General features: G+C 38.8%; 1 protein-coding gene across 8 annotated transcripts; it reads left to right on the top strand.

The window, feature by feature from the left end:
• The first annotated feature begins 50306 nt into the window (after positions 1-50306).
• On the top strand, positions 50307-504280 carry PARD3 (par-3 family cell polarity regulator). 8 transcript variants are annotated; one of them, XM_086466458.1, is made up of 26 exons: positions 50307-50426; positions 100981-101082; positions 202245-202425; positions 232389-232567; positions 246953-247084; positions 279265-279356; positions 282337-282420; positions 292021-292146; positions 293517-293899; positions 306030-306169; positions 307691-307819; positions 311666-311704; positions 324615-324803; positions 325281-325451; positions 336521-336675; positions 337290-337294; positions 344330-344519; positions 349547-349698; positions 350780-350824; positions 357326-357553; positions 363330-363546; positions 386196-386306; positions 403991-404248; positions 490078-490198; positions 500334-500461; positions 503887-504280. In XM_086466458.1, the coding sequence occupies exons 1-26, from the start codon at positions 50307-50309 to the stop codon at positions 504278-504280; spliced, it is 4071 nt and encodes a 1356-aa protein (XP_086322584.1). The 8 variants fall into 8 exon arrangements, with proteins under 8 accessions (XP_086322584.1, XP_086322585.1, XP_086322587.1 ...); XM_086466459.1 differs by lacking the exon at positions 337290-337294 and having other exon boundaries at positions 336521-336671; XM_086466461.1 differs by lacking the exon at positions 386196-386306.
• The last annotated feature ends 8543 nt before the right edge of the window (positions 504281-512823 follow it).

Raw genomic sequence — 512823 nt, 5'->3', positions numbered from 1 at the left:
AGAAATGGATAAAGCATTAATGTCTGTAAATATTATTCAGACCTGGAAGAGTAAAAATAATGTTATGTGTTTGGATTTTGGATAACCTCAGAAGTAGATCTGACATAAGAACTAATTTATATAAAACTGAATACCAGGTATGTTATATCTGATGTGATTATAAAAAAAATATTTATGGTTAAGTGCACATCTTGTTTTCTTGAGATTAGGCTAACTTACATTCTTAGTGCCTGAAGGTCTACTCTGTGTCTGTTAATCTCACACTATAGGAATATGTTACAAGAGAAAATAAACAGGCTTTTGAGGGCATTTAGGTAGTGTGTTCACAACAAGCTAAAAATGGTTATAGTGAATATCAAAGATACAGTTCAGTGGCCTGTGAAACCACCCTATTAATGGAAAAGAACATTGAGTAGAAACACTATGTGGATAGGTACCTATGTTTGTTTCCACATATGCCCATACTGGTTCTTTTCTTGTTTTCCCTCCTGACTCATGGTTCTATTTACCACATTTTGTTTTCCTCTGCCCCAATTAGATTTCTAGCTATTGGGGTGGGACAAGAAATCCGTTGGCTATTTTGTGTCCTGCACTGTTCATCGGGGGTGGCATGATGACTGTTCACTCTCATGTAAGCAAAATGTAATTTTCTGAGGTACTAACTCCACTGCTGGAGTTTTAGAGCATTAGGAGTGTGAACACACTAAATGCCTGCTGCAGAAAAGAGCTTCCTCATGGCTACGCCTACAATTATCATTGACAGGATAAATATTAAGTTAACTTCAAATGTTCTATTTTTGCCAAATGTTACTTGTGTGCATATAAAAATATATATGTAGATATTTATTATTTGAAATATTTTTTTAGAATGTGTGATATTTCATCACCTACTAAAGTCCACAGATCAAGAACTAATTTTAAAGGGAAAAAAACCCCTTTGGGGGAGATTTTTCTTTTTTTTTTTCTTTTTCTAGTTCTTCACTGTAGGAAAGTCTCCGACTCTCAGATTGTTGCTGTCTCTTATTTCTTAAGTGGCATCACATTCATATGTTATCTGGAGGTAGAGTAAACTTTCTATAGTGAACTAGGAAATGCATCAAGAAGTGGTAATGTTTTCCTTCTGTGGTTTTGCAGAGAGTGAATAAAGGGCAATAAACAATGAAGGGCACTACATTTCTTCCGTATTTATGGTATTTCATTCCACTACACTAAGATGTAGATTTTTTAAATGGATTTATGTCTTTTAAAGAAGTGGAGTTTCAAACTGGTCATAATATGGCGCAGTAGGTCATTGTCTAAAGTGGTAGTTCAGAATGGTATATGCGTGTTGGGAGACAGCCACGGTGCTTATATTGTCACTAGGTGTAGTAAACACAAGACATATTAGCATAGATTTTGACTGGAGTGACTTTTAATCTATTTCAGTGTGAAATGTTTTTGTGCTTTATAAAAAGTTATTCATTGCTTCTTATGACAAAAAAATTGAATAGAGGGAATATTCTATGACACAATAGAAAAAAAAATAGAAAAAATATTGCCTGGACATTGAATCATCAAATCCTTTCTCCAGAAAACAAACTTAACAGTGACACCAAAGCTTCCGGAAACAAATGTGTTTTATCTTGTAACTTGTGTATGAGTCAACATATTTTAAGCTTGCTTCTTCATAAAAGGGTTAATAAAAGCTTTATTTAAATACTGATTGCAGTAGCAAAGTTTTAAGACTAAAAAGCCTTAACAAATTTGTTTTCAGAATCACTTCATAGACGAAACAAAAATTTTACTGCTCTAGCCCAAACGTGTAAGGTTTCAGCATTACCTTATCTCTAAATTTTTGCATACCTAAACCATCAAAAGTAATATTTCATTTTTCAGATAAGCATGCTGCTGAGTTGAGACATGTTTAGTGAGTTAAAAACATTCATGTATTTCAGTGCAGTTGGCATCCCCAGACAGTGTCTTTCATAATTATACACAAATTCGGTCTTTTCAGTGCCTCTTGGGAAACGAGGCTATGGCTGGGAAACATTGAATTCTAACTCACACCTTCCCCCTAAGGGAAAAAGTAGTGCAACAATTCAGCCCTTCGTAGCTGGGTTAGGTCACTGAGGTCCTTGCTGGCGCACAGTGATGCAGCTTGTAATGTAGTGCTACAGCCTGGCAACTCAATACATCTGGCAAGTGTATTTCAAAGTACGAAGTGCTAATGGGTTTTAAGAGGAGGGGCAAATTGTAAAAAAAGACAACATCCAAAAATGCCATGCAGTTTTAATTTTTCACTAGAAGAAACTGGTATAACTACAGATTTTTTTTTTAAGTTGTTATAAGTCTATTGACATATATGACCTGCTAGTTTATTAGGAGCCATACAGCTGTGTCTGGAAACATAATGATTTCATACATCTCAGACATGTCTAATATCAAAATGCATTTTACCTCTCGTGTTGAGTGTTATTGTTAATTCTTATGCTAACTGAAAATGTATTTCTATGATGTTTTGTCTTCAGATTGGTTATCTCAATCTAGGAAAGCAAAATATACACCTATATTTCAGTGTGTTCATACATACAGGGATGCTGGAGCGATGAAAGGTGCTTAAATCACCAAGAGAAACAGTTTTCAAAGCAGAGAGAATCATAACTTTGTAGGAGACCTTTCAGTGAGTACATCACTTTTTCAAATATGGAGCAGAGTACAGAAATTGGTCAAAGGAGAAATACATTTTAGAAGCTGATATCCTTCAGTTACGCTTAGAAGGCCATTTCGTATCCTTAAAGTCAATTTTAAAAGTAAGTCTTACAACATGGTATTGATTCTTGAGCAGAGTAAATTCTTCGTACCCTAGGGCAAATATGTTAGGACTGTCCATTCTTTACAAATATGGTAAGTACCTTGAATTAATTATTCTAAGGTATTACAGCCTATGAGAACATACTCTCCAGAAGCAATTGTTCTTGCATTATTTCCTTTTGTTACAAATCTGAAGTTATCCTTACTTACAGTAAGTTATGCTGCACTTCCTAGCTGGTAACAAAACTGAGTTTTTGTAAGTTGTTGGCAAAAGAAGGATTGAAATGTTGTTTGGGTATAAAAAATTTAAAACAATGGAAGACTTTGCTAAACACAAGTGTGTATGTGTGGTTTTAAAGAGGGAGGGTGAACAAATCTCTGTTAAAGTAAGCAGACATGTAGCTTGGATGTGCATTTCTCACTGTCTATTCTGTGGAATTCACGATTGCATCAATAAGGGAAGAAAATAACAGCCAGCAAAAGGAAATAGGTAGATTGGAGGCTGGCCAGTTGGCATCCCTTTTAGAAGTACTGGAGTTGTATTTTTATATTCTTTGTCTTTGAAGAGTTTAAACATGCATGTGTTAATTAACAAGATTACTATTCAGTTCAGTGCTGATGATTAGTTGTCACGCATTTGAGGAAGAAGTGTGCTAGAGTATTCAAAGAATCAATGCATCTGACATAGCCATGTGTTGGTGCTTCTCCCATCACCTGTCCCAGGAGCATGCAGCACAAGACTTGAAAGCTCCCTTAGTCTCCCCAGTAAGTCCAGTTTTATGCATCTGAGAAATAAAGGATTCTTCTAAGCCTGAGAAGTAGTACGAAGCAAGTTAAAACTTCTAAAACAGTTCTGGTAGTTTAGGGAGTTGCTTCCACCATTCATTCCTACACCCTCTTTTTGACCTTTGTGAGTGAACGCTATCAACGGTGATTTAAGCAAAACTGAAATGCTTGTTTGCTTGGTTGCTTTGACTGGAGTAACAAACAGCTTGTGTTAACACTGCAATAAGTTCCTCCTGCTCAGCTGGGGAAAGTAATGGGTGTGTGCGTTGCTAGTCTATTACAATATCAAGTAAAAACTCTACACTTGGACCACGGGTGCACTTGCTGTATATATATAGTGTTGGTTATATTATCTATACCTTACTAGGTATATATGATAAAAAGTGCAATGCTTCTCAGGTAGTTTGTCACATTATGTTGAACAGTTGAGTTTCATAAGATGTACTCAGGCTGTTTTCTTAAAAACTCTACGCAGAGGTCCATCTTCCTTTCTTCTTTCCAGCCACCAGCTTGGTAGAATTCATGATTGTCAAAACTTGAGTTTGAGAGATTAAAAAAATGCATCTGAAACTCATGGGTTTATGTAGTAATCTGTATATTTGAAGCCAGTTGAGAATGTTTTATGGGGGTTGTTTTAAGCAGTGCCAGGCATTTGGCTCCTCACTGTGGTGAGATACATGATAGGTATATGGACTGAGGTGCTACCTAGAACTAATCAAGAAGAAACTGTCAGTGGAAGGATGTGAATGATCTACTGACTCTTATGCTTCAGAAGCTGATCTACTGTGTCTGTGTGCACAGGACCTAGCACAGCACATGTTCTCTGCAGGGTTTTGTTCTGTTTTAAAGGGAGGGCATAAGCAGTGATGCCAGTGGGCATTCAAGAAACAGGAGGCCTGGCCTTTTTGATGAGTCTGTCTTCGTTCTTTGCTTGACCACGGAAGTGCCCCAGCCTTCACCAATAAGGCAAGCAAGGCCTATTACCTCTCTTGGATGTGTTCAAACTTAAATTGGCTTGAAGGTAAATCACACAAAAAGGATGAACTCTTACCTGCTTCCCAAGGCTTTTTGTGTATGTTTCATTGCACTATTCAAGGGACTAAAGCACAATAATTGGGACAAGGGATGTGTAACTTAGTTGTACAGATATTCCTGTGGGAGCTGAGGCTGTGCATGTGGGTGTGGGTTCCAGTCAGGGGGCTGGTACACTAAAGATGAGCCATCTGCTTCCCAGTGCAGAAGGAAGGCAGCAGCGGCTGGAATTCTGTATGCAAACTTGATCCTCTGTGTTCGTTGATGTCCATGATAGACTTAAGTGATAGCTAGTAATCTAGTTACCAGTAATGAATGAGTATGTGAACATTTAAGTTTAGGGGCCATCTCACCATCTGGGGCCTCAGAAAGACTTAGAAATGAGGCTTTCAGAACTACCTTTTTGGATTTGTACATGTGTTCTGCCTGACTGCCATCTGGAGCCATGAAAATGAGTCGTGAATCTCACCTGTAGCCTTGTCTCAGTGATTCCAGGTGAAATTCTCTCTCCCTTCCCTGAAGTGGGTGTCTGCTTCCACATGTTTTAGTGCAGTAGTAACGATGTATCTAAGCTTTACTGTAGCCACAAATTGAAGGGAATAGATGTATACCCACACAGCATGTACTGCTTAAAATCTGAGTCATGACTGTGAATCAGAGATTTGCCTATTGTAGCTGGTGAAAGATTTGGGAAGATGTAACATTCCTGTTGAGAACAACAGTAGTCTCATTTTGGGGTAAGGAAACCTTCCCTCTGTGTAAAAGTAGACTCTAGCCTTAAGAAACCTCTGGCTGTTGACCCCACAAATTAACACCAGTCATCCATTCAAGAACTGACTCTAGCTGCTCCTCATCCCTCTTTCCTCAAGGCAGTAGCCTTGCCTGTTTTGGATGCACTCCCTCTTTCAGAGCACTGGGCACTTAATTTTTAAAAACATGTGTTTTAAGACATGTATATAGTTTGACATATAGGATAGAAGAGAAATGGAGCTTTTGTCACTGAGAGAGACTGATATTAATTTAGTGGGAAGGGGCAAGTGGGGACATGTATTCAGGTCCAGAGCGACAGCCTGGCAATTGGGGCAAAAGAGCGTGGGGTTTTGCATGTGGACTGACAGACCCTCTTTATTCTTTCCCACACCCAGGCACAAGCTTTGAAATGCAGACTTGACAGGCAGAGCTGGAATATCTGCTCCTTCCCTTCCTGGTGCAGCCCTGTGAGCGTAAGGGCTTCGTGTCTGGACAAGCCTTGCTTTGCCAACCAGTTCATAGGCAGAGGTAGCGCCGTTGCCCTGCTCACAGGGGAGGAAGTGTGGGGAGCGAGGCGGGCGGAAGGCACGCTGCTGGAGGCGGTGTGCCGCGGCCGTGGGGATTTACGGGTGACAGGGGAGGGTGTGATCTGCACGGACTTAATTCTAATAGAGGGACAAAGATCATGAACTGTAGGTATGGAAGTGTCAAGGAGCATGGGATGAAGTTCTTAATAGTGTATGATCTGAAGTGGCTCAGGAAACCAAGTTGTATGGGTCATATGTAATGACAAAGATGAAAATATGACAGGTAAAATAGCTGCTTAATATACAGATTTGCTTTTCCTTGTTTTGTTGCTTTAAAAGTCCTCTTGTAAAATAAAATACGGACTTTAGAAAAGTAGTTCTTAAGCTTATTTCAGAGGGGTTTTTTTTGTGTAATTCACGCATCCTGCTGATGCAGACTCTGGCTTTGCATCTTCCAGAATTTCCTTCCACGCTGTCTAAAATGGCCGTCGTGCTGTTCCATGTCTGTAAAAGTGGTTGGCTGGCTGAGCTCCAGACACTGGAAAGTTGTTTCTCTTTGCAGGGGCTGTTCTTGCACTGTACACCTTCTCACTGTATCAAGCTCTTCTGTCTTGCCATACCCTTTTAGGCTTTGTTGCCTAGCTAGTACATTCTGTATATGGCAATCATACAGAGTGCCTTAAAACTTTTATTTTAAATCTGTGCTTACGAAGGTGCATCACAAGTTTCTACTCCTATGTCTGCTGCTGTAACAAGCAGTTTAGTCTTCCTTAGAATGTGATTCTACTGTTGTCATACTCATGAGACCTCTGGGATACTTAAACCACGTTTTCTTCAAGAGTTTGCTGTTGGTTGTGGCTGTGTTTTGCACCAATTATAAAACTAAAAATCACATTAAATCCTCTCCATGCAGACTAAGAGTTTTGCTACGACTCCTACAGAGCACTGTAAACTATCATTTAGTTCTTCATGTGCAATAATATTTTGAAATAACTTTTTGTTGTCCTTAGAAATCCTTTGAAGGTTATTTTGTTCATTCTTGTGTGTGTAAAATGCTTGGGAAAACCTTCACTTTACTACATAGTAGTAAGAGTATAGACAACAAAAATGCAAACTCCTTTTCAAGCCATCATTTGCAGTGATGGAGGAAGCAACTGTGGCAGGACATCTTCCTATTCATCCTCTGCTGGAGGCTACAAAGACTTTCAGATATTTCAGAGTAGTTATGTTCAATGACAACTGCTCTAAAATCACTATTTGTAGGAGAAGTTGCAGCATGGAAGGGAGAGATGCTTCTACTGTTTTGGCTTCACAAGGTGGGATTGTTAATTTCTTTACTCCACAGAATCGTTGGCTGACTGAAAATTTGGGGAAGGTGGCAGAAAGCTAGCAAACCTGCTTGTGGCAGTTACCATCAGTGGGCTGTTCTCATCTCTCCTGGAGCCACTAGTACAATGCAGTTCCCCTGCTAGCCCTGCAGCAGCATTACTCTCCTGATTTAATTGTGGCTCTGTGGAAATGTCGGTGCTTTCCTTAAAATGTATTGTTATAGCAGAATCTCTGCTGTTATTGGAGACTTTCCAGCCCAAGTGACTGTGGAGAGAGCAGTGTGACAGTACATTCTGCTGAAACGGTCAAATATTGTGAAGACAAATACAAAGAAATTGAAATTTATTGCTTCTCCTTTGTTAGTACGAAGGTGTTCTGGGTGCATGAGCCTGTTCTTACAGCAGAGGCCCCGCTGCAGCCTTCTGCCAGCAGAGGTAGCTACAGCAGCTGGGCTGAGTGGAGGGAGCCTGGCTCAGCGGTGGCTCTCTCCTCTCTGCCCTCACCAGGACCTCTGTTGCTTGCTCCTGACTGCTAGGATTCAGCCGGTCCCACAGCAGCTGCCATCTCTTCTTAACAGTCTGTTTTAGGAGAGGAAGTACTCTCCGCTGTGGAGTTGGTATATAGCCGATGCTTTAGCAAGGCGAGCTAGCTGTGGGGTCTGGCAAGGAGAACAGGAGAGCTTAGAGGGCACAGGAGATAAAGAAACAATGAAACTTGTGTGCACATGTTGGGAGCTGGGAAGAGAAGGTCCAGCTGGTGTCATGCTCTTCTGATTTTGGGGGTGGGATTGAAAGTTAGGACCCTACTGGGATGTATTTCTGCTGAGACAGCTGCAACCTTTTAGTGAATCTGGGTGGGAGGGTAAAATGAGGAAGGTGCTTTGCATCCTAATCAAATGCCTCCTCCGAGCAAGGATACTGCAGGTTGCAGAAAAAGGTTTTTCTACTAGAATCCTTCTGAGTGGAGGCAACCATCATTCTCAAAGGAAGAGGAGGCTTGGGGAGTACTGCAGTTTTTGGAAGATCATCCTCTTGCTGACAAAGGGAGAGAGAAAAACAGAGAAATAGGGTGGATGTGAAGCTGTTCACAGCCAGATTACCATTACAGGAGAAGGGCTCTAGAAAGGTGGGGAGATACAATTTGTAGGTTTAAGCGTGTATGAAATAGAGGAATGAACAGAGCTAATGGTACAGGAATGGTTGCTGTGTTTTAATGTATGGTGTCTAGGGTGGGAGAAAACCCTAACCTACAGTTCTTCAGCTGGGCAGTTTGTAAGCACATGTACAGGTAACAAATGAGAAACTTTGTGTTTAGTTCCCCGTAACTTACTACTCCTGTACTATACTCTCTCCTTGAGTTCCTGTCAGCTGCTTCCTCAACTGCAAACATTCTTCGTTTTGAGTTTTGTGGGGAACATCTGATGGTATGAGCTTTTAAAGCCTTCGTGAAAATAAAGGGCTTCTTGGTTGAGGGTGGTGTATGTGAGTTAAATACGGGATCTAAACTTGATTTGGGCATGGTGAAAACAAGGAGTGTTCCAGGTGTAGATACCAAACCTTCTTTCCAAACTTCTTGAAATGGTTTAGCAGTACTGTCTGAGAGCTGTGCATCCTGAGTGGGCAGGAGAGAGTGGGAGAAGCCCCGAAGCAGAGGAACAGACTGGGAATGAAACCAGGAAATCTGTACCTGTCTTGCCCTCTGAAACAGGCTATGGTTAATGGTCACGGAGGGAGGAAGATGTGACAGTAGAAAATAGATATAATAAATGTTGTCATTAGGAGGCTACTCCTGCACTGTTTAATGCCTTCTTATTGTTTTGAGGTTCCTGTCTGAAAGCTGTTTGCTTTTTCTTTAATATCTTTATGGGTTTGGGGTTTTTTCCTGGTTTTGTGGCAGAAGAAAATGTTAGAAAAGAATTTTTAGACACCTGGATCTGGTAGTCTGGTTGGAATACACAGAACAACCTTGTGGTGAGAAAACTTAGATTTTTAACCATTTATGTCACAGAATACTTGTTTTCATAGATTGGTTTGCATTTTAAGCCCACTAGCCACAATAGTGTTCAGCATTTTGAATGTCAGCATGGTAAAGCGTATTTACCGGGATCTACATAAAATCAGCTTAGCTTACAGGACTCCTGCTTGCTTGAAGGAGAGGTTGAATCTAGTGTGGTTAGGCAGTGTGTCCCTTTGGTGGCATTGCGAGACTCTTGTGTGTGAAGTTGAGACCTAATCATTCACCTTTCGGTAGAACATCAGCTGTATATTTTGCAAACTTGCTTTGTTTTGGTTTTGCTAAGGAGAGGAAATATGACTTTAATGCTGTCTGATAAATATCTGAGTTCATAGAGCATTAATCCTTGAGATCTGAAGTAAAAAATAAGAGTTACAACTTTTGAAATTAAATATAAAATCCATTTAGTCAAGAGGTGTGTTTTTCAAACTTAATAAAAATCCCTATCTCTCTTTCTTCAAAATATTCAAGAGCGTAGTCCAACTAGATATTGCTGAGCAGTTCTGGAGTTGCCTGTGGCCAGTTAATTATGCAGGTTTTTTAGCTAATGGTAATTATTGTGTCAGAACAATTGTTAGTTATAGGTTTTGACTGTGGATTGCCCTTTCCTTTAAGCTTAATTCATTTCTACTTGGATTTTGAACTTTTTCGACCCTTATTGTGCATGAGTGAGATGCAAAATCTGGAGTCTGTTCTGATTGAGTAAGGTCAAAACCACATGTTCATTTGTCTTCACTGAAAAGTAGTTTTTTAAAAAGATACTATATATGGATGCTAAGTACTTCCCAGTAAAATGCCCTCAGCATGATGCAGTCAACTTAGTAGGAAATACTTTATATCTGTCCTGTGGAAGTTAGTCTACTGTGCTGGTGGGCATTTAAGATACGTGAGTACGGAAGGAGAACCAAGAAGGAGTCCTGGTTTGGTGGGCTGGTCACTCGTGTAGAAGTGGGAAGGCCTGAATGCACACTTTGACTCCCAGGTGACATCTTTTGCTCAACTTGAAATAGTCCTTGAAGAAATCGTAGAATTATTTACGCTGGAAAAGGCCTTTAAGATCATTGAGTCCAACTGTAAACCTAACGCTGCCAAGCCCACCACTAAACCTTGTCCCTAAAACCCAGGAACATATTGTGGAATTTTGGGTGTGCACTGTGGTGGGCAGTCCTGTGGATCTGTAGAAGTGTGGAGACGCATCTGGGAGGAGAAGCCAAGACTTGCCCCAGGTAGCCAGGACATGGGAACGTGCTTTCTGCCTGGCCTGGTGGAGTCCTGCATTGTGTTGTGCTCAGCAGCATGGCTTCAGCAGGAGGAGTGGGGAGGCCTTGCTCCCAGATTACCCTTTAGAGACGTGCCCCTAAAAGGCTGCTTTGAACTACCTTGGCCTCAGTATAGGGAACTTGAGCCTGGGTCTTCTCTTTCCTAGGTGTATGTTCTAACCGCCAAGCTATTAAGTAGAAGGGTTAGGTGAGAAAGTTGCTGGCTTCCTTTGGCTCGGTTTTGAAAGGAAGTATCTGCCATCAGTGCGCTTCATAGGGTGCCTAATCTTGTTGTGTGCTCTGAAAACACCCTTCAGACCAAGCCCCTTAGGGGACTTGAGGAGGTTGTGGAGTCTGCTCAGGCTGCAGTGCTGAGCTGTTCAGCCCTGCTGAGACTGAGGCAGTTCTGGGCACGCACAGAGGTGAGACACCACCTATCTGGAATGTCTGAAAATCAAAAAGGGTAAGGTGCCTCTGTGTGTGAACTTTTAGGATCACAGGTTTTGTCACTATTGGATTTAGCTTGATGATATGGCACGATATTTTAATTTTGAGTAAACCTTAACCTAATAAAGTCAATCCTCATCTCTGTGAGAAGCAAGATTTTTTTTTTTCTTGATAACATGCAGGAAAGCTCTTGAACAAAATTTCATGGGCAACCCCACTGTTGGATTAGTGCCCTCATTCAATCAGAGTGTACAAAATACAAACCCTAGGCAGAGCTAAACTACAAAGCAGAGGAGATTTTCACAATGCTACAGAGTGAAAGCACCAGGGGGAAAATATCTGAAATCCTCTTATATGATTATTAAAACAAAAACACACGCACATGTGAAACCAGCAAAGTCTTGGGCTCGGGTGGCACAGGGAACTGGCAAGAGAACAGCCTGTTCTAGTTGGATGCTGTGTTCGATGTCAGTTGGAAGCTGTAACAAAGCAAATATTTCAGGACTTCTTGTAGGTCTCTGCGTGAGCTGACCATGAGTGCATCAGCCACTTTCTCCTTCCACAGCACCACTAATGCCAGCTACCTGGCAGCTCCTTGCACCACCCCTCTCTGGTCACACGTTCTCTCTTTTCTCCCGTCACAGGAGAAACTTCATTCTTGTCTCTTCTTCCCAGCCCTCATCCACTAAACTTCTCAGCCTTTCCACACATTCACTTTTTCATCTACAGTTGTAGCCGTGTCTGTGCTATGGATTTCCTTGAATTGGCATACCCTCTCATGCATCTTGTTTGCTTGCACTGCTCTTCTCTGCATGTGTGCATTTAGCACTACCAAGAGAGAATGGTACATGTATCTTCACTAGAGTCTAGTCTGTGCTGGCATTAATGCAAACCTTAGAAGTAGATTTAAAAATCTTAAGGAGTGCAACCTCACCTTCTGGTTTCTTTGTTTAGCAGCTGTTCAATGGCACCTGCATCCCTTTTCAGCAAAAAATTATAACATTAATAAGAGTAGGTCTCCCAGCAGGAGACTAGAACGCTGAAGTTAGGTGAAGCGGTCTGAGAATACATGGTGGGGCAGCATTGTTTACATTTCAGGCTGTTCCAATTAATGTTAATCTCCTTTCCACTGCCATGTATGGAACATTACAGGTGAGGAATGACTTTAATTATGGGTAAATTGCATCTAGTTCATGGGGCTGAGGCCAGTGATTATACTCAGAAGACATAATGAACTAAAGATGCATAAAATTGCATGAGAAAATGAAAACCTATGTGAGAGGAGCTAAAGGGAAAACAGAGAATGGAGCTGAATGGCAGAATGAATACCATTAGATTTGCCAGGCCAGGTTCATACACATTCTCTTTCCCAAAACAGAACACATAAGTAGATGAGAGAGTTTGGCCTACAGGCTTTAATCCAAAAACTTATTAGGCAAATCACAAAGATTTGGTAAGAAGAATCAGCCAGATACTGCAATATGAATGGCCTTGCTCCACCAGGTGCCTGCTGGTGGCTTGGAGCACGGTGACAATGCCCGAGTGTCTTTACTCCTCAGGATGTTTCTGTTTGCAGAAAGAAGCTGTCGTGGCTGTCCTAGTAGCTGGAGAAGGTGACAATGAGTCAGGCCTGGCCTCTAGTATCTGCTGCAAGCATGCAAAAAAAACCCCCAGAAATCAAGTATGTTAGTTCTTGCTGCGGATGAAGACTCCATGGTGGTACCTGAACCCATCCCGTTTCTGGAACTACTGGTAACATAACATTAATGGGAGCTGAAGCGCTCTCCCTGGCTTAGCTGTTGGTAGGATTTCCTCCCTGTGGTGCAGCCGTGCCTGGGAAGGGCTCCTCCCTCAGTGCATGGCGTGGCTCTGCCGTGATGACTGTCAGCTGCAATAATGTCAGAGGTTGGCACTGGAGCCCAAACCAACTTGATAGAAGAGCTGTAGGGCTGTAGATGATCTCTTTGACTGTGTGCTGGTCTCAAGGGACATACTTTGATCTAAAAAAGTTTGAAGGATGAACATAAGAGAAAAAATCTGGGGGCATAAAAAAGCTACAATAAGGGATGAACCTAAAGAAATTTCAATCTGAATGTGAGGAAAACCTTCCTTACCGTGATTTCTAACAAGCTCTGCAACAGCATACCAAAGTTTTGGGATACTTAACACTAGAATGTAACAAATGATAAGAAACACAACTCTGAGAGGCATTTGGCAAATGCAGAGTTCAGTGAACTAGAAGACCGCTACCATTTCTAATTTATTTTGACTGAGTTGCTGGGGGAGCTCATCCACAGAGCTCCAAGGAGCTTTGTTCTTTGTCCTTTACAGATATTAAATACAACAAGATCAAACCCAAATGAGATTATTTGTCTTAAATAAAATTACACTTGTTTGTGTCTTTCTAAATGAGCTGCAGAATAGCTGCTCTTGCTTTATAGCACTCGATTATTTTCTAAACCTCTACTGAAAGCAAAGGCCTTCTGGTTTAATGATTTAGGTTTTGTTTTACTGAGAAGGCAGTTTATAATCATAAGCAGTTTTGCATTTAATAACAGTCTTTGAAACTTCATGTGTAGGAATTGTTAAAATTTGTGTATGTTGAATTAATATATCCTTTTATCTGGATAAAATTTCCATTATTTTAACAGCATATATAATCCTTTTTTGATGTTCTGAAATGTCTAACTTTAGAAGTCTACAGTGTAAATGTTTGCGCCAGAGCCACTCATCTTCTGTTCTTGTATAGTCAATAGCAAAAAGTAGGTACTTTGTGGTTTCGTCTGAGCTATTCTGGCTCCTTTCAGAGAAGAAATGCTCCAGAGATGCCGTTGACTCTATTGACTGGATCTCTACCAACTGTGAGAGGAATTTTGAGTGATGAGGTTACACATAGCATTTGTCTACATAAATGTAGGTATGTGTGCTAGGAGCTTGGCCATGAGGAATGCTACGAAGGGAAAATAAGTGGTGGGTGCAAAACTTGTCAGGAAAAGACCTTGCAATTTCCTTGTCCCGAATTCCAGAATGTTTAGGGTTTGAATAAGACCTAGGAGCGGCTGCGGGAAATCAATTACTCGGGATGCTGTAAGAAGAGGGGGTTTATTGTGATTGACTTTGGTCGCGGAGGTTGGATGTCTAGGAAAAGGACAACGGGCTGACAGACGTAACCTGTTCCTCTCGGGGCTGAAGCCAGTAATCCTTCATGAATCTCAGGCTGGTGGTGCCTCGATTACAGCAAGATAAAGCTGAGCACTTTGAGCTAATGGAATAATGCAATTAGGACAAGGCGGTCCTGATAAACTGTTATCCTTTAGAGGGCTGGTTGTTAAAGAAAAAGTGACACCCGCTGTGCCAGACAGTGTAGCCATGCTTGGAGAACCAGCCCGACCCAGCTTTGCTGTGGCAGGCAGCCACCATATCATACCTGCCCATGGCTCTGGGGGGGGAAGGATGGTACTGCGGACAGAAATTGGGGAAGAGGTGGGAGCAGAGGAGGACATGATAAAGATCATATCTGTGAATGGTGTGGAAATGTTCGCCATCTCTTTTTATAAAAACCTACGGGACATCAAATGAAGGCAGCAGGAGCCAGGCTAAAAACAAAGAATAAAATTAAGTGGATTTTTGTAGAATGGGTGATTGAGTGGTTAGACTCTGCCTAAACGATGCTGTGACTGCTAAAAGTTCTTGTGGCTCAGAAGGAGACTAGACAAGTCTATGGAAATCTGTTAAGGGCTACTAATACCGAAAAGTCCACATCCAGCCCAAGGAATCCCTGGAAACGGCTGGAGACGGGAGAATATTGGCAGAGGCACATGTTCTTGTACTGATCTTACACTCTGATCTGGGCTAATGCTTAAAGAGACAAGATACTGGGTTAGATGCACCTTAGTGCTAACTTTTGCAACGACTTTTAAGTGTTCTTTCACCTCCAGAAAACTATTTAATATTCCTTAAGTCTGTAGCTTTTTTTCCAGAGCAACCTTGTACGTTTCTCATAGCATAGAACCATGTTTTCCTTTTCTGTCATGTTCTAATACTGATTTGTTTTGTTGGCTTTACTCATGTTTATTTTTAAATGAGATACTTATCTCAAGGGAACAAAACTCATGAAAAAAACCCTTATTCATGCCAGAACACTTCTGGGAGATCTGTTTTTGTGCTTTAGAAGATGCAAAAGTAAATTTAACTTGCTGAGATCAGACTTTCATCCTGCTTTCCAGAATAAGCTACAAAGAGCTGTTTCTGTTTCTTTTTAAATAATTTAAAATTGTGGCAGAAGCTTTTGGTATTTAATAATTATGAGTTTCTCCTAAAAGCTGGTGAGTAGCAGCTCCAAGAGTGCACTGGCATTGCTTATCGTGGCTTGACTTAATAGCAGAAAACATGCAAGATTTTCATTATGGAAAGTGCAAAGAATGACAATGGGTATAATAAATTCAAGAAATAGTTTATTTTTAGTTGTTAATTTAAGACAATAGAAAAATACTTGAAAGTGTATGTTTAATGTTCCTCAGTTTTCTGAGGGTATTTTTTTTAACCCTCGGGTGATATGAGAGATGCCGTTAATCATGAAGAAAAGCAGATCGCTGAACAACTGAAAGTGAACAAAGGTGCTTTGCTTTTATGCTCAGCAGCTCTAGATAGAGGGGCTGATGCAAATCTGCCATGGGTATAGGATCTAATTAGGGAAGTTGTTACCTGGAGGCACTTCTTACTTTTCTATTTCCCGTCCAAAGGGAAGTTCAGTTGTATGGTGCATTTTACTGTTACCTGCCCTGATGAGAGGAACTCTACTGCTCTCTGCCTTTTGTGTCAACCTGGGTTAACGACCATGAGGCAGGTGAGATCGAAACTGACAGCCAGCTGTGGATCTGCCAAAAGCCCTGTGTGCATCGCCAGCCTTCAGGTTTCTGTCCTGCCTACTAGGACTCTTGCTGCTGTCTCCATGAGGAAGGCAGGGTGGGGAGTGTAGAGATGGCTGTAGGCTCATGGAAAGTGAGGGCTGACAGCATGGCTACAGCACATTGCCCAGGCTGAAGGAAGAATCTATCAACAAATGAGTATCATTAATTTCACAACAGGAAGAGGTAAGTTGGAAGATCTGGTTTTAATGTTTCTGAATATGCTGTGTAATTGTCATTATGCAACTACAATTGTATAATCCTAAGCAACTGTCTCAAAAACAAACAGTTTTTGAATGTCCAGATTTAAACTCGCATTACAGAGATGCTGGGTACTCACGGGTGGTGCTGCAGTCCCTGGGATGTGTATTTTGGACGTGCTCTACAAAGTGCAAAATTCACTGACAAGTCAGTGCATCTCCAGTCAGGAATCTAAAAATTGGCATCCTTGCAGCAGTTTTAGCCTTCACCTTCCTCTGCTTCATGTACTCACTGTGAAATGGGATAATGATATCTGTTCAACTCAGAGTTACTGAGTAGACAAGACCTCAGATGCTGTGGTAAAATGTTCATAAAATTTTCAGAAATAAATGGCTAATATTGCACCTGGTGCACAGGCTGGGTAGTGCACTATAACTAAGGCTTGGGCCTATGCAGTGAATATGTATTTAGTGAGCCAGTAAGCATCCAGTGCAGCAGGAGTCCTGTGACAAGATCACCATGTGGCTGTGCAATCTCGGCTCTAGCTGCGTTTGCCTTTTTTTTTTTTTTTTGTGACAGTACAGCTACGTGTTCTTTGCTCTGTCACCTTTGCCAAATGAAGGTTGTATGGGCATTTGAAAATGGCACCTTGGAAAAGGCACTGTCTTTCCCATGGGCATGTATACACAGAGGGCTTTGCTCAGTGAAGCCTTTAGGGATTTTAAATGCCTCTTTAATGTGAAAGATGGTGCTCATACCGTTGCAATGGTAATGCATTGCTTTTAGCAGCAAGGGGAGCTGTATAAATGCTTAGGCAGCATGAGTACAATCCAAATCAGAAAGAAAGAAACCACAAAAAGCCAAACCAAACATTTACTTGTTATGAGTTAAAAGTTATCATCGAAGAGTGCAATGAACCTGTGTCCTTGGGGGCAGCAGGTAATGGTGTATCAGTAGTAACTGATACTTTGAGAAATTACCCCCTGTGTAAGGACAGGTACGGAAGAGTGTGTGTGCCCTAAACTGTTATGTTACCTGCTAGCACTCCTCTACACTTACTCCCACAGGTAATGTTATATTACTCAGTCTGGAAGTCAGGGAAGGAGAAGCAAAGACATCTGCAAAACCAGACTGCTGTCCTGGAAAGCAAGTGTTTATTTCTCTTTCCTGTTGGAGAACAGTTTCTGCCTGGTCAGAAATAGATGCCAAAATTATTAGTGAATGTGTAGGGTGAGCTGATTAATCTTCAGACTAAAATGCCTTCAATGTGACAGCAGAAAGCCAAGGTGAAAATTGAGGCTAGCCCCTGCCACGCTGTGCTGGCGTGTGTCGCAGCAGTACCAGCCTGGCTGACAGGACCCTGCCGTTGAGAATCAAGAGCTGCTTCCAGTAATGCTGCTTCTCCAGTGTCCTCCCAGCAGGAATATAAAGCCCCCAGGTGATGAAGGGTGAGAAGTTTATGTGGGTTGTTGCTCTAAATCTGCATGTGTAATCTGCTCCCGTTTGTGTTATTTGCCCTTGCAGAGTACTTTGTAAGTACTGAGCCAATTATCTATAGATTCTTGAAATTAGCTTTTGAGAAGACCTGGCTTGGTTTTTTTCTGTCAAAAATAGACATGAGGTATAGTTTTTAAGTCACCTGAATGTATTACTGAAAGGATTTGGTTTGAATTAATCCAAATTTTTGAAGAGTGAAAAAATTACCTTTTTTTCCAAACTGGATCCTCCAGCAACAGCACTTTGAATCAATATGCTAGAAAGTTTCTTTTCATAACTATTGGACTGCTATTTTTTCCTGACTTTGAAGTAGCAATTAATGAGACCTGTTGTAGATGGCCATGTATCCTATAGGCCCCACTTCATACTTCTTTCCCCTCTTTGAGGCACATGGGGAGAAGTATGGACTTGATACTCAGAGATTTAACAGGTGCCCTGGTCACCAGGCAGTGAGACCTATCTGTATCCTGCAGAGCTCTTGCTTTCTCACAGACTTTGTTATTTTTCATGCAATTATGTCAGACAAGTTGACATAACAAAAAGGGGTTTAAGTCTAAGAAATGAAATTGCTTGGTCCACTGAACCCTCACTTTAATTCCTCCTCACCACCACCCACTACGTTTGTTCCTTATTTTCTCATTCATCTGCTGCACAGGCCAACAGGCTGAGGTTCATGTTCAGTCCAAAAAAAAAAAAAAACAAAAAAAAAAACAGACATGAGCTGAGCATTCCTAAAAAAACCTCACAAACCTGCTTAAGCAGGCCCCTAAAATCTCAGTAAGATTATCACTGAGACATTGGGTATTTCTCTAGGCTGAAGCGATGCGATCTGGTCCTCGGGCATTGGGTTTTTCTGATCTGTATCTTGCAGTCAAATGCATTTCTATCTGAAGTGCATCCTGCTCATGGACTCTCAAAGCACGCGTTCCTCACCAACACAAGTTTGGCACCGGGCAGCATCTGGGACTGATCCTTCAGTAACAGTTCAGATTAGCGGAGTCTGATACTTCATTCTCTGGGAGAGGTGGTGAGTGCTGTCTGACTTTGTACAAGGGAAAATGAGCTGTATACAAAGGCAAACCAAGATGTTCTCTGTGTTTAAAAAAAACAAACCAACACAAAAACAACCCCCGAAAGCACTACAGTAAACAAACGAGAAAAACTTACAGCAGATAAGGTGTAGTAGGGCAACCCTCATGTGGGAAATCAGACTTCTTTGATATAGTCAGACAAATAAAACCTGTCTGCAGTTAAGGAGTACAGGTTCAGTGATTACTCAAAAATATTTAGTATTTGAATTCTCTCTGCTGGTGTCATTCTGCATATGCATCACTGTGAAGCCTCAGAAGTCATAAAATGATCTAGTATCAAATACAAACAGAAAGCAGAGGGTGCTGTAATTCACCTGCTCCCACTGCAGTCACGCTGCACAAGGTAATCTGGAATTCCTCAGCAGAGACCCTGGAGCTTGCAGTTCAACTGATCTGATGGTCTTGGCACCCTGCAAAGAATTATTGGAAATATTCAAATTTAAAGATTTGTAATTAATTTGAAGGTAAGCACAGTTGTCAGCCAGATCATTTACTTTCGCATAACTTGTATCATACTGTCTCAAACTGTAATTTTTTTTCATGCCTGTTGCACTGCTCTATATGGGTAACCAAAAGCTGCCGTGCACCTGTGGCTCTGTGCGGGGTATAGGGGAAACTGTCGGTTTTGGAACCTGGACTGCTGCAGGGGACAGTCTGTGTCTCGAAGGTACACTTGGTAGCTGGTGGCTTCTGTTTGAATCCAAGGGCCACACAGTATTGCATACTTAGTGTTATCTGGCAATAACAGACAAAACGGCAGAAGGTGATGCAGGCTGTGGCTGGTTTATGGGCTTCCGTTCTTCACAACCTGCTGTGAATGATCCACTGCGAAATAGTTAATAATTTTGATATACACTAGTGGTTTTAGCTATCAGGATGAGTAGTAAACAAATATCCAGGTGCACGCCTCCTTTGCTCTATGTTATCTGTGGATGTAGGAATAGCTTTGATCGATAGATACAAGGCTCGTATTTAAAAAAAACCCACCCACAGCTGTGTGTTTATGCTCCAACCCATGGACATATTGTTGGAAACTTGTCTGTTGTGGTTTCATGACCCAGTCCTCCTCTGGTTTCCAGCTGAGGTGCTGAAGTTACAGTCAATGTAAAATCAGTCAGAAAGACCAGTTCCTGACTGCCTCATGATCATCTTTCTTTTCCCTGTACTAATCATGACTTTCACAAATCATCTTTTTATCGGTTACCCAAAGTTCTCCCTCTGGTTTCTTTTCTTAATCTCTTACTACTACTGACATTTGAGAGTCAAAAGTGAGCTGCTGTTGCTGGTATTGCGGCTGTCAACTTTGTTATGGGAGTCTAAAAGCTAGGATTGATCTTCTGTCTTCTGTCCCTCTTGAAGGTGTACACCAATTTTGCATTAATTTTATGAATATTTACAAGTTTCCTCCTCTTCTTTGTGCCCAAACTACTAAAATCCTTATCTGAGCATCCTGGCTTAATTCCTGTAACCTTCCTCCCCTCAAGATGGAGTTACGAGTGACTGCTAAGCTAGTCTTACATCTGCTCAGCACCAAAATGGGAAAGTTTTTTTTTTTCTTCTGCCTGCTCCTAGCCTATTTCCTTCTTCTCCCTTGCCCTGTTCTGCTGTCTGCCAGACCCTGGGTTCAGCCTGGCAGAAAGCTCTCCGACTCTTGTTGCTGAGTTAGTTTTCTGGCTGTTTAATAAGTGAAATATTCTGAGGGTGGGGTTCAGGAAGCACCAGAGCCAATGTAAAACGAGGCAGCAGCAAGGAACGTGGATGTGGGAAACTGGATGTTTTCAGCACTGAGGATTATGAGCCCAGCTAGAACTCTGCCATTGAACTTTACCTTCAAGCCTCATCGACTTAACGGAGCCCTTGCGCAGTCCTCATGGTGCGTAGTTCCTGCAGTGTTTCCTTGCCTGTCGCTTTGGGCACGTTCCTTCCTGATGTGTGTGTCTCGCTTCAGCACACAAAGTTTAAGCTCGTCTTCACACACAAGTCTGTCCTCACCTTGAACGCCCTTCAGAGTTCTGCTCCTTTTCTCCTGTCTTAACCCATAACCTTCACTTTACCAATGATACTTCTTTCCACCCACTTGCCTTTTTCTAAATTCAGATAGAGATGTGTATGTATATACACATATATATGTAAACACACATATATATGTTTATACACATATATACACACATTTGTTTCATATTTGCCTCTATATGCGAAGATCCCTGCCCCAGTTCATCAGCAAGATGAGAACCCTCTCCCCAAAATATGCGTCTATGTGTGGAAACAATGAGTGACAATGTAGGACAAATGAAAGAAGCTACTATTTATGACTTATAGGAGGAAAGAGAGCAATGCTTTTTTTTGGTTTAAATACCCAGTCATTCTGCTCAAATCTCTTTTTCTCTTAGTCGGCTTTGCGCAACAGGGACTGTGCGTCAAGTGTATTTGTAGGGTCCATTACACAGGAGGGACCCGATTCTGATGGTCGTACTCTAACAGAAATATTTCATAACAACAAGTGTAAGTGAAGCAAGTCAAATAATATAATATCTGTCTTCAGTGCTTGGAAGCAGAAAATCATCAAAAGAAAGTGTTTTTTGAAGTTCTGACTTTCTGAAATACTATTTTGCATTTTCTTGGGTTTTGCGTCTAACCTAGGCAGGAGCAGCCTGTGCTGGCAGCAGCAGGGGCATTCCCATCAGGCATGTTTTCAAAATAGAACTGCTGCAGGAATTCCAGCTGTCACCTTGCTCATGACTGGCCTTTGCTGGTGGTGCTCTGGAGAGTATCTTTAGCCTTCCATTTCAAGAGAGGTGATGGTTGTCAAAGAAAGCCCTAACCTATGTCTTTTTCCTTTCCTTGTTATATATAATGCATTTTTTCAGCCTGTATTACAAGTCAAAGCATAGATGGTCATCAGGAACCTTAAGATGACCACAAAGAGTTTGAAAAGGAGCACTACAGGTACAGAAGATGGGCAGCACTCAAACTTGGGCAGAAGAGATGAAGCGTGAAAGATGCTGTTAGTAGAGCTCATCACCAAGGCTGTCAGTACTTCTGGGAAGGGGCTGGGTCATCTTCATAGTCTGGCTAAGTTTCACAGCTATCTTTTGTGTACCTCAGTGTAATATAGTATACACTATCTAACAGTTGAGGTCTTTTGTATGACGTTTTTTAGATACTTGTGTGTGTGTGGAGGGTCAAATAGTTCACAACACACATCAGCTTGTTCCTCTGAACAAAGTAGGAGTAGAGTATCGCTAGGCAGCTGCTCAGCTGGGAGCTCCTGTTCCTTTCTTCCTGACACCCTCCCCTGATGAAGCCCGCTATTTATTTTCTGGTGCCTGTGCAATGTACTACTTTACTCTTTCACTTTTTTATAGCAATTGTGTTGTAGCTCTGACAGCGAAGCTTGTAAAAGGAAGGCCTGTAAGGGCACATACCGTGTGTTATTAGACCAACTGATGTAAAACCATGGTGAAGTGTCTACGTTTAGCCCATACTGGGGGCTAAGCTACAGTAGTTATCCTATCACCTGATGACCCCTCCCCAGTTGAGAAGGGGAATCTGGAAAAGGAGAGGAGATCCAAAGGTTGAAGCAAAGACAGATTTTAATAAAATAACAAAACAAATACAGTATACAAAGTTATACTCAGCCTAGAATGTCTGGCCTTCACAGTCCTTGGGAGGAGGAGGGAACCCAGCAGGAACCCCACAGCAGCTCCCCTCCCTCAGCAAACCTTCCCCCTTTATAATGACCATGACATGACGGGATGGGCTACCCCTGTAGCTCACTCAGGTCAGCTGCCCTGGCTGACTCCAAACTGCTGACAGCCTGCCTGGCATGGCTGGGCTGGGATTCTGACCCAGCCAAACCAGGACATGAAGCTTTCCAGTATGCAAGCATTTCAGTAAGTCTGATGCAGATATCACAGGAAGCCGTTACTCCCAGGCTGCTGATACATTTGTCCCAGCAGCAAAACAGAACCAGGACTATTTTCACCCTTCCAGAGCTACTCGTTCTTCACCCCATCCCCGAAATGACTGTTCCCCCAGAATAGAACTGTACTGCAAAACAAGTGAAGTTCTGCAGGTCATTTTGAAGAAACCAAACAAAAGAAAAAGTAATCTGTAATTATGTTAGTTAACATCATTTCTTCCACAAATGTGCTAATTAACAGAGAGTTTCCAGTAGCAGCAGAAGTGACAGATTGAGGCAGAGAGAAAGCATTTGCAGAACAGGGACAAGTCAGAAGGAGATGACAGAGAATTGTAATGAGCATAAAACCAATGTCTCTATTTATTCTGTACTATTTAATACGAAATAGTATAATAATAATCATAATATTTAAACCTACGTATTTTGTAAATCTTCCTTGAGGTTTGGGACTGAGATGTGAGAGGGAATTATTGTTTTGCAATGTTAAAGGATAGCTGTGCTTTCTTATTTATAATTCTTGTGAGTTCATTCTAGTACATAGTGGTTGGCAGGTTTCACCTACATTTACTCTACAACGACCTCTGGTACGCTGCATGATGTGCATCACATACTGAATGTCCAGATATAAACTTCGATGGTTGAGGAATTAAGAACACTTCTTGTAGACCTTCTGGGGGCAGGTTGGTAGCTTTTGCATTTCTGATTCTGGCAAGATCTGGCTGTATTCAGTGTTCTTCTTTGTTTTGAAAGTTTGAGAGACTGAGGGTTTGCTTGAAAGCGATGAGATTAACTTCTGGAGAAAGATTTGTCAAGGGTGGCTTTCATCCCTAATAGGCTGTAATTCTTTTCCGGGTGGCTGCCAGTTTGAGGCAATATGTGACAAACAGAAGCGTCTTGATAATGGGACTTCTTATTGCTAGATCTCTTGCTAAAGAATAAGCCTAATTGTTTCTTACATTTCTCATGCTCTGACATGAAGGTAGCATTTATGCTTACCAGCTTTAGTGATAAGTAAAAAACCTGTCACTAAACAGTAAACAAACCACCATTATAAGAATATATTAAAAGTAGAAACCTAAGTTTATTGTAATTTTTCTTCAAAATCCATTGCTTCCTCCATTTCTACTCACTTGGAGCCAGTAGCTATCTAAAATGTGTCTAAAATTGAGACCACCACAGCTGTACAAACTGTGCAGCAACCAACCCTTTAAAGGTGGCCAGGAAGGAAAGCTACTTCAAGAATGGAGGCTTTTTTCAGAGTTAAAAAAAGTCATATTTAAAATTCTTTTGACCCTGCGTCATAGCGTGAGCAGCTGTCACCACATCTGACTAGGAGCTTGAAGGATTAGAAAGAAAAAACTTCGTTCACTGCAGAAAGGAAAGTTCTTACAGTGGCTTTAAGCCATCGTGTCTAATGGCGGGAGCTTTGCTTAATTCCTCCTCATCCTCCTGTGTCATCCCCACCTCACACCCTATCTAGAAAATTTTCTGCCTTCATCGTTTTCTCACTTTTTGTTTTTCTAAAATGCTGTCTCCCAGCTCTAACCCTTTCTGCGTTCAGAGCTCCGTTAAAATTGCAGCCCAACCCTGGTTGACCTGTCCTGCCCTGTGCTGTTGCATCTCTGCCCTGTGAATGCCTCGCGGTGAGGATCCCTTCCACAGAGCAGGGCTCACTCATCTTGACCTGAGCGAGACCAGAACAAAGAGAAACAATTTGCAATAATAACTGTACTGCACAGAAAGTCACTGTATTAAATGTGACGTGTGTTTCCACTCAAAGGAGTTTTTAAATGTCTGTAAGCACAATTTATTAATACAGGATGCATTTCACTAGTAAAAGTGGGTCTTGCATCACAAAAGAAAGCCACAGCAGCTCAAGTATATGGTTAAACCATTGTATAGCAGTAAGAAATATGTGTATTGTTATGATATGTTAAGGCAAACTACCTGCCTAGATTCAATCCTTATGGCTTTATAAAGCAAGAGTAGTTTTCATCTTCCAGAAAACAGCAAGTTAGAAGGCGGGAACATTAAGCACATATAAGATAAGGAATTACAGACTTGAGAGGGAGAAAGTCTGATTCTGCATTGTTGGATGTGATGCTGTTTTCTTGGTTTGGTTCTCGTAAATTCGCTATGATAATCTGTATTTCCTTCCATATAGCTTGCTAATAATGCCAATGGGTTTATACTGGGGATGAATTTTGCTGTCTACATAGGAAGACTGTTTCCTCAGCATTTTCCTGTGAAGCTTGAGCAAAAATGTTTTTGTTTATGTTTAAACTTGCGGATTGGACACTGCTACTATTTCTGTTCTGAAGTCAGACAGTGAAACTGGCTTTATGAGAGTGGACCATATTCAGAAGTGAATCTTTTAATTGTTAAGCAAAATAAAATGCAAAACCTGAAGAATCTTAAGATTCAGAATTGTCTTTTAGTGCTGCAGTAACACAAAGTTAACATTAATAACATTGACAATTAATAGGCTCATTAATCGTAGCACAAGATGTTAATGCATGAAAGTATTTATGGATTAAGTTTTCCAATCGTTGACTAGCGATTTGGGCACTGTACTTTTTTAAATGCTGTATTTAATAATATGCACATGTATTTAAAATCAGTACTTTCAGGTTGTACCACATTATTGACATTTTCTGCTCTCTGAGTTGTTGATTACTGAAGATGTGGACACGTAGTGCTCACCTAGTCAAATCTTACAGAGATTTGAGATGGACTCCCTGCCAATGCAAACAGGTATTTTAGGCTGAGTGAAATCTTCCAGGACAGAAACATTAAATAATTGATTTGCTCATCCGTCTTGAACTGTCATGCTCCATTTCACCTGACCGTGGTTCACTGAATTCACTGTAAAACGGTGGCCGAGCCAGTGAGCAGAGACCAGGGGGTCCGGAGGAGGTGGTGGCAGCACCAAACATGGACGCGCAGTGTAATGGTCTTTGCTCCACCAGGCCTTTCTGACGCAACTTATGGGATCGTGGTCACTAAAGACACAAAGCTCTTTTGATAGATTGACAAGTGTCTATTTTTTAATTTTAATGGCAAGCCAGGGCAACTCTTTATTTGACAGTCAAGACAGAAGTATTGTGTAACAAACCAATTGGCAAGTTTGCTTTAGCATCTCGCCTAGATCTACATGGGCATTCGAAAGTTCTCTCTTTTTTTTTTTTTTTTTAAAACCTAGAGGGAGGTCTTGTGCAGCTCTCCGAGCAACAGCCGGCCTGTCAAAGCAGCAGGCAGCAGTCGAGCTCGGGCTGGCAAGGCCTTGTGAGCAATTTTCCTGCTGTTGGCATGTTCACCGGTGTTGTTCTATGGGGTCTGTTTCTGGAATGCAAGATGAGGACGGTGCTTGTTCACCACTGGAGAGGTTATTTGTAACGCAGATGAAGGGTGCTTGCCTAGGTCCCTGTCAAATTTATTGGCGAGGAAGTGGTAGTGAAAAGCAACTTTCATGGAGAAGATTTGTTTCATAGAGTCTGTACGTGTCTGTGACACTTCCTTTAGGAAAACGCCCACCTGCAGTCATGGAAAATGTCAGTTTTAGTGATGTCTTAATATCAAATTGCTATAGCTTTTGCATGTTTATTTTAACCAAATAGTGCATTGTTCTCTAAGATTAATTAAAAGGATTATGCTGAGATATATAGGGATCAGTACTGAGTATTCGTGTGTGTAATGGTGACATGGGTCTGGCTTAGCAGCAGCACTGAGCATCAGAGCTACCCCCACCCTCCCTTCAGCTCTGTCTTTCAGAGAAGGTGTGTCTTCATATCAAGATATCTGTCTCAGGGTAGAACCTAACAGAGATGTTCACTGTAGCTGGGGTCACCTGGAACTGGTCACCTTGGATCTGCATTAGTATTTCATAACAGTGAAATGTATCATAAGGAGTGATACCTTGATAGGAAAGCATGAGTTCTTTGTAGTGAAGGCAAAGCATGGGAGTGATTATGAAGCACAATAATTAATTGGCAGTTAATTATTTTATTTCAAGAAAATGTACTCTCTGGACATATCTAATCAGACTTTTTTTGTAAGCTGTTGTAAGCTGCCAACTGCATTTGAAGTTCTGTCCTTCAGAGCAAGTCTTTCGGAGCAAACGTTTCCTGAGAGCTGGGCAGCTCATTACAAAACTGTGGAGTTACACAGATATGTAAAGAAAAAAAGATCAAACAAACAAAATTTATGCTTATTACATCTGTGATTGATTTGATTCCAGTAACTATGTCTTGGGAGCAGACTCTTGTGATTTTTACCAGTGGGTAATCCATACCTCCTCAGTGCAGCTCTTTCATCCTCATCTGTGAGCGTTGGTGGAGTGACTTTGAGGGGGGAAAAACCTAAAGTAGTGCACATCAACCATATAATTTCTAATTACATATTTTAGTGTCTTCTGGGAATTTTCAAGCAGATTCATTCACAAGTAATTAGGAAAGACAAAATACATTCCCTATTTGTGAAGTTATTGGACTTGCTGTTTGCAAATTTATCACTATATAGCTACCATTTTTATCTAATGTAGTATATACACCAAATAGGGTGTTCCAAGACACTGTAGAAAAGACTTAATGATTCTCCATGATAAACAAACATCAGAAAAAAGAGATATTAGAGAAGGAAATATAGACACTTTGAATTCGAGTTGAAATTAGTTCAAATTAATGGAAAGAAAAGCTTACTCCATAAGACTACAAATTATTTCTCAATTGAGCTAAGTGAAAGAATCAAGTCTTAGAAGTGGCAATGTTTGTCTGTGTCACTTTTACATGATAAATGTAAACATGTCATCCAGCAGTGATGTGTGAGGGGGTGGGTGGATGGGAGTGGATTTCACAGCAGACGAGGATGGGCAGACGGCAGGGCCAGGCAGCTGCAGTAGCTGGGCATGGAAGAAGAATAGTGCAGCACTCCGAGAATAATGCAAGTTTTTTGAAGGGTGGCTTTTACCCAACAGTCATTAACCACTAAGTTGTTATATGTGTGAAACTGAGAAATCTGTCAGCTCTAGTGGAGTTCTGCAGACTTACATTGATGTTGCTGTGCTCACAGTCTGGCTGCATACCTGTCTAAACTTTCGTGAATTAATCAAGAATTTGTTCCAGATTGTACTTGTTGGTGATGCTTTTACTGCTATATGGAATATTGTTTTTTATTTCCCAGCAGGAGAGGGGCCTAATTTATTTTGCAGCCCATTCAGTGCATAGTCAACATTCAGGTTCTTAGTTTTTCCTTTCGTTGGAAAAGTAAGTAATACAAGCTACATATATTTGAGATATTGTATTTTTATTTATTAAAATAATACCTAAAATTATGTTCTCTGGAAGACACTAGGAATGAAACAACAGGAGGTGGTTCCTTTCCACAGCCTCGGTACTCCTCCTCCCAGCTCTCTGGTCAGTATTGACTTTCGTTGCCTCCTTTCTGTGCTAAGTTAAGAGCATTTGTCTTGTTTCATTCTCACTTTTCTGCTGCCTTTTTTGCTTTTCCCAGAACATCTCCACAAAGCCATAACCCTTGTCTCCCTCCTACAGCCTTCCTTCCCACCACCTTCGTTGTTAAATTTCCAACTGGCACAACACCTGCCTGAGGTAGCAGTTCTAATTTCAGATAGTTTGTTCCTAAAAGGAATTTAGCTTCTTATTTTTATCCTGAATGGAGACTGCTATACTGCCCATGCTCTGCTTCAGTCAGGTTTCTATAAACGTTCACGGTATTAACAAAAAGTTGGGATTTTTTTAAAGAGAAATTTTTTTGGTCGGCGATCATCAGGTACTCTGTGTTTAGCAGGAAAGATGCAGCTGAGAATATGTGTAACCCCAAACCCTCCGGAGCTGAGTCCCTCAGGCACTACCTTCCCCTGCCACGCCGTCTCCTGTGCTTAGGGTGTTGGAGAGCTGGCACTGGGCAGAGGGGAGCTGGGTGGCAGGAAGCAGCTTTTGGCAAACCCGCCGTCAGCAGCTGGGTGCTCGGTCCCAGCCTCAGTTACCTGGGCTGACACAGCATCCAATTGTTGCTTTCAACTGAGTAGTGCTGGGGTCTGTTACTGCACTCCAGATTCCTTCCTCTGTCAGCTGTTGCTGGGAATATGATAAAGACACAATCCTGCCCAATTCAAAAGCATCTTGTGCTGGAAAAAGGGTAAAAGATTGTCTCCCTTCACCCTTAAGGACCTTGCCATGCATTTGATCATGTGCCAGCAGAAGCTCTCTGTTGTGCAGCTGTGAAAAGGATGCGTGGTGTCTTGGTCCACTTTGGAACAGTGCAACTGCATAGCAAAAGCAGGAGGCAGAACACTTGACTTTACAGGAGAAATAGGAAAAGTGGTAATAAAAAGGAGGAGCACAGAAAATCTAGAGATGAATGAATATATTTGTGTTTCTTGTGCTGTTCATCTTAGAAATTCAACAGAGTACAATTTACAGCAAACAGTGCAGTAGGGCTGACAAATCAGAGCGACAGAGGAGAAATTAAGTCTTACCATATAAGATAGAGGGGGAAAATAATCTTTTAGAAGGACTTAAGGTGAGATGGGATAGTAAAAGTATGATGGAAATCTTTTCCTGATATTAAAAACTTGCAATGGTGAAACCCTTTTTACAAAAGCGTATGCTGACATGAAAAATGGACAGTAGAGAAGCCAATGATAGCTGAGAAGCAGAAAGAAAACCCAGCCAGCTAAAGAAACCACGTGGCCATCTGTGACAAGAAAGGTGTACACGTGGCTTCTTCCTTTAGAAACAAATCCCCACAGAGGCAGAATCTGCCATTAGATTCAGAACAGGTTCAGTTTCTGTCTGGTTTTAAAACTTCTATATACAACAAATAATTTATGTTTGGCAAGGGTCTCTTAGAGGCTTTATAATGTGTGTATAATGTTATAAAGGTTTAGACAGAGACAGCTCAGGAGACAGGAGCTGCTTCATTTCATGCTTTCATTTCTATAGTTAGAGAATTTCAGTATCTTTTTTCATGGAACAGGAAGGCAGTTCCTCACAATCATGTCTGATCACAGCAAAATTCATATTTTGTCTTCGAAAACAGCCAAATGACATTGAAAAGGTAAAGTTTGTAGTAAATCTCCAAGGTTTAAAGAGCTTATTGATGTCAGACTTTTACAGAGCAATAGGAAGGAATATAATGATAAAAATACAAACAAAAATATTACAAGACAACAAATTTAACAAGGAGACTAAGGGTCCTTGAAATTTATTTGTTAGGTTCACTAGATTTTAAGCCCTTCAGCTTGTTTTGAGAGTCATACTCCTCTGAAATGGCTCAAGAAAACAGATGGGCAGAAGCCAGGATCGGCTCCAGCCCCACCAGGACTATGTCTGCACTTCCTCAGCCCTGCAGAGCAGCCAGAGACATCCCGTAGCACACCCCCCCTGCCGTGGGCATCCTGGGGAAACCTCTCCAGGGGACGTGACATGAAGGGTAAGAGTGGCTCTGGGTGGGCAGGCAACAGCATGCAGCCGCATGGCCCACCACGAAGGCTTTCAGATAAAATCAGTCAAGGCAACTGGAGCAACCAGAGCCAGAGAGGCTCAGGCTCCATAAAGAGATAACAGCTTGGAGGAGGAAGAGAAGCTCAGCAGCCAGGTGCCAGCTGGAGCCATGGGGGTGAAGGAGGGGGCACAGGCTGTCCCCCTTGCCCCGGTAGCTGAGCCCTGCTCCGGGGCAGCTGTTCTGGTAACACCGAGCATTTGTCACGGCATCTGGTGGCAGTGAGCCTGTCACCAACGCGTGTGCTCACGCCTTGCCGCTGGGTGTTAGCTGTCAGCATTGCTCCTACAGAGAAAGCCAAGGTTCTTGGAAAGTTTGAATTGCAATTCCGCTTTACTGTAGCTCTTTTAATGACTGTGATCTGCAGAAAGCAGTGCATTCCTAGAAGTGTCCTGTCACAAGCAAACATGTGGTTATAAACTGGGCCTATTCCTGCATTTGTTTTCCTCGATGAGATTGACAGTATTTGCTTGAATGAGAGACAGCCTTATCTCCACAGGCCAAACTTTAGATCTCTGAGACATAAACACAAACTCTGTCAAAGAACTGAATGAAAAACCAGCCAAGGATTTCGCCTCCAGGACCCTGGAGCAGAAGGTCACTGGGCTGGTACTTGGTACAAGATGTCTATGTGCAGTGTTAGCTGTGAGGTCTGCACATATAAATAATACAGTAACTGTGACTATGCTGCGAGGATCTTTTTTCTATGGTATTCCCAGTGTTTTATGAACACTGAACTAGACTCTTATTCAGATTGGTTTTGATGGACAAAAGAAAATTAGTTGAACAACGCAGAATTTGGTGCTGAGAATTACAGCGGATGGGCTAATTCAGAACAGCCTGAAAGTTTTACTCTTTACTAGAAGGTCCTTTTTATAGTCTAGCGCTGGGAGATCTCAAAACACAGAAATATGTAATATCACATCAGTCAGATAAATATTTAATGTGGTGCTGGAAGCTGGGAAGAAATACCATGTGGGGATTCACACTAAAAATACTCTCATTTCTGTAGTTTTTCCCCAAAACATCTGCTACGAGTTCTGGAGTTATGATAGTGAGCTAGATGGATACGGGTTCTTTACACAGCATGACTGATTTTATGTTCTTATACATATGTATTGGCTTAGTCTTGCTTGTTGCAGCAGTATATTTCTAAATTGCTTATGAGTTGAAAAATGAGGAATGAACAAAGTATGTGGACTGGAGGACAATGAGCATCCAACATAAAAGTGCTATTTAAACGTTAACAGAAAGGATGTGTGCAGCACAATAATGAATAAAACTGTGTAGTCAAAGGTGCTTTTTGACCATGAAATATTATTTTATTGCTTATTGCATTTGAATCTAGCTGGTATTATGTGTTGTCTTGGAGCTTGGGCCCCACTCCACTTGCAGATTGCTGGTATTAACCTGATAAACAAGTATTCTGATTGCAATACAGATTTTGAAATTGTGCTGCTGGGAACAGAATTGCACCCAAAGTGCAGTGGTTTTGAATTAGCCAGTCTAGGACTAATAATATTTGCACATTTTTTGGTGAAGAAAACATACCAGATCACAGCCTCTGATGAAACTCAGCTGGTGAGAAAGAGGCTTAGTTTAGATATGAGTTCTAAATAAGGAAACATGAATAACTGTCAGCATGTACATTTGTCTGTAGTATTTATTTATGGCAGTTCCATAAATTTGTATTACTTTATTGAAGTAAAAATATGTACTTATATTATGGCTTGCTAATAAGCATGATGACCACTTTTTCAAAATTTCCTGTGTACTGTTTATTTCCCCAGGCAAAAAAGGATAAAGAGGGCAGAATTTATCTGCGGTGATATCACCCAACGCGTACATTAAACCATTTCCTCTAATACGATATGGCTGACTTATTTTTCCACAAAGCTGATTTATTTGGTTCTGGAAAGCTCAGCGCTGGGAAGGATGTCCTGTAGGACTTTGACTCTTGGGTACTGCTGATCCTTTGCTACCTGCTGCTCCTGACTGAGCTTGGAAAGGAAGCAGAGCTGCTCAGGGGAGACGCCCTCCTGCGATGTTGCTCCCGAGCACCCTTTGGGCACTGCGAGACACTCCCAGAGCACAAAGGGAAAAGGCAATTCAGAAAACCTTGAGATTAGAGTGATGTAAAAGTGATACTCATGCCACCTTTCCAATCTCTGACTTGCACTCTCTGGTTTTGCTACGCCCAGCAAACTGGCCCACAGTTATGCTTTAGAAAAAGCGTTATTACAAGTTGAGGCAGGTTAGTTTAGGCAACACTTGCTTTAAGAAGTCATTGCCTTCAGACTCCCATGCACACGCCTACTTCTTTGTCCGTAGAGAATTGTATGTACATTAGATTACTCTGAATCCTAATTATGACATAAATTTAAATTAAATTGTGCATGGATATTGTATTTAGAAATTGGTTAATTTTTTTTAAATTTAAAAGCAGGCCTGAGAGAGGCTGATTTCACTGATAACTTATTTCTACCGTTCTCTTTTCCATCCACCTGTTGTGTCTTCTTGTAACACTTACTGGGGTAGGAGCTGTTTCCCTGGAGTTTGGAAGGCTCCCAGTGCGGTGAGGCTGCTAATCTCGGTGGAAGCCCACAGGCACTGATGTCTACAGAGCAGGAGGCAGACGAGGTAAGGACCAGGAGGAAATCAGGGCAGTTTATGAACCCTCCTTGTCTTGTGTGCCAGCCATGCCCAAGAGACCCAGGGCTTCCCTATCGCCTCTTTTCATTTTTCCTACCTCAATAGTCCCCCCAAATTAGAGATATTCTGTGTACTGCAAATTAGTCACAATACTTTGATGGTTGGTATCACATTGTGGAAAAGATTATCCTGTTCTACCAGTAATGGAAGAATATTCTCTGTCGTCTTTTTAATTCATACTAAGGAGGTATTTTTCAATCTAATAGCTTAAACAAAAAGGCAGCGATCTTGGAGCTTACAGCTCCTAAAAGATGGCTCTGGCTCTGCCAGTGACTCACTCCACGGCCCTACACCCCCCCCACCCCCCCAGACTTCAGCTTCCTCCGCTGTCAAAAGGGGAGATGAATACTTGTGTTTAACTGCAGTGATGATGCAAGACTTAATTAGCTGTTTGTTGAGAGCTCTGAAAATGTGGAAATGTCACTGCTCTTGATCATCTTGAATAGTCGATGGCTTGGCTTGTCAATGTATTACTGTCAGGCTGCCTCTTCAGAAGAGAATGGGGGACATGTGAAATCCCCCAGGTTTGTTTCAGTGCCTTGGCTGGCCCCAGCACACAGCTGAAGTTTGGATGAGTCTTTAGATGTCTAAGTAGGTGGACAGAAACTCGGTGGTTTCAGAAGGGAGAGTCACATCCCACCTGCTCCTGGGCGTGCTGGTTCCAGGTTTCTTCTGGGGTCACGTTAGAGAAGGTGCTACAAGCGGCTGCCTCCTTAGCCCCAGGTTACATTTGCCTGCTCTACAACTACGTTTTCTCATCTTCTGTTTTGCTAACATGACAGCTCATTGGTGGAGGCTATTAAGAAATTATGGCTCCTCTGGCAGGACTCCGTCGGCAGCAGCTGTACCAGCGGAGAGCTGCCTAAACTTATAAAAACAAATCAGAGAGGAATGTCATCAGAGAAGAAAATCTTCTATACTAGTGACCAGGATCTTTTGAAATATGAGTCTTTTCAGCCCTTTTTTTTTTTTTTGAAATGAGGCTGCTCACCCAATATCCATGGGTGCGGCTTGCTCTGAGCTCCCTCTTTCTTGGGCATGAGCAACCCTTGCTCAAGGCTGGAGGCTTAGGCAGGCTCTGGAAGGAGAAGGACTCACTTCCACAAGCTTGTCCTACCATGCTGCAGTCAAGTTTTGTACACCTAAGCTGTAAAATTGTTCTCACTAAACTATTAGACCCAAACATGGCCAGTAATTCCTATAGATGTACTGGAAGGAAGGAGCTAGAAATCTGAGTTTTGGATACAGCCAAAGACCTTGACATTTCTTCATACCTCCATTATACAAGAGCCTATATACTGCTTTTATTAGCTCACATTTCATGTAACCTATGCATTCACGTGTGTCTCATGCTGTATGTATATGCAGTTTGTATATTGCCCACAGCTTTAGTATTGTTCATTAGTACCAGAAAGGTTAAAGTCAGGCTCATTTGCAGAACAGGTGGAGTAAGTCTGTGCAAGTTACAGAGGCCTTCAGTAGCTTTAAGTTTGTGGTCTGTGGACCTCTGAGGTGCTACGACTAAGAAGCAGCAAGTAAAAAAAAAGCCGCTTACTGTCAATTTTTATGGAATGGTCAAAAGATGCATTGATACTTTTTTAGAGGTCTGCATACTGAAAAGCACTGAAACCACTAAACGTGTTACCCTTAAGAAAGGTAAATGAACTGTGCCCATCATACTATCAAACACAGATGGTCCGCAAAGAGAAACACCCAAGCAAGATGAAACAGTTCCAACCTAAAATTAATCTTTCTGTAGTTAAGCTCACGTAATTTTGTGGTCATTGAATTACAGGATAGAAAGAAATGAGAAAAATGCCTGGGGACAAAGTACAATTTTGGTGATAAGCAACTTGGAAGTAATAATACAAAAAAAAGTTTGCGTGCCCACCTAAATATAGGTCGAAAAAAGTAAATTTATTGACTGTTACGTACATTTTGACAAAGTTAAAAGTACATACACATAATTAACTGTCTTGGAGATTTTATTTAAGTGACAATAATGAGACCTGCTTTTTGTAGCTTTCCTTTTAAGTTGTATCAGCATGTCTGTACTTGAAAACTGTTAACAGTTTAGTTGAAAAATCTCACTATGATTGGCCACATTTTTAAAAGCTGCAATCTGATATCCACTTTGGACATCTAGATGAATATTAACCACACTCAGGCAGTAAATCAATATTGGGTTTGGGTTGGTTTTTGGTTTTATTTTTTTCGCTCTGTGACTAGCCTGCCACAGGTAAGTCACTCAACCCTTCTTACCCATCTCTAAAATAGACCTTCTCTCAACAATTCACAAAAAGACTTCATACAGTGACCTGGCAATTCCTCCAAGGCGCAGTGCTACGTAGCATGCATGAATGTCCATCTCCCAGCCACTGTCAAAGAACAATGTTTTTTCTTTCACAGAACAAATCATAGTTACTCAATTCTATTTTTACAAGACTGCAATACCTTTGCTACTACCTCTCTTCCCTCCTTCCCAGCAGGCCACCATTTATCTCTACTTTGCTGAAAATCAATTTTCCATTTCTACTTTCTCTGTATTGCCTCGGTACTCTCTGCCTGCCCCCAGCCCCCCCCCTCTGAGCTCACTCGCAGGCAGCAGTTGTGGTGGGTGGTTGTATTATTTCAAGCTGGAGAACTTTGCCAGAGTGAATCACGTTGCTTTCTTATTACTGCAGTTAGAAGCAAGCCGAAACTTGCTGTTCACAAGGTAACTTTCATTTTGTTCCCCACATTGTTTCTTTGCCTTTGGCTTCCAGAGCTGAGGGTTTTTTTCTCTTCTGCCAGCTGTGCTTAGATCCAAAAATGGGCTGAGTGAAGTAGTTACTCATCTTTTAAGCTAACCTGAAAGCTGCCTAAATTCAGCTTACAGCTTTGGATATTTACTACTTGCACAGTTATCTGTATTTTAAGCTTGCTGGACTCTTCTGGTTGACATGAACAGTCAAGTTCAGTGCTGTGGGTTATTCCATGGCCTGATGAGAAACTAGTGATGAAATCAGGTGTGTCTGTGGCATGGTTCTGTTTATTTATAATCAAAGCCTTGTTTTCCATTAGTATAGAGTAGATCTTAAGCAACAGCAGTTTCTCAGATCTAAATCCTGTTTCAGACTCACTCAAGCCTGTTTGTGAAGCTTTTTCTCAGGGCCATACATTTTTATGTTCTTCTACCACTTGTTCTCTCAGCTTCATGAAGTTCCTGTCACTCCGTTAGACACATCAGACATTGCAAAATAATACTAAGGAAACTAATCCTTTCACACATGTCTCTGTTTTTGGTGGTGACATGCATAATGGAAGCTGCAGGAGGTTGCAGCTCCTCTTTGTATTCAGCCTGCTTGATTACAGATATTAACATGGTCAGATGGGAAATCATTGCAGTGCCAGGGAGAGGTGGGAGCAGGCAGGTCGGGGAGACCCAAAAAAAAAAATAATCTGCATCCACTTCGCTTTTGGCAGAAGAGATTTGGCCAGGGAGACGGGCATCAAGAAGAAAACTGGTCCTATCAGCCTCAGGGATCACTGTTGTTTTCTGGACTGCAGGAGAAAAAAAGGAGATACTTGAGATAATAGATCAGGATTTTGGGCAGGGAAGCATTCTTCAGTGTTTTCTCAAGGACAGCTGTGCTTTACCAGGTCTCTTTCATCATCAGCTGAGAATAAAAAAAAAAAAAAAGAAAAAAAAAGAAAAGCTTCTATAAAATTACTACTGAGAAAGTCTGCACTGGTGGAAGTTGGAAGTGTGGACAGGATTAGGCAGCTCCAGGGACAAAGTGCTGGAGTCCAGAGGAACGCCTGGCCCCGGGGAGGGCAGGACAGGACTGCCTGGATGTGTTCATTGTGCCCCGGCACAATGTGCTAAGGCAGCATACTCTTCAGAGCAGATGTTCAAATATGAAAGCCTGAGCCTCGTGACTCGGTGACAGTGAGCCAAATTTTCCTGCAGTATGAAGGCACATCAGGCTCACAACGGATCCATTCCGTTCCACTGTAGGCACTAAAGCTCAGCTGGAAATGTTGTATTACTGTGCAAGCTCTCTTATAAGTCAAGAGTGTTGGACTGGAAGCTTTGTCCTGGGCATACCTTCACTGAAAACAACCACCACCATTGTCTGCTATGAGTGATGAAAACCGTAGCTCTGAAATATCTCATATTTCGCATAGGAAAAGTTTTGACTGACAACAGCAAATAGAACCAACGGCTGGGTGTCATTGTTTGACCAGTGGAAGCTACAGAGCACAGTAACAGTATATTCTCCTTCTGCCCTTAAATAAAGTCCACAGCGTTCAATGAAATAAAAATATACTGCATTTCATGTATTTGTTTTAGGATTTCACTACAGTTGTTAAAATACTGCGAGGCAAGCTGAGAAATAAATAGGGTTTTAAATAACTGTCCTGTCTCTCATTAGTGAGATAACACATAATGCATTTTTTCCTAAGCATTTCCAGAGTCCATCAATAGTAAAAAAGTGTGTATTTCTCTCTAAGGAAGAACAGCACAGGACTGTTCAGAGCTGAGTGCTTTTGCACAGTCCTCTCCAATAACAAATTAATGGCTTCCCTGGTTTGATGCATAAGAAAGCTTGTTAATTTGCTTAGTTACAACACCGAAGATAATATTGAATAATTTTGCATACATGGAAGCACTGACTCCACAGCAGAAGAGGCAGACACCAGCAAAATGATGCTGTTAATCTTTCTGCCCATACAGTACCTGTTCCGTGAATAGAAAACTTTGCCTAGTCATTAGTGCTGCAAAACAAGCTAATGATTATTAAATCAAAACTCCCCAGTCAAACCAGCAATGGTATTTTACACTGCGTTAGCGTAAGTATAAAGCACTACACAAGCAAAATCTAGAGCAACATCTTCCGTGTCTGATAAGTCTGGCACCTTTCACCATCACTAAAATTACCTCTAGCCTCCCACGCACTAAGACGGTGCTTTACAATTAGTTCCAGTAGTGCCAGCGAGAAAAGTCTGATGATGCTGACAACTACAGCCAAGTTGATCCCTCAGTATTCAGAAACAAGGGTCAAGCCCTGGCTGCTTCCACCTATGCAACCTCAAGGAAAGACCTTGCTCAGCCCATGCATCTGGATATCTGCTTTTGTGTCCCTTCTGCGGGCACTGTGATTAAAGGGGAGCTTTAACTTTTCTTTAGTGGCTGAAGAAATCTGAGACCAAGGGGGACTGTGGCTTGCTGCAGGGATAGTTATTTCTCAGCTCTGGTGATTCGTTGCAAGAATCATTTTGAGAGGAGAATACTGCCAGAGGAGAAAAAGGCTGTGTTAAAGAAGATGAACAGAAAGAGGAATCATGGTAGGGATGGAAGGACAGAGAGGCAATGTTAGAGAAAAGCTCCTTCAAGGGCTTTAAGTACACAGCTCTCACATCCCTCAGTTTGGCATGTTTGGAATGAAAAGATTTTTTTTTAGTAAGCAGTTGTGAATTATTGAAGATATCATGGATCAGTATATGCAAAGAGGAAACAAAAATAGAAAGACAAAGGAATATCAATATTACATAAGCAATTCAGAAAAATCTGAAAAAGTCACAGAGAATAGTGGAAATTAACTTCTGATGAAACAGAGAAACATGCATCTAGAAAAGTTAGAAAAAGTTATCAGATCGTAAAAGCTTGAGACACTAAAAAAAAAAAGGCAAGGAAGTATATTCATTATATAATAATTAAGAATGCAAGAAGATGCTATAAAAACAAAGCTGTCCTATAAAGATGGGCAGAATATATAAAACATTTTCATGATGAACTGCAGGAATCCAAACCTGCAGTCACCACAAGAGAAGAACAAGTTCAGATAATTGTTCTGTGCAAAACAGTGCCTGGAAGCACAGAAGAAGGGCAAGATTTACACATAGAGGCTGTTTCTCATCTGAAAAAAAGCCTTAACTAGATGCATCAGTAGAAAAGTCTGAACTAAGATGGAGAGACTGAGATCAAACCGAAATGTCTCCGAAAAAAACCCACCCCCTGCACACAGCTTTCTGGTGAGGCTGTTTGTTCACTAGGCTGCCAAAATAATACTGGCTGAGCGGTTGTCTATGTTTAGCCCATATCTGGGGCTAAACTATAACAGTTGCTCTATCACCCAATAACCTCTCACCAGCCAGGAAGGGGAATCAGGAAAAGGAGAGATCTGCGGGTTGAAGTGAAAACAGATTTAATGAAATAGCACTAAGACCAACACAGACATACAAAGTTATACTCAGCCAAATGCATATGCGGCAGTCACAATTAGGAGTAGGGAGAAACCAGAGGAGGAGCAGAACCCATCAGGAACACCACAGCAGCTCTCCTCCTCAGCAAACCTTCCCCCTTTATAATGACCATGACATGACGGGATGGGCTACCCCTGTAGCTCACTCAGGTCAGCTGCCCTGGCTGACTCCAAACTGCTGACAGCCTGCCTGGCATGGCTGGGCGGGGATTCTGACCCAGCCAAACCAGGACAGCAGTGGGCCTTGCGGCAGAAGTGTAATTCAAAGCAAACATTAGGAAGTTAAGTACTGACATAAATCACATAGAATCATAGAATCATTTAGGTTGGAAAAGATCTTTAACATCATCAAGTCCAACTCTTAACCCAGCACTGCCAAGCCCACCACTAAATCACATCCCTAAGCCCCACGTCTACACGTCTTTTAAATACCTCCAGGGATGGTGACTCCAGCACTTCCCTGGGCAGCCTGTTCCAGTGCTTGATAATCCTTTTGGTGAAGAAATTTTTCCTAATATCCAATCTAAACCTCCCCTGGCACAACTCAAGGCTCAGACATAACACAACTCATACATAACTTATGAGCAGTCACATTGGCTATCTTACCTTATGATTTTGCCCAGGCACATATACAGACATTCAAGTTAACCAGTTTACTGTGAATTTTTAAACTTATGTGACTAAGTTAACTGTATTCAATTCAAATTTTTTTTTGCTTTAAAAATATCAAATCATGCGGTAAATCTGTATCATAAATGTTTTACCAGTTTTTTGATACCTTCTAGGTGCTCCAAGCACAGTGTGTAAAAACATGCAGAGACAGCCCCTTCCTTGAATGAGTACACTGTAAAGACATTTTTAGCTCCTTACAGAACATTGCTAATGGAAGAAAACATATGAAATTGTCCACATTCATTACTTACAATTATGCACTCAGCAAAAAAAAAAAAAAAAGAGCAAACCTCAGAGAATAGTCGAAGGCAGAGGTCAAGAATACACTAACAAAATATGCTAAAAATTCTGATTATGTCTAAACCAGGCTGAAATCTACAGGTGGTAGGTGGTGAGAATTTAGTGTTTCAGAAAATTTGGGTAGATAGATTTGGATAGATGACTCTCAAGCATTTTTAACACCTTCTCTTTTGCCTGAACCACGTGGTTGAAAGTTGTGTGGAAAGCTCCAGCCTGAACCGAGTCTGCCTAATGGCTCCTCATGCCACTGAAATGAGCAGGGCTAAATATCAAAGCTATTAATCTCAGAAAACAAAACCAGACAGCCCTCACAGATAGGAGGGTGACTCACGAAACAGGCAGCCCAAAGCTGTAACCAGTGACCGCTGTCTGTTCTGCCGTGGACAAGGACAACTTAGCAACACAAAAAGCAGCTCTTGAGCTGCTATGGTTTATCGGCCAGTATTTTGAAGTACATTGGCCATTTCAGGTTGACTTCGGACACCGTCATCTAAACTGCAGTGATTCAGAGTGTGTCATCTGGCCATTTGCGACATGAAGTCAGCAACCTCCCGGAGCAAGGTGGAGAAAACCCCTGAGCAGGGTAAACTGTTTCTCTCCGGCTTTAATGTACCGGTGTTCATTGCAGCTGCACTTTGCAACAATAAGCGCTGGAAAACATGGACTCTGTCCACATCCCTGCTCAGCAGGTCTTTTTAGACTTCAAAACCTATTTTAGGTGGGAAAAGTATAGAGAAAGCAGCATTCAGTACACTCTCATTTCAAGCTGTGAGCTAGAGTAGGTATTGGATTCTGTAAGAAAAAAATCAAGAAACTTCAGCAGCGTATTGATAAATCTTGCAAGGAAGAAAACACATTTGCAAAACCATATGCCAAATGAATCACCTCTATCTACTATGTTATCAGTTTAAAGGGTTACAAGAAATTGTTTTCCCTTACAGAAAATAGTTGTTTGACCCTAATAGATTTTAAGTATCGAACTCTTGCAACAGTCTATCTGTAATTAAAGTCTTTGTCAGCTTCCCTGGATTTCAGGTGACGTTGTGCATCTGTAATTTCTGTGGTGTTGGAAAGACAGCCAATTTTTCATTCCTTGAAAGTGGTTATATTTTTTTTTTTTTGTTATAATGCACATGCATACCAATATTCCATGTTTTATTTCCACTGTCTGTATTAAACAATATCGTGCACTAGTGATTTACTGCACTTAAACTCATCAGCTTGCAATATAATTTAGGTTCTGAATAACTTATTTGTAAGAAGTGGTGTTCTGTTTTTGTTGGTTTTTTTTTATTATTTTTTCTGAAAGAGAACATAAACTGTAGAAAATATTACTGAAGCATATATAATGCATATTTACTCTGAATGAGGGAATAGCTATTAAATCCGGGATAAACTGAAATCCTAGAACAGATGTCATGTTGGATGTAACTGCAGTGTCAGCTGGATTAGTGTGGAGCCGCAGTGTGAACTTCTGGCAAATTAGAAGGCTCCTGAGCTGGTAATTCCCCAGCAGCAGGAAGATCGGTAGAGCTAATCTTGTCTGTCTGATCTATCTGTTTTGGTTTGGGTGTGTGAGTTAATCTGCCCTAAATTCTGCTTTCAAATCTAAACACACAGCCCCTGCAGAAGGCAGCAGGACCTGTGCACAGGTGTGGTCCTGAAGAAGGTCATTCTGTAATTTTAGTGTAAGAAATCCTACTTTTAAAATATGCTGCTAAGCCTTTCCATGAGTCCTGGAATGTCAGTTGCTGAAGGGCCTGTATACAGGATGTCTTTTTGCTCAGTGAAACAAGATGAGACCTGAGTGAAGGCTTTTTTTGGCATTGAGCAGTGGCTGTCAAGCTGCTCTGCTGCTGCTCTCCACAGAGACACTCCTGCGGTGTGCTGTAGTCCATGCATTAGCATAGTCAACAACAGATTAAAAAACAAAAGGTGATCTTATCAAGTGATTTTGTTGCCACTGATTTCAGCTCTTCTTGCCTGTTGCACCTCGATGGACTTGATGTCCTACCTGTGCCAAGGCTAGTTAGCTGGCTTTGTATTGGAGAAGACAACTTGGTTTCGATTAGAGATTTTGAATCTTTGCAAGCCAACTTAAGCTGTTTGGTTTCTTTGGTGAAGAATTAAAATGTCCTTATGCTGTAAAACACTACACTGAATTTTAGAAAACTTACTCATTTACTGTCATCATCTTTTCAGTCTTGAAGAAAATAGATTACTGGCAATATGTGACAATCTGTCATGTGTTCTAGCTCATGGGTATTCTCCTATTTCATCTGAGTCTTCTTTTTACTGATTTCAGCAGCTGCAAATACTTTTAAGGAAGACAAGAGGAAAGGAAGGCAATAAAATGATGTGAGATGAAAGGAGAAGTGAGATCCGGTAGGAAAAGAGATTAAAGCAGAGAAAGAGGAGGAGAAGAAAGAAGTTTTAGAGGTTCATAAAGGAACATGGGAGAAAGCAAAGAGTGAAACAGATCTTGTGTCACCTCTCTGATTCTTTTTTTCTTATTTCATCTTTCTAAGTAAGACAAGAACGATCTTAAAAGCAGTGTCCAAATTTCAGCTTTTTTAGTCTGCTTTTGTCCGTTTCCTCTTTAAAGGGAGCTACAGATGCTCAGAAGTACTTGAGTCTAGTCAAAGCACACATCTGGAATTTTTTGGAAGTTGTCAAAGTACTTTCTCAGCAGCAGTGAAGGTGACTGTGTGTATCCTAGACACACTCCTCACAAGGAATCATATCATTAGTTCCCTGCCAGTCCTTCATGCTTTGACACTTGTCTACTGGCCTGTGCACTAGACAAGGCATTTTGCAGGTGCTATGGGACTTTGCTCAGGAGCAAATATTTATGCAGGAGCGATAGATAGCGTGTGTTTTCAGCATGAGTAGCAGCAGGAGTGCATTTAACTCCATGTGTAACAGGGATGAATGTGTTGCAAGTGCATGTCTTTATTTATAACCCTCTGAATTCCTGTGCAAATTGGAAAGTGTCGCCTGCAATATCCTTACCCCATGCAGCCCTTCCTGTTACCTTCGACACAGGCAAAAGATGAGCAGAGCTTGTATTTCCTTTCATGCTTCATCAGTATTTTCCTGCAATCATCAAGGTAACTTGTTATTGAAAGCTGTGACACTATCCCATTCCCTTTCAGCCCAACGAGGATGAGAACAGGGCAAGAAATTAAACAGGGATCCCTAAAGAGGAACACTAGATGAGAACTATATTCTTAATATGTTTATAAACCACATAAATAATTTGTATGGTAGAATCATGTTTGTTAGGCCTTTGTACTAACATACCCCGTGGGTGTTCCTTTTCATGTCACAGGAAGATATTTTGTCAGGAATGCTCATCAATAGATCAACCTGGTTGTGGCAAATAATTTGGCATAGCTTCTCTTCAGCAAATAGATTCCTCTGACAGTATCTGAATTAGTTCCAGCTCTGGCAAGTACTTGACAAACAGAGCCCACCACTGTAGCTCTGCGTTGATACTGTTTATCCAGTATTTGAGTAGGGTAGATAAGGCCCTACAACCTGATCCAAAGCCCACAGAAGTCAGTGAAAAGACCCCACAAGACTTTTTAGTTGCTGGAATCCTGTATTCTGTGTTTCATAGTTTGGAAATCTGTGCCAGGAACTTCACCAATAACTGAAAGGCTGGAACAAAAGCAAAGAGCAAACTTCTGGACAGGCAGAAAGAAGGAAAGGAGAATGAAGACATCCAACAAATTCCCAGAAGAGAGAAAATGTCTCTAAGTAGCTTTTCTAGATTGAAAAGATAATTAGGGTCTGGTATTTTTTAGGAAAGCACCAAGTTTCTAAAAGCCTTAAGACAAAAAAATAACCTCCTGGGGTCTTAAAGTAATTCATTCTACAATTATCCTGTATTTTAGTCTTCTGTAAATCACAGAATCACAGAATGGCAGGGGTTGGATGGGACCTCTGGAGATCATCTAGTCCAACCCCTCCTGTAGGTGAACCCCCCAGGTTCAACTGCAGCAGATCACACAGGAAGGTGTCCCAGAGGATTTTGAGCATCTCCAGGGAAGAAGACTCCACAGCCTCTCCGGGCAGCCTGTTCTAGTGTTCTGCCACACTCAAATTGAAGACATTTTTCCTCATGTTCAGGTGGAACTTCCCATGTTCCAGTTTGTGCCCATTGCCCCTTGTCCTGTCGCTGGGCAGCACTGAAAAGAGCCTGGCCCCATCCTCTTGGCACCCACTCTTTAGATATTTATAAGTGTTGATAAGGTCTCCTCTCAGCCTTCTCTTCTCCAGGCTAAATAGCCCCAAGTATCTTAGCCTTTCCTTATAGGGGAGATGCCCCAGTTCCCTATCACCTTCGTAGCCTCCACTGGACTCTCTCCAATGGTTTCTTGTCTCCCCTGAACTGGAAGGCCTAGAACTGGACACATTGATTTATTGTGGTCCTAAATCCCTCAAGCTATGCTATTTTTAACAGCTTTATTGAAAAGTTGTTAAAAACTTAATTTTACTAAAGATACATATATATGTTTGTGTTCAATATTATAGGGATACACAGCAATAACCCCTTTACTTAGACTGTTTGGTATGTTCCATGCTGAAATATATTGTGTTTATTTTGTTGGGAGAATATTGTGTTGGGAAGCTCTGATGACTGAATGTCTGGAGCTGCCGTTTGAAATTGGTCAGGGATAAAATTCAAAATCTGTAAAAGTGCTTTTTCTTTGTCCTGTGAAATTCTGTTGGGATTTTCTGGTCTCAGCTGCTGACATTCACTATTCCCCTTGTCCTGGTTTGGCCGGGACAGAATCACAGCCCAGCCATGCTAGCCAGGCTCAAGTCAGCCAGGGCAGCTCATCTGAGTGAGCTACAGGTGTAGCCCATCCCATAGTGTCATGGTCATTGTAAAGGGGGACGATTTGCTGAGGAGGGGGTGCTCCTGTGGGGTTATTCCTCCTCTGGCTTCTCCTGAGGACTGCTCTCTGGTTGATTGTGGTAACTGGATATTTGTTTGGCTAAGTATAACTCTGTGTATCTCTGTTGGTATTGGTGGTGTTTCACTAAATCTATTTTACTTCTACGTGTGAGTCTGCTCTCTTCTTTCCCAGTTCCCCTCCCTGGCTGGTGGAGGGTCATTGGGTGATAGAGTGACTGTTATAGTTTAGCCCTGGGTACAGGCTAAATGTAGACACCTCTTCTTTTTCCTTTTCTCTGGAAAGCTTGCTGAAAATATAACTGATGGTGGACGTGGGGATAACTGGGCTTACATCCCCAAAGCAGATGCATTGGCCACGCTACTGTGGCTGGAGTCTGCAGAACAGCTCCAGTAGAAGGGCATGAGAGAAGGTAGCAGATCATTCTCCTCCCAGTGCAATCCCTGTGGTGGCTCTTGGTCACTGTGGACACAAAGCTGCAGACTCTCCATGGAATAAGGAATGACCAGCTCCAACATATGACTTAAATACATGGTTTGCAGTATGGGGACATACAGAACTTGACCTGTGTTGCTATGTGAATATAATTCTGCTCAGCCAACAGCATAAATACAGCAAGTGGCATGAGAACTGGTGCTGGGTAAAGCTAGTTGCATGAATGTTTTCCTTATGACAATTCATGACTCTCAGTATAGGTCCACAGCACCCTTAGCCTACACAAAGACTGTTTGGGTATCTCCTGGCAATGCCCCCTTCTGCACTCTTGACACCCCTGATATCTTCACTCTTTCTGCATAGGTCATATTTTTCACCCTTTAGACCTCTAACAATTCTGCTTCCTTTCCTTTGGATTATCTCCAAGTGCCCATGCTAAAAAATGACTTGATATTCTAGCTCAGGCCTTCCCAGTTCTCAGCACAATGAAGTCATTACTTGTTATATCTTGGAGAATAAAACATTTAAACAGTTTGATGGCTGAAAACCATGAGAGAATTATTAAGAAAACTACTAAAAATCCTTTAACGTAATTTTAGAAAGTAGCATAAGACCAGTATAGACGCAGGCAAAAAAGCTGTAAATTCGCCTGTACTCATTCTTTAAGTCTAACCAACTTTTCACTACCTCAAGCTGCTTGAGGCACAGGTTGGAGCCCCTGGAAAGGTCAACAGAATTGCGGATTTTCCTCAAAATTTTGGATTCTTCTTTGCTACGACTTCTTCCTTCTATTATAATACAAAGAAAGCTTTTATTGTCTTCCCAAACTCTGTGCATCTGCATCTGCTAAGTCTGACATTACCACCTGTGTGATTCTGTAATTGCTTTTTAATGATTTGAGGACTTTCCATTCTCTTTTGAGAAGTTGTAGAAAATAATTTTTATTCAGCCTAATTTTTTTCCAGGCCAGAGCTAGCCACAATTACTTAATAAGCTTTAATGATTGTCTCATTCATAAAACAAGATGTTAGGAACCATTGCCTTGCTCCTTTGTGGAAGTACTGTCAGTATGTAGGAAAAAATCACAAAATATAACAGTGGAGAAGTTGACCCACTCCTATAGTTAAAAAGTTATCCCCAGAAAAATCTCAAATAGTCACAGGTGTGTTTAAGTTGATAAGATTAGAGACTCAGAGTAAAATGTAAATGACTTTTACATTTTTTTAAAGTATTTTAAATGTCAGGTTTTTGAAGGTATGAAAAGTTATGGCGTTACCTAATAACTGAGCAGGAGGAGAGTTACAGCAGGAAGGTATTTTAAAGCATTAAAATCTGGTAGTGTTTGGTATATTCCCTAAGTAATTTTTACAAATGGCACTTTGAACTCACATTGGGTGCCAGAGTTTAATTTTTTTTGTCTGCTTCATGTAACTTAGCTACCCCAATTCTTTTTTAAATTTTTTTTATTTTTTTCTTACTTTGACTTGTATATGATTTTGATAAGTTTTCAACTTCGAATCTTTGAGGAATACTATTATTCTTCAGTTTGACACTGGTCTTTCCACAGTTCCAAATTAACTCTACTTGACTTGAGGAAACATCTGTATTTTAAATTGTGTGAACTTCGAACATACTGTACATACTGTACACTGAATCAGTGTTTTCTTATCAGACCAAGGAATATCTGTATGCCATGAACAGGCTACTAAACTTGGACACATACAGAATTACTCTGGAAAAATTCTTTGATAGAGAGTATAAAGGCAGGATAAACTGTGAAGTAGCTCTGGAAATCAGAAGCATTCCACTGCCTGAATATTTTTAACATTCAGATAAAAATGACTTTTGGTAATCTGCATAGAGTTGAAGGATTCTCACTCCTTTCACGTTTGCAGTGTCCATGTAGGGGATTTCAACCTCGTGGCCATTTTGAAGAGAACTTGAATATTAATCATTAGGAATCGCAAGCTCTGACTTTCTTCATCCCATGTTCCATCTCCTGCTTCTTCCTGCCAGACAGATAACAGCCTCTTCATGGAAATCTGCCAACAATGTACCAGTTAATAAATGAATTGCCAGGTTCTACGGTATATTAGCCCAGAAAAGCTCAACATCCAGAACTATATATATGCCACCCATATTGCAGCATGGTGTCCCCTCATTAAGTACGTGGAAAGTAGTTGTAATTTTTGCGAACTAGCAACTCTTGCCAATCTTTCTCCTGATTAGTATAATCCTTTTCTCATAATCTCTTATAATAATGTTTTATACTTCATTTATCTTACATAATTAGACCTTGGACAGTCTCACAGCCTTGTTACTTTGTTTGTTAAAGCTCATTCTTCCTTCTAAGGCATCAACAAACACTATATTTGGTAAATTGTGTTCAAAATGTTTTCAGAATGATGTATGTATAACTTGTGTGCATATCTAGTGGGAAAGACACAAATGTCAGAGGTCCTCGTTCCTGTTAGTACTATCGCTACTCATGTGTGAGTCTTCAAGTTTTGGCCCAGGATAAACTCATTTTCTTTATACTTCACTACTGACATTTCCCATTTTACACATTTGATAGAAAAACTATCAATATTTCGTTTTGAACTGTTTTATTTTTTTTTCCAGGAGACTGTTAGAACAGCTGGGAAAACTGCCAAGAAGCTTACTGAAGACAGTAAAAGCAGGAATTAAATCACAGAAAAACATGAAAAACCTGTAGCTGTTTCTGAACAGTGAAATAATGACTGTCAACCAGCAACTGTATCTAATAGCAAGTTTTATAGCAGTGTGGTAAAGTTCCTGATATGCAACATTATGTTTCAGCAAAAAATGCAAATGACAACTGAAGTATAATGTTGAACATTACAAGGTCTATGCCACTGTAAAATTGCTTGTTAAAGACAGTCTTGGAAGAGTCTCTATTGACTTCACATTTTTACAGCTGTTTCTGCAAGTTTCTCAGGTGAGAAAGTATGTTCCCAGCAACTCATGATCACCTAGAAAGTACAGAAACAGCAGGTTAATGGGAATTTTCAACATTTTCCACTAATAAATTTGAGCTGTGGCCATAAAAACGTGGAGTATGCTCAGTTGTTTCAGCCATGAGCTGTAAACTGTTTACTCCAGTTTTACTCCGTTTCTGCCTTTCTGAACTCCTGCATGCTGCCTTTATTCCACACAAGTGAGTGTGGGGATATGATAAAATATTGTAACATGGCAGGTGTGCTTGTTTCCTGCTTTAACAGGTGGGTGTGTTGTTTCTCACATAGAATTCAGATCCTCATCTATATTGTTAGTTCAGATAACTCAGGAGGGTAGTAGTAATAAAACTAACATCTAAGCTTAGAGTTATCTGTAGGTCAATGGAAGGACTGTTTGATCTTGTGAGTGTCCCAAAGCTTTGCAAAACTGCAATTAATATAAAAGTTATATGGAACTCAGTTACATTGGATCAGATACACATGGGGCCAAACTAACATAAACTGACTTCCTTCCAGTTTTCTTCACTGGGAACTGCTAACTAGAACACGAAGGGTTAGGGATGCTGTTCTCACCTTGCCCTTGATTTAACTGGGCAATAATGTCACCTCAGATGTTCCAAGGATATCATTAATTCTGTTCCTTAACTCTGTGCACACTAAACCACAGATAGCTTTGCTATTTGTACCAGCTTTGAAGTTACTAATGCTATTGCTGTGGTAACAAGAGTGGACTGCCAGCTGAGACAGCTGCTGGGCAGGGAGCACCTGAGGAGACCTGCTGAGGTGCCCTGTGCAGTAGCAGAAGGGTGTTGATGTTACGTGCTACAAAGTTTACTTGAACTTCATGTCTCTAGTACTGTGTGTAAGCTCAGGGGCAAAAAAAAAAAGCTGCCCCCCCGCCTTCACTCTGCAGTTAATTTGAATTGTTTCACCATTTCTACCCAAAAGAAATACGTTGCCAGGCCACACTGAATGTCCAGTGAACTGTGTAACTCCATTGTCTTCAGTGAAATCCATGAAAAAATGCGACTGATATCTGTACAACCCTTTGACTTGTGACGGCTTTGAGTAGGAGATTGCTCAGCGGTTCCATTGATGCTGCTGATGTTACTGACGATGCACCAGTTTTCGCTCTGCGTTGGTTCTGTTGCATTAACAGATACCCAAAGGACCAAGAAGACCATCTGATTTTGTCGGCGTGCGGCGGCCCTCCCCAAACACCGGGAGGGGCAGCGGAAAGCTGCTGTTTCCAAGAGCGCACCTTCTCTCCGTTCAAAGCCTTGCTTTCTTCGCACTCGAGGGAGAGCGGAGCAGCCAACAGCGCCCGTCCGTCCCCCTAGCCCACCGGCCGGGGGCGAGGGCCGAAGATTTTGCGGGGCTCTTTGTGCCGGGGCGGCCCCGGGCCCCGGCAGGGCAGAGCGAGGAGGCGGCCGCCGCACGCCCCGGGGCTGGGTCCGGGCACCCCTCCGCCCCGCTCCGGAGGGGTCCCGGCCGCCGGGCCCGCTCCCCGGCAGGGACCGCCGGCTGCCCCCGACCCGTCCGCGCTGCCCGGCGCCCCGCGGAGCCGGCCGGCTGCCCCCGCCCCGCCGCACCGCCCCACGCCTCCGGAGCGGGGAGGCAGCGCCGCCACCGCCCCGCCCGCCGCCGCTGCGCGCCGGGGCAGGCGCCGAGCAGGTGGCCGCAGGCAGCGGGCAGCGCCGCGGCATGTGAGCGGCCCCCGGCTCGCCGCTCGGCCGCGCTCCCTCGGGAAGGCACCACCGGCCCCCCGATCTTGCGCTGCCCTCCCCTCGCTGGGCCGGCCGCGGAGGCAGGGCGCCCGCAACGGCAGCCCGGCGGCGGCCGGGGGCTGAGCGCCGCGCCCCGCCGGGGGGCGGCCGTGGCGGAGGGCGGAGAGGAGGAGGAGGAAGAGGAGGAAGAAGGCTGCTCGGGGCCGGAGGGACGCGGGAGCCCCCCGGCCGCGCAGGATGAAAGTCACCGTGTGCTTCGGGAGGACGCGGGTGGTCGTGCCCTGCGGGGACGGGAACATGAAAGTTTTCAGCCTGATCCAGCAAGCGGTGACCCGGTACAAGAAGGCGATCGCCAAGGTGAGGGGCGCGGGGAGCGGCGCCCGCGATCAATATGGCGCTTCCTGGAGCGGGGAGGGAAGCGAGGGGGAAAGTCCGGGCTGCCCCGCCGGGGCGGCGGGAGCGGGGCCGGGGCGGCCGGCGACGGCGGAGCCCTGCGGGGAGCGTGTGCCTGGCGCCGCCGAGGGGACCCGGGGGGGCGGCGGGCCGGGGCGGGGGGGGCGGTCCCTTCGCGGCGGCCAGCGCGGCTCCCCGCGGGCGCCTGGCGGGCCCCGGCCCTTTGTTCGCCGGTGCCTGCCGGCGAGGTGGCGGCCCCCGGGGGTGTTGGCGCTGGGGCCGCCCGAGCCCGGCCCGGAGAGCGACGCGGGGGCCGGCGGTGCCGGATCTGCCCCGGAGCGGGTGGCGGGGCCGAGGCGCCGCCGGCCGGGCGGGAGTCGCGGCGGAGGGCTGGAAATCCAGCCCCAGGCTTCCCGGCCCTCCAGGCCCGGCGGGGAGGGCGGTGGGAGGGGAGCCCGCGGCAGGGGCGTCCGGCGGCGCCCCACGGGCCGCTGTTCCCGCTCCGGACCGGGGTCCGGGGGGGCCCCGCAGCACCGCGGCCGCCCGCGCAGTCTTCGCGGCTGCCCCGCGCCCGGGGAGCTGCGCGGGGAGGGCTCCGCCTGTGCGTGAGGCATCCGCGGTGCCCCGGGGTGCGAGGAGCGCTGGCCCGGTCCGCAGCGGGGCTGATGCGAGTGCCGCCTGCGCCGGCCTCCCTCAGCCCCATGTTGAAATCCCTGGCTGTGGGTGTGCGGGCAGTTGCACACTTGGCTTTCCCTCCATAGGCGATTGTTGGGCTTTTGGTTGTTTTTCTTTCCTCTTTTCTTTCTTTCTTTCTTTTCTTTTTTTTTTTTTTTTTTTTCCCCTCTATACTTTCTTCTTGTTGCTGCAAACTTCTTCTTAATCATCTGGTTTGTCGTTGGCTGGGAACTTGAGGAGTGCCCTTCCCCTTTGCTCTGCCTGATCCATCCGAGCAGTTGGGTGCGCTTTTCCCCCTCAGCCCTTCTGACATGCTTTACACTTCTGAACTTGGAAGCTTTGCTTTGGCAAATGCTGACTTCCAGGCTCTCTGAAACCTGCAGTGGAAGGAATACTGTGAACAGTATATTGATTGGTTTGAAGTGATTCTCAAGAAAATTTGAGATCAGTTTTCTGAGAGAGAATTCCAGTTGCTGGGAGGAGAAAAGTAAGTGAGGTTTGCATGACTTCCCCATTTGATTCCTGATGAATACAGTTTTGGAGAGGACAAATGTGTTCTCTCTGTATTTTTGTTACTTGTCTTGTAACAAGTTGTGATTCTGGCTGGAAAAAGGAGTTAGAAATTCGCTAGGATGTGGCTGTGGCTGCCTACCAGCTGTTATTTATATATGGCAGGTAATGCACGTGGCAGTCTACCTGTATGTAGGAGACGGTGGTTGAAAGTACCTTTCCAGTTAAGGTAAACCAGTGAACAGTAAAGTGTGTCCCTTGGGGGAGCACCGAATGCCTCATCAGGCCATTCAGATGAGAAGTGTTTGCAGAATTTATTCATCAGTGTTACAACATCAGTAAAATTAATTATTTTGATCTGTTGTGTTCCAAAACCGTGGCCCATGTAACTCACGTGGCACTGGACTGCATCCTGGTTTCCAACTGTTAAATTGCATTAAGGGATGGCAGTTACATTCTGCAGTGTAATGTTAAGCCTGGAAGTGATTGCAGGACTAAGCACAGGAGAAACACATGCCAGTCACCAGGAAAAGGTTACGTGATTGCAAATGGTGTGGGTTTGTTCGGGAAAGGAGTGGCCCACCTGTGGAAACATGAAAAATTAAAAATCTAACTCTTCTTTGAATATGCTGATGTATTTACTAAAAAGACAGTTTGCAGAGGTGCAGCCAGACTTTGACTGGCCCCTAGTCCCTAAAGCTCCGACCCTGGGTTTGAAATGACACAGTGGTTTTATTTATTAGTATTTATGTGGTGGTTATGCTGTATGCCACTGGCATGGACTTGAGGTAGCCGTAATTACTGAGATTGTTTCTATTATATGGAAATACTGTGGTTGAAAACATAGTAGCAGAGCCCATGGGCTTTCTCTGTTTTACACAGTCACTGTCAAACCTTACTTTTAACTTAAATTCACTGAAGATTTGCTGTGGTGATGTTTAGGTAATAAGGAGGTGGATCCTCATTGTCTTGTAAGTAAATGTATAGTGCTGTTTGCAGTTCTTGCTGTAGAGTAACATAGTAACTTTATGGTTTCAATGACAGAATTTCATAGATGACTTTTTATAGCAGTTAGTTGGTTTCTTTCTGTGCTAGTGTGGCAGATGAGTGAATCTTCACTTCAGAAAGAGGCAAGACAGGGGACAAAGTAACTCCTAAACTGAGAGGATGGAAGTACATGTGCATATAGGAACGTACAACCTGGCAGCTGCTGTCAAGCTGACACTGAAATCTACTTCACCACCACTGTGCTGTTACAGAAAAAAGCATATCTGGTGGAAGATTATTCAAAGTATTTGAATTAAATTTATGGTTTTCATACTTTACAAGAAAACCAGCATTTCTCATCCTGCAAAAATGTGTGTGCTGTATGCAGCAGTTCCTTTGGGAGAACTACTTGAATCCTCTGAGAACTGAGTTGTCAGCCCTTCCCAGATTACCTCCTGTCATGGTTTCCAGGTTGTGATTAGTGGTAAGTGATCTGCACAGTGGACACTTCTGATGTACCTGTGCAGTCGTGGTGAGGCAGCCTGGCATTGTGCTTGCGGAGTGCCGGGAGCGAGTAGCTTCAAAATTTGACCTCGATCTTCTGGCTTAGTATTATTTAGGTTGGAGAGACACGTTGAGAATGGCAAAAATACTTATGGAAGATAATCCATGTAATAGTAAGGTTCTCTCTGTAAAATTTTAAGACTTAAAAAGCGTACAGATAACACACCTAGTTACTGCAGTTAGTTCTGGATGCAGTTGTCTTTGATTAGGATTCATAAATCCTAAAAAGTCATTATGGATTAACCCTACTGTCAGTACTAAATCTTTAGGTGTGGAATAAGTTATTAGTATGAGAGGCTGTGCTTGAAGGTTGGTCTGTGTAGCACGTGTAGGAAATCTTTCTGTTCCTTTGCTTTTATTCCAAAAGAAGCTTTGTGTCTGAAACATGATCCTTTTTTTTTTCTGCAAGTTGTATTAGTGGGGAATGAACAAGCAAATGATAAGAGGTGTTTGAAAAGTCCACCTTGTCCAGGGTGGCTGGAGTTGGCAAAAATTGATCACGCTTATTGAAACCTTGTTTGCATGGTGGCACACTAATGATGCTGTGTGTGTGTGGCTGGACTGGTGCAGCCTCTGCAACAATTTCTGTGTGTGTTAAACGAGTACAGTTTGGGCAGGGGGCAGCTGGCCTGAGAAATGGTAGGTGTGTTTTCCAAACCCTGCTGGTTTTGTCTTGATGTAGTTCTGCTTTTGGCTTCTTAGCAATTAGTTTAATGATAAAAGGTAAGAGGGATTTTGTGGAGGGGAAGTCAGCCACACCTGACTGGCTTAATGTTTAATTGGAAGAGATGGTGGGCTGCCCCAAAAGGGAGCAGACAGGCAGGCAGTTGAGAAGAAACATGTTTATCAAATGACTGACTAGAAACTAGTGTTAACATTTGGAAAATTATAATAAAAGCGGGGTATCGAGTAACCTTTTGTCAAAAAGAAATAGTTGTGCATCCTGTAGCTTTGGGTTGAGCCAAAGACATGTCTGACTTTTTTTGGTGACTTTTGACTGTCATAATCTGACACCATAATCTTTGTGTGCTTTGGGATTTTTGGGATATCGTAAGCATTTCACCTTTTATCTTTTTCTAGCAAGTATACATAAGCATGTGTAGGTAATGGGGAAGAATTTTTTGTTATTTTTAGCATTATTATGTTGTCTTTGTGTAATGTAAACGACCATGGTAAACAAGAATATGAAATAGGAAATTGTAGATTTACTGGAGTTGTTTAGTCTCATGTTCAGTCCCTGCAGGGATCGTTCGATCTCTATCATAGCTCAGTTTGTAGTGATGTTCCTAGACCTTGTATATAACCCTGATTTTCTAGTTAAAATAAATAAATTAACAGTTTTCCTGCTGAATCAAAAAGATTTTAGGAGGACGCTTTTGAGACATCTTTCTCTTCCATCTCACCAAATACTGTGGGAGATGAAGTGTTTGGGGCTTTGTCATGTTGTGTGGAACAATGCTTGAATTGTTACTTTAAAAACTGTAGTATGTTAATATTTGTGAAAAGGAATTGTAATTTGTTCTTTGATAGCATTTGAAGGCAGTTGCTGATACAGGGCCAGAGCTTGGGGAAAGTTGGCTGTGTAAGCAAAGGTAACAGGTGTCAAGTGACCATAGTCTCACTTAATTTGTTCATAGGAGGCTCAGGCCACCGGGAGCATAATGCTCTACCTTCTTGATATGTCTGACATTCATGGGCAGGGAAGTGTGAGGTGGGAAGGTTGTAGGCTCAGTGAATGTGTGAAGCTTTTTTTTTCTTTCTGTTTTTGTTTTTGTTTTTTTTTTTTCCAGTGCCAGCTAACTGGGACTTCTCAGATTATATGCTTAAAAGTCAGCTCCCAGACAGCAGGTTGTCTTCCAGGTACACAATGATGACTTTGATGGGTTTTGTATTCTGCAGAGCAGTTTCACAGTTGCTTGTGAATGTGTTACTGGGGCATTGTTTATAGGTACTAATACACAGGGGTAGAGTGGTATGAAAATCTGCCAGTTTTAATTGGGTTTCGTAATGGTCTCAGCACTATAACCCCCCTGCTTGAGCCTGGCCAGTAGATTTTGGGTGCAGGCTTAGCTGGGTCCTCCATAGTGCCCATGCAGAGACCCCTTTAGAATTGTAATGAAAACAGTAAAGGACAATAGTTTTTAGCATGAAAAAGTTTTATTTTATTTTATTTTTTTTTTAGAATTAGATTTCATTTTGATATCTGCGTAAATCCTGAGCCTGTTTTAAGTAGAAAGAAGTCTTATAGGCTGTTTTCAGAATGCACGGGAACCCTCTCCACTCCACAAAGGCTCAAAAAGAAACCAAAAACCCAAGAAATCCCTCTCGCCCTTGCTGCTCAGTTGACTGTTGGTTTACTTCTAGCGATACCACCAGGATGAAGTCTTTGAGCTCCACATTTAGTATTGGCTGGGTAGTATTTCAATGATTTACCTGAGGTCAAGCAGGAGAGCCCAGGTTCCCTGGGGCTGCTGGCAATTTTCTCAAGCTGGCTCTTGACCTCTTTGCTGATGCTGGGCTCCCAACAGCAGCAGTGAAACGTCACTCTGCTGAAGCTTGGTGAAACCTACGAACAGCAGTGGAGAGCTGCTAATTTAAGGAAGGAAAGTGCTGAAATGGGTCACAGTCACTTTATGTTTAGAAAGCTGTCGTGTGATCTTCCAGGTTTGAGAGTTGGTGCTGGAAATGCAAGGCTATGTCTTGACAGAGCTATTTAGTTCCCTCCACTCAATACGGAAAACTTCCTTTTAACCTCTTCTTTCCAACTTTCTCTGTGTTTTCAGCCAAATGAATGTTTTCCTGTTGTTATCCTTATCTGTGAACACAGGTGACTTGTGCATTGCAGAAGTTGCAAGGTGAAGGCAGGAATGAACCCCTGGATGGAGTGTGGCAGCAGCTGTGGAGGTCCCTTGCACTGGAACTTTGCTGCCCAGCAGTACTGTGCCCAAGGGGACCTGTGGCTTGGGAGGCAGGGAGCTGCACAAGCCCTGCCACACCTTGGGCAGGGCTTTGCCACAGCCTCTCTCTGCCAGGTCTTGCCTCCATTCAGCCACCTGTGATACGAGGGGAAGGCTTGTCTTTGGGAGGCGCGGGAGCCACACTGGGCCGTACCCCTGCTTTTGGGATTATTCAAGGCTAATAGAGAAGAAGACTGAATTCTGTAGTGATTATGAAGAGGGTCGTAAAAAGCGGACAGCCTGTAAGCCCTTCACCTTTGAAGGTGTTTTCAGTAAAGGGTACTGTGGTTGGTTGATGTGAGTGGTACCTATCTTTAGGTGGATGGGATACATCATTGCTTTCAGTTCGGCATTATGTGGTTTCTCAGTATTTCAGCGTTAGTTAACGGTGATCAAAGTGAAGTGTGTGTTTGTGGAAGACTGGCTTGAGAGTGATTTCCCTTTGAGCAAACGCACTGTTCAGCTGCTGTGATCAGTTCCTGTAGCTCTGAGGGGACGACTGCGGAGGAGCCTGTGAAAGCACTCAGCGTGTTCAGAGAACAGTTCCTGGAGGCAATTTGGGGTTTAGGGAGTTGCCAGTCTTTCTTCTCCTGGGCGATAGCCTTCCACCAGTGGAAAACCATCTGATTCTCATAGCTTTTTACACTCTAACTTTGGCTGTAACGGTCGCAGATGTTTTAGTTCTGTTGTAAAAACACCACTGGAAGTAACACTTTCTCAGTTGTACCAGACTATGACATCTTTTGGTTGTGGTGCATTTAATCTGTTAAAATAAGATGGAGTAAATGGGGGAGAAACGCTGGTGATGTTAGTTATACAGAATACGGTTCATGTAGCTTTAAAACAATTTCCTCGTTCTTCAAAGGAAAACAAACCTTTTCATCCAAATATAAATTGAATGGATAAAACATGCAACAATGCTGATCCAATGCTTATGTATATTGAAAATAAAGTGGAATTCTTCTAGCATCAATCCAGAGTATAGCACAGATGTTCTCACTCAGAAATGTTTTGTGAGCAGTAAGAAAATAAAAAGTGGAGCAAAAAGTATTAAAAAAATTCTGCAAGATACTTTAGGGCATCTGTGCTTTTTTTTTTTTTTTTTTCCCCCTCCTTTTTAATATATATTATATATTTTCCTTATTTCTTTGAGGTCATTTTACTGTAAGGCTCAGCAAGTCTAGGACTGGAAGATAGCTAAAAAACCTCCAAAAAACCCAGCTGCCTTGAGCTAAGTTACATAATCCGGTGGTGCTGTTTAAAAAAAAAATTATAAGGAAAGAAAATAAAGCAGCACAAATGTACATAATACTTGTCAAAGTAACTAGTATCATTAGTGAAAGAGAAATGAGTCAAATTCTAAATTGGGGAAAACTAATTTTAAATTAACAGTGAACATTAGGGCCTTTTTGGTTTTGAGATAATCACATTAATTTTACTTGTTACGATACTTTAGCAAGGTCAGATTTTTTTCCTACTGGTAGCCTTAGTTACTTTCTCAAATTGGTTCCAGATATTTGTTAAATCAGTAATAATTTTAGTAACTGTTTTGTTGCAGTACTTGCTATTATTATTTTTTAATCAGGTATCAGGTACTTGACAGTAACTTGTTTCCTACTTCAGTTTCTTACAGTAAAGTGATAGACATTAGTAACCTCTTCAGCCCCAAACAAAAGGAGAAATGTATCCCTGCTAAAAAACTCTTGGACTAGATCCCTCGTCTCCAGTGAGGGGGAAGAATCCCAAAGATCAAGTGTGTTTCTGTGCGAGGGGCTGTGGCTCTTGCTGCCCAGGCGCGGAGATGAGCATCCCATGGAGCTGGGCCCTGGGACGCTGCTGTCTTCCTGCCGGGCACCATGCTCTGGCGCTGGAGTGGGTGGCTGGCGTCGTCTCCTGGATCATTGTGTCTCCAGCTCATCAGGACTTTTATGGTAACAGAGAAAGAGCTGGCAGGAGGGAAATGGCTGGGGGGAGAAGGGTGGTCTTCTGTAGGGGAGGAAAAAAGGATGGGATGTCCTTGGAGACTGGCGAAAGGGAATGCTTTTGGGGTACTGATAGATGGGTGTAACTCCTGGTGCCTTTTATTTCACCTGAGAGGGAAACAGGATTTTGCATGAAGCAAGACAGTAATGGAGTGAATTACATACTGACAAATATAAATAGCTGAAGATGGGAAGAAACTGGTTAACCTGGTGCCCTGGAGGTAAGTGGTCAATTTAGGAAGAGGATGAAAATTTTACCTCAGTGGCACAACAGATGTCACCCAGAAGGCTTTCTTTTTAAAAAGAAACCTGTGGAATTCATTATAGGAAGCTTCCCTTTTTGTCAGTAAGCTCAGTGAAAGTAGCGAATCTCTGATTTGGTATTTGGTAGGGAAAATAGACACTGTTTTGGAAAAGGAATGTCACATTTTTGGCCATACTTTCCACATTCTCTCACGCTCAGCCTGCTGCTGATGCAGCAAGATTTTGAGTCCTTTGCAGGAGGAGCGAGCTGGTACATCGTTAGCAGTTTTATTTTTAAGTGGCCATGTTTATAGGATTTTTATTCCGGGTATGCATGTCTTTACAGCCTCAGAATGGCGATTTAAAATGTTTTTGGTGTTGTATTACTAATAGGAGGAAAAAAAAGTTATGTGGGTATGAAATGTTTTAAATGGAGATAGGATTTTTGGGAGTGCCTGTATGTTTGTGTGCGCATCCACTTAGGTGTTTTCATTTGTTTGAAGAAATGTAGCCACACTTACTAAATGAAAAAGTAGTTTCACCTTACCCCATCTTTTTTGCATGTGCTTTCAAAGTTGTTGAGTTACTCTATCTTCCCCCTAGGCAAAGGCCACATAATATTTTTTTGTCTCTATTAAATGTCAGAAGCAATATCCTACTTGTGAGAAACTTGCAGAGATACATCTCTTTGTGCATATGATGAGAACAACAACTTTGTTCCAAGTTCTTGGAATCCTTTTGAACAGGAAGGAGCAGAATTTAATGAAATACAGAAAAATTACTTCTAGGGATGCTGGAGTGTCTCTGAGACCAAGTAGCCTGGAAGTTTTGTTGCTATAACAACTTAAATGACAGTTTAAAAAAAAATAAATAAAAAATTGGAAGCTTCAGAACCTTTAGCTTCTTTAATAAACCGCTAAGTGGAATAACAAGGCTTGATTTAATTTGGTCTCTCCAAGAACCTGTTGTACCAAAAGTTATTTGCATTTTTTTAAGTGTGCATTTGTTTGTACTGTCAGTTTTTTCCCCTCTGCCTTCCTGTAAAGACTGCTTGCCTGCAGCTGCAAGCACTGGGAAAGCGGCCAGCTACCAAGTACCAAGAGAAGAATTTAGGCAGCCGGGCTGTGGTGGCCACCCGTTCCTGGTGAATGAGCCTCTGGCCTTGGCGCTGCGTGCAGCCTGGGAAGATGTAGAGGAAAGGATTTTACCCCCCTTGAATTTGTCTCCGTCTTTCGGCAGTACCAGGCTACTGGAAGACTGCTAGCCTGAAGTGTTAGGCTTTGCTGAAAGTTAAAAAATATTGTGTAATTGTAATAATTTAGCTAGTTGGAGAGTAGTCATCTCCCTACATCTCATTTTTGCTACTAGATGTTTCTGCCTTTAATTATAGAGAGGTGAGAGCTGGGTAAGAGGAGTAATGCTGCTGCTTTCTGGGGCAGATGAGAGGAGTCCCACCATGGACCTGGCTTTCCCAGGCTGAGTTTTTTGCTTCTGCAGGGCCCCTGCGAGGCGTGTGTGAGGGAGCGGTGGTTCAGGTTTGGATCAAGGTGGGGATGTGTCCTGAGTTAGTTGTTTGACGCTGATGAAGATGCTGCTTCTGTTGCTGCGCCATAGGTCTGAGACAGCTGTGGACAGGGGAAGGGAAAAGCCCCAGCGCAAGAGACTCCTTCTTGTCCTCGCTCAGTCAAGCTGAGAGTCCTGTCTTCTGGGCATGATGCAAATTCAGAGCATCATTTCCAAATCCTATACTGAATGTTTTTTTTCTGGCATTAAGAATACTAATTTGAGGAGATAGGTTTGATGTTTTCTCCTTTCACTGAGTTTTCTTTAACAGCAGCTTTTGTTGCTTTTTCTAGTTTTTTCTTCCAATGAAAAAAGGCACAAATAAATGCGGTCTGTAATAATTCTGGAGAATTTTGAAGTCTGAACTAAGAAACTGCAAGAAAAAGTAGAAAGACTGGATGAAATATGTAGAGCTTTTAAATTTGGAATTGTCTGTTAGCATAGGCTCTGTTGTAAAACAGCCAGTAAACATGCTTTTAACTGTGTGTATGCAAAATATTTGTATGTTTAAGTGCTGACATTTGTTTAAAGAGAAAACCTTCTATATTTCCTACACTTAGCTAACCTGGTATAGAAAGAAAATGTTATGCTCTGTATGTAAAACAGTGTATTTAACTTGTGGTTATATTAGGCAATGGGGTAGTCTCACCCTGTGCCCAGCAATCACTCAAGAATATAATGCTTTGGTAGCTAAACCCAGATGTTAATATCTGTGAAACGTTATTGTAATCAGCGTCTTACAAATATCTCCTTTAGTATAGTCATTTAAAGTAAATTCCTGATGACCCTTTTGTGGCTTTGGCGTGGCCACAAAATAGCTGTTGTTAGTTTGAAGCCCCCTGCTAAATTGGAAGCCACAGATAATGAATATCCAGTATTCTGTCTTTTGGGGTTTATAAAATATTGAGCTGAAAACGTTCCTGGTCCTCACCCTGTCTCTGTGGAGGTAAGACGTCTCCTTTACTGGTGGAATTCCCTAGCTGGGGAGTGAAAGCAGCAGCAAAGGGGAGCTAGCTTGTATGAAAAGCTAATTTGTGCTGAGTTAAATATTCTTTTGATATTTGAATATGAAGTAATTAGCTTGGATGTACTGCTGTTTACCTTTTAGCATCTGGAGAAGTCTAAACAAGCTGTTGAAGGGAACTGTATTGTAAATCTACTGAAATTTTTTTTTGACAATTGTGTATTTCAGACTGAGACTAAATGTGCTTTTCGTGGTGGTATTTTTCTGGTGGCTAGTGACTCGTGGAAGAAGTCCTGAGCTAAATGGTTAGAGAAAGGTTTGGGCAGTGGTCTGGTGTCCTTCTTCAGGTCCTATGGGGTGGTCAGACCCACTTGGGAGTCCTCTTTCTAAAAATGCTTTCAAGGTGGGCGTGTAATTGCTTACTCATGGATGCTACTCTTCAGACTTTTATAAAAAAAAAGTTTGATATTTACCATAGCCATCTACTGTACTTGAGTCCAATTTGTAGGAAATTTGTAGGTCTATTTTGTTCTAAATTGCTTCCATTTCATAATTCAGCACTTCCTTGACCTCATAGCAGAACAAAATAAAAACCGGGATTTTTTCTGTGTTTTGTGTGAAAGTTATTAAACTATTTTGACTCTGTAAATCACAATACCTAATTTTGTAAAAATCTGATGGTTTGTGTTTCCCTCTATTAGTATATTATGACTGTGATTAGACAGTGTGTAAAGACAGCCTTCACAAGTTGCTTTTGATTCAGTGTGCCAGTGTTTTGTTGCCTTCTGAATGGCTTTCTTTCCAAAGGTTGGTAGATGCCAAAGACATTGTGAATAGAGATTGGTTTTAAGACACAAGTATGCATTTTTTCTGGATCACTTTTGGAGGTTGAAGTTGTGTGTGGTACTGAAATAAGAAAAAATAGTTTTTCTGTAATTAATGTTTTAGAAGCACGGCATTTTTCATCTAGGGTTTTCCTGTTACTTTTTCCAAAAAGTGCGCTGTTCCTTTCTGAACTCGTGTGGAGTGTAATGATTCACTTTGTGCTTTTTGTTATTCTCCAGTGTAAGCTACGAGCTGAGATAGGAAGCAGACGTCTGAAATCAGTTTATAACAACCCTTTGCAGCCTGCCTTTCACCTGATGTGCTGCTCAGAAAGCCAGCCTTCAGTGAAGACCACACAGCTTCAGATTTGTAAGCTGTGCCTAGATGCAGTAAATAGGAAGGTCCATTCTTTGCAATTGCAAATTGTGCCTTTCTCAGCATCAACAGCAAACAGGCGTCAGCGTGGTGCTGCTCACCTGCTTGCTTTGCAGTGCGTAAGGAGCTGTAAAATCAAACACAGCTCAAAGATGCCAAGATTTATCTACTGTAACTTTGTAGCTCCCCTCTCACTCCTTCTGAATAAGTAGCCCTACAAATCCAACATAAGTAAAAGCAAATTTGTGGAGTCCTCTTGCCCACCTCTTGCATCTTTATATATAGTTTGTTCTGCAGACCAGATCATCACGCCTGCTACCAGCCTCCTTCAGAGAGCAGATTGCAGCCTTGCGATTAAGAGCTCCTAACATCTGTTGGTGGTATGCCAGCAGCAGCACAAGGCTTTTAGCTTCGATCGGCTCTCCTGGGTTGGGAATGTTGTTAAACTGAGAAGGGAGAAATGAAATATCACAGTAATTTTGAAATAAAGTAAATACGCAGAAGGAGAAAGTGGAACTAATAAAATTTACCACTTTTTTTTTTTTTTTTTTTTTTAAAAAAAAACATGGGTTTTAATGGATATTATGCTTAGTATAGAGCTCCACTAATTAAAACTAGATCTGTGTTTTATTACTACTTAGGTCACTTTAGTGATGCAAGTGCTTCATATCACTTTTCAAGTAATTTTTATAGCTGTATACTGGCATAGGACCTGTCCATTTGGGAAGCCTTTGGAAATCAGCTAATAAAATCCACTTGAAATTCAACTGTTTAAAAGCACGGAGAGTTTTCCTCTCTGTGTCTTTACTTACACCATTGTGCTGGTCATTGCTGTGAACTTGGATTTCCACAGCTGTCTCCAGACTCGCTGCTGCTGAGCTGTACTTGGTGTGTGCCACACAGGCACCAGCTCTGTTACCACAAGGTGAGTGAAGGCTGATTTGTGGTGTGGTTGGGCTGCCATGGTGTGTTCCCTTCTGGTAGATTAATGTTTTTTATGGCTTGCTTTCATTATAGGATGAACTACTTCAAATTGCCTCCATTTTTAACATGGAGGTAAGATTATGCATACAGGTTGTACAAGTTGTTTGTAAAGACCAAATGTTTTGTGTCCCTACAGAGTTAAAAGATTCATAAACTCAGCTGTAATTCAGAAATCAGTGTGCTCAGAAGAGTTTAATGTGACTTCAGTAATATATTGTAAAAAAATGAGAGGTACTTTTTTGGTGACAACTGTTCCTTACTGCATTTTAACACATTTCCAAGTGTACAGGAACCCGAAGGGTGGAAAGATATATATGTAGAGATGAACAGGGGAGACTATAAATGCTGTGGTTAGGTTTTAAGAAAATAGTTGCAATGTCTTTTAGTTCCTTTCAGAAGCATTGGCTGAATGCTGTGCTGAAGATGCAGGAAATATCTAGTTGATTTTGCTTCACTGATGCTGTGGTTTGAGAAGGGAAATGTATCTGTCAGTGCCCTGCTTTTTCAGGTGTTAAACAGGGGCACAGAGTAGTAATGGGCTCTTTTTAATCACTGCTCTCCCAACACATCCCTGCATTAACTGGGAAGCTGTGTAGGTTTCTTCCAAATACAGATGACAGAGAATGGGAGTGCTCACCTGGGAGCGGCATCATGTATTCCCGTGGCTTGTTCTCAGTGAGGACCTCGTTAACTGAATTTCTCAGCAGCACGATGTTAATTGCAGCGAGTGGGTACTTGCATAATGTCCTTCTGTGGTTTTTTTCTCTGCATCTTTGTGTTACCTTAGGAAAGAGAAAAGTACTTTGCTGTACTGGTCGTCTGTGCTGCAGCAAAGCTGTGGTACACCCATCAGTTATAACAGCATGAAACACCCAAACCAGGAGCAAGGAGATGGCTCTCCAGCGCTTTCTCCTCTTAATTGAGTAATTTCCTTCTGTGCTTCGCCACCTTCTTTCTTCAGAAACCAAATCTGCAAACAAGTGTCATAGTGTGAGTTTGGCAAGTGTGTAGTTATCCCCATGGAGTGCGGGAGAAGGGAGGCACGGGAGGTCGCTGTCTGGTCCAGGACCACACAAGCAGTTCAGCACCGAGCTGGAAATTAAGTGCCGACCTGCTGACTCCTTAACCGCGAGACTATCTTTCCCCTCTAGTAAGGATGTGGTAAAATACTGCTGTATTTAATCCTTCTGCTCTCCTGTAGCTCAGCCTCTGTGTGAAAAGACATGCCACGCTTCGCCAAGCTGAAAAGGGAATATCTTGTGGTAATTGGCTGTTGAAAAGAAAGTCTCTTCCTCTTATAAAAGTGTGGAGTCTGTCATGTTAAACTGCTTAATAATTTCTATTTCTTATGTAATTTTTTTCAATTTACTCATACTGTGGTTGAAACTTTGATATAGTAATCTGTACTTGGCAGTGAGGATGTTGATTCCAGTATTGCATACTTGTTTAAATGTTTATAACTTAGAATGAAAGCGAAGGAGATGCATATGTTTGACTTAATTATAGCTATCTAAAGTGGTTTATGAGTAGTGATATTTTTTTTTTTTTTAAAGCTAAGTGACACACTGAAGCCAGAAGCAAATCTGTCAGTGATGTATTTGGTTTAAATAGGAGAAATTTAGAGAATGGCCAATATTGATCCATAGTAATGGAATTTAAATCTGTTGTGTTTTTTTTTTTCTTCTCATTAAAGTACTGTGATTTTATTCTAATACAGAAGTCTTGTAAGTAAGGTGATCATGGGCAAAAACTCTGAGGTAGTAAGTGTGTGCTCTAATAGTGTTCAGCTGATGCTGGTAAGAAAGAATTGTCTTCATGTGTATGCATGCGTTTTAGATTGATGGGGTTAATTGCCCTGGTCTCAACTTTGCTTGTAGACTACTGTGCTACAGATGCTGATTTAAAAGGAGCTCAATCTACCAAAACTTTTTAATCCCTTCTGCATGCAGTGCTGAAGAAAGCATGTTTTCCCCTTGTAGATGTAAGCTTTCGTGATTATAATGTCATATTCAGATTCTCTATATTAAGGATAAGGAAACATGCAGAGCTGGAGAGAGCAAACAGGAGTGCTTGCTATAGAAAATATTAAATAATAATAATAGTAAATTCTGAAAATTGGGACTTTGCAAATTATAATTGCACCATAAACCAGCTTTTTTAAATGAGTTTAGGAAGCGGTGATTTATTCTTCTGCCATTTATTATTACTGCTTTTGTTGAAGCCTTCAGGTATGTTGACAGCTGTCACAGTCATCCAGCATTTTGCAAAAATGGTGGACTATGCAAATGGAAGCATTTACTAAATAATTTTAGATGACATTATAACCGTTGTTTGTCTTTTGCCTCTAGACTGTTTTTAGGTGACTCTGTGCCTTTGACAAACGTGCTGGTATTAGGCATGAGGACGTACAATGTGAAGTAATTTCTTGAAACTGGATAGCCTGGGAGATTTCAATGAAACCTAGTAGCAAATATCTTTTAACGATTTATATGCATTATTTTGCGTCTCTTCCTTGTTGTGGCATATCCCTCTTGTTCTAGACATTTCTTTTCATTAGAAAGCCCCTGAGAAAATAAAAGCTGCTTGTATTTAGATTTAACAGTCCTGAGGTTAACAGTGCTGATGCTTTGCTTCTTTCGCTGCCTTTGGAAATAACTATTTCTGACCTGTTCAATGGCATTGGTGTTCCTGGCTTCTTCATCAAAATTACTTCTGTTCCACTAGTTTCTAGCATCTATTATTTTTTTCTGATGTTGCTTCTGATTCTTGCAATTGATTTCCCTCCTACCCACTATGTGCAAAGCAAAGGCTCTGGTTTAGAAGGTTTCCTGGTGCATTACTGAGTTACATAACGATGCTATGGAAAGAAACCATGGGGAAAGTAGTACTTCAGTTGTGGTCCTTGCTTCATCTACTGTGTTCTGCAGTAGAGGAAAGGAGGAGATGCAAGTGCTTGTAAATCGTGTATAAACTTCTCTTCCTTTACTCTGTCACTTATATATATGTAATTTTTTTCCAGACTGTCTCTGGCTGTGTTTCAGGCTGTCTTTGCCCTGCTCTAGGCTAACCTGCTTTGGCAGGGGAGTTGGACTAGATGGTTTCCAGAGGTCCCTTCCAACTCCTACCATTCTGTGATTCTGTGATTCTTTTCTACTGTCTTAAACTCAGGCTGTTCCCTATACCTAAACAGTAATCAAGGAATTCTGTACTGTCCTATTTAATCTTGCATCCCGATTACACGAGCTGTTCCTTAAGGCATGCAATAACAAAACAAAAAGGGGCGGCTGGTGTGCAGGAATGATTACAGCAGCATGCTTTCTGTCCGGACTCTGTCATGCTCTTACGTGCCTCATTGTTCTCATACGCCTGAACTCGCCATGTGAGGAGGATGCAGATGGACAGATTTTTCAGCTACCAGCAGTACTGTCATGGGAATCCTGCAAATGCTACTGAGTCAGGACTTCTAACAAAAAGTTGAGTTTTATTGAAAGCAATTGAACTGCAATGCATGGGGATGAATGAATACGTGGTGGTAGGACTCTGCTAGTTCAGATGTTGCTTCTTTTCTGTTTGCCCTGTAGTTTAAAGTGGGATATTTTTCCAAATGGAGATTGATCTAATAGTGATTTAAAAGGATATTTCTGTGTCTGTTCTATCCCAGCATATATTTGTATAGAATTTGTGGACCATTAAATAACTGTAAACTCATGTGTACGTGTTTTAACGGCTAGTGAGAATTTTTTCCTTGTAAACACTTTTACTAATGTAAAGAGGATGTATAGTCAGCATTTCAGCAACAACAGATAGAAAATGCCAAGCAAGCTGGAATAGAAGTCAATATTAGGAGAAAACCCCCAAATGATCAATGTAAGGAGGGGAAATAATTTATTTTAAAATGTAAGTAGATAATTGTCTGTATCGTACAATTATATACTTTTCACTGACGTATAAAATCAGGTATGTTCACTGATTTACAGGTTGCTGAAATGTGTCTGTGGTCTGAGTCAACTGAACTTTTTTTGTAAGACTAAGCAACCTATCCTGAGGATCAGAAACATTGAAGGACACTCCTTTTTTGAATCTTGTGTTTCTAGATGGACAGGGAAATATTGTTGCTTTTTTTTCCCTCCTTTTTTTTTTTTTTTTTTTTTTTAATTTCCCTGGAATTGATTGGGACTGTAGAGCTAACAAGGGCAGGCTATCTGGTTTCACAAACCAAGCATGCTTCTGTACAACCGTGCTATTTGCTCGCTGCTTTATCAGAGAGCAAACTGTTCAATCTATTTTTTTTTTTTTTTTTTTTACAGCACCTCCTTTTTATTACTCTTGCGCAGAGCATGGGCTTAATTGTTAACATTCAGCTGGACTGTGTACAAAAAAATAAGTAAGAGTCATCCCAGCTCTATCAGCCATTGAAATACCTTATCTGTTTTTCTGTTTTAAAAAGGCTATTAACATTTTTCCTCATATCTCATCTGCAAAACATAAAAACTTTGCAAACATCCTATAATTCATGCTGCGTGAATGAATGGAGAGAATAGTCTGCTACGTGTCTAGAATTTGGTATTTACGTGTTGCATCTGAAAGGCAGAGCAAGTGAAAAAGAAAATTGACTTGACCCAGCTTCTGCTGTACTTGGTGAGAATGCCACACTTACTAAATATAAAACCACTTCTGAGTCTTGAGATGAGCATATACGGCACCAGTCCCCTACGAGAGAATGATTGCTCTGTTGTGGTGCGTTACGTGATCAGGGTCGCGTTGGGTAGAATCAGGGCAGAAGCACCCTGAACTCAGCAGAATTGTGTACAGGCAGTACACAATTGTGATCTGCCAGTACAGCTACTTGTCAAATTTTGGAGCTAAACACTTAATGGTATACATTTAGCTTTATATGACTTGCAATGTCTTCAGGTAGCAGCCTTGCAGTTAGATACATGTCATGCCATGAAATCTATGTGGTGCAACTCCCCACCATGAGCAGAGGTGGGCTTGATCCCAAGGGCAACCCTGTGCAGTTCCCAGCTCTGAGCAAGGCCAGTGCTTTGGGTATGGCTGGATCACTGGGGATTATTGGAGTGCAGAGACAGCAGGCAAAGGGGATGGGAAGGAGGGACAGAAGGATGTTTTTGTATTAAGTCGTTACACGGCCTGTCCATGTCTATAAGCAAGCTCTTTGGAGGTGTTGAATGCCACCGCTGTCACTTGCTTGGGTTACTCTGCAGTGATACCCGTGCAGGGAGGTGCTACACCGGTGATTGTGACATCAAGGGCCATAGGGGACCTTATGCTTTGTTAGCCTGACCGTATGTCATTACCCTTCCCCTGAGGCCCTGTGGAGTGACGAGCCTGAGTAAGCAACAGCCCCTCCTGATCGCCTGTCAAAGAGGTTCTCTGGAGTTGGCTCTGCTGTGGTTTGAAGGGCCTCTGGTGAAATTGAAGCCAACGCATTTATAGGTAAATACCCTGCTGAGTGATTTTCTTTGCTATTGAGAATGTGCACTGTATTTCCAGTCTGAATATAGAACATCAGTTTTCAGCCTTCAACATAATTGTTGAAGCCAGCGTGGTGGGTTTTGGGTTTTCAGGAGCGGATTCTGTTTGAGCTTTTCTGGTGGCATTGGAGGTCCCTGTGATTCAAATTCTTCTTTGCCTGTGGATACTTGTGGGCTCTGTGATGACGTTTGTCCTTCCTGTTCTGGGTAAATAGTTTGAACCAAGTATCACTAATATAGAAAGCTGACTAGAAAAAGGGTAACGTGATAAGAGACTACATTTGATCTCGCTATGGCTTCCCTTCAGATGCAAGTTTGCTACCTTTAACTGGGCTCTGGATAATCCAGGGTTGAATTTCATTTGATTTCATTTATGGGAATGGAGTCTGTAATTAAGGAGTTAAATGAATGGTCCTGAGGGTCAGGTTACTGACATTTTGAGGAGTTACTTAAGTGGCTCACTTTTTGTTCAGCAGTTGAACTTTTGTGGGATTTTATTAATTTTTTTTTTGTCACACATGCGAAGATCCTTCTGTAGTAGAGTTTAGTTGCTGTCTTACCAAGAAAGCATTTGGATTTTGTTCTCAACGCCAAAGTTTCTAGAATGTGTTTGAGTGGCCCACTGAAATGTGTATGAATGCTTTCCTGTGACAGAGGCTCCATACGAGTACCATTTCTCTTCAGCATGGAGGAGTGGTGGTGCATGGAAATGCTCAGTTATTCAGAAGTCTGGCAGCTCCACTGTAACAGGTTGGGTTGAGCATGCAGTTAGGTTTTAAGCTGATTTGGTCCTACTGGCATCAGCTGCTGTAGGTAGCCTTTTTCCCATCATGAGTGAGGATTGAGATTTCAGCCTTCCTGCTGGTCCAGGTGGTGTGGTCCCAGTGAAAGGGCTGCTCTTCAATTGCTGATAAATTGCATGACTGTAAGGATCCACAGAATGGCTACCTCCTTTCTAGAGAAAGAAATTCACAATGATGTAAACCAGGAATTTTTCTTCTAAATTTTATTTTCTGCAGTTCTGCTGAATTGCTATTCATGCTCATGGGCAATGCACATGCTTTCTGCAGTGTCTCTGCCTTTGCAGCTTTATGCCTACAAATGTTAAAACTCTTTCTCTTTGAGAGAAATCTGTTCACTGGTGGATGGAGTCAGCAATTCAGATAGCTGTTTGCAAGGGTAAAAGAAAGAACAGAAAATCTGAGCATGATTTTGTGGTGTTTGGCAATTAACTTTCGCACAAGAAACGAAGCTTTCTTAGCATTCACAAGCGTTGGTGTCTCTGCGCCTCACAAATGTGCAACGCTTGCTGCTTTAGCAATACCGCCTCTTGAGCAAATGGGACAGGGAATGGAGCCAGCTAGCCCTGAGTTTGGGATGAGAGATCTGAGAAATCACAGGTCTCGTAACTCTACATGCTCAAGAGTCAACACAATGGTTGCCTTAGCACATTGATCCATTTTATATTTTATATTTTGGATCATGAGCAGTGAGTTCTTAAGTATTGCATTTGCGTAGCCTTGCATATTGACAGCTGTCCTTCAGTACTGGCAGGCTCTAGAAACTCATCCTGTATTCCATTGCCTGGAAGCCATCTCAGCAACATAGGTTGCCCTTAACTCATGTGCTGCACAGAAGTGCTGTAGTAATTGTAATAGAACAAGCTTTGAGATATTTGATTGTAATCAGGTACTAGCATATCTCATGCTCTTTACTGGATATGTATTTCCCCCACCCCTCGCTATGATTTAGGTTAAAAATTGTCCATTTGCAGCAGTAAAATGGTTCTGAAGACTAAGAAAAATGTTCATGTTAACACAGGACATCTTACCTTTCCTGGACTCAGTCTTGCTGGAGAGCATCCAGACTCCTGCTATTCCTGTTTCACAAAATTAATATTCATCCTCTCAAAAGTCAGTATTTTTTAATAATCTTAATAACATCCCCCCCCCCAACTGTACTATCTTGTGATGCTTAGTATCTCTATTTAATGAAATGATGCCAGGCACCTAGTGAGTGCTCAGTGAGCGTTCTGAACTTAGGTAATACAAAACATCAATCATTGTAAAAGAAAACAAACTGAGAATCATTACTGAGGCTAAATGCTCTGCTGGTTAAAGGTGTATCTTTGCGACTGGAAGCCAACAATAAATGAAATAGCAAATCAGCCAGCACTGTGACTGAGTCAGGCAGCCAGCCCTGTTTGGGTGAGGGAGTGCGTGCTTGGACTCTGAGCACAACAAGGCTGTGTTGAAGCTGCAGGTGTGTATCGAGAGAATATGTTGAGCTTACACACTCTCACCTTGGTGTGAGTGTGTACCAACGTGTCCATGAGAAGGAACAAAAAGGTCACATTGCCTCCGACAGGGAGAGTAAAGGTGTTGAATTTTTTGTTGAAAATGCTCATACTTGTCAGGATTTAGCCATAGAGAGTATTTGCCACTATTAGGTCTAATGTCAGAGTGTGTGAGCACTGTTGCACGTCATGAGATGTGCACGCTGCTATCACCAAAATCCTGACCCTTCTTTTTGTTTCATATTCCATACTGAGAATTAAAGAACAGTTTGTAAGGGTCACTCGGGTTGGTTTGTGTAACTGTCCTTCTCTTGGAGAGTTTAAGATACTTTTGTAGCACAGTTTCTAACATTAAATGCTGTTACTGTAGACAGGGACTCTGCACAGAGCTCTAACTGCAGGTCTTTTTCTTACTGATGTTACAAATAGATATCCTCATGCTGGGGGAGCTGGGGTGAGGGAGGTGAAGATAACAGAGAAGAAGCAGAGTTCATGTAGCCTATTAATCTACAAAGGTGGCATCTACAGCTGGTCTGGGCACCACAGGCTCTGTTCAGAGGTGGTGCAGAGAAATGCATCATGTTAAGATGTGATCACCTTTTCCTGAAGTAGCCAAGTGACATAGCTCAGTTTTTAGAGTTTGAGAGCTGGCTGCAGCATGCCTGTGAGTACTTAGGCACACAGACTTCCAGTGCAGACTGTCCAGGTTGCTCCAATGGATCCCATCCATTATGTATGTTGCCTTGTCACAGATCCCCTTTTACGCTAGCATGTGATCTTGCTGAGTGGCTGCTTGCTGTGTGTGAAAGTAAGCATATGCATAGAAAAAATGCAAGCTACTTCCTTGAAAATCTCTGCTGCTAGCTCATTGTGTGGCCATAGGTAGGTTGCACTTTTTCTTTATTTCGTATAAAAATGTTCATGCCTTGCAGGATGTTGAGGGATGGCCAATGTCTTTATGAGATTGTACTTCTTAACTCAGTGCTGAAGTATAGACTTCTCTGTACTCTGGGGAGTACTGAACTCCATGGAGCTGCACCATGTTGAGAAAGGCTTCTTTGCATCTGTTCTTGGGATGAGGGATGGGGACTCCCCAGCTCTTCCCACCTGAGGGATGTACTCCAATTTCATCAATAATTTGGTGATTTTTTTTTTTTTTTAAGGTCAGCCACTTAGGAATCAGAATGTTTAGAAAAATCATACATATATTTTTCTAAATAAGCTTGGATAAACCTTCCCAACTGAACAGGTGTGTTCAAGTTTAAAAAAGGAACATGAGAACCTGTTCATATCTATAATCTATTTTTTTTTCCCCTCTTTCCTGCTTTCTAGTTGGGTAAGACGTCACACTGACTTTGTTACAAATGTTAGCAGAAATAATTTTAAATTGCTTATTCCAACTAAATAATGTACCGAACTGAAATCTTTTTCACTGTCTACATCCCTGCTCTTTGCACAACTTTGAAACCAGAGAGCGAGGCAGTGATCAGATAGAGGAAAATGGCTTTTACACATGCCTTACTCATATGTAAGAGGTGTAATGAATAAATACTGGGAGCCCTGGAAAAAAGTGCAAGTACCAGGGTTGTATAACCACTTCTGTGTAGTGAGAAGTGGCGTCAGTCAGATACGTAGGCATGTTGCAGCAGATGTAGAAGCTGTTTGAAAAGAAATCAGGGCAATTGTTCCTTCTAATGTAAACATTTTGTAACTCTAATTAGAAGGTATAAGAAGAAAACAGTTGTTCCTGCAAGTAGGGAGTTGTTGTGTAGTGTGTTGGGGGAAACAAACCGTATTGTTTTGCAATTTATGTAATGTGATTTAAAAAATAAATTTGTTCTTTAGTGGAATGCCCTTATGGATGTAGGTAACCCTAATCTACAAACAACCTGTTTCAAAGAAAAGCAAGTCTATAAAGTTGCAGGCTGTTGCTTGCACTGTTTTGGAGTAAAGTTGAAGCTAACGGCTTGGCAGTATTGGTAAATTTGGCAGTAAAACTTTTTACAGTTCTTTGTAAGAGTTTAAGAAGGAAATCTTTCACTATATCTGTAGTGTCTTGCCATAAATACTATCACACACAGTCGAGTTGTCATTGTAGGTTGAATTCAAAAGTACTGGGAGATGAAATACTCATTTGCAGTCTTGAAGTGCAGTGTTTCCAGTTCAGGATGGACAGGCATCGGGAGTTTTGTACCACTTCTGGTGTTATTCTTGAACAGAGATTTTTGTAATCCCTATTGTTACAATATTTATTACATGCCGTTGCTCAGCAAGTTACTGAGAATTGTTTCAGGGCTGTGAACCTATCCCTTTCCAAGCCTGCAGTTTACCACTGAAACAAGGTTTTAACTGCCAGAGCTGTATTGTGTTGAAGTTACAGAGTTGGAAAATGAAAACAGATTTCTGTTGGTTGCTTTGCAAGCCATGTCTTCATTTATGTGAGTAATGAAAACCCTACTGCAACCTGATGCTTCTTAGCGTAGTGATCATAAAATCCTTTTAGAAAGACTTTTTTTTTTTTTTAAAATTAAAAAAAAACCTCCACAAATCCCACTTTCTTTCTCAGGACTGGGTACTGGTATATTTATCAGGGAGCTTTCTCTTTGGTCCTGTGCTGCTTCTCATTGTAATCCTTCATATCCCCCACCCTGTGTATCACTGGTCTCTTATTATTATTTTTCCCAGTGTGGATTTTACCCAGTATTTTTCCCCATGGTATTTAAGTGTGTGTTTGTCTGTTGGGTTAGCAGATGAAGTGTATGTGTTGGTGGGCACTGAGTACTCGGGAACAGAGCAGGTATTTTAAAGCAATTCCGTTCCTGAGTGCAGGCAGGCCCTGTGATCTTTACCTGTTCCTCCATCATTTCCATTTGGCACTTTGCTGCTCTGTCCTGGTGGACACTGATGCTTATACCTGCGTGTACTGAAATTCATGTACAGTATTGTTCACATGTGAAGCCAGAGGAGCTGCTTACGTGATGCCGACAGCATGAGTTTTTGAACTCAGAGCTGTTCATGTCCTTAAAGATACTTCACAGCTGGGAGATCTTGTTTCTGTGGATCCATCAAATGAAAGTGCCAAATTAAAGGTGATAAATGTGAATTTACAGTGTTTTTCCTCTGGGTAGTGTGAACAAAGTATGAATAGCAATTGCCATGAAACAGTAAATCTGCATGTAGTGAGTTAGTGATCAAATGCCAGAGAACCCATTGGTACGGCGAAATGCTGTTGAAGGGTGAAAGATGCTTTACCGCCTGCAGTGACCTGTGAAGCAGACTGGATGGTGTTTGGGTATTCAGGGTAAAACCAAGCACCTTGCTGGTGCATAAAACTTGCCTGGTCAGGCTTTGCTAGCATGAAAGTTCACACCAGGTAAATCCTAAAATTCTCAGATTAATACTTACTTCCTTGAAGTTTTTAATTTCTCAGATTAATCACTTCAGACATTTGCACAAATTTGAGGTTCCTGGAACTCTTGCTGTGCCAACGTTGCCAGGCTGATACAAGTGGGCTTTGAATGCCTTGACGTTAATAGTGGTTTGAAATGAAATATTCAAATTAACAACTCCCAGCCTTAAAACGGACTGCTCTAAAATCTTTTAAGTTCTGCATTGTGAACATTCAACGTAGAATCATTATGAATTATTTGGTATGTCTCTGCTCATTAGGTGCAGAGTCTGAGTGAAAGGAACATTGCTATTTAGTATTGTAAAATATATATACCAGTATCAACACTGGCCAGGAGGAGGAATTCTTCCTTCTAGGGTAAGTTTATTAGTTGTGTCTCTTTCAATTACATTCATTCAGATGTTGCTTATTTTGCTGTAAGTTTAAAGATTATCGGGGGTGAAATGGCATGGGTAAACTCTCAAAAATTAGGAGAAATGAAGAGAAATCGCATGCTTCATCAGGGAGGTCAGTGTACAGTTGCCTGCTGTGATTGTATTCTTCAGCTTTCTCATTTCCACCATTTCCTTTTAATTCAGAGTGGTCCTCTAGCCTGGGTTTTGAACTGTGGTTTGAGAAGATTTATAAGAACTGCTATTGCTTTGTAAAATGGAGTGTGCTTTCAGAACCGATGGGTAGCTGGGGTGTGGGTTCCTCCAGCTTTAAAGGTTTTGGGTTTTTTTTTTGTGTGGGTTGGTTTTTTTTTTTGGTACTATCACTGGCAGGTCCAGGCTCTATGTATTTGTCATCCTAAGGGTGTTTTTTGATCTTAAAACATGAAATGTGTTGATTTTCACCTGCACCAGGAGCCTATTGCAAGTCAAGATGCTGACTCTCATAGAAGTAGCAGTGCTTCCCTCCTCTGTACATGGGACATGGCAGGGGAACCTATGCATGGTGCTCACTGTGGCGATACTTGTGGAGGGACAGAGTCTTCTGTGAATGGGTTGGAGCCAAAATGAAGAAGGGTTTTTTTTGGGGTGAGGTGAGCAAGTGGTCGCTCTAGGAGAAGCTTTGGAAAATGTCAGCGGTGGCAGGAATGGGGAAGAACCTGACGAGCAAGTAGGGTAGCTCCCAAATGGAGAAGGGTAGGATGTAGCCTGTGGCAAGGAATAATAAGGCCAAGAAGGATAATCATCCCTCCAGTAATGCCTGTGCTGAACAGGGAAGAAGGTTCAGTTACAGCCCTGCCAGCAACACTTTGAAGTGGACCAGAGACTCCCTGTACCTTTGGACAAAATTTGTGAGGAAAAAAGTGAATTTTTTTTTTTTTTGTTTGTTTTTTTACTTAAAAGATCATTGGACAAAGATGGGGGAGGGGAAGGGAGAGCAGTTTGCCTGCAAGGAGCAAGACCAAGGCAGCATTTGTGCTGTGTATGAAAAAAATAGACAGGAACCAGGAAAGGAAGTATTTGAAAATTGCAGGTTTGTGTGTAATCGTGGGAGAGCTGGAGGAAAGTGAAAGTTGCCTGAGTTTACACCAGGGTGACTTGGAGTTAAAGTCAACATGCAGTCAATTTAACATCCTCCTTGAGCTTGTGAAGGGGTTGCCATGCTGATGCTGCCATCACCGTGAATAACTCAAAAAGCCACCCAAGCCAGAAAGCCAACTCCCACTAAAAAAAGACTGTCCTTTCCTGCAGCCAGCTTTTTGTTTCATTTGATTTATGTTCTAGTAGTTAGGACATTAATAACACCAAATGCATGCAGGCAGCATCTTTCTATCTTTAAATACTTGCATGCTTTCATCCTTTCCCATATTTAATAGGAATGCTTGTTATTCGCATTCCCCTTTTTACACAAAGGGAAAACTGGGGCAGCAGAATGTCAGGACTCTTATTTCAAATACTCTGCACCTACAGATCCCAATAGGAGGAATATGAAGAGGTTTTTCCAAGTCTGAGCTGTGTGTTATTAATCTATATTATAATTACAATCTATAATTATTTTAAGATAGATTGGACCTGGAGTAAAAATTCCTCCTTTTTGGCCATCGTTGTCTTCTGCCTGTTTGCAGCACAGAAGCTAGTAGGTCTTCCCTCCCACTCATCAGTTATGCTCGTGTCCATCCTCTATAAATTATTGGCCCGTTATCCAGTTAATTCTTTGATAACAACAAAAAGAAGCTTGTATCTTCTTTCAGTAGACAGCAGTTTCCCTGGGGTGAATACCTCATTGCTTTTGCATTGCTGCATTGCATTGGTTTCCATGATCCCTGCTTCTTGCTTTGTAGAACGATTTTAAAAAGAAAAATAGAATCATGAAGGACAGAGATAAAATGTTTTGTTCTGTTACAGGCATTATGTTATCTGAATGACACAGCTGAGAACAGGAGAAGGGCTGGAGGTATCTGCTTTTAAGGAAGGGTTAAAAATAGGACCAGTTTAAAGGATAATAAATAGGATGGATATTATCCAAGTGATGTGTAAGATGGACATGTCTGCTTTGGGGAGGGGATGCCCTTACGATGACGATAGCAAACTGATTACAAGCCTTGATTTTGGGTAGTAGTGGTGATTTTACTGAAGTTTAGTTAGTCAGCATGCACCCTTGGTTTTGCTGTTGAGCTACTGTAGTAGGGAGGGATGGGCTGGAGCCTCAGTGTTAAGCAAGACGGGGACAGTGAGATAAATAAGGAACAGAAAGACCTGAGCTAAGTGAATCTGCTAGTCTTGAATTGTGTCTTCATGCTGTGTCAGAATTAGAAGTCCTGCTCCATTTGAGAGAGACACTGTTTTTCTTAATAGGGTGAGCAAACTACTACGCAGACTCCAGAGTGGTAGGTGGAAGGGTACATACATACTGATATTTTTTATCTTTAACTGACATTTCTAAGCTCTGCTTATGTAGACTGAATTCTGTCCCTGGCCAAGATAGCTGAAGGCAGAGGATGAGAGTGTGAGATGTGCAACTGCAGAAACCAAGACCCTTCCAGTGGGATTTGTTTATGCTGCTGCAACAAATGACACCAAAATGTGTCATTGCTGGATCTGCAAATAGGTCTGCTATGATGTAAAAATCTGCTGGTTTTCCTGGTGGCTGGTACCCATCTCTGCAGCTGATGCCTAGTCGTGTGACTGCCCCTCTCAAAGGGAAGAAATGGGATTTTGTTGCATTGTGCCACTGAAACACATGCATGTATGCATCTGGAAGGTGGAGGCCCTCTGCATCCTGCCTTGGTACTATCATGCTTTGCCTTCCTGTCAATTGACTGCTTAGGCATTTATAATTTTTATTTATTAATTTATTTATTAGCAGAGGTATTTAAGTGTGAACAATTACATTAAGTTCCCCCGTTACTTTTTTTTTTTTTTTTTTTTTAGAGGTAGTCTCACTATTTGTCCAGTCACCTGCAAGGTTTTCTGCAGGGTTGGTGAAAAATTTGAAGTTCAAGATCTCGCTATTAAAATATTTTAGTATAAAATTGATTATTGTAAAAGAGAAAAAGGCTCTACTGGTGTGACTTGGTTCTTTTTCTAATGAATTGGTGAATTCTGTAGTAACCTTGAGTTGGGGGGAGATTGATATTTCAGCCACTGAAAAACTTCAGGAGACGCTTCTGAAAATAAACAAAAATTGGTAAATCCTTTCCACGGAGTAAATAAATCCTGATGAGGCAGATGATGATAGCATTAAGGTTACCCTCGTGTGTGTTTCATTGTTTTGTTACAGGCACCTTGATTGAGAGGCCTGTGCCAGCAGCCTCGTGTGTCCGACCATACTGCTAGTTTCTGTTACCGGCCAGAAGTGCCCCAGTCCTGAAACAGGTTATGGATAAACTTGCGGTCACTGGCAAAGAACTGTTGCAAAGTAGGTGCTTGTAGAGGTTCAGATTTACTGAGGAAGCTCAGTAAGTGATGCATTGTCACCTTTGGGGTCCTCTGCACTTGCAGTAGGTCTTTCCTTTGGCAGTGACGCCTCGGGCTTCCCTGGGCACGGTGTGTTGGTCAGTCACGGCCCCAGCAGCACTCCCTTCTCTGTTGCCCTCTCCCTCCTGTCCCCACTCCAGCATCCCAAGCTGGGCGAACTGGTTGTTGGAAGGCTTCAAAGTGTTGCCACCCTACTTGCGTTTGCAGCTGTTTGATGTTTGTGGTGCTGGGAGCAGCTCCTTGCCTGGCTGTGCGGCTCGAAGTCGCGTGCAGCGCTTAAGAGTATTGGTATTGGTGGTGAGGGGCATAGGTGCCTGTTTAAAGTTTGTAATGTGTTACAGCATCGCTTGTGCTTTTTCACTGGTACTGTGTCTGTTTAGTAAACATATACATTTAGTTAACAGAGAAGATACAAAGTTTTTATAAGAATGCCTAATATTGGAAGCTTGTGTAAGCTTGTGGAAGGCACAAGATTTCATGAAAAATTACTTTTTTTTTTGGTGAAGTTTTACTTATACTGCAAAATTCTTCTCACTTGAGGTTAGAAAAGTGAGAGTTATTGCTCCAGATTTTCCAGTGGCAGTATTCCCATCAGGTGCTGTAACAACAGAAGGCACTGAGCATTCTGCCTGTTACGTTAGAACAGAGTTCTCTAGAGTTCTTGAGAGGCAATGCTTGCTATATTTATACAGCGTTGGGTTAAAAGTACTTTGAAATGAAAAGCAGGTATTCCCAAGTTCACTGCTCAAGTACTGTTCTTGCAGATGAATTATGTTTTTCTCCTCAGTCTTCTGACACTTGAGGATAACTGTGAAGTAGTAATAATAATAATGATGATGATGCTTAAAAAAAGGCACAACAAAAAGCAACACCCAAAAGCAAAACCAAAAACCCCAGCATGTATTCCTTATACCCTCTTCCACTCCCTCTGCTCCCATTGTATTCATACTTCCCCCTGCCTCATGTAAAAGAGGCATGTTCTCTCCAGACAAGGTGGGGGAGACTGCCCATAGTTTTTCTTTCAGATTTTAATACTATGAACTTTTTTAGTCTAAATCAACGAAAAAAATAGAGCAATGAAAAAATATAACAATGAAAAAGCAAATGGTTTGCATGTACTTAAGTTTGCTAGCAACTGACTAGTGTGTTTTTAATGGAGGCAGGAATTTGCAGAAAATGGAAGAGACTGCAGAATATATGCGGCTGTTGCAGAGTCCTTTTTGCAGTGCATCGTGGAGGGGTTCTGGCATCAGTTCTGAACACAGTCTGTCTTTCAGAGCAAGCTTCCTTTCTTAAAGCTCTGCACTGGAGAGAAATGATATACTGGCAAGTACAAATGTGCACTGAGGAACACCAGGAAGGAAAGCCTGAGCTCAGTGAAGTGAAATGCACATCATTGATTTCTGCACGAAAATTTGATTGATCATATACATTTAAAAAAAAAAAAAAAAAGGCAAGCTAAGCTTGTTTAAAATACAAACAAAAAAACCCTGGTAAAACAAAAACTGAGTCAGGATGCAGTACAAGGCCCATAAATGTAGCTGTATGATATGTGGATGCACCAGACTTTTAATCAAAGGAATAATTTTATCCTAAAAAAAGTGCCTATGGGGAACAGAAGGAAATTGGAAGAACAGAGGTAGCACTTTATTGTCACCCATCTTTGTATTTCCTTTACCCATCCTTGCTGCCGTACTTCAAATCGCGTTTGTGTTTACGTTCACAGTCCAGCAACTGGGTGTGGATATTTAGTGGAGTTTTACTCACTTTTGTAGTAAGTCCTGTTTACTTCAGATCTGTAGGTTCTAGATAGGAGAAACAAAATGAGATATACCCAGGCTGGTTATTTAAAAAATATATGTTTAAAAAGGGAAAAAAAAAAAAAAGCCTGCAGGAGTTTTTAAGACCAGGCGTCCGTAAGGCCGGGAGTCAAAGCACAGGCTGGGTGCTCGTGCACGAGCTTTGTGTGGAGGGGAGCAGCGCCCTGGCCCCGCTGGGTTTGTTGTTTGTTTTGAATGACTGGACTGGGATGAAATCTGTGAAATACTGCTGAAGGCAAAACCCTGTTTGCTGTAAAATATGATTGTCTTATCCAGTGAACTCAGCTAATTGAGGAAGCTTACTTACATTCGTTTTGGTTTTTGTCATTTTTGTCGTGGTTTCCTTACTACATGATGTAGGAGCTGAATTCTTGGGCGAGGAACAGCTTTCTACACTATGCAGCAGTAACTGCATTTTAGTGGACCTATAGCTACAGTTCTCCAGCTAACCTTTGTTATTGTAAAGACTCCAATAAATCAGTAATTTTTTTGCTAAACATTGTTGGAATGTAATTAGCTTTAAAAATTATGTACATAGCAAAAGCCACATTAATAATACTTCGAGAGTTGGAGCAAGGCAAAGTATTTTATTTGCTTTGTCCACAGATTCACTTGCCATCAGTGTGGAGTACTTGCTTAATTTCCTCTGAAATCTTAATTTGATGGATCCTGTCATTTTACTGTCAATTTTGCTGCTTTTTGACACCTTTAAAAAAAAAAAAAAATTCCTTCCAGTGATGTATGCTACAAACCTCTCTTTTTTTGGAGGACAAAAGCATAATTTTCTAAATCAGGCTGCTATTTCTGATTCTGTTATACTTATTTTAATATTTAAGATGTTGCAATGTCAACAGAGCAAGTTACCAGAGCATCTTAGTGTTCTCCCGCAAGATCTCTTCCAAAATATGTAGGGTTGATCTTAGCGCGTGTGTGTGTGTGTAACGCCCATTTGGCAGATGATGAAGGCTTCATCAGAGCCAGTCAGCATTTGAAGGACTCTGTGTGAAGTGACATAGATGCTGGCGCTCCTTCGGTACGTATGTAGTGAATGCCAGAAGGGTGCTGCAGGCGTGACTGGCTTGGGCACATGGGGGTGGCAGGAGAGGGAACGTTGGACCTTGGGTGGTTTGGGGATGCTTCGTTGTAAGGATTGTTGAAATAATTGGGTGCATGTGATTGCTGGGTGAACTGCCTTAACCTGCAGTAGGACTGCCTTCTTCCTCTGCATTTTCTACCTTCTGGTAATGATATGTGAGGAGCTGGTCATGGACGTGGATTCATGCTACAAGCCCAGCAGTGCGTTTTGTTGGGAATGACTCCTGTTATTCTTTAATGAGCAGTGGGGATGCAGTGTGTGAAAATGTCTGTTCAGCAGGAATGTAGTATATTTTTAATATACTGAAGACCATTTGTGGCCTGATTATCTGTGGTCACCTGGTTCTTGCTGGCTGTGGCCTACGGGATTTTTCCTCCCCCAGAGATAGGTAGTATGCATCCATGATTTCTGCTATGGTATTGTCTCCTTAGTCTGCGTGGCTGCAGTCCTTGCTTGACCGAGGGCTTGGAAAACCCTATGTAACTGAGACTTTTCTTTTTAATAGGAGAGGGGAGGAAGTTGGGAAGGACCTCGTTGCCCTTTGCCAGTCTACAGTGAATTTGTCTCTTGAGCCTCCTGTCCTCCCTTACTTGTATGTTCTGTGATAGTCCATGGCAAAATGGAGGAAGCCTCCATGCCTCGTTGGTTTACCTAGGATCTCAGGTTGCTGCCTCTCATGAGAGGAATAGCAGTCACTATCCAGCAGACTGAGGGCTGTTGACCAAAGTGCCTGTCAGTTGAATTTGGAGCTACTTCATAGCTGTTGAAGCCAACCTGAGCCAGTGCTACCACTGTTGCGCTCCCCACTCTGTTTTCCCTGCTGTGCTTTGCTTTGCATTTGGAAGCCACTTAACCTGCAGAGCACATGAAAAGCCAAGCAAAGAGAAAAGAAATAGGAAAAAGAAACACCTAGGTTGTACTGAGGGATGTGTGAGCAGGGCTCGGGGAGGCCTGGGGCTGTGAGCTTGCTTGATGTGCTTCTATTGCCAAGGGCCACCTGTCACAGCACCTCTGGGCTAAGTTGCATTGGCTGAGGGTCAGCATTAGGTGTGTGGAGAGCTGTGTTCCATCCGGTGGGTTGTGATTTGAGCCTTGTTGATGCTGTGGTGTCCTGAGGGGAATGCGCTTCCCAGTCTGACCTGTCAGGCACCTCTGCCTCCCCTCCATCCCCTCTGGCTTGGGGCAGCCCTGTTGCTGCTCCTCTTCCCCATCCCTGCGGTCATCTGTGCCGCCCGCTCCAGGAGGCCAGGCTTCCGCAGTGATGGGGCATAAATAAATTACCCCAAGTATGTCAGTGTTACCATTTTGTTTTGAAGACTGAACAGGTAAATGCTATGTTCTTGATTTGTACGCCTTGGTTCTCCGTTCTGCTTCCAAAAGCAGCTGCAAGCAATCTGTATCGTGACTTGCAACAAATATATATATAAAGAGAAATGAATGGGTGGGTGGCTCAGACCATTGCAATGATGTTTTTCCAGGGGCAGGCAGTACTGTTGTGCTGGGGAGCATCATATATGACCTCCAATTGTTTCTGTCCTGCATGTTGTAGCTGACCAAAACTTGTGGTAATAATCATACGCTGAAATTCCTTAATTTATCCCTGCTGTCCCTGAAGTCATGTGCGATATGTCTGAGAGTTTCCTTTTAGTTGTCTTCTCATGTAAACTGAATCTGCTCTCATCTGGTGAAGTCATATAAACTAATGAGCTGGCTGTTACATAGAAATCTTATGTATAATGACACACTTTCCTTACTCATATGTGCCAACTGCCCTGTATCACAGCATAGTACTTGCATTATAGCAAACCCACAATTTTCTTCTTTACTCATTGCATGGGTTAGGAATCAAATGTATTTCTGAACTTCATTTATTTATTTTGCTTCTTGAGTGCTTCTTGTGTACTTGGAGTTAAAAATTTGCAAATGTTTGTTAACATTGACCCATTGTAAAGACATAGCATGCAAGAATTTCACTAGAATAAAACACGGTCCTCTATGCCAAGTTAAAATGCTTTCTTAGGGTAAGCAAGAAAAACAGTGCAGATTTGCTATACGCGTCTTGGCAGAAGACATGGGCTCTTTATGGTATATCTACTGTTGCTGCCTGAGCCTGGCAAAACGTTCCTGTATCATTTGTATATGGCTTTTCAGGCAAATAGTAAACAGAGTTTGATGTGGCGTTCAAGCACAGGCTGAATTGCTCTGGAGTTGGGGCACTTTCTCCTGACTTCAGTGCCATTTGAGCCAGACCAATTATGTGGTGGCACGTTTATCTTGGCCTTTCAGGGTAGTCTCTTTTGGATTTAGTCTGTAATCAAAAGAGAATGTAAGAAACAGAAGTTTTGAGTAACCTTTCCCTGATCCCCTTTTGCCTTTTAAGATTTGAAACAGGAGAGACTTATGTAGACAGAAATATTCTAAAGCTAAATGCAAGTTATTTGCACAAAACCCTACACTTACCTCCTCTGTGTCTGAGCTGCACTGTGAAAATTTGAACTGTGAGTTGTAGTCCAAAGACAAACCATATTTTCCGAGTTCAGCTGAAAGGATGATGAGTTTTTCTTTTAATGGGTGGAGATTCTTTTAAGGGTTAGTGATGACAAATTCTGGAGGGTTTATTTTTTTTTACCCCTTTTCCTCTGTGCTTAGAGCTGCTTCTCTGCACCTTTAAAAGATGGCTGAGCATCACCCACTGAACTGCATCTTCTGCACTCCCTCCTGCTTGCCCCAGCCAACTCATGTCGCATCCCTATAATTTAGACTCTTAAGGCTTCTTGGTGTGGGACAAAACCCCCAAGTCTCTGAAGGGACTGAAGTGGCAGTGGTTTGTGTAATTTCCCCAAACTCTTTTGCTGCTGGTTAGAGTGTACTAATGTTTACTTCTGATCTGAAGCCCTCTTTGATTTTTCTTCTTTTGGTTTCAGAGGCAGTCAGGAGAGCAGAGGAAGAGAGATGAGGGGGGAGAGCCCTTCTCCCATGCAATTCGAGCAGTGTAAACAGACACAAGGGCTGCACTTCGGCCCTGTCAGAGAAGTGGAAAGTGTTTTTCATCTCATTGATTTTGCATTAGAATAGGCAGTGGATATGCCTGTTCCAGAATCAAAAGTGGTTTACTTTCCATTGACAGGTTATGGGCACCTCTTACACCTACTTACTGTCCACACACTATCTTCTCTGGAAATAATAAAATTAGTTTTAGGAAATTCAGTTAGGTAGGTCAGTATAATTTCAAGTAGATCATCTATGAGCTGTGTGTTTTCTGGGACAAGGTGCTCCATCTCTGGGAAAGCAGGACTCTGGTTCCTGCTGAAACCTCTAACTACGGTGGTAAAGTCAGTACCGAGCTGGGGGTGGAGGAGGAGGACATCCTGCTGAGCTTTGCTATCTGTGCTGCTGCTCAGCTGCAGTTCTGCCTGCACCCCTCTGGAGCTGAGCTGAGCTGAGGGTGCCCTGCACACCCCACCTGAATTCTGTTTCAGTTAAGCATTTCCAGTACGTACCTACAGCCTTGCCTGTTTTTCATGAATACAAAAAAGGTGAGCATAAAGTAAAGCTTTGCATCTAAATGTCTCTGGATTTTTAGATGTGAAAATCCTAAAGCAGAAGTAATTGGGGATTTTTTTATCCTTTTCGGTCATGATGGTGTTGTAATCAAAATACAGGCATCTTTTCAGTTGTGACCGAGGTCCGAATTTTGCATCCCGAATACGTCTGTACAGAGTAATATATGGAGACATAATTATTTACAGGACTGTTTCTGATGCCTGTCATTGGTGTATTGATCTCAGTTATTTCAGTGTAACATTTGTCTTTTGAGCACATGTGAGTATGAAAGCTTATTTTTGTTTGTTTGTTTGTTTGATGTTTGGAAGATTAGCTATTTTAAAGACATGCCTGCTTCCTGTGAACCTCGAAAGAGGTACGTAGCTTATCAAAGGCCATGTGGTGGACTACTAAAAATTTCAAAGTAGTGTTTTATTTTAAAACTTCTTTAAAATGTCTTTAAATCAGTCATCCAGGTAAGACTGATTTTTTTAAAAATCAAAGTATAAGAATTTTTATTAGATTTACTGTGTATGATATAAATTATCACTTTCAAACATCGATGTGCTAAATTCTAATCGATTTGTTTCATTTGACAAAGTATGGCATGTTCTGAATTAACAGCATAAACATGTCTACTTTTACTCTTACTTTACAGACCACTGCAGAGGACAGCTTGAATATGTTCTACTGCATTGTGGAGCAAGATTGTGCTTCCCATAGGGAGCATGAAGAATTCCAGAGTCCAAGAGAATGTGTATTTCCCCCCTCTGTCTTGATAATTTAGGAGAATGTATGATTATCACAGTATTACATTTGATCTCATCTGATGTAGATACTCAGTCTGAAAGGAATGTTTTGTATGAACTTGACAGTCTGAAAGTTTGGAGTCCAAGGCAGTTTAAAAAAAAACAAAAACAAAAACTAATATTTTTTTTTGCTAAAGCTAAGTAAATTTTGAAACAACCGTGGTTTTAAATAATAAAACTAGCTAGGGGACAAATTTTCTGTTGTGTGAACATAAGTAAGGTTTAAGGTTTTTTTACAGCATTTCAGTGGAAGGGGCAGCTTTTGTAGAAACTCTTCCCTGAATTGTATGAGAGGGCTGTTTCAGAGAGGGAGTCTCCATGGGGAGGATGCTGAGCCAGCAGGTCCAGCAGCAAGGCTGTGCTCTAGAGCACTCCACAGACCTACATCTCTTTCAACCCAGATATCAGATGTCTTAGTCACCGACACTGGTGTCTCTTCTAGAAAATCTTGGTATCAAATTAAAGCTTTGCCAAAACTAATGTTTTTACTTTGAGTTTGGTTTTCAGAAAGCTTGCATTTAAGAAAACTTTCTCCTAAGGGTTAGGATTCTTAGTATCTGCAAGCTGTCTAAAATATTTATCTTTTAAATGGCAAAATTTTACTTTATTGCTATTTTTTTGTCTTGTACTTAGTTTTTCTAGACAGGAAGGGAACTGCATTCCTAGTGTAACAATCTGCAAGCTATGTAAAAGAACAGTGAAATGAAATCAGCCTTGTAGAAAATAGGAAGGGTAGAAGAGGTGCAAGTCATCCAGCAAAATAAAATATTGCATCTAAAATTTACTGTTCACTGGAAACCTCCCGATGCATGTGAACTTGGAACAGATGTTTGGCCTGGCTGAGGGGAGGGCGTTGCTGTGAGTCAGTGCCTGATTCATGCCAGCCAGGAGAGTGTAATCCCTTCTCCTGCGTTACTGTGTGTGCGCAGTGCTTGTGTCCACCCACCTGCTTGATGGCCATGCGATCTATTACATCTGCTCGTATAAATGATGACTAAATGAATAGGTTTCTTACCTCTCCCTTTTCTTCAGCACTGATGCATAAAAATCCAGCAAAACTTTAATTTCCTCTCTCCTTCCCTTTAGTTTTGAAGGGGCGGGGGCTGTGAATTGGAAATGCTGCCTACTTGGAAGATAGCGAAGGCCCCCGGCCAGCTCTGTCTGTAGCTTGCGGCCGGTAGATCTTGCTCTGTGTCTTACCAAAGTAAAAAAGTTCATGACCTCTCAGTATCTGAACAGCTGCTATATATAGACCAGGATCTTCCCTGGGAATTCTCGCAGCAGCCTGTCTGGTGCAGCCATGGAGCAGCTCAGTTCCCAGGTGATGATTTGGGTGTTGTGTATCACTGGCTTGTGTGTGCAGCTGGCTTGTCCCGCGTGTGCTGGGGCTTTTGTCTGTATCTGGTTGCGAGTTACTTGCCTGTAGGAAAAAGCACATAAAAGCAGCTATAAGACTTTTGCTGAGTTGAAGAATTCTCCACTAGAAAGCCAGCCCCTCTGTTCCTGGAAAATGGAAATACGTGTTCAGGCTCTTGAAAATTTTCATTTACTTGATATTTTCAATTGTGTAAGCATACATAATGATTTTGCTGAATCAAAGTAGAGCATGACAGAAATCTGAGAATCCAAACACAAAAATCTTTTCTGGTAGATTTCCCCTTTAAGAACTGGAGAGTGGGTTTTATGTACACCGGTAGGTACATATATACAAGGTTGTTACTTTGATGCTTGAAAGCTATTGTCAGTCCAGACATCTCGCTATTTAAAGAAGTATGAAGGATTTTTTTTAAAAACATATTTTTATTTCAGTTATCGAAACTTTCATTGTTTTTTAATAATGCTGTTGCTCTTAATGTAGAAGAGACATTACAAAGGCCTGTTGGTTGCTGGGGGAAAACCTGAAAAGTTAAATTTACTTATTTGAAGTGTTTTGGAAAAATACAGAGACGGAGGTGTGTGGTTACATGAAATGGTTTAAAACTTCAGTTAGCTTGATGCAGTACTGGCTGGCTGGGGAGCTGTTCGTGTACGCTATCTAAAGCATATGCTAAAACAATCAAACAGATGCTGTATTTTAATCTATTCATCAAGCTCTTTTCTTTTTGCTCTACTATGTTACAGAACATCAAGCAGGTTTTTTTCTTTAGTGGAGCCTAAGACACTGTCTTAAAGTATGTAACAACAGCTTGGTTATGCACTCATTCAAAGTTAGCAAGAGATGCTAGCACCTTCTTCTGTCTGCACTTTGGTGAGACAGCAACTGGAGAGATCCCAGGTGAATAATATAAACAACAAAAAAGGGATAGTTCCTAAGAATGTTTGTGTTTTTTCCTGCAGCTCATTAGACAGGGTTTGCTTCTTGTACAGATGTACTGTATTTGTTTTAAAGGAGTTAAAGAAAAAAGTTGCAGTACTTTAAAAAATACTACTGTGAACATGAGCTGCATATAAATGAATAATAAGGGTTTTTTCTAATGGCTTTTGTTTTCAATCAATCCTATGTGAAACTTAGTTATGAATAATTCTTAGATTCTGTATATATATGTGTGTGTGTGTATATGTATATAAATAAAATATAATTATGCTGTTACATTGAAAACATATGTCAGTTTCTCAAAGCATGTAAAGAACTAAGAACTGGAGGTTTCAAACTCAGGGTTGACCAAGTAGAGGATACTCTAATTTGTCTAGCAGAAGAGAAGAAAGATAATTGCTTGGGTTTTACAGGGCTTGAAGGTATAAATCTAGGTGGCATATTATGGTGCATTTGAGTATATTTCTAATGTCATTACTCTGCATGCAACTGTAGTCATTTTGCTGTATCTTATGCCAAGGTTGTCTTTGTTAGAAAGGTGGGAATTTCTAATTTAGACCACATTATAAGTTATTATTGAGAACACCCAACTGTCGTATCTTTCTTATATTAATCAAAACTTCTAAAGATCCAAATTGCAGTGCCGTGAACTGGAAAAATTAAGCAGTTTTTACAGTTTCCTATATGATATACTCACAGCTCAGTTGAGAAGACTTGAAGGTTTACCTTTTGTTCCAAATAGGGCTTGGCATTGCTTCACTGGTTTTAATGGTTATTTTTTGTTGCTTTCTTTTTTGGTCAAGAAGATGAGCTGGTTTTGCTTGTCTCTTAATAAAGTCGTCTGCTTTAATTTTGACAAGTGCAGACATGCTGTTAGAGATTTAAGCAATTTTGAAAGATGTGTAGTGGGTTAGAGTTCAGTGTACTGCTGTTAGGTGCTATCGCTGGAGGTGACAAGGGAAAAGATAACTAAGGAAGTTAAAAGGAGGTTTTTAATGCTAACCACCGTCTTCCTGCATTAGTGGATTCATTTTCAGGGCTTAACTTGTCAAGCTTTGCTTGTGTTGATGGGCACAAATGCAGCTAGTGTCAAGTTGGAAGGAATACTGGTGTAGTAAATGGAAGGAGCACGCTCTTACATTAAGTTTTTTCCAGTAGTTGTCATCTGTGTTTGCTGTAACATCTTGGAAGTGCTCTTTATTTCTTCTGAGGGCCAGGTATGGAAGTGGTGATCAGCCGTAAGTGAACGTGGGTGATGGAAGAGAAGAGTGGGTTTTGAGAAGTCTGAGGAAGAGGGAAGGTTGCAGTGCACCTGGCAGCAGGTGATTTTTGGTATTTATACCAAATTCTGGAACTGGAAATGAGATTGAGGGAGGAGTTTGAAAATCAGGAGAGTCACTGGTAAGGTGAGGATTCAGGGCAAGGAGAGAAATTAGGGTTTTCCTGTTATGGGCTCTCTTCACTATGCAGGAGTGTGGGAGTGGGATACTGGTTTCTTCTGGTTAAATTTGGGTTAGCCTCAAGCTTAGACCAGACATGAGCTTAGTTATTGATTTGAAAAAAAGAGGATTATTGCATGTTTGTGAGGAGGTACCATAACTGATGACCTCTGAACAAAACATGGATGTAAATTGAAATAGCAGGAAAGGTAAAATGCGGAGTTGGTAGCAGTCAGTGTTAGTTCTGTCTTTATTTTCCTGGTGAGATCTCCAGACTGCTATGGTGCTAATTGCATTTCATCTTAAACGTGGTAATACCCTGCAGCGTGCTCAGACAGTAGGAGTACAGCCATGGTAAACTTAAGGTCACTTTAGGGTCAGATTTTTAAAAAAATCTTTATCTTTAGTAGTTATGAATACATTTGAAAACGAAACAAATAATCCGTGAGGTTACTATCTTTAGGAGTTTGATTTTTAAGGTATTTTCTCTCCTTCACCCTAGCGTGGAGTGCTGCATTGCAGTTCCTGCTCTGGATTAGCAGCAATCAGAACCCTGAATTCAAAGAGATTGACAAATCTGTTTTATTTAACCTTATAAAATAATCATGATTATAGTAGTTGAATTTATATAGTGATTGTTCTCAAATTTTCATAAAAATATGCTAGGCATGTTTAGAAATGAGTGACTATACACTTAAATCAGTACCACAAGAAGGTATAAAGTCACACTGCTTCAAAAAGGTTGGGCTGTTTGGAAAAGTAATAGCTAAATATTGTTGCTAAAAATTGTTCCCCAGAGATGAAAATATGGTCTGTTTTGGTTAAAATATCTTGAAAAGTATTTAACAGATAAATTAACATGCTACTATGATTATTTCCACATTGCTTTTGGAATTGCTTACTGGAAACCAATTTTCCTTGGTTGGTTTGACCCAGAGGCACCTACATATGTGTGCACAGGCGTATGTTAAACAGAGAAACTGTTCCATGGGTGAGATGGTGGAGTGATGGTGTGCGGGGTCCTCCAGCTTCATGACAGCCTGCTTAGGTGATGCAGAAAGCTTTCTGTGTGAGCTATAATGTGCACATAGGTGTGGAGAATGAAGGAAGGGAATATAGTTAATAATCTTGGGATTAGTTTTATAGGGCAAAGTGGAAACTCCTGAACCTTTCAGTGCTCCACTTACTATTAGCAGGAATTTACTACAACACAAATCAGTAGAAATGCTCCACATACCTATTCTTTGGGTCCTAGGACTTGGTGTTGATCTCTATGTGTTTTTCAGCATATGTTAGTTTGTCACTTATTATTTGTGCCGTATACCAGCTTGAATCAATAGACGCAGGTGACACGTTGCTTCCCCTATAAACCAGACAGGCAATTACTGTGCGTGCAGCAGGCCGTGCCCAAGCAAGCTGCAGCTCTTGTGTACTGCTGTGCTGCGGTGCAGGGAGCATGGGGGATCTCTTCCCACATGCACCCCGCTTTCACCAACTGCAGAGGAGGCAGGGAGAGCTCATGGGTGCCCCTGTGTATGGCTGACCAGGTGGCAGGGGAGAGTAAGGTATCTGGGATGCTAAAACTCGTAAATCCTACCAGAAAGATATCATAGCTGACCTAAATAGAGATAAACTTTCCTGTGATTCACATAACTTGTGCATTCCTTCCACATGGTTCAGCAAAGCTGTTTATATTGCAGAGTCCTACCCACCAAGTCTTGAATTTGAAGCTCCCAGAGGAATAATACAGTCATCAGAAGAGAGAATGGAATTTCGTATTTTTTCTTAACTTCATTGTTTACAGCGTGTTGGAAATGAGGCACTGTATGTAATAATGTTTTTGCAACTCTCTCCATATTAATGTTTGGATTATTACTTAATAATTGTTTAGAGTTCACATACTACAAGATGAATTGACTGTGCCCATTTGGGAGCATATATCAAAATTGGTTGTTTCCAGCTTTCATGGTGGCTGATACTAATGGCCCTGAAATGGAAATCTTATTTCCAGTACATTTCCAAAATAAGTTAGACTCTTCATCTCATGCTGGATGTCACAAGGGTAGACAACTCTATTTCTACCCTGATAAATCTTCCCTTGAAATGTTTTGCCAGACTAACAGTATTTTTTTTTAAAATCAACATAGGTCAATCACACACATGCTAGTCTACAACATATATGTCTGTACGTAGAGACCTACATATGTGGATGGTTATTCCAGTAAAATCCATTATTCCAGACTAAATCTGGTACTGAGTATGAAGAACTATCATAGTGGCTGAAAGAATCAATGAACACTTAAAGCCAAGCAATGCTGTAATGATGGGTGGAGGTGAGAGATAAGCTCTTGGAAGAAACAGAAAGCACTTCTCTCTCTCATCAAATTCACTCATGGTTCACTTGTCAATCTGCAATCCAGAGATGTTCTGCATTTCTTCAGCATTGTTGCTCAAATTCTAATGTCCTGCATAGAAGTTTGTGCACCATTGTACCCAGTACATTTCACTACATATTAATGAGCTATGGACTTGATTACTGTAATTCATATCTGTCATCTGGGGTTAATACTAATAAATACAAATTGTAATTGATAAACTCTTGTTGAATTATTTGTTGTATTTAAATGCAGATTGTGGAGTAAACTGTGTTACAGCAAAATAATCTGAAAAGGGCACATTTTTCTTACTTATGGATTTAGCACACCTGGAGTTTGTGGCAGTGCTTGGATAGATGTCTAGGATTTTCCTACAGAGGAATAAATCCCACATAAAAGTTTTATTTTGCAGTTTGTGCAGGACAGTGTTATTCAGTGCTCACAGCATGGACATGAAGGGGTTTAGAGATACAGTGTCACTTCACTCAATATATTTTTCTCAAATTTTTAATTTCCCACCCCCCCAGCAAACAGAACATAGTTATGCACAGAATAAACAATCAGTAGTCGTGGTGAAAATGTGTTGATCTTTCGTAGCCAACTATAAAGCTTTATCCTTCATTTATTAATTCTCAAGGTTGGTTGCCACATGCATTCAACTGGCAGCACAAAATAACTTTTCCTTTTTTGTGGGTGCCTGACTTGATGCTGATAGCAGAGTCCAGGCGATGGCGGGGTGCTCAGGAGCCTGGACCTGCCCTTTGGTGGTGGCACCTCCTAGTGGTTAGAGGGCTGTGTGCTGTGAAGAAATGTCACTGAAGTCGGTAGTTTTGACAATGAGCAATGTTTTCAGTGCAATATTTTTGGAATAGGCCACCAGGAGCCATGTGAAATGCAGTCAGGACCCCAGGAACTGGGGGTGCTGGTTGACAGCCAGTTGAACATGAGCCACAGTGTGCCCAGGTGGCCAAGAAGGCCAACAGCGTCCTGGCCTGTAACAGAAACAGTGTGACCAGCAGGAGCAGGGAGGTGATCGTGCCCCTGTACTCAGCACTGGTGAGGCCGCACCTCGAGTACTGTGTTCAGTTTCGGGCCCCTCACTGCAAGAAGGACATAGAGGTACTGAAGTGTGTCCAAAGAAGGGAAATGAAGCTGGTGAAGGATCTGGAGCACAAGTCTTATGAGGAGCAGCTGAGGGAACTGGGATTGTTTAGTCTGGAGAAAAGGAGGCTGAGGGGAGACCTTACTGCTCTCTACAACTACCTGAGAGGAGGTTGTAGTGAGGTGGGTTCTTGGTCTCTTCTCCCAAATAACAAGTGGTAGGACAAGAGGAGATGGCCTCAAGTTGTGCCAGGGGAGGTTTAGACTGGATATTAGGAAAAATTTATTCACTGAAATGATTGTCAAGCACTGGAACAGGCTGCTCAGGGAAACGGTTGAGTCACTATCCCTGGAGGCATTTAAAAGACGTGTAGACATGGTGCTTAGGGACATGGTTTAGTGGTGGACTTGGCAGTGTTAGGTTAACGGTTGGACTCAATTTTTAAAGATCTTTTCCAACCTAAACAATTCTATGATTCTATGCCCAGTCTTGCTCTGGGAAAGGAGGAGCTCTGTGCAGTGACACAGGCTGGGGCTAGAGCTGCCCTGAGGCTGGGGGCAGCGAGTGGGCAGGAGCCAGCCCTGCACCCTGGCAGCAAGCAGCATCCTGCGCTGGGTCAGCAGGGCATGGCCAGGAGACAGAGGACGGGATCATCCCCCTGTGCTAAGCGTACATCGGTCCACATCCAGTTCTGGCATGTCCTGAGGTCCTTTCCAACCTGCATTATTCCATCATGTTTGGTTATTGGGGCATATGGAGATGATGTGATATTTAATAGGTGTCAGAAATATGCAGCATATAGGCAAGTTGATTTAAATTAGTTAGTGATATTACTTCTTGTGAATTGGTATAGATTGCTTCTAGGTAAAGTGGATGAATTAAAAATAAAATAAAATTAAAACAATTCAGACTGCCATGATGCACGGAAGTAACACATTAATAGGAAGAACTTGCATATCCTAAGACACAGTATATTATCTAGAAAATTGTAGGGTAGGAAAACAGGAATGGTAGCCATAGAGTACATCCCTTACAGATGTACTCTAAGTACTTTCCTTACAGATTTAGGAAATCACCATTTTTTTCAGGAGAGCAAGACATTCATCTATATATTCGAAAGTTCATGTGAACTGTGTAGTGGCTAACAGTCAAAGTAAATTTACCATTTTTAATACCAACCTTTTGCTGTTTAAAGTAAGATCCAGTAGTTCCTTGATACTTCTGTTTGCACTGCAGTAGTAATGCAGCACAACTCGATATGTAGTAGAGTTCCAGTGGTTTATTGACCATATTATTTCAATGTAGTGGGTTTTAGGAGACACTTAATTGCTGAAGTGGATGACTGATTGGCTTATTTTTTTGGCTATTGGACTTCTGTGCTGAGGACTGAAACTGATAGTGTAACATGATCAATTTTTAAGTGAATCACTGTTATTGTTGAAAGTGGACATGCAAGATGCATGCAAAACCTAACGTTACTTTTTTTTTTTTTTTTTTTTTTTACTACGTAAACACCCTTTCCAACATTTTAATGTCTCGGAAAGAGTGATATTGGCCAGATGTTCAGTTTTTGTCTTGGATGGGTTTCTGATAAGTTAAGCCCTTTAAGCAAGGCTGGGCGGGCTTTGGTGGTTGTAAAAGTGGAACAAGATGCTTCAGTAATCAGACTTGCACATTTTTCTCTTTTTCGTAGCTCTTTCGTATCTGGGATCCCTTAGTTGAAGACATTGTATATGCACTTGAATGTTTGAAAAAATTGAATCCATGACCAAACCCTCTTCTAATGGCATGATTTGTAACCTTCCTGGGTGTGTATTCCTATTTTTCAGTAATATAAAATACCAAGAAATTAACTTTAGTGTGGTACATCCCCAGAACAAAGAGCAGTTTTACGGGTTAAGATGAAGGGGATGAGGCTTATTTTCTACTGTACAGCATTCAGCTATTTTCTGTAGTCTTTTGTAGCCCTGTTTTACTTGACTTCGTAGGACACAGGGCAAGCTGGAGCAAACGTGCTCTAAAATTGGTATAAGGGGAGTGATTGCAGATGAAGTGCAGTCAGAAATGGAAAAGGTGACTGTCCCTTCAACTCATTGCCTGGTAACTTAAGAGTTGTTACAGGTATCAGTTGCTTTCTGAGGCCTACTGGCCTACTTTTCATTACTGTTAAGTATTTTGCTGGCTTGTCCCCTTGCAGAGATGGTGAATGTACTTGTGTTGTACATTACTGCCAACTGCCTGTGGTGCAGTATCAACATACCTTAGAGAGCACAATGGACTTTGAAGCTGATTTTCCTCTGTTGCTGCTGTTGTGTGTTACGCAGCAGGTCTTTGTGTCTGAAATTCGAGGAGACGGGATGGGAAGGAGATGCAATTCAAACCCAGGGACCTGTTCTTGCCGACTTGCCGGGCTGTGGAATGTAACTGGAAGCCTGCTGACATTGTGAGCGTTCATGGCTTTCCTTTGGCACCTGACCGCTTGTTTTGACGGTTCCTCCTGCAGCACAGAGCTAGACAGGGAAATGAATGAATTCGCTGGCAAATTTTCAGATACATTAGTTTTTTTATTAACCATTATTTACCTTTCAGACTGTGTTAACACGCCCAAGTGCTGTATGCTGCTGAGCAGACAAGTCTGGTACACACCCCAGCCTGATGATTTAGTTGGTTTTGATCTGTGTGTATTCTTTTATAAATGAGTTATATCGACAGACTTCAATCTTCCCTTGTCCTGGTGGTGAGTCCATTTTCCTTTGAGAGTTACACTGAAATACCTGTGCACAACTGTTCAGTTAGTGGTGTTTTTTTAAAAAATCATTTGAGGATCTATATACTGAAAAAGATCTTAAAGCAAAAAGCTATAAATGATATCTAAATTTAAATAATTTCAGTTTTAGAAAAATAGACACAGATAGCCACGGAGAGCCTTGGTGAGCACAGCTTGGCAAAGCCAATCCATTTCCCCAGATAGTGCTCTGTGGTGAGAAATACTCTTCCTATTTTGGCCTGAACAGATTAAAAAAATATGGATGGTGTGGGGAAAAAAATCTGGTTTACTTGATTTCAAGACGTGTAGCAAATTTTAGTGGCAACTACAGTTGGTCTGCATCCAGCTGAAAGTTGCAGTTGGGAAACCTGAGTTGTTATGGTCAAAGGTAGGAAGTATCGACACCTCTTGGGGAGGGCTTGCTGTCCCTCCTCCAGTAGCGCTCTCTGGGTGGGCTTCAAACCAAACAGAAGGAATTACACACACCCCCATCCCAGCCCCAACTGCATAATTGTAGCCATGCAGATAAAGTAGTCTTTCTAATGCTTCGGGACATCCTCCTGGTGAGCAGGTGAGACTAAATTACAGCAGAGGGCATAATTTGTAAACATTAAGCACTGTAAGGCGGGCTTTTTCAGAGCCTGATTTCTACTTTCTGTTAAATAGATGGCTGCTTCTAAGACGTTTGTGGTGCTTTCTTCTAGGATATGGACAAAATATTTCAAAGAACAATTATTTATTGTCACCTTTTATGTTAAACAGTTCTATAAGTTTTGGGAAAGGACACATTTGGAAAATCCAAGGCATCTATTTAGATCTAAGAGCATAAGAAATCTTCCTGTGCCATTAATAAGAACACATTGCAGTTTCCATTCCTGTTTCTAGATATTGTTTTCCACACATGGTCCTTGTTTCCATTATGTGGGAACACAAAATTGTTAGTTGTATAATACTGAATGATGCTACTGAAACTAATGGGGTTTTTTTTCAGTTTTTCCTTTGTGCTTTTTAGAAGTCATGTTGTATGGAATAAACAGAATATGAATGGCTGCATTCTTACTGCCTTTGTAATGTGCTCTTGCTTCCACTCTCAGTGCTGGTGTTCACTTAGCAAATATTTATCTTCCATTATAGAGGGCTTTGGAGCAGAAAATGTAGTGCTTATGAGTTTAAATTATAAGTACCTTTATAATCATAGTCAAGTAGAATAGTTAAATGGATGTACACAGGAAACAGGAGATCTGACTTGCTTAGACTTGAGCTGAGTGATGCAATATTTAAATGAAGACATTATAAATCAGGTTTAGCATTACTTCTATCCTTGTATTCAATTAAGTGAACTTGCTAGTTCTTCTGCATGAACTAGTGACAAAGGCGTGTATACAGCTTTTACAAAATAATTGCAGGTTGCTAATTTACACATTGGTGGAGCAGTGTAGCTAATGAATTTTCTATCAAAGCATGTTTTTATATCTCTAAATGCATTGCAGATTTGGAGAGCACAGTACCCTTTTACACAATCATAACAGTGAGAGTATAAATATGGTTTTGTTTTGTTGACAAAATGTGAAAATCTAATTGTAATACACAAATTCAAATTTTGAAACAACAGCAAAGCATCTGAATCTGGCATGTTTTCTTAAACCAGAACAACTCTGAAGGAGGCTTCTTGAAAAGCTTCCGAGTAATTCTTAAATTTTTGTTTAGTGGTTTTTTTTTCATCTTTACAGAAACTAACTTTTGTAGATTTGATATATTTTGCACTTTTCTTGTTTTATCACTAGAAGACATTTCCTTTTCACTCGTGTAAGCACCCCGTGGCACATGCCCTGAGCAGGTCGTCTCTCTGTGGGTAAGTGTTGGAGTCAGTCCCTCATTTGTGAGATCTCCCCTGAGAGCCCTGCACTGCCACCTGGAGAGGGTGACCCCCGCGGTGTTTTGAGCGTCCTGAAGGAGTGATTGGACCAGTTTTACCCCACGGATGAAGTTGTGTAAATGCCAGCGAACTCTGGTAATTGCTGATTTCCACTTTATGACTCAGTACCTGCTCTAAGCCAAAACAGTATTTTTGACTGCGTCAGAAAATGCTTGAAGACTGTATTACTGCTGTTGCATAGGGTGTTATGGATATCTGTTTATTGGCTGCGGTTGAGAAATACAACTTGACCAAGATGTGAATACAAATACCCTTGTAACATCAATGTAGTAGTACTTTAGCTCAAATCAGCGTTAAGTTTGGTCCTGTTTCTTTTGGATTTAACAAACGGTGCAAAGGAGATGACTTTTCTACAACATATGTTCATTGTAGACAGAACACAGACTAGGAATTTAAATGTGAACTTTTATGCAGTTTGGGTGTTTCCATGTTGTTTGATTGGTTAATACATAGAATTAGTTAAAATTTGGAACTGTAAGTAGCTGTGGATTTTCTTAACCTGATAAAATCACTAGCTTCAATTTTTTTTGTTTGTTTGGGGTTTTTTTGGTATGATGTAACTAATCTCTACAAAATGGGAGTACTCCCCTCCCACCTAGACTTGTCTTCCCTCCCAAGCCTTCCCTACCAAATCCTTGATTAATGTGAAAGCTTTAATAGAGTAGAAGGGCCTCAAGAGGAGGATTGCTCTGTGAAGTTTGGAGAGGGCTTTAATGAAAAGTTTCATTGTTATTTCATATTTACTTACCAAATCCTGCCAGAGTAAATTCTTGCCAAACTAGTTTTATATATTTCTTGTCTGGTCTTGCTAATGTATTGTTTTGTATCAGGACCTTGTCTGACAGGAAAAGCGACCAGAGCAGTTCAGGGTATGGCACAACAAATAGGTGATGCAGGAAAAATGAAGTCTATCTAAAACTTCTTATGCAATATTGAGAAACTTAAAGGAACTAATTAGCAAAAGTGATGCAGCTTGTAAGTCAATGCTATTTTTAATGTAGAATGTACATGCTGAAATAGCACAATAGTGCTTCAGAAGTGGGCGTTTCTACTATTGATTCCGTAATTGTGCATGTTTTCTTACATTTGCCTTGGAGGTAGAAAATATTTGTGGTAGGAAGAAAAAAATGAGGGTACAGGAATATTGAAGTTGTAGTTTCAGTTTGGATGCTGTTTGTTTTGATGGATATAGTCAAGTCACTGAGCCAGTATTGCAGTTATCTGTTTTTAATGTTTCCATTCTTCAGTAAGAAGATGAAGTGATCCAAACAAAAATGGTAAAGTGTGTGACATACGAAGGATCAGACTCTCATAAAGCCTGAACTAGGTTTTGTATTTCATATGTTGCAGTGAAGCCTGGCTTATGGTTCAGTTCTGATTTGGCTTCGAGTTTGAGAAATTGGCAAAGGAAACCTGAATCAAGTACTTTAGGAGTGAAGATGCTTTGTAGCTGATCAGTTTGGTTGTGTCTTCAAAGCCTGGGTCTTTCCAACTGTGTTTCAGTCTCTGGTGTAGATATGAGAGGCAGAGGAGTTTTTTGTAGTCGGCTGGAGGATGAGGAAAGACCCTCTTTCCTTTTTAGTTTGAGAGCAGAGTTACAAAAGCACCTCTTCAGTAGACTTCCCTTTAGAACATGTTTGTTAAGGAACTTTGACGGATTTCTAGTGTACACAGAAGCCTTCTTCCAGCTCTGTCTGTAAGTGTTAGTGGACTATTCAATTTTAACAAAAAGTTTATCCTCATATTTGCATTACGTACCTTTTTGCATTATGTACCTTTTTTTACAGAGTGAATGTCTGTATTTACAGAGTAAATGTCTGTTATGTAGCTATGTGTTCACATCGCGTGACAATGTAAATAACATAGTACTATTTTTAATTATTCCTGAATTTTTACTTTAAAAAATGAATGCTGAATTATCTCCTATAATGTGCTACAACAATAAATGCTGTTTGGGGAAAAGCCATATACTAGGAAAGTCAGTTAATTGTACTGGCTTAGAAGAAATGTAAGGTAATGATATTTAATACTTAGAGAAATTAGAGAAAAAAACCCTGTAATTTGATTTCTGAAATGACTAGCCTAATGACTGTAAAATGTAATTCTGAAATCTGATCGTCATCTGTTGATGAGTGGATGTACTTATACAAACAACGAAGTAAGTTTCATGGTTATCAAATTTCTCCAAAATCTTTGACCTATGCCTATATATCATGTGCAAATAAACAGAGTTCTAGGATATTAAACCCAAGATGAATATCCCTTGATGTTCTTTCATGCAGCATGCTGTCCAAGCTTTCATGCAGCATGTCCTGTAAAGATTTAAAAACACAGATGGATTCAGGGGAATCTCTTGGTCTCATTTCTTGTCCTGTTCCATCCTTTAGGAAATGAAATTATTTTCAAGTTCTTTAAGTGTGGATGATTTTTTTGTTTGCTTTTGCCTTTTTTTTTTTTTTTTTTTTTTGTTTGTTTTGTTTGTGTTTTTTTTTTTTTTCCCCCCCCCCTTGTTTGGCTGGTTTTGGGATTTTTTTTTTTTTTTTTTACTTCTAGACACCAATACCTGAAAGGACTGTGGTGCTAATTGCTATTTTTAGGAAGTCAGGCACTTCCTAATGTTGCAAGTTTGAAGGTCCTCACATTAGGCACTTTCTGCCAGAGTGCCTGCTCAGTGAAAAGCAAGGAAGCTGTCTTACTGCTAGGCACTTCACAACAGCCCTGGGCATTGGCACTGTTACGGGAGAGTATTTGAGAAGCAAGAAAAGATTATGTATCGTGTTCAGATTGTGTGTTTACAGTGCAACTTTCCCATGTTAGAAAACAAACCTTTTAAGAATAGCACATCGAGTACTAAACAGCACTCGGGTCATCTGTAGAAGACACGTTGTGGACACAGCCTTATTCCTTATGGTTTCCTTTTGTATCAAAAGTGATAATGAAGACTATAAAGCCTGTCTTCCCAGTTACTGGTACACACATGTATACACAGAAAACCACACACACACATATATGCATATATGTACATGTATATATGTGTCTGTATGTGTATGTCTATGTATCTTTTTTTAATTGAAACGTGGGAAGTGTTCTTTGTGTAAGACTTGGATATCCCATCTACTAACTCTACCAAAGCCAGGTAGAAAGCCCTTTGATATCATTTAAATATTGTTTTGTACCCTCTATAGCTGTCCTGTAAAAATCCCCATGCTTTACAGCTGTCCTGTAATGCTTCATGCCTGTTGACCGCTGTCTGAGGTACTTTATTTTGAGGATGGTGTATTTTCCTTTTATATAGTGCCTATGTTCAGTTACACTGGGAATGCTGTTCCCCTATGTGTCAGTGGTGGGACTGTGACTCATGCAGAGCTGATAAAAGTGGGAAGAGTATGTATCTAATTGAGGGGGATTTAAAAAAAGAGCTTTGGCTTTACATCTCGATTTACATTTATTTACAGGAGTATGACCTAAATGGATGTTTTAATGTGAAGCATTTGTAGGACTGTGATGTTAACTATATGGCGGAATAACCTTTTCCTGTTGGTATGAGATATATGATTTTTGTTCTTCTCCTTTTTTGCAGGATCCTAGCTACTGGATACAAGTACACCGACTGGAGCATGGGGATGGTGGGATCTTAGATCTTGATGACATTCTTTGTGATGTAGCTGATGACAAAGACCGTGTAAGTACACATAGCTATGAAAGCAGCTCAGTGTGCACTATGCGTCGGCACATCAGCATTCTGTTTCCTGCATGTGTCCAAAAGTGGGCGTCAATACAGAGGTTTTAGGGTTTTTTAATACAGTTTGCTTGACAGATGTGAAAAATCTGTTACTTTTATGTTTTTCGAACTGTATAGAAAATCTTTTCTTGAATTTATGGGTTTTCCATCCTTTTGGGTTCTTTAAAAGTTCAAGTAAGAAATGGAGGCTGCAAGAATAAATAAACCTCATACAGTGGGACAATAATGCAAAAAAGTTGAATCTGTAAGTTAGTAATTTAGCTTTTTAGCTTCCTGTTACCGGTTGAATAAGTGAAAAAACCTATGTTGTTTTCAAACTGTGGAGGGTTTGTGGATTGGTTCCCAGAAGTCTTTGGGAGGAACTGCTAGTTACACAGAACTTGAGAAAATAATTATACACTGCTGGGTCTCAAGTGCTTTTACTTTTTTTTCTTTTTTTTTTAGTAGAGATTTAGATTGCAGAGGTTTTTGGTTATCGGTTGGTTGGTTGAGGTTATAGATACTTGTGTCTTTGAACTACATGTTCAAAAAAGGTAAGGTAAGAAACACTGGCAAACTGTGAAGTCGTATGTAAATACATGACTTCTCTCTGCAAAGCCACATGTGTTTGCTGAAGCTCTTGAGAGCGTCTGAGCCTGATAGAGACTTCAGCCTGGAAATGTGTTTCAGGACCACGCTCCTTCACAGATATAATTGCCTCTGTTGGAAGCAACTGGCTCCTTGAAAACCGGCCTAATGGTGACTCTTAGGCTAATTTTTCAGAAACGAATACTTTGCCTGCAGTTATTTCTTGTGACAAAATTTAATTGACATGGTTATTTCAATCAGGACTTTATAAAGAAAAGTTATGTGAGGAGTCTTGGGACATGGAGACTCCTCACCGTCTGAAATGCTGGGATTACTCAAGCTGTATAGAGTAACAGTGCTGGGCTTTCAGGAATTTCTTCCATAAAAATAGTGCCCAGCTAAGATTTCACAAAAAGCTAATTAAAACCTCTAGTTAGTTATCTCATATTGAAGTGCTCAGCTGCATGATTAGTTTAGCTTTTGCTTACAAGCCTCAAGGTGGCTGGTGCAAACTGTCACTGTATATATATGTGTGTGTATATATATATATATAGTTTTTTTAACTTACTTGAATCACTGACTTCTTAGCTCCTCACGTGCTCCTCCCTTCAGAAGGAAAAGTTTGAGTTCCGGTGACTTTGAGATCCCATTCTTTGGCTGTTACCTTGGCTTGCTGCCTTCAAGTGGGGTAATTCCTCACAGTGAAACTCTGTGGGTGTTTTTATGTGCGTGACTAATACTTGAAAAACTCTGAGTGCAATTGAAATAGGTAAAGTCATTATTACAGTATAGTTTTTGAGTATAGATGAACAAGATACCTAGAAATTTGTAGTATTTATTTCTGTATTTGGCTAGCTCATGTCCTCTGATTCTGAGAGTCTGGCATGTTTCTGCTGCCAGCACTTAGGCAAAATTTCCTTGTTTAAAGGACCTTGTAGCATTGATTAGGAAGGTGCAATATAAACATGCCCTGTGCTATACTGGTTTATATACTTGAATTAATCATTCTCACCTGACCTTCACATTTGATTCTTTTCAAGCATTTCAGTTATTAGTCATTGTTTTTCAGTTTCCTGTCTTACTTTTTACAGCTGACCTTCCTGGTTCCCTTTAGTTTTGGATTGTTAGCTTTGCATTTGATGCTTTGTCCATAGTACGTGTATCAACTAGTTTTGAGTCAGCACAACCTGATACAGGTCTCATTACTGCAAGGTTCTGAATATATCTCCAGTTAGTGATATTTTGTATATATACACTTAAGCATATCTTGTTAAAAAAAGGCATTTAAACAGATGATGTCTGAACATGTAATTAAATTATTACTGAGGTCTGTAGGATTAGTTGTGCTCAAAATTAAACATTATCCTATATATCTTTTGTTATAAAGACAAAAATATCTAGGATATTGCAAAATGGAACAATTAATATCTTTGTGTTCATTTTCACAAGGAAGTTCTTTACATTCTTGAAGACAAGTTCATTATGCTATGTACTACCTAGCATCTGTACTTTTGAGAATCAGTTTGCTCTTCTCAAGGTTCTTTAGCTGTAAGGCCTCGTTCCTATAGTGATAAATGTAATTTTTGTCTTTATGCTGCTTTTATGCTGTATTTGTTTGTACAGTGTCATATAAGCACAATACAGAACGTGAAGCAGCTGAGGACCAGCTTGTCCTCATGATGAATTTGTTGCTCTGTAGAGTCAACTATATTAGTAAAATAAAAGTCTTAAGTAATGTGAAGAATATATTTATTCCTATTCCACCATCTCCATGGAGAAAATGTTCTATCCTATCACAAATACAAAGACCCTTAGAAGCAGCAGCTGTTCTGAATGGAATGAGAGAAATATCTTTGATGGTGCCCTTCACATTAAAATGCAGCATGGTACAGTGACTTTATTTAGCTGCTTCTGTCCCTGTATTTTGATATTCTCTTGTCACTTACTAAAACAGGATGGATGAGGAAGGGTTAACTGTTTGCTCTCTGGAATGATTTGTGATGTTCAGTGTTGTTCTCCCTTAAAAAAAGGAGACAACATGAAACAAAATACATGGAAAACCTGATTTTGCCAAGCTGTTTGTTCCTATCTGAAGCAGCTCTTCTTAAGCCCTTTAACATAGTTCATTGGGAAAGTGTGTAATGCATTCTAACTTAGCTGGTGTGTAACTTCTACATTTGTATTATACAATTTCACTACACATGAAGTTGCTGATGAAAACTTGGGTTAATGCAGTTAATGGTAGTAAAAATACTAAAAATTAATAAATGCTCATTTGGATAATTTATTTCTTGTAAAACTTTTGTGATTGATTTAAGTTCAGGTTTTGTCTAGGTTTTATTACGGAAAGATCATTTTCAATGGAAATACATCAGTGTTTTTTATGTTAATCTGTTTGTGTCTCTGTATACAGGAATATAAATGAATTGTCTTTGATTTTGTTGTTTTTTGAAAAATATTTGACTACAAGAAACAGGAATCTGTTTTCAACTAGTAGAATCCATTCTAGTATGAGCATGTTTGGTACTGTTTGGGGAAACTCCTTGAAAAGCTAGGCAGATGAATAGCCAGTATCCCTTTTCCAGAAATAAAGGAGTAATAACTCTCTTTAACTTGCTTGTAGTCAGCTGCATAACTTGTTTTCATTATTTTAAAAATAAGGTTTCTTGTGCTTAGTGATTAGAACAATATTTTAAAGATAGTTTAACAAACTGTTTTGTTAGGATTTCTGTTACTTGTAAAAGTAGCCCTTTGTTTGAAGGCTCTCAAAAAACATATGTCAACTTGACATGTTTCCAGCTTGATGATAACATACTTGATGATCTCAGTTCTGTTCTTAGTAGGCAGCATTCTCAACAGCAAAAAATCCCCAACCAACTGAAGAACAAAAACCCTCAACGTCCTTAACCGTGGTTTCTCCTGGCAGGCTGAAGCACATAGACACTTCAATGATCCTTATACTTTGGGTGTAATATGAAAGTACTTATTCCAGGATCTCATAGGCCCTTGTTTATCCATGGAAAAAAATATTCAGGGAATTGTTGTGTAATCTCTCATTTTAAAAGTACTTGTATGAATATAACTTGCTCACGGTTGAATTCTCACTGAAACAGTCACTTGTATTTTGCACAATTAAAAAAATTTATTTCATGTGCCATTATACGTAAATTTTCTGCTGCATAGTAATACTTAGGCTGTTGTTCAGTGAAAAGCTTTGGAGATCAAAATGTCTGTTTGGTGTAGCTACATTTCTGAAAAATCAGAGGCTTTCCTTCCCAAGGGAACAACAAGGGTCTGGCATTAACAGCCACTGGTTTTGGCGAGCAGCTGGGCAAAAAAGGGCTAGTTTGAAACAATGTGGGGTATGAACCTAATGCCAATTATTCACAAATTGCTTTGCCCAAATGTATTAGGTTTTTGGTAGCTTGGAGTTAGCAACCTGAAAATGTAAAACATTGGCATCTTCTAAGTTCCTTCATCACTGTCCTAATAAATTCAACACTCTAAGTCTCAAAAATAACCACTATGTTTTGGTGTATGCTTAGAGTTACAGCCTGGGTTTATTTCTCTAAACTAAGGAATGGGCTTTCTTTGCTTGACTTACTGTTTTCAAATATTTAGTCAGCTCTTCAGCCTGCATAATTCATATTTAACGCCTGCTGAGTACTGAGATGAAAAATGGAGAAATATGGTTTGGTATTGTCTGGAGTGAAGTTTCATCCTTACCACAATGCGAGCGTGGTGTTAGTAACCGGCTCAGGTCACTGTAAGATCAAAGTGATGGTGCTTACTGCTGGTTAGATGTAATTTGAACCTCCCAGAAAGACAAGTTGCTGTTTTGAGTGGAATACTGTTGGTGAGAAGGGAATGGAGATACGTTTCAGAGATCTGTGCTGAAATAGAGTTTGTAAGCATTCATGATCTAGAGTTAACTGTATTAAGTAATCAAATTGCTGCTGAAATTGAGAGATCAATTGCATTTCATTTGCATCTGCTTTCAGAGACCTACAGAGACTATAATGTTGTTTTGAATTTGATGCCTGCTTGCTTCTTGTGTGGTGGGAGAAAGTCTTTAAGCAGCTTCTTCACATAATATGAAGGCATAGTAGGAGCTTTTCCCAGTATGGTGGAAAGGAAATGAACTTTCGTTTTTTGTGTTAAACAGATGGTCAATTCTAAATAATACTGTTGTTTTGTTTACTTCCTTTTGGAAAGCACTGTTGAGTTAGAGAGGCATGTGATACACAAAATGTGGGTTTGGAAAGGATGACTGTAACAAATGTTAACTTGAAACCAACACAAAAATAAGTCTATTTTGAGCAAATGCATTATGATGTTAAGGTTAAAGGCTAGCTAGGGACTGTAGAACTGTGATTACAATACCTTGCTGCTATTGATTTTTTGTTCTGTCCCTCTCATTTTTAGGGTCAGTTATGCAAGACCCCAGTTCTATAGTAAATTCTGGGTAGACCAGTGGCAACATGATGCTGGCAGAGGAAGATTCTGGTGGTAACCCTATGTCTGTTCATTCCCTCTAAGAGGGAAGCTTTTGTTAGAGCTTTTGACCTTGATGAAAGTTGCACAGATAAACTTGTGTTATCTTTAGATTTCCATCAGCACATAATCAGAATACCCAAAATAGTGTTTGTTCTAAATTTGGGGGTGTCTCTGCCTCATTTTAGCAATCTTACAGCTGAATTTACATTTGAATTCTCTTTGACTCTGCGGCTTAAGAATTTAACCCTAAAACCATGAATAGAGACCACCACCACTTGTTGTAAAGTTTGTTTCTGCTATTAACAGATTAAAACCCTGGAGTGAATGAACATCTAGGTCCGATGCAGTGAATAGAATAGAATAGTTTAGGCTGGAAGAGACCTTTAAAGGTCATCAAGTCCAACACCCCTGCAATGAGCAGGGACATATTTAGCCAGATCAGGGTGCTCAGAGCCCCCTTCAGCCTGGCCTTGAATGTTTCCGGTTACGGGGCTTCTACCAGCTCTCTGGGCAGCCTGGTCCAGTGTTTCACCAATGTGACAGCAAAACCTAAAAAGGCCAAAAAATTACTCAAAAAAAAAAAAAAAGAAAAAAGATTCTTAGTCTTTACTAAGAGTCCTTCTTCCTTTTTCCTCAAAACTTTTCCATCGAGTTACATTTCAACAACTGCCATGATGATCTCTGCTTTTCTCTTCTTGTTCTTGACTGCCTTCCCTGTATCCCAGGAAAACAGGATGACCTTGAAACAATTTGTTGTTACTCATAAGTGACTTGGCAAAACACATTTTGAGCATAAGGCATTCTTTTCTTGTAGCAGCTTAAAATAACTGCTTGAGCCACTGAGCTTGGGAAAGTACTGATACTGGGAGAGAAACCTTTTGTATAACAATTTACTGATTATTTTCTGTTAAAAAGTTAGGAAACTTCAGTTTAACAATGAGCTCTTGATGTCATCTAGTGTTCTGCAGTGTTTTTAATTTTAATTACATTTTTAGAGGTAGTCAATTTGATATGAACCAAAGTTCTGACAAATTGGTAAAACCAGAATGTCTGTGTGTTCTTGCACTAACACTATTGACTCATCATTACTGGAATAGCCATATGATTTTTAGGTCCATCTTGCTGATGTATTTGAAGTATCAAATAAAAGATTTTATGCAGTCTTTATTCCTAGCTGCTGTTTAATGAAGACATATTTGGAAATAATGTACTCCAAATAGAAATATTATCTTCTGTCAAATAATGGAATTGAAATGCTTGTAGTGTTTCTAGTAAACTAAGTTTTAACTTCACAATGTTTATGGATGAGCCTAAAGCCCATGGAAGTGAGGAAGTACCAGGCATATTAATATTGAAACGTGCATTTTCAAATCACTAAGAGATACTAGATGTAACTAAATGTTGTCTCCCATCTATAGTGCTCAGTTTTTCATCTCTTTCAGCACTGTTCTCCAAATTATTAATCTCGTCATCATAATTTGCCTTTTCTAGTGCTTTGAAGACAGAATTTCTGTTCATGATTTGTTGTTTATTTTTGGGATAACTGCCGTATCCCAAATTCCTTTCCTGTATTACTGAAGTAGTTGTATCAACGCACTAAGAATTCCTAGGTAGGAGAGGAGTGACATTTGTAAATTAGTTTCCATGGAGGTCTGAAGAGCTGCAGGTAAATCTGACTTCTGAAAATTGAATAATTTGGTAAAAACTGTTCTCTGAGGAATAGCAGGCCCGTGCATGAATATGATATGCTGGGGAAGACCATGACAGTTGTGAATAAAGTTATGGCTCACAATCCTGCCTGTATTCTCAGCAGAAAGACAGACCTGAGCAGCAGTGACTGGGTGTGTGCTTTCAGAGAGAGGCTGCTTTTAACTGAATGCACAGAATGAGTTCTGAGCTAGCTATTACATTTGGGAAGGTGTTTTTAGTTTTGTAGTAGACCTCTGGAAACTTCAGCTTGCACCTCAAGGTACAACACTGTGAGACATAGATCCAAGAAGGCTTCCAGCAGCTCGCCCTTGTGTCTGCCTGTTGCCCAATGTTGTCATCGCCATCCTGCTGCTTGCCTCTTGCAGGCTCTGGCACTCTTTGGACCTGTCTCATGGCAGATTTATTCACTAAAATGGCAGAAGACTCCTCCTTGCAAATATAACCCAGTATTTCTCTGCTATTTCGTGAGTATCTTCAGTTCACTGAAGGATCCGGCAAGGGAGAGGACTTTGCTGCTGGTAGTGGTTGAGGTGTGAAGGAGGAGGTAAGAAGAGGGAAAGTGGGAATGTGAGCGAGCTGAGACCTTTCCTTTCAGTGCAGCAAGGCTGCCGGTGGCTGTGGAGCTACTGGAGTGGTCCCTGTGGTGAAGCAATGGATAGAGGAGGGTGATGGAATCTTGCTGCTGTACATGCTGGTGGTGAGCCCTCTATTTCTGCCAGCCACAAACAAGCAACCAAAAAAAGATTTTGTAGAAACAGCAAAAGCACAATGTCAACATTGATTGCAGGTATGGGTTAAAGGCTTCTCTACCAGCAGTGGCTGCGTGGACCAGGACTCTCAGCCTTGGAAAGAGGATGGAAAAAGCAAACTCTAGATGAATGTAAAACCAGAGGTGACGTTAAGGAATCGTTCACTGTCTTTTTCAGTGCACGATCTGGGGCATCAAATGAAACTGAAGTTTTCGTTATTGGAGTAAATGAAAGGAGATATGTTTTGTGTGTAAAATATTACCTTTTGTTTTCAAAATTGATTTGCTGAGTGCTGCAGATTCTTGTATTTAGGGGAACTGTGAATACGTATAATCCAGACCTTTTTCTGTGTCTTTAAAGATTTTGAGGATCTCCATCCTTTTCAGTTTTCTTTGTAATTTGCTTTAATTCCAAAATGCTTTCATTAACTCTGATCATTCTTGTTACATTTCTTGCACCTGTTTTAGGCCTAATGAGTTTTTTATTGAAGTGAAATGATCAGGATTGTACCTAGTATTTTATACAGTCAGATACATTTTAATGGATTTTAAAAGCTTATTTGGGTATTTGTCAGTCTTAATTGGTAATATTCATTTTTGTGTAAACGAGCATGATTAGAATATGTCATAAGAGTGGCTATCTTCAAAAGGTTTTCAAACTTTCTTTGACCTTATTTTTTATGATCTATCAGAATACCTGTGCTTTTTATCAAATGCTGCAGATGCTTCAAGAAGTTTTGGAGGACACATTTTTTCCTGAGATGTCATGGTTTAAAAGCATAGGTAATGCTGAATTGTCTGCGTATTTTATTTTTACTCTTCAAAGAGTTGATGCTTGTAAATCATGGGAACTGGTGGTTTAAGTAGGGTCTCAATTTGTGACAAAGAGTCTTTCTAATCTAAACTTTGGTGAAAACCACAGAGAGTGTTAAGAAGATGATGGTCTCACAGTGTCTAATATTAGTAACACTGAAGGTCAATATGTGGCTAATGATGATGGCTGCTACAGTATTATAAACCCATCAGAATTAAGAGATACTTTGTACTAAAAATATTTAATAATGGCTTTTTCTGATGTCCTGTAATAATTACAGATTCACTGCTTAGATGTAGTTGTAGATAGTATGAAACAGTACTTTCTAATCCTTCACAGTGTAAATCTCCATAGAAATCTGCAGTGAATATAGAATTAGGCCATTATAGCTAATAAACGCATGATATTCTGGTAGCTTTTCATTACTTTTAGCAATATTACTTTGCCCTAGAGGTATATTATTCATCTTGCAACAAAGGAAAAAATTGCAAAAAAGGTTGATTATGGGAATTTGTTAACACTGCCCTCTTACTCCTTGATATCGGCAGGACTTAAAAGAAACGCTGTTCCAACTTCACAGATGTTTCGTATCAGAGGTGGTGAGACTTGTACACTAGAGGATTAACCCATATTAAAGCTTAATTATAGTAATGGATAATCCTGCAAGTATAAATTATTCACAGTTGTTTGTATGCGAAGTAGCGTCATGAATAAAATAAGGAAAAGTTTCTGAAAAAGACCCTGGACAATGGCATGTTTGTCAAAAGATAGTTTTCCTCCTTGTCTTTTAACACAGATTTAAATCTGACAGCTTTAGGTTTGCAGGCACATTCTCATATGGGCAACTTTGCGCTTTAGATATGTTTTGCTTAACAGAAATCAATAGCAGCAAGTCTTGGGGCTCTGTATCGTTGTAGTGTTCCTTGACTAATATGTTATGCAAGGAAACGTTCCTACCTAAACCCAGTCCTGGTACGAAAGATGCAATCTCAGCTGTCTGATAAGTTTCCCACACTGTAGCTGGGATGAGAATTCATTAGCGTTACTCTCATATCCGTTGATAGCAACAGGTCTTAAGAGAGTGCTGTAACTTCATAGTTATTTCCCAGGAAGGTTGGTAAGATTCATACGTAGGCTTGGACTTTATTTTCCAGTTGGCTTAGTAGGTAAAGGATGTCGTAAGTTTGGAGCTTGAACAGTCTTTCTGACAAAGAGAGAAAAGGGAATATCTAAATTAGGTTAAAACAGGTCCCCTAAGAAATGGGGCAGCTGTCTCATACTAAAGGTTCCTTCAGCAAGGAAACAGAGAGAAGAAAATAATGCTGTCTTTTTTTGGGGAGCTTTCACCAGTCGGACTTTTCAGATACCTTCCTAGCAGTAGCCCAGAAAGGAAGGAGTTAAGAAGATGCTTTGAACCTGAAGTCTTCTGCTTCATCCCCACACCCTGTTGGTGTACTTCCACACCCTGTTGGTGTGTAGAGAACTACCTTCCGTTCACCTTTAGCATGCTCAGCAGGATAGTCACTATGTTTTTCAGATTAGCATCACTGCTGAAGCCTGTTTGAGTTTATACAGCAAGAAGGAGTTCTGCCTACTCTTCGGTGACATACAGCATTGCAGGACCATCAGCTTTTTTCATTTGTACAACCTGTTGGAAGTTGTTCTTAGGAGAGCTCCGTTCCTTGTAGGTTGCTTCACTTCGTAAAGGACTGAAGACTCTTTCCTGTAAGCTTGGTGGAAGCTTGATGGTACTGAGTTTTTATTGTCTTGGGACGCTGTTTGCTTGAAAGCAACCATACTTTGGTGGATGAAATGGCAGACACACCTAAGAGGAAAATTACAAAGAAGTCATCGTCGTTTTCATATGATCGCCGGAGAGATTCAGTGAAAGTTAGGAGACAGTCCAAGTCTCTTAGCTTTAAGTCAGCTACATTGGGTGCTCAAAAAAGGCAGGCACAGAAAAAGCAGGTTTGTATTTGGTTATTCCTCAAAAAAATATCCTTGCTTCCTAAATTCTTAACAAGATTGTAAAACTTGCTGTGTTAATACGAAGAGGAAAACGATCTCTGCTGATTTGCAATCTGTATGTGACTATGTATGTGTGTACATACAAGCTTGTGTGCAGGTTAAGCTGGATTTTTTTGCTATAATATTTAAGAGCTAGGTAAACTTGTGGTGTTAATTTTACTGCAAGAAAAGTCTACATCTTTTCTGCTTTTAAGATATGCTTTATGATTTCTGTCTTGTCTCAAGGAGTTGCCCCAATAGTGTAATATGCGCCCTGCGAACTTTTGGTAATGTGTTAGTCTGTTGTGCTGAAAACAGTGATGGGTACTGAAACTCTTAAAATTATGAATGAGTTTACAACTGTTTCACTGCTCTTCATTATTACATTTATTTTTTTCGATGTTGAAATGTACCAGACTGAGAGCTTTAGGGAGTGAAATACTTTACTTATTCCAGAACAGGTAATGCAAGTCAGCAGCAGCACCTGTTCTGGTGGGACCAGTTCTTAGGGTTAGAGGGCAGCTTAGTGCCTTGGCAGTGCTGCACTGCCATAGTGAAAGACTCTCATAGACAGGTCTTTATCTTTTGTAGTTGGGATCTAATGAAATGAAATTTGTCTAAAGAGAAGATGTAGTGTGCGCTGTAGTAAATGGAATAAAAACAAGTGAGTCAGTTCATGAAATGTCTTTGTATACTGATTGCCGATTTAATCTAATATGAAAGAGTCACAGGATCACTGACTGTCAGCCATCGCTTGCTCTGCATTCGTGTGCACAGGGTGCATTTTTGAAGGATTTAAAGGAACTTTCCAGGCAATTTTTAATTAGCTGTGTAGAACACAAAATATTTTAATACTTTGCGAATAGCGTTTCCACAAATGTTTTAAAATCGACTAGATTTTCATTAGCAGTAGAAGTGAATTTCTCATGAGCAAGTAGTTTTCAGGCCCTGACCACCACATCTGCTCCTAAATTTTGAGGGCAGTATATCCTTCCAGATTTAAGAGAATTTAAGTTACTGTGTCCAGTGTAAACTTTGGTATTGGCTTAAAAACACAATGAATTTGATGTGTGTGGGTTCATATTTGGTTTTAGTACTATTTCTGTTGTTCCTGAAAGCTTTAAATACCTATTTAAATAGCAAAATATTGACTAGTAGAATACTAGGGTATTCCAGCTTTAGTGTGTTTCTTTAGTGTTAATTGTAGTCTTAAGTGAAGCCCCTTTGTTTTTGCTGAAGTCACAGAAGTTTTAAATGAGGAAATATTTGAAGAAATCAGGAGCACCTTCAGAAGGGCACCAAGCTCTGACTGTTTCCCCCCCTATTATCAGATGCAATTTGCAAACTGAAAGTCATAAATCTAAACGTTACAAAGATCTAAACCACGAAATGACATCTGTGAACGTTCACGTTCATTGGATCTTTTGGGGAAATGGAAAGACTACTCAAATTAATTTAATAATTTCATTTGTAGGTTCAAATCAGTGAGTACCCCTGTATTTCAATTTTCCCGGACCTTAAGGTTCTTGAGGCCTCTAATCTTTTGGATAGCTGCCATGGTTATTGTGTGACCTCTAGTGGTTAATGAAAACTATGCTCAATTACTGAATGCAAGGTGATGCTTGAACAAGTCCTGAATGTGTATTCTTGTTGGTTTAATTATGTAATCCTCTAAATTATATTTTTATTGGAAAAAAAAAATAATCTGCTTCAACTTAATCATTTATGGTGTCACTTCCAGAAAAAGTGTTTTGCTGAAATCATTATTCACATGGATGTGCGTCTGAATTGCAGTACCCATAGATGTAGAATTATAGGAGTAGTTTTAAGAAACTTTTACTGCTTTGTCTTGGTTACGATATGTTAGTAGGTGAAACACAATCACTCTAGACAAAGCCCTGTTTTGATCAACTTGTGTATTAGATAGATATGAAGGAGGGCTTTTCTGTCTCAAAAATGTATTTTTCCCCATCTAAATGGCAGTTAGCTGTTTAAAAAAAAAAAAAAAAGTTAATTTTTCCTATAAGCTTGGTCTTGTTTCAATCTTTAGATCATTATAATTGAGACAAAACCATCCTTACCTCCGCCCCCACTCCTCCCGCACCCTGCAACAGCAACTACTGCTACATGTGTTGGAGATGCTGTTGGCCACAGAACACAACTGCTTTTGTTACTGTCGAACTTTTTAAATATTGAAGAAGGTTACAGATTTGAGGCTTTTAGAATCTGGTCAGTTTTCAACCAGACAGACCTAACTCTGCTCAGTACAGCGTAACTTCTGTGATTACGCAGGCTCGTTTCAGACCCGAGTTACAGAGTGAGCAGTAGTTTAGTTACTGCAGCAGGAGAAATGTTACTTAAAAATGCCTTTTTTGTTGCTTGAGTCTTTCTCCTTTTTTCTTTCTTTTTTTAAAACATTTTTCTAATGGATATTTGACATCTGAGAATATTTAAAACTGTGCTTTGTTCTTTGCTGTTCTAGGAGACAATAGTAGACTTTGCTGCTTACAAAATATGTGGTTTTACTTGGGTTGTTCCCTGGAGGAACAAGACTCTGCCTCTGCTTATACAGGCAGGCAAGCTAAAATCAGTCCTCTAAATGTTTTGGTAGATTGATGTCAGTCAAAGTCTGCTAAAGTCATAACACTTTACAAAATCTTTTTCAGCTTCCTTGGCCTTTGCATCGCTGACCTCCCTTTTTTTCGCAGAGTTTGATTTCTTTTTTCCTTTTTGTGGTAAAATTTCCTTTTTTTTTTTTGGTTTTGTTTTTTTTTTTCATAAAAAATTAAGATCACCTAAATTACTTGTAAAATATTAGTGAGAATCTGAGAATTTTTTAAAAAGACATTTGTCACAGTTTCTGAATTATAATGGTGCGTCTGTGTTTAAGCCAAATTGCTGTACTTCTCTTGCTTTTCTGTTTTTTTCCTTAGCTAAGTTATTAGAAATTGAAAATCATAAAGTGTTCAAACCCATCAATTTCAAATATCCCATCTAATGTAAAAATGAACGTCTTTCAAGAAAATCTTCCCATCAAGTTATTTATTACTACAGATCACTTTTTTGTTCTGTTGATTTCCCATGACCTATCAGTTCTGAGGTAGAAAGTCTGGTGGTGATTACTTTCACTGGCTGCTGATATTGTCATATCAGTTGATCTGGATGGAAAACCACCTTATAGAAATATGTGGGTGGTAACTTCTCAGGTGTACGAGTATTATGCAACATAATCTATGAAGTGTTTGATAGTTTTAGAAGTTTTCTCTTTTTATGTCTTGAATGAAGAACAGCTTTGGTTGCATGAAGTAAAACCTATAAATAAGTTTTAAGAAAATTTGAGATCAAGATCCTTATGTGCAAGGGAACATAAAAAAGAGATCCAGTGCTATTGTTAGCTGTTCTGTGAGAGCCTCTTAAGTCCTATTTCTCTCTGTCATCGCCAGCTGACTGATTACTGTGACATGGGCTGGGGCCTCAGTGGATTAATTAAGATCTGAAACTGTTTTCCTGATAACTACTTGTGTTTTGGATACAAGATTTTGGAACTTGGCAGGGTTTCAGGCTCAAACAAGAGTATGAAGAGCTTGCATAGACTACAGATTTGTGATTTGTTTCCATGTATTCCTATTTTTTTCCATGGAGCGCAATAGAATTGAGCTGAATGACTTTTTTTTTTTCTTTCTTTCTTTCACTTTTCCTTTCTTTTAAACTCTGTAATTCTGGAACTGTGTGGGATGCACCGTCTGCTCTCTCGGATGCGGTACAATAAGTACAAAGAGGGTGTTGTTAGAAAACTTCCAAATACCGGTGTTTAAATATGACTCAGTTATAGGAGTGCTTCCAGATCCCTTGTTATGAGCATCTGAGAGCAGGCAAAGGCCTATGAATTACACTGTCTGCTTTCTTATTGTAAGGAAACACTGGGTGGAAAAACAGCACTGGGAGGATTGGGGATGTGGGGGCAGGGGGCTGCTCAAAGAGAGCAGTGGTTTGTCACATTGAACTCTGTGGTAAGGAGCATGTATAGCAGATGTGGCAGGTGCACTGCTACTGCTGTGACAGGTCTGGTGAGCAAAACCCACAGCACCAAGGCCAGCAAAGCAAATTATTTGTGATCTATTGAGGTACCTAAGCAGTAAAGAAAAGCTAAGTTAGAGAGGAATCTCAAATAATTAATTTTTGGACATTATTTTTGAAAACCGTGATCTGTGATTGATTTTCTTCCCATCTTTTGTAAGAGCTTGTTTGGAAGTCTCTTGGGAATATTGAATGTACTCTCCGGGGAGAAGGAAGTCAGCTTTAAGTCCCAGCCCTCACGATTTGTTGTGAAAATCTGACCCTGTTTCTTTTAAAATAAAACCAGACAAGCATGTAAAGAGAAAAAGCACGTGATGTGTGTAACAGAGCACCGGGAGATAAGAGCGTGTAGGTTTCTCTGGTAGTTGGGTTGTTAGAAGGAACTTGGCCTATCAAAATTCATTCACTCTGGAGCCTGGCCAGCTGCTAATCGTGGTGGTTAGCTCTTGTGACTAAAACTGTGATCCTGGCAGGGCGAGATGGGTCATAGCCGGTGAAGTAGGCCCAGCTCGAGTTAAACGCAGGGTAAAGTTGGAGCAGAGTGGTGCAGTAGTGAGAGGCTTGGTCACCGTGAGCCTTGAGTTCCTGCTTTCTTTTTCTTGCTCGGGTTTGTGGAGATTGTGGTAGACGTGTGCATTAGAGTGCTTCCTACAGCAGTATAAATCATCGTGCCTTGGTGGTATTGGCCGCGATGGTGTTGGTTAGTGCCCTCCTCTGTGCTGATTTCCAGTGCGCTGAAGAGAGAAGTCACCCTCTCCCAGAGGTGGGAGGTTCCTTCCTTGGCACCTTGTCCTGGTGGTTAATGCAGCATCACGTACATTCATACCATCTCAGGAAATAGTTTGCCGTGGTGTTGAAATAACAGCGCATTGCCAGGAGGTTTTCAAATTTAATTGATGATTTCTTTAACGCAAGCAAAATATTAGGCTTTATTTTGACAATTGTACAAGTTCATCTGATCTAAATTGAGCTATTATTTTTAATTCTGCTTGAGTAATTGTTGTTATAACTCATGTAAGAGCTAACACGATTAACCACACTTTTGCATTCCTATAGGTGTGGCTTCCTGATGGATTTTAGCAGATCTATGGCTGTGGTACTGCGAAGGAGGGTGGCCTCATGCTCCCCCCCCCCGCCATGGCTGTGCTTCCCACCTCTCTCTGGTACTGGCACTAGGGGTTGTTGGTTGTGCTGAGTGGGGTCATCATGCTGATCAGCCTGAAAACTAACCCTGCGAGGAAAAAAAAGGACAGTGGTCATGGAAGAAGGGGTAGAGACAAAGGTCTCTGCTGCAAGGACTAGTCTGGAGGCTGGGAGCGGCTTAGTACTGTCGCCAGAGCTGTAGCTGTTATGGCAGAGCATGAGTCTCCCTCAGGAAAGCTGGGTGGGAACGGCCTTCAGGGCTCCGACCCTGCCAGCCAAGGGAGTGAAATGTCAGATTGGGCATCTGATTTGGTAGTGCCCCATGGCACCCAATGCAGAGCGGGAAGGAGTACAAAGGCAGGCAGGTCCTTGGTCTTGCTTGTGCCCACAAAGGGTTGGTGGTGATCTACAGAAGGCGGGGTTAAGTTTGGCCAAATGCAGCATGCTGAGCTGATAGGTTCTGTGTGTGTTCACCAAACCTCTCACAGCTGGAAATAGATGCTTTGCCTCAGTTGGTGGCTTTTGATCTGTGGTTGAAATGTAGGCAGACACCAAGGAGAGTGAGAAACGAAATAGAGCCTCAGAACTGCAGAATGATTGAGGCTGGAAGGGACCTCTGGAGTCACCTAGTCCAGCCCCCTGCTCCAAACAGGGTCAGTTTGCCCAGGGCCTGTGCAGTCTGGATCTGAGCATCTCCAGGGATGGAGATTGCACAGCCTCTCTGGGCACCCGTTTCAGCATTTGCTGCCAGGGTGAAAAAGTGTTTCCAAAGCCTAATCTGAGTTCCTGGTGTTGCAACTAGTGTCAATGTTGCTTCTGCTCCCACTACTGGTCACCTCCCAGAAGATCCCAGCTCTGTTTTCGCTCTGCTCTCCCATTAGGCTGTAGAAGACAACAACAAGCTTTTCTTTTAGCCTCCTCTTAAAACTGAACCAGCCCAGCTCTCTTGGCTCTCCTAGCATATCCTGTGATCCAGCTTCCACCATGCTGGTGGCCGTCGCTGGCATGCCGGCTAATCTCATGCTGTTGCAGCCTGGTCTGCGGGCAGCTGCCTTCACCCAGGAGGGCACACTCCTGACTCACCTACAAGTGTTGTCCAGGAGGGATCTGCCAGTCCTTTTCTGCAAACCCGCTCAGCACCCAGCTGACATCCAGCCAGTACTGCTGCATACTGATTATTCATTTAAAATACTCGGAATTCCATGATTAGCAAGGAAGAAACATATTTTTTTAAAATAAAATCTCCATCTGACTTCTGCTGTCTTTTGTATATATTTTTCTTGCTGCTTATTTGCTATTTGTGCAGGATTATGTCCTCAAAATGAGGATGATGCATTTCAAAAGACACTGTTGTCAGCTGCAGTAATACCTTTCTAGGTTTAGTCATTCTTTTCTAATTAAGGGGGAAAAAAGCTGCCAAATACAAACTAGGTGGGGAAAAAAAAAATAAAAGGAGGAATGATTTCTGGACATACCTACTGGTAACACTCCATTTCAAAACGCTCATATTCCCAGCACTTCAGCAGAAACAGAAAACTAGTGTTTTAGTACCCTTCAGTACTTGAAAGTACCTTTTAAGTGCTCTGCCGCTGTTTTTGTGGAATGATGACACTTATGTGGCCTAAAGCTTGAATTATTTTGTGCTATATAAGCACTATTTTGACATATATTTTGAACAGTTACTGAAGTTCTGAATGCATGGTCTTTGCTTTCATTTTAATACTATTAGAAAAGGTTATGGTTTAATGTTACGGAATTTGCTGATTGAAAATTATATTATTTCCTTTCCAACTACTGAGTTTGTCGCTGTTGTAATAACAATAAAATTTTGCCCCCTGTTATTCTGTGTGAGAGTGAGTGAGCATTTTGCTTTACTGCAGGGTGATTTTAATGTTTCTTGACAAAAAGGAAGGAAAATTAATTTTAATTGTCTAAAAATATGCCCCTGGCTCAAAGTATAGTTCTCAGAAAGCAAGCAGTGATTTGCTTTCTCAGCAATTTCTGTCACTTGAAGCGTGAATTGATCATGGAGGTAATAGCACGTGGGGAAAATCCAGTGGGAGCTGTCTGATTTCATATGTGTTTCAGTTCAAGCACTTATGTTCTTTTGATTTGTGGACTGTAATTTCCACTGACAGTATTAGTGGCTTTTAGAAGAACAGCCCCTGACAGATGACATCCATCTAACCAGCTGCTGCCTAATCTGACTTTCAGGCTGCTGATTGCATTATCTGACTGATTTGGAATACAGTAAATATAAATGACTGTTCATCTGTTATTTAAAATAAATAGAAAGTAGTGACAGTGATGGTCACATTTCACGGTTCTGCTGTAACTAGCGGCTTGTAGTCTGTTGTATCGACTTCTGTGACTGACAGCTTTTCTTCCAGGGTAGTTTCTTTGGGAAAACTCACCATTGTTTTCTTTTTTCTCCCACAGCCTGTATTGCTCTAGTTTGCAGTATGGTCAGAAATAGTGAGATGTCTCATGTGGTGTAAGTTTAAAACTAAAAAATCAAGATCTTAGTGTCATTGTCTGAAAATTCTGAAAGTTACCTTGCACATGAATTACATGTAGTCAAGAAATGATTAATAAAGTTAAGAAAATAACAAATATAGTGTATCACAGATTTATATCTGCAGATATAAAGCGGAGCCAGAACTTCTTTTAGGAATATGATGGTTTTGAAAATCTTTCCTTGAGCAGTTTCTGAAGCACAGGATAGAATTTATGACCAAAAGTTGGGAAGAAGTTAAAGAAGCGCAGAACAGGATGGTGGTTATGGTTCTTCCTAATGATCATAAAAAATTTGCAGAGGGGTTTGAACTTACATCTGCTGTGGGCCATATGTATTAAAACAGATGTTTAGAAAGCTTACTATAACCTTAGTATTTCTGTGCTGATCATCTTTAAGATGAATTATGGAAAGTTTTCATAACACAGTTTTCTACTTCATCTGTTAATGCTTTAAGAAAAACCACAAAACAAAACCCCCACAAAACCAAAGTAACTCCACACAATTGTTTCCTGTTTCCTGAAAAGAAAACCCAAGAAAATTGAGGTAGTAATGACTCTACCGTTTATTTGTCTTTCATTGCTTTCATTCTGGTTTTATTGAGAGCAAGATCAAACATGAAGTGTTGTAACTTCGTTATGTGCTTGTGAGCAGCACAGTGTCACTCCTGAAGTCAATTTGTTCATTAAGGACTGTCCCAATTTTTAAAATATTGGAACTCAAAACATTCCTGTTAAGCTTCTTTACAATGTCTTCTACAATCTTTGCTTTACTGAATTACCTTCTCTTCCTCTATTAGTACTTTGGCACATTAAGGCAGACTACATTGATTTCTTTGTTTTGAATATTAAGTCATTCTTGTTGCACATTTTTCATCAAAAATAGCTGTCACAAATCTGTCAGCTGTCAGAAATAGAAGGCAGCTTCGAAAACTTTTTAAATATAGCAATGCATTTTCATTAAAACAAGTTGTCAGCAGAGAGCATACTTCTTTTCTTGACACTGTCGTACTGCAGCGATGAATGGCAGCAGGCAGCGGTGTTTCGCTTTATGGCGTCAGTCGAGTCCAATACCAGCGTTGCAGATGCAGGACTGAGACGCCTGTCTCTTCCCTATCAGCCTGCGGCACCTGTTGGCTTCGGGGGCAGGCGATGGAGCACTGATGCTGGCAGTTGCTCCTGGACGTGGATAGATTTGCATTGGGGGGAACAGTTGCAGAGCCGGTGGTGTGCTAGTTTCTTGTCTTCTTAAAATGACAATGATTTCCTGAATCATCAAAAATGTTGATGCTTGCTGTTGTAGAACAATTCACTGAATTATTTAGTACCATGCATTTAAAAATATGGTCACTTACTGAACTATAATGAATTCTTATTTTTTCTCTTTCCATGCTCTGTCAGAATTTAGGTTAGCTGAATATAGACACTTACTCTGGTGCAGACGAATTAAATAACTTGAGCATTGCCTTTGGCTTAATGTCTTGGAGTCAGATGACTTTTTAATATTTAGATACCTGAACAGCTACATTTGGATTACAGAACAGGGAATTAAAGTGTGGGTTTTCTTTTTTTTTTCCTTTCCTGTCATACATCTTAGAAGAATAATAGCTAACATCTACTAATTAGTAGAAACGTAAGACTTTAGTCCTTCCAGATGATGAAGTGGTGGTTTGGTAAGCAAATAAACTCTATAGTAAACTATTTCATTCTTTGGGTATGTAGCCGTCCTTGTTTAAATAGCTTGCAAGTTAAAGGTTTGTGACTGTAGGCAGCGGGGTCCAACCAGAGTTGGTTAGGTCTTCAGGACATTTCTATCTAGCCCTTTGCCTCTTGGCTCTCTGGTATCCATTTGGATACTCAGTCTTTCGAGTGGCCATCAAATGCAAGAGTGGGAGTATTTGCTAGTAATTTAAAGGATTATTCCGTAAAGATGTTACGGAGCTGGTGTATGATGCTTAGTGGCGCAAAGATCAGGATGACCATCTTGATGTACCTGTCCATCCCTTTCCCCACCCCTTTCCTTTTCATAGCTGCCAAAAAGCAACTATATTTTCATCTGCCAAAATAAAAAATAGGCTGTTATGTGTACACTCACTTTACTGTTATTGGGAGGAAAAGTGCTTGGCTAGCCCCTCTGAAGGTATTGCATTTATGTTATAGAAAGGTCAATGTTCCCTTCGGATTTCTGTAGGACCTTCTAAGATACTGTATAGGTATTGAATCCAGGTTAAACAAATATTTGGAACTGCTGTTACCTGTTCTTAATTGTTTCCAAATGTGAGGGCCTGGTGATATGGAGCCCAAATAGGCTAATTTTAAATCGCTCCTGAAGTTGATAGGTACGTATTGATGTCTCAGTGAATTTATGTGTTGGTAACTTTGCAGAGATTAACACATTAATCTTTTGCTGCATTTTAGTAAACACTTCATTATTCTTGAACCCTGAAATTGAAAACCTGTTGCAGATTTGGACCTAGCTTGTTTTAACACATTGTTTAGATCAGCGTTTGGGTTGGACTCATAAAATGTAGCAGCAGTATCTCATGCTTTGATCAACACCCCACCCCCACCCCCCAATCTTTAGATTATGGATTTGATTTCACATTTCTCTGTTATCATCCTAAAATTGTACAATAGGAATCATAATCTAAAAAAAAAAAACCTAGTTACATTAATTTCTAAAATGAAGCCTGAATTTTTAAGTAACATTTTATCCCAATTTGTTTTCAAGTTTATCCTTCCATCACTATTTATTTTCTTAATTCTATTGCTAGAAAAGCTGGTTTTACAGAGAGACTGAAGTGAAAAGGCATATGGCTTTTTATTGCTGTTGTGGGAATTATTCTTGGAGCCATAACAAAATTAGTAAGGGGGAAGAAAAAAGCAATAGAGTTTTTTTGTTGGTTTTACCTTCTGCTTCATTATGTGTTTAGTTCAGTAGATAAATCAATAGCAACATCTGTAACACAGTTAATTGATTTAATGGAAGAAGTTTGGGAGCAGTAAATTAGTGACATGGCAACAAGCTTCAGTGTAGACAGAATGAGGGCAGTACCTTTTTTTTTTTTTTTTTAATAAAACTTTTCAATATGATAGATGATTAAAGAAATGAAGAAATATTTTCTAGATTTTTAAAAAGGAGAATTCCAGTGCAGGATATAAGCATAATTTAGAGAAATCCCAGTGATCTAGCTGTGGTAAGCTGTAGATATTTTACAAGTCCAAACATAAATTTTATTCAGGTTGGAAGGTGAATCTCATCTATGATATTCTGGTTAACAGAAACAGACATTGTGTGGAAGAAAATGAGTAAATGAATCCTCAGATTTTTTTAAGTTGCAAATAGGAATGTCATTTCAAAGAGTAGCAAACCAGTGTTCAACGGGAGATAGTGTGGCATATAGTAGCGTGGTTTGTTCAGCATACAGTAGCCTGGCTTGTTCAATAAATTCCTTTCTGAAAAAGAAAGCAGAGCAATTTTAAGAGTGAAGCGTGAGTCAGGAGTGTTCAAAGGAGAGAGGATAGATTTCTCTCCTGAAAGTCGGCAGAACAACCGGAGGACCTCTAGGGAAAAGCAATGTTTCGCCCCTTCTGTGGCTGGCTGTGTTTTGACTCTGTCACAGGCATCCAGTGTGAGTGTGGGCAAGTCTGTTTTGGAGAAATTGTTGGTATGACATGCATTGGTAATGAGGAGAAGGAATGTGGTACGGCCAGCTCCGATTTTGTTATACAATACAACTGCGTGTAAGCAGGAGCAGGGTCTGAGTTGGCAAGGAACAAACATGAAGGAAGACTTTCCAATTGATTGCTGCTCTTGCATGCTGATGTTTTTATGAATCCAATCTTGAGGGGAGGAGTTCACATGTTTTCTATCTCATAAGATATGTTTGTTAATATAAGTCATATTTCACAGATCTGTTGGGGTTCCTCTGGTGGGATTAGGATGATCCATTTGATATTTCTTGCTTGGATTTCTGAAAGATGTTTGACAAAGTCTGTGTCCGAAAGCTCTAAAGAAGACCTAACAGCCGTGGTATAAGAGAGAAAGTTTGTCTATATATAAGGAAAAAAAAATTAAAAGCAGAAAACAGAGGGGAAAGGTAAATACCAAGGTTTTATTGTCAACAATAGAAGGTCACCAGCAAGTTTTTTCGGAGATGACTGGTTGAGACTTGTGCTCTTAAATAGAATTATGAATGAGGTATAGAGGGAAACAGGAGATGGCAAAACTGAGGGATGATGCTAAGGTGTTCAGAGTGGTAGAGACTGGGTGTGACACAGTCTTTCATGTTTGGTCCTCAGAAGATTGAGTGATGGGCATTACTGTGATAGATGGAACTTAGTTCCGTTAAATGCTGAGGGTTTGTAGGGTTGTTTGTCCCTTTTCCAATTTTACGTATGAAGTAATGAGCTTTGAGATACAACTGAGGACCAAGATCTTGTGCTTACGGTTGACAGCTTAACAAAAATGTCTCTGTGCTCAGTAGCATAGGATGGTATAGAATTTTGGTGGTGTGGGTTGTTGTTAGGTTTTTGTTTGTTTGTTTGGTTTTTTGTTTGTTTGTTTGTTTGTTTGTTTACAGCACGGATCGATGGTCATAATGCTGACGTCTTTGTGTAAGTTTTCTGTAGGAAAAATATTTCATTTGGTAATAGTACAAAGATACATTTAACTTCCTGTATCAGCATCAATATATATGTATGTATGGTATAAATAGATATGTAAATTATATGGTTATAATTAAAAACGTAAATTTCGCTTTCTACTTTTCCAAGATTGTTCCACTGAACTGGCTATAACTAGGGATTTTAAATGCTAGAGTGAAGATGTTACTTGTTTGTGGATTTACAGTATAGGACAATATTCATCATACTTTTGTTGAGTGACTAGATCTATATACAATTTATTTGTATCGGCATTTACAATGGTGTGAATTTTTTCATAGCAGTTTTAAATTATTTTTTTCTAATTGTATTGCAATCATAATTGTTATTGATAAGATGGAGAGATGTTCCTACTGTTTAGTGATGTAGCAGCATGGAAACGTATTCACTGAGTGTAAATATGAGCACTTGATTGTATTCTGTCTGTAACCTGATAGGTGGAGTACTTTATCTAGGATATTTATAGTGAGGACTAAATGAATAATAGAAAAGGACTACAGCAATTCAGTTTTATTTTCTTAAAACCTAGGAAGATCTGAAATAGGCTAGGGAATGTTACTGGAGTGACTGCATTGGTGAACCAGTGAGAAGTACCTCCCTGTTCTTGCTGTCCATTTTGAACCGAGCATTTGTAATATGCCTCATCTGTAGTAGTCAAAACAATTCTTAATATTTGTAATTAAAAAAATTCTATGTAAACGTTTTCAGATAGTTTGTTTTGCCTTGTTCAGGCACTCACACATGGCATGTTAACAAGTTAGTCTGAGATGTCCCTCCTTGAAGGCTAACTATAGCTTGTGTGAGGCTCCCCTCACTGCTCTGTGGCGACAGGTTTCGGCTTTGAATCCTCCCGGAGGAGCAGCTGTAATTTGGCCTCCCTGAGCCGTGCTTTGGTGGGGCCACTTTCTGGTTATCGACCACCGAGGGAGTGTAAGGAAATTAGCAAGTGGAGCTAAAGTTAACTTCTGCAAAGGCCTCTGCAGCCTTGTTTCTAGATGCTGTAGAAGGTCCAGTTTAAAGAAGTGTCTTGGGTGCCTAAATGCCTAAATCCCTTGACTTTGACAGAGTCCAGACATCCTACTCAGTGCTGCGAACGTGTTTCTCAGAAATGATTAAATTGTAGGAGCATGCTTGTTATCTGTGTGGCTGATTCTCTCTCACGCCCCTTCCTGATAGTGAGCCCGGCCTCGGCGTGCCGTTCCAGCTGCTCCGCTTGCTCGCCTTCATCCCTGTTCACAAAGGAGCCTTAGGAGCCCATGCAAAGCTGGGAGTTGGAATAAAACAGTTTTCATTAACAGCATGCAATTAAGTGGGGGATGATGCACATCCTGGATTTGGGCTCCTGTCGCTCTGGGCCTTTTCTGTTGGCTTTCCAGTCAGGTTGCCTGTGTTTTATTTTGCTTGAGTTCAGGCCAAAATAAAATGGTATCCAGCTGCCCTCGTTGATATTTAATCTCCTTTGGTGCTTCAATGTATGCGTGTTCCAGGATCGGATTCCTCCGGTTTGTCTTGTCAAATAAACGTCAGCATTTAACGAGGCTAGCTGGGTGGGAGTATTAGCTGAATTACCTGCTGCTCCATGTTAACAGTACCGCAGTTCACGTGGGTGGTGCCGAAGCTGTTGCAGGTACCACTCAATTAAACTTGGAAAATTGTATTTTCCACTGAGTGGGTACAGATATGTTGAAACTTGAGTGTGTTGAGCTGCTTAGGTTAAATATTTCACTAAATCTACTGAAGTTATTTAAATAAAAATAGTTGACATAAATCATTGCTTCAGATGTTTTTAACATTAATTGAAATGGGTACATGAAAAAAGTAAAATGTAGAATACAACAAATTTACAAATTATGAAAGGGATGCCAGTTTATCTTATTCTTTAAAATTTTAATAATGGCATATTTTTGTGTGGAGTTCATGAGCCCTGAAAGGAAATCAGAATTGAAATTTAAGGTGATACTTATTTTTCTTTTTGTTTTCAATAAACATTGGGAACTAATATAGTTTTTAGTTGCATTTATACCTTTCTCAAGAACACGGTGCACTGTTAAGTGGCATGGGGTTTTTAATCTCAAAATATGCACTTATAGTGTATTTTTTTTTAATGTTTCAGTATTTGCCCCTTTAAGGGAATGTGTGTAGCTGTGGTTTCTTACGCTTTGGTAAATTTTATACTGTAGAAATTTGATGTCAAGTTCATTGCATACCATGCATTTAATGCTTTTGTATAGATAGTTTGCTTTCCAGTGTAAAAGATTTAAGTACTTTGAGGTCTGTTACTGAAAGTTCCATATGGGAATTGGATGCTGATATGACTTTGTAAGATTTGTAAGTAAGATTTGATTTGTTATGGCACTGAATATTACACATTACAGTAGCACTTAGCAAAATCTCCTTCATTCCAAAAGAAATCTTTTGTTGATAAAAATAGCTTTGATTCAAAGCACAGAGTTTTACACAGTTCTTAGCACTGGTTTTGTGGTGGATATTAACTGGTAAGTCATAATTTGATCTTCTATGTTTAGTGCATTCATTCATTTGAGGAATGTTAGCTGAGACTGGGATCCTGCCATTGCAGGAGCATGCCTGCTGTAATGATGCAACCCCAAAGAACAGATCCTAATCTAAGTCTGTGTGTGTGTATGCTTGCTTATGTCTGTATACATATATGCACATAGAATGTTGCATCTTATTTGAGTAGAGAGTGCTTCAGTTCTGCTAGTGTTTGTGAGAGGTTCCTTGTCCAAAATTCTCCTGCAGCTGTATGTTGGTTGAGTTAGGAATCATACCTGTGACATTAACATACCGCCATTTTTTGTTAGCATTGCAAAAGGCAAAATGTCTTTCTTGCAAGACCTTGGGCATTATTTTCTGATGCTTTGGGGTTTAAACAACTGGTAACATGTACAAATTGAGTGAAAATTAGGCTGGTTTATATTTTTAGACAAGCCTGAAAGTTCTTTGTATAAAAGCCCCTTTTCGCAGCATGTTTCTTTCGGGCAGGTGAGCATAAGCTCAGTGCTCTCGCAGTGTTCTCTAGCGTCTGGTTTGAAAGCTGAGCATGTGCAGGCTGCCAGGGAGCTGGCAGTCAGTGCGGCGGGGAGCTGCTCCGGCCGTTTCAGACTTCTGCGGCCCGGAGTTGTTGTTCAGAATGAATTCTCTCTCTGTTCTCAGCATGTGTGTAATTAATGGGATAAACTGTTGAGAATGACCTACAGACAGGTACAGGTCATCATAGCCAGGTGTTCAATTATTGTCATTAGGAAGCATTTGGAAGTTCCTGGTGTGCACTTTTAGAAACATAACAGTAGCTGAATCGCTTTGGATTTTGATGGATTTGTCCATTGTATTAAAGGATGATTAAAATGATTAGATGCACAGTGTTGAAGCATTAATTTTCTGAACATCTTTATCAAGAAGAGGTGTAATTATAGTCTACTTGTTATGTTATACACATCATATGCCTTTTAGCTGTTTTTTTTTCTGCAACCGTGCCAGATTTTACTTAATGTACTTGAAAACAATTATGAAAACCTGTGCATTTATAATTATATCTTCAGTAGCAATATTACTGTGCTTTCAGAAAGGTATATTTGTCATACAAAAAGGGCCTCGAATTAGGGTCAGTTATAACCGTCCTTAGGCAGGTACTGGGGTTACATGTGAAGCAGATGGAATTTTTTTTATTGGGGAAAAAAGAAGCAGCCTGGATAAAAATAAACTTTCCTTTGTGGACTCAGGGCTTTGTTATGAACTGACTCTAAGTGAACAAGGTGCGTTCCACGGAGGTACAACCAGAATAACCCACTCATCACTCTCTGAGTGCTTTGAGCCCTGAAAATTTTCACTTTTCCATCTCGCTTTTAAAAACACACCTTTCATTGCGGCAGCTTTATTTGCCATTCTGTTCTCTTTCCTGTTTCAGAGTAATATGAAAGAACACGGAGACACTAGCTACCTCTTGTGTTCAATCTCTTTAATTACACTCATGAGCTTTTTCTGATTCCCACACCCCCCAGAGGCTGGGTAACTGCCTTTTTTTAATTGTTAGATTTAAAAGAATTTTCGGAAAGATTAAAATTGATTGCAGCAGTGTTTTGCTATTATGCAGAAAGGTAGGTGAAGCAATATTTCTACCTGTATGTCTTTAAGTGAGATATGTATTTTTGTTGAAGATCTAGTTATGGAAGAGCTGGTGTTTATTTTGCATGCAAGAAAATTAGTATATGTTACGGAAATAAAAGATCTGAATTCACTAACCTTTTTTTTTTTTTTTTTTGACTTTCTATCAAAATGTTGCAAAATCTGTAACTTTAGAAATATGTAGGTTACTATAAATGAAGATGGATAAAATTACCGTAGGTGCAGATTTATGGCATGCATTTTTTAGTGTTTGTTCAATAGGTGATGAAAACTGTATTGCAAATGCAAACAAATGACAATTGGATTCCACCCCCCACCCCCAGGCATTTGGGAAATCTTTCTGTTGTATTTAAACTATGTTTAGGGAGAATCAGACTGGCTAATTTGTAATACTAGTATATCTGTTTTGTCTTAAAGGATTTTCAAATATGATTAACTTCTGTAGAAGGAAGACGTATTGTAATGCTACAAGCTTTTACAACATATTATAGTGTGAGCTAAGCTATTGAAATCAGATCATTACTTGAAAATTCAAAGTTCTATTTTCTCTTTAGGAAGATGCTGTTACAAGGCAGAGCTCTTCAACCTTCTTGGTTTGTGGATTCCTAGACCTTTTCCAGTGGAGGCTCAATACACTTTATTAGTTTCTGAATCACTTCTTTCTACTCTTCCACTTATCCCAACTACTGGAGACCTATCGGATGTATGAATTTGTTTTGAATCTCAAATTAAGAAAAAAAGTATTAGAATTTTTGTAATTTTTGGAGAGCAAAGGCTACTAATTCTGAATGATTTGGGGTGATAACAGTATTATTGCAAAGGTAATTCTGTAACGTGTTTATCTTGTTAATCAGCCAGTTTAAAAAGAACAATATTAGTTATTCCTAAATTAGTTGTGTGCGGAACAGCAAGGTAGAGGAGCATGATTGGCATCAAGTGCAAGTTTATTGCTTGAATTCCAACATTGTACTTGGTGCAGACCAGTAAAGCTGCAGACTCGTGAAAAGTTAAAAACAAATACCTAAGTGTAGTGGTGTGACATAGTACTTTCCACGGCAATTGTACAGTAACATCACAGAAAGAGGGAAACATTCTGATCTTTGCGTTAAGTGTTGAGTTTGGAGATGTCTGTTTAGGTTTCATTCATCCACGCGTCTGTAAATGTGAAGATAGGCCCTCTGTAACTCGTTTTTTTTCGGTGGATATCTAGTGTCAGCTGTAAGTGGGAATGCAAAATGGTAGCAATTTGCAGGAAATGCCACAAGTAGAGGGACTTTTGAGTGCTTGACTGCAGTCTCCTTCATAACACTTTAATATTTTTGAACACAACAGTTCCTGTTTGTATACGAGATGAACTTCTCAGATGATAAAAGCTGTCCTTATCAGTAATTTGATTTCCCTTTTATCCTTGAATTTCTTTTTGCTCTTGAATGCTTTTGCTTTCTTGTTATTGCCAGTAGCTGAAGAAGATTTTTCATTCTTTTAGTAGTTTAGCTGAGCCCTGAAATGTTTTTATTACCTGTGGTGTAGCAGAAATGCAGTGCAAAGTATTTCTCTTGAATCTTCTTTTTCTGTGCATTTTAAAACACCAGAGATGCTTGTAGAGAGACACAAGGAATAGTTTATTTCCCCTATTAATAAATTGAGTTCCATTAAGCACAGTATTTACTTCTAAGGGATCTATGTTCTAGAGCTTTGTTTCTTTTATACGTTTCATGGATTTATACCATCATGTAGACTTGCATATATTTCACATTGCATTGGAATATGCTTTAAGCGTTCTTATTTTTCGAAATACAAATGCATTTTTCTTTCTTATGTTATCATAACAGCTAGTGAACCCAAATGCCATTCATAGGGAGTTTTGATTTTCTGGTAGTTTGTATCCTTGGCTCATATTGCACAGTTTGGCTGAGCGTGCCAAGCAGTTGAGCTGTCTCACTTGTTAGTTTTGTCTGGATACAGTTTGCTTATGGGTTTCCCATGATTTGTCTGATGTGTGCAAGTTTTGCAGTTTATTTGTGCACAAAATCCAGTGCAGATCCCTTGTGAGAGTTGTATGTGGATGTTTATTTAGATGAGGGGAAAATGGCTTAACACTTATTTTCCACTGGGATGTGGAAGCACCAAGCTTCCCTCCTGTGTTCTCCAACCTGTGGCAGGGCAGGGCAGGACAGAGATGCTTCATATACCCATCAAATCCTGCAGCTGTTGACATATTAATGTGTTAACTGTTAAATTACGCCAGTTTTGCAAAATACAAGTTTTTAAATAGATACATTTTCAAATAGATACATTTTAAAATTTTTATTCACGGTGGAGAGTTTACGCTTGGATATAATTAGGTGTTTGTTTAAATACTGTGTTGCAGCCTTAGTGTTTTTCTTTGTTTAAGAAATTCACTCAGGTTTTATTTTGCTGTATTAAGTATCTTGGTCTGAATTTAAGGGGGTGAAGTGGGTGGCTGCTGCATGCACGTGGCACTCTTACGGAGGCTCCTGGCCAAGCCCCAGGGACAGCATTTTATGCTCCCCTGAATCTGGCTGTCTCCAGTAAATGCTGCTCATCTCAAAGCAATATCTTTCCCTAGAAGACAGTGGTTTTACTGCTGGGCAAGTAGATAGAGTCACTTCAAGGGGAGAAAAACATTTCGCTCTTGTTTTATGTATTTAGGAAACTACCGTTGCTTTTTTTGCTTTCTTCACTTTAAACTTTTCTATCTAATTCAAGATGTTTCAAGTTATTATTCTAGACAGTTGCTTAAATAAAAAGAAACAATTTAAAATACATCATTAAAAAGTATGTTGTGCCCAAAATGGAGTCAATGATGTGTCCCACAGGACCAGAAAATGAACTTTACAATATTACGGACAATTTAAAATGGGCGAATTTAATTATAGCAGGGGCATGCAATTACTGAATGAGGTATGAGAGACATGGGAAATGTTCCCATCTAAATAATGACCAGAATATTCTTGTTCTAATAATATTCCATAACACATTTAGGGCCTTAGGATTACAACACTTTCAGGTTATTAGAAGACAATGATAATAGTGTGTTTTATTACCAAATTACTACCATACTCTTTGAGGTATGAAGTGATACTAATGACCATTTTCAATAAGGAATAACATTTTGCAACATCAGTGGCATTTAACCGTATTAAAATACGTTGTGTTATGCAGGAAAGCCCTGGGGTACAGAGATGAAAACTAAAGAGTTTAATTTTGAGATGCAGTTGGGAAATTATTTGGACAGTAAAAAAAGCTTTAAGGTAAAAATACATTAGTGAAGTATGTTTTTTAACTATTTGCAATAAATAAAAAGATGCATGAATATTACCTGGTTGTAATTTTAGTTTATAAAAATGTTAAAATCAGTGCATGACCTACATTCTGTTTAGTGTGCTATCTAAAATTTCAATTATCTCAGTGCCTGCTAAATCTAGAAATGAACTAATAAAAGAGAAAATTAGTACATATATGTAAATGAATGCTGGCGAGAATGCGTATTAAAAATATTTTTCAGAATGGAGGCATCTTTACAGAATAGGTGACAAGATAACCTTCAGCTTCTGTAGTAACATGTTCTTTTAATGAGGAGCTCTGTGTTCATACAGTTTACCAACAGCCATTCTTTACAGATCTGTCTGCCTCTTTTACTGTAAATATTGCAGTATTTGTTTTGCCAAGGTCAGATGCTCAGACTTGGTGGCATTACTGTCATTGATCTAATCAACTGTAACTCTCATACCATCTGGTTAAGTTATTATGTTAATTCCAAGTAAATAAGTTAATTCCAGTCACTCAGAACTGCCAAAGACAGGAAATTTCATGATGTCAAAATATGTCTCTGAAGCTAAATAAAACCCCTCTGTACATATTGTATGTTATGGAATGTTGTAAAAACTAAAGATGCATTTTCCTGTGGGAGCATCACTTTCATTTGTTCAAAACAAATCTGAGTTTTAATTAGAGCCATAAAAATATGGAAATCATATTGTGGTTTTATAGTCAACGTAAAATACTGTAAAATATTTGTAAGTTACCATCTTGCTGTTGGATCAGCAATTGAAGAATTACATATGATATACATAGTAACTGTATATGATATCATTTTATATTAGACAAGTATTGGTAAGTGGGTGCAATAGGATACATTAAGGATTGGACTGCAGCCATGACCTTGTATTTTTAATGTCAGATGTGGAAGTGTCAAAATCACAAAGCTTGCTATGGGTCTGTACAGAAATAATGGGAGGAACTTGCTATCTGTTGATTTAGAGCCTTAGTTCTCCTTAAAAATATGGAAGTTAAGTCTATCATTTAATTCTGTGCTAGGTCATGGGAGCTTCAGTTGTACTCTCCATCAATGTTCAAAGATCCTGATTTGCGTGCTGAAAACTCAAGAGGTTACCTTTTAAAAGACGTTTGGTTTTGTTTAAAGTGAACGTTGGTTCTGAGAGTATCGTTCTCATGATACTGTGTGAGAACGTGTCTTCGAAAATTGAAGCATCTGAGGTTTAAGCAAAAACCTGTGTTATACAACTCTGGATTAAAATCACAAGAGTTGGGTGAAATTTTAAAGACTGAAAAACCTGAAATGTTAGTTAAGACTTGAATGAGTGTTGATTTGGCTTCAATTTGATGTGCATCCTTTTTTTGCCATACTGTTCTGAAATGTGTCAGTTTGTGGCTCTTCCGCAGCTTGGGACTACTCCACCCATTGCTTTATTGCTTTTCTCAAAATTATTATAGTATTTAAGATTAAAATAAAAAGTTTCATTTTAGCGATAGAAAGAAACTTTCTTAGACTATGTCAGAAAATAAAATCCAGAGTCTCATGAGTCTTCATGGCTTAGACCTATAGGGCACAGAAGAGGTGGTGTCTGGTAGCTTTGTTATCGTAGTGTGGCCTTGGGAGCCATTGTGTCTAAATGAACAGAGTGATTTGAAAGTCTCTCAGGGAAGGATTAGTGTTTGGTGGCACAACATGCAAATTCCTTGCTTGGTAACATGGTGTGTAATGCAATTTGAGATGAAGTTTTAACTAGACCAGTTTTATGCATATAAACTTAAAAACAATAGAAAAACTTAAATATTAAGCTATTTATGTTGGTCTCATGTTTAATGAAATCAAGGTGGCGTATGGAGGTGCACAGTTTGATTAAATGGCTCTTGTAAGCACTGATAAAAACTTGTTATTGGTAAACATTGATAAATCCAAAACGTGTGTGGCTTTCCGGTAGCAGAAACTGGCAAGTGAGCTCCTTCTTGTATTCAGAAGTGCAGTCCCTGCCATGCTGTACACAGGCAGGAGGTGTGGGCTGTCTTCTCCTTGCCAGCTGATGGGCCATGCTCACTTGGGAACACTGCCTGGTGGGGGTGTCCTAGTTTTTGATGTCCTTTAATGCCACAAGGAAAGTTCTGAGCTATGATGATTGCGGAGTGCAAAGTGCTGTTTGTTTTGTAAAGTGGCAATTGATGGCAAAATTGTCAATGCATGCTGTGTTTTCCTTCATTAATGGCTTATAGAAATGGTATCAAGTTTGATTCATCATTTTCTAATGATTTGTGAAATGAGAACTTCAATTACCATTTAGGAATGCTCTGTGAATGCACAGGCAGTTATGTGTATATATATATGTGTGTGTGTGTGTGTGCATGTACATGCATTGATATATCCATGTTTATGTAGACATTTGTAATGTATTTGCTAGGACCAATCTGCTTTGTGCTTATGTGTATTCTAGCCTTACTTAAACTCTCTTGCTCTGTTGTATCTTCAAATTCTTGAACTTTCCAAGGGTCTAAATCCATCAGTGATTCAGGCTCAGATTTCTAAAGGAGAATATTGTAAATTTGAAAATCGCATTTAAATTTAAAGCATTGTAAGCGTGTAAATAATGAAAAGCATTAAGAATTATTTAAGAATATTTTTAATGCATTTAGTTTGGCTGGCTTTGAATAAAATGCATCACGTCTCTGTGTGTATGCTTTTCTCCGTATTTCATAAAAAAAGAGGTATAGTAACAAAGCCCCTGTTTATTTAAACCAAAATAGTTGAACCATAGCTCAACTATGTGAGCTCATGGTCACTACAGCTGAGGCTGGCCCCAACCTTCACATCTCTGATCAGTCCTTCTATGTTTGTTAGTACAAGGTCCAGCAGTGCACCTCTCCTCGTTGATTCTTCCACACCCATGTCAAAAAGTTAACATCAATGCTCTGCAGGAACCTCTTGGACTGTGGGTGCTCTAGGATATTGCAGACTTGGCCAGAGAGTCTCAGCTATTTACTTTCTAGCATGAAAAGGAAGAATATGGACTTAAATCTGTGTGGAAAAAAGAAGTCTGCCAGCAGAAGATGGTTGCTGTGCCTAGTGACAGGAAGAAAATAGGAACTATAGAGGGAAAATGGGATGAAGTGATATTACTCCTACCCAACCTCAGAAACAGAGAGCAGAAGCAATCTGAAGAGTTCTTAATTTTTTGGAACTTGTTCTGTCTGCCCCTTTCCCCCTGGACAGATGGAGCTATGGCTTGGAGTTGTGGTTGGACTCCCCCACATATCAGCAGCAAGGGAGACTGCATAGGGAGAAGGTGGGAGAAGGTCACTGCAGTGCACTGTGGGGCGCTGGCTGATGCCAGAATGCCTGGGGCAGCTTTCTGCTGGTCCTGCTCTGCTGGACGTCACAGCTGGAGAGAATCAGCAGTCCAGTGTTGGCAAGGCTGGTCTGGACAACTATACCTAGCCTAGAAAAAGGATTTTGAGAAATGGAAATATTTGCCGTAGTCTTAAAAGCATGCCAGACAGAGATTTCTGAATTTTCGTGTTTATAAAATCTTAGGTGTACTGTAGCCAGTGCTGCTCTCACCACAGTCATTATTTAGACCCTGGGAGCACAAGCAGCCTGCTGTTGTTTAATTTATGGAAATAAGTGTAACTCTTCAGCGAATAGCTGAAATTACTAGGTGTAGCCAGTGGCGTGAAATAGCTCCCAAAGTGACATAAAAAGCTTTGGTCCAAAGCTTATCTTTTTGTTTTGGGTTATCAGAAGATTCCTCCTGATATTCTGCATAAAATTTTATCTGTTTAATATCAAATAGAGCTCTGGGTTTTGCAGCTTAAATGGGACATTCTTTTCAAAATACTGTTTGTGCAGCTGATTTGCAAGTGCCGGGTTTGGCATTGTAGCAGTTTTCAGTCTGCGTGGAAGATGCACCAACTGTTCAGCAGAGGTCACTGTAAGTTTGTGATTGAGACATTTTAATGCTACTTATCAGAATGAAGCACTGAAAATACTAATGTTAGGAAATTCTCCTGCCTGCATTAGCTTTGAAGTGAAACACTATGAAGTTTAAGAAAGATATTTTTGTGGAAGTAGAAAGTGGAGGTGATTATAAGATTTCAAGGAAACTTGTATAGCCTTAAGAAATGTGGCACATAGCCAGAATTTTATCATGTTTGGTATTACTTATCAAGATTTATCCAAAAGATGACTTCTGTAGAAGTACCTCCTTCTCCTTCCAAGATGTGTCACTCCTCCCATCCCTCAAAAGCCAGGTGTGTCAGTGCTCTTCCTTACTACAGATGCTTACACCTTCCTGGAATCCACTTGTCCTACACACAAAGGCCACAAAATGAAGTCAAAAAGGAGTGTGGCTTTCCTGTTTGTTTTGTGCCTTGCTAAGGGCAGCGTTGAAATCTTTCTCCTTCATAATTAAGCAACTGAATTAGTTTCTAAATGTATTGCTTTTGCTATTCTAAAAACGTTGATCTTTTGCAACAACTTTTTGGGTGAAACAGAGATTTATACTTTCAGAGACAATTGAGAATCCATGTTCTGAACTACTGCCATAGTAGTCATCTTGCAGTGAGGTGATGCGTGCTCCTGGATGTGCAATATTGTGATTGCTCCAGTGAAGGGGACAGCTGCAAATGAACAGGACGCCTTTCTCACCATCTATATTAGTCATATTTCTTATTCTTATAACTGAATCTGATGTGAGCGCTTCAGTTCTCTGATGTTAACATCTTGTCCCAACTGTTTGTCCCACATGGATCCCTCATGGTGCTGCGTATATTTGCCACAAGCCATGTATCTTTTAACAAAGACGACGGCTGTGACCTCCATGTATTTGCCAAATTCTGTACGTTTTGTGTTGTTCCCTTCATCATCACAGTAAGCTTTTTAAGCTGTATGGCAGCAAAATAACGCTTTTGCTGCTGTTTTCCCCGTGGAATGTGTACCTCTTACCCCTGCCATTGTGTTGGGGGGATCAGTAGCATTCCGCATCATCTGCTGTTTGAGGATGTTTGTTCATTTTCAAACAAGCTAAACCAGCCATAGAGCTTCTGAGAAATGCTTGTTTAAAGCTTTTTGTTTTCTTGCTGCCAGTTACCAATTACATCAGCCATGAAGAGTAGTCCTTGCGAGAAATATCAAGTCACCCTTCATCTAAAGACAACTTCCGATTTTGATTAACCAGGAAGTTAATGAGGCGAGTCTTTCGGATTTTTTACTTGATCTTAGTTCTTCAAGGGCTTATGTAATCTTATTATGGAAATAGTGCCAACAGATGTTTGCAATTTTGCATCCGCTGTAGATCTATCACTGCATAGGCATGAGAGACTCTGGAAGTTGATTAGTGTAGAAAATCAGGTGAAGCTGGATTGTTACTAGGTGTTTGGATGGAACAAGAAGGAGCTTCAATTTCATTCAAGAAAATGTAGCAAGGAGGGGTTCATTTAAGCAAGGGCATTGCATAGTGGAAATGGCGTTTATAAAGCTTAGACTAGGAGGAATCTTTTGTTAGATCAGCAGATAGAACCTTTTCCAGACGTATATTCTCATTTTCTGCTGTACCTTTGTCAGCAGGTTTTTGTGGTTGCACTGAGGTGAACTGGAAACCCAGCATGGTGAACCTTGCAGTGAATCATGCATGTATTTGTGACTTTGGAAACAACCAATTTTGGTGGTTGCCAGAAACAGGAACTGTATTCTTAGTTATATGCCTCTGTATGGTCCTGTGTCTATTCAGTTGTATTTCAGTTTAGTCGTGATTCACGCTACCATATTTTGAAAGCCCGAAAACCTCCCCAAAGAGCGTGTTGGGGCTGGAAGGACACGTAGTGATCAATAGCATTTATGTGTTCCTCCTCCCTACTGTGATGAAGTCTTTTGAGTATGCCTCACTCCCAAAGAAGCGTCTGGGGCAAAGGTGGGTGGCAAAGGGGTCGGTCTGCCCCACAGGACAAAGAGTTGTGGCTCCGGCTTTGATAAGGAGTTGGGAATCTAGGCACAACCTGTAGTTAAAAGCGACCTGCTTGGATTGGGCCCTGATGGTGGGATGGGAGGTTGTAGCCAGCAAAGTTAGAGATGCAAGTCTCAGGCTCCCTCCCCTGTTGAAGGAAACGGGTACCGAAAGGCAGGCGGGTACAGCTACGATCAGAGCAGGAGTAATGACACTTCAAAATATGGGTTTTGAAAATGGTGCTGTTGGTGTGAAGTTGATGTTCCTTTTGCTCCTTTCTCTGCAGGATAATGAGGCAAAATCAAATAAGCCAAAGTGCAATAGAAGTACTGGGTTAAAGATGCGTGTAAAATTTGTAGTCAGAATTTAAAAAATATGCAACAGACTGTAGTTCCCCCCCCCCCCCCAGTGTTTCTTCTCTGTAACTGTAATTTCTGTAAACTGTTATGTCCCAGATGAATATTGCATGCTCCCTTCCAATTGGTTCTTCTGAAGATGAACCGTACTAATTAGGCTAATGTTAAGATAGTAACTATCTGTAAGTCAGTAAGAACATATTTTTACTGCTAGACTGCACCTTATCACAAAATTCTCATTTAATAGGGTACAAAATACCCTTTTTGAGTTGTCAGCTTGAAATTCATGATTGTTTCTGTAAAGATGAGGTGACTGAGGTAATACACTTATGGAAATATCTGCATGGATAGAGGATGATGACACAAAGCATTGATTACATACAAGGGTTTGCTATCCGTAACAGGGGAGTATGTCCAGACAGTGTCATTCTGTGGTGGGCCCATGCTGAGGTATTCTTCAGCTTGTAATGTTTCGGGTGTGGCTGCGCAGGTGCAGTTTGGGATTCCTGGCACACGTATTTCTGAAGTAATTAATTGCTGCTAAGCAGTTACAAACAGCTGATCTTCCTCATAGTGTACTGACACAAATTGCAGGGCTTATGGCTTCTTTCTGTTGAAGAATTTAGTGCCTGTTGGATTGTCTTTGAGACTTCAGAAGTGAAAGATTTTGGTCTGTGTTTCTCTCTGTCTTTTTTTTTTTTTTTTAAACCCCACTCCAAGCGTATGTCAGTATTACCTCCAAGAGTGGTTTTGTGCATGGGGGAGAAAGGTGTGCACATAAGATGAGCTGACTTAGGGATCTTGAAAAGGCAAGTGCTTTTTCATTAAAGAGCCTTAGTTCTCTGTTTAAAACTTGAAATATAAAGACGTAAGGATTGGAAACAGGCAGCAGGACATCATACAGTCTGAGCAATGTTCACTTGTACGGCATGAGGGGTTCATGCAGAGGAGGTGCTCCTTTCAGTCATTTCCTTTCAGCCTTTGTCAGTAATCAAAACATTTTCAAATAGTGGAACAGAAATTGCCAACTCATCCTCAGCTTGGTGATATGTCTTGTATCAGTTTTCTGGTGTGATCCTGAATTTGGTAAACAAAACGGAACCCCCGCTTGTGCTGTATTTATGGAAAGTGTCCATGATGTTGGGTTTTTCCCAATATGCTTGATGGCAGATCAGATTAGCTTAAACTTTTCATGCTAAGGTGTGGATGAGAACATTGTGGCAGGAATATAATTTTAACACCTACTGTTGGAGAATTAAATTGAAAATATTTAATACATGACACTAGTGGTAAATAGTGTTCTGCTTGTTAGAACTGATACCTGTTGTGTGTGTGTGTTAGATACGTAGAAGATATGAATGTGTTTTATAGAAAAACAGCTTGTTACTATCTTATTGAAATGTATTTCTTATAACTATTAATGCTGTGGTGCGATTCTTCAGTCTTTTCAGTTAATATCCATACTTCTAAGATAAATATGTAAGTAATAATGAAGAAAAACTTTGAAATTCAGCAGTAGCTGTGTGCTTCAAAATGCAGTCCTATGATTGATTATCAAAATAGGTGGATCCTCTTCCAAAGCTCTGGTCCCGCGGGGACCTCAGCCGTGTCGCTTGCAGTCTTTCAACACAGGTAAGGCAGAGAGCAGCTTCAGAGTCTCTCAGATTTTGTCAAGGCTCCTGTTGTCGGCAGGCTTCACAGGGAGATGTCCAGTGGCTTCCAGCTGCTGCTGTTCACACTGGTACGTGAAATCTTGTTCCTAATACCCTTCTTCTCCTCTCCATCTCCTTGTAGAGGCTAATTAATGATTATTGTTATATGTTTATTCTCAATTTGCTTAAAACCACATTATTAAATGTTAAAATAAGAACCCCACCACCCCAAGTATTCAGTGCAGGTGATGCCCAGGATTCAGTTGAAGTGCAATTGGAGAAGGTGATGAAGCATCTTTCAAAGGAGGGAGACCTAATCTGCGTGCTCGCTTCCTTAAATCGCCCCCTCTACTGAACTGAATGTTTCTTTCGAAACAGTGCATTTAGTGGCCTGTGGTGTGCAAAGTATTGAAATAGTGAGGACCAGTGAAATAAATCATTCATTTTATTTCTACTTTGATTAGTTATTGACATTTTGGCTCTTTGTGGCTCTCTATATATTACTATTTAATGTGCAAAAGGGTGGGGTACATGAGATCTAGGCAAATCTTCAGGTTTCTTCCCAGCAATACACCTCCTAATTTGGGCAAATTTTTTTTTTTCTTATTAAGAAGAAATACTGACCAGTTCTTAGGACAAGTGAAGGGGCAGCTCCTCTGAAGACCTGCTCCTATACCTTAGGTCAGATCAATTTTACTTCTTTGTAGGTTAACTTCTGTGTTGGTGATACCACTTGAGTGTTTCTACACTGTTTCAAATGTAGATACTGAACTGGTGAGGGAGTTAAGCTCCAAGCAATTACGCATACTCCTTTTACAATCAAGTATTGCTTTTGTTGCTGTTGTTTTTGAAAGTGTGTCGTTGTGTACTTCTGTGTATTATATCTATATATAAGGATTTTGTAGCAGTTTACAAGCAACGTCTCAGCTTGTGTTTTGCAGCCAATTATGATCTTTTCTGAAATAATCTCTGAAAGAAGTTTTGGATGTTGCAAGTAGTTAGCTACATTGGACAGAACTTGGAATTTCTTTTTGATCCAAATTGGATAAGTGTGTGAAACCTTTGCTTCCCAGCTCAGAGTGTCAGTAATCCAATTTGTTGATTTAAAAGATAAGATTGCTTGACTATAAATTTAATCTAGGCAAAGTCCCTTGGAAAATTGGGAATCAGCTAAGGTGGACAAAGGAGGGATGTCTTCGTGCAGATCACAGGCTCTATCTATTGAAACTAATTTTCTCAGTGGAGAAGGCAACAGTTCTATTTCTTTATTTCTTTTCTTTCACTTTCTCTTCTGAGGCTTATTACATTACTGCATGCATCTTGAAGCTTTCAAAACCTCATAACAGAAAAGTGGAAGATCTTCTGAAAACCTCATACTCTGCAAGGAAAATTGGTTGATGTTACTGAGTGATTAATGTGCAATTGAAATTAAGATAATAAATAGCTCGGCATCTAGGCTGGCTTGGGCCATGGTAGTATACTGTGACAGTCTTCTCTAAAAAACCCAACAAAATCCTCTTTGACAAAGATGACATCCTTGTCTCTAAACTGGAGAGACATGGAATTGACGGATGGACGGACGGACGGATGGATGGGTGAGGAATTGACTAGATGGTAGCACTCAGAGAGTCATGGTTGACAGCTTGATGTCCCAGTGGAGACCCGTGATGAGTCACGTTCCTCAAGGGACAGTATTGAGACCAGTGTTATTTAACATCTTTGTCAGTGATACAGGCAGTGGGATTGAGTGCACCCTCAGCAAGTTTGCTGATGACACCAAGCTGTGTGGTGCAGTTGACACACCAGAGCGGAGGCTATCTGGAGGGACCTGGACAGGCTGGAGAGGTGGGCCAGAGTGAACCTCATGAAGTTCAACAAGGCCAAGTGCAAGGTCCTGCACCTGGGTTGGGACAATCCCAAGCACAGATACAGGCTGGGCCATGAGTGGTTAGAGAGGAGCCCAGTGGAGAAGGACTTGGAGGTGCTGATGGATGAAAAACTGAATATGAGCCGGCAACGTGCACTCTCAGCCCAGAAAGCCAATCACATCCTGGGCTGCATCAAGAACAGCGTGGCCAGCAGGTTGAGGGGGGTGATTCTTCCCCTCTGCTCCACTCTGGTGAGACCCCACCTGCAGTGCTGTGTTCAGTTCTGGGGCCCCCAGCACAAGAAAAACATGGACCTGCTCAAGTGTGTCCAGAGGAGGGGCATGAAGATGATCAAGGGACTGGAGCATCTCCCCTGTGAGGACAGGCTGAGAGAGTTGGGCTTGTTCAGCCTGGAGAAGAGATTTTTCCAAGGAGACCTTATAGCGGCCTTCCAGTTGTTAAAGGGGGCCTACAGGAAAGGTGGGAAGGGACTCTTGATCAGGGAGGGTAGTGATAGGGTGAGGGGTAATGGTTTCAAACTGATTTAGATTGAATATTAAGACAAAGTTCTTTACAGAGAAGGTGGTGAGACACTGGCACAGGTTGCCCAGAGAAGCTGTTGATGCTCCATCCCTGGAAGTGTTCAAGGCCAGGTTGGATGGGGCTTTGAGCAACCTGGTCTAGTGGAACGTGTCCCTGCCCATGGCAGGGGGTAGGAACTAGATGATCTTTAAGGTCCCTTCCAGCCCAAACCATTTTATGATTCTATGAAAGAATCACTTTCTCTGAGAAGGCTAGACAATTTATAAAAACGCCTGTCACTCTACAAAATGTACATACTTTTGGCGTGTTTGATAGTACTAAATGGATTTGCTTTTCAGTGAGCTAGTGTATTTGCAGCCAAATTTATTTGTCCTCCTGCTGGCTACTGTAATCAAATTCATAAATATGACTGTATAGCATCATAAACTTTTTGACAGTAATGTGTTGACTACTGCATTTTCTCTGGCATCTAAGGTGTTGAAGCCATTAGTTACATTAACTTAACAGGCCGTCTACCCTAGCCTTGGTGGGACTTCTGCCTGTGAACCTTCAGCAGAAGGTGGAGATTCATGTTCCTCCTTTGATTCTGCTGAGGCACAGCAGTAGCCACATGTCCTATGCTGTCTTCTCCAGGCTGGGAAGCACATACGCCAGGAGTGATACAACATTTTGGTGGTGTTTACAAAAATAACTAAGGAGCATAATTCAACATAAGGACTGAATTAGTGGAGATGAGAGCTGAGCAGATGGCTTAATACTAAGATTTATGAGTCACCTGAGATGCTGAACATTAAATACAGGCGTATTTCTTCCTATTCTTAGGCATCTGTAAGTTTTTAATTCCTGTAGTACCTTTATTTGGTGCCATCTGGCCTTTTGTGATAGGTATTTTTAGAGTAACTCAATCGGGTAATAAAATATATTTGTTGTAGGTTTACAACTGGAGAGCTAATGAAAGGTCAGCCAATCACTGTAGAAACTCCTTTCATTTGTGTTATTATTGCTTTTTAGGAAATTACTACCTCTGTTGATCTCCTGGCTAGCAGAAGAAATTGTACAAAGGCGTGGCTGCTTCAACGCAAAGCCAGCCGGCCTCAGTGCTGATCATGGGTGTTTGAACTAACCTGGATGCCAAGGATCAGATCTGCAAACGGCACTCCAAAACTCGTGACCTTGCTGTGCTCCTAAGTGCCCATTTAGCTTCTGAAGTGTTGGGCCATCCTCTTTTTCAACTAACAAGATTTATTAATAAACTTTCTGTTTTATATTTATAGCTTCCATTTTTAAAAAGCCCCAGACATTAAATTGAGTTTAAAAGAATCTTAATTTAACAGAAAAATTTATTAGTTTTCTGGGTGTTGGGTTTTTTTTTTCTTTTTTTTTTTTTTCCGTGTCATGGCTTGTTTATTTTGAACAGGGTGTGGATATATTTTCATTTTACTTGGCTGTGTGCCTTTCCCACCCAGCCACATGAACAAGAGGGAACATCTTTCAAATAAGAAGTTGGCAAAAATAATGGAGCAGCAAAATTCCACCCTTGGGAAAAGGTTAGGTATTCTTTCAAGAATGTGAGAAAAGCAGCAGGTTTTGCCTTAAGGTACCAGGGTGAAAACTGGTATCTTTGCACAGGATCTTTCATTAACGCATGGAAGAACACAGAGACCACATGGGAAGATGTACAGAAAAGTGCTACTACTTGGAGAGAATATCAGCTTTTCTTTACTAGGGATTTGGGGGATTTTGGATGTTCCTTGTGTATATTCATCTGGAGTTCTGTAACTGGTACTGAATTGATGTTTCTGTTTTTCTAAAACTCACTTTTCGTCTTTACTACCTTTGTTCAGAAGCACTGATATCACTGAGAAAAATTATTTCAGTCCAGTATAGTTTAAATTGGAAAAAATATTGATCAGTACTGTATATATCTGAGGAGGTGTATAAACAACGTGTATTGGTGTAGCTTCCTATTTTCATATTTCAAGATTAAATAAAAGAGAGTAAATGATTCAATGAAGGATCAGAGAAGTTTTAGTCTTGATTAGGGGGTGCAGTGATTTATACCATTAACCAATTCTTGACGGTAGTCAGCACCAGGTACTTGACTTCAGTTTGTCAGAGGTCTGCTGTGGCAGCTGAAGGATCCCAAGGGGTAATTTACTGCAACTCGGTAGGAGCTAAAATGTAGTTTGTGAAGAGATGGGCAGCAGCAGGAGAGTAACATGGGGAGCAGCATAAGAGAAATTTGAGCAGCAGTCTCGCGTGCTGCATTCTGGAGCAACATGGGTTTTTAGCAGTGTTGATCAAATTAATGTTAAAGTTAGTGCTTCTGTTGCAAAGTTTCCATTTGGCTGCACTCTTTTACAAAGCATGTAAGACAAGGAGGTCTTGCCTGTGGCTGTTTGCAGATCTTGAACTCATTTGATGTGATGAAAACTTTATTTTTCTAAACATCCATTGTGAAATTTCTTAGTTTAGCAAACTGGGAGCTGTGGTAATAAGAGCTGTATTAGTCTGAAGTGCCTGAATGTGTGTGCTTTCTGTATAGCTGCTTAACACACAGTCGGGGAACTGCTGTCTCTCTCAATATCACATGCTTCAGCTGTAATTTTTACATTGGTTTCTAGTTTATTGATTGGAGATTGTGTAGGCTGCACTAGTGGGAAATCCCAGTAAGTGCAGCACAGGTTGAGAAATGGTAGCTTGACTGCTAGGAAAAAGAAACCTTCTGTTTTACTGCAGAGGTCACTGAGGTTTGTAAAAATGTATGAAGTGGCTGCTTTCTGGAGGGTGTATTTTTTGCAGTGTTTAAGATGTAATATACTGGCTGTGATATTTATATTCCCAGAAGAGTACAATACTCTGGTGTTCTAATGTCACTGTTCGTAGTCAAGCTCTGTCATTATCATTTATAGGGCACAGTCAATGAGATCAGCACTTTACAGAAATTCCTGATCAGAAGAGTTTTCATTCCAATTATGTAATGAACATGAATTAATTTATTGACTTGCAGATGAACGAGGGTTAGCAAGCTGATAAAAAGTGAAAAAGCTATTGAACTCCTCTATATTGTGGTTTCTTTTTTTGTATTCACAAACCTGGACTGTACCATCTAATGGAACAGTCGTTTCACTGCAAGAATTCATATTTAAACACTGAGTTTCCTATGTGGATAAAACTGTTCTTCATGGTAGGATACAAGTCAAAAAGTTCTAAAAATGAAGCAAAGCTAAATGACATACTGGATACATTTATAAAATTAATTTCAGGGAATGAACATAATGTATAATGCATATATTGGTAAAACATTTAACATCTGTTTTGTATTACTGGCGGTGACACCACTACAGTAGTTTCTTGAGGAACTTGAAATTGCTAACACAGTTACACAGCTTTAAGTTACCGGGTTGCTTGGGACTTAATTCTGGCTTTATTGAACATCTGTGGAATAAACATCTGTGGAGTAATTGTTTTCCTGTGATTTTTAATTCTTTCCCAATTTCTTTTTTTTCCTTTTTTTTTTTTTTTTTTCATAGTGACAGTTGTAGTTAGCTGCCTAATTGCAGAGTCATTGCAAATCTTCCTTCTTCAGAGGCTTGCTAATGGCAGTAATTGATTAACGAGAAGCTGTGTTAAGTTGTCATTATATAACCACTGAAACGTTTCTTTCCATTTCATGGTCAGTGGCTCTCGTTGACCCTACTGATCAGATCATAAATGCAGAAGTGTCCTACTCAAAGTTCTGAGGTTCAGCTCAGGGCAGGAAAGAAGATGCTTTATTACTGTTTTATTGTCAAGCCGTATTCAAAAATGATACAGTATTTCATTGATGCATTTCACATCTAGGACATAAATTGTTCTTGGGGAAAATACTGCTCACAAAGGTAGTTTGGAATGCAGGCATAAAAATATAGATCGTTCAATATTTATTCCCTTATTTCAAGAACAGGCATTTCTAATTATCTTTCATAATACATGAGGTATACATATAGATGTGTATATACATCTGAAAATTTCAGACTTCGGCAAAATGAGTCTTTTACTATTGATTTTATTGTTTGCCTCCTTCACACAGTCTCAAAGGTCTCTACCTGCTTGTGTAAATAATCCGTAGGTGCTCATGTAGAATGTTAATAACTACAAAATACGATGAAAATAATAATTAAGTAACTAAATGAAGCACTCCCCATGAAGCAATGCTAGAATTAAAGCTCTATATGTGCATTTTTAATTTCCATATAGCAGTTTATAAGCCTTTTCCTCCTTAGGTGTAATTTCTTGTGGCTGGGAAGTGCAAACTGGAAACCACATTTGGCTTCAGCTGATTATTTAGTTCTGCTGCCCAAACCTCTGCTGATGCCCTAATGCATAGAAGTAGGGTATTTCCCTCAGTCTGACTTTGCATGCGGGTAAGCAGGAGATAATCCACATGTTTAACCAGTGCTGTACGTAAGAGAAATGTTTTCACTTGTTGACTGTGGGGAGAATATGGATGTTGGCTGGTGAAGAGTTTTGTGCTCCTTTCTAATGAATTGCATGTATTTCACTTGCTCCCTTCCAGCCTCTTCCATCTTGCCTTGCTTTTCTCTTGGTTCTTTTATCTATAGAGTTGCAGTTCCTCATTGTTCTTGCGAGGACTCATTATTACCCAGTCATAGTCTCTGCCCTCCCTTCCTCTCCTTTGAAAAGATTTCTTTCTTTTTTCTGCCCTGCTGTCATGAGCATCAGTTTGAGCCATTATTAGTAAAAGTGTCTGCTGTGCTTGGCATAAGAGGCAAATAAAATGAACACACCCCAAACAAATTGATGATCCTTAGGGGAAAGTTTATCTTCTGAATTAAACAGGGTACTAAAACTTGCTATTCTCTATAAAGAATCAATTTCTATAGGTTCCTTCAGTGCAGGTAGTTTATGGTGGCTAGCTGGTCACAGTGTTTTTGCTTGTGTTCATTTTAGTAGAGGACTTATTCCAAAATATTTAACCGCTTCAAATTTAATTTTTCAAACCCTGTAAAAATCGAAACCTCTACAAGATAAGTCTGTTTGATCTTCATGGCTTTTCTACAGCCAAAGTCAAATGGATTCAGGTTAACTGGTTCCTGTGTTGCCATCCTGTCTAAACTTTCTTCCGGGCTAGAAAATTGATAAGTATCTGATAACTGCTGTGGAGACAAAACAGAAACATAAAGATCATATGTTGTGTAATCATCCTGATTACTCTGAGCAGTACTATGCTGCAGGTTTCGCTAATCAAGATTAATTGTGATCTAGGCTATGTGAACTGCCATGTAGAGTGGATTGTAATTGAATAAAAATATAATCATTTTAACATTGTGCCACTAATATGTATTTACAATAGGTAGTACTTTTGAAAAGACTCTTATTCCCTACAGTGATTAGGAAGCTGAGTTATATTTTCTAACTGCACAGATGTTGTTAAAAGCTCATATTTCAGGTCATAAAGACTTATTATATTTGAGGTTGTACAGCAGTAGAAAAATGGTTTGTGCATCTGTCTATTGTGTGAGACATGGAAACTAAAAAAATCTGGAACAGTAGAGATTTATGGAAAACCTAACTTGTGTGTGTATATATATGTTTTAAATATGTGGTAGGTAATTTATAGGAGGGTATTGCTTTGACAGGTCTTTATAACTCGGAGGAAGAAAATATTTAATACAGTCTGTAATAAGAGAAACGCCTCTGTTTCAGCTTTCTCAGGATGAGTTGACAGGCCTTAACTTGGCTTCTTTCACATGATATCTTCGAATTTTTATCTAGAATGGATTGTACAAATGCTTCTCTCTGAAGCTTAGTGAACCAAAACTTTTTCGGGTGTGTATACTCAGGTTGTTTTGTGTAGGGGTCTAAACCTATATTCCAGAATATTCTGTTGTGTATTCTGACAGCTAGAAATGTAATAAGCTTAAATATTTCTTCTTTTAATAAGGTAGAAGGAGTGTGTCCTTAGCAACCTCATGGAAGCATAAAAAACTTAAGCATGCAAGTGGATTTCTGCCCACTGTTTCTGACTCTTGACCATTGCTTTTATTAGATACTGCTTTGCTGGGTGTCTGTGCTTCCATCCTCATGCCTCTTGTGGATAATGCAGTACACCGTGGAAGATCTTTAAATACGCCGTCTGGGTGCTCCGCTAATGAGAGCTCTGCTGCCCCGTGGCTTCCTGGCCAGGCAGGATATTGCTTAGAGAAGGCCGTTTATTGACCTTGGGTGGGTTTGGTGGGAGCCATGCTGGGGCTGGAACTGCATCGACTCACAATTGCAGGGAGATTGTATTGACATTGGGGGGAGGAAAGCTGTGGTGTCATGAATAGAGCCATCTTGTTCGCTTGACTGAGATTTTATCTGTGAGCACAGATGCAGTGGGCTTTTTCTAAATGTGATTTACTTTTAGAAGATGTGCTTGTTAAAACTGAAGGAAATTAAATTCAAAGGTGCTTTCAGATAATATTGAATAAAGCAAATAAATGGATAAAAGCAAGAAAGCTCAAACTAGCAGTGTCAGGGGTCTTTCCTCATCCATCACAGCCTGGCCTGGCTGCCCCAGGTGTGGTGCCTTATGCATGGCCTGTAAGATCACGTCCTGCTCTGTGGTCTCCAGGCCTACGTATGTGCCATGCAAGCTTCACTTGAGTGACCCATGAACAAAAACTTGGTTAGGAGTACTGTTCTTCCACTTGGTGGAAGCGTTTTTGAGCCTGATACCTCACAGTGCTGCTACCCCAGCAGGCAGTGCTCAGGTGTGGATGGAGGGTGACTCCCAGGGCCCTCTGTAAACACCCTCTGTTTGCAGCTTCAGACAGGTCACGGTGCATCCCCGTCCTTCTTTGGGTCTAGACAAAGAAAATGTATTTCCTAAATAAATTATCCCAGAAAATACTATTTTTTTACAAAAGCATCATCATAATTAAAAAATACAAAGCATGTATGTATACTTTTTTTAAACAATTGTAATACGAAAGACCCTATATTTTTGCCTTTCTCAGGGCTGGAAACAGTAACAGAAACACTTTTTAAAAAGGTCATTTTCATTTATTTGATGTCCGTATGAAAATGTAAATACCATGCTGTGTGTCAGACAGTACCATACCTGCCGTGTGTCTCAGTGCTTCTCCTTTGGAGTTAGTAGCTTCACACAACCTCTGAAACTAGCCAAAACAGTCCTATTTAGTGCCGAACTTTGAAGGAGAAGTGTCGCTTTAGACTGCTTGTGCCTCAAACACTGCAGTGTCAGTAACAGAGCTCTAACTTGGGGCAACTTTTTGTGTGTGATTTTTTTTTTTTTCCCATTCCTGAGCTGCCAAGTGGGTCAGAGGTGTGGGTCACACAACTGAGGGAGCTTGCAGTACAATTGTCTTTTCTAAGCAAATGTCAATGAATGTTATTTATCCAACTGTGATAAGTGAGGCATTGTTACTTTCCCAACTAAATATAGTTAAAATATTTTTTATTAAGCCCTAGCAGCTTTAGTTTGGCCAAATTAATGAGACTGTGAAGTCTATAACCATAGTTTAGTATTATTATCTACATTTAGAGCCTTCTGTGGCTTCTATTTCTTATGTAATGGTCGATGCTTTTGGAGGATACCCCTGAATAATGGGCAGTTCCTGTGCTCATGCATGCTCCTGCTGCCGTGGTTTTTTTTAAGAGGACTTCCACGCTTTTCTGTATCCATAAAATAGGTGGTTTCCTCCCTGTAGACACAGTTCAGTAAAGAACTTGGACAGGGAACAGTTACATTCATTTCATTGTGACTATTTAAACTGAAATTTAACCTTGAGTATTAAATGCTTTGCTGAGTCTGGGTTTGAATGGGATGAGATGATTGCAATAGGAAATGGATCCTTCTTGGCACTTTCCCCAGCTTCCAGGCTTGTAGAGGTGTTGCTAATTTGTGTGCAGTTAGTTGTCGAGGCTTTTGAAAAGGGAGGGAGTAAAGCCATCTTATCAGAAGACAAAATTCCTCTCCCCCCCCCCCCCCCCCCCCCATTTTCTCTTCACGGAACAAAACCAGTCAGTTGAGGGATAGGTCTCAAACTCTTCTTAGCTCTACCTTATGTAAATTTTGAATTGTCAGGAAGTTATGGTATTACCGGTCAAAATACTAATTTGACCAAGGACTTGTCACATATTGTTGCTGAATTGTGATTGTGGAGGGAAAGAAAAAAAAATTGTTTTCCAGCATCCTGTTTCGACCTTTGAGTTACTGATGTTTTTCATAAATCTATTTAACTTTTTGGCTTTACAAATGTCTCTATTCCACTTCCTTATTATAAAATTGGATGGAAAAGAACTTACAATTTCCTTAACTGCTTATCTTTATGTTTTATGATTTTTTTAATTGTTAATTTTGCCTTGTATTTGAACTTATACTGTCTGTTTCCTTTGGGGCTTTTGAAACTCTAAGGAAATCCTTGTTATTGCAAGAACAAGAACAGTCTTAACTGAGCTATACAAATGTGTGTACAATGAAACCTCTTTTATATAATTCTGTTCCTACCTATGTTACACAGTTACCCCTTCATCTTTAAATAGGTAATAATAGTGTCTATACGACATTACATATGTAACACACATAGACATGTATGTTCTAAGTTATGCTACTGTCTCTTAAATTCTTACATGAACTGTCAAGTCTTACTGTTCCATGGAAGCTGATTTTCTTTTAAAGCTGAAGTTTTTCTAGGAGGTACAGTAAAACGAGATTACAGTTAGATTTCCACTGAGTAGTCTATATGGATTGACTAAGGCTGAAGGCAATTTATTTCCTGAACAAAAGAAATGTGACGTTTTCTGCTTGAGTTTATTACTTTAAAATTAATGTGACTGGTGTAAATCAGAAAGGCTTAGTATGCTAAATGCAGTGCAGCTATTTAATACTTAGATGAGATATACTGGGCAAATGGTAAGAAGGCATTTTACAAAAGTAATCGTAATGCTGAAACCAAACGTCTGTGTTGCCTCTTAGTTAGGCTTTGATTTTTATGACCAGAAGACACATTCTGGTCTTCAGTGATGGTTATCATTTATTTAGAAAGCTCATACGTGATTTGACAGGGGGTCTCTATTTCAGTCATGACTTGATTTTTTACTGTCCCCTTCAGAGATGCTCTGCAACTTGCTATTACTTGCTATCAGTCTTTCTGGTATACAGAATGGGCAAGGAAGTAGGTGAAGAAACCTTCTAAGTTCAAAGAGGTAAAAGGCGATAAGCACTGAATAAAAGAGGCCAAATCCATAAATTTACATATTAGAGAAAAAATTGTGGTTTTCATAATAAAAATGCTTTGTTGGAATTGTTTCAATTAAATTCAGCTTAAATAATTGGAGTTTGAGCTTCTGTATAACAGACTACCAAAGGGGATTGGAGGAGGTCTGGTTTTAACAACAGCTGTGTTGTCCAGATTATTTATTTATGCTGGAGACAACTGGCCAGTTTTGGCAATACAGGACATCAGCTGTGGACTGTGGGCACTGGAAGGGCTGGTTCGGGACTGAAATACACTGACTCACACCACTTTTTCTTACGGAGGGGCTCTGAAACAACAGATGTGCTGGAACAAGGGTAGGAAGGAAGGTGTGCTGGCAGTCTTGGATGTATGTTTGACTAGGGAAGGAAACTGGGTAATGAAAGAAGAAAAAAGACATGAGGGAAGGAAGCAGTGAAAGAAAACAGTAATAAAAAGTTAAAAGAAATTAATCTTGGCTTTCTTATAGAGCCATGAGAAAGAGCAGCAGTAGAGTAATTTCACAAAAACCTTCATTCACCAAGGGTGTTTTTTTTTTCTCCTCCCCTTTCTGTATTTAGAATGATAACCTTATTCAAACTAGCAAATTTGGATCAAAATTATAATTTATGAATCTTTGGCTTACCTATTAATTTTCCTGTAATGGAAAACACAGAGTAACTCTCAGATTCCTGTTACTGCAGGTCTTTTAAGCCCTCTACAACTACAGAAAATGTTAGACTTTTTTCTTATCTAAATAATTTATAAGGGGGTGGCTGTTAGCCAAGGAGTCGGCGAACAAAGCAGTGAATTGCAAAGACTTGTTCTTACTAGTAATCCTTTTATCAATACATTTTTGCCAATGGTCTGATTGAGCGGAAATACATAGTTGCATCAAGTGCATTTCAGATACAGACTTCTTGATCTGGAGAGCGCTTGGTGTTCAGAAGGAATCTCATAGCATACCTCCTCAGTTTATATTTTTGAGTTGTGACCTGTAATACTGGCAGTTATAAGGACAAAAGGGATGCTTCCTTCCGTGTTTAGTAGAGGTCTTAACTTTTCCAAAGTGTCTTGTAGCAAAACACCAGCACCTATTTGATTAAAATGATTCACAGCTGACTAAAGCATTTCAACCAGATCTACCTCAGATTAGAAAATGAGAAGAAATGAAAATCCAGCTTTTCTCACCAGTTTGTGATAGCAATTAGTCAAACTTGCTGCTAATTAACACAGTCAAACCTAACTTTATTGGTACTATTTCATCTACCCTGTTCCCCCATAAGCTTTCTTAAGTAGTCTTTTGGAGAAGGAATTTTAGAAGTAGGAAGATCAGCTCAGCTGTAGTGTTGTTTTAGAGGGGAAGATGTTTTTTGTAATTATTTTCCTAATTGATTTTTCTTTTCTAAGAAAATCTTTTGCACTATATATATTAAATCCTTTTGTTGAGAACAGTTTGCTTTTGCTTTAAAGAAGTGACAAGATTTAATCTCTAATTCCATTGAGGGGAGAAAAAGTTAATAGAAATTTTACTGAGAACACAGCACAATTAAAAATAATGGCAGTTAAGGCAAACACAAAACTAAACAAATGTAAAGAAATTCTTTTCTGTGTAGAGAAATCCATTTGTGGGGAAAGAAAATTAACATTAAAATTTCCTGCTGACTTTGAAGAAGAATTTATACACAGGTAATATAGACACAAGTTGCTCATAAGTGAGAAAATAATAATAAATAACTTCTAGAGATGGCTTTATATTGTTTCTCTTTTCAGGAAAAATGTTGACAGGTGATTTGGGAATAATACGTAATTTATTGCTACAGAAAATTAAATTTTCTTTTTGAAGCAGAGAAGGAAGAAACTATTTTTAATGTAAACAAAATAATTTTTTTTTACATTCTTAACAGTAGTCTTATCCATGAGCTTTACCACAGTATCATGTTTTCTCTCTTTATGTGCATTATGCATATGCATTTATCTATATTTGCCTTAAATGAACTAATTGGTAGTTTTTTAGTTTAGAAGTTGGATCCTTCATAGTATATTCTAAAGTTTGGGAAACAGCCACCACTTGCATCATTGTTAGATGCTTTATTGAGGCTTGTAGGAAATGATGGTTAGCTTTTTGGAGGTGTCTTGTTCCTTTTTGGGTGGCTTACTTCAGAGTTTATAGATTTTAGTTTCTTTAATCTTGTGAAATAGGATCTCTTACCTTCCTATGTTTGCATGTTTAAATTTTACCTCTTTCCTCCAAGTAAACTCCACTGTTTGTGACACCTGGCTATTTATTATACTCTCTCTATGCTGGTCATGGTACCATCCACTGTACAGCTTAGTCACTGTATTTAAATTCAGCTTTTAGGAAAGGTCAAATGAAGATACTAGAGATCAGGAGGTGTAGATATTGTTCTGATCTTTTTCTTTACTACCTTTTTCAGTCACTTACCATGACTGTAGTGGTCCCCAAGCCTGGGGTACTGATACCTCACTACTTCTGTATTAAAATGCTGCTTTTTTTCACCTTGTTGTAGTAGGTACCTGGACAGAAAGGTTTGACATTCTCTTCTGTGCAACCTTCCTCTTGAACGGGAAACATTATCAGGGATAGTTGCACTATTTGATTTAATTGTTTTTATTATTGTATTGAGAGTATGAGTACATAGTAAATGGAGAACACTGCCTAGAAGTGCTCTGAGTCACCTTTTCTGAAAGTTCATCTGACACCAGAGGGAGCCTTGGTTCAGGCACCTGAATGAAATGCATATATTTCAATCGTGCTGATACCAATTACAAGTGAATTTTTCACTAGCACAAGTGTATTGGTACTGTTACGGAGTTGTGGCTGGCAATACCTCACGTTGACCACCAAACTAGCTTGCAGACTTATTACAAATTCATGGTTTACTTTTGCAATCTGTTGTGCTCAACAGTGCTGGGACTGGTGATAAGTCTATCAGTTTATACTTGGTCACTAACACAGTACCAGCATTAAATTCTATATGGCAGCCTCTGTGTTTGCTGTCTGTGCTATCTCTGATAAAAACATTAATCATTTCAAGGTTCCATTCAAACCCATTGATAGAAATTGCAAAATGTAATTTAGCACTGAGAATAGAATTAATGTTTTCTAATAGCTCTAAGCTATTCTATGATTTATTGGTTCCACTGCTTGGGGGTTTTTATAATCTAAATTGGTGATTACAGATGATACACAACATTGTGTATCATAAATAGGAATTATGTGTCTGGTGAAAACGATAATGGGTTTTTGTACCTTGTATGTATATAACTACATTCAGTAGTATATTAAAGCCTATTTTAGAATTGGAAGATAATTTTGCCTGCATATAGACCTTCCCAGCTCATTCAGTCACGGAATCTGCTGCTTTTTAACTGGTTCTCCACTAATTTACAGTGTAAAAGTAACGGTACACCCAAGGAATCTCATTACCTATGAGATGCTCTCTTTATGGCATGCTGCTTATTTTTTGCTTGTTTTTGAGGAGGTAATTAAACTATAATATTGTTTATGATTTCTGAAGGAATTTTAGTCCAAGATTGGTGATGAATGTATCTAATGGTTAAGTCTGGGAGGATTATTTTTGCATAGCAAAGTCCACCATTGGAAGACACCTTTGTAAACATGGAGAAGATGAAGTGAACATCTTTGTGGATGATGGAAATTTTTTATATTTTTATTAAAGTTTTAAAATGTGCTGTTAATTTTCTTTCCTGACCCAAATTTCCTGAGTTTCTGCCATGGAGTGTAAATGGACAGTATTGGGCTGCTCTTTCTGTCATCACTTGATTTGGTAGGCTTCCATAACCACTCTCAAAAACCAGTGGTTTTGAAAGGCTGTTGCTGTCATAGAAATTGAAGATCTTTTGTGATAAAACAAAATCGTAGAGTTGTAGAATGGTTTGGGTTGGAAAGGACCTTCAAAGATCATCTAGTCAACCCCCCTGCCACGAACAGGGACATCTTTCACTAGATCAGGTTGTTTAAGGCCTCATCGAACCTGACTTTGAACACTTCCAGTGTTGGGGCATCCACAGCTTCTCTGTTGCCCCAAAGATGAGGTATCCGTAACTTTATCTGTAACTTAATCTGAAAGTAAGTGTGATGCTTTGGGAAGTTGTCTGGAACAACTGGCTTGTGATCTGTAAATTCTTCCTCTAAACCTTCATGACTTACTTAAATTTAAATCTTAGAACAGATGTTAAAATACCCCAAATATTACTTGTTTTTCCTTTTGTTCTTCGTAATGGAAGATGTGCAATAAAAGTAAATGTCAAATTGAAGTAGAATTAATGATACAGTGATTTTTGATAGAAATGAGTTATATTGTGAAACAAGGTACTACCAAACAGTGCAAATCAGTGTGTATTTCTTATTTGTTGTGTTTACGTCTAATTATAGAGAATCTTGCTTTAGACGAGGCTTTCAATGAAACAAGGAAGTCATTTATTACATTCCTCTTACGATTTGTAGGGCACTCAGCTTTCATGGTGATGAACATTTATTATTATTTTTATTATATAAATACTTAGATAAAGAGAAATGGGTGCCAGCAGTGAATTGAATAAAACCCCCAACTGATCAGTAACTTGATTTAGTTTAGAATTTCTTTAGAAGATACAGTGGTATTAATCAGGAGAGAACGATTCAAGTTTGAGATTTGATTTTCTTAGCGGAAAATCAGTTTGCTTTATCAAAATCTTAAGGTCTCTTCCCTCCTTTCTCTCCCCATCATACAATCCTTCTTTTGCAGTAAGGCTAAATCAGATTTGTCTGAAGCAGTAATTGGTGATTATCTCCTAACTGCAAGATATCGTTGAGCCTCTTTGGTTAATCCTATCTTGCTTGCCATCTATAGTGAGTCAGAGCAAGGCAAGGAAGAGAGATGACTTGAAATGTGATTTCTGAGATCATTTTTCCTATGAGGTGCAATTATGTCCAAGAGCTCTGCAGTTGGTGAGAGGATGGCAATTGGACCTTGGCAAAGGGACATGAAATGGTTGAGGTGGAGAGCGACTTCCCAACTCAGCATAAATGCACGTTTCTGTGGGGCAGCAGGAGGGATCCCAGGTTGTGTTCTTCCAGTGCGAAAAGTAGAAACCCTTGTGGAAAAATTTTTATTGTTTTGTAAGCTTTCTTGTGCACTCTTGCATAACGTGTTCATTATTTGGACTAATGAAGTGTTACAAGATGAAATTTACCTAATGGAAAAACTCTCGACTTTATTCTATATAGAAATTTAAAATGAGAAATGAGGATTATTTATGCTTATGCAATGTTCTGCATTCTATTAAAAATCTGCGTTTTGCTTCACACTTGGGAAAGGGTTTATGTACACCAAAAATGTTCATTACATCATCATTATTATTATTATTATTGTTACTGGATAGTCTAATAGAAGTCCTGTCTCTCTCACTTCAAATCCTGAGTTGCTTGTTCTGTTCGTGCTTCTTAGCATCACTTTGTCAAAGATGACATAGTTTCTGTAGAAGTAAGTTTTCTGAGAGATGCTGAGAACCTTTCAAGTGACCTCTACTGGAGCCAAGAGGATGACTTAAATTTTTTTTAGCAAAGTCTTCTCCTAGAGACAGCTTCATTAGATGTTTTATGGGAAAATAAATGTTTTAGAAGTCCAGCCACTAGTTTGTTCTTTCACTCTTATATACCAAGAAATCTCACGGCACCCTTAGTGCCAGGTTCTTGGCTCCTTGGCTAGAGTCCCTATTACTGTCAAAGCAATCCTATGCAGTGTGGGAAGAGAACAGCAAAATGGTGATGAGATTGTGATTTTGCAGTTTATGAATTCATTATACATCCTCTCTCTACCTAGTCTGTATTGCTTTCAATTTTGGAGAGTAGATCAATATGTTAACTTAGATATCAATCTGTAGGTAATGTTGCATAAAACTAACAACTGTAAAGGAACTTTTTGTAAATTACTGATATTTATGCCTTGTGTTCTTCTAAAGTGTTTTTTTTTTTTTTTACATTATTTTGATTTACTCTTTAGTGATATTGTGGTGGAAGGAAATTGTTTTTTTTATGTGAATAAGTCTTTCATATATAATTTTGTTAGTGAAAAAAAATATATATAAAAGCTTCTTCTGGAGCTTTCCCATTTTTCAATTTGCCATACATTTGAAATTATGTTTTCATGTTCTTATATGAGCAGAATGCTTTGTCGTCCTACATATTGCTGTAGAAAATATACTGAAAATCTCTGCTACCTGGTAAAAATCTACTAGCTGTTCCAAAAAAGCAGATTGACAATATCAGGAGTGTATCTCTTATGTCTGTATAATACAGTAGACTGAATTTTCAGGCCACTGGCAAATCTTGTGTATGCAAAATCCATTTGTGGCTGTCCTTAATTCCTTTCTCTTAAGATATCAGTTGACCAAAAGCAAAGCTTCTAAAAAAGCTGTAGCACGGTATGTGCTTTCAATAAATCTTGTGCTTCGTGTGTTTGGTGCATTGCCTAAGAGTGCCTGTGATGCAGCGAGACTCAAAGACTCTAGGTCTGCAAGGTTGACATAGAAACATTCACATCATCAAGGTTATATTAAACAGAAAACACTTAAGGGAGGTTGGAAAGAAAAAGTGGAAAGAAAATTGTATTTTTTGGCTTGGAAAAATAGCAGAGACTCTTTTATTACAATATTAAAATAAAATCATAATTTCATTTGTTAATAATTGTTATGAACATTTAGAACTAAGTAACTTCATATTAATTTTTCCCCCGTTCTTGAGATGAGCCAATATATAGTTAAATGTATGATATACTGGAGATCCTTACAGCTCTAAGAACTTGAGCATTTTTTGCACATACAGTTGTGGTCAGTATTTATATTACTAAGTTTTCATTAACATCACTAAAGTAATCATATAGTAACTGTGGAATTATGGTCAAAACTTCACAAGTAAAACCACTAATGCATAATAGTTTTTAACAAGGATTTGCTGATGGGTTTTTCTTGGCTGGGGAGTGAGTTATGCCAACAGTTAAAAGAGGATTTATTAACTTTTGTGTCCATTCCTGAAGTATGAAAGGTGTAACTGAACAAAGGATATAGGAACACTGCATGCAAGGTGGGTGCTTGCTTTAGCAGGTAGTTTAATTTCATAATTTTCTGAATTATATTTGGGAACAAAGATGGTTAAAGCTAAATACATAGAGGTTAACATCTCAATCTGTTCACGCTTTCCCTTCATGGTGAAGATCTTGCTCTTAGGCCCTGTATTTGGTGGTAGCAAGCAGCCCTCAGCTCATTGTGCGGGGTGGTACAGCAGTGCGAGCACCGACCTAATGCTTGAGATTCTCTGACTAATGCTTAGATTTAGTCAGCTCTGGTCAACCCTGTGTGCACCATGCTGTTCTGGCATAGGAGCGAAAAATGAGTCTGTCCTTAGTTTTCGTATTGTCTTGTACTTTTTTGCTTTCTGTACTTGGCAGTAAGATTTCAGATTCCTTTTTAGAAAATGCTTTAACTACCGATGGTTTGCAATTTACTTTCATTTTGTCTTGGACAAATTGCAGTAGTAGAGAGGAGGCTCTATCTTAGGTACAGTTAAACACAGAGATTTTGTCCTTAAAAGACAAAGTATTAGTAATTTATGATCTTAAAAGTCTTTTCCAATCTAAACGATTCTATGATACATGTTGTTAAGGCCAAGAGGCTAGCTGTAATTTTTTTTTCTGATTTCTAATAAGGAGGAAACCATTAAAGCCTGCTTTATTTTCTGGAAGAATACCGTCATTTCTTGGGAGATGTTTGTAGTGCCTAAGCAATATAGTTAATGGTCTTCTAAAGAATGGGGTTTTGTTTTGTTGAATTGTTAATTGAGTAGTTTTACTGATAATTGGTATGTGTAAAACCCCCCAACATATGATTGTAAAAAGACCCATGGTGCTTTTTTTTTTTTGTATTACACAAAATTTGGAGTGAGTGAACAAGGAATAGTAGGCAAATTTCTGACCTGTTACTTTACCTGGTAGTTCCTGCAAGTCTGTCAAAATGAAATTTCTGAAAATGAGTAACCATTATATAACTTCAAGCTAATCTTTTGGGATAGAATAGCAGTCTGCTGCTTTCAGCATTTCCAATACTATTGTGTGATGATGCATGATGCATCTGGCTAGTGAGGTCAAAGCAACTAATTTTCTGCTGATGTGGGTTGTGGATTGGCTATTCAGAAGTTATAACAGGATTAAAGTAAATTCTCTGGCCAAGAAATGTTGCCATCTCTAGTTGTGTGCTTGCAGATTTTTGAGAATGGGTATGTTCATTGATAATTCTGTGCTGCAGAAGAGATGCATATGAAAAAAATAATTACCTGATTTACTGCTTTGATATCTGCGTTCTTATTTCTTACATAGTCACTGAAGATACACTTAAATTTAATTGTTTGAATTTTCTCTTTAACGTAATACAAGTTTAAGTATTTTTGTAATTGTAGTTTCTTTGTTCCATTCAGAAATCAATGATGAGATGCCTTTTGCTTTTTGGTTAGTCGTTGGTTTTTACAGCTCTATCAGACTGCAGCTCAAACTCTTCTCTTGTTTTTGTAACAGAAGATGATGGAGCAAGGTTGCTTAGAAACACTTAGCCACACTTGCAATGGGAGATATCAATCTGTTCTGTGTATTCATCTGCACATGCAGGGGAGAGAAATCAAGTTTTTGTACTGATTATGTTAATTCATTGCATGTTTGTTTTAGCAGTTGTATGCCTAACCATGCATAAACATGCATTTTCTTTCATTAGATATAGTGGAGAAAATGGAAAGTAAAATAATTGACTCTTTTTAAAACCGGGATTTCAAAATAAGAGAGGTCTAATTTGCTTGTATGCTATCCAAAAGGAAGTTTTACTGTTGTTGGTTAAGTTAATCGAGAAATTGTCTTTTATCAACAAGTTGCATAAATTGGAGATTCTTTCATGATCTATTTAAAATAATTTCTTATATGTTCCTAGCTTTAGTCTTCAGTTCAAGAAAATATATCTGTTTGACTACCAACAGTAATTATATTTTTTCCTAATCTAGTGAAATTCTTTATCTTTTTAAGACTGGCCTAAAAATAAACGCAGTCACTCAAGTTACACAATTTTTGATCTTTCAAACTATGACTGACTTGACCTATTTTTAGGCTAGCTGTAATTGTACACTAATGTGCTGGAAAAGATAAATGTAACTTTTTATCACCCTAACGTCTAAGTACTCCAATTATTACACTTATTAAATATGCTGGAAATGCATATATTTCCTTCTGTGAGTCTGGAATAGACTTTAGTATCTTTTCAAGAGACCTAAATATTTCATACCACTGAGCTTCTACCACTCTCTTTAACACACAAGCTGTTGTACAGTGGGTCGTTGACATGTGACCCTGCTTTATCTTCCGTACTTTATGCTGAACTCGTCCTCTTACATCCCAAAGAGCAAGAAATCAGGTAAAAGTAAAAGCTGCACAACAAAGTGCTTCTGTAAAGCTATAGAATGCTTATGGCTAGTTTATACAATAAAACAATAGAAAGTAATTCCTGTAACTGTAGTGGTGTCAGTCTAGTAACAGACCAATAAAATGGCATTTGTGAATAATCAGGAAATAATTTAATTCTCACTTTAGTTTTCACTATGATTTAAATTAAAAATCAGATTCAAGTAATATAATTTATTAAAGCATATTACATGCTGCTAATGAGCAAATTATTCTGATGCCTGCAGACTTAGATATCTGTCTTTAAACTGTATCCTTGTCTGAATTTGTTGCATGCTTAAAGTAACAATGTGAGTTTCCACATAAAGGATAGATATTGGGGAGAAAACCCAAAACAAAACAAACGTCCAAAAATCACGGTGACTTAGTATGGAATACATCCTTTGGAGTTGTTACTTAAAAATGTTTGGCAAAGCTTTTTTTTTTGTTTTGTTTTGTTTTGTTTTGTTTTGTTGTTATGAACATAGGATAGAACTAAAGAGGAAGTGGTATCTCTAGTACTTAAATGTCATGGTGCCACCATTGTCTCCTGAAGCTTCTCTTTAGATTAGCTGTGGGTCACAAGAAGGAATGAAGATACCAGAACTGTGGTCTTTGTCTTTTTGCATTTCTATTTTTACCCCCACATGGTAAAATCACAAACACTTTTATATTTTGTGCTGAACACTACTTCACATTGTGAAACAGGGTTTGTTATATTTTTTTAGTTTGACTATACGTTGATTTCCTTGTCTATACAGTTGGTTTCCTTTCCCTTCTCTTGCCACCATCTGGTTATTGTTTCAGCAGGTGGCTGTGTAGTTTGAACACAGCTATGGACCAGGTGTGCTTAGTCTTCACAGCCCTCTTAATGGTCAAAATATGCCAATATTTGTATTCTGCAGATCTCTGGGCAATTTTCAGTCCCTTAATTTCTTACGAGGAAATAATATTTAGAAAATATATTCTTATAATGCTACAAAGTCAAAACACTTAAGTCAACCAGGGAAATGGTAAAGAGCCAACGATTTCCTGAAAGAACATGGAAAAGGGGGTGCAGGAAGGCAGGTAGGGTGTACTCCTGTGATAAGAATAGATGATCCTATTACAGTGGCAAAGTAAAACGTGCATTCTTAGTTATACCCATACGGTGAAATTAAGGTATTTGTAGCAGGCAAGGGGTGTATGCTTGGTCAGGGAAAACAGCTCATCTATGGAGTTGTAACTCACTTGCCTGCAAGTCTAATTGTGCCTATAGCTAATGTGATCCTTTCTGCAGCTGGTGAGAAATGTTTGAGGGAAAATGTGAGATTTCTTTTTTTCACTCTTTAGTTTTGCAAATACGCAAGTTATCTTTGTGCTTAGCAGGAAACACTCCTTTTCAGCAGAGTTACTTCCCTGCTTATCAGTTCAGCTGACTCCTTGTTACTTGCTGGGCTACTTTGGATTCAGAAATGCAAAGTTTTTTAGTGTTTGTAGTACTTTGATCCTCCCAGAGCAGGAGGGCAATTACCTTTTAGAAAGGAAATAAGAATTAAAAATAATAGTAATTAATTCTTAATAGTATTCCTTAATAGCGAATATTTGTTCCAAATTAAAGTGGAGCTAAGTTGCAAATTACTAACATTCTCTACAGAAAGGAGACCTTCACCTAGCTCTTTGGCTGTGAAAAGGAAGTTATTTTACAGCAGTTAAGTATCTTGAGATAAATTCCTGTGTCTTCTTCAGTAGAGAACTATTTTAGGTTGTTCAGATTGTGTATGAAAACAATCCAGGATTAAAACTGTCCATGTCACGAACTGCTAATGAAAACTCACTTAAAAGTTGGGTTCTGAATGATATCCCAGCAGAAAATAGAAAACCTCCTACACATATTCATTAGAGGAATTCTCAGGGGAGACTGTGCATCAGGTAAGGCACTGACATGGGAAAGCAGAACCAAAAATATTCTCAAGAGTAAAGCCAAGAGGGAAGCAAGTTGAAAAGTTTCATTTTCTTCTAAGTTTGTTTGGTTCCATTTCTTTCTCCTGGTTCTGAGATGAGTTCCACCATTTCACTACAGCAAGAGCAACAGCATTTTGTAAGAGTGGAGTGTGGTGCCCAAACCTCTGCTGCTACCTTCAGGCTGCAATGTGGAGTGTCTTCTTGCAGTGTTTGCCACAAACTGTTGGCATCATTTTAGAGCATTTGACACCGGATCATGAGATCTGGTATTGCAGGCTGATTGTTCAGATGGTAGGGGAAGGATGGGATCGACATGCTCTATTGATGAAAATGGACTTGTCTGTCAACACGTTACAAAAAAAATTCCTTACGACATGGAAAAAGGAATAGTAACTTGTACATTTTTCCCTTTGTATACATGTTTCATTATAAGGAAGATTTATGATTGGTAATGCGACCCTGCAAGTTGAGCCACTTAGTGCAGAGCATGATTTCAGCACCTAAAGCAGTAGGAATGATTGGAATGCATGTTTTGCATTTTGATTTCCACCCTATAATGTTGACCTTTAGTTTCTCTTCATTTTTGTCATGTTTGCCTTTCTTTGTGCTTAGTGGGTATCAGTGTTGGTATTTCTTCATATTGATAATGGCGTTCAGTAACTTCTGTCTTTGTTCACTGGGACAATTGAATACTTTAAACCATGATTAAATGACATGTTAGATGTTGAATTATTATTAATAAACCCACTGCTGTAAAATCATGCTTTTAAATCTCAGTCTATTCTTTGTGTTCGTCTTGTACCATTGACTGTATTTGGTATGCGTTTCTGGTGCTGCTTTGATTGCACAGAGTGAAATGGAAAACATTGTGAAAAGAGGAAATATTGATTTCCCCCCCCCCCCCCCCCCCCCCCTTTCTAGTTAAGCAATGGTTTTCCAAGTGACAGAGCTCAATTATATTATACTGGTTATAGGACTATTTAACATACGCCTTTTTGGTGAAGTGATTCTGGCCAGTGATGTCCTGTATCTTAATTAAACCAGTATTTTGAGGGCAGTTGGAGAGAACATACGTTTGAAAATGTAAATGTCAAGTATATTGTACCAAGGCTTATCTGTTAAATATTGCAAGGTTACAGCCTGGATGAGGCTGCTGGGAGTAATAACAGTTGTTCAGCCTTTTCTTCTTCTGTTGCTGTGTAATTAGATCATGACGTTGTCCATTTGATAACTACTGGAAAATGCAAATTAGAGTAAGTTGGAAGTGAATGTATGAACATAGTATTTAAATTTTTAATTACTGAGTTGGAGTAGGTGCTCTGTGTGAAGTCAGCCTGCAGGCCTCGGAGAAGCATTGTCAGAAAATTCCACTTAAGAAAAATGCTGAGAAAGAAGGATCTTTTGAATGGCAAAGACAGCTCAGTCACTTAGAGGAATTAAAGGCACTTTTTAAAATAGGTGAGAAGCTGGCAGTGTGTAGTGCAGGCATGGTTTGCTTGGTTTACAGAGTTTGTGCTCTGTATATACTTTATATTTGGAGGTATCCTGACCTTGTGCTGTGTGGGTATGTGGAACTGCAGGTATGTGTGTAGGGAATCACAGATTCACCCAGGCAGTAAGTAATGATTCATTCGTGGCCTGCTTGGGAAGCACACCGTATAGATTTGGTTAGGTGGGTTGTGTTCCTGTATTGATCTAAAACCATTGCAAATAAAAATGAAATTAAAATTAATGGTAATAGGATTTCATTAACCTTGAGTTTCTGCATTGATTTATACATGTTAAAAGCTCTAACATGCAGTTTGGGTCTTTTGCGTTCAGCTCCCTCCGTCCTTCTCTCATCCCCAAGCAGCCACCAGTACTACCAGTGCCAGGTTACTGTAAAGCACCTGTGGAACTGTCACTGCTGTCAACTGTATCTATGCAATGCAGACATGTTTCTCTATAGCGAGAAATAGTTTAACAGTTTGGGAAGAATATTCTTTTTCAGTTTGTATGTTTCTGCTTCCATTAAATAATGAGGATGGATCTGAGTTTTTAAAACTGATTAGGACAGTGCTTCATGCTAAAAGTACTAAGGGGATGGTTTACAACTTATTCCAGAAACATTTTCAGATTAGATGAGAATATACTGGTATGGTGTGCTATAGCAGTGTAGAGTGACAGTGCGATAGAAATAGCATGCATCTTGCACAGTGGCATGGTTTTGTATTCCACTTGTTTTTCCTGCCTTAGTGTAGACTACTTGAACAATTCTTAAATGTCGAATATGAAAATTTTAAATCTCTCTGAAGTTAGCAGAAGAAAGCAACTTCTCTATAGTTGAGCAATCAAGATGAAAATATGACATGCTTTGTTTGAGGGATAAGGAAGTGGCTGTCCTGTTATCTCAGAGCTTCTGTGTTGTTTTGCAGGATGTGACCTTTTGGTTCTGCAAGCACATGATAAGGGTATCTGTAGCTGTGATTACTTCTTAAAATAATGCATAGAGACTAGGGAGAAGAACAAAACCCAAAGGCTTCACCTTGTAAAGTTTGATGGTATTTACCTTCACGATAGCAATACCTGATTGATAGTGTACGTGTGTATGCCGTGGCTGCCAAATGCTGATGCATTTCTCTTTTGACTACTGAGCAGATTTGGCACTGTTTGGCTTCGTAAGGTTTTTGTTCATCTGGATTGGTGAAAACTGTCAGCTAGGGGAAGCTTGTTGAGTGATCAGGTGGTCTGAGTGTAAACCTGTTCTGGGAAAAGGTTAAAACAACAAACAAAAGCCACCACACCTTACTCCATGAAGTTATTTGAGATCTTTCAAGAAGTTCTGTTCTATTCTGTGTGAAAACAAAACAGCACTTCCAAGCAGGTTAAAAAGAGGAACAAGCAGGACTGTCCTACCTCAGAGAGATTAATTAAGGCCCTGGAATTTTTGAACTCTCTGTGATCTTTCTTGAGTTCCACACCCCGCCAAACCCCCCCCCCCCCCCCAACTTAAGGGTCTTAAAAATAAAGGTAGAAAGTGAAAGTACTGTAGTTCTACAACATTATTGCTGTTTTATCATAATTCTTCTAAGAAAGTGCACCCAAATTTGTGCCCCTTCCTTAACCTAGGATATGAAGATGCCTGTTCTGTCTTGAAAATGTGATTAAGATCTGTTTTAAGTATTTTTCTCTTAATAAATGTGACTGAATGTCTTATAAACATGTATACAGTTTCAATATTCACAAAAAAGGAGATGATGTAAGCTAGTTTAATTTACAACCAAGATTTATTTTTTTGTCCTTGACAGACTGCCATCAGTATTGACATTATAAGAGCACATGTGTCCCATATAGCTATATGAGCCACTGTGGATGGAATAGGGTTGCTACAACTTTGTGATTTGTAATCTGCTTTGCTGTCTTCCAGTTACTGGAACAGCCCCCTTTTAAGCAAGATTGCCACTGATGTCTTGCTACTCCACCTGCACTTTGCACTGAAGATGCAGCTCTCTGGAGGAAATATTTCTACACAGACACGTTACATGAAAGACATGTACAAAAAGTAACCTTTTATCCTGTGGACTGACATGGTGCTGTCCCATATGAAGCACAGGCCCCAACTCTGTTGACCTTTTGCATGTCAGGAGCTACCTATGCTAGGTGTCCTATTGAACTTAGGTGAATTTTCTGCACACATAGAATTCTACATGGCCCACATACATTGGAATTTTTTGCTTACTTTCTTGTGTGAGTCATACTTTGTACGGCTGAGTCCTTTTCAAGAGGAAGTAATTTTCAGAATTTGAATTGGATGCTGGGTTCTGATAAGCTAATATTCCCACCAAAACTGAAATCTGAAAGATGTGGCTTCCGTAGCTTGATACCACTGGCAGCACTGGTGGTCTTTATTATCTGGAAGCTCCTTTAATGCTTATGCCTTGATAACTGAAGGCAAGAAATATTAGTGCTACATTACTTTGTTAAAATTTTCCATTGTTGCCCATCTTGGCTAGACTCTTCTTGCCCATATCCTGATGAGTTGATGTTGTGAGGAGTCCAGCAGTCGCTGTCTCTGGGGGAGAAGGGTGGTGTGTGGCTTGGAGCATTATGGGGAGTGAAGCAAGGGCAGGGTGGGAAGGGAGTGGGTCTCTGTTTCCCTGGTGATGTGGGAGGGGAGATGTTTTGGGCTACATATGGAGAGCTGGAACAAATCAGAAGAAACAGCAGAGAGAGTTGCTTGATAAGGTGTTTTTGGTGTTTTTGGTTTTTTGGTGGTTTCTTTTTTTTTTTTTTTTGGATGTCTGTCTTCTTGTCTGCAATTTTTGTTTCTCCTGAACATTACTGAGGGTACTGGACTTGTATTTCTGAAAATATTACGATGTTTGTGGGGCCTTTAAATTACAGTAGTTTACTTCTACTCTTAATGAAATTTTCTCTCCAGGGAGATTTTGGATAGTGAGAGTAAAGAACTAGTAAAGCTGAAACTCACATCTCTGTTGATATATGGGGATTAACATCCTATCTGGAAAATTATAAAACCGCAATATATTATAAAGAGCTTGTGGGACGTGATTTAGATTTAGCTATTCAGGAAAATCCAGACTTAAGGTGGAAACAGTGTTCAGCCCTACTGTCTTCTGTATAGAGGGTTGCAATTAAAGTAGAAAATGAGTCTCAGTCCATGAGATGCTGGGCAGCATGCCCTAATGTTGGCATTAGCTCCTATCTATAAATATTCTTGTCTTGGCTGTACATTAGATTTAACTGGGAGATGTTTGGTCATTGTTTAGTTGGCACTCAGTTGTGGAAACCAGCCAGTTAGAGTAAAACATAGAGTAAAACATCGCTTGTTAGGGTGAACCAGAAATGTGTCAAGCCTCGTGTCTGATGGCGTCAGGAACTCGGTTGTTTCAGCTGCCATTCACTGATGATCTTGTTGAAAAATTATGTATAGAGTGTTTCCAAATCAGTGTATGGTCTTCATGACATGCCAGTGTTTGGGAAACTTGTACCCTTGTGTTTTGTCTGGTATTCATTTTGTAGTTATATATATTACTAGAAAATGTTTCTTATTTTTCAGGCAGAGTGCTGGAATTTGGGATAACGGTGTCCCACAGTCACTCTTCATCCTGTGGTATTGTTCTTGTTTAGACAAATGACTGACTTACCTGTGTCTTATTTCTCTGTTTTTATGAAACCTGGGCGACACCTTCTAACCCACAAAAAAATAGCACCAGGCTGAATCAGTCTCTTTACAATGCAGTGTTCAGGCTTATGTACTGAGAATGTCCTGGGAGTGTGAAGTGTACGGACTAGTGCGATGCTGCCAGCTCTTAGTTATTTGTAATGCATATTAACTGTATTTGAGGTACAAAACCATCTTTGCACGTGTATGGCCAACAGAACAGTTTATTTCTGAAAAACAGCTTAGCCATTACTGCTACTTGCTGATTCTGACCTAGAAAGTCTGGTTCAGGCCCAAATTAGAGTTTCTTTAGGCTTGTTTGTGCCTGCGACATCATTTATGCAGTCTGTAGGCTTCACTATAATGCCAAGTATGAAACAGCATCTTGCTAAGAATTATTTTTGCACAGCTAATTATAACATTTCAAGTAAAAGACATTTTCTATTCATTTTCAGTGTACTCTAAAGTTTCACATCTGTTAAATTTCACTTTATAGGCATATCAGCCTGGCAGTAAATACTTTCTTAAGCTATATTAAATCAACTTGTGATGATGATGTCAGGCACTTTCATCTATTTACAAATTTCTGCTGGATGGGAACTCTGAATAACTGTTTTGGAGACATGTTGTGCTTTCTTCTGGTTAATGACCTAAGAAACTTCTTTTCGTCACCGATCTTGAAAGACGCCTTATAGTTATTTGGCAAATGCCTCCCTGTTAACCTTCTTGAAAGGTTCGCTGCTTGAAATAAGCAGTGAATAAAATATATTGACTTGGAGATAATGACTCAAATTCTTCTGTACTTCTTTTTGATGCACTTTGTAGGTATCCTGTGAAATTTGAATTCTGCAGGCAGCTTGAAGATTGAAATGTTTGTGCAGGATAAGAAATGTGTGGACCAAATTTCTGACATGCTGGGGCAGGTGATGTTGGTGTTTTGTTTTTCAAATAGTGGTTTTAGGAATGTGAAAGGTGATGTCCCCACTGACTAAAATGTGGGGCTGGAACTAAGGAATCCAGGTTTCTGTTCTAGCTTTTACAGATTTCCGGAGTCACTTGCACAGTCTTATCTTCTATCATGAAACATTGGGTTGCCTTGGAATACTAAATAATGTAGTTTGGACATTTGTGTGGAGATGCAAACATGCTGTCAAATAATTTTATATTAAAGCTTATCTGTCTGAGAGGGTAGGTAGATGGAACAGATACCTTAGTGGCTTCTCAGTCTCTGCCTAGCTTTCTGTCAATAGCAATTCACATCTGTATCCCGTTAGTACTGGGGTGAAGTTGCAGTTACACTAGTGTGACAGCAGTTACAGTTACTGGGGAGCAAACATAATTGTATCTGAGATACCTTCATTTATATGTTCAGTTGGAATGGGTTCTACCAGGATTGCCATGTTACATTTATTCATTGAAAATCAGTAGAAAACTAGGTAAATGGTTGTTAATGCAAACAGAAATACCAAGTTGCGGGGCGTTTCTATACAAGCATTTTTTCTTGGTCTTTTAGAACATTTTTCTACTTTCCTTGATTTGCAGAGAACTTTGGAGTGTCCTAGTGAAAATGCAGGCCTTTTGACAGTGCATTTACGTGCGTTAACACTGCTTGATTTTCATAGTTCCTTTTTGTAGGCACGCTTAGGAGTGGTTCACAGACCACCAGGTGGTCCTGTCTACATTTAGCCCATACCGGGGCTAAACTGTAGCAGTTATTCTATGACCTGATAACCCCTCCCCAGTTGAGAAGAGGAATGGGGAAAAGGAAAAGAGATCTAAAGGTTGAAGCAAGGACAGATTTAATGAAATAGCGAAACAAATAAAGCGTACGAAGTTATACTCAACCTGGAATATCTGGCCCTCACAGTCCTCAGGAGCAGAAGGAAAGAGGAGGAGCAGGAGGAAACCCATCAGGAACCCCACAGCAGCTCCCCTCCTCAGCAAACCTTCCCCCTTTATAATGACCATGACATGATGGGATGGGCTACCCCTGTAGCTCACTCAGGTCAGCTGCCCTGGCTGACTCCAAACTGCTGACAGCCTGCCTGGCATGGCTGGGCGGTGATTCTAACCCAGCCAAACCAGGACAGATCCACAGCTGGAGGTGAAAGACCGTTATTTTAAACAGTTGTTCTCAAGTGCCTCAGTGTTTCTGTAGTTTTGCTAAAGCCAAAAATGTCTGAAGTTTTGCTGTGGAGAGAATGGGGTATGTGAAAGGAGAAAATAGGGTGCTACCTTAGTATGTTGTTATGAGGTGATCAGTGTACATATGTATGTCAAGTCCAAGGATTTTAAAAAGTGTTTGATTATTATAGTATTGAAAAGGTCATAATACAGCAGTGTGCAAACATGTAGCAAATCATGTACTCATGCCAAAATGTATTGCTGCACATTTCCAAGTACTAGATTTATTATTAGAGAAGGTGGACTTAGAATGAACTCTGAAAGATGCCTTACGGGAGGAAGCCAAAGACTTGAGGACTTTCAGAAGCACAGGAGGAAACTAGTCTTCTGCCACACACACAAAGTTCAAAGTCCTGTTCTCGAAGATGTTATATTCTTTTGACTGTTTTATTTTGTATGTTATTGACAGAGAGCATGGAATGGAATTTATTGATGGAAAAATTAAAAAATCCTTTCATAAATTCACTGTAGCATTTCTCATGAATATGCCAGTGTTTGACACTTGTGTAATTTGTTTTCCTTCAGTTTGTGACTAAAATAACTAATCTGGAGTTAGCATTGAGTATACCTACTAAAACATTGGAAGTATGTCATCCAAGTCCTGTTTCTCCTTTTTTGCACCTTAAAATAAAAAAATGTCATCCTCAATTTACATGAAAGTGATACCAGAAATGGAGTAATTTAAAGGCTTTTAGTTTTGTTTTTTATTCCAGGAAAATGATCAGAATCCAATAATAGACAGTAGGGAGAATTGTAATGGAGAAGCGAGTAGAGATATCACGTTTAATTCTTTACATGTAGCGTATTCTAAATTATTTCTTTCTTGAATGCCCCTGGAGTCGAGATTTACCAACCTTAAGAGGCTAGTAGGCAAAAAACGAGCAGTTACCAAGCTGTGGACCACATTGTGTTTGGCTTTCCTTGTTGGCTTCAGTTTTAACTTCTTAACCTGTGCTTTAAGGGTCTTCTGAAGGTCTCTTGAACGGTGCTTTGCTACAAGCTGTGTCTTGGGAAGCGTAATGTGAATTACATGTTGTCATCTTGCATAGATTGAGGATAATTACATGCTACTTTCCTACAGATGTGGAAGTTCTCTGGGTGCTTTCCGTCTCCCTTGCACCCTGTGGTATATTTGTTGTTCAGTAATTGTGAATTTCAACCTTTGTTTTACAGCTCTTGGCATATTTTTTTTCCTTGTAGAGAAACCAAAGAACCATTCGTTTAATAAAAACATTTTCAATAATTATACACACTAATGTAGTTCCTTTTATTGTGGTATTAATGATGCATAACCCCTACTGAATTTGTCAGTCCCAGACAACCATAAAGATAAACAGAGGAGCTGTGATTTTTTAGCAGAACATTTTGAAATATGAGCAAACTGAAAAATGATGGTTATTACAAATAGTACTTATCTGCAAAATTGGTATAAAACCCTACTCAAGTCTAATACATAAAATCACATTGTGATCATATGTGAGTATTTCTAAATGGTATCCACATCTGTTGTGTTTTTCTGCTAGCGACATTTACTTTACAAGTGCTTTTTGTTGTTCATGTGTGCACTTTTAGTTTTGCTAAGTGAGCAACATCAAATTATATTGCTGTTCTGCGAGTAATTTTTTTTAATCGTTTATCTGTGTTTTTTGGTGGATGAGTAAGAAAGAGTATTAAAGTATGGAATAACAGTTTAAAGTAAAGAGTGCAGTTCTTCTGTCAGGTGTCATAGAAGGCACCTGCTAGAGATGTTGAGAGACTGCGCTCATTCCTTTGTTGAGCCATTTTCTTTCACAGCTATTCTGTGTTGGTGCCATATAGTGAGCAGCAATCCTGTACTTCTCCCTCTTACTCTAAACTGAAATACAACATGAACCTGGTTGGTGTGGAGTTTGTATTACTGCATTATACATTTTAGGTCTTGGTCCATTAGAAGCAGTTGGGCATTAACCAAGCAGTGGTACATGTCAAAACTGTTGGCTTCTGCCAAGGATTTGGACATTTTTAATCTTGCTTTGAAGTTGCCATAGTTAGATGTTTTCCATAAATGTAGAACAACAGACTTACAGACTTGAGAGAAAACCTTTTGTGTGGGTGTCCAAAGCTTTTGCTTGTGTAAGGCCTCCAGACAGTATTGACTTCTGGAGGTCATGATTTGCACCAACACTGGAAGGTGTCTGGACCATTAACCCCCTCCCCTGCCCCCCGTCACCGTGAGCTGAAGCCACCTGCCTGCCTATTGCAATCTGTTGCTGCTGTTAGGTTTGGACACAACTAGGCTTCTCCTACTTATCTCTCCCCATTGTACTTCACAGCATAAGGTCTTGCTATGTTGTGGTCCCGACAGTTTTGTGGATGTGCAGCCTGTTTGCTGCTGCAGATGTCATCACTGTAGGAACCCGAGATGAGGGAGCACTGGGTAGTCTAGTAGTTGTGAGAGATATAGTTGTTTCATTGAGGAGCATGAACAGAATAGAACTGCTTGTGCTAATGCATCGCTTCCCAAGGTCTAATGTTCATGCAACTCATTAAAAATAAAATACACATTTATGGTGGTAGAAGACTGATGAGGGAAGGGATGATGTGTCCAGAAGCCTGTCTTTTCTCAGAACATTTGAATTGGCCTATTAAGTATTTTACCTTTCTCTATAAATGTTGTTTCTTTAAATTTACATGAATTAAATACTCTAACACTATGGAGTGTCTTTTCCTGGTTTCTTTGGTTTGTCAGGAAGCATTTGTATCAACTCTTATGTTTCTTAGTGCAAAATCAATTTACTTTTAGGGGAAATCGGCTGGGCCAGAGGTAAGCAAGTGGGAGAAAAGCTTAATTGGGTGAGCTTTGATGAATATTGTATTGCCGTTTGTGGCCTGAAGCAAACATCATTCAACTTAATAAGTCTCATTCCAGTGTGTCAAGTGGGATGTGATTCAGTTTCCTGTTTTGTTCTTTTAGAGACACACAGAGTTCAATGTGTCAAATTACATCTAAATTTAGGGCAACATTCCTTGAATAAGAAGTATTTTTTTCCTTTGGACTTTCAAATATTTCATGGTTATCTTGCATTTGTCCACTTTTCTTTTGCAATTTGTATATGCTGCTTTCACCCTGGGTTGCTTGGCAATTTTCTGTTGTTAAATCACTACACTGAGATTAAAATCTAGTCTCTAACTGAAAGATATTTCTATCCGTGATGATTGTTTTGTATTTTAATGCAGCCCATATTTTAAGATCAAAGAATAGTTGCTTTTTACAATATTAAGAAAGACCTAATAATACCAGATTCGGTGATGAGTGTTAGTGTAGTAATTGGCAAATAACATTTCAGCAGTTGCAAGAGTATCTGTGAATTGTGAAATTAAACACTTTCTTTTCAACAAGATGGCTGGACATATTATTTCCAGGGAGAGGGAGCCGTAAAAAGGGGGGAAAAAGGTGTATTAATAACTTATGAAAAGTCATAATTCATAGAAACTTTACTTTTTTTTATTGTGTATCGCAATCAATGCATCAGACTTCTGTTTTCAGAGTTTTTATTCTTGCCATTTTTTCCTGTGTTTATCTGACAGTTGAAATCCTTCATTTAGGGAGGATGGGTGCATGCAAAGGGACTATGTGACTACATCAGTGAGGTTTCCACTGGGCTTGCTTGCAGTGGAATACTGAAAGCTTTTTCAAAATTCCTCTTGAAGCCCCTGACTCCGTTTACCTGTGATAAGACCGTTTTAGTTTTGCTTGTTTTCCTTACAGATCTGCAAAAGTCAGTTTGACTAGCTAGAGGATAGTATGCTTAGAAAAATCAGGGGATTTGAAAAAGTTCCTTGGTTTTTAGGTAATACTACACTTTTAAAAGGCAAAAAAACTAATCTGAGAAAAAAAATGGACTGAGTTAAAATTCCCAATTCAGTGGAAGATGGTGAAACAACAGAGAAAAACTGTGTTCTTTGCTGTTAACTGAAAGTTTTCGTCAAAGTTGGTTTTCTTTAGCCAAAGCAGATTACTTGTTCGTTTATACAGAAACTTAGAATAGCTGAATTTCTTTTGGAATTTCCTCTTAAAAATGTGTGCAGGGGACTTCTCTACACATACAGGTATTCCTGGTTATTTCTTACCTTTAAGCATGTTCTGGAATAGGATGGCTGCTTAGATTCTTGTTAACTTTGTCTGTAAAGTGGAAACAGTAAAATAAAAACAAAAGCAAATGATTTTTCTAGAGAAGTGTGTAACACAAAGAGCTATTCAGAAACTCCCGTTGAGCTTTAAGTGGACTCCTGTGTCAAATCTGAGCAATGAAGAGATTGACTACAGATGAAGGTTTGTCATTTTTTTAGAAGTAAATGAAGCCATTTGTATGTTTTATTACTTTAGAATTGAAATATCAAATTGTTCTGTTGGGGAGGGCAGAAATTACGTGCTCAAAATTGAGAGATTCTAGGATGTGAGGTACACAATGAGTCTGTTTTCAGGATTTTTTTTTTTTTGTTTACCTGAACAATTGTTTGCTACAAATTGAGCATCCTTTGTTGTAGAACATAACCACCTTTCTATTTTTTACTTTGCCCTTCTCTATCACTTCTGTCTCATTTAAAAATGTTTCCTATAATACAGAAACATACTCAGATACTCATGTGTATGATGGAAACTAGTTTAACTTTTGCCATAAGGATGTGTGCAGTAAGTATTTCTTCAGTGTCACAGAAAACTGGGGAAAAAAAAAATCAGAATGGATGGTCTTGCTTTGGTTGTCACTCCTGCCTGGTGTCACAGCTTCTACTGGCATTGACAAAATCTGCATCAGGGTAAATGTTGCTACTCGTGGGGTTGGGAAGAAGTAAACTGAAGGGGCTAAGACCATTCAACTCTCAACATGGAGGAAGAATACCAAGGAAGTGTTGGTGTAGTTGAAGAGCTGTTATCATTCACCATATCTGGAAGATGAGCAGTGACAAGGAGAGTGTTCAAACCGTTAAAGCTCACTGTCCACCACATCCGTGTCTCTTGTTCCGGTACGGAGAGAGAGGAAAGAAAGAGAATGCCATGTTTTTTTCCAGGCTGGTACCTTAATGGTTAGGTAATGATCTGTGGGAATTGCAGGGCAGAAATAGGTTATTGTTAAGATGTCACCCTCATGATGCTCCACTTGTATTGAAAATGTTGTCCTGTACATGTAAGAAAATTATTCAGGCATTCCTGTGCATCCCTGTAGTGGTGTTTGCCTTAAACAGACACAGATTTCCATTTGCTGCGTGGTTTAGAGTGGGTCTGTTGTTTTTATTGAGACTACTCTACACTTCTAGCAAAGCTAGCAGTATTATTTTACTACTGAACCTTCATTTATTTGAAGAATTCAAGGGTCCTTCTCAGTTTTCAAAACTGCTTAATATGTAGACTTCCATAGTTTAGTTTTGCAAGTACATCGTATTTAGCTCTCTTGCTGAAGACTTGTCATTGTCTGTATTTTTTAAAGGAAAATTTTCCTCAGCATTTCAGAAAGGAAGGCGTATGTAAGAGGTGTATTACTTGGGAAAACCTAACTTTCAGCTCAGGCAACCTTTGTTTCCTCACAGGGGGCTCGTACCTGTATCCTCCCGGTGACTGGTGAAGGAGATCCCTGCCTGGGGGGCTCCTCTGCCACTTGCATTTTGAATCCCCTCGTACTAGGAGCAGCAGAAAGGAGATGTTGTTACAACGAGCGTACGATGCTATTAGTTCCTTTCTTGCAAGTCATGTTTCTCATTGTCTTTATGCTGCTGTTCTTGCTCTGAAATAGCTGGAAGTCTCTTGTGGAGTACGGTGCTGGGTGACCACACGCTCTCACTGCTCCTGCAGCCTCCTTGCACCCATGGGAGCTGCGTAGGCTGGCATAGTGTGTGCTCCACAGAGATGCAGGTTGGCAGCCAAAAAACCCCTCTAGCTAGTGTCTTGAGATCGATCTTGAAAATAGAGCTAGCCTGTAAGGAAATGCAGGACAGTCTTCCTCCTGGTCTGCCAAAGGGCTGAAGGCTTTTGAGAAATGTTAATGGCATCATTCCTTGCAGAGCTTTCTGAAGCCTGAAGACCTTTTTCAAACCAAACTCGCACTGATGTTTCAGGTGAGGAACTTGCTGGTGCTGGTTCATTTAGTTTACTATTAGAACTGGGTGTGTTAATTACCTCCCTGTCCTGAGGGCATGAGTGGGAAGCTAGGGAGCACCCAGGTAGGGGGACCTCGCCTCAGCTGTAGGTGCAGCTTGGTGTTGTGTGTTGTCTGTATAGAGGCTTCTCTTTGATACAAACCAATGACTGCTCTCATCTCCTGATATTTTTAATTAGATCTGCTTTTGAGTATAATATTCTCTGATGGGAGGGACAAAAGAGGGTATTTTATTAGGTTATAACGTAAAAGTACCATCTATTATGCTGCTCTACTAAGATAAAATTGTCAAATTTTAAATGTTCCTGTGTCTGGCCTGTTTTCTGAAACACAGTGTAGTCTTATAGACCCTGTTCTTGGTCACAGGGAGACTCCGTCTGGGTGGAATGAACATTCTTTGTAAATATAAGATAGATTTGAAACAAGTCAGTTTATTAATTGTACATTGGTATAAGTGAGGTCACCCTGATTATAGTCTGGACCAGTAATGCCTTAGCCGTTTTAGTTTTTTGCTTTTCATGTGTAAGGTTTGGGGAAAGAACATGAATTGTAACTGGTTGTGAAAATAGATTTCGCTGTCTTTGCAGGCAGTTCTACCTTTGAATCCGTTTTTCTTCAGTGTAGCTTTCATGCAGTGGCACTGTCTGTAAGTGACACTTTTTTTTGGGCTGGATGTTGCTTCTCCAGGTTCTTAAGCTGTGTTCTTCTCTTCTTCCAAGAAGCCTGCAGTGGAGAAGGCTGGTGTAGCTGGGAGCATTCCAGTCCTGTGCGACAAGCATATGACTTCACCTGGGCATATGAGGAGGTCTGGAAATAAATGTCCTTATTTCCCCCCCTAGAACTTTAGGGCCCAACACTATGTCCGATTCCTGAACAGTAGGAGAGGTAGGTGCATAATGTAGAAGCAAAACCATTGTGTCTTTTTGTTGAATCCCCTTAACTGAATGTCTCAAAAATATTTCTAGGAATCCTTGAGTAACATCTATGTTTCTTAAAGAAGAGCTAACTGTATTTTAAAAAATGTTATAGATGTGTAATTTCTAGGTAGTATTGGGGAAATACTGTTAACATCACTACAAGCTTCTGAGATCAATTTTACGTTTCTTAAATTTAATTTGGATTTTCTTGACTTTGCTCGTTAAAGTCCCTGAGAGAGGTTTACATCATAATTAATTATATCAATGGTTGAATTGTTTAAGTAACTCAGAGAACTCAGTTTCGAATAGATTGTAAGATGCTGTTTAGATAGTAAGCTTAAGTTTCATAAAATGAGATGTTATAAACTCTATAGATTCTCGTCCAAGATGGCTTTCACAGAATTAAAGGCCTCTGACAAGGACCATGGAATTTACAATTGTACATATACTTTATAATTGTCTTTTTGTAAATTTAGTTACTGAGTATTAGAAATTGTAGAAAAAATGTAGATACTCTAATAAAAACACAATAGTCACAAATAGGGTTCTGTGGAAAGAGTTAATTTTTATGAAAAGAAAAAAATCAAAACTTAGTGGAACAAATAGTGAGAGTTCACCTCACTGTGAAAGAACTGTTCAGAAAAGCTAATTCAAGTTCTATTTTTCCAATAGACTTAAAATGTGTATCAGAACTAATATAGTTGTCCAGTGTGAAGGGTTCTGTTGAATCTCTGCTGTAGCAATTTTTACTTTGATCTTGCACGAGAATTTCAGTTTTCTAAGACTGTGCTGTTGTGCTGGGAAAATAAAACAATTTCTGACATGCCCCACCCCTCCACCTGTGGTTACTTTTAGAGTACATTTCTTGTACATTTTTCACTTTAAATCACCATGAAGCTGTAAATTTGGAGATTCTTACTGGATTCCTCTCCCTCCCCCCTTCTTTTTGTGACATCATAGGCCTATAAAAATATCAATTATAATATGTATGATGAAGTACCTGGTTTGAAAGGCATGATGCAATTATAATACCAGAACTTCTGGGTTTTACAGAAAGACTCCTAATCGTGTCACAGAAAGTGAACATGTAAACCTTTAAAAGGTTTTAAAATCTTATTTAGTTTGTTTTTTTTTTTTTTTCCAGAAAGGAGTATAAATACAACATAATGTGATTTTACATAATGAAAACCAGAATCACTTAGAAAACAGAACATCAATGTTGTGTTCCTGCTGTTTTATTTTTACTCTAAACAGTTAAGGGCTGAAAAACTATTTATCACTTTGCAGATCAGGAGAAAATACTTCATGATCCTGCCATTGTGTTAGTGCAAAACTTACATTCTCACAGGAGGAGGTGCCTCCGTTACTCCAAACGTGATTTGAAGTGTAGAGAAACCCATCAAAGTTCAGAGCAGCTCATTTTTAGTTTTGTCAGTGCACTGAGACTTCTCAGAAAGGCCAAAAGACTCTTCTTGTAGAAGGAGCAAAGTAAATGATTTGCAAGTGACCTGCATTCTGGAGGTAACCAGACCTCTGAAAGAAACCTGTGTAATTCGTCTGCAGAAAATGGGGTTGGATATGAATTCTCTTACACTGCTACAGAAGCAGAACTGACTATGTTAAAATGTGAATATTGTGAACTTGGAAAAGGTTCCTTCAAATGACTGTTGCACCTGTCTGATGATACCTGTTCTCATACTGTTACCTGGGATTCTTTCAGAGTTTGTGTAACCCAGAAAGAGCAGCAATGAAGTTTTAAAAATTACTTTATTGGTATAAATAAATAGTCTTTAAATTTGAAAATAAAAACAGTGAAGTCTTTAGAACTAAATAGGGCTCTTAAGGTTGTTCCTGAGGTTACCCCATATGCTGGATGTCTGGGCTCATTTGGAACATATTTTTGAGGTTTGTGATTTGGAAGTTTTGCTCTGCAATGCACTCCTTGAAACGAACAGGTCTGATCAGGTCTGAACAAGTGGCATATAAAGCACTAAATCCAAGAGCCTGGATTTAGATAATTTTCAAAATATTTGTATAAAATATTTGTATTATAAATGTATATTTAATTTTGGCTTAAAGAGTCTGAACACAAAGATAGCATGCGTGGCTTAGGATGTCCCTGAACTGCAAGTCACTAGACAATGGAGATAGGAAGTATTTTTGCCCTGTTCTTTTGGCATCTGCTGTTGAAGGTTGTTAGAGGCAGAATACTGGCATAGACAGTTACAGTACGGTTGTGTGTTTTGATGGGTATCTGATTTTTGGTTGGCTTTTTTTTTGTCTTTTAAATTTATTTAGTAAACGCTTGGTTTTCTGGAAACATTTGAGAATTGCTTTTCCACATGGTCTTAATTGTGTCTTTCTTTAATGTACGTAGAAGGTATCAGTGGACTTAATCTGCTCAAATGTCAAAACATTTTGCTGTTTGCTGCTGAATGCTCTTACATAGTTACATTTATTTTAATGCCATTTTTGTGTACATGCTATCTAGGGATGTGATTTCATCATCAAATGGTATTGATGTCTCTGGATGACTTTAGAAAGTAAGGATGCTCAGAGAAACCCTTTGGTGACAACTGTAATTTTGGCAGCTGCTGATTGCAACACGAGCTGCTGAGCAGCAATCGCTGGGAGCTGGTTACAGTGAGATTGGCCTCATACCATACTGGATGTGCTCCACCTCTAACGTAGTAAGAAGGACAATTTGCAGTGCAATTCTTCTCCCGCTAGTGTTCTGGAAGAGGGGAGATCTCACTGATCTTCAATTTCCACCTTCTACCACTACTTCAGTGCACAGGAAAAATATTTCCCTTTCCTTTTCTTTGCTGTTGCATTATGGTTCTATATTTTCCAGTTATTATGCAGAGTAGATAGTACTGTTTAATTGTAGGTGAACCTAGCTAGAGTAGGCAACGTTTGTGTGTTAACATGTCAGCCATGGTGGTTTTTGTTGTTTCTGGCTCTTTTTTTTTTTAACTACAGCAGGAAAGAGATTTGAAAGGTGACTGCTTTTGTTTAGTGCTTCTACGTTCATCTGTCATCACAAATCTTACTTGCTGTGAATTCACTCTGCACTGAAGTGACATTACCTGGTTGATTTAGTATGTATGATTTATGACATAAAATTAAAGGTAATATTATAAATTATCTTTTATAAGGAAAAAATAATTGCTCAATTATTTATCAGTATTTTGATTACAAAATCATATCCTGCATTTCCTTAATAGGATAGTTAAGATTTCAACACAGAAAAAAACCCAAACAACACAAATCCTAAAAGAATAACCTGATTTTCCCGCAAAAGCCTAGAAAGTAGGGGAAATATTTTTCCTTCCCTTTTCCATTTCTAGCTTGTCTTCTGAACATCAGGCTAATAACTTCTTGCCATGTTCAGAATATTTCATTTGAATTCTGACAGTAATAACCATGTTTTATTTGGCTGTCAGGGGCCCTGTAAGATGGACAGATAATGTGTTCATTCTCTGTCCAGCAGGAGGAGAATACATTAACTGTCTAAAATGATATGAAAAGAATGAGAGCTAGTTAAGTTGGTTTTAGGGAAAATAAAAGCAATGTATTTATTTGCAGTGGTACATTGCAAGTCATTGGTTAGATGGGCACTGGTAATTCCTTGGGGATTATATAAAACAAGCCAAAACAAACACAACCGTGTCTTTTTGTGAACACAAACATCCACTTGTTCTGGAGATGCCATCACTTGAGATGCGTCCCTGTTTCCTGTACTTTGAGAGATTTGGAACCTTTCTCCATCTGTGTTATGCGAGATTTAAACTCTAATGAAAAGTCTGCAGTGAAGTATAGCTTTTAACAGGGAAATAAAATCTCTGGGACATCTGGTGTAGAAAAACTGATTAATTCAAGCCCTATGTGACGTGTAACAAGTGGTAACTGTGTAGGCATCCTAATCCTGTTTAGTGGGCTGCAGACTCTGAGGAGCCTGACTTGGGGATGAGTCCTGAGACTCCAGGAGTATCTGGCATATGTGTGGAGGCGTGCAGAGACTCGAGCAGTTATGTTCCAAGAGATGTGGCTACATCTCCATCGTGGGCACAGCATTGTAGCAGTAAGGCAGACGTGTCCTTCTCAGCACTCCCTGGGTTGTGGCACGTGGAGAATGCAGTCTGTGTTTGTTTAATCTAATTTTTCTTTAATTTTCTCGTTGTCCAGTTGCAGAATGTCAGAATATGTTCCTGATATCTTGCCTGGTGGCAGTGGCACAGGAAAGGAGTTGCTGCCCCAGTATATTCCTTTGCTTCTTGTCTCTCAGCTGCCTGAATCCATTCTCCACTTCAGTCACCTCATTACTCTAATACTTTTAACTATAAGTCTGTAATAGAAAATAGCCTATGCATGGGATTTCAAAGTGCTTGTAAAGATTCATATTTTACAAGAATAAAGTAGATGGATCGTTAACAATGGACAGACAGACCCAGAATCCTAAATCTAAACAGCCACCCACTTTTGCAGTCCTTTATGTCTCCCAAAGGCCTGTGGTGGCAGCTATGCCCTAGTTAAGAAACTGTTTCCTAGTTGATTGTCAGAGCATAACGGGGATACGGGGTGGGGTTATTCACTGAGGAAGGCAGAGTTATACTTGGTTGCATTACTAGGTTGTGTCTAAAATGACCTGCAAGTGAAAACTGGGCTGTGTTCCTTGTAAATGCCTGGGAGGTGCAGTTTCAGACAAGAGTAGCATGGGGCTCAGTGCCTCAAAGTCAAATTATCAATTTATTCTCTGCTTGGGGACAATTTCAGGGAAACTGGGGCAAGCAGCCCCTTATTATTTTCAGCTTTTGTCTAGACTGCATATCATTCCTGAAGGTTAGTACCTCTGTGGGTTACATTAGGACTTGCAGGCAGTCAGTGATAACAGTTACATATGTCACGTACGTGTTTTGAGGATTATAAGTACTTTTAACAGGAATTTTTCCTAACTTGCTTTCAGTGGTTTTAATTAAAATGATGCTGTGGCTTTCCACATAGTCTTCTGTGACACCAATAAACACTTGACTGATTGCCTGTGTGACTAATGCAGCTGGACACTTGTCAAGATAATCCAAGATCTTTTTATGTATACAAGAGTAGAGACATCCAACCATCCAAATTTTTGTCTGTAGCCTATTCATTTTTTACTTGAGCACAGTCAGCTCTCATTAGATTGCTGAGTCAAAGATGTGAAAATCACCTATTGTGTTGTTTTGATGCAGTTTGAATTGCTGCTTCAAAATAAAAATGGGATCGTAGAATGTATGGTGTTATGAGCATTTCATAACCTTTTGTTTCTTGCTTTCAGATTAGCTTTAAAACATTAGCCTTGGTCTGGAAAGAAATTGGTGGACACTATTAACAGCCACGTCGGTCTTATAAATTACATTTTTGTAGCCTTTTAGGCAGTTGTTCCTTGATTTAGGCCACATGGTTAAAATGATGCACAGCATGTAATGTTAGTATAGTTGTTCCTCTTTGAACATATGTTCTGTAGATTTAATGTTCCTTATATGCTGTAAATGATATTTGATGGCAGTTCTCATATTTGTTAACATCTAATAGTTTAATAATTGGAAGTACAGCCCTTTAGTGGAATTTTAGAGTGGTTTTTTTTTTTATCTGCTCCTCTCCATTTCTCAAATATCTCTGCAGTTGAGTAACACAGATGGGTATTTATGTTGCCTAATTTTAGGCATCTGATTTGTGCTGGTTTCCTCATGTTTGTACAGTAGTGAAAGACAGCTACACCTTCCAGAGAGCCATTCAGCATTGCACACGCTGAATTCTCTGCTGATATGCAGAGATTGGCTTCCCAAAACAAGAATCTAAGATTGATGTCTAAAATTAAGCAACTAAGGAAAAAAATATTACTGAAAGATGAAGTTCAGTCAATTTTTTTATGGTGTAATCATGAGGTCAATTTGCAAAGTTAAGTCTGCTGCATGACAGGATCTAAACAGAATGAGCTGAGTGTGTAGAAGACTCTGGTGCACAGGTTGTAGGAAGTATATCTGGCTGCTGAATAGGTGCCAAGCAGTTTAGTACTTGATGCTCCTTGCCGGCTAGCTGTTCTGCTAAAAGTCTTGCAAAATCCCGGACTTTGGGGTATCAGAAAAACATCTTACAGAGTATATGTAAAATGCTACTAGTTTTGATTTCGCTGGCATTGATAACTAGGTTCTGGCAGGAGTGATTGATGTGTCTCAGTGAAGCCGTATAGCCTGAATATGGTCACAACTTGTATGTTTAAAGCATATGAAAACTTTTAGTTTCTAACCAACAGTAGTTGGTGCCTATTGCAGGTAAATGATTTAACACATAAAATAAAATTTTATGCTTAGTCTCCATTTTCTGATTTGATGTCCCCATAAACATTGTAATATTTTCAGAAATACACATCCAGTACCCTCAGTAATGTTTGGGAGAACCAAAAGTTGCAGACAAGAAGAGGTGTGAGCAGGAGCTTACAAGGGACCTCTGTGTACCAACGGTAGCCTTTGGTCAGATGTGCCTACAGGTAGCCCTCCTCTCTTTCTCTTCCTGCAGTGCCTCTGCTTGTGCTGATGTTGGCCATCTCTCCTTTCTTCAGTTTTGAAGGGAGCATGTGCCGCTGGAATTGCAAATAAATTGCTGCACAGTGGAAACGTGTGAGTCTCCAGTCCTTTCCCTGGGCAGTGAGGAGGTTCCTGTCTGGCTGACAAGCCCAAGCCAAAGGCTTTGGCCAACTAGTGTGTGTACTCTCTCAGACCAAAGAGTTACCTGGCAGGCTCTGTGCTGCCCACTGGCTCCATATTGCACAGTCCTTCTCCAGGAGAGTTGCCCCATGCTAAACTCAATGGTTATGGGGGAGGGAGCTGCAGTCGTGGGTTTTTAACCAACCAGTTCCCATGTTTTGAGGAGCAGAGTAGACAGATGATATGTTGGTCTGAAATCTTTCGTCTCGAATTTCATCATTTGTCTTAAATTATTTTATTAACAAAGGGGGTAGAAAATGAGAGATGACCCAAGCTTTCCGAAGTCAGTCATTTAGGGATTAGAGGAAGGAGGAAGCAGAAGCACCCCGACGGGTTCCACCACCAAGTGCCTTTTGCCATCACTGAAACTTGTAGGTGTTTCCTTGTCTGACTGTGCTCTGCAGGTAAATCTTGCAAGAGGAATTTAGAAAACTGTAGTCTATCAGCTCAGTTTGAGCTGTTTTTACCTGACATGCTTGCATGTAAGATATACTGAACTTTTTATGAACTAACTAAAAAACTCTGCCTTTCTTAGTTTGATGCTATAAAGCAAAAAAAAATTGTGTTGAATGTGTGTTTCTGGCTTAGTTAAGTGGGGGTTTTTCCCTTTTTTCTTTGTTTGGTCTCAGCTTTTTGACTTATATGGGGGATCTTACACTGAAGTGTTTTACTTCTGCTGTATTTATTTCAAGATTTTATAAAAATAATTCAGACTGGGCAAGTCTTGCTAAATTAATTTTTTTAATGGATTCTAATGGTTCTATAGGTACTGTTTTTCAGGTGTTTTAGATTTTTCTATATTACTGTGTTTCTGGGATCACAGTGAACACAGTGAAAAGGCAAGTGTGCTTTTAAATATCCTTAATTATTTTGTCTCTCTCAATATAGTTTTGTTTCACAGAATTTAGGAAGTGTTCTAAAATAGTGTTGGAATTCTATCTGAGCATGAAAGCTCAAATTAAGGGCTTTCTCCTAGGAAATGTTTGCTGGAAGGTGAACGGAAATGTACTTTGGTTTTAAGTGGAATTTATAAGGATCAGCAAAGCGTAAATTAGATTCCAATGTACTTCTGATGCAATATTTAGAGCAGCCTATATTGAACTGTTTATTGCTTTTGATCACAGGCCTCGAAAGTTATTTTTGCTTTGTCTCGGAGGGGCTTGGTGACTGATCGAAGCTTTTCTGTGCTTTCGAAAGATGAGCTCGCTTTGCATTTCGTCACTCACTGTTCCCTGTGGTTTTACTTCCTGGGCAATCAGCTGAGGTGGGGCAACCTCCTTCTCGTACAAATGGTACATGTCCTTCTGGCCTGGGCATGTACCATGTTCCCAGGACTTGTTTTGGGGACCATCGAGGTGCATTGTGCCAGGACATGCACTGTATTCTTGCTCAAAAGAGCGATGCAAATCACTGAATTGACTTCTTAAAAACACTTGTCCGCTTGAGCACCTGATGCTTCAGCTCTGCAGTGATTCACACCAGGACCGCAGGTTCTTCTCCAAGTTACAAGTAGCTTCACCTACTGGTCCCTGACTAGGCATTTGAATACTCAAGGGAGTTCCTTTACTCAGCCTTGAGTTTTAGGGATGGGAGTGGAGTGGGACCAGAACATAAATAGCCCCAAGTGGAGCTAAAGTTTCCTTGTGGGAGGGAGTGTTGGAAAACCAAACTAACAGTGCTCAGTTGTTTTCTTGAGGGACACTTCATATACCAAAACCTTGATTGGATCTGCCTGAGCATCTTCAGTATACAATTTGCTAAATTAGAACTGAAGGAATATAGCTGATAAAAGGCCCAAAATAAACTCGTAAACTAAACTTACTTCATGCAAGACAAAAGATGGAGAATGAACAGAAATGTATATAAAGATTGCAGCTGTCTGGAAGTGATGGGGGGAGTAGCCACGGTAGCTTTTTTTAGGGGAGAATTAATTGGCCTCAGAAGAAAATACTGTCATGCCAGCTCCTCAGCACAAGTTATTCCGCGAATTTCAGCTATAAATTAATGACTGCTAAATCCCACTGTGGAAAGGGAGGCCTGATTGTATGTGCTGACTCTGAGATCTGTCACTTATCTTCTCTGTGCTGGTAGCATGTGTGAATGAGAGTCATGCACTGTAACTCCAGTGCTGCAGCGTACGTATGGTCCTTCTGAGCCTGTCCTGAAACCCCCAACTCCTGTGTCCTGTGGCCATGAATCACTGTCCCTTGGCTTGGAATCATTGCCTGTGCTGCTGCCTCCTGCTCTCACCCTGGAACCCCTCGTTACCTTTTAATAACATTAATATACAAGCTTCCAGAGAAGAAAGTTCGTTATCTGTCCACTGACTGGTGCATGGAGCCATGATATATCTGGGTTTTATACAAATGCTTAGACTCTTCTTCCCTTCTGTAAATGCACGTGTGCTTATTTTCCGCTCATCTCTGAGCAGTGTTGAGGATGCAGTCTTTGAACAGGCATCTGAGATCATAAAAGATCTCTATTGAACAATGCTAAGCTATCAGTGCCAAATTAGAAATGTCATGTGTGATGAATCTTTTTGAATCGTGTTCCAGTACAGTGTAACCTCTCTTTCTGCTCTAGCTTTACATTCTTTCCCGCCCGCCCCCCTGCCCCCTTTTGCCTTTTGCTTTTGTCTCTCCTTTATGTGTAAATGTGAAGGGATGTCTGAGACAGTCCAGGCAGTGTTTGCCTTTCTGGTAAAGTTATTTATCTAGTCCAGGGGCCAAAACCACCCTCAAAAACACTCAGTTGCCACCTTTTCCCACCTTCCCCACCTCAGAAATACCTGTACCAAAATATCCAAAGTAGGTTGGTTAGTGGGAATAAGAAGTGAGTCCGTCTTTGGAGGGCAGTGAAATAGCGCTTCAGTCGCTTATGCTTTTTTGTCAAGTTCCAGTGGTGTTTCTGCTTTCATGTCCTTGATAATAGATATATGTTTGTGGAAAGGTTCAGCATTTTAAGCATTTTTCCCTTCTCTGCATATGGAATTTGTATTTTTGTTACTGAGGTTAGTTTTGAAAGCCAGCTGTGTGGTTGGCAGTGAGCACGGGTGGGCTGGGCTGGGGGGACATGCAGCCCCTCTTTTCTCTGCCTGTTGGTCTCTTTTTGCTTGCTGCCACTTGCCTCTGCCAGACTGAAGGAGCATTTGCTTTGGCATGTCGTGGGAACTGCAGTTTTTCCTACATGATTTCTGAGGGAATTTAGTCAAATTGCAGTTCGGACTGAGCTTTGATACCCATGGCTGTGTGGCACTGTTAGCTGGGGCAAACACCTGTGCATGTCCTGGTATGAGCACAGCAGTGTGACAGATTTACGTTTCTTGTTTGCGATTTTAGGCAGTTGCACAAGTCCACCTCTGAGGACTAATCTTCTTTTCTTCTGCATTGATTATCTGGAATTACGTGTAAAATGGAACTATTTGTAACTTGAGGATTTATCACTTGGAGTTTTAAGGGACTTAGCATAGGATTTGAACCTCAAATACTCTTAGTAAACTAGCAGCATTTGAAATTTTAATTTAGATCAGCTTAAAGACAAAAATGCTGTATCGGTGATCAGTAAATTGCATTAGCTACAGCTTAAAACTGTAAAACTTCAAAAACTTCATTTTCAGCCATTTGCCACTTCTCACAAGGCATTTCATAATATGATAAGGAGGTACATTGCCTAGTCCTCTGTTAACATCATACAGTAACAGGTCCGTGCTGTCAAAGGGGTGTGCCCAAAGTTAGGTCTAAGGAAAAAGCATGTTTCAGTACCCTGTGGTGGTTTCTGTTTTATGAAAGATGTTACAGCCATTCTGTGTGTCTCAAACTTGGGTAACTTCTAATGAGCCTGATCTTCACAGTAGGCAAGTCAACAGTGTTTGGCATTGTAGACAATAAGAAGAATGTGTAAGGAATTGAGAGTTATTTCCTCAATTTATTTTACTATTTTGAGATTACACACACACACACATGCTTAGAGCAGTATATCTAGAGCTAGTTAGCTAGTTAGTTTTCCAGAGAAATATGTACATTATTTTACTAGTGCAGGCAGTACCCCAGTGTACACAAAAAGGTGAATCTCAGGTTATTAGACCTGTCAGTGATAGATGGAAGAGCAAAAAAATGGAGAAAAATTACCTATCTTTTGCTGTCTCCCCTTCTCACTGGCCGTACCATCTGCAACACTGAGGTTTAGCTCGGGGAGTCAGCCAGCAGCAGGTCAGCAGTGGTGCTACCCGCACCCCACTGCCCGGCTGTGCTCCTGTAGGTGGGGAAGAGGCTGATCCATAAGCTGCAGATTTGTAAACTGGTGATGCTGGAGTTTAATGATGAGGCTTTCCCTCCCTTCCCCCCACTTCTGGCAGCTGACTCTTTTGCTATTAGTCTTGCTCATCTGCTCCATCAGACGTGTGCACATCCTGCATGTCGCCTCTCTCCCACTCTGTCACTGAGCGCTTTGCATTTTACATTATATCCCATTTTGCTCTGTGTTCTCCCCAGGATGTTCGAGGTTCCCATCTCAGGAATTCCTGCCAAGTTCTGATCCCAGCATCTGTTCCTGACATTATCCAGATGTTCTAATTTTGGGGCCTTTAAAGACGTGACTTTCTGATCCTGTGTTTCTCTGAAAGCCAAGTAACCTGAAGCACAGATACGATTGTGAAAGTGTTAATCTAATGTTAAACAAGAGTAAAGTCGTTCTGGAAATGACACTTTTGACCAGAAGAGTTTTTGTAATAGCTGGTATGTGCTGAATGTAAATTAATTCATTCTGCCTGGGATAAAGTTACTTTTGTGGAGCTGTGGCTAGATGGAGCTGTCAGAATGCGGTAAGGTGGTTTGATTTATGTGTAGAGGCTACATGTGTTAGACTTTTCTGGTATGTGCTACTCCTTTTAGCTTCTTACAGGGTTCAGTCTTGATGCCCTTTTAGTGTTTTAGCGTAAATGATATAATGTTTGGTAATTATTTTGGAAAGTAGAGAAATCATTTGGGATACAACAATTAGGCACAGAGACTGTGAAGTAAGGTTTGCTTTCAGTGAGGGGCAAGCTTATCTTCAAGCAAGGACATCTGAAAAAGTAATGAATGTGTAAATGTTTCTGATTAAATGTGTATTTCCTTGTACATTCTGTTGTTTTTGTAAGTGAATGGTCTCCAGTGAGGCAGGTAATTTAAAAGTGGTCTTGCACATCAGAAAAGGTGACCCCTGATGACAAGCGGAAAAACTATTCTCTTTAGAAGCTATGCTCTCTCTGATTTTCAGTCTTTGCCTTTTAATATTAATTACTAGGATGTTTTAATTAAAAGCAGATCTTGGAGGTATTATCTGCTGCTTCTGTTTAGTCCTTTTATATGTTAATCACTTTTGACAGCATAATTTATCCAGTTACCTGTGCTAACCTTATGCAATGCATCTTTTTTATGTGTCACCAAACTACAAACTGTACCCGAAAAAGGTTTTCCAAAAGTTTGTACAATTGCAAAGATTAAGTCTGGCAGGAGAAATACAAAGAAAGAAGAATTAAATGAGGACTCAATGAGATAGTGACTCAGAAAAGCTGTTTCAAGATGGCTGGAGCTTCCCAAGCAATGATTCTTACACTAGAGGTAACCAAACCAAATTCACTTCTGTTTCTGCTTCTGTGGAAGGTAAGAGGCGAGATTGGAGGTAGGCTTGGAGCCTGCAGAGAGTTTCCAGCAAGTAGGATTGTGAAGTGTACATAGAATAATACTTAAAAAGGGAGAAAAGAAAAACAAATCTTAACTCCCCCCAAATTTTGAAAAACTCAAACAGCCTTAACTGTCCATGTTGCACTAATACTCGCCATGGTATTAATATTATCTCCTCTCACCTTCTCTCCCTCTGCCCCCAGTTGTTTTCCCCTTCCCTCCAGAGCTGGCCATGCTTGTCCTTTGCCAGGCAAAGCAAAGCAAACTTCCTCAAGCTGCCTTCAGCTGTGGCTTGGTTGTGTTTTGCTTAAAATATTTTTAAGCTGAAAATATTTTAAAGTAAAACAGGGATTTTTTAGTACTCACAAATTGGCAGAGAATCACCAAATCCTACTCAAATGGATGTGAACTTAATGAAATATCTAACTGTGCCATAGGTGTAGAAGCAGAGTGAGTGCTCCTTTGATGTGCTTTGATTGTATTTTTCTGTATAATTTACCAAGAAATTAAATTGAACAGCAAAGTCCTCCCAAACAGGTGCTGATTTCCAAGGACTCAGATATCCATGCCTCTCCCAGCTATTGAAAAAGAAAAGCAACTTTTCTTTGTGCTGGGCCGTCAGAGACTTTGATGGTTTTTTATATTTTTAAGGGTATTTGAAAGGGAATCTTGGATTTTGGAAGAGTTGGGAGTTTTGTGAATGTATAATAGTAAAAACTAAAGGGAACTATAGATCAATCAGAACACCATCAATTCAGTGAGTACTACTCAGAATAATTTTATTTATTGGTTTAAAAGAAATGATCTTTTGCTGCACAAGTCAAACAGCCTGTGTGGTGTGATATTTCTGAATGGAGCCTTTGGTAATCAGATTCCACACATGCTTTAACCTTGTGCAAAATTTAATGAAAAATAGTTACTACTGAATATACTGTTTTGCCAGCTCAACAAAAGATGTTAAGTTCTGCATATTTTTGCATAATAAAGATGAGTGTTGACAGTGTAATGATCCATTTGGCACAGATAAAATCATGAATGATTTTAATAACTTTACAACAATATTTGAATTCACTATGAAATATAATATAGACCTTTCAAACAGAGACAAGCCTGCTGCCCTGGTGTGGAGTGCCAGCTACTTATATAATTAATTTTTCTAGGAGGGAAAAGAGGAGAAACAAAGAGGCTAGATCTTTGTTTCTCCTTTTTAGCCCAGAGGAGACAGGGAGGAATTAGGGCATCTACAAGATGGAAGGGGTCTGTTTCGAAGCTTTCAGTGCAGTCCTTGTCCACAAGTTGAAGCTGATGGGTTTTGGCATGGCTTCTATCTCCTTTCCCAGGCTGGGTGACATTTACGTTATGTGTTGGAAAATGCATTCATGGATATGGGGTGAGTCAAGGTAAAATGTAAGAATGATAGTGTGTTCCCAAGTTTGGTAGCTTGAAATGATTGTGCATACAAACGTAATTTCTCTTTTGAGTGTTTTTTTTTTTTAAAAAACATTTTCCAGATTCATCTAGGTGATGTAGGTGCATCAGTCCCAGTTTCCACAGTGATTTAGGGAATTAATTTTCAAAATGAGTTCTGAAAATAAGGCTGTAGTCTTTGAAACTTTCATACTAAATAATTTAGGAGTATTATTCCATCAAAAGTTCCTATTTATGTTCCTATCTCTTTGGTTATAATGCTAGAATGCTGCATCCCTATGTAAAGAGAGAGTGCTGTAAGGCGGTGGAGGCTTTTGCACCAAGAAGTCAAGGATCATGGACTGATGCAAACTATCATTTCAGTAATATCAGAGATCTCCTTTACTATTCATTCCTGTGTTTCACAGAAACAAAAGCATTTGACTTCTAGTGAATGTGTTTTGAAGATGGATGTGATGATATTAACCAGCTAGTTTCCGTCTGAGGTCCTTTCTTATTTCTCTTCCTTCCTGATACATTTTTTTTCCTGTTTTTGTTTGTTTTCATAGGCATCTAGAGGTCAGATTGGAAAACTCACCAGGCAGCTTTTAAAAGCAGAGTTTCAAAAATGTCTAGGCATCTGATTTCTAATGAATTTATGGGGAGAAAATAAGTGAGATGCCTTTCTGCAACCTTACCTGCCAAATTATTGTTGAAAATGTGGCTCCCCATCATTTTGAAAATGGTTTAGGCATTGAGAGCCTAAGTTTTAGTGAAAGTCCCTGGGGTCAGTTACTATGTTGTTTAACTTGGTGTTTTGTGGGAAACAAACACAGGCCCTATCTCCTAGCAGGTTACGGTGTGTGGTAGACGGATGTGTATGCACTTGTATAATTTTTTTTCATACAGAGATCACTGTGATCCTCTTGGTTGCAGAAAACCTAAAGGTGTTTAGGAAGAGCTGCAGTATGGCATTTTTCTGATCCTTTCCCCTCCTAGGCTATCAATGTTATCTAATGGGTGTCTTTCGCTTAAGACCAGAGCTCCTTATCTGGCATAGGTTCCTGTAGTAATTCTGGTGAGTCAAGTCCCCTGTGCCTGGGGGATTGCTGCAGGAGGGGACAACCGCCAGGGATCACCTTGTATGTGTCACTTGCCATAAGCCTGGCGTTGTTGGACTGCTACCTTTTATTCTTCATTTTTGTAAGGATGGTCCTAATGGACAGTAAGTTAAGTTGCATTGTTTTCACTAATGTTACATTTTAAGGTAATACAAAATGTTAGTCATGAGGGAACAATCAGTCGTTTTCATTTAAGGTTTTTTTTAGGGCCTTATTTAAAGAAGGGGAGACATGAATTATTGCCTAATGTGCTGATTATTTTTGTCGTCATGCACAAAATGAAGAATATTGGTATTGTTTTAAAATGCCAGAGGTAAGCGTCTGTAATGTTTTTTAATACTAGATAATGAAGTTAGTTAAAAAAAAACCCCATCCCCATCTCGTTGTTTTTAAGACCTCTGAAAAGTTTCTTGGGGGGAAAAAGAAAGTGTTATACGAAAGGCAAAAGGTACACAGAGTTTTACCTTTTGAGCAGACCTTGAAGTTGATTTAAAATAAGCCTAATTTAATAGGTATTGTATTGCACACTGAAGATAATTTAGGCTAATGTCAAGGACAAGTGTTATCTATTCCTTTGTTGTAGTGAGGTATTGAAATAATGAGTGGAACAGAAGGGAATCAGAAAATGTTTGAAGTTTTTCATCTGTGTCTCTAGATGGGTATTTTTAATCACATTCTCCTGGCTTTTGCATGCAAATTACATTGAACAGCACACACTACATAAAATGAAGAGCTGTATTTTACAAAATCTATTTTCTTGAAGTTTAATAAGCTTGCAAAGATTGGCCTACGCTTTAACTAACTAGGTACCTTTTTGTACCTCAGCTGAAATGAAAATTTTAAATGCTACTGTTTTGATCCTGTAATGGAGGAATGGAAAGCCTGTTTTTTTTGGAGGTTTCTGAAACCATTTTTTTCTTGCTACTCAAGGGCTGCAGCTCCCAATGACAGATGAGACAACTGTTAAGATTTAATACATCTTTATTTCAGCAATATATCTTGCTGTGTGACACCAGCCCCTCTAATAACCCAGTGTCTGGATTACTTACTGCATAGCGTCACTGCTTAACTGCTGACCTCTGGCAGAAATAAAATACCAAACTCCTGTATGGTCCATGCTGTTGACTTGGAAATCTGCTGACCTGCAGAGTCATCCCATACCTACAAGCTCAGCTGCATGGAGAACAATTAGGGTATTTTTCTGAGCCTTCTCCTCTTAGAAAAGGAGGCAGACTTTTATAGTGCACTCTAAAAATGTAAAATTGGTTCTAAAGTGATATTAACAACATTGTCCTCAGTGTGGCTCGCATATATTCATTTGTGCTGAGGGATCAAAAATGGAGAAAATGAAATTGGCTTATTCACGTGCTCAGATGTGTCCCTGATACTTTCCAAGCACAGCACTCTCACTTATGATACCATGATTTCTTTACTCATCTCTTTAAAACCAGGATAGATATTAATTTTTTCCTATTTCTTTTCAAAATGAACTAAGAAGATACCATGGTAAGCCATATATTGTGGTAATATTGCAGAGTATGTCCTTAGCCTTGAACAAGAGAGCTGTTTTTACAGACGGATTTTGGAAGAAATCTTTTCCATATAAATCAAGGATTTAAGGAAATAACAGGGTAGTTATACTCTATATGCTTTCAAAGGAAGAGTCAATGAAGAAACAACCCATTAAAAAAATCTATGATAAAAACCCAATGATTCAAAAACTTTCTAATTTAGGGCAGAGATATTTTCCCCAGATGTTATTGGAGCTTAAACGAGCGTGGAATTAAGCATTTTGGTACCTGCTATGCGGAGGGACTGTAGCAACTGAGGAAATCAAACTTCTAAGTGTAATATCTTCATTTTTGCTGAGAAGCATCAAAGAAAAAAAAATGTTTAAAAGAAATGAGGATGTTTTCCTCTATCCTTGCAGTAGTTTTGTGTTTAGTTGCAAGCTCTGGAGTCTCTTAATCCATAATTTTAATGAAACCAGTTTTGCAGTGAGAATGCATCTGCAGCATTTCTGCTTGTTGGATTTTGCATGGCTGCCCCCATCCTCCTAGAGACCAGCAATGGCACTGCCCACGATTCCGCCAGGGCTTAGTTTAACAGCTGCAAATCCAGCCAACCCGACAGGCGGCTTAATGGTAGCTACATCTAATAGCCCTCATAAGACTTTTAACACTGCTCAATTATTGTCTTATATCTTGGTTTAAACTTCAGCCTGGCTTAACCCATGGAGGTCAAGTAGAGGGCAATTCAGACAGAATACACACAAGTTACTTTCCAGGATGCCATAGTCATGCTTGCTTTTAGTCTGTTGCTCAGCAATAGAGGGGAGAAGGGAGAAAAAGTCTTTTAAATATATGCAATATATTTAAATATATGTAATATTCAACTAAATATATTTTAAATATATTTAATAGTCCCGGAACTTACAGGGTAGTTCCTAAAACTGCATTTAATTCCTACTGGGAGAAAATTAGGCTGCAATTTAATATTGGTTCTAGAATTTCTCAGATCAAAGTGCTGTGGGAAATGAATAATCAGAAGCAATGTTTTAATAAAAAGCTTCTGTATTTACTTGAGAATCGTTTCTTAGATTTAAAGAATCATGAAAGTAGAAGATTTTTAAACTATCTTTAAAATTAAAGTGTCCTTTGAATTTATAGATGGGTTTTGATCTTGCAAATACGATTAAACATGGCACGTTACGTTGAACTTCGAAAGTGAAGGGTGGGTGTTTACTTAGTCAGCAGATTTGAGAATGACTTTCAATGAGACCTATGCTGTGTTTCCCAGGAATGGTTATTTTATATCATGGGATTTTGAGGCGGAAGATTATGTTCAGCCAAGGCAAATGCAGAGTCCTGCATGTGGGCTGGAATAACCCCACACAGCAGTATGGGCTGGGGGCTCCCTGCCCAGATGGGAACAGACCTGAGTGACAACCTGGTGAACGTGAGTCACCAGTGTGCCCTTGTGATAAAGATGACCAGCTCCATCCTGGGCTACAAGAGCAAGCCTGTAGCCAGCTGGTTGAGAGAAGTGACTATTTCCTCTCTGTTTTTGGAGTATTTTGGCCTCCTCAATACAAGCAAGAAATTACCATGATGGCCCAGCCAGAAGCCACCAGAATGAGTTAGGGGGCCATCACAGGGAAAGAGAGGCCTTCAGGGGTGCTGTATGGCCATGCAGTTGCCTAAGGCACAGCATTCCTGACATAGCTGGTATCTGTCACATGGCGAACAAAGATGGAGCTAGACTTCTCTGAGGTGCACAGGAGTAGTGTGAGGGACAACAGACAAGAGTTGCAACATAAGAAGTTTCAATTTGATATAGGGAAAAGAAACTTTTAAAAGCAAGAGTAGTCAAACACTGGGAGAGATTACCTAGAGGGGTTGTGGAGTCTCCATCCTTGGGGTTATTCAAAACGCAACTAGATGCAGCCCTGAGCAACCTCCTCTCACTGACCTGGTTTTGAACAAGACTAGATGATCTCCAGCAGTCCCTTCCAGTTCAGGTTATTGTATGATTCTGTATAAGCTTACACTTCTGTGTAATCTGCAGAAGATATAATAGAAAGTGTTAATTTGATAGTAAAATGTGGCTCTAAAAATTTCCATATTTTGCCAAAGGCAATAATGCAGTAAAGTTATTACAAGAATACTGGTTTTTTGACTCCCTTCTAGCTGCATTACTTTGAAAAGTTGTTATAAAAAGCTGGTTCTGGCTTCATGACTGAAGTTGATTAATTAGGACAGGTAAAGATTTTCCTGAAATTATATAGGGTTATTGTTTGTATTACAGTTTGTCTCAAATTGAAACTGTGCATGCCCTTTTTCTCTTTTTAAGACACTGAGAGATCTGTAAGTCTGTTGAGGGGACAGTCAGGTTGCATATATAGCACAGAATGCCTTTTAGGTGCTAATTGATTTTTTTTTTTTCTTTATGTCTTTGGGCAGTAGTGCATTATATGTGAAAATGACCCTTTTTTTCTGTATTTCCTCTTACCAGTTCATTGAAACAGTAGTTATATTTAAATAGGTTTTTAATGAGGCATGTAGAAAAGTGAAGCTCAAGGAATAATAAGAATTTGGGTCTGCCATGGGGCTATTAAAATCAGTTCAGTCATCAGAAACCCTACAAATTGATTTCATATTTAGTTTCTTTCATATATAAATAATAATTGGCTACTCCCTTGCTAATTACTTTCCCCAATTTTTTTTTTTTTCTTCCCCTTCTTATACTCATTATTCATTCACAAGCAACTTGTGTTTCAGGATATTTTGGAGTCTGAGGTGCCATCAGCTGAAATTTGATTTACTGCTGGGCCTTATTAAACAAGTACTCTTCAGTTCTGCATTGTAACGTTGACTGAGTGATAGGCAGAGTGCTTTGGGTACACATGGTTTTTGCCAACCCTGAAGAGTTACTACATAAACCTGCTTATGTTCTCTTGCGGTCTACTTCAGTTGTGCTCATTGCAGAGGAAGCATATAGTCAGTTCTGTGGTTGCCTGGTGGGTACACTGAGGCTTGCTTAAGTCTGGAAAAGCTTTTTCCTGAGGAAAGGATGCTGGTGGTGCTTGTGTTTAAATTTTTTGCCAGCCTTCTCCATGTCCTCTTTCCAGATACTAGCTGCACACATCAGAATCTGTATGGCAATGCTCTGAGAGTGATTGAAATCTCTCACATCAGCAGATCAGGTGACTGTCAGAAAGACTGTGCAGACAGAGACCGATACACTGGGACTGCAGGACAGGGCTGGGTTTAACCCTCTGGCATCATGTTTTAAAGAAAATGTTTAAAGTAGCTGTTTTAGGTGGAGATACATTGACAAGGCTAATTTAGATTTTAGAATCTCATTTGAACCATCAAAATATCTCTCTTCAAGGACCAAAGTCTGTTATGAAAAAGTTATTTAGTTCAATTATTAAGCATACACTGAGAACAAGAATTCTTGCCAGTGTGGGCACCTCACTTGGAGGTGCCTCAGAAGGGCTTTGCTCTCTATTCTGCTGGAAGCAGAAAAATAATCACTTGTGTGAAAGGCAGTTTTGTACACTAATGGCCATCCTGCAGGAGATGATGTGCAGCATAAATGCTAGAAGACCATAGCAGCTGTGAAAAGGAAGACCTCATCTGGAAGTGGTTGTATGGGCCAGGAGGGCAAGCGCATGGTTCAACCAGGGGAATTGAGACACTTCTCATTGCTCAAGAGATCAACTACCAGGCAAGCCATTGGTCACTGAACAGTGAAACGAATTGGGAATGTCCTTGTGAAATTAGCTGATAACTGTCCTTCTGGTGAGAAGAAACCAGATACTTAAAATGTTTCCTAATTGTTAAAAGAGAGGAGTGATTTCAGTTTCACTCTGTGTTGGAGAGAGTAGACAAGAAGTGCAGAGGATGTGAAAACCAGAGGATCATTTGCTGTCTTTCTAGCAGGAGAACAGAGCTGTAATCCTAACGAATGTTAAAATAAGTCTGAAATCATTACTGGTGCGTACATGTGAGCCAGTATCAAATTCTTCAATAACTCTTACAAAAGAATTATAAAATTTTGGACAGATGCTGAGGTATATGCAAAATTCAAATGATCTTTTTGACAATCTTACTTGTCATCATGGGGGAAAAATACAGCAAAAGTTTCTAGGTTTATGAGTTTCTGTGAATTGGAGGAGAAATTGCTAGAGAAAGATGACCTGATTGCACCATTTAAGTGATGAGTTGTTTTATATGGTCTTAGTTCTTAATGAAAATGTAAACAACTGTTGCTGGTGTGAATAGTTTTTTAATCCAGTTAATTAACATTCAAGTACTTAATCTAGTCTATTAATTAAGACTGCATATGTGTTTACTAATTTTTAATTACCTTAGAATAGACGGAAATTGTAATAATTAATGTTGGAATGCAGACTGCTGCTGCTGTGTCAATATTAAAAGAAATCAGTCTTGCTTTTCATTTATTTAAGTAAATATAACGTAATAATGGTTAGTATAGTACGTTGAGCCCCAGACAGAGCAATAGAGAAGCTTATCCTGGTATCTCTCTCAGAAAGAACTAAAGGTTGGAGTGTAATTATTTCCCTACAACATGGTGTTGTGGGCGGTCAGTAAGATGTGCTATGGGGGGGCTGGATGGAGTGATCTGCTGGAACGCCTTCCTCCTATCCCAAAGCCAAAGGCATCTCAGTAACACTTTGTTTTGATATCTCAGGCTGTAGAATCATTTCTTTCTAAGCCATTTGCTTGATGAATCTAATATATTTATAAATAATTAAATTATATTGCTTCTCCTTTTTTTGTTTGCTATAGAAAGAGTCTTTATCAGTCAAAAGTGAAGAGCATCAAGTTAGTAGCTGGTTTTTAAACTGTACTCCTATGGTACTGTTTTTGGAGTCTTTGGAGGATGATGGTAGCAATAAAACAAACCCTCTTAAAATATGCTAAAGATCACAAGTACGCTTTCTACCACTGGGAAAACTGTTGAGTTTTACTGCAGTTCTTTGTATTTTTTTAAAAAATTGCAGTTGGTCAACTGCTGAATGTTGTTGCTTTTTAAAATAATAATATCTTTTGTTGATAATGCATATAAGATTACTTGTTTTTCTTACTCTGGAGTTTAAAAAATAGGAGTATTTTATTTTATGCATATCGACCTCTTGAAGACTTACTCTAATTCCATTGATGAAATGGAATGATCCTTTCTGTAAGTTGCTGTTTGAACATACCTGCTGTCTTTATATTTGAAAGTGCTACTGAATATTTGAAACTTCATTTTTCTTGAAAAACTAGCATATGGTTACAGTGGAGACCAAATTCTTACCTTGTTCAAACTGATGATTCTTCCTATGCTAGCTTACGTTGATCAAGGGTGTGGATCTGTATTGAAATCTCCTTTCCTTTGTTTGTGCCGGATTATGATTGGAAATGTAAACATGCCAGTCTTAATTAAGCCTATCATTTATTAGATTTGTTTTGGGAAGACAAAGTGGTTTGTTGCTACTAGATTTTATTTCCCATTTCAGAGTTTTAGTTCAGTGATTGAAAAAGGCAAGTAGTGTGTCTTGTTATGCCAGGTGATTAAAACTGCTGTAACCTATTTAACTGTATTTTCACATCTTTGATGCATTCAAGTTCAGATCCCATGAAGTGGGGGGTGGATATAACTAACTACTACTACTTTATTTGTTATTGTTTTTCATACAGTATTTGGTCTTTGGCTGTGGGGTTGTCTTTTTTGTTTGTTTTAAATGGATGCAAACAAGCCAAATGGTTCCAATTTTTGTTGAACTTTGGTGGAAGAGAAAATACTGATCTAATATTGAAGAACTAAGCTATTTTCTTTTTTCATGCGTCGTTATGGTTTGTTCAACCCTTCTGCTGATCCCTTCTGCATAAGAATGGATGGTATGATGAGTTTCTCAAGTCATTGCAAGTGATGAGATCTAAAACTGAAGGACAGAGAACAGGAGGCACAGCTCATGGTGGGTATTGGAAGTAATCGTAAGAGTGATTCTGGAAAGGAGTGTGCAGTTCCTTGCATTTGAAAACTGACGCTGTGCATGGTTATGATAATTTCAGTCATTTATTCTTATTAAAAAAAAAAAAGTCAACATGGAAGCAATCTCCCTACAGTAAAGAGGATGTTATTTCCAGAAAAGATAGTAATTTTGTTTTCCACTTTCTTTGTAAATCTGGTCTTTAAAGCCTAGAAAAATACCATAGGTTTACCATTGACTTTAAGGCTGAGAAAGCTGGTCTAGTAATCTGTGTTCCATGCTTTACCAAATTAAAACCATCTCTTTGGCCTTTAAACGTGACTGGCATCTCACTGACAGGCCATTTGTTTCCCTGGCATGGAGCAGTATTTATTGCTGTGGATTCCTCCTGCAAAGGGCTCTTTGTAGGTTCCGTGACCTGCATCTGTGTCTTCCTTCTAAGTAGCCATAAGGTGTTTCTTCAGATGTTTTTTGTTTTGTTTCTTGTTCCTCCAAAGATGGTAGTCAAGGTGCAATTTCTGGGCCTCCAGAGGTACAGAAGGGTGTAATTCCTTTCCTCAGAGAATGTCCCTTGATTAAAATAAAATGTATTGGAGAAATCAGAAATGAATGCTTGCATTCAGGGTACAGTGGAAGATGGTTTTGGCTCTGCTTGTTTCCTGTGAGCTCATCATCCACAGAGTGGCATTTAAGTCTTCCAGTCCCAAAGACTTTCTAGCTCATTAGGAGGAATGAGTGTACCTTTGTAACTGTTACACAATGAACTTCCTAACCTGTGTTCCTAACACTAATTAGATTTGGAGAAGACTAACTTGGCTTGTGTTTCTTCACATGTTGTGTGCAAAAATGTTACAATTTGGTATGCTTTTTAATAGAACTGAGGCCTTTTGAAGGTTCAATGCTGTCAAAATGGCAAATACCTGTGAAAATATGTAAGATCAAAAGCTAAGCTTGAAATGAGAAACGTTTGTTTTCAGATGTTCTGAAGTCATAGGTTGTAGGCTAGAACAGGCAAAAAGCTGGCAGCGACTTACGGTAGAACATAGATATATAGAGATTTATATGCATGAACTTTTTTACATATATATAATACATATAAAATACTTCCAGCGGCATGTATTGAGTAATATTTTTCAATCAGCCTCAAAGGAACAGAATGTAATTTGGGGATTTATCTTGATACATGCCAGGCAAAGGAGATAAAGATTTGATGTTTCATGCCTAGAATTCTTAAATGCATTGTTTGTGTTTTGTTCTAATACCTTACACATCTTCACTTGTGGATTAATTTATTTTCGCTTGTTGGAGATTGGTAGTTAGCTTGTTATAGAATGGATAGTAAAAGTGTTATGAGTAAAATGTGCTTCTTTTGAGAAATATGCTTCCATTTTTGTAAGCATTGGTATTTCACAATGTGTTAGAAAATTAAATTTCCAATACTCTTGAGCTACTGACATCTTAGGTGTTGTCACGTCTCTTTTGTGTGTAGATTTCTCAAGCGTAAAATAATGAATTGTATGTTAAAAACATGCTCTAGCTGTCTACAGCTGCAGCCTGGCTTTCCTTCTGCTCCCTAGCTTTCAAATAGCACTGGAGAGAGCATGGACATTTTACCCATTACCAATTCATTCTTTCTGCTTTGTGCATGCCAGAGCCTAAATTTGCATTAGGTATGGAACTATTGGCAGAAGTTTGCTACTATCTGCAATTTCAAAACTACTAGTTAAAAACAGTTAATGCCTAAAAGTACTTTCAAAAGCTGAATTCCCAAATGGTTTCCACTTGGGCTTGCAGTTGTGGTTTAAAATTTTTATACTGATGTCGCTGTAAGTTAGATTTGAGTAGAGACTAATATTAAAATCAGTAGGATGAGATGGTGTCAAATTAACTTAAAAAAAAAAGAAGTTGACCTCTGATTCCTTTAGGTTATACGAAGTTTTAAGTTTTGTTATAACAGAATAAACCATTTGCAGAGATGAGCGTAGGTTTAAGTTGATTTACTCCATTTACCCTAGCAATTTGGACAGAAGAATGTAATGCTTTCTTGGAAATGTCTTTCAAATATTACATTTTAGATTAATTTATAAGCTGTGGAATGCTGTTATCCATAAAACTTTTTTACCCATCTTGAAAATTAAGTTCTAAAACGAAGTGTGTGCCAGAGCTGGCCTTTTCTCTTTCAGTATGTCACCAAAAATAAATTAGGATAATTTGTTTCAGATAAAAGCATTCATTTACAGTGGAAAAAAAATCTCTGATTTACCAAAAAATTCAGTGACATTTTTCCTATTTCCGTTGCGACTGTGAACAGTGATTTAGTAAATCTTTATTAAATTAGTGACTTGGCTGAGTTTCAAATTGGGCTTGAGTTCTTAGACTTGTCTTGGAGAAGCTGATTGCAGACAAATACAGAAGAATCTCCATAAATTTGACAAAAGAAATTTTGCAAGGGAAGCTCACAACTTAAATCAAATTAATAGATTAATAGGTGGCAGATTAATAGATGATAACTTGTAGTTATTATAACACTTTTGGCTGGCTTTGTATTTTGTCTGTAGCTTTCAAAGTGTATTACATACTTTCTTATTGTATGTTTTTATTCTATAAAAATGTGGTTTTGCTCATGATTTGACTTTGTAGTAATGATGCATATAGAGATATCAAAACACAAACGATAAATTCTAGTGCACAGGTGTTGATTGGCACTCAGAGAATTTTCTGCATTTCTGGGTAAGATGAGGAAGGTGCGACCCTTCCTTTTCTGACTTGGTGCCATTCATTCTATGGCTCACAGTGATGGTTTTTGTGTCCCATCAGAGCTGTTGACCCTTTGTGCTATCCAATTAATGGCTGCCTTTCCTTGGGCTGATGGTGTTGTGATCTAGGCATTGATCTGAGTGTCTGCTGATAGACGTTTCTTGCTCTTTGGTGGGAAGAAATGATGAAACGCTGATCTACAATGGCACTTTGATGTTGTTGAAAGTTGTTTTTTTTAACAGTAGATTAAATTGTCATTTGCAGCTCGTAGCTGTGTTTGATGAGCAAGATCCACACCATGGAGGTGATGGCACCAGCGCCAGCTCAACAGGCACTCAAAGCCCGGAGATTTTTGGCAGCGAGCTTGGCTCCAACACAGCGTCAGCCTTTCAGCCTTACCAAGCAACAAGTGAAATTGAGGTCACCCCTTCAGTCCTTCGTGCAAGTAAGTAAATGTTCTCAGTATCTTGATGTGTTTCATCTTAATTTATGAGGATGCCAACTGCTGTTGCCCATTCGTGCTGCTGGGAGAATGCTTCATTATCTGTCCTTACCGAAAACTGATCATAATTGAGAAACTGCGTAAATGCTTGTTGCATGCAAGTAAACATATCATTTTGTTTTAATAAATTAATTATAAACTGCTTTTAAGGAGCAATAAGCTCCTTTTGCGCTGCCAGTTTAAAATTGTCCTCACAATGAAAATCGCAGCAAAATTTTGAAATGCACTTGCTGCACGATTTAATTTTCAGTTTGCCAGTTTTATTCTATTTGATGAAGAAAAGGGTAAAAAAGAAACTACAGATAGAAGCACTTCATACTGAACCTGTCAATGTTACGAGGTTGTGCTTGTCACCTTTCTGTAAAACACCTGCCGATACATGCATTTGCTGTGTTGTAAAAATACGCTTCTTTCATAAACAGAAAACATAGCCAGAAACATCCCTTTATTTGGCTGATTTCAACATGGGGAACATTCATTACAAAACCATGAAGCAGGGATTATATATCACATTTCTTGCTCAGGCAGGATCTTTGAATATTTCAGCTTATTAAGAAGAAAAATCACGCAACAAAATTTACTGTGTAATTTTCATTGTTATGATAAGTACCATGCAAACCAGACAGTGTTGGATAAAGCGTTGTGCCCTCTTACATGTAGTGGCTATCATTTTGCTCACTGAACTTTTGAAGTAGTGACTCCACACCAGAAAATTGTTAGCAGAAATTAGTATCAGTTGGTCCTTTGATATTCTACGGATAGTGTTTTAAACAACTGTTGGTAATTCCCAAGAGATTACTTTTCGGTAGGTGTCCTTTTAATGTGTTAACTAATCAGGTAAAACGCAAATGGACAAGTTACCACTCTATTAAGTTAGAGGGGTTTTGTACCAGAGTGTTTTCTGAAAAATTAAGGGAACAGCTTTTAACAATTAGCTTACATAGATTTGAACATGTATCTTTTCAAGTTACAGCTATGCTTCATTACAACACAGAATTTTATTAGGGAAAGGATTAATGGCAGAATAAAGAAGTATCCTGGAATTTCAGGACCTTTCCATTTTTCTGTCACTGCGGTATGCCACTGCTAAATGCACATCTCATTTCCATGCATAAGCCAAAAAGCTGTCTTCCTGGGTTCTCAACTTAGGGGGGGTTAGAGCATGCAAATACATGTACATTTTCTCCTTAGTGTGATTATCTGGTGTGTTATACAATACATTGATATTAGTGCATCAAAATCATACAGTGCAGATAAAATTCAATGATATATTGGACAGCTCACTTATGTTTGGTGTCGTACTGGAAAATATATGGAATACTTAGCTAGTTCACTGGTTGCTAAAATGACCAAAAAGTGCTTTGGGACCCTACAATACAAAGGTCTACAGAAATGCAGAAGACTTTAAAAACTGTTGGTAAGAATTATAGCTCTTTTGACACTTTTTGCAAAAAGAAAATGGGTGAAACAATTTCTTGTAGATATGTTGTCACAAATCAGAGATGTTCTCTTATGTAGCTAATTCCTTTTTATTTTTTAATCTTGGCAATTAGATTTTGCTTTTAAATTTTCCAAACCACAGGCTTAGAGTCCCAGTCCAGTAATATTATCCTGTATTAAACATACCTATTTCAAGAATTTCATTTAAATATACATTGGAAATGGAAATAATATCCCTATTGTATTTCCTTTATAACCTGTGAAGTGAAGCATAGCATACAAATGGTATTCTCAGTATTTCAAATAATTATCTTCATACTGTGTAAGTTCTATTCAGCAAATAAAACCCATCCCGTTTTGTGGTAGATGCAGATCCTGATTATTACATGTTGACAAGGTCATATATCTATTAATTGGATTGGAGATGGGATACAAAATTGCTGTAATTATTGTAATTTTCTGGCTAATTGCAGGGTTGGCGGTGAATATTTTACTTCTAACAAATGAAAAACAGTATTCCGTCTGAAATTGGTTTATAGCATTTTAGACATTTTGTTTTATGTCTCTGGTGCTTTTTGCTCACAAGCTGGGCTCTGTTTCTCAGCACTTTGCTTGCAGAAGCATAGCTTTGTGCCATTCTGCTGCTGCTCACCTGCACCCGAGGGGTACTGAGCGGTGGTCTCCGTTCGGAGGCATCCTTTCTGTGCATTAGGCTGGGGCTTAAGGGCCTGCTGAGATTTTCGTCTCTTTGTTCTGGTTGCCATGCTACCCCTTTTGTTTGTTTATAGATCACGCCATCGCTCCTCTCCCAGCAAGGGAAAGGTTAGCTAGATCAGGTCCAGCTGGAAAAGTAATATTCATCTGGATTCCCTCTTTTCCCATGCACAAACACAGCCTCTACTTCGCACGTGGGGGGGTTATGTAAAATTGAATCTTCCCATCTAAACGTGGAAACAAAAATGAGGTTGACCTATACCCCCTATGTTGTTTTGCAATGTGAAAGCACAGTTCATCGATACAAGCGGTTGATTCATTTATGGTTCTTACCTAGCTTTTTCTTTTTTTACTGCTTTTCTGTTACCCAAGTTAAACTTCCTCTTGTTGTATTTCATCGGTTGAGCTGCATTTTTTCTTGCTAAGCATACAGTACACAAGGCGTTTTTTGTGTGTGCCTGCGTGCTTTCTGAGAAGAGGTTGGAAGCTCGCTGCAGAAGATTGTTAAAGCAGACTGATGTTTATTCCCTGCTGAAATATAAACTGGAGGCGCAGGTGAAAATTGCCAAACCTAATGAGCAATTTGGCAGATAAGACAGGATGTCAGGCAGTGACAGTTCAGCAGCGGGTGCATTGCCTGTGAAGCAAGTTGTTTGTTTCACAGTATTGCTTTTAAATATTTTAAATAAAATCCCTTTCCAGCTATGTGAGATGTTGTGAGAAGGGTCATCTCTTTGTCTGGTTTTCCTTTTATGTTATTTAGCCAAGGGTGGTCTTAGTTCTTGGTCTTGGTGTGATTGTATGTTACAAGTGTCTCTGAATGCTTCAGCAGTTACCGTTAAAAAGCATTTCTAATATATAACATTATTTGGAAAATAGATTAAGAGAGGTTTAGAGGACTTCCCCCACCCCCCCACCCCAAAGCAGAGGAGAGTAAAGGTGCTGGGAGATCTTTCTTTCTTCAGCAGTTTAATGGGAAAGTATTGAGAAAATGAAGCCAAACTGTTTTTACGTGGACACATTATTGCTGGAGGCAGCAAACAAAAGTTACAACAAGGACAATGCCAGTTTCATCTCGAGAGCAAAACAGGCTGCTTGGAGAAGTTGTGTTATCTCCATCCTTTGAGATGGTCTGAAGTTAACTGAACATGGGCAACCTGATCTAGCTGGTCCTGTTTGCTGTGGAGGGGTTGGACCAAATGACCTCCGGAGATCTTGTCCAACCTCTGAAGTTACTGTGTAATTCTGTGACTCCAAATACTATCAATAAAATCAAAGTGTTTGCTTCTTGAAGCTATTATTTGTAAAAGCATATGATGTTCACAGTGAAATATTTAGCAGACAGTTGTGCAAGCATGTTACGCATGTGCAGCTTCCCAGCATGGTTTAGTGTTGTACCGCTTTGTACCAGTGTGACACAGTTCAGCTGAGCAAGCCTTTTACAAGACTGCTGCTTTTGTTTTCAGGATGTCTTTGGTAGGTGCGTCAGTTCCTTAAAAATGACCTATGGGGTAATTGTAAGGTTCTCCTAAAGGCTGGAGGGTGAACATCTCCCTGAAACACTGGCCAGAGGAGTCTAAAAAGTTACTAGTTGGAAATGGTGCACTCCAATGATATATTTGCATGAGTGATCTGTAGCATATATTTTAGTAGGACTCTCGGCATTGGTTTCATATTCTGGTCACAGAAGCAGACTATGAAAAAAACCCACCAAGGTTTAGTTGAGAATATTATGAAGCGAGTGCACAGCTGGTTGGGAGGATGTACTGAAAGTGCAGAGGGACAAAGAACTTGCTGCAGCTTCACGTCGTTGTTTACCCAGCACCGTGGCTGTTGCTCTAAGGTTTCCTGTGTGCATGTGTGTTGTTACCCTGCAATAAGCACAAGTTTATTCCTTACAGGTAAGAGCGTGCATGCAGACTTTCACTGGGAATTCATCGATATATATTAAAGTTCATGACCTTGCTTGCCTTTGAATTTGTGGATTTCTCTCTGCTGTCTGAGCAGTTTTTAGTAGTTCACTGGCAAATTAGTAGGACATATCGTGTAGTCCCTGAGGGCTCTCTTAGGTTAAGGACTCTTCAGTATTTTAATAAACTGAACTGGAATATAGAGTATTGCATAAAAAACTAAGATGGCGTTTCAAGCACTTTGGATGTCAAGGTTTCAGTTCAGCATTCACTTAATACATTTATAAACTGTTTTGAAATCAGTGAGATGTGCACAGTCGCTGCATCTAGAAAGAAAAAAGTAATTTGCAAGGCAATACTAGTGAACAGCTAAGAACACAGTACTGCGAGAAGGGTCTGGGTAGTGCATTATTATAGTGTGTCCGGGCATTATGCTCTTCCATCAAAGGATCAAAGACAAATGCTGTTGTGGGCTCGCTGGAGTAGTTGCAAACAGGAAGACTTAAGCTGGAGTGATCAGTTGTGGTGCCAGACTTGGAGAAATTGTAAACAAGATGGAGAGAGCAGGAGAGCAACGAGAGTGAGATGCTTTGGAGACTATGACCAAGCATTGGATATTTAGTGAAGAAAAGATAAAATCTGATAGGATCCAAGTCTTCAAATGTATTACTTTTTTCTCATTCTCTATGTCTGCTAAGAGCAGGCTAGTTGGTGTTTCCTGGGAAAAAGCCATTTTTTGTAACCTGTAGGCCTAAACCATGTTTTTACACCTCATGTAACATGCAAATCTTTGTGGGAATGGTTCAGAGGTGTGTTCTGCATGCTGCTGAGCACTGTCCTGTGCTGTGGCAACCGGCTGGTGGTGGCAGAGCTGGCTAAGCCACTGGATTGTTTGGTAACCATCGGTGAGCCACTTCTTACATTTGTTGTAAATATGTGTGTGTCTTTTCTGACTGTTCAAAAAATCCAATACTAAGCAAACCCGTGAAAGGCGTGAGTGCATAAATAAGTGTGTGAATTTCAAGTACTTTAAAATTGCTGTTTTAAATAGCACTCTGATTTGATAGAAGTATTTGTCTGGAGACCCAAATGCATATTCTGAGAATTAGTTTGTTAATATTTCTAAGTGTCTTTGTTTAAAGGTTTGGAGAACTGCATGTTAGTATGTTGGCAAAGAACTGCAGAGGTGAGTTCATACTTGTTCTGGTTTCAAAAATGATGATGGTTTCAGCACTCTCCCGTATATGGCCATTAGAAACTTTTCATTCTTGTTTGTATCTCTTTGACTCCTTATTCAGCTGTGAGTCAGCTTTATGTATGGAAATAAAAGTCACTTTCAAATGTTGAAGACTAAAGAAGCAAGAGATTAGAAGAGGGAGAAAGAAGAGTTCATCAAAAACCAGATGTTTGGAGCTTTATCAGATGGAGTTAATAGCTGCTTACAAAATGTAGCACCAGAGAAAGTCATCCATATTTAAAATGAAAAATTATGGCTTTATAAGCAATGCTTGCTAAAGTCAATGAGAGGTTTTCCACTAGCTCCACGGAGCTTTGTGTCAAGTCAGCGTTCCATGGTGAATCTCCTCAGTCAGGAAACTTCATTGTTGGCCAGCTGGTGTTAAGGTGCCTGTTGTTCCAGTGCAGTTCTACCAATGAATGCCAAAAGATTTCCTAACCATCATTCCCACTTGTACTTCCTTGCCAGGTTCTCAGATATTTCCTTTACTGTGTCAGATAATATGAAGAGAACCTCAAACTGGTGCTTGCATCAAGCTGTTGGCAGCTGAATAAGGAAAGTTCCTCATGCATCGGAGTTTGAGGGGAAGATTTAGCAAAGTCTGTTTCCTCACCTTCTGGTGCTCTTGCCGTTCAGGAATTCTTACTGCATTTATCCCTGTAGCTCTATCAAGGATGTGATTGTTTTGAAGCCAGAGTTACTGAATCAAAAAATCAGTACCAGGTGCCTCTTTCTTCCATGAGGCTAAATTTCTTCTTTCTACAGTGCAGTTCTGACTTGTGTGATCTCTAGTTGGTGTTTTCTCCAAGCATAGTGCTCTGCTGTTAATTTGGGATTGTTGAGCAGTTTAAAAACCATGTGTTTTTGATGAGGCCATGACACGGTTGTAAAAACAAATGGATTTTAATCTGTTTTAAGTTTCTAAATTAACCTTTAATATCTTCAGTCTTCTCAGTATACCGTCAAGCAAAACACTGTAGCTTCTAGTACGATTAAAAAATACCTGAAACAAATAAAGAATTTTTGAACTTACTGGATTCTCTAGAGGGAACTCAAATAATCATGAGGCATTTCAAGATGTCCTTCCATATGTTGAGGGCTTCTATCTTTGAGTACTCAGAATGGGGAGTAATAAAAATATGGTATTATATCTGATACCTGGTGTTATTTTGTACCATAGCTACAGAATGTAGCACAAGAGAAATAATAAGAAAGTGTTATGAAGATGTGAAGTATTGAATTTGAATAGTTTAAGAAGTCAAGTTTGGATATTAGTCTAAATTTGACATCTTAAATAGATTTAATGATCACTTGAACAAGAAGCTATTATGGAAATCACAGCTGTATTCTGAGAATGTTTTGATACGCGTGTGTGGTGGTGGTAGTGTCACTGGCTTTTATTTTCCTCTTCTTTAAATGAAAGGTAACTTTTTCCTTAAGGGAACTGTACTTTTTGTGTACAAAAATGTTATGCCATTTTATCCAATCAAACATTACAGCGTAGCTGCTCAAGTCCATTGTATTATGGTGTAATGAGTTTAATCCCATTGTGATAGAGCTATTTGTTTATTTAAAGAGTTTGTTGTTGCACAGGTATCAGTAAATACAATGACTCTATAGATAATTTCTTGATTACTGCTCTGTTTCTTGTTTCATTGTAAGCAAACAAGAAGGAGCACAGTGAAGGCAAAGGAAAATGAATGTGAAATGAGTAGGGAGTGCTCTTTCATGGTACAGGCAAACAGTGAAATTTTTTACTTTATGGAGGCAGTACATATTACACTTTTTTTTTTATTCAACAGTTTCTAAAAACCTCTTGCAGTATTTATAGGTACTTATTCTGAAATGTGATAAAACAGTATGCTTCAAGGCATCCTCAATATCCAGAACCATCAGTCCACGAAAGTAACTGGTATCCTGGTCGTGTTTTGCTTTGCTTTGAGGCAATAGCATTGGTCTCGGGGGTGCGTGTGTGTGTGGGGGTAGACTACTGACATAAATTGCTCTCAGACAATTTGCCAACAGAGAGGATGCAGAGTTTGTTAAATGTACTTAATTATTCACTTGGTCCTAAGCAGGCTGATCTTATGGGAAGGGTGTTGTAGGGCTACTGAGGTGTTGTGATGCTGGGGGCTCTGTGCCATGCTGTCTGCAGCGTTACTCTCTGTTCAGTGTAACAGCTAATGTATGCCCCCCCACCAGACAAATGTGGATATTTTTTACCACAAGCCCAAGGCTGTAAGATATTGTACTTAAAGTATATCCCTAATTAGGCTAAACTTGTACTTCAGTGAGAGCATTGTTGCTTACTTTTGTTCTTAATTCACAAGGGATCTTCTTGCTCCCTTCTTGATTGCATTTACAGCACATGAACTCACATACTGTTTTTTCAGACAGGGATGTGTTTTGGAGATAGACCATCTCTTTTGGTGATTACTGGGAAAAAGTTGCTTTAAATTCTGTGTCTTTTGACATGTTCTTTTCAGGGGGATGAAACAGGGACAGATGGCTTCTTGTTGAATTGGCTTGTTTTTTAGTTTGTTTTTTTTATTTACTCTCCCATGCACTGAAAAGAACTGAAAGATGATACAGAAGTAGAAGAATGGATGAGAAATAACTTTCCTTTAATTTATTGCCTTATTTCATACTTTTAAAAAGATAAAATTTGTTCTTTCCCACCCATCTTTTGTTGTAATTTTTAAATGAATTGTGTAAGTAAGATGAGCTACAGCTTCAGAAATGCTGTGCGTTCATGTTAGGGGCAGATTAAGCATTTAGGGTGAGAATCGTGCATATGTATTTAGAAGAACTTTTCTCCAGAGATTTCGGCCCCCAGTAGCAGTGGATGCCCTGGAGATGACAAGCCCGGCTTGAGCCCATGAATCCAGTCTGAGTGGAGATGAGGCACGAGCCCACCGCCTGCTTTCCTGCTGGCATGGCTCGGCTCGGCTCAGCTCGGCATCCCTGAGCGGTTCGCAGGCAGGGCCCCCTTGTCTCCCACTCTGTGACAATGCGGGTGCAGATGGGGTCTTCCTTTGTGATTCAGCAGCCACCTCACTGGGGAGGGCTTTCGCCACCTGGACTAATGCCAGAGCTTGGCTGTCTGGGATAGGAGGTGGATGTGAACTCGGGCTGTGTTCCAGGTCTGTGTTTCTTGCCTTTCTTATGGATTTACGTAATTAATTCTGTCATTATTTTTAGATTTATAGAAGCTGGAAGTGATTGTATATGCAGGGAGGGAGTTGGGGACCATGTGGGTTTATAAACATAAGCAAAAATTGTTGCTTAGGTTAAGATAAGATATTTGTACTGCTACTTGCAGGCATACAGTAAAAGGCTGTACAAAGACAGCAATACCAAGCTATTGTGTTAACTTCTGGAAATTGTGCATATGAGTCGAGGACTAGGCTTCTCAAAGCAAACTGATCAACCATTAAAACCTTGTCCCAAGAGCTGGATTTGATTCAGCTCTCTGTACACCACTGTTCACAACTGGAAGTAAAATTGGGACTCCTGGCAATTGCTGGGCATCAACTGATTCAAAGCAGACACAATGGATGAGGTTAATATCAACAGACTTCAGGTTCTGTATCTGAGCTAAATACTCGAGGTAGCCTGGTTCAGCTGACCTGTTCCACAGCTTGCTTCAGGATGGGAGGGAGTATGGCCTAGACTAGCTGCACTGACTAATCTCCATTGATGGGAGAGAAACAGAGCTGACCAGGTCTGAAACAGATGTCTGTAGATGCCATTCTGCCTGTGATTTGCCTCACACTGTGAAAGTACATTTTTATATGAAAGATTTTTTTTTTTTTTTTTCTCTGTGAAGTAAGATGTTGCTTTTGTTGCCTTAAAAATGGTCATTTGTTAATTTGGAAGAGAAAGGCTAAGTGGTGTTTTACAAAGCCAACAGCTTCTCCATTTGACCCACAGAGCAATTTTACATGGCCCCAGGAAGTTCCTACGCAGCCATAATTATGCTTGCTAAGTGTATTTGGATTGTGGACAGTATGTCATGAATGCAGATAGTCTCATGTTAGCTTTTTTTTCAGAGTAAAACTGGGTTTGGGAAACTTCCATGGAATTTTATGGTTAAACCAACAGTGTTATCTGCCTTGGTATGACACTGATATCTTGTCACTTTATGTAGTACTGCTCGCAGATTGGTAAACCTCTGCAAAGAGCCAGCTGTACTTTTTCCTGCCACGTGTTCTCAGACCTCAAAGCTAACAGATCATGCCATGTGGCACTGAAAAGCCAGCCTAAATCTGGGGGAACAAGCATGGCGTGGAGTTAATGAGCACTGAGGGACTTGAGCTGTCTTTACTGCTCTATGCAGTTGAGTGCTTCTGTACCCCATTCCCTGCTGCACCGTGCAGTGTCTGGGTGTTACGGCCATCCTGCCCTTGCTGCTGTTCAGGGTATCCTGGCTCTGGGCTTCAGAGAGCAAAGCTCTCTGTATACATGCTCAGCCTCTGAATGGGTGGGTGGGGAAAGGAGCCATCCCTCAAATATAGGCTATGGAAGTGAATGCCTTTGCAGGAAGTGAATGCCTTTGCACTACTGAGACAGTGTCAAGTGAAATAACATTTGAAGCTAGCAGTTCATTTTCAGTAGGTTATAAAAGAATAAAATTCTGTTCACCGGATTCTGACAAGTTAGGGAATGGACCCATGGGCCTTGTTAACCAGCTCTATACAATATACAAATTAATCTTTCAGTAATTTTGGTAAGTCCTGCTTTTGGGCTTTTTGGAACCAAAACCTCAGAAATGTTTTCTGCGTATGAAAGCTTTCTCCACCAAATATGAAAATGATGTTAACTTGTTCTGTTCCAGCCCATTTTAAGCTCTGATGTTTGAGACCGTCATTAGATGACAGAGGGATTTTTAGGTCAAGCACTGCCTGACTTTCACGATGCTTTCCATCTGAAGGGTCTTGCATAGTGAAGTCTCTTCATGTTTTATTTAAAATTTTAGTTGTATTCTTGACTCATGGAAAAATAAATAAAAATGAAGGGCTTACTAGGAGTGCTGCCGTGAAAAAATTATGGAACTGCTTTTTCTAATGAACTGCGTGACATTTATGCATGAGAAATATCCATTAAGTGAGTGAATAAAGTTACTGCTCTAGTTTGACATAGTAGGCAATATTTCTGTGAGTATTGTACATGTAGATGATTTACCTCTACCTCTTTTTTTAAGTTCACCTTTAAAGTAATAAAACATAAGTGGGCAAAGTCTTCCTGTAATCCTGCTTTCCCATAGCTCTCCGCTATGTTGCGTGAAACATAACATTACAGTGAAAAAAGTATTTTCACCTCGTCCATCCATCAGGGTAGGGGAAATCTGTTTGTGCTGGTACCATTTCTAGTGTGCACTTTGGCAGTGACCAGGGGTGTGGGATGTGTAGCTGAAGGCTTGGCAAGAGGGTCTCTACCAGAGCACTGGCTCCGTAGTGAGCAGGGCTGGATCCAGGAGATGGAGGAGGAAGAGGAGGAGGAGAAGAAGCTGCATGTAAGCAGTAATGGAGGGAAGGAGGAGAAAACTGGACTGTTTAAAAACCTGGCCTCCAGGAAGTGAAGGATGAAGAAGCTTCAGTGAAACTGCAGCTGTGAATATACATAGATGTTTGTTTATTACAGCTTGGTCTGCATATTCCTTGTGTTAGCTGAAGAGTTTATCCTAAATTGTGTGTGTGCGTCTGTTTGCGTTTCATCTGTGCAGCAGTATGTTGTGGCAGCAGCAAATCCAGAAAGCCCTTAGAAGAGGAGAGTACTGAAAAAGCGTGTGCTTGAGCTGTGTCCTCGGTGGTGCTGGGCCTAAGCGGTTGCACTCCCAAGGGCACGTGGCAGCGGGGTGGCCGTGCCTGGGAGCGTGCCCCGGGCTGCAGGCAGGGCAGCGGCGCTTGGCAGTGTCGGACCCCCCAGTCTTCTGGTTGCGGCACATGGCCCCCTGGGTACGCGCCAGCAGGGTGAGCTGGCGGAGGGGCGCGGGGCGTGCGTGTGGGAACTTATTCGTGCTTCTGTGTCAGAATTTCCATAAAGTTCTCAATGGCTGCGAGTTCGGGGTAGGACTGTAATACCAGTATTTACGTGCTGTTTACCTGGTGTGACTGCTGGTGTACAAGCAAGCTTCTAGGAGTTTTGCTTCATTCTGCATTTTACCAGAATGATTATGGGCATGTGAATTCTTTGCATGGGATTCCTATTATGGGCTCAATTGAATATTAAATTACTCTGCAAACCCTCAAGGCAGTACATCAGCTTCACTCATACATACTGAACAATTTTTGCTGTGCTGTATGTGCCGTGTACTAGCTTCAGTTTCTGAGTTCTCCCAGGGCTAGGATTTTGCTCTGTTCATTTCCATTTTTCTTTTTCAAAGTTGGAATGTTTTAATAAGAGTGAAAAATACTTTTAATGGAGAATTTTAATTTGTTCTCATGTTATGGGCTTGTATTCCCTCCTCCCCTCATCCAGGTTTCACCAGATGTTTTAAATATTTTCTGAGTACATGTGCTTTCAAGGTTTTTCTGCAAATCCGATCATGTTTAACAGGCACTGAGTCCTTGTGAATCAATGCTGTGTTTTTCTCTACTTTATGCCTCACAGATCTGGCAGATGTCTTGAGTTCTAGGACAAGAGATTTTTTCAGTGTTTTCTGTATGAAAGCAGATAAGATTGGTACATAGTTAGAATTTCCTCAGAAAGGGAACAGAGTTTCAGACCTCTGTGGGAGTAAGGCATTTCACTGACCACATGTTTTGTAGAATTTAGTAAGTTTAGTAAGTCGTTAAATCCAATAATGCATCTTAGGTTGTATCGAAAGTGATGACTTTTGTAAAGAAAGCTGTACTTGTATTTATTATTCACTTTTCCTCCTTTTTTTTAAATTTTTTTTTTTAAACTTAAGCGAGTGGTATAGGTAACATGTAAAGAAAATAGGGTGTTTGCTTGATATTACCTAGGAAAAAGTTCTTGATATTAAAGTTAAAGTTTTAGCAAGATGGGTGGTGATTTTCACTCATAGATACATGTGCTTAATTAAGAGCTTAATTTTCACCTTAACCAGCCAAATTAAATGTATTTGTTTCATTTTAGTCATAACTATTTTCTTTCTTTTTTCGCTTGCACTGCAATAGAAATTGTTTGTTCTGTGTTTCCTTACTTGATTTTTTCCCCACTATTTTTTCCGTCATTTACTTTAACACACCTGAAGGGTCATTTTTAACCATGAAAAGTGAGGAAATGTCAAAGGTAGGGCTGCTGATTAAGGCTCTTCGTGTGCTCTGTGCTTTCTGTCTGTAGTTACCAAGCTACTGAATGTGAGAGTCTGGGGGTGAGGCTTTAACCCAAGAGAAGGTTAGCTGGTGACTTGATGCTCCTTCCGTCTGTTTCCATTTGCTGACTTCCAGACTGAGAACCCGGTGCAGCTCGGTTAACTTGATGCCTTACGGAAATTTTTGAAAGGACAAAAACCATTTCTTATCAGCCCATGGGCAGAAGAGAGGGAGAAAAGAAAGTAGAAGGCATGAAGAATTAAAGAACAAAGAATGGATCAGAAAAGGGGGGGGGGGGGGGGGGGGAGGAGGAGCTAATGGGAGGGAATGCTTACCTCCCTGGGGACAAATAAAAATAAGTAACTGTTTCCTTGATGTTACTTTGCCATATAAACAATTACCCTAGGAGCCATGTAAATTATGTATGATTATGAGAGAGAAGTAAGTAGGTTTCTGCTGCCCTCTCTCTCTCTCCCTTTCTCTTTGCAAAACTATCCGTAGAATCTGAGACGTGGTCCATGCCAGAAAACTGCAAAGAAAAGTTAAAGACATAAAAAGGAAGGATAATTCCACATGATTACACTTTTGTTATTTCTCAAGTGTTAATCACAAAATGAAAAATGGTATTGTGTGTAATCTTAGATTTGTGTAAGTGCATGATGACATTTTGAATTACCTTTCCTGAAACACAAACTGTGGATGTCTCAGACATAGAAGACATTCACTGAATTGCAGAGCTTTAAAAATGACAATCCTGGGGCTTTGATGGATTCTCTGTCTCCTGAAGTCTTGAAATTAAAGTCAATATTTTTCTGTATTTCCAACAGAAGTTAAAAGACTAAATGCAGACATTATTGCACAGTGTACCTGGGCTTATATAGGTGTTTGACAGGATGATCACAGGGTGTCTTCAGGATTTGAGTTATGAGGCTTGTTTGGAGTCTTGCCGTAATGCTGCAGTGTGTGTAGTGAATGATTCTTTGCATACTTGGACTTGTGCTTTTCTCATTTAACATTCTTTTGTATTTGTTTTCTTAACATTTTCTTTTTTTTGCAGTTTTTCCAGCTGCACTCTCTCTCCCTGTTTGTGGCATCCGTTCCAGCTGGTTCTGTGGTCTTCACATCCCACCTGACACAGACTGTCTTTCTCTAGCTATACTGCTGTAATACCCTTTTCTCCTGAAAACCCTCTGTTGACCTCGTTCCTCATTCATCCATACCCTGTTCTGTTTGTAGGTGGAGAGTGTGGTTTTTAAAAATTTGTTTTGTTCTTGTTATGGTTTGGTTGCCTTTAGGAGAAAAATGAGAAAATCATCTTAAAGGTGTTTTGCATTTGTTTTTTGATTCAGCTCATCCTTAGTGTGGAGTAAGGAGGATGGACAGAATCTGGTTCTGTCACCATGGCTTGGGCTGGTCTCCTGTGGGACTGGCTGGTGACTGAGCTGCCACCCAGCAAACTGGGGCTGATAAAAATTCTGCATTAACTTTTTACACTTCCTTGGACCTTTAACAGAAACTGATCTGTTTTGACTCAGCTGAGAAATGGGCATCTTCAGCCCTTTACTTCCCAAAGGATTTCTCCTCTTTACTGTACTTCATGGCCAACTGCTGGTGTAGCTGTACCACAAAAAAATTCCTGAGACTGTGTTTTGCAGCAATGGCTTCAAGTCTGGTCTGACTAAATTAGTAGGAAAATACAGCTTATATCTCTGGCTGTATTAGGGGGCTTCATGCTGTTGTGGCGTGACTGCTTATTGTTGAAACTTCAATGCAGAAGACAGTTTACCTTACAGATGGGGATTTTTTGGAAAGAAAAATAGGTTAAACATGTAAGCCACCATGTAAATGCTAAGTATGATTAAAAAATGCAAAAATGATGATGATGTAAAATTCTGTGAGGAAAGCCATGCAAGCATGCCTGTGGGCCTAGATTTTTATTTTTTTGCTTTTACAGCGAGAGACTAAAAATGCTTATGTGATATTAATTCAGGATATACAGCAAATTGGCATTTGGAAGCATTCAATTTTCTTCATAATTGTTCTCCATTCACTTGGCCGATTATCAGTAATTTCAGGGAATTAGAGATGCTCCTTCAAGAAGTTTCTAGTGAACTCTTTAGAATTGTCAAACAATAACAAACCTGACACTTAGGCAGCAATTTTCCCTCTTGCTGTCTTCACACTAATGTTAGTTCGCTGTTTGGAAATGCTAGACAAGCAAACTGCTGTGTAGTAAATCAGTAGGAAAATTTTTTCGGCCTTGTGCTGACGAGTGAATTTTGATCCAAGAATTTTTGTGTTTGTTTTGTTCATGCAAAGGCTTTTATCTTCCACTTTGGGTCCAGGGAGGTTGCTTTTTTCTTGACAGCAAGATCTACAAAAATATATTTTGTTAAAGAACTTAATTTTATATTTTTGTGGATTAAGCTTTTATTTCTTTAGCTATCTCCAGGTGAGTCCCACAAATGTAATTAAAGACATATGATGTCCAGGTCTTCCCTTTTCCTCTGCTGTAAAATGAAAATGGAAACAAAATTGTTAAAACCCCTCAGGAATGGGGTTGTGAAATGCCATTTACTGAAAAGGTGGTTTCTGTCCTCTCTGGCTGCATCACAGGACTTCCTAAAGCACAAAGTGTGTGCAGGGACAAGACCTGCAAACCTTCTGTGGTCAGCGAGGGGTGTTAGGAGGGATTGTTTGATGGGGGTGTCCGTGACAGTGTGATTGAGTGACCTGGTGGGGTATGCTATGGTCCTACCTGTAGGCAATGGATGTGCTGAGCACCATCATCTCACTGTCTCTTGGTATCTGTCTCTCCTTGTCTTCTGGAGTTAACAGGCCAAGGGGACGAACATCCCAATGCTGTCCAAGTGCCAATGAGGAGTGAGGAGTGTGGACATCTAAATGATTGTGGGTTTAGGTGGTTTTGGCTCCTGTTCCTCTCAGTATAGCTGCTTCCCAGCCCTGCTGAGGTGCTGCTGCTGAAGAGGAACAGCAAAGCTCTCAGAGGCGTTTAACTGCTTTTCTCTCCAGCTATGTGGAAACACTAAAAACGATTACACTTGATAGGTGTTTTTAGTCCAGTAGTTGTATTTGAGATAACCCAACTGCTGCTGAGGACCATGAGAGCAACCTTGCTTTACACAAATGGTTTTGATAATCTCACAGAAAGCAAATCTACCCATTTGGTTTATTTTAATCTGCCCTATGTTAGAATTGCCATAATAGTCAAGCAAAAAGCACGATCGTAGAATCATAGAATACCAGATTGGAAGGGACCTCAAGGATCATCTGGTCCAACCTTTCAAAAGCATAGTGCAGATAAGACAGCTGAGCACCCTGTCCAGCTGAATCTTAAAAGTGTCCAATGCTCGGGAATCCACCAGTTCCCTGGGGAGATTATTCCAATGGCTGATAGTTCTCATGGTGAGAAATTTTCCTCTTGTGTCCAACTGGAGTCTCCCCAGGTACAATGATGGTTGTATTCCAAGAACCGAAAAAAAAACTGGGGGAGGTGAGTGAGGGGTGTTTGATGCTGAGCATGGAGCAGGGAGCAGCCCAAACTGCCCTCCTGTGCAATCAGCTCCAAGAGTCGTTCCTCCATGCATGGCCTTTCCTCTTGCTGGCTTTTGCGTGATGAAGAACCCCGCTCTTAGAAATGTTGCATTGTGGAGAAGAGGGAACACCCTCCATTATTAAGATTCAGACTTGATTTCCCACATATGCTTAGTATTGGCTCCCATTTTAGACTTTTTGAGGAGGTTTGCATTTTGCATATGTGTTGTGTGACCAATGGATATGTTTTCTTTGCTCCTAAATTTGAACTTAAGTCTAAGAGAAAGGGTGTTAAATATCCTTTGGAAGTATTTTCAAATGCTTAAAAATGCATAAATCCAAATCTCATCTGAGGCACAAAAGTGGACTATGTCATAAGTTAATAACTTTTGAAATAGTTTTACAAATTCCAGAGAAGAAACACAAAGGAATGAATGTATTCTCAGAAAGCTATTTAGTTTCAGAAACATTTAAGAAATATTTTTAGTGTTTATGTAAATGATATGGAAGATCGTGTTTCAGTTTCTGTACAGACAAGAGCCCAAATAAAACTAACGCATGTCTGTATGAATACAGATTTACTTTTATTCTGGTGTGACCTTAAACATCTGCATGAGGGTTTGCTGTTTTAAATGGCCTCTTTATTTGTAGTGATGAGTAAGTGTCTTAGATATTAGTTAATGTGGTAGATATTTTGACATCTCATATGAAATAATAAATAGACTAGCTCTCATATAGTTGTTAAAATCCTCTGCCTTTGGAGATTGCATTAACATAGGTAACTAAACAATAATTATTTTTCTGCTCTCATGTTAAATTCAAGATAGCTACTTTCATTAAACAGTAAAGTAGTTTTTAGTCAGAAGCACCATGTTTAATGTAAAAATAGTGTAGTTCGGCAAAATATATGTGAACAATTTCTTAGAGTTAACTTTCAGTTTTTGAACTAAACACTTCAAAAACCAGAGGCAGCTTCCAGTTAGAAGCACATTGACTGCTTGGTGCACACTGCAGAGCAGTTGATGGTCTGTGAGAGCCTATGGATGTTCCACTTGGAGTTGTTTGTGCAGCTTCCCCATATTTATTCTGTGAATGTCCAGGTGCTATGTACAAACCTCATAAGGATGCACAGATTCAAAAATCAATATGCTAGGGAGGTCTTAATACCAGAAAGCTTTCTAAATTCTAATGTAAGATAAAAATGATGATACTAAGACTTGTTCCCTGAATCCATTGCTCTCAGGTGGGTTAAAGAAATAACTCCATCAGTACAGGAGATGGCTCTCTTCTCCTGTGGCTTTCTTTTAGTGGTTATGCAAGATAACTTTCGTCCTTTTGTGGAGTGGAAAATACCTGAATTGCATTTCACAGCGTCTTTGTGGAGAACTTAAGTTAAAAAATATTATTATAGTGAATTTTATTTTTAGTTGCAGCAGCAGCGTCTTACAGATATGCAGCTGCAAGCTGAGTAAAGGAAGCCTGTGGATGCTGAGGATGGGTTGCCATAGTGCTCTTCCAGCTGTCCTTTACATCCTGACTGTGGCATCAAAGTGCAGCTTGGGCTCTCATCCAGAAGGGCAGCTCTTCCTTTGCATCTCCATGTTGACAGTTGGGTGGATAGTGACCCTTCCATGTTCCTGCTTTACTCCTGGATATATTTCTCATTGACTGAGGTTGTTAGTCTTGATACTGTGGGGGCTGTGTCTGGGTGCGTGGCGTTCGGGGAAGTGAGTACTCTGTCCATTAGCCCACATACAGGCAGCCCTGGCTGTGGCCTCATGTGGACAAGAGGAACTGTAGTTCCTTTGTTTCCTCGGTTTCTCTTCTCTCCATCCTCAGTAGAGGTTTTGTCAAATTGCTATCTTTCTGCAGGGAGGCCTTGGAGAGAGTGAGGTGTATGTAGTAGTAGACAAGGCACTTAACTGGGTTCAGGTGCAGAAGGAGGCATTCAGTTGCCAGATCAGTTGTGACAGCCTTTTTCTTCTGCTCTGCAGAAAATGCGATGCATTTGAGGGGTTTTGCAGACTACTCTTGTCCAACTGACTACTTGCAGAGCATTTCCTGGATAAGTTGTCCTGGGCTATTGCTCTTCTTTTGGATCTGTTCAGATTCCTCATGTTCAAGCAGCAGACTCCAATTATGCATACTTATGGAAGAAGACCAAGTAATACATGCTGGCTGTCCCTTCCTTTTCTTATTTCAGTGTATCAATACATGTTGGGCTTCAGAACTATAAAAACCTTATTAATCTCCTTTGAACAATGAAACAGAATAAAAATGCCTTAATAGTATAAAAATAATAATCATCATAATTTTAAAAAATACGCCCGCCTCATGTTCGCTTTCTGCATGCAGATATTTGAAATTGTTATAGCACAGTCTAGGATGAGGCAAGGAGGGAGGCTTGTGGTGTGGAGACAGCTTGGAAAAGTTAGCTGCTGGGAACCTGACGAATTCTGGCATGAAGTATATACCATAGTATTTCAGTAAATATCTTCTGTTAGTTCTGGCTAAAGCTGTTTTTTCACTAAGAAAGACGATCTTCATCTCTGGGCTAGAACCAATCAAAAATTATAATGAAAATTGGCAACTGCAAGCATGAAACGTCATTGATCCAAAAATTTGTGAACTGTCTTTCATGTAGTGAGATTTCTTTTTGAACTTCTGCTGAGGCTCTTTATTTGCTTATTCTTGGTTTTGAACTTTTACGAATCATTTTTGACTTTCTTCAGCCTTGGCAATGTGAAATAAAAAGAGGGAGTGGTATGTAATTAAGCATGCAGCGTAACCACATGTTTCCAGGGTTTTAAAAGGGAGGAAAGAAAAAAAAAGAGGGGTGGGGGGTGAAGGGAGGGGAAAAAAATATTTCTCCAAGGTGTAAAAAATTTTATACATTTCCAGAAGAGAACAATTCAGGCTCCCTGTTGTTGTAAGGGACTTTGTAAAGTATATGCAAAGATAGACAGGAATGCTCAACTTTGTACATGCTTCAAGCAGCAGCTAGTCTCCTACTGCTCATAGGCATGGTTTTGAAAAAGTAGGGAATATAGTTCTTTATTATAATCTGTTTCTAGTAAAGAAGAATAATTAAAGATGTCTGTTGGTCTGTCACCCCTTGGAGAACAGCAGATGTTCTGTTTTATTGTCCCTTTGTGGTCATTATCCAAACAATTTAGCTAACAACTTCCAATGTGGTCTAAATTGTCTTACTCCCTATTTGGCTACTGGGAATACTGGAGTTTTCTGCAGAAAATGATCTTTAACCTTGAGAGTTAATGAGAAGATTTCAGCACATTGTGTTGATAGCTGAAGCTTCTTATTCCCCACTTATATAATTGGAGAGAGCTTGTTTGGATGCTGTTTGGTTTATGTAGTCCCCAAACTTGGCAGCTTCCCAGGCCATTCTCCAACCTACCCCTAATGAAAGGTCAGGCAGGACATTGCATCTTCTTGCAGAGAGCCTCACTATCTGACTGCCAGGTCGTGGGCATGGCTGCTCCGCTGCTGTGCGTCCCCTGTGGATGTGGAGCGTTGGTGGCATTTCATCTCTTGATTTGTCTGTGGGGATTCAGCTTGATACTTGTAGCTCAATGACAGAAAATACTATTGTTGAGATCTTTATGCTCTGTGCTTTGCCTTTAAGCTGTATTAGTCCCTACGTGCAGAAGAGCCTTCTGCTAAAAATTGTCTATCTGAGCACATGGGGTGGCATGACATGGCCTTTTCCTAGTTCTACTTGAGATCTTTTACCCTTCTTGGTCATCAGCAGCAGATGCAAGCTCAGCAAAACATTAACTCGCAGAGATTTCATAACACTTTAAATGAGAGCATGTTTCATGAATGTACCAACATGTTTCTAATAATCCTAGTAAATGTTTCTGTCATGGAAACAAGAACAAGCGCCATTAAAATTGCAGAAGCTGTTAGTAATTTTTAATAGTTGTTCAGAACAACGTTCATTCTATCTTATTATAGATGTTAGTTGTAATTTTTTTTTGCTGTGTCGGAAACTCGGTAGCATGCATAGAGTCTCTTCCTTCCCAGATGTCCTTTTTTCTTTAAATTTTGTGCATGTAGCTATGAAAACGCATGTGCAGATCATTTCTGTCCAAAAATCTCCTTTAAATGATTGTAGTCAAGTTTTCTTCATTGTCATAACTATTATGCTTAAATTAAAAATCTGTCTAAATAATTTCTGTAATGAAGCTATGTGGATTTTGGGTAATGCAGATTCAGATCCACCTTCAGGTGTTGATATCCCAAAATCGTTGCCTTCTTCAGCCTGACAGTGGCCTGTGAGCTGGATGTAAGTGATCATTTTTATGTCTCAGAAAAACCCCAACTGGGTTTTTGATGATTCCTGTACTTCTCTGCAGTGGAGCAAGGCTGGAGCCAGCCATGCTCGCCCAGCCTGCAGGGAGGAGAGGCTGGGTGCACAGTGCCCGCTCAATAGCGAGGAGGTTCTCCGCAGTGCAGATGTGCCAGATTAACAGCCAAACACTTTCGAAGATGGAGTATTCATCTGATGACTGGCAAAGAAAAATCTCTTCCCTTGCTGCTTCAAACATAAATGAGGTAAACAGCCATCATAGTTAAGGTACCAGTAGCATCTCCACTGCCACCCATTATTTACCATATCCTGTGTACACACTGGACTATTTGGTGATAGTCCCATTGTGATATCTTTACTAATCCAGAAGTTTGGTTGTTTTTTTCCCCCTCTAAACTCCAGTAAAAATGCTGTAGGTTTTCGTTTCCTTGCTGTTTGCCCAGGAACCGGCTGGTGGGTAGGGTTTCCCTCATTGGGCGGGAGCCGCAGAGGTGAAGCTAGTGGGCAGTGTGGAGGCTCCACAGCCCTCTGGGCAGTGCAGACTGTCACCTTTTTGAAAAGTCAGTTAGTGACATAATTCATGAGACAGTGGATGTGGCTTTAGGTTCTGATGGAGACTAGAGAAGGAGAGATTCCCATACCAGCTTTGTAAGGACTTGTGTAACAACAAATCCCTTGCTAATTACACATACCTGATGAATTGCAATTAAGCATGTTTAACTCTTTGGCATCTGGATATGATCCACAAAGGAATTCCCCCCCTCCCACATATGAAGTGATGCAGTGATGTACAAGGCAATGTTGGCAACAGATGTCGAAAGAAAGTTTGTTCTAGGATAAGTCAGAAGTATATATAGACCGACAAGTAGTTCTGAACCCCCAGTATCTGGTATTGCAGAGTAATGGCACATCTACCCACCCATTCTCCTCCCCAGAAAAGGCACAGTGGTGGCCTGGGGACCAGAAGGGAGTCATGACATTGGCAGCCACAGCAGGTTTCTCCAGCTGAAACTCCCTGATGAAAGAATCGTAACTTGTATTATACACATTATATCATTCCTGGTTCTTCCTAGCTGAGCTCTTCAAGTTACAATCTAAATCCTATTGTTGCATCTGTATTTCTTCTCTTCTCTCCAGGAAAAAGTTGCAAAAAGTTCTTTCTCTAAGTGAGCCTTTCTAGGCCTACCCAAAGCATTTAGACCATGCCATAAATGATACCCAGTTTTCACATAACTGCATTGTGTTCACTAACAGGAGCAATTTTACCATTCAGTTTTAAGGGATTTTTCAAAGTTGTGGTAAGAAAAATACCTGCCAACTTCCTTCCTGTGTCTCAGTGCAGTGAAGCATTGTCAACTAAAAGCAGTTGGGAATTTGCTCCTGTCACTGCAAACCCTTGCCTGCACTGCAAAATGACTCGTGAATGGAGGTAGAAAATACAATGTCTTCATTATAATATAACTAAATATCAATCAGATACTTATTAGCAAGGCATGATCTTTGATGTAAGCAGAAAAACTTCAGATGCTTCTACAGTTGCACAAGTGTTTGAAGAAGTAAGGAACAAATTTTGCAAAAATTTTTGACATCTGGGGGACTAGAATTGCATTTTGCCTACATTTGTAGCAGTAGTAGAAAATAGGTAAAGAGGTAATCCAGCGTGTTTTAAGGAAATCCATGAAGAATGGACCCAAAAAACTGAGGCTGCAGCTCATTAAAACATACTGAAACATAATTTTTTGACAGAGACGAGTAGAAGATTTGTAAGATCTGACATTTTTGTCTTTTCTTTTGGCATGCAAAGATATTTGCATTTTAGAAAAAAGCCCAGAAAAAGGAGACGGAGAGGGTGTAGGTAATTAAATTTTAATTTCGGTTTTAAAGATCTTTCTCTAATTAGCTTTAAAAGTCAGTGTCTAAGTAAATTGAGTTTCAAGGTGCAATCATCTTTTTCCTCCTGGATCTCAGTATTCAAAAGTAAGAAGAAAGAATATGGAGAAAGAGAAAGGTGGCTGTTATTTTAAAGGCCTTTCAAGATAAGGATTTAACATTACCTCATTATTAAAATATAACTTTGGCAGGTTGATGTTTTCTTATTTCTGAATTTCAAAGTCATTGAGCAGTCACAGTTAGGAAAATGGAAAACTTAGGTTCTGTTAAAAGAAATTGAAAATGATACTAAGGAGGTAAGGACTTTTCTTCTTTCTTTTGCTTTGTAATAAGGCTTTTTTTGGTGGCTTGGTTGCTTTCTTTTCACTGTCGTCCGTTATTCAGAGAGGATCTTACTTTTCTATGACTTGTTTTTGATCACAGGCATGCTAGTATAGTGTCTTGTATTTCTGAAAGGTATGCTAGCATGCAGCGGGTTTTTGTTTGTACGTTTTACGCAGCCAAGTGTATTTTCCCTACATCTATGTGATGGTCAGGGACATGTGCACACCTGTCAGATTTTGCAGGCTGAGAGTAAGAGTCCCATGACTTGCCTCATTCGTCTGCCATGTGCTAGACCACGTTGTGCGTTTCTGGTGCCGTGGTATGGCCTCTGCCCTGCTCCTGATGTGGCTGCCTGCCAGATCTCCAACTGTGTGGAGCAGTGGTGTGAGGAAAACTGAGTAATTGTGATTTGTCATGATTTTAGTGTGTGCATGGTCATAAATGTGCCATTTTAAAGCTAAAGCAATAAGAAAGCAGAGAACAATATTTGTTAACATTGAAAATATGTCTGTGAGTAAGTACATAAGCTGTTGTTTGAAGATAAATATCTGGAAGAATAACTGAAAACAGTTGGGTTTGTATATAAGCTAGTTATAAATATCTGGAATTGTGTGAAGTTAACAATGATCTTTTTTCTCTCTAAAAGGAATGACAGTCTTAACCAAGAGTTCTGAATGTAGAGAAATTAATTTTAGAAGTTGACATTTTTAAGCATAAACATATTTTCAAGTAGAGAAATGCTAATTTTCTAAACCATGTCATCTTAAGCTTTCTTGTAATTCTGAAAGAGAGGGCTATGAACATTAGATGGTTGGCATTTCTAGGTGAATGATGCACAATTGATGCAATATTTGCAAATATTAAAGCATTTGATAGAAATTCAAGCCTCTTGGAAAATTCCAAGTTAGTGTGAGCATAAACACTTCAGTATGTATGAAAATCAGTTTGAAAACCAGCGTAGAAATCTTGAAAGTTGGGGGCAATCTTAGTTTAGAGATTGTTGTCCTGTAGGGTGTCGTGAGGATTCCTGTTAGTTTTGGTTTTATTTAGCATCTTTAAATCTAGGAGAAGCAGTACTATAAATAGTGTGTTAATTAAATTTCCAGATGTTGATAAACTAGGAAAGGAATATGTGAATGGAGGAAAAATGAATAACCCAATAGAGTGTAGCACTCATACTGGAAAAATACATTTTAATTGAGCTTGTATAAGTAGAAGCGAATATAAGAATATTGATCTAAACTGAACATATACTTTAATTAACAAGACAAAGATGCTGAAGTGAGACTATAGAAAAAGTTTTAGGATTTCTGTGGATATTCTGGATTGAGACCATGACAATAAAATACCCAAATGTGATTATTGTTGACTATGTATTTGTGTCAAAGTTCAAAAAAAGATGGGGAAGATACTCCTTGTAAGATGGCAGTGAGGGTATTTCATAAGAGAAATACAGTATTCTGAGTGTTCTTAACTGAACAAGTTAAGACCAGAATAATATTTAAAAAAATGAACAGCAATAGAGAGTTAAGAGAGGCAGAAGTGGAGTTATGTGCTGTGTAGCACTGTTTAGGGGAGACATGCTGTAACTGTCTGTGACACAAAAGGTAAAGATAGTTTTATGAGTGAAGGGGAGATAACTAGTAACAGGAGGATAAACTTGGGGAAAATAATACAAATTTAGTAAAAAAAAAAAATCAGAAGACTTTGACCAAGTAAAGAGCATTCACTTTGGGAAATGCTACAAATTCTTTTATTAAATAATCGTTACTTAAAAGTGGAATGGAGTCTAGGGTAGGGAAAAACTCTGTGCTGGGCAATGAAATGAGAGTTGGTGGTGTATAAAGTATCTTCTTCCTTTGCTGTTATGTCCAAAAGTAAGTTTCTGAAAGATCTGCAACTGGTGCTCCCTTGGCAGTGCTACTGTTTCGCATCCCTCTCACTAGCCATCTCTGCATGGCGTGCCTGAGTTTGCTTCTGCAGGACAGATGATGCAGTTGTCTGGGGAGTAGTTCTTCTCCTGCTGGAACTGCTTATGTTTCTAGTGTTTTTTCTTTTGTGATTCAAGATGCCTACATTTGATTTGCACTGGTTTGTGCCTGGCTTATGTTAGCTGCTGCTAGGGTTTAATGCAGTTCACAACCAGCTGTTTTTTGTCTCTGACTGTTTTTCTTCTATCTGTAGTCCAGTTTACAACAGCCTCAGTGGACTGTGGAAGTTATTGACACCTTGTTTCTAGAGGTTTGCAAGAATGAAGTTGAACAAATTTGGGGATTTGAGCTTTTGAAGGTCATAAGCGATGGTTTGCTCTCGCTGTGTCTGAGTGGAACAAGGAGCTGAACTGAACCTACTGAAATTGGTACCAGAGCTTGGGGAGCTGTGCTGGAGAATGGGAAACTCAAGGCTAATCTAATATTTTTTAACAGGTATTTCAGTTAAATATAGACAAAGTCATAACTAGTAGTTTCAAGTACTTCAAGCTGAAAGAAGCAGTCCTACTTTCCTGAGCCCCAGGATGACCCTGATTCATCCTTTCTCTCAGACACCAGACTAGGATTTCAGCGATATGATGAACTGGATGGGTGACAGAGGCAGTAAAACTGTTGAGTCTCTAGCTCTCATACCCAGACTGGTTTCTTGATGCAGACATGTGTGTCTTGTGTATATAACACACCACAATGTACATACATATCTATGGGCTCGCTTTCAGGAACTCTGTCTAACCTGAGCAGCTTACTTGTTGAAAGCCACTCTTTCCCACAGAGGCTTTTGGTTTTGAGGCATCGTAATTTTCCCAGAGAAGACTCTAGAGTGTGGAGAGAAAAAAAGAAGTCCTGTTCAGGTTTTCTCATCATTCATGGGCCTGATGGTCTGTGTGAGGTGGCCAGAAATGACCATAAGATCTTTTTTAATTTCTGTGCCTTAAATTCGCAGCACATCAAATTGTACAAGCTGCTGATGGCACCAAGGATCTGAAACATCAGTTGAAATCTTCACGGAGTAGAATTATCTTGGCTATGCTATATAAATATATGTATGTATTTTTCTCATCATGCCCTCCAAGCTGACATCTGAGAGGAAATTGGTATGGGAAAGTATATATTAGCTCTGCTATGAGAGACCAGCGTCCTTTGTGCTGAATGCCTGCGTGCTGGACGACGTATTCAGCTTTATGGATGAAATTTCCCAGATCCTGAAATGCTTTTGCTCGTGAGCATATTTGAAAATCAGAGAAGGTGATGACCCTTTTAAAATAAAAATGGAATTGCTGGCAGGAAGGGAAGGTACAACTCTGTGTTCTTAACATTTAAAGACGGTTATAAAATGTGTATTGGCTGGTTTTATAATTTATAGTGGAACTGATGTTGCTTTTAATAAAACGAGACTTCCAGTCAAAATTTCATGATTATGAATGTGAGCGTTTTGTTATCCAGCTTGGATTTATCCTACAAATAACCATTTTCTAGCAGAACTATGGCTATATACATAACTTAATGGGATTCTCTGTCACACATAATTCTTTCTGAAGTCTTGGACTTGTGGTTGAATACTTCAAGTCCTTGAATGTGGCTCAAAAACTGAGTTAATGGTAACTTTCATGATTTTTAATTTAATTTTTCCTTGATTCTTAGACTTTTTAAACTTCCTGTAATTCATTATTAGATTTACTGTTCCAAGTGCTTATTTAAAAGGCACCTTAGCTGCAGAAGCAAATCAATATTTACAGTGCATTAGTGCCACAGAGAATTTGAAGCCTTGTGATTAGAGTTCATTGCTGTTTTATCCACTCTTCAAAGAAACCACAGACTTCAAACGGTATCAGCCATCATCCTGGAATCAGTGACATTGCATTGGTCCCATGCGTACTTCATCTTGTGGTTTAATTATTAAGTTCCTTTCCTTTGATTTTTCCTTTTAATATTTCAAAGTATATCCTCTTCAAATCTATAAATTTAAGTAAACCAGAAGATTGCAACCAACAATATATTGGTATAAAAATCTGTTCAGTGTATTCTTTTATGTTGTTGTTTTAATGGAGAGTATCAAACCAGAGGTAGAACGGTCTTTCAGACTAGAATTGGAGAGAGAAATGCAGGAGATTATATTTACAGTTTGTCATTAACGTCATGTGAATAAGATTTAATTCTTGGATTAACACCTGGAGTGGTATTGACCACTGTCAAGCAGCATACACTAGAGCTAGCTCTGTGTGCTTGTCCCATTCCAGCAATAATAATAATTAAAAAAGTTTAAATTTTTAAAAAATGTTAAAAAAATTTAAAAATGTTCAAATTTCTAGTTTAACTGGGAAATGGGAGGGGTTGGAACCCATGGAACCTAACCATGGCAGAAGGGTGGGAACTAGATGATCTTTAAGGTCATTTTCAACCCAAAACATCCTATGATTCTAAATACATAGATCCAACATACCCGAATTAGTGTCTTTTATAATTCACTTCATTGTGAATTTTGGTTAGTGATACAAATTGCTTTTCCTTATGTATGAAACCATTTTCATAAGGAGAGACTAGAATTGATCACACTGTATCTTTATATTGACAGAATACCTTTTTTCTTTTTTTCTGAAGAGATTTGGAGACGTGTTCAATAAATGTCTGAAAATATCTCAATAACTAACCTTACTAAAATGAAACAGGTTATATTAAAGTTGGCTCATCAGTGAATAGATTTTGTAGAGAAACATCCCATGGTAATTTTTTCTCTGTAGCATATTAATATTTGGGAATTCTGTTGCATAATTAACTTTCTGTATTGTGAAAAGTCTCTGCTACTTACGATGGTGCAAACTGTGAGTTTTTCGTTACAAGGCAAAAGACAAGGCAGTGGTGATTGCTTGCTCCTTTCCAGAAGCACTGACTTGAGTTTCAGTTTCTTCCTTCCTTTCTTTCTTTCTTGGCAATTTGGCTTCTCTTTTTACAGACGTTCACCCAACTGAACTTTTGTTTTGTCAAGCAATTTGAAGAAAAAGTGTAAAAATACAAGAACATTTTGCTATCACCGTGCTTATATATAGATGTACGAGCATAAGGAGCAAGTGAACTCATGTTTGAAAATTGTAATTCTCTGTTGTAGGGTGGGTAGCTAAGGCAAACAGCATAATATGCACGGGCTGCTGCTTGGAACAAATATAGATTGGTATTTTTCTTCAGTGGCACTACATATTACAGAGCCAGGTTCTTGCCCAGGGTAATTGAATGAATGAGAGTGTACATTGAGGGCAGCACAGGCACTGCACTGCTGTTAAGGTGTCCCTTTGCGACGTGCTGTGGGGCGGCGGTGGGACTGCTGCTGTGCCATCTTTGTCACAGAGAGCTCTTGTGATTCGGTAGTGTGCTTTTGTTGTGTTTGCCATCCAGGGGGAAATGAGAGGCTTTACCTTCAGCTACTTCATGACACTTGAAGTAGGTGAAGATGAGGCAATCAAAGAAAACCCCGTATTATGAGTTCATGAGTATATACTGAGTAATCAAAATCAAAGTAGGGTTGACTCAGACCACAAATACTTTTCTGCATAATTAGTTATCTTTCCTGAAATGTTCTTTTAATTACTTCTAGTTCCATTATACACGCATAAATGTGTATATACATATGTGTGTGTATACATATTTATAAAAGAAAACATTTGATTTGCTGGAAATTAACTCTTGTAAATATCTTTGTTATGAAAATTAAAAAAAAAAAAAAGGAATTTTCGAAGGAATGAGAAATATATGACAATGATTGTGGGGGGAAAAATTAATAAATTAATTCTTTGTTATTCTTGTTTACCAGAATGAATGTGAAATAGAGTGACTGTTTGCGTGTTTGGTCATGTAACACTTGTGTGTGTCTCAGCAGCATGAGTCCTAGTTGATTAAAAAAAAAAATAATTCTCACATGTTTTCTTTGTGTGGCACGATTTAACTGTATTTATCGTTGTCTTTTTGATGCCATGCAGCTAACATTTTGTATTTAATGTTATTATATGTATCATTAACATAAAGATATTGTAAAGCTTAAGACCAGTCATTTAACAAACTCCTGTCACTGTGTTTTCCTGCCAGTATTGTGTGACATGCATCTTCGGGAACTGTTTCATCAAAGCATTAATACATAGTCCTGGTTTTCATTCTCAGCTGTTGCCCAGCGTGCCTTTCCCACTGACTCTGCTGCTTCCATGCCATAGCTTTCACCTTTTCCTTTTCCACTTCACATCCAAGGTTCCCAGTGCAGCAGTAAAGAGAAATACAACTGATAAATCACGTCCCCTCCATTCTGATGCTGAGTGGGAGAGTGCTAAGAGGTCGCAAATACAGGCAATGAAACTTCTGTTTGGGCAAGGAGACGATAGATGTGTGGATATTTGTTGTAGGATAATAAATGAAATTCGAAAAAATTAAGTTGTATTTCAAGAGAAACTAACTTTAATGTGCCATCAAAGTTTCCAGAATGGATTTGACCTCTACATATATTAAGAAAACCTGTCTCTTTCCAAGCAGTCTACCTGCCTGCTTCATTGTTTATTACTAATTAAATATTTTTCTCCTGTCAGTCATGCCAGCTGGAAGGCTAAGGGAATCAGGGTAAATCAGTACAGATCTTGTTTCAGCTGTCAGGAAGAGGCAAAGTAAGAATGCAGAATAGGAAACAGTCACTTCCATAAGTTTTGAGAGTGTTTCAGAAGGCAATGAGGCTGCCGCTTGCTGCAGAGTGGCTGGTGTGCAGCTTCTTGCAAGTGTGTTGTGCTGGCAGTGCCCGTGCTGCAGCTGTGGCAGTGGGGTGGGACACATGTTGTCCTAGTCCACCCCTTAACTTTGGCACCAGCTGTTGAATTTAGGCCTGTGGCTACTTGCTTTTTAAAATACCTGTAAGTCCCCTCAACCTCTTAGTTGTTCAAAAATGCTGTTTGTTTGGTTTTTTTTTTTTACACGATAACTGCAGATAGTAGCGATGCTGTGTTTGTACTTGTAAAGCCACCGAGCTATGCTAGGTTCAAAGAGTTTGTTTACACCCTCATTTTCTCCTTGTGCGGCCAAGCGACAAGGCTGTGAGTTTGATGAAACAAACCTTGTCCTTGAGAAGCTTTGCTGAGGTCAGTAACTCCTTACTCTGAGAAACCATATTTGGTCCAAACCACCCATCCAGAGCTTGAAAAAATATTTTTCCTATGTGAAAAACATTTTAACTCTAGTCGGTGTTTATTTACTGTCTGTTTTATTCTTCAGATATGCCTCTTCATGTCCGACGTAGTAGTGACCCTGCACTGATTGGCCTCTCAACCTCTGTAAGTGACACAAATTTTTCTTCAGAAGAGCCTTCACGGAAAAACCCTACAAGGTGGTCCACAACAGCAGGCTTTCTCAAGCAGAACGCCCCTGGTGTCCCCAGTGCTCATGAAAGAAAGGTATATTTCTTTCCCCCTCTTTATCCAATATGTGACAAATGTGCATGAATCTTGAATTGTTTTTTAGTCCCTCTCTCACTTGCTCCTGGTTTAAACTTGTGTTTTCTGACCTTGTCCACCAAAGCCCATCATCATCAGAGGAGTGTTTGAGTTGCACGCCTATCCTGCCTTTCGGATGCCCACAGCAGGGGCTCTAAAAACTTGATTTTTGCCATTAACTGTAGTTGAAGCTCTGATTACTCATTACTTTGCAAAGCAGGACCTACATGCTGTCATGCGTTTTCTTTGAATGCAAATAGGTTGTGTCTATAATGATTTTTACTGATCTCCGTAGAAGTCCTAATATCAATGAATAATCTACATGCCCACAGCTGGTCTGGTCTGTCTTTCTGACAGTATTGCTAGCTTTTACTTTCTGAGGCACTAGGCAAGCAATACAAAACACAAATGGCAAATGCTGTCTCTCCTTGATAGCATTCTTAAAACTAAAACAGTGAAATGTAGAGTGAGTATTTTTTCCTTCATTTTTTCAGTATGATTTCAGTATCTCTACATGAATTGCATTGTTAGCTAGAGAATTCGACAGGAAGCTCTCTTCTCAGTGCATTATTGAAAAAAATTGAAAGGAACATTTCCTTTTGTACAGCCCCCAACATTGCCCATAATTGTGAAGGTAACTTGCAGGCAAAAGGAGAAACATATGTATATTTTCCAATAGAAATGAGTAATTTTTAAAGAAAGTTGCACTTTTGTTTACTATTCTGACTGCACAGCACAAAATTCTGTTGGAAAATATACAGCTTCTTATAGCTATTATTTTTTTTCTTTATTATTATTAATTCTGTGTAGTATAAATGCAAACTAAAAGACTCTGTGGCCAGGACTCCCACATCCCAAATAAAGAAGTCTTTACATGCTGCCGATGAACTGAACTATCTTTGGTGGGCTTTTGGTTGTTTCAAAAAACATCTGTAAAAGCACAGTGCTCCTAGGCATTGAGGTCCACATTCTCACACAGGTACCAGTTCAACATGGTATCATTAGGTCTGTCCTTGATCAGATTTCAGGTAGGTAGTGGTGTATTTTCTGTCACTTGTACTGGTGTGGCACAGGAGTGCATGGTTTTTTGATAAATGCCTTTTATACTATTCTCATTTGGAGAAGAAAAATGATAATTAATCCATTTGAAGTGTTAACATTTTTAGTTAATTTTTCTGAAATGATAATGAGACTGCACTTCATTACTCCACAAGCGTAGGTATGGAGGGCCATATATAGCATAATCAGATTTCTTTGAGTGTCTGAGGTTGGCAGAAATTAGAGAGAATTGAACAGCAGCTAATCTTTCACACTATCTTCTTGCATCATGAGTTATTCAGCATGTACTTACTCTTGATTTTTGTGAAAACATTTCACGACTACTGGAGTATGGTGACCAAACTGGAAAGGAATACATGTGATCTCATGTAGTGATGGGAAGCAAGGCACAAGAGAACGTTGAATCAAGATCGCAAAGAACTAATGTAGGTTAGTTAGTACAATAGATGCTCATAATTTACTTTACTTTTTTGCACACTCTATACATTGATCCTGTGAATAGAGCAGATCAATGAGCGCACTATTTTTAATAGATAAGATGCAGTAAACGTCTGGAATTAAATAATAATTGCATGTGCAACATGTGTTGTGAATTAATCCCGAGTTCAGTTGCGCTACACTGGTTTTTTGTCTGTTTTCAGAATCTTGATTTCTTCATGTGAGTCAGGTTTTTTGTAGTGAATCCTATTTCTCTTAGGAATGGATGTTTAAAATTCTCCTTTCCTTTCCCAGTATTAGCAACAATTTTCTTTGTAGTAGTATTCTAAAAGGTGCATTTTTGAAGTCTCTGTCACCAATCACTTACCGAAGTACTAACACTGAATTTTTACAAATGTATTTTTGTTATTTGAACTATAACAAGTCCGCACTACTTTTCTTATGTTAGGTTGTTTTCTTCAGCTGCTCAGATAACAAAGAGATGGCTGTGCTTTGTTCCAGACTGTTTCATTGATTATAGATGACACAGACATTTCAAGCAAAGCAATGAGAACAATCTTAATTTTCTGCTCAGTGCATTGGGCTTGAGCACCCATATATCTTTTGTGGGTGGTTGGCACTACGTAATGTTTTCACTGCAGTTCTCTCTCTTGACAGCACAAGAACATATGTTCTTGGGCTGAGATTTGCAGCACAGTTGTAGATTAGCAACTTTGCCCCAGCAGTATCTTGCAGAAACAAGAAAAGTGTTTCTGGGAGAGTTGCCAAAAGCTTCATCCACCTACTGACTCTAAGAAGTGACATTACTTTCAGCCCGTCACCTCCAAAGAGAAATAATTGACAGGTAGAAACCCTGTCCAATTTTTGGAGGAATTAGCAGAGGGAGACTGCATGTATCTGGCAGAAGGGATTTATTTCTCAGGGGCATGCAAGAAAAGACTCCTTATTGGTGTTTGTTTCATTTTGGGTGAGAAGAATTTGGAATGGCAGGAAAATGGGCAGATGCCCAAACTGAGATGAAATGAAGGGATGGGAGTGCTGCCATGCACTGAAGGCTGTAAGGAGCCAGGACATATGCCAGTAGTTCTGGGCAAATGGAAAGGGAAAAGGGCACTGAGGAAGAGGAAAAATGTGGGATGTTTGAAGGGTCCTGTTGAAGAAATGGTAGTACTAGTTGTAGTTATTAGTGTAGATGAAACAGGACACCAAGCTCTGCTGTGTCCTTAGGGAAAGAGGAGAATGAGCGGAGGGGGACAGAGTTTAGTTTGGAGGGGCCTGAGTCTGTAATGCGAAGATCTGAATGTCGGTTGAACATGAAATGCATTTCTACTACAGTAAGTTTCTGGTATGAAACCCTTGCTTTAAACTGGGCATGCTCTCTCATCCATTTTTGCCGTACGATCTCATAAAGAAACATCATACTTATTGTCAGGATATCACAATACACTCTGTGTTTCCTTAGAATTGGAATCTCAATCATTTCTGGTTTCTATGGTGTTTGCCTGTAAGAACAGCTTGAAACCGGAGGTTGTGTCCCAAAGTACTTAATTATTTGAAGAATTATGGTTGTTATTGATTATTTACAAGTTATTGTAGTGTTGATAACTGTACTCAGCTAGGTGATTCCTGACCTTGTCATTCTGTATCCTTCCCTTGAGTGGTGTCAACCGAATGATTAGGTCTCCTCATCTGTACAAGTATTCACAAAATTAGCTCATGATTATCAGCAGCTTTAGTAGGTAAATTCACTTCTCAGGATTTTTTTTTTAAACTGAATATTAAAATCACTTTCAGATACTTGCGTGTGAGAGGCATATCTGTATTACCTAGTGACTCAGAGCTTGACTTAATCCTGTCTCTTGCTTCCTTGAGCCATTCTAATGAAACAAGAAGAAATCTCTTAGTAAAGATAGCTTCTCAAAGGCCTGCAGTAATACCTGATTTGCAAGCTGTAATTTTGTTTGAATTGTGTTGAACTGTATAGCTGAACAGATTGTATGCAGCTGAAGCATATCATGTGTGCTTTTTTCCACTGCAGTAAAATGTTTTTTGATATTGTTGTTTTCTGAGTAACTGTTAATTTGAATCCCATTTTTAATAATTCAGTACCAAAGCCTATGGGCTTAACTAGCTGCCCTTAATAAGTGTGAGCTGCATTAATGAAAAACATGCTTCTTTTCCCTTATATGTTTGTGTTACTGTATTGGAAGAATAGAAGTGCAACAACCAGATATGTTAAAAATAACGACTGTGAATTGTTGATCAGTGTGGTATTTTAAATTTGCATCTCCATTTGTGGTGAGGAATTGCATATCGCTACAAATTAGTTATCTGCTTTGATCCTTCTTCTCTGAAAGATGTAAGGCTTCTTTAGTTAACCTGCCTTGCTTAATGCAGGTATGTACCATGGCTAACTGGTTTATCAAAAATTTCCCCCTGTGACTTTTCTGAATTAGATTAATATATTGTTGCATCAGAGATAACAGCATTGGTACAGCAGAAAGAAGTGAAAATGTACAGTAAGAAGAGCTCAAGAGAGAGCAATGAGAGAGAAAAATGACTTCTGTGACTCTCGCTCCTGAGTTCACCCACCTGGATCAAAGCAAATGACATGCAACGTGCTCTGCAGGGTGGATCAGCAACAACAAACACATAGCTGAGTGTACTTGGCACATAATTTTTTTTTTTTTTTTCTGTTTTTGCCTATGCCATTTAGTCAACAGCCAGGGTTTTTTGCTTGTTTGCTTTTAAATGGGTTTGCCCACATATGTATTTTGAGGTTGAAAAATTTATTTCTCTATTGAAGGACATCTAGATAGGAGAAGATCATGCATGTGTTATATAAAAAGTTTGAACAATAATTATATGTCAGTGTCAAAATCAGATTTAAAGTGAAAATTAGTTTCATTTAGCTTTGAGTCTTTTTAAACACAGCTTACTGAAGCTGGCTTTATCACTGTCACCAAAGACATGGTATTTCAGTAGATTTTAACTATAATACAGAGGATTGAAGAGCTCTGTGTTAGAAGTGTGTGTGTTAGTGTCATTTTATAGCCTGAACTGCAGAGTGTAAATCGATTAAATTGACTAGGGAAGACTATGGACTAAAAGTCTGGGCATCATTCTGGGAACAAGAGAGCAGTGTTGCTGGTGCTTCTTGGGAACCTTTGTCTCAGAATTTCTGCAGAAGGGAGGTGGCATGTACCAGGTGAGCAGTGTTGGTAAAGTGCTATAATACAGCAGAATCAGCTCAGAAGTATAGGGTAAATGCAAAGACCCCGGCATTTTTGTCATGATATGTTTTAAACCCCTGCATAATGAATGCAGCTTTTTGCTTTAAAAATAAAAATGCAATGCTTTAAACAGAAGTTCTGAAGGATTCAATAGCCATGAATATTTCTTCATCCAGGTTTATTTGAGGTGGGCATTTCTCTTTTCAGTGAGACAGTTATGATTTTTGTCATTTCAGATGTGATTTCATGGAGACTGAGAGGAAGGGAGAATGAGAGTTATCCATAGGTGATGAAATAGAGTATTTTAATGCTGAAAATGTTGTTGTAGAAGAGAGATTAATGGAAATTCAAAACCCCAGAGTTCCATGCATCAGTTTTCTTTCTTTGTAATAATACTTATTGCTCGCAGCTCATCATGTGATGATGAAATAGTTTAGAGGAATCATATCTAGACTGCAATGTAAAGTAAACATAGTATGTGTTATTTTTGTCCTGGGTAGTCTGTAAAATTAATGGCTTTCACAGAATCGTAGAACAGCTGAGGTTGAAGGTACCCCTGGAGATAGTCTAGTTTTTGACCTTTCTGGTCAAAGCAGGGTCAACCAGTGCAGATTACTCAGGTCTGTGTCCAGTTGTGTTTTGAATATATACATTTCCAAGGATGGACGCTGCACCTCCTTGCTGGGCAACCTCTTCCAGTGTTCAATCACTCTTATAGTAAGAAAGTTGTTATGTTTTGATAGAATAACTTGTATTTCTTTATGTGCCCATTGCCTCTTGTTCTTTCACTGGATACCACAAAGAGGAATCTGACTTTCTTTAGCAGAGCAGCTGGTGATATTTTAGTGCAATAAAGAAATAAGATCTCTATGAATGTAGTCAAAATTCCTGACTTTGAAAATGTGGAAACAAATACAGTGTTTCTTATCATCATCAGGAAGTTGGGAATGAGAGAGACAGTGACAAATCCTTGCCTAGTGCACAGAGAGGTAGCAGTCAATGTGCATCACTCAATGCAGTGCTATTCTGTTTGCTGAGTACTGGGTACACGGACAGGATTCAACTGTTTGCATCCAAAAGTCATGCCAGATGTGTTAAGTAGCAGGGAAAAAGCCAACAACAAATCCAAAGTGAAGGTGTGTTCTCTCCATCTCTTTTGTTGTTTTACCTCTTTTTGCTCCGAGTCATCCATTTGTGGAAGCCCATCAATGAAATTTCCTCTGTCCTCCAAAAGAGACAGATTATTAGTGCAAGGTGATAGAGAGATCTAAGAGCTGGGGAGTTTTTTTTTCCAGTTCTACTCTGAGGCTGAGCAAGTCTGTTGATCACTCTCAATCTTTGTTTTTCATCAGTAGCGTAAGGAAGAATGTGTATTTTTCTCCCAGTGCTGTGCTATCCCATCTCACTTTCTGTGTGACGGGTGAGCAATGTGTGGCCCACAGGTGAGGGGACACGGTGCTGCATCACAAGCTGGGAGTGCCAAGGAGGGTCTGGATGAGCGAGTCTTACTGGTGATGGAGTGGTAGAAAGTGCACAGGTTGTTTATCTTTTCACTTCAGTAAATGCGGTGTACAGCACATCTCTCTGAGAGACAATGAAAGCTATGCTGAAAATGGAAAGCTCTCAAGTACCTGGTATAGGATAATTGAAGTGGTAACAAATGGCTGACTTTTCCTCTGTGATTTGTTGAAGTGGATGTGTACTTTGCAAATTCCCATGTTTAAATGTTCATCTCTATTTTTTTTTATTTTTTTATATTCTTGCATCTCTCCCTGGGTTTGAGGGTGAAAAAGTCTGGGCCTGAAAGAGTAGGTTGATAAAAGATTGAATAAGTTTAAAATGTTGGATGTTCAGGTTTAGTGATTTTTAATTTTTTTTTTTTTTTTTAAATATTGAGAAACACACATGTATTTTCATTGGCAATAGTTGGATCTGGGTTTTGGCCTGATTTTATCTATTTAGTTGTAACCTACAACCGTTCATTTACAGTATACGCTTGTGGTTCAAGAGTTTCTGCAGGTTCATGTATTTGTCTGTCTTGTTTTCATATTATCAAGGTCGTGTATTTGTGCAAAGCGGGTTTGGCTGAATGTGTACCTAGCAAGAAAAAGAAGTTTGAAGTAAAATCCAGGTTGCAGACTGTGCTTCCCTACAGTGTTCTGACTTGAGCCTGCACAGCTTAAACAGCGATTATTTCACCCTTTTTTGTTGTATTTTTAAATGAACTTACATCATCTTCCGATGAATGCTAATCACACAAGAAGACAAGAAAAGCCAATTAGGCAAGGTAGTCTCAGAATAAAGTTCAGACCCATACATGGAACTAATCTGTACAAAGGAGTAGTGTGGCTGGGGAGAGGAGATGACAAGCTTTAATCAGTGGGGAAATTCAGCTCCAGTAAGTACAAGCCATCTGTCTGATACCTGTTTGGGCCTTTCTCCACAGACCACAGAAGGGATTCTGGCCAAGGTCTGAAATGCATTTGCAGGTCGGATGAGGCTATGGATGCTTTGCTGGGAGCCTTGAGGAGTGCCCCGTCCGTATTCTTAAAGATGGAGGAGGGCGGTGGTGCGGGTGGGGGCTGGCAGAGGGGACGAGCTGCTGGCTGGCAGAGTGCAAAACACAGCCGCTTGCCACGGGTTTGGGACATTGCCGTTGTGCTTCTGACCTTAAGGCTTCTGACCTTAAATTACTGCTCTTCTCCATGCTTATCAAAGTAATGAAGTGAGAGGGGAAAAAAAAAGTTGCATTAGTGTGAGAAGACAGAACAGTTACCTCATCCCCTGGCCTCCATTCTTTGTTTCGAGACTGCAGATGCAAGTTTCTAAATGTACAAATGGCCAGTTGCACCCTCTAGAGGTATGGCAACCTGAAAGCGTCTACCCGACACTTAAAAGGATACTGCTGGTGGTTTATAAGATATTCTTAATATCTAAATAGAAGATCCTTGTGAAGTTTCCTGTACCTCATTGTTTCCTGTTTCCCTTAGCTCCCTGAATATATTTAACGTCAACATTCTATTTGTTAAATCCTATCTTCAGAGCATACTTTTGAAATTAATTCGTTATCAGCTTTTTTTCCCTCCTACAATTTAATTTCTTGGCTCTCCCAAGGAATCGAAGGAAGGAATGTCTACATTTAAAATAGTCAACTTCACAAATGCTATTTCATCTAAATTCAAATTGACATAAAGCATTGTATAAATTTGGGTACAAAAACAAATATCTGGTGAAAATGGCAGGATTGTGCATGATTATATTATCGCATTTAAACATATAGCCATATAGAGTCATATATGGCTGGATATACATAGAAACTCTTTAAAGGCCTTTAAAGTGACACAGCAAAAGAGTATGTCACTTCAGTGAAAAATAGTAGAAGGGGAAACTGGTTTCAAAGTATAATGTGTAGAGGAATTGGAACTGTAGCTTCTTGACATTTGAAGTTAACTGGCTCATTTATTTTTCTTTAAAATGAAGCTATGGAAAACCATGCTTTTTTAGTTAAGATGCTTACAGAAATAAAATCCAGCTTCCGAATTATAATTACAGAATATCAACTGCTGTGTGTTATTTGGGTTGTTTTGCCTTATCTCTTGTGAGGTTTTATTGTGAGATTATTAAGTAAAGAGTGATTGGAAGAAGCAGCTTCTTTCCTGTCCCTCAGTCTGAGAGAAAACAATGTACACTGCCTGGTGCTTTCTGGCTTTGCATGTATACGTGCAGAGATCATGACATTTTTGATTTTTCCGTTGTAAACAAGAGAGATCAACAGAATGTTTTGAATAAGCAGTCTCATGTGTTTTAGTTTACTCTTAATTTAGCCCATGTTCTTTGGCACTGAATATTTACATGTAACACTGCATGCACAGAAAACTCTCTGTTCATCATGGCTCCTAGTTATTGCCTTTTTTTTTTTTAAGGTCAGGCATTGCTTGTCAATCAAAGGATAACATGGAATACATGAATTGGAATTGGACAACTCTGGAAATTTCTGAGCTTGAGGTGATGGAACTTAAGTACAACAATGGCTTTTCAATAGCCTTTTCCCTCTTTGGCATCTAAGGAGCTAATGTCTTTGCATAATACATTAATTCCATTCATGGAGCTATAGGAAGGGTCATTTCTGAAGATAAGTCTTTCTGAAAACATCAGAATGACTACAGAGTGGTCATTCTTCTCATCTATTTTCGTCATAAATAGTACATGCAGGTTCTTTATTAGACTATTAGATTTGCATCGCCTGCATTCTAAGAGTTTTTAACAGTTGCTGGAAATGACCCATGTTCCGGGTCAGAGCTGAGAGGAGGCACGAAGCTGCCATAATTCTTCAGTCCGGCAGTCCTCTTTTTGCTTTACTCCTTGGAGAATGTCCGAAGGTCAAAGGTTCCTGATACTGGGTGACTGGAACCGGTTTCTTCTTGTATGCGTTAGGTGCCTGGGCTGTATCTGGATTATTGTAGCTCCTGGGGTCGTGTTCTTCAATAGACCTCAAAAAAACCCCCAAGCTTTTTGAAACTAAACTGTAGAATGGTAGAGTAAATTGAACCTACTGAGAGGAAAAGGAAGCTCACCCAAGCAGAAGTGTGAGTTTCTTAAGATGTATGGATATTTATATTTATAGAGTGACTGGTACAATTATTTTCGAGGTAAACTGTTGAAATTTGGTACAATTTGTTGTTAAAAAGCAGCTGATGAATAGAGAGAACAGCTTCAAATCTGACCTTTATGTTAGAAGGTTTTTTGTTTTTTTTAAAAGTAAATTTCTGTTCGTTCAGTACATCTGTTGGGTTAATTCACTTCCCATATGTAATGTATTTTCCCTATAAAATAGAAATTATTTGTGCAACCTTTTTTTTTTGTCAGAAATGGAGATCCAGTTGCTCTTATTCCTCATTTATTTGTCTAAAGTCCAGTTAACCACCACCTCCCCCCAAAAAAAACCCCAAACCAAAAAACAACCAAAAACCAACAAACCAAACCCACTCAATTAAACAAAAAACTCCAGGAGTCTGATTACCAGACCTTCAGACAGCATGGAAGATGTTCATAAATGCAGTAACATACACATATACCCGGGTGTTTGCGTCAGACAGAGACATGTTTATGTAAACTATATGAATGTTTTGTTAATAACAGCTTTTAGCATCCTGTCTGAGAGTGACACCAAACTGTTCGGGGTGTAGCATGGACATAGTGGAGCATAAAAAGAAAGAACAGCAGCCTTTATAGTGATTCAAGAACTATAAATACTCTAGTAGACATGAATTTGCTCAAAGTCTGTCAAATGAAATTATAACCTCAAAAATTTAAATAAAGTCTCATCTCTCATCAACATGGACAAATTCTGTCTCAATAGGAGGCCATGATAAGGAATCAAACGCGAGCGAGCGAGAAGTGTTTCCCGAAGTGCACAATGGACAAGAAAAAAGAATGGATAGCAAAAAAAGTCAGTGCCCTCAATGATCTCTCTTAGTGAGATCCTAAATGAGAGGTGGGCAATTTGCTGTAGAAATAATTAAAGTGAAAATGGTTTACATTTTTGGATCTCCTTCCAGAGAATTACATTAAAGAGGTCTTCAATCTGTTTTATTCCTGTTGTATTGCTATCTAGTGTTAAAAACCCAGACACCACACCAACATTTGCCACACATTTCATTAGCCATACAGGAGGTTAAAACTAAGGGAAAACCCAGCTTCTCCACTATTTGGAAAGTGGCCTAGTGGCAAATGAGGTAACAGACATGGAACTGTCACCGTACCGTGTGGAGGACATTCTGGTTGGGCTAGTGATGCTGGGAGTCCTTGGGGGAGCAACTGAACAATAGAAGTACACAGATCATGCTAATGAATCATTTCATCTACAAGCTGCAGAGTCTTTGATGAGGAGCTTGTTATATATTGCAAATCATCTGAAATTAGAAGTACAGCAAAATTGCTTCATTTTTCCTGTCCCCTTTCACCCAGCCCTCCAGCAAAGTCCCACAGGGACACCATGCCGAACTAATTCTTAAGGTGTTAGATTATGTGTCCTCATTAAAAAATACTGCAAAACGCTGCTAAGTGTAGCGGTAATATTGTGACTTGGCAGTTTTAGTGTTATATTGACCAATTTCCATTTCAAACATGATAAAGCTGACACAGCCTGTGGTCCCCAAAGATGTTTGAGAAAGAAACATTAAAAAAAAAAAAAATAGAGCATTTAATTGTAACTGATGATGTGTGTCAGCCCCAGTCCCAGCAGGGCTTACAGCTGCTGCTCCAAAAGAAATAATTCCTTGCGTGATTCTGATGGCTTCTGTCCTATGAGGTCTTTTTCTTTGTAGTATCGAAGTTAAAAGGGACACACACCTTTTCCAGTTGGATGTTGGGAGCATATGTGCTAATGCTTGGTCGTGCTGAATAGAAGTAAAGCTTTCTGGGTTAACTTTTGCACATTTTACAAAAAAACCCTAACCCATATGTATACTTTAAATAGTGAACAACATTGCAGCTGGTTCAGTAGATCCCAATGTCTAAGCTGCAGCAATGTGTTTTTCACTTCCACCTCTATAGCTTATCACCACTGCTATCTTTGAATTAGATCTGGCAGTAGTAGTGCTGGAGATGCCTGCATATCCTGCCTGGAGTTCCAGGTAGCCAGCAGCATCTTATGGTTTTGTTGTGCAGCTGTCTATGAAAAGGACCACATCTGGCCATGTTGAAAGTGCTGGTCTCTCTACTCCTGGTCTAGCTCAGTGCTTGCCCCAGTGCTGTCAGCTTTGGGGTACAGGGATAGCTGTTTGCCAAAAAACAATGCCAAAGAAAGGAGCGGAGGGCTTGTCTAAGGCCGATTGTTTTTTTTAATGTTGCACTGTTTGGCTAACACCAATGTGACTCTGTGTGTGATTGCAACACTGGTGAGGTATTTTATTCCCCTCTGAAAATAGGGCTGTTTTGAGCCTCTGAGGAGCACTGAGAAACACAAGAAGTTATGGGAACCACAACTCTCTACCATTTCAGCTTTTACTTCTGCTGTCAGAAAAATTGCTGAGTGACTTTGATGCCTTCTGTATAAAATGAACTGGTATAATTCTTAACAGGAGAAAGGAAATCTTCCACAGAAGTGGTCTACAGCAGAAATATTTCAGTAGATGGGATGAATGTATCCTTCTGGTCAGCACGGGTAGTATTAGGAGTAAACTTGCAGAATTCTTGACTTTAGTATAGATGCACCAAACAGAGGCCTAATTTAACTCTTTTAGCTTAGATAATTTCACTTATGTTGTGTGTGTGAAGTGCCAATATAAACTCAAAGTAATAAGACATTCTTGCATGATTCAGATCAGATATTTAGTGTTTAAAAGATTGAAGAACAACACATCCCTTGATGAACTTTTTTCCTTCTCTTTTACCTTCGCAAAACACTCCTGTGCATGTGTGGTGGATGCTGTGTGGAGAGAGATTTTTGTGTAGCATAGATAAAAATATCTTTTTAAAAAGTTTATGTTGAACATTGTAAACATGAATCAATAAACAATGGAGTTATCTATAAAGTACAGAAAACCAGAAAACATCTTGTAACATAGGAAGAAATTTCTGTTCATTCAGACTAGATGATGGTCTGTCAGCGAGTTATTGTTAGATGACAATAACTCATGCACCAACTGTATGGGGGTTTTTGTGCATAAAATGATCTTTCGTTATTTCTTTGTCAGGTTTTGATTTTGTTGTTGCACCTTCCCACCACTTTGAACAAGAGAAATTGTTGTTTTGGCTTATAGGAATTGTGCCAGCTCTGTCACAAGAAGAGAGGAATTGAATAAGAGAAGCAACAGGAAAAAATCAATTTGTACACACTGTTCCCTGGCTTCTATGCCTCTGCTAAGGGACAGTTGTATAAAGCAGCGACTGACTTCCACTGTCCTTTTCTAAGCAAGAGACTGAGCAAGTTTCTAGTTTGCTGTGTGGTTAACCACACTGAAAAACTGGATTTATTTTTAGTTGCTGAAAGATGCAAATTTCTTACTCATTTGTGGCAGAGTAAACTAATTTGTCCTGGTGATCCTTTAGGAAGGTTACTTGTGCAGACGTATTCTTATAAGGTTATATTGTGCTGTTTGAATTCAAGCTTTAATGTCTTGAAATGGAAGACTTATTTTATACTACAAAGTCTCTTTCAAGGAAACAAGTTGTCATCAATTAAGAAAGCTGAAGTTTGATACGTCTGGGAAAAGACTGCTCTTGCACAGGAAGCTTTTGAAAAATGTGCTGCGTATCACAGATATACTGAGATCTGAATTTCCTAGCAAAGCCTGTCATGCATTTACAAGAAATAAAGCTGTGAAGGGCAATTGTGAGGGAATTGATGCTACAGTCCAAATTTTAGAATATTGGACTAATAGCAAGCGAGGCCAAAGAACTATCAATATGGTAAATAGGAAAAGGAAGTATTTATGCTGATGGAATGAAGTGTTGATTTAAGAAAGGGTCAAAAATCTGCTGTGTGCTATTAAAAAAAAAAATTAACTGCAAATGTACACTGGTGTTTGTTTTTTTTTAGAGATTTTCGAGATTCCTAAAAGTGCTAGTATTGCGAAATATGTAGGACTACAATCCTGTTTTAAAAATAGATATGCTTTATAAATTATCTGATTTGGTGTGAAGATAGACAAAGGTTGACTGGAAAAGTACTCTGCTTCTGAAGGAATGATACTTAAAGTATATTTATAATCCTCTTTTGAAAAGCTAAGCAGGATTTCAGTTCCATATATTATTTCAGTTGGAGGGAACTAACCTATGGAAGTTATCGGTAATTCATTGACTTTGGGCTAAGGGTAACTCCCATCCTTAAGGATGTACCTCTCTGTTTTTATTGGCTTTTAGTGATCAGAGTGGGTAAGGACTAATTATCTTTAGAAGCTGTAGAATTTGTACAGCTCGTGGGAAAGATGTACAGACAAACTCATCAATTAACAAGAAAAAAAATAAAATCTTTTTTTTATCAGTCTCAATGGGGTAGATTTATCTCCATCAGCACAACCTCCATCTGCTGCTCTTTTACAAAGGTGATTGTATTTGTATACCTTCAGGCAAACTAAGTAAAGCATTATTAGGTGGAATAATAAATTCAAGTTTTGAACTCTATAGCATGGTATTGTGGTCTAAAGGACAGTACCTGGAGCAGTGAGACAGCTTTGGCTGTAAAAATGGTTACACACAGAGACTTGGGAAAATGATATAGTGGCCTTAGCTGTCACTGGATGGACTGCTGTATGGTATATTTTCTTTGGGTGAGAATGAAACTAAGGAGCATGATGCTCTGAAAGGCTTGCTGAATATATACTTGGGAAGTCTGTGAACTAGAGGTTTGAGTTTGGAAAAGAGAGATAGTGAAGCACAAGTGGGTGCAGGAGCTACAAATCTACCAAAGGCTTCAGTTGGGCTTCAGTGATATTGAGGAAGGGGAGGTCTTGCAGTTGAATAGCTGGGCAATCACATTGTCCTTGGGTCCAGCCGGACCTGCGTCCTCCTTTTGTCAGTCTTCCTTTTGTATTCGTTTAATAACCAGCTGCATTGTTAATGTGCAAGGACTGGTTGTTTTTTATAAGACACTTTTTTGTTTCTTTTAAACTAGAAAGATGAAAACTACAGAAGCCTACCACGAGATACTAGTAGCTGGTCTAACCAGTTTCAGAGAGACAATGCTCGTTCATCGTTAAGTGCCAGTCATCCCATGGTGGACAAGTGGCTGGAGAGGCAAGAACAGGTAATATATATGTGTATATATATATTACTTTATCAATCTAATCTTTATGCTACTCCAAGCTGTTGCAAACAAGTGTATTCTTATGTGATACAGGCTCTCTAAGCATGATACAAGCACCAGCAGTCTGTTGACTAAATTTATACAGGATTCCTTCTGCTTCCAAAATGCCTGTATTAAGAGTGAAATGGACAGCTGCAAGTTATTTCATTTTTGAGTCATAAACACATTTATATAGTATGTGGAACACTGCTGTTCTTCACAACTGATACCAATAGGGCTATTTTAGTTAGTGAGTATTATTTTGATAAACATTTTGCCATTGAAAACTAACAGTGTTAGTACAGAATAGCCAAATATGGGTCAGTTTTGACATTGCACTTTTAAATGCTTGTTATTCTTAACATTGTAAAATATAAATTAATTATAAATTTGAGGACAGTGTTATCATATTTATTTAGTGTACATTTATACTGCTTTTGATCTTGGGCTTTTTTGAGACACTAATTAATTCCAACTTTTTTTTTTTTTTTAATTAATAAGCCGGTAGTCATAGAGGTTTAAAGGTCTGAAATTAAAGTTACCTGGCAGTCACTTTATGTATTTGTATGGGTCTGAAATTTCCCACGAAGTGTCTTCAAATGTGTAATGAAAATGCATCTTTATTGTGGAGACTGGAAATATAACAGGAAGCCCATATATAGGATACTCCATATGTAGGATTGTTACCTCATTTTTCTTCTTTATACAATGCGACATGAAAACTTGGAGGTTTTGCATTGAACATAAATGTACAGATTTTGTTTTTTACAGCTATAGGGCATAAAAACAGAATTTGCATTATACAGAGGAGCTTCAGAATGAAATTTGCCATTTGATGCAGCCCAAGCTTCTTACACTGTGCCTTGTGAATGAAGGGGAAGGTTTAGAGTCCAGCACTGGGCTGTTGTCCTGAGACTGGTCTCCTTCATCCACAAATCCCATACCGTGACGTTTGAAGTCCAGCATTGCCAGATCTTAAGATATTCCAAAGATTCTTTACGCAACCCCATTCTTAGTTAAAAAGGAGCCTAAGTAATATCACAGAGTATAAAAACCTGAAAAAAACCCCAAATGTGAACTATTAACTATTTTTGTATCTTGTAATTAGCTGCAGATTAATTTAAAATTGTATATTTTATAAAAAAAGCCTTGTCTTTGATCCTTTTATATTTTCCTCTGCACATTTAATGATAGTGGTAGTTCAGTTACTATTTTCCTCTCAAATGCTGTAGTGTTAGTAGCTGCTGTCTTTGTACCTGCTTGTGTTGAAATGGAAAGTTGGTGTCCATATTTGAAGGCATCTCCTGTAATGGTTCTGCTTGTTTGATGTTTTCGAGGCATGTTTCCCTGTGTCATTAGATTTTCACCATGGCAGTTAATGAAACTGTTTTCTCAGCAATAGAAGTTGGATTAGAAATCTTAATAGTGATCGTCTTATAAAATGTTGGGTACATGATTTTTTTAATATATGATGTTTTATATTAAGTTTTGTGCTGATTTTGGTCTCTGAGCAGCTTAACTAGTTTAATTTATTCACCAATTGGGTAAATAATTGGGCGCTAGTAGTAGTCTGGAAGCGTATTTGTTACCTGAGTTAACTGGTTGAAGTCTGAAATTGCAAATACCATGTTTCCTTCTAGCAACTTTTCTGCTTTTTGTTTTTTATTTGTTTGTGGTGGAGAGAGAGAGGGAGGGAGGGAAGGTTCATTCTTTAAATGTGTTAATGAATCTTCATGTACCTGGAAGACCCAGGATCCTTTTGTGATTTCGTATCAGCAGGATAGTTAATTAGACTGAAACCTGTTTAAAGGGTATGCACGGGAGAAGAAAGCCCGAAGTGAGAGTGGGACGCAGCATAGCTCTGCAGAGTGGGAGGGAAGGGCCTGGCAGGGGGTGGAGTAGCTGCAGAGAGATTCTTCCACTCTTTTGGGGAGTTTTAAACTCTAAAAACTTTTTCAGTATCCTCTGTGGGCCTTTTGTTTCCCACTCGTTAAGCCTTTCACTTCTGTGAAGAAGAAACTCAAGCATCAAGGTTGCTGTCTGGCACAATCAATTAATTTAGCAACTTCCAGTCCTGTTCCTGTGTGCTCGACAGAGCTGTGGAGGGGCTGGAGTGGTCTGAGCACCCTGACAGTACGTGCTTAAAAAGTAGTGGACAGCAGGTCTGGCAGTACCAGTGCCAAGAAGCCTCTAGGGCAGAACCCATTGCAGATGTCAGGGGTAATAATAGTCCTGGTCTAACCCACCTTTACGACTCTTTAGAGAGATAGTAATAAACACTGGATTCATCTTGCAAACTCCAGAGGCCTGTTGCTGGATGAAGGCTCTTCTAGGTTAGATTGTTACTTCTTGAAAAGCTTGCCTCATCTCTTCCTTTTGAATGTAAGGTGGAAAAAAATTCCAGAATTATCTTTTTCAGCTTCTAACATAGATGAACATTCACTGGAATTGCACTTTGAGGAGTGACGGTGTGATGTGCCAAAATAGTGCAATTATTTTTCTGTGGACTCCACCTCATTTCCACTAAACAGAATGATGGAGCAAACTGTAATTCTGCAGCATTGCAGCTTGTTCTGCAGGTGAACCTGTTTCTAGGAAGTCATTATAAGCTGCTGTACCAGGGACTAGTAAGGGCACAGAATTAGATATTTTCAAGTAGTTGTTAGAGAAATAGTCCTGCAAACTTGTCTAGGTTTTAGCACCTAAAAATGGAGGAGTGCATGAAGCCTGTTAAAATTCCTGGAAGTAATTGCTTTTGCTTCTGTCTGTTGTGCTTTACTATGGCTCTGCTAAATTAGAGTGATAGATCAAAGAAGTGGAAAAGACTAAGTCTGCTTTCTGAGTCCTTTAAGTTTTCATTCTGGTTGTATATGCTGGTTAGCTATATCTGAGCTAAGGATTATTCCCAGTTAGTCCCAGAGCCCTCTGGTTGTCCACAGGCCAAATGATCCCTGTATTTCTCAGAATGTTTTGGTATTTATCAAGCCCACGAAGTTATGTGAAACTTTGTACCAAAGAATCATTTCACCGATTTAAAGCCAAAAATCCAAATACAGTTTCAAAATACAGTTAGAAAGTTAAGGATTGTGGGTTTTAATCTTTTGCTCAATTATTTCCTTAATTTTCTCCTATAGGTTGTCAAGAACTAGGAATAAAATGTGCAATCTTTAATTTGATTCTGAAATATCTTAAAAAAAGAAAAAGTTGGGTTTTGTTCTTCACCTTGCCCTCCACAGCACTTTCTTTTCCCCCACAGCCACCGAACTTTGAGGAATAGTTGAAAAATCTTATTTCCTCTGAAATGTATTCATATATACGGTAACGGCACTTTTATTTGAGAAATCTTTTTCTCCTCAGTTCACCTGAAGACTTGCTCAGGCCCTGATCAAATCTGGACTCATGCTGTTTCACACCAGGGAGACATGAAAAGGGAATGCATGAAAGAGTTAAACTTTTCACTAATTCCTTAAGTTTAAGGTCACGGAAAGCTTCTCTCGGGTGGTCATTTTAGTATCATTAGTCAAATATTGGAACTGGAAGCAATCAAGACGCCTTGAACTGAAATAGTATATCCCTTGCTCTGCTGGTGAGGCCTGTTTTGCAGAAAGCACCAGGCTGTGCTGTGTGCTGGGAAGGGGTGCGAGAGCAGCAGGAGAGGGAAATCCTACAGCAACCCTGCTTATTAATTATGAAGCAGTTGATCAGATTTGCAAGTACAGTGAGATGAGTTCAATTAAAACTATATGTAAATCTACATACATACATACGTACACGTGTTTGTATTTGGTATATATTTGTCTTTGCGTGAAAGTAACGTAGGAGAGGGAGTAAAATTTCGTGATTATTACTGAAGAACAGATCTGATTCCTAAAATCCCAGTAGCTTTCTAGTATCTAGCAAAAGCCACAGATTAAAGCAACTCAAATATATTCTGAAATGGGAGTAGTAGTTGGTTACTACTGCTGTCGTCTTGAGCAGAAATGTGCTGTATGGAACACTTCCACCTTTCTTGTTCATGACATCTATCCATAGTAATCGGTACAGTTTCTCTGGTTCCTTTTTCAACAGGATCAGATGTACAAGTAGCATATGGTCACGTACCTCCAGCTGTAGAGTACCTGCCTTCAGCTTGTATTTTCAGCAAAATAAGGCCTGCTTTTAACGTGATTGAATATACGCTCTTAAAACATTTGGATGGTATAAATTTGTGTGTTTCAGCACTGTCAGTTGAAAAAAAAACCAATCAGAGCCTCAAAGGTAGGTTGGTGCATTTAAACCACTAATTTCTTCTGGGTTCTCATGCTCCATTTTACCCATGCTGTCAAATGTCTCATTTAACAACAAAACCCCTGCTTCTGTTTCATTCCTTAACATAAAAATAAAAGGTAGAAATGCCACTTATTTATTTTGTTTAGTTCTGAATGTTTCATAGTGGTATAGCTAATGTATATAAATGTTTTTGTTTTCCCTAGTGTACCTCTTTTGTGTTTCTCCTTGTCTGACAGGTGTATTTTGGCTTTTGTTTCTAGGTTTTGTTATGACTTTAATACAGTGGAAAGGTCTGCAACTACTGTGTTTCATAGCCTGGAGATGGGGAAGCTGAGAGGGTGGCAGCTTTTAAGCAAAATGGACATTCATGGACATGACCTTAATTGTATATTTTGGAAAGAAATTCTTCTTATTATTTGTCTTGGAGTCATGAATGAATTTGAAGTTGTTTTTCAGAGCTGAGGGTTTCAGTTTACATGAAGTAGGAGGTTGGAATAAATGGCTTTATTGCTTGGGGACAGCTGTAGTGGTGATGCTTTTATAAACAGTGTTTCATGCTGGCATCTATCTTGTTCTCCTTTGATAAACAGTCTGTCATTTCATACTGTGTATTAAATAGGTGAGATAGTTTGGGGGCTTTCAGTTATATGCTGCTGTGTAGATATGAATTCAGTGGCATAATGTAGCTCTATATGTGTCCACAGTTAAAAACAAAAAGCCAAACCAAAACTAGAAAAGGTAATTTTACAAAAATACTCATGGGTTTTAATTATTATAGAAAAGCACATGCATCGTGTTCAGGTGTATGTCCTCACACTCAAACACATCCACTCTCATAGATGTGTGTACACATACACAGAAGTAGGCAGATGGGCTGGGCTGGAATTTAAACAATTATACAGCAGCCCAGGTTGGAAGAGACCTGGTCATCTGGTCCAGCCTTTTGTGGGAAAGAGAGCCTAGATGAGACTACCTAGTGATTTCTCGAATCCTGAGAACCTCCAGTGATGAGGACTCTACCATTTCCCTAGGGAGGTTGTTCAGTGTTTGATTGTTTTTATTATAAAAGAAAATTCTTCCTGATATCAGGATATAACCTCTCTTGGTGCAACTTGTACCTCTAGCCCCTTGTCTTCTCCATGTTGCTCCTTATGAACAGAGAGACTCTGTCCTCTTTGTAGTCACTTTAAGTACTGGAAAACCATTATTAGGTCCCCCCTGAGCCTTCTCCAGGGAGAAAAGACCTAACTCCTTCGGTCTTTCCTTGCAGGGCAGGTTCTCCAACCCTTTAATCATCTTCATGGCCCTCCTTTGGACCCTGTCCAGTCTGTCTGTGTCTTTTGTGAATTGTGGTGAGCAGAACTGGGCATGGTACTCCTGTGCAGCCTGACAAGCGCTGAGTAGAGTGAGATGATTGCAACTCACTCTCTGTTACTATCTGCTAGAAGACCTGCTCTGTTCTACAGAAACTTTCTGAAGAGTGTTGGCACACATGAAGGGTATTTTTAGGCTTCCTAGTAACCATAGACTGCTGTTTTCCTGCGCTTTTGGACCAAACTAAATAATCCTGTTATGGTAGTTAATGGTAATAAATTTATGACACCAGGGATATAAGTAATACTCCTTTAAATTATATGGAGATGTTGTAAGAAGGTTTAAATAAATGATTGCTGTTAGTTTTCTGACTTATTTTCTAAATATTTTGCAGAACAGTGTTAACTCTGGCTTGTTTGACTGCTGTCTGTCCATGGTAGCAGGTCAGATAAGGACATCTGAAAATCCCTTACTGGGCCTGGAAAAGCATTTCATCTAGAGGATGTCTCAGGTCTTCCTTGTTTTCTTTCTTCATGCCGTGAAAGAGGTTTATCTCCTCATAGGTTTACTTTTTAGTCTAGGCATGTATAATGTATCTCAACTAGTTGTTTATAATAGAAACGCTCTAGTGTGCTTGTTGCTGCTACCATGCCGCGTCCTCAGAAGCCCCGGTGGGAATGCGGTGTGAGGTAACACCACACAGTTTTGCTCACTGTGCTGACCATTGGTGGTGCCATAGCTTCCTTGCGCGGGCCCTGGGGGCTCCGTGCAGCCCTGCCTGCGGGGAGGAGGTGGCCCCAGGTAGCAGAGCGAGCAATACCAAGCAGGAGCCGCAATTACAGCATGCCCAAGTAATGCAGAAGTGAAATACATTAGTAAAATTAAAATTTGTCCTCATTGCCTTGGTGGGTAATACAGTTAATGAAAATAGATCTAACCAAATTAAGATAATTTATTTCATTAGTTTACAGCACTGTAAAACTTTTCAGGGCAGTACAGCCCTTCTGTACAAACCTGAAATAGATGCAGTTCCGCTATTCACTTCAAAGACCACAAAGGTTAAAAGTTTTAAGTGTATTAAAGCAATTCTGTTAATTGTGTCTATAGAGGATTCTCCCTTGCCCTTGGTAAAATGTTCTTAATTTAAAATTCACATTGTGCTCGTTCTGCATTCTGGCCTTTTAATCAAAGTGTAAATATGTAAGTGATTACGTCTGTCTTTGAGGCTTACAAAAGAAATTCTGCATTTTTGTTTCAGAAAGTGGTACTGGTAGTACATCATAGTGATATTTTACCTGTTTCACCTTCTGTTTAATGTTTTTCTCATTTCCTCTGCTTTATCTTTCTCCTCTTCCTGCCTACCTGCTTTGTTTACAGTTGTGGTGAATTGACCCTGGCCAAAATGCCAGGTGCCTACCAAAGCCACTCTATCACTCCCCCTCCTTAACTGGACAGGAGAGAGGAGAGGGGGGAAAAAAATAACAACAGGCTTGTGGGGTTGAGATAAGGACAGGGAGATCACTCAGCATTTACCGTCACGGGCAAAACAGACTCAACTGAAAGGAAATGTAATTTATTACCAATTAACTCAGAGAGGAGTAATGAGAAATAAAACCAAATCTTAAAACACCTTCCCCCGACCCCTCCCTCCTTTCCCAGGCATAACTTTGATCCTGATTTTCCTCCCTCCTCCCCGCCAGCGGCACAGGGGGAAAACAGGGAATGGGGGTTGGGGTCAGTTCATCACACTGTTGTTTTCTGCCGCTTCTTCCTCCTCAGGGGGAGGATTCCTCACACACTTCCCCTGCTCCAATGTGGGGTCCCCCTCACGGGAGAAAGTCCTCCATGACTTCTCCAGCATGAGTCTTCCCACGGGTTCAGTCCTTCATGAACTGCTCCAGCGTTGGTCTCCTTCATGGTGTGCAGTCCTTCAGGAACCGACTGCTCCAGCGTGAGCCCCCTCACAGGATCTCTAGCAGCAAACCTGCTCCAGCGTGGGCTTCTCTCTCTCCACGGGCCACAGGTCCTGCCAGGAGCCTGCTCCGGTGCAGGCTTCCCACGGGGTCACAGCTTCCTTCAGGCATCCACCTACTCCGGCGTGGGGGCCCTCCACGGAGTGTAGGCAGTCATCTGCTCCACCACCCATGGGCTGCAGCGGCACAGCCTGCCTCACCATGGTCTTCACCACAGGCCGCAGGGGAATCACTGCTCCAGCGCCTGGAGCATCTCCTCCCCGTCCTTCTTCACTGGCCTTGGTGTCTGCAGAATGTTCCTCTCACATATTCTCACTCCTCTCACTCGCCGCAATTACTGCTGCGCAACAACTCTTTTCACTCTCTTAAATACGTTATCATAGAGGCAAAAAACGCTGTCGCTGATGGGCTCGGCCTTGGCCAGCGGTGGGTCCGTCTTAAAGCCAGCTGGCATTGGCTGTATCCGACATAGGGGAAACTTCTAGCAACTTCGTACAGAAGCCACCCCTGTAACCCCTCTGCTACCAAAACCTTGCCACGCAGACCCGTTACATCAGTGTAGGTTTCTACAGGACAGCAGCCAATTCCTTGGAGAGAAAGAGGTGCCATCTCTAAACTTGATCTCCCCAAATCCCTTCTCTTTTTTATTTTCTGGAGACTTGATGTTATCCTTTTTTATTTTCTGTCAGAAAGACACCATTCAAACTTGGAAAGTTATCCTAAATACTGGTTTGTTTGGTATTTTTTTCCCCCTTGTTCCTTTCAAATTGTAAGAAAACCCAAGATTGATAATTTGTTTGGTTTTGTTGCCAAGCCAAACTTTTATAATTCTGCATTAGAAATCAGTCTGGCCTTAGCTTAAGCTTCACCTTAACTTAATTTTCAGTTAACTTAATTTGCATTGTAGAATTTGCTTGGCTTGAAATGGAAAAATAAATGCTTTTGTTTTTTTCTTTGTCTGATTTTCTTCCTGGTACCATTTTTCTTCTAAATGGCTTACATTACTTATTTTAAAGAAATATTTATATTATTAATTTGTAGTGGAAGTTGTAGTCCTTCCAACAATAAAATAGAACAACTTATCTGAACAGGAACATGGATGTGAGGGCTGTTCCCTACTCACTGTAGTTTAGAGTAGAGATTCGGGTAAACCACTGCCGAGTCATGCAAGTCAGTTAATTCCAAACAGAACAGACATAAAGTCGGTGGATATTTTGGGCAAGGAATAAAGATGGATTTTATCTGAATGGGAAACTTAACTTTATCTAAGTTACTGAATAATAGCAGGATGTTTTTATACTTTTTTCATTCTATGAATTATTAAATGAGGAAGATGCTTTCAGAAAAGAGCTGAGTTTGCCCTTTCTGTTGTGAAAGTGATAGTTAATTTGTCTTCCATTGATGAAAAGGTGCTTATTCTTTAAAATCCTGTGTGGACAGGTAATTTTAATGACATGGTTGCACTTTGTTGTAAAGGGAAATGGTACTGTGTAACTTAGCATTAATAATTGAGTTATGTGGAAGTAATTTGTCTGGGGTTTTGTTTTATTTTGGGTTTTAAATTTAATTTCAATTTTATTGCTTAAGTACGAGCATTTCATTATTGAATGTAGTAGTCTGGCTGTATTAAGTGCTTACTGTAATTTATAGAATACTTTGAGAAATGTCATGATTCTCATGAAGTGACACAGCAAGATTTAGTGAGTGCAGCAGCTGAGTGAATGGAATTGTGTCATATGACCTAGTTGATGCGATATACCATAAGATTTTAATTTATTTCATCAGAATAACTGGACAAGAAGAGAAGATAATAGACCGGTCTTGCCAATTTATCCACAGACTGATTTGAAAATAAGTCCATTCTAAATGTATCTTGAATCTTCCTGCAGTTGCATACGAGATAGTTTCCAGGGCTGGGGAGGAGGGTGAGCAGGGAGAATAGGAATTTGGTTTGGTTAGGAAATCAGGATGTAGGAAAAAGTGATTTATTTCTATATATGTCACATGCAAAACAAAACAACGAAAATCCTCAGTTTTAAAAAAAAATTATTTGATCTGATTTAAAAAATAATTAACAATGTTTTCATAAGACCCAACAACTAACTGCCAGCTGCCATGTGGCACTTACAAGGGTTTTTACTGAATCTGTGTGCCAAAGAAAGAAAACAGATTTGTAACTGATGCAGTTACTCTGGTTGAGGGAGCTTCCATACTTGAGATACACAGAATTAAAGCACAACTAGTGTTTCCGTGAAGAAGCAGTAGATCAGAAGCGTGTGAAGCAAGTGGCACTAAAAATATTAATGAACTAAAAATTTTCTGTAATATACTGCTGTAGATATTTTACTTTTGAAATAAATACTACTTTTAAGTATCGACCTCTTCTATGTGATAATTTAAGAATGAAAGTTGCTGCCCAGGTTCCATATTAAGGTGCCACTCACTTTCATGCCAGCTGCATGTGATTACTTTTACTTAATTTGGATTGAAAATTTTATGCTTCTTTTTCCAGTGCAGAGATCACTATTTATGAATTTAAGCAAAATCAGTTGACTATTATTATTTTAACACATTTTCCATTTAAAATATTGTTTGTTTTCACAGTTTAAAAATTAATGTTAAGGGCAGCATACATACACAACTATTTCCAAAATTAAAAAAACACACAACATAATAATTAGCCTTTAGGCTGTATATTGCAAACATTTTTACAGATGGTGGAATAAACTCCTGGGGAGTAACGTATCCGGTATGAGCAAAACCTCTGGTCCTTTTAGTATTTCTTCAGAATCGTAGGCAGGAAGCCAGTGTTCGATCACTTTGTATCAAAGCTGAATCTCCTCTTCCTTTTGGATATCCTCATTTGTCTTCAAAAATCTTTACTTTCCTAGTGTGTAGGAATTCGTGATTGCTTATAATTTCAACCCATTTATCCAAAGCACAGACTAAATTAAATGTTCCAAAAGAAAGTGGTTATATCTTTGAGCATCTCTATTTAAAATTACTGAAAGTTACGTTGAGTATTCTGTCATACCAATTTTATTTATCTTGATTCTCTAGGCATTAATTGTTACAACAAAGCACAGATTTCATAAAGCAAGCCCATCAGTATTTCTTCCTTGTAGTTACACTTCATCACTATAAATAGCTTTCTCTTCATGAAGACTCTTTTTAACTCATCCTCTTATCAGAACTGATGGATTTTGCTGGTGATTTGAAGGTCAGTGAAATTGGTCTCTGTGCAAAAGAAGCATCTTAAAATTATACTTCAGTAGGATAGCGCGTTATGGCAGCATTCTGGGTAGCTGAAATTAATGGGGCTCAAGGACTCTGACTTTTTTTCCCTAAATTAACAAATGTCAGTCTTACTGAAAAGCTGAAGATTGGGTAGGAGGCACTTCAGCTCTGTACTGGTGTGTCAGGGGACAGCAGAACATACCGGGATGGAGGCTGGGAAATGTATAGGAAAAAAAACCCAAAAGAAATTATTGCATTTGAATCTACGTGAAACCATATTCCTACATCATTGTAACGCAGTTCCCTGATGACTTTTTTCATTTTACAGCTACTTATGTTTGATACACTTTGTGCATGTAAATATCAAAGGAGGCACTGTGGAAGAGAAGTTGTGCCCTCCCGTGCCACCCCTGGGGGTTTGAGCACGCTGGCGTCAGGCAGGCTTTGACTCGTCCTACTTTAAAGCCAAACCTCAGAAACCTGGGGAGAATTCAGAGCAGCGCTTGTATCTGCAGTGTGCAGCTGGGATTCTGTTTCAGGGTGGTGGGAGTCATTTCAAAACCGCCTCTCGGCCTGTTTCAGCAGGGCAAGGAGCAGCTGCCGAAGCTCGGCTGGCTTGTGCTGGCTGGAGGCTGAGGGGTGTCCTGGCAAGTAGTGATACCTTCTGGGTCATCCGAGTCTGGAGCCTTTACAAAAGACAAAATTGATTTGATTCATGACAGTGTCTTTCTGTTTGCCAGTAAACATAGAGCAAACTTTACTGTTCATTTCTATAGTTCAGCATTCTTACTGCTCGTCCATGTACACATTGGAGTTAAATGAAGTACATGTCTGTACTTGTTTATATGTTAGTAATACAGAGCACTTCATTAACTGCCCACTTTTAGCAGCAGTATTTTAAAGTGCTGTCATTGATGACACACATAGTGTATATATGCATCTGTATTTTTAAATGTATCCATATATAACTTGTAAACATCATTACTTGATGACAAATGGTTTTCTTGACCTGTGTTTATAAATACTTTCATGTTGTGGAATTCTCAGTCACCTTCCTGGTACTGTGATTATCCTGATAACTTCAGTGATTGTTTTAGAGGAGAAAGTGCCCAGTGTAAACCTCTGTATACTAGAAGAGGTAGTAAAGAAATATAATTTTGTTTTCTTTGAAATTGACTTTGTTTTTTAGCCCCAAAAAGCGATAGTATTTATGGTTAATTATCTATATCTAGCCTGAAATGGCAATGGCATAAGATGCTGGGTTTATTCAATCATGTGTAGCAGTATCAATTTAATTCGTTTAACAATCTGGAAAATTAGTCTCAAGTAATGCATTTTAAAAGTACTACCACTAATTATTGATTTCAAATTCTGATTTGAAGATCATTTTTCAGGAAAGGCTGAACTTCAAGCGTATAGGTACTGCACATCAGTTTCTCAATTTTCAAATCTTGGATTATTTTTCTTTCCCTGTTTTAATGACAATAGTCGGAACTGGGATAGCTTTTAGGTAATTGTGGTGATTGAAATCAAGGAGACTCTAAATGAGATTGGAGGTCAGCAAAGCTATTAGTGTGGCAAAGTTTAACAACACGGAGTCTGGCTAGCGTAGTCTTGCTTCCATCTGCAGTGAGAAGCTTGAATATTGTTCCAAGAAGGAATGTTTCAGAAATGCTCAAATAACCAGTTCATGCTTAGTCCTGTAGTATTATAAATCTGTAAATGGATTCTGCAAGTCACCTCTCATCTCATTTACACAGTGGTTTTTTTTTTTTTTTTCTGTGAAGACATTAATTTCACAGTGTTGGTAGTATAATTTTCTTCCCTTCTGTTTTAGAAGACTGACAGTGCAGATATCACCATCTCTGACACATCATTTTTTCTCTGTACAGTACAGTGTATTTTGTGGCTCTAGTGCAGTAGACTGGCCCAGAAATCACAATCTGGGATTATTGTCTTTGTGTATCCTCAAGGAGTAATATTTTAAAGTCACTGCATCTGTTGGTACTTAAGAGCATGATTTTACTTTTTATTTTTGCCAGTTTTTACCATCTGTGTGTCTGTTTTTTGGCTTCTTGATTTAATTTTTCAGTTTAATTTCTCAGTTGCATTGGGATTTCTTTCTTTTTCTCACACATGCTCTTTTTGACTCATCCATGAACTTACATTAAAAAAAAAATAATTATTTACGGCAGTTGTATAGTAAAACTCTTGGCCTTCACAATTTGAATTTTTTAATGATACCTTTTTATCGAGTCTCTTCTAGTAAATGCACGTCATTCTTGGAAGTGAAATAACTTTTATTAGACTTTGTTTAAGTTTTAAAAAATTAGTTTGGATTAGATTGAAGCATTTTGGCGAGAAAAGCTAGCCTGGTCACATTAAACACATTCTAGTCTTTCATACTCATTTAGTTTTTAATGCCCAAGAGGGAATAATTTTCCTGAGAAATCTGTGTTATAATCATAAACAGACATAATTCAGTAATTTTCTCATGAAACATTGGCTGAAGTTTTGGCACTAATGACTTGAAACTCACACAAGCAGGAACATTTTTGTTTAAATTCCAAGAAAAATACTAATGAAATATATTAAAATAGAAACAAAATATACATACAGTGTGTTACAGACTGTTTTCAATAAAAAGGATGTATCTTCATCAATTGAATAAATGTCTCATGAATTCAGGCATGTTCTAGCATTTCAAGAATGTTCTGATAGTACTTCAGTAATTTTCTCTGCTTATCCCTGAGCAGTTTTTAACAACATACATTATGTAAATAAATTTTTAATGTATGAGGGTAACTGTATAGCACATCTATCAAATATTTTGCTTCTGTATGTGTTTGTGGATATTGAAAGCTCTGCTGCTGCTCTGATCTTTTCCTTGACAGATGTATTTTGCTTCTCACTTAAAAAGTAATACATTCCTTCAGGTCAAATTTAATGGCTCTTTAAAAAATAAGCTGGTTTATTTTTAGCCTTTTTCAAATATTTTGTAGCTGAGGATTTTAAAGTTTATTTTTACTTTCTGGTGTACTTGCTTGCTTGTAGTTGATTTTCAAACTAGGATAAGGACCTGATTCCTTTTTATTTTTTTTTAATTTTTGGTATTTTTTTTTTCCTGGTTTCTAATGAATATTTTACATAGTGCTGCAGAACACAATGAGTAAGAGTTACATTAGAATACTGGCACTAGCAGGTAAAAATGTGTTCCTTTTGGAATACGTGGCTCCTATAATCTATAATACCCTTTCTGTTTGTGTAGGCTGCTTTGATTTCTTAACAATGCTGTAGACCATCAAAAGAACAAAAGAAACACTTTGTTCACTTGAGAAAGCAGTTTTTGAAAGAAAAACGTCTCTGTGAGTTTCCAAAGAGCAGAATTAGTTGTCTTTTCTTCTGTCTGCATAGGCATATAGTTTTTCCTAAATGAACTCTGTAGCCATTTTTTACTGTGTTATGAAACCGGGAGAGCATGGAGGTTTTTTACTTAGTGATTTGAGCTTTCGTTCACACTCAATTCCCATAGTGTTTTGCTGAAAACTTTTTTGTTTTGGAGGAAGAGGAGTGTTAGTGTTTTTAAATTCCCAATTGTCATTAAAAAAAACTTAGTAGGGCTTTCCAGTTTTTCAAACAGACCCTATTTGAGTGGTACCAGGAATGATTTAAACTCTATTTTTCAAAATTTGAGTTCCAAAATTTTCCCTGGCTCTAAGGATTTTTTTAACTGCCAGGTTTAACTTCCGATTTCCCAACAAGTACTCTAACTGTGAATAAAGTGGAAAGCTGAGTGACCAAACCAGTATGCATTTTCCAGTGTACTGTCAGATGTGCGCTTTGTTAGGACACTGTAATAACATCCATGCAGAAATGGAATTGGTTTAGAGTTGATAATATGTGATCAAGAGACTGCTGATCAGTTGCTTTCCTGTAGCCTGAATCTTAAAAAGTTGTATGTTTTCAGTTGAGAGCATAAATTGAGAATAAAAAGTTGGATGCTTTCACTACTTTAGTTTGTTGTCCGTAGGGCTGCTTAGAAAGTGCCAGCGAAAATGATAGTCTCTGCTGTCTTTTCTTTTTCTTGCGTTCCACATGGAAAACAAGTTGGTCTCATATTCTTATGAGATGGAGCTGTGAGATGTGCACATGAGCAGAAGCATGCATACATTGGTCTTTCCATAGTGTTGGTTTACTTTGGGCTGCGAGAATTGAAGCAGTATTAAGAGAAGGGGATTCGAAGTACAATGAGAGCATCCATCTGTTGCCAGCAGCATCCCCTCTGAGCTGAAGCCTTGAATCTGAACTGACTGTGTAAGTCTAAGGATAACCCATATTTGAATGCCAGACACACAGTTGTACTTTACTATATATTTTAAAAGGCTTGTGGGAAGCTAGATGTAAACTTTCATGCTAGATAGTTTCCCAGCTCACTGGTATATTGAATTCATTGAGAATAGGAAGGGCTGGTTCAATTCATTTCCATCCCTTGTATCTCAGTCATTTTCTGCACCGACGCATAAGGATTGATTACCATAGCAACAGTGTTTTAGCTTGTACTAATGTGAATGTGGTTAATGATAATAGAATTATGTAGTCATTTTAAATCCTGTTATATTATTAGGTCATCTGAACCATCCTCTTGCTATGTATTGAGTTACTCCCCATAGCCTATCTTGTAGTTCTTTGTCCACGCTGCTTTTACATGTGTTGAGCAGTGGGGATTCTGCTTCTTCCCTTGGGAGACTTTCACAATCTGATGTATCACCCTATTAAGGATTTTCTTCTGATATTTAGCCTCATTTCACCTCCTTTCTCCCCACTACATGTATTTGTACCACAGAGAAGTTCTGTTCTGATATTCTTCCCTATCCAGCATTTGCAATTAACCCTTCTTCTTTACCTGCATCAGTATGTAACAGCTCACTAGTTACGTGTTTCAGGACTTTCTTATGGGGAAAAACAGGCTTCTAAACCCATCATCTCTTCTTCTTGACTACCTCATTTTGATGGGAAAGTGCCTACTTCTCAAGTACCGTTTAGATGACCTGAACTGCATAGACAAAGAGCTTCCAACTTTCCAGTGCTTAAAATAAATTTGCTTCAGCATATGCCCCGCTAGATTGCTGGTTCTTATGTGTGCATATGTGCCTTGCTCCGTCTGATGTGTATAGTAGTATGTGGTGAGTGGGAAGATGTAGGGGTTTTTTTTCTCATAAAGCATTTAAAGTGCTCCTTAAACCCTTGCCGCAAGTCAGCAGAAGTAACCTCTCAGTTGGCCCTTCTTGTATGACCAGTCTAAAGGTGGATGGGCATAGACATCTGTTATCTTCCATGTACACAGGTTGCACAATTTGTCCTCTCTTGTGATTTACTGTGTTTCTAAATCCTTTCTACCTACATTGTTTTTCTACCATGAAGACAAATAATTTCCAGTCGTGTCCAAAAAGACATACAAGTGGAAGTGCAGTTGTCCTGCTCTACTTCAGGCATTGCACAGTCTGTGCTATGTGTAGGTTCACTAGACCAGCAGTTAGTTTAGAACCGGTAAAATGAAGTCCTTTCCTATATAGTGAGGCTGTGGGCTACCTGCAGATATATTATATCATTTTCATACTCCATGTCTGCTTTTTCACAAGTTGTGGATTTGGTAAATAAGACAGAAGAGTATTGACGTCTTTAAAGTAATCTGTTGTTCTCACTGCTACTTAGGCTTTTTGACTAATTTTCTTCATTAATATTTGATGTCATACAGCTGCACATTTCTTTTGTTTTTATTCATCTACAGTAGAAATAAGTACATATTACATTAATATTCATCCCTACTACCCCAAGAAGGCAAAAGACTGGGAACTGCCTTTTCAAATTAGTTTTAGAGCTAAATTTGCTGCAAAAATATTTGAAGCTGCAGTAAACCCCAGGTATATTAAATCTACCTCAGTATTCTCATTATCTAATTCTTTAATTTGTGATGATTTTTGCTAGGTATTCTTTGAGAGGTGCTGCTACTTTTTCTGAGATTCTTCTGTTTAAGGCTTAGACTAGATTGCATTTCTTAGAATGCATTATCTTACATTTATTCAAGTTTCAATTTCCTCAGTCACCAGGCTTCTCAGTCCACCAGTGTGATATATATATCTGGAAGTCTTGCAAAGCTCATTGATCATGTTTTAAGAGATTGTTTTAAACCTAAGTTGTATTTCACTGGCAAATTTCATCACTTTATTTTTAACTTGCTCTTCCAGATTATTAATTCTTTAGGTAACGTTATCTTGCTGTCAGTCCCTTAGGAAAGTATTAGCATTTCTATTTTAAAGACTGTTTTAATGTTCTTTTGTTTCTGTGTGTATATACACTCTCATTCTTTTTCTCTGTTCATTACTGCCTTCAACCTGGTTATATATAACGAGAGAAAAAGAAGTGCATTTTATTAATTTTAAGGATTCCTCTTGCCTACACTGTCTAGAATATGTGTGCAAGATATTTCTTTAACGTTTTTTTTTAATTAAACTGTAAAAAGTTTGTAGCTATTAATATTAAGGAACTGTTCTGAGCCTGTAAGTAGCTGAGGATAGACCATAAAAGGAGTGAGGAACCTGCTGATTTTAATAGATGAAAATTCACATGTTTTAAACTCATCTGTTTGTTTCTCCCCATATTTTCTTCAAATCATACTGTTCTGATAACACCATGAGCTTTATTAATTTTGGTGAGAAACTATAGCCTTTGTCACAGAATTTTCTAATTTTTTTTTTTTTTTTAAAGCTGGCCTAGCCTTAGTACTGAATCCGTTCTTAATTACAAGATATAGTGACCTTTATCTTATTTCAAAGGTTCACTCTCTAGTCTCTTGAAGATTTGAGCACTCTGATGATAAACAGACGATTTTCTCCTTCCCGTGTAGTCAGGAGTATTTGTAGGTCAGTATTGTCCTTACTCAAATTTGCTGGCATTTGAGGAAGTACAAAATATAATCCAGCGCTAATGACATCAGACCTAACTTCCCAAGGATGAGAGAAACGCCTGTTGGCAAATTACTTATCTGTTATAGTGGCTTTTGTACTGTGCTCTGAAATAGCCGTAACAAGGTACTAGAATAGCCCAGCTCATTAGTCAGCAACGTGATGTATTCTGTGGAAAGTGGAAGTGCCTGAAGATCCTGCCCGGGGATGCAGTGGAAGAAGCGCTAGGTGCAGTTCGGTTTATAAAATTGCTTCTTACTGAAACCCCAGCATTTACTTGTTCTTCAAATTTCTTCAAGCTTTCTTTTCATAGTTTGAAGAAAAAAACTTCAGAATGGTAGGGTAATAGTGCTTGCTTTCCCCTGGTTTCCTAAAAGTAGAGTTTTTCACTTTTGGAAGATAAATACGAAGAGTTAAAGCAAAATAAACATTTATTCAAGGAGGCCTTAGACTGGACTAGCTTCATTGAGTGGATTGTTTGGGATTCAAATGTGGTTTATGGGAAATTGATAACAAGTTCTGGTATATTTTGAAGCCTTCCGTTTCACTTTAGCTAGTTTAACTGATGAAATGGCAATTTAAGAAAACCTTTCATCAAAATCAGAATGTTTAAATGATCAGAATGTTTAAATATCGGGTTTAACAGTGTCTATCTCCTTTTAATTCTAATTGACACAATTTGTTTTGGTTCCTTATTGAATTTTATTCCAAAAAAATGTTATTCTTAACCTTAAAAGAGCATTCATGCAGACATCTATGTATAAAGTGCTGTGAGTTTTTGATGAAGAGAAGCGCTTGGGTACATGCCTCTCTAATGTGTATATGACTTCCATGCTTTCACCTTTTTTGGGGGGTGAGATGAATGAAGAGGAATTCAGCCACAAAATATATGTGTTTTTTTTTTTTTTCCTTCTGTTTACGCATCTTAGCTTTTAATGAACTCGGGAAGTAGCACTTAAAAGCTTTATTTGGCCTCTGTCTTAATTTGGTCTCCTACAAGGAAGATGGTGGAATTTGAGTAATTTGTGTGAAGTTGTTTAGGTAACTACTTATGTGGTGACAAATGAAGTTCTGTTGCAGATTAGAAGCTGGCAGGGAGAAAAACAAATTATGGAAAATAGGTCAGGAGTATACAAGGGCAAGAGGGATGTATTCCTGGAAAGCATGCTCATTGTGAAAGAGGGGGAGTGCTGAGATGGCAGGTTTAGTGAACAAGACACAATTATTTGGATTAGTTGAAGATAGGTAGGGTTTTGAAGGAGGTGATAGAGGAGGGATGAGATTGGATATAAAGCAGTGCAAGTTACTGTATGTTGAAATGAGTGCCTTGAGCTGTGTGCGAATCCTTTCAAGCAGTGGTCTGAGGCCCTGCTGTTAGAGACATTTTAAGTCATCTCTGCTGTTGAAAGAAGCAGTCCTTGCCATGATTTGCTTCCTCCCTTGTGCCTCCCCAAGCTTTTATGAGACTGTTAATTAGACTAAACTGGACCAGCCTGGGAAACGTAACCAATTAAAATTGGTTTTATTAAACATTAATTTTAATTTAGCTCTTTTGTGTAATGATACAAGTGCTTGAATAAGCAGAAGGAAGAAGGTGGACAGAGGGATCCAGTGATGAACATGAACATCTGGGGAGGGGAAAAGATGGGACTGCCTCTTTCAACAAACCACATCTGTGATTTGTACTAGCCTTGCAGGATGATGAAATGGCAGGCAGAGGTGTTATTATGGGCAACACAATGGAAATACAATTGCTTGGAAATACTATCATATGTGCTGAATGCAGTCCCTGCTGCTCTGACTTGGAGTGAAAAAGGAAGGAAAGAATCACGGAAGGAAAATAAGATCTCTGAGAAGTAGTTTTCAAAAAAATAATTATATTGAGAAGCTGGTACCTCTTCTGGTGCAACAAACGGCACTAAATGAGTTATTTCTTGAAATGCTTTCCTTTTTGTATAACCTGCAGTTAATTTGCAGAGTGCTTCTGGAGCTGCGGTTGTAGCACTTGTGTGATGTCCTACACTTTGTTCCTTGGTACATTTTAGACAGAGGTCTTCTTTGGTGGTCTCTGGATAGCTTAGTGAGGTGGTGGTGATGGTGCAGTTTGGCTGTTGATCATGTTTCATCACATCGTGTAAGTTTTCTGTGACAGTGAGTGTTCTGCATATGCTGGTGCGGGCTAAGGACCAAACTGCTCCTAGGGAATGGGTGCTTTCCCCAGCCTCTCTCCAGCCACCAGCCGCCAGGGCCGATGGGCCTGTGGTGCTGTCTGCTGCCCTGAACGGGGAATGGCTTACTGTCTGCGGTGATGAGTCTGATGTTTTATGATGTTTTCATAAATTTTCTTAGTGCTATTTTATTTTTAAAGTGCCGGTTTAAGTTCTGTCCTTTTTGGTTGGGTTCAGGAGTGCGTGTGAGTGAAAGTAAGGCTCTGTCAATCTCAGAGATCACCCAAAACTGAAAAGCTGGAGGTGAACCTCAAAAATATTGAAAGAAATCTTTTGTGCCTCAGTTTCCTCAAATGAGGAAAGGATTTGGAGAATAACTTTTAATCTTCCTGAGGATGCAAAAGTCATTGTTGTCCATGAAGTTCTTTTCCCGTTCTGTGCTGGAGGGCACTACAGAAGTACGGAGTACTATTTATTTTATATTTGTTTTAATGCTTTTGATTAAAAAATTAATAAAATTGTCATAGACCAGATTGTAACCCTGTAGGCACTTGGAATGGAGCATTTGTAAATGAAGCATTTACTGAGAAGTTTGAAATTGTTTTTCATGTTGACTTCAGCTAAACAAATCGAGCAAAGAACAATGAAAAATGGTATAGTATTTTCTGTTATTAAAATGGTGAATTTGTTTGGTGCCTAAGGTAAAATCCATGTTGTGCGAAAGACAGAAAAAGAAAATGCTATGGCATAACAGGGAAACTCAATTGAAGCAATTTTTGTGGAATTTCTTAGTGAAGGATGAGGTGAAAAGCAAAAAGTGGCATGCAAGCGTGCAATTCGGCAAAAGAGAAGTAAAAGATAAAACTGCAAAATGGTAAAAATGTCATCACTCAAACTCTGCCTGAGAGCTGAGAGCAGGCTTTGGTGCCTTGTGCCTCTGCGGTGAGGCCGGGTGTCCTGCATCGCCGTCACAGTACCGGGGCTCCCTTGGTGATTCCTTCCCCCCGCCCCGCCCCGGGACTCAGGGTCAGGACCTTGCCTGGTTTGGATCCTTTGCGGGAGGAAGAGCCGAAATGGGAAGAATTAACTTTAAGCTATGCGAGTTAGGGACCCCATTGCCCATCTACATGGTGTGTAACACAAAAGACCTTTAAAACAGGTACATAGGCATTTTTGCAGCAGTAGGAATTTAAATAAAAAAAGTCATAAATCAAAGCTATATGTTAGCAAATCCTAGCAAATGAGAACTGAAGATAAATTACTGTCTAAATGGTAAGAAACCCATGTATTTTCCTTTGAGCAAGATGATAGAATAATATAATTATTTTTCTCTAGTTCTTTGGGCAAAATTAGCGGGGTGATTTTTAGTAACACAAAATCAAAACCTTTGAAAGTTTTGTTTCCTAAATGAGATGAAATTAAAAGTTAAAGAATACGTGCCAACTTTAAATTCCCAGCAACGTAGGGACTTTTACCTCATTGTAAAACAGATATTTTAATTAAATCTTTAAAAAAACAAGTCTTCATTAAGCTTTCTGATGTGAGCCATGCTGAGAAAAATATCCAGAATTGAATTTTGTTATTAAGATGCCTGTGCGAGTAAAATGATGTTTTGTGTGACGGAGAACAGAATGCTATACTCTTCGCTTGCATCTAAATTGAGTCTTACGTTCAGTACTCAAGGGGATCGAACTGTTCTGTACTTGGCTGAAGCTAGTGAAATCCTTGCATGCTGATACAGATCTGCAAATCAAGCGGCAAGGGACTATTTCAGATTAAAAAAAGAAAAAAGAAATGAATAAGGATAAAAGAGCTATGAGACCTGTTTGAAAATTGCCTAATGACAAATTCCAGTTCCTAAGTAAGAAATGTTATTTGTATCTTAAAAAAAAAAAGAAAAAAAATCTTCAGAAGGATGAAAATCACGGTCTTTGAAAAGGTGAGGTGAATAATAATATATTCAGGACCGTTACAAGGAAAATATGAAGTGTTTTATGCAGAATTTTCTCCTTTCCTTTGTCTCGATATCAAGGGGAAACTGTGTGACTCATCTATAATACATCTCTGCAGAGTCTTATAGGTAGAGGCATGTACATTTGTTTTTTCTGCAGGGGAAAAACGCGTGCCCCCCAATTTTGTGTATCCATTGTAATTTCTTTGGCTTTTAAAAATCATGCAGGACTTAATGACTTATTTTTTTTAATGTCTGTATACAGAATGGGCTAACTTGTCAGATTAAATGAAAAAGTATTTAAAATTCTATTGTACTACATTAGTTACAAGCAGGTGAACTCTGGATCTATTTATAGGAGAACTAATGGATGTGCTTAACTTGACCTACTTTAGACTACTCAATGGAAAAAACAATCACACTGTAGTTGTACCACTGCCATGTAATTTTTTTTTCCTTACCTTAAGGGAAAAAAAAAATAATAAAAAAAAAAATATATATGTATGTATATTTATTTCTTGGATGCCATAGTAACACTTCATGTTCGAAGTATATTGTGGGTTGTTTTTTTCCTTCCATAAACATCAACTTCTCCATATAAAATGAATGTTAGTTTTTTGTTCTTTGCTAGTCCTGAAATCCCAGATGTGTATGACCTGGAATTGTGGAGTAGGAAGAACTCAAGTTCTTGAAGAAAACTAGACTTTGTTTTGTAAAAATTCAAGCAAAGCATCTTCTACCAATGCAGGGGCAGTTGTCTCTATGTATGTAGGTATTATATGAGTAATCTGGGGCTGTGGTGGTATATAAAAACATATATGTAGTGACACATAGATACATATATATGTATCAGTTAACATGATGAAAGAGAGAATAAATGGTATATGAAGTCATCAACCAGAAGTGTGTGGCAAGTGCCACACTTATGTTGGCTCACTATGTGGGGATGTTTCTGTAATTGAGGTAATTCCGGCATTATTCAAGGTAAATGATAAAACAGTCTGCACAAAACTAGCCCTGGTTGGGCTAAACTTTGTAGGGGAATTTGATTACAGATTGACCTGTAATTGTAGCCTTGTTTCAAATAAAGCTGGTAGCTATTTCCATTGAAAATATTTCCCATGACTGACATCGAAGTATGACTTTGAATCTGTGTTTAATATGAACCCTAATATTTGTTTTAGACTGGCAGATCCTGTTAGTCTGTATTTCACTGTGAATCATATGACAAGTGTATAAAATTTCAGAGGTTTGAACACGGAAATAGTCTGCAGATAAGTCTTACTTAAACCAGCCAAAGAATGTGGACTTTTGCTTGTGAAACAGATATGTTTTGGACACTGAGGTAAAAAAGAAAGCAGAATAAAAACTGTAACTAGGCAGTTACACTAAATGAACCCATTTTATTTTTAAGACAACAATCAATTTGAGGTAATTTGATATACATGGGTCAATGAGATGAGTACTTCTCTTTGTAATACAATGGACACATCTATAACTTGTTATTGATCAGGTCTTAAGAAAGCTCTTTAGATGATTTCGTTAATACTGAAAGTGTGGCAGTCCATGCTTTATATACTTCAAATATTTAGCCCATGACATATTAATACTTTCTTGTTGCATCTAATTTTCTAGTTGACTTTCTATCATTGCATTGCTTTTTAAAACTCATTTTAGCGGACTCCCCAACAGGCAGCACTGTTAGCGCTGGGATGCCCTGTCCAGTCGTGCCAAACCTTTTCTGGCTATTCCCATCAGCTATGATTAGTTTTGCTTGTAGGCCACTCTATAAGTGAGCTGTCTCACAATTCATTATGTGATGAAATGTCTTGAATTTTTAATCCTTCAGATACTTTGCATCTAATAAAATGCTTAAAAAAACAGGTTATGGAGTGCAAGCATTACAAGGTGATAAGAAAAGGAAGAGGTGAAGCTCATCTCGTAAGAAGAGGCATTTCGTGACTCAGCATCCTAAGCTGCTGCTGAGACGATTAAGATCCGTTTTGATATTACTGCTTTATTTGTCTTTGCAAACATGGAGTATTATCCCCAAAATATTGATAGAGAAATGCACTTTTAAGTGATTTTTGCCACTATTGTATAGCAAGGAATTAAGAAAGAACCCAGTGTTGTCTTCATCTTAAATCTCTCTTTGATATAAGAAATAGATCATTGAGATGTTGCCAGGTTCAATTTGGAAACAATTTACCCATTTGTCAATGAATAGAAATTCAGGGCACTGAATTATCATCATAATTATAATATTTTCTAATACGCTGTGAGTATTATGGTGATGCATATTATTTGTGGACTTAGAGCTGTTGCAGAATGGCTGACATGAAATAGTTGTTGCGCTACAATAGCAGTTGAGTCATCTCTAAAATGTCTCTTGAATATGATCTGGTGGGAACAGCTACATATTTTTGTTATCCATTTGATATTTGCCATCTGTAGAGGAACCTTGATGTATGGATTTTGTAAGGTAGCTATCAGTTTACAGCACACCTCCTCCTTCTGCCTCTCTCCTTGGACTGTCAGTTGTCCTGGAGAGAGAGTGAAATGGTCTGGAGTGGGATGCCCTCAGCCTGGGGAAGACAAATGTTGTAGTTTTCACTCAAACGGCAAATACAGGCTATAAAATACGATAACAATACACACTGTGAAATGCTTGAGAATCAGCATTGCTTTAGACATTACTAGGTTTTTCTTTCAATGTCAGATTCCATTTTGTGCCATTTCCCTTGTACGGGGTTGCTGAGTTGCTTAAATATTTGCAATTTCCCCCCCCACCCCCCCACCCCAATATTCTTTCTCTGCTGGTAGGCATAGACTGTTGGGCTACATTAATTAACAAGTGTGTTCAGTCAATAACAAAAAACCCCTTTGAGTTTTAATGCATTTCATGCTGTTTGTTGGCAAGCTACTACTGTAAGGTCATGCCCAAGATTTTCTTTACTGTAAAGAAGCAGAACTGGCAAAATGTCTCCAGTTAAATTCACTAGCAAAAAACCCTTTTGTCTAACCTACTAGAACTCAAAAGGCTCTTGTACTTTTCAATGCTGTCTGCAGTGCCTACTGTAAAAAAGAAGTAACTGCATCATCATCTAGTAAAAAGCATTTTTAGTGGAAGCTCCGTTAAATGGCTAAGCAGGATTTGTGTTGTGCTCTCCTGCCACTAGCCTGGCTAGCTGTGCAATAGAGGTGTGTGCCATCAAATTGATACAGAATATGTGTATGGTTTCAGTGACATATCAGAGGTTGTTGAGCCCCTAAAGACGACAGACTTCAGTAAACCTTTAAACTAATGCATGCTACAAAATAATTGAGATACTATAAGGTTAACATTACAAGGCTTTTAATGTATGTTTTAAGAAGGTCATTATGCATGAAAAAATGATAGTCAAAACTGAATGAAGTTTATATAGGTTTGTCAAAGAAAGGTTGTATTAAATTATATTAATTGGCTCTCTGGTGTTCTGCTTTTTGGACAATAGGAAATCAAATACATCTCTCTCTAAATCTGTAAAAACATTTCCTGTCAAGGCGCTTCACAACAGAAATAGTGCCATCATGAAGCCAACCAGTTTTAAGGCTCAGCTTGATCAGTTTATTAAATGGGAAATAAGAGATGATTGCTTGTGATAGCAGGGGATGAATTTGATATTCATCAGAGACCTGGGAAATCCCTTCCATTCTGCACTCCTTTGTGTCTGTATGATATCTATTCACTGATTTGACTGAGCAAGGCAAATTTCATTTTAGAGTAGTGAGGCATATAGAAACTGTATGAATATTGCCATTTCCAATTCTTGGATGTTCATCCTGCATATGTATGTGAATAACGTATGGATGACTGAGATGTAAAGGGAATATTAACTAATATATTTTTTATATGTAGATAAAAATATAAATAAAAGATTTAATCATTTTTCTTTTTTATTTAAGTGGGTGATGATTTAATGTAAGGTTTCTCTATCTTCTCTCTCTCCCTGGATTACTGATAATAGCAGTGCACCTAGTATAGGACTGATGTGGATTACACAGAGCTCTTGCCTAATTATTTGTGCATATATATATATATAGATGTTCAAGAGGGAGAAGGCCCATTTTTTTAATTCAATAATTTTGTTTTTTCCCCATGTGATTTTTGTAACTGCTCTTCAGATTTGATTGAAAATTGCCATTCTCTGGAGATTTGGCCAGTTAATCAAGAAGTGAGAACATTAGCACAAAAGCCTGATGCTGGTATATTTGTGCTAGTTAGGACACAGGAAAATAGGTCCCTTAAGAGCTGTTTCCTATCAAGTCTGGTCATACGGAGAGAGAACTTACTTTATGTTGCAGGGACCAAACAAACATTTATAAAACACAGCTGCCAGGAGACTAATAGCAAATAATGCCTCTTCTTCCATAATCATTGCAGAGAAATGCAAGAGAATAAAATGGGAAAGATGAAGAGAAGGGCGTAGTATTTTAATAACATAAGCAGTATTTCTGTTGCGTCCCAGCTGAGGAAGAAAATACTGATTTGCAGTCTTTCAGGAGCTTGTAGTTATTGATAATGTGTCCTTCTCTACAGTAAAATCTCAAATACTTTTTGGACATTATATACTGTTCCTGTCTGTTTAGTGTTTACGGTACTTTCAGTCACTGTGCTAAAATTTTAAAAAACTAAATGCTGGGAAACAAACAAGCTTGAATTCTTTTTTCTGGAACACAGAGGCTGTGTATTGACAGGCTTTTATTTGCAGAGTGGAGTACGTCTGATATATTTATCGTGTTGCTCAAACAGGTAGCTCTGCCTGTTCACAGTGATGGTTGCAATTGCTTGCCATTGCCAGACCCTGCTTTCAATTGCTCATGCTAGTGGAAATGCTGAAAGTGTTGTCTAATAAGAACATCCACCCTGTGGAAAATACTTTGCTGCAGTTACTCTGCAGACTAGTAAAAATACAAACCAGGTTTAATGTTTTAAAAGATGGTTTCTTCATATAGATCTTGTGTACCCATGTCAGACCCTCTTGCTGCTGAGGCTGGATCTCTTGTTCAGGTAACAACTTCACAAGTCAGAAAAAAGAAATGGTTTTGTGTACAGTGCGAACAGATTTACTACAATTTACAGCTGAATTTCCCAAGCTTTCTCTTTTCACTGAATACGTTAAATCTCGGAGCGGTTGAGCGTGCTTTCCCAGTCGAGGGCTCTGCGATGGGGCTGAGATGGCTGCAATGCCAGTGTGTGCGTGCTGCGGGGTGGGGCCAGGCGTGGATGCCGAGCACCTCTACCCTGGCTGTCCTGGCTTTCCATAATCCCCTTCCTAGCACTCAGACAAGATGGAGGATTAAGCTCTCTAAATTGAGTGTAAGTTAACAGCAAAGTCAGGGCAAGAAGGTGCAGGTTTGGGAGGGGAAGCCTGTAGTTGGTGTTGGAGGAGCAGGTAGAGACACAAAAGGAATGAATTTAATGCTGCGGTTTGCAAACGTGAACAAGGAAAACGTGCAGGAGGGAGGTCGATTGTGAAACCTTAGCACAGCTCCATGCACGTGCGTGTTACGATGAAATTTACTTACAGCTTTCCTTTCTTTAATGTTAATTTGGATTTACTCAGTGCACAAGATAGGTGCAGTTTACACAATAAGTGACCAGTGAGATTTTTTTCTCTTGTGTTGGTCAGTGTATCAGACCTTGCCGTGGAGTGTTCAAGTCATTTGAAAGCAGAGTTAATCTCTTTTGTACAACTGTTGTTACTAAAATACTCAGTCACTTTCTGAACAATAATGAAATAATTATCGCCCTGAATTGGAAAAAACCCACACCACCCAAACCAAAACACCTTTACTCCCATTTTTTTTGGCAGAATGGAGATGTTGCTATTGAATTTGACAGATGGAATTAAGTGTTCATAGAAGACAGATTTATACGTAACCCTTACATGCCTTTAGAGCCCATTTCCCATTGTGTCTGGCTGAATTAGATTGTAATTGGCACTTTCTCAGACCAGGCACCTAGAAATAAAGACAGCAGAAATGAAACGTCTCGGAATTTAAGTGACTGCACTAACTTTATTCAGAATCCCTGGCTGCTATCAAGTTTTCTGCAGGTAATCCTCAAGAGATGAGGCAATGTGAAGAAGTTCTGTGTCTGTTTTTGGGGAGTTCATTAGAAGTGTATTGAACAGCAGACACGAATGGGAAAGTGCTTCTTTGAAGATGAAGTAGTGACTGGTAGTAATTGTGGATTAATCAGAGGCAGGAGCTGATATTTCGGGAATGAAAGATAAAACGTCCAGTAAGATAGGGAGGGTGTGGCTGGTTTTGAGCTTTGGAAATGACATAAGATAGTCTTCACTCAGAACTAACCTGAGAAAGTGTGGAGACTATGTAGGGGAAAATGTAGGGAAATGCAGGGGGAAAAGGGCCTGTTTGGATTCATATATATTGAATAAGGTTCTGTTGGGAAGTGTACTGCTAACATTTCTTAGCTCTGAGGATTTTGTAATCCTAAGGGGTGATAGGAAAATTTTCTTCAAAAATGCAAAGCAAATTGGCAACTTTTCATATGTATTTCATTAACACTGTGCAGGTGAACTGTGAAATGGACCTTTTTATAGGCAGAACAGCTAGCACTAATAGTCCGTTTTAAGCAGTTAAGATAATGTTTCAGTTTTTGAGTCGTTAATTTTATTACAGATTTTAGAACAATAATGATTTTTTTTTTATTTTTAAAACAATGACAATTTTTTTTCTTAGTTTTGCAAGAATCTGCTAATGTGTACCTGTGCACAAACTTGACTCTTGTAAGACACAGGAATTTTGTATAGAGCCATTTAATAGTAAGAATAACTCTTTGAAATCCTTGGTTCTCTTAACCTAACTAAAACAAATTTCAAGCAGTTTCCTTTCTGTTCGATGCCATTGTTCAAAGTTGTCCTTATATTGTTTAATCTATGTGTTAGTAGTCTAAATACATGACAGATGGCTTGGACGCTTTTTGGAAAGTTACATCTGTGTCTGGTGGCACAGTGAGGCCCGGGGCAGAAGCCCTGGCTGAGCCATCTCAGCAAAAGGGAAATGGGGGAATTTTACACTGAACACATCAGAGTATGTGGAAATACATTGGAAGAGGTGCTTTAAATTTTTCTCTGTGCTGTAAAAATGAAATGATCTTTTAATTACTTGATTTCAGTTTTGGGAAAAAAAACCCCACCATTCTGTCTTTAGTGGCTGTACATGAAAAGCTGTATCTTCTGATATAGCAGGAATCAATGTTTTTATAGCGAGTAAAGAAACCTTGCAAGTTTGGAGGATTTGCTCAAATCAGTTATTTCTCAGAAATATCTGCAATAATACCTGTCTGGGTTCTCGGAAACTTTCTTACTCTTCTAAATATCCTTTTCCCCATTTTACCTCGTGATAGCACATCCAGGTGGAATTTGCCTTTGAGAAGAAAACTGCTTTCCAAATAAAGTAGTAATTGCTTGATGCAGAGATTTTCACAGCTAGTTACTTTTCTTAGTAAATCAGAATTTTAAGTCAAATCCCTCTGCAGGTGTCCAATTTTTCTCTTCGTTCACTTCAATGTAAATCAAAATCTGTGTTATTTTGAGAAGAAAAAAAGAGCCTGATTACTATAATATTAAAGATTTTTAAAAGGATACATCATACATCTGTTGATTATGGCAGCAGTGTTTTCGTCAGGGTTGTGATTCCTTCTCTAAGTACCTATTTACAGGCACATGCATGTTTTTGATACAGATCTGTCTGGTGTCCGGGAAAAGCCAGACAGAGGCGTGTGGGACTGCTGTTTCTTAATTGCTTGGATAACTGACAGTGAGTCTGGTTCCAAAACTTGCTGTGTTTATAATTCTCAATACAAAAGGCACAAAAAGTAGATGTGATGGTGCCAGATAGCATCTGTTTTACATAGCTTTTGGTTTTCAGTTTCTGCTGTGATATATCCTAATATTAAAAGGTACAGTATAGGCAGGAGGCAGGTAAGCTGGCCTTCGTTCTGGCTGTGCTCTGGGTCAGGCAGGGGGATGGTCCTTCCCTTGGCAGAACAAACCTCTGGACCACCAGGTGGGACAGAAAGAAAGAAAATGGGATGTGCTACAAGTGGAGAGGCTTAAGTGTGAGCTGACATTAGTAGGCTCTGGGAATGAGCGCAAAGATATTATCAGGGCTGGGAGGTGGTGGAAAGAAGGCTTTTCACAAGGATTTAGCTTGAGTCTTGCACAGCAGGCTGTATCCCAGGAGGGCACCAAAATTCGCTTTGTCAAGAGCAAGTCCAAGGGACTGCTGCAAAGACTGGTGGGGAGGGAGGGCCAAAGGGAGTTTTGTTTACAGACTTACTTTAAACTAGTTAAGGGGAAAACTTGTGGGGCTGAAAGATGGTAAAGTGTAGGACCCAAGTGGTACTAGATGAATGATGCTTACATTGTACCTATATAGTTGTCTGCTAAAATGACACAGCATAAAGCAAGAGATTTGTTTGTAGCAAAGGCATATCTACTAATAGGTAGGATGTTATTTCAGTCTCTTTTTACGTGTGTTTATACTTTCCAAGCGTTTGCTTGAAAAGACCACAATGGAAATTTGCCAAAAACATTGTATTAACAACGTCACGTTCGTTTGTGATGACCTTTTATCATAGCTGAGATTCAAATTCGTGTTCATCAGCAACTCTGATTTTAGACTTGCAGATGATAGCTTCAGTGCAATATAAATACTTACATAGTTTCCTGCAATCAGCGCTGTCCCTAACCTCAAAACAAGAAACCCATGGCAACAGTGATAGGCAAGATACTGTATGAAACAAGGTGGATCGCTTCTTTCTAATGTGAAACAACTCCAAATGCTCTGATTTTCCCATATAGACCTTTTTGCATGTAACTTTAGAATTGTTATGGAGACTTGAATATTTATTTTAAAACTTTATGCAGTGGTACATATAGAACTTCAGCTGAAATTAGTAAATATAGAAATGTAAATACTAGCTTGTGTTTATGAATTGTATGGATTACTCTTTGTATTTGGTTTACAAGCAACTTTTAGTATATGGAAAATATTTTATTTTGAGTTCTTGTTTACATTCATAATGCAGCTCTAGGCAGGTTCAAGACGCTGGTTAACCTTTGAAATATGTTGCTTGCCTAGTGCTTCACAGAGACAGATGACGAAGAAGTGCATATTAAAGCCTCTTAAAACATAGGATCATCAATCTTCAAGTAGCTTGGCTTCACGCAGTGTGCTGCTATCCAGGATGCACGAGGCATATCTACAGCCCATGGAAGCTTGATGCATCCAGCCTCCCGCTTTTGCAGATTCTCAATGGAAATGTCAATTGGACATTACCAACTGCCTCTGCCTGCCTTTGATATCTCTTCAATAGTTTAATATGTTGTCTGACTCTGTGTGCTAAACTCGTAACCTGTCACTTACTATTTTATTGACCTGATGGCTCTGGCTCTAGAATCTAAGTCTGTGTTTCTGTTTGGTCACATGGGTAATTAAAAGCGTAAGCTTCTAATGAGTAACACAGATATAACAATAGTTTTAGATGTTTTTACTGGTAGTCCTTGAATTACCTTGATCTAAATTTGGAAGTAGAGCGTTCACAGTTTTGACATTAAAATTATATATTTGGTGAATAATGTATGTACTTTTTGGAAAGTCGAATTAAAAATAAAATCAATTGGTTAGCGTTAGAGCCTCACGTAACTCTCTGATGTCAGCCTTTTCTGGTGTGCTATTAATAAAGGCCCATGATAAAATGTTTAAAAAGGTGTTGGTACTTTGTGGAATTATACAAACTGCGTTTCCTTATACTAGTTCTAATGCTTTGCAAATGAGCCTCAGTGAGCTGCCTTGTGTGTTCAGTCGAGTCCCCAGTAACCTGCGCGGAGAGAGCTGGAAGGAGTTGTCCAAACACTGCTGACCCTCAGCTGATTTCGTGCTTTTACTTGGGTACCTTTTAAAAAAATGCTGGCTGTGATAGGTTCTGTAGCATAGCTTTTACATCTGTACTAAAATTAAGCTATAAAAATGCCTAAACTATAAATATCGTTACAAAAATGCATGAAGTAACAGAAACCAATTTACAACGTTTTCAGACAGCAACAGAAAAGATTTTTACAGTTGCGGAAGCATGCATTTCCACTGCATGTGTGGTTACCCCAGCAATCTGAAAATGATAAAATGGCATTATTAATGCATTAACCTATTAAACCTAAGTTTAAGTGGGTGTTAATTTTTTTTATTTAATATCTAGGATGAAGATCGGACAGAGGAGGACAACAGCAGAGTTGAGCCTGTTGGACATGCAGACACTGGTTTGGAGAACGTTACCAATTTTTCCCTGGAGTAAGTTACTGGCAGAACACATTGTTTTAACAATGAGTCTTGAGACTGAACATAGACTAGCAAAAAACTCAGAATAATGTGAGTGATACTACACTTAAGAAAGTGGGGCAGTCTTTTTTAGGTCATGTGTCGTTTTGGTTTTAAACAATTTGCTTCATGGACCTTTTTAAAACAGATTTAAAACAGTTTAAAAAGCCTGTGTTAAAGATGAGCTTTGGAAACTTGACGTTTATAAGTGCTGATGCTACAGTAGATTTTCTGCCTCAAAGAAGATGCTTATTTGATGGAACTCTGGAAACTTGACAGAAGGAATAGGGTCAGTGCTAGCACAAATAAATCAGCAGGCAAAAATTTCAAAGTGGAAAAACATTCCTGTCACCAGTTCACAGTCTACTGGGAAGATGTGCATAGGGGTCACATAAGTTGTGTGGTCAAAAACCTCATACTTTGTAAATGGATCAAAATTGATGTTGTTTAGGACTGGGAAGCTCCTCCTAGTTTTAAAAAAATCAGTAAAGGATGTTTTATTTCCTCATGAGATGCAGAAAACTTGACCTTTTGCATTTCCTTGCAAAGACGTGTTCCATACCTAACTATGGAATGAATTAGAAAATATCCCTTCTGCCCTTAAATTAAACCTTTTAAATTGATTAAAGTTACATTTTAAATAAAAATATATCTGTTGCTCCTATTACTTCTGAATTAAATTGTGAATTAGGTGCTGAGTTTAACAGTTTAGATGTTAGCTAAGATCATGGTGATATCTACCATACATGCTGAGTTTTACTCAGTTCCGTTTACAAGATGTGTTACATTGTAGATTCCAAATGCTGTTTGCTAAATAGTTTGCAGAACTTCCATCAAATTTAATGCTTCTTGGTGTTGCTTTTAAGTAACTTGTTAACTTTTCATTGTATGCTACTTCATTCTTTTCTGTATTGATATCCTACTTCTTTGTATGCTTATTAGAAGTACTTGGCCCAAACTTCTGAGAAAATCAGGAAGCAAAGTTGAAACTGTCTCTTAGGAAGGAATCATTTCCTTTTGTTTTCGGTTATGCAGAGTTTGACATTTGAATTTGGGATGATTTTTTTTTAAGAAAAACTATAAGAAAAAAGAGTGCCTAGACCTTAAATGTGGAAAAAAGGAATGTTACTGACTCAAACAGTAGAACAAGTTAAACAGTGTAGGCTGGATATGAAAAATAGCTTTTATTATTATTATTATTTAAGCTGTGTTTCCAGTTATCCCAGTTCCAGGTGATTTGCGCTGATTTTCACTTGTTCTCTTCCTCAGCCCTCAATTTTATTTCAAGCTAATAGAAAAGTTGGAAGAAAGTTGATCATAGGGAGCCATAGGCATACCAGTAGCAAAAGATGTCTTTTAGAGTATCTTTTGGAGATAAAAGGCATTGCTTGATTCCTGTGAGCTGCTTTGCACACTAGTTAAGGAAAACTTAGCCTTAACGTACAATGAGAATGAAATAAGTTAGCCTGTACAGACACTGGGTCAGGGAACATTACCAAATGCTGTAATGCTGTCAGTCTTAAAACATCAGTCCAGGTCTGAAGAATAAGACAATTTTGGCTGATGGCTCTCAGGTCTTCTGTTGTTGCAATGCTTTTCTTTTCTAAACAGTGGCAACAGGGATAGAGACCTTCAATTTAAAAAACGAGTTAAAAAAAACTGACACAAATTGAGGCATACAACAAATACAAGGGGTACCTTAAAAATATATTAAAAAAGTGTGATGTGGAAGAAGTATAAAACAAACTGTAATGCAGGAGTTTTGTTGACTTCCTAAAGATATGTGGCCTGGTTATTCTCAAGCTTTTGTGATGGGTCACGGTATGATCAAGAGCTTATTGAAGGAAGTAGAAAATATTTTACTGCTATCATAGGGCATTGGTCTTGCTCTCTGCTCCATTTCTAGATTAAATTTGATTTGTATGCTTATGAGAAACAAGCTTCTCAAAGACCTGTGTATATATATGTAGTGCCAGGAAATATGGAAAAAGTGTGTAATACTAGAAAGAGGTATAAGCCACAAATTTAGATTGTGGCTTTTGTTCAGATCTCTCACTTCCAGATTTACTGAGAGGTTTGGCCTTCATATATTATTTTCTCATTTGAGTATTTATAACTCTTTATGGTTTATGGGCTGTATTCCACCTTTCCAGATGTGAGCATGTTTCAAACACGTCAGTAGATTTGGTCCAAATCTATTTCTAGAATTTTTGCATGTCTCTTTCTGAACCCGTGCTTTCCTCTTTCACTTTTTTTCCTCTCTGCAGTGAAAAGAATAATTGAAAACTAGAGGTATAGTTACTTCATCAGGATGACTGGTTGATTTTGAAAGTTATAGTTAAATCTTACTTTGGAAACTTTGCCTAGGAAGGAGGTACAGATACAGCAATCTTCCAATAAAAGAAATGGAATTACAATTAAAAAAAAAAAGTATTTTAATACTAGAAGAATTTGACCAATTAATAATTTAATAATGCTCATTGGATTAAGGGGTAGTTATGTGGAAGCTAGTGTTAAGGCTTAGAGTGGTCTTTCTCTAAGATAAAAAATAAAGTGTGCTCGTGCTATGGTCAGCTTTTAGGCTTCTGAGGAAAAATTATATGTGGTATTTAATGTAATTCTGCTTAATGGTCCAAACAGTAAACTTTAACTTTAGACTAAGGAAGGAATAAAACAATGTGCACGCAATGATGATGATACTATTTTTATGTAGCAAACTAAGTTTAGAAAAAAATTCTTTGACTTTTGTTTGTTTTATTAATTGACCTATTTTTGATGCTTAATCTTCTTTCATGCCATCAGATTAATCTTCAGGTACGTAGCATTCAACAGTGCTTTCATCACCATGACTTGATTTCTGGAATGGTTTTGTTTTTCTGTGTATGTTTGTGTGGGGTTTTTTGGTTCCTTCACAGTACATGTTCATATTCCCTCATTCGTCATTGTCTCACAGTGATATGGTAAAGCTCGTAGAAGTCTCCAATGACGGCGGGCCTTTGGGAATCCATGTAGTGCCTTTCAGTGCCCGAGGCGGAAGGTAACGTATTGTGTAGGATTTTAGTTGAATTGTAACTTGCTGTGTTTTATCTTACTTGTGTTAATTTTTGGATTGTGTGCATTTGCCTTCTGTAGACTATTGTATGTTTTTCAAAGGGCAGTCTCACTGGTTAGGAAGGGAAGAAATGGAAGTTTACTGACTCTATACTTGGAACAGACTTTGTAATGGAAAGGCTCTGCTTAAAAGGAGTTAGCACTGTGGGGTTTTAATAGAGATTCTGTTGTAATCTCATGGGAAATTGAAGTATAAAAATGTTTCCTTTTGCACTCTTAAAAATTAAAATCTGCTGCTTTAATTCAGGTAGATATTTATGCAACATTTCCTTGTTGACTGTTCAGAGCCACAAGTTCCCAAAGAAAAGCAGGGGTCTAAACCAGAGGCGTCCTACGCCTGCTTTAGATAAGAGTGGAAGACAAAATGATCGTCACACTTTCGGTATTTAGTGCTGTCCCATCTGTTGGGGTTAAAATGAAGTAGCAAAAACAGTTGAAACATTCTGGTTTTGGGGAAGGTGAACCTGTTTTATTATATGACAGGCTGAAACTCCTGAAATTTGATTGTTTACCAAAAAAAAAGTGTTAAGAAAGTCCTTTACATTAAAAAATGTAATGTGGGGCTTTATATTAGTAAACAGAATGCATCACCTCTAACGCTTACTTTGCTAAAGTAGAGTTTTAGCATTTAGGGCCATTAACATCGTCTCAGAAAATGAGCTTAACTTTTATATTAATTAGAGGTAGATTGGAAGTGTTTAAGTTGAAAACCAATAGTTCTTCAGGAATATATACAAATTTTATTTTGGTGATGCATATTCTAAGTGTGCGCTGTGTTTTCCCTTTTTAAGGAAATGGGGAACAAGTATGTATTTTAAAAAGTTGTATTTGATTACATGTGAAGGGGTGTTCTCACATGTCTGTTGACCCAGCAGCAATTTCAGTTTAGTAATTAAAAGCAAAACTAACTTGCTATACATGCATATATCTCAAATATTAATATACTCTTTTCAGAAATTATGCATGTACTTTTCCTTCTATACCGAATACCTTCACAGGATTTTAAACACAGTGTAAGTGCTTTATTTGCAGTTGTTATTTTAAACCCAATGCTTTCACAGCCATACTGACATGTGTGATGAGAAAATGTAATTTTTTTAAAATTTGAAGCTACTTTTTCTGAGGACTACAATTATTAAGACTTCTGTAAAGTGGTAAATTCTTCTCTTCATAATCTGAAATTTAGTAAATTCAGTGAGGAGCTGGAAAGGGCATGAGTGAATGGTACTTCAAATGTAAGATCAGAAGTAAATCCCATAAAGTTGGAAATGGTTGAAATGCTCAGTTATCTTGGATTTAGATGGTGTGAAGGCCAAGAAAAAGACTGGTTTAGGAATGTTTGCTGCCTACTAAGTACTTGTTTAATAAAATTGATGTTATAAATGTGTATTTTGACATTTTGAATAAGAATTTCAACTTAAGTAAAATTCACTTCCAGGATGTTAATGCGGTTGTCAAGTCTGAGGCAAAGCTTAAACTGTTTATACATAATGAGAGCATGTAAAATGAAAAAGCTGTAAACACAGAAATGGAATCTCTCACTTCTTTTAAGGATGATAGCTATGTCAAGAGCTATGGAGGACTTTTAAATATTTTTTTGGTCCTGAGTTTGGGATTATATGATGAAGTATTTTTACAGGAAAGCCAATTTTAAATATAGATGTTTAGAACAGGAAAGTCAAATTCTGTTATAAGGGAAGTAATACTGGAACTCCTGTTATTGAAAAATGGATGGTAAGTGGAATTGCTGTCTGAGTTTTTTGACACCCTCCCCCTGCCCCCCGTAATGTCCTGGGGAGGGGAGGTACTTGGGTCTGTGTCTTGAAAGTGTGGAGAGCAGAGTTCGAGAGGACCTCAGATATTTCCAAAACATTTCTCCCATGCTCTCTGCATTTAGTGGAAGAAAAGTAGAGTTCATTGCTTGGTGGCACAGGTGTTGTGCTGCTGCTTTACTGTCAGCTGTGCCCACACCTCTACATGATTTCACTGAGAACAAAGGCATTTTCTCCAGCTGCCTGCAGTGTAGACAGGGAAAGGAATGCACCCAGCTTCAGTTTTGGAGCACTTGGTGGGGAGTTTTGGTTTCTTTCTGGTTTGTTTGGGTTATTTTTTGTTATTTTTTTTCCTCCTGGTCCCCTGGCTCTTCTGAGCAGGTAAGATAAGATATGCTTGGTGGTTCTTCTGCTAGATTCAGAGGGAGAGCAAATGCTTGACAGGGATCCTCTTCTGCCTACTTGCTTCTCGCTCTAGCACATGGTTGCTCTATATTTCTGGTTTGACTGCAAAGCATAATGCTCCGAGCTACAGTGAACTAACTTACTTGATCAGGGGATCTGCTCAGTAGAAACCTAAATATACAAAGCCAAACACAGGACTCAGTAAAGACTTTGAGGGATGTCCGAAAAGAAAAGATCTGATGTATCATATAGCTTAGTTGATTGGCCCACCATTGTTTTGTATTTGCTTGGTGTTCAATTCCACTTATGCTGTGTTTTCAATTTTTTTCTTACAGTTCCTTTCTTTTGCTTTTGAAAATGTTACTCAGTAGGCAATGGTTATGAAATCAATGATTTCAAAAAGTGAAAAAGTGTAAGAATATACTAATGCAATTCTCCCTTTTTTCCCCTATGGAATAAGCAGGGGCCTTCTCCCTCCAAAAAATTCCCCCTCCCCCAAAGCAAACATCCGAAACCTCTGAAAATCATATGCCATAACTATGCCCTTTATTTATATTGAGGAAATACTTACTTTTTCATGGTCTTTCGAGGGTTTGGATTAAGAATCTGTCTTCAATATTGGCTTTTGATCTTGAACAAAATCTCTAAAGAACTCTGCCTTACCTTTATAGATGCTACTAATTATTTCAGTTCCTGGTAAACCTGAGACTTTTTTTAATGGGAAAAAAAAGAAACCAAAACATCTTTCTGTAATTTTCTGGGAAAAATACAATTGATTTGTACAGACATGGTCAAACTTACTTCTATGGTTATATTTCCTTATTATCCTTCTATTTTTTCCCTCCAGAGGTTTATTGGTCCTTTATTGGCCTTTTTGATCATATGCTTTGGATAACAAAGTTTCTGCACCTTATCAAAAGGGAGGAGGGGTATGCATATTCATCACCCTATGGTTGTGAAGTTTTTCAAGATAGAAGTTTTGTTTGCAAAACCTGCTTGCATATTTTTGCAATGGCACAGGTACAGTGCTAAGCAGAATAGGAGGCATGAAAATGAAAGCAGAAAGAAGGACAGAATAGAAAGTGAACAGGGAAGTGTTTAGATAAGAGTAGAGCAAAGATGAAATGAATGAGAGGAGAGCATGAAAAGAAAGAAAATTCTAAGTCTGTGCAAAATTGTCTTTAGCACCAATCCTTTCTTCATATTAGGTGCTCAGAGAGGAGGGCAAGCACACAATCCCTTAAGAGTAGCAATCCTGGCTGATGGGGGCCGTTATGTTGGTGCGTAAATGGGGTTGCATCAAGTTCTCCTCTGCAAGCTTAATAGCAATTATAGCATAATTTACCATTATATGGCCTCTTCTACTTTTAAGAGCTTTTGAAATCTTCCCAAGCTGTATACCCTGGCTGTCCTTCTGAAATCCTGCAATGTCTTGTCTTTGGAAAGAGATTGAACTGACACAAGGAATATATGAGATAACATCAGATATCCGGGTGAAAAATGGTGTGGAAGTTATAGTCCTGTAGTCCCAAGACAAGTGAAGTCTACTTAGTAAAACAGAACAAAAAAGGATTTGGATATTCATCTGAAATCCCCATAAAAAATATCTATTAATAAGTATCAGACATGTTACTTTGGTGCAGAGCAGTATGTAGGGCTCTGTCAGCTGTTCTTCCTATTGAAGCATGTGACAAAATCCATAATAAACTGTACAGCTAAAATTTGGCATCTAAAAATATTTAATCTGTGGTTTTGTATTATATATTCTAAATGTCTTAAAAATATTAAGGCAGTGTCAGAAGAATGTGAAAATAAGACTGAATTTTATTGCTTTTTGTCAGTTTAAATGACAAAGATAACACATTTTATTACAGAAAAAGTAAAACCTCAGATGAAGGTAGGCATTGATGTATACACAGTCCTTGTACCAGAAAATTGTATGTTTTTCTGTTCTGTGGTTTTTGTTGGTTTGTTTGGGTTTTTTTTTTTGCTTTTAGTGGAAATGCCCTTCATTTTCTAGTTTTATAAATCACTTCATATTTCACTGCAAAAGTTGTAGTCTTTCACTCAAGATACAAAGAAAACTAAAGTAATGTCTATTGGACATTGTCCATACTGGAGAGTCCTTAATACTGCCTTCAAGGTCCCTCTCCAATGATCATATTCTATTTGATCATCTAGTTGGTATGTGTTACCTGAATCTCCATTTATTCCTCTCCTGCATTTCCAGCCTTTTAAGTCTCAAAGGAAGCCATAGCTTTCAAAAACATATGCATTGGGAAAAGAATCCTTGTGGTGTGAAAGTACCATTCCCTCACTCTTTTAGCTGAATTTAAGGCTTTCTTTGTCTGATCTCAGCCTTTAAAAAGTTATATAAACTTCATCTGAAGTATTACTCAAGCTAAAAAGCTGAGGACTAGTTACCAATCATTGGAAATTGTTTCTGGACTTCAGACATCAAAACTGATAGTTACCTTAATGCCTCCGCAGAAGTGCTGTCAGTCGATGTTGTGCAAAGGACTTTATGTCCAATTTAGCATGGATCAGCCGCAATAATTTAACTTGAACAAACAAGCTGATTTGCCTACTTTGACCTCCGAATCTAAGGAAATTTCTACCGTGTTTATGTTCCTGTAGAACTTCTCAGCGATCTTTCATTGTGTGAAACTGCTACATGTCGGCTTTTCAATCAGTTCTTATTTTTGTCCCTTAATCTAGTTTTTGCCTTTTCATGTTAGTGACTTTACATAAACATCTAAATTGGTTATTTTCTGTTCTGATTTGATTATATTGCAGGTAATAGGTAAATAACTGCAGTGTGTACGTACAATGGGTGGTGATGGCCGAATCGTATTCCTGGTGCTCAGTGTAATATTTTTATTACTCTCGTAGTGTTTACACTGTCAGTTTTTATTAAGACAAATAATCATCATTTCCATACAGCTGGATGGCATGTGGGGAGTTCACGGTATCAAAGAACTACCCAGACTAACTCAGGCAATTTAGATGTCAATAAAACATTAGCTGCTTATTTCTAGTTTTATCATTGGTCGTAATTTATACTGAGAACTGAAATGTTAACACATGTAGCTGAGTTTATTTTAATTGTATAATTAGAGTAATGAACCTTGTGGAAATACAGTGGTGCAAATGCTAATATAATCTAAGCTGTTTACATTCCCAATTAGGTATTTAAAACAAATACAAAGATAGAGCTCTGTGCTTTGATACTGTTTCCCTTCTGTCCCCATGTCAGCTAACGTTAGTCTAAAACACTGCAGGTACCAAATTTCCATTTATAATTATTGTTTCAACAGGGTTGTAGACTTGCAGAGTGTTTGACAGAGGTTCACACAATATTTAATCTCATCCTTGAAGAAGTTATAGTTTAAAATGTTTATAATGGAAGAATTTATGTTAGAAAACATGTTGACTTACTTTAACTGGACAAGATTAAGCAAATTCAAATGCACCCATATATTTCTATGCTGTATGGTTGTGTTTAAACAAATGTATAGACTGGCTTTTGTATCTTATACTAGATTAGTTTACAGGCTTTAAATGTATGTTTTCCTAATGTAGGAAATGTAATATTGAAACTGTAGTAGAGCTACATCTCCACTTATCAGGATAAATGGTGGTGGCATACGGCAAGGAAGAAAAAATCCAATTAGTTTTTAGGTTATTGCATATTTGTAATATCAGATCTACTCTGTTTATCTTCAGTTACTGCAGCAACAAACATGAATTCCCATAATGCCTTTTTTCAGAGTCATTCTTACATGTAAACATAATATGCTGAAGAAATACTGTAGGAAATTGATAGGCTTTTGTTACTAAAATTTTCAGGAACATACATTTTGTGCAAGTTCTGGGAGAGTTTGCTATGCAGAACTGCATTCAGGAAATTGTTTCTGGAACTGTGTCTAAAGGAGTCTTTTGCCCCATGTGTTTATATAAAAAAATTAAATAAATTAAAAGGCACTGTGAGGATCCTGGTTTCAAATTTGTCTCAGTGTTCATCCAGCCTTGAATCTGTTCTCAGTGACTTTAGCTTTACATGCCTTGGTTAACCTAGCTCTGACATTTGTTAAAAAGCGAAATCTTCATGAGCACTGTATGTTGTGTCTGGGATGAGTAATCTTGCATTAGTAGAATTTGTAGCCTTTGTTTAATGAGATTATTTGCAATGTTGACTGGTGGTTTATTTCTGTGTTACATTATTTTACTGTTGGTTAGGATTAGTAATATTTTCACTAGATTTGAGAGCTTAGATGTAGTAAATTTTAAGAAATTACAAACCATGCATAAAGATGCATCTTGCATTAATAATTTATTATAATATCAGAATGCAAAACAGTAGAAAGCCACATTTCAAGAAAAATGCTGTGCAAAACCTTTGATAGACTAATTACTTTGTAATCATAAGTGCATGGAGACGTTGCGATGAAATAATCATTCTTTTTTATACTGTATTATTATAGTATTAACTTGGAGCATTGTACTTTGTGTAGAATATGTTTTGATATTTAGCATGTTGATATTTTGATATTTTTTCTGTTTAACCATATAAACAAAATCCCTGTTGCAGTTACTGTGTATGCTCTCGGGTAAGCATTGCATGCACATCCAAATTCTGAATTGTCTTTGGGCATTACAGAGGAGCACATGTGCATCAAAGTGCTGTTGGGCATGAAGTGAAAGGAAAGGAAGAGTAGACATAATTCTTCCCCCTGCCACCCCTGCCCCCCCCGTCAAATATTTTGGTGGTTTTCTCTAAATGTAGCATTCCCAATTTTATATTTGCTTGCTTATCTCTTCCCCATTTAGAGATGTCCTCTTTAGTAACTTTGCTTTGGAGCTCAAAGACATTGTATCCCCAGAGACATTCAACAGCTCAGAAGTGAAAAAGTCAGAAACTTGTTTTGTGACTATCAGTTTTATAGGTATCAAAAATATAATTCTGATAAAAATAATGTAGTGAAGGCATACAAGTATTTTTCCTTTTAAATATTAACATTCATTACTTATTTTAGTGCTTCCTGCAACTAACACCATCTGTAAAATTTTATTTTTTATAATTATTTATAAGGTTTAAAAATCTGAGAGACTGTTCAAAGCTTATTTTAGTGAACAGAAGGAAAAAGGGATTTAATCAGTATTTTTAAACTTTGTTTTGTTTTACTTCCTGTGACCACATACCTTCATAATTATCAGCAAATTTTAGTACAATAAATGGAGCACAGCATTGTCATTAAGTTAGTGTGTGACTTGTGCACATTTAGCATTTTTTGTCGTGCAGACTGTTAGAGGATTGTGGGAAACGCAAAGAAAACCACTTAGAATATCTAGATAATACAAGCTGTTTCAGAAAAAACAAACAAACATAGAAGTATAGTTCTTTCTTTGGGAAATTTGGGAAAATCGCTTTTGCTTTTTTTATTTTCCTTTTTAATGGGAGATGCTGGGTTGTGGGAAGGAATCTGGAACTTTGCATACTCAAAGAGTAGAATCATAGAATCATAATATCATCAGCTTGGGATGGGGAGGGATAGGACTAGATGTGCACTAGTATTGGTTGTGTTTTTCAAGATTGGTTTTTTCCCCCTGAAATGCATGCATTCTAGAGAAAAGGTACTTCAGCTTTATGGAATCTTTCTGGTCCTTGTGCTCACCGGTGCTATTGCAGAAAGACAGATTGCTGATTGCAGCAGCTGAGCTAAAGTCAAGGCCAATCACAGTTAGCACAGTGACTATACCCAAGTGGTCCATTGGGAACCAGATGAGGGTGGAGAAGGTTTGCCTCTGATGGACCCCTGGACAGATCAAAGGTGCATTACATTAGGTGTTTGCAAAATACTCTATCAGTTGGAAACAGAACAATACCACTTAAATATTACTGTCTGACTCAAACTTCATTTGATGGTTTTTGTTGTCAAAATGCTTTATGTTGTTTTTCTCCTCACAGTCTGTTTACGTGTATAGATCCTTTCAACATCAAATCTTAATGTCTCTAGGTGGTTCCAAAATGGAAATACTACTAGGACCGTATCTTTTACTCCTTCATCTGCCTTGTACAAGAAAACATATGACTGTTCTGTGAAATAAATGTCTTATTTGCATATGTTGATGATAAATTGGTAAATGAAGAATTGAAAGTGGAAGAAAAGTTAATTTTGCTTTTCTGACCCATTTGATGAAGTGCTCAAGTGCATATATAACTTTTGAGCTCGAGGAGTCCTTTTAAGCATCATTGACTGCTTATTTACTTTGAGGTATGTGTGAACTGAAGTGCTATGATCACTGAAAGTTTTGTGCTAGAAGACATACGTGGTCTTGCAATTCCTGCCATGCAACCAAGTGTTTTTCACGCCATGCCTTGAAATGACTTCAGAAAAAGTAATGCTGTGAATTTGACCCACTGATACATCCTGTGGGATTTCAGTGTAAAGCTGATGTTCTTTTAAAAAAATCAAGTGCAGTGACGATGCAAGAATAATCCTGAAGATTGAATCCTTCTTCAAACCTAGAGTTCAGGTATAGAAACATCATTGACTTATCGCACTATCATACCAGTACCTCAGAAATCTGCTCTTCAGGATCCATTTCATAATTTCAGGTTGAATATTTGTTTACCTTTTCTCTCTAAGAATGTCCGTAAGATGACACCATGGGTAAGCACTAGACAGAGGTGACAACTTGTTGCACAGAGGCTATCAAATGGTAATTGTCTTCAGTCATTACCGAACCATTTAATTTAAGATAATATGCTGAATTAAAAATAGCATTTAAGTTTTTAATTTCCTATTTGCAGTTTAGTAAAAAAAGTTAAGGTTTAGAAATAAAGCATTTGGTTCGTGTGAAGTTCCTGAATCTTCTATCCATCCCTTCATTACAGGCTGCTTTTTTACATGAGATGACCCCACATTTCAGTTTCACAGAAGCAGTAGTGATGGCTGTGGTATCCTCTGCTAATTCAGAAATTCAGATTTTGAGGTGAACCTCTTCAACTTCAGTTAACTAGCAGAAGAGATGCCAGCTCTCAGATGTGCGGTGCTTCTTGGAGCTTTTACTGCTCAGAAATCTAGGTCTTGTGCAAGAATGGATGTGCTGTCATCACACTGCTGATTTGTTCTTACTTTTAAATGATGGGCTTGATTCACCTAGGCTTTTTGTTTCATGGATAAGGGAATAATTAAAATAATAATTTGAAACTGTGGTATCCTACTTCAAGGTAAACATGGTTTAATATTTAGTTTCTGTAGTGATTGTGATAAAATATTAATCAGTAGGATTTTCAATGCTGCAAATTATTCGAACAGTAATAATTTGTAATCTTAATGTTCCAGAACCCTGGGGCTGCTGGTAAAGCGATTGGAGAAGGGTGGAAAAGCTGAACAAGAAAACCTTTTTCGTGAGAATGATTGTATTGTCCGGATTAATGATGGAGACCTTCGGAATAGGAGATTTGAACAGTAAGTGTACTTACCGCACCTTACATTGCGTTATTAATTGTTAATATTGCACCTCACAGTAATTTGAGGAAAATAAGAAAAAATTGTCTAAGCTTGCCTTTCTAATAAAGAAAAGGTACACGAACGGACATTAGTGTTTTTTAATTAGCCAAACTACAAAAAAATCAAAGTAATTATTGTCAGACTAGATGCCCACCACATTGTTTTTGCACGTTACGGGTTTTTTCTTCTTGCATTGGTAAGCTGTTTATCCTGAAATTCCTGAAAATCCTGAAAATATGACTTTTGCTTTTATAGTTGCAATGCTTATGTTCAATGTAAGTGGACAGCATGGAGACTTTATTTTTAACATTTTAAAATTATTTGTGGTTTTGTATGTGTGAGAACTAAAGGTACTATATGCAGAAGCTTCCTGGAGAGGTTTGAGAGATCATAAATATTTGCTCAGTGGATGCCTGGGCTTGGTAGAATCCCAAAATGGTGAATCAGAATGACTTTTAAAAGGTTGTAGTTCACACTCAGATAATTGAACGAGAAAGCAGAAAAGAGATATGCAGAAAATGAGTGATTTCAAAGATGATAATACTGTTCTGAAAACCCTGACATGTGAGGGCCAAAGGAATGTAATGTATTCTGATCATCCTGTACTTAATATACATTTGAAATGTATTACTTGGACTCTAACCTGGATTGGAACACAACCCTATACGGTATGGTTGAAAGCAGCTTGTCTTTATTTGTTCTGTGGTTCGGAATCACAATTTAAATCAAGTCTGTGAAGAGACTCGTTGACTTTGTATACTTTGGATTGTGACCTAGAGCCCAACGTCTGTCTGTGCAGGATTAAGCATTTTTTTCCTATTTCTTTAATGTTGTATTCTGGAAGACTACTAACTTATAAAATTAAAGTGTAAACTGGACTTTTTGCACTACTGCATGTACTCACAGCAAATTATGGAAATACATAGTCTTTATATAAAGTCTGATTTTCATTCTAGTAATTTGTTGTCACTGTGGTTACTGTTATCACAATTATCGCAATTATCAAGGTTCAAAACAAAAGGACATTGCAGTCCTACCATAGACCTGTCTGCATTTCAGTACTGTGGTTAAAATTTTTGCTTTTCCAAATCCAGTATTTGGTGCGGTAGTTGTTGAGCGTATTTAACCATTGTGTTGCCCTAAGGCAATAAACCTTAGCAAAAAACAGACCAAGTAGACTAGTGAACAGATTCAAGTTTTATGGTTTATGCTTGAGTGCAATGTGTCTGTCAGCTCGTGTTGCTTAATTAACATTAGTAATTATGCTTATAACGTCTTGCAGTCTGCCAGTCCTAATTTGCTAATTTTCTGTTCATTTTGAAACCTAGAGCACAGCATATGTTTCGCCAAGCCATGCGTACGCCGTTCATTTGGTTCCATGTAGTCCCTGCGGCAAATAAAGAGCAGTATGAACAGTTGTCCCAAAGTGAGAAGAACACTTACTACTCCAGCCGGTTCAGCCCCGATTCCCAGTATGCTGACAGCAAAAGTTTTAGCAATTCTGGACTTCACACGCTACAAAGAATGTCTCGAGCGGGTAACCAGTCCGATCAGACAGACTCCTACTCGCAGCTACCTCATAGTGTGAATTCGTCAGGAAAACCACCTTCGGGCCTGGTACCGTCACCTCAGAAAGTTCTCGCCTCCACTACAAACAGTGGGTATAACACCAAAAAGATAGGGAAGAGGCTCAGTATACAGCTGAGAAAAGGTAAGGCACTAGTGCGCTCCTCGTATAGCATGAGCTGTGTGCCTGTAGTGTATGTACATCTGTCCTGTGATATTGTGTTGGGCAGGACAGCTTGGGGATGTGATGTGTTGATTTTTGAAGCCGAGGGGCTGAGTTATCCCTGATAGCATGCCCAGGAGTCCAGCCGTGCATTTGGTGTATGCAGCGTGTTTGCAAAAGGCTATTTTGAAGAGTGCTTTAACCTTGTTTTCTGTCTCTCAACTAATAGAGAAGCGCAGTAACTGCTAAAGATTCTGTTGGTCAAGACCCAGGGAGTGGTGGACTGTTTAATATAAATAAGCTAAAATGGCCCATATTCAGTACTTTACAGTTATCATGGTTTTTCAAATTCAGTAGTGTTAGATTTGAAGAGTATGTTTGATCCAGTTGGTAAATCAGACTTTGTAATTTCCAGCTAAAGTTTTTCTTTTCCACTGGGATGTTAAAGTCTTGTTTAAATGATTGAGATGTAATGTGATATTTCCTATCTTGACCCTTATGCTAATGTAATAGAGAGACTGTTTAAGGGCAGAGGAGAAAGCGGTGCATGTTTAGCTCATCATCTGTGTTACATGTGCACATGTAGATGCATTGGTATATCCGTGGATTTTTTTATCATGTGTTAAATGTGCTAAGTGAGAAAATTTGGTATTTTTGTGTAGTTACCATCTAGATGCTTTTAAGATAGTTTGAGGTATGATAACATGACATTTAGATGCAAGTATTTCTTAGCTCTTGAGAAATGATTTTTTAAAAGAGTTACACATGCTATAAGCTTTATACTATTAAAATGAGCATGATTAAGGTTAGATGTAAGAGGGGCTTCTTGAAGTACATCAGTAGCAAAAGGAAGTCTAGGGAAAACGTGGGCCTGCTGCTGAATGAGATGGGTGCCCTGGTGACGGAGAAGGTGGAGTTACTAAATGCCTTCTTTGCCTCAGTCTTTACTTCTAAGGCTGACCCTTAGGAATCCCAGACCCTGGGGGTAAGACATAAGGTCTGGAGAGAGGAAGACTTTTCCTTGATTGAGGAGGATCAGGTTAGAGATCATTTAGGCAAACTGGATACCCACAAATCCATGGGCCCTCATGGGATGCACCCACGAGTGCTGAGGGAGCTGGCAGATGTTACTGCTTTGCTAAGCCACTCTCCATCATCTTTGAAAGGTCATGGAGGACAAGAGAGGTGTCTGAGGACTGGAGGAAAGCCGTTGTCACTCCAGTCTTCAAAAGGGGCAAGAAGGAGGGCCCAGGAAACTACAGGCCATTCAGCCTTGCCTCCATCCCTGGAAAGGTGGTGGAGCAGCTCATAGTGGATGTCATCTCTAAGCATGTGGAGGAAAAGAAGGTTATCAAGGGTGATCAACATGGATTCACCAAGGGGAAACATGCTTGACCAATCGATCTGATAGCCTTCTGTGGTGGCATGACTGGCTGGGTAGGTGAGGGTAGAGCAACGGATGTTGTATACCTCGACTTCAGCAAGGCTTTTGACACTATCTCCTGTCACATCCTCATAGGTGAGCTTAGGAAGTAGGAGTTAGATGAGTGGACAGTGAGGTGGATTGAGAACTGAGGTGAATTGAGAACTGGCTGAATGGTAGAGCTCAGAGGGTTTGATCAGCAGCTCAGAGTCTAGTTGGAGGCCTGTGGCTGGCGTGTTCCCCAGGGGTCGGTACTGGGTCCAGTCTTGTTCAACATATTCATCAGTGACCTGGATGAAGGGACAGAGTGTGCTCTCAGCAAGTTTGCTGATGATACAAAACTGGGAGGAGTGGCTGGCACACCAGAAGGTTGTGCTGCTGTTCAGTGAGACCTGCACAGGCTGGAGAGCTGGGCGGAGAGGAACCTAATGAGGTTCAACAAAGGCAAGTGTGTCCTGCACTTGGGGAGGAATAACCCCATACACCAGTACAGGCTGCTGGAGAGCAGCTCTGTGGAGAAGGACCTGGGAGTCCTAGTGGACAGCAAGTTACCCATGAGCCAGCCATGTGCCCTTCTGGCCAAGGTGGCCAGTGGTATCCTGGAGTGTATTAGGAAGAGTGTGACCAGCAGGTCGAGGGAGGTTATTCTCCCCCTCTACTCTGCCGTGGTGAGGCCACATCTAGAGTACTGTGTCCATTTCTGGGCCCCCCAGTTCAAGAGAGACAGGGAACTGCTGGAGAGAGTCCAGTGGAGGGGTACGAAGACGATTAGGGGACTGGAGCATCTCTCTTATGAGGAGAGGCTGGGAGACCTGGGTCTGTTTAGCCTGGAGAAGAGAAGACTGAGAGGGGACCTTATCAACACTTATAAATATCTAAAGGGCGGGTGTCAAGAGGATGGGGCCAGGCTCTTTTCAGTGGTGCCCAGCGACAGGACAAGGGGACACGGGCACAAAGTGGAGCACGGGAAGTTACACCTGAACATGAGGAAAAACTGAGGGTGGCAGAGCCCTGGAACAGGCTGCCCAGAGAGGTTGTAGAGTCTCCTTCTCTGGAGATATTCAAAACCTGCCTGGACACGATCTCTGGAGGTCCCTTCCTACGCCTACCATTCTGTGGTTCTGTGTTACAATTTGATCTCTAGCAGCAAGAATAGAGTTTGTATTACACAACAAAAAGTGTGTAGTGTCAGTATTCTTTGTGAACTCAAAATATGTTCCCCTTAGGACATTCTATGTGCTTAGTATTAGTAATTTTTATTAATTAACCTTTTTGTCAAAAGATACTGAAGACAATGCATTGAATGGTAGAGATTTTACAATTTCACAGGTACCAGACTACTTGTCAGATTATCATTATGCTTTCCTTTCTATGAACTTCACATGAACCACCAGATTGCCTCTTTCTGGTTGCTGAATTTTAAGCTTTACAAACTTGGATGACATAAGGCTGAGTTGACAGTTTGCTTCTGTTGTTGATGCTCCTTCCAGAAACTCTTTAGGCCATCAGCTCAGATCAGCCTGCTTGGACAAACTTACTGTTATCAGCTGAGTAAGGAATCACTGTGCTTACAAATATGTTCTCAGTCACTACAGTGTTTTTTACCTATTTTTTTTTGTGTCTGTGGAAGCCTGTAGGGGGATCACTCGGACATTACATAAAAGAATTCTTAACCAGGAGTGGAAATATATGTTTCATATAATTTAAAAGCACCAACAAATGAATATAGAATATGGTACACAATAATTTTGCACGAAACAAATGTGGCTCATAAGTTATGAGCATCAAATTTTGATGTGTGATGGATTCTTTGGCTGTGATGTGGGGTTCCATTTTGGTCATCTTGCACTGGATACTGTTTCATAAATAATCTCCCCACTTCTATAAGGTAATTTAGCCATGCTGGCACCAATATACTAGATGGTTTTGGAATGAAGGAGATGCATGCTACCTGTTGATGGGAAGTGATCTATAAGATACTTTAAAATCTAGTTCACATCAGGGAAGTTTGATGGCTCTTATGCTAGTAAAAGCTTTGAAATCCACGTCTAGAATGTATTTCAGGAGTTTAGAGGGGATGTTTGTTCTGAACAGTTTGTTTATGTGAGAACACTACTTATGAAGAAATGGCATCTAGCTCAGATTATAAACAGACAGAAACTATTTAGTGTACTGTATTTTATGCATGGTGATACTGAAAAAAAATTATACATAAGGAAGGATACTTTTTTATCGTTGCTGTTTTTTGTTTGTTAATATCCGCTGTAGAAAAGAGGCACGTTCTCCCATTTTGGCTTTCATTTGATCACTCTGAGAACATACATGTGGAGCAACAAATGAAGCAAAACACTTCAGGATGCCCCAGAGTAGTTTGTTATAAATATGAGTGCAGTAGGGATGTTGATTGTCTTTGATTATTTCTAATGAAGGATGTTGTAGTAATACAGGCTTTATAGATATTTAACATATGTGCTTTCTTTGTAGCTAACAGCAGTTATTTCACCAATTACCATCATTAGATTAAAAACTCCTTGTGGCATGCATTAAGGCATACAAGCATGTAAGGCTTCATCTTGAATTTCACTTTTGATTTAACCTATGCATTCTGGTTAATGATGTAGTATATGAGAATTGACTTTTTTTCAATACAGACAGACATTCTTTAATACAGCTGTGTTTCTCTATATTGTGTGAGCTTTATTATACAAAATGACATGGTAAGATAACCCTACAGTATGTGCTTATGTAATTATGATTTCTTAATATTTATTGCTGTTTTGGCATTTTAAAATAACCTGAACTTTCATAGGATTTAGCTGTTTAATAAAGTCAGAAGAGAAGGTCAGTCATATGTTTCAGTCAATGCAGAATGTTTGTTGGCTTTTCTAAATGAAAATGGATATCTGTTTATCTTTCCTTAAAGGTCAGGTCCTGAACTTTTAGCATATAGATGTACGAGTTATTGCTGATATTCTAATGCCATTAAGGCTGTATAACAGTCTAGCTTAATAGCTCACACGAATTAAGATAGTGCATGACATGACAGTGGGCCTGTGTTTAAATATATTTTGGTGTAAGCTGATACACACTAAGTATAAATAAATAAAAATAGTTCTTTACAGCTAATATATAGAGAAAATAAGACCACTGATACAACACGCAGAAGAGCGTTAGGACAAATTTTGACCTCATATACACGAGGACAATTCGAGAGTGTTTTTCTCTTTGGCTGCAAGGGTTCAAGCCAATCTAATTGAGAGAAGTTTAGTTCAGTGCTGATAAATAATAAATAACCAATTATACAGCAAACTATTCTAAGGCTTAGTCTTTGAGCCCTGAGTAACTCACAGCATTTAACCTGATACTAATTAAAGCATTCAAAAGAGTATTTTTCAATTGGCATTGTATTACTCAGATTTCATATATACTGGTTTTGACACCGCTGTACTAAGCCTGAAGTACTCAGTCTTTAAATGAGCTTCATTTTATTTGATTGCCCTTAAGTATAATGCTCATTGCATCAGATCATTTATATCTATAACTACATATTTGTCTAGCTAAAATAAATATATAATTATTGAGGTAAAATGTCAAAACATAGCTCTTGTTTTTTAAGTTGGTCCTAGTTCCACCCAATATTTTTCTATTTTCTGTCTGAAGTATTCAGTGCATCAGAACTTCATCCAAATTAAGAAAGCAACTTAAATACTGGCTTTGGGAGTTGTGATCATCTCTTCCTTTTTTGGCCCAAAGAATATTTCTGTCTTGCAAAATAGTATAGCTTCAAGAGAAAGGAGTGAGTGACACAACTGCAGGATACCTTACACTAGGAAAGCTGTAAGAATCACTAAGCCCATTGCAGAAAGGGCATAGCAGCTGTCCTAGGAGATGGTGAGTCCTCAGAGGAAGGAGGCACCTTTGTGCAATGCCACAGAGAAAAATGGTTAAATTTTAAATATGAGGAGGTTTACTAGACTCGTTGCTCCTCAGAGTTTCTTGAATTCCTGTTTGGCTTTCTGGCCCTTCTGTGGTTAATAATCCTCAGTCTTGCATATGGAGCTGAGCTTAAACACTGTGAGTCCCAGCAGGTGACTGGGCATTCAGTGTGACGGTGCAGTGACACTCAGCCCTGTCGCACCCAAATTCCTTTCTGCAAGAAGTCGTTAGAGACACAAATAAAATGCCATGGATAACTTGGGAATATGCTAATTTAAAATTGTATTGCAGTTGCTATTGAGTAAAGCACGTATATGGATGATTACTTGCTTTGCTTGGGTTTACATAGCAGAGCTACAAGACAGGATCCCGAACTTGTCTGTAAGATATCCTGCATCATGTATCTGAAGTGTACAGATTTACATGCATTTTTCATCATACTTTCCTGTTTTCCCACACAGGTTCTTCAGCCAGACTTTGAACTGACATTTAAAATTCTTATTTAAAATTTCTTTTGAAGTGATATGTTCTTTTAGACTGATTTTAGAATTCCTGTTCAGATGCAGTAGGGGTGTTTTTCACTTTTGAAATGAATCATGTGGAGGCCTAAATTACTTAAGTGACCTTGAGAAATGAGATTAAAGTGAAGCAAATCATTTTGGGCGTTATTAGTCACTAAAGAAATGTAGACTGCATCAAGTTTCATCTTTCCATTTTTTAAAAACACTTCTGATCACTATTTATTAGCAGGCTGTAGCAAAAAGGGAAGAATGTTTGTATTAAATTGATCAAAGATCTTCTTGAGAGGTCTGAGCTTTGTCTGGAATAAAAAAAAGTTGTTCCAAATCACTCAACTACATAAAAATGGGCAAGCAATTAATTTGTCTTGATTGTGCGTGTGGCTGCAGAAATTTTTTAGAGAGCTGAGCAGTCTTCTAAGCAGTCATTGGCGTGTACAGTAACCCTGACCACACACACACAAATTCTGAAAATATGAGGCTTAAACTAGGAGCGATAAAATAACTTTTCAGGAAGTATCTAAAATGGTCTTTGTTCGTTTAGTGAAGCCCCTGTCAATAAAGAGGACATATTTGCTTTTCAGCTCTTGCATGAGGTCCAGTCCTTAATAAAAACTGCTTTCTAGCATAAACCAGTAGGGTAATTATTTCAGCAATCATCCATCTGTACAAGGATCTCAAAAGATAGTCTTCTGTGAAAAAGCAGGAGCTTGAAATGTGTGGAAGGAAAGTGTCTGCTCTGATTATTGTCAGAGAGTGTTTAGCCCTTCTGCTTAGTTTTATTGTAATGTTCTCTCTCTCCTTATTCTGGATCTTTTTATAATCTAATAGTTTCATTAAGTGGAGATGCCTTATTTCGTAATTTTTGTGATTTTGTGTCACAACCTGTTTATATGCATAAACAACCTCCCTTACTGTTTTAGGAAAGGGAAAATGTGTTCTTTGTCTTTCATGATGAATCTGCCCTTTTCCTTAACAATCCTTTATTCCATCTGAAGACTGTTCACTCACATGGATTTTCCATATTTAGGTTGTTCTGAAACGCTCTCTGCTTGTTTTGCATAAGTACTAACAAACGTGGTGCCCAGTTGTCTGGTTATCAAACAAAACATTTTCCATTGTTTTAGAAGTGAGATTAATTTTTTTAATAAGTCTAGTGAGATCTGTACTGAAGTACCTGATAACTCATCTGCATTTTCTTAAATTGGAGGAGGAAGAGGAGCATGATTTACTTGTAGCTCTGCTTGCAGTCCTGAAAGAGAAGATAACTGTTAAGAGAAGTATTGTAAGAAGTTGACAGTGTAGGTCCTTCAGATGTTCATTATTGGATCTCTGAAATAATGCCCTTTGGAAAGGAATGTGAAAGTACTGGAAGCAGTGCAAAGGTGGTGCTTGCTTTTTGTCTCGTATTCTGGCAGTGTTTCTACCCAGCATTTTGCTGCTGAGAATTTAGAACTGCACTTGGTGCTGGATGAGGATTGTGATTTTTCATTCAGAGGAGCCTTAGAAAGACAGAAACATTATGACAGATACACTCTTTTGACAATCAAAAAGATGATCCTAGCATTAGTGAGAAATGAAACACTTCTTCATGGGAGATAACAGAAAGTTAGCCATCTCTAGTAAGATCTAACAAATTTTTTAACATCCTGTCAGTTTATGATCAGGGTGATTCCAAATAAGGTGATGATGATGTTAATTTTGAATATATATTTAATTAAATTACATGAGTCATCCCTCCCCCACCTTAATATGCTACTAGAACTTTTTTCCTCCGACACAGCAACTGAAGCATCAAATCTGCCCCTTTTCTATTTGTACAACATGGTTTGTTTACTGCTGTAACTGCCCTTTTTATTCACCTAAAACTACCTTGTCTTCAGCTTGGAGCTGGCTGAGCTCTTGAGGGTAACGTGACTTTAGAAGGCGGGTTCAGCATCACATTCAAGAAAAAAGGAAAGCTCTAACTTGTAGAGAGAGCTGCTGATTTATCAAAGAAGCCTAAGAATTTGAATTGCATAATTCTTAAATGTTATTATCGCTTGGTGTAATTTGATCGTTGTCAGAGATGACAGCTATAGAGGGGGGAAGACATTTTCTACCCTCTCTTTTTAAAATCTGTAAGAGATTAAGTTGAACATAGCTCAAATAATCTAGACCTTGTGAAGTAAAACTCCTAGCTTTAAGTAAGATGACTCCCATGTTTTCAAAAACATGAAAGCTCCTTCTATTTTCTACCCATGTTCTGGTTCTGCCTGTATGTGTGTCCAGTTTCTCCTGTATTATTAGTTTAAATCAGAGATATCAGAGAAGCCTACAGTATGCTTGCACAGTTCCCTCATTGTTATAATGCAGTTTTACACCCTAAGAACTGAAAACGTTTTAGCAGCAGGAAGATATTAAGATCTTATATGCATTTCTTTCAACAAGAGAACCGAAATGCATGGAGTAGAGATAACTAAGTCAGTTATATATATAAAAAGAAAAAAAAAAATTGAAATCAATTCAATCACAGAAGTTGTATTTCTTTTTGGCCTCTGTTGAATGTATCCATTTATTATTTCTTGTGAACTTCTAATTTGTAAATAATAAGCGTAGGAGTTCATGAAGCTGTCTTACACAGCTAAGGGCAACTATAGTGCATGAATAGTAAAATGAAGCAGAGAAAAGGTAAAAGGGAAATGACACCCAAGAGCTGACTTGTGCAAAGCTATACAGAGCAGCATAGCAAAACGTAGCCCAGTTGAGGCCCCTTCTTTCCACAGAAACAAGTAATTAAGTATCTGGGCTAATATGTAGGCTCAATGTGGATTTGTGGCCTTCTGCTGGCTTTGGTGAAGGCTTCCCAGTGATCTGACAACAGAAAATGCCACAGTCCAAGTTTATATCCTGTGTGCATCTGTAATGTGAACACTTCAAATTCTGTTTTTTCTGTGGGAGTTTAAGGTGGAAAGTGTGAACCAGACATCTGTAATGACACCATAATCAGGCTATTGAGATTATGCTTATTAATGAAATACTGTCCTGGGCATGCAGTTTTGTTATGATATTACTTTAGAAATTTTAGCAGACAAAACCTGTACTCAAAGAGCAGTATTCAACACAGATCCTTAAAATAAGGAAAAGATAAATTCCATAAAAAACTGAGATGTGACTTGAAGAGACTGTATAATGATACAGATCATCTTCACGTGGTGCGAGGAGTAAAGAGCTCTATGAGCATTTGAAGCATCATTAAAATTGTGAAGTCTCCAAAGTAAAATATGGATGGTATGAGATCTAATATTTTTTTTTCATCTCTGTGTAATAGCACTGATAAATTTTATATCAGCATGAAAGTGGATGAAGACTTTCAAATTCAAATGTCAGTTTTTCAGCTATCTTGAGTGCTGCAGGGTGAAGGGAGGTTGTCTCACAATAGTTAACCTAGAGGAATTGATCCAAATTTACTGTGCAATACGAGCTGCATGCATTTGCTGTGTATTCATGAAGACTTAGATATGTTCAAGATGAAGATTTTAAAAGGTTACGTGACCTGCAGCCTGTCACCTGTGTCAATTTACTTCTTAACATGATTACCATCTTGATAATAAAATACATTGTACTAGATTTTAATCAAATGTAGTTGCGCAGTCTCTGGAATTCTGTATGTAGACTACTGTTGGCTATATTGGACTCATGCTTCTATTCACGTGTGATTATTAACCTGCTCAGTAAAAAGTAGACTTAGCAAATGAACACGGACAACAGTAAGACAGAAATTAATTCAGGCTTTAATCTTGTGCTGGGTTGACCCTGGCTGACACGAGGTGGCCACCAAAGCTGCTCTATCACTCCTCCTTCTCAGCTGGACAGGGAGAGAAAATATAACAAAAGGCTCATGGGTCAAGATAAGGGCAGGGAGAGATCACTCACCAGTTACTGTCACAGGCAAAACACTCGACTCAGGGAAATTAATTCAATTTATTGCTAATCAAATCACAGTAGGGTAGTGAGAAATAGAACCAAATCTTAAAACACTTTCCCCCTGCCCCTCCCTTCTTCCTGGACTCATCTTTACTCCTGAATTCTCTGTCTTCTTCCCCTGAGCAGCATAGGGGGACAGGGAATGGGAGTTGTGGTCTGTTCCTCACACCTTGTCTCTCCTGCACCTTTCTCCTCACACGCTTCCACTGCTCCAGTGTGGGGTCCTTCCCATGAGGGACAGTACTCCATGAACTTGTCCAATGTGGGTCCTTCCCGTGGGCTGCAGTTCTTCATGAACTGCTCCAGCATAGGTCCCTTCCACTGGGTGCAGTCGTTCAGGAACAAACTGATCCAGTGTGGGTCCCCTGCAGGGTCACAAGTCCTGCCAGCAAACCTGCTCCAGTGTGGGCTTCTCTCTCCATGGGGCCACAGGTCCTGCCAGGAGCTTGCTCCAGTTCAGGCTTCCCATGGGGTCACAGCCTCCTTTGGGCATCCACCTACTCCAACATGAGGTCCTCCATGGGCTGCAGGTGGATATCTGCTCCACTGTTAACCTCCACAGGCTGCAGAGGGACCCAGCCTCATCAAGGTCTGCAGGGGAATTGCTGCTCCAGCGCCTACAGTACCTCTGCCCCCTGCTTCTTCACTGTCCTGGGTGTCTGCAGAGTTGTTTCTCTCGTGTATTCTTACTCCTCTCTCTGGCTGCAGTTGTGTTGTGCAGCAACTTTTCACCTTCTTAAGTATATTATCACAGAGGTGCTTCTACTGTCACTGGTTGGCTTGGCCTTGGCCAGCAGCAGGTCTGACTTGGAGCTGGCTGGCATTGGCTGTATTTGACATAGGGGAAGCTTCTAGCAGCTGCTCAGAGAAGCCACCTCTGTAGCTTCCCCGCTACCAAAACCTTGCCACTCAAACCCAATACAAACCTCAAATGGTTCTGTAGTTTTGTGTCTTTCACATAGGTTGTGTTCAGCTTCCCAGGGCTCACAGCTGAGGACTGTTACATAAAAGTTCAGCTGCTGTCTGTCCCTGTGATTTTATACAAAGGAGCATGTTGTGAAACTTTTAAGGACCATACCTGGTGTTGCTGAGTCCTAACTGCAGGGTGCCTTAGTAGGTCAGGTTAAATGTAGGTCGGGCATGCGTATGCGTATGCCTATCTAGTGCATTTGAACTGTAGACATATCTTGACAACCTCTGAGATGTTTCAAATGGAAGTTGTAGATGCTGACCCTCTGTCAGGGGTGCTTTCTGCTGAACGACTGTCTGGTTTCATGCTAGATTAAGTGTCCTGGATATACTTGAGGGGGAAGGGGGTGGAGCAGTTTTCAGTGCAGAGTTTCAAATGTTGTTGATAACGCTGAACAGATTGCATCAAAGAAAGGATCACAAATAAGCTTTCTGCATAGTAGGAAAGGCTTCTGTCTGTCCTCTCAGCTTGTGAATCCCAGAGCTGGTGGGGTCCTAAGGTACACCTCAATAAGCAGTTGTGGGCCTAATTTCACTGAAATACAAGCGAGTCTCATTTACCATATTGACAGGACCCTCTCTCTGGATTTCTCCAGGTCATCTCAGATGTCTCCATTTTGCTTCAGTTAGTCTTATCCAAGCATAGAAAGTCACCTGGATGCACAGCAGGACCTCAGAAGTGGCAGCCTGGCTCTGCTCCCTGTCTGTGTGGCAGAAGGTGGGGTAGAACCCATCAAGAGCTGGGGTGAAGCCTTGGGGCGGAGGACCTGTTGGCAGAAAACAGCCCAAGGTCCCTTGGAGCAGAAGAAATGAGACCACTGAACTCTGGTTCTGTCTGTCACCTGCTGATGTCCATGAGCGAGCTGGCAAAGCCCCATGGCCAGCAGCGTTGGCTGACTGCATTGCTGAAAGAGTTGCAAAAGAGAAAGAAAGGATCATTGACGAGATCCAAATTGACAAGGGGGAAGACAATGACAGGATATCAGATATGCTTTGTTCGGATTCCTTGTCACTCAGCTTGTCTCAAATAGAAAGCTGGAAATATGGCAATGACTTGGAAATCAACTTGCTGCAAGGAGGGCCTGCTGAGCCACCTGTGCCAAGATTCGGTGCTTCAGCTACAGCGTTCCTATATATGCCGCTTTTTATTTCTTTTTTTTGCCATGCAGTAATTCTTAATTCTTATATATGTATTTTCATGGATTGTATCAGTGAGGTGTACAAACATTGTGCTGGATAAAAATAACATGTAATATAAAATGTGCGTTTCAACAATTAATATTCTACATTCTTTATGCAGGTACAGAAGGCTTGGGATTTAGCATTACTTCAAGAGATGTCCCAATTGGTGGCTCTGCTCCAATTTATGTGAAAAACATCCTTCCAAGAGGTGCAGCTATTCAAGATGGGAGACTAAAAGCTGGAGACCGATTAATTGAGGTGATGAAATGTTACATGTTGATTGTCTGTGCTTTGGCCTGAGCCCACACACTAGATCACTTCCAAAGGCTCTTGGTAGTTTTATGTTACAGGAAAATGTTTCCCTCTTTTTTTTTTTTTTTTTTTTTTCTTTCTTGGCTTTGTTTTTTTTAATGGGGTTTTTGGCCTTCTTTTTTTTTTTTTTTTTTTTTAGGTAAGAGATCAAGGACTCTACATTTTCAGTACATAACTGTTTTAAGAGCTGTACCCAGACATATTATGAAAATATGAGTTTACATGTCTGTATGTGAATATAGCGTCATAGTCTTGCATTGCTGTTTAGGAGTAAGTTGAAGCAAAATGATTGCTACCTAATAAGTGGCATTAAATCAGCATGGAGTGACAGACCAGAAATTATTGAAGATGTTGCCAAATAAGGAAGACAATACGCTGAAAAGGTTTAGTGAATTAACTGAAAGGGACAATATAAAAGGAGGGTAGTGCTACAGAGAATCAAGGCCGCTTCCCTCCTGAAGGGAGGATGTCCTCAAGGGAATTAAATTTCTCTTAGATAGACGCACAGCAGAAATCTTCCTGCAAATCTAGCTGGAGTGATAGAAGATGTTACCACCCACAGCTCTTCATTACTGTCCCTAAGCCAAATGACACTGGAGGTACAGCTGAGACTATAACAGCCTCTCAGAGCCCTAACTTCACTTTACTGCAAAATTGGCGAAGTCAGCTTGAATTGCTGCTGGAGGATAGTCCTCTGTAATTACTGTAATTCAGGGTAACCCAGATGACGGGTAGAAGGAGACTGAGAATCATTTAAGACAACAGTTACGGCATCTCAGCTGTGTGAGCTGTGACCTTACAAGGGGAAGGAAAAAGATGGTTGCTATTTTCTTTTGAGCACCATGGTCTCTTGCTTAACACTGTTAGCTGATTTGTCTCACATTTCCAAAATGTTTCTGAACAGGTGAGCCTGAGAATACCCTCTCTTTCTCTGGCTTCGCCGTTACTCAAGTTAGCTCATAGAGTGGGAAATTTACCTGTGTGTATTCCATACGTGTCTGTACTGGAAAGTGGTATGTGGAGGCCATGGGGCTGGATGACTGAAAAAAAGGCAAAATAAAGAGTAACTGCTCCAAAGTTATTTGGGAGGAAAAAAATTATTCTCTACTTTTGACACAGTTAATTGTGCAAGATGTATTTGGAAGATATGTATAATACCAAGCCATGTGGAAACAGGACCAGTTTTGGATCACACATTCAGTTTGCCAAAGGATTTTTATGCAGAATTTTTTGTAAAAAACAGTGGTAGATGGAATTAGTTGGCTTTGCGTCTTGTATTCGTATGTAAAGAATGCATGTTTAATTAGTTCTATTAAATGGAACTATACTGAGCCAATAAGCAGATTGCTTCAGTGAGGTTTTTTTTTAATACTGTCCCATATGGTTCACATGACTTTTTGGTGTGAATTTCTACTGTTTTTCCTGTTTCGGAATCTTACTGATTTTGTAATATTTCCTTTGTCACAGGTTAACGGAGTTGATTTAACAGGCAAAACTCAAGAAGAAGTTGTGTCCTTGCTGCGAAGCACCAAGATGGGAGGGACCGTCGGCCTTCTGATTTTTCGACAGGAAGAAACATTCCATCCAAGGGAACTGGTGCGTAAAATAGAGAGCAACTAAGAGATTTAGATGAGTATGAGCAAATGATTTGATCTTGTCACTTGCTAGCAAACATGAATGGCCAGCACTGAATATAAGAAAACAAAAAAACCAAACAGCTATTTTGCTTGATTTAGAACATTTTACATGAATGTTTTTTATTCTCTTTGAGATCTGCTATTAGAATTAAATAATGTATAAGTGAGAGTTTTATTTTGAGTGAAAATGTTTATTATAGAAGCAGCTATTGGATGGACTTTATTTGGATGCATGCAGACAAGTAGATTATTTCATATCTTTTGTGTTTGAAAGCCTGTCATTTGTCCCAGTACTTGCTCACTAAAATATTTCAGAGCATACAATACTATGCCAAAACAGGATATGTAAATACCTTTCTATCAAAAATATAAGAAATAGTAACCTTTTTTTAATATAAATGCAATCTCTGTGGAATGGAAACCCTGCAGTTATTAATTTAGCAGGGTAAAGTTTCTGAGGAATTTACATGAAATGGAAATAAAGTGATATTTCATACTGTACCTGCTCCACTTGCATAGTGTATACAGATATTTCTCTGATAATTATTCAAGATAATTTCTGTTACAAAAAGGGAGGCTGTCAATGTAGCAGTCTTACTTTGTTCTGTATTCAATTAAACATGATGAAGTTATTTATTATTTGTGTTATCATACCTATATATAGCTCTAAAAATAACTTATTTGGCTGTATTATCATGAGAAGATAGACAAATACAAGCGATAAATATAAGTATTATTAATAGATTGCTTTGTTTTTCTATTGGATTTGTGTTATTTTGAATGCAAAGAGAATGAATTTTTGTTTGGCCATTTCAAGATGTTGAACATTAGCCTTTTACTTCTTTAAAACTACAATTAAAACCAGGAAGTCAGTGGCAGGGAAGGCTGCAAATGAACCACACTTTTACCTTAATATTCTTGGAACATGACTTCAGATACTCGAGTGAAAGTTGTCATAAAATGAAGAGAAATTAACAATTTGAAATCATATTATACCCTGCTTTATTACTGAGACTGTGAAAACAATCTGTTTATGAGGTCCTATGATGTAATTTTCACAGTATTGCTATCTTACATAAAGGTGAATGAAAATGCTTTTTAAGTTTTCTAAATAAACTTAGAAGTAAGAAAATGTCTTAATTTTGTGTATATTATTTCTATATCAAGATGAGAAAGTTATAATGCATGTCAACATAATATTTTGTTTAAATAATTGTAAACAAAAACATGATGTGAGTATAGTAATAATTTAATAGTAATACTTGATGTAGTTAACAGCAAATGAGCCCCTGTTAACGAGTTCAGCCTCAGTAGCCTCTCTGCTGCTGCTCAGGCGATACTCTCTCAGCTGTTTTGGCAAACACCAGCATAGGGAAGCCAGATCTCATTGTGGCTCTGTCAGGTAGTAGGTGAGCTCTGTGCTATGTAGTGAGAGATCAGATCTGAACTGGTGTACGTTTCTGCAGCTCCAGTTGAACAAATGATATTGTGAGGATCTGACAGTACATTTGTGTGATGATCCTCTGTTGCATAAGGATTCATTTGTTTGCATTTTGACATGAAGAAATGTTAGGTGAGCTCTGTGATGGCTGTCAAAGAGCAGGAGCAGAATTGCTGGGGAAGGTGTTGAACTAAAACCCAGCTTAAGGGCTGTTCTTTCTTCTCTGGTAAGAAATAATCTTAAAAGGCAAAAAAAAAAAAAAAAAAGTCTTTTCAACTAGCTCCTCTCATTGTCTTTTACTAGCTTTATGTAAAAAAAAAAAAAAATGGAAAATTAATATTGAAGGAGGGAAAGGAATGATCTGAAATCATGTCAGTTCATCTTTTTCACATATCAACCTTCTTTGGCCACTTAGGAACAATTTGTCTTTGCATCCTTCCCCTATTTCTGTCATATTTTCTACATTTGTATGCTTTAAATATTAACTGAATGAGATGTGTCTCAGAAACCGTATGCATAAAATCATGTTATTTGATGTTATCCATCTCATAAAGGGCAGGAATTGCTGTTGCTTGCTGAGGAGCACTCAGTATTAAAGCCATTTTATACCATTTTATATTTGCCAACATTTGTACAGATAGTAATCCAAATAAAAGAGCTGTTTAGATTTTATGTTTGGGTTATGGCTTGTTGAATGTCTTTTGAAAACTTACTTATCCTTGGGTTTCTTTATAAGTAAAATCAAGATAATAAACTTTCAGGGGAGTTGTGGAGTTTAATGTCTTTGATGTATGTTGCCATTATTGTCTGAAGGGACCTACGGAAATGTGTAGTTGTACCTAAAACTTATGGGAATGTTAAGGTGAGCCCGTTTAGGTTAGTATGAGATCTTTGTAGCTTGTGTGGTCAGGTTAGGGGGGGGGGTGTGTGTGTGTGGTCGAAAGCCATCATGCAGTGCAGCAGATCATGGTAAAAGTGAGTAAAACATGGAAGCAAGGAATAAAATAAAATTGGCAGGAGTGAACTTTTCTAACCAGTGAGATCTGGAAGAACGATTATGCTTCTTCAGAATAGAGTTACCTAATGCCAGATAGGTAATATGTTAGGGCTTGTCCACATTGGTGTCAGAGGCAGATTGCCTTTTAAAAACCTTCTCTCCTTGCCCCCTTCATTTATGAAAAGGGTGAGGATTACTCTGGTTAAATAGAGCTCCTGTTATGCTGTGGCTATCTCACATAACCAAACATAATGTGCTGTGAAGGATTTTCTTAGAGCCTGCTACTAACTACGTGAATCCACTGAAGGATTGACTTGGGTTATTTAGCTTTTGAGCTAAATTCTCAGTATCAGCAGAGACTGCCTGCAGAGTTAGTCTTCTCTACAAGTTAGTATGCCCATTGATACATGTAGGTCCTTTATGTGTTCCTGGTCGTTGGCCTCTTCATCTTTTTTTTCTTACTGGTTGTTGGCTGCAGGTTAAAGCTAAGTTAACGTTTGTGTTACTACTTTTCCACTACATTTTTGTGCTTAATAATTTGAATCACCTGCAAAACAGCCCAAAGCAAAAAAGTCAAGTATACCCTAGCATTTCATTTTGGCCCAGCTGAATGGAAAGAAATAGCTGGTTAGCCCGAAAATGATCAACGAGGCAGCAGTGAGGTGGCTCCTGGGTGCTCAAAGGGGTTTTAATATGGGTGGACATGGGCTTGGAAGAGTAGTAGTTCCTTATGTGTGTTTCCAGAATTGTTTGGGGGATGCAGAAAGGTTTTCTGATGATAGATGTTTACCTTGTATGCCCTGAGATACAGGTGAGGAATGCAAGGTACAGGAGGGTCCCATCTGTGGTAGACTTACAGCACCCTCCTGTCCTGGGGTATCCAGTGCTGTAGTTCTGCTTCATCCAGACACGCTCAAAAGGGAATCCCTTGTTAAAATGAGAATGGATGTTTTAAAAAATAGGTACTTGTTTAAAATATTTGGAAGGGTTCATCTAGACCGCTGAGGTCATTCTTTGAAAACTTCAAAGCCGAAAGGAAAGAGCCAAGGGAGAACGTCCCTGAATGAGAACGTTCCACCAGCCAGAAAATGGTGCAAGCAGCTGTGGTTCTTCCTTGGCCAGATAGCCACCTCCCTGGTAGCCAGATAAAGTCGGGTGCACAGGCCTAAGAGCGCTTGAGGTTATTTTTGTTCACCTCTTATTTAGTGCTTGTTTAGACAAATTTGAATCAGGGGTGTGACAAACACTCCTCATTTTTTCCATTACCACTTTGCATCAGAATTAGAGCCCTTTGTTTATCCCCCTGCTGATAGATAGTATATGTCGTATGTAGTCGTGTTCTTATTTATTTTTTTTACTTCCTTCAGAATGCAGAACAAAGCCAGTCACAAATTCCAAAGGAAACGGTAAGAGCTTTGTCTTTTCCATACTGGAAGACTCCCAAATGTTTTTAAATTGATGTGGCACTTCTCCATCAAAGTTTCACAGACCCTCCTTTCACCTTATATACTGTAGATGGCTCTCTCTAGCTTTACATTTTAAATGTGTTTTTTAATGTAATTTCAAATAGTGTTTGAACATTATATACAATTCAGTTATTATGTATATTGAACTGCTATTTGAAATTACATCTTTTATACGTAGCCAAAGGCCTAAAGTTGGAATGTGAGGAGCAGACTGTTAGCTTGGGTTACTTGTTGAAATTAATTGTTTAAATCGTGATTATATGACTGAAACCTGAAATACAAACACAGAAATTAGGCAGTTTGCATTTATGTCTCAATTGTATCCTCATAGCAAACCAATGTTTGCTACTTATTTTTAAGAAGCTATGGGAAGTAGTGTCAAGTTTAACCCTTTGAAGGCTATAACAGGTTTGTATGTGATGTGTTAGTGAGGCTGTATATTGAGGTTGTATACTGTTTATATGCCTCATTTTAGTCAGTGGAACAGCATCCATCTTAGTACACATTATACTAATATATGTAAAGTTTTTCTAAAATAAAAGTTTTATTTTATGAAATATTAACAGAGGATATAACAATAATATATTACCTTAAAGGTATACTGTATCTTACTTAAAAACAGACTTCAAAAAGCTCCATTCAGTTAGTTACCTATTTCAAAATTAAACAATAAATTAGATTGTGGAGAAATTAAGAGGATTCATGTTGGGATTTGAAATTAGTTAGGCTGCTGAAAAACAAAAGAAGTTTGTCTAGATTTGTCAGAATGCCTTACCAGCAATAGTGAGATGGTGTCTGGGATAACAAGTAAGTAAGTAAAAAGACTAGGTGAAGAAATGTAAGAGCCATCTCAGTGAGCTAGTCAAGGGTACGTTGGTCAATACTATTCATGTTTCTGGCCAATGGAATGTAACTGCTGAAATGGGCATTTAGGTTGAATGTAGCGATATTCACTTCTATCCCTCTGGCTTTTGATGTCCTTCTAGTCTGAAAGTCATCTGCATAAGGTCTCTACAGTATCGTGGGTGTATCATTGTTTCAGACATGCCTCACAGTATCTTTTTAGTACATCTCATTAGAGTATGTATGTTCCTTATCTTCATAGTTTCTTACCATGTACTGCTGATACGTCAGGAGATCGAAGATCTAAGCCCAGGATATTTCTGCCTGTAATTTAATACATTTGAGAATCATTTGTGCGTGCAGCCTTATAAAAGTGTCCTAGTTTTAGAAGTTGAAATTCTGCCCCCAAAACTCATTAAGATTAGGCAGATTGCCTACAAGGTGTTTATATAAATCAATTGCTCATCTGTTGCAAAGTTAATGTTTTGTAGCAAGTTCCATGGTGAAATCCTTTCTCCACTATTTTTGGGATCAACACCTTGACTTCATCTAAGGAAAGACCAAAAGAAAACAAGTGTCTCTCATTTGTTCTGTATAGATGTGAGCTAAAAATTGCTTGTTAACCAGGGATTATGCAAGAGGGATGGAGCATATGAGTAGCTAGGGATTTCTGAAAATCCATCCAGAAAATAATCAGAAATAAGGAAATGAATTGGGAAACATGTGGAGACATACTTGGTTAATGAGGAAAGTAAGCTAGAAAGCTGGTCAATACAGAAATGTTTTTTGTGTAATGTCTTGGGTTCCTCTTTCATTATGGGGTGGGATTTTTTGCTATTTATTTGAAGGCTCAGAGCAACAGTAGGAACAATAGATCTCTTTAAATTTGCCTACTTCTGGGTGAGAATAAAAAATGGACTAAATGTGAAAGGTGTCAGTGGGTATTTATAATGCACAATGCTTTTGCATTTACCTGCCTTTTTCCAATCTACTTTACTTTGGATAAGTGTGATACGCCAGTTCTACAAAACTAATTTTCCTCAGCTGCACATTAATAGTACAGTCACACTTTTATTATTATTTTTTTTAAGTGTTTTTCATTGGCTTTCCTTTATTCTCCTTGATTCTGCCTCAATCCCTATTTATTCCTCCCCTGTCTAGTTTTCAGGAGATTTCTAATCTTGCAATTTCTGTTTCTGTGCCTGCTCTGATCTTTGTACTGTTAGTTGTGAGGTTTTAGTCTCCAAGTATCAAGGACTTGATAGTAGAAAGCAAAGCAAAAAAACAACAACAAAAAAGCGTGATGAAAGCAGGGAAGCTATAGAAATGAGAGAGAGGTGAAATACAAGTCTGTTTTTAATTTAATGGCAAAATGGTTGTGGGTTTTTTTTGTTGTTATGTCTTTGTGGGGAAACAGAAGAAAAATGGACCCTTAAAATTAAAAAAGAAAAAAATGCTTGAAAATGGAAGGCCTGAAATAAAATTGAAATGCAGACCCCAAAATATAAAGCCTAATTTGTCAACACATTATTAACACTCAGGGGTTACTTTCATGTAACTGTTACTTTGAAATGGTTTACACTAATATTGTGGCACTTGGATGCGGAAGTTAGAGTCTTCATAGATGTAATAAAAGAAGCCTTGAAAATCACTTTTTTCTTAATTTATTTGTGGCCTGAAATCCTTGAGAGAGTTCCTTCTTACTACCCATATAGGAAAGTGTCATATTTTGCACACTATCACAGAATACAGATTCTCATATTCTTATTCTTGGACTTCCATATGAGGAGATTTTGTAACTTGCTAAGCTCACAGAATTTAAGCTTTACTCTCCAGTTATCTATTATCCGTAAGAAATGCAAATTGCTAATGCAACTTCAGCTTCTATCCAGTAACTGTGCCCTGGTGAAAACAGTACTGCTGTTTTTACCTTCTGTTTTGCTGACAAATGGAACAGGCGCTCCGTTTAGTCCTGAAGCAAGAAAATTGCCTGTATCGTCGTTGAAAGATTGTTTCACTCAGCCACGAGTTTGTGCCATTTGTGTAGCTGATGACAACATGGAACAGATGCACCTATTTCTAAACATGGTGATTATTTGGAATGTAGGAGATTGACCGGAATATGAAAACTAGTAATTTATCATTATTACATTTCTGTTTCTAAGCATAATTATCTTAATCTTGTTACAGAGCATTGAAATGAACTGTTAATTATGCTATGTAAAACATCTGCCAATTAATTTTTCCTCATACTCTTTGAAAGTCAATAGTGTTTCAGTAATATTTTGCTTTTACAATCATCATTCACTGTTTTCTGAATTCAGAACCAGCAAGTTAACGTGTAAGCATAATACTAGAAAAATAATAATTATCATATAAGTAAGTATTCTCTAGGGAGTGTTGTCTGTTGGTAAAAGAGATTCAAAGTTAGGATTCAGGATTTCATTTCATGATTGTTGCACTCAGCAGCATGGGAAAGCTTCAGTTTTCTGTTCTCATTTGTTTTTCTGTCAAATTGCTGTAAGTGAGCAGAATGTTATGAATTTTAGTGAGTGCAGGATTCGTAACAGTGACATAACAAGAGCGGTTGGTGTGTTGGAACAATATATAAATGTTTAGCAGCCCTGATAGAAATTGCAAATGGGATTGCTTTTTATTTTCTTCTGAACTCAAACATCTAATACTCCTGTTATTATCTAAATTTCATTTTGATCACTGTGATTTTTCAGAATCCAAGGATAATGTCGCAGCTAAACCCACCAGCATTTTAGGTTCAATTGTTGTTCTTGCCGTAGACTTTTCTGTGTGATTCTGAGTAAATTATCTGGCTACACTTTTTATGCAAGCATTCATCAACTATAAGAATGGGGTGGTACCACCATGGTCAGAGGCATTTTGTAAGAACTAATGCATATTTATTTTTTTACACTTTTTGTTTGCAACTTTTTGTGCTATGAATATGAGAGATATACTAGCAAATACCTAGAAAGACATAATTTATATTGATTAATGGATGGAACATTCTTGGAGCTGAATCTTGGGGGAAAAAGCATGGTCAGTGTTGACCTTTAATTTAAGATGGTGGTGTTCTGGGAGTGTGTGTGTGTGTTTTTTACTTTTGGTGAAGAGCTGTTTGTATTACTTCGATACGTAGTCACTGGGTACGTATCCACAGCTGTCTTTCAAAAGCTGTAAGCTAGGTTCCACCACTTTGTATTTAGTACTTAAATAGAACTTCAGCTTTTATAGCAGCTTTGTATTATTCAGTTGGTGCAACTTTTCCTTCACACAGAAACTTATTTGGAGAATGGTTTAGAGCTTCATCAATTTCCATGGCTGCAATAGGTGATCCAAATGTCTAAAAATTGAGCCAAGATCATACATTGACTAGTATCATCCTATGCCAACAGCGGTGCTGGTATCATTAGATACAGAATGATTTTATTGAAAGAGGAGAGGTTTGACTGATGATTAAGCTGATGCTGTTATTTCCTCCACGGTGTTTAGGAATACTACAAATATCTGGTGATGATTATTTTTATACCTTTTTATCTTCTAATAGTGTAAGGCACAAGGGTGATTACAATGTTTTAAAAGCATTTTGAGTGGTTTCAGGTTGTATTTTTAATAAAGTTGTGACATAAGAAACAGATCACTGGCCATATGAAAGAAAGAGGTAGTCAATGTGGGATCTTCTGCAGGACACTATTGTGCTTACAATGTTTTACCGTAGGAGGTACTCTAGAATTGAACAGTATGTTCTGGGGCATTAATGAGTAGAGCCCAGACATTAATTCCTAGTGAATAATTAATACAACAGTTGAGTGACTGTGTTTGTGAGTGCTCTTTGAGTAGTCTGGATTTCCTGGAACATTCAGTGATAATCCACATGAGCTTCTGCATAATGCTGTGCTTGGGACTGACCCTCAGGCTTATAGCTTTGACTCTGTCACCTGCAGGTGATTTACCTGGGCTGCAGTGTGGTACATCCAAGCTGGCTCTGTGCAGCGCTGCAGGGCAGCTTTAGCCATTTTCTCAAAGCTTGCGTTGGTAACACTTGCTGGCCAAGTGCCGGTTTTGTGGAAGGCAGTGTACGTGTCCCTCTGCTGAGGTTCCGTAACCGGGTTGCCTCAGTGGCACCGTTGTGGAGTCATCCTGAAGCCACACTGGTGTACACATCGTTATTCACCATTATTGTACTGTTCCCTGATTACCGACTTTATGTTGTTCTGGATCACAAGTGTTGACTGTGTAAGACATTTACAGTTCAAACAACAGATATAGGGTGTGAGACTGAAGGGGGCCTCCAGGTCCTTTAAGTTAGTCATCTGCTAGCACAGGCAGTAGGGTCGTCAGGTTCTTTCAAACACTTGTCCTAATCTGGGCGAGTGCAACATTGTCACTTAAAATTCCTATTTAAGCCTCTGAAAACTCATCTGTTGTGTGCAAAGCTTGTTTCACCGCACTGTTGGCTTTAGACTCTTGGTGTGATTCTTCCTTGCTATTAAATCCAGGGGAAACAGTGGCATGAAATGGTTTGCCACAATTACCTGAGAGTCTGCAGCAGAAGTAGGAGTAAGACACAGGTCAGTCCCAGTGACCCGCACAGGTATTGCCTTGCGTGGAACGTGGTTCTTGCTGTGGACTTCTACAAAGGCATTATTTCCCTTTCAACCTTGTTTTTCTGTCTAGCTTTCCCAGACACTCTGTCTGTTTCTTTAGTCTTTCAGGTCTTGTGCATCCAGTAGGCCAGTGAGAGGAGCATAAAGACTTTTAGGGAGCTGTATTATTAGTGTGTTGGGCATTGAAATTTTTCTTGAAGAAGGGATAGTGCAGAGCTGCAGCTTTGTAGGCTTCTTGGCAGAGCAGACACCTGCTGTGTATCCAGTTCCTTGGTTTTCACTTCTCTAGGAGAAGCATCTTGTAAAGAAGTGGCATTTGCATTACAATTGCGTATTTGTTTCAGAACGTACAGTAGGAGCACAAAGTTTGAGTAGGAACAACAGTTTGGAACAGGCTATGTTGTCCTGAATAAAGTACAGTCATGGTAATGGCAACAGCCTTGTCCCTGTGTGAAGTTCTGAGATGCATAACCAACAAAATATTTTTAGTGTCTGATCAGTTGATTTGAAACATAGAATCTCAACTGCTTAAACCAGTTTCTACAACAGCCCAGATTGGAGTGTTAGCATTGAAGAGAATAATGTTAGCATAGACAAGCAATGGCTGCCTTATAGAGATAAATAAAAAACATGTGGATGTACTTAAACATGGGCTTTTGCAAAGCTTTGATTTTCATACTAAATGAAAATCACATTCTAGAATTTTTGTGCTTTGGAAAACATTTAATTTTTTCCTAAACCATTTTTTAATCCATCAAAAACATTAAACTGAAGACATTTTTGAATGTGGAACATATTTTTTGATATTAAATTAAATCCCTAAAATGGACATGACTGGAAATGTAACGGGTCTGTTTTGCAGTATTTTCATGAGCTGGCCTTTCTGTGTGTAAATAGGTACCAAAGGTAATGCACATATAATATGCAAAAAAGTTTTCCTTGATGGAATTAAAATTAAAGCAGACCAAATTTCTCATAAAATCTCAGAATTCAAATGTAGGTTTGATATTTAGCAGCTGCTGTGCTGTTTGATTTGAACAAGAGTGCAGTCTTTGCCAGATGTGACATATTAACTTAGCTAATATGAATAATGAGTCTCAGTGTATACGTGCAAATAAGATTCATTAGTGTTTATCTAACATATGGGAGACATTAAAACACTTAACCTAGAAAGAGTTAGAAAAAGAAAGCAAGGATAAGAATTTTAGTTGTTTGGTTGGCTTAAGCCCTATATCATGTTGTAACTAGGTAAGTAGACACTTTAGCCCCTTATAACCTATAATGCAACACATGATTGTTTGATTTTTAAAAATAAAAAAAAGGCCTTGTTGTGTTTCAGGAGGAAACTGGGTTGGAGTGCGTGTGTCACTATTGGATCAGTAGGCAGCTTTTCTCGGCCAGAGGTCCAGTTTTAACTCTGACTGAGCTGCTGTAGTTATCTTTATCTTCAATGCCTACCCACAGCAGGATGCATCAGGTCTCAGTTTTTCCTCCTGAGGAAAATGTAGAAGACGTAAACAGCAGCTGAGGCTGCTGTTTTTCATGTTGTCATGAGCATGATATGCTCACTCATGTGCAGCTGCTAAGGAGTAGTTTGCTCCTGGTTTAGGCCTTGAGTTTCACCTGCACACTCAGGCCTCAACTGAAGTCAGAGAGGTGTGTTACAGGCCACCTACATTGCTCTGTTTTCAGTACCTCCAGCAGTCGTACATCTACGTTTTCATAAGTACTAAACATCAGCCGCCCATGTGACCAAGGAAGCTGTTTTGGTTCCTTAGATCTGTTTGTTTTACGTCTTCTACATTTGTTTATGTGATGGCATATGATGAAAGTAAGTCATCCTCATTTGGTGTATCTCAGTTGAGCAGGTGGCTTGGTATAACAGCAATGTCACCCACCTCATATGAAGGACAAAACAATTTGAGTCATCTCTGATGTCAAGAATGTCTTTGCACAATAACTAAGTGAAATCTCCTCTCTTATGCATATATCATGCATGTTTTAAAATAAGAATTCTAGTTTGTTATAATATTACTGAGACAAATTTTATTGGTTTCCCAATGTATAGGAGTTATGACTTCTTAGTATTGTGGGTACCTTGTGAGAAAGAAGAAAATAATGAATGGTGTATTAAAATCTTCTAAAGATTGAAAATATCCTGGAAAAGGATGTGATGTTAGGTTGGAATTCACCGTTATTGGAACCAAATGGCTAAACTTGGGATTTTGAAATTTCCAGTCCTTTTACAGCCTACTCTTCCTAGACCTGGTGTGCTCTTACATCCACAGGGCTTCAAACTCATCTTTCAAGAACTTGAGTTTTTCCATCTGAACAAATTCAAAAGAGAGAAAACATTTATGAGGCAAAAGGTTGATAGGTTAACAATATAATAGTTAAACAGAGGCTAACAGGCTTAGGGCTCTGATTAGAAGGATGCACACAATAGGATTTAGGGGCAGGTAAAGTTAAGTGGGTAGTGCGCGTGGGGTCATTGGAGGTGTTAGGTAGGGTTTGTGCTGTAATTACATAATTGATCACGTGAATTTCATCGTGGTATATATAAGGGTGTGTTTGTACAGGTATGTGCATATACATGTTCATACAAGAGCCCTGTAGATGTTTTCATGTACATATTTTCATATACATAACTGGGAAATACAGATTACCCTTTAAGAGTGGGGATGCAGAGCTTTATTAATTGCGCCTGTGAAAGGAAGCAAGAGTGCATTGGATTTTTTGCTGAGAGTCCCGGGATTGACGGTCTTCTTTTCTCTGTGCATAACCACAAAGTAACTTGCAGACAAGTTTCAGTGACTTAATAGCTGCTGAGAAGACAGCATGTCTAAGCTTGCAAGAGAATGAACTTCGCTGGAGAGAACACAGCCAGATTTGTAGCTGCAGCAAGCCACTTTGGAGACTTGTCCCAGCTTGATTGGAAATTGCTTCCCCTGTTAGTTGGGAGGAGTTTTTCCTTTGCTGTTAGGTTTTTTTTTTCACCCATCTCATGCTGCTTACTCATCAGCTGAACCCTGATGGGATTTTATAAAGGGAAGAAGTCCCAAGCAAGAAATTTCTTCATAGTGTTTGAAACGTAAAAGGATAAGGAGGAGATTCTGTTACTAATATGATGAGAGAAACTTATTGCGCTCTTAGTGTCAAGGTTCGTTTTAAGGTTGTTTTTAAAATTCAATCAGGTTTTGTGATCAGATCAGAAACCAATGTTACGTAGAAGAGAAAAATAATTTCCCCCCAGGTTTATCTTTCGGCGTTTTTTAATCTGCTTATATATCAAAGCACTGCCACAAGTTTGCTCTAGACAGGAAGTTTATATTTAAATTTACAATATATTTATATTGTATTTTGGAAATGAAAAACTTATCTCAAATGTAATTTAGCATAAATTGATGCTAAGTATGAATTTGAAGCAAAAAAAAGTCACCTACATATTTTATCACCAATCGAATTTTTATTACAAATTACATACTTGAGCAGCTTAATTCATCCAGCTGAAGTGATTTCAGATGACCTTTTCTTCAGCAGACTCTGTCTGAACAGAATATTGTTCGGCTGTTAATTGTTTTGGACATAGTGTGTGAAAAATCTTAAGGGAGTTAAATTTTGTTGTTCAGGGTTCACAGTACATAATTTTGCTTGCATGTTTACTGCTGGCCTGTCAAAGTATATGAAGGAATAAATTTCTCCCACAGATCAACTAATCATGAAAATAGTGTTGAGGTGTTTGATTGACATAGTGAAGCTGTTAATTTAGAGTATATCAAGATCAAATGGAAGTTATTGCAATTAGGAAGCGATTGTGTTCTCAGTTGAAATTTTAAAATGCTGCGTTTTAGATCTTCATGCATTTTTATGCTGTCTCATGGATGTATTGGGGAATTTCTATGTTTTGTTCTATTTAGATAACGTTCAACAGGGTTTCAACACAATTTTTTCTTTTTTATAATAGCCGATATTTAATTGACCAGGGAGTGCCACTGAACATGTAATGTTTCTGTACTCTAAAGGGCTTTGGGAAACAAAGGATTCAGCCAGTCTGAGGTTTTGATGGTTGGTTGGTTGGTTTGTTTTTGGTTTTACAACTTTAGTTCAAAATACTATGGTATCAGGCTAGAATCTTGCTTATTTCTTTGAGAATGGCTCTTTTATGACATGCTTAGATGCTCCTGATCACTATAAAGTTCTGTTCCAAGGTTTGTATGTATGAAGTAAGTTGTATTCAGTATATCATATATAATAAGACCTTTGTACCATGGTGTGATAAATATTAAGAGTCAGTTCTTACATATCCTTAGTCCTTGAATCTTAATGTCTGAGGTATTCTTGAAAGCCACATTTTTCTCCTAAGTATTCTTAGAAAAAATTGTGGGATATCAAAAATAAATGTTTGTTCTGTCTATTGCCTTCTTTTTTAAAAACCTACATTCAAGCATATGGTACTGACAGGTGACACAGATTCTGGGGGTCAAAAGGCTTCTCATGTCCCTAAAATTGTGGACACAGGTGTGGTGATGAAACATGCCGGCTTAGTTGGAAAAAAGCTGTGGATGCCTGATGAAGTCCCTAAAGCAATTTAGCCTTAGCCCAGTAATGGCAGGTTTTTTTCCTTTGGATGAGTTGAGCAATTTTGTCATGACTTCAGAACTTCTGTTCCAGTGCTGAGGCTGCTGTTTCTCATGTTGTCATGAGCATGATATGCTCACTCATGTGCAGCTGCTAAGGAGTAGTTTGCTCCTGGTTTAGGCCTTGAGTTTCATCTGCACACTCAGGTGTCTGTAGCCTGATGTTAGCTTATTCCCTTTTTCAAGACTGTAGAAAACAAGCAAGCAGAAGCCTCACATGAATCATAGTGCTGAGCTGATAGTGCAACTCTTTGGTCTTGCTGAAGAGAAGTAGCGTAGCGGCCATTAGCCAAGTCCTTGGGGATGCTTACTGAGACACTCTCTCCAGTTGACCCTTTGGCACATAGAAGTGCACCCAACGGGGACAGGCTGTGCAGGGAGGCAGTTTAGTTTTCTGCCCTGGAAGGGAGATCACTGCGGCCGAAGTTCTGACAGAGTTTTTAGAAGATTAGAAAATGGAGGGGGGAGGCGTGAAATTGATTTTAAAGTTATGGTAACAATAGTAAAGAAAAATCCAGTAAACTTATGTGCTTCCTTGGATTACTTATACGTCCTACCTTGGCTTTACCTCCCTTTTGCCTTGCAAGCTTTTATTCCTACTACTATTTATTAAGGAAAATGAAAGTGATCAGTGTTAAAGAAACTAAAAGGTAACATGCCTCTACGTCAGTTTTATTCTGCGGCCACCTGACAAAAGATAGATTCCAATGTATGCCGTAACTAGTGCTTCTGTGACATAAAGCAGGGTTATAATTTTCCTAAAATTTGGGAAATATGTTTTAGAACCAGTGTTTTTTCCACAGACACAGTGCACCTTTCCATTCCTGACAGCTAGCACAGATCATGCTGTTTTGCATGGCCAAGAAATGTATTTCAATGAGGGGATTCATAAGCAAGCCAGACTAGCCGTGGCACTTGGACAGGGGTGTTACGTTTTGGGTTTTTTTTTCTTAATTGATTAAGCGTTATGCTTTGTTATAAACAAAAGATGGTTAGAGATGAGCAAATAGTGTCTAGTACAAGGGAAGGGGCTGGTGAACACATGAAGGTTCATGCTTTTAACCAAGCAGGAAAAGATAGAGTTGCTGTTTTTCTTCCCTTGCCTTTGCTGGTTCTCCCAGCAGTCTGACTGCCTTCCCATGTCAAATTTGCACGTTGCATTTCTAGGTCAGTGGTGACACAATGAGCATGCTTGTGCCCAAATTGATCATCTCAGTCCGCTCTACTCCACGTGGCTTTCACATTCACCTTTGCCATAGTCTTGTGTTTGGATTTCAGAAGAGCCTGTCAGCTTTGCGTTTCTTCAGGTCTTAAGAAACAGAGATGGCTCAGCAGGTGCACGTTGACTTCTTATGTATCTTGTCCTGCCCCAAGTGTCTGGGAGTAGGAACAAAACAGGAGCGAGTTTTACAAATGGGTGACAGTGACGTGGGAAAAGTTGGTATAAAATCAGTGTCAATAAAGGAGGTGATGTAATGGCCAGATTAATTCTTCCAGAGAAGAACTGCCAGCTGTTGGACCTTAGTGTGCACCTTCTGGTGGATGTTCTCTTACTCTTTCTTCTTCGTGTGGGTGAGAAAAAAAACAGCACAGTTGGGTTCATGATCTTCTTTCTGGAGGCCAGACACTGGGCCCACTGCAGAGAATTACCTTTAAGGGCATGACTTTTTTCTTTAATCGATAAAGTTATAATAAGTAACAGTGTTTATAACCACTTTGTTATAACTGAAAGGTGGTCAGAGACAAGTGGACAGTGTCTACTGCAAGGACAGGGCTGGTGAACAGGCCTGTCCCTCCCATCCTCCTTTCAGCAGCAGCATCTTGTGTGTCAGCACTGCTCCTCAGGGCCTGACCATTTTCTTTCCTGGGTGCTGTGCCCATCCCTGTTGCTCCGATGCTCCATGGGGACACTGCAGGACCCCTGCTCCCAGCCTGCTGCCACCCTGAGCTTTGCAGGAGGTGAAGCAAGAGGCCGATCACCTGCGCTTGCACAGCTTTTGGGTGCATGGAAGAGTGTTGCTGAGCAGCTCCTTCCTGCGAAATTTGTCAGGCCTGGGACTGCAATTCCAGGTGTTCAAAACCTGGGGTTGTCCCAGCTAGGCTGAGACTGGGTGTGGAGGGCAGCGAGGAAATAAAGATGGGGGTAAGAGGACAGAGGTGAAGGGCAGAGCAAGGAAGGACAGGAATCCGCTCAGAGCTGGATTTGATGCTAAGCCTGGCAACAGCAGAGAGATGTGCTGTTGCAAATCTCAGCGCTGTAATTTTCTGTTTTTCCTAACACAGCTAGTTTTAAACAAAATGAGGTGAATGAGCAATTTTTGAATTTAATTTTCTTGCACTTAGGTTCTCCCCATGACTACAAAGCTGCCATAGATGATGATGCTATTTTAAAAATTCTGTAGGTTTGCAAGTAAGAAAGTATTTCTGATACAGCTCTCTTTTGGCTAATGAAATAGCGGTTTATGTGTGAGTTGGTGTTAATGGCACATTCAGTAATGACACGATTCAATTATTTTACTAGACAGAGAAGCACTTAGATGCAAACGTAAGTTATTTCTGAATCTAGGCGTCAGCTAGAGGTGATTGAAAATACACTATTTGTGCCTGTTTCTTCAAATAATTACTGTGGAAAATATTGTGGCATTGTAGTTAAAAGCAGGGGAGTTTTTTAATGCTAACAGCTGTAGAGGGAAGAGAATTCCCAAAGAGAAATGCTCTTCTGTAATCCCATGCTAATCTTCCCGACAGAAAGCAGAAGAAGAGGAGCTTGTCCTCACACCTGATGGCACCAGGGAATTCCTGACATTTGAAGTTCCGCTGAATGACTCTGGATCAGCTGGACTTGGTGTGAGCGTCAAAGGTAACCGGTCAAAAGAAAACCATGCCGATTTAGGAATCTTCGTCAAGTCCATTATTAACGGTGGAGCAGCATCCAAGGTAAGAGGGAACATCTGTGTACTTTGGTCTTCCCTGGTTTTCCGTAATAAGGCTGTTTTGAAAATAACCACAGATTCAAGAAGAATGAGGTTCTCTGTAACTAGCTCTTTCCAATTACACCATCAGAGGTAACGTTTAGATTTCTACTCAGATTCACACAGTTGTGGATCTCAGGATTTAAACAGCCCTTACAGATTCTCAGGAAGGATACGAGCAGTCTCTGGTACAGTTCAATTAGTGTGCTGTTTGTGCAAACAGGTTATGATAATAGTTTTCAGTGCAAATCTGTACTTGGAATAGGCATTTCCTACGGTCCCTGCAACAGAAGCTGTTATACCAGTGTTCATTTGGCCATAAACTGTTAGGGCTAAGCATAGTTGTTTGATTATTTTTCTTCTGTTTTTTTTCCTCTCTCCAGCAAACTGAACTTCTTTTGTGTGTGTTTTATGTAACTAGCTGTAATCTTTCCTTTTCCAGGATGGCAGGCTTCGAGTAAACGATCAACTAATAGCAGTAAATGGAGAATCGCTATTGGGCAAAACAAACCAAGACGCTATGGAAACCTTAAGGAGGTCCATGTCCACTGAGGGAAACAAACGGGGAATGATTCAGCTTATTGTGGCACGGCGAATAAGTAAATGCAATGAGGTAATACACTTTTGATGTTGGGACTGGGAGTTTTCACTTCTAAAGTATTTGTGTTTATAGGAGATGTCGTGTTTCCTCTGAGACCTGGAAAATAATATTTAAGAAGCTAAAGAAAGAGAGAATTACAAAATGATCAGAATTCCAGTATTAGACATGCTAACTTTATTACTGATCAATAAGGTTTCTCTTGAGTATTTTCATCAATGACTAACAGGAAACACTGAATAAAACTATATTGATTTTGTAATTGGATCCCAGTGTTTACGTGATTTTTGTTCTTTGGTGGCTTTTATGTAGGTCTATTGAGTCTTTCATTTATAGACTTAGTGTCAACTGACTTGCTGCTTTGTCGCTTTCGGTGTTTTTAATTAAGATTACATTTCATTATTATATTTTATTTAAGCAATTTAAAGTTCCATGTAAAGATTCTGCAGGACTTGATGCAAATAATTATGTTATTTTGTATTTTAAATATGTTGTGTGTTGGCCTTCATTGCAGGGAAATGTGAAATACTGAATTCAGGGTGAAGTGGTGATTCCTTTTCTGATATTATTTGCACTTTGACTCCTCCAGTGCAGTGTTAATGTGTTGATGTTTTGAAACATATTCATGATTTCTAATAGTTTATCTTCTAGATTAATGTAAATAACGTTATGTAGTAGGAATATGTGGATATATGATACTGAGAACTGCAGATGCTGTGGAGTACTGAATTAGACTTCAAAATGGTTTTGACAAATTGGAGAAATGCACTGAGTTAAATAGGGTGCAGTTGAATGGCGGGTCGGGGAAGCATCTGTTCTTAAGACATCTAAAAGTCATTCTTTCATTCTTATTAACACTGGTAAGGTCTTACTGGGAAAGTTATTTCTTGAGCATCAAGCTTCAAAAATGATGTGCACAAATCGGTTTATGTGGTGGTTTGGCCCTGACCGGATGCCAGGTGCCCACCAAAGCCACTCTATCACTCTCACCCCCTCAGCTGGACAGGGGAGAGAGAATATAACAACGGGCACGTGGGTCAGATAAAGACAGTTTAATGAAGCAAAAGCCGCGTGCGGAAGCAAAAGCTAAACAAAAGATCTTATTCTCTACTTCCCATCAGCCAGCAATGTCCAGCCACTTCCTGGGAAGCAGGGCTCCGGTACGCGTAGCGGTTGCTCTGGATGACAAACGCGAAATGAATGTCCCTCCTTCTTCCTGTTTTCCCCAGCTTATATTGCTGAGCAGACGTCATGTGGTATGGAATATCCCTTTGGTCAGTCTGGGTCAGCTATCCTGGCTATATCCCCTCCCAAGTTTTTACCCACCCCCAGCCTACTGGGGAAATGTTGGGGAAGCAGCCTTGGTGCTGTGTGAGCCCGGCTCAGCAGTAGCCAAAACACTGGTGTGTTATCTAGCTACCACTGCACCGCACGGTGAAGGCTGCATCTCAGGCAGACCCATTACAGTTTAGTACTGCTGATCCTGCCGGGGGGGAGGAATGGTTTATTTTTTAATGTGTAAAACTGATCTTAAAAAAATTCCAGTCCATAGTGTATTATAAAATTGTGTTTGAAAAAGACACTAGCCTCTCTAAAAGTATTAAGCTCCTCTTGATTAACTGTTTATATGCAGCTTTAATACATACACACACGTGTTTATATGTACGTACTGCTGGAAAACCAGCTTGGATGCACACAGTTTCTCACTTAATGTTGAAGAAACTCTGACCTTTTTGTATTTGATGATGTCCTGTTCTAGACTTAGTTCTGAACTGGGACTCCAGACTGTCCTTTGGAGACTGTTCTTTATTCCTGCCCAAATGCAGATGCATTTTATATGTTACTACATAAAAAGGGTGAAATATTTTAGATTATTTCTATGTTTAGTGTTATTTTTTTTAAAAGGATGTAGAAGATGTTCACTCTTCTCTTAGTGAAAGTCTTCTGGATCAAATGTATCAAGACAGTGTTTGTGTACTTGATGGAGCAAATCCAGCAATAATGAACCAAAGACACATTGCTCCTTAAATCAGATAGAATTTTTGCTTTTTCAAGTTGAGTAGTTTACTGCCTTACATCTGCTTGACATTTAGTGTGATTTATTTTGCAGAAATGACATGGCAAAAATGACACAGCTCAGTCTATGTGTCTGTGTTCCAAGATGAAAGAACTGACATTAGAACCAGATTTTGATACACGGAAATGTATCTGTACAGGGAGCAGGATGGGGAGCTGTGTCTGTCTGGGCCTACTTTATAGTCTTTTATGCATTCTCCCAGCTCAGTAATAAGCTAGTGAGAAGAGCCATATTTGGTAAAGTGATGATATGCAATTGCTCATGTAGTGATCATCTTTACAGAAAATTTTTGTAACTATTTTTTCTCAGAAATTATTGCTTTCATAATATTCGTGCAAAGGAAATATGATGTCAATACTGTTGGCATATTTTAATATGATGAAAGCACAACTTGCATGGACATAAGATTGGAAAAGACCTTAAGATCATCGAGTCCAACCGTTTACCCAGCACTGCCAAGCCCACCACTAAACCACGTCCCTAAGCCCCACGTCTACACGTCTTTTAAATACCTCCAGGGATGGTGACTCCAGCACTTCCCTGGGCATCCTGTTCCAGTGCTTGAGAACTCTTTAGTGAAGAAATTTTTTCTAATGTCCAATCTAAACCTCCCCTGGCTCAATTTGAGGCCGTTTCCTCTTGTCCTAGCACTAGTCACTTGGGAGAAGAGACCGACCTCCACCTCACTACAGTCTCCTTTCAGGTAGTTGTAGAGAGAGGTAAGGGCTCCCCTCAGCCTCCTTTTCTCCAGGCTAAACAACCCCAGTTCATAAGAAATGGGGTTTATTGTTTTTCCTTAAAGACAAAAAGAAATATTTACCTTTTGAGAAAGTATTTCTCTGGTGTTCTTTTTACTTTTCTTTCTCTTTTGGTTCTCCGAAGAAGTCACCATAAAATAACAACAGCAACAGAAAAAGATTCTTTCCTGCGTTGATTCAGCATTTTATGTGCCCACTTGATGGACAAAAATATAGCTTACACTCTTGATAGTCTTGCAGAACCACAGTTAAGTGGAACGAGCTTGATTACATACCGTTTTGTGCATTGCCAGCAGCAGTGTTCATTCCGCTCCTTTCCAGTGGCATGGTCAGTCCTGCACTGCGGCACGAGGTCAGGACTTTGGCACCTTGGGATTCCCGGCTGTGCCACGGAGCAGCCACAAGAGTCTCGGAAGGGGAATCTGTATAAGGGGTGATAATGCTAATGTAAAAAAGGATTAGTCTGGATGATAAAAACATTTACTCTCTGGCTGTTAAAAAAACAACAGCAAAAAGAACAACAACAAAAAAAAACCCCAAGCCTTTTTTTTTTTTTTTTTTTCTGGTTTCAAGTCCAGTAATTATTTTGCATTTGCAAAATCAAACTGAGGTTTTTTGCGATAGATAGGTAACCCAGTCTGCTTTTTTCTTCAGTAAAATTGAGTTTGATTGGATTTTAAGAACATTAATTTTATGAATAGTGTTCTTTTGTTTTTAATAGTCGTTTTTGTAATCAGCCATAAGAATTGTGGGGCAGGGGGGAAGTCATTTGACAGCATGTTCTGCAGAGTGCCATTTCTCTGTGTTTCAGTTCAGAGCAGAATTTGCATGTGCTTTTTGTATTCTGGTTGCTGTCTAGAAGAGAAGACAGATCAACCCCTGTTGTGTCCTGGGTTTAGAGAGGCAGGGACAGTTGCCTCCTATCTGCTGCAGAGGAGCTATTGCTTTGTCAGAAAGCTTTCTTAGGCTTCAGAAGTCAAAGTCTACTTAACTTGCATATGAAACTGTTTCAAAACTTTGTGAAGTGACCTCTGATACTCCTTTTTCATGCCAGCATTTTTCTCATACAGCTTCACCAGTTCTCATGTTGTAGACTAAGCCTTCAAAGCACTTACAGTAACAATAAAAATATACATAAACATCGTAAGAGTATTGTTTTGTCCTCAGAGAGGTGGTGAGGAGATCATTTACATCAGCAGTGCTTACATAACTGTAAACTCAAAAGAGACAATGAAGTTCCCAGAAGGTAAAAAGCGTTATTATGCTGTTGTAGTTTTACTGAACCGAACAGTTGCCTGAAGAAAGAATTTTCATTTACTCAGCAGAAGATAAAGAGTATAATCCATCCAGGTTTTCAAGTGAATTATCTTGTTGTAAATATTGATATAAGCATGGAGTGAGTGGTAGTTATGAATGATCTCCAAGCCAAAAATGTGTATCTGACTTTTTCTCCTGTTTGCATTATGTCTACACAGAGTACAGTAATGTAGTTAATTCTGTAAGCTGCACTACTACAAACCTTACAAAGCTTTGTTTAATATCTCAGCCACTCCAGAACAAATCACACAGTGAATGTTTAATGGATGCTGTTAGATTAGTGTAACAAAAACATTTAGTTTGGTATTTGGATATATCTAAGTTTTCCCCCACCCCATTTCAAAAAGGTTAAATATGTTGTTCTAATCTGTTTTCAACTTTTAGCCTTGCCCTCTTTGATCAGCATTGATTCAACTTTCCTATATAATCACAGAGAGACTTTAAGGTACATTTCCAAAGTTGTGCAGACAGTGGCAAAAATGGGAAGAATAACAATGATTTGGACTTGATATTCATATACGGACAGTATTTAACACCTCAGTTTTCACAAGACGTGGTCCTCAACTTTTTAGATCTTTAACTCGGGCTGACGTTTCTTAAGTTACTAAGATTTAAGGAGAAACACTGGAGCTCCTTGCACCAGGTTCTGTTAATTAGTTATATTATTATGATTAGCCTGTATGGGCAAACAGCTGCTGTCTGTATGGCCATAATGCATACACAGCGTTTAGGCATGACTGTCAGGCAGATCCGTGCAGCTGGCAGCAGTATGTGCTGATTCAAGAAAATAAAGGTAATTGTTACTTATGGAATCCTTTTCAGTCCTGCAGCCTGGACAGCTTAGAGGCACAGATTGCTCGTCTGCACTCTGTTCATGTCACACGCAGGCAGCGCTTCTCTGCCATTAAGAGACAGAGCATCACCATTTTCCTCAAAAAGAGAGATTTCAGAGGTTTTTCTTGTCTATCTCCCTTTTTTGACAGAATTAATGTCTTGCCTGAAATAAAGGTTTGCAAACGATTTGTAGATCCCCAGATTTCTTTCTGCATGCCTGTTCGTCTTTACTCCAGTTACTGAGTTCATTTAACTATTGAAAAGGTTTGAGCATCTCCAAATACAACAATGTCACTGTTGACTCTCTTCTCCAAGTCATTGATAAAGCTGCTCGTCAGCCTAAGTTGTTCCCAGCTCTGATCCATGGGTGAATGTAGAGCTGGCTCTTTTCCATCCTGAAGATTGATCGTTGTCCAATCCTTTAGCCAGATTTCAACTCAGAAAATGAAAACTTAGTTCAGTCCCATAAAAACTTGGTTTCTTTAATGCCTTTGAGATGAAGCCTTGGTAGAGGCTTTTTGAAAATTAAATACGTCATGTCTGTTTCATTGCCAGAGAGGTCAGAGAGCTCAGTGGCACCTTTGTGCACCTCTGGCATCCCAGGGAGGCAGGATTTCCCCTGCATGTCTGCCTTCCCCATGGACTCATGTCTGTCACGATCAGTGACTCTTTATTATAGATGCCACAATTTTATCCGGAAGGAGGTAAGACCTGGTCTGTAGTTCCCAAGATGCCCTCTAGGTATATAGGCAACTACCTCTGGCTCCATGGCTGTTTGTAAGAGTATGTTGAACTTTTTGGCCAGCAGTTATGCAATTTCATGTTTGAGTTTCTTCAGGGCTTTTGGGAGAACGCCGTCCAACCTGGGTGACATGTTAACTTTTCACCTACCCATTTGGTCTAATGCTGCTGTGTATTTTCTTCTGGTTGATCTCACTCCTCTCCATATTTGCAACAAAGAATGGGGTCAGGTGTGGAAATCTCCCTGATATCCTCAGCAGTAAAGACTGAGTCAAAGAAATCATTGAGCTTCCCTACTGTGGACTTGTCCCTCAGTGCCCCTTTCACTCTTGCCATCAACGGTCCACTGATGCCCTGTGTACCTTCCTATGTCCGATGTGCTTGGTGAACATATAACCTTCAGTCTGAGCATCTTGTGGAGGGTGCTGCTTAAATTCTTCCTTCTCCTCTCAATTTCTTGGGCCACATTGGTTGTTTTTGTTTGTTTTTTTCTGTTATTGTTGCTGGGGTTTTTTTTCCAATTGTGGCACATTTTACCTGCGCTTCTAATAGAGGACTTGTTAGTGGTGTCTTTTTAGGCCTCTGGTAGTCTTTTTGGTGCATGCTTTTCAGTGTATTTAGGTAAACTTCTAATAGTAAACATCCCAATAAACATTTTAAGACATTAGTTGTTGGGAAAACATGTACATAGTTTTCTATTTTGTAATATCTTATGTCTTCTATTCTGCCTTTCTATCTGTTCCCATTTATTTTGACGTTTTTCTCCTTTATCTGTTTTCTATCCTTGGTATCACCTTACAAGCCCCATCTCAGCCCAGATTCCTCCCTATACCTACCATCTAACTACATTTTGCAAAGCTGTATGCATTCCCTCCCACCATTCTGAAAGCATTTTTTGTCTTTTGCTTGCCTTTTAACATTGTCAGAACAAGAACACAGTATTTCTTAGAAATGCTGTACTAATTTTACATTTACTAGTGCATGATATTGCATGTAAGTCAAACCTGACTCTTTTACTAGCTATTTACCTGCATTTTTGCATCTTGCAACATCTGTCTCTAAAGCAAGATATCAACTTGGGTGTTAACAAAGAAAACCGTACTTAATATTGATAGTAGTATTGTAAAAGTACCTCTGTTGAAAAAGGAAGCTGAAGCATTTTGGACGTCTCCGCCACAATGCACAGATAACAAAAGCAAAAGAAAGCCTGGAGAATAATTCTGTGTGGCAGAAAGAGCTTCAGTAGCCTAGATGCAGTGTAATATATAGCAAATTTGTATACTGGCTTCTTTAAAATACATAATGATTGCATGCCAGTATTTGGATAGTTTACTTTCTGAAGGAAGAAGGGAGTCTGATTATTGTTTCTTAAAAAAAATAATGTTTGTTTATGCTTTGAATATTTTGGCAATGTTCTTGTGCATAAACTTTTTTTCATATTTATGTGCATAACTTCAGATAGGATGGATGGTGCTGTTTAAGTAAAAAGGACCGCATTACTTGTCCTTTTATCATCTAGATAAGCAGCAGCTGGGCTAGTTAGTACAGACAGTGCTTTAGCAAACAGCTGGTTCTTATCTGAATGACAAAGGGCCAGGGTAGAGACCTTTTTAAAAAAATATCTTGTTTCTATTTTTAATTTACAAGAACAGAGAGAAAAGAAGCTACAGGCAATCTGTAGCATGTGAGGTTTTACTGCATTTTCAGGAATATGATCATTTATTATAGATCAGTGCTAGGACCCAGAGAGGGAGCGCTCTCTTTTCAGCCTGAAGAGGAGAAGGCTCAGGGGTATCTTACCAGTGTCTGTAAGTACCTGATGGGGGGAATAAAGACGACTGATCCAGACTCTTCTCAGGGCTGCGTAGCACCAGGACAAGAAGCAATGGGCCCAAACTGAAAAACAACAAGTCTTTAAACATAAGAAAAAAAAATTTCTTCTGAGAGGGTGGTCAACCACTGGCATGGGTGGTCAACCACTGGCATAGGTGCCCAGAGAAGTTGTGGAGTCTCTTTCCTTGGAGGTATTCAAAACCCAACTTGACAGTGCACTGGGCAACCTGCTCTTGCTGACCTTGCTTTGAGCAAGAGGTTGGACTAGATAATCTCCGGTAATTCTGTCTAGCCTCAACCGGTCCATGACTCTGAAGTGTCACACCAAGTGCTTCTGCTAGGGGCAGCTGTTGGTAGGAAGTATGGAGGCCAGCTGCTGCCTAGCTTGCTTTCCTCACCAGGCCTTTAGTGAAGGTCAGGGATTCGTACATCTTTGTTTGTATTACCTACTCTTTATCAGTTAATCAAATTTAATTATACCCGATAGCACTGATACTGGCTAAGAGAAGGAACAGGAATGTGTAATTCAAACCCTTTATTAGAAATGCGTCAGGAAGAGCAAGTCTATTTGAGCGGCAATCTTGCTTTGGACTGTTGGTCTCTTTGTCTTGCCCATAGCACAAGTTTCCAAATTCAATGTATTGTTTCTCACACAAACTTTCTCTTAATGATGTAAGGAAAAGACTTTTATTTTTAGCTGGAAGCCGGCTGTGTAATTGCTCTCTAATTTTTGCTATTTTATAAAAGGCATTGTATCTTTTGTAAAATATTTGTGTAGTTGGCTGTTAATGCCTTTGTTTAAACCCATCTTTTGAGATGCTAATTAGAAATGGAAAGTTTTCCCCATGAAAATAATGAAATATGTGATTCACTTTAGAAAACACAGCCATCTAAACACAACGCTCCTGCTATTTCTTTTATTTGCCCTGTACTTTACTGCATTACCAGGAGTGAATTTATATGTATTTCTGTGATTCAGAGCTTTCTTCTTGTCAGTATCTTTCTGAAAATCTCTGGAGACCTTCCTACAAATGAGTTTGAAAGTTGATGGGTTGTCACATGAAGAAGGACTGCGCGATATGGCTCACTAAAAGCTGGACACTTGTTACATAAAGTCACCAATATAGCACTGGGAGAATAAATCCCAAAGCACTTTGATATTTTCACACCTTATTTAAAGGCAGTGAAATAAAGGTTAGTTCTTCATTTAATGCCTTTATCGTGCAAATTTAAGCTCTCAGTCTCACGTTGCTATGCGTTTTTTTTCTTGTAGTTTCAGAATTTAACTTTTCTATTCTTTTTGAATTTGCTTTAGATTCCTTTATAACAGTGCCTACAAATATTGTTTAATTTACTTTTCAGTAAAGCTGTCAGTTGTAATCTGCAATTTAAAAAACTAATAAAACAAATCCTCATTTCACAATTTAAACCTTATTGAGTCTAATTCACTTGCACTGCAAGTTTATTATTCTCCTGCAGCTTGACGTGCCTCCAATTGTAATTGTGTTGACCCTCCGATGCAGTAAATCTCCCCAGTGCTTATCAAACTGGGAGAGATAAGTCTACAATTTGGAACTTCATTAAATATCTCATTTATATTAAACAGATGATGGCTTTGAACAGAAATAATAATTTTTACAGACTCTGCAACCTCCTGATCATGGTCTCCTCGACTTTCTAATGCGGCATTTCACAAGCCTCCACCCCTCCATGTACTGGGCGTTACGCCAGCGCCCAAATGTCAGAAGTAGTTAGTCCATCGGGCTGACTTCAAAGCCTCTGCTGTGAGACTGTAGCTGAGTGCTTTGTAGCCCTTGAAGCAGATTTTTTAAAATCTTTCATAGCATACATTTCTTAGTCAGCTGGGGATTGCGGGTAGAGTGATTAATAATGGGCAGCTGTTTAAAGAAGAAAAAACAACCAACAAACATGTTGTTTGTTATTGTAATTCCTGAAACCATGAACTACTCTTCTCATGCTTGTTTAGAGACCAGTCCTTGGAATAAGCATCTCATGTTCCCAGTGGCTTTAAAGAGTTTGCAGCGTGCTCAGTATCTTGCAGTATCTGCTCCCCACTGTATTTCAGTACATATAAAATATATGCCGTGGGATTTGTGTAAGGACATTGTTCTTGAGATTTAACGATATGCTTCATGAAGAGGTGTGTCGATGGGAATAGCTAATGCTTTGATGTGTGCGTTCATATAATTACCCAGCAAAATGCATCTATTTTTTTAATATTTATTTTTTTAATAGAGCTGGGTTCAGTTCATGCTCTTTAGGTGAATTGGTGTAATGGTCTCGACAAAGCTCCTTTGCTAGCATTACCGAGTAGTCAGCAGGGTGCTAGAGCTTAGGTGAACCAAGAGCTTTAGGGGCAGGAAGGCTGGATGGTGTGGGGCCTGGGTGACAGTGTGGGGAGTTTTTTGTCTCTGCAGTGAGCAATTGGACACTGACAAACTGGGCATCCGAACTGACCAGTGAGCACATGGGTGCTTGTTCTCATAGTTCCCAGGGGCTGTGTTGGCAGCGGCAGCAGAGCTGCCTGTGTCTAATGGAATGGCTAAGCCCAGCTAGATGATACCAAATTGTTTTCTTTCTTTGGCTCGCATGGGCACTGCTTTCCACTTAGCTGTGATTCTCTGGGGCTCACTGAGGAAGACTTGACTTTGTCCTCTCTTTTTGAAAAATCTCAGAGGCATATGCAGGAAAACAAGGTATGAGTAGCTTCTGCAAAAAAAGGCTGAGCTGAGGAGTTGCTCAGGGGAGCCCTCTGACAGAGAGCAGCTGGGGTGGGGAGGCAGCCATACATGTGATCTTCTTCCCTGTGCGTGTGGCCAAGCAGCCCATCTCCATTGCTTCTTCCACCACCTACTTCATTGCATGCAAGGTCTCTGTACCCTGCAGCTGAGAAAGGCAGAGGGAAGAACTAATGTTAAGTAGAAAAAAAAAAAAAGTTACTGTGAAGTCTGACTTCTTTTTTTTTTCTTTCCCTCCTAATTACGAAATGTTTAAGTGTTTGTGTATTGGTTACTAATATGTGTGGTGGGGTTTCCTGGGGGTTTCCATGATGATTACATTTGAAAGCAAATTGCACCACTTCAAAAAGCACCAGCAGCCCAATTCCAAATGGAGCCCCTGCTCTGTACTCCTGACAGGGACCTTGCTCTGACAGGCTGTCAGTGTGGGAAAGATGGCCCAGCTGTCTGCCTGATAGTATTGAAAAAAGTCAAAATTGTCTGTTTAAGAAATCATCCAACAAAGAGGCACAAAAATGCAATGATTTTTTTCACTAGTTTTCTGCTGAAGGATTTGAAATTTGACAGGGCACCATGGGAGGTGCAGTGTAAAGTGGCTTAGAAAGTTGGTCATTAAGTAGAGCTGTCATTGCAAATTATATTTGTCCAGGGTGAGAAGTTCTAGCTCATTTGGTGCCCAGACAGGTCTAGGCCTTAGGGAAGTTGTTATGGTTCCCCCGTGCTGTGAAATGGACCCTGGGCGCTAATTTTCCTCTCTCTGTGCAGCTGGAGTCACCTGGGAGCCCCGCTGGGCCAGAGCTGCCCATAGAGACTCTGCTGGACGACCGGGAACGGAGGATTTCCCATTCCCTCTACGGTGGGATTGAGGGTCTCAGCGAGTCACCCACGAGGAACGTGGCACTGAGTAGGATAATGGGTGAGTTGAATCGGCTCTGCTAATCGGGGTGTGCTTTTATTCCTCTCTGTGATTCATTGAAGGGCGATTAAAGTATTATGTGGGAATCGGGGAACATGGAGGTTGCACTGACCAACTTAAAACGTGCCTTAAGATTGTTCCATGCAAGTCTTTTGGATAGTTAATGTGAGAAAGTGAGTAAAATGGAATTACAAAGTGAATTTCATTTCCCGTGGCAGGTAACATGGTTTTTCAGTGTCTGATCTGGGACAATAAATTATTGGTTGGTCTAGTCTCCATGTTGAGTCTTCATTTGCATGAAAGTCAGTGGCTCATGGGAATTTATAATTAATTTCAGCGTGTCTTCTGCTATGTTTCAGTCATACTAAAGTACAAAAACAAACAAGACGAACTTGCATCCATTTATGCTTCTTGGGGCATTTCATTAATTTGTGTGAATTTTTGCTTTGCAGGACACCAATTTTAAAACCTCGTAACTAATTTTAAGCATCCCTTGTGTAGATTCTGTGCCATACCATCTGCATGGCCCCAGTGGATAATGAGGTTATTAGCAGTTGCTCTGCAGCAATTCAGCTTCCGATGTACAGAGCTAGGTAATAAAGACTTGCCTTGCCACAGGAGTGGTTGGATTTACTGACTAGGATGGGATTAGTTTGAAAGGCTTTTCAAATTTAAACACAAAAAGCAGCTTGATGAAAATAGTACCTGACAGAAGATGTGATGATTGCTTGCTTGAGTTGCAAGTTTTAAACATAAGATGTGGCCACTAAATCTGGGACTTCTTTTAGTGTGCCTGACACACAGTATGTATTAGGAGGTGCTGCTATAAACTTGTTATGAAGCTAGGCTGAACTTAGTTTTTAATTGCTTCAGATTGATTTTCAGCCTTAGAAAATGAAAGCTCACCACTGAGGCTTTTTTCCAATCAAAAGTTTGTATTTCATTCTGTATTGGGTTGTTGGTGTTTTTTAAAAAAAATTTTGTATTTTGGAGTTTCCTTTTTCTTTGTGGTAGCAAAATAGGACTGTTGTTAAACTCTCTGAAAATCCACAAATTTGCTATTTAAATATTTCTTCTGTTAAGTCTTTTGTCTTTTTTTTTTTATGCATTTAGGCAACGATAATTAGAAATAAATCATATTCTGGTCTCTTGCATTACATTTTGTGCAGCTCGGAAATAAAAATGCATGCCTCAGAATCAAGGAAGCAGGAAAACTTTTCGCCTAAAGTCATATGCTCTTAAAGAGGACAATTTAAAAAATATTTATTTGTTGACACATTTAAGGAGTGATAAAAAAATCGAAGTCTTTAGCACTACTCTCCCGTAGAAGGGACTAGTGCTTGTGGTGTAAAGGCTTTAGATAAAGCATTTGCAAAACATTCTGCTTTTCCCATTAGTGTTGCAGAGGATTTACACATAGAGCTCATATAAGCGTTAACGAGTTATCACTTAAACACCTTGTCCAGTGATGGGAGAAGAAACCCTGAGAGATTCCGTGTGCATGTGTGTTAGCAATGCAGTTTACTTCCACCTCAAAGGAAGACAGGACCTGCCATGCCAAATCGAACTAGTGGTTCATCAGTCTGATATCATCCCTTTAGCATCAGCCAGTAACTGATGTTTCAACAAAAGAAAAAAATATCTTTCCAAACCTCTTAAAATCTAACACATTTGGATACCTCTGCAATGTAGACATAGGGGAAGAAAATCCATCCTGCATTTTCTTAGTGTTTTATAACCTGAAGTTGACGTTTTGATTTCCTCCGAATCACCGTTTTTCTGTATTGTTTTCAGAAAAGAGGAACTATATAGAAAATAGGTTGATTGTGACTTAAAGGCATTGATGCCTTAGTTGGAAGCACATGGAAAATCAAATTCTGCCTGAGCCTTGTAGTAAATGTGATCTAGTGCAGCGTAACTGAATACTGGTCTTGCCAGGACTGGGTCATTCGTGTCTGCAGTCACAGCGACTTCACAGAGCTGTCATGTTTAAACCCAGATTTTAGGGGTTTCAATTTTCAAAGAAGCTAGTTTTTCTGAATTAATCAGTACCACTAAGTTAAAACTCCAGTGTTTATTATCTTTTATGGTATTATTGCATGCATGTTTTCTTACAGTGACATACAACAGAGAGGTATTATTACCTGTTGTGAGACAGAGGTACAGTTGCTTGTTTCAGAGCAGCTAATGTTTGTAAGACATTTATTATGCAGTGGAATTCCTGTCCTATTAGCACTGATAATGAGAAAAAACTTTATTAATTTTTCTTGAGAATATATATGTGCTGCTACATAACTCTTCCAGAGTTCTCCTCCTCTCTTGAAAATTGCCCTAAAAGTGAGGATTAGTCCCAAGGACAATCTGGCTGAGGAAGACTGGAGGTCTGTACCTTCCCATGCTGGTTCTGACCATGAAAACAAGCCAAAATGAGTGCTTTATGTAGTGCTGATGTCCTTGAGTGCTCTCCCCGTATTGAGGAGCCCTCTGACTTACGGGCTCTCCAGATCACCTGATGTCTTTTTATTTACCCCTCAATGGATTTAACTAAATAAACTTTTAATACTCTTGATATCTTGTGAGGAGGCCACAGTTTGATTCCATGTGTGAAGGAGCAGCTCTTTCTGCTTCTTTTGCTATTGGCTAGAATTGATGGATTTTGAGGTTTCTTTCTTCCTAAGTTACACTATTCAAAACTGATACTCTCAAGGTCTGGAAAATGCCTGCTCTTTTCAGTCGTTGCTCAAAGTTGAAACAAAACTTTTAAGAGAGTTTTGTTTCTTTTAAATACATCTAAAGTAGTTTTCAGGAAAGGTATTTAAGACAATTTCCTTACACTTTCAATCTATAACTGACAGCAAGAACTGGTTGTCAGAGCCTTGCTGTGAGAGTGGGAATTAAATGCCAATTTTAGAATGTGATTTAAATTATGTAAAATAATGTTTGCTTAGTGCAAAAAGGCTACATGAATCTTTTATTGTTTCTGACGATTCTTACATTGATCTACTTTTCTAGACTATTATTGCTATTATAGGTTTTCTTATGGTTTTTCACTTGATAGTATTTCACTGAAAATTTCTGATGGAGAAGAGATACCACTTTCTGCATTCAGGGAATGATATTTTTGGTTTTGACAAGGCTTTTTTTTTCTTTTATACAATTTGGTCTTGTCTTCTAAGAATTAGATGGCTATAATACATCCTTATGTTTATTTATTTTTAATATTTTCAGGTTGTGTGTTAGCACATTCAAAATAACAACTATGTTATGCTGGCTTGCTTGGCTCTGTGATTAAAAATTCAAGTCTCTTCTTCTGATACACCGTTCTTGCATATCATCCATTATGCTCCTGAGTTTTGCAATACACAAATACGTAGCTGCTGTCTGTATAAATTATTCTTATTCAACAAACAGCTTAGTACAAAGTCCTCTTTCATCTCTTTCTTCTAGTTGCTGATATTTTTTTTATGAACATGGTGGGTTTTGTTGCTAACGGTGATTAAACAGAAGTTATTTATCAGGGGGTATACAGAATAACAATAGCTTGTACTGAATCTGCTTTTCATCCTGAAGGGTCCCCCAGAACTTTGTAAAATTTCATAGTTCCTTCACAACAGGAAATAACTTTGTTCTCTACATAAATAATTGCTATCTTAAGGACAGAATCAGGAGGAAGTGCTGCTGCAAAAATTTACCTAGAGATAGAGAGTCTGTGTGTCAATGAAATGAAAATAACCCTTTACGAGTGGGATGCTGTTCCCAGCCAGAACATGGTGGTCTGCTACAATAGTCTTGCAGATCTGGGCACTCTCTTGAAATCCAAAGCCTGGGTATAGTGGAGGCATTTTTGTCCTTAGACATTCCCCAGACATTTTATTCCCAGTCGCATCTCTGTTTAGCTTAGAAAATTAGATGATATGAGTATCTATGGGAAATTCTGCCAAACCTCAGTATATTGCTGGGGGCAAATACGTTGTTAGTGAAAAATAAAAAAATGGACAAGTTCTAATTTCACATTGCATGATTCTCTGTATCCCTCCTGTAGGAAGTCTCATATCTATTATCATCATCATCACTATTTTCTTTTATTATTATTTGTATTATTTATTACTTCATTCTTCATCACAGAATAGCTGTTGCTAATTTCTTGGTCAGACAGGTTAGGCATCACTTGCCATTTCAGAGCAAGAAAGGCCCTCTACTTATGGAACAGGCTTGAAGTGTACCATTGACTGAATCCACGGTACCAAAATGCTCATGAGAGCTCATAAATACTTGGTTTTGAACACATCATAAGGTTGTTTAAAAGATTTCTTAGACTTGCCTTTAAAGATAAAGCAATAGCAAAAGCGCAAGAACCAAGCCAGATACAGTACCATGACAATGCAGTGTAGTATGGGAGCCAAGTTATCACAGCAAACAGATTAACCAAACTTCAGGGATTTTGAAGATTTGAAAGGACCTGGAGTTGTTGGGTTCTTCATGAGTAAGCCTGTTGTTCATTTTATGTACTGCATATGCTCAGGGTTTTTTTGGAGCGCTTTATGTTGGTGGTTTAATTCAGGTCCAAACTATTTTCTCGCCTATTATAGGTCTATACTATTACAGGTTTGAAGTGTTGCTTTTTTGGCAATTATTCCTTGTAAGCTGAAACTCCTCATAGACCTGGAGACCAGCCATTTGGTACTGGGGCTCTGAAACTTCTTTTTCTGCACAGACAGATGGAAATCCTTCTTATATTGTGTTTGGTATGGTCCTCAGGCTATGCTTGTTTAGATTGGTAACTTGTTCAAGGTATTTGAGCCTTATTGTCCTGAGATGAGACACATTTGAAAGGGAGAATGTTTTTCCTTCGTTATTACACCTTCCAAAGTACTTTATATTATTACAGATTACCTTGATGAAGTTAAACTAATATATGCAAAGTTGGACTTCAAGCATGTTCAGAGTCTAAATTTTATAGGACTTTCATAGCCCAAGGGAAAATTAGTGTCTTGGAGAACTTTGTAGACAGCTCGAGCACCGTCTTAGATTTGTAGATCAGTCAAATATACTGATGATTACCAGGTTTGAAGTTTCTTTGATGTTTCCTTGTGATTTTTCTCACAACACTTGCAGAGTTGCTTTCTCCAAGGGTGTTTTCTGTCCACTTCAGCTGAGCTCTGTACAAAGGAGGTATTGAGTCCATTGCTGAGGTCTGTCTAACCATCTGCGGGAGGTGAAGCCTTTCACATGTTTTTAGCTTCATCTGCAGTGAAAAGCATGGGCACATCAGATGGGTTTTTTGCTTAATTTCAAAGCAGCTATTAAAATGTCAGTCTTCACCCTTGTCGGATGTAAAGAAGGGTGGTGAAAAGTTAAAAATGTTACTGAATTACTGTAGCCTCTCAAATGGGAAGTTCAATCTGCGGAATGCTATAAGGTTATAACGTTTCACAATCAATTCTTTGGAGATGTTATTAACTACAGAGTTAACAGTCTTGTAGGCATTATGTTTAGAAAGAAGTACATTACCAGGCTAAACATTAACCTATCCGTCAAAGAAGCTGTTGCTGGGCAAAGGATCAACTGTTATGCAAGCTGAACACAGACATTTCAGTTTGACAGTGATGAGATGTTCCCATGCAGTACCTTTTTCCTCCAGCTACTTCTTCAGCCTTCTTCAATGATCTCTTTTGAAGCCAATTTTCCTCCCTTTGGAAAGCTATACAAAATGTATTATCTAGTGCAGCAATGAATTTAGTCAGGTCTTTGCGCATTTGTTTGTTTGATTTTTAATAATTACATGCAAAGGTAGTGATGGTAACTGAAACCTTTCCAGAAAAGAGGAAAAAATTAATTTTCCCTCCATGTTTGTAGGAAAAATAAAGTGTTAAAATATTTGATGTGTCCATAGAAGCAGTTTATGGTATAGAAATAGATTATTATGTTATGTTATGAAATATATTATTATGTTATGTTATGGAAGTATATTGTTACTGTGGTGCATCATAGTTTTAGAATAATTTACAGTTTGTTGTCAGATTAACAGCTGATTATATTGTTACTATGGTGCATCATAGTTTTAGAATAATTTACAGTTTGTTGTCAGATTAACGGCTGATTAAGCTAGTGCTTTTCTTCTTACAAGATGTGACAATTTTACTAATTGTTTTAGTAAGATAATACATTTCCAGGAGTAAAATTCATGTAATGTCATGATCATTCTTTAGAAATAATGTTGAGTGAGTGAGAGTTGAGACCAAACATTTTAAATGACAGATCTTTTTAAGTTGAGCAATATCCAGGAGGAAAAAATATTTTTAAAGGTATTCTATCACATTAAAATTTATGTGCAAGTAATGTGAAAGAATCACACTTAATAATTAGCCATTGCCTCAGATAACTGAATAATTTTCATCCAGATTTGCAAATCTTGATTTTCCTTAGAGAAAGTTTTAGCTTAGTGTTTCTAGAATCTGAGATAATCTGTTTATTCCAAGTTGAAATTTAAATGATGATAATTCTATATTTCTGCTGTCGTCCAGATAATATTGCATAACTCTCACCCTCCCAACTCCGTATCTCACAAATGTATCCTGAAAAACAGATTTGTTTAGGTTAAACCATAGTTATGTTACAAAGCATTGCAATGAAAATGTTTCTTCTGATATTCTTTAAAGCCTTTTAGTCTGTTTTGGTGGCATAAAGTTCTGTATAGTTTTAGAAATTCATTCTACCTTTTTATACGGCAGTTTGAAAATTGTTGTGCAATCTTATGCATTGAAGTAATTACTGGAAAATGTAATTATAATGTATATATTTATCCCTATAAAAACAGCAGTGCTAGTGGTTTTATAATATTTATATTGGTGGTAATAGAATTAGATATGTTTTTTCCCAAATTTTGCACGTGTGCCTCCAGATTATTTTTTAAAGGAGAGAATGAAAATTAGAATATAGCATGAGTTCTCATCACCTTTCACAATTCTTACCTTTGTGGAGGCATTTTTAAAGGGTTCCCAGTTCCAAGTTCCCAATAGCAGTCAAACAAGTTTCAAATTTCATGAGGGCAAGTTTGATCAGAAGTTATGAGCTCTGTTAGTCTATGTTGAACCTATTCTTCATTTCTACCAAACAATTTGATGCAAGAGAAGGTACTATCTTCTGGGACAGGTGCTTTTTAGTGGTGTCTAGTGACAGGACCTGAGACAATGGGCACCACCTGAAACACAGGAGGTTACCTCTGAACATCAGGAATCACTTTTTCACGGTGAGAGTGACTGAGCACTGGCACAGGTTGCCCAAGGATGTGGTGGAGCAGAAATATACAAAAGCCATTTGGTCACAGTCCTGGGCAACTGGCTGTAGGTGTCCCTACTTGAGCGAAGTGGGAGGCTTGGACCAGTTGAGAGGTCCCTTCCAACCTTAACCCTTCTGTGAGTCTGTGATCTTCTTGCAGTAGGCTGCAGATACAACTGGTATATATTACTTTTCAGAACTATGCATAGGAAGATGCATGTAAAGTGAGACACAGTTAATGTTATTATCTGTGTTGTGTCACTCTTACCAGTAGCATTGCAGTTTGACATGACATTTTATCAGCTGTGATTATATATTATTCAAGGCACTCAATGCCTTTATTTAGTTTTGGGTTTTTTTTTCTCCCTTTTATTGCTCAGGTAAATATCAGCTGTCTCCAACGGTGAACATGCCCCAAGATGACACTGTCATTATTGAAGATGACAGGCTGTCGGTCCTCCCTCCTCATCTCTCTGACCAATCGTCATCCAGTTCCCACGATGATGTTGGGTTTGGCACTGTTGATGCTGGCGGATGGGCTAAAGCTGCAATTAATGAGTCGACAGACTGGTAAGAGCGTGGTTTAGTGGAAGGAAAAAGAAGAGATGGCTGCAGTTATGTCTTTTCCTTTAGTTTGATTTTTGGCTACTTGCTTATATTAATTTTTTTTTTTATCATCACGTTTAGATTTTTTCAAACTGGTAATTGTCCCTGTTTCAGGAAGGAAGTCTGTACAGATAATTTGTTAAGACTTTTTATTTCTGGTTGCAGTTTAGTGCTCTGTCAAAGCACATTTGTGAAAATGTTACTAACTGTTGTTAAGACCAGATCAGTATATAGCTGCATTAATTTGATGATTTAATATTAATTCAATTGCCAACTGAGCTAGCTTTTGTAAAAAAAAAACTCTGCAAAATTAGACACTCGAGTTTATGAAAGATGAAAGAATAATTCCGATTGGAAATTTTAATTTGTAATCTTCACTGTAACTATTTCTAAGTCTATAAATCAAAGATTTTCTTTTTATATTCCAATATATATCTAGGAGCCTTTCAATACTTCTGTATATTTTCTTGATTTTCCTAATAATGTACAGTAATTTTAAAATCTTCTTAGAGGTCAAGGCAGCTCTTTGTTTTGCCTCAGTGTTAATGCTTGTGCAGCAAGAACTAGTTAAGATTTCTTTATTATGCATGAAGAAATACCTTTGATATCATTATATGATTTGTAACTGTCATGCGAAGGTAGTGTACTGTAATAGCTCTACATTTAAAAATATGGAAAGTAATAGTTCCACATTTAAAACTATGGAAAGTAACTTTATATGTTTAATCTATAGTAAAAATAATTTATGTGAATCTTAGGTTGACTCTCTAATTACTTTTATACATTTTAATATAAGAGGCTTAATGAGAAATGCATTGAGCTCTGTTATTGACTTGCTTAGGTTCCTGGCAAAGAAATACTGTTTATTGCTTAGTTAGTACAATTAATACAGATCTAAGATTTAATTTGCAAGTTCTGTAATTATCTATAGTAATAGCAAAATAAAAGCCCACCCCTGTACACTGTCACTTCTTGAAGCTAGATAATTACCACAAATGGTGTGAAGTATATGAATTTTATTTTTCTTGTCTCTTGAGCCTGTTATGAATGTGATAGCAATAACTTAATAAAACAGCAATAGCACCTGCCAGCTGATATGTACCTATCAGCTTCTTCTTTGCTTTCTGTTAGTTTATTTCATCTTATGTCCAGGAACTGAGTTCTGTACTTTAAGCACACTTTTAATGATTGTATAAAAAGGTAATTTTTTTCATCCTCATTTGCGGGGGTTTTTTTAATGTTACAGCTCTGCTCTTGGACAAGTCATACCTGTAATTTGGGCCCTTGGAAAGTCCATCTGCCTTTTGTAAAAGCTTTTAGAGCTGAGAATCTGAGATGTTTAAATAGAACAGTACTCAAGGCTGAACATAATAGCTTATTGCTGAGGGAATTTTTTTAGCCCAATATGAGCAAAAACCTACTGTGTGAAGTAAGAGCCCATTTGAAACCTGCAGATGCTTTTACATTTACTTCTGCAGCATATCTTGCTAGTCATATACTTCTTTGAAAATGAAAGTAACAGTAAAGAAAACAGGGATTTGGATATTGTGGAATTGGTCACGCTCAAAACCTTTGAACGTGTGTATGAGAAATTGTAAAGGTCTTCAGATACAATTGCACTTACAAGAGTAGATCAGTGCAATGCCTTACTACCTAATATATTCTGTTTGTAAAAAAGTAAATAGCAGAGAATTAGATTGTTGCATTAATTTCCTGCTGCTAATGGACGAAGGAAGACTTGTAAAATGAAGGTGCATTGTATGATTTTGCTAGAAGGCACAAAGGGTAAAACTAAGAATATGGATGAAGGGTTATCCAAACAAGAATGGCAGCTGTTCTGAATCACAGAAGAAAATGTAAGCTTTTCCAGCCTCACAATATCTGCCTAATCCTTGATGAAAATGTTATGAAAACAAAGGGGCAATAAGACAGGATTAATAAGTGGAATTTTAATAACATTGAGGGTCAGAAGACGGTTACATTCTTTCAAGGATCAGCTGTCATTCCAGAAATCTTATTTGTTAAGTATGCTAGAATATAGTAAATTGCATTTGGCATTGCTTAATGACTTGCACTAAATTCACCTTCTGTCTTTTATTAATGTAGTTGAAAAATATTATAATGAGGCATTTTTAGGGGCATTAGTTCCTCCTCTGTGCTCATTGGTTTTTCAAGTTGTGGATCTTCACAGGGGCTTTTGAATACTTTTAGGCAATGTGCATGCATTCAAACTCCAGTGATCTGCTCCTTCCTTAATTACTAAAACACGCTCGTGGGTCATTAGTAGTAGAAGTAAACCAGGATATGGAAACAGATGACTCTACATAGGGCTCAGATATTTGTACTGTAAAAAGGCATGAGATGTCGTGGTGTCAGAGAGCAAGTATTTTTTGGTGCTAAGTAGTGCCTTTAGTATGCAGGATACTATGCAAACCCGGAGTAATAATCCCCCTAGTAAGTGTGTGTGGAAGGTAGGTGTAATAAGGGAAGCAGAGAGAAAGCCCCTAAAGGTAGTGTCAGTGGAAACGCTGGGATCCAGTCTCCAAAATTCCTGGCTGCTGACACAGTGTCCAGGCCCACTGCTTTCTCCAGGACCCATGGTGCCCTTTTCGAGTTTTATTTAACTTTGGAGTTTTAGTCTGTTCTTAGGACATCAAGTTGAATATAGATGCACATGCTATATTTATATGAAAATTATATTCAGCTTTATTAGAAGCTTTATATATATAGTACAAAGGAAGCTCATATGAAAAAAGGAGCATACATCCAAAACAAATAGTGGTAGAAATTCACCCTGTTTGAAGAAAGTGTCACAGGACACTGAAGCCGGTCATCTTTAACTAACGTGAGCTGTGTTAACAGATGTTGCTGGAGAAAATTCTCACTTAGTAAAACCACATTGTTCTGGCCTTCAGATACAGGGCTAACTAGCAGTGAGCCAGAAACTCCTGTGTGGCCTTGGGAGAGTCATTTATGATCCGATTATGAAAGGTGTTGAAGCCCTGTGAGTTCAGTTGAGTCACTCGGAGGACATTTTCATACTTAGGTGGTTATTATTCAGCTACATGTTGCGCTGCTGTAAATGCTAGAAGTGTGTAATAGCCTTGACGGTTTTATCTTTCTATCACGTGGAGATAATGTTTTCCCTATTTTGTGGGAGTGAATATGAGGACTAAATAGTTATTTTTGAGTTTGGGTTCTGATTCATCAGAGCTTTTAAGCATATGCTTCAAAATGTTGCTAAATTGTGCCGACATCTCTGAAATAGTTGCAGTAATTAAATGTAAAACATTATGAGCCTGAGCCAGAAACATTAAAGTCAAAAGGCACTTGACATTGACTTTATTCATATAAGCTCTGATCCTGCTCTCACTTAAGTATTACATGCTTGTCACATGCACATATCTTATTATTTGTAAATCCGCCACTACTAGACTGAATTTCTTCTAGGCTGCCTGGTAACACAGATAGTGATTTTCATCCTTTATAGTACTTGATGCCTTTGGACACTTTTCCTTACCTCTCTTCACCTTTGTGCCTAATATCCAGGTGTTTCTTGATCAAAGATGCTTCTATAAATTATAGTACATGGCATACATAAACATGTGCATGTTACAGAATTTAAAAGTATAAGCTGGTTTCTGCAGATAGTCACTGTTTGCCTGTTTCTCACTAGGTATGAGGTATGTATTATACTTAGCCCTTAAAGTAGGAAATAATTCTTTTGAAACATGTTACTGAACAGTAACATGTATGTGTACAACATTTTGAATGGCATTTATTCAGAGATCTCAGTGACAAAATATTTAGCTTTTTTATCTTGAAGTACAACAGTAATCAAAGAGGGGATTTTGAGGGATGATCTTCCTATGGGATAGATAACAATGATGCAAAATACTCTTTTTTTTTTTTTTTTTTCCCCCAGTATTTTATGCTTTTGATTTCTTTTTGTGCCAGCTGAAGTAGAAAGCTAAATTCTTTGGGATTGCCTTCTGGATCTTTTTAATAGTCTTCCCTTTTTCAGGAGTCAGAAGATCTTTGTGAGAATATGCTTTCATATTGTTCATTAGCAATAAGCAATCTTGCAATTTTTTGATCATTTTATATTGTTTTTAACATGTGTTTTGGCCACGGTGATGCATTGCAAGCCTAGGGTTTAGCTTGCACACCAAATTTGCCTGCATTCTTGCATTCATGATTCTGCCAACATTTGACCAATATTAATGAATCTACCTTCAGCATGCTTCTCATGAAGCATGGGGAAACACTGCTTGCTGCTCGCTGAAGACCTGACTTACTCAGCTGAGGTCATGCAAGAAACCTGCAGAAGAGACTGAAACTCAGTCCAGTTACCGCCATTTTTGATTTAGTGGTGGAACTATTGTGGCAAATACTTGCTCTGTAGGGAAGTAATGAGTAAAAATATGTTTGTCTGTCATAGCCAGGTTAAAAGCAGGAGGTGCTGTGAAAAATTTATAAGCAATTTCGCATATGGAGAGAAATTTTAATGCAGAGTCTTTAAATGAAAAAGTTTAGAGCTCTCTGGGCTTCAGGCAGGACAAACTCTATTTATGCTTTACTAAAAACATTTTGTGATGAAGAAGAATCTGGTAGTTTGTTATCAGCAGAATATATTTGTTTCTCATGAAGAAAAAGCAACTGTTTTGTTCTCCCTCAAATTATTCCTGTCTTGGGGCTGTGCATTCCGATAGTATAGTATATGTATAGTGCATCGTGTATATATATGTGTGTGTATATATATATATTTCATTAATGCTCCTAAGTGAAATTCTTGGTACTTTTTAACTAGAATTGGTCAATGTAGTAAAACAAGTCCGTCGTGTGTGTAACTGACTACTTGCAGTGGTTTATTTTAAAATGTGCACTTTATTCTTGGTAGAAGTCACATGCTAAATATATGCTTTTCTCTGCAGAGTGAAAGGTTGTGTGATATTGATAAATGTTTGCATGATTTTTTTCCCTTCTTACAGCACTCTTAGTCCAGATGTTGATCCAGTGCTTGCCTTCCAGCGAGAGGGTTTTGGACGCCAGAGCATGTCAGAAAAGCGTACAAAGCAATTTTCAGATGCCAGTCAGTTGGAGTTTGTTAAAACACGAAAATCCAAAAGCATGGATCTAGGTAGTGAGTGATACTTTTTCAATTGTTTTATTTGAATCTGATTTTCATGTTGTAAGTATATAGATTTTGTAATTCCAAACACATTGTTTATGTTCAGTACTACTGTACATAATGTCTGCTCGTGGGAAGTAAAGTATTCTTAACATGAACGGCCAAGTGGCCTGTGTAGTTTCTACTACTTGTAAATGTCCATGCATTTAAATACCGTAGCCCTCTGGATATATGATTATACATAAACATTAAAAGTATTTATTAAAATGGAGGTGAAAAGTGCATTTACCAATCCATATAGAATAACTGCATAAAACTGTACCACACTGTGGTTTGGGGTAGACAGGATTATTCTCAGTTCGCGATTATAGTGCAAGTAGCCTTCGTAGTCTCTCATTTTGTAGATCGATTTTGATTAAGATATTAAAGATATGAGTGTTGTTTTTTAAAGACTTCGTTCAGAATGAGAAAATGGGCCTAGTCCGACACCTATTTGAGACCCAGGTTTTAATATTTATATCAGAAGCCCTATAAAGTAGCAGCAGCTAAGACAGGCAATCGACTATAAACATTTTAACTGATAAAACAGCTCAGAACAAGTAATCGCTAACATGCCCGTGTATTTTTCTGCCACTGAATTTAAATTCTGAAGTGCAGACTCTAGTAACCTTAAACAGTGAGTTTTGATTGTTTAAACACACAGAATTCCCTACTCAGAATAATAAAACATAATACAATTCGCTCCTTTACAATAATTATGAATATGTTAACTACAATCCCGAATTCACCAGCTTCCTCAGGGGACAGTAAGGTTGGTGGTATTGACTTGTCTTGACTAGTTGTGAAGTGCTAACGTGTAAATAACATATTGTACCTGCCTGTGATGTGAACATGACTGACATTGCATGAAGGTTACTAGTTTGCTGCCATTTCTACCCAGAACGTTTGCTTACTGTTGCAGTTTATTTGCATGAAGTATGACATTGCTAAGGTCCCCTAACTTGAAAAAAAAATGCAAAACAGAAGGAATGTTGGATGCATGTGGGGCATGGGCACTAACTGGGCTAACCATTATACATTTACCTTTTAACAGTAGCTGACGAGACTAAGCTCAGTACAATGGATGACCAGAAAACAGGTAAGAATTGACAGTAAGGCTGTTGCTATAGAAACCTTGGTCAAAGCAGCTTACCACAATTACAGAACTGCCAGTCAAATTGCATGAAAACATGAATATTCCAGTACTTGCATGGCTGCTTTCTATTGTTGTGAATAATCAAGTCGTACAGAAAAAGAAAATTCTCTATAGAGATGAGTATCCAGGGTAGTATATTCAGCCAGGTCATACATGTGACTGTAGGTGGACACCTGATTCTACACTCTGAACTCATAAATATTCACAGTTGTGTAGATTTTTTTTTTTTTGTCCTTTCAAAAAAATCTTGGAAAACCTCCTCCTAGCTTGAAACTTTAGTGTGGAGAGAGATGATGGAGAAGATTTGGATGTTTGGCTATTATGGTGCTCACACAGTGCTTGGAAATAATTATTTTAATTAGAAAACTGCTACCTTTGCCTTAAGTGGTCATCAGATACATGTGAGTTGAGTTGAAGATTATTTGTGCAAGTTGATTTGCCTTTGGAGCTGAAACCTAAGCATTGTAGCAGAACAAAAGAATATGTAAATAGAATCTTTTCCACATACCATCGATTGTAACAGCTCGTACAATGATAATGAGAAATAGCTTTCAAAGCATATTTTTTATTAGTAATTAAAGTAATGCACCAACTGCAATTATGAACCTTTATGATTTATTAATATAAGTTAGCTTTTGACCTTTGGAATGCTATCTTAATTAGGCTAGATCCAGAGGACACCATAACATTACTTAGCTCTAATTAGGAACAATTCACCTTTTAAACCTGAAAATATTATTTATTTTAGCATGATTTGGGGAGTAGGGCATTCCATACAGAATTTACAATTAAAAAATCACAACTGCATCTCTGTTTAACCACACTTTACAACATGAGTAGGAATACTGAAAAGCTGTAAGTAATCAAGTGAAAAAATTATAATTTTTATTTAAACAGTAAAACTTTTAGCTCTTAAAATGTTGCAAAGTATGTCTGCAGACTTGCAGCTTTACAGATTGAGAATGAGTACACAAAATTAAAATGCTTGAACGTTTTGAAGGATTAATGCCATCAGAGTGTGGATGTATGAACTCTGTTTATGGTTGTGGTAATAATCAGTGCTTAGGAACTGCCTTCATCCTTGACCATTATTCACCTAAGAAGCAGCTACAGATCAAACTAAAAATTATTGTAAATTATTTTTCGTGTTCTTATTAGCCTGCCTATTTGAGTGGGATGTGATTAGAATGGTGTAAAAAGTGTGTTTCAGTAAAATACGGTGCTTAGATTTTAAAAGTGTGTAGTGGTTTTGGTGGTATCACTAGAGGGTGATATTAACTGAGTGTAGTTTTTCTGTATGTGTAACACCTGGATTAAATTCCAAAAAAGAGACAAGTCAGACAACGTGGGTGAAAGAGCATGACCATAGCCATCTGGACTAAGCAGTTACATATTTTCTGCACAGCAAGCTCAGTGGCTGGAAAAAAGGAAAACCACCTTTTACTGTACTTTTATTTTATTTATCTTGCATGCTTTTAACCAGGTTTTTTTATATAAACACTGGATTTCTCCCATTACTGAAGATGGATGTGGGTGTTAAACAAACCACTTACTGTAGTTTGGCTTAAATATTGTCTCATTCTAAGAAAAAAATGCTGCAAATGTGTGTTGAACTATGTTTTAATGAACTCTAGAAGACAGAAAACTTCAACATGTATTTGCTTTAGAAAAAATAAAAACAAACTCTCTTACAGTCAAAGTTGGACGTAATAGCATTGGCTGAAGAGTGTAGAACTCACCAGCCTTAGTTACTATAATAGATTTTTAATTATTTTTCTTTCTATAGTTCATTTGAAGTGCCTAATCCTTGCACTGTTTACAGTTCATCCTAGAGGTTAGACATATATTCAGTAGCAGTTGAGCATGGCTCATTTATTGAGTCCCAGGCATACTGTAGTTCTGGGTGGGGTTTTTTTCTGTGTACACATTGTGAAAATGAAGAAGAAAGAAAAAAATAAAAGAACTTTTATTCAAATTGTTTATTTATTTATTTTCACAGTGCTTTTAAAGAAAACAGTTTTATTAAATGGAACAAAAACTAAACTATTTTTAAAGCAGTTACTTGCTCTATTCCTCTCCTACTGTCTCCAGCCAAAATGTTACTCTTTCATTGTATGAATTGAGCTAGAAATGGGATTTATCAAATCTAATGGAGCAGATGTTAGTAAATAAATAGACTCACTGCTAATGCCCTTTAAAAAAGTGTTTAGAAAGTAGACTTTGTGCCTTTGCAAAACCGGTTTAATTAAATCAAGGGAAGTTAGGCATTAGTTGCTGGTAGCATACCAGTTAATAAAAAAAATGTTTCAGAAAGAAACAAAATTATCATTTTAAAATTATTTAAAAGAAAGTGCTGATGAAAAACTTGCTTTATAGCCTTTAAAATTAGTTACTGAAGGAAACATTGTTTATCCTTTGACACCACGCTTTTTGTGTTTGGAAATCACCAAAGTGGATTTGTGGCACTGTATAAATGCTTAACATAAGATGAGAGAAGGGAAAGCACAATGAATCGTTAAACAGCATCAGCCTAAGGGAGAAGCAAAGGGCTTGGAGCAGGGAGCAACACATCGGCTTCATGTAAACTAGGTGTATTGAATGTCTCGTTGGATCTGTATGTGCTGTGACGTTAGGTGGTGGGGGCTGTCTGTGCCGTGTGAGAGCAGATGCACACCCTGCCAACAGAGTCATGCATGAGCAGAGGGCAGTTGCGTGGGCTGGAGGGCAAGGCTTGGCCGGCGTCCCCAGGGGTTGGCCAGCTGGGGACGTGGGGAGCGGTGACGCACGTGTGGTGGGCGCTTGGCGCGGTGGTGTGAGCATGTTACCAAGGCCTTGAGAGACGGGTGGATAGGGGGGTGTGGCGTGTCAAATAGAGCTGTGTGGCTGAGCATGTAAGCGGGGCATGCAAGGAGGCCACGCACATGGTGGCAGTCACGGTGGGAGAACTGCTGTGGCACGGAGGGATGACTCTACCTCAAAGGATATTTGTTAAGAAAATGGTTGGAAAGGGCAATTTTTATAAACTTCAAATTTTAAAAAGGATAAAAGAATCCCTTTCATCCCTCAGTCATATATAGATGCTTTAGGTAGATGTGTCTTTTCCTCTTTTTTTTTTCCTCTACTTTAAATTCTGATGTCAAAATAGAACTCGTTCTGAGCAGATAACATTTCTGATGATTACCACCAGCGCTGTAAAGGCTGTAAGAAAATGCTGACATTTTTGTATTTAGAAAACAAGGTTTTGATGTGACTCATAAATTTTAAACAGAATCAATTTTAAAGAAAGTTTGCTGTTTCTCACCGGATTATGGGTAAACAACTCACTTTCTGGCTGCTGAATTCTAGTAATAAATTCTGAACTCACTCAATTTACAGGGAGGTTTAACTACATATTTTGAAAATAGTAGACTTGCCATGAAGTGGCCATAGAAAATAGTGACGGTATTAAAATATACATAGCTTTATGATCACAGTGTTGAAATGGCTTGCAAAAGGACATTTCCCTCGTTCAGATTCTGCAGCCCGTCCACATTTGTGTTCATGGCCACCCAAGTTCAATAAATACTCCTATCATTTCTGTAATCCGTTATTAGTCTTACAGTACTCAAGGAACATTAGGTCATATCCCATCTAGCTTTTCCTTTGGGAAAGCACGACTTACACAAATACAGTTCTCACAAAGATCCGTACTGGGTGGCAGGAAATGGAATTTTTTTTTAATGTCCTTTATGAACATAAATGGGCACATAAATGCCTTCTTTATAATTACTGTTTACAAAAGGAGCCTCTCAGTAATTAGGAAAAGATATATGAGCATTTCATTTCAAGGTTGCAAAGCAGAATCTTGAATAAGGGAAGTTTACAGTAAGTTGCCATGTAAGAGGATACCCTTTCCTTTTGTATATGAAATTGAATCTGTCAAACAGCTGGTTTATATATGATTGTCCTTTTTCCTCCAAAATGTTGCATTAATTTTTCCTGTTTCATGGACTTTTTTTAACAAAATACAATCCTGAAAGCTAAAAACAAAAGAAGAGCTCATTTCTTGTGTACTGCAGGCATTAGTGGAGGAATAGCAAATTTCAGCATATGCTAGAAAGTGGACAGTTTGATAGGTCACCATCTAAATTGGAGCTCTTTTACTTGGTAAAGAAAGCGTTATGTAAAAATACTTGCCTTAGACTTCAGCCCATGTTCAGAAGTTTGGTGAACCTGGACTGCAACTTGTTTGCACAGCTGGGAAGTCATCGACACTCCCTTGTCCCAGCTGGCTGCTCTTATTTGCCCCAGCAGCTATGCTGTGGCCCCAACCATCCTCACAACCCTCTGCCCTCCAACAGGTACGGCTGTGAGTGAGAGGGTGGCTTCTTCTAGGAAATGTGAGTTCATCAAGATAAAATTTCTCATTTGTTGGGATGTGTTTATTTTTGGCTGAGGGTCCAAGCAGCAGGACTCTGGACTGCTGGGGGAACCAAACTGTAGGAGTAGCGTAGACGTGTGAAAGAGGATTTCTGGTTTGTTTCTCTTTACAAGTTCATCTTATCAGTATGGCAGCTGAAGGGGAATACTTTGACAGCTGCTGTTTGAATTTATTTGATCTGAGGGATTTCAGTTCAATGTAATTGCTTGGACTTCCAATAGCTGAATAGAAAATTAAAGCATTTGCTGCCTAACTCCATCTCATACCAAGTTAACAAACGTTGTGGAGAAGCCTTGCATGCTGCTATTCTGCATCCCTTCTGTAGGTCCAGCAACCCTCTTCCTCCCCACCCAATACTGAATGGTGAAAGAAGCTGTTTTTTCAGAGTAGTAGCAGTTTTCCCCAGTTTAAGGTAACTTCACATACCTTTGTTAAAGAATGGTGACAGATACTGCCTCTCTTCTCCCTCCTAATATCTACCAGAATAGCAATCAGCTCCAGAGCTTTATATTATTCTGAGATAAATAGTTTAAAAAGATTATTTTCCTTTATTACATTATTCACACCAGACCATGCTTACGAATGTATTGCTCGTTGGTTTGGTATTCCAGAGGGTTCAGTTCTTGGCTCTATCCCGCAGTGCTGGCCACCCAAGTTCAATAAATACTCCTATCATTTCTGTAATCCGTTATTAGTTTTACAGTACTCAAGGAACATCTTTCTGTGCCTCTGCCATCTTTCTGTGCTTTACAGTACTCAAGGAATTTATCTTTCTGTGCCTCTGTCAGATGAGGTTACTGGTATCAACGGAGTATCAACCCACCACGTGGTACTGCTGTGGTGCCACAACATTCTTCTCTGTTCTGCTGCCTTTGGGTAGTGAAAAAGTGAGGTTTCCATATTCTAGATGAGGGCTCTGGTCTCATAATTTCAGGAAATGTAGCTTTGATGATGATGTTGCACCTCATCTCCAGCCCCAAACCCTATGGACAATCTGGCCAAAACTATATTGCACGTTTGAATAAAATGCCTTTGAATACATACAGTGATTCCCCCCCCCCCCCCCCCCCCAAAAAAAAAAAGATTTCTTACATTAGATCTCTTTAAACTGTGAGATCTAATGTGCAGTTGTCAGCTGATTTGCATTGTGAGTGTGTGTATCTAAAACCAGAGGCTAGATATTTAGTCCACAAACCTGGGAAGAAAAGTCCGTATGGGGAAAGGCTTTTGGATAACACTGTCTGGGGCTTTCTTGGCAGACTTTTGCACACACACTGCAGTGGTAAGAGCTGCCCTCAGCCCCAGCTGTATTGCTGCCCTAACATCAACCTGCTGACTGCCAGGAATGCATTTCTTTTCCAGCTGGATAACTGGTATTGCCCTACTAATTGGGTCCTTTCCACAGATATTTTTAAACAACTTCACAAAATCCCAGCAAATCAACTGATACTTCTCAGAAGCATTTTGTTATGAAATTGTTAGCAATTTGATGCAAGTCTTTAAAACTCAATTAAAAGCAAACAGCGTGTTCCTTGAAGCCAGAAGTCAGGCTGCTTTGCAAGGCTGTTACTCTGAACACAATAGGATTCATGCCCGTAACCTGCTCTCTGTTCATCAGTTGCTAGTACAGATGAAATTTTCTGCTCAAAACAGAAATAATTAATAGTTTTGTTTGATGCTGGTAGATATGTATCTCTGCTGGGTTTATGAGCTATGTTTTTAAAGCTGCCTGACTACTTTATCATTCAAATTGTTTAAAACAATAGTAATGGATATTTGTCTCTCTTCACTGGTTTAAAAGCCAGACGTTGCTAACGTTGTCGGTTTCATTGACTATGACTTGACATACTCATTCACTTCTGAGACCAACAAATCTACGGAGAATTCCCTACAGATTATTGAGAGATGATGTGAATAATGTTAAGTGTGTCCCCAAAGACTTTCAGGATGGATATGCATAATCAAGCATGCAGTTCTCAATACTGATTCTAATTACTTTTTTTTTTCCCCATTAAATCACTAAGGTTCCCCAACCAGAGATGTGGGGCCTTCATTAGGTCTGAAGAAATCCAGCTCATTAGAAAGTCTGCAGACAGCCGTTGCTGAGGTGACTCTGAATGGTGATATTCCCTTCCACCGCCCGCGCCCACGAATTATCCGAGGACGAGGCTGCAATGAAAGCTTCAGAGCTGCCATAGACAAATCATATGATAAACCCGTAGCAGATGATGATGATGAAGGCATGGAAACTTGTAAGTAAACTATTGCTGTACATAATGTTAACAACATAAGTTAGTTCCTTTAGAAAGTGACTAAAAGCAGTAGAAGATAATTTTAGGATTTTAAAAGAACAGAACTAACTTCTTTTAACCAATTTTTTTTTAGGCTTTTTCCTTTCATATGCGTTAACAGATTGCAAAACTCTCTAGCTTCCTTCCTTTCTAAAATAAGAAAATAAGATTATTAGGAGCGTGTTTACTTAAATTACTATGAAAATTTTCTGTAAGACAGATAATTAATTTACTAATGTAAATTAGGAAAAAAATATGCAGAAAGAGAAAAAAACAACTGAATTTATGTTACAAAAATATGTGCATCTAACTTTGCAAGAATACATTTGTAGTGTCTGAGGGGAAAAAAAGAAATCACTGTCTTTTAATTAGAGTGAGTGAGGCTGGCGGATCTAATAAAATATAAAGTTAATGATCAGCTATTACCCACCCTAATGGGCATTCATTTACATTTTCAGTTCTTTAACCCGAAGTATGACCCAACATGTGGAGAATGTCATTAACATAAAAGAATCACTTCAAAGCTAACCTTATAATTATTGAACTATGTACGAATGGGCTGGTAAAATGACAACTTGTATTGAATGAAAATAGTATGAATGGTAAATTACCTCAATCAAGGGTTGTATTAAAATCATTGAATTTTTAACCTTCATGTTGTACTATTTTCAACTTGTCACACACCAGCAGAAATTTTTTTAATCAACCTGCAACTAGTTAGAAGTTTGTGAATGAAGATGATGGTGGGAAGGTTGAAGTAGTAAAATATTTAGCCTGAATGCTAACAGAAATGGCTTGAAAAGAGATTTTTCACTCTCTGCTCTTTTTAAAATTTTTATAGTTTCAGAAAGTCTGTTTCATAAGCGTCTTTCCCTAATATTCTTTTGTAAGCTACTTGTGTAATCACTCTTTTATTTTTTTAAAACCCTACCTTTTTTTCCTTTTTTTTTTTTTTTTTTTAAAAATCTGCCTCTCTCTAAAACCATTCAGTGACTGAAAGGGAGGTCATTTTGCCAGTCAATTTTCTCAAAGGTAGTTACGGATGGAATTAATTCTGCTTTGCTTTTCCAGCACCTAGCAATTTCACGCAGCAGTGAGGCTAAATGCTGGTCTGGTGCTGCTGGCTGTCAATCTATTTCTGGCCAGTAGAAGAATAGGTATGAGAAAATGTGTAGTGATCCTGCTCATTCTTCCAAACTGCATACCCATGGTCTTTTGGGACATGAGACCATGTTTTTCTAAATAGCCTTGTTTGGTGTTAGCCCACTGATAGTAATATCCTGTTTTGAGGCATCAGATACCCAAGGCTTATCCAGAAGTTACAGATGGTTTAACTTCATTTGATCAAAAATATAGCAAAACTGTTGTCATGAAACGCTTTCTAGGTGCGCACAGGTTTATGAGATTACTGTAAGGGGTTTTGAGTTTGTGGATGCAATGCTTAGAGAGTAACAAGGAAGTATTTGGTGGCTCTTGTATCCTTTGCATGGGAGTGGTGGAAACCAGATAAAGCCTTGTGGCTGAAATCAAAATGCCATGGAGTGAGTCTTTGCCTTCATCTCTCTATATGGATGAAGTCATCTCGCACTGGTGGACCAAGAGCCGTCTCTGTCTCATGGGAGAGCAAGGGCGAGTCTGTTCTCAAATCTCACTTGATAAAGAAGGGCTGAGCAAAGTGTGACCAAACTATGTGTGTAGAATTACGTAATCTGTTGAGTTACTTGTGATTTAATAGCTTCCGCATATTATAATAAAACGACTGACGAGTGATCCGGGAATTTGGAGTGCCAGGTTAATAGAAGGAGATAGTAGCAGAGCAAATGTAGTTAAATTGGTTGGACAGAATTCAGTCCTCGAGATCGACTTCTCACGGTGGCCTTGGGAGCTTAAGCGCTGGCCCAGCCATATGTTGCCTGTCTTTCTGAAAACCTGTCTGTATCTGTGTTAAAACTGAAAGCATTGCAGTCTGATCCACGTTGTGTAAATTATACGTGGTCTTAGATTCCAGAGAATTTATCAAATTGTGTCTTCAGCTGGACAAAGCCTGGGCACATACAAATATGCAGAAGTTAATTTAACAATCTGGTCCTAATGTAACTAATGCCTCACTGCTGCCATAACAACATTGCCTAAGTTTTTTAAAATTGTATTTAATTATTCCATAATTACTTGAAATTAAAATGTGTCTTTCTCTCATTGTAAAACCCAGGCAAACATATTGGTGGTCAATTTGCTGATACCCTTGAGGTTGGATCTATTTGTCTTACTTAATTTTTTTCCCCTTTCTCCTCCAAGTGTTGGGTGCTGCTTTCTTCCAGACAGTGGTCCTCTTTGGAGTAGCAAGTAATAGCAGTGCATAAAATTGTATTGAGGAATTCGTAGCATGTCATGACCCCATATAGAAAAGCCGTAAAAATACAGGTAGCATATGTGGCAAAGGGGCTGACTCTTCTGAATGTACTTGCTGTCCTTGGAACAATGTGATATTAAATTACTAAATGTAGGATGAAAATCAGATAGCAATGACCAGTTCTGGGGTAGCATTTTAAAAAGTATTTGAGAAGATGCGTGCAAGTTTTAATGGCTGTAAACTAGTAACATTTGTGGAAAGGTGTGGGTGTTCAGCTTTTGCAGGTCATTTTTCCTGCCTTTTTTTTTTTTTTTTTTTTTTTTTTTTTTTCCTTCCGTTCCCCTTAATACTTGAAATAGCTGTCTGGAAGCAAAATGTTTGTCTTTAGTGTCTTGAATGAGAACAAGACATTTGGATTGGGAGAGATCGACAAAGCTTTCTAATCTGTTGCTGAATCTTAATTGCTAGAATCTAGGGCTGTATTAAATATCACAATAAGAGGCCTAGAAGCTTAGTGGCAAAATAGCTTCACATTAAGTAGCTTTGATTCCTCATGTGCATCTTTTCCATTTTATGGCCTAATTAGGAGAATAGCTTCATAATACCTGTTTGTGTAGTTCTCCATAGTACAGTGTGGTTCATGAAATGACACTCGTTCTCAGGTTTAATTGATGTTTAAAGTATACTCCAATTTAATTTTTTGGCTTCAGCATGCCAAATGGGGAGGCAGGAGGTTGCAGGAAAGGAAGGAAATAACTGCACCAAAACAAATACATTCTGTGTTTTGCAGTAACCTGATGTCATTACTGCAACTTAAGAAAAATTAGAAGTTTCATTTGTAGCCTGAGCATGAATTTTAATTGAGCAGCATTTGCATTTGTTCTAAACACTAGTAATTAGGTGTATGTTAATTGCAGAATGACTGTGATGCATAAAAGTGAAACAAGTTTCTTCATGTTGAGTCCTTTTAAGAAAATTGGAAATCTATTTACTGCACTAGAGACACCAGTGTTTGCCACAGGAGAACAGGCACACTAGTTCACAGGGCTCAGTCTAAGTTACAGAGTTAATTGCAAGCAAATTGTGTATGATAGACAAATATTTATTGCAGCACAAGTGTGGAAAGGAGGTGATATTGTGTCCATAGAATATGCAAAATAAATAATATGAGGAAGCGTTGTTATGACAAGTTGTTCAGCAGCTCAGCATGGCACAGTACACTTAATACATATTTAGGATTAATTTAATGTATTGTTATAGGAATATGAACAACAACAGGTCAAAATTGATTCATCTTTAGAATTCAAGCCATGAAACATTTGACTTCAAAATTTCTCAGCAATTTAATGCATTTTTTTTAGTAATTATACTCGTTTGCAAGTACAGTCTTTTACGTGTCTACTTGGTTTTAACTGGAACAGATTGTAACTATAAATTAACATGCAAAAAAATTAGCATCTCTATTCCAAAGTGGTTTTCCACTACTCTTTTAATAATAACTAAATATCATCCCAGACACTGATTTAGAAACACTGTGAACAGAAAAAGTACAAGTACAGCTAGTACAGAGGCATGTACAGGACGGGCCTATTAGTTTTGTAAACTACAATTATCTGAATATTAAAACTGTGCCTATAGTTGAGAAGGTGTATCATCTGCTTAACTCACAGTGGTCCTGAAGACAAGTTGACATGAAATGCGAAGACCTGTCCTTTTTTTTTTTTTTTTCTTTTCCTGGTGGTTTGTACTTCAGAGTACTAGTTGAGATTCAAAAATAGTTACTAATGTTGAGATTTTTCTGACATGGTATGTTTTTTCTTGAAATACGTTTATGTTATCTTCCAAGGTTGGAGCATATTTATAGAAATCGTGGGATACTCAGTGAATAAGTACTAAGTCTATTGGACAGGTCTGTGTATTGTAATATTAATGAATAAATAGTATTTTGCAGGCAAGTATCTGAGAGGGAAGAGATGATATCGAATGGCTTTCAGTCAGTGATTTGTAGACTTTTCAGGTTCAGTGAATTGCTTGTAAGGTGAATATGAATGATGACTAAGAAATGCAAGTCTATATTCTGCAGTTGTCTATGTATGAGAAGTTTCTCAAGAATTACACACTTCTGTTGGCTGGAGAAGAGTCACTGAGGTCTAGAAACAGTAATACTAGCAGGAATAATAATAAGACATAGTAAACAGGCTAAACTGAAAAAAATCTTATTGAATGCAAAAAACCCCTTGTTTTCCATAGACTGAGTGTATATCAAGCAAAACTGTATTTTTCAACTTCTACTGCCTTTTTTTTTTTTTTTTTTGGAGCCTTTGTATTCATTAGAGCTACAGGAGACAGTGCAAAGTATGCATCTGTGATTCTAATTGCTGCTTTGTGCTGTCTGTTGGAAAATTGGGAGATGGTGTAGCCTTGCTTACGAATGTGATGATATAAAAAAGTTAGAGTTCCTGGAAGGTCACAGCTTCACCAGCCGTGGAGTGTAATTTTTGGACTTGGCTTTAAGTTAAGTCAAAATGGTTGCAGGATTCTGACCTATGAGCTTGAAGTGTTTCATTTCTTTCTCGCTAAGCTACTGGAGGAGTTTTCAGTTTTTGAATGGATTGTTTCTTTTGGTCATTTTTCTTTCAAAGTTTCTGAAATACATGTGCTCTGTTAAGTCTAACCTTGGGTATACTTTAGGATTCTTGGAGCCTTCATTAGAAACAGAGAAGGAAGGTGTTATCTGCCCTTAAAGGATTTTATTTGTTTCGCTGGATGGAATCTCCCCACTCGAACCTCCCAGGCTGCCCCATCTCAGCCAAAAATAAAAGCGAGAATGAAAATCATGGTGCATGATATGTTTTAAACTGCTCTGGGAAATGAAGTAGTGTGACAAAACCATTATGGTACTTGCAGCAGAAGAAAAAGTCTATTAAGGCTTGTATTGAGGGCAAACAGTCCTTAGTGACTTTCATATTTTTATGAGAGTATTACTAAGAATTTACTGACAGGGCATGCTGCACTGCTGTTATTTCTTGCGATATTTCTAAAGCTCTCCTCAATTGATTCAAATATTGAATTAAAATAGGCCAATTAACTTCACTTTGCTAATCCTCTATATTAATCTATACATTATTCAGGGTACCCACAAAGCACAAATTGTGTTTTGCAGTGTTCTGCAAAGGTGAATTCCTTGCTTTGAGGAGTTTAATAGTACAAATGAACATTCGAGGAAACGCCCACATGAGCAAATAATGATTTTGAGGAAAAAAAAAAAAAAGAGTATTTTGTGGTTGTGCATACATCCTGCTTCAAGATACGTTATGCAATATACCGAAAAGCCTGCCCTTGTTTTTTGTTCTTATCCCACTGATGTTTCTTAATATGTGCTTTTAGTGGAGGAAGACACAGAGGAGAGCTCAAGATCTGGTAGAGAATCTGTGTCCACAGCAAGTGACCAGCCATCCCACTCATTGGAGAGACAGATGAATGGAAGCCAAGATAAAGGTGACAGAAAAAAAGCTGGAAAGGAAAAGAAGAAAGATCGAGATAAAGAGAAGGACAAAATTAAGGCAAAGAAAGGAATGCTTAAAGGCTTAGGAGACATGTTCAGGTAGGTGCTTTGCAATCAAATGTAGAATGAATTATAAAAAGACGTTTCGTCTTTTAGTTATTAATGTATATTAAGACTGTTTGTTGAGGCCGTATTTTACTGTACAAATATATACCTGATGTATATAGGCTGATCTCGATTTTTGAGCCTGTGAGTGGTGTCATGAAAGAGAGGCAGCTCAGAATGGAAGAGGAGGAGGTGGCTGGCAGACTAAAGATGCTGCAAAACAAAAAATGGGTTTAAGCAACAAATTGTTTGGTCTTGGGAAGAGTCTTTGGTGATGTCTAAGTAGAGCACATAGCCTTTGACAGGTCAAACAATTTTGAGTTTTGTTTTTTTCTTAAGCTGTGCTGTTCCTAATACTCTACCCAAAGCGTATGTGTAACTAAACGAGTGTTTTTCTGTGCTTTACTGTTAAGACTGTTTGGTATCATGGAGGCATGATGTGAAAGACATGAATCAGTTTGAGACTGAAAAACAGCATGCTTCTCTCAAGGAAAACAGAATCTAAATAAGGTTGTGTGCTCTGAGAACCCACAGTGTGGAGAAAGGGTCAGTGAAAGATCTGATTTTTACCAAGAAGAGAGGTTTTTTTGAAAGGAGTTGTCTCTCCAGCAGACATAAGTGATCTGAAAGGAGCAGACTGCTGAGGGACACCCTGCTGTCCTGGGTAAATGGTGAAACATGACAAACACCTTTGATCACTTGTGGGAAGGGGTGAGAGCGCAAGAAAATCAGTCTTTCTTTTAGATAGCTAGAGTAAATAAATGTATTTCCAAGAAAAAAAACAATGTTAAGGCAGTGTTTGTTTTCTTTTGATGCAGTGATTCATTATCTGTTTTTGAAGTGAGATACCAGTATTATTTTTAAGATTTATAGACAGGGATTCTGCTCTGAAAACATGCAAGTGGAGCTTCAGTTAACTTTCATCCTGTTACCTTCTTTATCCTTTTAGTGAAATACTAATTGAACCTAGATTGTAACTTTGTAGGTTCCTGAGAGTTGTTCTGTGTCTGTGAATTGTATTACAAAATTAGTTAATAGAAAAACTATATGAGTTAATTAGGAAAAAACATAGTTAATTAGAAAATATTAGTTAGAGAATGTGTTTAGAAAACACAAAATAGTATCAGGTTGTTAGACAGCATATGCCACAGAACACCCGAAGAGTCATAGGAAATAGTCCCACACATCAGATCGGAGGAGAGCTCTTCAGCCCGGTCCCCTGTGAGTCCCACAGGGATGCCCTCATTTTCTGGGTGTTTGCCTGCCTAAATTCAAGCCTGGAGCAGAGCATTGCACACTGAGCTGGGGGAGGGTAGAAGGTTAGAAATGCCAAATGCTGACTGATTCTTTTCTGCAGTCTTTGCCGTTTTTATGCAGCAGAAACAGCAGGTAATATTGAGGCACATTATACATGATAAATTATATGGGCTCTAAGTATTTTATTGGATACCATGAGTGCTATCTCATGAGTTCAGTCAGAAAGTGTTTACAGCATCTCGAAAGCTTGAGCAGCTCCTTAGTTTCCTTCTGTGTAACTTTCCCAGTACAGAGGACCTGTGAGACAGCTGCTTCATTTTGCAAGCTTTGATACACAGGCAAAAGGGTGGACTTGCGGAGGGGCCCATCCAAAGAGAGGAGCCTTTGCATTCCAGAGAGCCGGCTCAGTGAAGTGTTTGCCCTCCAGCCTTAGAGCCTAATGTCTCGTGTTCCTGTGTGGCTTTGAATGCTCTAGATGGAAACGAGTATGAAAGTGGAAATTAATACCATTTTAATCAAGTGCTCCCAGATAAATAGGAAGTAACCTTGTCCTCATGCTCAGTATAAAAGTTCTGAAATCTTTTAATCTGGAAACAGCAGTAATTTGACTGATAGGAAGATCTGATCGTTGCTTTATTGTTTGCTCTTCATAACAGTCAACGTTTCCTTGCGTCATTTTTTTCCCTCAGTACCGTTTCTGAGTGAACTTTACTTTTCAGTCTCCTCTTAATTAACGTAGGAGCAGTGCTATCTGGATGTGGTTGACTCCTCCTGGATCTGTAAATTAGCTTGCACCTTGTCAGCCCACCCAAGAGATGTGCTCCTGGCAAGCAGGAAAATGCTGATTGAGGGAATTAAGCATTATGCCTCATTTCCACTTGGTGCTTGATTTGCTTTGTTGACAGGCTTCTCAATAATGTTTGAGAGATGGGCTTTATTATGTCTGCAATATAAGCTACTACTTCTGCCCTATAACATGCTTTGTTTTTCTGCACATCTGACATATATCATAGGTATCGAGTAATCACTGAAAGAAGTTGTGTGATAGAAAATAATGACAGTAACATTTAAAATTCACGCCATGATCAAAGCATAATTGGATGTTTTGGTTCTGTGCAGTACTGTGATTTTGCAGTTCTTTTTCTTTTTTCCTTTTCCACTTTTTTCCTTTTCCACTTTTTTCCTTCCTTTTCAGTGCTCTTATCTTAGAATAATCTTTCTTCATTAGGTTGTATGGGCAAGAACACTGGCGGGATGAAATTACTGTTAACTGACACTTTATTCCAATGTCTGTATTTAGCCAAGGGGCTTTTTATTGCCTGCATGCAAACTGGCAGCTCATAAAGTGGAGTCTATGTGATGTATAAAAATAAGTCTCCTTGCCTTCAGTTAAAATCTTAGGATTTGCTACTGGGATATTCATTAAACTGTACTGCAAGATGGAGCTGAGTGTGAGACGGAAACTCCCACTAGAGAACCCTAGGTTACGTTTATCCTTCAGCATCTAGTCATCATTTCCAATAAATCCCTGGATGATTCAGAGAGCAGGTTAAAATCATAAGTAATTCTTTTAAACACTTCCATTGTTTTACTGCTTGTATCAAATATAGTGAAGAGGATTGACATAACCGTGAAGGAGATCTATAATACACAGGGTGCAGACTGCTTGGCTCTGACACGCACAACTCCTGCTGTTTCCAGAGGACTTTTGCCGACATTGGGCTGTGGACAGTCTGAAAGTTCACCCTTCTTACTGTGAAATAAATCTGTCCGAGCATGTATATGTGTCTTTTTTCAAATTGGCATTTCGGGGCAGAATAGAATAATTTATTTAAATTTGTCATTTGGCTGAGAAGTCTCTTTCTCTTCACAGATGAATATAGGGCAGAAGTTAACCTGGAAACGTGTTGAACAAAAATATTGGTCCATTGAAGGAGATGCAGGTGCTGCAGAGCTTTGTTTACCTAAATAGTTGTATCGTTCCTGTCTGTCTTAACCCTTCAGTAGGATCATGTGCCATGTCCCATGGCTGTAATCACATACCAAATTTGAGGCTGTGCAGTTCCCTCTTCTCCATTGCTGGCATTTAGCGAGCGCTTGGATGGCCATTGCCAGCTGAGCATAGTTTTTGGGAAGCTGATAGGAAGTTCTGCTAGTTTTTTTGTTTCACTGCTAAGAAGGCTTGAGTAGATACATGTTTTCACATCAGAAGTTTATAAAAATCTGTATGCTTCTCCAAGTGCAATCTAAAACATGTTTACTCATTTTTGAGTCTGTTTTGTTTAAGTAGAGATTTTGCTTCTTGTTAAAAATGAACCTGACAAAAACAATCAGTTGATAGTAATTCATTGTAGTGCTGCCTTAAGAAAGAAGCTTCACAGTTTCAAACAATGCACCTGTTATTAGTGTTGGTAGGGATACATTAATTTGATGGGCTTCCGTGTCATGTGATTCTTTGACGTTTCTCTTCTGAGAAAGAAAAATTGTGTATGCCACCTTCTTTTCCCCTCCTCTTGCCCCTGTCACGTACAGGTTATTTTAATTTATGAAAGTGGATCTCCTCAGGATGTGAGATAGGGAGATTTGAGATTGTTCTTGTTTGTAGGTTTTGGATGATGATGAAATGACACATCTGCTGTGGTGCTGCTGCTGCTGATTTATGATCCCTGTACTTCATTCGTGCTTATTCCCAGTGTATGAGCTTGGATATAGTTTCTAGATAGGTGACTGGACTGGTGAAGTAATAGGCGACTGAAGTGGTAGCTCCACATCTTTCCCCAGCTTCCTCAAGCCGTATATATTTTTCCTCTATGGTCATCCTTGAACCACGGTTGTGTAAGACAGTGGCATCACTGTGATTATGTCACTTTTGGGGGGAATTAATTTTGTTTGCAAGAAAGTAGACAGCCACGCTCTTGCGGGGGAGTTTGCATGGGAGGACTCATTGGTGAGTTTTATGATAGAAAAAATATGTCCGGGAAGTGATCAGTCTCAGGAAAGGATGGGTCTAAGGAATAACATCTTTAGAAGAAAGTGAACTACCAAGATGCGGTGGGGAAAAAATTTGCTCTGCATTTCCAAAGGGAGGAAGAGGAGTAGTAGGGAGGCCAAGCTATCTAGTTATGTCTTGCTGGAAATATTGGAGGGACAGTCACTGTCTGATAATAAAAACCTGCTGAAACAAGTGGACCTTGATATGATCAGATAAAAATGGATTTGCAAATATAAATGGTATGTTTGACTTTATGTGGGGAGTTGAGAAGAACAAAAGATGGTGTGGAGGGGTATGCATATTGTGTCTTAACCTTGAGTTTAAGCCAGAAAATATAAGCCAAGAAAATTGGTTTTGGGAGTTGCTTATGAAATAGGTGTAATGTAATTTGAAGCAACCGTGGGTAACTATGTTATATGAAATAAATACATTTTCTGCCATAAGAATTAATACCTCAGTCCCATATAAACATAACTTTTCAATGGAGAATGTAAGCACTGTGTATTGAAGTTCATGGAACAAAACAGTATTCTTAAAATTAATCATGTGCATGAGTGTTTTTAGTACTCGAGGCTGTGTATTTCAAGATCTGGCCTGTAGTGTTGATGGAGATGTAAAGCTGTAATGTATGGTAACTGATCTTTAATTCTGCTCTCAACTATTGTTGTGTACAGGTGAGTAAATCAATGCACTGGGTAGCCAATGCAAATGTAATATTCCCAGATTACCATTATAATCTAATCCTAATTAGATTTAATTACATTTAAAATGATTACTGGGAGCCTTGCAGTGTTGTATCTCCCAGTTCTGTGAGAGGAAATAGATAATTTAGTTTGCAACCTTGTTTAGCTGAAATCAGATACACTCGAGTCTTCCTGTGTCCCCCCCCCCCCCCCGGTGCTTCCAAGGTGCACTGGACATGTCCAGATTCATAAACATAGTATTTGTAGCTTTGAATTACACATTTCAACCACATTAGCCATCTGAGACCTCTGACTGGGCATTTGGGAGAATAACCTACATGGATTACTGTTGCTTGTTACTTGACTTCCTTGTATTGCCTATTCTGCTTTCCATTTAAGTTTTCTCATTGTAATGTCTGTGAGGAGACGAAAAGCAAATCACAAGGGTTATACTATTGATTTAGTAATTACCTTCATTCTCTTTCATTTAATAACAACCTTCAGCATTTTAAGCAGGCACATGACAAACAGATATTGGAGTTGTGTAAAATACTGTTGAATTATACCCTAACCAACAGGACTGGCAAATACCTCGAACTCGATAAAATAAAATCTGTGGTCTGATTTTCATCATTCAATAGCTTAAGAAGCAGCAACAGTGGCGTTTTCCTTGGAAACATGACTAATAGGACTTAGTATTGGTGAATGACGCTTACTGATGTATGGACTTAATAGAAGACATGGGAACGAGCTCCAAAAGTTAGAAATTTTTTTTTTCTTTAGTGCTCTACTCATGGCACAAAATACCATAAATCTTGAGCCTTAGAATATAGAAGAGGAGGTTGGTGCTTAAACACTTGTATCATTGCAAACTTGGAAGCTCGTTGCTCGCACACAGAATTGTGCCTGGGTTTGCTAATGCTCATCTGAGAACATCGCCGACAGCTTGTGGCACTTGTGCTGAGACTTTCATCAGGAATGCTGAGCTGGGTCGTTGCTCAGGTAAATGGAATCTGGGGCCATTTGTTCTCTGCTTTTTGCCTGCTGTTACTATGAGCCAGCTGGCGCAACTATCATTAAGTCCACATCTGCTTCCCCTTTTCTGTCACAAACTAGAAAATGTTCGACCCGCTACAATCCTAGATGCAGGGTCTAAGCGCAATGCCTTTTCAAGCTTCGGAGGAGGAGCATAGCCCTCCTCCTGGCTGCAAGCTGGATACTGTGAATGGCGCCTTCTTTTCTGTGCTGCTCTGTGCTACTTTGTCCTGATCCGTTTTCAAAGTTTTAGCCAGCCACTGGGACACACAGAACCAGAAAAGCCTTTCAAATTAAATCAGCCATGCAGCAAATTGTCATCTTTGATACAGACAATTACTCAGGACTCTTACAAATGTCTTTCAAAGCGTTTTCATATTTTTCACTTCCTTCTTTCCAATTAAAGTAAATAAGGGACTGAAAGAGATAAGCTTGATTGAAAATAGCTTTTCTTTTTTGGAAAGGCAAGCCATGCTCCTTCCTTCCTCTCTGCACTTCTTCGCCTTTCTCGTTTTTGCTGCTTGGTGGAATCACTTGCTTTGAGGAAATGGTGTGTTTCATTGCCTGCAGCCCCACACACACCAGCTTTTGACTAAGATGTCATTGGGGCGGGGGGCAGTGGAATGGCAAATTCCTGTTTTTAAACCAAACAACTTCACATACTCTGTCAGGGATTTAAGGAATGCAGCTTCATTAAGTGGTTAGTAAACTCTATGACTTTTAAATGAAACACAGAAAGCAGTGGTATGTGATTGTGTGAGGGAGATTTGAAGTGAGAGATTAACATAATCGTATGTGGCTTTCTAGTTTGTCATTCTGACAGAAAGCAGGGCTTTGCTCTATGTATTCTTACACTGGATTTTCCCGGAGTAAATCTTTCACTTGTAAATCTGATGGGGGTATATTGTATGGTTTGTTGGGTTGCTTTTTTAATTTCAATAGAATCAGGGCTTTTGTTTCTAACATCCAGAAGTAAGTGTCAGAATGACCTGTTACTAGAGACGAGTTCATAGTGGCTGCTAACATATTCTCCCAGTATTCTTCCTTTGCTTGTCAGTGAGTTTAAATAGAGAACCTTTGACACCTACAGTACCGTCTCTGCCTGCAAAGCAAGTGAGGGAGGCAGGCGACGTGACAGCTGAGCCCTCTGCCATCCCGCCCGGCGTTCTGCGGCGCTTCTTCTCCAGGCCTGCCGGATGAATATAGAACGCAAGTGTCAAGGATGACACCTACTTTATAATCTCTGCAAAGCAAGCCTTTTCAGAGAAGAATTTGTTGACAGTTCAGAGATTCAAAGTCAATTTCAGTTTTAGCTGGTATAGAAATAGGATTTTTTCCTCCACCTGATGTGATAATTGAAGACTAACTAGGCAGTGTACTAGTCCATAACAAAGTATGGCAAATACTGTCTTGAGACATGAAGGATGAAAAGCTCTATTAATGACATTTGTTTCATTATCTGTTGGAAATGTTCTTTGGAGATTTAATTTGCTACTGATAGCACCTGTACAGTGGTATACATTAAGGATGCTGTAGATTATGTTTTTAAAGCAGTCTTCTTTGAAAATCCTCTTTAAAAGCAGGAATAGGAATGTTGTCTTAGAAGAAAATTAATACAACTTAGTATATTTATATAGCTGAAGATGACATAGGTTATTAAGCCACAGTTACTTGAGGTACTTAAGTTGGCAGCTGCAGGACAGCTGATCCTTTTCTAAAAAGCAAAGCTCCAGTTTACTACTGTATTTCACCTCCCGGGAGCAATGATCTGTATTTGTGATGTGTTGTCATGCTGATGCCTCCTGTTAAGATTTCCACTTGTCCTACTGCTGTGCAGGGAAATAATCATTAAAGACAGAATTATAAAACACTTAAGTGAAAATGGCAAAATGGATATAAGCCAGTATGATTTCTGAAACAGAATATACTGGAATAGAAACAGTCTGCGAACCCCTGGATTTCCCTGAATGTAGTAAGAAAGCAGTGGGTATAAGGCATTCAAAGGGCTTATTTTGGCTTTTAAGTTGTTGTTTCAGGGAAAAATAAGGGGAATAAATATTTTGTGGAAAGAATAAGAGAAATATTAGAAACACAATGCCAGTGGGGCATGTGAGTAGTATTTCTCCCACTTTGAATGCATTAATGATTTCTTCTGAAGGGGAAAAAAAAGATAGGAGGAATTGATGAGAGATTGAAAATACTGCACTCTTAGAGTGATTCAGGCAGGAAGGGATCTCTGCTTTGTTCAACTCCTGCTCACAGCAGTCTGGCCTCAACATTTCATCAGCTGAATGTCACGCCCAGTTGAGTTTCAGATATCTCCAAGGATGGAGACTCAGCAACCTCTCTCAGCAGCCTGTTCCAGTGCTTAACCACTCTCCTGGTGGAAAGTATTTGTCCTCGGTAAGAGGAGATAGGAACAAGATACACTGAATAATCAGTGGTACAAAAAAATCTGAATCAATCCACATGTACTTATTCTTCCCATGAAGCAAAAACATGTTATGTACGATGAGATCGTAATCCAAAAAGTTTAAATTTTAAAGGATTTTTGTGGTGTGTGTTTACCCTCAGGGACTTACTGGCCCCACAGTTTCTTAAGCACCAAGAATATAGGAAGTAATGCAGCTAAGCATGCATTTGTGACTGTGAGCCACCTGTTGCATACCAAGGGTTAAGGAAGAAGCTGTCTGTAAATAGATTATTTTTACTGTGCTTCCAAGCATCTTAGTCTAAATTGTCTTGGACTGGCAAGTATTAGGATACAAAGCTTGATTGGCTGATATGATGCCTAATAGTGTCTGATATGATCCACTGAACTAAAAAAGGTGATTATTTTCTGTGGAACTGAGGAAGAAGTACTCTACAGAAATCTTCCTTTCTGCTATTTCATGCTACATCAGAAAATGTCACCTGGTTTTTAATTAAAAACATAAAATTTGTGTTAACGCTGATACTTTTAATTTTCATCTCAGAGTACAGATATCAAGTAGAACCTCAGGCATTTGTATTTCAGCCATTCACAACAGAAGGAAATTTGTATTACTTTTGGAGGGGGAGAAAGCATTATTTTTAATTCCTTTCAGGTTTGGTACATTCTCTAGAGTTTAATGTAAGAACTTAAAGAGGACAGTTGCACAGAGTGGAATGGAACCTGGTAAGTCCCCGAATACTTTGTCTCTGACAATGATCGGTGGTAGCTCCCAAGGGTGGGGTACCAGGACAGGGTAATTATATAGCAGTTCTTCCCAGGTCTGTCTTCCAGGTTTTCAGTGATCTCCAGCTCCAGGGTTTCTTGAGACAGTGCCTTTGTGCTCAAATACAAAATACAGTGTGTGTTTATTCTGTTGTGGGCAATTTGTCCTGTTTGTGACGATTTGGGGTATATTTGCCTAATTCCAAAACATAATAAAATTTGTAGTATATCATATACAAAAATGTCTTTTAGAGATTGTGTAGAATGACTTTTGCAAGGAGCTGCTTTTACATTGAAGTGTGAAGACGTGATTGCAATGCACCCCAGTAGATCTGACTCATTATGTCAATATTTTATGGCACTCAGGTAAGCATGTTTGCAAAGTAGCAGTAAACCTTTTTGATGTGCAATAACGTTTCAGTAGTTAATGTAGTGTTCCACTGCATTTTAACTTTTACTGCTTCTGTGCAAACTTACAATAAGCAGGAGTGCAAGAAAAGGCTGTAGATGTTTATAAAATAGACCCTGCTGGAGTGCATTCACTTCATGAACTAGTTTTACAGTGTATGTTTGGGCCACCTGATGTTGTGATTAACAGTAAATTTTGAAGTGTTTGCTTCTGCAGAAGATAGATTCGTAGTTTCTACAAATGTTAACACTTTTTTCAGGACTTCTTTGATATCAGTCTTGTAGCTCCTAGTCCTAAAAGGAAAAAGAACATAGTATGGTTTCATGGAACTACTTGGTGGTCTTCACTGTTTTCAACAAGTATAATAGCATACTACTGATATGGGTGTTTTAAAGGGTTTGTATTATACGTTGAATGTATGTTGGTAATGCTGTATTGATAGAGAAAGTCTCTGATAGAAAGAAGTAGAGTAGTTCAGTAGATATGTTATCCTCATAGACCTGGCTTTGTCAATGGAATCTGCAGAGTTAGTCCTTATGTCGTTTGTGCTTGCAATACAGAAATCTCTGGGACTTCGGCAAGTTGCTTAAGCTTTCAAAAGGAAATGTTTTCTCATTTTAAAAGTGGGATAGTACCTTGTCTGTGCTAGTGTCTCAAGGGCTTTGGTGTCCTCTGGTGTTTCCTGTGTTGTAGGAATATGAAATATTTATATGCTAAAAACGTATGCTATCTATGGCTTCCAGATGCTGCTGTTGAGTTTAGTTTGAAGGTGGACGGGTGACTGAAAATGTATGTAGATTTCCTTTGTTCTGCTATGCTGTTACAGGTTGTACTTAGTAAGAAAATTTCTAATCAGAAATGAAGTTTATGGATTAGCTCTAAAAGTTGTGAAAAAGAGGATTTAGTAACAAAAATGGATCTAGAATCTTAGCTGTATCAGCATTTTTGAGTATCACAATAATGAATGTAGTATATTTTTATACCAATTGCAAGTGCTTCTAGCATATTCAACACCAGGTGTGCCAGCAGTATTTAGAATGCAAGATGAATTACTATTACAGATTTCAACAGCAACATACCACAAATAAACGATGTTGTTATAGATGCTATCTTTGTCTTTAACCCGTAGTGCTAGAATCCTGAAATTCAGACCACGAATGCTACTTCAAGCAGGAGTTTCAGATTTATTGTTACAGTTAAAGTATTTCTTTTCTCTGATGTTGCTGAGCAGGTAATGATACCAACAGTATTATCATCTGTAACTGTTAGGAGTTCTGATGTCATTTGTGGAGCTCCAAATACTGTGCTAGTTCTGTTTGCCTTTTATAACTGCAAAAGGAAGAAAACTGCTTGTGTAAGATAAATAAAATGTGAAGACTCGGTGCTATTTTCATCAGTTTTTTGGTTTTTTTTTTTTTAAGATTTATTTTAGGCTATGTATTCAGAATAAATATTAAGATGGCAGTGATAATTGCTGTATACTGTGTGCAACACTGAGCATGAGCCGAGCTGATCTCATTTGGGGAAGAACTTCTCAGGAGCTGGATATGTTTGATGTCAAGATTGGCTTTATTTTAAACATCATCTGTCTGGATTTCTAAATAAATGCAGGCCCAGTTACTTACTTCTTATGGTGCCTGAATGTGTATGAATGAGAACAAAAATGTCAGCTTGTATAGGGCTGGTCCTGGTCTGAGATCTTCTGTGCTAGGAGCTTATTTGTATGGTGGCTGGAATCAGGAAAAAAACCCCACCAGCCCACATCTCTTGCCTGTAATTAGACCCATGCAAGTCCTGGTTTGTACACCTTTTCCATCTGAAATAAATCTGCTCCCAGCTTGGCCATGAAATAATCAGCAATTTATGTCACAATTGATAGAGTTATTTCAGCTGCAGTTACCATGAAGACGGCTCCAGCTCTGAGTACCGGCAGCTACAGGATGCCAGGTGTCTCCAGAGCTCCAGGTAGCTCTGGGCAAGCCCCTGCGCCAGCTGCTGCGGGGACTCGCTGCCAAACTGACTTTCCAGCAATGATCCACCTGAGTCTTGTTGCATCCGCTCCAGAGATGGTCTGTTCCAGTGGTGCTGCTGCAGTGCAGAGTCTTGCTCTTCATTTTCCACCCAGAAGATACTGCATATGTAAACTAAATTTTCATGCCGCAGGGCAGAATGTCAGCTGATAGAATAGACAGAGGTATGTGAAGCAGGCAGTGGCATGTTAATCTATGCTAACCAGAGCCTTGGCTCAGGCCAAGTCCTGTGCCTTTGCCCTGTCTTTCAAAATAACGTACCCCTTATTTTTTGTCCTCGTTTTTTTTTTTTTTTTTATGACTGTGTATATTCAGGGGCATTCAGCGTAGCTTAATTGAGTTGTGCTCTAGAGCACCTTGTAAAAGTATCCTATTGACATTATTTATTTTCTTTTAATAATTAAAGTTTATTTTTTTATCCCCAAGGAGACATAGGTGGCACTGTGGAAGCCAGAATGAGACAGGAGACCCTAAACTGTAACCTACAGCCACCAGCGCTCGGGTGCTACAGCTTAGCAAAAGGAATTGCTGTTTGGTGCTGTAGGCATCCTCTGAGAAGAGAATGGCAGCTGCGTACTTGTGTGGGTTTTAAGGATATTTTGGTTAGACTTGTCTCCCAGATCCAACAGTGTTGTCTGTTGTCCTCTGCTGGAATTTGTTTGTGCATTCCCTACCTCCTGTAAGTGTAAATATGTGAATGAAGCTAAAGATATAGAGACATCACCTATTGCTTAATTTACCCTACAGAGGTTATTTTCTAGGAGATGTGTATCAACAAAGATTTTCAGTAATTGACTGAAAAAGTGCTGACTGACTTACTAACATTTCTAGGTAATGAAATCTGTAGGGAAGTTTTAATCTTTGGAAGGTTCCGGATGAACTGCCGGTAGTTTGATTAACTTTTTGTGTGCCTATGTTAACCTTTGCTGATTTTATACAGTGTAATTGCAAGGCTGCAAGACTAAGTTGTTGGAATAATGTTACTGCAATTTCCTGATCTAACTAGCCGGTGTATTACATTTGTGTCCTCATTTCTCTGCTTGTTGCATGTGTTTAGCGAGTATCTTTAGTGATTTTCTTGTTGTAGCTCACATTTACGTAAGGCAAGCCATGCTCATATATATATATATATGCAAGCAAGCATTTCAGTTGTAAAAGTTATGAAGACTTTGTGTTACTAGGGTTTTCTTTCCTTTTCTGCCAGGAGAACGTTGAAGCAGATTTCTGTTACAACTTTCCTTTTCTTTTTTTTTTTTTTTTCCTTTTTTTAACCCATCTCTTGAGTGCCAGTAAAATGGGTGGGTTTTTCCTTTTCATTAGCATCTCTTACAAGGTCTGCCTTTAGACCAGTACCCATTTTCTAAATTGTACTTCTGTAGGGTTGGAAAAAATCTTGGTAACCAGATGCAGTATTTGTCTCTGGCCTGGCAAAGTGTTAGATTTAACAAAAGAAGCTAATAGAAATGTTCAAATTGACCCTTCTCATCATTTGGACTTCTTGGAGCTCAATCAATCTCTCATTATTATCAGAGTTATTCTCGCAGAGGCAGAAGTGCTAGTATTTCTCATAATCAGCCCTTGAGCCAGGCATAATTTGCAATTTTGAAGCATTGTATTTTGAAACAATAATGCATTAAAATGAACAGAGCAGGAATTAGAAGTGTAGCTGTGGAGAGAACACATTGAAGAGTAGCCATGGTTTAAATGTTCTCTCTAAGTGTTCTTAGTGGACACTGGTAATTAGAGGCATACAATGCTGTATTATTAATACATAATTGGTCAACTAATCTACAGAGTGCGAAAATGCAACAACAGAAGTGTGCCCATCTCACTGTGTGATTTCAGGGCAGCAGTTGTCAGGTGGCGAGCACTGGGGTGAGGGTTTGTGACCTGCTCAGTACAGTGTAAGCAAGGGACAGTCAGCTGGGCTTGGCACCCAGCACACCGGGAAGGAGAGTTTTACCTCGATTCTGAAAAGTTGCTTGTGTTATGGAAGAATAACTACATTATACTTTCAATAGTCACCTCTTAACAGTAGGCTGCTGTTGACACTTAGAATTTGGGAAATCTTCTTTTATCCCTATGTATGGTATTATGTATTGCAAAGTAGAGGGTTGCATGTCTTCTTTTATGTATGTGGTCTGTGAAAGACAATGTGACATGCTAGAGGCCTTCACTCAGACTTTTTTAGGAGCCTGCTCTTTACTTTGTAATTGATACTTTTATTTTTTTGCAACTTGTATTTACAGTTTTTCAATTACTGTTTTAACCGCTTACTTCCTAGTACTGAATTACCTGACAGGGCACTTGCAGCCTTGATGGGCAAATTCTGTCTGAGAGGGGGAACAGGAGCATTTGAAAGTACATTAAATGACAGTAATGAAAGGATATGTTGCCCATTAAGATTATATTATCTGTTAAAAGACTGAATTAGCTTGGCTTTGTCACATGTATGAACTGCTTTTTTCAGTGACAAATAGCACACACTTAGTATATCAAATTTAATCTTGGGGCAAGTAACTTTGTGGTCAATAACCGCTCTCTTTTGAATACATACACAATATTAAAGAGTTTTTGCCACACAAGCAAACTTTAAAATGCTTAGACTGTTATGAAACATCCATTAAAATGTCAGGGACTGCTTCTGTGGTAGCTCCCATCATTGATGATTGCTGACACAGTTGTATCTAAGTAGAAGCTTTCTTTTTTATTCCGGATTCCTTCAGGGATGCCACAATCCACAGTTTAACAGGTTTTGGCTGACCACCATGAAAATGAGTTATTTATGGTGACTTCTAGTACATTGTGGTATTGCTTACTGAGTTGATTCAGCCATACAACAGAAGAATCTCTTGTCTGTTTGCTGACTTGCTGCTGTTTTTCCAATATTATCATTGTAAAATTATCCCCACTTCCAATAACCTTCTCAGCCTGTTTTTAAACTGCAGTGGTTTGGATTAATTGTTAGTTTTTTCCTTATTTATTGTGAAATATTTATCAATATTTTATTTATTTATTTATTTATTTATTAACGTGGTCAACGGCTTCAGCTAGCTTTAGGCAATCATGAGTAGCAATCCAAAAAATTATCTTCTGTTTGGAAATTTGCAAACAGATGGTCTGTCTGTAAAAGAAATCTGGTTTTAAAAGTTCCACCATTTTATGCTGGAAGTAAATATTACAAATGCTGAAGTTGTGAAAAGAGAGTGACTTGGTGTGAATAATATTCTGCCGGTTGTGTCATGCCTTTCAGAAAATGTTATCAAAACTGTTTATGAAAATAATTGAATGAAACCTCATGACATGTCTCTTGGATTGGCATCATACCCATTTTTTATGAAGCTGGGATACTGACTCACAAAGACAGGCAGATTAAGCCTTAGTGGCTGGAAACGGTTACTGATCCCATATGTTGTTTCTACTTCTTTCCAGGAAGTTATGAGAATCACCGGTGTTGTTGCACATAAAGCGTTGTGATTCATGTGCCGCCTGGCAGTTGTTTTTGAGTAGCCTTAGTTTGGTGAGATGTACTATGATCCCCACCTGAACGTTGCTGAAAAATGGTTTTTACTGTTTGGAAAGTGAGGCGGAGGCTGTTGGGAGAAAATATGTGAATATAACATAGAAGACCTTCATGTGCTTTACAGTACTTTTGCACAGGCAACTTCAGAGAGGGTTGATAATTTGGAGTGATAACCACTTTGGTTCTCCTGCTTTAAATTTCTGTATTCATGGACATGAACTCATGCACATGAGTTTCTTTATTACTTGAAGGCAAACTACATTGCTCTGAAGAGGTACAAGTGTACCTTTTCAGAGGTATTCTTCGTTTTCTTGTGTTACCTGTGCCCTTTTGTAATGCACGTTTCTTGGCTTGGGACAGCAGAGATCTCCAGAAGCCCTCCTGGCAGGGGTCTTCTGTTGAATGTTGCACCAAAAGGATTGCTGCTTTATCAGTTTTAACATAGGCAAGGAAACCCGTGGAAAATGAAAAGTTGTAAATGTCCATTTTAACTATGCCCACAAGCTCCTACGTCAAGGTGCCTTGCTCCTGCTGCCTGTACATCAGTGCTTCTGTGTCATCTGAGGACAGCGCTGCTGCTGAGTCACTCCAGCAGTCATTCCACTCCCTCCTAACAAGTAGAATTTGGTCTACTAGTTTGATTAGATGTGATAACTGGCTATTTCCAGAGATCCATTGCAAATATGTAAATGTTCGCACTTACAAGCATTTTTTTTGAAATAGCACTTGCACAATTTTGCTTCAAAAGGAAGGCTTGTAAACCTCAAGTCATCACTAACCAGGGTGACTTTTTTTTGTGCATATGTTGAATCCTTGTTTATGCTTATTAATATTTTTTTAGCAACAGAATGTTTTTGCGTGTCACAATAATCTTTTGCAATATAAATCTTACCATTTTGCTGATACAGCAGGGTGAAAAAGATTACAGAAATAGTTGCAAAATCCTTTGAGTAGTGTTAGTGTGCGTATGCATACTGTTTGCTGCTAGAGCATGCCTTGAAGACAGAAAGCACTTCTAGAATAGCTCAAGATACTTAGCATTTGTTAATTTTTAATGATGGTCTTTTTTCTATTAAGGAACACAATGCTACAAAACTTCTGTCTCAATCAGTTTTTGTGTTTTTTTCATTAACCAGCTAATGCATGTTTCTTCTATAGCTCTTTATTCTAATGAAATATGTGGATGATTTGGTAGACGACAGTGATCTCATCAGTAACGCATCAGAGTAAAATCCATTTAACAGATTATATGTATATTATTTTTGTTATATCAAAGATGCCAATATATATTCTTTTAAACTGAAGCTATTTTTGAGATAAGATGTAAATTTGGAATTTCTATTGATACTACTCATACATCCTCCTTTCTTCATTTATTCAGACTATATATTTATCGTTTACATGTTGTCTACATATGTATTTTATATACAGTTTACATACTTTATATATATGGCATTGTGTTGTAGCTTGAGCTTGTTCTTTGAATGTTCTACTACACTGTCTTGTCTGTTGAGTCTCGTATCGTTTAGTTGCTCTGATGCATTGGCCCAAAGCCATTGAAGGCACTTGCTAGTCAGTGCCTCTCTGTTGAGTGCGATAGGCTTTGGATTAGGCCACCTCCTAGTTGGTGACAGTCATTCAAGCAACTAAGCTTGAAAGTAAGCCAGCTAGGACTGAAAGAGATGTTTGGGTATGCATTTTAGTTTGATTAGCTTATCCAGAGTTCATGGGATTTCCTATTTGAGGGTCAAGCTTCAGGCATATAGGTCTGTGCTCTTGTCTTTTTATTAATAATAATGTGACAGACTAGTATCACAGAGTCTGACGATGGTCCTTTCCTCTGATGTGACTTGGCTGTTATAATCTAGAGATCATACTTTTTAAAAATGGTCCTCTTACATTTTTAAATTTCTTCACTTACTGTGATTGCTATTGTGGGCTGAATTTGAGGATTAAGTCTGGATCTGTGAATATGACTGTGAGCATTTACACTTATCTCAAAACTTTCTCTAACCCTTAATGTAAAAGGAGAATTAAGAAGCTATAAATTAAGTAGAACCCTGGAGTATCTTGGCAATTAGAGTGAATAAGATTTCAGCTGCTCTCTTTCATCAATTTCTCACACTCGTGGATAGACAGGGTATTTTTAATTTACAACCTGTATTTCAATTAGTCACAGAAGTTTTTTCTTGAACCTTTTGCTTATGCAGTTACAAAATAAAATTAAACTACTTTTTAGCTATACTTCTTATAAGGATATAGATGGGTTAGAAGGGTTTAGATGAGAGAGCTACTGAATAAACTAGCTGTTATGTGAGGTAGTGTTCCTGTAGTCAAAAACATTGTTACTATTATAAAGAGATTATTCTATAACCATACAGTATGTGTCCTCAGAGGAGTATTAAGCTGTGTCTATGAAAGAATATGTTTATGAATAGAAAGGTAATTTTTTTAAAAATTATTTGAGGCTTGGAGGAAAATGTGCACTTTCCTTTTGCTCTTTATTTCTCATCACGAGTAATAATATTCTGTACTCTGCTTCTAAGAATTCAGGCTGGGGGAAGTGGTGGCCATAGGTCAATGTTGTGCTGCTGTGGCTGCAGGTGCCACACAGTATCTGATGTGGCTCAAGCTTTAGCATCGGAGCTTTCTTCATCATGAATATGTTAATTTTGTGAGGCAGTAGTGTATGCAATTTTGCTGCACATCATGCGGTAGCTTCTGTCTGTGCGTTGGTATCTTGTGCACTGATTTAGGTAGGGCTCACAGTAATATTGTTGGCACTGAACTTAGCAAATGACAGGAGCTTGGAATAAAGATTCCCAGGACCGTCTGAACTTGAGTGTCGCAGATGGTCATTTTCTGCACTGTTTTGGTTTTGAATTCCAGTAGTAAATCTTACATTTGTTTTTAAACACTGTCCCCCTTGTCACTAATGCAAGGAGCATTGCTGTGCAGAGATCCTGAGTGGTGGTGTTCTCATGTCTGCTTCAGAAGGAAAGTTGTAATTTCATTTGCATTTGTAAGAACTGCAATAAGTATCCCAGCAGTGAGCCACACAGCGATGAGAATGAGACCATCACAGGTTCAGACAAGTGCCTGAAAATCTCCAGGTGCTTCAGGCTCTCACTAACCAGCTGCGTGCAGCGGAGAATGGTGCCTGCCTCTGTGAAGTGAGCAGTGAGGGCTGGGATCAAATCACTTGGCAGTATCCTCAAGGCCATGTCCTTGCAAAAGCCTAGAATCTCTCTGACATAGGACAAATGGATGGTGACTGCTATTTTACAAGGGAGATACCATTGACAATTGCACTTTGGGAGTTTCCAGCATTAGGTGGTTGTTAGTAACTGAGCAGTCGCTTCACTGGGGGAAATGGTTACGTGGGTGTGCCAGGGTATTCAATACATGTGTTATGGAAGAAACAGAATTGGAAGCAGTAAGGTTCCAAAGTTGCCATGGGTCATGTATGGGACATACTTCCTAATTACATCTTCCCTTCCTTTTGAGTACCCAAGCAGTAAAGAAGTAAGCTTCACAGGGATGCAAATGCTGGTGGGTTGCGGAGAAGGCGTCACACACATTAATGTTTGTGGGGCAAGTCGGGGACTATATCACTTGCACATTTAAGAAGGTGAAATTTTTACAGTGGTAAGCCAGATCTTTTCACTGGGCCAATTCATTCAAATTGGGGTGTTTTAAATACTGGGAGTAATTCTGGGGACCTGACCCATGCTTTGTTCTTTTTCACTCACCCAACTACGCAAGGGCCACTGGAGAGCAGCAGGGAAGGGCTTTACCACTGGCTGTGTAGACAGTGCAGGACAGCTGTGGGATGTGCATTTGGTGTTTTGAAAGGATATTATGTAGGCTACTTGAATTTCAGTGGTCTCAATACTCTTATTTTTATTTTGAAGTGTCCTGGTTTACTTAATATTCATGAATCAGAGTGGGAAACATCTACCTGAGGAAATCAGAAAAACTTGTGATTTTGAATAGCTTGACACCAGTGTAGACACCATGGTACAGTTGAGGGAGTGATAACAGCTTGCTTCAGTGTGGCTTAGTATTGCTGGATTTTGCTCTTCTGTAGTTAAACTTGGCTTGAATATGAATGTTGAATAATTTATAAATGTCTGTTATAAATTCGATGGAGAGGATGCTGATTTGGGCTGTGGGTTTCATTATGACTGTAAATCATACTTCATGGAGCAAACACTTTAAAAAGAAATAAATAGCAAACACACTTATTGTTAGCAAGAGCAATCTTACCAAAACCTTTGAATGATGTTTGGAGTGCAGAGTGTTGACTGCTTCTACAGAAGCAAAAGGAGGGCGTGTGTGTGCATATGTATCCCCATCACAGTTCTTTAAACACCTTTCTCAAGTGCATGGTGGAGCCTGGAAAATGTTTTTCCTTTGTTTGTCTGTTACTTCTAGTATTGTAAGCTGAAGCTTAACAGAGATGCTGTTAGACTTGCGATCTCAGTGGAAGAGAGAAATCTTGAACATGTAAATATTTTTGCACAGAGGTCTTGCTAAAAGTATACAGACTTGTTCAGAGCTAGACCCATTTAGGGCAGTGTGTTTCCAGACTGTTCTGCAGTTCTATGAGTATTGTGGAGATTCTATCTGTGCAGGTCATGGTGTTAAAAACATGAAGCCACAATCAGGGAGGGGGGGGAGGACAATGTTGATTATTCCATGTTTAAGTGTAGGGACAGTGCAGTTAATGTTGCTGAACTTGTTACAGGCAGTGGTGATTATGGCAGATAGATCACTTCTGCGGGTGACAAAGTCCAAAGAAGGCAAATTTGCAAGACCACCATGGTTCACACTCTGCCATGCTGTCCACTGCTGGGATGACCACAGAGCTTGTCAGAGATGGGCACTGGAAAGTCTCCGGTCAGAGTGGGAACGGTACGGCCACCCTTTGAAATGCCTGGGAAAGGACCAGAGATGTCTTCTGGAGACTTTATGAGGATGGTCCATGAGGGCAGAAGGAACGTTAATTCCCAGATGATCAGAAGAAAACCCTGAGAGAGAAGAAGGGTTGCTGCCACAGCTTGCTCATGAGTCAAAGCAAATTGAGCCCTTCTGCTGCTCCGAGCGCTGCCTGTGTGGTAAACCTACCTCTCCCTCTGTGGAAACGCAGTTCAAGCGTGGTGTGTTCTGGACTTGGGCGGTTGGATCTGGGAACTCACAGCGTCGATTTTTGCTAGGTTTGCGTTACACGTTAACATCAGAAATACTCTCCCCACGATCATGCAGCCTGACCAGACATTTACTAGATTGCTTACAAGGAGTATTAGAAATTTCCTGTGTACTTTATTTTTTTTTAATAAGGTATTGATTTCAATATATTTCTGTTCGTACTTGCAATGAATTGATTTATGTTCATATAAATTCTGTTTTGCTGCCAAAACTTAATAAGTACTAACTAGTTCAATTTTATCTATATTTTTCTTTTTTTTATTTTTTTAACCACTAGTTCTTTCTCAAAAATAAACTGGCTACTCCAGTATTTCATTCCTTTGCTTTACCTGACATTTTGAATGGGTCAAGGAAGGACAGGAGACAGAAGCAAACATGGGCATCCCAGAGATGCTGTGCTGCAGTACCACATATGCTGTGTGTCTCCTCTCAGCTCTGCATGTTCTGTCAGTCAGACCCCTGCCACCCCTGGCACTCTCTGTGTATCAGGGTAAAATAGCTCAGTTCCACTGTTTGTCTGCCAAAACTCCTCTCTTGGCTAGAGGATTTAGGGCTATTTTAAATTAACTGTTCTCTTTTTGTCTGGTGTATAACATCCAGAACTTGATTTGAATCTCGTGTCGTATATGTAAATGTTTTGTATAATGGTTTGGACTACTCTCTAATAAATAGGTGGATGTTTTAGAAGATACATGCTGATGTTTCTAGTCACTGACTTTATCTCCTATTTTGTGTTTCTTAACCCTATCACGTCCTCTGCCTTTCCCTTTTCAGATGATTATTAATGAACAGTTTTAGTTTTCAGATGCCTGAATTACTTTGGAAGTGAGCAATCTGGGAACTGTGGAGAACAGCCATGCACTTTAAACTTTGTGTGCATGCTCCAATGCTGTAATTTTGTGTTGTGTTTTTAAACAACTGCCCTAAGAGCCATAAACATGGTTATGCAATGTAGTAATATCTCTTGACTGAGTGGCCAGAAATTAATCATTCTGCAGGGTCTCTGTGTGGTACATCTTCAGCCCACACAATGGCTTTGTACTAGAATCAACAGGAACAAAAGAGGAAATATTATAAATGCCTCATGGACTCTAAATATTTTAAGCAGTTTACATTCATGGGTCAGAAGAAAGTTTTAAGAACTCTGCGTTTTATTTCACTGTTTGCAAGCATTTGGGGTGTCCTGTCTGCACCATTGCTGGACTGCACATTTCAGTGCTTTCATTTCACTTTTGATATGAACCTGAGTGTGAAGTGCCACAAGTGTCAGTCTGCTCTTATCTGAGCATTTGATTTAAAAAAAATTAAAATTCTTTCTGCTTTTGGTATGACACATGTATCCCACGTTTAATAGGTATGTATTATGATAAGATACTGTTTAACTGGTATGTGTTATCCCTTCTGCCTTAGATATAAATTTGTAGATGTATTAGATGTATTTAAGGGCTATATTTAAGTGTTTGTTTAGTTTGCTGTATATGAAAGTCATTCCTTTCAGAGTAGGTCTGAAATATCTAAGAAATGCATACAATTTTGTCCTTAAAATACCTACCTCAAATGCCAAACTGTGCTCTCCCAGAAAGTTTAAAAGAAAACAGTGGAATGTGCAAATATGGAAGAAACATAAAATACTTGAAACGTAGCCGGTAGAGGAGAAGACATGACATGAAGAGAGCAAACATTGGGTTGGCAGTATCCCGCTCTGTCTGGAGCAGCCCAGCCTGTTCCATTCCTCCACTCACCCTCCTTGCACTGGAACACCCTTGGGGGAGAAGTCATGAGTAATATCGTTTAAAAAATCCTTGGTGCTGGAAAAAGAATAGTTTTTTGGATGACGTCCACTGTGAAACTCCTTTTGTGGGCAGGTTGCAGAGGATGATACTGCACTCCGGGCAGTTGTCAGACACACAGCGGTGGGTCTCCTGTTTGTACTTGTTTGTCACTTAACGTAAGCTTGAGTTGCATTCTTTGGCAGTGATAGTTTGGCTGTGTATTTAAGAACAGTGACCCAAAAATCCTGGCAGAAAAAAGAAATGTGATCTTATTCTTTTTTTAATTCTGTTCATTAGTGAGGAATTCCATAAACTTTTAAGAGGAGTGAAATAAAAATAAAGTTAAAAAAAACTGTGCAAAAAAAAAATGGAAAGCAGCCTGAAAATATTAAAAATTGAGATTCTGAGGTCTTTGCGCTTTCCCTTCTTGGTTTCCAAGCAGCCCTTCTTGGAGGAGTCTTTTTGTCATAGGAAAAGGAAAATACAGTTTTGTTCATTTCACAAGTTAGATTCTTTTTTTGTGTGTTATTAACAGGTTTGGCAAACATCGCAAAGATGACAAGAGTGAGAAAACTGGTAAAATAAAAGTGCAGGAAGCTCTTACTTCAGAAGAGGAGAGAATACGAATGAAGCAAGAACAGGAGAGGTAGACTTCAGTATTTGCTTAAACCTTGATAGAGAGAGTTTGTTTTTTAAATTAAATAACTGAAGTTCAATTTTCATTGATGGAATTTCCCCAATGTTGATATGTTTATATACTTTAAATAACAAGACAAAGATGAATTTATTTTGGACATTAGTATCAATAGCATCTTTGGCTGCATTAAGCATCTTTTATAGACCCAAAGCTCCTTTCCTTATTGAGGAGGCTGAAGTAATAAAATGAAATTTATTCTCTATATATTCTATAACTGATTTTATTGACATTTTCAGAAAAGAAATATTTATATAGAATGAAGTATGTTTTGTATTTTTCTTCAAAGTCTTGCATATCTAGTTTTTTTCACTGATATATTTAGAAAAAAACCCTAAAAATTATAATTACCAGTATATTTGTCACTGGAGTTCAATCTATTTATGTGTCATGCAGTCTGTTTATGGAATGATATGTATATTAAACTGCTAATTGTAAAAATGAGTGGTGAGTACCTCTCTTTTTCCTTGTGAGCTTCCCTTAACATTATATACCTATGTAATATATATGTCGTACGCTCCTCTGAATATTTCCAATCTACTTTTCGTCCTGTCTCTTGTAGCCTTAGATATTTGGGGCCTAGACTCTGGTATCTCTTATATCAATTTAGTCAAAATCTTGGAAAACTTAGGTGATAAATTAACTAGTAGTTGGCGGTGCACGTGGAGAGAAGACCCCTTTGAGAAGGCATCTCCAGTAAGGAGACAAACTTTGAAGGGTTACAAATGCTGAATGGTAAATAGATTCAGATGCACTTAGCAGTGAAAGTGAACTATGAATGGGAATGATTTATTTAAAAATTATGCTATAGCTCAGCCATAAGTTGACAATTAATGCAGGAACTATAGAGGGCTATTTTGTTGTCCTTGTACAGGAGGTATGACTAGTTAATCCTTATGATCCCTTTAACCATATTCTCTATACACCTTGGTCTTCTGTGGGTAAGAACAGAAATTTATAAAATGATGACTTCACTCTAACAGCTCGCTGGAATAGCAGAGCCACAGTAACTCTTGTGTAGTCTCCTCAGTTAAACCTAAAATGGTTGAGTGATTTGCATTACAGTTAAGACAGGCTTGGAGTATACATTTATTAGATAATGAAGATCAGCAGTAACTTGTTAAACTGCAGAAACTTCATCATTTATGACCATCTGTTTGGATTACATTATGGGAAATTTTTTACTCTTTAACAGATATACTAGCATAAATTGATGTAAAAATTTATTCATGTCTTTCTCAATCCATTCTGACAGTAGCGGGTGGCTGGATCACAGTGCTGGGTTGTTTTTTACTTGTCCGATTGGCCTTTATTTTCTCTTTTAACAAAAGTGAAGCAGGATCATTAAATTTGTTCCTGTTTTTAAGAGTAATGTGCTTTCAGATTAAATGGTAAAGGGGAATAATGGAACTGAAGGAAATAAGTGACTTTTGATATGAGGGTGTTTGTGTAGTCAACTTCCCTCCACACATGGGCAGAGCAGCCGCTTTGTGGATAAGTTCATGCCAGGGGTGCAGAGCCACTGAAAACTGCGACCGTTGCTCCAGCCAGCTCAGACCAGGAGGAAGGTTAGCCACACGTGCACAGCACTGATCCGTGGCTTCATGTGCTCTGCTGATCCCAAGCTTGCCCAGCATAGAGATTTTCTTAGTAGTCTTAGGTCCCTGGAAAATCAGCCATATACATCTATTCAAAGAAGAAAGACTTGAGGTTTGAGTTAGTAATGTTTTCTCTCTCTTCATTCTCTCTTTTTGTCTCTCTGTGTCTCTCTGTCTCTCTCTCAGTAAGAATGGTGAAAGTATAGACTGTCCATGTGGTGATGTAAGAGAGGTTGCAATAGTCACGCTGGGTACCAAGGTAGAATTATGAAATTATTTGTATAGCCCCCAACGCATGGAGCAAATTCCTAATCCCTGTCCATCAAGTTATGCTAACCAATTTGAATCTTTCCTGGAATCTCACTCCTCGTGTGTCGTAAAAACATTTTTATGTGTTCACTGAAAGTGCAGAAAATGCATGTGCCACAACTTCATAATAGCTTGATAAGGTTACCGTAACACGGATCCTCTTCCTCCTGTTACTCTCCTTCCCTAACTGTGTATTTACTTTCCTTTGTGTTATGTCTATAAGAGAATGCAAGTTCTTTGGGGTAGTGGCATGTACAACTAATAAAAGACAATAAAATAGCAACCAAATGTGTGAGGTGCTTCCTTATGTTTCTGAAAAATTCAGATGTTGATTTGGTCTGTAGAGACTAAATATTTTTGCAGTTAGATTGCAGAGAGTTTCCTTTTGATCATGTAAAATAATGATGCTAGATACATGCTATTAATGAAGAGTACTCCTGCTAATTAACTGAACAATCCCTCAGAATGCTTACTAGGAGACAAAGTAAAATATTACTTTCAGTGTTGGTTCATAATGGCTGCTATTTTAACTTTGTTTTCTGTGGGTTTTTTCCCTTCTCAATATTTTTGGCAGTGCAATTCACTTGCTCGCTTTTACTTGGTATTTGATACTATATACCTCTATAATGATGCAATACTTTGGGGAAATAGGTTGGATTTAATGAATTTACTATGTATGAGAGGCTAGGAGCAAAAGTCCTTAGAGGGTCAGAGAACAAGTGAACGGTCCATTAAAAAATCAATCATGCCCACAATTTTATGGAATTACTATGCCTTGACTTGATAATTTTAATAGTATTGTGCTTACGATACTATTTTCTTTAAAATCTTAAAAGTAGTGTTCGTATTGATGATGAGACAAATAAGCAAATTAATGTTCCTCTATTTACTATGATTAAAATGAATAAAATTGCCTTTTATAAGCATATTATTAATAGTAATTTTTAGTTAAGGAGCGTATCTCTTAACCTGTGTATGGTACCTGGTTACTGACAATCTTAAGGTAATTTTGAACAGAAAATGAAATTATCTAGTTGAAAATGCAGGCAGCTTTCAATGAGATAGAATGCTGGAACAATTAGAAATGTCATCTGGGGAGACCACCCACCAATCTTACCAAAATTGCTGTAAAATGCTTGCTATTTTTAAATTCTCCAGATGTTGGAGTAACAGTTCATCCAAGGCCATAGGACATTGTCCCCATGTCACTATTCTTTAACAGTGGTTTACTCCACAAGAAAGAAGTCTGCTTGCTTTATCCTTGAGTATCTGATCTGAAAATCCTGATGCTGTGCTGTTAGAAAGGGTACTTCTCCCCAGCAATGGCACCAATCGAAACCGTAAGGCAAAACTAAGCAATAGGTTTTCTGAACTTGGCCTTGTCTCCTAAGAAAGAGACTATACTGCAGAGTCTTGAGGAAGTTGAATAAGACCTGAATTCAATTAGCTCTATTCCTGTTCCACATCACAGATATTTTATATATGTATATGCTAACATGGAGCCCCTCTGTGCCATGCTGTCATCTCATCCATCACTGGACTACTAGAACTGGGTACTGCTGAGATGCTACATTCACTCGGATAGACTGAGAAAACAGCCCTGGGCCCTTCTTTGTTTTTGTTATAGAAAGCCTTTTATCAATTCCAGAGTGTCCTGATTCACCTGTGGCTGGCCCATCTTCCTAAGAGCAATGTCTTGGATTTCACAGGTTGGAGATGCATGGAGTATCATGAGCTTTCAGAAATGCTTCAAACTACTTACAGTAGGCATTGTTTAAGTCTATATAGGATATAGACTATGTAGGATAGACTTAAAACCAGATTTTGAAACTTTTGTCAATGACCAAGAGGAATTAGGGTTACAACCCAGTTTTCATATGGATGGCCACCTTCTGCTGTGCTACCAGATCTAAGCCTTTGGAAGCACACAGACCTTTCTACTTTAGAAACTCTCAGCATCTGGTCTTTGAGGGCCTCCGAGGATAGGGTTTTCTCAATGTGTAGGCAATGTGTGCATCGATATCCTCCAACCCGATTGCTCTGAAATGTTTTCTGGCTTCCTCAAGACCCTGTAGTATAGTCTTTTTCTTAGGAAATGTGAAGACAGAACTGTATAGAAAACCTACTGCTTTTGTCTTCTGGTGTTTATTGGTGGCCCTTGCTGGAGGGAGATGTCTCTCTAACAGCAGGTTCTGATACCTTAATCTCTCCCTCTTTCGCCTTTGGATTTTTCCTTGGATTTCTTTTTTGTTGGCTTCCCCCTCCACCCCCTGCAGCTCAGTGTTCATTACAAAATAAATCTTCAGCAAATCAAAAACCTTTGCCTGTGTTCTGCCCTTATTCAGCTTGGGCACGCGCAGTTCTTGACGCCCGCCTGGGAAGGCCATGTGTGCCGGCCCTGTCTTCTGCCTTGGGCTGACTTCGTCTAGGAAACCAAGTGCTTCCCAGCCCAAACAACTTTACTCTTTGTACCTGGTTAGTAGATAACAGAGGAATGAAATAAACATACTTCTTTGTGAAGTTTTCAAGAAATTCAGCTGTATCCAGCACGGTTCATTGCTAGATAATGCTTAAAAGATGAAAGTTGCAATTCTAATGTAATCTCATGATTCAGAGTATGAGATCCCAGCTGTGGATTAAAGCTGTATGCTTTAATCTGCCTCTAGAGGCACTTCCTCCTCTTGAGAAGAGTTTACAGGATATTTTCTCTGTTTGGTTGATACGCTGACTTAAGAGCTTTACTAATGTTCTATAAATCTCTGGGTTACCATAAAAGTGTTTTAATCTTAGTATTGTATTCTTCCTCAACTTCCACTGAAACGGATGCAAAATCGGGTACTTAAACACCTGTGTTGTGAGGATCAGTCTTGAGGAGATAAGGAGAAACCTTGTGGAAGAGGATTAAAGAGCTGTTCTGGTGGAAGTGCTATGACAGAGGCTCCAGAAGCGCTGAGAGGATGACGGAGCAGTCAGATGGGGGCTTTTGGAGCCAGGGGCTTCCTCGGCTCTGAAAAAGCAGCCATACAATTCCAGTCTTTGCTATACTTGTTGGACAATTAACACGCTGCAAAGCAATACTGAGCCTCGTGTGTACACACATATAGTTTCAACTGGAAAAAAACCTGCCGCTTTGCTTCTTTCCCCTGTTTATTTTGGAAACATAACCTTTTGCTCATTTAGGTCACAAAGGGAATTAAATTGACATTGTTCTGCTGTTTGCGTTGCCCGCGTCTGTGCCAACGCCAGCAGCGCGGGCTGCGGTGTTGGCGGCGGGGCAGAGAGGGGGAGCTGCGGGCTGGAACCCTCAGCGAGGCTTTGTGTGGCCAAGCGAACCGCAGCGCCGTGCCATCGGCTGGGGGAGAGCTCTGTGTGTGACGGGGGCTGGGGAGATGCTGTGGTGGCTGGGGGTAGGAGGCGATGCTGCTGCAGCTGCCACGGTGTGGCAGGAAGAGTGGGAGAGATGCGCGAGGGTCTTGGTCTTGCAGAGATGCTGTCCGGGGGAGGTGGATCAGGCATTTGTCTCTGTATTGGCAGGTTTGCTGTTACTTTTGGAGATCGATCAATAGGCTGACAGCTTTTTTTGTGTGAATGTAAATAAGGCTGCAATTTCAGTGGGTGTTGTTCACGTAATGATTTTTCCTAAATTCAGAGTGAAACATTCTGTCTGTTCATTAGTAGTTAAAATAACATTGATATTTTTTTCCTGAAGGATTTGGTCATACCATAAAATGCTTCCTGTATGTTTCCTAAGGGTATAAGGGTCTTTATCTCCAACATATAATACACTTCTCATCTTTCTCTAGTACCATTAAAGCCACAAGCCCTTTGTTGTAAAAGTATACTAATGAATAGAAATGTTACAACAAGAACAGAAGTCTTGTGTTTTCCCTTCATCATGCATCATCCATTTTAATTAGACGAAAGGGTGGTGAGTACTGTGACAAGAGTCTGGAATTAAAATCATTAATTGATGTCAAGCTGACGAGAGACTGCTAACATGAATTTACTGACAGCAGGAAAGAAATTAACCTTATCACTTTATTTAGTACATTGGGACTATTTATTATATTTTCCTATGCAAGTTCGGTATGTTCCATTTATGATGATAAAGACAAATAATTAATAAAACCTGCATAAAGTTTTATTACCTTCTATCAATGTACATGAAAACCACATCAATGACTTACAAAAAACCAAACCCACCACATCCTTCTAATCAATGTAACTCACCAAAACCGTTACAGTAATATTTTTGATATTTTAAATGTGTAACATGCCATGCTCTTTAGCCAAGTAGAATTGAAAAGTGATCTGATTTAAAACCATGCCTTAGTTTCTTAATGTCAGTGTTGCAAAAAATGAAACATATTTTCTCCAGCAATGACATTGATTGGAATAACTGTCTGTTTTGATCATCATTGGAAGGTCAGCCTAACAAAGATGAGTTTTAATGTTAAGCATCTCTATTCTTTAGATGAAAGAGTACAACAGTGTCTTACAGAATGACGGCAGCATCCTATAGATAATTTGTGACCCAAAGGTCATAATAAAAGAATAGAGGGGAGGTCATCCTGTAGTAAAGGCCATCTGGAACTGTTAAAGTATCAGATGGAGTAGGGCGCTGAACAGCAGGACGCTCTTGGTGTCTTTCCAGATTTCCCAGAGAGACCATAATATTTTTATTTGAAAAACCCAACTTTTTTCCCCTTAAGCAAAATATTTTCATCAGGCAGTTTCATCTTACTTCAGGAAAAAAGACAACATACTGTGATAAGGAAAGGATTTTTGTTTCTTACATAGCCTAAGTGTTATCTGTGTCTTTAAAACAATGCAAAGGTTCAGCTTTAGTTTTGTTGCTGCTGTATTTTGATGCCACTTAACAGCTTTCCCAAGAACTATTACCTCTAAATCCATTATTACTGCAAACATTCAGATGATAAATATTTTCTGAAGTGACTTGTGTAAAATCTTTTCTGATAAAACTTCCATCCGCTTCCCAGCCTGTGAGAGAGGAGAGAAGAAATTCCTCTGTGAATCATAAAATCAGAGCAATGTGTTTCTCATTCTCACTTATTTTGTGATGGGGTCTGCCTGTGAAGAGATATTCCAGTTTCTGAGATTTGTAGCATTGTTTTTGGCAGTGGTTTTTTACATAATGGATGAGAGTGCAGGACGTGAAAACTAATCAATGTGAATAATTTTTCTAAGAGAACACAGAAATGAAGCATGAGAATATTGAGCTTCGGAACAACATTTCAGACTAGTTCCACTTCATAAAAATACTAACTTTGAGAGATACGTAAATTGAAGCTTTTGTGGAATAATAGTTGCTGAGGTAGTTTTTTAAACAAAGCTCCTCACATTCTCTGGCTACATATTGTAAGTATTGAGATTTTAAGACATCATGCTAAAGTATTTTTCCTCTATTATTCCTCTGCAGTCATTCAAGACATTGTACTGGGCAAGGTCCAGGCAAGTTCCTTGCAATATATTTAAAAATATAATATGTGTAGTCTTTGTAATACTCTGTGTTACAAATTTGATTAAGGTGTCTTGCAGATAGTATGAGTTCAGTGCGCTCTTAGAAATTTCAGTTCTAAGTAAGAGCGCTAATATGTTGTGTTTCACTTAAGAATGCTAAGAACTTAGGATAAGGCAGCAGTATGTCTTTTGATGTCCTGTAAACTGTGCTGTTAGTGGTAAAGTTGATGTAGCAAATATTTATTTGAGAATTAAAAAAGCTGTACCATAATTACTAACTTACTGAACTTATTGTTGCTGAGTTGAACAAAACTGAAAACCCATCAGATTTTTCCAGACTGCACTACAAGAGTATAAGAGTAAGATAAAACACTAAACCCACTCTTTTTTCTAATTCTTAGGCCCAGCAGTAAGTATTTGACTAACCGGAAAGACATGTAATGATATATTCACAACAGGCAGATAGGTCCCTCCTCACACCACAGCTGGAACTATTATTTTGTAACCAGTTACTAGAACAAACCTTTTAATGGGTTGTAAGAAACCTGGCTCTGTTTCTGACCATGCTGTAGATTTATGCTGTCAGTACTGTGACCCAGGAAGGTGTTACAAGTGAATCCTGAGAGGTGTGTTGAGTGCTAATTTGCAAGTCCTGAGCAAAGATACGACTTATAAGCTATGTTCTCTATGGATGTTGGGTTTTTTTCTTTTCCTTTTCTTTCAACTTCAGTATATGAGATTCACCTAATCCCTTGCTTTGTTGTAAGGTTTTTCATTGTATTTTGTTGTCACTTCAGACTGTTTCATTTTCCAGCTTCAGGATTAAGCTACTTTATACATAGCACTCTAGAAACACGGAATAATATACCTGAAACAGAGCTAGCGGCAGAATTTTATACTCACTTTTGTTACTAGATGTCAGCTAGATGAGTATAGGTGCTGCATAGGGTCAGCTCAACCAGCTGATGACAGCACTGTAGCTGGACCTGCAGTTACTGCCTGCAGTATCTAGGAATGACTGATTCGATACATGCTGTGATATATGGTACCATTTGATATATGGTATGCGTGTGTCACTTGTTTCTTGCACATATGGGAACAGCTGCTCCTTACACGTCTAACTGTGGAATTCAGATGTTACCCACCAGTGCTGCCTTCTGGCATTGTTCTCCAATTGGCAAAAAAAAAATAGGGGAAGAAATGGTCCAAGAAAGCCTGCATGCGAGAGGATACTAGCGCTCTTAAAGTGAGGAGGGATGGAAGCAGGAGCTCTCCCAAGTCATGTTTCAGCAACAGCTGAATCTCTTGATCTTCCTTTCTACTTCAGTCCAGCAAAAGAGCTACACAGATTAGAGCTAAGTTAATTTAATGATCAAGGATCTGTTGTCATAGGTGTAAATATTAGCTCTTCTGTCCAGTTTTGTAATGCAAAAGAAAAATAAAATTCCATTTTGCTTAGAGACAGCAATGACGTTCTTTGATGCAACATGGTTCTCAGCAGGATAACAGTCCGTTTCCCATCTGGGAGATTCTCCACTGCTGGGGTCGCTGACCCTTGGATCAGACATGAAAATAAGAAAGAAAATTTCAGTTATGATAGTGTTTGTTTTGGAGACAGGAGGACCTATACTGCCTATGTACCTGATACGTTCACCTTTGGCTGAAACAAATCCGTTAAAACAAGCACAGCAAACATACTTTCCACCCCAAAATGCTGCAGGCTGTTAACTGCAAAGTAGTCTAAAAGTTCCATTTAAATTAAGTAAGGTGGTAATTTACAGATTTTTTTAAAGCAAAATAAGCAAGAATTTTCACTTGTGTACTCCAAGATCCAAGAAAGCGGGTTAGAGGTGCTCTGCTGGGGGCACGTATCTTTGCTTTGGAAAGACAAAGGGTGAACCAAGAAAGTCAGGGGATAAGGAAAGGTAAGCATGAAATACATGAGAGATTCCACCAGGTTAGAGGAGATTATTCTAATGTCTCCTTTAGTTTCATCAGTGTCATTTGGTTTCAAATTGGTTTGCACTTCAGCTGCTTATGCATAGTATTTACTTTTTCTCCTGCATTTTTTCATTTCTTTACATCTTCATTTGTATTTTGCTGCCTTCTTTAATACCCTTCTTAAATATAACTCCTTATAAAAATGAGCTTGTTGTTCTCTTCTTAATGTATTAGGGAACTTACAGTAATCACCTTATCACCTTTATCCTTCCCCCCCCTTTTTTTTTAACTACAGCCCTCCTGGGTTGCAGCTCATTAAAGGTTTTTGAAATTCTCATGCATCTCTTCTGCATGTGGGATTTCAGGAGGGGGGAACTTCAGAGAGACAGTAAGTATTATCACATATTCTAATTGGCAGATAGGCTGTGATTCTTGAAGGAGAAAGAAAATTAAGACTGTCTGATTGCGTAGATGCATTTCTCTAATTTCAAGGTGGTGGGCAGCTTTTTTTTTTTTTTCCCTCTTTGTATGTGTCCCTGTTACATTTCTCTGTTGTTGTAGAACCAATACGTAGGAAATGTATGTGTGTAAAATTTCTATGTAGGTGCAGAATTATAGATCTAGAAGAGAAATCATGTCACTTTTCCAAGGCAGGATCTCCTGCAAGGTATTTGTTTAATCCTGGGGTTTTTTAGTTTACAATGACACAGACTCTGCAGCTTCTCTCGGCAGTCTTTTCTGTTGCCTTTTCATTAGGAAGTTACCCTGCCCACACTGTCTATTCTCAATTATTCTTGCTGCAGTTTAAATATCTAGTACTTGCATTTGAGACAGAAAACAGTATTCTTTTCCTCCTTATGTGTCTGGAGATTTCTGTTATGTTCCCACTCTTTCTTTTCCCCAACAGCTTGATATTGCTGACTGTGACTATCTGTTATCCAGTAGAACTTCCAGAACCATTCCTGAAAAAGAAACTCACAGATTTTTCCCCTACTTTTAATTGGTATGCTTAATTATTCCAACTATGTAAATTACCTTCCAGTTGCTCTTATTGAAGTTAATTCTATTTTTGAAGTCTACACTGTCTATTTTTCAAGAACTTTTGAAATGTTAATCCTTTCCTCCAAAGTTCCTTCATTTGTTTTTTTTCTGCAGATTCAATAGCATCCTGATTGATAATTAAAATCCTGAGTAAATTCAGAGAGAGATCCATATAGAAAATGTCTTAGTCAATCCATCTAGTGTGACTGTAAGTTGCTGAAAGCTACTGTCTAGATACTCTGTAGGAACTGTCGGGTTCAACCTCTTGTATCCATCCTGTAGCTGTTTTTCTTAGCCTGGGACGTGCTGTTTCTGATCTGTTCACAAGGCCTTTTACTGTGTTGTAGAAGGAAATCCAATTGACTTGACCACATCTGTTCTCGATAAATCTATGGTGGCTACTGCTCGTCCCTTTATCTTCTCTGTGCTTACCAATAGTTTGTTTCAAAGGGCATTGAAGTTAAACCAATGAGTCTGTAATTCTCCTCCATGTTTGACTTTTTCTAATTTTTCAGTATTTCAGCTATTCTCAACAAGTTCTCCTGGTTACTGAAAAAGGTCTGAGACTGCCTCAGACAGTTGTGTGTGCCTGATGAAGTTCAACTAGCTTAACCGGTTTCTAGCTGCTACTTTTGCTGTTAGATTGGAGATTTTTTTGGTTATTGGTGGCAGTATCAATTGTGCTGGCCTGGCCACCTGCTTGCAGTCAGCCATTTCAGTGAAGACAGATGCAAAGAAAAAAAACCATTAAGCCTTAGGTCTCCTCAGCATCATCTGTCAATATCGTTCCCTTGCTACTGAGCAGGGGAGCAACCTTTTCTTAGCTCTTCCTTTTACTGCTAATGCAATTACGCAATGATTTATTGTTATCTTTAAAGCCCCCTGCTACTTTTGTTTCACATTGAGCCTTGGCCTTTCTGATTCTTTCCCTTTACGCTTGTGCTTATCCATCGCAAACTGATCGCATTTTGTCTGTGTTTCTTCATGCGTCTGAGATCAGAGGACAGCCATATTTCAGCCAGCTGGCCAGACGTGTATGTACACAGGAGAGAAGGCAGAATTGTTAATATTTTTCTTTTAATGACTTGAAAAACATTGGTCTCCAGCCTTTCCATTTAAAAATTATATTTACGTAGCAGTTTCTGACTTTTTTTAAAAAATATGCTAAAGTTTAGAATGAAACTGGGAGGGGCGCAAATGAGGTAAAGGAGGTGTCTTGTTTACAAGCTACTGCTGTTGCTGCCCATGATTATCCATTGCTCACAGTGATCCTTTAGAATTATTTTCCCAGGAAAGCAGATGGCTTTGCTGAGAGGTGGTTATAACTGTGATAACTGACTAGCTCTAATCTTGATAAGAAAAGCTAAGTGTCATATGCCGGTTCAGGGGGAAATCACAATAATGCCTATAATCAAGGTACCCTCATTAGAACAGTAGTTGTCAGAAAAATTCTGCTTGGATCCAGACAAAGGTCAAAGAAAAATACAGGAGAGGACAAACTCCCATATTGACTTGATTGCCAAAAATTAGAAAAAGGGCCATTAAAGCCCTGAAGGCAGTCAAGGAGAGGGGGAGGAGGAACAGCAAGACCTGGCTTAGTTGCTGGCAAGCTCTGCCTGCAAGGTATTTTTCAGTAGCAAAGGAGGAGGGGACAAATTTGACAACATTTGGCTACTGGCCAATGCACCTCCTGACCTCTTTATTAGCAACGATATCTGGCAAAAATTGGACTGAATGTGTTCATCCTGTCTGACTAACTTAAACAAGCTGACTGGCTTTATAAACGTGTCGTTGTTTTTCTCTGTTTTCAATCCATCATCCCAATGCATGCCAGTCTGATGGCAGAAGAACTGAGAACTGGCAGCGGTGAATGGCTGTCATTTAGCTTCTGTCCGTACGCAATGCTGTTTCTATCCTTAATAAACATTGTCAGCCATCTCACATATGTGGAACTGCAAGCGTTCAATACTGATTTTGTAAATGAGTGAGCCTCAGTGGAAAAGACGAGGTTGTGGATTATCACTTGGGCAATAGCTGAAGCCTGGCAGCAGCAGGAGGATTAATTGAATTGACCAAGCAATTGCATACCAGAAGCAGCCGCCAACTTTGTTTCTGCTCTTGGGGGAGGACATTGCTGCCATTGCAATGGCAAATGTTATGTACTAGCCATGAATATCCTTCCTATGCTGTGTTTGTTAATTAAGATAAATAGGTGATTTTTTGCGGGGATCTAAATCAGGAACATGAAAAATTCCCACAAAGGACACTGAAGCTCCCGAGGGATTTGGGATGTATTTATAATTTCACTCATAACACTATGTGAAGTTAGGGTCTATTTCTCTTCTTTTGCAAACTTTGCTTGTTCACTTTTACTCGCAACAGCTCTGCCAGCATCACAGATTTGAGTTTTCTGTTGCTGGAAAAAGTTAAAGTTTAGTTCAGACAGAAATGCTGTAAACATTTGGCTCTGGGTAGGATTGGGCTCTCAGACCAGTGTGATTATTTAGTATCCACATACGAGCTACATGGCTAAATGCCTTTTGTGGTTAAGGGCGGGATACTCCACACAGTTGGTAGAGCCTGGAGAAGGGTTTGGCTTAACTTTAAAACAGCCACGTTACAGATGTTCAAATGAACTGCTCTCTAGACCCCGCGGGCAGCCTCCTGATGTGACTGAATCTTGACCAGCTCCTCTGGGAGTCCAAAACATATGTTGACACCTAAATTTAGGAGTCTAAAATGGTAGTTGCCTTCATCTGAAAGCTGAATCTCACTCACAGAGTTTTGAAGAAGGGAATGAGGTAGCTGCTGGGGCTTTTCCCTTACTGTTGTGGCCACCATTTCACATGCATAGGAAACACTATACAATGGGTATGTCTATCATTACTGGATTAGCTTGCAATGAAAAGCTCCTCTAACAATTATAGGAAGTTCTGCAGCTAACAATATTGTCATTTGAAGCAGTTATCATTAGCTTTTGAATTGAATGGCACACAAATGCATGAGGATAGTTTATACTTTGCTGAACATTATAATTTCAGTCTCAAAAGCACGACAGTATGTTGTTGACATTTTCATTATTAAACACTTCAGCAAGAAGGGTTTAGAAACTTCTTGGGATAGCTTTTGTATTTTTAAAAGTTCGGTTACATTTAAACACTGCAAAATTGATTAGCAGATTTTGCAAAATTCTTTGAAGATGAAAAGAGTTATGTGAATGCTAAGCGTTATTATTATTGTTAAACCCCCACAAAATCTGTAGAAAGGCCATAAATCCTCAAAATTAGCTGATCTGAAATTTCAGACATAGGCATTTTTATTGTGCCATGTCATGAAGGAATACAATTCAGTGAAGACAACTTAATACATGTATCCGCATTGTGGAACCAAAGCTGTGGTCAAACACTTCTCCAGATACTCAATTTCAGTAGCGGGAGCATTGCTGATTAGGGCTGAAGTACAGAGCAAATTCCAAGTTCTCGGCTGTGCAGTACAGTGTGTTTACGTAATCATTTTAATCTTTCCCACAGTAGCCTGCACTGGCATTTCCCGTATGTATACTTAATGCAGTAGATGCTAACAAGTGATTTAGGCCATATCATGCATGTACATGGACTGCACAAGGAAGGGGGGTCAACATAAAAAATATTGTCGCATTAAGTTCAGGTTCCTATATGAAAACATATTCAGAGTTAAAAACTATTATAATTGCAAAAAGGATAGTGCAATATTCAGCTGATAGCTGTTACTCTTTTCAGTAATATGCCTACATATTTTTCCCTGGTCATTTGGTTCCTTTAAGTTGGGAGACATAATGATTAAATGTAGTATGGCCTGGAAAAGGTAAAAACAAAGCTGTATTTGAAACAATATTCAAAAATATGTTAAGTAATCAGAATACCTATACTTTTGTCATGTGAAAGTAATTGGACTTGCACAGTGGTTTAAACTTCAAGCACAGAAAATTAATTAAGAAAAAATCAGAATGTTTTGAGTGTCAGTATAGTCAGACATAAATTTCACTTTAGGGTTATCCTTTGTTAAGTGTTACTCTCTGCAAATGGTTACTGGGTTCTTTGGTTATAATTAACATGAAGATTTATAATGCGTTAAGACTCCGATTTTTAATACTACATATGTGTATTAACACAAGTCTAAAAATCTTCCTGGTTGATATGAACATAATTACTTGCATAACACTTCAACAATCAGTTCCCTCCCATTTGAAACAGGAATAAGTATCCCTCATTGAACTGTGCATGGGAAAATCTTAATGTTCTTGCTGCAAATGGTGCTGCGTCCAAATGTATTAAGTAGCCGATAAGCAGATACATGAGAAAAGTTGATTAACATGAAATGGGCGATAATCCTGTCTGCACCTGTGCAGAGTGGTGTGATATTCATGGTGAAAAGTTAGCTAAGTTCACCAGCATCTCTCTAGCAGTCAGTGTAACATTGATGCCGGTATCACCAGATACCACCAGGTAATTCTGTTTTATAAGCACTTCAGATAACAATATTTCCTTCTGACTGAATTGCTCAATGCCACATTATTGCTATACTGTCAGATTTCATACCCTGAAATTCTGGTTATCTAAAATACATGGATTTTTTTTTTCTCAAATTAGTGTCAGCCAGTGTTCCAGTATGTGATGATACATTGTCCATTGAAATTACAGTTACCTCTAGCAATGTCTAGGAAATTTCTGATTTCCTTTGCTTCTCCCATTCAGAGGATAAATATCAATAAAGTGCATTTCTCCATAGGGCAATTAATACAGGACTAAAAATTGGGAGTGAAACCTGGAGAGAGAGGAATCAACAACCACTTTTGGGTCATTTTCGGGCCTGTTTTTCCTTCTGCATAGATACCTTCCAAGTGATTACGGTTGTAATACTTCTGAATTACAGCTTTGGAGTATAGGAAAATGTAAAATGTATATTTTTATTTAAAAAATAGGCATTGAGAAGCACAGTTTAAGTTTGAAGTGAGTTTTGGATTTAAACCTGAGTCCTCCTTCACTGTGAATCAAACAAAAAAAAAAAACAAAAAACAATTCCAGCTTGATGTTGCTGAAGTTCCAGGATAACATCCTGTCAGCTGAATAGTGTTACAGTTTTCATTTCCATTTTTGCCCGTTAAAATAAAAAAGCAAGTAAAGAAAGTAACTTTATATTTGCAAAATTGCAAAATTAAAAATTTACGTTGGTCTAAGTTAAACTCTCTTAGATTTCTTCTATTTGTTTTTTTTTGGGTATGGTTGTTTTTCTTTCCACTGTGACTGAACACGATTGAGAGTTGTGGTGCACAAGTGAGTGGAGGTAGACATAAAAAGAGGAATCATGCTGAGGTATAACTTGTGGCATGTAAATGAATCACTGAACCATCAACGTAGATGGCACTGGCTGTTGAAGGGTGTTCAGCCAAACGGTTGTATCCCAGATCAGTATCCTTGGTCGATACTTCTAGGGTTTTGGGGGGAAAATAGCTCTGCCTATCCATGCCATCCTTCTAGTCTCTTCTTTTTTTTATGGCGATCTTTGTAGCACAGAAAGAACAATTTGCTTGGGATGTTCACATAGCAGCTCAGAGCTGGATTCACATGCTTTAACACAGACATCTTGTGTCTCTTGAGTTATCACAGTCTGATATGTCAGTGCAGGGCTGGCAGATGTGACAAGGACCCACAGGAGTCCTTGCCCAGCAGCTGGAGGTCCAGCAGGATTACCTGGGGATGGCCATAACTGCTTGTGTTTGAGCAGCTGAATCAGGGTTGGGTGTCCAAGCTCCCAAGGAAGACCTAAACGACAGCATCAAAAGTGTCTATAGAATGACTCCTTTCGTGCTAGGACACACCGACCAGCATGGCACCCGCGTAACTCTGGAGTCTGCTGACTCTCTGGACTGTAAAGGGAGCCTGCACACATAGCTGGTGTGACCTCACCTACTGCAGGCGCCTAAATTCTGATGTCTTTATCTGCAGCCTGAATCCCACCCTTTGTGTATCCCCTTCTCTTCTTGCAAAGAGTAATCTCAAGTGGGGCTAAGTTTAAAATATCCCAAAATGTCAAAGTTACCTAAGTTTAAGGCTTTTCTATTTTCAAAAGAGACAGAGGCTTTGAATAGGCTGCTCTTGTTAGAAGTTGGTGAACAAGCTGTCTTTGGAAATGGCATGTGACAGAGGTGCACGAAGCTGAGTCTGAATGGATGGATGCTGTCACACTGTGTAGCTGTATTAGATGAAAAAGGAGCACATTTTACTAATGGAAAGGAGGAGACAGCTGAGAGCTTCATTTTGCAATGATGACAGAGCATTAAATTGGTCTGGGGAGACAACATTGGGGGGGGGTGGGGATGTTTTTCAGTTTGCTGTGCCATGTGTGTGTGTGATACATCAAATTTTCTAAAATGCTAAAGAAACTTCGAAGCCCAGATCAAATTTTAGTAATAGCTCTGTGTACTTTTGAAAATATGACCTGTGCTCAATTTGTGTTTGTCATATACCTAAATGTCATCTTTTTTTGTCTGTCATTTTATCTGTCATACAGCTAAACGAGTGCACCTAGATACAGAACCCCAGTACAGCATCACCTTTCATTTGTAACTTTAACATAAGGCATATGTTGTTTCTTTCTGAGAAGAAACTGCCTACTTTTGAGAGATGCCAGATTCAGTTTGTTTACATTTTAAACAAAACATGCAGATTTTAAGCATTTCATATAAGAATTTACTTCTGCTGTTTACTGCATGCATGCATACATAAATATATATATGTGTGTTTCCTATCTTTACGAAGTTTTTAAATTCTGAAAGAAGTATGAAAAGAAGTATGATTTTTGTAGTATTGGGCCAAGAAAGTACATTAGAATTCCTTTCCAAATACAGGCATTAGAACCATTAAGTCTGTTAGGTTTTGATGGAGTACAATGCAATAGGAATGGTGTCAGGCCATTCTCAGCTAATAGCAGCTGGCATCCTAAGATGCATGAAACAACAGGTAAACTCTGTTTACCAAAAGTTATGGCTAATCATTATTTAACTGATAGCGAAACAAAAGACAGTAGATAATCAGACTTCTTCCATAAAGACCACCAGTGTTGATTATAGCATTGGTTCGATCTAGGCTATCCAGAGACTTCATGACAAACTGAAACTGGAAACGCTTCAGTTTTTTTCATGGTAGGGCTACCTAAAGTGTCTGCTAACTGCTGCTTTCAAATGATTGAGGGGAAAAAATTAGTTTCAGCCTTCTTTTAATTTTTCAGAATTCAAGCAAAAACTCGAGAATTTCGAGAGAGACAAGCTCGCGAACGTGACTATGCAGAGATACAGGATTTTAACCGGACATTTGGCTGTGATGCAGACCCAATGTACGCTGGGATTGCTTCCTATGACTCTTCTTCAAATAGCGGCACGATAACACTGAACACGCGACCACAGAGCCCAAGGGAAGGGCAGACAGTAGAAGCCTTGTATGCCCAAGTAAAGAAACCACGGAATTCAAAGTCTTCACCTGTAGACAGGTAGGCACCAGACATCAATCAATACGCTCTTTCAAACTCTGCCCTTGTAATGCTTTTGTCATGGGAGATGACTGTACGTCAATCGGAAAGTCAGAATGGCATTTTTATTAATGGGTTTTTAAAAGCCTTTATGTAGAAAAGTATTGAGCTCACACAAATCAAACTGTAACAGAATGGGACGTGGAAGTTATTTTCTGCAGGGCAACTGCTATTCTTCTCATTCTTCAGATGGTTTGGAATTTTGGAGCCACCATTTAGTTATCATTCAAATTAAATTCAAACTTGTAATGGCATCTGGTTTATTTATCAGAGCTCTAACTGATATAGTTGTGGAATACAACATTTCCAACCTATTCACAGCAGTTACAAAATCTCTGTAAAGCTCTTGTTGTTAAAGCAAAAGTGGGTTAAAGCTTACCTGGATTCTAGTTCTGCTATAGTTCTGAACTTCAGTCTAACGGGTTGAGCTTTTTGATTATATATAGACCAAGTGAATAAACTCCAGTTTTGACTAGTGAGTTACTGTCTCTTCTCGGGCTGTAGCTTATGATTTATACTCTTCCTGTGGTTACTTTGTCTGAACTGTGTCATGCTTGGTTTTATGCTGAAATTGGGCAAAATTCCGGTTTCTGTTGATGGAGTTTTGAGTTCATTTGAAAACCTGAAGCTAAACCAGGCATGTAAACTAACATAAATCAGAAATAACCAAAGGCAAAATTCACAGCTTTTTTGTACTTCAACAATGAAAATACATCTGTTTTCTTGGCTTACATCTATGATCTTGTAGTTCTGCATTTTCTCAGTTTTACAAAAACTAACACTAAAATCCTAGCACAGGAGGTATCGTTAACTCATTCAAAGGTTATTAATCTAGCTCATAGTAAAACCACTTGGTGTTTTGTTTTCTATCCCATTCTTTCCAGAAGAAAAATACTGGACTTCCAGTTAAATCAGCAAAGCAGTGTCTTTGGTTGCAATGTTTGAGATCTGTGTAGCTCTACATGAAGACTGACGGTCATCATGCGTATTCCATCTTTTGTATTTGGTCTTAAGAAAAGTAGCTGCCATGCAGAGTTCAGCTAATTGTCTAAAACTCTTCTTAATTGAGGACTGAGACTGGTGTATTTAACCCTCTACTAAATCTATTTTGAAAAGTTCTTTTACATATGTTGGTAAAAAGATATCCTCTAATATGACAAATAGGAAAATCTCAGATGCATTGTCAAATGCATAGTTTTTTGCTAAAATTCAGTAGCGCAACTGCCTTTTTATGTTCTCATTTACACTGTTCTGTTGTGCCTCGCTGTGTAAAAGGTCTCCTTTTCATATTAAATAAATGTGATTTATATTTTGTGAATATGTACCTTATTTCAGTGAAGGAAGCAAAATAATTTTAAAAAATGACAGCTTTATCTGTGCCCTTGAAATTTTATCTTCCTTTCTCTTACATTGACTAGCGCTGGTATGCCCAGGTGCCTGACATTTCAGCGCTTTTGTGCTTTTGGAAATCAAGATAGCTTGGTTGGATATGGCTGCCACGTGGTGACTCTCACGGCTGTTTTTGTTAGACCAAAAGCAGTGTTTCATGCTGGAGTTGAATGGCATCAATGTCATATCAACAAAAAAAAAGTTCTTTGATGCAAACGTGGCACGGTGAAATATAAGACCTGCATGACCTAGCTAACTCTGTGTGATTGCTGATAAAAGAGCTGGGAGAGAGTGAGTAAAACTGAAGATAACGGAGTACCTGGGAAATCTGATGTTAATCATATGGGTAGGACTGAAGAGCAGTGTGGTAGTTTTGCACATTCAGGCTGCTCCCGGAGCACACAGTGCTCTGTCTCTCAGAGGTGGATTGCGCTGTGACAAAAGGAAACACCCAGTGAACACAGCAGGCTTGAGCAAAGGGAGCAAACACAAGTCAGGGACTAGAACTGGGGCAAGAAAAGCAACCCCCAGTCCCGTGATAAAGGGGGGACAAGGTTATTATTTGCTGTAAATGTGCTCTGAAGTACTATTCAGGGGTCTGAGGCATGAAGATATCTAGTGCATGGGGTTTTCTTTCCTCTCTCGTCACACCATTATTAACAGCCAAACCGTGGAGCTGGTAAATACCATCCGGCTCCAGGAGACCTTTTGGGGAATGTCACAGCGACTTGCGCAGTCTCAGACTCAAATGTAACTCTCCCAGAAGTCAGGTCTGTACCTCGGGCCCATCGCTGAGAGAGCATGTTGCCTGCTTTGAGCACAGAGGAGATGGAGCAGCTTTCAGTCTTCCTCGAGGTGTGTGAAGGATGTCTGGGAGCTTGACCCTATGTAATGTTCAGCAGGAGAGCCTGGATTGTGGCTCAGCTATCTTCCCAAGCCTGCTCTGCATTTTACAGGCTTCATCTTAGATGTACTAAGAAAAAAATTATCTGAGCATCATTTTAAGAAATAGTTGTGGCCGTGTGGGCCTGAGGTGCTTGTTAACTGTGTTGTCTCCTCATCTGTAGGATACCTGTCTGCTCACCCCATGTGCTTTGCAACTTGTTTCTTGCTGTCCTTTTCCAGCAGTGAGTGCTTCCTCCTTCACTTGGTGTCTCTCATGACACCCTTTTCCACACCAGGCATCCAAATGCCTCTTCATGAGGCTCTTTTGCAGGGAGCTCTCTTCTCTGCAGTCTGATTTATCCTGATAATGCTACAAGAAATTAGAAGAGAAATAGTTGGTTGCAGTTCTGCATCCTTAAAATATTGGTTACATTAGCGTTCACCTACAGTGAGCATTATTTTCAGTGTGTTTTACCCCTTTGTCCTGCCATCCTTTCCTTTCTTCCGGACGTTTCAGAGGTTACCTAAATGGAAACGGTCACTTCCAGCCTTTGTGGATGGGAAGGGAAATCACTCACAGCACGTTACCCTTGCGCTGAACTGCCAGGGGCTGGTAACAGCCAGGCTGTCTCAAATCTTTAGCACATTCGTATTAAAAGCAGTGTTGTTTATATGGGAAATGTTATTTCTATTACAGTTTGGTGCTTAGTGCCAAACAAAATTTGACATTTAAGTATGTCCAAAAGGTAATTTAAAAGTCTCTTAGAAAGAAGCCTATAACAAAATGTCCCATAATAGTTTGCATGCCATTGCTGAACATTTATGACAAATTTTTCCTTAACTTGAAAGAGAATTACTGTGCCTGTGTGTGAGGCCTTGTCAGGGTTTGTTTTTCTTTAATATTCCTTCAACTTCTCTCTTATTTTCATCAACACATGCCACCAACTGATGTAAGTTTAACTGTGTCATGGTGTATGAAAAGTGGAGGACAAGTATGCAAACTGATGATCAGAATAATGGACAATTTTATTTTATTTTTTTGCAAGCTTAAGGGTATTATGAGGGCAACTACTATAGTGCTTCAACAAATTACAGTACTATCAAGTTATCGGGCAGAGATCCATCCCCCAAGTTATTTTATAACCTAACTCGAAAGCAGTGTTAAAAACAGGCCTGTTTCTTCATTCTCTTACTGGGATGTATTTTATATTTGTGGGTATCCCAAGCACTGCAATTGTAGACAGACAGTAGAACAACATGGTTATACCTTAAATAGTTTGTCAGTTCATTTCTCTGAATTAGAAAGTGGGTTGTATAATGCCAAAATACAGTAAAGGAGAAAGGGTTGTTAACTTACTCATTGGAGACTCATACATCTGTATGTGTGTAAGTGGCATTGCTCTACCCCTCGCACCAACAATGGCTGTTAAAAAACCCCAAGCTAGAAAGAGTAAATTCTACTCAAAAATATCCTTAGGATTTGAAGCTGTTTTAGAATTGCTTTAATGCAGATTTATGTTGCATCAGAGTTAAATCATTGTTGAATACTGTTGGGGTTTGGAGGGGGGGTGTTGTTTGGTTGGCCAATTTGGTTTTTCAACATATTATCTCTTAAACATGTAGTTAAAATATGGGAAATTCTTTATTTTGGGCTTCTTATGTGATCCGTGCATTACGAGTAGCTCCTGTGAATCTTGAAACACTTTAAAGTCCAGTTACACTAGTCATAGCAAGTTCTCCAATAGCAGTAAAAAAAAGTTGTTTTCTGTTCTTAATCCTAGAGAATTAAAGCAGATTCTCTTTCTTAACAGAGGAGGAGTTTATTGCTCAGATAAAATGAAGCTCTAGCAATAAATAAATAAATAAAATTTGTTGGGAGCGATTGGTGATCAGTATAGCTGCATATACATCAATGGCCCTTGCCATGTTAGCCCCATCCTATGTATTGACAGCTTACAGAGACAGGCTGCTAAGTTGTTTTTCACTTCTTGTGTTAGGCATTAACAGAGCGAAATCGAGGTAGAATGTATAATCTATGTTTATTTTACAGTTAAGGAAAGAAGTGTCTTGAGAACAGTGTTCTTGTGGATAAAGCTTTTAGCTTAGCTGAAAAATGTCTCTAGTATGTTTTGCATCACGCAGAAGAGAAGCTGCATGACTGATCAATAGTGTTTTTCATGTAGATGACAATGATGCTATACAATGGGGTTTTATAGCGATCACCTGACATCCATAGCTGAGCAGTATGTAGAAAGACAACTCCTAATGGACGTTTACTGGCTGTCACTCTGTAATCATTTCCCACCAAGAGTGCATTGTCCTGAAATATAATTGAAATAAAATAGGCACTGTGCTGCTGTAAATCTAAATAGCTTGAAAATAGTAGGCTAGACGACTCCAGCTTGCTGAGGACATTTTAATGGAAAAATAAATACCATAATCATATGCTTTTTGCATGCATTTTGCCATTAAAAAGAAAAAAATGTTCATTTTAGATGGGAGACCTTTATGAATTGGTTTCTTTTTTATCAGAAGTGGGATCAAGTTATGTCAAAGGAATATTTGGGATCTGAAAATAACCCCGCTTGCTTTAACTGTCATCTGTTCGGTGCAAAGAGGCAAGATGCTGTTTCTAAGGTCAGGCCACATACTTTGCTTACTGCATTTCCAAAAAAGAAACAGAGAACATTTTATTAAGATGTTAACTTTGATTTGCTCAGTAGTATCTTTGTGCTTAAATTGGCATGAGAATAATGAATCCCGGAAAATGGAAAGAAACACTCTAATATAATATAGGAGTATGTAAAAAGTAAAATAAGCAGACCCTGCCTTTCTAGTGTGTGTAAAGTAACTCTTAGCAATAGCAGAATCATGAAAGCTATGAAATACTATATTGCTATGCCTGGATAAATATTTGTTAAAAAAACAAGGCAGTTGTGCAGCTATATTAAACTTCTTTATTAGTAGTGTCAGTCACAGGAGGGTTCTTAAGTCTGTGGGATCATTTATGCATAGGAATCTGAGCTTACTGCCAGGCCCACCAGAGATGGAGATAGGAGTTATTACTTAGGGTGATGCATCCTGTAGATGCTAGGCTATTTCTTGTTTCTTAAAAGAAGAGATTTTTTGGCAGTTCTGGAAGTTGACTTGAAGAGTACTTTCATGAAGGGAAATGCCACAGCACTGTAGAAGAGCTAACCAATGACATTTAAAACCTGCAGAGCTGTGCAGAAGGCTAACAACCTAGACTGAATGAGATTATGGGTAAGCTCTTCCTTCCTACCTCTGTTTATTTCTCCCTGCTGATATGGAAGCGTTTTCCTACGCCTGGATCCCTTGTTCGTCATTGTTTGTCACCCTCTGCTGTCTGAGCCCTACAGCTGATGCGGTACCAGGGGAAGGTACCACTTAGGTGGGTAAATATGCTGTAAATACTCGATTAGGTTGCAAACGTTTCAGAGCAGGGACCTCTTTGTTTTTCAAGCTCCCTAAATAATCAGTAATGTTTCAGAAATTAGTAGTAATAGGCTTTAAATCCTTTAAAACCTTATCTTCCAGTTAGGGTCACCCTTTTGTGGCATAATGAAGCTTCATTCCTGTGAGAATCTGGCTTCTGGAAAGACTTTTCTGGCCTAGAAAATCGCACATGTGTCACTATCGGATAATCAGACAGACTTTCTAAGAAAACCTGCTGGACAGCAGTGGGTTAATGAACTATTTGCGGTTCTCTAACATGTAAAACTGAAAATAATACTTGGAAGTCGTCGTGGTATTTTTCCTCCTCTGTCTGTGATAACCCGGAGAGGGATTAGTAAGAGCCTCTGTGAGAGTCTTCATGGGGTTTAATTTCACTTTAGCACTAACACATTGGGTTTTTTTGTTCCTCTACCCTTCATCCTATAAGCCAGTAATCCTTGCCCCCAGGACTGCCTAAAAATTAGCTTGGTCCCTCATAGACTCGTATATTTAGAACCCAATAGACACTATTAACATTGGCATTTTATTATCTTAGGTTAGTTGTTTTCTTTTGTTCTTCCATCTTGATAGAATATAAGACAAGTTTTAATATAAATTCATGAGGATTTATGTAGGCTCCCTATTGTGAAAGTATGCAGTTGCACTCCCCTGTTTGGGTTACCACTTTGGTGGAATAAATGGTAGACTTACAGTGAACTCTATTCAGGTCTCCCATTTTAATTACTTAAAAGTCCTGTTTTCTTTCTGAATAGATACCAAGCACTGATACTGTTGTGAGAACCGTGTCTTTCTCCATTTACCACAGCCACAACCTCACTTAAACCCTGATGGTTTTGCTTCCTCTCTCCTCTGGTCAGCTTGCTGTGTAATCTGAAGTGTGACAGCTATTTGTTTGTTTTTACAAAAGCAGACGGTGTTAGTACCTCTACAAATGGTTGCAGTGGGAAAATGCACAGAAAGATAAGAAAGAGATGAACTTCCCACTCCAGGTTACAGAAGGAGAGGGTGAAGTGGGGCTGACCCAAATGTGCCCTCAGTGCCCCTGTTGTGAGTGACTGCTAACGGGCTCCCTTTGCTGGAAATTGGGAGTATCTGTTTAGGTTTGTGATTTTCAATTCTTTAAGTGCAGTTACTGCTTATGATGAGAGCCTGTACTTATAAAGGGCAGATCAAAACCTATATCTTTTCATCCATTTAAGGGTATAATATATATCAGGATTTTAAATACATTGTAACTAAGTTATGTATGGTATGTTCTGTTGGTGTCTTGGTGCAAATTACATACAGATATAGATCAGTTGGGTATTTTGTTGCTTGGGAAGAAAAAAAAAGAGAAACACCTCTACATTTTTTTCGGATTGTAGAAGGCAGCATTTATTTAAAAAAAAAAAAAAAAGAAAACTTAAATTATATATCATAGTATGAAACAAAACGATATAAAACCTAGAAAAGGCTGTGTCACAAGCATCAAATGGTTATTGTATGGCTTGAGATTGCAGTCCAAAAAACCAGCTGTGTGTGCAACGTGCATGTCTTTACTTCCCCCTAATGCCATCAATACAATTTGAAGTTCTTCATCCTGAGAAAATTATGGGGAATATTTGAGTATACAAAGCTGAAAAAGCAAAGGCTCTCCCATTCATTAAATGAAGTGCTTTGATCCTACCAGTGTAAACTGTTAAAATCTGTTCTTTGCTAGTCCTGCTAACCAAAATTTGGATTGGGAACTGATGTTATGTAGCACTTGAATGCCATAATTTAATCGGTTTAATTTGTTGTTGCTGTTGAATATGGCCCTTTCTAAATAGCATACAAATTTATGGTTCTTCTATCTTTTATGTCCCTCCAGTCAACCCATCTGTTTCTCTTTGATGAAGGATTCAGGCTTCTCCGCTCCAAGCATTTAAAGAGCTGGGGGTTTTGCATTTTAGAGTTGTCTGGTTCTAGGAGAGGGGTGCACAGGCACAGCTTGAAACGAGTGCTGTGTGTTCACTGAATCCTATCTTTTCACTTGCTAAAACTAAATATACAATTTGAAGTTATATCTTTAAGTTAATGTAGGTTAATGGATGAAAAGTAAAATAAAAATTATTTTTTTATTTATGTTCATCTAACGTTGGAGGATTTTGGAGTGTTTTTTGTTCTGTTCTTTTGTTATGAATGATATCCCCTTCACAGATGAGACAAACTATATTTAACTACATAGTTTATCCTTATGGCCAGTCTTGTTTGTTTATGTGACTTAAAAAGCATCCCACTTATGGTTGAAGCGGTTGTCACTGGTGGAAGTGGTGAAGTGTAACTGTGGAGGGGAATCCTCTGCAGTAAATTTTAGGAAGGAAAATAACATCACTACATATACATTGAGGGGTGGTGGTTAATTCCTTTTAACATCTTGTAAAGTCATTGAATGAGTGCTTATGAAACATACCACGTTGGCAACCTTGGAAGTTGAGAAATTGCTGAAAAATCTCATTTCAGTTTGTTCTTGGTTGAAAAGTTGAAAACCAATGCTTTTCCACTCATCACTCAGAAAACAGTTATGTTACTGCAGCCTTGTACTTTATAGCATATTGTTAAAGAATTTGTTTATAAGGTGTTTGAAACCTTGTTCCTTAAGGCTCAAACACTATGATGTGAGACATTCAAAGGTTTCTTGCATGGCCTATTTTATATGATTATGTATTCCTGAAAAATGTTGTTCTAACATCAGACTTACTTACTTGCCGTGAATTTTTTTTCATTCCTTAAAATACTAGTGACATATAAATAGCTTTTCAATCTGATGCATTCATAGAAGTCTTTCTTACATGATGGATATATGAAATGTTGTTACAGTAAATAGATCACATATTTGTAGTGGGTAGATGATTTCATCTGCCTGAAGTTTAGATGGTTGTATATAAGACTTAATTTAGGAAAGAAAAAGCAAAGGAGCAGATTTTGCTTCATTTTCATTTTTGTGCATAGTTTGGTAACAATAATGCATGGCATGCCTGAGTTACATCACATTCTGTAATGAAATGTCCTTTGTGTGCAACAATTCAGTCTCAATTATAGCCTTCCCTCATTCCTAGGTTTCCCTTTAAAAGGAAGCACAATACAAACTGGGATGAAAAGAGAGTGTAGAATTTCTACTACCAACTTTTAAAAAAGCAATTAGAATCCATATGACTTCAAGGGATATGGGAACTAGTGTCCCTCAGACTTCTCATTTCCACTTATCTTTGGGAAGGAAATTTATTTGCAGAAGACCACAGTACCCACAGTAACAGGCCTGCTCGGTAGTAGGATTAATTGTCCTAAAAGCACTCTGACCTGGCAATCAAAGGAGACAGAAAATAGTAGCATTGGTCTTTATTTCCTGAGACATAGTTCATGGCTTATTGATAGTTGTAGTATATATTACTGAGTATTGTATGCTACAGAGGAAAGAAGCATTACTTTGTAATTGTGTTAGTAGATATAGTGTAAAACGAAATAAAGAGAAAAAGGAAGAAGAAAGAGAAAGTTTAGCTATGTATTATTTTGTACATCATCTTAAACTGCGCTGTGTCTGCTTGCTTAAGATAAACTCTATGCATATTTGCTAAAATGTTGTCAAATTAACCCACCCGTTTCTAAGGATTGCTAAATGCCCATCAAGGAGTGGAGAGATGCATTGAAGCTATTTTAATTAGCAAAGTGTGATTTAAAGGTTGCTAAAATCAAAAAGAGCTTATTCATTTTTCATCAATAATCATTTTCCTTAATATTTCATCAAAACCTGCTGATTCGGAGACCACCTTCTGGGCTTTGATTCATTATGACTGCAGACATAATTTAATTTTTCACCCTTTCTTCATTCTGTGATATGCTCTTTCATCTTTGAGACATTGTTAAGATGTTTCTAACATTCACGGATTGCTAATTGATCCAACTTTTTTAAAACTGTACTTAAGACAGAGGCTTCTTTTCTGTGGAAGTAATTGTCCATGCATTTGCTTTTAGTAATTTTTTTTTTCAATCTCTGTATCTGATAAAGTATAAATTATCAAATAGACATACTAAAAATTGAGAACTTGTATGGTTTTATGGCATGTGAGGCAAAAGTATTAGAAAGATGATAGAAGGAAATTAAGAGAGTTGGTACAGTCAGTAAGATTGCATGGTCAGTAAGCTGGGCCATTTGTAGTTCATCTAAAACTAACTTGGAATTAAAACAGTGCTGTAAGTAACATTTTTTAATCTAAATCTTTGGGAGATCATGAAAAAAATCAATTGTGGGAATTTATGCAAAGGCATTTTGTGAAAGGATGTACAGTTAAAAGAAATTCCTCCTTTCACTTTAGAAGGGCTGTTCATCTAAGTTTTGTCTACATTATCGTACTCTGGTAATTTCTAGTCCCAAAATGCATTTGCATTACTATTTTAAGTTGAGATTTATAATGTGTTTCTTCTTGGAAGGTCTCCCTGTAGACTAGTATCCAAGAAACTTTCCATTTAGGTACCGTGTTAAAACAACCAATGGTTGGTTACTTGGCATCAGCAGAACGCAGTGGGTTGAAGCAGTCCAAGTGCCATGGACTGTACCCTGGTCCTTTTCTGTGGGTGGCTGGAAAACAGTCACAATCTTCATTTTCCTTCGCTCATCTCTCACTTGTGAAAAGCATGTCACACTCAGCGGATGCAGCTGATGTCCGTTATGTGCACGCACTGTGATTTACATCAGGGCCATCTTTTTCTTTTCTTGTTTGTAGTCATTTTCCTCCATCCAGTCTAATTAGAATTTAAAAAAAATGTCCTCTACATCTTGTTTAGATGGTCAGAGCTCAGTTTTTGTTTGTCCTCTTAAGCCACATTGAGCAGTTCAGACAGAATTAATTTCATTAGCTTTCATCAGTTGCACTGTTCTGATGTACTTAAAATTGCTGCAGCTTAAGATGTCAGAAATTAACAGGAAAACAGGTAAAACTGAGATAGCATTAGATGTCAGGAATAATCCTACTTTATTGGAGCTCATGCTTATGTTTTTTAATACTCCTTCTCAGACTCAGATGCCTCCATCATCTATGTAGCACGTCATATGTGAGCATGTGTCCACATTCAGTAGAGCACATACTCGTCTGCAGAATTCTGTGGCAGAATGTTTATGTGTTCATGTTTGTGTCTGTCTGCATTCAAATAAAAAAAGCTTCTCTAAAATTCCTCTGCTCCAGAGGAAGTGACCTCCAGAACTCATCTGCTGCTCAGAGCAGTTTTGATCAGGTCAGGTTGCTCAGGGCTGCAGTTGTATCCTGCATCTCTGAGGATGGAGATTTCATCCACCTCCCTGGGTGCCTGTTCCAGTATTTGACCAGCTTCATCTGTCTAAAAAAATCCAAAGGCAAAAAAGAAAAAACTGTGCTCCATTTTGCATCCATTTTCTCTCATCCTATCACTGTGCAACTCTGAGGTCTGTGTAAAAAAGGAAAAGAATTGAATTAATTAATTAATCACTTTGTGTAAGATTTGGCATATGAAAAAACAGATTCACTTTTTTCAGACATCAAAAGAATTTTTTTAAAATAATAAGGATTACCTTACCAGATATTACTTCATTATTCTCATTGAACTTTTCCCAGAATGATTGCCAAAGTTGGCTTTTCTCTTAAATCACCTATTGTATTTCCATGTTTCAGAGTTACACTTAGGTACATGGCTTGTTTCTCGAAACTTATTTTGAATAACATATGTTGTCTTTTTCTCCACTACACTATTCAAAACCTTAAGAAAAATTCTGGAGACAAAGTATAACTCTTCATTCATCTTGAAATACAGGAAGTTGCCTTTTCTCCTTTATTTTACAGGTTTTGTATTGCACATACAACATTCATCTCCACCAAAAATAATGCATCTGAAAGTACCTTTAAGAAATGACTCAGAGTTGTGTGTGCTTCTTATATGTGCTTAAATCTTGCTTTTCAGTCAGTCTCATTCTGCTGGTGGAGAATTGTATTGCTCTCCTGCACAGGCGGGATTGCCATGTGGGACCTGCTGCTCTGACAGCCTCTCTTCTGCTAAAGGATTTTCAGTATTTCTCTTTTAACACCAAGGTTCTGCAGCTCATCTGCTCAATTTCCTGGACAAAAAGCGATCATAACTCCCAGAGAAATGATACTGTGTTGGCAGAGAATTGTGAAACAAAGGCTTCCAAGCATTTCTCAAAGCCCTGCTCACCTATGTTCGTTCATAAGCTAAAATTTGCAGATGGCAAGTGCTGTGGCACTGCAGGAACAGAGTCTCAGGAGATGCGGGTGCCTCCTGCAGAGCTGAAGGGCTGCACCGGAGGAGAGAGAGGGGGAATTGAAGCAACTCTTCTGTGGAGATCAGGAGCTCTGCAGGATGGTGATCAGGGAGAGGAGGCTGCCTGCTGAGCTTGCTGTGACAAAGGAGAGATAGCTATCCTCTCACCCTCAAAAAAAAAAAAAAGGCAAAAAAAGAAATCACCTGCCCTTCTTGTAAGCACAGATGAGGCAAAGGATGGTCTGTACAGGTTTGTCTTTCATCTAGATAGTGTATTTGCAAGGACCCTGAAGAACTTTATAACCTTTAATGGGGACTTGTAGTCAATATAACGACCATTTCACTCCATGGCTGATCCCCTCACCACTCTCGGCACTGACAAGCAGCCACCTGCACAGTGAAACACTGCTGTTGTTTAATTGCAGATAAATCAGAGCCACGGAGTGGAGACAAGCCAGGAGAGTCTGGAAGGAGAATTTAAGTGAAAAAGGTAATTACCTGAGCTGGAACATGGCCAGGGCACCAAGGTTAACACCTGTATGCTTGTGAGAAGTGCCTGGTGATAGTCTTCCAGAAACCATTTTCTACTGAGTTATAGAAAAGACCTTGTTAGTCACTTGGTCTGACTCCCTCCATACACTAAATTGATTCCTGCTGTGGTTTATTCCATCACTCATGTAGTGCACATTCAGTCCCCATTTGAAATGGGGTTTTTCTACCAGCTTTATGTGGAGAGAAAGCCTACTGTTCTTCTTTTATAGCTCTTGTTTGAGAAGACAAATGCCTGGTATTTAACCTAAATTTTTATTTTATCACCTCCGTGTTCTCTTGAATGTATTAGGGTCTAAGGCAGAAAGACATAAAGTACCCGAAATTCCCAGTACCTGTGTAAGTGTGTCCCTTGAGATCCTAAGGAAAGAGGAAAAAATGATGTTGATGTGTGTTCCTCCGTCAGAAAACAGGATAAATTAGCTGCTGCTGAGACCTCTGTTGTGGTGTTTAGACTGCTGCAAAGACAAAAGCTAACTCGGATATCGCCATATCACACCATAGAAGAGACAAAACCTTACCATCTTCCTTTCATTCTCTGTTTGGAGACAAATGCAACATCTTTCCTTTTGTGAACTTAGTTTAATCGTATTTTCGTATGTCACCCTCTTAGTTTGTTACTCCATCTTCAGTCAATTTAAGTTATTTGTACAGAGCACAGGAGTACGATTTGAAGCAACTCAACAGTCACATCCTCCAGTGTTCTGCCTGAGCTACTCAAACCTGCTCTTCACTGAGGAGATATGGAGAGCAGAGCTGCATGCTCCCTCCAGTCGTACAAGAACTCTGAAAAGTATTTTTCAATTTATTTCTCAGTAAGACATTTATCTCATCTTAAAAGCCCCTATACTTTCATCTGAGGATGGCTGACTCTTGAATACCTATATCTCTAGTAGGAGGAGAAGTAAATTTTGTGTTGCTTTTGACCTTGGTTTTGATGGATGTTTTTCATTTGTAAGAAACCTACAGCATTTCACAAGGTTGTGCACAGTCTATCCTAATTTCATATTATGCCTGTCAGGGTTACCCAAGCAGCTCTTCAGAGGAGATATGCAGGACATTGTGTCTACTTGCTTATATGAGGCTGAATGTGGACATCTAGAAGGAAAACTTTCTTTTCTACAGGTTGAGCTATGTCTTGGTAGCTGTGGCTGCAGTATTTGTATTACTTACAGATGATCACTGAAGAGGACTTCTGCACATTCAGCAGTTGATTACACAGTCTCTACATATTTAAGCTAGGCAGTTTAAGATCTGATTTTTATTTTTTGTTGCTATTGCTTTTTACAGTTGATAGCATAGCAATCATTAATATTTCACTGGCATTTATTATAAAAGAGAACTATACTGTAATATTAGAGGGAAATGTTGAAACTTGCATGTGATTTTAAACCCCTGCATATCCAGATTGACGAATTGTGCTAGCATACAGGAAATAAAAGGAGCTAAGAGAAGTTTAAAATCATGTGAGCAGAGGGAGGCAATTTTATACAGTAAATAAATAAGATATTAGGAAGGATGACATGAGGGAAGTGGCTTATGTGAGAGCAACATGTCAAAATAGGAGGAAATGAAAGTCAGAAGCATCAGGCTGAGGACCAAATAGTGAGAATGAGGTTGTGTGTCCAAGGCAAAAAGAGCTTCCAGACTGGGACTTGGAGATGACAAGGAGTGGGGATGAAGATAGTTATAGGGGGAAAAGAAAGGTAATTGCATTTCAGCAGTCCTTAATCTATGTCAGTAAGCTCCTTGGCTATGATATAATTCACACGCAGTTCACCAGAATACAGCCAATTAAATTCTGCTGTAATACTTTTTTCTGCGTATGAGCTTTCCTTCAGCATTCACCTGAGATTAGGCAAAGTTGTCTGAGCTCATTCATTCCCTCCCTACAACTTCAGCAGTGCTGCAGATACAAAAATGAAGCCTTGACTGCTGCTTCCCATCATCTGAATTCAGCTGCTCTTCCCTTTGGTATCACATCGGAACAACTTAGAGAGGCATGAAACAGCAGGAGCCACAATGTAGGTGCTTAGGTTCTCGCTGCTCAGTCACATTACAATTTTGCTGTATCTGCAAGGGTGTTGCAAACTTGATTAAAAAAATTAATGATGAGAAACAAAGGGATGAGCAAAGAGAACAAAAGAAAAAAGTGAAGAGATCGTGGAGGTAGTTTATTGCATGCAAGTCATCCAATTATCCCTCAGAGACCAAATCCCTTGTCTAATTGCCTAAGTTGATCCTTCAGGACGGAATAGATTAAATGAAATAGCAGGGCTGGTGGAAAGCAGCCTATGGGAGGCATTTTGTGAACAAGCTTGCCTGAACAGCAGAATGGCGTTTCTATTTGCTTCTGTTTGTGTGGGCCTTCTGTTATCAAAAGAGTAGCAAAGAATGAAAAATATGAGGGCTTTTGATTACAAAATAGTCCCTTTGGCTCAGAGTTGAGGCACCAGGAGGTGATGGAAAACCTATCTTGTTTCTTTTTATGCTGTGCTAGTCTGTATGGTGTATCTCTCTCCGGGATCGTAAACTCTCACTTTATACTATATTAAGTTCATTTGACAAACTGAGGGAAAAGAAAAACTTCTTTAAAATATCTCACTGCAAAATCACTATACACTGGAGAACGTCAGAATTGAGCTGGCGTTAAAACAAGAGCAAGCTGCAGCCCACGTTGTTGTCTCACAGCAATCGCGTGTGCCAAACTCACAACAGAGGAAAGACAACTGTCAAGCTTAACGTACCTTAAGGACTTCTGTTTAATATGTTCCTCTGAATACTCACCAGATAAGGAAGAGTCCCGTCTAATAGTCTAGTATCTCATGCTGTCATGCAAAATGTCTCCTGCAGTTACTGTCTTCTAGACAGCATCAACCCCAAACCCCCCCAACATTAGTGGGGGGAAATACTAGGAAGGGGAAGAAAACAAGAATCTCCTGTGAAAGAGTGGGAAGCAGAGAAAATCAATCTTCTTCCAGTCTTGTTTCCTGTTGGACAAAACCTTTGGTTTTGCCCGGTACACTGCCCTTTCAGAACATAAACACATCCTCAAGTAGTGATGCTATCTTACTTTTATTTATATAGTGCCATAGAGTGTGATGCAGCACTTTATAGAGTTTATAAGATCAGGTCATCTCCCATAAAAATCTTGCAGTTGTTTTGTGAAATGTTAAGATGTAAGACAGCATTAGAAGCAAAAGAGGCTACAGCAATGTTACGTGGTTCATTTGCATGTCCTCAGGTGACATCCAGCTAAGGAATTAATTTCCTTAGAGAAACCTGCAGCAGAATGGAAACATTGTCTGAATTGGAAAGAGCTTAGCAGGGAGGACAGAAAAAGAAATGCTTTCTAAGCAGTAGCAGTCCTAAACCTGACTTATACCTACTTACACCTTTCCTGCTTATACCTCAAATTTTAGTTAAGAATAATAGTTTTTAAAATTCCTACTCAGTTATTTCATCAAAACCTTTTCCAAGCCTGCTCTGCGGTGAACACTGAAATGATGCATGCAGTCATACTGTTCTGACTGAATAATTGATACATTTTGACAGGCTGAATGTACAGTGGATTACATTTGCTTCTCAATATATATATGATGATTAACGTAACTAGGTCTTACATGTGCTCATCAAGGGGAAAAAATGCCCCAAAGAGAATGTTATTTGATGGTTCGATGAACTGAACTTTGATACTGCACTTAGACTGTTGATAGCATTAAGATAGTCATGATGGTTTATGGATCTAGCTGTCAATTTAGAAAATTTCACTGAGTTAGAGGAAAAACTTGGTGAAATGTAGAGAATTTAAAGATGTGTTTAGATCCAAAATTCCTCTTTCTAAATTCTAGTCTTAGCTCCTGGAGGATGAACAGATATCTGAAACACTCTGATTTAATGTGGTTCCATTGGACCTAAATCTGTCGGGATGTGTCCTAGCCAAAGCCACAGAGGTTCCACAAAAAATAATTCAAAGCTTTAAAAAGGAGCTTATTCATGCCTAAATTAGAAAGCCAAGCTATCTATATAGTCAAAGGGGAGAACTAGTATCCTCAGGAGGGCAATTCAGAGCATCCAAGTGAGATCGCTTTAGGCAGAGTTGTGAATGCTCCCTACCCATACATATTAATCCTGCCCTGAGGTCATTTAGTTACCGAGTTGATAGGAAGTTAACCAACCTTCCTCTCTGTGCATGGTGCAAATGGAAGTCCATTCATGAAGACTTGGCTGTCCATAGCTCTCCAGGGATTGTCTGTTTTGCCCTTATGATGTTGTCTACCCCGATGTCCTAGTGAATGAGCATCGCTTTTGCATCTAGCTTTACAATAGCAAAATGAGATGTAGAAATGCTGAGATTCTCATTAAATGGAGGCACTGAGGAGGGTGTTCAAGCACAGCTAGTATAGGTATTAAGAGAGAGAAATCTGTATGTAGTGCATAGATAGAGGTATCTCCACAGGGTAGATCAAAGCACTCTAGGAACATGCCTTTCTCTAATCTCTTTGCAGGAAACCTGGTTTTCTTAATGTATGTACTGAAAATTAGACAGGTGAATATCCTGTGAAAGGCAAATGTAATGCCTAAATGTGAATGTTTGGAGCAACTTTGGATGTCCTAAAGCATGGAAACCCAGCCTATGGCTCCAGTCAAGAAGGATGTGGGGCTGCTGTAGGATCTTTTCATATCTGCCATTCTTATAGAAATAAGTTTTTCGTAACTAAAATGACACTTAGATTTCCAAGTTTAGGCATCTGAGTTGCTGATGGTCACCAAGTGACTTTTAACTACAATTACAGTAGTCTGCAGTGGAAAATTAAACCTGATTCGTCTACATGTAAGATCAGGATTAAAACCGCTGTGCCTGCCTGTCCTTTCCTGTTGGTTAGATCATTCTCTGTCCTCATTCCTGTGCATAAGAAGGCAAAGTATTACATCTGAATATGACAGTGTCTGAATGGTTACTGTGTACTCTCAAATACTCAAATGCACTTAAATGTTACAGCATTTAAATACATGTGAATGCTAAATGCTTATATGTCAAACAAATACTATCTAAAGGATTTAATCTAGAGGATTTTAATCATCAGGTATTTGGACCTTTCATTTGCCTCTCTCTCACTGTTCATTATTTGGAAAGGGAACTTAGATTCCTAACTGCCGTCATAGGCTGTTTTCTGGGACAGGAATATATGCAAGAAGAAAAGCAGTGGATTCATCTTGTTGAATCTGGCCAGTACATAATTGTCTGTTATATCTTACCAGCTGCTTCTTTTTGATGGCTGTTTAAATATCACAGTCTTAAATCCAGTTACCAAATTAATAATTAACTGGGTTTTTTTGTTTTGTTTTTAAGAAAGATACTGTTTCCATATTGTACTATAAAAATTTATGTGTTTCAGTGAAAATAATGCCTTAATTGTTGAATAATGTTTATTTGTAGTTTTTGAGTAAACTATGCTGTGCAGTCTCTACCTACTCAAACTTGAGTTTAAAAAATGAAATTTGTTCATAGACATTTCCTCAGCAATTTCAGTTGAATATGGTGGCCCTAATTTCTGACTGAACCTCTGAATGTCTGCTAGAGAAGAATTTGCCTTTCGAGGGCAAAATAGTAATTGTATGCAGTCATCTACTTCTACAAGTTCCATTAATATCATTTACTCAAGCAAGATGAGAACCTGTTTTATAAAGTATTTTGAGAATCTGTAAGACCATAAGAATTTTTCCTTTATGTAGACAGTATAGTATATGATAGATTGAGGGAGACATTGTTCAGAGAATAACTTCAAACAGCACATAAGAATTCTGGTATCTCAGCAACTGTAATATTGCTAAAGAAGTCATGGCATAATGTAGACGATTCCTTAAAATGCAATAAGAGATTATTTTAAGATTTGTAATGGAATTTTTCTCACTTGATTATTATAATTGGCTCTATAAGTAACACATTTTAAATATTTTATGTTGGAAATGCCAGTATAACAAAGAACTTAACATGAGAGAAATGCAAATATACTTTGTTTTACTTCATATACAATAATTATTAATGGAAAATTGGTTCATAAATTATTTTCAAAAGGATACACATCTTTTCATGAGCTGGTCTTTGCTACTATCAAACTCTGAGAGCTACCTTGATATGATGTGATAGGTTTCTCCCTATTACTAGTGCATGGGGCAAAAATACTAGATTTACATTGGAGGTTAAAAAGGCATTTTTTGCCGAGTGATAAGGAGAATGAAGCACTGGACGTAGATTGCTTGTAGAGGTTACGGATTCTCTGACATCAGAAATCTTTATGGTCAGGTGAGGCTGGCATAACATATCAGATATAACAAGGTATAGCTGATTCTTCTCAGAGCAGAAGACTCCCAGGTGCCTTCCAGCTCTACTCGTCAGGCAGGGAAAACCATTTGAATTCATTGAGCATTTTTGTGTTGACTGTTACATGGTATTGTATAGACTCCTTGCTGGAAGGGAGTGCGTTAAGAAGAGTGTGGCCAGCAGATCAAGGGAAGTTCTCCTCCCCCTCCACTCTGCCCTGGTGAAGCCACATCTGGAGTAATGTGTCCAGTTCTGGGCCCCGCAGTTCAAGAGGGACAAGGAACTGCTAGAGAGAGTCCAGTAGAGGGCAACTAAGATGGTTAGGGGACTAGAGCATCTGCCCTGTGAGGAAAGTCTGAGATACCTGGGGCTGTTTAGCCTGGAGAAGAGAAGACTGAGAGGGGACCTTATCAACGCTTATAAATATCTAAAGAGCACGTGCCAAGAGGATGGGGCCAGGCTCTTTTCAGTGGTGCCCAGCGACAGGACAAGGGGCAATGGACGCAAACTGGAGCACAGGAAGTTCCACCTGAACATGAGGAAAAACTTCGTTACTCTGAGGGTGACAGAGCACGGGAACAGGCTGCCCGGAGAGGCTGTGTAGTCTCCTTCTCTGGAGGTATTCAAAACCCACCTGGACGTAATCCTGTGCAACCTGCTGTAGGTGAACCTGCTTTAGCAGGGGAGTTGGACTAGATGATCTCCAGAGGTCCCTTCCAACCCCTAACATTCTGTGAAAGTTGCTGATTTTTTTTTTTTTCTGTAAGCACATCATTATCTTTCTGCTAGTCACGTAGGATTAGGTGATTTTTTTTTTACAAATATTTGTCCCAGTAAAATATTTTTTTTTGTCATGCATATTTACATACTAAGTTTTGGAGAATGTTTTGCCAGGGCTAAGAGGATAGGAAAAGAAAAGGAGAGCTGTTAGAGGTGATAGCATTTATTGCAAGGACCCTTTGTGCTAAGTAGTTCAAAATGGAGTTAATTTTCTTGCCCTTAAGGTGAACTGAATATGTTATAGGAAGTTGCAATTTCAGACCTAATGCTTTGAAAATTCGTAAAGAAGTATCTTTGCCAGAGAGGCAAATGTTTAGTTTTCATAAGTCTGAAAAATAAAAGCTGTAACCACTATGTTTAAACTGCTGTTATAATAAATATTTTTAAATAAGTATATTGCTTTAGGTTCTTTAAGAAACACCTCATTATTACTGCAGTGGTCTTCAGGGTGCTTTTAATCAGAAAATTATGTAAATTGGTAGACTGGTTGGCAGCTAATAGATTCAAGCTTTGGATGAATTATTTTGTGCTCATACAAGTAATAGGCATATTAAATCTGAGCATTTCATCATCAAATCTCTAACACAAGTGAAACACATTGAATAGTGATACTTGGCATTTGTAAAGTGCTTTACAGATGTGAAGCATTGCACAGACAATTGTTACTGAAACCCAGTGAGGGCTAAGTTGTTACCTCCGCTTCAAGACAAAATATCAACCCAGATAAAGAAGTCTGTAATGCAAATTGCATTGACTGGAAGTGTGTATCTGAGACGTTTCTTTATGCACTTATACTGTTCCTTGGATATTTGCTGTTGGTCACTGTCTGAAGATGTGGAGCAGATGGACCTTTTCTGTGATCCAGTCCAACTTTTTTTTTTTTTTTTAAGGTAGAAAAATCAAGTCAGAACAAAAAAAAAAGGGACCAAAAAACCCCAAACCAACACAACATCAAAACACAAACAAAACAACCAAACAAAAAAAAGCATAAATAAGAAGTCTGTAGTTTGTGAACTTAATTGCATACACTATTTTTACTGGCTTCTTGAATCTACTTGCAGGTACTTTGCAAAGCAAATAGGAATCATTCAATTAGATGCAAACATACACTGAGCAAGTCACCTGAGCTTTGCTTATATAAAATCTAATTAATACATTCAAAGGTGTCTGCAGTGTAATTTACCTCATCCTAAAGCAAATGTCTAAGTAGGTCAACTAAATATGTCTTAACAGTCATCTTTATGTTAATTGACTAAGACAAATAACACAGCTATAGATGTCTTTATTTTATTAGGTGAATCACACTCTCTGTCTGCCTCCAGATGCTCATGAAGTTGCCATTTAAATCTGTGACAATATGCCCTTTACTGAAGAACCGTGCCCTAAAGCTGCATGTAGTTATCATGCAAGTACCCAAACTTTATTTTGGGGGCTGGTGGATGGGCCGTTTTGTTTTACCACTTCCACTGCTAATGAAGACAGGTGGTAGAAGCTGAAAATGGGCGTTGGGGTTGTCTCTGAGGACTACCACTTCCAGAAGCCATAGTAAAAGTTACCAGCACTCGCAATCTGTCTACTAGTTTTTAGCACCTCAACTACTGCTTAATGTAGCACAGTTTAGGGCCGTGGAAGGGAATAGGAGTTATACAACTTGTATACTAAATTTTTCTGGCCAAATATTGTTTGCCATTTTTCTGACTGCTCTGTGTTAAACTTCTCTAGCCTCATTTTCAACTGCTTGCACCCCTTGACTATGTACTGTCCTGCATCAGAGAAATGTTCTTCAGGCAAACATGCAAAAAGCAAGGCATTCAAAAATATAAGCCACATTTGAATCTTTTTTCCCTAAATTGGCTCTCAGAATGTTTCATGGCGGCTGTGTTGGGAACCCGGTGCTGTAAACCGCCCCATGTGCAAAGTGTAGCTTTGAGCTGGGTGTGTTGCCATTCCCGCTTCCAGATTGCACTGAAAGATCAGGCCTTATGTCACGCACGTATTTTGTGGAAGAACATAAGTGATTTGTGCTCGTTTAGATTAAATTACATTCCATCAATGCTCTAGATTTTATTATCACCAAAAGAAACATTCAATTCACCTGCCATTGAATCTCCCCTCTTCCTCCTCTCCTATTCGAGACTGAGAACAAATGTTAAGTGAAATTACTTGAGACCCACACATTTGAGACATATAAAACTTAATCTTTCTTGTCCTAGGATGTTTGAAGTTGTCTGCTTTGTCAATTATCAACACACTGGCTTCTGTTGGACTTTATTCAGCACTTTCCTGTTTCATTGTAGAAAAGTAAATTAGAATTGTGGGTTTAGCATATATTTTCTCTCTTTTTATGCAGTCTTTCTGGGAAATGTAAGTGTTAGGTTTTTAAGAATTCAGATTTTTAATTTTCAGTTTGTCTTTAGAACACCATGGCAAGATACATTTGCTTATGGAGCTGTGCACGGCCTCTTCAATAAGATAAAGCCTATACCCTAATTACTTTCTCTCAATATCTGTCTGTTAGATTTCTCATATATGTATTTACTGCTCAGGAATCATTTTAGTATTCACTTTGGTTTTGTTTTTTAAATAATTCATCTAATAGCAGGCAATGTTATTTTTCTTTTTCTTTCATGAGCTTTGCGCGTCCCATCCACCCACTTCCTTTTTGCCATGATGAATTTCCTTTGTAGTTGATTATAGTGATTTTCTGGTTTGACATCCCTCGGGCTCTGCCTACTAAATCAATATCAACTTTCAGCAAATGTCGGTCTTGTGATGAGCTTTTTTTCCCCCATTTAAACAATACTTTAGAATAAACCCAATTCGAAATTTTTTATGATGTGTCAATTTACTTGTTCTTCGTATGCTTGTTTCTTAGTCAAATCTAAAAATCTAAATCAATTGTTGTCTAAGGGTTTCTCATTTTCTACTCTTATAAATTGCTACAGTCCAGGTTTTCAGTTTCCCAGGCTGGCATTTGTCTTTGTCATGTAGCTGTCCACATTTTGAAGTATACAAATACCATAGACCTCTGACGTTCCTTCATTAAATGTATTTGGGGTGTTGACCAGATTATGGAACTCATCAATTTCCTCTTAAGACACAAAATGCGTCTCAAGTTCTGTGGAAGAAGCAGAAAAAAAATCTTTGTTTGCTTACTCATCTGGGAAACTACAATCTGTTGCCAAAGCCAGTTATCATGAGCTTTGATTAGAAATCAGCAAAGACAGCTGCTGAAGAACATAGTGAGAAAAATTGTATCTGGTTAGAGAAGAGTTCCTTTGACTTTGGGAGAGCAGAGGGACGTCAGCAAGGCAATATGAATATGCATTTCTTTTAATATGTATATGGGTATGGATGTAGATATTCTAGCTTGCAGTGTTTGTTGTTGTTACTACAGTGTCACTATCTCTCTCAAGACTTCTTTATGACCTGAGTATGCTTTTTTCTTTAAATTTGTTTTTAATTTGCATCCATATGTGCAGGCTTTTAATGTATAAAATTTTGTAAAGTGTGTGCCCATGAATGCATTTGGTTTTAGCTGAGTGATCGGCAGTTTGCTAGTATAGTCTCCCCAACAGAAGGAAGGGGGAATTCTGTACAGGTTTAGAAGTGCATAGTCAGTTGCTACACTTCTGAGTGGCTTTGTCCTTGTGATTTCATTTATCTGGTGACTTCCTTTTCTCAAAACAAACTTTCTACAGCCAAAATGTTCAGAATCTTAGAAACTTTGCTGAAAAAGCTTATTATCCTATGGTGCTTCATGACAGCAGCAATTCTGGAGGTTTCCTTGGTTTTGCAGTTTTTCAAACTTGCTGGAGGATTTTGTATGCAGAGACATCAGTGTTGTTGAGAAAGTAAATGTAAGGACATCATCACTGATGTTAATATCCCCATATAGAGCCAGTTTCCATTCCCAGAGCTTTAATGATACGCTTCTGTAAACAACTGAGCTGGTGTCATTTCACAGCACCAAAAAAGAGGAATATTTTGTTGCCCTGCCAGCTTCCTCCATTTCTGATGATCTGGCCTTCTCCAAGGGCCAGCTCAGGAATCACAGGGCCATTTGTTGAGCCAGGTCCACTCATTTACTGCACAGAAAACTATCTTTTCTACCCAGGTTAATTTTCTGCTAAGCTAGTGGCATCACTAGTCTCATGAAGAGCCTGGTGATTACCACAGCTGGAGTTAGGTGAAAATGGTGTTAGGTTATGAGCATGGAGGTGGGAGAGGGAAGAAATGGCCGTGGGAGGGGCATGACCAGGTAATTCTGAACACCTGCATTGCATCACACTTGTTTGTGAACCAGCAGCCTAGTGTGAGTTCGTGTCATGCTATGCCTTTCCCACTTTAACCTAAAATGACATAAAGAGCTTCAAAGTCTGAAGTCAGACCTAGTTTCTTTCTGTCATATTTCCATGATATTTGTATTTATTTTATTATGTTAATAGCTGGCCATTAAGTAAAATACAGGGTAATACTGTTTGAAATCCTGTAAATTTCTCTTACGTTAAGGGTTTTATAGGTTTTCTGATCAGATTTTCCTTCTCTTATTACAGTAATTGACAAATTAGCCATTCTATAGACTTGCTTCAGCATTTAAATTTAAGTCCATACTTAGGGCAACATTTTCCAATTTAGATACTTAAATTTGGTCTGCCGTCCATTTTCTGTAATCCAGTAAGACTTATTTTCAATGATGTAATATCCATGATTTTGAAATGTATTTGGGGTTTTCTGTGCTGAATTAACCCATTTTGATTTTGGTGCCTAAGAGGAGGTCTTAGCATTGGAAAATGTTGACCATATGGTATGCAAATATTGCTAGACCAAGATTAATAGGTGTGGACATGTGTTTATCCCAGGAAGCAACATTAGATGTTTTTAGCATTTGTGAAAGTGGATGACCTGAAAAAGAGACGGTGAAGGTGGCATGAGAAGAAATACTGTAGTAACTAATGACAAATCTTCTTCCAGTTTTACAAGTACCTGATACAGTATGACAGCAGTAAAATAAAAATATGAGGATCAGCTTTGACAGAATGACTAGAAGAAAACTGTGAGAAGTATAAAGACGTTATTGATACTCCAGACCAAGAAGGGTAGCCCAAGCAATGTCAGTGACCCCAATGGGAGAAGATACAAAGGGAAGCTTTTGGGCTCCTGAACCTGAGTTGCTCAGGCAGAGCAGATGCTTTCAGTCCCTCAGCTGGCTTCTGTTCAGGATTGGTAGTGTCCGTGGTGTAGATGCACAAAACCAATGCTAAGTGGATGTAGTTGACATGTTTTTCTTCTTTTATTGTAATTGTTCAATGTCCTTTACTCTTCTGTTTGAAGTGACGTTGTTTAGAGCACAGCAGCAGTAGCTCAAATTCCTTTTTTAATTTGAAAGCAATGGGATTGAGTTACCTGGCAAGAATTCCGTGGTCAGAGTCTTGACAGTTACAATAGTTTATTTTACAGGATTAGACAGATTTCTTTCATCTCTAGTGGTTATAACAATTAAGCACATTCTTTGCATTAACAGAAAAAACACTAACTATAGAGAGTGTTTGAATGACTCAGTCTTTTTCTTGTTATCCTTTAGTTTCGTAGTTAGGAAGTTATGATCCACTTATAAAGAAGCAGCTTTTCCAAAGACTGTAATAATTTCTTATAAAATTGTATGTCTATTCCAATTAATTTGCACTCTGCCTTGCAATGTCATTGGCAAGAGCAAACATAAAAAACGTTTTTTGTATGGTAGTGAACAGAATGATGTATGTGATGCTGCAGCACACCCATGGATGCAATGTCAATGTGTTTTGAAGGTAAGACATAGTGTATCACCTACAATTTTGAGTCAGGGAGTCCCTCAGTCCAGATAGTAAGTTTGTCAAAAAATGCCAAGAGCTTCTGGAGAGGAAAAGATGCTGAGAAATGGGGCGGTATATGTACCAGATTTGGTCCCCGCATCCTGCTACTTGCACTTCCCTGTGTTCAGGGAGTGCTTGGCGAGAGCTGGATTAGCCTTTTTTTGAATGCCTTTGCCTAGACATTATACTATTTGGTCTTTGATTTAACATTCATATTGGAGAAGCACCACGTAGGTCAGGCCCTGCTGTGCTGGGTGTAACTATAGCAAATAACTAATCTTGACCCCTTGCTGCCTGTAGTTACAGTACAGATGCTGCCAATGGATGAGACAAACACAAGCAAGAGCAAAGCCAGAATAAGAGAGATGGAAAAATATCAGATAGTTACGATTTTTAGCGAAGTTCATTAAACAGAAGATTATAATAGTGTATATTGTACTCAAGCATGTGCATATATAAATAGGGATTATATGTATTTCATAATTATGGGGTGTGATTAGGTGATGCATTTTGTTCTTTACAAGGATATATTAGGCATTAGATAATTATACAGCAATGACATTAAAATTAGTGCTTTGAGACTTAATCCCTTTTTTTTAAAAAGACCTTAAACAGTAAGGCCTTCAGGTATGTGCATTGTTTACTGACTTATTAGACATTAAGATGTTATTGTGCCCCTTCCTGAATCTGCTCATTTTAAAAGCTTAACCCTTTAAAATATTGTTCAGCTCATTACTGTAGCAAGCTGTGACACTTCAACAAAACAAAGATAACATTCTCGTATGAACAACAGGTCACAAAAAATGCTTTCTTTCATCCTTGCTTCTGACCATCTGTTTAAAAAAAAGTCACGGGAAGACAGTCTGTAATCTGTGGTTAAGAGTTTAAAATCACATGCGTTTTTTGAGACACATACATGCAGAGTGTTGTAATAGTTTGTATTAGTTCTAAAGGCTGTGTCCTTTCAGAAAAAAAGAAAAAAAAAAGGGGGGGGGTTGGACTTTTTTTCTGTTTGAAGCTAACATATGTGTATATGATTTCACTTCCCTTAAAACTATCTTCCCCTGGTGTACTACGTATTTTAACTGTCGGGTTTTTAAACCATTCACATACATTTTAGTGTTATCTTCCTATGTGATAAAACTGTTACATATAGTATATACATATTCTTTTCTTTTTTAAAAAATTTTGAAATGAGAATTGGTATTTTCGCACTGATTCCTCAATGCCTTCAGCAGGTAGTCTTCAAACCTAGATTGATGCTTTAACTGGTAGCTTCTAGATGGAAGTTGATCAGGTGTCATGGAAAAATTTCTCATGAAATCCTGAAGCATGCAGCAAGGAGGAGAGAAAATTGTTACACAATACTAAGCTGCAATACCCATAAAAAAAATGTCAGAGGCCTGTATTAGTTTCTGTGACAGATGAATGTTGTCTTTGCAACATTGTTCTCCGTAGCATCGTCACCAGGGTAGCTTTAACCAACCTAATACTAAATGCCTCAAATATCCATTCTTATTCTAGGAAGATTTTTCTATACTAAAATGCAGGTGAACCACCTGATATTTTCTGAAGATGTATCTGGCTTATTTTATGAGTCAGCATAAATAAATACCTGCAAAGCTGCACCAAACACAGTAAAGTTATTTGGGGGCACAGTAGTTAGACCTGTACATTCTGTTCAAGTTTAGCCTTTGCTATTTGAGGACCATTGTTTTCAACTTACTTTATAGAGATAGAGGAGAGGGAAAGATGTCCATAAATACTCTAGGCATATTCCAGGCAGTCTGAAGACAGCATCTTGACCCTGGAGAATGTTCACTTAAAATATCTATTTTGTAAACTGTTCCTTTGGCCACTTCTATTTCAAGAATACTTGGTTTCTCTGATTTAGAAGTTTGTGTAAATTTTATTGATGGACTGTGACCCAGAAATCATCAGGTAGTTGTTGGCTTTTTTAATACAATCCTAGATAAAATAAATACATGAAATCTTAGGACAAATCTAAGAAATTCCAAGAAGCAAATGCATTACAAGAAAGAAAATGATTCAACAGCCCTGTGATTTATATATCACCAGTGGGAGGTGGCATGTTTAATAGTGTGTAGAAGCATAAGGCTCTTATTGTTAGTGATAGTATTTGAAGTGTATTTTTCCTTTCTAAATTTGCTATCCATAGCTATAGAAACAAATAAATATAGCAGTCACATTTACAACACAGTTATTGCGTTTTACATTTGCTATAAAAGGTATATTTTAAAATAATTCTCAGAAGATAGATTATAGTAGTTTTACAATAGGGTTAGCCCCGTAATAGGTCCTCAGAGTGAGAATGTGCAGCATTTGCTGTTTTCTAGAATGAACCGCTAAGTTTTCTAGACCTGATGTTAATGCTATGAATTGCATTAGGAACTAGATTTTTAACGTATGCATGTGATTGTATTTCAAAATACCTCATTCTTTTTTTATATCAGTTATCTCAGGAATTCCATGGTTAACTGCAGTTTGCCACAGTTATAAAGTAGGAGCTCATATTTATTGGTCAAGTACTATTTTTATGTTTGAACAAAACACCTATTGTTTTGCTTTGCTTATCAACAAGCACTACTGTTTTCAGCTAAGGTTACATTTAATAATTGGGTTTTCTAGGGCCAAGAAGTCAACTATATCTTTAATGAGTTCAGTGACATCACTAGGGCTGCTTATGATCCTTGGCAATAGTCTGCTTTGTGTGAGCAGACCACATTAGCTTTAAGAGGAGTAGCACAGATGCCAAGGTCAGGGCATTGGTAAGGAAGAGATCTTTGAGTAAAATAAAGACCTAAAGCTAAAACTATCCAAGGCAAGGGAACAATGAACTGCTGTTTAGGAATATGATAGCAGCTCTCTTAAGAAGTTATTCTGTTCCATGTTTAAGTGTTTCCTGTATATCCTTTCCCTGTGAAAGTTGGGTGAGGAGCAAGGAGGATCCTGAAGGTCTGGGCTAGGAGTGGTAAAAAGAAAATAATATGATGACACTGTGGTAGTACCGTCCTTTCTGCCATTTTTTATGTTTGAGCACTCTGAAGACGATCGCACCTTTAATCTATAAAGTGACCATCAGAATTAATTGGAAATTTGCAAGAGGAGAATTAGGGTTAGAATTTTTTTTTAATACCTGCATGAAGAGGCCTGCTTTTTGTAGTTGATCAGTGGTTTAGCATTGGTATACGGAAGTGTAATACAAAAAGGCTATTGCTTTATCTGTGTTCAAAATGTGAAATTGGCAAATTCTCACCTACTTCAGAATATTCCTTTAAGTTATGTGTAGAGGAAGAGCAGGACCTGCCTTTTGCCTTGAGTCAGAGAGAAGACCAGAAGAGGACAGAATTAATACAAAGAAAATGGAAAGGAAGGCAGTGAAACAAGTCACTGAAGAGAGAGAGCCAGGAGGTAGAGAAGATGTGAGAAAATGCCAAAGGAAAATAGCTTTAACCAAAACCACAGACTCTTCAGGGAGAAGTGGAGGAATAATATGTAGACATTTGTATGAGATTTTAAAATTGCGTATCCCATCAGGCTGAGTAACATTCATCCATGTGTTGCATACTGTTGGAAATGTTAATTTTTTTCATGCCACTTGCATGCAGCCTCTACTGGTGGTGTTAGAACTAGCTGAGGAATGAACGTGCCCAATTACTGAAATATGTCAGACAAAAAAGATTCCATACGTAGAACAAGTGGAAGGGGAAGATTGCTTTTCCCTCAAGGGAATTGGCAACAGTAGCAGTATAAAGTTAACTGCATGCATGTGTTCCAAGTGATTTGAAAACTTAAAACGTCATATCACATTTTTTTATGTGATGGCTTTATCTCCTTGCCAGGGCAAGGTTCTTTTACTGCTGGGATGTAGAGCTATGAAAGCAGCTAAACCCACAGCAAGACCTACCAGCTTGGAAACTGCTTAATGACTAATGCCTGAAAAATGAGGTGTCTAAACTGGGGAGGATGCTTCATGTTTAATTTAGGATTCCTCGGCTGCCCTGAACTCCACTTCTGTGCGTGACCAAAACCGAGCTAATCCAAGTAGCTTGACATTTCCCTGCCTACTCCCATCTGTGTACGCAGAGCACAGCAAGCGTGTACTGACTCAGCTGGAGGCCTCACACAATGTGTCACGGTGGCTGCTGAAACAAAGAGGAGCCAAACTCATCATCTAACACCAGAATGGGTATGGCAGCTTTTAGAAAATGAAAGGCGAGAATTCGCTTTTCACCTTTTCGTGATGCATTTCTCCCTTTGTCGCAACTATGCCACTGTAGAGCAAAAAATTCCCTGGGCCAGAGGAAGAGACTATTAATCTTTCCCTGAAAGTTGTGGCATCTTGCTGAGGATTCCTGGCTGTTTATGCCCTTGCCTTTCTTTATTCTGCCCAGTGACTCTTTTGATGCACGTTGTATTAACAGGTTTCCAAATCATTTGTACTATATCATTTATTACACAAGTCCCAATTCTACAAAGAAACTGGGTGACAGAACTGAAATTATTTCTCTTGTCATGTAATGTCATACTCACTTCTTCAGATGCTGCTGCCTTGTATATTTAGAGAAGCAGCTGCTTTCTAGGGAATGGCTTGGAGGGCTGAGGAGGAAAATGTTTTCCTCTAAGCAGGTTTATAGGAGCTACTTTGCTGTGATTGATTGTGAGAGTCTAAGTGTCTGAACACCAAAACAAAGGCAGGAATAAAAAGGTAGGGGAAAAGGAAGACAAACTGAGATCTGAGAAAACAAATTGTTCAATAAACACAAGCCATAAGAGCTCCTTCATTCCATATGCGGTTTGCTCAGGTTTCCGTGAGAAAATCTTGCCACGTTGCTTTCCAGTAGAAAATGGCAATACAGATTTTAATGCTGCAGGGAGAAGGGAGAGTGCTAGATTGAGTACAGCTCAAAATGCCAGCAGGTTGCTGTCTTCTGACTCAGAGCTTTGATTGTCCCAATTGCTGTCTTCAGCCGCTGCTCCCAGGTTAGTCCCCTCTGTCCATCACAGAAGCTCATGCCTTCCCATGCAAAGCTTGCCATCTGTGCTTTCCACTCCTGACGATGCTTTTCTTCTGTATGAAACATAGAATGCAACCAGTACCTTAAATCCTACATAAGGGAAAACAAACATCTTTGAGACCTTCTCATTATGAAGAAGTCTCTCTTGATTAGCATTATTGATCCCAATATGTTATCTCAGGTAGTCAGTTCAGTCATTCTCCATGATCTCTTGGGATGCTTTCCTGAAGCTTGCCATGCATGAAGGTTTTCCTGCTCCGCATCCTTTCCAGCCAGCCAGAGCTCTCTCTGCTCTCTCACTGACCTTGTTTCTGAGAAAAGCACCATGCATATCACATGCCATGGGATTAGGAAGGAGCTATTTCTGTGCTTTTGGCTCTTAATACAGTATCCTGAATACTATAACCAGAACTGTAACGACTGGCTTCCAGGACACCTTGTTGATGCTGTTGTATTCAAATAATATGTTAATGGGATAAATGAGGAGCTGGCCCAGCAGACAGTGCTGCTATTTAATGAGAGCTCAGTGGTTCTCTGTAACTTCATATCCCTGTAATGGACTAGTTATCAGACGTTGATATATTATCAGATGTTAAATAGTGTAGTGTTAGCACCATAAGCTTTCTTCAGGGCCTGCTTCTGACTCAGACTGATGTTTTAGCTCCAATTCAGGAATTCCGCGGCTGGAGAAACAAACCTCTTGCCGCTGTGGCATATGTGCAGTAACTTTGTGCCGACCTAGCAGACCATAAATGTGCAGCAGCTACAAAATCCAATGAAAACTAAAATGCAGCAGTTTGCTAGGTTTGTTCTCTTTTGGAATATCAGGAGCTCAGATCTTGAAAACTTGGTGATGGATCATCCTATATTTTGCTGCTGAAAAGAATTAAGAAAGTTGTTGTTTGCCGACTTTTCAGAAATATGCTGCCAAATAAACCCATATCTTATCTAAGACAGGCATTGCGTTAAAAACCTCACAAAAATGTAAATTAGTATTTGGCTTCCTTCTAGATAGAGTTCATTCCTTAAAGGTATATCTTTTCCCTCAGAAGTATTCACTATAGGTTTTTTTATTAGACCCCTAGATCATGGTTTACCCCATCTTCCCTTTAGGTTTCCAGCTGCTCAGATAGTGTGGGCTCTCTGGTGAATGATCTGGTGCTGAGTTTGATGGATAGTCTCAGCAAACCTGTGAACTGTACAGGTTTGAGCTGGGAGAATTTCAAGTTTGTCCAAACTAGCTATGTGTCACAACACTTTATGCCTGCATATAATGCAACAAATGCAGTTATGCAATGGAGGAGAATATCAAAGATGTTTTGAAGGTTGCAAATGGATTTTATGAGTGAGAATCATCCTTTTTGTTGCTTCCAAAGATAAAAGTGCTCAATTTTCACACACATGAAAAAAAAGACTGTCAGATGTTTTAAATGTAAAAACTGCATAATGTGCTTTCTTGTCATATCTGTGGGTCCCTTGTGGATGAAATTTTTAATCAGATGGTTTTGTAGTTTAAAGATTTTTCATTTGATTTACAACTTGTAGGAGTGGAGTAGCAGTAAGCAATCAGGGAGAATGCCATGAAGAGGACAAAAGGAAGGTGAAACACAGCGTTAATAATTTAGTTTCAATAACCTTAAAAGGTTTACCAGTCACTTTTAACCTTGTATCAGAAAATAGAAAAGCACAAAAAGCAAGCAACTGCAGTGAATCATAAAAACGTTTCTTTTAATTTGTTACTCATTTATCTAAGTTCAGATAGAAAGCAACCAATGCATGTGTTAAACAAAAGGGTCAAAAAGACAACTACCCATCAATTTGACTTAGTCCTTTTGGAAGGACTGCCTGCAGTTTCTCCTGGGTCGGTAAAGTCATGAAGTAATGGGATTGTAGCTGTGAAAATGTAGAAGTGTTACTATTATCTCAGACTAGCCAAAGCAACATTTTAAGCATGCAATAGGGTTTTCAAAAGTGCTTAAACAGATCAGGCATCTAAATGTTATTGATCTCAATGGGAACGAGATACCAACTCAAAGCCTCACACGTTTTAAAAAACTGGTAAGCACCTATGTTCACATTTCTTGCCTGCCACCTTGCAGGGTCTGAATCTGTATCTGGCCTCCTATAAGCCAGGGTAACAAAAAAAGGGACATCTTCAAAATGGTGGTGTGGGAGTTTTAAAGAAGTCGTCTAGTTTTTGTTCGGAAGGATCAGGATGTCATAAAAATTCATGTGGCGTTTGTATACATAGCTCCTCAGCTGAACAGTCGTGCTTCCGTATTTTGAACACGTACATTTTAATTTTTGCCGCATATGAGCTACATGTATTCCAATTTTGGCACGATACTTTGAAACCATCTTTGTAACTACTTGTTTTCGTAGTATTAGGCAGTTTGTACAATACTGTTGAAGCTGAAAATGTTCCTAAGTAAAGGGATTAAATGCCTGAGATTAGAGGTAGGGAACTCAAACTTTGGGATCTGTTATGATCTAGTTTTGTAAAAATGATCTAAGACTTAAGTGTTCAGATACATGTGCTGTATCGTGGATTATGGAGTATTTTTGTATGCAAGTGCCAAATATGGCATAATAATAATATTTTGTAAATTATAATGTTCTCCATAATTTTTATAAAACAAACCTTAAATACCCATTTGTATATCTTCTGTGCAACTCTTCTTTATACAGCCAGGTTTTAAAACCTTAGAGCATTAATTACTTCACTCAAAACTGCAAGATGTGGTCTTTTTTTAAAGTAGACATTACTATTTGACAGCAAGATTCCGTACTTGCTTTTGTTTTGCTATTTTGTAGACTCATTGAGCCATTAGGTTGGAATAGACCTTTGAGATCATTGAGATCATTATTAAGTTAGAGTTGGATAGATTTTCTGAGCTCCCAGTATACTTTTTGTTACAGATCAGAGGGAGTAATCATGTATTTGCATAGCAGAAATGATCGATGACTTCACTTGTAGGTATAAAACAAATGCATGTGAAAACAGAGTCCCTCCTCCAAAGAGATTACTTCTTCATTTGTATTGAGAAGCATCATGTAGGTGTGGAAAATAGTAAGGAGTACGTGCATGAAGATTATATAGTTTTCACTGTTGCCCAACCTGATGATTGTAAGGAATCAGATAATTTTTTTTTTTTTTTTTTTTAATATATGATCTGGTAAAATGGATTATTTCCAGCTTGTGGCATTGTTGGCTGAATGTTTACTGGTATACCAGAATTGTTTCTCTAAGAAGTTGAATGAAAAGTGAGGGCAGCACATTCACAATTTCATCCAGAGAATGGGCAGATTGCATTAAAACGAAGCTGAAATTACAAGCACTGAGACCTCCTCAAAGGAAGATCTCCATGAGTGGGTCACTAGGCTTAGAAATGCGTTCATGTTCTTAGCTGCTCTTGGGTATGAGTATTTTCCTGAGGTAGGAAATATGCTTGTTCTAGTAGTGGTTTATGAGGGATTAAAGTAAGGTCTTTCTGATTCATTTGCCTTTTAAGGAGAATGTAGTTTCTTAGTCTTACCTCCGTGTAAAACCCCCACACTGCCAGATTTGTAGGGATATACATGAGTTTAAAAGGAATGGTACTTAATTAGCATTTTGAATATACTGTGTCTTTGAAACAGTGGACTCAGGGTGGAACAAGTCTGAAACCAAAATAGACTGGCATGCCATAAGTTTCTATTTGAAGTGAACTAATTGAACTAAATTAGTGCTTTTTGTATTCATGGGTAGTCTGTCTCCTCTGATTTGTATTATTTTTACCAAATTGCTCCTTATTAGAAATGGCTGTAGTTGAGTCCATGAATTGTTGACAAAAGAAGCTCTTCAGCTCTGCCTTTGATTATTCATGGTATGCTGTTGATCTTTGGAATAATGGTCTATAGTTTCAGCTTTTAGGGCAAAAGAGTAAAACTTTTGTAAACAGAAAGAAGGAAAGTTTGATGAGATTTTAGGCCAGCTATGCAAACTCTTTCCATTTAAGTCTTTGTCCGAGAGAGTTTTCTTCACAGTAAATGAACAAATAAGCCCATAGATACCAAATTGATTTTTTTAAAAGTTTTACTCCAGGGAGCATCTGCAGATACTTTTTTTTGCAAAATTTCCTCATCTGAGTTATGCAGTGTGTTGCAAGACTTGCAATACTAAGAAACTTTCTTGTTAAGTAATGCAGAAGTATGTAGGTTATAGTCCTGTCTTTATTATTTCTTAATCTTAGCCTCAGCTATATTGTTCCTGGAATCTTTGCTGAATTTATTTCCAAGGCACTAACTCATGAGAGCAGTCCCATGATTTCAAGCTGAAGGTTTGGTGGGCTTTTGTAACATTTTATTTATGGAGTTCATTTATTGACTTTTCTGTAGCACTCAGCACTGTAGTGTCTGAACACCTCACAGACACTAATGCATCGAGCATCTCAGCACTTTGGTGCAGTTAGGGAAGTTTTATTTTATGGGTGGGGAGTTGAAGCACTTAAGAAGTGGCCGGCACAAGCACACCAGCACTTTGTGGCAGAGTTGAGGAAAGAACCTGCGTCGTCTTATTCCCACTCCAGCACTGTGAGTGAAACACCATCTTTCCTCTCTAAACAAGTTTGCACTTGTTTTCCAGTGACAAATAGACTGTCAAAGTAGTTTAAAGGTCTGTCATAGTTGGAAGCCATCAACCGTGATTCCAAAGTTAACCAGGAGCTTAAATTTCCCTTCTGCTGGCAACGGCCGCTGCCCCTTGAATTGTGTGGCACGTGAAACCCCCAGGGATTCACCATGGCTTTGTCGTAGTTCAGATGAAATTGAAAACTCTGAGCATTTTGGGACACAGAACAGGAACCAGTGAACTGCGAATTTTATATATATATATATGTGTGTGCGTGTATATCTGTACTTTTGCTGTGAAATCATTGATAACACTGTGACAGGCGCATGGCTGGAGAGGGCTCGCGGGATGATGTGGAGCTCAGCCGGTGCTACAGCTGTAACAGCTTCTGCCTGCCCAGGTGCTTAGCTGAGGCTTCCCCATGGCAAGCACTGACATGTGGGGTAAAGCCCATTTCTGGGCTTTTTCCCTTCAAAAGGGAACGTGGGTGCGCTGTCATTGCAGTAGGAAGATGAGAAAAATGTCATCAGTTTAATTTCTTCCTTCTCGGTTTCTGAAGGAGAGCCTATGTTAGGGTTTCTTGTTAGCTGATATAATTTATTGTCAGAGATTGTATTATACCAGCCTAGATACTGAAGTTACTTGCAAAGAAACATGTAATTTTCATGTGCGTTTAAAAAAAAAAGAAAAAAAAATAAATAAAAAGAGGAGGGAGCAATATAATTGCCAAAAAAGAAGTGTTTCCATGTGAGAATATCATCAGAGTGGAGGAGGGGATGTTGCAAAAGTTATTCTGATCTTCAAAGTTTATTTTAGTTTAGTACATCTGTACAAATGCAGTTTACCTTTAAGCGTAATTGGCTGTCGTGTTAAGTTCCCTGTCCACTGTGAGGAAATCACCGTTACAGCTTTCGTATGGGAAGGAATTCAGGAGTGCCTTGTTTACATTGCTACCATTTATAAAACATTTAAAGCAGCTATTCTGCTGAATAAACATTCGAGAGCCTGAAGGATAAGCGTATCGGTTAAACTTCTTAAGACTAAACTTTCCAAACCATTTCCTGCCAGAGGGACCTAGCAGTAAAATTGCAAACTCTGTGCTCCAAGATGAGATAGGCAGAATTAGATTAAGCAGCTTACTGTTGACATGTCTATTGATCTCGGTTCAGCACCGTTTCCTGTCTCTGCTAGCAGTTAGATTGCTGTATACAATAACACAGTGGCCTGGTTTATGTGAAATTGGGGGACTCCGAGCATCAATTACTCCACGAAGGCAGTGGCACTGGGAGATAAGGTTAAGCCGCTCACAGTGTTTAAGACTGCTGAAACCCAAGCAACATATTTGCTGTCTAAATTGCTGCTTATAAATTTGACAGCGTTCCATTTATGTTGTTGATTTTTTTTTCCACCTCTCCAAAGAGAGATCATCCTGTATTCTCTGCAGGTAGCAGTTCGGTTCTCATTATAAACAGTCATTGTTCGTCAGTCTTCCCTTGCTATCAGCCTTTTGTTAAAAGTTCCTAAATATCACCTGGATATTTGAATAGAAAATAGATAGACAGAATGGAGAAAGGCATGAAGGGTTATAGAAACTACTTCTAATAAACTAACAAAATTTTCACGGTCATATTGATTCTGGTACTCCATTAAAGGAATTCTTTCTTTTTTTAATTCCTCGCTGTCTGGGAACATGGCATTGAATAACAGTGGCAAAGAGGGAAGAAATCTGGTACCCTTGAATTTCTCATTTAGTCTTCTGTTTTCTTCATAAGCGGTTCTCTTATGCCGTGTTACTTTTTTGTCTTTCTCAGAGGTTGTTAACAGAGTCAGTTGAAAGCAAAACGATGCTTTTCACATTTAAAGAAGCCTGAGGAGAATTGATTCAGGGGTCTGCTTGTGATGAACTCAACCTCATTTTATTTTTCCTCTGGAAGAGGGTCACACAGAAGAGTTTCTCCAGGGAGTACCTTTTTAAGTCACTTTACAGGTGGCTCTCTCAGTTTTATGCCACATGCATTGCCATTGTCTTAAATTCAACCTTCAAAAAGAAACTCAGTATTCCCATAGAAGTATTAGCAAAGTTGATTTCAATTCTGGCATTGCAGTGGGAGATCTGTGCTGTGAAACTGATGAAAGGAAATATTTTAATAGTGACATTTGAGTTCGTTTATCATGACATTTTAGGGACTTGGTGGTACATATTTTTATCTTTGAACAATCTCTCAGCAGTCTACTGCTGTTAAAGTGGGGGAGGGCACTCCTTCCACACAGAGCACAATGCTATAAAAGTCCAAAACGATACAGCAGTCAACTGTGATGAACAGAAGTAGGAGTTCTAACTGGTATGCGACAAAAATGAAATTAAGTCTCCTTTTATTAATTTAATTTTTAAGTAGCTTGACATGCTGTAATTAACATTGCCCTATGCTACAATTACAATAACATCTGAGCTTCTATATATTGGCTCATACCTTGGTGCTATAACTGAATACAGGAATATTGGAAAGCTAACAGAACATGTTTCAAATATGTTTTAGCATTTCACTGGCATAGTTTTGAGATTTATTTTAATGAGTTGCTGATTAATGTTATTGTTGGCTTTTGTATAAGGGGCACTAAAGTATTACCAGCAGGTGGGCACTAATAAATACTTTATATTGCTTAAGATTATAACTGTCAATACAAAACCTATTCCAATTATTGCAAGGAGCCTGTACGCACAATGTCCAATGTCGCTGGGGTTTATAATTGCATCCTCATCTAATGCTATTGTGCAGGTACATGTGTGATCTTTACAGGGAGTATCCACTTTCAGATGCTGCACTGCCTCATCACAATAGGATTCTGTCATTTAGTGATTTAAATTACATCCTTTTATTTTGTTAACTCCTTTAATAAGTGTCTTAAACTGCCACCTTCTGCTCTTTCTTTCTTGCACCTTCTCCCTCCTGTGGAGTCTCCTTGCAGGCTGGCTAATTCTTTGGGGTTTTCCTGACGCCTTCCCGTCCATCAGTCCTGTACAGTTAATCAAGGGAACCAGTGAGCATGGAGGGGTTAGCCTAGAGCAGAGTTAATCAGGTTTGCTTGACTTAATTGTGGCTATTGTTATAGAGGAAGTAAGCACATAGTGCAGGCGGCTGGTGCTGCTGATTGTTTGAGAGGCTCAGTTTGCGATACAGTGTACGATACGCTGTACTACCCCGGAGTTGCTTCTAGTCATTAAGAAACAGTTATAGCATTTTTAACCTAGAAAGACATGAAAGTAATAGCTTTAAAGTAGATAATCTTTTACCATGGGAAGAAAAATAAAAAGCAAATGAATAATACCCAATACAGATATTGTTTTGGACTGCTAAAATTGTATTAGAAGTGAATCGGTTGCGGCACACATATATATTTAACTATGAGCACTCTCTAGCATACCTGTACATCCTCTGGCATAGCCATGTAGTAAGAAAGAACGATAGGAAAGTGATGTGGAGCTGCACAAATCAGTGTCTGAAGACATCAAACTCCCATGTTTTTTTAAGGACCAGCACGACATTATCACAGAGTACCACTGAGTTTAATTTGGCTCTTTTTTGACAAAAAAAAAATCAGAAAAGTGTATACCATGTTTAAATGCTAAATTCCCACTGAAAGTGAACTCATGTTAAATGCAGAATAGTTGCATTCTTTTTTACTTTGATTAAAAAGCAAGCTAAGAATAAGGAGATTCGGACAAAATAAATCTTTTGGTTGTTGATTTGCAGATGCTTAGATGACTACAGCCCTTGCTATAGTTCTGCATTTGTGGCTCTTTGATGGTGCTGATATTGCAAAATTAACTCTTACAAAGTAAAACATAAAATAAGACATATCAAACCATTAAAATCCAGCAAAATCAATATAAAACCCACACAAATTAGAAAAGAATAGAAATGGTTCTGCAGATGCTGTCAGATGAGCTGTTACCCGATAGTGTATCCACAGAAAATTACCGGTTCAGCCTTATACTCCACATTTTTATTCCACATCTTTTTCATATTCCCTAAGTTCTCCGGTGTCAGTGTAAGACCCAGAAGCCACAATGTTTTCAGCCATATGTGAAGTACCTGTAATAGTGTGGTAAATATCTCACATATGCCATGGGGTTGATGCACTTTCTCTTTTCATATCAGAAGTATCTACGTTGGTATCATTGCAATAGAATAGTAAGGAAAAAAGTCCCACGGGACAGGAATGAAATCTTTTTGACTTTTTCCAGATGGCAAACTCCCAAATGCTATCAGGGCTCTCAGCATTCGAAGGAATGTATTGTAAAAAGGGAAACGCTATTTTAGTAAATCACTGGGCTTTATCAAATTCATTCTGAAATTAATTTACGGTTTCCTAAATAATGAAAAGAAACATCCCTGAAATTATTTAAATTTTCTTCTTGTTGATTTCGTGTGACTACAGCTTTAAACTAGAATGAAACCTTTGCCTTTCTCCTCAGTTAGGACAGATCACTGTTTCATTGTATATAAGTCTTCAAATCCAGTGCCATTTTCATGGTCTTATACAAAAATTATATTTTATTTAATCTATTTGTTTTTAAACATGTACTCAGGACATCCTATTGCTTTTAAGCAGTATCAAAACAACTTTTAGCTTTTTGGTTTGTTTTTTCGTTGGTTTTTTTTTTTCCTTTGAAGCTGAATTGTTTCTCAAGAGGAGAGTTTGCTGTGTTCAAAGTACCTGGAAGAATAGCACATGCGACATCCTGATCATGCTAGTTTTGTGCCTGGAGCTCTCATGAGGGAGTCATTTACAATTTCACTTCTTCATTGATAAGCCATTATCTGTACACTTTCTTATAACTGCAGGGTTTTGCACTTTGCCACACAAGAGTAGCACTAAGTTCACTGCAACCATTTCCCTAATTTCTCCATAATGCACTGTGACCTTTCTTAGAATGGTGTTTCTTTGTAGCAAAGTTAAGAGGAAGAAAAAGTTTGCCCTTTCCAACTAATTGACCAATGTTTTGTTTGAAAGGTAGTGTTACCTTTTTAATGCAGTTGTTAAAGACATAATTTCTTTATTCCTTTGTTCTGTTGGCTTCTCCAGTACTCTGGAACATACCATAGCTGCAGTCTAAAGTTTACAACATAGAAATTAGGAGTACAGTTATATTTAGTGTGTAATCATATCACTGTGCTCACAAGTAATACCGTTGGTAGTGTTTATTACAATACAGTAATAACAATTACAGTAATTTTTTATTAATTTCTTCTCTTAAATGAATTTAACATTTTCATCTTTAAAGGGTGACCTATAGGAGGAGTGGTTTTTGAAACCATATGTTAAGAAAGAATGAAAAAATCTTTTATTTGTAGGTAATTCCATATATTCTTAAAAGATAAATAAAAATCTATGAATAAAAATGAAATAGGCTGTAAGAGAAAATATTGAGGTTCTTGTATTTTCATGAGGAAGACTTATTTTTGTAAAATGTTCTCAGGAAGATCTGTGATCTGGATTGCACAAGCAGTTATAAAGTGAGACTCAATGAGGAAATAAAAGAGCTTTGCATTTACTGATTCCTCACCCAAGCCATATGTTTTAACATGCATGGGATTTGTTTTGCTATTTCAGGGTGCAGAAGCAGTAAAAGCAAATATTCACATATACATGCGCAGCAGACACTAAATTCAGCTCTTTCTGAACATAAATTTGCTATCTTCCAAGTAGGAACGGAAGGTTCCCCATGATGTGGCAGAAGCCACAGCGCATAAGGCACCATCGTACGCTGGATAGACAGACATTCTCAATACGTCAGACTTCTCCATGCTCAATTGGAAAAGCTATTAAGCAGTGACTGCAGGGCAGTGTTTTTACTTTTTCCATGTCTTGGCTTGTTTATGTTAAATCAGACTGCAGGAGGTCTGTTGCGTTTCTCTGGCAGTTATTGCAAGGCTTGCTGTGGCAAATTCTATTTATGACACTTGCTGTATCCTAGGTGCAGTGAATCTTGGCAGACAATCTGGAAAATTTCCCATCTTTGTACTTGCAAAATATAGTATCTCAGTAATGGTGTGACTGTGGTGACTCACTGCGAAGGTCCTAAGTTCAACTGCCACAATAGCCAAAAAATGTGGACGCACTTTAATTGCTTGCATGAAGTTTGAATTATTTGCTGACCACTGGACATAAACCATTGTTTATGGTGGTTTGTTACCAAAGTCACCTGCGTCAGCAGCTGGGAAGTACAAGACTGAGCTCTCTTTCACTTCTTATGTCTTCTCTTACCACTCCTCCTGTTTTGGCTAGAGTATACTCAAATTGAAGATAAAATCCAAGAGCAGCATTTCAGAGGTGTAGGATAATGGCTTATGGCCAGCATTTTTTTACCAATGCAGTGGTTATGTCCATTAAGAGGAAATAGTCTTACCTGTGTGTATTTTGGTACTGCAGCTATTCTCACTGATGTGTGCACTGTCAATCATGCGATAATCATAAACAATAAACATAAACAAATAACATATTGGTGATTACAGAGATCTAGGATTCTGTTATGGTTCTGCACGAGTGTAAACATGTTGTCAAAAATGGTTTATCTGTACACTAAATGCTGTTGTTTATTACAATGTTACGTCTCACCTTAAAACTGGTGACCAACTTTTCTTTATGAGAAAGTATATCTTCCTTATAAAACCAGAGACCATTACAACATTTTAGGAACCTATTTCATATCACTTGGAGAATCTTAGCTTCTAAGAACAAATGCAGTTTATTTACAGAGTGAATAAAACTAAGTGACAGTAAATGGTAGAGCTATGCTAAATAACTTTCTTGTGGGGGCTTTAGAGGCTTCTGCTCCTTTTGTTTTTAAAATCTGTATTTCATGGTCAATCAGGGAAATTAGTCTGCCTATTTATAAAACAAACCAAGTTGGGGCCTCAGGACGCTATAATCTAGGTGAGAATGATGATTATACAGTCACCCATCAAAAGGTCAGCGCTCATACGACTGCTGGGTGAATAATAAGACTTATGTGGGGGTTTTGGTGTCTTGGCTTTATGCTGAGCTTCTGATGTGGTTTGATAAATGTGTGGAGCTAGAAGATCCATGGGATAACTGGCGCAACCCCCCAGATCTCTGGGAGGTTGCCCAGAGCATCTGCCCATAAGGCATGGCCCTCAAGCTGAGAGCCTCAGCTCTGGCAAAGCCACAGACTTATTTGCGATCTTGCCATTAGCTTCAATGTAATGACAGGGCACATGGGTCCGCTGGGTTGCTCTGCGGAGACTGCAGCAGCATGGACTAACCTTTTCCTGGTGTCTCCCTTTTTTTTGTGCCCTATCGCATTTACAAATTCTCATGCAGTTTCACGTGTCTGTCATTGGCATGGAAAAGTTGACAGCTGCTACATGATGGCAAGGCGAATGTATCCTTGCCTCCTTGCAGTCCTCCTACTTGTGACTCGCATAGTTTTTCTAAAGAAGAGTAAAAGGACTTTAAGGACAAAGAATTTCTTTTGGCTCTTTGGGAACTTTTTCTGTCTTATGGTATGAACCATCAGAATAATACATTTTGCAGTAGGTGAAGTACCTGCTTTTTAAGAATGATACCTATGGAGTACCATAATTAATGTGTGAGTCTGAAAGTGGTAAGAGAAGACATAAGAAGTGAAAGAGAGCTCAGTCTTGTACTTCCCAGCTGCTGATGCGGGTGACTTTGGTAACAAATGCCTATCATGCCAGAATTGCGAGCAGCATGTGGACGGGGGTTTGTTTCCATTGTAAAGAGCTAGCATACTTAATTAATTTCATGAGGCCTCTAGGCTGCTGTCGATAAAATGTGCTTACACCACAAAGTTAGGTTGTGGGATAAGGCTAGGGTTAGGGAAGGTTTGAAGTGCTGATCCCTAGACTCAAATTACTTTTAACATTTTCTTTAATGATACAGATACAATAGTTTTGCTTAATTACACTTTGCTGTCTCAAGAAATCTTTCCCTTGAGTCACTGAAATGCCTTAGTCTGATTACAAAAATTAATGAACTTATACTATCTTTTAATTTTCAAGAGTAAAATCTCCTTTTTTTTAAGTTTAAAAGTATGTAGTAGAGGACAGTTGTGAGTTTGAAAGTCTAAAATCTTGCAGTGCAAGGTGTTTACAATATAAAGGCAATATAATAAAAAGCAACGTGTACTGACCTGATGCAAATCAGCACAAAATTAGTTTTCAAAATATTTAGCAGTTGAAATCATGTAAGTAAAATTTAGGAAATGCATATCTTGAATCACAAAGTAACTTGGGAGATGGATAGAAAAGCACGCACATGAGAAAAAGGGCGGGGGGGAACCCGTAAAATGGTTGTGAAAGCCTCAAAACACATGTTTTGTTTCTTACCACTTGTACGTTTTGGGTTAGTTGAAGCAGAATGTATGAAGTGTCTCTTCCCTTTTACCATTAACTCAAGGTAGCCTTGCTTTTATGACACTGCACTGCATCCCCAGTAACCCTGGGCTTTTACCTCCGTTGCGTATGCCCTGCAGAGAAGGGGTTGCCCCCTGGTCCCACTGCAGAGGCAGGAGCTGTGGTTCGGAGGTCTCACCCTCACCAGGCCATCGCAGGGATGGGGGCTGTGCGAAGCACACACTTCTGCTGGCTTTCCGTGAGTTGAGTTGAAGTCCTTCAGGCGTGAGCTATCCCCGATACTGTGCTGAGTTACTGACACCAAGGATATAATGAAAGCCAGTTAAAAATATCACCGTGGCAGACAGTTGGAATTGGTGCATGTTTTAGCAAAACACACCCACAATTATTTCCTGAGAAAACTTCTGCACTGCAGAATTTCTTAATGTGTTTCCTTAGAAAGCTCAGCTGTAGCTCAGCATCTGTTCAGCATTTTTTATCTTTCTTTGCCTTTTCTAGCGAGTTCCTGATTTTACATGTGTGTAACAGAGGCATGGGGATGTAATGGGAGACAGGTTGGATGTGATGAAGAAATAAACTAACCGAGTTAAACTATGTGCAATCTTTAAGAAATGAGAAGCCATTTGCCACCTCAATTCTCAGAGTAGGTACGATTTAGTACCAGCTAATTAGAGATAGAGCTGGCAGCCAGGAGGAATGTGGCTACATATGAAAATCATAGCTTTAAAAGACCTAAGAAAATATGCTGAATGTAAGTGTGAAATTACTGAGAATTTATTTGAACACATTTTAACATCATCTAAGAAATAATCCACAGATAGCACAGAACTTAAAATTGGTAGCAGAAACACTTAAAGTTGTACATGCGTGTTACTCTGTATTTTCATTTATGGGTCCATTTTCGGCCTTAACCTAGCAAAGATTGGGGCCTATAAAATTAGTAAAACATAAATTCAGAGAAGAGCCGGAACATATCAGGATGTTGATGCTCCTTGCTAGGAAATTAAATTCTCTTAGGGGAAAAAAAAAAAAAAGAAAATGTTGTATTTTGCATTTATATAGATCAAAATATTACTGGATTTTTTTTAAAACCCACTAGGTGAAAAAAAATCGCCATTTCTGAGAAGTGCCGTTCAATACTTATGAAGATATTAAAAGCAATTTCCTAAGTAAAATAAAATAAACATTCAAGATGTTTTTTATAGAAATAATATTTTCATTTAAAGTCAAAATGATGGATTTCCTTACTACCTTTTTTCAGCTTTTCCTGCAAATTATATGCAAATGAATGCAAATAAGCAGTCCTCACTATTAAGTTGCTTGAAAGTATAAAAATGCGTAAAATTAAGATGCTCAGAGCTGTGCATCTCATTTATGTAAAGAATGTTTAAATTTAAATTAGATATTTCAGATAAAAGTGTTCTTGTTTCAGATCATTAGATGATTCTTGTGCATAACAGAGAAAGCACATAGAAATCTTGGTATCTTCTGAAGACTTGGTAGTTGGTCCTGTGTCAGCGAACCTAAGCAAAAAAGAAAAATCTAGGAAATAACTAAAAGGTAGTGCTGCCATTTTGAACATCTTCCACCGACGTGTGGACAAAGTTCCACCAGACTTCATGGCCTGTTCTCTGTCTGTTTATTCAACACTTCTGCAGTAAATAAACCTGAAACCTAGTAGAAAAGAAACTGTGAAAACCAGAACCACAGAAATGTTGTTTTTATTCAGACCTGCGTAAAACCTGGTGCTACAGCCAGCAGACTCTCCACCCGACTCTAATGGTGCTATACATCATGAGTAGGGAAAATTCTCTTGGATTTTCAATAAGATACCAGGCTTGAGAAATGCCTGTGGTTCCATAATGGATTAATGATCTCCGTGCTATTTATAACCATGCAAATTAAATTGCAATTTTTTTTTAGAATTACTAGAGTTTTATTGTGCTACCCGGACAAATTCAGTGAGTAGGACTCATTAGTGTGTAAAACAGAGTTAATTTATACTGAATATCCCCTGTCTTTGGATAGGTGGCTCTATGTAAATCATCTGTTCTAGTCATTAGTTTAGGCTGTTTGCATTTCCTTTCCTGCGTGAGCATAAGTATGAAATATTAACTAAACTTCCTTGGTGAAAGTGCCCCCTTATGCCTCGTACTTGATGTGGAAAACATTTGCTCTTCTTGCAGACCTCATGTAATTGAAGGGTGAGAACTGTATTATATAGCTGAAGTGGCTAGTGGTAATTGGAATTTAAAACAAATTTCTGCAGCTCTAGAAACAGGAGACCAAGGTATCTCTAGAAAGCCTTTCGATGAGTATTTCTGAAATACTGGGAAAAGTGTGGTGAATCTTTCAACGGTTGATTCCATCATGATTGATCTTACAGATTTTTGAAGTAATTGATGGTATTACTTTAGTTCAGTCCGTTAGTGCAAATAATTATTAATCAATATGCACTCAGCTCTTACTTTAGAAGATAATTTTAACACATGATTTATTCTGAACATTTCAATTGAGCTACCTTTACAAGGAGAAAATCAATTGGCTAGTGGTCTAAAGCACTTTAATTATCTGAAGAGCTATGTTCTTTTTTAGGCTTTTTTTTTTTTTTTTTTAGTACATTGTCCCATAGTGATAAAACCCTTCTGCTGGACGTTACTTTGCTATCCTCAGAAATGTACTAATTTTCTATTTCAGGTTATTTTGTCTTAGAGTTTTAAGTGCAGTACTGCAAACGTACTAGGATTAAACCCCAACTTTGGAAATTCAGTAATATGCAAAATGGAGAAAAAATAGAGCTTTTTCCACATGAGAAAACAGTTGGGGTTTTTTTGTGTGTGTGAATGTATCAGCAGATTTGTAATTTCTTTGGATGTTTGCTCATTCATAGCAAGCGCAGCAGTGGAAAATTACAGTTAATTTGAAATGATAACGTGATGCCAGAACTTAGACAGAGGTTTGAAACATTATAGGACAAAAGGTGAAATCATTAATTCATTTTCAGTGGATATTAAATTCCTGAAATATGCATTACTCTCTCATTATATTTATATTTACATGTTTTAATATGCCTGTAAATATTATTGTGATTCTGAAGAAGCATTTGTGCAGTGTCCATGAGCATGTCAATACAGCCTTTCGAAGTAATTTGCACTTGGACTGAGGCATAAGGTTATGGAGCCATCTGTCATCATGAAAAATCATTAGAATAAAGACTGTGGTACAATTTCACTTACGTTCATATGTTTTGTTTCAACTACATCAGTACAAGCTCTTCTCTCAGATGCCCTTGATAGGCCTAATACGGAAACCTGAAAAGAGTCCTGTGCCCAAATAGATCGAATGCCAGTGGATTCACACCAAAGTAAGACTTCAGCCTGCAGACAGTCCTGTGGCTGCTCTTCGGGATGTAGGATGGGATGCCCTGGAAGTACATATGTAAGAGGTTCTGTTTATAATAACAAAAGCAGCTCACGTTCTTGAAATGGCCTGAATTTAATATTTGGCATAATATCCATTCTTTATTTCATTTCTCCCAAAAATAGACAATGAACATATAATCATAAACATCCAGGTTTCTATTTAATGGGGTTATAATAATTCTTTCTGGTTCTCATGTGTTTCCACAATACTGCAAGAAACAAGTAAGTTTTTTGTTTGGAATAGTACAGGGAATACTTATGAATTTTTAGCTACCAGTATAGCTGTATATCTTCAGGGTAGAAAAATTCAGATTTTAGGGCTGTATTTTGCTGGAAACATTCCTTAAGAAGATTCCTTAGAGGGTGTTAGTAATGTACTTGTAAGGTTTTTAAAGAGTCAAATAATAAAGAGACAGCACTACAGTCTGAGGACCCAATTACAGAAACACTTGTACATATGTTTATTTTTAAGTCATTAAGTACTGTGCATATGGAAAACGTCATGTCCTTAATTTCTTAGCTTTGATCTTCAAATGTAAGTGTTGTAGAAACAGGGCTTTTGAACCTTATCCTATTAGGTGCAGAGTGCCTTATTTGCTGTCTGAGCTGGTAGGAGATCTGCCTGCTCGATAGCTTGTAGCAGGTAACTGTATTCCAGACAATTAGAAAGGAAGGAGTGGAGGAGTGGGTTTGCTTTAGGGTGTAAAAATGTATTTTATTTTATGTTAATTCCTATAGCTGACTGAATGACCTCCCAGAGGATGTCCTGGAAGGAATGTTATGGTAGTGTGTATCTTCCTGCTAAGAGGCTTGACTGATGACCATACTTTATGTTTTAGATGAGCCAGGTAGAAGCAATAACAACGTGAATATTAGACTAAATCTTTATTCAAGTGGGTGATTAAGGTTTGTCAGTGGCTTGATTTGAGATCAAGATTTCTATAGAAGCAAGAGGGGGATCAGTCTTTAGATATATTTGCTGCTTTTGCTTGGTGTCTGAGCATCTGTATGCTATCACTTCTTCTGCTGAAATAACAGCTCTTTTGTTTTCTGCTGTGGTGATGCTTGTAAGCTGAACTTTTGTCTTAGTATATCTAGCTAAAGTTATTAACAAGAATCCTGACCTGGTTTAAATCAACTCGATTTTTTCCATTCAATTTGGTTAATGGCCTTTCTATTTTTACTCAATATCCTTTTTCAAGAACAGCTTTTAAAAACCTAGGATTGGAAGCCATGCTATATCCTCTGCCTTATGAGAAAACGCAGATAAAGAAGATGTGTTCACATAGCTAATCAATAGTTTTTTAACTTGGCTGTTTTAACTGTGTCATTTTCTGGAGGTGATTCTCTGTCACCAGACAGTCTGTCTAACGGGTGTGGTAAAGGTGATCTATTTTAGATTACTTAGTTCAACTGCCAACAGAAGTGAACTATTCAGGAAGTGTATTTAGAAAAGTCTATTTTTAAAGAGTTCTAACACTAGAACAAAGGACAGGAGATCATGATGATATGCTGGTAAGACTGCCACACGCCGAAGTACAATAGCGAGCACCTCTGACTGTGGAGGAACTGTCGAAGCACTGTAAAATCTAGTTGGTACGTGTGAAAGATCAAGCAGGTTAACTCCTGGGATTTTTTCTATCAAGATACTTTCTTCCTTCCATTCTGTTGCCTGCTGTCTTCAGAGCACAGTGGTATTGAGGCTCTGCAGATTTAAAACATCTGTCTTTCCATCTCCAGTGTACTACAGAAGGATAGCTTTCAAATTTAGCAGTCATAAAAGTTTTAGCTGACATATTAGTCTGCCTTTGCTTTTAGGAATTTTTGTCCTCCAAGAGGCTTCAGGCTAAGTAGGTATACCAATATTTTCTATTGTTAATTTTTTTAAAAGAGTCTTTGTAGCCATTATTATGGAATTCAGATCCAGCTAATTAAGTCATGATTAGTGGCCTAAATTATTTTGTATTGCCCCATTTAGTGTTTTCATCAGTATTTGATTTCTGTTCTTGAGATGCATGAAAACAACGGTAGGCTTGGTATTGTTGTAAGGAAAAACTTCATAGTGTTATAGTAAAATGAAGTTGGAAATAGATTAATTTTACTGTTTTTTGAATAGTTGAGAATGGACTTCTATAAATCACTGGAATTTTCATATTGTGATGAATTTGATGGATTCGGCTCATTGGGTCCAAATAAGTATGAACTAAAAATTCGTATACTTATGTCATATGAAGAAGTGTGCATTAAAACTAGGTCTTGAGAATAGATGATAAAGCTTATGTTTTCAGGCTATACAAGGCAAACATAATTGTAATGTCTTTATTGTTACTCACCACAGGCTTAAGCTTTCAGGTTTGAACTCACATAAAACTGTCTTAATTTATGAGGTATGTCGTGTTAGTGTTGGATAACTAACTAGAAGATAAATCTGTACTTAATACAAATCTGTCCGAATTGATGATGTTGGATATAATTTATATAGAAAGTCTAGTTTTGTTGTGAGAAAAAGAGCATTATTATGTGACAGCTTTAGATGCAGGCATGGTTATTAATCCTCAATCATTGCATATATTCTCAGGAATATTCTTGTATTTTGCACCTTATTTAGCAGTCGAGGATTTTATTGGTTTTTTTCATTTTATGCTTATTTACAGCAAAAAGTTTGTCATCTCTATTGAGAACTAATTCTGCCATATTCAATAAAAGCAACTTTCTGGGGGACAGGTCTCAGATCTTTGTTTAGATCTGAGATGTTGTCTGATGGTGTTGAAAAAGGAGAAAGGAGCTCCCTGTGTCTGGTGATCAGATGATGCCTCCATCTTGTGTTTTGGGAGAACAGGATGAGAGACACATGGTTTGTTTCAGAAGAGGTCTCCTTGTCCTTTATTAACTGGATGTAACATGAACCAGTCTCATAATTGATTAGCATGGTATACTATTCATAAATAACATGCAATTAGCATATGCTAATAATAAGCAATATTAAGCTGAAATGTCAGTGTCCAAGCAGCTTAGACAACATCTGTTTGAGCAAGACATGCAATACACTTTATATCCCTGTTTTACAGAACACCACTTAACCAAAATTCTTGCTTAACCAAAGTTTGCTTATATCCCCCAGGGCTGTACAGCATACAGACACTAGTCAGCTTAGCTGAGCATAGTCCCTGTAAAGCTGGCATTTTGGAAGCCAGCTGGCATGTTTCTGCTGTATTCTGGGACTGAGAACATGAACACAGCCTGTTTGGAAGGAGAGGAGTCCAGTGAGCCTTGGAAAAGCTGAGAAAATCTTTTCCTTTCTGATAAAACAAATGAGATTTTAGCTGAAGGTTTTGATGGTCCCTCAAGACATTTGACTAAGCATGAAGATGGAGGTGTAGAAATGTGTCACTATGGCATATCTGCAACTCTATAAATGATGCATGTATATGTTTCCATATAAATACTGATGTGTGGGTGGAAATAACACAAGAAACTAAGAATACATTTCTAAATATAATATTCTGCCAGAATATTAAGTCTCTTTTTCAAGAGGACCATAAGCTTCTTTGCACAGATAATTTATTTTAAAAATTTAATAACTCTGCTCCATATTCATGGTCCTGTGCAAACTACCCTTTTTTTGTAGGGCCTGATTTTAAAAGTCAGCTTTTGTTTCTGATTTAAGTCCTCCTTTCTCTCTACTGGTGAGTGTCCAAAGTATTTTTTGTTTGTTCTTACTGCTCATGCCATAGCTCTTCTGCAGACAATAAAACAATTCCTTTTGTCACCAAGCCTGTTTTTCCCACTGTTACCTTGCCTTGAAGAATGAATTTGCTTCATTGTATTAGTGAGAATATTTTCTGACAGCTTTTGAGTACAGATCATTAAAAAATTACCAGTTTGAAATGTTGACTTTTGTCTCTTTCTTTGTCTCCCTGTATCTCAAAAATAGCTTATCACATCTTTCAACTTTCTAAATAATTAAATCTCCTTGAAAACTCATGCATGTTCTCTGTTGGATGGAACAGGTTGTAATTAAGCAGAGTTATTAACGATTTTGTTGTTGATACTTTTGAGTCCAACACTGCTCTTGCAAGTGTCGGTTGACTTTATTGGTCTGATCTTTCTCGGTAGAGGTTACTGTTGTAAAACTGGAGTAACAGAGTAGCAAACCGTAGCAAACTGGTGTGTTTACTGTATGAATAGTAGAAGATATATGGTATCATTAACTGCCCATTTCTTTACATTTAACAGCTTCTGTTCTGTAAATTATGTGATAGAAAAGTGCTTTATTGTCAGTTAACAATTGCCAGCTGATTTAGGAAATGAATTATATTTACTCTTTTGGAATAAAACAGGAACATTTTACATTCTGGAGTGTGTCCAAGTCCAAGCCATGCTAACACCAAGACCAAAGTTCTGTTTAGGAACTGTCTCTCTTGAGCAAAGGGTATTTTAGGATGTGTTATCACAACTGTCAGTGTCAAAAAAGAGCCTCACCATTTCCTAGCTGCGTTTTTAATAGTAAGTTCTTAATAATGGAGTTCCAAGTAAACCCAGTGCGTTTTCTTGTTGTGAAGTTTATCCATCAGCTACCTAAAACCCCCAGATAATTGCATTTTAAAGTAGTTTATTTTTGGTCTCCTTCTCACATACCTATCCTTCCTTCACTTGATTTGTCTGTAAGAAGACCTTCCTGGTCCATAGTTGAAATTACTGAGTGGTGTTTTCCTGTTACTGTTTCAGTGATGACATTTTGTAAAAGGGCACTGCTGATAATTTTTCCTACAGTGACATCCCTCAGTTAATATCTCTCAGTTTTGAGAGGGAGTAACCCAACCCAAATCACTTCACTACAGCTTTGCCTGTTACCTTGTTCAAGCCTAAAATGAGGCTCCCCTAAAAGATAGGAGGTGTAAGAAATTACAAGGGTTTCATCCCCTCCTATTTACTTGTTTATGCTTCATTTTTCTGAGAAGGTATATCCAGGCTGCAAACCAGAACGATTTTCTTCTTTTTGGAAAGAGAGCTTTTATGCAGTAGAAATATGAGCTGTGATTAGAAGTGCACGCTTACTGTGCTGATTAAAAAGGTAAGCAGAGCTTCATTGTAACACTTGGGGCAATTCTTACATCCTTAACTTTCAGTATTGAACACTGATGCTCAAGTTAGTTTTCCCCAGCTGTTTACTCAGTAGAGAGAGGTGATCTGAATTTTACTTCCTGAAATGTCTGTTTTCCCCTCTATTAAGGGCGGCCTGCTAAGGAGCATGAATTGCCTAACCTGAGTCACATACACCTTCCCTCTCCTGCATCATGCTGTCCTTATCCTGAGGCAGTAAAAATAGTGTCAGAGTAGCTCAAGACAGTAATGTAAATGCTCTGGCTGTATTACTGTAAGGGCAGAGAGAGGCTATCAAAGCATCTCTGATGTTCTGTTGAAAAGACTGACTTCCCACAATTTTAGAGGGATCTTGTTGATCGTGACATGATATTAAGGAGGGAATAGCTGGATTGCAGTGCTTGGGGTCAGTTTAATTGCCCACTAGACTAAAACTTGCAGAGAATAAATGAACGGGAGGAGAAAGATCAGGATTAGGGCAGGAGAAGGAGAGACTGTGGGAGCTTCTAATCATTTTACTGAAACTAAAATCCACCTGGTATTTTTAATTTTTTTGAAATTCTACTTTGATGAATTTATTTTTCTGCTACAGTGACCCATAGGCTTGTATTCAATTATTTATGATGATGTATCAGTAGCTGTGGAGGGTTCATATCTAATATGCTAATGGAAGTATTGTATCAGCATAGGAACTTAAAAATGAGGTGGAATGGAACATTTCAAAGTAATGTTTTTGTCTCTTCTCTCTATTAATCCTTAATAGGTTCAGCTCTTCTGTGCAATGTGTTTTTTTTAAAGTACAGTTCAATGTGAGTTTTTAGAGGTTCATTCTTTCCATAGATACCTTACAATGTTCTCAGACACAAATTCATTAAAAAGGCAAAATACTTCCATTAAAAGGTTGCATGTAGAGGTTACAAGTTCATGTCCTGTCTGTTATGAGCAATACAGCAGATATCTGATTCCCGATGTGTTTTGCAGTGAATCAAGACATAGTAAATGAGGGCAATCCGGACCCTGTCCATAACTCCTTGTTCATATTCCCTGTGGGGAAATTCCCCTTCTGTATTTTTCTGCGCATTACCTTTCAGATGTGTTCCACTTTTAAACAAGGATTTGGCCCTGACATCTTTTTGATGTAACTTCTTACAGTATTATTAATGCTTGTCATCCCCAGATCATGAGGGTACTTAAAGAAGTCTTGAAATTAAAATTTTTCTGTTCTTTAGACTTACTTTATTGATTTTTGAGCCTTTAGAGATTTAGTGGCTTGTGTTTGCAGGTTTTTCTGCACCAGCCATGTGAGTAGGTCTTACTTTAAAGAAGAAAAAATGATTGGGTTTTTTTTTAGCAGCAGAACTGAAAGTCTTCTGTTCTACAGATTTTTGTCCTGTATTTTCTAAACTCTTTGTCCCCTGCAAGATGCCATATTACATTCCCACCAGAAAAGAGGCAGCAATTGTACAAAGATCAGCATGTCTAAAGCTATGTACATGCCAAGTAGCCAGGACAGGTATGTTGGTCAACCAGCTAGCAGCTCCACAGCAGTGTCTCAGAGCTAAGTTTCCAATGGAGAGGCCAGCAATTTCAGCTTCTGTCCTTGACCCAGACAGCAATTTGTATAAAACTCTTAGGAGCTTAATTGTCTTTGAGACTTTCATCACTAATTTTAGTTTAAATCAGCCTGTAGGTTCAAAAGTTAGTAGAAAGCTCTTCATAGATTGAAATACAGACTAGCGCAATCATAAAAACTTCCTTCTCTTAGGAAACTGTATGTAATCTTGTAAGGGATGTGTAATTCCCATCAGTTGGCGCTTTGGGAAAATACATAAATGTCATAAAACTAGGGATTAAATCATGAGACTTGGATAACAGAACTGTTATATGCTGCTCATAAAGTGATCTAATTTATCAGATATAAAATGTGTGAGCGGGCTGTGCAGTTTCAAGAACATTTTTCCTATTTACCATGGCAGACTATTGGCAGGAGGAAGCAAAACTGCCTAGTACATAGGCATGATAAAACTATAGCAACTAAATGGAAACTGAGGTGGAAACCCCAGACAGAGGGCTTTCATTAGAAGAATAACAGCCTCTGTTCTCCACCAGCATTGCTAGTCACTTCCTATTGGTGATTTTATAACCACAGAAGGCTCTGTGAATTTAATTGCTGGAAGTTACCTTTTTATTTCTTTTAACAGCATCTAAAAATCATACTCAGGGACACCAATCAATCAGGGAACAAATGTTTGCTCTGAGTTAGCCTTTGCAGGTGGTTTAAAGAAAATTTAATTCTTTCCCACTTGGCTGTACACAACACCTTTATCCTCTTGATGAGGTCAAAGTGAAAGCCTCCTCTGAGCTCACTGTCAGTGCTGCTGTAGTTGACTGGCTAGACTGGGGTGCAAAAAAGTTGCACAGGTGGCAAGCTTTGCCCCTGAGACAAAGCACATCACCTCCGTGCCTATTATTTTGCCTGAAAATATGTAACTGAACCTTTCCCAGAAGTGGCAGCAAATACACAATTGTACCACTTCCAGCGTCAGCAGTTTTAAAATGCTAATTGTACGTGCTAATGGAGAAACATGGGGGCTCTTCTAAGAAGAATATAATTTATCCTTTTTTTTCCCCTTTGTCATCACGTCCACAATGCTCTATTAGGTTTACTGCACGTCTATTGTGTGGTAACTTTATAGTGTTTCTGCTGTGTGGTGTGCTACGCTAATGTGCAACTTTGCAATATTTTCCTAGGTTTTCTGCTTGCTTCCTCCTGAACGTATGTCTTGCCATTTGTCAAGTGATTTAATAGCACCCCTTGACCTTAAAAATAAAATAAGGCTAGATCAGTGTATAAAAACATGAAAAAGTTTAAAAGCAGCCTCTACTGCACCTTCTCCCACTCAATCCAAGATCTATCAGACAGCATCGTTCATTACTCACTGTTCCTGAAGTAGATGAAATGACATGGTATAAGTGTCCTTATTTAATGAAAGATTTAAATTTTTGTAAAGGGATGTTATTAAAGTACAAAAGATAGTGATCTGTTACTGTACTGAATTATTTATGATATACTGAGTGTTAGCCAGAAACACTGACTTCTTAGTCCATTGTGAGCACCTGTACCCATATTTTTGAAGGGTGTTCTTTATCACTGAACTAACTGAGATCACATTTACGTTAGTGCTTAAATTCAGTGGAAGAAAACAATGTGGCATGAATATGACAGATGAACTGTAAGAGCTTAAACACCTGTTTTCTGTTTAGTACTTTAAGAGATTTGGAAAGCACAAGCACAATGCAGACCCAGTGCGGTGTGACAAATGTAATTTCTCTTTAAGATTCTCAGTCATCACATAAAAGTGACTGTTCTAATTTTTTTTTTTTTTTTGATGTTGCAACTTCAACTTTCTGCTGTTGTGAAAATGATAGTTATTATGTGTTTTAGAATTTGAGCGATTCCTCTATCATATAGAGTGAAATATTGCAGTACTTGAATGCTAGGCTTTCCCAGCTCTGTATTTTTGCAGAGGAGGGGGCTGCTCTATCCACTCTTCAAGCGAGAAGTTCTTTAGAATTATTTGCAAGTGTGAATCCAGAGTGGTGTTTCAGAGGTCGATGTATTGCCACATGGAAGCATATTTCAGTTTACCTTTCATCCTTTGTGCTTGTCCCAGCATATTCTGTATATGAGAAATAAGAGCAAGAAGTGTTAAGTGGAAAAGGAGAAATAATATACGTAACATATCACTGATATAGCAAGAGATTGTAACATAGAGTGCAGCACTTTAAGAAAGGATAAGTTGCTGTGTGTGCTAAAGTGGCTTTTGCTTAGCATCTGAGGGATCCTGGAGTGAAATTTCTGCAAATTCTTTATGTTCTTCAATTGTGATGCCACCTTCACTTGCAAGGCACAGTTTTTAGAGAAACATCTTTGAGAAGTTTACATGGTCAAGTTCAAGAAGGTTTTTCTATCTATCTGTGGGTCATCTTTTTATTTTTCTAAGATTGTGGTCAGTGAAAAACAGAGATAAGAGTTGCTTTGGGCCAACTGTAATCCCTGAGTCCTTGAGATGGCCAAGACCATGGTATCCTCGCCTCGCCTCGCCTCGCCTCGCCTCGCCTCGCCTCGCCTCTCCTCTCCTCTCCTCTCCTCTCCTCTCCTCTCCTCTCCTCTCCTCTCCTCTCCTCTCCTCTCCTCTCCTCTCCTCTCCTCTCCTCTCCTCTCCTCTCCCTCCCCCTCCCCCTCCCCCCTCCCCTGAAGAGGGAGGTTCAAGGCGAGTGTCAGCTGAATCAGTTTGCCTTGCCAAGGAGTCTGCCACACTAAAAATTTCCATTTACTGATGTCCAGCACAAAATAGAATAGAGCTAGAGATCTGCCCTATGTTAGCTAAAAGTTCTCCTAATTCTAAAGGGGACTTTAAAGAGCTGCTTCAGTTGTATAGACCTAATTGTGTGTATACAGGTATGCAGCCAAACACACACACACTTTGAGGAAAGCAATCGCAGCGCATAATGAACAAAACATTTTAGTATATATTTTTTAAAGTATTCCTTTCAGCTCTGTAGTTCATTTGTTCATCTAAAATAATACATATATTTCTTTTTGTAATGAGTGTGTATTATCATGCAGATTCCACAGCTATTAGCAAATCTTTCAATCAGCAGAAAAGTTTAACTCTTACTTACCTTGTGACTCTTGGTTGATTCATAGGTAAAATAAATAAAGAGGGGTTGTGCCCAGCCAAGTGCCTCTTGACTCCAGAAATACTATACTGCATTTATCTATCATAGCTGGGTGCTCTGGGAGTAGTCCAAAACAGTTCATTTTCAGCAGGTAGAAGTGGAGGGTACATATTAGTTTACTAACTGTTATATAAAGCTGACTTAGGCTTGTACCTATTGTTATAATCTTGTTTACAATTTGGATTTCAGTATCTCACTGAGGCTGCAGGCTGAGTTGGTCCCTGATGATGTAAGATAGCATTTGAACATAGTCTCATTTGAAACACAACAGAACTAATGAATAATATTGAAATGCAGAAGATAGAATAAGTAAACATGGAAAAATATGAGTTTATTCTCTCATTTTTGGCATCAAAATAATTTTACAAAACTGATTAAAATTAATTTCAGCCCCACAGTACTTCTGTGAACTAAGGAAATATTATCCGTGCTGAAGGGTTAGCACAGATGATACTTATCTCAGTGCCAAAATATGTTCCCTGTGCAAAAAAAAAAAAAATTTAGAAAATGATTACTAGTCTTCCGAAATTTCATCATACTATTTCTCATCTGGAATTTCTTCATCAATTGTTCTTTGCCTTGTTCAATTTGGTATTTCTAGTCCATCTAATTTCAATTTAAGGTTTCAGGGGAAAGAAAAAATAAGCACATATATTGTAAATTATTCCAGAGCTTAATCACCCTTATTGTGACAATATATACTGTTCTTTTAATAGACATCCATTTGAAAATGTGATGACAAGAACTGCAAATGACTTTATTTTAATGTTATCAATGTGACGTGCAGATATATGTGACTTTTCTGATCCTACATTGCACATCCAGGTGCAAGAATTCACAAAATACACAAGTTCTGAGAGCCACTGTGCTATAGCAAGAATCCCTTTTCTGTTCATTATTTTTAAGATATTTTTAGTTACCACTGCTGTCCACAATTTTGTTCTGAGGTGTTTAGGTTTTCAAATGTATCTTGAGTCTGCTCCTTGGTCCTGTGGGTTCCTTGAAATGCACGTCTGTACAATATCACCAAAGATACTGCCATTAGGTGCTTGTTCCTGTTACAATTTCTTTTACAGATTCTCATGGTTCTTTAACATGTTTATATTATAAGCCGTGTTGATTTTGTGCCGTGCTACTTTTTCATCAGAGATAATAGGGAGAGATATTTATACAGAAATTAAAGCAAGTATTTGCAAAAGTTATATTTATCTACTGAATTTGTAATATCATCACAAAATGATATGAAATTTCCTAAGAAGACCTGTTTTCTATTAAACAGTGTTGATTGGTATTAATCATGCTACCACTCAATCCAACTGATTGCCTCTTTTAACATTATTTTCACAGTTTTTCCTTACAGCAATGTCATGTTGAGAAGATCCCACTTACTTCCTTGAAATGTTGACACATTGTCTTTCTTTTTAGATTTTAGAATTTCTTCTGGTTCCAGTAGATATTATACATCAAAATTATTGTCCAGCAGAAACCCTCAGACCATTCCCTAGAAATTATAAACCACAAGTAATCTGATCTTGTGGATTTGAAAACAATTCGTTACAGATGTTTGCTCTTTAGTAATCTCCTTATTTATATTGAATTGACAGCACTTTTTCTCCTCAAATATAAGAAAAAAAATCATTCCTTTGCTTTATTACCAATATCTTATATATAGTAAGAGATAGGAAGATATTTTTTCATTTCATATATGTTCTGTAATTTTTATCGTTAGAAAGATGTATCCGTTACATTATTTAAAACAAAAATGAAATGGAATGGTCACAGAATTCTCTTTTCTGCACTTCCATGAGTTTGGGATGTGGGAGATATTGCCATGGGCTATTTAGCCCACTGTAGAAAGCAATGTGTGTGTATTGTGAAGTTTAAAATCCATAAATCATCATTTTTCTGTATTTAGTATCACACAGTAATGCAAAATTGATTCAAATAGTTATTACTTCATATCCTTAATAAAACTATGCAAACATCAAGAAAATGTTTCAAATGAATTTTTAAACTGTGCAGCTGAATGCTAACAGTGGAATCTTACGTATTTCAAAACATATGTGCCTTATATCTTGGGTATAGTTGGGTTTATTTTATTTTAAAATCCACTCGAGTCTATAGTTCTGCTTTTTTGCTTTCTTACATCGTCTATAAAATTTTATTTTGACATTGCCAAACTGAATATCCAAATGCCAACAGAATTCTCACACTGTGTTGAGAAGGTTTTTAGTAGCCCAGGCAACTGTATGCCAAGAGTTTGAAATGCTGGAGGCTCTTTTTTTCTATTGAGCGTGGTCTCGGTTTGAAAAATTAGAGCACAATTATTGCTTTGTTTTAAGTAATACTCCAACACATTTTTGAAGTTTACATCAAAAATTCTATTTACTTTCCCTAACAAAATTACCATGTGAAGTTTTCTTCTTGTCTAGGTTAGAAAAGAGTAAGTTATCTAATATTTGCTTGCTTTGAAGAGCTGTCTGGGTTTTGAAAAGGCAGCACTTCCAAATTGCCTGGTTTGAAATAAAGGGTTGCATCATCTTGCAGTATTGAAAGAACAATCAAGGGAAAACTAATACTTTTATTGTTCCTGGGTTTGTTACTTAAAAGAGAATCATATCCATACTTTGCAACATTTTGCCAGTTTCCTTAAGGCTTTTTTGCAGCATGCATTGATTGTTGCTACTAATTGGAAAAGTAATTGAAACACGCCTGCCTCTTGTGTTTTACAGCCGTGCATTGTCATTAGCCAAAGCTATGCCCTCTGACCCCAGGAACTCTCAGGGGTCAAAATATGTTATATTGGAGTGCAGTATTTCATAACAAAGACCATAGCAGTAGTACAGCTTAAACATTTTGGGTGTTTTTAGTGAAAACAATAGCTTATCAAGGAAAAGAATGACCTGATAACTATATTTATCTTACACTTTGAGTAACTACTGGCAAAATACAGAGTCCTGAGATGTGCTGTGTAAATATTTTATGAAGGAAGCTTCTCCAGCAGAGATGTTAATAATTTAAAATATGATGTACTACATGCTGAGTTTTAGGCATAGACATTTAGTAATAAATTTGTATTTTGTATGAAAGCCTAGTAAATGACTCCCTTGCCACATATTTTGTGTTACAATTGTGTTGGCATGTCTTCCTTCATAAATTATGCCTATGTATATACATGTCACAAAAACTTGGATTTTTAAACCAGACATGATTCTAGGGCCCACTTAGAAGGAATCATGGGTCACACCTAAAAAAGATGTAGCCTCTAAGTCAGTAGCATATGTCTCCAAGAAGCCAATATTTTGTTGGAGATGTACATTTATTTTGTTTTTCCTTCTGAAGCTTCCTATGCAGCTGATAGGGCAATTCAAGGAAGAACAGTCCCCGGAAATGCAACTGTTGTTTATGAGTCAGTTTTTATTCTGTTAAGCATGGTTGCAGCAAGGGTAGCATTCATCTTTAGCATCCATCACCCAGTAGCCAGTCAGTTAGGGAAGCTGGCCAGGAAACACAGGACCTACTTTGTAGATGCTTTTCTGTCCGCATCCCAGTCTAGGCACATAACTCCTCTGGATTGAGCTTTAAATGCACTTTGTTTAGAAAACAAATTTACAGTATTTTGCATACTACTTGAACTCTTTGGATTGTTTCAGAATAATGTTGTGGTGATAACTATTCACATTATATTTCCAGTTTTCACAGGATTCATGCTGGGGAAACAAAGGAGATAGACCACACAACAATAAATCAGTGTAAGAATGGGTTTATAAATGTATCAGTCAAAATACCTTTTAATTGTTCAGGTTTAGAATTTTATTTGCCAATTCTGCTGTCTGCATTGCACTCTTATCTTTTTGTCCTTAGTTGCACTTGCTGTTTTATTATCCCATATTTTTTTAATAGGAAATGAAGATTCTGCTGTATGTAGAATTAACCAGAGAGAGCATCCAGAAAAAGCAGTTGTGTTCCAGCATGTCAGAATATGTTTTCCATTTCACACATGTATGGTATTTATGGCTGTAATACAATAAAATATTTAGAGATCAGATTATATCTCTTCCATACTAAAACTCAGAACATTTTCTGTGAGATAGGAATATTACATCTCCGCATCTACTCTCTCTCTGCATCAGATAATGCTCCCTATTTGTATTTGTTAATGAGTGCAGACATTCATATTTTAGTACTTGATGGGGATGTAAGAGACAGAATATAGATTTTTTTCCCCTAAATTAGAAAATTATCTGAATGGATGGTTGATTAATAATCATTCTAAATTAAAGTGCTTTCATAAGCTACCATACAGAACCTCACTTTTAAAAAATCAATCTTTCAAAGCTGTCATTTTTGTCATTTGTTAAGCATTTGTTGAGGAGGAAAGAGAATATTTGTCCTAATTCTGAGCTCCCTAAGCTGTGCCAAGAAAAAGGAAAAAAAAAAGTCATCCCGCTAATGCACTGTATTGCAACAGAGATTAAATTGATCAGTCTGCTTAGGTAATTCCAGAGTGTGCCTTGCTGTAATATCTGGGCTCTGTATTGATGTGCTGTACAGTGCACTAATAGGTAATAGAAAATACTTGAATAGCTAGCAATATATCCAGTTCCACAAATGACTTTTACCATGGTGGAGTATTGAAATCATAAGCCTGGTGCTTGAAAGGGCTGAGACTTTATTGAAATGCTAAGAAGAAAGGAGGAGCAAATTTCTCAACTTGCGTTAGCCTTTTGTGAGGACATGATGGCTCTGAGCCTGCCCAGGGAACTTTCCCACAGATGTTTATTGCAGGACTGGGACTGAGACCCAGGGTGAGAGACAGTAATTTATAAGTACTGATCCTGGATCTGTCATCTCCTCCCTGAGTGGTTTTAACACAGAATTCTGCTGCAATTTCCTCTTCTTAATGAGCCAGCAAGGATGAATCAGTTAATGTTTGAACATATCTTTAAAAATGTTACAGGCTGTTCTTGTTTGACTTTCATTAAGCTTTTGTTTTAAACTAAGAAGACAAGTCAAACACAAAAGATATGCGAAGCGCTTCATATTTTGGCCAAAGCCTATTTAGAATACTGTACAGGGATATCGTGGGAAAAAAAAAAAAAAAAAAAAAAAAAAAAAAAAAGGCAAGAGAAGAGGGAGAGAAACTAGATAAACTACGTAAGACCTTAAGTGCATTTACTGAGCTCATGTCTCCTGGTATGACTGACCTGGAATACCTAATGCTGAAGCTTCTTGCAACGAGTCTGATCCTGGGTCTCACACAAGACCCAGCAAAGACTGGGGCAGGAATTTGTTGTTTTGCTGCAGGTGAACTTCCTGTCATAATGGATGTGTTCAATAAGTTCTAGTTATTGAATTTAAACACAGAGTTTCAGTTCTTAGAGTAATTCAAGGAGTTTTGGACATTGAAACCCAACAAATGCCATTTTTGACCTCTTAAATTATAAATACATGACTCGGGGCACAGAGCATGGATGCATTGCGTTTTCGCTCTCTTGAAAACAGGGAAGCAGACTTTGGGAAGGAGCGCTCAGCTGGGCAGTGTTGTTCTTTGTTACTTTCTTCCTCTGTGGTTTTTTTTATTGCCTTTGGACATGCTGTAAACAAACACCAATCTCCCTCCTTTATCACATTAACTCACAGGCTGCTCAGCAGTCCTCAAAGTCTTACAAAGGTCATAACATTTCTTTAATCATATCTAGCTTACTTTTCCTGTGGCTGCCCAGTTTCCATGCTGTTGTGTCAAAAAAAAAAAAAAAAAAAGGACCTGATACTAACTTTTGGGTATTTGGTTTGTTTGTATCCCCAAGAGGAAGTTGAAAGCAGACAAGATCACAGTTTGTTGGTTGTGTTTGTTGTTCTGAATTTATATTGTCTTTAATTAATCCCATGTTTCATATCATCCGTTACTCACCTGAAAGGGCCAGAAATATTTTGACTTTGCAAGGCAGGTGGTTGGGGAACACGTCCTTCGTCTGAGTTTCTGAGCTTAGTCATATCTTGGGAAGTGCTGTTGCTCCTCATCACACTGACAAACACTACTTGTGCACTTCATGCTTAAACTCAGAGATGAGCTGGACTTGCCTTTTGAAGTCAGGACACTTTTTTCTAAGGTCTTATTGGTAGAGACCTTTGTATGAATGGGAGAGGTTTGTTTTCTTTATTATGTGAAATGTAGGCCTCAAAGGACCCATCTAGACATTTCATGTAGCCTAAGTCTTGGTGATGCCTCTAGTCTCTCTTTTCATGACACAGTGAGTTTCTTGCGCTTTTATTGTCTTCTGTACTGAGAGTTTCAATTTTTTCTTAGAGTACTTTGTAGTTTTTGAGCTGTTCCTGGGAGTAACGTAGAAAAGGAGGACTCATCTGAACTGCAGTCTTGTTAAGCCTGAGGCTACAGGGAGTGGGGATCGGTGGATTTTGCTGACTTTCCAGTCCTGTGCTGTAGTGAGACATTCACCTACTGAAAAGGCAAAACTACCTTTATGCACCTACTAAGTTTTCTGACTAAAACCAAAGGAATGCTGTATTTCCAAGTATAAAGGCTGTGTTCTCAGATATCAGACTTTAGTTATTTCACTGTGTACTCAAAAGTTGAATGAAAAACTTTCCATTAGCACTCTACCTCCCAAGATTTATTTCCTCCAGTGACTTTTCCTTCTCTGCATACTTGTGCGATTTCTAAAGGCTTTCTTCTCATTCTCATGTGGTTTTGCATCATCCCTACTTCTGCCTTCACTTGGCTCTTTCTGGCCCTCCCTCAGTTAAAATATTGATCTTCACCTTCTCAGGCTCATTCTTGCAGTGTAGGAGTCCTTTCTGTATTTTGTCATATAAAATTTTGACTTTGGTCAAAGTCCCCTTATATCCAGTATAAGGAAAGAAGGCTCTCTAGAGGTCATGTCCTGTGGGATCCTTACGTGTCTAAGGTAAGTTTTACAGCTATCATTTATTGTCTCTGTATACTGATTTCTCTCTCTAGATTAAAAGCTGACAAGCTTTCACTAAGATGTTTAACTTTGGATGTCTGAATTTTGAGTGAGATGATCCCCACCATTCTTATTTAGAGTTTCCATTGCCCCTTTGAAGATCTTTGTTTCGTTACAGGTTTTCTAAACCCCCATTGTTCTTTCCATCTTTTCCCAGTGTTTTCTTCAGTAATACCATCACATTTTTATTATCCTATTCTCCTTTTCCCCTTCAGATTTGTGCATAAGTACTTCATCAGCCTTTAAATCTCCTGACATCTCCATAAACATATGTTTGTTCCTCTTCCTCCCCCCTCAAAGTTCCCTTAGCTCTCCTCTAATTTAAATTTACTCTTCCAAAGATTGCTTTCTCCCACATGAGTTCTCTACACTCCTCTTCTCTTCATTTCTTTCCTAGCTGATCTGCAGAAGAAAATAAGAGCTGAGAGGCAGAGATGTCTTGGATAATGTCTTTCCTAATTTTACACCAGCTAAAACACAATATAGGAGTGCTTAGCCTATTTTCACTGCTGTGCTGTTCTCCTCCCTATTCCCTCTCCCCAGCATCCGACACCACCACTAGGAATTTCCCAGCTCCGTTGACTTTCTTCCTGCAGAAGGCAGGTGGTCGAATGCCATGGAAGGCAAAAACATGGATCTAACCTGTGAACAGCAGATGTGTGTATTGGCCTGCAGTAATAGCCTAAACCCCTTAGAAATCCTTTCCCTTTACTCAGAAACAGCTATTTCATACTACTGTCATTAACATTTGCCTCCTGCAGTGGCCTATTGTTGTTTAAAGTCTCTGACACATAAAACCAAAGTCTTTATTTGAGAGGGAGTAAGCAGGGGAAAAATATACATTCCATCCAGGAAATTTGTGCTATTACCATATGTTCTTACTCAGTGGCTTCTTCTCCTGACTTTAAACGCAATTGCAGCAGTCGCAGCAGCAGCAGCACCTGCCTAACCCAGGCTTCCCAGAGCTCCCAGTGCTCTTAATAGGGTCTGTCTCCCCCTCCGTCTCAGCTGCCCTTAGCTTGCTGCTGGAGAATGAGGGGGGAGGCATAGCATTTCTTTCTTGTTTTTCATCTCCCTTACATGAGTTTTACTTGTACAAAACTCTCACCTTTTTGGAACAGAGGAGTGAAAAGTCCTTGTGAAGGGATCAGATCTTAAACAAGTTTCTTCTTTAAATTCTGCTTACCAGGCACTGGCCTCATTGTGCACCATGCCACCTACGATGAGGGTTGTAGTAATTTAATCGTAACACTCTCTTTCTACCAACTTGGTCAATAACTGAATGATATGAAGGGTCAAGGTTTACAAACTAGTGAACTCTGCTCTTGGATACTGTTGTTCTCCTACTTGCTTTTGCCATTGAAAAGTAATTGCTTTGAGCACCAGAAATGATTACAGAAGATTACACCTTTTAAAGCAGGCTCAGGATCTCGTTCCAAGGAAGAACACGGTCTGTAAAATGTTGTATGCCTCACCCAGCAATTACTCACTTTGTTGTAGCTAATTTCAGAAAGCATAAATTGCCCGTTATTTCTGAAGAGGTTGTGGGGTTTTTTTGACCAGCAGTACTGAAAGTGGGTGCTTTTCTAAGAGATTTTCATACAACTTGCACATAGTTGTACAAATGAGAAATACAATATTTGGTTTCCATTTCTCACATTCTTTTTTAGAATTTAAAGTTTAATTCTTTTAGTATAAGATTTGTTCATGAACAAATTTAGTAAACCATTGGAAGTGCCTAAAATACAGGTTTTAATTTTTCCATATTAAAAATATTTCATTATGAAGATGTAATTCCTACATATTATCACAGGTCAGGCAATTCAATACACAATAAAATATTTTAATTTGTTAAACGATTTTTTTTTCATGTCGGTATCGCCAAGTAGCATTGATATTATCTTCAATGGCAGCTCATTACTGGACGTAGTCTCTCATGAAGCAATGTATTCTTACTTATAGTTGACTTTTTGTGGTGTACATCTTGAAATACCTTGTTTCAGTGAAAAAATCCAACCTGTATTGGAGAATAGCTGCATAAAGCACTTCAGTTGCAGTCCGTGAGAGCCTGTAGCAATCTGGGAGAGCACAGGTTTCTTGAAGTGATCCCAAATGGAATATGTGAACAGGTGAACTGAAAAGAACATTTTGGTTTAAGGAATAATGAAGTATTTCATTTTGGTAGATAATTTTAGAACAATATTTTTCACCATTTCTGCCTCACAGTTTTTTGCATAGCTGCTTCTTTCATGGAAGAATTTAATATTTTGACTTTTCGCCCCCATCTGAAATTTGTACCCCATAGAAATTCCGATTTTTAACTGGTTTTAGAAAGGAGCACATTCCTGTGCGTATTTCAGAGGCAGGAGATATATTGAAAGCGCTGTCTTTAGGAAAATGGTACATACATCTGTCCACGGAAGCCTCAGTATAACATATTTTAATACAGTGTAATTTTAAGAAACTTCATTGGATTATGCAAAAGAAATTCCCTTAAATTATTAAAACCAACATAATTGAGGTTGGAGGAAGAGACTGTGATACTATACTGAAATAGATAGTATTCCGCCCTCTTGCATGCCTACATGAGGATGCAAAGAAGAAAGAGTTTCTCTTACTCATTTCCACACACTGCTCCTGTTTGTGCCGCTGTGGGGTGGCAGTGACCAGCTCTCACAGAATTACTGTGTTCCACAGGGAAATGGGCCAGATTCGGGATGTCCTGGGGTATGTTCAGCCACATGCACTAAGAAACCACAAGGCAGGCTAATTTCATTCATTACTGTTTGCTTCTTGGGCCACATGTGAGGAGGTCTGATCTCAGGTCTTGTGGCAAAGTAGGAATTTGAGAGCGTGATAGATTTTTTGCTAGATATGCTTGTTTAGATAAGAGGCTCCATCAGCTCTTTCTGGATGGAACCAGAACAGTTGTAATGACATTTGTTTTGCCATGGAAAGTGATTGGTCTGTCTTTCATGGAATATTAAAGGAAAAAGACAATCAGTCAGTTTTAAAAGCAGGTATATTTGGACAGTGAAAAGACACAGTACAGTCAGATCCAGAGTACTAGGAGAACAAGAAAATTAAATTGCAGCTAACTCTAAGGGACCATTGTGTTAACACTGGAAAAAAGCAGTGTCTGAAATGAGTTTAGGAATAGGAAATTCTAGAATGGCTGAATATCTGAACAGTCAAGCACAGTGTGAACAAATAACTTGATGTTCTACACACTGAAGCTTGATTTTGTTTTAAAACAGACTGCAATGTTTGTCCAAGACTTTCAGCTGTCTTCCCATGTTGCAGGGTGGGCATGTGTATGCTCGCACATGTATGGCATTGTGCATTTCCTACATAATTGTTGAGATCATCCCGTTCTTTGGATCTGTAACCCTGCTCTCCAGCATAATAAAAGGGGGGTAATAATGCTTGAGTCTCTAGGGGGCTGGAGAGGGTGAGGGAACCAAAAGAAGTTTATTTCTGTGCTCATAAAATAAACCTAACTAAGCTCAATAGTTTGTCCATAACAGACATTACTGGGAACTGACTGATCAGCAATACTACCCACTTACATCTGGCATTGAATTTCCCAAAGATACAGCTTTTTCATTATCTTAAAAAAAAAAAAAAAAAAAAAAAAAAAAGGCAAGCCGTGTATACTTATAGGATAAATCCTCCTCCTTTAGTGTGCTGTTCAATATATAATCTTCCCTGTCAGCTCTTTACACTGCAGCATCAGATGGCATGGATCTAAAAAATAAGTGCCCAAACCCAGAACAGCACAGAGCTGTAAGAGATACCTTCAAGTATAGCCAGCACCTTATAGAATAATTCACTTTTCAGTTAATACATATCAGCAAAAGACAGATGGACAAAAAAATGACCAGATTATATGTACTGCAATGACCATGAAATCCAGAAGAACACTGACTGACAGCAGATGAGATCTCATTTATCAAGCAGGGTATATTAAACAGATGCTTTCAGAAACTGGGGGGGACAATGAACCCTGATTATGGAAAGAAGCAGCAAAATACCTGCTGCTTTTGTCCCAGTTCCCTTATGGAAGAGGGAAGAAGTAAGCAGAACCTGTAGAAGGTGACAGCTTGTGTGAAGTCTAATCCTGCTGGTTTACCACTGAGGATAATTTTAATTTCCCACTGCCAATGGCATTTACTATTCTGTATATAAAATCACCCTTAGCTGGTATTTTTGACTGCTGATGAGCTTTATTCCATTACTTGCTCCTGTTCACTGCCGGGGGCACTGGGGACACTGCAGCAGTTAAAAAGCACTCCTCAAAACATGTAAATGCAGGGATATGAGTTCTGGTTCCTGTACACTGCTTGAAGTCAACTTCTAGCTAGGTTGGTTACCTGGGAAACAGCTGTCAGCACAGTGGAGAGGAATCTATTTAGTGTGGTGGATAGGTAATGGGTTAAAAAAAAAAAAAAAAAAAAAAAAAGGAGAAACAGCAAACAGCAAAAAACCCACCATTGCTCCATAATTTAGCTTTTTATGTCTACCATGAAAGAAATGGGAGACAAGGTGTGCTTTTTAAGAAGTTTGTTAAGAATAAATTATTCCCCGAACTAAATAGTCTGGAACTGCAGAAATGGTTTAATTTATGGGAAGGGTCTTCTTATAAGGGATTTAAATTTCAGTAGTAGCTCAAAATTTGTTTAAAACAACAATACTGAAAATAACATAATTTTTGCCAGTTATTTTCAATTTGTATGCTGCAAGTATGCCGTAACAGAGAATAGTTAAGTTTTTCACAGTTTTTATTTCAGGGTTCTTCCAGAAGCATTAGTCTTTAGATCACCCGTCCAATTAAGTTAAATATTGTTGGATTTTTCAGATAGTGGTTCCTAAAGCTGCAGCAGAGTCAAGTTAAGAATAGGTTTTCCAAAGTTATCAGAATTAAGAATTCCTGGTTTCTGCTCTGTGCTTATATTCACTGACCTGTGTCGCATGTCAAAGACAAAAGCAGAAAACAGTGAAATGAAAAAGATGGTTGTCTTGGCACCAGTTATCATGCATTTCTGATGACCTAATGATAATGGCACTGTTGAAGCTCCAGCTGTTACCTGTATTGCTGGGCAGTTTCATTCTTTTTAGAGGGGGTTTCATGCTGCTGTTTTGGCAGAGAAGGATAACCACATCACTCTAAACTATGTAAAATATGCGTGTCTACCTTCCTTGTTTATAAATGTCTGGTTTAATTGTTGTTAATATTTCAGTTGGAGATGAACTATGAACATCTCACCACTGGTTTGTCTTCCTACCAAGTGGGCTTCCAAAGTTTCATTGCAGAGTTACTTTCTTAGGTTCCTCTTCTACCTTAACCCTGGCTTCCTTAAGGCTGTCAGAGGAGTCAAGTACCCCTCTTCTATTGATGTACAGTGGGTGCAGGACACCATAGGGACCAGTTTCCATTGAAAAAGCTAGACTCTTGCCGTTTTCTGTGCCCCATGTCACATGTCCCTGCCAGTGCTAGTGCTCACAGAGAGATCAGGGATCTGGTGTTCCTGAAAGCAAGTCCCATAGAAGAAGAGAATAGAAAAGAAAGAAAAAAATAAGGTTTTTCATTCAGCTCATTGGAGAGCCATGTGACATCATGAGCGCTCTGTGGCTTAAGGGTTGGGACAGGAACATTCAGCTGCGGAGGACCGAACTTCTCCACAGCAGCCAGCACTTACGTCAGTGAAACACACTGCAGTTGTCTTAGACTTTTTTGAGAATCGTAGCCTAAAAAAGTCATGCAGTTATTTTACAACAATAATCTCCCAGTCATTTGATTTAATCCTCTAACTAAAGATTTAGAACAGGCTGCTCAGGGAGGCTGTGGAGTCTCCTTCCCTGGAGATATTCAAAACCAGCCTGGGCGTGATGCTGTACGACCTGCTGTAGGCAAACCTGCTTTGGCTGGGGGGTTGGACTAGATGATCTCCAGAGGTCCCTTCCAGCCACTACCTTTCTGTGATTCTGTGATTTAAGAAATTTCTCTTCATGAGCGTTACAGATAGTGGAATTCCAATTAACTGATGTGAGCATCACATCAGTTAGCTGATAGGTGTACGTGAAAGCAGACATAATATAAATGTATTAAAATGCAGGAAGGGTTTCAGGTATTGTGTAACATATATTTGTTTGTTCATGAGTAAATGTGACAAAATTGGGCATGGAATAGCTTTGAGCTATTAAATAAAAAGCAAGTCCCGTAGGAGTTTCCAAAGTGAAACCAAATAACATGTTTGTACCTCCACATATCATGAAATTCTGATTTTTTTTTCAGAACTGTCTTTTGGAAAACTCCATTTAGTCTAACTCTTTAGTCTGTCAACTGGAAAAGTATCATCTCAATTACCTATGTATCCTTGTTTCAAGATCTACTATTTCTCAAGCTTCCAAGATTAGAAAAGGTATCATATACCATTAGTCTGGAAGACCGCTGCTCCATGACACTCAATTTCCATTGCTAGTCTTGCTGATCAATATCCTCAAAACCACAGTCTTTAGCCTAAGTTAAATATAATTGTCCTGTAGGAAAGATAGGAAGGAAGGAAAATATCCTGGAAGCTATTTGAAGGCAACTAAAGTTACCCGACAGCAGGTGATGGAAGGAAATGATGCTAGAAGAACGCAGTTTATTTCATGAGTTCATACTTTATGGTTCTAGAAATAAAGGTCCTTATCCCGAACACCATGTATATGGTTTTACTTTTACTTTTTTTTTTGAGCAATCTGATGCCTCCGTTATCCTTTTTTGGAGAAAAATTAAGCCCACCTAACGCAACTAGACTGTATCTCTTCCTGCAGAAGGAAAAGCCAAATTTAGCACAGGGGGTGTTATGAGTAAAATGACATGTCATGAAAAGCTTCCTCCACAGAGGAGGAAAATTTCACATGACTGTAAGCATGTGAATATGTTAATTAAGAACACATCTAGGGTTGGAGAGGCTTGGGAAATGGATATTACTGTACAGAATATATATATGATCACTCTTAAATATGTTGTGCCTGTAACTGCATATTACTGTATGCTCCACACTATACTTAGCAAGTCTGTCTGTCAGAAAGCTCTAATTGCTTTATGTGCGAGAACATTAGGCTGCAATAAATTTATATACACAGCTGTTCCATTAGTGCGGAACAAGTTTTATCTCCTAATAAATTGATGTTTCTTTTTAGTGTCAACTCAAACCAAAATTTACACCCAAGAAGGTGAACCTTAACATCACATAATTAGTTTAGTGCACCAGTGGTAATAGAGGGTACACACTGTACATCTCTTAAGCATATTGATGGAGAAAAGTTTTGACTTCTGTTAATTGTTTCTTGAAAGCTTAATTGTGATTAAGAGCAGCTTTAATTGGAAAGGAAAAAAAATCCTGACCTTTAAACATACACTGCAAATAGCATGTCTGCATTTATAAGGAGTTGCACCATAACAGAAGAAAAACCTAAAAGCATTCTTTAAAATAGGGCGGGGGTGGGGACGAGGAAGGCATTGTGGTTCTATATGGAGTCACATTTAGGTTAATGGAACAGAAGCTTAGACTGCTCTGGACTTTTGATTAATATTTAATTAACCTTCTGTAGAAGACTCTGATTTGAATTAAACTGGGTACTAATAAAGGAACCAATTCACCGAACAGTTCACATAAATTTGACTTGCCATTATGAGAATTTAATTTAAAGTGGCCAAAGTTTTGTTTTCAGCTCATTTTATGCCTACATCAAATGCAAATAATATACTAGGAGTGACAGAGCTGGGAAAAGTGCGACCCGAATTGGGCACTAGTAATAGAGCCATAGCTGTAATATAAGACATGCCATTTGGTTTATTTTAAATAAGTACAGTGAGCTAATGAGTTGTATTGTTCTCTCAATGCAGGCTTTTACAGCCCTTGCAGAAGAAGTAATTACCTGTACACAACAAGGGGAATTATAGTTGCTTAAATGTAGTCAGATAACCAGACTTGTGTCTCTGTCTTTGGTTGTCTTGGGTTCAGCCAACAGGAGAATGAAGGAAGGAGGCCTTACATGAGTCGTGAGACTGTTATTATTTGTACCAATGGCTTAAAATAATATTGTTTGGTTAAAAAAAAAAAATCCCCAGAATGATTTTGGGGAGCTGCTCATGCTTCTATGTTGTCTCTTACTCAAAGTAGCAGTAAGAATGATGCAAATGAAGGCTGTCCCCAACTGCTCTGACTTCCTTGACTGCCTTTTCAATGATGTGTAGGGGTGGCTGGAGTCAGTATTGCCTACTGCGAAGACAGGGAGGGGCTGAAGGGGATTTTGCAGGATTCTTCTTTTTACAGTACTGATGGATATTTAGCATCTACTCGACCTCAACACAGCAAAACTGAGTTTGTAGTTATTTCACTCAGTTTATCTCTGCTAGCTCTTTTCATAGTCATGGTAGATAGCATCACCATCTCGCGTGCTAGTCAGCTTCTAAGCTAGTGAGCATTTTTGATGTGGCCCTGTCCATAAGTTTGGATGGTATCTAAATCCCACAGAATTTCTCCAAGTATCATTGGTAAGGTGATTTTTCCCGTTCAGGTGCTCTGACTTTAGAAGTCTGCTCTGATACCTGATTCATCTGGTTTTAGGCGTCTTCAGTGTAGTCCTGTATAGCTCGGCTCCCTTTGCCTGTGTGGAGATGTGGGCACTGAGCTGACGACCTACTGCATGCATTTGTTGTGGGGAAAGGGACCATTTCACAAATGTGTGTGCGCTCTGTTGTGCAAGAGAAAATCTGTTCTTAAACTGATGAATCTTTGGATAAGGGCTGGTTGTAGGCAGTCCGTGCTGTGTCTGCTACAGATAGCATCCTGCTATTTGAGTAGTGCTTAATGATGCAGAAATCTGGCAAAAATGATAAAAAGTAAATAGCAAAAGGGCAGCAAAATCAGATCTTTGTGGGTCCTGCTTCCTAAGGATATTTATCATTCTTTTCTTACATGGCCTCTAATTCTTGGTTTTGGTTTTCCTGAAAAGCAAACTACTGTTCAGCTCAAATGGGAAAATTCACAGTAACTGAACTTTATCTGACTTAGCAGCATAGCAATATAAACTGCTTTCTGGAAGCCATGTCTTGCTGTAGTTAATTTTGAAAATTCCCCTAGACCGTCATGGAGTCTCTGTTACCTTTCGTAGGGGAGAAGTCATTTTCAGAGAAGGCTAGTGCTTGCACAAGTGATGTGCAATGTATTCTACCGCTGCCCTCTTTACAGAATCATGGCAATCACACATCAGAAAAAGTACAATGTGACCTGTTACAATATAACCCTTGAATTACAGAGACAATACTACACTATGAGTTTATTTGAGAGATTAATCATAAAAAACAGTGCAGATGTGCTGATGTTTCATTAGTCTGTCACTTAACAGCTCATTGCTTTAATAAGACTTATTGTATTGAAAAAGATTTTTAAAAAATTAATTGCATTTCTTTTTTTTTTAAGGTAATTGAAGAAGATAAACTGAGCTGTTAGACTCAAGAGGTAGAAAAATGGTTTAATACTTTTTTTTTTTTAATAATAAATACGTGTGTTAAAAATAACACAGTCTTCTGTATAGGCCTCTCAGTCAGTTCAGCCTACTTCGTTTTTTGGCTAGTGAAGAATGGTCAATGCCAGTAGAAAAAAAGTCTATAATTTGCATTAAATGGAACTGGCTCTGCAGTATTGCTTATGTTAATAGCTGCAGTTACTTGCTTGTAATATTTCATCTTGTCTTTTGGGAGCATGAAAGAGCATTTTGTAGGTATGTATCAAATTCTTGAGGTCAGCTGGGTTCATAGTTATGCAGGCTCACAGTTCTGTAGCTTCATTTTGTTCTGCTGGCAGCAGTTCCTCTTTGCTGGAAATACCCAAAGGAAACTCTTAAGAAGATATGGAGAGCATTAGAATGTCAGGGTACAACTTAGCCTTCCGTCATTTGTTTAATAATAATACATTTTCTGGTGTTGTAACAATTAATTCCTTTTGCTGGAGAGTAGTTATGTTTGAGCTTTAGGTGGACTTACTAGCTGTTTCCCTGGAATATAAATTATTGCCATCAGTTGTTTGAAATATTCCATTTTAATCTCAAATGTGATCCTGTCATCCCAGCAATGCCTTCAAAGTCTTAGCTCTGAAATAAGAGAGGAAGGAAGGGAAACTATCTTAAATAATGAGTAACAATGGCAAATTTTTGGTTTGGAGGGTAGTTTTTAGACATTTGTTTACCATATAGATCAAATGCTTAGTGTGTCCTTTGACAACTGCAGTCCATTAAATGCTTTATTCATGAACTGGGATCAAGGGATTGTCTCAGTTCTAGCCTGCTCTCTGAAATAAGATAATACAAGCAATTTCTATTAAGTATTATGCTTTAGGAGAGTGGGGGAAAAGAAGAAATTCTTTAATCTCTTTGATCAGATTTGAATGGCAGAGAAATCTTATGCATTAATGTTTAAAATTAGAGATTTTATCAGCAATCATTTTAGTAAGTAGAACTCAGGCTGCTGTGCTGAATAAATATAATTCTTAGTACGTGTAATGTGTTGATTTCCCTGGAGTTGCTCTTTAATTCATTGTAGAGAAAGAAGGAAGAACTGGTAAATAGCAAAAAGAAGAAACCAAGTGATATTGCTGTAAGCGGACATGTTCAAATTGGTATGACATCCACCTTTCTGGTAGCCCACGGATAATTTACCAGATTATTTCTATAGCAAATTGTTTCAGAATCAATCTCTGAATTTCATACGGGTGACAAGAAGCTTAGCACTCAAAATTTTCCATTATTTCTTTCCCTAAAACCTTTTCAAAACTCTTGAACAGATCTTCAGATGCCCATAAACTCTCAAAGCTCAGTTGGATTCACCTGGTCTAGACAAGTTTGTGCTAGTTAAGGCTCAAGCCCAGCATTGTTTTAGAGCTCTGTACGGGAACTGGCATTGCTGTTCTTTAGTTAGAATCATATATGTAGCAATTTCCATTTCAGTGAAGCTTATGAATTAGAAATGTCACTTTTTTAATAGCGTTCAGGAAATAATTTCTGGTTTCTATACAGGGACTCATGAAGTGAACGCACATCAGATGCTCCAGCAGCAGCAGAAGGTTCTGGTTTGTGGCAGTGTTTTTGCTGCTGGGCCTCCTGCCTGAAGTGTCTGAAATAGAATTACAGTACATTTTATTGAATTTATTATCATTCTCTAGAAGAAACAGCATTTGCATGTTTTTATGATCTGACTGAGGATCTGTACCATGTGACTAATCTGTTATATTTTGGGATATCTGGCCAGTACAAATTTGTACAGCAGTAATGTGTGCTACACAGCCGTGCTTACCATCGTCAAAACTTTTTTTTTTTTAGAGCTTGCCACTTGGACTGAAATCTTCCTAATTAAAGATGTCAGAATAAAGCAGTATCTTAGAAATCCAACTGAAACTAGGTAATGATTACAAAATAAAGTGATATCAGTTTGGATATATTTTAACACAATGTCAAAACACAGTGTCATCAAAATCCCCAGAGACACCATTATGGTGTCAAAATGAAACATTATCAGCCTAAGACTACAAGAATAACAACATGAAATAATACCGTTGTAACTTTGTAATGTGGTGCCAATATCATGCAAAATAAATTCATGATACTAAGTGGAATTACTTATTATACATATTCCATTTCTTTCTGCTTACTAAAAAACATATGGCAATTATGTTACTCAAGAAAACCTTATAGTATTTGCATAGCAATTGCTGAAGTAATGTGAAAGTTGAGACACAAATTAGCCATAGTGAGGAGACCTTAACCACAGAAGCTGTTATGTTGCAAACCTTGGCTTAGCTCAGGCATGGCTGTACATGTCTGTATGTTTCAGAAACTAAGTCTTAGGGGTTTTTTCTATAGAGAAGAATTACAAACAGCAGTATGGTGTACTCTAAAGAACCATTAAAATGATAGTAAAGTAAATGAGAACTGGTCGCGGTATAGACTTTATATAGGGTCTCAAAAAACACTTCTTAAAGAAGGCTATTGTCCATTTGTGAATATGTAAATGCAAACACAGAGAGGCTGAGTGAGTTAGACAATTTTATTGTAATTCATTTTTCTGCTTAAGGATTAAACCGTTGGGTTATACTGCCATGCTAGTTGATCATCATCTGCTACCAGACGTTCCTAGTACTAGATTTTTTTAGGATTCTTCATTTTTCACCTACCTTAGCCCAAGTTAGCCAACTAGAGTGGGATTCATCTGCCCTAATACAGTTGTCTAAAGCTACCCATCTAAGCCTGAGCTCATCCCTGTACTCTTCCTTGTCAATGAAGAAACATAATGAGCTCTCAAGGGTAAGTAATTGCATCCTAAAACAGGTACTGTGAATTCCCCTCTGGAGTAACTTATTTCTCTGTATTTCCCTTAGAAAGGGTCTAGATGGGTAGTTTTAACTACATGCCTGCCTCTTAGATGATTAAAATTACTTGAGAAAAATCCCAGCTTACCTTCTCCTGGTAAATAAATTAGCTTTCCTGTAGCCTTTATCAGGCTAATTGTCTTGGTAAACCACTGAAGTGGTGTTACAAGTAAATGTTGTATTTCTTCTGCAGCAAGAGAAATACACACTTTTGACTATCTGAAATCTGCACTTGGGCTGAGACTAAGCAGCCAACAACAATAAATATTAGAATTCAGAATTTCTAATCCAGTGTTTCAAACCATAGCAAGACCCTAAGCAATTACTGAGCATCTTGCACAGTACATCTGAAAAAGAATTCCTAAGGAAAAGACATTTTCAACATTTCCAAGAGGAAAAATAAATGAAAAAACTTGAAAAAATCTTAGGTAGTAAAAGTTGAGTTCCAGCTGACTCACTAAATAACCAACTGAGTTTTTGGATAACAGGTAGGTGTGGTCCTTCTCTGTCCTTGCCTGAAATTGATTTTTTTTTTTTTTTTTATTATAACTGTAATTTTATGGCAATTTTTAGTTTTAAAGTTAATCAAGATGGTGTGATGGAAAAGCATGATTAAAACGTCTGTTTATTAAAATCTTCATCTTTACAATAAAATGCTGAAAGTATTTATCCAGAAATCAGTTGGTTTGCAAAATATCATATTGATATTGTAATTTCTATATGCAAATAATATTTAATTTAAAATCTTAATTAGTTTTTGTGCTAATCGGTATAAGTCTTAGCGATCAACTTCATAAGAAGGCAACAGCCATGTGAATTTCGGCAACAATTCAAGTAATCAATCTTAGCTTTGATTTTTGTTTTTTCTTGGTTGAGTTGTATGGGAAACTGTGTGCACAGGCACTAAATGGTGAAATGCTTAACAGCAGCCTCAGATTTAAGGTTTTATTTAGAGGTTGCAGATCACTTACTGCCAAAAATAAAACAATGATTCCACTTTTCTCTGTGTTTCGTATAGAATTTCTGATCTAGTACTGGTGCTTCTAGCAGAGGGAGTCTCCCTAAGTTTCAGATTTCGGAAACTGTGTGAAGCTTAGAGCTAGCCTTGGTATCCTTAGGCCAGTCATTTTGGTTTAAGGGACAACTTCTCATTTTGTACTTGGAAATTAGCCTATAGTTGGAGTAAGATATAATGTAAAATCAATCAAAATATTAGTTGGAGATTTATAGTGCAATAGCCCTTCTGTCAAAGAACAGAAATAATTATACTATAATTATGTTAGTGGCTGGTAAGGACTGTGGGAGCCGTGTGAACTTTGCGTAATGTATTATCTTTTTAAATGTTTGAGCATTTTAAAGAGATGTCTTTGTCTACACATCACTGTTTGTCTAGTGATGTATTGCTTGATACTGTAGTTTTATTCGTACTTTAAAATAACATGTCATTTTTAGTGAGGGCAAGCGTTCACAAGAATCAAAAACATTCTGTTGCGTTTTGCTAGTTGCAACACCCTGATACCTATTTCTTAAGCATCTTCTGTGGGTAAAGAGAAATAAATCAATATATGGTATTTTTTGGGCTTCCAGGATAACTTATGTCATTAAGCAAGACCTAAATACCTTTTAAAGAAGTTTTTTTTGCATTGAAACAGAGATAAATTTCACCATTTACAAACACGGTGTAACGGTGCATTGTTTGAATAAAATATCACTCACTTTCCATGAATCCTTCAAATCAAATGGTACAATGAGGATTATTTCTTTTTTCTGTTTTTTTTTTTTGTGTGTGTGTGTGTCTCCAGACTCCTCCCATGAAAAGGTGCAGGCTTTTTCTCCACTCTCATGTTGGCTAGAGTTGGGCTCTGAAGCATATTTTGTGCTGTAAAATATAGTGTCACCACGTGGCAGTAGCTGAGCCACGTAAGGTGTGCTGAAGTGAGATGGGTTCTGCCTACGTACCAACATTCACGCTACACAGGTGGTGTTGGCTACAGACAGATGTTCCTTTTTGCAAATAGCTGCCATGCTTTAAGAAGTGACTGCTCCCTAGCTGCTTGTTGCTGCCCCTCCACTGAAGATTTCTGCCCTCCTGTCTCATCCAGAGAGATCAGAGGGAGCTCTGTCTAAATAGCTTTCAGCAAGGCAGCTGGATTAGCTTCAATGGAGACAAAGGCTGACAGGGCCTGAAGCCCACTAGGGATCTCTCTGATGGTCCCTTGTGCTGGCACAGGAATGGCCAGCTAGGTCCAGGAGAGGATTTCTTCTTTGTGGTTTTTGTTAAATGTCTTTGTGTTACTGTGCCAGGCAATCCTCATGTTGACACAAAATAGCCTGTGATGCATAATTGTGGATGTTCATCAGACCTAACAGCACTGGAGCCACCATTGTCTGTTCCAGTTAGGATAGGAAGATACTGAGAAGTTCCATGCCTGCCTTTGAAGTAGTTTTGTATTTCATTTAGGATAAAAAGTGCAAGTTTCTCCTTTGCTTGATCATGAATATTTTTGTTTCATTTTGGTTTTGCATGATTTGTTAAATCTTTGTGTGTGTATTTCTGCCATTTCCTTAGCTCCTTCATAAGAAATTCACAGTTAGATGTTTTGTATTTTCTTTTAGGTTACATGTAGTGTTCTCTTTTTTTCTTTTTTCTTTTTTTTTTTTTTTTTTTAATCTTGGAAAATGCGATACCCTATGTCAATGTCTGTAATAAGTTGTGTGTGGCTGAAAATTGGCTTGGCTTATATCTGCAAAATCTAACAGCTCCAAAGTAAGGCTTAGACTGCATGATAACCCAGTAGCTGAGTATCTGTTTTCAGATGTTTATAGCAAGCTCCTAAGATCTCTGCTTTTCTTTTTAGTAGAAGAATTCCCCTGAAAAGTAAGACTGGATTTCTGTCTCCAGTGTGCAGGCTCTGACAGGCTAATAAGGAAGAGTGATGGTGGCAATAAAAAGGGTCTTGGGTGCATTCTTCAGATTTCACTGGTTGTAAAATGATGGCTCTGCTACAGAAGGGCCACAGAGGTACTCGAAGTGAAATCTAGTCTGGAGAGTTTGAAGAGACTGTTGCGGTGAAGTGACCTCCCTATCAGGTCCACCTCTCCGCATTGTTTATGGCCATTGCATCAGAAGCAAGTACTTAATTAAGAGTGTTTGAGACTACCTTTTTAACTCAGAGAATAGAGATGTGTGGTTTTGATTTCTAGTGATTTAATCAGTTGAAATTGGTGTGAAACGATCATCAAATCACAATGTCAAAGTTTGGAAATTAATTTCTTTTACTGAAGAAAGTGACTGTGTTTGGGGACTTGAATAACTTCTTTCTGATACTGGAGTTGATGACTACAACTGTGAAGGTAAACTGGGAATGACAGAAAACTTCCTGATGAGTGGATTTCACATTCATACATATTGACATAAATCCTAGGTTTTAAATCCTTGTTTTGATGGAATTAATATGCTGAAGGTGTAGGTATGTGTACAGGTAACATGTTAGATCTTGCCTGTCACATTAATCCAATCCCTGAATTTAGCTGCCTTTAAAAACTGCAGACTTTAAAGGATATATAATGCTCTGTATTCATTTAGCAAACATGAAATGGCAAGAGAGAAGGATTTTTATAACCTTGTGAACAGTAGAAATAAGCCAAGATTGAAAGAGATCTGGAGGAAAAAAAATTCAGATAGGATGTATACCCTTCAGCACGCAAGAAGCTGCCCTTGTTAGAAACTAACTTTGCATGCATAATTAATTTGAACAGCACATTCCGTTTCTTACAACTAGAAGAGAAATTGAATTCAGGTGTTTGGTGAACATATGGGGGATTTACTGTGAATTTATGACCTGTGGTTTGAGTGTAAAACCCCAAGATACTAGCTGATAAAACTTAATGAAGCTTGTGCAGAGAAGCTATTTTTATTTGCAGTTTTGTAATTGATACATTTTTGGGTTTTTTACACCTCTCCTCCACCTTTTAATGGCTTATTCCAAATAATTCTTTGACACTTAAGAAATCAAAAGTAGTGTAGGATAAACGATGCCTCCTTCCAGGTTACAACTGCAACATGTTACAAGTACATTTCCAGTCTAACAAATTTGATCTCTTGCTTAGCTGATTTTTTTTCTCAGGCTGACTATAGCAATTTCATAGTCACACAACAGCTCTTTTATTCAATGCCAGCTGTGGTTGCTCCTGTTTGTGTACCACGTCTATATGTGTTAATATCTGTGTGTGAGTAGAAAATCTTTTCCCTGGTGTCTCAGCGAAGGACTGTATGTAGGGCACACCGGAAAGGGAAGACAAGCCAAATGGTTACACTAATGTATGCTTGAGGACTGGTATTTAGATGGCAAAAAATAAACCATAGAATAAAATAATAGGAAAATACCAACCTGCTCTGGCAAGCTGATGGCAGGAAGGAGATGGTGCAAGCTTTGCCGCTGCTTAGCTCTCATCAACCCCGTGGTGTGTGGGCAGAGTCATCTGTGTCACTGATGATTAACAAATCTGTTTAAGGTGAACAGACCAGCAGACCATGCGTTGGACTATGATGCTAACTTTAAGCCTGGTAAAGGGCATGCTTTCATTTCATTTTACATCCATGGCTTTTTGCAATGACTTGACAGTTTCTGCTTATCCACCCTTGAGGGCCATCCAAAACAGGCAAATCCATCTGCTTGGAGTAAGCACCGTGGCGAGAGAGTGCTCAAGTTTCATTAAATGTAGCAGAAGATTTTATATTAGATTAAAACCACTCTGCTTTCTGCTAGGCTCTTTTCATCCTGCTCAAGTCGTGAAGGTAGATGCCAATTTTGTACACAATCAGCTAGTTCTGAGTTTTGGCAAGGATGCATGCTGCCAACTAAGGCACGGCCACCAGAGTGAGGACATCGTTAATTGGCAATGGGATGGAAATAAACTTTTTTTTCTGCTCGTCTCTACCTGTAGACACATGTAGATTAAAATTCAGCTCTTGATTTTTAATATGACGTGAGTAATCTGTCCAAATGGAAATGAATTTATTTTATACAAATAGGTGATAGTTATTTGCCAGCTTGAAGTAAATAAGAACCCATCTGTGTTTTACAACTGCTATCCGGAGATCTAAGCAGCCGGTCAGGCCAGCAAGTTCCTGGCAGTTCCAATCTGTGTTAAAAGATTTCAAGGTGTAAAGAACACTGTTTGTTTACTAACCTTTTGGTTATTCTAGTCATGTTGCAACTGTCTGGTGATGTTGTTAAAACCCTTTTCCATGCTTTTTCAGGCCAATAAATTTTTTTCCCAAAATCATCCCTGTTCAGTAGCATGTTTGTATCTAGTTTATCACACTGAAAATCTGTCTGTTTTGAAAGGATTACAACTCTGTACATCAGTGCATGACATCACACTGAGACATTGCTTAATGATCTGAGACTCTGATGGTCATTGCTGCGGCTGCTTGTTTCTGGAAATATGTGACAGCTCTGGCCTATCTAAGCCTTGCTTGCAGTTGCATTTTTAGCCCATGCTGGCGGGTGTGTGTTTTAAAGCAGCGCTCACAAAATAGCTGATTGTGAAATGTGCCATCTGCAGAAGGAAGGCAATGGGGTGCCAAGTAGAGATGTGATACGAGGAAGCTCAGCTGCTTTGCAACCCAAGTTAACTTTGGCCCTAAAAGCCCAAAAATTTCCTTAATTTTTATTTCTTTTAAGACCGTTTAGTAATGACAGCACTTTGAAAGAAGACAATCACTTGCATCCGATGCTAGGAGGTGCTAATTGTCTTCCATAGGTTCACAGACGTCTTGTTATTATGTAGGCATAGGGAAAGGCTGTCTGGACAAGCTGTGGTTACTGTAGAGAGTTGTAATTGCAGTTTTGCTAAAAAGTTTAGAACTAGCATAGGTCAAATCTTCAATAAAATTTGGATGGATTTCAAGTTAAACTCCTTCCTGGTAGCAGTCCTGAATTCTTTGAGGTGAATTTGTCTTCAGATTTTCAGTTCATTTAAATTAAAAACTCAAACAAAACATGTTGCATTTAATTGAACTTTTGAGGACTTATGCTGTACATCTGCAAAAGGCAGAAGAGAATTTAAACAGCAGGAATACCTGCAGCCCTGCATCCTATTAGTCTGTTGATATGACCCTACATCTCTTGGAATTCATCCAATAAATCAAAATTCATTTTTCTTTAGGCTGGCTAAGGACTGTTCACACTGGATATAATTTGGTTAGATCTGTCCCAAAGGATAATGATGTGACTTACATAAAGAGTTGTAGATAAAACAGAATATCTCAGGACCTGAAAAGGAATAAACGGGTTTGCAATTTTGACTCCAAGATTTTATTTGTGACAGCTTTTTATTGTGATTATGATTTTTGCATTTCCCTCTTCTGGAAGTAGTAATTGTTGTCTGGGGGTTGAATGAGCTATCAAGTGAGTATACCAGGTGTTCTCTGAGCGCAGTGGGAGCGCAGTGGGAGCGCAGTGGGAGTGCAGTGGGAGACATAAAAAACATAGCAAAAAAAGCATGGAAGAAAAAATTAACTGGATGAAGAGAGGCATGAAAAACAGGAGACAACATGGCAGGCCAGGATGGAGATGTGCAAGCCTTCACTGGTGGGAAAGATAGGGCAGCTGAATAATTTAACCTACAGAATCAGAACAAGGTTGAGAGGAAAATGGAAAAAAAAAAAAAAAAAAGAAAGCCAATGTGAGATACAGTCTAAGCCCTCAAAATTATCTTTTCTTAAAATTATCTTAGCCCCTTCTTAGCTGCCTGCCTTTTCCCTTTTCCTCTTCTAAATAAAAATGTTTAATTTTTTTTATTATTATAAAACCAGTGACTTGACCTCACTTTCTGTGTCTTTTTGAGCACAAAGAAATTTGAGTAGATACAGAAATGGTTTTGTCTTTTAATTTAGCTCTGTTTTCTGTGAAATAATCCTTTTTTATAACTCACTTCTTTTGCAGTTTTCTAAATTTGGGTCGCGCCCGTTGCTTTTCAGATAAAATAGAAATGTTGTTAAAAGATTTATCTTCTCTGCCATTATCAAACCTTTTAATAACTTTGAATAACTTTTCTTAAATCAACTTCTTTTCTTTTTTCTTTTTTCATTTTTCTTTTTTTATTTTTTTTTTGTCATTAGAAAAGTTCACCTAGGTCTGGAGACAAGTTAATCATAGATACCAGCATCCTCCTTGTCTTTATTGTTCCATCTCTGCAGTGTAAAGGGTGTCAAATTCATGCATTTATTGTTCGAGAGGAGACATACTCTTTGGCTTCGTGGCATGGACGCTAGGCATTTGCTTGCTGTTCCTTTGTCGATGTAATTCTTTTCATGAATAACAATCACAAAATGTGCAGAGGTGCTCAGACCTGTAATAATACCTCCAGTAGCCCATTTTGTGGCTGGTAGAGTGTATCTGTGGCTTAGAATGCATGTGGTTTAGTTTTACTTTTGGGGGTTACCTTCTGTACTCCAGTGTCGCTTCTCCACTCTGATCCCTTAGAGTCTGAAACAACCTTGATTAAGGAAGGCTAATTATTTACCAGTTATCTCAAGTACTTCAAGGTGTCTACGTATGGCGCTTTTCTAGCAATTTTGCACCAAAGTTCAATGACATTTCTTTCAAATGTACGTTCTCATACCTGAAATATTTTGCTACATTTAAGTGCAATTTATCCTACAGAAAACACTGTCTGTGTAGAAAGTGTTGGACTACTTGTTTGTTAGATTAACAATACCAGTTTTAAAAATCAACAGACCATTTAAAAGTATTTTGTATGTCTTGTACTGGATTGAGATGATTGCATTTAAAGTCTGCAGTTTATAGCAATGCATGAGGAAAAAAACCAAGTGGTTGTATAGTAAAGCTGGGAAGAATTTGACAGTAAGGAATAAATTCACATAAGGTAAAACTGCAAATGGAGATAGGCTGTTACACAAAACTAAGTTGAATTAAAGAAATAGAATTAGCAACACACCTACAATGAAGTGGAAATTTTGAAAACGCCACAATGTTTCATTTCAACCTGTTCTAAATAAAACCTTCTTTAACTGTACTTTTTAAAATGTCAATTTGCACATAGAAGTTGACCTACTCTACAAATAAAGCATTTCTTAAAGCTCCCATTTGCAAAAAAAATGAACGAAAACACTTCCCTAAATTCCTTCCTTTTCTTCACCTTTGTTTCAAAAAAAGAAAAGAAAAATCCTTTGAAAATTAGCCTTTGCTAGAACCATTCTAGTTTCTTTGTTTGGTCAACTAAGCTCCATTTAATGGCACTGAAAAGAGTGGGAGGTAACGTCTCAAACACCTACAGCCTCCAATCCACTGCACATACCAGTCCCAAAAGACATGGAAAATAGGCACAAATGGACTCCAGAATCATCTCTTTCCATATGAGAGAAGACACAGGGTATGAATTCACTGTGTTTTATTGTACCCTATGTCCAAGAACAGGAATCTATGGAATTTCTTTCCATTGTCTCCCTGCAGATTTTGCTTTTGAAACAAAGTAATAGCTGACCATTCCTCATCAGCTCTTTTTCAATAAACAGCGAGATGCAGGGCTTAAGAAGGCCATAAGAAGAGATTAAAATGCTTCTGGTTAGTCTTGATACAACATATTTGTTTGTCAGGCTTCCTGTGATTGCCACATTAACATGTTTGAAATATGGTGGGGGTTGTAGGGGTCAAGTGCAAGCCGCACAGCTGGAAAAATGGCAATGAGATTAACAAATATCCACTTTCCCTCTGTCCTGTGATATAAGCATATCCTGTGCATATTTCATTATGGTTTCACATAAACCTGCACTATAGAGAGCGGATTACCTGTGACAGGCGTTACAGAAAAATTGATGGGTTTGAAGAATTCGAGGTGTGCTGGTACGTGGCAGTACCTGTGGGCCTGAATCCTCCCCAGCCCGATGGTATCCGTGGGGCTTCAGCCAGTGCCCGTCTGCTGCCCGGATGCGTCTCTGCACACTGCAGTGTCAAATGGATTGCTTTGTACTGCCCCCCAAGCCTTTTAATGCTTTCAGACTGATCAGTTTAAAGGACTTCTTAAAAAGAGAACTAAGGGATGACAGACTTTTATTGATTGGGAAAAATAATCAAATTTTATATAGGTAGGGCCTTCAGACACTGTAATGAATTTGGTGTGAATAAAGATCTGACAGTCCTACAGTTCATTGAGGAAAAGTATCTTTCATGTTTATTCAGTAGCAGAGATCTTAGGACTTTTCTCTTAATTTCCCTTTATGTTTCTGCACTTGCATTTATACATGCATTCCTCTTCACTTCTAGAAGTAACATAGACTGAAAAGATTCCAGTAACTTTTGATGATTTTTAGTAATAACTTCATTCGCCTTCTTACACAATCTGAAGTGTCAAGCAGCATTAATTGTCTTTAAAAAACTAAGGATCTTTGTACTAAATGCTTGAAAATTATTTTTAAGTCTGTACTCCTGCACTTTAGTAGCAGTCCTGTGCTAAGAAATTACAGTCCCAGATGGCAGTCCCCAAGTATATTGATCATGTCCATCCTCCCTCTTTTAGCAACAGATCAACTCCTAACAATCATGACCGGATACAGCGCCTGAGACAAGAATTTCAGCAAGCAAAGCAAGATGAGGACGTGGAAGACAGGAGACGTACTTACAGTTTTGAGCAGCCATGGGTAAGTGTGTCGAGCTTGTCAAATCTGGAAGGGCTGGCTGACTCCTGCTGTGCCTGGGCTGGCAGGGAGCAGACTGATAGGGATGCAGGGTCTTCTGCCTCCAGACTTCTGCCCTTTCTGTTATACCCATTTTTGGTTCATTGATATTTATTTCATTTTTAAACTTCTTCAGCCATCTGTCCTGTGTGCATATAGCATTATTTGCTTTGTGTTTAGACCCTTGACTTTGTGAGTTACTACTTGGATTTTTTTTGCCTTAAAGGCAGTATCAATTACTCTGAAATTCTCTAGGAAAATCTATATACATACTAACGATAAACAATTTAGAGAACATGTAACCTTGTAAATGGTATTTTCTCTGAAGCAATATCACTGTGATTAGTTCTTTTCCGTAAGAGGAAGAGCTATGTACTTTCACAGTAAAAACAGAGATATGCATCATAGCATGTCTCACAATAGTACCCCTTTGCCACTTATATTAGCTGAGACAGTTCTGTCTCGAGATATACATCCTAACTAATCATTTAAATCGTGTTCAGTCTGATCTGACGATGTGATACAATTATGTAAATCCACGTGCTTATCTTGTTTAACATAATTGAATGAATCAGTGTTGGTTTTTAATCAATTATATATCCTAAATTAGGATCCTTTAAATATGGGACAATTGTATTGTTTTGTATTTTTCTTTAAAATTCCACAAAAAAGACAGTGAACAATTTGCTTCTGTTCCCACAAAAGCGGGAGCTGTATGATGACAGCAGTAGAAACTTGTCACAGCTTCCTCCGAAGTGGGTGCAGGTGATGGGTTATTGTTAGTGTTACAATGCACATGAGACCAAGGTGGAAATAGCTGAAGATCTGGATCTGTGTGTATGAAGTCACTGAGAGCAACCTAGATAACATCATAATGCATACGTCATCTTTATTTACCTGTTGTAGATATAGAAGATATTTTTACTTTTGTTGGGTCTTTGTGTCCTTGTCCGTCTTAAACTCATCAATTTGAACCTGTGGTATTTTTGACATGCAGCATGGAGAAGAAGAAAGGTAAATGTATCCCTAAATGACCTAACACTGCTTAACATACTGTATCAGGATATAGGCTTTTCTTTTCTCATGTTAGAAAACCTCTAACCCTCTCTGAAATTGAATGAATGAAATAAACATATTTTTTTAATGACCAGATGTTTTTGATTTGATATGGTGAAGATAATGTGATAGCTCGTCACAGTTATAGTGTACCAGTTTTGGGGTGAAAGGGGGCTGGGTGTAGGAGGTACTTTCTGTTATGCATATCAACTGCTGTTTAGTCTCCAAATGAGAGATTTGAGCAGCATTCTTGTGAAAACTGTGTATGAGAAAAACTTGCACTCTTGAAGACTTGGGAACCTAACTACTGAAGGTCATGGGCCAAATTGTTGTATATCTGAATGCCATAGCAACTTTAGACAGGCAACTTGGCTTTTATTATCATTTCTTGTAATGAGCGAGGAGGGAATTATTTGGATGACAGGCTGATTACCTTAGGAATGGAATAATTTCCTAAATTGTGGGTCAGAACACTGACCTTTCCTTTTTCTTATTCAAACAAATGGGATCTCTCTGTTTACTCCCCTTCTACAGATCATGCAAATGAGCTCAAAGTGACTAGTTCAGCTTAATGTATTAATATTAATTCTGAAGCTTATTGTTGCTTTTGTAGGAGCTGCTCTGTTGTTAAATACATAGGTGACCAAACGTTTTATTTTAGACAAGTACTTTAAAAAAATTGGCCAGCAGTATTTTTGAATTATATTTTTTTTTCCATCATGTACTCCAGCCTTTCAAGATCACAGTGCTTGGAAAGGATAAAGCAATGATCTCATCCATTTCATCAGTTCACAGTCATTTCAGTGTTAAGGAGCTATAACCCTCTCTTTTAAGGAGTGTGTATTACTCTAACATATTAGTCTAAAATGATGGACTTTGCTAAGGCACCCTCTCAAAACAGATCCAGATGTGTTATTAAATACCAGTGATGCAAAAAAATGCAAAAGTGGTTTATAATACATACACAGGAAAATACTTAGATACATTCCTCAATGTCTTTTCAGTCTTCTCCATCTGTAGGCTGTTGGTTACAAACCACAGCAGTGAAAAGTGCACCTGTATGTGGACTGTTGTTGAAAAGTGTGTTTTCACCAGGGGGAGATGGGTTTCGCAGCCTACATAAACAAAAGGCTTTACATCCAGAGAAGCCTCAGAGCTGCATGACAGCAGCCAACTATGACCTGGTTTGGATAGAAAGAGAGGAAAGACCCATCCATGGAGAAGTGTGTGCTGTGAGGTGATAAGCAGTTTGCATTTCTCATAAACAAGCTGATGGGAGGGTTGAGGATAGGGAACAAAGTGCTGATGTGATGTGGGACTATTGGTTACTTTAAGGAAGTGTAAATGAACACAAAGTTTGCAGTGTAAGTAATGGATACTGATGGAAATCTGGCAGCTCTGAGGATATTCAGAGGAGCTTAATAGCTCAGAAACCCACTAATATATTATCAAAATGATCCTGTGAACATCACCAACTCCAATCCATCCTCGACTATTAATGGCCTGTGACACAAGAGTCTGGTTACCTGTGACAAATACCTTCAAATATCTTCCTCCAAGGAAGGGTTGGAGGCAGATCCCCGTACCATGGAGCACTCCATCATACTGGCTCTCGGTGATACCCGTGGCAGAGAGACCAGTGCCTGACCCCATCCCTTTCTGCCTGTGCCCATCAGGTGAAGGTTATTTCTCTATAGATGGGCAATGCGACAGAGCTGGACTTTTTGCCTGGCTATGGTTGCCCTGATAGTAAACAAAATACTTGACTGCCTACGAGTGTTCATACAGCATGAGGCAGCTTAACAGACAGAAAAAGTGATAGCGCTGGAATGAGATGACACCGTCTATTAAGCAGCATAACATTTCTGCTGAAGGCCATTTGAATGACACACTGTTAAGGTTTAATAACAGACTAACTGTTGCAATGCTGAGCCGTCTCTACAATCCACTAGTTCTGCAATTGAGTCAAAGCTTTATGAAAAGGTTTTTGCATTTGTTTATTTTAAGATAACGTTCTCAGGCTTCATATTTTTTTTCTTCTTACGTGGCTTTTTTATTTTTCGTGTTTCAAAAAACAAGGTACAAGAGAGTTTCAAGGACAATACTGTTATGCCTGATGTTACACAGGAAAAAAACCCCAAAAAACGTAAAATATGATTAATCCATTTTAATCCTGCTGGTGTTAATTCCAGTTAGAGTTTGCATAAATGTGTATCTGGGCATGTAGAATTGCATGGAATCACAGTATGTCTGCTAAACTTTAAGGCCCTTGCTGTTGCTATAACATGTTTATACTAATGCAGGATTCTTTTGGAGCTGATTCTTCTGTTTGGTACCAAAGTTGAGACTCTACTTTTTGTTCTTTTCTGGATAGTATTAGGTCTGCTGAGGTTTATCTGTCCTTGCACCAGTCCTGGGGTTTGGGAGATTTTGGTTGTAATTTATTTCATATCTTGTATTTTTGCCTAGTTGCATCTTAATTAACAGAACCCCATCTTCAATAACAAACCCACATCATTATAGCCCTAAATGTCATGGGAGTGAACAATCCAATTTAAAAAAAGAGCATTTTAAATCCATTGAAAACACTACAACTGCTTGCCAGTCCTGCTTGTAGAAGCACCAACTATCAAAAACCCCCCAAAGATGCAGGAGGGACAAAAGTTGGTGATTTATTTCTTCATTTCTAATTAAATAAAAAGTACTAAAAATGGAAAGTATCAAATTCCATTCACAAATACATTAATCTCCAGTCATCCCCAGTCTATTTGGATGGTTGGACAAAATTGGCATTGAGAGCAGCTGAGCAAACTCTACGTTAAATATTTAGGAGTCAAATAAAAAGATTTTTTTTTTCTAAAGATAACAGCTAACCGGGTCAAAATAAATACTACCTAACTCACCTGAGTGTAGCTTTAATTACATGCACAAAGTTGTGAAAGGTAAATAACTGCATGATTTTCACGGAGGAAAGATTCCAGAAGTCCTAATATACTAAGGCGTGGCCTGATAGATAAATGCTCAGAAAATTTAGTGACTATGCTCGTTTTTGTTTGTTGGTGTGTAGATCTTGTCTCTTAGACAGTTTCAAAGAAAAAAAAGAATATGCTTTTTTTCCTGTTTATGGTACTCGTTTCTTATTCCTGTATTCAAGTCCTTGACCTATTCAAAGCCGTAATGAATTCTAAATAATCTAAAATTCTTTCAAAAGAACAAAAGCCGGATCTTTATTACTGTATTTTCAACTGCAACATATTAATTTTACCTGGAAAAATGAAAACCAGACTATATTCAAAACAAACATTGTAAAGTTTATATCAGGCTGTAAATTGTGTAGAATTACTCAACACACAAATGAGAAAGAATAGTAGTATATTAATACTTTCTATTATGAATCCATTTCAAGAGTCTTTTTCAGGATATTTTATTCAAGATATTAGTATATAATGGAGCATTGCAGTAGACAAGGAATACCTTGGGAGCTAAATTACTGTTTCTTCTACCCCAATCTGTTTCAGAGATGAAACCAAAGACATGCAGGGCAGCCTCTTTACAGGTAGTTTCTCTTCAGCTGTGTAGTTAATATCCATTCTGTGTCAATCCTGTGAAGGATTTCATGAAATACCAGCAATTTCTTGCCACGATTTAGGCTCTGACTTTAAAATTTTGTATTTTAAACTTTTTTCCCCTCACTAGTTTCGATCTACTAATTTCTGTGAAATGGAAAATGAAGATAGAAGATTTTAAAAATAAATAGTTTCAGATCATAAATAAACATATTTGTACCTCACAGGCATGCAGTGCATGTAAATATGCCAGGCAGAATTTCAAGGCTCGCTAAGTGGTTTGTTTCTACCATACTGAAGATTTTCTTTCTGCTGCTGGTATACACAGAATGGAAATTTTTGTCCCATACCACACCATTCAGGTTCCTACATATACACCATAGAAAGATATACAAAGGGATGGGATTTTCTTATTATATGGTGTTTGAATTAATACACACACCTGTTGGCAATCTTTAAAAGAAATATTGCTATATGTTCTGTTCAACATAGCATCATAAACAAAAGGATGGAAGTAAAAATAGTTTTTTAGGACATCTCCCAGAACCGTTAAATGTTTTTTATCATTCTGAATTTTGATATACATAGTTACTGGATTGTCGGTCATCTGTGCCAAGTACATTTACACATAAAGCAGGCAAGGTCATTTAATCTTATCTATTTCTAATTGGTGCTGAACTATAAGATCCATGGACTTTTTAGGGGCCTTGTGTCTACCAGCTTCCCAGGTGAACTTGAAACTTCTTGGTTAAACACGGAGTTTAATCTGGAAAAAATTATCACATTCATTTTAATATTAAATAACGGACTTTTTAATAACTGGGAAAATACTAAGAGACTTGTTCCTTTAGTAATCTCCCTATTAGCTGTTTCTTTATTAACACAAAGGAGTTCAAAGAATCACAGAATGTTAGGGGTTGGAAGGGACCTCTGGAGATCATCTAGTCCAACCCCCCCTGCTAAATCAGGTTCACCTACTTCAAGTCACGCAGCATCATGTCAGGTTTTGAATGTGTCCAGAGAAGGAGATTCCACAGCCTCTCTGGGCAGCCTGTTCCAGTGTTCCGCCACACTCAGAGTAAAGAAGTTTTTCCTGTGCTCCAGTTTGTGCCCATTGCCCCTTGTCCTGTCGCTGGGCACCACTGAAAAGAGCCTGGTCCCATCCTCTTGACACCCGCCCTTTAGATATTTATGAGCGTTGATAAGGTCCCCTCTCAGTCTTCTCTTCTCCAGGCTAAAGAGTCTCAGGTCTGTCAGCCTTTCCTCAGAAGAGAGATGCTCCAGTCCCCTGATCATCTTTGTAGCCTCCACTGGACTCTCTCCAGTAGTTTCTGGTCCCTCTTGAAGTAGGGGGCCCAGAACTGGACACAGCACTCCAGATGTGCCCTCACCAGAACAGAGTGGAGGGGGAGGATAACCTCCCTTGACCTGCTGGCCACTCTTTTTTTAAGTTCTATGAGTTCTATTAGTCTGAGTAAGCATTTCTCCCACCTTCTCCCTATGGCAGGTGTGTCACCTCAACTGGTGGATCTCCTGTCACCTGGACTGGTTGGAGCTCCCTGAAAACACAGTGCCCTAAATCACCCCCATGTCCTCTCTGTAATTCTGTGGCAACTTTGATCTATGCTGGTCCTGTTCGATCCATGATGCCACCATGCAGAGCTACCTTCCATGGGCAGAAATGCCACTCTGCAGGGAAAGAAATTCTGTGGGCAGCCACTGCTTCAGTTAGGAAAGGAAGGAGATAGCTTTATCCCTAAAATTTGCTACCCTTTACTGCTGATTGTGGTCAGTGCAACATGAGCTATGGGGGTACGTTCTCTGAAAAGAAAAAATGCTATTTGCATAAAGCAAGTAGTGTGTAGAAACTTTTAACTTTGCAGCCCTGGTTTTAAATTAATGCCTTGTTGAGAAGAGAGCTGTGTAATTTCATGTATCTTAAAGCACAATTTTACATGCCAAGTATTGTTTAACAATGCTGAATGCAATAACTATCATTGCCACTTAAATGTATTGTGGAAGACATGAACATACATTTATTAGTATAATGCAGCCTCAGTTGTTATTGTGGCCTTGACCGCATCCTGATTTAAAAGGTCAGTGCTTGTCATACATCTCATTGCAAACAAGGCCAGAGTTCTTATCAATCTGTACTGTGAAGACCGAGCTGTTGCCAGGTTTGTTGGATGATTTCAGGTTGTTATAATTGTACTTAGCCTTGTGTTGATATCAGTGTTAAAATTACTGTTATGTATATTACTTATATATGGTTTCTTGTTGTTGTTGAAAGATGTGAAAATAGTTCAACTTTTTTTTTAATTACCTCCATTTTGTGCTGACATAAATAGGGTATGCATGTATATAGATGTGTGTTTGTGTATATATTTTATATAAGTATATATGTATAAAACTATACTTTGGGGATTGAGACAAAATTACCAATTAGCTTTTGAAGACTAAGATTACTTATGATACAAATATTTTTGATTTAGATACTTCAGTCAAAAGCACGTTAAAACCACAAATTCCTGTATGGAGGTTTGCATTTTTCTGAACAAGTTAAGGATCCAAAAAGGAATTATGTTAAGTCTTTATGTCATCATAAACATGTATCAAGAGCATTCACTGTGGTATCACTTAGGTTTTTAATGAAGATTTGAAAGAAAGGCCTTTTCATTAATAAGATGGTTGAATGTACTTGTCTGTGTGTATATATGTTATGTTACGGAATATGTGATTACATTCAGAGGGAGTATTTTGATGTCTCATTGCCATGGTTTTGGATGGTTGAAATCAGATAGCAGATTCAGTTATATGAACAGCATATTGTAGATGTGAACAACATGCAGACAGGAGTTTAAATAAGGATCCTTTTCAGATTAGTTAAGTATTGCAAATGCACTTAGTTTAACAGGGCATACAGGTGCTTTCAGAAAATCAGATAATGGATCTTAGATGTTTGCCTTTAGACCCATCAAATTATAAACGCTGTCCATTAGATGACATTCTTTGTGAACTGTGGAGAGTCCAAACCTCACTCCTCAGATCCAGTCATTCTGGGCATGCGGTACAGTGGGCAGTCAGACATGATAGCCCTTGCTTCTATTTACCCATTGGTTCCTGTGTGCATTTAAAAAAAAAATCTCTGAAGCTACGTTTTAGTCTTAGTCCACTCGTAGCCCATTAGGGCTTTCAAAGTTTCTGTCACTTTAGTAAAGGCTTTTGTGGTAACTTCAGCTCTCCGCACATGTGTGTTCATGTACTTGCATTCATGCTTTCTAGCTGATGCACTTTGGAGTCTTGTATAAACCTAAATTGAGCGGCAACTTAATTCTAGCTCCACCTGTTTGGTAATTTAACCATTCCCTGTACTGTAAAATCCTTTAGTCTGTTATATTTACAGTGAACTGAAAAAAGTGAAACTGTTTTCAAATAAAGAGAAGCAATTCTGATTTCATGTCTTATCTGTGATAACTGTTTTCCTCACATATGACATAATGTAGCTGCAAGCTTTCTAACATTGTTAAAGTGGAGCCCATGAAATGAGGAGATTGTCTTTAAAATCTTAGTTTAAATTTTTTTGTTCCTTATGGAGAAATTGAGACGGTAACTTCTCAGTTTCCCTCTGGTTCTCTGTAAGCTGCTTATAACCACAGTGGAGAGAATTCACAAATAAATCTTGTGATTTTCAGGTAATCACTTGCTTCCATAAGCTGAGCTTTCAATAAAATACCAAATGTCAGAAGACTCTCAATAAAGTCAAGAAAGTTAGAAATGTTGACATATGCAATAACTGAAACACTGCTCTGTATGTGTTGCCCTTATTTAATATACTAGGAAATCTCCATGGGGGTTGTTGGTTTGGACATACATATGTACAGCTTACTCATCTCTCAAATAATTTCCCACAAGGCTGACACACGATTCTGTTTTCTCAACTTGTTGCTTCATCATACCATTCCTAAAGCATTTTTCATTAGAAATACTGTTTTACTGAGGTTTTTACGGAGTACATCTATTCTGAAGTAGACATCAGCATTAATTCTCATAAATAAGTGCTCCGTTACTCATAGTCTATGCTTTCATATTCTGATTCTTTTGCACAATAATCTTCTTGTAATGGGAAATTCACCAGATTGTTCTGTTAAATTCAGAGCAGAGACTGATGCTATGTCTGTATTGTTATTGAAAATGAAGTTTCTAAAAGTTGTACACCTGTTTCAAATTCTTTGTTTCTGGCTACTTCCAGGTATTTGACTATATAGTAAGACCAAGCAGAAATTTACATCATAAATGACAACTTTCTAGTTTCTAAAACTTGTCTTCAATGTACAGAGCTTCTGAAAAACCTTTTATCTTGCAGATATTTGTGAGCTATTATGATATGCTCACAAATGATATCTTTCTGCTGCAGAAATTACAATGGCAACAACGAAGAGATGTTAGTTTTGGTGATGGTACGGATAAAAAGGCAAAAAGTGCTTTAACAGAAGCAAGAGACAAGCTGTGTCAGTCCCATGCTCAGACAAGTGGTTATGCTCCCTAACCTCCGAGTGATTAGACTTATGTGTTTTGAATAGAACTGGTAATTTTAAGGAGATAAGGTAATGCTCCATTCCCTTCTTAGGTGAAACCTTATTATTAAAACAACAAGAAAAGCCCATACATTCTTTGACTTTTGTGGCACCCTATTTTGCAACTTGAAATAACAAAATCTGAAGAAAGTAGTAATGTGAAATGAAAAGTAGTATCTTTAGAAAAGTAAATTTTTTCGTAATACAAAGTTTGAATCCAGCCATTCTGCCAGATCTTGATGGGTAATGCTCTGTGTTCCCAGAAGGGCCATCCATTTTCACTTGCTTTTAGTATTGGCCTCAAAGTTTTAGTTTGTTACCTCATTAAGATGTTATCTAAAATCCTTCTCAGAGATAACAGGATTCCCCATTGTCCACAAGACACTTGCTAAATTTATCTACTTGATCATATCGAACCAGAAAATGTTTCCCTGTCTCTCAGAAAAGCAGGCGGCACATGTGTGGACCAATAGCAAAATAGGATGGCTTCACTAAGGGAGAGCATCACTTGAGCATACTGGTGAGGTTCTAAAGAGTTGCTGTGCTCACTCCTCCCTTGGATCCTCAGTGTGGTGTATAACTTAGCATTACCATGGCTAGGCTAACTTACAGTGTCTGAAGAGCTGTTCTGCCAGCTTAATTTAAATTTCAGTGTTACTATAAAACCATAACCCATTCTGGACTGATATTTTCCTGATACATCTCAGAAATGGTAGGTCAGAAGCAGAATCTGTAGCTCAAGCCACTGTTCTGGGTCAGAATTAACCTGATTATTATGAAAGAGCTACTTGAGCCACGTGTTGAAACAAATATAACTGCTTGTATACAACAACAATTTAAATGATAGCTCTTTTGTGGGTATTTTTCTGCTTTGTTTAAGACATTTTCGTTTTCGTTTTGTAGCCAAGCACCAAGACGTACTCACAGAGTGGCAGACACTCAGTATCGGTAGAGGTTCAAATGCAGCGTCAGCGGCAAGAAGAAAGAGAGAGTTTCCAACAAGCTCAGCGGCAGTACAGCTCATTACCCAGGTATGGTAACTGTCTGAAGTTATTCAGTGTATATAAGCCTGGAGCTAATTTCATTTGTGGAAGGAAAATCTTAGTGCAGACACTTTTGTTTGGCATTGATATAAGGTGGAATGTATTCAGTGTGGAAGAGGCATAAAATTTCGTAAGTGAGAGCATGTGGTAGCTGTTTATTTTAGGAGAATCACTTCAGAGCTGATTTCAGTGGGATATGATGACACTCAGCACCCAGCAGAATTGAGACATTAAAACAAAGCTATTCTTTGTGGGGCACCATCTAGTTTAATTATCTGCAATTACAAAAGTCTCCTGAGCGTGACACGGGTTGTCCCCTTTGGACAGGTCAGGTGATTTTTTTTCTGTTGCCTAGTTCCATACTGGGTAGAAGTTCTATCTTTGTAATGCTAATACCAAGGAAAAATTAAAAGGAAAAAAAACGCTCAAGACCTCAAACAAAAGAATATGGAACTGAGAAACTCAATCTGAAAATTCAGGGGCCTTCAAGTATCCAGTATATACATTTCTTCTAAGTCACTGGGTCATTAGCAGTAGCATGCTGAAAATTAATAGACTTGTTGTCTAAACAAATCTGTATTTTTAAAAAATCTTAGATTTTTTAAAATTAGCTGCTTGGGCAAAATAGAGTTTACTTGATATTTAACTTTAAAAATTACTAAAAGTTTACCCAACTTGTAAATTAACTATCATAGTTAAACATTATGCAAATAGTCTTTGTATTTTCAAATATCAGTGGCAGTGGTTGAATGGAGAATCCTTTACAGGGGAGATTGGTGTCAAATTCCCTTCCAACATGTGCCCTGTGTGGAAATGGTGTGGAAAAAATTTTCTGTGACAACATGTGTTTTACCAAGTGTATCATGATTCTTTTTGCTGGAAGCAAATAGAAGCTTCATAATCAAAGTTATCTAATCATGAACTCTTATCCTACCAACATCTTTGAAAATAAAACAGATCTCAGGTTTTCACATGTTTTAAGACCTTTCAGTGTAGAATTTTTCTGTTAAGTTTGGAAGGTGGGAAAGGAAAATGTAAAGTTACTGTGTTTTCCTAGATTGTTAGTTTGTCATTTTGAAAATGTTTATATTCCCTTTGCTTCTTATCTCTACCTTCCTTCTGAACTGACCACACCTATTAATGCCATCTTGTTTTTCCTGAGAAATTTTCTTTCAGTTTTACTAGCCCCAGCAATGCATAGATTGAGTGGAAGAGCACGGATGCTAGTGTTGCTTTTAAGTTGGGGGGTTTATTTTTAGTTTTAAAACTATGATTCTTAAAACTTGCTTCCCCTGTTCTGCTTAATCACTGGGTAGCATTTAAAAGCTGGAAGTCAGTGGCAATGCAGTTCCCGTGGCAGAAATTAATAACTGTAAGGAGAAAATTAATCTATGAGAAATTTGGAAAATAAAGCTTTGGCTCATAGAAATGCTTGCTTTGAAAAGAGTGAATGAGAACTTCACTCAATGTGGTTATCAACATGAGAAGTGACTACCAAGCTAGCAATGCATGTTACCGATTAATTAATGATAATTTAATGACTTTGTTTGAGCATTCTGGGGTTTTGAGCAGTGCCGAGAGCAGAGAGAATTTCAGGACCTTGGGCTAAAGTTGAGCACTGTAAATACCACGGTACTCCTGTAACAAGCTTGGACATCCAGTTCTCCAGCTTTACAGACTGTTCATAGTCTGTTCAAGAAATCTTACTGTCACTCTGAAACTTGGGTCCCAAGCTTAATGTTGCAACAGTGGCTTTGTAACGATTGAAGTTCGTGCACTGGCTTAATTCTTGAGCTTTGTTTCTTTTCATCTTGTATCGTCTCTAGGAGCCTTCTTTTTTTCCTTTTGTACATTCAAACCCTTAGTACTGAAGGCAAATAAACTCTTGAGTCAATTTTAAAGGATCTTCCCAGAAAGACAGGGAAAGTGAGCCAGCTAATTTTGAACAAGTACCAGAAAACAGTCAGTAAATTAAATCCGTTCGAGTCATCCTCTTGTCCCATGTGAAACTGTAAAAACAATGTTTAAGTCCAAGTTAATTTTCTAGTACTTAAAATTTATCTTGCTCTAGATCAGAAACCTGACAGTTTCGTAGCCTACAGAGGTTCATTCAATTTGCTCTTGTTCCAGGGAGTGATAAAACACGGCTCAGAAACATCGTTTGTTTGGCTAAGTTGGATAGGCGAATACTAAGAACAGCTATAAAAATTTGCATAAGAATTTACATTATGTTGTAATTTATGCTGTAATAATTTACATTCATCCTGAATAACAATTTTCATCCAGAGATCTCAAAATCTATTATGAAATAAGATGGATATGGTCGTTTTCAAATTATATGTGTGGAAGGAAGATTGCAAAAACATTAGGTGACTTTTTACTTTTACTCATGGTAGAAAAATTCTCCGGGTCTCCTGTCTCTGCACTGCGTATTCATTCGATGAGGCTACATTGAGTCATGTGTGTTGACATGAAAAACCAATGCATAAACAAACAACTAAATTATTTTCTTATTGATTCATGTCCCTATATATTTTGTTTTACTGCTTGATTCTCATAACATTAAGTTTAATCTCAAAGTGGGTGTCTCTTTTGCTGCAGCACAAAATTGGTTTATTTTATCATCACCAATCTTATTTTAAATTCAGAAAAGCATCTAGCAGCTTGATGGTAAATTAAAGCTATTTCAAAACCATAATCTGTCTTCAAAATAATGTGATGATTTATTGTGAAAAGAGATAAAAAATTGTAATTCCTGTATGCATTTGATTTATTATCTACCCCCTGGAGCCAAAAATGAGCAAAAAAGGTTATCTCTGCCTTTTGTTTAATGAAAGCTTTAGCAAACTGGGAAACAGGCCTGATAGCATGAAATTCCTTAGTTCTGGAAATGGGAGGAAGATGCTTTTATTTGTGTAACTACCTATCAGTAACAAGCTTTATCTTCTGATTTGTGCAGCGTTAGAGCAAGTGGTTTAGAGATCTGCCTGTTGCATTTTTGATCAAGTGTGAGTCTAGATTCAAATCTTTCGTGAGTGACTTTGCAAGTGCTGGCTCTTATCTGGTTTCTCGGGAAGCACAGGAAAGTGTATGGTCTTTCCTAGTCTGCTACTGAATCTTAGCACTTTTGTATTGAGAACATGGTGGTGGTTATAGCAATGGATGGGTTTTCATGGCATATTCCTCCTGGAGAGGCCTAGAAATATAGTTCAACTCTGTAGGAAATGTTCTCCCAACAAAAGAGGCAAGATGCCTCTTTGAGGCAGAAGAGAATATGACTTCCGGAGAATGCTATAGCTGGGGGAAACCTGATGGCATTGCAGAAGCACACTTCTCTCGAGGGATGTTGTCAATAACAGTAGAAGGAGAACCAGAACATATGCCTTAAAAGCCTCTTCCACTTTTCTTTCCAGGCAAAGCAGAAAAAATGCCAGTTCTGTATCTCAAGACTCCTGGGACCAGAGCTATTCCCCTGGAGAAGGGTTCCAGACTGCGAAGGAAAATCCCAGATATTCCAGCTACCAGGGATCAAGGAATGGCTATATGGGGGGACATGGCTTCAATGCCAGGGTAATGCTAGAAACACAAGAACTGCTCCGTCAAGAGCAGAGGCGAAAAGAGCAACAACTGAAAAAAAAAACTTCTTCTGAAGGGCCTAGCAACTATGACTCATATAAGAAAATTCAGGACCCTAATTATACCCCTCCTAAAGGTCCTTTCAGGCAAGATGTACCACCGTCACCATCTCAGGTAGCAAGGCTGAACAGATTGCAAACACCAGAAAAGGGAAGACCATTTTATTCTTGAGGTGAAGAAAATGGAGATCAACTTATCATGCAATAAGGAACATTTTCATATCAAGACTTATATTTTGAAAACTTTTTAAACTGATGGTACTAAGGAATATATCCGTTGTCTGTTTCAGTGCCTTTAAAAATACGAGCAAAGCGTTGGTGGGCCTTATGTCTTTGCTATTCTGTCTCAAGTGTTGAATTCATGGAAGGATGTTCCACCATTTGACAATCATAGCAGAAGCGAGCAACGTCGCCCCTGCGAACCGAGTCTCGTAGCCCAGTCCAGTAATTGTCAGTGGCTTATTACTAGGATTTGTTGTAATGTGTTTTACTTTGCAGTGACTTATTACACCAACATACAGCTTTGTGGCATAAAATTAATGAATTTGAGGTTGAAGGAATCATTGACATGTCCTTTTTTATTTCTCTTGGGTCAGGAGGAGAGTTACATATCACTCATGAGTGGATAAGGCTTAACTCTACTCTGGATCGCAGTCACAGTTCTAAGATGTTTTACGGTGGAGTCATTACCAGTCTTTGTTGATCAATATTTACATGTCTGTATGCTGAAAAACTGTCCTTCTCCTACTATGCACATATGCACTCTTTCTCTCTCTCTCTTCTCACTCTGAGCTTATTAAAAAAGCCTTTATCCTTACTCATGAGGAAAACAATACTAAGCTTTCAGTTATCCTGCGAATCCTGTTACAATTGCCTTATAATCTTAATATACAGTCCATTACAAATGAAATAACTGGAGAGAGACTATTTATACAGTCACAGCCAAGCCCTTGATAAGTATATTTTACTATTTTATTAAAATGGGAAATTATGAACAAACATACAGCTGAGTTCTGGTTTGCTTTACTTCTAAATGAATTTGGTCATAGGACACTTGTGTCTAGGAAGAGAACTAGGGAGCGTATCATCCCATGGTCATCTGCTACACAGTTGTCTTTGAACAAATCTTGGAGATAGCTTAAAGCAAGAGCAAAAGAAATCAAAGTTTTTCTTGAGATCAAAAAAACTGAAAAGAAAACAATTTCTTCTTTTTACAGTTTGTTAAGCTTTGTGGACAATTGCCTTGTGCTTCTGTATACTGTATTGTTGCATCGTGATGCTACATTAAAAATAAACCTTTAAGTATATGAATGAGAGATAAGTGGAGACAAACTGTTACACAGCATCCTGAAAACATGTCAGTATCCAAAAATAACTAAAGCAAAAAAGATTGCTCTGGCAGTGAGTAATATTTGAATGTGCGTATGGGATATGAGAATTTCTTCTGCAGCAGCTGTTTTTATGTTTGTTGGTCTGAACTTCATGTATTGTAAAAAATATAGCTGGGTTGCTGAAGTGCCTGCAAATCCTGATGTGAAAAGGCTTGAGCATGGATCTCAGCACATCATGTACAAAAAGGAAAGAGAGAAAGCAAGAAAGAAAATCATGTATTGCGTGATTTAAAAAACACCTGGCTTTTTTTACTGGCACATTTTATTTTTGCGCCAACTTGTTTCTAGAATATATGTGAAATATCAGCAGACATACTCTGTCTTTTATGCCTGTTTGTTAACAGTTTTTGTTGTTAATAATGTACTCCATGTTTAAAAGTTGTTATTAGTGTTAGCACAGTGACATTGGATGACAATAGCTCTTTTACGCAGAATTTACAAAACTGTGTAAAACGGCTTTCCGTGTACATATGAAGTTTAGAATAAAAAGCTGTTTCCATCCTTGTCTTGGTATTGCCTGTAGACCCCTATGAGAACTGCTGTAGACGTTGAGTTTAAAAAATATTTAACAGATGTTATTTTACCCTATTCCTAATGGTTTGCGTGTGTCTTTCTGTGAGCACTTATAAACATTGGCAAAAAAAAAAAAAAAAAAGAAAAAAAAAAAGAAAAGAAAAGATTTACAGCCCAGCTGAACACCTGAAGACTATCCTCAGAGGGAAAAAACACTCAGTTTCATGTCTTGCGTTATTTAGGCCATACCTGTGACATTTAAAAGGTACATTCTTAAGACTAACCTCTGTGGCAAAAATCTTTTGTGCTGTAGTATGGAGTCCTCTCCCCAAGGAAAGCACTGTCAGAAGGGCACTCGCTGTGCTCTGACCAAATCTGGGTACATGTGAGCAAGCCCCGTCTGCATCAAGTGTGTGTTTTGGGCTCTGATGGGAGCCCTTCACAGGAATGTTGACATGGTGAAAAATGGAGAAGGCAGATTTATGAATAAAGCAATATTTACAGTGCCAGTGATACTCTGTTTCCCCCATTAGTATTGGAGTCGTGTCTGGTTTTCTCCCTCTTCCCCTCATTCCTTCTTTTGTTGGATACTGCAGGAATGTCAATCATAATTCTGTATATGCATGACATCAAGCTGTTGCCATGGCAATAACAGTGTCAAATTATTCACAGTGACTTTAGTGGGGGATCTCAAGGGGAAGAGTAGCAGGAGCTGCAAGGTGGACAGGCAGCTTTTGGTGCCCAAATAAACTAAAGGCATGATTCTGCAAAAGACCTAAGTTCTAGTGGCTTGCAGTTGCAAGCAAGGAAATAATTGCATTTGCAGTTTTGCAGGCCTTGCTGTCTCATCCCCTGACTGCATTCCTGGATTGCATAGTTTGGTGTTTCTGGGGAATTATTTGGACAGGCAAATAATTGCAAGCACTAAAAAATACATCTACAGGAATGGAAAACAGGTTGAAGTCCTTTTCAAAATAAGGTCTTTGATAAACTGTTGTAGGAAAAAGGGCACATGTTTGGAAAAGTATGAAGTACGGTATGTATTACGTGTGAGGATGGCATATGTTAAAGTTTACCCTTCTATGAAACTCCTCTTCAAGGTGTTAACAATTTGCCATAATTAGATGTGTTCATGAAAGAAGGCAGATGTTCTCTTTGGGCCATGTCTGTGTTATGTTAGTAAAGAATAAGGTCTTTTTCTGGCTTCATCATCCTGTCTTCTTCCTGACATAGCGTAGACAGGATTTCTAATATTAACTCCCATGAGTTGCAAAGGGTGATAAGGAAGTGGGAGGGAGATATTTTAATAGAAAATGACCTTTAGTTCTGCATAGTGAATAGATTCAAAAGTTAATTGAGCTAACTACATTACTGCAGTAATTTGTTTGTGGACGCATTACCATTATGAGATTAACTCTGTAACATCAGTGTATTTAAGAATGGTCACAGGACAGACTGTAAGGGAGCTTACAACATCGAGGAGTGGGTGTAAAGCTTGCACATTTTTCTCTGTTGAAATCCTAAAAAAAACCATCTGTAAAGCCTGCTGGTTTTTTTATCAAAATAATTTGTTAATGCTATTGAAAGTCCATGGGAAAGTTTAATATTACTAATGCAGAAGACTGCTGCCTTTCTAAAAAAGCCTACTTCCCCTCTTCTTACATGGCCTTCTTGGAAACGAGTTCAGGCCTAGTGAGTTATTGCAAGGGCCAGATAGTTTAATGTATGTCTTTGAGAACTCTGCCATCAAAACCAGCAAAAAATGGCACAGAGCCCAGCTGAACATGGTCGGAAAGTACAATTGCATTTATTGCTGGCAAACAGCAGGAAGAACAACAAAACAAAATTTAAACCCATCATGACTGTAGATATATGGCCTGCTTTTCAAAGCTGTGCTGATGTTTCACTCATGTTTGCTCTGTTTATGAGTGTCTGTAACATTGCATTTATCTGTGCTGGGTATGTTGAGAAGGGAAGGGAAGAAACCTTGGCCAGACAAGGAAGAGATGTGCCAGATTAGCACTGTTGGCTAAACACAGGATATTCTTGAGTAATTCAAACCTTTGAACTTGAGATTTAAAGTGAATCTGGTCATTGCATGTCCTGGCCTGCAAGTCTATTTTCAAAATATTTCCTAATTCTGTTTGTTGTGCCTGACTGTTTCTACATCTTTCTCTCCTGAGTCCTCAGTCTAGTTCATAGGAGTTGTGAAGAATCTGTCAGGAATGCAAATGCAGAAAAAAAAAAAAAAAAAAAAATCTATTTTTTATGCTGCTGTTATGCCACCACACCCTGGAGTTCCAGGCTCAATTAAAAGTACAGCCGTAACTTGGCAGAGGAATATCGAGGGTCAGAAATCCAGGGTGGGGGACTGACTTTGTGCAAGTAGGGTTTGTGGTATGTGCATGTGTACAGGAGAGAGGGAGGGAGGCACAGATTGGATTCATTTGCCTTTAATTCATATCCAGCTTGAAACCCTCTTCAGAAAATCTTGTAGCATTTCTTGAGTTTTTTCCATCTGTGCAGAAACCAGCTGATGATTTGATGCACATGGTTATTGTTTCATGCCCTCTCATACATCTATTTTGTGTCATCATCACACACTCTCTTTTACATCTGCTGATTAATTCTGTTGCATTTATTTGTTTCTCTAAATGGCATATGCAATTCATTCATATCCTGGGCTACTTCTTGCCAGTGATTGATATTTCTCTCTTAGCTTTGCAAACTTATTTTAATTTTTTTTCTGTCCTTGGGAGTACTGTTATCTTTTGTAATTTACACTTTAATCACATATTAAAAATTGAGACTGGAAGCTTGAGTTGGGATTACACAAAAGCAGACTAAAGAATATGGCTTTGATTTCTATTTTGGGTGCAGTGCACACTTCCTAGGTACTTGTAGGGACTGTACAGAGTACTATCTGAATGAGATGAAGAAAAGATCAAGCCCAGGAGCTTTGGAGGGGGAAAAAGAGAAAGTTTTGAAAATATTTATGCCCGCTGCATGCTATCTATTGTCAAAAAAATAATAATTCCTTAGAAGTATCACTCACTGTCTGACAGGCTGATAGTTTCAGAGCTCAGACAGATATGACTTTGGTTTAAAGACAGCTGGATCGAAAAGGAAGCTGCTTGTGCCCTTCCAAAGGATGCCAGGACCCACTTCCCTTGCAAATTGGCTCCCAAAATACTGCTTTCAGCTGCACGTCTTACAGCAACCAAGGTCTGGAATGGCTTACGTTCACACATTGATCTGAAAAGTGCAGTGACATCTGTCAGAGAGGGAGGGATGACAGCCGCAAGTGATAATAGCTTCAGTTATCTGATTGTAATCTCTTGTTTGTTGGAGTAATCTTTGTCTTAGGAAAATGAGAGAAGTGAAGAGCGAGGAAGAGGAGTAAAATGTGAGCAAAAAGGTTCTCCCCTTCCACTATTGTCACCATTACAGCCACTGGAGTTAGTTGCCTTTTTTTCCCCATGTCCCAAAGGCATAAAAAGGGATAAACTAGCTTTCAGTAGCCTTGGTGCAAATCCCATGACCCTCCTAGAGATTTATGCTATTCTGTAGCCCGTAAGATGTGAATTAACAACCAACGAGTAAAACAGCTTTACTATCCCTCTGTTATTTCCTCTGTGGGTTTCCTTAGGCTGTGTTTAGATTGTCAGTCCTTGGGACTAGGGGCTGTGTTTAGTTTTTATTCTATATAGAACAGAATACTATTGTTGGCAGTAAGAGCTAGTAAATATTTGGGGTTTTTTCAATGTGAAAGGAGCTTTTTTTAAAATTAGTTTATACGGATCTTTGTAACAGGTGCATGACTGTCCCATTTTAGATATATTCCTAGTCCTAGCAATATTCTCATTTATAAGTAGAGAGCATGTTGCTGGAACCAGTAGTAGCTGGGGACTTGCTACATTTGGCAGTTGAAATGAGTTCCTCAGGTCTTTTCGTTTAACTAGGGGACGTCTTTAAAGCTTTTATAGAGGGAGGGCAAGAGAGATCTCTTCCTCATGGAAATAGGAAATACATTCCCATGCTTATTGTTTGAAGCTGAAGAACTGTCTAGAGGAATTTTAAGAGATTCCAAGGAGCTGCAGCCTTCTGCCAGGAGCCCAGAACAGTTATCACCTTCATGTTCAGCAAGCTGGAGAAGAGATTAGTTTTCACTGCTCCACCAATATAATTCTTATTCCCACTTAGAACTTGCTGAAGTCTGAGACCCCCTTCTGGGTACCCGTCACATTTTATATCTTCCTTAGGGGCAAGCACAAAGCTTCATAACACTTCAACTGTAGCCAGGCTATTAAAAGCCAGTAGGCTCTTAGGAACAGGAGTGTCTTTGCCTAAAACTTTGTGTCTAATGATGATGTATGTTTTGTTTCATTCTTCTAACTATCTGTTGGTTCCTGTCCATGACACAAGCCTTCCTCTGTTTTCTCAGCATATGATACGTTCAGGGACTGCTCTGTGGTCCAGCCCAAACTGCAAGAACTATTTTAATAAATAAGTGTTTATAAGTAATATTAATGATAATTTATTATTACCTGGTCAGTTGTTTTCTGGGCTATGGGCTACAAAGGAAGGCAAATTTATGCTAGAGGAACTACTTTTGCATTTGCAGGGGAAGTTTAAGAAGTCTTTTCTCACTTTAGGTTCTGAAACTCGCTGAAGGTTAATCTAATCCACTGCAGCATAACAGGGACTGGAAATGACAATGTCTTGTTTTAGTGCCTGGTTGATGATAGACAAAAGTCTATTTTATAATCTGGACTGAGATCATTGTAATTTTCCACATATTGTTGCTCACTTTAAGAACTGTGTGAAGTCTATTGCAAATAGAAGCCACTAAATTATGAAACCTGTTGCTAACCAAAAACTCAGTTAATACTGTAGTCAGCAAAGTAGAAATAATTTGTGTTTGAATATCCCCTTATTTGTTTAAAAAATAGTGCACAGAATTTTTTATGAATAGTAGTATACAGAATTTTACAATTGTTCATTCTTGTTTTTTAAAGTCAATTTGCATGAATAATTTTCTCATCTTTATGCAGAAATTTTCCACATTTTTGTTGACTGAAATATTACTAATCTAATTTTCTATTAAAAAACTCATTTCCAGCATTGCAGAACTGAAAGGTGCTACCAAGCATTTAGTCTTCAATTTACATACAACAAACCCTGTAATCTGATGGGGGATTTCACACAAGGGTGGTTGCATGCAATTACATAGGCAAAGAAAAAAAATTCATCCAAGGCTCTGCTCTACAATAATTTCATCTGTTGGTCTCCCATTGAGAGTTCTCCAGTTGTTAAATTGCTTATTGATGTGGACTTAAGAGTAGAAAAATCTGCACAGTGTTGTCATACTAGGTTTTCAATGCTGTTTGCATTTTTTTTTTCTTTTTAATTATAACTTGCGTTTGTTAGAAAGGGACAAAGTAAACAGATTGGAATAATTCATTTGCGTTAACACTCATTGACAAGAAAACATTAAGCATTCTCCAGATGAAGCATCAGTCGTGAAAGACAGAAGGGTAATCCTAACATTACAACTCAAGTAAATTAGTTTTTGCAGATATATTCCAGCATTGCATGAAGCTGTACCAATTCTTAATACTGGCATAATAATATGCACTTTTAAATGATGCCAGAAATCATCATTACAACAGAGAGAGGATTCACTGTTTGTGTTTATTAATGTGGGAATGTTGGAAGAGTATTTGATATTAAATGTCACATTCTACAGTGATTGGAGCTAAACAACTGTAAAGCTGATTGAGAAGATTTGGGCAGATAAATACAAACAGCAAACAGAGCTCCACACACTGCCGTGGTGGAGGCACATCCCAATGTTATGTCTTTGGCATCGCAGAACAAGTGGAACCTTATGAAGCCAGTGCAGCCGCTTTGGAAAGGCCGTGAGAGAAGGTGGAGGGTGCAGGACCACGGTAAGCACGAGCCTGAAGCACATTTGCTCCTTCTGAGTACAAGGGAATAATTTGTGCCTTAGCTGGCCCACATCTTTCTCGCTTTTGAAGACACACAACTCAGCTGTGTTTGTCAATAGGTGAACAACTGAGGTGTGTTTTTTCTTAATTGCATGAGGGTGGGTACAAAATTCTGCCCTATCACTCTGTGCCAACAGCAGCCTCATAGGTGCTCCTCAGAAACTTTGTCTCAAAGCTGGTACCTCACTGTCCATGAGGAGGACACCTTTCCTCCAAACAGAGGGTGGAAGGAAAGTGGGGCAGGGAACTACCTTGCCTTGTCTGTATGGTAGGCTGCCATTACTACAGAAGAAGCTGTTGCAATAATGTTAATTTAACCTAACTGTTACATTTCTCGAATTAAATGATATGCCATGAATTTCACAGTAGTGTCCTCTGCTCCAGAAGGTTTGAGATGCAGGACTCTGGCTGGGAAGGAGTGTCTGGAAATCTGACTTATACTCTGCAGATCTTTAAAAAAAAAAGAAAAAAAGAAAGAATAAAAGGTATGCTACAGAGCAGCTGGTCTGTCTCCTAGTCATACCATGTGTGTTCTCCTAATCCACACTGGACCATAAATGAAATGTGGTTAAGGGCTTATCTCACTATAAATACTATGTATATTTATTAAACAGTGAGTGATTTGCATTATTATGACATTTGATTGGTGATATTTGTATCCAGCTGGTGAAGTTTCAGCAAGGAGCTGGGAGAGCAGCAACAGTCCTTCTATTGTCTTTACTTGGCGTCGTGAGGCAGCAATGAAAGCAATACAGCCAGTGATGCAGTAATCTAATGCAGAATACAAGCTACTTCTTTTG

Source organism: Leptosomus discolor, chromosome 6 (assembly GCF_034619465.1).
Source record: "Leptosomus discolor isolate bLepDis1 chromosome 6, bLepDis1.hap2, whole genome shotgun sequence".
Classification (NCBI taxonomy): Eukaryota; Metazoa; Chordata; class Aves; order Leptosomiformes; family Leptosomidae; genus Leptosomus; species Leptosomus discolor.
Note: the sequence above shows the minus strand (reverse complement) of the source record. Positions and strands in the feature narration are given on the sequence as shown.

Coding starts and splice junctions, on each gene's coding strand:
- PARD3 (XM_086466458.1), top strand. CDS start 50,307: ATGAAAGTCACCGTGTGCTTCGGGAGGACGCGGGTGGTCGTGCCCTGC. Junction 232,568..246,952: donor CCAGTGCTCATGAAAGAAAG/GTATATTTCTTT, acceptor CTTTTAAACTAG/AAAGATGAAAACTACAGAAG. Junction 386,307..403,990: donor ATGAAGCAAGAACAGGAGAG/GTAGACTTCAGT, acceptor TTAATTTTTCAG/AATTCAAGCAAAAACTCGAG.